A 576,716-nucleotide genomic window follows, 5' to 3' on the forward strand; every position below is an offset into this window, starting at 1 on the left:
CTAGGGACCTTCCATCTCTCTTGCCGCAGGTGGGATCTTTAGTTGCAGCACGTGAACTCTTAGTTGCCGCAGGTGGGATCTAGTTCCCTGACTAGGGATCTATCCCGAGTCCCTGCGTTGCATCTTAGCCTCTGGACCACAGAGTCCCTGATGTTACATTTTCTAGTTAGAGATGCTCTTCTATGTTGGATTATCAGTTCATAACACTTGATCCTGAAACAAGTTAAAAGTGCTTCCAGGGTGAGAGCCAGGATTTATTTTTTCTTTAGTCTTTGAATCTACGTCAATTGTATAGGCTAGGAATTCATGATACAACCAGAGGAAACTATTTTCCCTTCATTATTTATTCTTATCTCACATTTTTCTAAAAAGTTTTTTTTTAATTTACATATGTTTCTTTCCTTTTTCTCTTTATTTCTTTTCTTTCACCTTTGACTAAAAAAAGTTTTAAGGTAGCTTCCAAGGCAGTGCATCTGAACCTGAGTAATATATTACTTTGTTACGTGAGGCTTTGCACCGCACACATCCACAATGCTGGATGCCATTTTTATTCTGTTTAACCTCCTGCCGGTCCTATGTGTTAAGAGGCTGTATGTCACTGCTCCATAGGTTACAGGAAAACAGACCCTGCTCTGAAGTAGTTAGTTTTCTTTCCTGTACTTTCTCCCCAGGATGCCTCTCATCACTTGGAAATAATTCTTTTCTGTTCCCTGAGTCAGTACTTTAATCATACATCTTTGAGACCTGGATCTCCAGTTTAATGGATACACTGAATCTGATTATTTTGGAGGGCAGTCACAGGGCAATATCTGAGAAAGGTAGATAGAGCCCATGTTGTATCAGATGGTATATGTGTATATGTGTGTGCAAGTGCGTGCACTCAATCACGTCTGACTCTCTGCGACCACATGAACTGCAGCCCACCATGCTCCTCTGTCCATGAGACTCTCCAGGCAAGACTACTGGAGGGGTTGCCATGCCCTTCTCCAGGGGATCTTCCCGAGCCAGGGGTCGAACCCCCATGTCTTTGGTCTCTTGCATTGTCAGGCAGATTCTTTACCACTAGCGCCATCTCTGTAGAATTCTCCATGAATTCCGTTTGGAATTACCTATGGATCCAGCCGAGATGATATTTGTAATGGGGAAGCAAATAGAAAACGAATTTCCGCGAGGAATGGTCAAATAGTTTACATAGGAACTAATGCCCGCCCGTCTGTTCTCAGATTGTACTTGGAATTCAAGCAGGTTGACGGCAAAAAAAGAAAATAGCTTCCAAGTCCCTAGAAAGAGCTATAATGCAAAAATAGATCTCTCCAACACAGGGCCGTGGAGAGGATTTATTAAATAGCTTAACTTTTATTTGCGTTGATAAACGAGCCTTTCTGAAAAGGGATTTTCTCTTCTTGCGCTGGGCTCCTGAGCGGCCAGCTGCAGATGCCTCGGGGGTTTGCAGCGTCCCTGTGAGAACGCGGCTGGGGAAGGCTTCTCGCCGGCCCCCCACCCCCGCCCCATCCAGGTGTGGGGACTTCAGGATGTGCGGCTGCCCGCTCGGCTGCACAGGATGGCCCCGCACCCACACTGTCAGCGCCTCGCGGCCCGGAGAAGGCCCTCTTTGTGCCCTTGCTCAAGGCGGCTCAGTGTGCCATCCCATTCTGTTTCAAATTAGCTGGGGCGGTAATTTCCGCTGGTTATCCTGTGTCAAAGGAACTCTATAGCCTTCAACTGTTCTCCGCTTGCAGGGCACTCTGGGAGGCTGTTAAGATATGCAAATCGCTCTGTCTCAGTGAGCTCTCGTGGGGATTTTTTTTTTTCCCTTCCTCTTAGCAAATCTAAAAGAGAATGTTCGAGTTTGACTCTTAACACTAGAGGGAAAAGGAAGAGTGATTCAGGTTCTCCCGCTGAATCTTCTCTCCAAGACAGACCTTCGCAATGAGGTTGAATGTTAACACTTTGAAAATATTGTGGGAACCAGTGAAAACAGAGTATGACCACTAAACAGGAATCTTTACATATATTGGGAAACTGACTTCATCATGTATGTGTTCGCAAGTATTTTGCTAGAAAATGAAATTTTGCCACCAACTGAATCCTGTTCATCTGATCTTTAAGCGGCTGTGATAAATGATCAAGTCTTAGCTCTTTGACCTGATGATGTAAGAATACAGAGTGGGTCAGGCTGGCCCAAGTTCAAATTTTTACATCCGTTGACGATGTGGTCTAAGTTATTTAAAATCTCTTAAGTTTCAGTTTCCTTGTCTCTAAAATCAATATTATCAGACCTGGGTCACAGTACTGTTACAAGTCTAGCATGGGATAATATTCCTGCCACATGGTCATCATTCTTTCTAGGAAAATAATTGTCATTGCTATTTTATTGCTTTGGAAAAATAAGTAGTTAATTGAATATTGCACACCCTGGATCGTATTGGGGAATTTTTTGTAACACATTTTCTGCGTCAAGTATTTGACCAGGGCTTCCCTGGTGGCTCAGCTGGTAAATAATCTGCCTGCAGTGCGGGATATCTGGGTTTGATCCCTGGGTCGGGAAGATCCCTTGGAGGAGGGCATGGCAACCCACTCCAGTATTCTTACCTGGAGATTCTCCATGGACAGAGGAGCCTGGTGGGCTACAGTCCATGGGGTCTCAAAGAGTCAGACATGACTGAGGGACTAATACTTTCACCCCCAAAGTAGCCACCAACACTCTTGACACTCATCTCAGATACCATGAGAAGGTTCTCTGCAGAATCAGAGTAGATTAACAAAGGCCCAGCTGTCCGAGGAGTGCTCAGCCTAGGGGGGACACAGGAATACTGCAAGAGACAGAGGCTGTAGACCCAGGATCATCAAACAAAGGTCCAGACGCCAGAGCCAGTTGGCTTCTGGCTTCTGTACGGCCTGTGGGTCTAGACTGGTTTTTACATTCTTAAATGGTTGGGGAAACATAAAAAGAAGACTCCTCTTTTGTGACACATGACCAATATGTGAAATTAAAACTTCAGTATTCATGAATAAGGTTTTATTAGGACACAACCACATTAGTTTTTTAAAGGATTAATTATGTATTTATTTGGCTGCTCAAGGTCTTGGCTGTAGCCTGAGGGATCTGTGCTGCAGGATGCAGGATCTGTAGTTGTGGCATGGAGCATCTAGTTCCCTGACCAGGGATCGAACCCCAAGCCCCCTGCCCCAAGCCCCCTGCCTTGGGAGCACAGAGTCTTAGCCACCGAACCACCAGTTCAGTTCAGTCGCTCAGTCGTGTCCGACTCTTTGGGACCCCATGAGCCGCAGCATGCCAGGCCTCCCTGTCCATCACCAACTCCCGGAGTCCATCCAAACTCATGTCCATTGAGTCGGTGATGCCATCCAACCATCTCATCCTCTGTCATCCCCTTATCCTCCTGCCCTCAATCTTTCCCATCATCAGGGTCTTTTCAGATGAGTCAGCTCTTTGTATCAGGTGGCCAAAGTATTGGAGTTTCAGCTTCAACATCAGTCCAGCCCCCAAAACCATATCTATTTGTTTGTATGTGAGTGAAAGTCGCTCAGTCATGTCTGACTCTTTGCAACCCCATGGACTGCATTCAGCCAGTCTCCTCTGTCCATGGGATTTTCCCAGGCCAAGAATACTGGAGTGGGTTGCCATTTCCTCCTCCAGGGGATCTTCTTGACCCAGGGATTGAACCCAGGCCTTCTGCACAGCAGGCGGATCTTTACTGTCTGAGCCAGCAGGGAAGCACATTTGTCTATAGGTAGTCAGACCGCTTCAGCCCTATAAAGTCAGAGCTGCATAGTCAGGAAGGATACCGGAGGGCCCAATACAGAGCATACCGACAAAATGGCCCCTGATGGAGAGTGCCGCTCCTGCTGGCTCCTGCTGTGGGCCAGTGAGATCACGCATAGTCATTAGAGTCCTCTTCACAAACTCAGTTGTCATTTGCTCTAACACAGAGTTAAGGAAATAAAAACACCACAAGAAATTATATCCAGTCTAATATTGATTATGTAAAAGCACCATGAGTCAATTACTAATAAAGAAACATGCGTCACTGGTAACAGCACTTGACTTTAGATTAAAATTGCACAATTCTGTCTGCCCCTTCCCCCCCACTTCTCCATGCTATGAGGGGATGACTATAAGCTAGAAAATCAAAAGAAAGGAATGAAAACACTCTTAAATGAAATTTATTTGTGTGACAATCTTTTAGATTGTTTCTACACTTTGGTACTGGTGTATTAGTTAAACAGGAACTTGCATTTTTATCATCTGTAAATAAAGACCATAGCAAGTTAACTCTATCTCTAAAAATTCATATAACACATATTTTTTTGTGAAAATAACATCACTAAGCTGCATTTAATAAAAATCAAAGTACAGTCTAATTCAAGCGTATCTATATCTCACGGGTAAAGTGAATGTTGACAGCTCACAGTTATTTTGCTAAACTGGGAGAGGCAACACTAATGAATTAGCTACAAACGGTGAGTTAAAAATTTGGAATGCTGTTTCTGGAATTAAAGAACGCATCTGAGGTTTCAAATGATTTATTTAGCTGTTTAATTATCTACGGAGAAAATCCATTCATATAAATACTAATTTTATGGTAAGAATTTTCCAATTTTACTGTTTTTTTTTAATGGAAAAGGATAGAAAAAAATGAAAGTCAAGTCCCTTGCTATAAGCTGTTTAGCTTAATTTAAGCTATTTCCTTGCTATAATTCAAGTAAACTCAGAACGATACAGTTCCAACATACGTTTAGCTATATGACAATGAAATACAGAGGTGTGCCCAAGATGGACAAAGATGTACACACATGTGCATATATTTAAGGCCAAGGAAGTCTACAGATTTATGTATGATTAATTTAAGTTAAAAGAATTGTACCTTACAGATTTTTTTTTTTTTTTTTGTGGTCGGATCAAGATTTGTATTGTCAGTAATTTTGTAAATGGCTATCCAGAGAGTACATTTGTTATTGGCTAGGGTGATGGATTAGGCCATTTTGGTCATTCTTCATTTACAAAGCATTTGTTTGCCTTGAAGCAAACAGAAACAGGCTTTCAAATCATTAGAAAGCAAGGTACATTTGCAACGAAATACAAGATGAACAGAACTTTGGAGAGCCAACTAAGAATAGATGGCCCTAACGAAAGATGATCCTTCTTCCAAAATACACTAACCCCTCCCAATTATCATGCTTTAAGTCTCCTTTACAGTTTCTCAATTCTGTTTTGTGAAATTGAAAAGCACAGTGTTTTGGCTGGGAGGAAAATATGTCAAGAAATGGAACAAGTTGTAGTCTGAATGGTCTTTGCAAATAACTCAAGAGATAAACCCAGTGAATGAAAGATATTAAGTTACACTCAGCTGTGCAGCTATGTTGTAAGGGAGATCACTAGTTTGCAAAATTAACTCATTAATATGCTGATTTTGTTGTTTCTTTATCTTATTAGGCCAGGGATGAAAATGCATGATACATAGGACAGTATGCCCCCTCTACATTTGGGAATCGCTTTTTCACTGAACTTGAATAAAAACTAGAATTCTCAACAATCAGCCAAAACAGCTACTGCTGCTGCTGCTGCTAAGTCACTTCAGTCGTGTCCAACTCTGTGTGACCCCGTAGACGGAAGCCCACCAGGCTCCCCCGTCCCTGGGATTCTCCAGGCAAGAACATTAGAGTGGGTTGCCATTTCCTTCTCCAATGTGTGAAAGTGAAAAGTGAAAGTGAAGTCGCTCAGTCGTGTCCGACCCTTAGCGACTCCATGGACTGCAGCCTACCAGGCTCCTCCATCCATGGAATTTTCTAGGCAAGAGTACTGGAGTGGCTTGCCATTGCCTTCTCCGAAACAGCTACTACCTTCCGCCAAAGTTAGCAACCAGGACCGAAGGGAAGCCTGCGTTTCCCGCCAACTCCCCCAGGGCAGGGCCTCCCCCATCATCCATCTGTCCCTGGATGGGTTCCTATTAGCAAGAGCTAAGGCTAAGGCCATTCTTACCATCCAAGATATTTTCTGAAAGCTGTCGTGAATTAACTGTGGGAATTTCACAGATGAAAGCATGCGTCCTATAAGTATAGTTATTGTGGCCAAGGCACATGGCTGTGCAGTCAGAACCAGGACTCAAACCTGAATTCCAGCCTGGCTTCCACAGCTGGGCAGCCTCCCCCTGGCTTGCATAGCCCCCCAGCATCTGGCAATTGATTCCTCAGTGTTGACAGACAGACAAGGACTCTGAAGATGCTTTTCTAGTGGTGGAAGGACGCACTGTGCATTGGCAGGTGGGCTCTTTAGCGCTAGTGCCACCTGGGAAGCCCTGCAGTAAGCTTAGCAGCACAGATAGACATATCATATATTTATATCCACACAGTCATTTCCAAGTCTTTGGGACCCTGTGGACTGTAGCCCTCCAGGCTCCTCTGTCCATGGGATTCTCCAGGCAAGAACACTGGAGTGGGTTGTCATGCCCTCCTCCAGGGGATCTTCCTGGCCCAGGGAAGAGAACCCGCCTCTCCTGTGTCTCCTGCATTTCAGCGGGATTCTTTACCCGCTGAGCCATCAGGGAGGCCTCACTCATGTGTAAAATGGACAGCTAATGGGAAGCTGCTGTATAACACAGGGAGCTCAGCTCTGTGCTCTGTGATGACCTCAAGGGGTGTGATGGGGGGTATGAGAGAGGCTTAAGAGGGAGGGGATATGTATACTTACAGCTGATTCAGGTTGTTGTACAGCAGACACTACACAACACTGGAAAACAATTATATGTGTGTGTGTGATTAGTCATGTCTGACTCTTGTGACCCCATGGACTATAGCCGGCAAGCCTCCTCTGTCCATGGAATTTTCCAGGCAAGAATACTGGAGTGGGTTGCTATTTCCTTCTCTGTAAAGAAATTCTATTCTAATTAAATTTTGTGACGTTTAGTCTTAATAACCACATGCTTCTAAAAGTTCCTCATTGTCCAACCCACCCCAACCTCCGTTTAATGCCTTTCTCCCCATCACTCTTGTTCTCTGGAAGCAACAGCATCAATTGCCCGTTAATTACCATTAATCATAATTAATTAATTTCCATTGGTTATCTAACCTTCTGAAATGTTTTCTGTTTAAAGGATCAGTTAAATTTTAAACTGAGATGTACACACATGTGCATATATTCAAGGCCAAGGAACTCTACAGATTTATGTATGATTAAGTTAAAAGAATTGTACCTTACAGATTTAATTTTTTTGGAATTGATTACTATCAGGAATTACAATCAGGAATTGATTACTAATGACAGGAAAGAATGTGGGAGGGCCAAGACACCTTCTAAAGTTCTCACCAAAAGGCAGCTCCTACTTCATGTCACCCATGACTTACAAGGGGAGAAGAGCCAAGACACCAGGAGCTGGAGCAATTTGAGGAGCTCACAGAAGTGTTTTAAATGGTGATGAAATCAGAAAGAACAAGCTACATTTCTAGTTCAAGACTGGGAGTGGCAGCTGCTACCCCTGGCTGGCGTCTCTCGGGGTAGTTGATGGCATGTCACTGAGCTGGGAAAAGACCGCCATTCATCACTACACATATGGTTTCTGAATGCAGATCATTTTTGCAACATGGTGTAAACTCCAACTTTTTTCTTATAAGGTGATCACCATGGTTTCGTAGAGAGAATGGATAAGAATTCTCACATTTTTATGGTTTGTTATTTCACAAGAAACCCAGAGATTTGGATGGTTTATTTCTCTCTTTGTGTCTCAGTTATATGATTACATACCTAAATTGGGATAGCAGTGACAACAGGAGAACCATGTATTTGTCTCTTGCAAAATATAACTCTCTGATTCTGTTCAGAGGAAAATGTTTTATATCTGCCTAGCTTTCATGGGATTATCTGAAGTAGCTTTCTTTATTAAAATAAGAACTGCTCTGATAACTTTCCGTATATTGCTAAAGTACAACATTTTTAATGCAACCACAAAAGATAGAGCTACTAACTTTTGAACTGCTAAATCTTTAGCCTTCCAGAAATTATCATAAATTGCACATCGGAAGTAAAGGCTTTGGGTTATTACAGACAAGGACTTGTAGAAGGATGCTATCCAGTGCAATAGCCACTAGTCACAGATAGCTGTTTCTGTTAAATTTTGAATTAATCAAATTTAAACAAGATCAGAGAGTCTGCTCCTCAGTCACACAATCAGATTTCAGGTTCTTGGTCATCCCATGTAGAATGTAGCTACCACTCTGGAAACAGCAGTTTTAAGACTTCCATCAGCTACTGACTCGTATCAGAGGTTAGCACATAAAAATTTAGGCTCTGTAGCCCATGCTGTGTTTGCTGCAACTACTCAATGCTGCCATCATAGGGGGAAAGTGTCTGTAAGTGTATGGAATCAAATGGGCATGACTGTGTCCCAATAAAACTTTATTTACAAAAATGGGCAGTGGGCTGGGGCTGGCTGGAGTTTGCCAAACTATGGACCAGATTTTCCATGCAGGGCACCTAGCACTGTGTTGGATCCATAGTAAGCATTCAATATATAGTTGTCTTCTCTATTGCAAGTACTTAAAAATCAGAACAAGAACTATTAGATTGGAAATAAGTTAAAAATTCAACAGTTTTTGCATCTACAATTTGGTGTGTTCCAGAAATGTAGCAGCGGTAATTTATTTTAACAAGATGCTGTAAAGAGACAGAGAGAGAGATTTGAAAAATATTTACTGGAAAGATGGTCTTGAGCCATCTTTGTCTTTTAGCAAACTATGTACAGGGGGCAGGAGGAGACGGGGATGACAGACTCAGTGGACATGAGTTTGAGTGAACTCCGGGAGTTGGTGATGGCCAGGGAGGCCTGGCGTGCTGTGATTCATGGGGTAGCAAAGAGTCGGACACAACTGAGCTATTGAACTGAACTGAACTGATGTACAGTATCTGTCCAGTGTCTTCTTTAAAAAAAGACAAAATCATACATGAATAATCTCATATTTCTGGGTCGTGACTTATGGAAGTCTTAATTTTATTATCTTTGCTTCTCTGTGTTTTGCTATGTTTTTCTACCTATTCTCACATTTATTTTGATAATCGGAAGAAAGAACTCACTAAACTGGTTAAAGTTACTGGAGTTAGTTTTCCCCATCATGTTCCTGATCTTGGGGCGGGAAATGCACCGAACACATACTGTTCTCACTGAAGCACAGCGCTGTCCACTTCTATTTAGTCTGTCTCTACTTATGTATTTTATAAACGCCATTGGTCTGAGACAAAATAATAATAGTGTGAAGGTGGCCAAGCATGTGGATCTCGAATAATTTAGGGATACGGTTTAATGGACTGCTGGATTGTTTATAGCTTCAGGATCATCACTTGGAACGTAGGGAAACTTTCATAAACATCCCCGCCCCTTTACTCCCCAACTTTGTCTTCTCATTCACCTCAGCACAAAAGCAAAAGTTAAAAATCTTTCTCTATATGAACCATGGGGCGTCTTCATCAGCAATGGGCATGCACAGATTATACTGAGACATATGCCGTCCAAAACCAGTGAAGCGAGCTGGCTCCATGTTCCCTGAGAATTTATAACACCAGAAAATATCTACAGCATGCTATTAGGTATAAAAATGGATCCATACACCATTTGGATTTGGGTTATAACACAGACAAAACATACAAATGTCAAACTAAATTTTTAAATTTACATTCCAGAGTTTTCTTCTTTTAAAAACAGATAAATACTCATGTTATGTATGCTTGTGTACACACAGGCATACACGCATACACATTGAAGATAAACAGAAAGCTTTGAATGTGTGTTAAGCAAATGCACAGAGTGAATTTGAAATGTACCTGAAAGATAAACAATTCTGTATAAATATTTAGTCCAGCAGGAAATACAGCATTATCACAATTTCTGGCAATATTTTATTAGGAATAAATGCAACTTCTTTTTTTTTTCTCCATTTTTCTGTGTTTGAAACAGCGGCATTCCACGGAGATTTTAGAATGACTAAAAATTTTCTTCTACTGAAACTATTCTGTTTTGTTAATTTTGGTGGCCTGATTCCTTTACTTTGAATTGTTATGAAATTGATCACAATGACAGCAATTTCAAGTAGCTAAGCACGTCTATATTTTTATCTTCTTGATGGGCAAGAATTGTGTTGTAGTATGCTCAGATACTCAGTCATGCGTGACTCTTTGCAACCCTGTGGACCATAGCCTGCCAGACTCCTCTGAAAATGGAATTTTTCAGGCAAGAATACTGGAGTAGGTTTCCATTTCCTACTCCAAGAGATCTTCCTGACCCAGGGATCGAACCTGCATCTCTGATGAATCCTGCACTGACAAGCGGCTTCTTTACCACTGGGTGCGCCTGAGAAGCCCCTTTGTAGTGTGTGTTCATATCCATACGAAAGGGAAAGGTGTTTCCCTTTGCAGTTGAGAAAGCTTCATTTGGGTAATGGTGTGATTTTTCCATACAAGGTGGTCACACTGGCGGTAGCCAAGAAGCCTTATAGGAAAGAAGGAGATGTTAAGCTTTACCTCAAGATCCATTTACAAGTCCTGTTTGGCAGCATTTTCTCTGAGAACAAGCTATGCTATATATTTCAGAGAAATTGAAACCATATGTTGACATCTAAAAATCTTGAGAAATACCACCAGAGTTTGCAAGAAAACACATAAATACAATCAAATCGTTGAGAATGTGTCTACTAGGGAGTAACTAGAATACTTCGCTTGTTTTTCAAGGAGCTGTATTGGTGATCTTAATGCCATTAACTGTAACACACAGCGACCTAATTGAAGGTGACTGATTGAGTTGATACTAAACTCTTCATCTTGTACTTCCACACTGAAATGAAAAGATTGCATAGTGCCTGCTTCAATTTTAGTAGTAATTGTTTCCTCACTGATGCTTGGTATAGAGAGCTTCTCTGTCGACAGACTGGGGTCTTGGAATGAGATTGAAGCCAAAATGAAGCCTCAGGAAGAAAAAAAAAAAAACTATTTAGAGCGTGTTTAGGATGGTACGTATTGGATGAGCTACTGAACAGCCATTGCAATTTCTCTAGCATTCCAACTAGTCACTTTTGTCCACAAATATTGCAAACAACTCTCCCAAGGGCTAACTTCAATCCTAATTTAAAGATGGACACCCAACACAAGGGACCTGTCAGAATGGAATCTGAATTTTAAAGTTCAACAAAAGACAATTCTTCTGGGTCCCCAGAAATGTACCTACTTAGAGATAATTAGGCTTCCCTAGTGGTTCAGACTACTAATGCTCAAACTACTGCACAATTGCACTCATCTCACATGCTAGTAAAGTCATGCTCAAAATTCTCCAAGCCAGGCTTCAGCAATATGTGAATAGTGAACTTCCAGATGTTCAAGCAGGTTTTAGATAAGGCAGAGGAACCAGAGATCAAATTGCCAACATCTGCTGGATCATGGAGAAAGCAAGAGAGTTCCAGAAAAACATCTATTTCTGCTTCATTGACTATGCCAAAGCCTTTGACTGTGTGGATCACAATAAACTGTGGAAAATTCTGAAAGAGATGGGAATACCAGACCACCTGACCTGCCTCTTGAGAAACCTATATGCAGGTCAGGAAGCAACAGTCAGAACTGTACATGGAACAACAGACTGGTTCCAAATAGGAAAAGGAGTACGTCAAGACTGTATATTGTCACCCTGCTTATTTAACTTATCTGCAGAGTACATCATGAGGAACGTTGGGCTGGAAGATGCACAAGCTGGAATCAAGATTGCTGGGAGAAATATCAATAACCTCAGATATGCAGATGACACCACCCTCATGGCAGAAAGTGAAGAGGAACTCAAAGGCCTCTTGATGAAAGTGAAAGAGGAGAGTGAATAGGGTGGCTTGAAGCTCAACATTCAGAAAACAAAGATCATGGCATCTGGTCCCATCACTTCATGGGAAATAGATGGGGAAAGAGTGGAAACAGTGTCAGACTTTATTTTGGGGAGCTCCAAAATCACTGCGATGCTGATTGCAGCCATGAAATTAAAAGACACTTGCTCCTTGGAAGGAAAGTTATGTCCAACCTAGATAGCATATTAAAAAGCAGAGACATTACTTTGCCAACCTAGGTCCGCCTAGTCAAGGCTATGGTTTTTCCCATGGTCATGTATGGATGTGAGAGTTGGACTGTGAAGAAAGCTAATCGCCGAAGAATTGATGCTTTTGAACTGTGGTGTTGGAGAAGACTCTTGAGGGTCCCTTGGACTGCAAGGAGATCCAACCAGTCCATTCTAAAGGAGATCAATCCTGGGTGTTCATTGGAAGGACTTATGCTAAAGCTGAAACTCCAAACACTTTGGCCACCTCATGTGACGAGTTGGCTCACTGGAAAAGACTCTGATTCCGGGAGGGATTGGGGGCAGGAGGAAACAGGGATGACAGAGAATGAGATGGTGGATGGCATCACCGACTCGATGGAGGTGAGTTTGAGTGAACTCCAGGAGTTGGTGATGGACAGGGAGGCCTGGCGTGCTGTGATTCATGGGGTCGCAAAGAGTTGGACACGACTGAGCAACTGAACTGAACTGAACTACTGGTTCAGACTGTAAAGAACCTGCCTGCAATGTGGAAGACCATGTTTAATCCCTGGGTCAGGAAGATCCCTTGGAGAAGGGAATGGCAACCCACTCTAGTATTCTTGCCTGGAAAATCCCATGGACAGAGGAGCCTGGCTATGGTCTATGGGGTCACAAAGAGTCAGACACAACTGAATGACTTAACATAACACACACACACAGATAATTATGGGCTCCCCTGGTGGCTCAGTGGTAAAGAATCCACCTGCCAATGCAGAAGACATGGGTTGGATCCCTTGGTTGGGAAGATCCTCTGGAGAAGGAAATGGCAACCCACTCCAGTATTCTTGACTGGGAAATCCCACGGATAGAGGAGCCTGGGGGGGCTACAGTCCAGGGGGTTGCAAAGAGTAGAACACAACTGAGCAACTGAGCATGCAGAGGTAATTATAGTAATAGAATACAGATTGCTTTTTGCCTGTATATGCTTCCCTTTGAGTACAGGTACCCATGACATCATTGCTATGGTGTGACTTTAGAATGCTGTCCACATGGAAAGCACAGAAGAAAAACATGGTGATAACTTTCTTCCTCTTTCATCAATTTGAGTTGGAAATCCTGTGATGGGATCCCCACAGAGGGCAAGTCCCGTGATCAGCTGCTCATTGCTGTATCCACCAGGGACTGCTGTTCCCTCCTGCCACCAGGAAGCATCTTGACCTCCAGTCCATTTGCAGTGACCATCACAGCCGAGTGCTTTCAGTCTGTTGATCTCTGTGCATCTTTTCTCGTGCTATTTTTGTTGTTCGCTTAATGGATCATTTGATATTGAAAATAAGGCAGTTTCGTTCACATACTTTCTCAAATGTTCCTTTCACACACTTTCTTTTCTTTAACTTTTCATTTATCAAGAAACGTACATGGACTTGCATATCTGGGTCAACTTGCCCGTTAGGAATCCCTCTTAGTTATGCAGACTTCTTGGTCTGTTTTTTGTTTGACTGGAGGTAGTGGACTACGTGTATTGTACAAAGACAGCATTTCTACCTCAATTATTTGCAGAGAGGGAATATGCCCTCACCCGTAGACCTACCACCATCACCATCGTCTCTTCCCAAGGGGCAGTCAAGTGTCTCAGGGATTCTCTAGTGCAGATTTGCAAGAAGATTGTATTTGATGGAATTTTAAATCATTCTTTTTAATATCCTCATGAAGAGAGTCGACTTCCCAATGGGCAAGCGCACACACACACTCACACTGAAGTTTGGACTCTGTGTATTGAGTACCCAGGACGAACCAAGGAAATGTGCTCGGCATCAGATTTATATCATACAGACTTAACTGAAACCCATGAGGAAGTTAATCCTCCCTTCATAAACAAGGAGGCTGAGACTTGGCAGTTTCCATCATCGGCTCACATTCCTGCATCTGGAAGATGAGCTTGATGGGTTTAGATGATGAAGCCTGGACTTTGGCTGTATTATGCACTGACTGATTTTTGTTGCTGCTGCTGTTTAGTCACTAACTCCTGTCTGACTCCTTTGTGACTCCATAGACTGTAGCCCGACAGGCTCCTCTGTCCACGGGATTTCCCAGGCAGGAATACTGGAGTGGGTTGCCAGTTTTTCCTCCAGGGGATCTTCCCAACCCAGGGATCAAACCCGTCTCCTGCACTGGGATGTGGATTTTTTTATTTTTTTAACCACTGAGCCACCTGGGAAGCCCTTTTACCAATTTTTACTTTTTCTCATAAACCATGATGGTCTTGAAGCTACAAAAGGCAGTTTTACTGCTGGAAACAAAATCAACAAAAAATACATTATTTGAGAAGCAGGGTCTGTTAGTTCTCTTTCCTGGGTAAACCTGCCGGGGTCAGTGGATGCTCGGACAGCTGGTTAATCGTTATTTCTGGGTGTGTCCGACAGGGTGTTTCCAGATAAGATTAGCATTTGGATCAGTGCACTCAGTAAAGCAGGGGGCCCTCCCCGGTGTGGGTGGGTATCAGTCAGTCCACTGGGGACCTGAATGAGGTCAAAGGTGGAGAGAGGAGGAATTCACCTCTACTTCTCCATGCCTGCCTTCTTAAGGCGAGACACCAGTCTCCTGCCCTCTGACTAGGACTCAAACCCTCGGGCTTTCTGGACTCAGACAGGAACCACACCACTCTTCTCTGAGTATTCAGCTTGCAGAGAGCAGATTTCCAGGCTTCTCGGCCTCCATAATCCTGTGAGCTAATCTCGTCCTTAATAAATAGATTAGTCAATCAATTTCCTATTGGTTTGGTTTCCCTGGAGAACCCTGGCTAATACAGAGTGATCATTTGCATGAAAAGAAAGAGCCAGTAGAGATTCTAAATGGGCCTATTGCCAGGATTCTTCTTGAATATCTCAAATCAGTGAAAGAGAATTGTGTAAGAAGTGTGTTTGTGAACCTTTTCTGGGGAGATGGTCAGTAACTTTTGTCAGATTCTCTGAGTGGCTCATAATAGCTTGTTTGTTTCTGTGCTGGACCTTTGTTGCTGCGTGCGGGCTTCTCATTGCAGTGGCTTCCCTTGAGGAGCGTGGGCTCTAGAGAGCAGGTTCTGTAGCTGTGGTGCATGAGCTTAGTTGCTAATTTCCTCGGATCAGGGATTGAGCTCATGCCCCTCCAACTGGCAGGTGGATTCTAACCACTGGACCACCAGGGAAGTCCGTGATAGCTTTATCACTCTGTGTTACTGTGAACAAAAGCATCAGTTACTTTTCATATAGAATATATATAATGATGTCATTGATGCTTTCTGTTCATTAAAGATATATAACATATATAAACATATATATATTCTTTACACTTTAACGTCTAGATGTTGCACAGATTTTCATCCTCAAGTTTTAGACTTACATTTTTTCTAGAAAGAGGAAGACTCTTGTTTCTTGGAGTAACTGCACCTTACTCTCTTTTCATAAAGCCTGAATGCTCCTCTGGTCACAGACTATAATGAAATTTCAAGATCTATGTCATGTCCCTGGAGGTTTACAGACGTGAATGGGACTCTTTAATTTGGATCAAGTTTTCTTTTTCCTCACCTTGGGCATCAAATTTTACAGCATTGAAAGAAGATTTTAATCATTGTCTTTATTCTTCTTGGAAACCTGGAAACTCTCTGCCCTCAGAATCTGACAGTCACACTTGACCTAATAGGATATTCATTAATTAACGATTCAGTATCTTTCAGCCTTGGAATAAGAGCTTCCCAGGTGACACGAGTGGTAAAAAGCTCGCCTACCAATGCAGGAGACGCAAGAGATGTGGGTTCTATCCCTGCGAAGATCCCCTGGAGGAGGGAAAGTCAGCCCACTCCAGGATGCTTGCCTGGAGAATCCCATGGGTAGAGGAGCTTGGCGAGCTACAGTGCATGGGGGTCCCAAGAGTCAGACATGACTGGCGCTACTCAGCACGCACACAACTTTGGAATAAACTTGACTTCCACAGCTATTACTCCAGTTCGGCACGAGCCCCTGGTTTCTTTATCAGTCCTGACTGTTTGCTGGTGAACATCTTTCACTGAAATCAGTGTACATGGGTTGCCTCTGACATTCAAAGGTTCACGCTCAGTGTCTTGCTCCCCGTGTGGCTGCCCACTGAGTTAATTTCCTTAATAATAAACAAGTATGGCCTCAGATCATCTGCAGGCCAGAAATTCCTAAAATATCCTAGGACTAGTAATTAAAGTTGTAGTAAACCCCCCAAAAAGCTTTACCTAATCATCTCCTAGTCAGGTCAGCCCCGTGGTGATATTTTTACAGGATTGTGGCATTATAATTTTGAAACCTACATAATTTTATCATCCTTTGAATAGTAGATGAAATTTCCACTGAGTATCAAATAGTTCATTCATCCATGACTCACCAATATATAGTGCATTGATCTTGAACTCTGTGATTTGATTTGTCAAATACCAAAGTATCATATGTTATTGACCTTTAATTAAGGGGAAAAAAATTCTAAGGTAAAGTCTTACATATTCTGTTTTCTTAACATAGTAAGGTCCTTTACTTATCCAGTAGCAACATTCCCGCTTCTCTTGTTTATATTGCTAGTAAACAAGGTCAGTACTGAGTTGATTTTGAAAGTAGATTCCCTGGAGTCATGGGCTTCCCTGATAGCTCAGTTGGTTAAGAATCCGCCCGGAATTCAAAAGACTCCAGTTCAATTTCTGGGTTGGGAAGATCTGCTGGAGAAGGGGTAAGCTACCCACTCCAGTCTTCTGGTCTGGAACATTCCATGGACTGTATAGTCCATGGGGTCGCAAAGAATCAGACACGTCTGAGCAACTTTCACTTACTTCCCTGGAGTCAGGCTGCGTTGAAAATCAGGATCCTTTCTTATGGACCTGGGATCCAGTTTTCTGAAGCTCATTTTCCTAACATGTGAACTGAGAATAATAATAATGATGGGTCACGCGCCACAGAGAAGCTGTGGTTTAAAATGAGAAAACATATGCCGCACACTTAAGGCAGTGCCTGTCATGTCATAAATGAATTTGGCATATTTAGTGTTTATATAATTGCTTTTTGTTAAACAAAAGTTGAAAACTTGAGTGATAGAAATATGCAAACAACCATGCAAAACCTGTTGCTCCTAAATAATGTAATTTGGGTAACAGGGAGTGGAAAACCAAACCAACAAAAACCAGAGATTGGCTTGGATGACCTGTCAGTAATAACCCAATGGGCTAATAAGAAATGATACCTATATCTACATAGACACATAGGTAATAAATATAAGTATATACATTTGGAGAAACAAAAATATACAAATAAAGTTTTGAATCACTGCTTTTTAGCCCAGGGCTTCCCTGATGGCTCAGCAGGTAACAAATTCGCCTGCAGTTCTGGAGATACAGGAGGCTCAGGTTCGATCCCTGGGTTAGGAAGATCCCCTGCAGGAGGATATGACAACCCACTCCAGTGTTCTTGCTGGGAAAATCCCATGGACAGAGGAGCCTGGCAGGCTGTGATCCATGGGATCGCAAAGAGTTGGACACAACTGAAGTGATGAAGCACACTCACACAGATACATATATGCTGATCTATCTATCTATCCCTTTGTTTGAGCAAAATTGAGGCATCTCTTGTTTTTCATTGTCACCCCAACTTCTTCCTGATTAGAATCCTAAACCAAACTCCTGACTTTAAAAACATGAAGGAACATTACAGAACTGAGTGTTAAGGCTGTTGACCCTAGAGTATCATTTTCTGGTTCAAATAAAGAAATGAAGGAATGAGTGACATAAAAATGCATTCCCTCCTTAGTGCTTGGAGATTCAATACTCCTTTCCTCCCCACCCTCCAGGCAGATAAACCCTTTGAGCCTGTGATGTTTTCCAATGTCATAGCCTAGCCCACTGGCCAACTTTCCCTAAGGAAGTCAAGTAATTTAGGATCAGCCCCTGAGGCAGTAATTAACATGCTCTAGAATCTGTAAGCTCTAGGCTCTGTTATCATATGATTTGTTTTCTGAATGGCAGTATCCATATTCAATAAAATGAGCTACTGTGTAGCCCCTTTGAAGAAACTCATAAAACAGTGGGTTTAATTTGTCTGGGAAATGGAGACTAAAATATGGTGCAGGTCCCCAATGGAAAATGTGGCTGTGTTCTGCAGCCTTCCCACCAAAGCTCTTGGAAAATGGGCAGTGTTAACATAGTTCTCTGGAGTAGGGCCAGAAAGAAACAGTGGATGTTCTCTTGTAAAAACCCTGAAAGCGGCAAGCAACCCATAAACAGTACGCAGACCGAGTCTGAAAATGGACCGTTTTATGTCCCCTAATGGAAGGATAGCTTATTTGTTCATGGATTTATAGCAACAATGTGATGTCATCAGGTGATTTATGGCCAGAGCACAGCAAGTGTCAATATACAGTGGAGGATGGGAGCATCCCATCCTCAAACCAAGAAGCTGACTCCCACCCCCGAACCCCCACCAGGAGGCTGTCTTTGCTGGAGGGTGGGGCAGGTATAGGAAAACCCAACTTGTCAGTGTTACTGGAAATGGGACGACAAGGGAGGCAAAGAATTACTGGAGTCATCCATCTTAGGGAAGGATTTGAGGAACCTAAAAATCTGTTTAGAACATAAAAGGGTGATTGCAAATCAGACCATCTCTCGAATGCTTGACTCACTGGGTGCCTAGCATCTGATGCTCTGCAGGAAAACGGGACTGTTAACTACAAATCCAGCCGCCCATGGAGGGAGCATTCATTTTTAATGAGAGAAGGATAGGAGACTGGCAGTATCATGTGATAATAAAGAAGCATGGTGTTATTTTATTTTTAAATGTATATGCAGTAAAATTCACTGCATTGGTTATACAGCTGTACAAAATTTGACAAAAGTAAAGACCCATATGAAAGTGAAAGTGAAAATCGCTCAGTCATGTCTGACTCTTTGCAACCCCGTGGACTGTGTCCATGGAATTTTCCAGGCCAGAATACTGGAGTGGGTAGCCTTTCCCTTCTCCAAAAGACCCATATAACTATCACCAAAAATAAATAGATACATAAATACAACAATAAGTACAGTGCTTCCACGGTGTAAAAAGTTCCCATTCTCTGTACCTTTGTACTCAACTCATTTCCTCACCCTTAATTATTGCAACCATTGACACTGTCCCTATTTATTGTAGTTTTGCTTTTTCAGAATACCATTCAGAGTAATCGTGTAGTGTGTAGCCTTGATACCACATACTATATGCATTTGAGATTCAGCCTCATCATTGCATCTATCAATAGTTCGTTCTTTTTTGATGACTAGCAGTCCATTCTGCCATTATGTCACATTTTGCTAATAGGGATGAATATGTGGAACTCAGATGAAACTGCTCTGATGAAAACGCAGAGGTGGCTGGCGTTGTGCATTTGTCAAAGCCCAGAGGACCAGATAACAAAGAGTGAACCTTCACACAAACTGTGGGCTTTAGTGAATAACAGTGTAACAATGTCTGTTCATTAACTGTTATGGAAAGCACATATTAGGGCAGATTTTTAAAAATAAAGGAAACTGCATGATGGGGTTGGAGGTTATAGTATGTGGAACTCTTTGTCTTAATTGCTCAATTATTTTATAAATCTATATTCTACAGATACAGCCTACTCAAAATAAAAAGAGTACATTCAAGAGAATTCAGTTCTGTTCAGTTCAGTTCAGTCGCTCAGTCGTGTCCGACTCTCTGTGACCCCATGAACCACAGCACGCCAGGCCTCCCTGTCCATCACCAACTCCCGGAGTTCACTCAAACTCATGTCCATCGAGTTGGTGATGCCATCCAGCCATCTCATCCTCTGTCGTCCCCATCTCCTCCTGCCCCCAATCCCCGCTAGCATCAGACTCTTTTCCAGTAAGTCAACTCGTCGCATGAGGTGGCCAAAGTGTTTGGAGTTTCAGCTTTAGCATAAGTCCTTCCAATGAACACCCAGGACTGATCTCCTTTAGAATGGACTGGTTGGATCTCCTTGCAGCCCAAGGGACTCTCAAGAGTCTTCTCCAACACCACAGTTCAAAAGCATCAATTCTTCGGGGATCAGCTTTATTCACAGTCCAACTCTCACATCCATACATGACCACGGGAAAAGCCATAGCCTTGACTAGACGGACCTTGGTTGGCAAAGTAATGTCTCTGCTTTTTAATATGCTATCTAGGCTGGTCATAACTTTCCTTCCAAGGAGTAAGCGTCTTTTAATTTCATGGCTGCAATCAGCATCTGCAGTGATTTTGGAGCTCCCCAAAATAAAGTCTGATACTGTTTCCACTGTTTCCCCATCTATTTCCCATGAAGTGATGGGACCAGTTGCCATGATCTTTGTTTTCTGAATGTTGAGCTTCAAGCCAACCTTTTCACTCTCCTCTTTCACTTTCAGAATTAGGGGAGTAAAATGGGCTTACTTTCAAAAGCCAAGAAAGAAAAAAAGAGAAACAAAACAATTATGGTAAATAGAAAATGCATGTACTTAAATGATTTAAGTATCTTCAAGCATATCAACAAACACTTTACCAACAAACAAAGTGCACTCTTCTGCAAAAGAACTGATTTTAAACTGGAATAATCAAGTGGCCTCCCCATCATGCCCTCTCTGAGAGGCAGGCATCAAGCATCCCGTCACAGGAAGATAGAAAACACGGGATAGAAAATAAAGACGCAGGCTTAAATATAACTGGAAATTAACAACCAAAAGAAAGCTGGTATGTCACCATCAATAAGTAGAATTTTGGGTAAAAAGAGAGTCATGATTTAATGATAAGAGAGCAGTTCACTATGAAGTTAAAGAAATATTAGCTCTATACATGTGTAAAGATACAGGCTCAAATGTTTAAAGCAGTTCCTGAAGGAAGAGCAAGTAGAAAATGTGCGGATAGGAATGCCTTTGTAACAAATCACTCGAAAGGCAGACGGTCGAGAGTTCAGCACTATAAACAGCTGATGCAATTGCTTGCAGCACAAGACGCAACGCGTTTATGAAATGCAGATGCTTTACAAGTGGGACGTCGTAAAAGTGGGCCGCGTCCTGTGGCCTCGGTGTCCATATGCCTTGTTCAGATGGATATTTAATCAAAATGTGGGTGCCTTAGAGAGAGAACGAGAGGTTTGACAACAGGTTTTATACACTAGAAGACATGTTTCTCTAAGTCATCCATGGTACATGCTGGGAAAATAAATACACTGGAGAAAACTTAAGAAACTAACAGTTGGGAAGGATATTGCTTAGGGTGCGGACTGAAAATTCTCACACTGCTGATTGGGTTTGGCCAAACCTCTTTGTAGGCAATATGTAAAAAAGTTGAAGAGAGACCCAGACGCTAAGCGAACAATACCACGTTTAGCTTCACACACACAGAAAATTTCATCCATGTTTGTGGAGACACTCTCACAAAGATAGATTTTAAGTATTGCTCCTCATAGCAAAAATATAAAACAATGGAATTTAAGTTATAAATTAATATGTAAATTGTAGTGTACTTATAAAATGAAAAAATAGTAATTGTCAAAATTGATGAATTTGCTAAATCAAGTTTACTCTTTTGAACTTTGCAAGCCGTGGTGTAAGTTGAGAATATTATGTCATGTTTATTTAGCAAGGGAAAATAGACATTTCCACGTGTTCTTTATTGATGAAATTCAAAACATAGTAATGAAAATTGAGTGTATTTTTTGGTAACAAAGGTATATTAACAAGAAGAATAGGATTTCCTTTATGGGGATAAAATTTCACCTAACGGAAACTTGAAAGTTAATGCTGTGTAGCATCAAATTGATTACAAATGGTCACAGGTGAATAAAAGCAAAAAAACCTTAAAGTGTGAGTTGCTCAGTCGTGTCCAACTCTCCACAACCCCATGAACTGCAGCCCACCAGGCTCCTCTGTCCATAAGATTTCCCAGGCACGAATCCTGGAGTGGGTTGCCATTTCCTTCTCTAGGGAACCTTCCTGACCCAGAGATCAAACCCGGATCTCCAGCTTTGCAGGCAGATTCTATACTGTCTGAGCCACCAGGGTTGCACAAATTGAGTATAGACTACATTTGGATCCATTGAGCCACGGTTTGCCAAATCTGAGTTCGATCAATATGTCAGCATGGTATCAAGTATAAACAAGCATCTTGCTAAAGGAAGTATACACATACATGGTGTCATTTATGTAAACTATTTTAAAAATCAAAACATTACTATTATTCTTTATGGATATAGGTGTGTGGAAAAATATTGAAACATGAACAGGAAAGACATATACCAACTTTCAGGATAGGATCTCAATGCAATCTTTCAGATTAAACTAATAAATCCAACATTTCTATACTAGAACTCTGTCTGGGGCTTTAGATGTACCCTCCAAAAATGGACTGCTGGTTATAAAACATCTGGGCTTGGCCACAGGAATTCTGAATTGCATGGATCCAAAATAAATGAGTCATTTCCCTCTTCCCTACCTCTTCCACAGCTTCCTGTCAAATTATTCTCTTTCTTGATAGTACTTATCCTAAGAAATATCAACTCCATCATCTAAAGTTTTTTTAAATCCACCCTTTCCTTTCCAAATATGATTTATTTTCCAAATTCCGGTCCTTCTCATATCCATTCTTTCTCTCTGACTTTCTTTCCTCTCTTTTCTCTCCTCTCTCCTCTATTACCATAAAAACCTCAAAACTTTTCTCCAGGAGAGAAATGTTTTCAAAACTCAAATGGGTTCCTATCAGCCATTTCTTCAAAACCTCCACTGTCTCCCCATTCTGGATGAGATTGAATATAAAGTCTCTCAGTTCAGTTCCGTTCAGTTCAGTCGCTCAGTCGTGTCCGACTCTTTGTGATCCCATGAATCCGCACACCAGGCCTCCCTGTCCATCACCAACTCCTGAAGTTCACTCAAACTCATGTCCATAGAATTGGTGATGCCATCCAGCCATCTCATTCTCTGTCATCCACGTCTCCTCCTGCCCCCAATCCCTCCAAACATCAGAGTCTTTTCCAGTGAGTCAACTTGTCGCATGAGGTGGCCAAAGTATTGGAGTTTCAGCTTTAGCATAAGTCCTTCCAATGAACACCCAGGATTGATCGCCTTTAGAATGGACTGGTTGGATCTCCTTGCAGTCCAAGGGACTCTCAAGAGTCTTCTCCAGCACCACAGTTCAAAAGCATCAATTCTTCGGCGATTAGCTTTCTTCACAGTCCAACTCTCACATCCATATATGACCATAGGAAAAACCATAGCCTTGACTAGACGGACCTTGGTTGGCAAAGCAATGTCTCTGCTTTTCAATATGCTAGCTAGGTTGGTCATAACTTTCCTTCCAAGGAGTAAGCATCTTTTAATTTCATGGCTGCTATCAGCATCCACAGTGATTTTGGAGCCCAAAAAAATAAAGTCTGACACTGTTTCCACTGTTTCCCCTAGTAGGTCTTAAAACACTTGTTTGAATTGGTTTCCTTTACTTTCAAAAGTTAAATTCTTTGCTTTTATTTATTTATTTATTTATTTGATTGAACTTCAAACACTGCCTCCCCCTCCCTGCAACACTGTTCGTTTTCTGTATCTGTGATCTCCATACCCCGGTGACGTACCTCTGTCAATAATACATTTTAGGATTATTTTCAATGTATTTTTGTTTGTTGTTGTTTACTGACCAATTCTTGTTCAATTCTCTGCAACTCCAAGGACTGTAGCCCACCAGGCTCCTCTGTCCATGGGATTCTCCAGGCAAGAATACTGGAGTGGGTTGCCATTTCCTGCTCCAGGGGATCTTCCCGACCCAGGGACTGAACCCATGTCTTCTGCATTGACAGGTGGATTCTTTACAACTGAGTCACCAGAGAAGCCCACATTTTTAATTAAAATATAAACATATCTGTATTTATTTACTTCAATTGTGTCTGGCTCTTTGCAACCCTATGGACTGTAGCCCACCAGGTCCTCCGTCCATGGGATTCTCCAGGCAAGAATACTGGAGTATTCCTCCTCCAGGTGTTCTTCCAGACCCAGGGACCAAACCCAAGTCTCATGTCTCCTGCATTGGCAGGCAGGTACTTTACCACTAGTGCCACCTAGGAAGTCCCATTTATTTGCAAAGACCATATTAAATACACTCAAAATGAAAAAAAAAAAATATATATATATATATATATAAACAGAATGTGATAAAAGTTTATACTTTTAGTATTAACAACTCACACATAAAAATCTTTTTGTTCTAATGTATTAATATGAGCTAGACTGCAAATAATGTGCTTAGGGAGAGCAAAGTGATGGTGTCTACCGCCACCTGTGAAAAGTTCTCTGCATCTGAACACAGGTGCCCTGCAGGCTGCTGCTGCTAAGAAGAGGATTCAGGGCTTCTCTGAACGGGAGGCCCTCCCAGGCCTCTCGGTGACAGAGCAGGCCACCGCCCCGTCGGACGACAGACGCGCACCGTTTCTGTCCGGGTGGGCCTCATTTCATCATGCCTCACTTTATTTTTTGCAAACTGAAAGTTTGTGGCGACCTTGCATGGCCAGATGATAGTTAGCAGTTTTGAGTAACACTTTCCTTAAAAACAGAAGTATGTACGTATTTCCTGTTGGCCTCACCGTGTTCACTGCTGCGTGCAGGCCTCCTCTAGTTGCAGCAAGTGGGGCCGCTCTCCAGTTGAGGGGCTGGGCTTCTCATTGCAGCAGCTTTTCCGGTTGTGGAGCATGGGCTCTAGGGCCCCCGGGCTTCAGGGGTTGCAGTTCTCAGGCTTAGCCACCTCCTGGCACGTGGGATCCTCCTGGACCAGGGATCAAACCTGTGTCCCCGGCATTGGCAGGCAGATTCTTAACCATTGGGCACCCAAGGACTCCTTAAAGTACTTTTTAATTAAGATAGGTACATTGTATTTTTAGACATAACTTCTATGCACTAAGAAACCAGAAAAGTTCCTGTGACTCACTGTATTGCAGTATCTCTTCATGGAGATTGTCTGGAATGAAACATGAGTGTCTCTGAGGTGTGCCTTGATTGATCACATCCATGCTCATGGCTTTCCATCCACACACTGATGACTTAAACATTTCCATCTCAAGCCTGGTTCCCTCAAATAATTCTAGATGAACGCTGGCTTGATAGCCCGCCTCTTTGTCTATTAGGCATCTTCTGTTCCCATGGCTCCTCCCTCACCTGTGACTGCGTCTGCAAATGCAACTGTAACCGTCCCTTTGTTCTGAAATCCATGGAGACTGTTACTTCTTTTTTTAATTTCACAAACCACATCCTCAGTTCAGTTCAGTCGCTCAGTCGTGTCCGACTCTTTGCGACCCCATGAATCACAGCACGCCAGGCCTCCCTGTACATCACCAACTCCCAGAGTTCACTCAAACTCATGTCCATCAAGTCGGTGATGCCATCCAGCCATCTCATTCTCTGTCGTCCCCTTCTCCTCCTGCCCCCAATCCCTCCAAGCATCAGAGTCTTTTCCAGTGAGTCACCTCTTCGCATGAGGTTTCCAAAGTATTGGAGTCTCAGCTTCAGCATCGGTCCTTCCAATGAACACCCAGGACCGATCTCCCCTAGAATGGACTGGTTGGATCTCCTTGCAGTCCAAGGGACTCTCAAGAGTCTTCTCCAGCACCACAGTTCAAAAGCATCAATTCTTCGGCGATCAGCTTTCTTCACAGTCCAACTCTCACATCCATATATGACCACTGGAAAAACCATAGCACATCCTGTTGCTGCTGCTAAGTCGCTTCAGTCGTGTCCGACTCTTTGTGATCCCATAGACGGCAGCCCTATCCACCCATAATTTTTTTATTTTACTCAACCTTCAAGACATCCTGTTTCTACAATCTGAGCAATCCCCTCAACATCACAGCAGTCTCTCTGGCCTTCCTCCCTGACAACCCTCTTGTCTTATGGCAACAGCCAGTGCTGTCTCCTCACTGTCCCCCTCCAGTCTGCTGGCCACCATGTTCAGAGTCACTTGCATTTATAAGGCAGATCAGGTCTCTTCTCAGCTCAAACCCCCCTTGCACACCCTTGAACATACAGAGAACATGTGTTCTTTGCCCCACTGCTTTCCAGGGGTGACCATCCCATTTTGTCTACACAGATCCTACTTAAATTTTCCACAGGGCTCTATTGACGGTCCACACCTTCCTTTCCACTGCATTCCTTAGTCCGCACACTCGGCGTGTCGTCACTGGCCAACTAATGTCTGCACGTGTACGCAAGTGTCTTTAAAGTCATGTGTCTCCTGCAGAACAGATCTCCCATGTTCCTGGAACTCTGTCCACTTTGCTGGCTGCTGTGTCCTCAGAACAGGAAGTGGCTGGTAAGACTTCTGCTCTGTGGAGCCCATACTCTTGCCTTAGGACATGGTTTGCACAGGACCTGTGATTGTCTGCTCTACCTTCACGTTGTTAAATTGTTAAGTCATGTCCGACTCTTTGAGACACCATGGACTGTAGTCCGCCAGGCTCCTCTGTCCATGGGATTCTGCAGGCAAGAATACTGGAGTGGTTTGCCATGCCCTCCTCCAGGGGATCTTCCTGACCCAGGGATTGAACCCAAGTATCCTGTACTGCAGGCAGATTTCTTACCACTGAGCCACCAGGAAAGCCCCCTGCCCTCATGCCAATCTATATATTATAACCAACAGTGACACATGATATGGGAAGACATTCGTATTAAGTCATATATTAAATATGAACAAACATTCACTTACTCATTTATAAATGAGAGGAGCCTGAGCACGCATTCTGTCTTCTCCCTGTTCTCCCAAGCGTTGCGCTGCTCACCGCTGTTCTCCACTTTGGAGACCCCCCTTCGACACATAAGTCCCCTTAGAGACACCAAGTTCCTCTCTCAAACCCGTGTTTCTACAAACGCCCTGCCCCCTCCACCCCCGCAGGTAGCTCCCCTTGCTTCCTAACCTTGCAGACCGGCTTTGAAAGAGAGAACGAAGTGTGAAAATTACAACGGCAGGATTCAGTTCAACAGACTAATTTGAAACAGTGAACAAAATGTGAAACAGTTACAGCCCTATAGATCGCTGTTGCTGTGTGTGTGTGTGTATGCGCACGCACGGTGGCCTTCTCCTGGATACACAGGGTTCACACAATTTCTGAGCTGCCATAATAGACGCAGATAAGCAATTGTACCTCAAAAGAAAATTCACAGACTGCTAGGGAAGAAGGCCCGCTCCATGGTGCAACATCTATCTGTTCTTTCTGCACTCCTCTCACAAAAGCACATAAGCTTGGAATCAGAATTGGATTCGAGACCAGGGCTGTAACACTTGCCTCTTAAGCTCTTAAGGTTATTGTAGGAAAGTAATTGGCACGGCGGGTTATTTTTACCATGCAGTTCACCCAATAAAATAGAATAAATATTGGGTTGCTTTCTAAACATGTTAATAAGTCTGTTTAAATTACTGTGTAAGTCATTTTAAAGATCAGCCTCAAATTAGAAACTTAGAAAGGGCCAGCAGAGTCTTTGGTCATGTTAGCATCATGGAAACGACTAGGGCTTCCGGGGTGGCTCAGATGTTAGAGTCCACCTGAAATGCAAGAGACCTGGGTTCAATCCCTGTGTGGAGAAGATCACCTGGAGAAGGGAATGGCAACGCTCTCCAGTATTCTTGCCTGGAGAATTCCATGGACAAAGGAACTTGGTGGACTATAGTCCCTAGCGTTGCAGAGCCGGACACTACAGAGCCAAGCCTGCACAAATGACTCAGTTTGAACTATGAACATTTTTTTCCCCAAAATATTATGCATAAAATAATAATGATTCTTAAAACCTAAACTGCTAGTAGGAATGTATTGTCTTCTTCACAGAACTAAACGCTACAAAGAAAATACTGACAAGAGGGGTGTATGACAAGCCAAATATATTGCCAGCGCTCAAACATTAAAATGAAAGCAGTCCTATTTTTCTTTCTTACAATCACAACACTGTTTGACACCTATTACCGTAACCATTTGTTAAAACTGCATGACCAGAGTGGACTCACATTTCTCACACCTTTATCTGCTCCCTGGCAGGTGTGAGGAAAGGGTTAGAAGACAAGTGTGTGGCTAAAACCAAACTCATTTTGAATGTCAATTTTGAGAAGGAAAAAGCGTGTAAAAATGAAGCTTATTCATTAAATTGAAACCACGTTTCCCCCGTCCAATTAAAAACATCTTCTGCCCTCAATCTCTTCCAAAAGTGACCTGTTACAGCGCAGAGGTGGAGGCTGTACTTGTAGAGAAAAACAACACAGAATAAAGCATTAGAGCAAGAACATCACTGGTGGAACAGGAACTGTGATGCTCTGCTGTGGGAAAGCAGAAGACACTCAGAAGAGATGCCAGAAAGGTTGCCAAGGTTAACTGCGTCCCTCTTCTCCCCCTGCACTTAAAGAAAGGGTCTTGGAAAAGGAAACCCACTCGAGTATTCTTACCTGGGAAATCCCACAGACAGAGGAGCCTGGCAGGCTACAGTCCATGGGATTGCAAAGAGCTGGACATAACGCAGCAACCAAACAACAACAGTGAAAGATAGAGTCTACCTGTATATCAACCATGCTCATTTCATTTTCAGTTGTCATGGAACCAGTGCAAGAATATATGTCAGCTGACTCATGTGACATTGTGTATTTAAACCATGTCATTAAAGAAATACACTGTTTTCCTTCAACATTTCTATTTGGACTGAGTTACAGATAAACTAAATGCTGAAAAGAAATCACCCAAAGCAAACACTGCATAAATATTACCCTCAAAATATATTTTTAAAATTGGGTCTATTTTTACTGTGGAATAGTTATTGCTGGAATTATAATGTGGGAGTTCTTACTTCTTGAATTTTACTCTAAAATTTGCTGATTTTAGATTTTGATTTCTATATGACCTAGGTCTTAAAATGTTTTTAAGGACTTCTTTGATGTCCAAGAATCATACATATCATCCTTGAGTTATCACACATTAGTGCATTTCTGCTGTAAGGAGGCTCTAGGATACATCACACATGAGGTAAAAGTTTCCCCATATGGTACCAAAAGGACGGGAACAAAATTAACATAATAGGTCATCTGGTTGTCTGAACATGTCTACATTTTAATACACTGTCCGGGACTTGAAATGATTACATCCTTTCAAGATGCTGACATGTGGACACAGTCACGCTTAATAATTGCATATCCACTGTGCATCTCAGTTATTTTCTCCTCGTGTCCAAAGCAAGGTAGCAGTATGTGTGTGTGTGTCTGTCTGTCTGTCTGTCTGTCTGTCAATCTTCATTAGAGAATGGAGGAACTCTGTGAACAAGTAAAAAAGACCTCAAAGAAGGACAGTGAAAGAAAAGGATTAAAAATGTACTCATGACAGAAATAAGGGGGGTGCAATTATTTAGACAAAGGGAAAGAAAATTATTTTAGAGTTATTCAAAGAAGAATAATTATTTTCCTATTGTTTACAACTTCAAAAATAAGCTATACCACTATACTATACCGACACTGATACTAGACTTGTTGCCAGGGTAAATCATGTGTATATTTATCTGTGTGTGTGTATAAAGAATGCAATATTTGATCATCATATATAGAATTCTCCTTCAAATCATGGATATGTTTCAACTTACCATTAAAACCTTCTCTCTTATCCCCATGGTCCAGAGAAGGTGTGACATGGAAATTTCTAGAAAATTTTGTCTGATAGGAGTCTGAGTAAAAACATAGTCAGAGTTTGGCTGTAAATAACCTTCGTGGCCTAGTACTCATGTTGGAATTTTAAGAGAGAGCAAGTACCTTCACTTGGAACCAAGAAGAACCAAAATCACATAAAAATATCAAGTTCTATGTTGCCCTTGAATGTAAGATGAAGCTTCTAAAACCTTATAAAAATCTATGTATTTTTTCCCCTAAGCATCAGTACTTTATTACAGAAAAAGATCTTGAGGATATTCCAATGCATTTTGAAAACTGCAAATCAGGCTGGATCATTGAAACGCTGGTCCAGTTGACCCAGGTTTGCCGTAGTGCTTAGTCATCATTGCTAAATAAGACAGAAGTCTCAGCCTTTTCATTGTTTTGTGTCTTTCACTTCTATTCCCTGAGCAATAGATATACTGAAGCAGAAGCCAGCTAGTCCAATGATTCAGTTTTTGCTCATTTCACTGGGGCTGAAGGAAATGCAAAAGATTAAGTGTTGAAAAGTAGCTGCTAGGTAATTCAGAAGGTGAATTTCACTTTTCTGTCAGTTGGCTGATACCAAGCTAGTGATAATAAGACCTCTTTAGAGGAACATAAATGTCAGTTTTGCGTCAGCTTGCAACCTGAGGAATGTGTGAAAAGGTAGCACACACAGACCAGTCCCTCCCTCCATTTAAACTTGCTGAAGGGCCTTTTGACTAACTCCCCAGCTCTGTGGTTTCAGGATCTATTAGTGAGACCATTGAATGTTGCTTTGTGGGTGTTCAGGCAACAGGGGAGCTCATCTGCAGACTCACATCTCCACCCCGTGGCTCTGGGCGACCCACCAGGCTGTTACAAAGGGCTTCTTCCCTGTGCCATTCAGCTTCTCTCAGCATGGGTACCTGAACGCACCGTGTTCATATCCTATCTGAAGAGGAGCTTTCTTATTTAATTTAAATTCTGTAAAGAAAAATCACGTTTCTTTCTCAATTCGATCATTCATCTCAATTATTCTTGACCCACCCTGGAAACGTGAAACATGTAGTCCTAACCTAAATTTCAAAGCCTCACGAATGTGTGTCAGAAGGTAAATCTAGGTTGAAACAAGAAATAATCCAGGTTTAGTTTTCAATTATTAACTTTTGCTTTTTCAGTTATGGGAACTGATGAAATAAAAAAGACAGAAACTAAACTAGTAACTGAAGGTAGATAACAATAATACATAAAATAAGTAAAATTTAAAAATAAGGTAGTGAAGGGTGGGAAGGAGTATGATCAGTAGAAAATTGCTGTGAACCTCAAATTCAAGTTTGGTTTCTCTTTATTATCATCATTATGGCTGTGCAGCATGCGGGATCTTAGTTCTCCGACCAGGGATCAACCCTGTGCCCCCGCAGTGGAAGCAGAGAGTCTTAACCACTGGACCATCAGGGAAGTCCCTGGTTGTTCACTTCCAGATACTTACATCTTAACCTATGACTAATGTTTTCATTGTGGGACTTCAAATTGACGAAATCTATTTGAGGTTGATGTTCTGCGACCTTTCTTAGGAAGTCTTGTGAGAGGTTAACAAATTTTCAGAGCTAAACGGTTTAACTCATCCCTTTAGTTACCATTCCGTTAGTCTGCATATTCAACTCAGCTGTAGCGCTTCATTGTTTCTTGTAGGACCTAGCATTTTCCTCCATTGTCCTGTCTGTTCTGGAAGTCAAGAGCTTTATGGCGTATTTTCCAATGAAACCTTAATTCCTAAAATGATACCCTCTTCCACAAATTGCCATGTCTCCAACCATCAACCACTAAGATCCTTGTCTAATAAGAAACACAAGCAAGGCGATGTTAGTAAAAAATGATAGTGCAAGGGACAGGCTAGGAGACAAGTGGACAGAGATTCAGTAAGAATTATTTATACGCTGCACAGTATTAGCAACCTTCTTTCATTATTTAGTTTTTCCACTGTCTCTTTAAAATGTTACTTTAAATCTTTACAAATATAATAAAAATGTAAATCCCAAGTAAGGAGTCGGGCACAGAGCGTTTGATTTCTGCTCCCTCTCTTGTCCTTCTCCTTGAATCTGTTGCTTCCAGGCCATTTCTCTAACTCGTTAGCACCTTTGACTCAACCCTTATCCAGTGCAAGGGGTCAGAGAATGAAGTCAACTCAGCTATTTCTGCCCCTGCTAATGTGGTATGGAGGGCAGGGCGCTGGTGGGGAAATTTCCAATAAGTACATACATGTGTGATTTGTGTTGCTGTTGTTCAGCTGCTGAGTGGTGTCCAGCTCTCTGTGACCCCATAGACTGCAACACACCAGGCTTCCCCAAAATAAACAGGAAGACTTGCCTGTTTGTTGTTAATACGTGGTCTGTGGGAGAAGTAATCTAGCACTTGTTGAATGCATATATGGAATTTCCATATGTGTCCCCAAATTTGGATAAATCTCCCGATTCATTACCATAATCCTCACTACTCTTCTCTGACACAGGAATTGCCACTGTCCTCCGGAGGCCTTTTTCTGAGCTACAAGCCTTAACATTTGTCAGTTATCTGGGTACCCCTCCCTTCCCTTGCCCCTCCCTGCTGTACTGAAACCATCTGTTCTGTTCTGTTCAGTCGCTCAGTCGTGTCCGACTCTTTGCGACCCCATGGACTGTAGCCTACCAGGCTTCTCCATCCATGGGATTCTCCAGGCAAGAATACTGGAGTGGGTTACCATTTCCTTCTCCAGGGGATCTTCCCGACCCAGGGATTGAAACCAGGTCTCCCGCATTGGAGGCAGACGCGTTAACCTCTGAGCCATCAGGGAAGCCCATAATCAGTGCCTACTGGGTTTTACCTTCTAAACATCTCTCATAGGAACCCACTTCTTCCCCGATCCCTCGTTATTATCCTAGACTATGCTACAATCCTGTCTTCTGAATGAGCAAAAAGCCTCCTGTCACCTGCCCGCCACCTGGACTCTCAGATCTGTGAGAAGAGAGACCAGGGTTGGTTTGCTCTGCAGCGCCTAGTATAAAACCCAGCACTTAGTAAGAAAAATGAAAGTAGCAGTAGTATGCCAACACATTCAAAAATTGTAAGCAGAGCAGATAAATATACTTCTAGAGTTTTACTTTCATTGTCTACTAATACCACACGCGCGCACGCACACACACACACACGCATACACACACACACTGCCCATAAGCTCTTATTCTCAACCAGGGGTCCCCAGCCTCTGAAATCTGACGCCTGATGATCTGAGGTGGAGCTGATGTAATAAGGATAGGAACAAAGTATGCAATAAATGGAATGAGCTTGAATCATTCCAGAATCTTCCTCCCGCCCCCACCCAAACCCTGGTCCATGGAAAAATTGTCTACCGTGAAACCCGTCCCTGGTGCCAAAACACTTGTGGATCCCCATTCTGGACTATGCAGCTAAGGACCACAGTGGACAGGTCCTAAGCCCCCCAGTTCCAGATCCTACCTTACTTCAGGTCCAGTAGAAAAGAAGCCCCTCCACCTTTTGAGTTTTGTTTGAAACTCTTAAACTGATATAAAGTGAATGAAACAAGGTCTTGTTCCAGCAGTATGTTCCTATACCAGGTGGTGGGTGCTTAGCACCCAATGTTAGGGACCAGCCAGCACTGGGATCAGATACAACTTCACTATTTCTCAGGAACACAGTTATAGAGAAGTCACTTCAGCTCTCTGAGATTCCCTTCTTCCACTGATAAACTAAGGATAAAATGCATAACTTCCAAGGACTTTCTGAGGGTTTCAGACGAGATTTATAAATTGCCACGCATGGTGCCTAGCATAGAAGAAATGCCCAATGTGTTTTAGTTTGAATTTTCAAATGACAATTTTGTAAGCTATAAAATAATTTGTGCTCAGCTTCCTGACAAAAAGAAGTTCTGTGATTATAGATAATTTTTAATGCTCCCAAAGGTTATTTGCAGCTAGTCAAGAATCTGCTTCAGTATAACCAGGACATTGGCAAGCCAGCTATTATTACTTGCATTTTTTTTTAAAAAAACGAAGAGCTAAAGACCCAGAGAGTTGTATGACTTGTAGAATGGGTTCATAATTAAAACTCATAGAGTGGATTCATAATTAAAATTGGAAGAGGGCCTAGACTTTGGGAATTCTCCTCTGTTTTTATTCCCACACCTTGAAACAGTAAGGATTTAATTCATTCCAAAGAAGCTTGGATCATTGACATTAATTCTTCAATGTACCAAGGCTTTGGAAACTGTCAGAAACAAGAATATTTCAAAATATGAAAATATTCTACAGTTTTGCTGCTTAATTTGTCCAGACTTTTTGGGGCAGTATTTGGTTCCACATGTGTTTATGCATTAAAATCAGAATCAAGACAATGTGTAAAGGATGATGAGAAGTGTGTGAAAGTCGTTCAGTCATGTCCGCCTCTTTGAGACCCTATGGACTATAGAGTCCATGGAATTTTCTAGGCCAGAACACTGGAGTGGGTAGCCTTTCCCTTCTCCAGGGGATCTTCCCAACCCAGGGATCAAATCCAGGTCTCCCACATTGCAGGTGGATTCTTTACCAGCTGAGCCACAAGGGAAGCCCATGATGAGAAAACGCAGAGGGAAATGTGCTATGCCGTCCAAGGCTCTGCTTCCTTATGTCCTAGCCAGGAATGAATCAGCTAAAATGTCCAGAAACCTCCTGGGAGAAAGACCACCTTTAGAGGTGTACCCTTCAAGTGGAATCATATGATAATGTATCTGCCTCCTAGAGATGAGGTGATGGGCTTTCCTGGTGGCTCAGATGGTAAAGAATCTGCCTGTGATGCAGGAGACCTGGGTTCAATCCCTGGGTTGAGAAGATCCCCTGGAGGAGGGCATGGAAACCCACTCCAGTGTTCTTGCCTGGAAAATCTCCATGGACCAAGGAGCCTGGTGGGCTACAGTCCACGGGGTTGCAAAGAGTCAGACAGGACTGAGTGACTAAGCACGACACAGTCTGCCTCAGGATGCTGCGGAAGGAGCCTTCTGTCTTATAACAATGGCAAAGCCAACCAGTCTTGCAGCAGGAGATTACCAAAGGGAGAGAATCTTAACCAAAAAATAGAAAGAAAGAAAGGAAAAAAAAGATGAAAAAAGCTGGATAGAAATGAGATCCAGAAAATATTTCTGGGTGGTAGCATGCTGAGGTCCAGATGGAAATTCAGCATTAATTTGGCTAACCCTATTTCAGTCACAGCACATTTTCAGCTATTTATTTTTGTACCGAGCCTCTCCTAGTAAGGTGGGTATCAAATGGAAAGATTTTTTTTCTTTTTTTCCTAAGGTGGCATTTCAAATAATAATAATAATAATAAAATCCTGGACCAGTAACAATTTTTCCATTAGATGCATAAGGAAACACAGCAGGGATCTTGCAATAACCTATATTTTTTTGCTAATTTAATCTGTGCATATAAATGACATCTTTCCATTTCTTCTCTAAAGGAGGCTTGTTTTTCCATCCTCTTCACCGATTGGCTCCAACTCTGGGATGCTTATTTCTTTAGCGTTGATACCCAAACTCAAACGCAGTCCTTCTAATTTATACCACGGGGAAAAAGAGAACTGGAGTAGGAGAGGCGGATTCTATCCACGCCACGGTTACATACAGAGAAAATTGATTTTCCGACCGTACCAAATGATAAAGTCCATCTTTGATATATTCCTGTCTCACTGCTTTCCAGGTCTTAAGGCATCTGATCCCAGGTCAGCTCCCCTTGGAGTATAATGCAGAACACAGTCCCTTCCCTTCAGAGATCCCATGCCACAGGGCACGGGTGTGTTTTCTTTGGCCGGGACAGCCCTTATGAAAGAAATTATTCTGCCGCCTAACTGACAGAGTTGGGCATAGGCTACTGAGAAACGGGGCCTCTCCCAGTGGCCCTTTGCCTGGAATTTGTCCTAAAAGCATGAAACTGAGCAGCATTTGTAGCAGACAGATGTGGATAATATATGCACCACCTTTCCACTCCAGCGTCTGTTTGCATGAGAATGAGCGACTGCAGGATTTTAAATGTGGCCCTAGGCGGTGGCGAAGCTGTGAGCTCTTGGGGAGACCTGGTCCCAGGCTTGATTGGAAAGTCGATTGTGGATGGATCCCCTTGGCCAAATCAAGAAGCAAACTCCCATGTTGCCCTGTCTGCTGCTGCAAATGTTCTGAAGATAATAACCTAAAGATTTTCAGCAGTCCCTGAACAATGCCTATGATATAAACAGAAAGAGCGGTCAAATGCATCTGCTAGTCAACACAGGCTTGTCCTGAAGCTTTAGCGGGGCCTGGGGACGCTCAGCACACCCTGTGCGTTTCTTCACCTAGCTCTGTTTGCTTTTGTTGCTCAGTCACCAAGTCTCGTCCGACTCTTTGCCACCCCGTGGACCGCAGCACTCCAGGCTCCTCTGTCCTCCACTATCTCCCGGACTTTGCGCAGATTCATGTCCATTGAGTCCGTGATGTCATCCAACCGTCTCATCCTCTGTCAACCCCTTCTCCTCCTGCCATCCCTCTTTCCCAGCATCAGGGTCTTTTCCAATGAGTTGGCTTTTTGCATCAGGTGGCCAAAGTATTGGAGCTTCAGCATCAGTCCTTCCAATGAAGATTCAGGACTGATTTCCTTTAGGATTGACTTATTCCATCTCCTTGCAGTCCAAGGGACTCTCAAGAGTCTTCTCCAACACCACAGTTCAAAAGCATCCATCACATAGCACCCTTGTCATGTATTGCTAACACGAGGAAGAACTAATTCAGTCATGAATCGTAAACTAGAATTATTGAAGAGTCCCAGAGCCTTTCTTTGGGTCTGTTTTGGTTTTGGATGAACTTTTAGGAACAATTACAGTAAAACCATGATTTTAGTGAAAAGAGCCCCTTCTTGGGTCTTATGAGTTTTAATTTGGCTCTGCGCTCATTTTGAGCAAATTATTCTACTCAGGGGAACAGCAGCTGGCCTGTATATGAAACGAGAGAGAGTGAGGATTTAAGTGGCTTCCGGCTTACCTCTTCCCTCTAAAACAGTATAGCGTCAGTGGTGCCAGAGTCGGCTGTTAACAGCGAGGTGAATGAAAAGGAGTGGAAAGTCAGCAGTTTGCACTCTTGCTGTCCCAGGACGAGTGGTTCAGAAGAAATACGCATTACTGAATACTTTTTTAAAACACTGATTTATTTTTTGTCCTTAGAACGCAGATTACTGAAGCTTGGGATTAGGGTGACCTCTTTCCTAATGTATCTCCAACTGCTAGTACCCTTCCTCTAAGCCAAGAATCAGCCTCTTCCTACCTGGAGAATGGTGGTGAGGTTAGGTCTCTGCTTACAGCAGAAGTCAGCAAACTGGCCCACAGGACAAACCTTTGCAGATTCTTAGCACATGCTAAGAATGCATTCCTTTATGTTTTTATTTTTTATTAATTTTTATATTTTAATTGAACTGTAGTTAATTAACAGTATTATACTAGTCTCAGGTGTGCAGCATAGCAACTCAATATTTTTATAGATTAGGCTCCATTTAAAGCTACTACAAAACAACAGCTATATTTGCCTGTGTTGTACAGTATATTCTTTTTGCTCCTTTATTTTATTTATGTATTTATTTTCTAGTCAGGTGAAGCAGTGGGAATGTAGAAGGAACAAAGAAATCTGTAACTGGCTGTGATCAATTAATTGTAAACACAACTGTACTCGGACCAGCTGCTCCTTTGTTTATAAATACTCTAGTTTTTATCTCTTAATCCTATACCATTCCTCTGTGTTTTTAAATGGTTGAAAAGACATTGAAAGAACAAGATTCCATAACATGAAATTAAATTTTCAGTGTCCAGATATAGTTTATAGTTTTATTGGAACAAGCACACCTTTGTTTTTTTGTTTTTTTAACTATTATCTCTAGCTGCTTTCATGCAGTAATGGTAGAATTGAGTGCTTACAACAGAAACTGTCACTTTCAAAGGTCAGAATATTTACTTTCTAGCTTATTACAGAAAAATTTACCAACCTGTAGCTTTAAGGAAAGAGTATGAATAGTCAGATTAATAAAGTGTTAATAAAAAGGGACAAGACAAGGGCCATAAAAAGGAAAATGGTAATGACCAAGAGATTGTAGCTGCAATATTTACAGTAACGTTAGCAGTGTCATTCTAGGTCCAACAGTACTTTCCAAAATACAGTGTGCGTGTTTCCCAAGTCGCTTTAGTCCTGTCCAACTCCTTGCGACCCCATGGACTTTAGCCCTCCAGGCTCCTCTGTCCATGGAGTTCTCTAGGCCAGAATACTGGAGTGAGTTGCCATGCCCTCCTCCAGGGGATCCTCCCAACCCAGGGATGGAACCAAAATATAGCACATACCTAATTTTATTTACTCAAGCCAAAAAATAAAATAAAAAAAGGAAGTAAGACAACTCTGATATTTGCCATTGTATTGAAACATAGACCCACAAAGGTTCAATGTCTTACATAGCTAGTTAGTCATGTGGTGAGGATTAAAATCTAGGTTCCTTAAAATTTTCCTAGCACCTCCAGCTTGTACTATAGACAAACAAAAAGCTAGTTGAAGGGAAGGATCATTTGGGAAAAGCTAAATCAAAGTTCTCCTTGAAGACAAATTGTAATTCTTCCACCTGAATCCAGTAAGAGACTGCTGGTAGGCCATATTAACGTGTGTGTTGCTCTGTTAAAAGTGGCACAGACCCACAGAGACACAAACACCCATAAATATGCATGAAATATTCATTGACTTTAGATTTACCATCCTCCAAAAACGTACACACAAACTATTTAAACAATGCTGTTTCCATTTTAACTAACTACTCAGTAATCTTATTATTAAAAGAGTATATTCTATATATATATATTTTATAAGATAGTAGCAACCCACTCCAGTGTTCTTTCCTGGAGAGTCCCAGAGACAGGGGAGCCTGGTGGGCTGCCGTCTATGGGGTCACACAGAGTCGGACACAACAGAAGTGACTTAGCAACAGTAGCATATTATATATATCAAATACATTTTTTGGTTAAAATAAAGTCTGATGCTGTAAAGAACAATTTCGCAGCATAGAAAACTGAAATGTCAAGTCCATGAATCAGGGTAAATTGGAAGTGGTCAAACAGGAGAAGACAAAAGTGATTATCGACATTTTAGGAGTCAATGAACTAAAATGGACAGAAATGGGCAAATTTAATTTAAATCTACTACCATGGGCAAGAAGTAGAGTAGCCCTCACAGTCAGCTGCTGCTGCTGCTGCTGAGTCGCATCAGTCGTGTCCGACTCTGTGCAGCCCCAGAGACGGCAGCCCACCAGGCTCCGCCACCCCTGAGATTCTCCAGGCAAGAACACTGGAGTTGGTTGCCATTTCCTTCTCCATTGCACGAAAGTGAAAGTGAAGCCGCTCAGTTGTGTCTGACTCTTAGCGACCCCATGGACTGCAGCCCACCAGGCTCCTCCATCCTTGGGATTTTCCAGGCAAGAGTACTGGAGTGGGTTGCATTGCCTTCTTCCCACAGTCAACAAGAGTCCAAAATTAAGTGCTTGAGTACAATCTCAAAAACAACAGAATGATCTCTGTTTCTAAGGCAAACCATTCAATATCACAGTAATCCAAATCCATGTCTCAACCACTAATGCCAAAAAAGCTGAAGTTAAATGGTTCTGTGAAGACCTTCTAGAACTAACATAAAAACAAAAAAGTCCTTTTCATCATAAGGGACCGGAATGCAAAATCAAGAATTCAAGAGATACCTGGATTAACAGGCAAGTTTGGCCTTGGAGTTCAAAATAAAGCAGGGCAAAAGCTAACAGAATTTTGTCAAGAGAACGCACTGGTCATATCAAACACCCTCTTTCTACAACATAAGAGACAACTCTCCACATGGACATCACCAGATGGTCACCACCGAAATCAGATTGATTATATGCTTTGCAGCCAAAGATGGAGAAGCTCTATACAGTCAACAAAAACAAGACCTGGAGCTGACTGTGGCTCAGATCATAAACTCCTTATTGCCAAATTCAGACTTAAACTGAAGAAAGTAGGGAAAACCACTAGACCATTCAGGTATGACCTAAATCAAATCCCTTGCGATTATATAGTAGAAGTGAGAAATAGAGTCAAGGGATTAGATCTGATAGACATAGTGCCTGAAGAACTATGGACAGAGGTTCGTGACATTGTACAGGAGGCAATGATCAAGACTATCCCCAAGAAAAAGAAATGCAAAAAGGCAAAATGGCTGTCTGAGGAGGCCTTACAAATAGCTGAGAAAAGATGAGATGCTAAAGGCAAAGAAGAAAGGAAATCTGAATGCAGAGTTCCAAAGAATAGCAAGGAGAGATAAGAAAGCCTTCCTCAGTGATCAGTGCAAAGAAATAGAGGAAAGCAATAGAATGGGAAAGATTAGAGATCTCTTCAGGAAAATTTGAGATACCAAGGGAACACTTCATGCAAAGATGGGCAGAATAAAAGACAGAAATGGTGTGGACCTAACGGAAGCAGAAGATATTAAGAAGAGGTGGCAAGAATACACAGAAGAACTATACAAAAAAGATCTTAATGAGCCCAAATAATCTTGATGGTGAGATCACTCACCTACAGCTAGATGTCCTGGAATGAGAAGTCAAGTGAGCCTTAGGAAGCATCACTACGAACACAACTAGTGGAGGTGATAGAATTCCAGTTGAGCTATTTTAAATCCTAAAATATGATGCTGTGAAAGTGCTGCACTCAATATGCCAGCAAATTTGGAAAACTCAGCAGTGGCCACAGGACTGGAAAAGGTCAGCTTTCATTCCAATCCCAAAGAAAGGCAATGCCAAAGAATGCTCAAACTACCATACAATTGCACTCATCTCACACACTAGCAAAGTAATGCTGCAAATTCTCCAAACTAGGCTTCTACAGTATGTGAACTGAGAAGTTCCAAATGTTCAAGCTGGATTTAGAAAAGGCAGAGGAACCAGAAATAAAATTGCCAATATCTGTTGGATCATACAAAGAGTAAGAGAATTCCAGAAAAAAAAATCTACTTCTTCTTCATTGATGACGCTAAAACCTTTGACTGTGTGGATCACCACAAACTGTGGAAAATTCTTCAAGAGATGGGAATACCAGACCACCTGACCTGCCTCTTGAGAAATCTGTATGCAAGTCTAGAAGCAACAGTTAGAACCAGACATGAAACAATGGACTGGTTCCAAATTGGGAAAGGAGTACGTCAAGGCTGTATATTGTCACCCTGCTTATTTAACTTATATGCAGAGTATATCATGAGAAATGCTGGGCTGGATGAAGCACAAGCTAGAATCAAGATTATCAGGAGAAATATCAATAGCCTCAGATATGCAGATGACACCACCCTTAGGGCAGAAAGTGAAGAAGAACTAAAGAACCACTTGATGACGGTGAAAGAGGAGAGGGGAAAAGCTGGCTTAAAAGTTAGCGTTCAGTACACTAAACTCATGGCACCCAATTCCATCCATTTCCCATGAAGTGATGGGACCAGATGCCATGATCTTTGTTTTCTGAATGTTGAGCTTCAAGCCAATTCCATTACTTCATAGCAAATAGATGGGGGAAACAATGGAAACAGTGACAGACTTTATTTTGGGGGGCTCAGAAATCACTGCAGATGGTGACTGCAGCCATGAAATTAAAAGATGCTTGATTCTTGGAAGAAAAGCTATGACAAACCTAGGGAGTGTATAAAAAAGGTGATACATTACTTTTGCCAACAAAGGTCCATCTAGTCAAAGCTATGGTTTTTCCAGGAGTCATGTATGGATGTGAGAGTTAGACCATAAAGAAAACTGAGCGCTGAAGAACTGATGCTTTTGAACTGTGGTGTTGGAGAGGACTCTTGAGAGTCCCTTGGACTGCTAGGAAATCAGATAAATCCATCCTAAAGGAAATCAGTCCTGAATATTCATTGGAAGCACTAACGCTGAAGCTGAAGCTCCAATACTTTGGCCACCTGATGCGAAGAACTGACTCACTGGAAAAGACCCTGATGCTGGGAAAGATTGAAGGTAGAAGGGGACAACAGAGGACAAGATGGTTACATGGTTACATGGCAGCAGCGTCTCAATCGACATGAGTTTGAGCAAGCTTCGGGAGATGGTGAAGGACAGGAAATCTTGGTACACTGCAGTCCATGGGGTCGCAAAGTGTCCGATAAGAATGAGCAACTAAACAACAACATATATAAAATAGTAGTTTCATTATTAATATAGTATATAAAATATATATATTACATATTATATTGTAGAAATATTTATTGTATAATATATAAATATTATTTTATATTGTAATATAACACCTATTATTTATTATATACAATATATACATATTTTATATGTAATTTGTATTATATAAATATAGTATTATATATACCATTATGAGTGTGTTAGTCAGTCATGTCTGACTCTTTGTGACCCCATGGATTGGGGCCTGCCAGGCTCCTCTGTCCATGGGCTTTTCCAGGCAAGAATACTGGAGTGGGTTGCCATTCCCTTCTCCAGGGGATCTTCCTGAACCAGGGATTGAACCCAGGTCTGCGTTGTGGGCAGACTCTGCCATCTGAGCCACTTCAGTTCAGTTCAGTTTCTCAGTCGTGTCCGACTCTTTGCGACCCTATGAACCGCAGCACGCCAGGCCTCCCTGTCCATCACCAACTCCTGGAGTTCACCCAAACCCATGTCCATTGAGTTGGTGATGCCATCCAACCATCTCATCCTCTGTTTCCCCCTTCTCCTCCTGCCCTCAATCTTTCCCAGCATCAGGGTCTTTTCATATGAGTCAGCTCTTTGCCTCAGGTGGCCAAAGTATTGGGATTTCAGCTTCAACATCAGTCCTTCCAATGAGCCACTATTGCTGCTAATACCATTATACCCTGTATATATATTTATATATAAGTGATTATATATAATTTATATTTTTGCATATAATATAGCACAAAAGATACAATAAATCTAGGTCTCAATAGTTTTTTCCTGGAAAAGCTGACTAAAGACCAAATTAAAAACAAAAGAAAAACTACTGAAATAAGTTCTATAGCTAGTAAACTCTGCTAATGCCCCAAACTGTCCCCCCGATCCCCACATTTTGTGACAAAGTCGCCGACAAATGAAGCCGCTCTCCCCCACCAGACCCAAACCCAGAGCAGCTGAGCCGATTTAGTGGCGCAGGAAGAGACAGACACATGTGCAAGCAGACTCTGAGAGTCAATTGGATTACACAGTGGAGACTTTTGTGATAAAGGGGACTTAGTTTTACAGCTTAGCCGGGCGGGGGTGGGGAGAAAAACCAAAGGAGAAAAATCACCCTGGGTCTCCCTGGTTAAGTTATTTTGCAGATTTATTGAAAAGCGCACGTGGTAGAAAATGACTTCCAGACCAGAAGTCAGGATCCTGGCTAAGCCGCCAGGCTGCGGCCGCCGGCTGGCTGTCCTGTGCAAACACGTCCCGAGCTCGGAGGTGAGGTGAGGTAACTGTTTACAGGCAGGAACGCTTGACAATGTTAATTGCAGGATGCCTCAGGCCCCAGCTGGCATGGGTCCCTGGATCCTCCACTCTGATTAGAAATTTGTGAACTCTAACACATCCTGCCAGGTACAGTCACAATTGGGTCAAGCCGTTTCTACCAAGTTTACTTGCTAGAAATATAATGGAAACACACAGACACCCAAAGTAGCTTCCAGTAGCCAATGCTGAGTCTACGGGTGCCTATCTGATTAGCAGTTTTTTTTTTTTTTTTCAAACAGATTAGGACATTCAAAATGATCAAGCCCTTCTCCATGGGAGATACAGCAGTTAGTGGTATTTGCTTTTGGCTCTTCATCAAATATGCTTTCCCTGTGGTTAGTGTTTGCCATGGAACACAACGACTTGCCTACTGAGAGCTGGGAATGCTTTGTTCAATGTTGATGTGCTGATGAGATTAAACAGTTTCATTAAATCCTTGGCTTCCTAAAATGTAGCCCCAAAGCCATCCAACAGCTACTAGGAGCCAAGCCAGCCTGCAAGAATCCCCCCCCAAAAGCCCATGAATTTTGTTTAATTCACTTCACCAGTTTGATTGAATTCATAGGTGGTTTAGTGGGGCTGGGTGGAGACATCCACAAGTTGAATTCATGATGGAACACCATAAATGTCCATTTAACAGAGCCAGTGGAGAAAATCTAGTGGTGAGTGCTGTTTTCTGAAAGGCAGCTCAACGGGGCAGTAACTATATATATTTGTGATGCCTTTTTGGCTCCCCCAGACCCAGAAGCATTGTCTTCCTCCACTGGAATCTCCCAGTCTTTCTGATAATACTGTTTGGTGAGTGAGCTGGTACCCATGTATAAGTACTTTGGGTTTTTTGCCTTCCCTATTAATTTATAATTTTTTGGAAGTAAGGGACTGTGATGCATTCTTGTATTACATTCAGCAAAATGTCATCCACAGACTAGCTCCTCTAGAAACACGCAACAAATGAATTTTAAAAATCAGTAACGGGTAGGCCAGCGTCTCAGTTTCTCTGGGCCCCACCGATGCTATTCATTCATTCCACACATGCTCAGAATAGACACATCCTGTGTTTCAGGCATGGTCTCTGTCGCCGAGGGAACACAAATACAGTAAGACATACTCCCTGCCCCCAAGGAGTGTCGGGGAAACCTACTGCGAGAACAAGTATTTTAATACAATACAGAATATACAGAATACAGTATCAATGTATCCTGCTGGAGAGGTCCAATAAAAAGCTATGACGGACTCAAAGGAGAGACTTTGTTATTTTGTCTGTTCATTTACTCTACATGTCTCTTTGAACAAACGAGTTTGTTTCTCTGTCTTCTTCCTTGCGGCTCACGGGCTTTCTCTGGTTCTGGCCCGTGGGGTCTCCCCTGTAGTCACAGTGCACGGCTCCTCACCGCGGTCACCTCTCTGTTGCACCGCACGGGCTCTAGGCACACGGGCATCCGTCGTGACAGCGCACGGGCTCAGTAACTGCCGCTCATGGGCCCTGGAGCCCTTGCTCCACAGCATGTGGGATCTTCCCTGACCAGGGATCAAACCCGCGTCCCCTGCATTGGCAGGTGGATCCCTATCCACTGTGCCACCAGGAAGTCCTCTATACGTCTTAAGTACGTAATGCATTCAGGCGGGCGCAGAGGAGGCATCCAGGAGTGATGTTACCAGTGATCACCTACGCAGGGTCCCAATACATAGGTGATCGCTAGGGTTACGATAAGTGTCATTGTCAGTACATCACAAACAGTAATTCATCGAACCCTCACGCAAAACGAGGAGGTACATATTACTACCACCCCTATTTGGCACAGGAGAAAATGGAGGAAAAGAGAAGCTAAGGAACTCACTGGCTCTATATAAGAAACACAGAGCCATACTCATCAAACAGTTTCCTTTTTTGTGGCTTAATCCCAAAGTAAGGCGCATGCCTACAGATAGTTGTATGTGGACCAGTGCAGTGTGAGCTTAGACGGACATTTTAGGTACAACTTTGAAATCAACGCAAATGAAATGTGTTTTAAACTGGGGTTATGTCAGGTCAGGGAAGTGAATCCATAATCCAGGATTTGTAAACATGACCGTAAAACAGTAGAACCCAGCTCCTCTTATTTAAAAGTACTTATTATTAGAGAAGAATTCAATATAAGACAAATTATGTTGGTGTAACACAAATCCATCCCATCTATAACTATAGTAAAACTTAATTGTTAGCATTACGTCAACTATAGGTGATGGACAGGGAGGCCTGGCGTGCTGTAATTCATGGGGTCGCAAAGAGTCGGTCACCACTGAGCGACTGAACTGAACTGAACTGAAACTTACATAAGGGGCTTCCCTGATGGCTCAGGTGGCAAAGAATCTGCCTGTAGTGCAGAAAACCTGGGTTCAATTGCTTGGTTGGGAAGAGCCCGTGGAGAAAGAAATGGCAACCCACTCCAGGATGGTTGCCTGGAGAGTTCCTTGGACAGAGGAGCCTGGTGAGCTGCAGTCCACAGGGTTGCTAAGAGTCCGACATGACTGAGCAATTAACACACACACATTTATATAATAAGACATGGAAGGAAAGGCTTCATAACTTAGGGATACAAAGTAAATTCTGTTACACTAGGGACTTCCCTCATGGCCCAGTGGCTTAGACTCTGCCCTCCCAGTGCAGGCGGCCCTTTGGTCCCTGGTCAGGAAACTAGATCCCACGTGTGCCAGCTAAGACCTGGTGCAGTCAAAATAAAATAGATTTAAAAAAAAATCTGTAACATATAATTTTCTCAGAAAATATCAATATTTCACCTGGGACTGAAGAATGATGTTTGCAAATACATTTATTTCGTTCGTGAGAAGAATAATCTCCTTCCTCTGTAGCTTTTTAGCTGTTTTATGCTAAGTCCTAGATGAAATGTCAGTAAAATATTTTCTGAGAAAACTATTTATACTACAAAATTTTTATTCTTACTTATTGGGCTTCCCGGGTGGCGCTAGTGAAAAAGAACCTGCCTGCCGACGCCACAGACCTAAGAAGATGCAGGTTCGGTCCCTGAGTTGGGACAATCCCCCAGAGGAAGACATGGCAACCCACTGCAGTCTTCCTGCCTGGGAAAGCCCATGGACAGAGGAGCCCGGCGGGCTGCAGTCCACGGCGTCACAGAGAGTTGGACATGACTGACACAGTGGGGCACACACAACATGGAGAATCGTAACACGGAAATACGTTGGAATAAACTTCAAGAATCTCACAAAAATATATCTCTGTATGAAGTGGGATAAAATAACCAAGTTGAATTAATTTTGTTTGTAATGCACACTTTCAGCACGGTGCATATTCCACAAAGTAGAAACCTGAGACAAACTCTTGTTGAGCATATGTTTTGAGTCCTGTGTAATAAATACAGAGAAAATTGCCACGATTTGTGAAAGTCATTTTCCTCATTTCAACCAGGGGATTTGTGCTTTACAATGATAATATGGTGTTAAAAGCTTGATTGCAAAACGACCTTGCTCTGGGAGCAGCTCCTGGGCTGCCTTTGCGGTTTCTGCTGATATAAATTTGATATTTTACAAATGCAGAATATGAAATATATTCCCAACATGTGTTTCATACACTTATAATACAACCAAATGAAAAACAGCGTAGGCTCGGAAGGTTTCTTGGCTGGGCGTTTAATGCACTAGATCTAGAACACGCTAAATATTATTATGGAAATAATTGAAACATTTCACACAGTTTCATGCCCTGAATTTTGCATATTGAACTCATGCTCATCTCTTTAGCTATAGAGGACTTTATGGATTGATACACACTTTTCCCTGAGAACTGGGAGGATATGATACAGTGTTTCTTTTTAGAAACCAATTTTAGGTAAACTTTGGTGTTATTTCAGACCTAATTTTGGCTACAGCCTATCTCTGAATAGATAAAGAGAGCTTTTTCTAAAAGTGAATTATTGGAAAAACATAGATAAGATTTCTTCTTTCACAATTTAAAATGACATCTTTTGTTCAATTTTGTGTCTCTTTCTCTCTTCCTTGGTGAATAGGTACTTTGCTTGCCTTGAAGCACATCAGTATTTTCTCACTGATAAGCCATAAATATTTAATTATTCAAATGGAACTCCTTTAATATTGTATGCTGAGTGTGGCAGGTTTGTAATGAGATCCCCAGTTTCAGTTTAAACAAGTTGTTGCTGCTGCTGCTGCTGCTAAGTCACTTCAGTCGTGTCCGACTCTGTGTGACCCCATAGACAGAAGCCCACCAGGCTCCCCCGTCCCTGGGATTCTCCAGGCAAGAACACTGGAGTGGGTTGCCATTTTCTTCTCCAATGTGTGAAAGTGAAAAGTGAAAGTGAAGTCGCTCAGTCGTGTCCGACCCTTAGCAACCCCACAGACTGCGGCCTACCAGGCTCCTCCATCCATGGGATTTTCCAAGCAAGAGTACTGGAGTGGTTTGCTATTGCCTTCTCCATTAAACAAGTTGGAAGCTTCTCAATTCCTATGGAAATATTCAGGGATGAATAGCCCTGAGGGTTAGTTCTCTCCCTGTTTAACTCAAAAAGTGCCTGGTAGACACAGAAAGATATAGAAAGTCCGAAGCTTTTCAACAGTTGTTTAAAAATCATTTTTCAATGCTAATCTTTTAGTTTGTGAGCTGAATATAGCAATTATTAACAGATCATTTAGAAACTACTTAATATGGTTTATTCATTGATCGAACAACACATAACATTATTATTTGAATATGAACTGCCATCACCAAAGTACATCACAGACCGACGTACATTTCAGTAACACCAGTTCCTCTGCTGCAGTGGTTCTCAAAGTGGGGTCCCTCGAACAGCACCAGAAGCAGCTCTTGGAAACTTGTCAGAAATGCAAATGCACAGGTGCATTTGTGAAAGGAAACCTGAGAGCCCACTGGTCTGTGCCTTACCAAGCCTTCGAGATGATTCTGAAGCATGTCAAGTTTGAGAACTGTTCTGAAGGGATCCATACGTTTCCTTGGCTACTGACATGATGATGTATATTTACACATGCACGTGTGCATATAAACACACACTCCCTAGAAAACAGATAACGACAACCATGTTTCCACTTTCATTCCAGTAAAGATATGACCACTTATTTTCCACTTATCTTCAGCAACGATAAGAGAATCAAGTACCTCAAGAGTAGAAATTTCATTTTCCAGCCAACTCATAAATACTACCTGAGCCTCTTAAAATGTTAGAGAGAAATTCAGGAAGAGGTAGGGACTACTAATTATTTTGTCACCATGGTTAAGGTCAAAAAGTAGAAAAAAACCCCTCATTTTCTCAAATGTAAAATTGGTCAATTTAGTACACACAAATAATCTGGGTATAGATATATACAGTTTGACTTATGGAAAAAATAACTTGATTTTCTTTCTAAAGGTCCTATAGGATAAAGCACTGCCCAAGTCTACTTAAATTTTCCCTTACATTTATCTGAGAGTCGTCAAAGGCAGTGTAATGAAGTACAGTATGGCATTTAGTTTAAGCGATGAGCTTCTGAATCTGATTTTTACTGGTCGTCAGTCTTGTGAGTTATAGCAAGTAACACAAACTGGTTGTTTTTTAATTTTCTCAACTGTAAAATGGAAAAAAATAATGTGATCTATCTAGTAGTACTGTTTGGAAAACATTAAGCAAAAAGTGCATCTCTAATGCCTGACATGTAGCACCTACTCAGTACATGTTAGGTATCCTTCAGCTGGATTTTCATCGCATGTCTTTAGATCACATCCTCACCCTTGTTTTATTTTCTTGATTAATGACATTACTTTTGGAAACATACAGTGTAAAGTTTCCTTTCCACTGAATTTTCAATAAATTACGAGCTTTCAAAGTAATGATATGCATTTACCTTGGTTCTCCCCCCCTTTAAGAAAACTCCCTCAACATTTATATTAATGAGTCTTTTCAGTAGTTATGAGCCTGGACTACGCTCTTCCAAAGAAGTTTCCTCATAAATTAGCATTAATTGATGTCCAGTTTTTTTGGAAAATGTTAGCACACGTTATTTACGGCACATTCTGTTCGTGTGGCGCCTCTTAACATGAAAAAAAAAAAGAGGTTTCAAAGGAGGTTCAAACTCTGTTTCCTTTGCTTGCAAAACGGTGAAAGCAAGCAGCGTTTTGTGCATTTGGCAAACTCTCAGCAGTATTTCTCTTTTGAAGGGCACGCCGGCGATCTGAAGTCAAGGGTAAATTCATGGTGGCTCTTCGAACCACAGTTCTTTCCATGCTCACTTGGAGCCTGCACGAGCTGAAGGCTGCATGCAACCCAGTGACGCTGTCCTCCAGCATCAGTAAAAGTGCCCTGCATCCAAAATGAAGCCGCATTTCACAGAGAGGGTGCGTGACTTCTACTGACCCTAGGTTATGAGCAAAATGCTGAACGCGTAAATGTAAAAGTGTTCACTTTACTGTTTGTTTTGTATCTGCATGTGTGAGCACCTGTGCCGCTTGCACTCTTGCAAGTCTCTAAACAGACCAGAGAAAAGCAAGATTCCGTAAAAATAAGGTTAGAGTTTGGATACATTTTTTTTTTAACTCTATAGGGAGAACATGACATAAGGCTATAAGCCAAAATGTTCCTAAAAGCTGGGAAGTTTTTTTGTTGTATTAAACATCTTGAACTAATGTGTGCTGACTAAAGGTTTGCACAGATGTGTTAGAAAGACACTCTTTAGAGATACGTGCCATGAGTGGTTGAAATCTAGCACATAATAAATCCTCAATAAATTGTGTCTATTATTTGCCCCAGTGTTAAATAGTCAGTGATTTTTGTTTTGTTCTTTTTCAGTTTTACTGTGTGTTTGCTGATTTGGGGTAACAAAAGACTTAAATAAAGAAAACTCTCCCACTTACAGATAAAATCTGGTTTTTGCTAGAAGAAATCTGGAGTTAGTCAATTCCTTTCATTTAGCCAATTATGAAAATATAAATCTATATTGGATACTATTTAGGAGAAAAGCGGTCAGTTGATGGTGGTTCCGTAAAAGTTGAGGGCGACATAATAATCCTATGGGGTTGTTTGCATCCAATGTAAGCACCCACAAATACATACGACAGGGAAAGAAGTTACATTTCAAGTTCCACTGTAAGCCCAATTTGTGCATAATATATTTACAGATATAACCCTTTCTCTAAAGAATGCATTCTTTCATTGAGATCACAGGGAAACTGAGAGAGGGAAACAATGAACAGGAGACCATGCAATTCGTGGATCGGCTGTATCCCCAACCACAGAGGCCCTCCCGCCACCTCCCACCACACCCCGCCCCAGGCGGCCACAGAGCCCCGCGCTGAGCTCGCTGGGTCCACAGCAGACCCCCGCCGGCCGGCTGCTCTGCATGTGGTGATGTGACTGCCTCCATGCTGCTCTCTCAGCTCATCCCCCCTCTCCTTCTCCCTCTGAATCCACAAGTCTGCTTTCTATTTCTCTGTCTCCATTGCTGCCTTGCAGATAAATAGGTTCATCGGCACCTTCTTTCTAGATTCCACATATATTCGTTAATACAGAACCTTTGTTCTTCTCTTTCTGACTTACTTCACTTGGAGGGCACGTGTGTATACCTATGGCTGATTCATGTTAACGGAGGGCACGTGTGTATACCTATGGCTGATTCATGTTGACCTACGGCAGAAGCCAATATAAAGCTGTAAGGCAATTCTCCTCCAACTAAATTAAATTTTAAATAATCCAAAAGGAAATGGACAAAAATATATGAACAGGCAGTTCACAGAGAAAAGATAATCAAATGACACACAAATGAAAAGCTGTATAATTTCACTCATGATAATAGAAACGTAAATTAAAACACATTGAAATACCAGAAAACGGGAAGAAATGCAGGGGAAAGAAGAGTAGTTTCTGCAATCTCCAGTTCCTCAAGATTTGAATCAAGAGAGAAGGGCCGGTCCAGGAAGCAAGGCCTTCTCAGAGAGAGTACTTCAGGAAACAGGGTCTCAAAGTCAAGGAGAAAAAAACAAAACAAAACAAACCCCGGCTGTTAACAGAGAGCAAATGCAGTAGAAGGGTCGTGAGAGGGAAGACGATGCTCGAGCTGGAAACGAAACGCTGCTCAGGCAGGTGTGCCCAGCCAGCGGGGTGGGTGGCGGGGAAGGCGAGGCTGGGAAGCGGACTCAGATGGCGGACGGAGGCAGAGGCTCCTCCCGCAGCCGTTCAGAGCCTTAATTGAGAAGGGCCTTCAGCGTATCTAAGCGCTGTCCAGGTGTCTCAGCGGTGAAGAATCCCGGATCCTGGAAGAGAGTATGGCAAATGGAGAATCCCATGGAGGGGATAAGGAAAGGCTTTAAGGCACAGTACAATGGGAGAGAAACACTTTAGTTGGTGAAAAAGATACTGTCCATAGGTCAGATTGTATCGGACCATCAGATCGAATCAGAGCATCGCGGGGTAAAACAGAGAGTGCAGACATGAAGATTTCCAGGGAATATTGGATTTGTCATCTGCTAATATTTTCCCCAGGAATTTGGAAGTCATGTAACATTCTTGACCTTCGCTTTTTCAGCTGTGGGATAGGATTAATACCACAGACTTTTGTGAAATACTTCTGAGGTGTACCAATGACAGTAATAGTTATTAAACAATGCCTATTCCAGGGCATCTGGTCCCATCACTTCATGGGAAATAGATGGAAAAACAGTGGAAACAGTGTCAGACTTTGTTTTTTTGGGCTCCAAAATCACTGCAGATGCTGATTGCAGCCATGAAATTAAAAGACGCTTGCTCCTTGGAAGGAAAGTTATGACCAACCTTGATAGTATATTAAAAAGCAGAGACATTACTTTGCCGACCAAGGTCCGTCTAGTCAAGGCAATGGTTTTTCCCGTGGTCATGTATGGATGTGAGAGTTGGACTGTGAAGAAAGCTGATCGCCGAAGAATCGATGCTTTTGAACTGTGGTGTTGGAGAAGACTCTTGAGAGTCCCTTATACTGCAAGGAGATCCAACCAGTCCATTCTAAAGGAGATCAATCCTGGATGTTCATTGGAGGGACTGATGCTAAAGCTGAAACTCCAATACTTTGGCCACCTCATGAGACGAGTTGACTCACTGGAAAAAGACTCTGATGCTGGGAAAGGTTGGGGGCGGGAGGAGAAGGGGACGACGGAGAATGAGATGGCTGGATGGCATCACCGACTCTGTGGACATGAGTTTGAGTGTACTCCGGGAGTTGGTGATGGACAGGGAGGCCTGGCGTGCTGTGATTCATGGGGTCGCGGAGAGTCGGACACGACTGAGCGACTGAACTGAACTGAACTGAATTCCAGAGGAGCCTGGTGGGCTACAGTCCGTGGGTCACAAAGAATAGCACACTACTGAGTAACTAACACTTACTTTACTTTCATTGTTATTATTAGTCCAGTTTTTTATTCAGTGCTTGAATCCTCCAGGTAACGTACACACATTTGCCTGGAAATATAAATTGTATTAATAATTAATGCTTCAATAGTAATTGGACTATTGATAGTAATTAGAATTGAATAGTAATACACATTGTTTTTACCACTAGAAGAACACAATCTACCTATTAAAATTTTTTCTGCTAAATTAAAAAATCCTCATCCAATAACTTTTCCACATTGGTTTTGTTTGGTCATTAATAAATAATTCTAAAAAAATATTCTAAAATTTTGCAGAAGAACATGTCCACATTGGTTTACACCCTCAAGGTTTTGCTGCTCTTTCTTATCCAGGTTAAATATCAATTTTCTCATTACCTTTGGTGTCTCTCTCTCTCTGAGAGTATTTTTCCATGTGAGGGAGGGAGTTTTGAAACAAACTTGGTGTGATTAGACCAATATAGAATAAATCTCAAGGGTTCTCTCTCTAGCCCCTAGATATTATCCTTCTACTATAAAGAAAGCTGAGTGCCAAAGAATTGATGCTTTTGAAATGTGGTGTTGGAGGAGACTCTTGAGCATCCCTTGGATTGCAAGGAGATCCAACCAGTCCATCCTAAAGGAGATCAGTCCTGAGTATTCATTGGAAAGACTGATGTTGAAGCTGAAACTCCAAAACTTTGGCCACCTGATGCAAAGAGCTGAGCTGACTCATTTGAAAAGACCCTGATGCTGGGAAAGATTGAGGGCAGGAGGAAAAGGGGACGACAGAGGATGAGATGGTTGGATGGCATCACCCGCTTGATGGACATGGGTTTGGGTGGACTCCGGGAGCTGGTGATGGACAGGGAGGCCTGGCGTGCTGCAGTTCATGTGGTCGCACAGAGTCGGACACGACTGAGTGACTGAACTGAACTGAAAGGATAGTCTAAGTCACATTAGCCTTTTTGTTTTGTTTTGTTTTTGGTCACTTTAGCTTTTGAAATGGCTTCCCCAATGGCTGGGCGGATAAGGATCCGCCTGCCGTGCAGGAGACACAGAAGATTCGAGTTCAATCCCTGGGTTGGGGAGATGCCCTGGAGAGGGAAATGACAACCCACTCCAATGTTCTTGCCTGGAGATGCGCATGGACAGAGGAGCCTGGTGGGCTACCTGGGTCTCAATGAGTCGGGTGCAAATGAGCACACAGATAAGAGAGAAGACGGCAGTGGCGACCAGAGGGAAAGGCTGAGGGCCAGGCAGTGTGAGTCAAGGGGAGTTACTCTGTGGTGGCAGATAGGAACTAAACTTTTGGTGGTGAGCCTACTGTAGGGCTTCTCTTGTGGCTCATCTGGTAAAGAATCTACCCGCAATGCAGGAGGACCTGGGTTTGATCCCTGGTTTGGGAAGATCCCCTGGAGAAGGGATAGGCTACGCACTCCAGTATTCTTGGGCTTTCCTGGTGGCTTAGCTGGTAAAGAATCTGCCTGCAATGGTGGGGGACCTGGGTTCGATCCCTGGTTTGGGAAAATCCCCTGGAGGTGGGAAAGACAACCCACTCAGTATTCTGGCCTGGAGAATTTCATGGACTGTGTAGTCTTTGGGGTCCCAAAGAGCCGGACACGACTGAGCGACTTTCACGGCTGTAGGGCAACACAGAAGTAGAAACATAATGCTGTACGCAGGAAACTTACAGAATGTTACAAACCAGTGTCCCTCTATAAAAATAAATTCTAAGCCCTGTTGTTTATATACTTTTGGTCTTTTAATTTTTCTCCATGTGTCTGCTGCCCTTTCATTCCTGTCTCTATTTTCCCTTGCAGCTTTTTGACTAGCCATGTAAATGAAATTTAGCAATTTCGCATTTTAGTAAACTGTGTTTCAACGGTAAACAAGCAGAAGTGGCCACATGAGTGTCATGTTTCCAATAAATATTAGAGTCTGACGTAGGTTGGTTTCTTTCTTTCTTTTTTTTTTTTTTTTACTGATTGCTTTGGAAACTGTGAGGCTCCAGCCATCAGTCTAAACTAGATTCTTTGACTTATTCATGAAATGTTCTGCACTCAACTCTGACCAGGGGGCTTGTACTTACTATTAAATGGCATTGCTACAGCTTGAAGCAGAGATCTGTGTCACTCACCATGCCTAAAGGCAGTGAGGAAGTCCATTCCAATTAACTGTATTCTTCATTTTAAAAAAGGGTGAAGGATGCTGCTAAAGTCGAATGTGCCTGCTAAGTCGCTTCATTTGTGTCCAACTCTTTGCTACTCTGTGGACTGTAGCCCACCAGGCTCCTCTGTCCATGGGGTTCTCCAGGCAAGAATATTGCAGTGGGTTGCCATGCCCTCCTCCAGGGGATCTTCCCGACCCAGGGATCGAAGCCATGACTCTTATGTCTCCTGCATCCAGTTCTTTACCACTACTGCCACCTAGGAAGATGATAAAACAGAATATGTACAGTCAATTCCCCAGCTTAAAGATAAAGGTACTTTGAAAAAAATATAGATCTGGATCGACCTCAAAGAATTTCAGAAAAGATTCATATTAAAGAGGCATTGATCTGCTAATAACAGCATTTATGTATTTTGTAATTGTGATTGCTCTACCATAAGCCAAAAGCAAATCACAGAAGATGAATAGTTATGTCACCAAAGAGACGCTACAGGTGCAGGTCGGGCAAATCTGCAGCAGAGCAGGACCCTGTGGCCCCTGCACCCACCCCGTGTCCCCCACCCGCCTTCTGTTCGTGGAAAAGCTTCAGCCGAAGAGTAAGTTTAATCAGAGAAGTGAGAACACTCAGGGACAAAGGGAAACAGTTGAATGAGACCAAATAATAACAGTGTAGTCATGAAGCAAGATCAAGGACCTTGAGTCCCTCCTCAAGGGCTGCAGATGATATCCTGAGCCATATCCTGCGGGCTGGTCTATATTATTGGAAACCACGCCAGGTGGAAGAAGTTAACTACATGCTGACCAGACTGTAGCCATGACATCAGCTGCCACAGTTCCGAGAATTGGCCTCAAGGCAATGGGAACAAACTGATCCTGGAACTGAAAATTAACTATTCTTGAAACAATCAAGATGATGCTGGTGAGACCACCGATGGCCAATTTCAAGATGGCCATCAGACCTGAGTGTACTGTTTTTGCCTCCCTGGGTTCATAGCGGCTCCTGCCCACTGACTGTCAGTTTGTGTGTTCCTGGGGGATCTGGCGGGGGGAAGTTGGCCTTTGGACAGGAGTCCAGTACCCACACCACCCCCAGTTGCAGGCATCCAGAACAAAGCAGACTTTCCTCTCCACCAACCTGGTCTCCTTACTGGCTTTTCAGTGGTGAGCAGTCAGACCCTACTTTTGGTCACAAATTTATAGTTTGAATTCATGGGCCATGTAATCTATTACAATTTTTCTGAACCCAAATTTCTGATACCTCTCTTTTCAAGAGATCTATTTCCCACGCCATTTAATAACCCAATTGCTTAGAATCAAACTCAAGCCGCAATGTCTAATCTAGAAAAAATGCAGAAGAAAAACTGACATTTTCCAAGTGTTCAGAGAAGACAGACTCCAACAAAATTTCACTGATATTTATGATTAGTCATCTGTCGGTATTCCCTAAATAGCCTGCTTCTAAAGCCTCCGGAAGTAGTTTCCCTTGCATTCAATTGTTTTTTCAAAAAATAACTGAACTACAGATCAGATGGAACTCTGAAAATAAACTAGGTAAAAAAAAAAAAAAACACAATTACAGGGAAATTAAAGAGGGAAAAATAACTGGAAATTTCAATCATGAATCATATTTTCAAATGGATTTTGTATTATTTTTAGGAATATGCAATTTCAGGAACAGACATCTAGTCATTTACCCCCAAGCAGCAGTACCACCAGATATGCTTAAATAGGTAAAACATCCTTTTAAATAAATTAGAACATATCAGATATACACGAGTAAATTATTTTTTAAGAATACTTGAGCTTTGCTTTTTAATTATCTAAACTTTTATCCCATAAACATATCTGGTTTCAAGATGATCCCAAACCCAATCCAATCCATTTGCATAATACTGAATTCCACATGAGTTAAAAATATTAGTAAAATTTCACCATACTTACATTTTTATTCAAAAAAAGAGTAATATTACTATGAGCAATATTCAGTGGGCACACATATTTTTTGAACGATAAATGTGAATAAAGCAAGTACTATTTAGGGATAAAATAGGAGCAGAAGAAGAAGCACTCAACTGACCCTTGGGCTATGGACGCGTAAGATGTCATTTAACATGATTCCTGGTGTTTTTCCCCACTGTAGGTGTTAATTGCCAGTGAGGTAAAGCTTCTTGCAGGGGCTTTACTCGTGTTTAATAGTCTATGCTTGTTTATAAATGGGAGATAATAATAGTACATTTTTTTCATAGTTCTGCAGATCAAATGAGATCATGCATTAAAGTACTTGGAACAATGGACTGTAGCCCGCCAGGCTCCTCTGTCTATGGGATTCTCCAGGCAAGAATACTGGAGTGGGTGGCCATGCCCTCCTCCAGGGGATCTTCCCAACCTAGGGGTCAAACCAGTGTCTCTTTTGTCTCCTGTATTGGCAGGTGGGTTCTTTATCACTAGCTGCACCCACCACAGCTTAAGTCCTTAAGGACTTAATTATTGTTTTTCCCAAGGCAAATAATGTAGAGCAAATACGGTAATATTTATTGTCATATTTGTTTCATTCATCTGACTCTCATACTTTGCAAACCACTGCACTCTGAAGTATGAGCTTCAGAACTTTATGCAACAACAATTTTTATCCAGTTTTATGTAATACATATTTTATGGTGGTTTTCCATTTAGCAGAGGAGAAAAAATTTCTGTAAACATCTATAGGAAGTATCTGTGAACTCTGTGATTGGACCTGCCAGCCAAAAGTTCTGGCGCCACATTTATATCATTTAAAGACACGTTTAAGGTTATGAGTTTCTCTGGGCCCAGCACAGGTGTTCACAGAGCCCCAGCCTCTGCCAGGCAGCGTGCATGGTGCTGGAGATACAGTGTGAATTAGAAGGAGTCGGCCCTTGCTCACGCCGAGGAAAGCAGACGGATCGATAAGCAAAAAATCACACCACACCGACAGACAGACTGGACCAGGATGTGTTCCAGGGAGCATGGAGTGATCGCTTCCTGCGAGGAGGGGATGGGGTCAGATTTCAGAGCTGAAGTGACGGGAGCTGGTCTGGACGAGGGCGTGACGGCAGGGACTGGCATCCCAGGCGGATGACCCTGGCACCTGAGGGCAGGTAAAGAAGCCGCCAGTTCATAACCCTGCCAGCAGAAAAACGGGGAGGGGTGCGGGAGCCAGCCATCCAAACTGCTGACTTGTAATTAATATTCCAACTTTCCGCAGGTACGCAGAATTGATGATGAATGCCTGATAGAGAAGGAAATGGCACCCCACTCCAGTGTTCTTGCCTGGAGATTCCCAGGGACGGGGCAGCCTGGTGACCTGCCATCTCTGGGGTCGCACAGAGTCGGACACGACTGAAGCAACTAAGCAGCAGCAGCCTGATAGAGTAGTGATGCCCAGGAGTCCAGTGGGACCAAAGTCTTCACCTGACTAGACACTCAGTGGGCACAATCATTTCCATTTGTCTTCTCTGATCTGATTCAATCCCTTAGAAAACTTGCTTGAAAATAGCAATTGTTATAAACGAAACTCTTCGAAATTACTTGCTTTTCAAAGGAAGAGCCCTATGTACCTTCCTTTTAAGCCACTTTAATTTTGGCAAGAATTTTAGAAATGCTCTCCTTTAAAAAGAGTTTTCCTTCCTAGAGGCACAATACTCAGACATAAGGAAACATCAGTCAAGAAGACAAAATAAACATGTAATTCATAGGAGCCTGGAGCCAGCTGGAATATACTGAAGACTGTCATGAGTCTCTGCATGCGTGTGTGTGTGTGTGTGTGCGTGTGTGTGTGTGTGTGTGTGTGTGTTAGAGACAGAGGAGGAAAGAGGGAGGTGCAGCGATGGAGAGAGAGGCCCCAGGGAGGAAGGAAGGGGAAGGAGGAAAGAAACTCTCCTGCAGGACCTCCAGTCTGGGGTGCGGATCACCAGGAATGCTAAGCCCGTCCTCTCAAGGAGCTGACGGTTGGCCGATGACCATCGCTCTAGGCTTTCCTCTGTGGTCTGTCTCAGATCGAACCTATCCTACCCTGCGTGTCTCTCGTTGTTATAGAACCCCCATCCGTGCTGTTTCCACGTGGGGCAGGTGGCAATGGAAGAGCTGAGATGGGGTAAGACTGAATAAACTGCCAATCCTGGTCTCGTGCCAAGCAGCTCCAAGTTCAGCATAAATGTATGAACGCATTACGCTTGATTTCGGTCTTTTTTTTTTTTTTTTAATTTTTAAAGATGATGCCTGTTCTCGGCTGTGCTGGGGCTCCGGTGCTGTGCATGGGCCTTCCCTGGCTGCGGTGAGCCATCAGCTCTCTAGTCCTGGCACTCGGGCTCCCAGTGCAATGGCTTCTCTTAACTCAGAGCACGGGCTCGAGGGCCCCAGGGCTTCAGGAGCTGCGGCTCCAGGGCTTACTTGCCCTGCAGCACGTGGGATCTTCCCGGACCAGGGCTCAAACCTGTGTCCTCTGCAGTGGCAGGTGGATTCTTCACTGGGCCACCAGGGAAGTCCGGCCTCAGTCTTACTGGAAAGGTAACTAAGTACTCTGAAAGAAGTTTTGGGGAGACACTTGGCGTAATGACAGCAACAAAAACACCTAAAAGCCTATGAGGATAAAGCTCCATTTTTCACCTCTTTGGAGAGAATTCTCTTTCCTCACAGAAAAGAATCTATTCCAGGATACAGAGAGGGCACCTTGAACCTGGGCAGACCACTCTCCTGGGTCATAAGAGGGAGGAAGACTAGTGGCAGTGAATCTCACAACTGGAAGATTGTGCTTAACTGGGCAGGTCAATGACACTAATTTCTGTTTCATGAGGAAGAGCCCTTCAAAACACAAGCCGCGCAGGGAGCAGCATAGCTTCATCGAGAGAGTGTTTGGAATCCATGAAACCCAGGTTTATTCTTCACCTCTGCCATCCGAGCAGTCACCTCACCACAATGACATATGTTAAAGATCAGATAAAATTCATGGCCTCTGAATACATCTGGCACACAGTAGGTCCAAAATCCTAAGTATTTTTCATGCAGATAATCAGTTCAGTTCAGTTCAGTTCAGTTGCTCAGTCATGACCGACTCTTTGCGACCCCATGAACCACAGCATGCCAGGCCTCCCTGTCCATCACCAACTCCTGGAGTTCACTCAAACTCATGGCCATCGAGTCAGTGATGCCATCCAGCCACCTCATTCTCTGTCGTCCCCGTCTCCTCCTACCCCAAATCTCTCCCAGCATCAGACTCTTTTCCAGTGAGTCAACTCGTCGCATGATGTGGCCAAAGTATTGGAGTTTCAGCTTTAGCATAAGTCCTTCCAATGAACACCCAGGATTGATCTCCTTTAGAATGGACTGGTTGGATTTCCTTGCAGTCCAAGGGACTCTCAAGAGTCTTCTCCAACACCACAGTTCAAAAGCTTCAATTCTTCGGCGATCAGCTTTCTTCACAGTCCAACTCTCACATCCATACATGACCATGGGAAAAACCATAGCCTTGACTAGACGGACCTTGGTTGGCAAAGTAATGTCTCTGCTTTTTAATATGCTATCTAGGCTGGTCATAACTTTCCTTCCAAGGAGTAAGCGTCTTTTAATTTCATGGCTGCAATCAGCATCCGCAGTGATTTTGGAGCCCAAAAAAATAAAGTCTGACACTGTTTCCACTGTTTTTCCATCTATTTCCCATGAAGTGATGGGACCAGATGCCATGATCTTCGTTTTCTGAATGTTGAGCTTTAAGCCAACTTTTTCACTCTCCTCTTTCACTTTCATCAAGAGGCCTTTGAGTTCCTCTTCACTTTCTGCCATAAGGGTGGTGTCATCTGCATATCTGAGGTTATTGGTATTTCTCCCGGCAATCAAAAATTCATCATGCACCGTGAACTGAAGTTCAGTGCCAAGTTCCTGTTTGGTGGTAGAAAGTCAAGGACAAGTGCAGGCGAAGCAGAGAGAGTGTTATTAGTGCGAAAAGCTGTTGCTGTTTAGTCGGTCATGATGCTCAGTGCTCAGAGGGCCAGGCAAAAAGGGCTCAGCCTTGCTGATGGTCCAGCTCTCACATTCACACCTGACGAATGGAAAACCTGAGCTTTGACGATAGGGACCTTTGTTGGCAAAGTGATGTCTCTGCCTTTTAATACACTGTCCAAGCTTGTCAGGTCCTATTTCCCTTTCATCTATACACCCGTAGGCAACACTTACTGGTTTTAAGATGCCCCTCCTGTCCTTATATGCGCATTGTATGCACGCATGCAAGTATATATCATCTGTTATGTGACCCAGACTCGATAGGGCGGCAAATAAAAAACATTCCCATTTGTTCGGTTTACAAGATTTAGGCTTTTTTCTTTTATTTATTTTATTTCAAGAGGAAAGCAGCAAATTCAGGCAGACAGTAGCTGTGTCTTTTGGCAGTAGAAACAATCTAATAAAAGCATCACCTTTCAAAAGGGGCTGTGGGGGGAGGGGAGGAAAGCAAACCCATCTGAGAAGGAGGTAACGTCATTTCAGCCCCAAATAGATTTCACTCTGCATTTGTGTGTTTTGGACTCGCGCAGTTTACAATGGTTTTTATCCCCAGTTCATGCCACCGGAGTTGGAATTCATAACACACACGTCAAGACCAGGGGATGACTGACAGTTCTGACTCTGTTAATACCCCGCAGTAGGTCTTCTACCAAGGTCAGAAGTTAAGATTTATTTTGACAAGCTTTCTGCTGGTTTTGTAGACGAGAAGTTTTATAATGGGGTTATCCCAGGACTATATATGTATATCTGGCATAGATTATCAGAATCCATAGCAAAATGGTAGACAGCCCTCTCCCTTGCACACTGGACCCCACAGAGTCTAGAACTTGGTTTTAATTAAGTTGTTACCATCTTTAATGGGTAGGATCTGGATCATGTTTTTGAGACTAAACCAGCCAAGAAGTGATCACGAAGGTTAGCTTCACAATTAAGGAAGTTTCTTGATTAAAAAAAAAAACAAAAACTTTACATTTTCCTGAAGTGAAGTGAAGAGTCGTGTCCAACTCTTTGCAACCCTGTGGACTGTAGCCCGCCAGGCTCCTCTGTCCTTGGGATTCTCTAAGCAAGAATACTGGAGCAGGTTGCCATTGCTTTCTCCAGGGGATCTTCCTGACCCACGAATAGAATTCAGGTCTCTTGCATGGCAGGCAGGTTCTTTACCACCTGAGCCACCAGGCAAACCCAGGTGCTTGTCAATTCCTTACCTCCAAAAGAGGCTTTTGGTATCTTTTCCAAAAGGAGAATCTACATAGCCTTTTGGATTAAGGCCTCTGAGATTTTTCAACAACAAGTAAATGAGGGTGATATTTCTCCAAGTGATGATCTAAAGAGGCTTCCCTAGTAGAATATATGGGTTTTTACAATTGTTATCATTAGGATTCCATGCTGTGAATTGGGATCAGGAGCCATGTCTGCCAGAATGAGTGAAGAAATACCATTTCATCTTTGAGGAATATGTTTCTGTTTTTAAAAACATCAAGGAGAGGGCCTTTGATTTCAATTCAGTTACACCTGAAACATAAAGTTGTGTAATTCTCAGGTGACAGATGTTATTTGTATCAGAGGCAACCTGAACACTGGCATTAAGAGTGCTCTAGAATAGAGGGGTGGATGGGGGAGGGATACGCAAGAGGGAGGGAGTATATGTATCCTCATGGCTGCTTTGCATTGTTGTCTGGCAAAAAACAACACAACATCGCAAAGCAATTTTCCTTCAATTAAAAAAAAAAAGTGCTTAGGAAGACTGAAAGAATAATGCTCAGTGCTCAGAACGTGAAGCTGTGCTGTTGTAAAGTCAACATCTTTAGACTATTCGATTTACTCGTGTATTATTGCAGTTGTTTTATTGCTGTTGTTTAGTCACTAAGTCCTGTCCAACTCTTTGCAACCCCATGGACTGTAGCCCACCGGGCTTCTTTGTCCGTGGGATTTTCCAGGCAAGAATACTGGTGTGGGTCGCCATTTCCTCCTCCAAGTGATCTTCCCAACCCAGGGATCGAACCTGTGTCTCCTGCATTGACAAGCAGATTCTTTACTACTGAGCCACCAGGGACGCCTGGAATCTATTGTATAAATCCTAAGCCATCATACTCATTCACTGAGTGATTTTCCGCCATTTTATCAGGCAAATTAGACTTCACCTCTTGCCACCAGGATAACAGGTACCATTTGTCCATTATATTTCAAGGTCAATATAATTTGTTCATTGTCCCCTCTGTCTTATATTACTAGAAAATAAACAGTGTAATTTCATCTGATTATAACCAGCTAACTACTGACTAACAAGTTCTCCTTTGTTATCCCTATTTAATTATATATTTGGACATTATTTAAAGTGTGAGTAGCCAATAGTCAGTACAAAATTGTGGTTCTCCAAAGGATAACTGAAGCTTGATTGCTTACATGACCAAACTCAAATAGACATTATGATTTTAATTCATTTTTCCGTTGTCTCAGGCTTGAGGGTTCACATATGCAAAGGTTTCTATAATAAGGCTTCCATTACATAAGAACTGAAATATGCCTAGTATTCTTTTTTTCATTGCGTTTGTCAACCACAGTCAGATTTTCCTATCAATTCCTAAAGCATTTGCATTCAGACAAATTACAATTCATTTCCTTAAAAGGAGCTTCCGTTCTTTCAAGCTATGATGCAGTCCTAGTGTTGTCTTTCAGACTAAAGAGAAATTTAGAGTTTCTATTAACTCATTGGAAAGACACATACATTTAACTTTTTTTTTTAAAAACAAAAAAGTGTTGCATGAGTGCTCTGTTACTAAGTCACGTCTGACTCTTTGCGACCTCATGGACTGTCGCCTGCCAGGCTCCTCTGTCCATGGGATTTCCCAAGCAAGAATACTGGAGTGGGTTGCCATTTCTTCCTCCAGGGGATCTTCCCGACCCAGGGATCAAACCTGTGTCTCCTGCCACTCTTGCTTTGGCAGGCAGATTCTTTACCACTTGAGCCACCTGGGAAGCCCAAAGGGTGTTGAAGCTGTACCATATTTTTAAGATACTCTTTGTAGCATACACAGGAAAGAGACAGTACTAACCACATGTGGTAATGCTTGGAAAGCACCTGGCAGAGTTAATGACATTGGGGCAGGGCTCAGCAAACTAAATCTGTTAGGATAAATCGTAACTGGACTTGATCCTCTTCCTGGATTCTGAAGCCTCTGGTGGAGCATATATATAAAGGTGACCCTTTATCTTCCCCAGATCACACTGCAATTAAGGATATACAGGAAAGGTCCTATGCAGACAAATCTGTCATTAACCACTTTGAATTTCTTGTCATAAAATGTAGCTTTGGAGGCAAACTAAGTGAAACAAACAAACAAAACAGTCATGTGAAACCTTCCAACAAGTAACATACATTTGGGCTTCCAGTGGCACCATTGGTAAGGAACCCACCCGCCATTGCAGGAGATGTAAGAAATGAGTGTCCAATCCCTGGGTCAGGAAGATCCCCTGGAGGAGGGCATGGCGACCCACTCCACTCTTCTTGCTTAGAGAATCCCATGAACAGAGGAACCTGGTGGGCTACAGTCCACAGGGTCGCCAAGAGTCAGAGCCGACTGAAGCAACTTAGCATGCAAGCATGCAACACACATTTACCGTACCAGCCATTTAAAAATGCACAGCTCAGTGGCACTAAGTTCATTCACAGTGTTGTTCAACCATCAGCACCATCCACCCCCGGATCTCTCGTCATCTTGCAAAACTGAAACCTGGTTCCCACCGGCCCCTGCCACCCCCTCCTCTCCAGCTCCTCACAACACCCCTCTCACTCTCGATCTCTGTGAATTTGACTACTAAGCACATCGTAGAAGTGAAAAGGTATAGGGGTCATCCTGCTGCGGACTGATTTGTTAATTTCACTTGGCGTGATGCCCTCCAGGTTCATTTATGCTGTAGGTAGTAAGTCTGAATTCACTTCCTCTCTAAGGCTGAATGGTACTCCATTGTATGCATAGACCGCATTTTATTCGTGTGTTTATTCATTGATGGAGATGAGTTGTTTTCATCTTTCAGCTATTGTCAATAATGCTAAAGAAAACAGGTGTACAGATAGCTAGTCAGGATCCTGCTTTCAATTTTAATTCTTTTGTGTATATTCCCAGAAGTGGAATTGCTGTATCATAGGGTAATTCTGTTTTAATTTGTAGATGAATTTCCACTGCTATTTTTCTATAGCAGCTGCACTGTACATACACAGACACACACACACAGATACACACACGCATATCTCATGCATACTATGTATACCATATATTGTTTGATCGTACAGTTAAGTCTTTGATTCATTTTGACTTTTATACGTGGTTTAAGGTCAGAACTTTTAAATCATGAATTTAAATTGACATCTGAAATCACTTAACTCACCATTGGATTTAAATGTCATTTGGTGTAATATTTGAACTAATCATTAAATTCCTTTTAAAATAATCGTAGAATATTTTTTCAGGCTGGCCTATCTCCTACGTTTCCTTCAAAATTCCACTGAAGTGTTCCACTCTGGAAGAATTCCAAGACGCCTTCCTCCTCAACATATACTTATCTCAAGTGGTCTTAAATGACTCATTTCTGGGCTTTTCTTCTGTAGTCACCATAATTGATGAGACTTTTTATTCACTTTGCCTCCAAGAAACTGTTAATCCTTCAAGCACAAACTGTATCCTGGTATTCCCACATTCCTGGGCTTTCCTGATGGCTGAGTTGATAAAGAATCTGCCTGCAATGCAGGAGACCCAAGTTCCATCCCTGGGTCGGGAGGATCCCCTGGGGAAGAAAATGGCAGCCCGCTCCAGGATACTTGCCTGGGAGATGCCGTAGACCGAGGGCCTGTAGCCTGCTGGCGACAGTCCATGGAGCTGCAAATGGACACACCGAGCAACTAAGAGCACCGGAGCGGGTTGCCCTGCCCGTCTCCAGGCGGTCTCACAAACCCAGGGATCGAACCCATGTATCTCCTGTCTCCTGCATTGGCAGGCAGTTTCAAAGGGCATGGCAACCCACTCTAGTATTCCTGCCAGGAGAACCCCACGGACAAAGGAGCCTGGTGGGCTGCAGTCCATTAGGTTGCAAAGAGTTGGACAGGACTGAGCGACTACGCACAGCACAGCGGCTCCTGGGAAGCCCCACCAGATTCTTAATCACCCTTTTCATTCAAAGATGAATTTGTATGTTGAAAACTTGGGGGTTGGGACAGTGAGAAGTCATTTTCTTTGGAGTTTCTGATGGAAAAAATAGAGGAACACACGTAACATTCCCCGAAAATCACACAAACTATTTGAAATCACAACTTTGGGAAATTATCCCTGAATCAGGATCACGAGAAACTATACATGGAAGACACATACACAGTTATTCTCAGTTTGAAAATATATCCAATTAATATTTTGCAGTCTGCAAAATTTTCTCTGTACACAAAAGTGAAAGTGTTAGTCATTCAGTTGTGTCCAACTCTTTGTGACCCCATAGACTGTAAACTGCCAGTCTGCCCTGTTCACGGGGTTCTCCAGGCAAAAATACTGGAGTGGGTGGCCATTTCCTCCTCCAGGGGATCTTCCTGACCCAGGGATCAAACCCAGGTCTCTTGCATTGCAGGTGAGCTCTTTACCATCTGAGCCCCCAGGGAAGCCCTCTCTATAGAGAGCAGTTCCTCACCTTGTCCATCTTCTCTCAGGCCAGTCACCTTCTGTAAACATGCAAGCTTCTTTAGAACCATCTGTCACTCTTTCTAAGGAGCCAGCTGATTTGCTTAATACAAACTGATAAGATTTTTGAAGACACAGATATGTAGTCTCTCTAGCCTTCTAACTGCTGAAACCTAAAGTGTATCATAATATCCCATTCTTCATTTTGTGTTTTATCTCTTTTAGTAGTTTTTCTGTGTGTGTGTGTATATATATATATATATATATATATATATATATATATATATACACATTTTTACTCCCTCTGTCTTTGTTTTATGTAAATAAGATGTACAAGTTAAAAAACTCCAATTGGACGGACTCCAGCAGTCATATTTCATCCAGAGTTTTGTATCCGACTACTTTGGAAGGAAAAAAAAAGTCAACAAGCTCTAAGTTCACAGTGACAAACGTGGACTTCATCTCAAATTCGCGTATGGGTGACATTTGCATGCGGATTTCTTCGCTGCCCTAATGGTTAAATTTCAAAGCACATCTTTGCTTTTATCTTCAGCTGAATGAGACATCAAAATAAGGGCCAGATAAAGGCGGAAGTCCTTTGTCTGAAACTGCCCAGGCCTGGCCAGCAGTGATGAAAACTGTCTGAAGTTTCACAGGCTTCTTGTCTGGCCTGAAGGCTGGCGTTTGCCTCTTTTATTTTGGAAGTTTTAAAGGAATAGTGCATCTTAGCACACAATGTCCTGCGGGACAATGGGAGGCCTGTTCCTGGTGGCGTCTGAACATAGAAGTTAGATTAAATCATTTATTAGATAACAAACCACTGATTACACAAGGAATATGTGCTGTCTTTCATTGTACTCGTGTTGATTTCTAAGGTCAGCCTGGCATTTGGTGAAATCATGAGGGGAAGACTCAATGAGACTGTTTGCCCTCTCACTGGGGAATCTAACCCTTTATGTATATTTGGTTTCCTAATGTCTCAGCTGAAGTGAGGTGATCAAGCGTTTTGTTCTAGTTTGTTTATTTTTAAATACATACTTTGTCGGTAGAAGCACACACACAGAGGATCGTATATGATGATAGGAGTGAGGGGCAAACAGACTAAATGCAGTGCATCAAATTACATTTGGTCAATTTCAGTTAGGAAATCAGGGTGCTTCACTCTGAGCAGCAAGTAGATTTTGCCGTTGCTGTTGTTTAGTCCCTCAGTCATGTCCGACTCTTTGCAAACCCGTGCACTGTAGCCCACAAGGCTCCTCTGTCCATGAGATTTCCCAGGCAAGAATGCTGAAGTAGGTTGCGATTTCCTCCTCCATGGAATCTTCCCAATCCAGGGATCAAACCCATGTCTCCTGCATTGGCAGGTGGGTTCTTTAACACTGAGCCATCAGGGAAGCCCAACTCAATTAAAGAAAAATCAGACAGTTATGTCAGTGAATTGTATTGATATCATTAAGATTACAAAGCATTTCTTTAGTTTTTCTATTTTTTTTTTCACTTCACGTAAAGAGCTCCTTAATTTGGGAGAGAGAATAAATATGCACAAATGTAAAAACATCCTGTAGCTCTCTGAGCCTGTAGCATTATTTATATTGTTTAGTCATGAGCAACCTAGGCAGCATATTAAAAAGCAGAAGCATTACTTTGCCAACAAATGTCCATCTAGTCAAAGCTATGGTTTTTCCAGGAGCCGTGTATGGATGTGAGAGTTGGACTATACAGAAAGCTGAGCGACTAAGAATTGATGCTTTTGAAGTGTGGTGTTGGAGAAGACCCTTGAGAGTCCCTTGACTGCAAGGAGATCCAACCTGTCCATCTTAAGGAGATCAGTCCTGAATATTCATTGGAAGGATTGATGCGGAAGATAAAACTCCGATACTTTGGCCACCTGATGTGAAGAACTGACTCATTGGAAAGACCCTGATGCTGGGAAAGATTGAAGGCAGCAACAGACGATGAGATGGTTGGATGGCATCACCAAGTCAATGGACATAAGTTTGGACAGGGAGGCCTGGCATGCTGCAGTCCTTGGGTCACAAAGAGTCGGACACGACTGAGCGACTGAACTGAACTGAACTGAAGTGTTCTTTTAGAGAAAAACAAATGCTTATTTCAGAATATCTTGTTTTACAAAATCGCATAAGCAGAGTACATATAACATCAAAAAGTTTCTTGAATCCAAAAGCAATCAGGGAAACTTGATAATTATACATACAAATTTCAGAACTCTTGGGGGATATAGCCCCTTAAGGGTTGTTGATAAAATCAGGTTGACTCATCTCCTCGGGCTCTTCTAACTTTTGGTTTGTGCCTGGAAGTCTGATCTGCTGGCCTGGCCTCCAGACCTGGCCTTCTGCCTCCAGCCCTGGGTCCTGCTCCTTGAGTCTGCCTCTGCTCCTGCACGTCACACACCTGTCACACTCGCCCGCTCACCCTTCCAGGACCTCCGCTGTGCTTTTTCACCTCCGCGCCTGCACTCAGGATGGGCCACAGCTGCAGCGTTCATCAGATCCCCCTTCTGTCTGCGGCCGTCCCGACTGTTCTCCAAGTTCAACTCAATTGCCTGGTCTTCTGTGAAGTTTTCCACAAGGCCTCTGTCTTCTCTGTTAACTTATTGTAGACTCGCCTGTGGTTCTTCTAAAGCAGTGACTTTATGATGCCGTCCAGGTAGATCTGGATAGTATGTGTCTTAATTATGAAAGTGAACGTGCTCAGTCGTGTCCGACTCTTTGCCCCTCTGTCCGTGGAATTCTCCAGGCAGGAATCCTGGAGTGGGTAGCCATTCCCTTCTCCAGGGGATTTTCCTGACACAGGGATGGAACCTGCGTCTCCTGCGTCAGCAGGCAAATTCTTCACCACTGCACCATCTGGAAAACACTTAACACCTTATACCACTGTGGAAAATATTCATGCAAAGAATATTAGGAAATAACATGAATTCCATCCCCATGTCCATTCTGTGGTTCCCTGGGTGGCGACTTTAACTCTATTGGAGAGGAAGACATCTCTGGGTTGAAACGGTAGCTTCATCTCTTAGCGCTGTATGCACGCATGTGTGCTAAGTCACTTCCGTCGTGTCCAACTCTTTGTGACTCTATGGGTTGTAGCCCTCCAGGCTCCTCTGTCCATGGGATTTCCCAGGCAAGAATACTGGAGTGGGTTGCCATATCCTTCTCTAGGGGATCTTCCCCACCCAGGGATCAAACCTGCCTCTCCTGCCTTAGCAGACAGGTTCTTTACCACTGAGCCACCTGGGAAGCCTACCACTGTATAACTTTGGGCAAATTAATTTCGGCCAGAAGTCTCTTTGCCTTGGTTGTCTTATCAGAAAAATGGGGATAATCATTTAAACCACCTCCTAGGGATTTTTGAGGAGTGAATGATTAAAATTTTCTAAGCGCAGTAAGTGTTTAGCAAGCACTGCTGTGACTCGCATCAGCATTCCTTTTCACAATCATCCAGTGAACAAGAAGGTGTCCGGATGCAATGTTCAGAGTGCGGTGTTCAATGGTCTGACACAAGACCTTTCACTCCTCGTTTGTTTGCTGAGCAGAACTTGCCTTCACTTCTGCAGCCAAAGCGCTGGGGGATGGACAGAGCTGCTACCATGTTTTATGGACAATTGCAGTCCACCGTGGGCTGTGTTTTGTTTGTGGCTCTACGTGGCCAAGGACTCAGCGCTGCACGGCCGGCCCCTGCTTCTCTTGCTCTGCTGTCTCTTATTAGGCACCTTTTTTTGGAGCTTCGGTTTCCAGAAGAAATGCAGAATGAATGGGCTGAGGAGGGCGTGAAGAGAGAAAGCCAGAGCAATCGAAAGAGGCTCTCGGTCAGCGTGGACGCCGCTTCTCCGCCTGAGGCTGGGCGGGTGGGGGTGTAAATCCCGTTTGCATTTCCCATCACCTCTCCTTCCATCTCCTTCTGTCTCCTCAGATGACACAACTGGCCAATGCGCTCAGGTCTGTCTGACTCCCACTTATTGAAGATTCCTTCCAGGCTCAGGCCTCAGGTTGTCTGTCAGTCTTCGTTTATGAGGTCAGGCGTTTAAATCTTTCCTGTCTTTACACCGTTCGTTTTACTGGGGGGTTGGGAGAAGCTTCCTCCAGGCCTTCTAGACAGAGGCCATTTTTAAACCAGAGACTTTGTTCACCGAATTGCCAACTTTGTTTGGCTCCTGCTTTCATTCAACTTAAAAATTTGGATGTGAACATTCTCCAGGAATAACTCCTCCTTAAGTAAATATGGTGTGTTATTGCATAAGAAGCCCATAGAATTTTAAACAAAGAATTCTAAGGTTTCCAGAAACTGGATTACCCTCTCATGGAGTTTGCTTTTTTGGGGGGTAAGTGATTTGTGACCACCCCCCAAGTGAAAGCAAACTCTAAGATGTCAGAGGTGATAGTTGGGTATTATTTCTGTTTAAGAACTTTGAACGTTATAGCTAGATGACTCTTGTGGCTCAAGGAATATTATTAAATATTTTCTCATCTATGGTTATATATTGTTTCTTTCCTTTTTTTTTTCTTTTTTTGAGGAAGGGTTGGGTCTATAGAGACAGAAAGATGTGTCTCCCTGATTGAATCATAAAAAACTCCAAAATAGATCTTCTGAACTTGTGCAATTTTTAGTTTCTGAATCTGTCACTAGTCAGGGACTCATTTTTATGTGTGGCTGGCTGTTGTTTATGAAGAAGTTATATTTTGTGACATTTTGACTTTGCTGAGTGTTATTTGACAGGTTTCTTTGGAATGCTGTTTATATTGACCCTCTACTTATCAAGCTACCCAGGCAGCTTATAGAGAAAAAAAAAGCACACATTTGTGAAAAATACTCGTAAGTCAGTTAACCCTTAAAGAAAAGCAGACCCCAGAAAATTCCAATGTGCATGCGTGCTAAGTTGCTTCAGTTGTGTCCGGCTCTTTGTAACCCTATGGACTGAAACCCGCCAGGCTTCTTTATTCCATGGTTTCTCCAGGCAAGAATACTGGAGTGCGTGGCCATGCCCACCTCCAGGGGATCTTCTCGACCCAGCATTCGAACCTGAGCCTCTTATGTCTCCTGTGTTGGCAGGCGGGTTCTTTACCACTAGTGCCGCCTGGGAAGCCTGATAATCCCAACATCTGCCACTGAAGTAAATGGAAGCGTGTAGATTCCTGTCTCTTAAGCAGACTGCTCCAAGGCCAAATTTGCCTGTTACTCCAGTGTTTCTTGACTTCCTACTTTTGCATTCCAGTCCCCTAAAATGAAAAGGACATCTTTTTTGGGTGTTAGTTCTAAAAGATCTTGTAGATCTTCATAGAACCGTTCAACTTCGGCTTCTTCAGCGTTACTGGTTGGGGCATAGACTTGAATTACTGTAATATTGAATGGTTTGCCTTGGAAACAAACAGAAATCATTGTGTCATTTTTAAGATTGCATCCAAGTACTGCATTTCGGACTCTTTTGTTGACCATGATGGCTACTCCATTTCTTCTAAGGCATTCCTGCCCACAGTAGTAGATATAATGGTCATCTGAGTTAAATTCACCCATTCCAGTCCATTTGAGTTCACTGATTCCTAGAATGTTGATGTTCACTCTTGTCATCTCCTGTTTAACCACTTCCAATTTGCCTTGATTCATGGACCTAACATTCCAGGTTCCTATGCAATATTGCTCTTTACAGCACCGGACCTTGCTTCTATCACCAGTCACATCCACAACTGGGTATTGGTTTTGCTTTGGCTCCATCCCTTCATTCTCTCTGGAGTTATTTCTCCACTGATCTCCAGTAGCATACTGGGCACCTACCGACCTGGGGAATTCCTCATTCAGTATCCTAGGGTGTTCACTGGAAGGACTGATGCTAAAGCTGAAACTCCAATACTTTGGCCACCTCATGCGACGAGTTGACTCACTGGAAAAGACTCTGATGCTGGGAAGGATTGGGGGTGGGAGGAGACGGGGACGACAGAGAATGAGTTGGCTGGATGGCATCACCGACTCGATGGACATGAGTTTGAGTGAACTCCGGGAGTTGGTGGTGGATCGGGAGGCCTGGCGTGCTGTGATTCATGGGGTCGCAGAGAGTCGGACACGACTGAGCGACTGGACTGAACTGAACTGAACTGAAGCAGACTGCTCGGTGGTTCTGGTTGCCAGTCCCCAGCTGCAGACTGATAAACCTGAGAAAGTAGATTTATTATTTGTTAAATCTGACTCTCAGAACCTCAGCCATTTTCAAGTAGACAAACAAATGCTGATGGATTTGTGAGTCCAAGTAAATTCAGAGCGTAATTTAGATGTATATATGAAAAACAGCTGGGGATTTCCTCACAGCCCAGTGGTTAGGACTACATGCTTTCACTGTCGAGGGCCTTGGTTTAACCCTGGGTCCAGGAACTACAATCCCACAAGCCGCATGGCCTGCCTCCCACCCCCCGCCAAGAAAAAATCAACCACATATAAAGTTGACTGAAACCATCATCATTGGGCTTCCCTGGCTCAGACAGTAAAGAATATGCTTGCAGTACAGGATACTTGGGATCAGTTCCTGGGTTAGGGAGATCCCCTGGAGAAGGAAATGGCAGCCCATTCTAGTATTCTTGCTTGGAGAATCCCACAGACAGAGGAACCTGGTGGGCTATGGTCCATGGGATCTCAAAGAGTCAGACACAACTAAGCACACACACACACAAATACCTTGACTAAATTATTTAAATTCTTATTCCTTGACCTTATCATATCTTCTTGGACTTATCCTAATTTCCATGAGATAAGGCACAGCTTTGTAAATGTTTTTAGATGATATTTTGGCCTGCAAACTTTTTTTGGGGGGGATAATAGTCATATTTCCAAACTAAAAAAAAGGGGGGGGCTTATACAGTTTACATATTTGTCAACTGTATTTTTGGGAACAATAGCAAGGATCCTGAAACTGGAATTTGTTGGGAAGTCTATACCAGGTACTCACCATAATTACAGCGTTGGTCAAAGAGACCAGAGACCGGAGCAATTAACTGACCGACAGACTCCTTAACTATCATGTTATTTGCATTGGTTTCTGCTTAGAATCTGGAGATCAAAGTTATAGCTCCTGGAAGAACTATTGTTTAAGGTGGATTCAATGTTAGAACAAAAATCAATTTTTTAAACAATTTTTGAGCTGTAGAAATAATACCTAAAACTCTTGCTCTTTCTTTTTTAAAATAATACATCTGATGAGATAGTTACTGTGTCTCTACCATGTTTTACGTAATTAGCTAAGTACTAGAAGTTTGGTGATGGATAAAACAGACATCATTCTCTACCTAAAGAAGGCAGGTCAAAATTCAAAATTTGAAATATGGTTTCTACTGAATGCATATTGCTTTATCATCATGATAATGTCAGAAAACTGTAAGTCACGCCACTGTAAGTTGGGGACCATCTATACATAATAACACAATGGAACAGTGTTTTTTTTTTCTTTCTTGAGCCAAAAAGTGAAATTGTTTCTCTTGTAAAATGGTGGGGGGAGGGGAATGGAAATTTTATGTGGCCCGTTATAGTCTAGCAATGTCAGTGTTATTCTATAGGAAACCAATCTAGCTAGATAAATTAGTACAGCAATTACATTTGAGTCTCTCACTGTTTTCACTTGTGTTTCTAGGATCGAGATGGCTCCGTCTGGTATTTTTGTCATGGAGGTTGGGGGGTAATTGTTTTTTTTTTTTTTTCCCCACATGCCTCTTCTATAAGCCTGGGGAGGAGAATATTTCACATAAGTGAGGACTAAAGTTCAAGTAGGGCAAAGTATAAATCACAAAATATGCAGTGACTTAATTGATGAGTGAGGTAGTCTTTTCTAGTTCTATGTCAGAATAAGCTCAGAATATTAAATCCTGTGTAACAATGTTTTAACAGCTCCATCTCATAATAATAAAGCCAGGCCAAGAACGATGATGTGAGAGAGTGTTCATCTCATATTTTGTCATGAATATTTTAATTTCTATTAGAGCTTATCATACAGAGTGCATAGTTAACAGAAAAGTGCAGATTATCAATGGAGCTCTTTGAAGTTAATGATTTTCGTTGACTTTCTGCGATGCTTGAATCAAACTTGTTAATTACAAGTTAAGTTGGCCAAATTGTTTTCCCTTTTTTTCTTTCCCCCATTTTCTGCTCTCTAGAATAAAAATAATCATGAATTAGGCAACAGATCAAGAAGGAAAATAGAGAAAGGACTTGGATATTTCAGAAAATATTGTCTAAGATCTTGAATAGCAAACAAATTATCATTTAATTCTTTTTTTTCTCTTCTTAATTCTTAGTGAATAGTAAATGTATCATAAACAGAAGGCCTCTTAAAATAGAAACAATAAAATTAGAGATGAAAGTCAATAGAGCTTAGCTGTAATTTTTCGGGAATTTATTTCCATCACTTTTCATGTTCCATGTCTATGCCATATTAAGATGCTTTCATTTTAGGTTAAATATGTTTCTGTAATTTCCCACATAACCTGTTCCAAATAGCTATAATGTATAGGTCTGGGTATCTTGCTGCCTTCCGTGACTCCCTTTCAGATTTTCAAACAGTGTTTATAATTCATCACATTTTTTTCTGTTCCTTGTTTGCTCCACTCCTTCTCTTTTAATGCCCTTCCTTAGATGTCTCAGCCAAGAACTGCATCTTATTGACGGGGACGTGACTCTTACGAATCTGAGCTGGTTTTCCTGCCCATTAGTGCCCTCCGCCAGGCAAGTGTTGGAGCGCTGGAAATGAGGAAGCAGAGCTTTGGTTTACATATGCTGACGTGAACAACTCAGTTGCACCCGTTATGAGAGCAACCACTCGGCTCCTGATGAGTGAACAGGTCATCCGGGAAGAAACAGAAACACAGAGAAATGGGCTCTCCGTGGGAGCGGGGTAGCAAGGTGCTGACAGCTTAATGAATGACTTGTCTGTTATGACAGGAGGACACCTTCCAACGCCAAGAGCAAATATTTGAAAGAATATGCAATGCAGGAAATGTACGTGTGCTCTATATATCAGACACTTAGATTGCCTGTATCACTAACATATGGGCAGAGCTCGAGAAATTTGATTTTATAATGTGCAACATCACCCTTGTCAGATACACTTTGAGATCCAGGGATTAATGGAGCCTGACACTCAGGGTAAAATGGGAATTCTACTGGATGTCCTGAGGCCGTGGGGACCTCAGGGAGAGGAGTTCAACCTGGAATATTACCCCTATTTTTTACAGTTCTGACTCTGAGCTCTTTCTAATTTAATCACATATAGCTCTAGGCATCATGTTAGATGCAACGGGTAACTAGATAATTTTGTGAAATGCCTTCAGGTTAAAATTAAGTAGAGAAACCACGACCGAGGAGCCAATCAGGCCAACAAGAGGTTTACCTCCTCTTTCTGAACCGAGAAATTGTCTACGGCATCATTGAGGGCCATAAAATGGATGAACTCTGTAAAAAAAAAAAAACATATGCACGGACTGACTTCAGAGTTATAACTCAGATAGCGAAAACAGGTACTTATTATCCATCAGTCACTCACCTTGGCTGTGCTGGGTCTCAGTTGCAGCGTGCGGACCTTTCGTTGTGGCGTGCCGGCTTCTGTCCAGTTGTGACACGTGGGCTCAGCAGTTGTGGCTCCTGGGCTTAGCTGACCCGAGGCATGAAGGATCTTAGCTTCCCGACCAGGGATCAAACCCTACGTCCTGTGCATCCCAAGGCAGACTCTGAACCACTGGACTTCCAGGTAAGTCCCTCAGATAATTTTTAAATAAATCATTATAGATAGATGACTGTCTAATACACAGGTTTTCAAATAGATTCCAACACACTCATTCACTCTTGCTGGTGGATAGGTTTGTTCCCACCATACACAAAACACAGACACAAAAAATTATACTCATCCACTGCAGAGAGCACTCCAGGACTCTGGCCTGGAGAATTCCATGGACTGCCGTCCATGGGTCGCAAAGAGTCGGACACGACTGTGTGACTTTCACTTGAACTTTTGTTCCACTTTCACTGCAGAGACGATGGCCGTTTGAGAATCTAATAAGTTGGAAGCATGTACACAGGAGGTTAGACCTTGTGATCTGTGTATGTTTATTCACCCAGTCCTGTCTGACTCTTTGCGACCCTGTGGACTGCACAGGCTCTTCTGTCCATGGGATTCTCCAGCAAGAGTACTGGAGTGGGCTGCCATTTCCTCCTCCAGGGGATCTTCTTGACCCAGGGATTGAACCCAGGTCTCCTTCATTGCAGGCAAATTCTTTACCCGCTAAACTATCAGGGAAGCCCCAGCCCCTGTGACATTTCCTATTAAAATAGTGAATTAGGGGCTGGGCAACCTGTACTCCCACAAAACCTCGAGGTTTCCATCCGGGAAATTTCACGAATGCTGACTCGTCAGCCAGATCACACCATGCAGACATCTCCCTCTGTCTCCTCACGTGTTCATTCCCATTGGAACCCTCACCGGGGTCCCCGGGTCAAGGCTCAGCCCTAGGTGACTTGCTGCATGTTCTAGCTCATGGCATACTACCTTCAGAAACGCTCTGGCCCAGACCCTAAAAGGCAGAGTCTCCGGACTGCTGTTCTTGCATTTCCATTCCTTCTCTGGCAACTCTCCCAACAACACGGGCTTTGCAGAGCCTTGCTGAGCCACAGAACAATTCTGCAGAAATAAAGGGTCCAAGCCCGTGACAACTCCAAGAAGTTGGCAACACGGAAGGCTCCCCCAGCTGTGAGCTCTGCCTTCTATGTCCTGCCGGCTCTCCACATCTGGTGCAAACGACTTGGCCGAGGCGGCGGGTCGGTGTCTGGCTTTCAGGTCATCAGAGCAGCATCACTCAGCCTCCTGAACTGATCCAATTAGATCAGGGTTCGAAACACTGTTGAAACACGGCTACTCTGACTTGTGGCAGAATAATGCGTCCCTGTAGTTCTGGCCAAGTGGTCTCCTAAAAGGTTTATTTTCCTTAGTCAGCATTTTAATATGTGACTTAGGGAATGTGTGTGTAAAAGTGAGCGCATAATTAAGCATAAAGGGGATTTGATGTGAAGCATTTGCTCCTGCCTCTCTCACTGTGACCCTCATCTTTCTACAAGGCAGAGCCCCGCCCTGCAGTGCGTGGTACCGCCAAGCTGGCGCCCCCGGGGACTCCTCCACCCTCTGCTGCCTGTGCTCCACCTGCGCACCCCTGGACACAGACAGTTGTTTATAAGCTGTTGTTGTTTAGTCCTGTCCAACACTTTGCAACCTCATGGATTGTAGCCCGCCAGGCTCTCTGTCCTCCACCGTCTCCCAGTTTTCTCAAACTCATGCCCATTGCGTTGATGATGCTATCTAACCAGCTTATCCTCTGCCACCCTCTTCTCCTTCTGCCCATTTATAAATACTGTCCCCTTAAACGAATTCCTTCATTTCCATCCCCTCTGCTTTCATCCCAAGTCACATTTTCATGATCAGTGATGTGTTCCACATTGTATATGGTGCTTCAACTAAGTGTACTTAGAAACCCTGCTTGGAGAAAAATGTGCTGAAAGTCTCTGTTTTTTTGTAGTTAGGTTGGATGAGGACTTAAGCAACACATATGTGTATATGCTCATATATGTGTGTGTGTGTGAGTGTACACACACAGATCCTATGTCAGATGATTGTGTAAGAGGATGGATCTCCCATAACTGAAATGTGCTGGCTTTAAAAATATGGCATCAGCTTGGACTTAGAATGGACGTGTAGTGTGAGACACGCTGAAGCAGATCCCCTACAATGTTCCCATCTGGTAACAGCTGTAAATTACTCTCTATATTGTGCCTGCTTTGGTTTGTCTTTGAACATTCTGGAGAGAGTTGTTAAAAGAATATTTATGTGTGTGTGCATACTAAGTCACTGCAGTCGTGTCCAGCTCATCAGGCCCCTCTGTCCATGGGATTCTCCAGCAAGAACACTGGAGTGGGCTGCCGTGCCCCACTCAGGGGATCTTCCCCACCCAGGGACTTAATCCTTGTCTCTTGTGTCTCCTGCACTGGCAGGTGGGTTCTTTACTGCTGGGGCCACCTGGGAAGCCCCATTTAATGGTATGTGTGCCCCTTCTCCGAGCCCTCGAAGGGGGAGCCCGCGTGCCACATCAGACAGGTGCCCCCATCCTTACCCTTCAGTCCCCTTCCTCCTGAGTTGCAGACCTCAGGGGCCCAGCTCCATCCATGGAATACGCTGTTCCCCAACAGTCTCTCCTCTCCCTTGGCCCTTCTGCTTCTCTTGGCTTCTAAATAAATCAAACAACAAACCATGTGGTGAAACAAAATTTCTCTGACTCTCTGGTCTGCAATAATTTGATCCAGAAATCCAACATTCTTACTCCATTCCTCTTTTAATCCATACCTTCAATTAATTATCCAGTTGTACAAACCAGTACTTCTCAAAGTGGTTACGACCCAATGGGGGACTGTGCTCAGAAGCAGAAACCGTTCTGTGGTTGGAGGTGTGGACGCCTGTCTGCCCTTCTATGGGGCCCCTAGGGCCGCTGCCACTGCTGCACGTGGACCACCCTTCCTGCAGCAGGACTACAGGGTCTCCAAAGTCCTCAGTGAGCTCTCAAAAGCAAATTTAAAAAATATTGTTTGTCATTCAGTTCAGTTCATTCAATTGCTCAGTCATGTCCGAATCTTTGCAACCCCATGGACTGCAGCATGCCAAGCCTCCCTGTCCATTACCAACTTCCGGAATTTACTCAGACTCATGTCCACTGAGTCAGTGACGCCATCCAACCATCTCATCCTCTGTCGCCCCTTCTCCTCCCACCTTCAGTCTTTCCCGGCATCAGGGTCTTTTCTAATGAGTCAGCTCTTCGCATCAGGTGGCCAAAGTACTGGAGTTTCAGCTTCAACATCAGTCCTTCAATGAACACCCAGGACTGATCTTTAGGATGGACTGGTTGGATCTCCTTGCAGTTCAAGGGACTCTCAAGAGTCTTCTCCAACACCACAGTTCAAAACCATCAATTCTTTAGTGCTCAGCTTTCTTCATAATACAACTCTGACATCCATACATGACCACTGGAAAAACCATAGCCTTGACTAGATGGACCTTTGCTGGCAAAGTCACGTCTCTGCTTTTTAATATGCTATCTAGGTTGGTCAGAACTTTTCTTCCAAGGAGTAAGTGTCTTTTAATTTCATGGCTGCAGTCACCATCTGCAGTGATTTTGGAGCTCCCAAAAATAAAGTCTGTCACTGTTCCCACTGTTTCCCCATCTATTTGCCATGAAGTGATAGAACTGGAAGCCATGAATTTAGTTTTCTGAATGTTGAGTTTTAAGCCAACTTCTTCACTCTCCTCTTTCACCTTCATCAAGAGGCTCTTTAGTTCTTCATAGTTCTTCATAGTTTATATCCAATCAATTTGTTTGTTTATCCATAGTTTATAGCCAATCAATTTCATCTGATTTGAGAGGACAATCTAATCCTAACATTAATAATTCAATCACTGTCTTGTATTGATCACCGAGCAGGCTCTATATTAGACTTATGTACTTATCTTATGACAGCCTTCCCTGGTGGCTCAGATGGTAAAAATCCTGCCTGCAATGCAGGAGACCAGGATTCGATCACTGGTTGAGAAGATCCACTGGAGGAGAAAATGGCAACCCCTCCAGTATTCTTTCCTGGGAAATCCCTGGACAGAGGAGCCTAGCAGGACAGTCCATGGGGTCACAAAGAGTAGGACACAACTGAGCAGCTAACACTTTCACCTTTTCACTTCACCTACCTTATGGCATCTATCCTTATAATTCTTGTGAAAGTAGAGATGAGCAAACTGGAGTTTGAAAAGATTAAAATAATAAAATAAAAGGGTCAAATAACTTGCTGTGGGTCAAACTGACAAAAATGAAAAAATGGTTTTGAATATAATTATTTTAATAACAGTCCCTGCTTCTTAACATATTTTAAATTGATTCTCCAACTCTCTATTTATTTTCTGTACTATTTTATGTGACAAAATAACTCTGTTGTCTTTATACAGAGAAAAATATTTTTAATTTCTTGACAGAATAGGAATGAGGAAACACATTTAATTAAGTCAGTGTGCTTATGAATGAAAATGAAATTTGGTTCTGAGGTCAGACTGGTTAGATTTGAATCATGGCTTTGCCTTCTAACATGTGACCAAGTTTCTTAATCTTTCAATTTTCTCATAAAAGGCAGGGAAATAGTAAAATTTTTCTCCTTTGCAGTAAAGATAAAAAGAGATAAACTTCTAAAATGCCTATGAAATAAACTAACACATGGTAAGTGATTAATGCAAGTCAGTGGTTATTATTATTATTATTTTGGAAAAAAAATTGTTCCTGTAATAGTGACTTTGATTACCCTACTGAGACTGAAATACATGATTCAGCCAAATGATGTATCAATTTGGTTTGTTAGTTCTGTCCATAGACCAAGTCTGCAAAATCCCCTGGTACTTGAAATTCTACAGACCAACTTCTCCCCCATCTCTAATCCCGTCCAAGAAGATAGAGCAGCTAATGAATTAGCTTGATCTATCTCCTTAAGCTTTACTGTCATCAGCAAATTACCCCTAAGAATATTATAAATGGACTTTACAAATTAGAAATCATGTCCTTAAATTACTTCCTTCCTCTCTCTATTCTCTTATTTCAGAAACTAGCAAATCTACAATCAATCAACTTAGCTCTGTCAGAGAAAATTTAATCCGGCATTTCTTATCCAGAACTGTGTACAAAAAACTCCTTCAGTGAGACGTGCAGTTTTGTTCACTAGGATTAGCCAATGGCTGCAACTATAACAGTTATTTAAAGAAAAGTAAAACTTGGTCATTCTACCATCAGAGGATTTGCAAGGTTAGGATTAGTGAGATTTTAAATTCCTGCGATACTTATTGATTTCATTGGAGACCTGCCTGAATCGATGTAATTGACTAACATTTATTTTTCTACCTCACTGTATAAAGAAGATATGTATATGCACAAAAACATTTTTAAATACTTAGACATGAAACTTGGCAATAATTCTATCAACCAAAGCAGAAAGATGATTTTTTTTTTATACTGACACATTGAAACAAGCTCATATTTTCTGTCAACTAACGACAGATTTGCAAAGCTGGGGGTTGTCATTGAAGATATGAAATAAGAAAGTTTAATCATTTTCATTAAGTGTCTCTCCCACTATTATGGAGGGGCAGTTAGTGCAGAAACAGTAAACCTGTGTTTCTTTATAGGAACACCACTTCTGAATGAATGCCAGAATTTAATTCTACTTCATTTTAGCTATCATCTACAATTTGGGATAAAAATCAACATAGCAAAGGAATGTATAATTACCATTGTCATTTTATTATAATGAAAATGTGGTTTGCATTACTGTTTTGGCAGCGTGCATTTTGTTTACAGATTTTTTTACTTCACTTAAGACTGCCTACAGCAATATCTGCATAAGAAACACAGCTCTTAAGGCTCTGCCATGGCCTCTGTCTGCCCCCTGGTTCAGATTTCAAGTGTTCCTGCCCCTGTAAGTTTCCTCTGCATGAATACTGTTACAAGTGGAGGCTAAATCTGCTTAAATACGGGGAGGGGGAAGAACACATACACAGACTATATTCCTTTCCAAAAGCCCCTATAAAATAATTTAAGGGAATAGAGGAGAAAAAACCCAAATCTCACAAAAATAAGCAGAATGTGTCCTTAGAGAACAGTGTTAACAATGTCAAGGTATAAAAATAAGATAGGGTTGTGATAACTGACTTAGCAAGATCAAAAAAGCTGAATTCTAATTAGATATTGGAAAATCTATGAAGCAACCTCATGTATAATACAGAAATCCCCCTGCCAGACCTGGAACTGGAGCAAAAGGAGTTCTTCCGATGACAGCAGAAGGTCACTAAGTCGTGTCTGAATCTCTTGTGACCCCATGGACTGTGCCAGGCTCCTCTGTCCATGGGATTCTCCAGACAGTACTGAAGCAGGTTGCCATTTCCTACTCCTGGGCATCTTCCTGACACAGGGGTCAAACCCACATCTCTTGTGCTATCTTCACTGGCAGGCGGGTGGGTTCTTTACCACTGTGACACTTGGGAAGGCACCCCAAAAATATGCTATGGGCCAGATATGGCCCAGGGTTGGACTGTAGTTTGCCATCTGGTGGTATGGAAGATCACAAATGACGTTTACCTGCCACTGCAGCCAGTCCTTCAAAATTAAAAACAGCAGATGTCTTCTGCCTATAAACTATAGAGAAGAGAAACTGCAGGCATCTATCTGTAAATGCAAGGAATCATGAAGAAACAGTCTCAAAGAAAGCTCCCATCCTAGATGAGAGAGAGTGAGAGAGAGAGAGAAGGCGCTCAGTCGTGTCCGACTCTTTGTGATCCCGTGGACTGCAGGCTACCAGGCTCCCCCGTCCATGAGATTTTCCAGGCAAGCGTACTGGAGTGGGGTGCCGTTTCCTCCTCCCTCCTAGGTGAGCAGTTATCCAAAGTTGCTTCCTTCCTAGGGCCGCTGTCCATGACTAGGCAGGCACGTGCTGGTAGAGGACTGTGCCTGCCAAAGGCAGAGGTCCCTACTAGAGTAAGGAGAAGACAGAAGCCATTTTAGCAGTCAGGCAGGCTAGCTCAGAATAACGTTCACAGTAAAGTTTCCCCATTGATCGTGAACCCCACTAGGCAATTCATCTTCCTATTTACATACTAAATGAAGAGAGCCAAGCACACCTGTTGACCATTTTGTATTCAGATTGACCTCATGCATCTCAAGCATCCAGGCTATTTAGGTAACCCTGCGTAGAGTCATCCGGGTCGCCGCCTCTTTATCAGAGCAGAAGACACATGGAAACCTGGCTTCCATCCTGATAGTGTTTTAAGTAATTACAAACTACCATTCCCGGCATGGGTGGCTTTGAGACACCCGAATGTTGTCCATTCTGCGAAAACTCCAGATCTCCGTGTGTCCCTCCTGGGAGGAGCAGCTCGATGAGAGACAGGAGAGGGAGGGGCCGGGGACTGAGACCTCTGTACTTTTGAACTCCAGAGGCAGCTCGGGAGAATGGTTGCTAGAGTCACTTCTTATTTCACTCTGGTGGCTTTTCTAGGAGGAGAGACAGTGCTGTGGCCTCCTGCAGGAGAAGGCAAACATCTGGACTTGATCTTTCCCAGTTTAGGAAAGAGCTGCTGTCAGCAGCTGGCAGGCACTCGTGAGGGGTAACGGTGGATGAACCTCACCTCTCAGGCCTGCCGAAAGGTCTGTTTTTTGTTTGTATACACACACACAGGTTCACATCCACATACATACACACACATGCACGCGCACACACACACATATATCAAGATGGCTATAAAGAGTTTCTGTGTGTGTGTTAGTCGCTCAGTCGTGTCTAACTCTGCAGTCCAGTGGACACTAGCCCATCAGATTCCTCTGTCCATGGGATTCTCCAGGCAAGAATACTGGAATGAGTTGCCAGTCCATTCTCCAGGGGATCTTCCCAACCCAGGGATCCAACCCATGTCTCCTGCATTGCAGGCAGATTCTTTATAGTCTGAGCCACCAGGGAAGCCCATATAGAGGTCTGGATAGAAATACAGATAGGCTTTTTATTAAATATATATTTCTTTAGCTTGGTAAGTAGAAAAAGTTATTTAGTCACAGAGACAAATTGAGGACAAACCCATCCTTATGTGCTGATAGCCATTTGCAATATTGGGATTTTCTCTTACTGTGTCTTTGTCCCACAGAGATTACAACAGTGATTGGAACTGTCCCTTGCTGGGACAGAAGTCTAACAGGACTTAGAGCCTAAACAACAACAACAGCAAGGATAAAAATGCCTGTTAGGCTTCTTCTCCTTTAATTAAAAACAATTTTTTATAGTAGGTCCTTGTTGGTTACCAGTGTTAAATATAACAGTGCATATATGTCAGTCCTGAGATCTCAGTATATCCTTTACCCCCTCTCCCTTTCCTGAAAATGCTTCTCCCTGATGAGAGCTTGTTGACTCTTAGGTGCACTGGCGTGGGGTTTGCTACAGTTTGTAGGAATGGAATATGGTTTATGATCATAGGCCAGAAGCTATTCCCTACTCGTTTATGAAAGAGCTGCTAGTTTTGACCTAGATATTGCTTCCCAAGGATGCCCACACCTGCTCCCCAGGGGAGAAGGCTGCTCTATCCGGGTGATGCTCAGCCGCAAGCTGGTCTTATCTTCACACCCACCATCCAGACTCTGCAAGACGAGGACCATCGACAGCATTGGGCACTGGGAAAGCCAGCTTCCCCTTCCCGCTGATAACAGGGAGATGCATGAATCGGCCTTTTTAACCCCCTGCATGGTGTCCAGCCAGGGCTTATCTTCAGCCTTAAGGAAGGAAAAGCTGAAGTTGGCTGAAAGCACCGCTTTCTTCTCTCCCCCGCCTTGATATCCTACAAGTCACCAGGGGAGCCGAATATTGTGAAATCCTGTCATGAAACTGCAGGCTGATAAACTGAAAAATAAAAACAGATGTGGCACCGGGAAGGCTTCGGGACGTTTGTTTCTTGCTTTGGACCAGTTCAAGGGCTGGGACTCTAACCCTACTCCCACTCGGAAAAATCCAATGTATCCTCTGCTTCTGACAATCACAATCCTTGGCTAGCTCACATCTTTGGATAATCACTTCTCCCACACTGAAGTCGAAATAAAGTGATGGGAAAATTCAAAATAAAAACAATAAGTGACATTTATTGCTTGTGTCTGTGCCAAACACTCTGCAGGCAATATTTCATTTAAATGGAGAAGGGGCAGAAAACAAACAGTACAGAGCCAGGAGACGCAGAGTCAGTCAGAGCCTAGCTCTCGCTCTTGCTGGCTGGGAAGACGAGGCAGGTTCCTCTCCTCGGCCTTTTTATGTGTTCGTCTATGGAGTGGGGGTGATGTGTGCACTTCCCTCTTTAGGAGCTGACGTTGGTAAACCTCTTGGAACAGTGTCTGCACCAACCTCCATAAATGTAAACTATTCATCTTATTACTAACCACTTATGCAGACAAAGGTCTGTATGGTCAAAGCTATGATCTTTCCAGTAGTCATGTAATGATGTGAGAGCTGGATCATAAAGAAGGTTGAGTGTCCAAGAATTAAAGCTTTTGAATTGTGGTGCTATAGAAGACTTTTGAAAGTCCCTTGAACAGGAAGGAAATCAAACCAGTCAATCCTAAAGGAAATCAACCCTGAATATTCACTGGAAGGACTGATGCTGAAGCTGAAGCTCCAATACTTTGGCCACCTGATGTGAAGAACTGACTCCCTGGAAAAGACCCTGATGCTGGGAAAGATTGAGGGCAGGAGAAGTGGGTGACAGAGGATGAGATGGTATCACCGATTGGATGGTATCACCGATCAAGGGACATGAATTTGAGCAAACTCTGGGAGACAGTGAAGGACAAGGAAGTCCGGAGTGTTGCAGTCCGTGCAGTCAGAAAGAGCTGGACATGACTTAGCAACTTTAACGACAACAATCTTATTATAATGCAACAAAATAGGTAGTCTCATGTTTCACAAGAAAAGCTGAATCTCAGTGAGATTAAGCCATACATGAGCCACTACTCAGAACTGAGGTCCCCGTCTGTGGAGCTCCCATCTCTGAGTCTGACACAGTACAGAAGAACTTTCAGGGCAAAATCAAAGGGAGACCCGCCAACCCGGGAAGATCACATGATGTCTATGTACGTCTGGGTGAAGTAGATAAGCCAGACCCCAGTCTCTGAATTTGTAGACCTGGACCTGATTCTACAGATTCTTCTCAACTTTCTACTGGTTCCACAAAGGCACAGCTGCTGTTATCATCTCTTGACCTGAGGAACGAAATGGTGCTCTGGGTACCCTGAGAGAAAAAGAAAAGCTCATCTCATGGACAGACTAACTCTGCTTCACCAGAGACGTATCACACAGGAGTCTACTGGCTACAAGTCACCGAAGACCCAGCTCACAGTGGATGAGCTATAACAGGCTTGCTCTCTCACGTGACGAGAATTCCCAAGAGAGGACGTGTCCTCCGGCTGCTTAGCTCAGTAACTCAAGGACTCCCATGCTTTTGCTCTACTACTCTCAGCATGCTGCTGTTTAGTCATGAAGTCATGTCTGACCTTTACGATCCCACCATAGACTGTACCCTCCTCTGTCCATGGGATTTTCCAGGCAAGAATACTGGAGTGGGTTGCCATTCCCTTCTCCAAGGAATCTTCCTGACCCAGGATCAAACCCATGTCTCCTGCATTGGCAGGTGGATTCTCTACCACTGAGGCCGGGGAAGTGCCCTCTTCGCATATGTGCCTTTAAGCCCAGCCTTGTCTTCTTCATACAGTGTTATGATGGCGGGAACATTAGACTGATTCTTTTTTAATTGGGGTATAACTGCTTTACAACGTTGTGTTAATTTCTGCTGCACAACGAAATGAATCCGCTGTAAGTATACATCTAACCCTTCCCTCTCAGGCCTCCCTCCGACCCCCATCCCACCCCTCTCGGTCATCACAGAGCACCCAATTGAGTTGAGCTTCCTGTGCTATTCAGCATCTTCCCACTGGCTGTTTTACACATGGTAATGCATACCTGTCAATCACGACCTCCCTCACAGACAGCTTAGACTTGCGACTCATTTCTGATCAAGGGTAGAAGACAGGGACCTAGGCAGCTTTCAAAGGAGACCTCTCTTTCTGTCTTCCTGCATCTTTGCACTCGTTAGGGACAGCAGAGTGGGAATCTGGGAGCAGCCTGGGTCCCATACGCAAGTATACCATTTTGACACTAAACTGCTTGCTGTGACACAAAAGAAAATGAGATTTGTTTTGATCTCATTTAAGCAACCACCTTTCATTCTCTTCTACTTGCATCGCCGTCAATATTGTCATGACCAGCTCCCTGCCGGTTTCCCAGTAACTGACATTCGACCCCGCAGCTGGCGTGATGGTTCGAGGGCCACCAGCGTGTTCTCCTGCCAAGGCTCCCACAGCTTTCATTGCACTAATGCATCTTCTAGCCCCTGCCTACATTCCATCCGTGTCACACTCTGCTATCCTGTACTTGCCGCATCCCAGAAATCCCGGACTTCTTTCTGTTTCCCAAAGGGAGAAACAAAGCAACCGTCAAATTCCTGTCCTCACTTTAGGACGCGAAGCTTCCTTTTTTTGTACAGTCATCTTTTAGACTATCAGCTTGCGCTTGTGCTCAGAGGCTCAGTCGTGTCTCTTTGCAACACCATGGGTTGTAGCCTGTCATGAATCCAGAATCCGTGGATTCTCCAGGAAGGAATACTGGAGTGGGGTGCCAGGCCCTCCTCCAGGGGATCTTCCTGACCCCGATGGAACCCACGTCTCTTATGTCTCTTGCATCGGGAGGAAGATTCTTTAATGCTAGTGCCACCTGGGAAGTCCTAGGGCCTTCAGCCCCCAGCTCCCAGGTGAGGTCTCTCCTGACCCTCCTTTCTAAAGGACTCCTCATCAACTCTCATTGCCTTGTCTTGTTGCCTCAAGACTCTTAACAGTATCTGAAATTTTTTCTAATTATTTGATTTATTTTATGCTTTCCATCATTAGAAAGTAAGCGCCAGAAAAGTCAAGACCTTAAACACTTAACGAGGTTTGCAAAAGCACAGCTTAATGTAGTCTGTATGTTCTCCAGCTTTTAGCTTCATTTTCTGGATCTATTTTCATGCTAGTCCATAAGCGTTCAGACTGCTTGAGGCTGTGTGTTCCCTGGAATCTTATTACATAAATGATTTTGTGTTCCTCTTTTATGCGTTTGAAGGTTTCCAATAGACCATGCTTAAGTCACTGTAGTAATCAGAAACTAAGGGAATTTTAAAATAAAATCATAAAGAAACTTAGAAGGATTAGGGGGGAAAGCAGCTAATTGGGAGAATAAACATCCAAAATGATGTCTAATTTGGTTGAAAATAACCAGGATCTACTGCCTGACGCTGGTAAAAGATTACTGAAGTTCTTGACTCCTGGCTTAATTTGCAGTCTGACCTGAGGGAGACTGTTAAAGTTCTCATAAGTCGGGTGGACACTTTCTAATAAATGCCTTGCGGATCTTAAGGCACAACAGTTTCAAGTCTCCAACACTGGAGAACTCTTCGGAATGTTTTCAGTTACCTTTCAAAATTAAAAACAGCTCTGCCTGTAGCACACTTGTTTTGTTTGAGTGTGAAAGCAGTCTCAACAAGAGCGCGCGTGAAGGCAAAATAATAATTTGGGAAGCGCAAATAAACAATGAGTTTTGTGTGTATGCACATAATGATAACCCGTCAGCTGCGCTGACTTCGTTTTTTATCTGTCTTCTCAAATGCGTTTAAAAGAGCATTTTAAGCGTGTTTCCTTGCTTCATTCGCGCAGTTCACAGCGGCTTTGTGTCCGTACGCTGTGTGATTGGCAGCACAGAAGTTAAAGCTTCAGTATTTGGAGGAGGGACGGATACAGGGATGTTCAAAATAGAACCAGAAAAGTAGTTCCTTGGAGATTTTACACGCCCGCATTAAGTCACATCACTCCATAGATGTTTTCTGCCAACTTTCTAGTGTTTCAAGCCTGTTTTCACTCTTTTTTTCCTCTAAGCAGATTTAACCTTAGAGACCAAATAATGATATCCTTCCTAAAAGAAAAAAGTTTCCTCAAATTACTTCAGCGGACTTCCGCTGATGTTTTATTTTCAATAAACCTGGAGGCAAATAGCCACTTCTGAACTCTGCACTTTGCCCTGTGAGTTTCACAACCTGGCGGAAGGTCAACACCAGAGTCACAGTGTTAGCAAAAATGAAAATGATATGCACAAATTGTTATTTATACAAGTCCCTGATTTTGTTTACTGAGTTTAACATAAACTTTGTCTTTTGATTAAAAGCAAATGTTCAAGTTCTCTGTAGGGACCTGGTGTTCTAGGTGATTAAATCCTAAAAAGAAAACAAAGTTGCAAAGGGCAAGAATTAACTGGGAAAGGCAGATCCCTTGCAGGAATTCCTTTGGTATTAAATAGCAGAAGATAATGACCAGGCTCTAAGTATGTGGAACAGTAAAGACGTGCTTTACTTACTAAGTTCTTCAGAAAAAGGTATCATTCAAAACTATTGGTATAATATACCCAAATTAATAAAAATGATCATCCTTTTGAGTTATTCTACTTCTTGAAATTTACCAAAGTGAAATAATCAAAAAAGTAAATACAGATAATGACTTTTCTGATTATGACACTCTATTCCTTCCTGAAATAGCAGTATTAAAAGTAAAAAAAAAAAAAATTGGAAATTAAATGAATAATGATCATATTAATTTATTATAGAAAATAAACCCACTTAAACTATTTTATAGGATGTTTCATTAACTGAGAAAATTGCCAATAAATTTCATGTATGTGAACAGAGCAAGCTGCTGAAACCATATATCCAATGTGACTGAATGTTTATTGAATCTACAAATTACATGTAAATGAATATATATGAATTAATTGGCTTATTTATCTGGTGTTGCATGTACAGATAATTTTCATTTTTCTTGCTATATGTTTTTATTTTAATTTTTTTCTCAAAGAATATAGATATGTTGCTTTTACAATGAAGCAATGATTGTTAAAACTGGAGCTTAGCTGTTTATATTTTTTTCTAGACACAAAAGGAACACCTGTTGAATTTATCAAGATCTTACATATTTTATTATGTCTCAAGAAGCACACAGCAATGATTCCACACTCTTTGGTTTCTTCTTGTTTGGAATTTCTCACTGCTGAGAGAGAAAACTTTAACTACTACATTAAAAGCTGTTAATAAATACCTATGATATATTCAGCTTTGACTGTAGATATGGCTAGGAAATTAATAAGAAGTTAATAATTCTTGTCCTCGAGGAGTTTACTATCTTGCTGGGGAAAACAGACTTAACTATTTGAAGTATTTACAGAATAATTAATGGACAATTTGTGTGGTCCCAATCAACTGTGTGGTCAATTTTCTGAATTTTTCTTCTTCTCAGATGAAGTTAGAGCTTAAGAGAGTGGCAGGGATCTTGTGGAATTAATAACAAGAACAAATACAGTGAAGCCACAATTAAGTTTATTACTTTGTATTGAGTGCAGCTCAAATTAAGTTCTTTCAAACATGGACATGAAATCTGTGCATCCTTTATTTGGTTTTAAATGTTAGGGAATTAAAAACATCCGATTACATCATTTAACACAAATTTAGGAATTCCAGTGAAAACAAAATACTAAATTAAATAAAAATCCAATCTCATAGTAGAGCCAATTTAAGCACAACCCACTGTCAAATGTTTGGCGATTTATTTATATCCATGATAGGAATATGGGGAATATTTACTCAGTGCAAAGAATGTCCTTTCCAAGTGACTCTACTGTACTATGCCCTTGGGTCCTATGATTGTATACTGTCTTCATGCAAGTTCTAACTTAAAAATGAAACAAGACAAAAATAAAAACAAAAAAACCGAATAATGGAAAAAATAGAGACAAAATAAAAATCAGTGACAAAAGGCTCAATATCTGTAAGTAATTAAATATCACGTTGTTTCCTTGGAATTTAGCAGGCAAGAGATCACGTTTCACTCCATTAACTTGTTCTTTTTACTGCCCACTATTGGAAACAAAGAATGAAAACCAGTTCTCAGATTCACATCTTGATAAACTCATGGCATCCTTACCAGTAAGATATTCTAACATCATCGATTTTTTTTGATCAAAGATTGCCTCATCTCTGGTAATAATGGGGAAAGAATGTTTCAAAAATACAATGATGATAAAATGTAACTTGCACTTGACTTAGAAAGAACCGTGGGTTGACTCCAGTCCTACAACTGGAGTATAATAGAGAGTGATTGTCTTACGACAACTTCAGGATAAGCCATCACATTGTTATTTTGCATCAGATTTCAAAGGGAATGACAGTACTCATACTCAGCCATCTGCTGTAAGTAGATAAGTGTCTTTATTACCTTAGTTGTCAGATTTTGCTTTCAGTTTACATTTATGTAGGGAAGTTTCACTACCCCAATCTTAATGACAAGAAGAAAAGGGAAAGTTTTGGTTTTATGTTTCTATTTTTCTGTGCAATTAAAACCCTGCTCTGGAGGCAGCCACACTCACTTCTCATGACCTTTACGTCACCTCTACTTACACAGAAGTCACTTCCTATACAAAACCATAAGTCAGTTGCAGTATTAAAATTCATTTCATTTGTTTTAAATGAAATGGGCAACTAGATATAGCCTCGAGTGACATTAACGAGTCACTTAAGCATTAGGTGCTGGGCTGTCCAGAAAAAACTTTTCATCTTCCTTTCTGAATGGCTCATTTTTATAAACCAGAATCCAACATGCCTTCCTTTCTAGAAACCGGCCCAAAAGATCTCCCATGGTCTAAAGAAGCTTCCATATCTTATTTTTATTCCACTTATCATTTTCCCAATGCCAGAATGAGTTTTAGAGTAAGACAAAAAAAAAAAGAAAGAAAGAAAACAGAGCTCTGGAAACAAACCTCATACAAGCAAGCTCAAAGAGAGGGCCAGGCAGTATGTATGGATCACAAGGTCCCAACAAGTACTGTTTTCCAGCATGGCCTGCTTTTCCATTACCAGTTAAGAGAGTTGCTTATAAAATAAACCACACACACAGACGGAACTCACAATTGGAACAGTTAAATGATTATTTGCTTCTCTTTCTACCAGCTTGTAAAACATTATTTTCTTATTCTCCCTTAAATGGCCTGTGCTAATTACACACCGCGACCCCTGCCCTCCAAGTGCCTTCACTTATGGCCACACATTCCTTTCCAGGGCAGCTCAGGGCCTGGTTTACAGGATGCTGCTACCAGGCCCTCCCCTCTCGACTTCTGCTCCCCCAGGTCAGGAGCCCAACTCACCAACACAGCCCAGCAAGAGCATTCGTTTTTCAACAGAGATACGTAATTCACTGGAACCCCAAGGAATAATTACCAAATTATATAACTGACACCTCCCTTTGAAATATCAAGCATACTAAGAAATACGTTCATGTTGTGTTTCTTTCCTAAAATAGAGTGAGGAGGAAGTAGCATTTTAACCCAGGAATAAAGAGCTAAATCACCATTGCGATCTTGAGGGATCGCGTACATGACTTTGAGTTGACTTTTTTAAGCGGTTGAAAGTTGAAAGTTTATAAAGGGTTTTGAAACTTTCAATCTTAGTCTGGCGTGATTCGAAAGTGGTGAGGAGATCAGAAGAGAGCTGTAAGATCCCCTGTCAATCTTAAGTTCATCCGAGGAAGCGTTTGTAAGACGAGGTTGTACTTGCCCTTCATTTTATTCAGGTCTAGTACAAAGCTGGAGGAGAAGGCAATGGCAAGCCACTCCAGTACTATTGCCTAGAAAATCCCATGGATGGAGGAGCCTGGTTGGCTGTAGTCTGTGGGGTCGCTAAGGGTCGGACACGACTGAGCGACTTCACTTTCACACATTGGAGAAGGAAATGGCAACCCACTCCAGTGTTCTTGCCTGGAGAATCCCAGGGATGGGGGAGCCTGATGGGCTTCCATCTATGGGGTCGCACAGAGTCGAACATGACTGAAGTGACTTAGCAGTACAAAGCTGAAACTCGGTTATCACGCGTTTGGCCAATCACTGAACTCACCACCACCTGATTCATAGTAAGTATCTGAACAGTAGGATCGATTTACACAAATTTACCTAACAAGTAAAAATCAGTGGGGGCTTCCCAGTTGGCGCTAGGGTTAAAAAATCCTCCTGCCAGTTCAGGAGATGAAAGAGAGGCACGCTCGACCCCTGTGTTGGGAAGATCCCCTGAAGAGGAAATGGTAACCCACTGCAGTATTCTTGCCTGGGAAATACCATGGACAGAGGAGCCTGGCAGACTTCAGTCCATGGGGTCATAAAGAGTCAGGCATGACTGAGCACCCATTAAAACAGAACTAACTCTACAACTGAATCATTTAGGAGCAAACTCAACATTTCCATGCACAGGAACATATACTTTAAATGATTATTATTGTTACTGAAAGTTCCTGTAACTTTACCCCAATTCTTTCTTTATCTCAATGAAGTATTTAAGAAAATTAAACTTGTTGGTTAATTCCTTATGACCTTTAATCCATATCCAGTAGCTGGATAAGTCTATAGTGACGAAAACGGTAACCCATTCCAGTATTCTTGCCTGGAGAATCCCATGGACGGAGAAGCCTGGTAGGCTACAGTCCACGGGGTCGCAAAGAGTCTGACACGACTGAGCGACAGAACAGAACGGAATGGACCCTAAGTAAAAATTTCAGTTGGTTGCTAAATGATTAACATTTTTCTTTTCCACTGCAAATATGTCTGAGAAAGACACAAATGTAAAAGAGAGAGTGGGCTCCCTTTGTGCTCACGTGTGGTGGGGGCGGTGGAGGTTCAGTCTGGCAGTCTTGTCTGACTCTTTGTGACCCCATGGACTGCAGCCTACCAGGCTCCTCTGTCCATAAGATTTCTCAGGCAAGAGTACTGGAGTGGTTATCCATTCTCTTCTCCAGGGATCTTCCCAACCCAGGGATCAAACCTGGGTATCTTGGATTACAGGCAGACATTAACATGTAAAATTATGTAATGTCTGTCATTTTAATAAAATCTCTATTACAGCCAATACGTCTGTTAAGAACAGTAGAATGCAATAACTTCAGTTCAGTTCAGTTCAGTCGCTCAGTCGTGTCCAACTCTCCGCGACCCCATGAATCACAGCACACCAGGCCTCCCTGTCCATCACCAACTCCCGGAGTTCACTCAAACTCATGTCCACAGAGTCGGTGATGCCATCCAGCCACCTCATTCTCGGTCGTCCCCTTCTCCTCCCGCCCCCAACCTTTCCCAACATCAGAGTCTTTTCCAGTGAGTCAACTCGTCGCATGAGGTGGCCAAAGTATTGCAGTTTCAGCTTTAGCATCAGTCCTTCCAATGAACACCCAGGATTGATCTCCCTTAGAATGGACTGGTTGGATCGCCTTGCAGTACAAGGGACTCTCAAGAGTCTGCTGCTGCTGCTGCTAAGTCACTTCAGTCGTGTCCGACTCTGTGTGACCCCATAGACGGAAGCCTACCAGGCTCCCCTGTCCCCAGGATTCTCCAGGCAAGAACACTGGAGTGGGTTGCCATTCCCTCAAGAGTCTACTTGAAGTCAAATTTGATTAATCAAACTGCTTTTTAGAAGAAAGAATACAATTCAAATTAAATCATTTTCAGTTAAGAATGTAAAAATCTAGATTTACACAAATGATATAAAAGAACTAAATAATTCATTTATGAAAGGGTCACTGGTTATTTCATTAAATCATAAATAATATATTTAAATATGCATATATGTGTGTGTTCATATAAATGACTTATAAGAATTTGATTTGCAAGTAATTCTTCCACAGAGAGCATTATAAACTCATCCAATATCTTCCCTGTGGCATTTGCCTTTGTGTTAGATGCTTTTTTGTTGTTGTTGTTCCGGCTGCACTGTACAGCTTCCAGGGTTTTAGTTCCCCAACTAGGGATTGAACCTGGGCCCTCGGGAGTGAAAAACACCACGTCCTAACCACTGGACCTCCAGGGAATTCCCACGTTAACTCCTTTTTCCGCAGATAACATTTCAACATATGATGACGCCTCTCTACAGATAGAGGAATCTTTATTCCTCATCCCCATGCATACGGTAAGGGTGACATGCGTTAAAATTCTGGGGTACTGTTCTTCTTGGGATTGCTTGGGCTCTTCCTTCCCACCAGTGGACCAGCAACATGGACTCTCGGAAAAGAGGCCATTTACTTGCCCAGTTGTCAGCGCATCTGGAAGCCTTGTCAAAACAATGTAATTTTACTTTGTAACTTTTTGACATTGGTATTTATTGCACCTGTCTGTGGGCATGATTTATGACCTGTCTGGTGAATATTTCTCCTCCAGTTGGAGTTTACAATATGAGATAAGTGAAGCATTTAAAGGTCTGTGCATGCCTCGGGATGGGAACAGGACGTTTTGCATGTCTTCCTCCCTAACTCTCTGCTTCCCCTGACTTCACCATCACCCCCAAAACGGCCACCATGCTACCCCATCCACTCAGGTCTTCAGAGAAAGAAAGAGGAGACTGATGGCATAAGACTGCATTTTCCACAATGCCTTTCACCAGGGAACAGTGGCAAGAAAGCTCATGGTCTGAGAGACATCCAATGGCAAACATGTGCTTACTGGCTGGGACTCATCAGGGTTTCTATTGGTCACCAGAAAACACACTTTCTGTCCGCAGAATTACACTTATTTTAAGGGCAACCATTTTAATTAAGTGGGCTGCAATCAAGAAAACTTTCTCGAGTGTCCCCTCTGGGTCTTGGCATTAGTTTACTATTGTTTAGCAATTCCCCTTAATCTCATAAAGTACATCCTCCAGATTCGTTTTTGTTCTATGTTTTCACAATAAACTGTAAGCCCTTCAATCTCTGCCCTCCAAAGTTCATATGAATGTGATTTATTTGGGGAAAATTCTATAATCACGAATAAAATTTAACATTTTCTCCCCAAACGTTTGAAATGGGTGGATAGAATCTATTTCTTTGTCTGCTCAGACCTGCAGATTCTTTCTCTTCCCTGGATTCTAGTGGGAAGTGATAATATCTGAAAAGAACATTATATGTAATTTATGTAATTGTACAAGTGTGAACTTTTTTGTATTTAAAAATTAAGGGAAAATTGAAATTAAAAATATTTAATGATGCTTTGAAAGAAAATATATAATGCCATAGGTAATTCTAAGGTAGTAATGTTTTGTGAAGGTTTCACAGGTGGTAAAGAATCTGCCTGGCACTGAAGGAGACACAAGACAGGAGGTTCGATCCCTGGATCGGGAAGATCCGCTGGAGAAGGAAATGGCAACCCACTCCAGTGTTCTTGCCTGGAGAACCCTGTGGGCAGAGGAGCCTGGCGGGCTTCAGTCCATGGGGCAGCCTAGAGTTAGACACAACTGAGCACACACACACAATGCTTTTGTGCACTTCTGAGATTTACCTAAGGACTCACAATTCAGTGCAGATGAGTGATCACCTTATGGTTCATATATATATATGAACTGGGGGTTAACTGGGATTCCCTGGCAACTCAGGTGGTAAAGAATCTGCCTGCAATGAGGGAAACCCGGGTTCCATCCCTGGGTCGGGACGATCCCCTGGAGAAGGCAATGGCTATCCACTCCAGTATTCTTGCCTGTGAAATCCCATGAACAGAGGAGCCTGGCGGGCTATATACAGTCCGTAGGGTCGCAAAGAGTCAGACACGACTGAGCAGCTAACACACAAAGGTCAAATAGGGCTATTTAAATATGTGTAACTTGTAGTTTACACATTGTTAATCTATCTCACGAGCTCATTCAGTTTGATTCCCAGGTTTTTTCCTGGAAACTTGCACCAAGACTAGTTATCATCTTCCTTCCGTGCAGTTGTATTTAATTCCCATTAAAATTTAGGCAACATCTTCCTTTTTAGAAGACCAGAGACTTTGTTTCTTGACAAATGCATATAAGACAGGGCCACAATCCCAAACTCTAATACGCATGTCGGTATGATGGGGTTTATTCTAGTCATTCCACTATCAGCTCTTACAATTTCTTGCTAGTCCAGCCCCAATTCAGAGAAAGTTGAGAAGTCCCTTTCCCTTCAGTGATAAAGTTTCCTCCTTGAACCTACTCATCCCTAACAAATTGGAGTCTGCCAACGTGTTACCAAGTCAGTGACGTCAGCACTGGCAGGACATGAAATCGAGATTAGTAATGGCCCCATGACATCACCCTCTTGTTCCTATCGAACAGATGGTTTCTGTATATTGTGCAATTTTAGATCATTATTCATGGCTTGGGTCAGGATAATTCAGGAAGCCAAAAAACTGCCAAGAAAAATTGACCTGGAACCAGTTCAAAGACTCAAAATTATTTTATTGATTAGATACCCAAGTTTACATCTTCCAGAAGGACACCATGGACCATCAATATGTGCTAATACCTGAGTCATTTTCGCATGCCCGATGTTTTGGACTTCAAAACAAGATCGTCTTTGCAGGGTTAACTGTAAGGATAAGCGATAATAAGATGTCTCAGGAACTCGGGTGGGTGCGGCCGAACAGGTCCAGAAACTACAGATGGATCAAGCGGTTTGTTTGAACTGGACGGTATTTATTTTCACCTTATACTTGTTGACTTCACATCCGCCCTTCAGCTCAGCTCAGAGACAGTGAAGAGGTATGTTTTAAACAAGCCAGACAGGAAGTTATTTTGAGAGGCCTGGTCCAAGCATTATAACAGAACAAGAAGATAAAGCACAGATTTGGCTGGCCGAGTACGTCGGGAAGAAAGTCATGTTTAAAATAAAATCAAATCTAAATGTGTCCAGAGAAAGAGATCACAAACTCATATATTCTTTCTCTAAGAAGCTGAAGGACTTTTATCCTAAAGTCTCAGCTAGTTTTGGAAGATAAACCCTGTTATACTATCACGGCCACAGAGCAAATCTCTTGCATGGGTCGGTGCAACTTTGTTCCTTTAAAAGAAAAAAGAAAAATTAGTGCTATACCCAAACCTCTATAGACTCATGCCAACCATGCTTCCTGTCTGCGTACTGTGCCAGTCTCTGATCATGTTACTCTCATGCTCAGAATTATTGACTCTTGTTGCCACCCACAGGAGTACAAATTTTATACTAAGAAAATACGATCTTGTTGTATTTTAAATCTCATTTCCGGGTCCTATTAGATGAAGATTGTGGTGGCATTAGAAACGCATGGAAAAAAAGCCTGCAATTTCCTGTAGCAATGATGAAAATATACCTCCTATGCTTATGTTAAGGAAGCCTCAGTCATAGATAATAATGGTTCAGAAATGTCCAAGGTTTACTACAACTCAACACATCACCTTGTCTAACTATAATGGACTCCAGCCACAACATACTGCCCACCTGCTTTTGTCAAATAATCAAGCAGTTTAATCATTTTGGTAGTTCATCACCTACCCACCTGCGTCCCCCACACCCAGGCATATACACAGCTATGTAAGGAACAGAAGTGTTACACTGAGCTGACCTCAGTTCCACAATGAAATCTGAAAGAGAAGCACATTTTCTACACAGTGGTGGTGACTGGCGAGGGAGAGTGTAGACATTCTAGCAGCTTCTTCTGGTGCTTTTTTTGTTTCCAAAGGCTGACCCAGCTTCCAGGGGAATTGAGCATATGCTTATGATTCAGTGTTTTGTTTCCTCTTCCTTTTTTTCAGGACACACTCTGAGCTTGTTTCATTCTCAGCAGGGCTCCTCTCCAAAACACAACCATCACATTTACCGCCAGAAGCAATCCCAAGGTATGTGTTTGCTGGGATGTTCTGTTCATCACTCTGGAGCATAGGTTCTGTGCGTTTGTAACTGCCCTTCTTACATTTTAAAGCATCATTTTCTGGAAGGGGAAGATTGCTCCTTCTGCATGATTCCATATGGATAGGGCCCTTGCCATGCATGTCTGCTCTGCAATGATTTGTAAACTCATGCAACCTGATGGCTCAGTAGTGAAGAACTGACCTGCCAATGCGGAGACAAAGGCGACGCGGATTCGATCCCTGGATCAGGAAGATCCCCTGGAGAAGGAAATGGCAACCCATTCCAGTGTTCTTGCCTGGGAAATCCCATGGACAGAGAAGCCTGGCAGGCTATGGTCCATGGGGTCGCAAAACATTTGGACACAACTGAGCACACACGCGCTCACAATGTGATAAATGCTGTTTTCTAATGTCCTTATTTCCCACTCACAGCAATACCAGTTTTGGCCTTCAAACTGCAATGCGCACTGCATGGATCCTGATTTTTCTCCTTTGCTCCTGCAGAAATTATATCACGTATATACCCTTTAAGTGGTAACTTGGTTTGGCAAATAAACATACAAGAAAGAGAAGAGCACCAAAGAAATCGGTGTGGGAATGACTTCTTCAGGATCCCTTGTTCAAGATGCTCTAAAAAGGTAAAATTCTATGCCTTTGAGTGAACAGATAGCTGTGTTTACATATAATGTTCACCAAGTACCAACTGATAAAGACTTCTAGTTCCTGCTTGCTGTTAAAAACTCTTAACAAGAGTTTCGAAGCTTAAAAAGAAAAGGCTAAATGGAGGTGTGTTTTATGTCACTGAATAAATAAATACAAACTGTAATACTTTCCTTCCAGGAGCCAAAGAAAGCTCCTTGCATTTTGAAAAAAGCCTTGTTAGAAGCACTCAAATGATCAAAGTCAACAAAAATTTTGTTATAGGAGTCCTCTCAGAGATATCCTACTTTTGCTTAGCATTTGAGCCAGGTTAATGTTATAAAGAGATCAGGAAACAAACAAAAATACCAAAACCTAATTACCCCCAAAAGCCACCCCCTGCCCTGCCCCCATTACTAACAAATGCAGCCCAACACTTCTGCAGCCCCTAGGAGTCTCCATACAATCAGGGCTCCTGAGATGTGCCAGACCCTCTCCCTCCTTCCCAGATGGTGGAGTTCGCTACCCTCACATTTGGCTTTTAATGGACAAGCAAGGAAGCCTGCCAATAAAGCCTCGGAGCAAGCTAGGAAAACAAACAAACAAAAGCCATCACGCCTTGGACATGGAGGCCAATGACAGGTATGATTGATCAGGTGTCCAGCTGGAAGCTGTCATCACCAGGTTGAGGGAAACAGGCAGAGCCTGGCAGGTTTCATGGGCCAAAGATTATCACGGGGTATTAGGCAGGTAGTGTTCTTAGCAAACAAAGTCAAGGAGAGGACCAGAGCTGGCTTTGCCTGGCAGGGGAGCCTACCACGTGACTCTCCTCGCGTACTTGAAACTGAGCGTGTTCTATCTCCTCTTAGGAAAGTTTTGCTAGAGAACTGTACTGCAGGCCACCCTGTCCTTTTGTCTGTATGCTCTTGTCCTAAGACAGACTGAATACATTTTTGTTGCTAAAAGAAGTGTACGTATTGGTGTATAATAACTTCATCAGCAAAACAGTCCACGGGGAGGTAAACGTTAACAAATTCTAATTTTGGGGTGGTTTCCTTATTGCTTAGATGAGGAGACTAGAAACCCTGATAACGCTCTACGGGCTTCCTGGTGCGTTGTCTTCAGAATCAGCTGAGGACTTCCCTGGTGGCTCGTGGCTGAGAATCCGCCTGTCAGTATAGGGGACGTATGTTCGATCCCTGGTCTAGGAAGATCCCATCCCCAAGGAGCAACTAAACTGTGTGCCACAGCCATTGAACCTGTGTTCTAGAGTCTGTGCTCCACCACAAGAGAGCCCCTGCAAGGAGAGAAGCATGTGCCCTGCAGCAAAGAGCAGCCCCCACCCACAACCGCTGGAGAATGCCCACGGGCAGCAAAATAGACCCAGTGCAGGCAAAAAGAAAATACACTTCAAAATTTGGGGAAAAAAAATCAACTGAAATCATACCCTACTTACGTGTGTGTGTGTGTGTGTGTGTGTGTGTGTGTGTGTGTTAGTCATTCAGTCATGTTTGACTCTTTGCTACCCCGTGGACTATTGCCCAGCAGGCTCCTCTGTCCATAGATTTTCCAGTCAAGAATACTGGAGTGGGTTGCCATGTCCTTGTCCAGGGGATCCTGCATCGCAGGCAGATTCTTTACCATTTGAGCCGCCAGGGAAGTCCTTCCTACCCTACTTGCTTGACTTTAACATGCCACGGATTATAACAAGGTGTGAAGAAAGCTTTTGAATAAAGAACATCCTTTTGCACACTAAGTAAGCATACTGATTTTGAGATTAATCCTATTATTTGAGAAATATTAAAATGTGAATAAAATTGCAATCAAAGAAGTAGTATAGATATGAAAACATTTTATAAACCACCATTGCTGGAAACATGCACTAAGTTGGATTCTAATTAAAATACGTTAATGATATGGAATTAATATCCTGCTTGTTATAAAGGCAATAATTTTGAATTAACATAAAGTCTTCAGCTACACAGATGGAACTTGAACTCACATATACTAAAAATTAAATTAATGGAATAGAAATCCCTGCCAAATTGTACTTCATTTGAACACAAGAAAACATCAGGTTGACAAATAAATCCCGAAAACTTCACTCTGATTCTATTTCACTCCAATAAACATATATTTTGTGAATAAGTTATAGACTGTGTGCTGTCATATTTGATCCCTGTTACTGGTAAGCACACAATTTATCTTTACAAATACAGCATTTGTTTCCAAATATTCAGTATCAAGAGGAGATATCAAATGACACAGCATGATTGGCAGAAATGTTGATTTTTATTTTGAAAAAGTTGTAGAGTTTTAGCAGTTTAGCTGTAGATAAAATGAATTGTTTCCCCATATTTGTATGTCCCAAGATTCACATAAATGTTGTCAATTCCTTAACAGATTTTATTGATTTATTAACATTTTCTATTATTAGCAAATTTGCCAGGAATTAAAGAATGACATTTATACTGGCTGATCTTTCATTTTCACTGTTATGTCAGAACCTGATAAAATGTCTTCCTTATTGGTAGCTTGAGAATCAGCTCAAGCCTCCTGTAGTACTTAGCATACCCTACCAAGAAGACAGATGGTTTTGGGACAGGGAACCCTAGATAATTATTTCCTTAACTGCCACTACCAGGTATGCATGTAGAAATGCTGAAAGATGCTTGTTTTAAGTTTTATGTCTGTCATCTTAAGATACAGAAATTAAGCTGGAGAAGGCTTTTGAGAATCCCTTGGACAGCAAGGAGATCAAACCAGTCAATCCTAAAGGAAATCAACCCTGAATACTCATTGGAAGGGTACTTGGGCCAGCTGATACAAAGAGCCGATTCACTGGAAAAAACCCTGATGCTGGGAAAGATTGAAGGCGGGAGGAGAAGGGGACGACAGAGGATGAGATGGTTGGATGGCATCACCGACTCAATGGACGTGAGTTTGAGCAAGCTCTGGGAGTTGGTGAAGGACAGGGAAGCCTGGTATGCTGCAGTTAATGGGACTGCAAAGCGTCAGGCACGACTAAGCGACTGAACAACAGCAGAAATCCGACGATGGACATGAGTCTGAGTGAACTCCGGGAGTTGGTGATGGACAGGGAGGCCTGGTGTGCTGTGATTCATGGGGTCGCACAGAGTCGGACACAACTGAGTGACTGAACTGAACGGAACTGAAGAAACAGGTCATCAGTATCTTCTCCATGTGGCCAGATTCTCGGTCTTGCTGGAATATTTTGGTAAAATATTGGTAAATGGCAGGCCATGAGGGTATAGTACAGGCTTTTCCATAGATGAGTGGTTTCCAAATCTGTACCTCCTTATATTTACCTGAGGCAGATGAAACACACCCAGAGTTGCTAGTCCACCCTTGGAGATCCTGAAATTCAGGAGCGGGTCCCAGGAGAATGTGTTTTGAAAGCATCTCAGGTGATTCTAATCAGAGCTGGAGACTGCCACCATACCATTCAAACTAAATTTCTAGACTCATTAATCATGTAATAGTGCTGAAAAATGTTACTTTCTTAGCAGGAGAATTTTTTTTTCCTCCTTTAGTTTGGAGGAATATTTGATAAACCAGTGGGCAAGGTCAGGAAATGCTCAAGGGTGATGTCTAAGGTACAGAAGATGGCCTTTAGCTTCATTTCAAGCTTTCATCTTACCAGATGGGATATGTAGACTCAGGGTATGAGATGAATTATTACGACAAAAGAGCAGAATTTTTGAAAGGTGGAAGATCCCCTGGAGGAGGGCATGGCAACCCCCTCCAGTATTCTTCCCTAGAGAATGCTGTGGACAGAGGAGCCTGGCAGGCTGCAGTATACTGGGTGACAGTCAGACATGACTGAAGCGAATAAGCCCACATGCATCTGCAAATGGAAAGAAAACAAGCGTAAAGGCAAAGGGTTCTTGGGTCACCTAGTTCAGAACCTGGTGCCTAAATTTTTACTATTTGTTTTTATTAATTATATCCATCATCATCTCTGACACCACACGTAGATAACCAAAGGCTGTCACATGATAATCTATGACTAATATTATATGTCATCATCATCATAATAATGTATGTCACATATAATAATATATATTAGATTCTAAAGATGGGCTCAATAAAGGACAGAAATGATATGGACCTAGGAGAAGCAGAAGATATTAAGAAAAGGTGGCAAGAATACACAGAAGAATTGTACGAAAAAGATCTTCATGACCAAGATAATCACAATGGTGTGATCACTCACCTAGAGCCAAACATCCTGGAATGTGAAGTCAAGTGGGCCTTAGAAAGCATCACTACGAACAAAGCTAGAGGAGGTGATGGAATTCCAGTTGAGCTATTTCAAATCCTGAAAGATGATGCTGTGAAAGTGCTGCACTCAATATGCCAGCAAATTTGGAAAATTCAGCAGTGGCCACAGGACTGGAAAAGGTCAGTCTTCATTCCAAACCCAAAGAAAGGCAATGCCAAAGAATGTTCAAACTACCGCACAATTGCACTCATCTCACATGCTAGTAAAGTCATGCTCAAAATTCTCCAAGCCAGGCTTCAGCAATATGTAAACTGTGAACTTCCAGATGTTCAAGCAGGTTTTAGAAAAGGCAGAGGAACCAGAGATCAAATTGCCAACATCCGCTGGATCATGGAGAAAGCAAGAGAGTTCCAGAAAAACATCTATTTTTGCTTTATTGACTATGCCAAAGCCTTTGACTGTGTGGATCACAATAAACTGTGGAAAATTCTGAAAGAGATGGGAATACCAGAACAACTGACCTGCCTCTTGAGAAACCTGTATGCAGGTCAGGAAGCAACAGTTAGAACTGGACATGGAACAACAGACTGGTTCCAAATAGGAAAAGGAGTATGTCAAGGCTGTATATTGTCATTCTGCTTATTTAACTTATATGCAGCGTACATCATGAGGAATGCTGGGCTGGAAGAAGCACAAGTTGGAATCAAGATTGCCAGGAGAAATATCAATCACCTCAGATATGCAGATGACACCACCCTTATGGCAGAAAGTGAAGAGGAACTAAAGAGCCTCTTGATGAAAATGAAAGAGGAGAGTGAAAAAGTTGGCTTAAAGCTCAACATTCAGAAAACAAAGATCATGGCATCTGGTCCCATCACTTCATGGGAAATAGATGGGGAAACAGTGGAAACAGTGTCAGACTTTATTTTGGGGGGCTCTAAAATCACTGCAGATGCTGATTGCAGCCAGGAAATTAAAAGACGCTTACTCCTTGGAAGGAAAGTTATGACCAGCCTAGATAGCATATTAAAAAGCAGAGACATTACTTTGCCAACCAAGGTCCGTCTAGTCAAGGCTATGGTTTTTACAGTGGTCATGTATGGATGTGAGAGTTGGACTGTGAAGAAAGCTGATCACCGAAGAAATGATGCTTTTGAACTGTGGTGCTGGAGAAGACTCTTGAGAGTCCCTTGGACTGCAAGGAGATCCAACCAGTCCATTCTAAAGGAGATCAATCCTGGGTGTTCATTGGAAGGACTGATGCTAAAGCTGAAACTCCAATACTTTGGCCACCTTATGTGAAGAGTTGACTCACTGGAGAAGACTCTGTTGCTGGGAGGGATTGGGGGCAGGAGGAGAAGGGGACAACAGAGAATGAGATGGTGGATGGCATCACCGACTCGATGGACATGAGTTTGAGTGAACTTCGGGAGGTGGTGATGGACAGGAGGCCTGGCGTGCTGTGATTCATGGGGTCACAAAAAGTCGGACACGACTGAGCGACTGAACTGAACTGAACTGAAAGATCTAGTTTGGAAGTCATCATCAGAGGTTACATTAATATCAATTCTCTGCCTCTGAGCAACTAAGCCCAAGCACCACAACTGTGCTCCAGAGCCCGGGAGCGGCACGTGCTGACCCCACGAGCAGCAGCTATTGCAGCCCACGGGCCTGGAGCCTGAGCTCTGCAACAAGAGAGGCTGGGGCACCGCAGCTCGAGGGCAACCCCTGCTCAAGGCAACTAGAGAAAGTCGACGAAGCAACGAAGACCCTGCACAACCAAGAATAAACAGATAAAATTTATTGTAAAAATATCAGCTCTCTTCTTTAAATCTAGAGTCCTCAGGGGATAAAATCTAATGACTAGCAAGGCCCGGGGATCCTCAGACTTCGTGACCACTGACCATGGCCATGTGCAGCTAGGACAGAATAAAACAGAAGTCTCCCCCGAGATAATTTGTTGGAGCGGTCACACGTCGTTTTCAATTTCATGTGGAATCGCAACTCTCCAACATTCGCCCAGACGATGATGCATTTTTGGAAATGCCAGAAGACATTCCACGAGGACTGATTTCATACTTGATTGTCTTCAGGAAGCTAGAGTTAATGGTTGTTTAATAAGGATTATTTAAATGATACAACTGACCCCCTTCTACTATTGCTAATTTCCTTCCTTTCCCCTCCCCCAACCCGCAGTGACTAGTACTGCATTTTTAACCATTTAATTGTACTTGGAAAATAAGTTCACAACATAATTTTCAAGCTTTCAATTCATACACTGCTAACTGGATGTTAGGTTCTAAAAACGATAAACTAGGTTATTGAAAACATAATCCTTATGGAGTGAAGAATAATAAAGGCTTTCATGCTTTTACTGACCAGCAACCAGGACTGGGAGGTTCTTTAAGGGGAAGGGATGTTGCTGAAATGGACTGTGTCCCTGAATCTTGTCATCCACACACTCTACTGGAAAACCAAAGCTGGTATTAGGCAGTACGTGAGTGAACAAGACCCTTGTTTTTAAGACAAGGCATGGAGCAAAATATTGTCAAAATAGGCTTTTCCAAGGTGTATTTATTTTTATTTTTAATGGAACAAAATTATTCCCAGCTGTGCAACATTCTCACCATGCCCATTACTTTTTAATGAATCTTACAATAAGATGATTAATTCTGCACACTTGGAGGCTCTGGGCTGGATGTTGTTGATTAAGCAATTATATTAATCCACTTCTGCTTATTTTTTTGGAAGCCCGACAGTAAAGGTAATTTTTCCCCCTTTTGGAATAATCTCTCTATAATTATTAGGCACGTGTGAAAGGAGTTTTACACACGTTTCTAAGGACTCCCCTTGTTATTAATAACCAATGTTAAGCAGCAAATAACAATCAACCTGTCTTATTCCAGCTGATAAAGTTCATGACATCTCTTGGTTTCTTTTCTCAGCTTAGCCTTTGACATCATTGCATTGGCATTAAGACATGATCACGATGTTTTCTATGGTATAAATGAAATAAAAACACTATAGAAAACAAGTCACTATTTGGCTTAGATAGCCAAGCATGCACAGCTCCTGTTAAAATGATGAAAGAAATAAGAAAAACAAAGGTCCCAGAGTGTGGAGTGGAAAATCTTACAAGGATTCTGGGTTAGAGCAGGGAGGTCTGTGTAGGTTGTTGGTGATGAATGTGGGTCTCAGAACCATCAATTGATTGGATTTCTTTTTTTTTTATTATTTAGTTTTTATTTTGTATGGAAATATAATTGTTTCAGGCTTCCTTGGTGCTCAGAAAGTCAAGGAAACATAAGAGATGTGGCTTCAGTCCCTGGGTTGGGAAGATCCTCTGGAGGAGGAAATGGCAACCCACTCCAGTGTCCTTGCCTGGAGAAGCCCATGGGCAGAGGAGCCTGGTGGGCTACAGCCCATGGGGTCATGAAGAGTCAGACACGACTGAGCGACTAACACTTTCAGTTTCTTAGTGGTTTTTCAGTGTTGTGTTAGTTTCAGGTAGATAGCAAAGTGATTCATGCGTGTATATTCTTTTTCAGATTCTTTTCCCATATAGGTTATTATACAGCATTGGGCAAGGTTTTGATGAGATTTCTTGATTAGGACAGGCAACAAAAGTGGCCTCAACCTCATGTGGAGAGTCTCTGGGTCACCAGAAGTTATCTCACAGTGGAGATGAATCGCGTCAACATTTCACACTGCACAAGCAAAGGGTGAGACTTATAGACCAATGGACTAAGACAATTGAATTAAATGATGGTGATTTTAGCCTGTGTTTTTCTTTTCTTTCTGTAGACAACCAAAGGTGTGCAGAGTCTTTCATTCCTTACGGACCTCACTGTGTCAGCCTGAGTTAGAGGAAAGATCCAATAGTCAATCATTTTTGACTGATGAAAATGGCAATCTGTATGGTTTAAAATAAGAAGTAGACCAAGGAAGTCTGTAGTATGAGTTTACTTCTTCCTTACGTGATTCTTTTTGTTGTTCTCAGTTAATGTTATAGGATGAAATCTATTAATTTTTTGAAAAGAGTTGGCGTATAGTTGCTTTGCAATGTTGTGTTAGTTTCTGCTGTCCAACGAAGGGAATGGGCCGTATGTAAACACACACCCCCTCCCTCGGGGACCTCCTCCCCGCCATCCCACCCCTTCGGTCATCACGGAGCCCCGAGCTGCGCTCCCTGTGTCTTACAGCAGCTTCCTGCCAGCCGTCTGTCTTACACGTGGTGGTGAACAAACGTTAGTGTGTGCGCCGTTCTCTCCACCCTCCCAGCCTCTATGCCTGCATCTCTATTCCTGCCCTGCACATAGGTTCATCTGTTCCCCTTCTCTATATTCAACATGCAGGCTTTAAACACGTTCTTTGCTTTTCTCTTTATGATGTCCTTCTCTCTGTATGACAGTCTCCAGGTTCACGAGGGCCCCTGAGTGGGTTTTTACCACCTTCTGAGGACAGAGCACACTGTCCTGAACCACTCTTTCCTCTAGAGAAGATTCAGGACTCCTTTGGAGGGAAGTGGGGGAAGATGAAAACAGAGAGCCCTGCAGGTGTGATGGCTGGAGGTCTCATTTCAGTGGAGTGGAAAAGTGGAATGACAGCTGTACTGGGAAAGGGAAGTGCGTTACTAAAGCAGAAGTACATCTGAGGGTAGGTCATTTTTCCTAGGATTATCTGTTCATTTCATTCCCTTAAAAACCAGCGGTGAAGTATTTGAATTTTACTAGCTTCAAAGAACACACTTATCAAATTTGAAGGGAATTAAACTACATAGGCATGAAATTATTTTCTCCTGTCTCTCTTGTATAATTTTAAATAATGTAAAATCAAAATTTACCTTGTATTATTTATGTTATACACGTATGTCACTGCATGAATTAAACATTCAACAATACATATTACAACACAGGACTTGAAACTCAAAATCATGCATGGTCCTAATTATTGGTGATTTACAGGTTGTTATGTAAAATTTATATATTTTGAAATTGCTTTTGGTGGCTTGGACTGAGCCCTTGTGACACAGCTTTGAGACCAAGCTCCATGGAGCACACATGGCTTTACAAGCTTTCTATTTTCCTTACAAGAAAATGTCGAGCTTATTTAGTCATTATGCTTCTCACATAAATACCTTCTTAACCGTCTTATAGCTATGAGGGCTTTAAAATCTGTCTTGTATAAATCTGGCCCATATTGGAAAATTTCTTATGTAGCCAGACTAATTTCTTTTGATATTATTGGTGTATCTTTTCCTTATTCTTCAGTATGTTTTTCAAATTTGCATTTATCTATTTACTGATTTATTTTTACTTATGAAATTATGATGCTGTGTTTGTACGCAGTAATGGCATGCCTGTATATGAAAAAGAACATGATGCTAATTTTAACTTGAAACTTTGTAGACTAAACAGTGAGTATAATACCAGGCGCAGACCATGAAGCTTCTGTACCTTTGGCTGATTCTGTTAATAACAGACTATTATTATATTCAAACATTTTTTACACACACTTGTGCAGCCAAACCCAAAGCAAAACATCTCTGAATTCAAATCTGTCTTATGTTGCCTCATCTGTAGATCCTAAAGGATATGAGAGAGAGTGTGTGTGTATGTGTGTGTGTGTGTGTGACATAAATAAAAATACAAGAAAAATTACCCTTCTTAAAGACTTTGGATTTTATATTTCGTATCTAACACTCAAGCTTGTTTGGCAGTTTAAAGTGTAACAGTTTTCTTTTTGAAAATAATTGTTATGTATTTGTTTATCTTTGGCTGTGCTGCAGGCTCTTCTCTGGTTGCATGAAGGGAGGGCTGCTCTCCAGCTGAGGGGCGCGGGCTTCCCATTGCTGTGGCTTCTACTGTCGAGGAGCATGCGCTCTAGACACACGGGTTCGGCACAGGCTTAGCTGCATATGGGATCTTAGCTCGCCGATCCGGGATCAGAACCCGCGTGCCCTGTATTGGCAGGCAGATCCTTAACCCCTGTTCCACAAGGGAAGCCCGTCAGCGTGTTTTCTTTTCTCTCCCACCACAGACCACTTCGGACTCCAGATACTTGGTTTTCCACACTCCAGCCGTTCCGCGGCACTGGCTGGGGTCTTGCATTTGGATTCAGTTCTGACGCTGTCTCCCTGGACTGTGTCAGAACCCATAAGCTAAGCCCTCAGTCCGCCAAGCCACCCCCCACTTCAGACTGCTGTCAGAATCCGAATTATTTTCACCTATTATTTTTCGTTTCTGAGGTTGTGCAGCAAACGTTTTTCACTCTGGACTGGCTGATGACCTGCTGGCCTACTTCTGTTTTATGGCTACGAAATCAGACTTTGAAAATATTGGCATTTTAACTCCATGGAGATTATTTTATTGAATTCACTGGAGGCATTATTTTGGCTTTTTTTTTTTTTTTTTCCAGTCTGTATTTTCAGGAAGGAAAGGTGAATTCCTAGGAGAATTAGGAAGAGAATAGTATTCCCTTCCTGAATGCAATTCAAAGAGCTTGCTGAATCACTGCAGTCATGTTAGAACCTGTGAAACCGTGGGAAGGTGTTGAAGGGCTCAGAAAGGGGTGATGGACTTGAAAGAGTCCTCCCCATCTGGCAATTCCCCAAATGACCAACCTGAAAGCAGGCTGGGAAGGCAGAAGGCTCAAGTGATACTTGGCGAGTAGGATTTTCCACCCATGTTCAGGAAATCGGTGAGACAGAAGGCACAGAGCCGCAGCCGCTCAGCCAGGAGACTGGGAAACACGCTCTTCCTCGGTTGCTGCCTTACCGTATCCGAGCGCATCTCTTAGTTTGTTTTTGTAAGGAAATAATTAAAGATACAGACTTTCTTTAAAAAAACATTGACCTATTTTTACACACTAAAAAAAAAACTTTCTTATGATACAATTATTTCAATCATTTCTTTTATTGCATTAGGCAAAATATCAATCTGGACAATAATATGGAAATTGGTGTACCTTCCCGCAGGGGGAATACTGAAGGAAGTTTCTGCCAGCCTCATGGAGCTATTAGGAGATTTTTATTCCTGAGGTTGAGGTCCAAGGCTACTTTATAGCAGACTGCATTTCTGAGGCCAGTCTTAAGCAGTATATACATATGGGAAAAAGCATGAATTCTATCGTTTCCTTGTCTCTGATCAACTCCCCCCACGCCGCTTCTGTGTTTACTTTCAGCACAGAAAATGCTGGGGATATTGAAAGGCCGTGGAATCTGTATCATAGGATTTTTATTGGGCATGTTGTTCTTTCTTTTGTTCAGTAAGTCTGCACAGACGGAACTGCTCCCTGATTAGAAGCTATTACGGGAGACAGCCATAGTTGAGCAGTGTTCCTCCTCAGTAAAGTCTCCAATTTTGGCATAAACGGTGGGCCCTGAGAGGATCAGACTGGTCCATGCCATGCTGGTCCATGCAGTTTTAGATGAGAAAAATGAACGTCTACAGATTTCACATAGAGATTAAATTTCACCTTAATTAGGAAAAAAAAAACCAGAAGTTTTACATTGTCTATGTTCGGTTCCTTATAACCACTGATTTCAAAGAATACTAAAAATATGATGTGTGGGTTATATCTCCTATCACAGAAGGGATTTTTTTTTTGCTTTGTTTTTCCCCAAATATACTTTCATTATAATACTATATATCAATCCATCATTTTAGGACACACGAATACAATACATTTTCCCTAGTTTTATTTTTCTGATGAGAAACCTACAGTCTTTCAAATGGTTATTTCCCTAAACGTAATTTTTCTTTTCATTTTCCCATCTCTGGCTTCTGTCAAAATTTTTAGTAATTTTTATCAGTTTGATTATGATGTGTCTGTGTCAGGGTGTGGACTTTTTTTTTTAAGCTAATTCTGCTTGAGATTTCCTGAGCCTCTTGATTCTAAAAATTTACATCTTTTCCAAAATTTGCAGACGATTCAGCCATGTTTCTAGAACGCTGACATCATGACTCAGACTTTTGGAATTATCCCCCAGATATCTGAGGTTCTGTTCTTTTTTTTTTTTTTCAAATTTTTTCTCTGTTGTTCAGAATGGATAATTTCTATTGCTATATATTCATGTGATCTTTCCACTGTAATTTCCATTTTGCTATAGATTTTTAAATTTTTTAAATAACTTTACTTTTAGGTTCTAATTTTTTTATGTGGCTCTTTTTAATATCTCTATATCCCTGCTGAGACTTCTCATTCATTCCAAGGGCATTTTTGTCTTACTTCCTAGAGCCTTTATTATGGTGGTTGTTATGAACTGTCTGATAATTCCAACATTAGCATCATCTGTTTCAGTTCAGTTCAGTTCAGTCGCTCAGTAGTGTCCGACTCTTTGCGACCCCATGAATCACAGCACACCAGGCCTCCCTGTCCATCACCAACTCCTGGAGTTCATTCAAACCCATGTCCATCGAGTCGGTGATGCCATCCAGCCATCTCATTCTCTGTCGTCCCCGTCTCCTCCTGCCCCCAATCCCTCCCAGCATCAGAGTCTTATCCAGTAAGTCAACTCTTCACATGAGGTGGCCAAAGTATTGGAGTTTCAGCTTTAGCATCAGTTTATTCCCCTGCAAGTCATTGATAGCTTTCTGGTTCTTCACAATAATATAATTGTGGATTGCATCTTTAACTTTTTAAATATTACAGTATGAGCTTCTGGAACTTCTAGAAACCCTTTGGATTGTTTTCACAGACAATCAGTTCTGTTAAGTTCATAACATAAATAATGACTTATCTTTCAATATCCATTCCATTTTTAAACCATATAACACCATTCTGATGTTTTCCATGCGTGTCCTCACCAAAGAGTAATGTGAATATTTCTGATATTGTCCTACAGGTCACTTGTTGTTGTTTAGTTGTTCAGTTGCTAAGTCATGTCCTATTCTTTACGACCCCCACGACTGTAGCCAGGCTCCTCTGTCCATGGATTCTCCAGGCAAGAATACTGGAGCAGGTTGCCATTTCCTCCTCCAGGGGATCTTCCTGACCCAGAGATGGAACCTGTGTCTCCTGTGACTCCTTCATTAGCAGGCGGATTCTTTACCACTGAGCCGCCAGGGAAGCCCCCTACACGTCCCTAAGCCTCTGTTAATGCTTTTCTTTGTTGATAATTTTTCTCTTTTTTTCATATTAATAATTATTAATCAATCTTAGGTTTATTTACTCTGTTATCCCCATCCTGCCTTTGAGCCATATAGCGAATATTTTATTTTGAATATGTTGATTTGATATGCAGCATCAAATCATTCAGATGCAGACTAGCCCACCGCTCATCCTCCTCCCCAAGAAGTGGAAGCAGAAACAGTGAGTACTGTCAGTAACAGACCCTCAGGAACGACGTGGCTATAAAAAAAGCCTGGGCAGAGGTTTCCCTGGTGTTCCGGTGGTTAGGCCTCCTCCTGCTCGTGCTGGGGACAGGCGTTCAGTCCCTGGTCCAGGAAGATTCCACGTGTCATGGGGCAGCTAGGCCCAGGGCACCACAAAGACTGAGCCTCAGTGCAGCAAGTACTGAAGGCCACGCTCCACACCTGGAGAAGGCACCGCCCACCACGGCTGTAGCACACCTCCCACGGCTACAGCTGGAGAAAGCCCACGCAGCAGTGAAGACCCGGCACAGCCAAGAGCAAAGTGTCTGGGAAGAGTGCGAATCAGCAGCGCTTTGTGTCTAACAGATAGCTTGGCCAAGCAAAGATACATGCCTCCCACTGTAAAGTACACTGTGCTGAATGTCACTGCCAGAAAGTGTCCCGAGTCCCTCCCGTGAGTCCAGCTTTATTATGTGGGTATACAGATGAACAGCATAAGCTAGACCATGGCCCTCACGGGGAAGACCAACAGCAGGCAGGTGACAAATGGCTGCGGTTGTTTTCTAAAGTCAGAAATGAAAGGGAGAGCCTAAGATGATGATAAAATCAGAGGTTACTGCAAGAGGTCAAGTGAAGAGATTCAGAGAGATCCTTTTGAGAAAGTGACTACTGAGCAGAAATGCGAAGCGTGAAGATAAGTTATATTCTGTATCATTCCATAAACGTATTGAACGGATTCTTCTTAGTGAATCTCAATCTATGAGCTCTTCTGGGATGAGGCATCAGAAAGAATCAGAGTGATCATTAAATCTGTCTTTTTAAGAAACCCATGGATTTAAAAAGTAGGTGATTAATTTGCTCAGATCTTAACTATTAACTGCTGTGGGCGTCTGTGTTCACAGTGGTGGGGGGGCAGGGAAGTTATGAGACTTGAAGTCTATTAGTAAACAGTCACATAAACAGGATTTCCCTGGTGGCTCAGACAATAAAGAATCCACCTGCAATGCAGGAGACCTAGGTTCGATTCCTGGGTTGGGAGGAGGGCATGGCTACTCACTCCAGTATTCTTGCCTGGAGAATCTCATGGACAGAGGAGCCTGGCAGGGTCCATGGGGTCTCAAAGTGTCAGACATGATTGAATGACTAACACTTTCACAGTAAATAGCAGTTCACACCCCAAGGCTGTTCCTTTCTTTTTCTCCTTCTGCTGCCCTGAAATCTGAAAACAAATGAACTATTTCTCACTGTTTGGAAAGGATTTATTTGTCGACGTTTTATTTCCAGTAATCCGTATATTCTTATGAAACAGTATATTGTATATTTATTCATGCGATGTGTATGTAAGAATTCATATTATAATTCTCCTCCAGGAAAAAGAAAGCATGGACTGTACTAAAGTATCTACACATAATTATACACACACAGAGACATACCTATTATTGTTAAGATCGAGTCAGTTCTTAGGTAAATCTCTATTTAACTTTTCCAGCAGGCCTCCGCTATAATAAAATCGTCAAGCCATTTTTCCTTAACAATGGCTGACTACAGCTATAAATCCCTAAACTGGTCAATAACCTATAACCCAGCGCCTCTCGAAATGGAATGTGGGATGTTTTATGCTCCCCCTGAGAACAGCTTGTATAGAAAGTCCCCAGGAGCGTGCACGCCAGCCAGGACACCTTTCTGGAGCAGGACCAGGGCACAGTGGCGCGGGCTTCTTCCTTCTGTCCTCCCCTCCCCCACCCTCAGTGTCAGGGACGGCGCTCCTTGGAAGGCTTGAATCACACCCAACTTAACATATTAGGTGCTAGCTTAGCACACGCAGCACTAAACCACACCACAGCTCATTAACCTTCAGACTATAAAAAAGCAAAAAAAAAAAAAAAAAAACCTTGCAAAAATGTCAGCTTAACTTTCCATTTCAAGAACAGGGTCCAGGGTTAACAAAGAAGCAAAATACATAACATGTGATTGTGTGGTCATTATGAAGAATCATTTACTTCATAATTATTTGTTTAAAGTCATAAGGTAAAACGTACTAAAAAAATTAGCTTCTAATTGTATATTCCATTTCAAATGTATTAGGCTATGTTTTTCATAAATATTCTAGATTGACATATTCAGGGTAAAGTTAAATATAAGATTCTTTTACGATATACTGAAACCTTTCCCCAAAGAAACGAAAACACACTTTTTCCACTCTTGTTCTTGTTTAGTTGCTAAGTCATGTTCGACTTTTGTGACCCCGTGGACTGTAGCCCTCCAGGCTTCTCTGTCCATGGAGTTTTCCAGGCAAGAAGACGAGTGGGTTGCCATGCCCTCCTCCCGGGGATCTTCCAGACCCAGGAATCAAACCCAAGTCTTCCTGTGTCTCCTGCACTGTAGGCGGATACTTTACTGGCTGAGCCGTTGGGGAAGCCCAACCCCTCTAAAATGAAAAAAGCAGCTTTGTATGTGAACAGCCAAGTACATATATTGTCCTGGAAATGCAAAGATCAACCAGTACGGTTCAAGCATCCAGATGCTTTTTGCTTATCACTCGTGGTCTGTGCCAGCCGGATGTGCGGACCACGGACAGGAGGAGACAGGTCCTCCAGCGGAGTAAAGTGCAGCTCGGTGGCTTTGACCAGCAGTGCCCTGAATGCCTTAACAACGAGTAGAATGCCTAAGCCTCAGAACAGAATGGTTCTGGGGGCTCTGATTTGCCGGGAATTTTCAGACATCTGGAAATATGAAAGCTGCCAGAAAGTCAGGGCTAGTCACACTGGCTTAGGCTACCTGCGTGTGTACGGTATATATGTGATAATGTAACGATACATTATATTGTATTATTAACACATTATTACATTTTATGCAATGTAATAATGGAGCAAACATCATATTTTATTAATACATTATATATAGTATAATAATACATTATATGTTGTCATTAATATATGATATATAATGTAATAATACATTATATTTTATTATAATGTAATATAATAATGTAATAATGCACTATATTTTATTATAAATGCATTATATATAATGTAATAATATAATTTATTACACAGGGGGGTGGTCGGCAGTTACTATCTATGCATCAGGCATAGTGTTTATTCTCAAAGTTACAAAGAAAAAGATTTGCCACCAAAGGAAGAAGTTTGCCTCAGGTAATTCTCAATATAGTTGGGAAAGTGATCGTTAGAAGGATAGGCTTCTGCATGTGTTATTATGACAGCCTTAGATGCATGGTTAGGTAAGAGATCTTCTCTTACCTAAGGCACTTGCTGTGAATCTTTTGAAAAGATCCAGTTGGTCAGATTCTTTCCCCTCCTTAGCACCCGCCATGAGTCAGACTCTAGGCTGAATGTGAGGGTTCAGTGATAAAGACAATCCTTATAGTTCCTGCTCAGAGGACCCTAACGTCTCCTGAGGATGTGACATTCTGTCAATTAGAGAAAACCTTGAACTGCGGACAGCGAGATGAACCTAAGGATGACTGCAGCACAGGGAAGGGCACGCCTGGGAGGGCTGGGCAGACTGAATGGTTTGGGGTTGATGGTAAACCCAAGGCAGGAAATGGGGAGATAGCCCGCATTCTCAAGAATTATTCTGTTACATGTGCGAGTAGACCAGACTGAGGGGCAGGAGACCTTGGTTCTGTGTCAGGGGAGGGGTCTTGGGAAAGTCCCTGCAGCCTTAGCAGTTCAGGCATTAAAGGAGGGTATTGAAAGGGATTCATGGCTTTCGAATCAAAGGCCCGTGCTTGGAAAGACATCGTCTCCCCAGCTCAAGTTCACAGGTCTAGATAATTCCAAGAATTCATACTAATCATCATAATACTTTCATTCTCGTTTCACTGCAGTGGTTTAGGAGTGGCCACGTGGCCAAGGAGACATCAGGTTTTTAGGGGGGTTTTTTAGGAGACTTCTGAGATAGGATTTTTTAATTTGAAGGTAACACCTATAGAGAAAATCTATGTATTCGAGAAGGTATGTAGCCAGACTAGCTGATTGTGAAAGACCTCTCAAAAGATCATCACTTAGGACTTCCCAGGTGGCTCAGTAGGTAAAGAATCGGCCTGCCAATGCAGGAGACACAGGTTCAGTTCCTGAGTTGGGAAGATCCCACATGCTGCGGAGCAGCTAAGCTGTGCACCACAGCTCCTGAGCCTGTGCTCTGGAGCCCAGGAGCTGCAACTACTGAAGCCTGCACACCCTAGACCTCATGCACTGCAAGACAAACCACCACAATGAGAAACTCCTGCATCAGAATAAGTATCTCCATTCACTGCAACTAGAGAAAAGCTCGCTCAGCAGCGAAGACCCAGCACAGTCAAAAATACACATTAAAAAAAAAAAACAGTCCTTGGGGCAACTGAATCGTGGACAGATTTTTCTATAAAAGTATAAAAATCTGACCACTGATGTTGAATTACTATTATAGAAGTAATCCAGCTCATTAAAAAAAATGAAACCAGGAAATCAAATCAGTCCCTTGTTACCGCCTTCAATAACTTTGAGGTCTACGAATATAGTAAAGTGTTTTCTCTTACAAGAAACAAAACCTGCGCTGGCTTTCTTAAACACAGAGGTAGAAGATTAGAGGTTGAGCAATTGATGGGAAGTTAGAGAAACAGGCTTGGAAAACAGACCAGAAGGACGCTACATCAGTCATTCAAGAAGCAGGAAGCTGTCCAATGATCTTTTAGGAGAGACATTCTGGCAGGAATGCTGTGGCTACGGGACACCAACCCCGATACGTCTGCATGTGAATTTTAACCTTTTCCTCCACTTTGTCTTCTTTGTTCAAGATTTAGATCCTGGACAAGAGAGTCGGATTGATTAAACCTTGAGATCCAGGGTTCACATGCTGCTCCCAGGGAGGCGGTTAAGCAGAGGGAGCCTCTGGTCCCTACTGAGACTGTAAAATGGGGAAGATGATGCCTTGTGTACCGCAAAGTTAGTGTGTGTGTTTACCGCTCAGTTCAGTAATGAAATATCTATAGATGGTAGAGAACCTACTTGCACAGTGGGAGACCTGGGTTCAATCCCTGAGTCAGGAGGATCCCCTGGAGGAGGAAATAGCAACCCACTCCAGTATTCTTGGCTGGCAAATCTCCATGGACAGAGGAGCCTGGCGGACTGCAGTCCATGGGGTTGCAAAGAATGAGAAATGACTGAGCAGCTAACACTTTAAACACACTGAAGATGATATGGAATGATAATATACTTTATTTGTAAATCAAAAGGCAGTAAATGATATAATTGAGACAACAGGAGAAATAGAAGGAACCGTATACCTATTGTGGCCAAAGTCTGCTACACGTCTGATCATTTAAACTTAAATCTCAAAAATCTCCATGGAAGACACTCTTCTTACCTTTCAGATAGGAATAAGTGCAGTCACTCACTTAAAGTTAGTAAGGGTGGTGCTTGAAGTCTGTCTTAATGGCCACTAAACTCAGCTACTATGAGAATCCAGGAGGAAGAGATTAAGTGCCATCAACAGGCTGGCTTGGGGGATGACCTCTGCTTTAGACCTTGAGAGCCGGGAAACTTCTGATTGTCACTATTCGGGACAGAGACTCCCAGAAAGAGGCAAGAGCAGGAGACTCGGGAGCGGCGTCCACGTTGGCAGCATTGGGACAGGAGACTGGGAAAGCAGGTCAGATTCAAACCTCGGGAGGTCAACCGAAGAAAGAAATTTGGTCTTGAGTCTGACCATCCTTGGGACTCATCAGATACTTTTTACCAGGGTGAGGAATAGTGCCAGAACTCTGTGCTTCAGGAGCATTAATTTCACACCATTTTATTAAATTATGTGTCAGTATATGTTTTTCTTATTAAAAAAAATGTGGCCATGCTTTTCATTCTTTACAAAGGACACAAAACAGTGTCCTTCTTTATCTTGGGTATTCAAATAACCCTTCGGTGAAACTATCCCTGTCCATATAGATAGCCACCTTTAAACTTATATTGAGATAAAACATTACACATCTAGCAATAGTTGATTTTTTTGAATAGACAATATTTTATTTAAATTCACATTGGTACTGGAACACATAAAAATTCTCAAAGGGTGCTCTGAGTTCAAGGTGCATCCCAGTATTTCATGAAGAGTATCAGAAATGAAACCCAGGAACAGCAAATGATTTAACAATATCAAATTATAAATGTATGTCAAAGCCAATAAAAGTCAAATTTAGCTCTCCAGACTCCCGAGTCCCAACTCAGCCTTCCACATTCCACTGCACAATTGCTGTCTTCCCTCCTGCTGCTGTGGAACAAAAACAGGCTCAAAGAAACTTCTGTAAGTGGTGAGCATCCAGTGAGTAAGAAATGTCTGTAATTTAAGAAGAATCCTTCTGATTTATCTGGCATTTTATGCACCCAACTTTGATAAAAGTTGACAAGGCCACACCATCTTATAAACATCCAAGTTGAGCTGTCTCCAAAGGCCAGATCTTGAAGCTTGACTTCTCTAATATAAAATGGTCAGAAGATCACCATATAGAGATTTAATCCCAACGACAGATGAAAATCATGTGAAATTAGATGATTTTAATCTTCCTATATAGAAAGGGCAAAAGAAGGTTTATTTTTGAACCATCTAGTTTCTCTCTAAAATATACTCAGAATAAGTGCCAAGAGAGCATATTAGGGTTTCCTTTGGAAATTATCTAAAAGATCAGTCATCATTATTTATAACACTGACTCCACTTTGATTTTTAACAACCAAAGGAGAAATCTAATCTTGCTTATTTTTTCTTCGCTTTAGCTAAATACATCGCATAGTTTTTGGAAAGGGTTAAATAATTTCCTCCTCTTCTGGACAATTTTGTGTGTGTGTGTGTGTGTGAGGTTCCCCACTACCCACAGCTCTGTCCAAAAGGAAATTAAAATGAAATACATCAGGCATGCTGGGACTTCACACTTCAGAGACTTACAAAGCAACATGGCCTGTTTAAATTGATTGTCACTTTAACTGCCCACAGCTACTCTTCAGGAAGGGGGCTTACGGTTTTACTGTTCTTAACGGGACCATATCCCTTTTCCAACGGCTTAATTTAGGTTGTGCTGAAATTCCTATTAAAATCAAGAGTCATTAATATTTCATTAAAAATACCCATGATGTCAGAAGCGGCCATCGCAGGCCTGCCAAGTTACAAAGAAAACTCTCCTTTCCCCCTGGGGTTGTACTAACATCCTGATACCCAAACCTACATTTACATTTTTCCATCAACCTGAACAAAAAACAAAAATGAGGAGAAATATATCGGGTGACTGCCGGCGTCCGGTGCCTCCACTGTTTTGACGTCTTCAGATTGTGCCCTGAACTCCGGATGGTCAGATCATAAAACCTGACATCAAGGATGTAAAATTATCAACAAATCAGCAGGCTGACCATTTAGAAATCTTACTTTTGCACCAAAATTAAAGCATTTGACAAATAGATACAGGGTCTTCGTGTGTCACAAGCACTGAGAAGATTTTAGTAAGGGTCCTAAAGTCAGACTGCCTTGGAATCGCAGACCTGCCAAATGAAGGCACGCATAAAGCTTCAATCACGGTTAAAACCCATTATTACACATCAGTCAATTGCTCGTAGCCGACTCACTGGAAAAGACCCTGATGCTGGGAAAGATTGAAGGCAAAAGAGAAGGAGGTGGCAGGGGACGAGATGGTTAGATAACACCACCAACTCAACGGCCATGAGTTTGAGCAAACTCCAGGAGATGTGAAGGACAGGAAAGCCTGGTGTGCTGCAGTCCATGGGGTCACAAAGAGTCAGACAGGACTTAGCAAACTGAACCACAACAGCAGCCAGTAAGTCTGTTTGCAGACTGTGTTCTCTTTCATTCATCTCACTTTCCCAGAGCTAGTGGCATAATAATTGGCTTAATGCAGTTTTAGAATATATTGAGTCTGAAATCTATTTTTAAAAATGTATAGTGTTCGTTCCTGCTTCTAAAAAACATAAGTAAGTGATACAGATAGTATTCGTCACTCAGTCGTGTCCTTACTAGTCTCTGTGACCCCATGGACCCTAGCCCGCCAAGTTCCTCTGTCCATGGGGCTCTCCAGGCAAGAATACCGGAGTGGGTTACCATTTCCTTTTCCAGGGGATCTTCCCGACCCAGGGATAGAACCCAGGTCGACTTCATTGCCGGCAGATTCTTTACCATCTGACCCACCAGGGAAGCCCTCTTGTTTTCTAATCAGAAAATTTTATTTATATTGTTTACTTGATACTTTTGGATTCCTTTTCCATCTTTTAGGGTCAGGTGGCATATATCGGTCTATTTCAATTAATTTTTTTCCGGTGAATTCCACTTAACACAGTTTCAGACCCAGGTCATTCGCTCAAGGAGTGTATCTTATTCCCTAGTTGATAACTGCTGCTAGATTTCTCTTCCTCTAGGACTCAGATCAGCTCTCCTTCTATCTACCCTCTCTCCTATCTGTAACGCTTACTTAATGCAGCACATTTGAGCCATCCTGACATGAATTTTCTGCCAAGGCAGCCAAACCGCGAAGGAATGGATGGAGTAGATGCACATTGTCAATACCACTTCAGCAACAGGAAGTGTATGACAAGTTAGCGTTTCCAGCGGCGGCGTTTATCTGTGCGCGCTTGGGGAAGCGGCCTCGCTGGGGACAGCTATCAATCGGCCGCGCTCGGCTCTGCTTGCCTTCACTCCCCACACAACGTGTCTGCGGCTGATACCCTCTCCCGAGCTGCTGCCTGAAATATCACTGACAAGCTCTGCTGCCCGAGAAGCGGCTCCATTGTCCACTGGACGCTCCGCCTGCTGTATCTCCTTCACAGATTCTCCCAAGTGTTTCTGGTGTGGATACAAAAGGAAACCTGGCTTCGGGCACTCCGTATCAATCCCGTGTCTTATCTTGGCCCGAAGTCTCAGATTCATCCTCCCTGCATTTTGCATGTTAGAGGTTTTTTTTTTTTTTACCAAGATGTCTTCCATTTAATTTCTCCTATTATTTATTAGAAGGAAGCATTAGTGTCTGGCTTTAATCTCATCATGACTTTATTCAAAAAAAGAAAAAAAAACGAGGAATTTTATCATGTGGATAGAATCTTATTTTCTATCTCTCACCATAAAGCAGGGTTTCTCTGCTTTAAAATCATTATTATAGTAAATAACAACAATAAAGCATGTTATTCCTGCTTTAATTCATATTATATATATAATGTAATGTATATATGCATATATATATAATACTAATGTATATTAATATGTATTTATATAATTTCATTGGATGTTTCACTCTAAGATTTGTAACTGGCATCATTTAGACACTTTGCTCTAATTACTGACTTACTAAAAACCCTTGACCCTTGACAGTATGGAGTAATCATGTTTTCTTAAATTAAGATTGTGTCTCAGACAAAGAAGGGTTACTTGGAAATAAATGCGTGTTGTTCAAAGGCCTTCCTACTGCATTTTTATTTTTAACTTTTGTAACATTTTAATTTCTAGTTTAGATCTTCGGGTACGTGTCTCGACTCTCCCTCCAGAGTCAAACCTTGGAAGGCTCAGTTCCATTACAGGCTGTTGACTGACAGCTGTACCCTCCCGCGTGTTGCTCAGGGCATCTGCTCTCCTTGGCTGGGTGCGCCAAGCAACTCAGCTCAGGCGCCCTAGAGCCTGTGCTCCGCAGCAAGAGAAGCCAGCGCAATAGAAGCCGGCCTAGCACTGCTAGAGAGGAGGTCCCACTCGACCGACTAGAGAAAGTCCATGCAGCAATGAAGACCCAGTGCAGGCAAAAATAAATAAATAAAATGGTTTAAAAGAAAGCACATCTCAAGCAGAGAAGTAAAGAAAGCCCAGAATGACAGCTTGCATTAGGTGTAGAGGGCACTGGTATGGACGAGAGAGAAGGACGTGAAGTGCTGATGGGGGAAGTGTCGGGGTGTGTGTTGGGGGCAGGGGGGTGGAATAGTACGGTGTTAGGGTCTGTGCCTGAATGCTAAGAAGAGCTAGTGACAGGCCTCCAGCAGGTCTTTTGGAACACTGGCAAATAGAAATATTAATAGGTATGAAGAGATTGAAGCAGAGATAAAATTGTTAACTGTAGCAAATTAAAAATATTATATAAGTACTGAATGACATCTATAACATAATGTAAATACTGACAAACAGCTTAAACCCCCAAATTGTGGTAATATTATATTGATATGATGTGAGGAGGAAAACTAGGAGTCGGACACGACTGAGCAACTTCACTTTCACTTTTCAACTTTCATGCACTGGAGAAGGAAATGGCAACCCACTCCAGTGTTCTTGCCTGGAGAATCCCAGGGACGGGGGAGCCTGATGGGCTACCGTCTATGGGGTCACACAGAGTCGGACACGACTGAAGCGACTTAGCAGCAGCAGCAGAGACAGAAAAACATGGGTGAATGTGCAACGAAGCCAAACTCCCAGCTGTTGTTACGGGAGCTTGATAATGCCTCAGACTGATAAAATGGCAACCCACTCCAGTGTTCTCGCCTGGAAAATTCCTCGGACAGAGGAGCTTGGTGGGCTGCAGTCCGTGGAGTCACAAAGAGTTGGACACGACTGAGCTACTGAGAATGGATGCAAAATTGATAGATATGTATTAATATCAATTTACATGAATTATAAAATAGTATTACAGATAGAGAGACTTTAATAGATAGGTAGGTGAAGGTAAACATCAAAAAAATAGAAAGTATTTGCCTCTTGGGAGCAAGATTCTAGGGGGAAATGCTGATTTTTCTTATAAGCATTTGGTGCTATGTTAGCTCGATGTGATCGATTAGATTCTTGTTGTCATTTCTTCATCCCTTCATCCCAACAATATCATCATATAACTGCTGAGCCTTCTTATGAAAGAGGAACTCTCCTCACCCCCTACCGGAGGGCCGGGCATGTGATCCTGTGGCTTGCTTTTGCCAATGGAAAGACAGCAAACGTAAAACGTTCACCAAGGCTTAAAACACACGTTCATGGTCTCGTTTGCCCATGTGTGCCTCTAAGATCCACCAAAAGTAGAACGGGAACCTGCTGGTCCGAGGAGAATGAGGAAACCTGTGGGGTCAACGTGAGCCCATCTTGCCAGACAGAGCCAAACCCAGCTGGCTCCCTGTGTATCCAGAGCCCGCCTATGAGCAAGTCCTGACTGGTAGCTGTTATAAGCCACTTAGAGATGTGATCAGTGGGGTAAGCTGCTGAGAGCTCTGAAGCTGATTGATTAATCAAACATTAATGAATACTCTACACTTGTGAAGGTATTAGTTGCTCAGTCCTGTCTGACTCTTTGCAACCGCATGGAATGTAGCCCACCAGACTTCTCTGTCCATGGGATTTTCCAGTCAAGAATACTGGAATGGGTAGCCATTCCCTTCACTGGGGGATCTTCCCAACCCAGGGATGGAACCCGGGTCTCCTGCCTTGCAGGCAGATTCTTTACCATCTGAGCCACCACGGAAGCCGTTATGGTATGGTGTGAATTTACAATGAGTAAATTATAAACACAAATTCTAAACTAATTAAAATAATAGTAATAACAAAAAAGAACTCCGTGGGAAAGTAAGGATTCCATACACTGCCATCTCTCCCTCTCTATTACCTGCTTACTCCAAGATGCAAAAACCAGCACATATTTTTCTCTGCCCTGAAGTAGCACAAGTGACTCAGTGTGAGCAGTCTGTTCATCACCACCTTCCAAAACGCTGGAATCAGGCAAAGAATCTGCCTGCAATGTGGGAGACACAGGTTCAATCCCTGGATCCAGAAGATCCCCTGGAGAAGGAAATGGCAACTCCACTTTCTTGGAAGATTCCCTGGACAGTGTAGCCTGGTAGTCCACGGGGTCACAGAGTTGGACACAACTGAGCAACTGACACACACAAAGCAGCACCCCATGCTTGACTCCATCTTCTCCTCCTTTTCAGAAAGCTACTGGTTTTCCGACCCCTTGACCTTCACCTTCAAGGCTGCCTCAACCCTTGCACTTGGGCGCGCCTCAGTTTCTCTGCTCCTGAAACCCTGTTATCTGTTTTCATCCTGTGTTCCCTCCCAGTTTCGCTGTTGAAAGGCAAGTTGATGCAGTGAGCTCAGAGCCGCGTGAGATCACAGGGTTGAAAGGGTCAAGGGAAGATTCATGGGCACAAATCAGAGCGGGAATGAGTGGGCTTAGTGGGGAAGATCAGCCTTGGATCCATAAAGCAGAGGACACGGGTTTTTCTTTCTAGCTTGTGAAATAGAAAATCACTTTTAAGACCCCCAAAGGGAAATCAGTGGCTTCCTCCCCCATGGAGAAACTTTCCTGTCTTAACAGGAACAACATAAATAACACTTCTATTATAAGAAAGGATCAGACTCTTATTAAGACCCATAAATCAACAGTTATTTTATTTTCACAAAGTGACCTCCAGATGTAATGTTAAAGTGAAGGCATATTTTAAATGACCTATGGGTGGATATAATTTATATTTCTGTGTATAAATATGGCCCTCAGATATCTACTTACATTTGAATAATTATTGGCGGGAATACACTATTTTGCTATGGATAAAAAACCAGCTATAACGGGTAAAATATGGGGCCTTAAATTCCTATCAGTTCATGTGAGTATTGTACTGGGGTGTTGAAAAGCATGAGTCAGAGAGGCCAGCGTCAAATTCTCCCCTGAAGTTCATGTAAATTGTATGATTGTGTTTGTCTGTGTTTACCACTGTCAGATGTGTGTCTCCACAGGTACCTAGCACATAGCTTGAGGTCACTGTTTGTTTAAAAAAAATGAGTCAGTGAGTACTCTGGAGATAAGATCCCTGAGGTTCAGGAGGGAATTGCCTTCCCCAAGTTCAGACAATTTGTGGTACCCGAAGGGATAAAACCAGCCTGCCACTTCCCAACTGAACATTCTTTCCATCAGACTCAGCCATCAATATGACTTTGTATTTTGGTGCGCAAGTAGGTGACACCAAAATAAATGGACCCTGAGATATTCTTTCTTAGGACACTTTCAGCCTGGGAAATTGTATCTTAGGAGGATCTGAGATCAGGGTTTGTGTGTTTCTCAACCCCTTTGCTCCCTTAGTTGCCTACTTTTCTCCTTGTGACAGCTTCATCCTTCCACCTGCAGAGGGATTACCCTTCTCCTTTCAGGGGAAATGATCACTTATATTACCTCATCTGACAGGACTTGTGATCGCGAATTTTATGTGTCAACCTGCCTGGGCTATGAGATGCTCAGATTTTTTTAATTTGTTTAATTGAAGCCTTCAGGTGCCCTTTTTTTTTCCAGAATTTCTTTTGTGTTTTCATCTTCCTCCTTCCCTCTTTTCTTTCTTTTTTATTGTGGTGTAGTTAATTTATAGGACTTCCCTGGTGGCTCAGTGGTAAGGAGCACGCCTGCCAGTGCAGGGGACATGGGTTTAATCCCAGGGTCAGGCAGATCCCTTGGAGAAGGATATGACCACCCACTCCAGTATTCTTGTCTGGGAAATTCCATGGACAGAGGAACCTGTTGGGCTACAGTCCGTGGTGCTACAAAGAGTAAAACATGAATTAGCGACAACAGCAACAAGTAGTTACTTTACAAAGTTGTGTTAGTTTCAAGCTCAGATATTTGTTTAAACAGCATTTCTAAGTGTGTCTATGAGGATGGATCTAGATGAAATTCAAATTTGAATAGACAGACTGAACAGATAGCCCTCCCCAACATGGATAGCCTCATCCAGTCCTTCAAAATCTGAACAGAACAAAAAAGGCTGAACAAAGGAAAATTCAGTCTCTCTGCTTGACCATCTTGGGGCTCGAACATCAGTCAGCTCTGGTCTCCAGACTTAGGTTCAGGCTGGAACTTTACCATCAGCTCCCGTGGGCCTGTGTCTTCCTGACTGAAGATCTTAGGACTTCTCAGCCTCCACAGTCATGTGAGCCAACAACTCCTTCTAATAATTCTCACTTTATCTGTCTGTCCATCTGTCTGTCTACGTAACCATCTGTGCTAATGGCGCTGATTTCTGAAGAATCAAGATCAGTACAATATCCTGTTCTTTCAGAACTTTGTTTATCTGGAGGATAACAGATGACTGTTTTCTGCTGGCAAAGAAAGCATGCCATTGGCCAGGCTTGGGTGGGGCGACCACCCCAGGACCACCAGCTGCGGCTGTAAGGCATGACCACAGGTACTCTCCTGGCAGTGTCTGTGATAGTCATGGCGGACAGGAAGTGTCCATTTCTAGAAAAGGGGATTTGAAGACTCTATTCTAAAGTGTTACTATAGTATGACGTTGCTCTTTGATCATCCATATCTTTTGGTGTGTATAGTGGTTCCTACTCTCCAGGAGTTAATGCTATCTATGGAATGCTCCTAGGAAAGACAGTCATTCCTGATGCAGTTTTACTCAATATTTTAGTTTTTTCCAAAATAAAAAGACCTATTTGCTTACCACCTAAAGAGATAAAAATAACATTTGTTAGTTTGAGTGTACTCCGGGAGTTGGTGATGGACAGGGAGGCCTGGCGTGCTGTGATTCATGGGGTCGCGGAGAGTCGGACACGACTGAGCGACTGAACTGAACTGAACTGAACTGAACTGTAACAACAAATCTTCAATTAAATTATGCAAAACTAACTACAGGACCAACTTGATATTTCATTAGATGGTTTGGCTGGGATTTTTTTTTTCTTGTTTATTTCATATCCTTGCTCATCACTAACCTTGCAATTTCCAATTATAAGGAGAAGTTTTCATTGAAAAATACTCAAAAATCTACTTCAAAAGGATAAACTGTGGCCTTCATATATTCACACTGAATGTGCCTGCTCAGGCATACCCGACTCTTTGTGGCCCTATGGCTTGGGCTCCTCTGCCCATGGAAGTTTCCAGGCGAGACTACTGGAGCGTGTTGCCATTTCCTTCTCCAGGTGTCAAACCCGTGTCTTTTGCCTCTCCTGCAGTGACTGGCAGACTCTTTGTCACTAGTGGCACCTGGGAATTTCTGAGGCTTCCGGGCTTCCCTCGTGGCTCAGACAGTGAAGAACCCATCTGCCACTGCAGAACACCAGGGGTTGATCCCTGGGTTGGGAAGATACCCTGGAGAAGGAAATGGCTACCCACTCCAGCAGTCTTGCCTGGAGAATCCCATGGACAGAGGAGCCTCGTAGGCTACAGTCGATGGGGTCTCAGAGAGTGGGCAACGACTGAGCAGCTTTCACTTCACATGTCTTCAAATCACTCAAGACCCGTGCCTGAACACCTTCTCAGGCTCCACATCATCCCAGGAATTTCCCAAAATGACCATGTCTTTAAATATGAAAATATCACATCTCTTCAGGGAAGAGAAAAATTGTTAAGCCAGTTATTTGTCATAATAAAAAGAAACAAAAAGTGTTTGTTAAGACTATATTTGTTATCTGTTTATGTTTATATAATCTAAAATAATCGAAGTGCAGCATTGAGTATCTTCAAAAGGAAATATCATAGACCTCTTTCCGCACAAACAGGATAAGGTACATGCCTTATAACTGCAGATTCAAATACTTAATTACCACCTAATTCCTGTAGACTAAAATAATGGCAGTATGGCCCGCACGCACAGTTATTGCTGCAAGATTTAGAACATATTTTACGTTATGAATACGGTTGGGAGTTGTAAAACAGCATCCACATAAATCAGTTTCTTTAGAAAGAAAGACTACATTTTATCCAGGCATTTTTAAGCCTCTGAATGCAAAGTGTTAGGGAAAAGTACATCCATTTATACCTACACTTACACATATTCCAGCAGGAAATATGCAGTGTGTGCAGAGTCAATCCTAGCAAATAAAGTTTATATTGATGTTCTGCCAGTCTGATCTTGTGTGGCAAAGTCAATTGAAGGGGGAAAGCTGTGTCTCCAGGGCTCATTAGCTTCCAGAAAATTCCCCATTCTCTCTTTCTCTGAATTTTCTCTAATGAGCAGATCTCTCCTTGATCCAGCAAAAAATTAGGACATAAGCATATTCCATTCCTCAGATGTGGGGTGAAGTGGTGTCAACGAGCCAGTGGTGTCAGACTCCTGACCCTGTGGATTGTAGTCTGCCAGGCTACTCTGTCTGTGGGATTTTCCAGGCAAGAATACTGGAGTGGTTGCCATTTCCCACTCCAGGGGATCTTCCTGACCCAGGGATCGAACCTGCATCTCTTGTGTCTCCTGCATTGGCAGGCCAACTCCCACTCGGGCCACCTGGGAAGTCAGTAGGAGGTGATTCTTAACCCCAAACTCTGTGCCTAATACCGCCCTCTTCCGAAAGACTTGACAGTTGGATGTTCCACGGTGTCCAACAACTGTATTGTGTTTTTGCATCGAACCTTTCTCCTCTTATATTTGTAAAAAGCAGTTGTTCCAGTGTGTTCTTACACGGCCTCTAATGCACTAATATTTTACATCAACATGACAAGAATGCTCTTCCTCGGATCATTTTCACTGTCTTCTGGAATAGCTCAGAAGGTCCATTTACATCCTTCTATATCCATCAGATTCTTAAGTCTCTTAAGAGGTCACCAGCTGAGCTCAGAGGCCAGGCGCACCCCCTCCTTGGCTTGGAGCACATAGGTTCCATGCTATGGTGACACCTGACGGAGTTATTCATTAGGCTTGGTGACAGCTCCAAATTCTTTTTTATGTGTCTGCAGGACACCCAAACACACTTGCCAATGGAATTTTTAGAAAAAGTCTTCAACGTCCCAGTCAGTATGCAAATTTAGCTCAATAACTATGTTAACTAGGCCATATGGATTTGCACAGAGGAAAATTTTCCAGAGCAAAACATTTCACCCTGAAGCCCCAGGCTGCCATCTCACAAATATGTAAGCAGGTACCAGAAGAAACACGAGAAACTGTGAAACGAGGACTGAATGAGAGCCTATCTTCTCCCTAAACCCAAAGGAAAGGCACCGATCACTTATTCACTCCTTGTTTTTTCCCCCAAAATGTATTTGAAACCGCTAATGGTGAGAATTAAGGTAATGAAAGCCATCATTTATCATAACTGTTTTTCGGGCTATAATAAATCAAGTGTGTTCATAATAAGTGGGCTTTTAGTTTACTCCAAAATAATAACCATCAGACTGGTGGTATTTAATCCCTTAAAAGAAAGAACGTCAAGAATGAATAACATCAACGACATGTAAGCAGGATCTGCATGGAAGCAGAGGTAGAAAGAATAGGCATAAAACAACTGTGTACACACACACACACACACACACACACACACACACAAACACACTGCAAAATGCATGAAGCAAAAACTGACAGGAGAGAGCGCGAGCTATGATTATAACTGGAGACCTAACCATTCCCCTCTCAGGACTTGGTAATAAATTAAACAGATCACCCAAAAGAACACAGAAGACCTGAACAGCGTCATCATCCATCCTGGTCTTAACTGGCATCTGGAGACCATTCCACCTGGTACACAGAACACACATTCAGATGCACAAGGATGAGTCACCACGACAGGCTACATTTTCACCAATAAACAAACTCGGTGGTTTAAGGGATACACACTTCTATACATAAAACAGATAGTATGCAAGACCTACCTTACAGCACAGGGAGTTCTACTCAATACTCTGTAATAACTTACATGAGAGAAGAATCTGGAAAAGGATGGATATATGTATATGCAGATCAGCCCAAGCGGTGAAAGTGGTAAAGAATCCGCTTGCCAATGCAGTAGAAGCAAGAGACGTGGGTTGGATCCCATGGCCGGGAAGATCCCCTGGAGAAGAGCATGGCAACCCACCCCAGTATATTGCCTGAAAAACCGCATGGGCAGAGGAGTCTGGAGGGCTACAGTCCATAGTTTTGGAAAGAGTCGCACAGGGCTGAGCACACACACATCACCTCATGTATAGGCATAACTGAATTACTTTGCTGTACGCCTGAAACTAACACAGCATTGCAAATCAACTATATCCTGATATAAAATAACTTTTCAAAGTGTTGAAATCATACAAAACATGTTTTCTCTCCGTAACGCAATCCAACTAAAAATCAGTAAGCAGAAAGATATCTGGGAAATGCCAAAACAAGGAGTGAAATGACACACCTAAAGAACGGATAGGTCAAAGGAACATCAAAGGCCGCTGAGTCTTCAACCGAGTGAAACTGGAAGGGCGCACTGGCCATCCGTGGAGGCGGTGGTGACAGGGCTGGGCCTGCTTCTCTGGGCTCCCAGGTTGAGCCTGGCATCACCTTAGCTCGACTGCCCTGTATGATTTTCCCTTTCTGCCCTTTGATTTTTTGGCAACTGCTCTTGGAAGGAAAGTTATGACCAACCTAGATAGTATATTAAAAAGCAGAGACATTACTTTGCCAACCAAGGTCCATCTAGTCAAGGCTATGGTTTTTCCCACGGTCATGTATGGATGTGAGAGTTGGACTGTGAAGAAAGCTGATCGCTGAAGAATTGATGCTTTTGAACTGTGGTGCTGGAGAAGACTCTTGAGAGTCCCTTGTACCGCAAGGAGATCCAACCAGTCCATTCTAAAGGAGATCAGTCCTGGGTGTTCATTGGAAGGACTGATGCTAAAGCTGAAACTACAATACTTTGGCCACCTCGTGAAGAGTTGACTCACTGGAAAAGACTCTGATGCTGGGAAGGATTGGGGGCGGGAGGAGAAGGGGACGACAGAGAATGAGATGGCTGGGTGGCATCACCGACTCTGTGGACATGAGTTTGAGTGAACTCTGGGAGTTGGTGATGGACAGGGAGGCCTTGCGTGCTGTGATTCATGGGGTCACAAAGAGTTGGACATGACTGAGCGACTGAACTGAGCTGAACTGAAATTCTTACACAAAAACTTAAAGGTACAAGGAACCTGAGACCCTAGAGAGAAAATCATAAATATTGGAGGCCACAAATACCAGACTCCAACCCCCAGGAAATAATGCCAAAGCTAATTGTACCCATTTCTTCAGAGGGTGCCCAGGCAAGGTTGATACACAGTTGCCTGAAAATGGCAAGATCAGTAACATAATTTAGAAACAGTGAGTCAGACAAAGACAAATGTCATATGATATCACTTATATATGGAATCTACAAAATAATATACAAATCATTTACTGAACAGAGACTCAGACTTAGAGAACGAACCTGTGGTAGCCAGCAGGATGGGAGAGGGGATAGACAGGGAGTTTGGGATTGACATGCACACACTTCTGCATTTAAAATAAAACGTCTGGGATGAACTGAGAGATGGGGGCTGACATACATACAGTATTGACACTATGTATAAAAGAGAAAACTGTTGAGACCAGGGAACTCTCCTCAGTTCTCTGTGATCTAAATTGGAAGGAAATCCAAAAAGAGGGGAGGTATGTGTAAGTAAGGCTGATTCACTTTCCCTTTTCACTTTCACACATTGGAGAAGGAAATGGCAACCCACTCCAGTGTTCTTGCCCGGAGAATCCCAGGGATGGGGGAGCCTGGTGGGCTTCCGTCTATGGGGTCACACAGAGTCGGACACGACTGAAGTGACTTAGCAGCAGCAGCAGCAGCAGCAGAAGCTAACAACATGGTAAAGCAACTAGACTCCAGTAAAATTTTTTTTAAAAATTAAAAAAAAATAGTAAATCTGATGGAGTACAAAAATAAAATGCCTTTCCATTTAAAAAATTGCACTAATTTTGAGGAAAGATGAAAACAAAGAATTGGCTTTTTCTTGCCTCCCAAAAGAAATAATCTGTCTCCTCTTTTTTTTTTAATCATTCCCATGTTTCTAATCCCATTGATTGGGATCAGTTCCGCAGATAAATCTACAGGCAAGCCATCTCCTCAGGCTGTGTTCTTTGAAAGAACTCAGGATAAGCAAAGATTGTAAATGTTTTCCTTTTGATAATCCTCTCATATATTGTTATTCTTTGCCATTACAAATAATACTGTGGTGGACATCATTATACTTAGGTCTTTGCCACACATGCATGCATATGATTGGATTACTGAAACTAGTATATGGGGGCTCACACATTTTAAATAAGGATCAATAATTGTAAGGATCGATCAGTTGTAATTGATTCAACAGTTGTAGCTATATTCTCACCAAAGTTCCAGAGGGCACTTGTTATTTATTGTGAGTGATCTTTCCCTCCATTACTTGTGTAGATTCCTGGGCCACAAAGCAAAGTTCACTGTGTCATAACTCCAATATTAGCTTGGCATCCATTGGAAATATGTTCATAAATCCAGTGGCTGTGCAGAAATAAATGCTGTTTCTGCAAAGGGAGCAGGAAGGATGCAAAATCCAAGTGTTCTAAACTTTTAGGATTCCATCAGAACAGAGCAGGCTAGTTAGTGAATGTGCACAGTTCAGGTCGTCAGCCAAAGTGTCTAGAAACTTTTTAAGTTTTCAATATTCATATAATTGGAACAGTCATTCAGCAATTCTGAACATAGAAAGTAATATAGAAAACAAGTAAAAATAGCTTTGGAATTCTGTACTTTCTTAGGAGTTGTCTTATTGTTCATCATTTGAATCTTTTTTTAAGAATTTATATGGGAGCATAGTAATACTGTATTAGTATTTTCACAATATACTCAATGGGTGGGTATAATTCCATAAGAAAAATAAAGGCCATAAATATTGAAATTTATGAAGGCTCAATTGCTCCAAACTCTTCTATTGCAGAAAAGTAGTTAAAATCTTAGTTGCTGACTTTCCCCCGGGATAAAATTTTTACTGGAAAGGTGGTTGGACTATGGAAACATTTCACAGCTGCAGGTATAATACTGTGTCTGTTGTCAGACTCACCATTTCATTGGTTTATTTCTGGAGGATTATTTAGATGGCTGTGGTCTTATATCCAAGCCCCAGTGAAAGAAAGGAGAAGGAAAAAAAGAAAGAAGAAGGAGCCTATGTAGTGTGCCTTCTCACGGCAGAATAGTGATTTGTTATGCGTTTGTCTGAGTTAAATATAGCAGCTAGTCATCTTGCACAAGCCTATATTATATTCTGCTTGCTCAAAAAAGAAACATTTGTTTGGACAGTCAAAGTAGTCTCAATAAAAACCACAGCTCCCTTCTCCATGCCGACATTTATTTAAGGTAGATCTGCAGTGGTTTTGATACACATTTCTCTAATTAATCAATAGGAATTGAAAGGTGTTTGACTCTTTAAAGTCATCATCATTTACTCCGATTTGTGACGATTTAACAACGCTCACTTTGCACATGACATTCCAACCTGGGTAGCAATTATTCGGAAGGAGAAGGAGGCTGACTGTCCACTCCCCTGGGTTATTCATCAATTGGTGGGCTGAGGGCAAAAATTAATTAGGTATTACAAAAACACTCCTTCATTATATTAAACGGCTCACTGAAAGCAAATAACATTACCTGTATTAACTCTGAGAGTTCACAGATTAAATAAATTGAATTGAATTCATTGCAAGTGATTTTCAGGTCCCAAGCTGAGACTGCTTTAATGTTCAAGGGCAATCAAGGACTTCAATTTATGTTGCCATTTCTAGTTGCTCCAAAAATCTGCTAGATCCCAAGGTCTTTTATGATTTGACTGAAAATAACATGTTGTCATCCATTTGCAACTGCTGTACGTGTGAGATTAAAGTTAAGAGAATCGGGTCATTTTTCTTTTTCTCTGAACAGAGAAAAGTTTATTTCTGGGCCAAGCAAGGGGAACAGGTGACTCTTGCTAAAAAATACCCTGGGGTCTCTGAGAATCAGATATCAATGTATATTGATTGTTGCAAAATATTTGGTCATTTAACTCTTTGGTGGCAGAATCCAAAATGCTTATTGAGTTCAATAACACGAATTCGGTGCAAGATCGCTTTATTCCTGCACTTGAGTGTTTATGTTTCAGGAGAAAGATAAAGGATGTCGTAGACCGAATTGTCATACTTCTCCTTAAATACTGTATATTGCTTTTGCCTCACAAGTTAAAAACAGCATGGAATGTATTTATGTCTAACACCATAGCTGTACTATTAATAAGAAAAATGATCACTTTTTCTAGTGTAAATTTGTGGAAAATTCAATAAAACTTTTAGTCAGCTACCCCATTTTCTGTTTTTTTCTAAGTAAATGGTTATGCATTTTGTTTATTATTATAGAAGAAATTTATAAAACAGACTATCATCTTCATTATAGAAAATGCAAAATAATGAAGTAAATTTAAATCATTTATGACTATACCATTTAAAGACCACTGCTGTATCCGTTCCGTTCCGTCGCTCAGTCGTGTCCAACTCTTTGCGACCCCGTGGACTGTAGCCTACCAGGCTTCTCCGTCCATGGGATTCTCCAGGCAAGAATACTGGAGTGGGTTACCATTTCCTTCTCCAGGGGATCTTCCCGACCCAGGGATCAAACCCGGGTCTCCCACATTGGAGGCAGACGCTTTAACCTCTGAGCCACCAGGGAAGCCCCTATACACTCACACACACACACACGCAGACTTAGCTTTTGCAAAATTGCATGTTTATTTAAATGTTGATTTCACATGATATAAAAAGATAGTGGTTTGTTTCTCTTATGAGTATGTCATCACTCAAATAGTTTCAAAAATTATTTCATAATTAACTTAATTTCAAAATATTCATTTCTATATACTTCTGTTTTTACATTCGTAAAGTCAAATGAGCCTGCTAAGATGATAGATTTTGGTGCTATTCAGACACAAGCAAATGTTTATTTACTCTGTGACCATCTTCAAGTTATAAATCTGTTACGTGTTCTAGCCTCAGTTTTACACTTGCAGAATGGGGATCTCTCCTCCCTAAAAATGCCATCAGGAATCCTGTTAACGTTGTACATAAGCATTTGACATTTTATCTGGAATGTGGTAATAAAGTAAGCTGTTATTAATTTTATCTGAGATGTCAGCATTCAATGACAATAAACTTCAAGGTCACAAAAAGCTTCCCCCATCCTTTCTTGAAGGTAAGGAAATCTATAGGGGAGTAGGGACAAATCACGATTGGACTACACCGATGAACACACTTTAATTTTTACGCCTTTATAAACTTCCCCATGCCTGAAGGAGGGAATGGCAACCCACTCCAGTATTCTTGCCTGGAGAAGCCCGTGGACAGAGGAGCCTGGTGAGCTACAGTCCATGGGGTTGCACAGAGTCAGACACGACTGAAGCAACTTAGCATGCACACAGGCAAATCCCGCCCCCCGCCCCCCACAAATATTTTCCTTTAATAAAGGTTTCATCTGCCTTTAAGCAGCCCACAAGTTTTGCTGGTGAATTCCTGAATTATCCACCTATCCCAGTCTGATATACTCACCACTGACAGCTGTCTCTACCCATAGCAAAATATAGTAGTCCCGCTCCATAGAGATGAAATTACGTGCCATACATTATTTATATTGTTTGATTTTATTTTGGAGTCTAGTTGATTTACAATGCTGTGTCAGTTTCTGGTGGTCAGCAAAATGATTCAGATATGTGTGTGTGTATGTGTGTGTATATGAATACACATATATATATATATATATCCATTCTTTTCTAGATTCTTTTTCCATGTAAGTTATTGCAGATTATTGAGTGGAGTTCCCTGTGCTGCACGGTAGGTCCTTGTGGGTCACCTATTTTATACATAGTAGTGAGTATATCTTAATCCCAAACTTCGAAATTATCTCTCTGACACCTTTCCCCTTTGATAACCGTAAATTTGTTTTCTAAGCCATGCTATACATTTAAAATGAAGGCTTCTTAAAGACGTAGAACCTAAATATGCTTACTTACCATCTCCTTAAATAAACTATAGCTGTTCTGTTCTATAAGTAATGTGTCTGACTATGAAATGTCTATCTTTCTCCAAAGAAGAATTCCTTTAAAACTAATGGGAAAAAAAAATTTTTTTAATTAAAAAAAACTAATGGGGCAGCCCCAAACATTGTATTTCTATTATTACCTGTGCTTGATTTTAAGGCAGTGATGCCACCAATTAGAAAGGTAAGTATGTTAAAAATATTCAGCCACTCTTTGTCTTAGTTATTTTACTTCCTGGAAATAATCGTGAATATGTACAGATGGATATTACCCGCTAGAAAGCTCAACATAGAAATTTTTATGTAATCAAAGATTCAGGCAACCTACATCTTCAATGTTGGTCGTTCAAAAGTGTCCAACTCTTTGTGACCCAATGGACTGTAGCCCGCCAGGCTCCTCTGTCCACAAGTTTCCCCAGGCAAGAATACTAGAGTAGGTTGCCATGCCCTTCTCCAGGGGATCTTCCCAACCCAGGGATTAAACCCAGGTGTCCTGCATTTCAGGCAGATTCTTTACCATCTGAGCCACCAGGGAAGCCCCACACCTTCAATAATACTGAACAAATTGTGTAATAGTTTATGATTTTGTGGGACTTAGTAAATTAATGATACTATCAGAAAAGATCTCACAAGAAAGGAATGACAATAAAAGCTGGAAAGTACAACGTGCTTAAAGGTCCGATTTTGTAAAAACAGAAGTGAAGATGCATGTAAGTATCCAAGGAACTCATCCTTTTATAATCTCCATTTTTGATGTTTATGGTAATAGTTAATTACTATGCGTAACTTTTATAATAAGCAACTGTGCTGTGCTAAGTCTCTTTAATCATGCCCGAGTTTGCAACCCCGTGGACTGCAGCCCGCCAGGCTCCTCTGTCCATGGGATTCTCCAGGCAAGAATACTGGAGTGGGTTGCTATTTCCTTCTCCAGGGGATTCCTGACCCAGGAATCTGACCCATGTCTCTTATGTTTCCTGCATTGACAGGTGGGTTCTTTATCACTAGCGCCACCTGTATGGGGGTTGTTTTCTTTAATGCACAAGGGTTTGTAAATTCAACTTAAAATTGCCAAATGAGCTTGGTTTTCTTCGTAAGCACATTGTATGGACCGCGTCACTGTCAACGGTAATATTTATGGACGCCTTGGGATCCGTCTCTCTATCATTTCCAAATGTGACAAGAACCATAGGAGTTCAACATTCTTTTGCTACGTGGATAAAGGACAGTCTCGTTCCATGGTAAAAACTTCCCTCCTTTGTATGATGAGCAGAATAATGACTCCCCCAAAATGCTTATGTGGAATCCCAGAATGTGTGGGTATGTACCTGACATGGCAAAAGGACTTCACGTATGTGATTAAGTTCAAGGCGTTGAGACGAGGAGATTCTCTTGGATTAAGTGGGCAGAGTGCAGTCACCGTGGTCCTTACAGGTTAAGAGGGAGGCAGGAGAGAGTAAAGGGAGATTTGACAATGGAAACAGAAGCCGGATCAACTGAGAGAGGCCACGAACCCTGGACAGCAAGCGACATCTAAGAGCTTAGAGCAAGGAGCCTTCAGAAGGAGCGCAGCCTCACCAGCTCCTTGAATTTGGAACTTCTGACCTCCAGAACACACAGAGAATCAATTAGTGTGGTTTTTAAGACACCAAGTTTGTGGTGCTTTGTTACAGCAGTGATTAAAAAAAAAAACATATACACTCCAAAAGACCGAATTTGCTTCTGAATTCCTTGGCCATTCCAGCGTAGAACCGGGTCACACATTCAGAAAGACCTGTCTGATTTCTTTTTCTTTAACTCTCCAATGATGGTTTCAAGATAGTGCTGGAAACATAGGCATTCATCATCTCAGTGATTTTTTTAAAAAGTCAAATATTGAATATTCTAACAAAGAAGTCATAGATATTTCCATCTGCAAACCAGACTGAGAGAGACCCTAGGATTTTCCTGGTGGTCCGGTGGTTAAGAATCCGCCTGCCAGAGCAGGGGACGTGGGTTCCATCACTGGTCAGGGAGGTCAGATCCTACACGCTGGGAGCAACTACGCCCGTAGACCACAGTGGCTGAAGCCCTCACGCCCCAGAGCCTGTGCTCCACAAGAAGAGAAGCTGCTGCGATGGGAAGCTCAACACCGCAACGAGAGAAAGACCGTGAGCAGCCACAGACCCAGCACAGTGAAAAATGAGTAAATAAACTGTATAAAGAGAGGCTCTCAGCTCCCAGAAGGAATGTGAGCAAGAAAGTACCCCCTGACTCTGGGCCCGTGGCCTCATCCCTTTCAGCCAGGGGCTCCCTGCGTCTTAGTCAGCTATGCGCCAGCGGCTAAATTCACCCACGGTCAGAGCAGGTGAAAATGTGGTTATAAGCTGTGCGATGACAGTTTCCACACATTGTGGAAAGAACGGAGCCACTCATGCATGTCTGCTGCACACGGGGTGATGTTTGCTTTGTCTGTTGCTTCACTGGAACTTGGCACAACTTCTAAATGGTGCGCCATATGTCCTAGGATACCTCTCGTTTTTCTGTTTAATAACAGTTCTAATGACCAATTGAAAGCACATTCAATGAAGAAGTCTTGGGGGGAGAAACTAAAAGTCCTGAGGCAGAAACAAATAGCCTGCAACGCTGTTAAAGCTCTGCACTCTTCCTCGGTCTGCCCGCTCCTTTCTGTCTCTATTTACGGCTATGTTTTCCCAGTGGTCATGTGCAGATGTGAGAGGAGGCCCATAAAGAAGGCTGAATGTTGAAGAGCTGATGCTTTCAGACTGTGGTGCTGGGGAAGACCCCCGAGAGTCCCTTGGACTGCAAGGAGATCAAACCAGTCAATCCTAAAGGGAGTCAGTCCTGAATATTCACTGGAAGGACCGATGCTGAAGCTCCAATACTCTGGCCTCCTGATGCGAAGAGCCAACTCTTTTGAATAAGACCTGGATGCTGGGAAAGATTGAGGGAAGAAGAAGAGGGTGACAGAGGATGAGCTGGTTGATCACATCACCGATTCAATGGACATGAGTCTGAGCAAACCCCAAAGCTCGTGGAGGACAGAGGAGCCTGGTGTGCTGCAGTCCACAGGGTCCCAAAGAGTCTGACATGAATGAGTGACTGAGCAACAAGAAAAATGTTCACATAAAGCAAAAAATGAAATGGCATCGTTCTCTCTCTGCTATGGGGCACACTGTGCTCCGTATTATTCTGAATTCTATGATTATTTTTTCATCGCTAAATATGACCTGCTGAGTCTCTGGTTCTCCAACTCTGGCTTGGATCAGAATCACCTGAAAACCTTATTAAAATACACATTCAGTTCAGTTCAGTTCAGTTCAGTCTCTCAGTCGTGTCCGACTCTCCGCGACCCCATGAATCACAGCACGCCAGGCCTCCCTGTCTATCACCAACTCCCAGAGTTCACTCAAACTCATGTCCACAGAGTCGGTGATGCCATCCAGCCATCTCATTCTCTGTCGTCCCCTTCTCCTCCCGCCCCCAATCCCTCCCAGCATCAGAGTCTTTTCCAGTGAGTCAACTCTTCGCATGAGGTGGCCAAAGTATTGCAGTTTCAGCTTCAGCATCAGTCCTTCCAATGAACACCCAGGATTGATCTCCTTTAGAATGGACTGGTTGGATCTCCTTGGACTCCAAACCTAAAGTTCCAGTTCGGTAGGTCTGGAAAAAGGCACCTAGAATCTGCACACTAACAAATTCCCAAATGACGTAGTTATTGTTGGTCCAGAGAACACATTTTGAAAATTCCAACTTTTCTATAGAAGAATATTAGCTGACATTGGAAGATGTATTATATGTAGGTTCTGTCTTCCATGTCCAATTATTTATTTACTTGTTTTGAAATTTTGTCTCCTCAGTACATTTGAAGGCTTACAGGATTATATACAGTGTTTAGTAGGAAGGGAAGACTGGTTCTTCTTCCAAAAAGTTAAGGATGTACAATTTTTGCCCCAACTTTATGGCTATTTCTGGTATTGGTGGCATATAAATAATCGAGAAAATTTGGGTCAGAGTCCCAATGAACTCTGCCTCTTTAAACTGAAATGCTATATATGGTGGTGACTGTTTTTCACATTTTTTAAATTTATTTGTTTAAAATTTTATTGGAGTAGAGTTGATTTACACTGCTGTACTAGTTCCAGATGTACAGCAAAATGATTCAGTTATATATATATGTTTCTTCTTCTTTGTATCCTATAACCTATACACCTATTTCTTCTTTTTCAGATTCTTTTCCCATATAGGTTATTCCAAAATATTGAGTAGAGTTCCCTGTGCTACACAGTAGATCCTTTTCAAAATACTCTTTTAAATAACAAATTTTCAATGACATGTGTTTCTCAGGTAGTTCTTCAAACAGTTCTTTTTGTTGTTGTTAATTGAACATTTTCAAAAAATAGATTAACTGAAGGGACTGGCTGGCAGCCTTGGAAGGCAGGAATCTAAGCTGTACTGGTTATACCACCCAAATGTAAACAGCCTTTCTTGTCATTGTTCGGGGCACCGACTTATTTCACTTTATTGAAATTTCTCTCATGAAAAATGCATGGGACAGCTTTTCTCCTTCCAGAACCTGATGTACTTATCTCTCTGGGTGCAGTGAAGATTTGTGCGTGAGCATATAGAAAGCCCTCTTACAGCCCAAGTCAAGTACAGAACAAGAATTATCCTGACTGCCCAAAGAAAAGAAATGTAACACAGACATGCTTGGCACCAGCATCCAGTTTCATCCTCAACTCTTCCCACAGCATCCCTGCCTCCCTGTGCTCCCACCTAGTGTGGCACGAACTGTCCTGTTGGCTGAAACCCAGACAGGAGAAACTGGAGCTACTGGTCCCCGGTGGCTCAGGCAGTAAAGAATCTGCCTGCAATGCAGAAGACCCAGGTTCAATCCTGGGTTTGGAAGAGTCCCTGGAGAAGGTAGCAGCTATCCACTCTAGTATTCTTGCCTGGAAAATTCCTTGAAAGAAGAGGCTGGTGGGCTACAGTCCATGGCAGACACAACTCAGCAATTTAACACCAACACCATCCATAAACTCTTCTATGCATTGTAAATTTATCAATACGCTATATCTTAGAACATCATGAATATTAAATCAAGTTGGGTGAGCTGCTTAAAAATGATCCCCTTTACTGAGTGAAATAATTATGTGAAACTAAGTCAAATTCATGAGATCCACAGAATAGAGACTATGATGGCAGATGGTTGGCAACTATAGCAAGTTGGTTAAAGGCAGTGAAAATGTGCAGCAATGATTCTAGGGCCTCAGTACAGAGGGAAACACAATGTGCCAACCAAAATGCCAAATATATAGACTGTTGCTTAGTTGCTAAATCAAGTCCCTCTGCTTTGTGACCCATATTCCCCCAGGCTCCTCTGTCCATGGGATTTCCCAGGCAAGAATACTGGAGTGGGTTGCCATCTCCTTCTTCAGGGATCATACTTTCATCTCCTGCTTGGCATAAGATTTACCAAGATAATAATGACAGAATTATTACTGCTCAACCTGTTTTAGAGCAAACTCTAAATCAAGCATAATATCAGGGATAATATCAGTTAGGGAGATACTAAGTAAATAAAATTCCGGAGAGGTGGCTGACTCAACTGTTATGAAACTAGGGAGACCTTATTTTCGAGTGTTCAATGAAAATTTAGATCACCTAATTTCCAGTCAATTTGGCAAAATGAAGACCCGTTAAACTGAGAGGAGGTCCTGGAGATTTTATGTACATAGCAGAATTCTCAATATTTAACCCCAAGTCTCTTGTCTCTTGTTAGTCAACCAAACAAGAAATGTGCAAGTGTAACTAAAGAAAATAATCAGCTGATCTTTAAAAGGAGTGATAATCTTAGATTACAGTAAGTCCCCCAGATACGAATGAGCTCTCTTCCAAGAGCAAGTTCCTAAGTCCAGTGTGCTCATAAGTCCAGCAAAGTTAGCCTAGGTACACAGCTAACACTGTTGGCTCTATAGTACTGCATTGTAATAGGTTTATAATAGTTTTCACACAAATAATACATAAAACACACAAAATAATAAAACATTTTTAATCTTGCAGTACAGTACCTTGAAAAGCACAAGTAGAGTGCAATAGCTAACACAGAGCAGCTAGCACCGTCAAGTGAACGGCAAGAAAAGCCGCTGCTGGGGCAGGGAGAGGAGGCAGGAGGGGAGAGCTGAGGGGCTGTCAGCAACAGGAGACGGAGGGCAGGCTGCAGTTTCACCCACGCCTGACGGTGGGACGCATGCTCGAATCTCTGAGAGCTTGCAACTTGGAGGTCCGTTTGTAGGGGACTTAGTCTCTGATTGTTCAGTCGCTAGGTCATGTCTGACTCTTTTCAACCCCATGGACTTTAGCACTCAGTACACCAGGCTGCCCTGTCCTTGTAATCAGATGAGCCCTTTCAGGCAAAGAGGATGGCAGAAGATCCAAGCAGAGAAATATGGCAGAAGTGGGAGCAGAGGGATTGAATGTAGGCAGGAATTGACCAAGGCTGGGGGGGAGTCATCTCCAGGAGCAAAGACCAGCCCTCGCTGAAGGCCAGGAATGGGATGGAGACCTCAGACCATCACCTGCCAGGAACCTGAGTGGGCTCCGAACAAGAATCTTCCTTCAGCAGTCCTCTAAGAGCTGAGACAACTGACCCCTTGATTTTGGACTTTAGAAACCTGGAACAGAGGAGCCAGAAGAGTCAATCTGGACTTCTGAAGGATGGAAGATGAGATGATAAGTGTTTTAGGAGGCAGAGTTTGTGGTCATCTGTTACAGCAGAAACAGAAAATTGAGTTTGAACAGTGACTTTTTCCTTTTCTCTTTTTCTCATGGAAAAGAGATGCTCTGATAAAGGTAGCAAGTCATCCCACCCATCGTGTTCACCGCTTCCAACCCAAACCCTTCCGTGTCCCACACTGTCTCCACTCCACCACCACTTCTAACATCAAAGGCTCTTCCCTCATCTCTGATACGCCGTCAACACCTTCATCTCCTGTGATTGTATCACCGTAGCCTCTTCACTACCATCTCCACCAGCACCCCCACCCCCTGCATTCGTGCCTCTAATTCACCGCCGGGACTGCCACCACCCTCCCCGCATCCTCACCTCCACTGCCACCTCCACCACCCATTCCAGCACCAAAACCATCTTTATTTTCATTTCTAATCACGGCAACAACTCCATCTCCACCACCTCCATCACCACCATTTTTTTCAGCAAAGAAACGACCAGGAACTGCTGTGGCCCTCAGTTCACGTTTGCCTCTGCATGGGCTCTGAAAATAATGCCATGGCTTGCAAGTTGCTCTTTTATCATTTGATTGAAAGGAGCCTAATATTGGCAAGCTTCTCCTCTTACCCTTTATCTCATGATGCAAATATCAGGGAAATTGAGGAGAGGGTGTGTCGCTGTGAGTCGTATTGTGTCATTTCTGAAAATCGTCGTGAGTGTGAGGAGTTTGTCTTGAACAGTTGGATCCTCCTACACACCCTGATTCAGCCGGACATTGACGAGGAGACCTCAGAGCAGAGAAAGGGGACTGACGGATACTCACTCTCACGTGTGACACAGAGAGCCAGCGGGAAGGTGCTGTGTGACACAGGGACCCCAGCATGGTGCCGTGGTGACCTCGAGTCAGCGGCATGGGGGCCCTCGAAGAGGGGATGTATAGCCTTAAAGCCGAGTCACGTGGTTGTATAACAAATCGGTCCCGATCAGTTGTACAGCGGAAACCAACACAACACTGCAAAGCAAATATCCTCCAATCAAAAATACATTTTAAAATGTAGATTATGCAAATATAATCATGCCGACCATGTCAGCGGAGTCTTTTTATCCCACAGACTTGAGTAGACTTGTACTGAGCGGCTTCTTGCCCGACTGTCCTGGTAACCAAATGTGAGCATTTCTGATATTGTTGGCAAGGCTAAGTGGTTCAGTAGGTGGTCATGGAAATAAATGATGTTCACTGGAAGAGGCTGGGATTAAGTCCATGATCTTATTCTCATAAACACAATGCGCTAACCAACTGTTGCTCATCCAAAGCCTCTTCCAGATTTCCTTTGCCCACCACGACGGACTTGGCTGGAGACCTGTTTTCACGCTTGGTTAACTTGGTGAAATTTGGCCAAGTCAGTGTCTCACCACTGACCTTAGCATTATGGCTTTTCCCTGCCCAAGGCGGTCATCCTCAGTAAAAATATTCAGAGACTCTTTTGTCATTTTCGTGCTGTTGGTCTACCCCTTATGAGGTAGTGTCTCCAAGGTCAGAATTAAACACATATTAAACTGAAAAGTACATCAGGTGGAATCCACGTTGTGAAATAACCCTCTCGGTTAATAAATGTCTCCTGGAAGATTAATTCTGCTTTCTTTAGAGGCAAGGCAGAAATAGATACTTTGTCTCTGCCACTGGTCTTTATACTACTTTAAAAAGTACAAACTCCTGCTCTGACTCTTTCAGTTATTAAATAATATAAACATATCAAAAGTTACATATGTAAATATAACATATATTTTTTCCTTCCATTCCAGGCATAGCTTATAGACTTCCAACCACATGGACTACGAGTCTTTGGTTTTTTAAAAAAATACATTACCGTGAATGCAAATATTTGGGATGTTAAATGTGAGTTGCAATTAGATTCACTTTGAATGGTTCTGCACCCGGGAAGAAGCGTGTACTTGCCAGAAAATAACCTTCAAAAAAATGTCCATGACTCTCTAAGGGAAATGGGGCCATCTGTCCATAAATACACCTATTATCCCTGTTTAAAAATAAATACCCTAAATACTGCTTTGCCACAACTCAAATCCTATCATTAGCAAGCAATCCTTGTAAAGAGGCGTTTCATTAAGTTAATACATGTGAGAAGGCATTAGGCATGTACTATACTTTAGGGAGGAAAAATACATAAATAAATGAGTGGGGAGGGATATTTTGCATCACATGTTGCATATTCCAACTTTTTTCCCAATATGAAAATAACTTTTACCACTTGGCTGATGAAAAACTGGCCCTAAGTATACATGGCCAGACCCTAAACACTTGTGCTCAGCACATGGGTGGCAAAACCAAAAACAAAACACATAGTGGCCGCTTGAGTTTTAAAGAAAGGTGGCACATTGACTAAATCAGGAAAATGATTTAAAAGAAGGCAAACATATAAATAATAATCAGGCCTAATTGTGTAAGGAAATAGATAACTGGCTATAAATAGGCTTGCCATTTTGAAAAAAATAAAATAAAAATACGATCAGGTATCAATGAGTCCTTTATCTTAATTTCCGTTTGAAAGTATTTGTCAGTCACGTTGACTTTTTATTATTCCCCTTACTTTTTGCCTGTCAGTGGATGGTTACTTTCAACACAAAATTTCAAGTTTTGTCATGGTAAATATTCTTCTTTTCTTTTTTTTTGCTAAAAGATCTTTGATTATTTATTTCCCTAAAATTGCGTTTTCTTTCCTTCCCGAGGCTGTAATTAGCTAGACTGAAGACCTCATATACCAACTAACTTTCATATCTTTCCTCTGTGATTGCTGATCGTTTAAAAAGTTTCTGCTCTCTGACCCATGCCTCTAAGTGATCTTTTCATTTTATTTATTTTCAAGAAGTGTGATTCATGTTTACTTGCAAAAACTAGTTTTCTCTTTCTTATTTCTTCCATCCTGTTCTTGCATATGGATTCAATACATTATATCCTCTTGTAAATTTAACTTTATAAATTGTGTATTTTTAAGGTTTTAATCTAATCCCTGAATTGTATCCATTTCCACTGAGTTATTCTTTACCTCTTTTTTTTTTTTTTTAATCTCTGTGTTTTAGGTGTTCAGGCTTTCTTCCAGTGTCTGATGAAAAGTACTTGTCATTTGTATCAAAGGATAAAGCATTGAAAAGATGATCATGACAGGGACTTTATCAACTGGTGGGTTTCACTCTAAGATGACTGGTGGGGGTTCTGCTGTATTGTCATGCTCAGTCACTTCAGTCCTGTCCGACTCTTGCGACCCCGTGGACTATAGCCCGCCAGGTTCCTCTGACCGTGGGATTCTCCAGGCAAGAATCCTGGAGTGGGTTGCCATGCCATCCTGCAAGGGATCTTCCAGACCCAGGGATGGAACTGGTGTCTCTTATGTCTTTGGCATTGGTAGGTGGGTTCTTTACCACTGAGCCACCTGGGAGGCCCACTTGTTGTACAAACCTGTATGTAATTCTCCTATTTTTACCCTCTTGCTCTATCTTCTTTGATATTGTGTGACTCCAATTTCTGAGTTCTTCTGCAGTGCTTTAACATGAATTAAATTGACCCTCATTCATAACATCTTCTGCAAACATCTCTAATTAGCACCTGCATTTCTGTTATTTCCCTTATCTACTGTCTGTGGAAAGCCCTCCTGATTTCTTGTTCATTGTAGATGTATGTATTAGTTATCTATTCCTATGTAACAAAGGACCTTAAACTCAGCTGATGAAACATCATACCTCACAGGTTCTGAGGCTTAGGAGTCTGGGAGAGGCTTGGTTGGGTGGTGCTAGCTTAGGGCCTCCTGTGAGACTGCTGTCAAGCTTTCATCTGGGGCGGCTGTCATCTAAAGACTCAAACAGCTTGAAAATCCATTCCAAGAGTACTCATGTAGCTGGTGGCTACACTCACTATTGGTCAGAAGGTTACACAAGCCTCTCTGTTGGATTGTTCATCAGAATGAGAGACGCGAGAGAAAGAGCTAAGAGGTGGGGAGAAGGACGGAGAGACAGACAGGAGAGCAGTGTTCTTTTATAGCCTCGTACCACAGGTGACCATCCTGGACAGCATATGAAAAAGCAGAGACGCGACTTTGCCAGCAAAGCCGGTCTAGTCAAGGCTATGGTGTTTCCAGTGGTCATGCATGGATGTGAGAGTTGGACCATAAAAAAAGTTGAGCACCGAAGAATTGATGCTTTTGAACTGTGGTGCTGGAGAAGACTCTTGAGAGTCCCTTGGACTGCAAGGAGATCCAACCAGTCCATCCTAAAGGAGATCAGTCCTGGGTGTTCATTGGAAGGACTGATGCTGAAGCTGAAACTCCAATACTTTGACCACCTGATGTGAAGTACTGACTCATTTGACAAGACCTTGATGCTGGGAAAGACTGAGGGCAGGAGGAGAAGGGGACGACAGAGGATGAGGTGGTTGGATGGCATCACCGACTCAATGAACATGAGTTTGAGCAAGCTCCGGGAGTTGGTGATGCACAGGGAGGCCTGACGTGCTGTAGTCAAGGGATCACAAAGAGTAGGACACGACTGAGCAACTGAACTGAACTGATCATGGGTCAAACACTTTTGCCATAAAGAAGGCTGAACACTGAAGAATTGATGCTTTCAAATTGTGGTGCCGAAGAAGACTTTAGAGAGTTTCTTGGACAGCAAGGAGTTCAAACCAGTCAATCCTAAAGGAAATAAACCCTGAACATTCATCAGAAAGACAAATGCTGAAGCTCCAATACTTTGGCAACCTGATGCAAAAAGCCCACTCATTGGAAAAGACCCAGATGCTGGGAAGGATTGAAGGCAAAAGGAGAAGGGGGCGGCAGAGAATGAGATGCTTAGATAGTATCACTGACTCAATGGATATGAGTCTGAGCAAACTCCAGGAGACAGTGGAGGACAGAGGAGCCGGGCGTGCTGCAGTCCATGGGGTCTCAAAGAGTCAGACACTTAGCAATGGAACAAGAACAATAAGCTGTACACAGAGACCATTCTTGGAGCCAGGTGGGGAGACTGCCTGTGTTGTGAATTCAGGAAGCAGGCCTCATTGTAGGAAACTATGTTGTTGCCTGAACTCCACAACTGATGTCTTTTTTTTTTCCTTTACTCTTACTTGTGCAGTTTTGTGGGTAAGAAATTATAAATACGTGGGGTTCAACGCATCACATGTAACCAAAAAGAAACTAGTTTTTCAAAGCAGGAGATATTATTATGATTATGATTGAGGGAGATACGGATGCGCCATTAGTGGGTAAAATCGCCACGCTGCCTTGTTTTACATTTGGGTCCATCTCTGCAGAGGGTTGGACACGACTTAGCGACTAACCTCCAACACCACCACCACCACAATAGAAAAAAAGTTTTAAAAACCTTGAAATACCAAGCAGTCAAAAATATAACCGAATTTATTCCATGCCAATTGAATTACTCATAGAAATCTGACAGTTAGCGCTACAGCCTACCTGCTGCCCTGAAACCCTGACTAACACAGATGAAATTCTACCTGCAATTTCTATTAAAGGAATGCCGGGCATTCAAACCGAATTTTCTGGGACTCGCTGTTTTCTGCATTTTTTACTTTTCATGTTTTTAAGAAGAAAGCTTTGGCCAGAGGCAATGGTCTGGCATGAGAACCTGATCTACAGATGCTTTTCTCAATGGTATGAAGAGAATATGTTCTTAATAATGCAAACATTGCAAATTGATTGGGTAAGTCAGCCTTTTTTAAGGTTGGGACTAAGAATAATCGGAGGTATAATATTTGATGAAACCCATTTGTAACCATTTTGCTTTTAGCAGTGGATGGGTGACTAATGTAATAAATGCAGACTCTATTTGGTTCTTATACAGTCTTACCACAGTGACAACTGCTACGCTATCAAACCATCAACCCTTCCTCTTTCAGGTTTCATGCATCACATTTCCATTGATTTTCAAGAAAAGTCACATTCAGTGTGGGTTTCTGAATGGCAAAATATCTCCAATGGTGTTTTACAGTGAATAGCTTTTACTATTTTATGCTGCAGTTGGAGAGAGACATTTATAGAGAAAGTAACGGATCAACCTAGTTATTAGTGAAACTGATTTATGTGGCTGTCATGGGAGACTTTGTATTCATTGATAGTATCAACATCTATCACTGCATGATTATCCCTGCGTGAAAGGTAAAAAGACAGATGTATTTGGTCCACTTCCACTCAACTTTATTATTATACTTTGTTGTTGCTGTTTAATCGCTAAGTCATGTCTGACTCTTTGCGATCCCATGGACTGTAGCCCACCAGGCTCCTCTGTCCATGGGACTCTCCAAGGCAAGAGCACTGGAGTGGGCTGCCATGCCCTCTTCCAGGGTATCTTCTCAAGCCAGGGATCGAACCCACATATGCTGCATTGGCAGGCAAATTCTAAACCACTGAGCCACCAGGGAAGCCCCATTATTATTATTACACCAATGTTCTTAATAAAATAGCATTATTTATAGCATTCCATAGCTGTATACTATTTTATAGATAGAGAGCATGCTTTTATACACAGGAATGTTATATCAATATAAACATTGACCTACGTGAAATAGATGGCCTTCCCAAGGCGGTCATGGTAAAGAATCTACCTGCCAATGCAAGAGATGCAGATTTGATATCTTGGTTGAGAAGATCCCCTGGAGAAAGAGATGGCTACCCACTCCAGTATTCTTGCCTGGAGAACCCCATGGACAGAGCAGGCTGGTGAACTACAGTCCATGGGTTCGCAAGGACTTGGACACGACTGAGCGTCTGAGTACATGTGAAATAGATACAGGCAGCTCACTCACTCATCTAGGTGTAAAGAAGTTATCTAGACTTATAATGAATGCATTTCTTCCAGATAATTCCTAATTGTCCACAGTTGCTCATGGCTTGCTAATATGATGACTTAGTTTCAAGAAAAAGGAAAATATAGCCTAGAATAAAGAAATTGCTTTTCAGCTTTAAATCAGTCAGTGTCAGTCAGCTGAAAATGCTGAGAATTTGCGAGAAGATGAATCTCGAAAGAGCAAAGTGTCTTTGAGTTAATCTACACACGTCAAGGGCAAAATAGAGTTGTCCTTGTGGTTATGTTACTGGCTTTTGTGACCTTTTAAATAGACTTATTAGAAACTGCAGAGAAGGTAATGGGGACCCACTCCAGTCCTCTTGCCTGGAAAATCCCATAGACAGAGGAGCCTGGTGGGCTGCAGTGCATGGGATCGCTAAGAGTCGGACACAACTGAGCGACTTCACTTTCACTTCTCACTTTCATGCATTGGAGAAGGAAATGGCAACCCACTCCAGTGTTCTTGCCTGGAGAATCCCAGGGACGGGGGAGCCTGGTGGGCTGCCGTCTATGGGGTCGCACAGAGTCGGACATGACTGAGGCAACTTAGCAGCAGCAACATTAGAAATGGAGGTCAAATCTTTGGCTGCTGCTAAGTCACGTCAGTCGTGTCCGACTCTTCGCGACCCCATGGGCTGTAGCCTACCAGGTTCCTCCGTCCATGGGATTTCCCAGGCAAGAGTACTGGAGTGGGTTGCCATTGTCTTCTCCAAAATCTTTGGCAGAAGACTCCAAAATATACTGAGAGACAGGACCTGGAACCTTGGCCATCCCTAATTAACGCCATAAAAGTAGCCCCACCAGCAACCTGAAGATCTTCCATTTTAACTAAATTCCTGTAAGAATTAACCTATCACATTTCTTCTCTTTATTTTTCTATTTTCTATTCAATCTTCACTGATAATCTGCAGCAGCATATTGTCAGAGGGGCATACCTCAGACATGTCCTCGCTTTAAGAGAAGATCCGTGCAAAGGGTTTGGAGAGGAAGGATTATTGTCAGCTTACAGGGCAGTTCTATTTTTAATTTCTTTGAGGACTCTCCATACTGTTTTCCACAGTGGCTGTGCAACTCTACATTCATGTCCAGCGTACATGAAGGTCCCTTTTCTTCACGCCCTTTCTAACACTACCATCTGACCCCAGGATCCCCACTTCTGGGTGCGACTCTGAAAGAAATGACATCATTGCCTCAAAGAGACAGCGGCACCCGCCGTCACTGCCAGGGTATTCACACCAGCCAAGATACAGAAACAGTGTGTGTTCATCAGTGAATAATGCATAAAGAAAGTGGGCTATATATAAAGTGGGCTATCTTATCCATATATATGCATAAGAAGGTGGGATATTATTCAGTCATTACAAACAAGGAAATCATGCCACTTCCAAACATATGATTAACTTGGAGGACAGACAAAGAAAGACAAAGAAAAATACTACATGATCTCATTTACATGTAGACTCTGAAAACATCAAAGTTTTTCAGATGTTTGGACAATGATTGCCAGGGGCTTGGAGGTGGAGTGAAGGAAATAGGGAAAGTGTTGGTCAAAGATCCAAAGTTTCAGTTATAAAATGCATAAGTTCCAGGACTCTGCTGGTGGTCCAGTCCTTAAGACTTCACCTTTCAATGCAAGGGGTGTGGGTTCAATCCCTAGTCCAGGAGATAAGTTACTGAATGCTTCATGACCAAAACACCAAAACATAAAACAGAAGCAATATTTCAACAAATTCAATAAAGAGTCTTCAAATGGTCCACACTTTAAAAATCTTTAAAGAATGTACAAGTTCTAGAGATCCAATATGCACCATGGTGACTATAGCTCTTAATACTGTATTATATACTTGAAATTTGCTAAGAGGATAAATCTTACACGTTTTCACCACACACAAATGGGTAAATATTTGAGATGATGAATGTGTTAAGTACCTCAATTGTAGTGACCATCTCACAACATATACATACATCAAACCGTCATGTTGTACACCTTTGTTGTGATTTAGTGACTGAGTCATGTCCAACTCTTTTGTGAACTCATGGACTGTGGAGCCAGTTGCCATTTCCTTCTCCAGGGGATCTTCCTGACCCGGGGGATCAAGGTATAGAGCAGGCTTCCCAGGCAGCTCAGATGGTAAAGAATCCACCTTCCAATGAAGGAGACATGGGTTTGATCCCCGGGTCAGGAAGATCCCCTGGAGAAGGAAATGGCAACTGGCTCCACAGTCCATGAGTTCACAAAAGAGTTGGACATGACTCAGTCACTAAATCACAACAAAGGTGTACAACATGACGGTTTGATGTATGTATATGTTGTGAGATGGTCACTACAATTGAGGTACTTAACACATTCATCATCTCAAATATTTACCCATTTGTGTGTGGTGAAAACGTGTAAGATTTATCCTCTTAGCAAATTTCAAGTATATAATACAGTAGATTGGGCTTCCCTGGTGGCTCAGAGGTTAAAGCGTCTGCCTCCAATGCGGGAGACCCGAGTTCTATCCCTGGGTCGGGAAGATCCCCTGGAGAAGGAGATGGTAACCCACTCCAGTATTCTTGCCTGGAGAATCCCATGGACGGAGAAGCCTGGTAGACTACAGGCCACGGGGTCGCAAAGAGTCGGACACGACTGAGAGACTGAATGGAACGGAAAGCTAGATATAAAAGGGATCATCTATTTACATATGGGGTGGGAAGAGGGACAGGGACCATTGAGGGGTGCTGAAACATTTATGGATGAGCGATATTATTCAGGGGTTCCCACCTCCAAGCTTGAAAGCGCAAAGCAAGAGCAAGGCATTGCCTGTAACCTGGCGGGCACAGTCACCCCAGCGGAGGGGGGATCCCTAAGGTGCTGTGGCCACAGGTAGGGACACAGATATGTATCACCAATATTGCAGCCCGGCCGAAAGCAGTCAGAGAAATAAACTCTGTACACTCTTCTTCTCCGATCAGTGCTGCCTATTGCCCAAACCCAACCTGAAGCTAAAGACCCAAGGAACTCAGGTAAAGCCACGCTGTGAGATCGGGTCCAGGTGGAGAAAGAGAGATAAGGGCAGAGCGTGGAATCTCGTCGCAGAGAGAATCCCCAGCAGAGCAACTGGATTCTGGGTGTGGAAAATTCCTTCCTATTTGAAGAGTAAGAGCAGCTGAGAATTGCTCATTCACAAAGCTAGAAATAGATGACTCATTGAATAATTTCTAGGGCATGACAGCACCCACTCAGACTGGGATGCGTTACTTGGCATTTTGTTTCGTGGCCTTTTAATGGATGGGTGTACCTCAGAAGGCTCACATAAATTGCCTTTGGTCTGGGTGGTCAATGAAATGTCTAACCAGAGGTTGGCAAAACTCAGCATATTAGTTTCTGGAAAGTGGACAGATTTTTAAATTATGCTCATTCAAAGTTTCAAATGTTGCTGCTTAATTTGTCAGTGTGTCTTCAAAGACACAAAAACATTGACAGACTCTCTGTTATCTTTTCCCCTCCAATTATTTAATCAGTATTTACAAATAAAGGGAAGCATCATATTTGAATATAAGCATTTATCAAAATGTGTATTTTTGTTTGTTCACCTTTGTGCTTCAGTAGTCTTATATGAGGTAATTTTAATATCAGAAAATAAAAAAATGCAACCTCATGTTAGTACAGCTTACATTTAAAGAATAAAATTACATGTATTTGTGTGTCTCATTGATGATTAGGGTAGTCTTATGCCTAAATAGGTAAATGAAAGATTAATAGTTCAAAAAGACAAAGCTGGGAAGGATTGGGGGCGGGAGGAGACGGGGACGACAGAGAATGAGATGGCTGGATGGCATCACCGACTTGATGGACATGAGTTTGAGTGAACTCCGGGAGTTGGTGATGGACAGGGAGGCCTGGCGTGCTGTGATTCATGGGGTCGCAAAGAGTCGGACACGACTGAGCGACTGAACTGAACTGAACTGAAAAATAATTTAATTTTCTGCTTGGTTTCCTGAATGATAGTAATTGTACCCACTACCTTTTACAACAGTCCTTTTGTTAAAAAAATAAAGAAGCTTGGGGTGCCCAAGTTACATAAAACAGTAGTTAGATAGCAGAAAGCAGTTATAGGTTCAGTGCGTCAATCCATTACTTCACAGATATGTTACAGGTCCTGCTTTAACTCCCTTTAGGGACATGTCCTTGTTGCTTAGTCATTCAGTCATGTCTGACCCACTCTGAACCCGTGGACAGTAGAGTGCCAGACTTCTCTGACCATGGGATGCTCCAGGCAGAATACTCGAGTGAGTTGCCATTTCCTTCTCCAGGGAATCTTCCAGACCCAGGGATTGAACCAAGGTCTCCTGCATTGCAGGTGGATTCTTTACCACTGAGCCACCTGGGAAGCCCAGAAACATGTCTAACATCTTACTAATAGACCAAGCCATGTTACAGCAAATGTTTATCTTGCTGATACTTAAAGGCATATGATTTGAGCCGTACAAAGTTTTGATATATGTAGTAACAAAATTTGACAAATAATTTCAGGCCAGCGTAATTTTATCACTCCCCAGGAATTTCCCTGAGCTGACGGGTAGCTAAATTATCAGAATGTTGAGCTGTCTCGTGGCATTCAGCAGTAAGAGGCTGTGAAGTTCTGGATCATCCTTATCATTGTTTCAAAGTTCCCCAGCCAGTTTTAAGATCTAGAATGCTAATGTGTAACCACAGCTAAACATAAAGTCTCCCCAATCCTCACATGCCACAATTTAAACAGTAAGAGCTGATGCCTACCCTACACAAGTCATAGGCATGTGTCTACTAGTGACTTCTCAGCATGATTTCATTCGTTTTAACATCTTTTCTGAAAAAAAGCAAACTCAACACTGATTCTGTACTAAAATATAATATTTATGACAGTTCTGAAAAAATATTTGAACTCCACAGAGATTTGTTTAAAATCCTATAAAAATAATTGCCTCTTATTAAAAACGTTGAAGGAGTCTGACCGTTTGGGCAGAGATGCAGTAAGTGAGCTGAAATCCTGTAACATGCTGAGGAGTCAATAAAATGTTATCTCAGACTAACAGAGTCTGGCAACTTCTCTTTTCTCTTTGCAAATCCTGTCTGTGGAGTTACTGCAATTAGGCCAAATAGATGTCCTCTGCAATAATGTCATGACGGTACTGTGACAGATGGCATGCCACTGGGGCCACTGTCTGGGAAGGAGCATGAAATTTCAACTCTGTCTCCCCGTGTCTACTAAGGCTAAGGGCCCAATAGTCTTTATTTCCTTTCTTATTTCTTTCTCTCTTTCTTTTTAAACATATGCCACAATCATCCAGGTCAGGGGTTTGCAAAACTTCTCTGTAAAGCATCAGACTGTAAATATCTTTGGCTTTGCAGCCAGATGGTCCCTTTAGGACCAGCGCAAAGCATATGCTTTGCCCTGCTGTTGCAGGGTGAAAGCCGCCATAGGCAATCCATAAATAAATAAGCCTAGAGCAGTTTTTCAATAAAACTTTATTTAAAAAAACAGGAAAAGGATCAAAATTACCTGGAGACTGTAGTTTGCCAGGTGTTGGTACCTCATCACTCTTCTCCAAAGTGTTGAGAATACAGAGCTTTTTCATAGAGTTAAAAATTGCTCTTAACTGAAATAAGTAGAATATGACTGTGCTTGTGCTAAGTCAGTTCAGTCATATCCGACGCTTTGCAACCCTATGGACTGTAGCCTCCCAGGCTCCTCTGTCCATGGGATTCCCCAGGCAAAAATACTGGAGTGGGTTGCTATGCCCTCCCTTGTAATAGGGTGAGGAGTCAATAAAATGTTATCTCAAACTAATAGAGTCTGGCAACTTCTCTTTTCTTTTTGCAAATTCTGTCTTCCCATAAATCCTTCTCAGAGGACCTTCCCAACCTAGGGGTTGAACCCACCTCTCCTATGTCTCCTGCATTGGCAGGTGGGTTCTTTACCACTGGCACGACCTGAGAAGCCCCAGATTATGATGGTACAGATGCATATGAGCTCTTAGGAAGAGGTCTGCAAAGATGCTTCATTAGCATCTGCCTAGAGGAAAAAATTCTAGCAACGCCTTCCAGCTGTATCCATGTGGGCTCCTGCTAAGCTTCACCAACATCTTTACACATTTTAAACATCTCCTGATAGTTTCTGGGTGTCTTACATTTTAATAATCTCCCCTTATATAATTTTTTTCCTGTCCCAAATACCCATCCTGCTTGCATCATAGCAAAATAAGACATTTTAATATAAGAAATACTTATGGTTTTATACTTGGCCTTCATGATGTGTTTCCAACAGCGCATGCTATGGTGTCTTAATATGAGAAATAATTAACTCTTATGCTAGTTTTACTCTTTTCTGACAGGTCTATTTTTCAGGTATTTGAAAAGAGATTGGAAATGAAAAATCCCAATTCAGCTAACAACAAATTTTATCATCTTGTACTATCTGCTGAGTGTGTCTGAAATGTGATGCTTTCATTTGTGAGATGGGGATAATAAATTATTTTTCTGAAATGTAAGTGAATTTTCATGTAAAGAGCTTAGAAAAGTTATTTGCATGCAGTAGGTTAAATAAACTGGGCTTCCCTGGTGATTCAGATGGTAAAGAATCCACCTACCAATGCAAGAAACAGGGGTTCGATCCCTGGGTCAGGAAGGTCCCCTGGAGAAGGAAAGGGCAACCCATTCCAGTGTTCTTGCCTGGAAAATCCCATGGACAGAGGAGCCTGAGTTGGACATAGTGACTAAACCACCACCACTACCAATATATTTAATTAGCTGAAGAAAGACGGACATATCATCTGATGACATCACCACATGACATCATTTCATTCCGTATTTAGAAAAATATAAAGGAAGAAATATATGGCATCAAGCCCCTAGAGAATCAAATTCAATAGAAATCATGTGATGAAGAATCATGAGCAAAATTAGGAACACAAATTAGTGGTAAGACTTTTAATTATGAGCAGGTAGCTGGTTCCTGATAGAACATACTATGGGGAAAGATGTTATAAGTCTTTCTTTGACCAACATGTCTATTAACTCAGAAACACCTAAAATGCAGACTTTCCACATCTCAAAGTTTCTCACAATAAACCGTTATTCACCTATAGGAACGCCTTCATTGGCTCGCTCGAGAACTCCGCCCCATTACCATCCGCAGAAATAAACAGAGGCAGGTGACTCAGTGCCTTTGTCAGCACCATGTGTGAATCACCACCTTCTGGACTGTGGCGGGCAAGTCACAGCATGTTTGCATGAAAGTTTGGGCAGTGGCCGTCTGTACCACAGAGTGTCCCATTCACAATTTTGACAAGGAATTTCCTCTGGGGTTACTGGATTGTTTTGTCCTAATGCATTGCAGTTTACTCTCTCTCTCTTTTTTTTTTTTTTTGGCATTTACGTTTTGTAGGTAATTTTGAGCTGGAGCGTCTTGAAACCATTTGATGGTGGAAGAAAATTGCTTGGAGCACTACGAAAATATCATTGAGACCATGTGGTTTTTTTAAACTCTTTTGCACTGTACTCTGTTTCCCAATCATTTCCAGCTGTGTCTAGCCACTAAGCGTACCTTCACAGCCTGACTTTTGAGAATACAAAAGTTGTGAAGTGCCATTATTCGTTTATTTGTTCGCGTGAATGGCGAATGTCAGAGAGGGGTGGGTTCAGTTCTAGGCAGAGGTGCCACCACGCCATCTCAGGCAACTGCATGCCTCCTTGATTCTCCTGACTTAATATTTCTGACAAGAGTAGGAAGCGAAGCTAGGAATAAGTCTTCATTCTTACCCCATTCATGGGCTCTTGGCAAATATAGATGAGGATTAAAAAAAAAAAGGATGCTTTGTAAAAATAAAAATCCATAGTTAAATAAAGTGTATTACCTCCCTGTGGGTGTCCTTGCTTTTCCAAGCCATTAACACATCAGGTTGCCAAGGAGCTGCGTAATGAATGGATTGCCTACCTGACTGACAACGTACACCTGTTCATCAGTCCTTTGTGTCGTTTGCCATCCCATCTACTTTCTTTTAAAGTATTCTAAAATTAGAGCATCTAACCTGTTTCATAGTGCATTGCATCCTTCTCTCCTCCACACCGGAACTGGCCAAACACAACCTTCATTCAATCAAATTCTGACACAGGGAACCTTGTGCAGGACACAGACGAAATGCACAAGTCTCAAGAACACAGAATGGCTACCAGGCCCAGGATTGGTGTTGAGAGTTTTTAAGAACTGGTAGAGCTTGGGCAACAGCCAATCAGAAACAGACGTTCTGTCCAATCAGAATGGGCACCAGCTGCAACCACCTGCCCAACAGGTGCTTCCCAGCTGCCAGGTAGCCTTGCTGGTTCCCACAGGAGGTCTGCAGCTGCTCTCAGTCCAAAGAGATTAGCAAACACAGAATATGTAATAATGTCCCTTCTCTGGGACTTGTTTTTGTCAACATCCCCTTGTATTTCATTTGCTTGTATTTTACCTGAAGATATGAAGGCATTTCCTTTTAATGTCTTAATTCTAAGGAGAATCTGAGTCATAAATGGATGCTGTGTAATATTCCGAGGGGAAAGGATGTTCCCTATGCTCAACATGGCAACAGGTTCGGGTATTTAGAGGAAGAATAGGGGGGTGGATCTTTAAAATGATCAGCTTCACTTGGAATTCGGTCTTCAAAGTAGCTTCATCACTTTGTCTAAAGTTGGTTTCAAAAGCAATGCCTGTGTGCTCTGTCGCTTCAGTCGTGTCAGACTCTTTGCGAACCCATGGACTGTAGCCCACCAGGCTCCTCTGTCCATGGAATTCTCCAGGCAAGAATACTGGAGTGGGTTGCCATTTCCTTCTCCAGGGGATCTTCCTGACCCAGGGAGCAAATGTGTGTCTCTTGCATTGTCAGGTGAATTCTTTACCACTTGAGCCACCTTGGAAGCCCCTTCAAAAGCAATACGAACCTATAAAATGTAAAGGTTAAAACTGCATTCTGAAGAGAACTATAGATCATTTTAAAATTATCAAAACTTCTGCCTAGCTCCAGTAGTGAAAATAATAGAGGTCGATCCACATTAAAAAAAAAAGAAAAAATGACCCCCATTAAGTACGTGAGTACATGCACGGCAGTATTTATTTTTATCACATATGAGTGAAGCCTACACATAATTCTGTATGTTATTTCTCTAAATTTAGTTTCAGTTTTAACAGAAAATTCTATATGATGCAGAAAATAGCATCCATCCCTGATGATAAATTTAGTAACCAGAAGTTGGCAGAATATTAATAGATGGTAGAAGTCCTTGCTCTCTGGCAACCACTAAAAACATGTCTCCGTTATAAACATTTGAACAAGGTTTAAATTTGGTAGATTATTTATAAAATGAGAGCTTTCCAGACATTCCTCCGTGACAGCCTTGGAGAATGGTCATCTCTTCCATCTTCTGGATCCTTCGAGATGTATGGTGTGCTATAAGCATGCCCCTTAGATGCCGGAAATGCTAGGAAAGCACAGCACATCTTCCTTCTAGTCGGGCACGCCACAAATCACAGTCAAACGGCCCCTCCATTCACCTTTCTGCCTGTGCTTCTCACAAATTTTATTCAACATCTGCACTGAGTCAGAGAATCTTGATGTCACTTCGATGAAGACAAACCCGACCCATCTTCCAGAAACATGTACGCTAGTGTGTGTGCATGCTTAGTTGTGTCTGACTTTTTGGGAGCCCCTGGACTGTAGCCAGCCAGGCTCCTCTGTTTATGGGATTTTTCCAGGCAAGGGTACTGGAGTGGGTTGCCATTTCCTTGTGAATTCCATGGATTGTGTCTTTGATTTACATGCCTTCGAATATCCCTTCCTAACTTCTCAAGTCTGCATCTCTTTGCACTCTCATCTTAATCTTTATTTAAAGAGGCAAATTACAGCTATACAATTTTTTTATTTTATATTTAATTCACATGAAAATATACTGCAGGGAAAGCGTTCATGTTTGCCATTCCAATATCTTCATAAGGATCTGATGATATGGGGACATATTTCTAATCCTGGAATTCTAGCTGCTAAGAGCTTGGCTGTTAAGGCAGGAAGTGTGATAATGAATTGTTATGATAGTTTATACATGATATATGTGTGTGTTCTCCGTCGTGTCTGACTCTTTGTGACCCCAAGGACTGTAGTACACCAGGCTCCTCTGTCCATGTGATTCTCTCGGCAAGAATACTGGAGTGGGTTGCCATTTCCTTCCCCAGAGGATCTTCCCGACCCAGGGATTGAACCCACGTCCTTTGCATCACCTGCCCTGGCAGGCAGATTCCTTACCATGGTGCCACCTGGAAGCTCTTATATACAGTAAGTGTACATGTTGATACTTGCACACACAGACTACTCTGTTACATAATACCTGCACATAATATACATCACACCCATATACAGGACTGACTATAATACACAATTGCTGTTTTAGCATTACAACCCAGAACTTACATCACCCAAAGGGATTTGAAAGCAACCACGTTTTCCACATAGAATAAGTCCATTTACTCCATTCTATTTCAGAGCTCCCAACTGTTTAAAATAAAATTAAACACAGCAAAAATTGCTGTCAGATCCTCCAGAGAGGCCTCCAATTCTTTTCTTTTGGCTTACGCTGCACAGTTTCAACAAGCACGTTTCAAAAAATGGGCAGTATGGAAACTTTTAACTCAGTGGAAGACAGACACAGAATATCTCAAGCACTCTAATTGTTTTTCTGGGAAATTTAGTAATTACAGAGAAGTTCTGTTTATTTTAGTGGCTTCTTATCACCACATGCAACTCACTTAATGATCACATTTTCTCCAGGGACCTCCATGACATCATCAAGTAGCCCCAGTGCTTCCTGATACTTTAAAATTCTGTCCCAGTCCATTTTCAGCATTGCTGAGGACTGTGGGTTCCTGGGAAAGTCTCACAAAGCTCCCTTATCTACATATGTGTAGATACATATTCTATACACACACAATACACAGCATTAAAAACACGTCATACAGAGCAGAGTGTAAAACATGTATTTTCTGTGATGTTATTGCTGTTTAGTCGCTCGGTCATGTCTGACTCTTTGCGACTCCATGGACTGTAATCTGCCAAGCTCCAAAGTCCGTGGGATTTTTCTGGGCAAGACTATTGGAGTGGGTTGCCATTTTCTCCTCCGGGGGATCTTCCCAACCCAGGTCTCCTGCATTGCAGGCAGATTCTTTACCACTGAGCCACCAGGGAAGTCCATGTTTTCTATCTATATTTATGATTTGCAATGCAGTACTGCAGTAGGGTGAATTTTGGTCTTGTTTGAAATCATTGAAGGGTCTGGAAAGCCTGAGAGATTGCTTCTCGAGGGTGGTTGATGGGAATGGTGAGCACGCCCCCTAAAAATGACATCAAGTCATCCACATTGCACTGTGCTTGGCAAAAGTCTGACATAAAACAAGGCGACCATGATTTGAGAAGATACATCACAGAAACACTGTTGACAATATCCAGGTATTGTAAACAACCTAGATGTCCATACAGAGGAATGGATAAAGATGATGTGGTACGGAAAACACAGTGGAATACTCCTCAGCCATAAAAAGGAATAGAACAATGCCATTTGCAACAACGTGGATGAACCTAGAGATTATCATACTAAATGAAGTTCGTCAGACAGAGAAAGCCAAATAGGCAATATTACTCCTATGGGGAATCTAAAAAGAAACAGTACAAATACAAACTTACAAAACAGAAACAGACTCACAGACTTTGAAAATAAACTTTAAGATTACCCACAGTGGAGGCGAAGGATAAGTTAACAGTTTGGGATGAACAGCTACGCACTATTATATATAAAATAGATAATCAACAAGGACCTACTGGATAGCACGGGGAACTCTGCTCAATAATCTGTAATAACCCACATGGAAAAAGAAAAAGAATGGATATACGGAAATGTATAACTGAATCACTTTGCTGTACATCTGAAACCAGCACAACATTGTAAATCAACTCTAATATAAAATTAAAAATTAATGGCCACAAAATTCTCCTAAAAGAAAATGGGGGAATGAGAGAGCCAATTTCTAGGCAGGTTGATAAGAAGTCCGGGTCCCCGAGGAGAGAGGGGTCTGGAATTCCCAAGGAGGAGGAAAGGACAAACCTCTTTTTTTTTTTTCCTACATTCCTTAGTCTAAGTCACATAAAATGTTTTTTTCTTTAAGCCCGGAACTGATGATTACACAACAAACAACTCAGTTTAAACTCTGTACTAAGGATGATATAACAACAATGTATCCTACTTGAGGACAGTTTCTCCTTTCTGAAAACATTCTGGCTAACCCTGTTATCTTAAAATGTAAATTTTGGGAGTGGGTCTAGTAAGATCTTTACAACCTTGAGACATTCTTTTGATTTATTGTAATAACTAATTTTAAAAGTATACAACTCCCTTGCTTAGACTAGCAAGCAGGGCATTCTCCATCTCCCTTCTGATGTCCATGTCAGAAACTTTCTCTGGCCCTTTTTCTCTTTAATAAAACTCCCTAGTGAATGAACAAATAAGAAGGAAAGACTGAATAAAGTCACCGAATCCGTGAATGAATGCCTCCCTGAGTCGATGCCGATTTATCAGATGATCCGAGCAGGGAAGATACCCAGCTGCTGAATCTTAGGAAGCATCCCTTGTCAGAACTTTTCAAAATAATGATCTGTCATCTTTCTCTGGAGGCATTTTCACCAGCTATTCCTGCCTTCAGAGTTTGGTCCCAAGAGAATGGTATCTGTTACAATCGACTCCTGGCCCAAGTCCATGGATGAAGAGAGGTTTGGAGGCATGGGGAATGGAGAAACATTTTAGCTACATTTAAATCACAGGACATATTTGAGCACTTATTTCTTGACTTTGAAAGAATAACCGCAGATTCCCTTTAAGTAGATGAAAACTGCTCTGTGAAAAGCAGGCATCAATTTCCTATTCACCTATCCAGGGATCTCCACTTCCCAGGGGCTCTTCCCAGGCTCTTACCTCCCTACCTGCCTGCCTGGGTATATTTTCCCTCAAATGATGAGACAATGGACCCAGGACCCCGTCCACAAGCAACCTGGAGTGAGAGGTCCTTTGAGGTAGCAACTGAGGAACTTTGACCCCAGGGCACCATGTACCCCTAAGCCCAGCGTTAGTGATTTTTCTCATTTCCACTGAAAGCGCTGGCTCGCTTGCGACGGGAATATCAAGTGTTACCACGGCTGCCGCAGCTGCGATCCATTATTTCCAGTGGCAGTGGAAATCCATTGAGAGATCTCCCGGGAGATTGTGCAAAATGCGGTGGTGGGTTGGATATTAACCCTTGCCACCGCTGGAGCTAAGACTTCCGGCAAAGCCCGAATTTTACTGGTCAGCTGCTGCCAAGTTTGAGAAAAAAAACAGACTTCATCCCCGACAAGCTCCATTCTGAGATGGAGAGCCAGGGCCTCCTAATGCAAGGCCAGGCCCCTTGGAAGCCCTTTGTCTGCCTTTGACAGTTTCACACCCCACCGTGTCTGTTTCTTAGGAGTCTAGAAAGCTTTCTAGGAGAGGAAACCTCTGATGAGGAATGCAGCACAGTTCTGACCAACCGAATGCCTTTTTCTTTTACAGTTCAATACGTACTTTAAAAAAAAAAAAGCTATATTACATTACCAGGCACACTTACATTTTATTCAATATTTCTACAGCTTTTTTCCCCCTTCCCTTAATTTGAAATGCCTATGGTTTTATTTATTTTTAGGGAAATTGGTATCCTAGACCCCTATTTACAGTATTCACTGTAAATGATGAAAGTCTTGAAATGCACACAGAAATAACAAATGCAAAAATGACTCTGCTCAGACGCTTTGTTCAGTCACTCAATCATGTCCAGCTCTGTGACCCCACGGACTGCAGCATGCCAAGCTTCCCTATCCTTCACTATCTCCCAGAGTTTGCTCAAACTCATGTCCATCGAGTCGGTGATGCCATCCAGCCATCTCATCCTCTGTCGTCCCCTTCTCCTCCCGCCTTCAATCTTTCCCAGTATTAGGGTCTTTCCCATTGAATCGGCTCTTTGTATCAGCTTCAACAACAGTTCTTCCAATGAATATTCAGGGTTGATTTCCTGTAGGACTGTCTGGTCTGGTCTCCTGGCTCAGACTATTCACCAGGTTATTTAATTTCAGGCTTATGATGCTCACATTATAATTCTATGAATTTATATGTCGGGTCATCCTGTTGGTTGAAGTTATGTAATTCCATTTTGACATAATTTCTGCACTTTAATTACCAGACATTGTCACATGATCTGAAAAGTGGGCTCAAAGCAAGGGTTCTCAGTTTTGGCCCTATGACTGGGGCTGGATAATTCTCTGTTGTTGACTTTGAGGGCTATGCCATTTCTTCTAAGGGATTCTTGCCCACAGGAATAGATATAATGGTCATTTGAATTAAATTCACCCATTCCTATCCATTTTAGTTCACTGATTCCTAAGGTATCAATGTTCACTCTTGCCATCTCCTGCTTGACCACGTCCAGTTTGCCTTTATTCATGGACCTAACATTCCAGGTGCCCATGCAGCACTGCTCTTTACAGCATCGGACTCTACTCTCAGCAGCAGGTGCACCCACACCTGAGCATCGGTTCCACTCTGGCCCGCCGCTTCTTTCTTTCTGGAGCCAGCAGTAAGTACCCTCTGCTCTTCCCCAGTATCATACTGGACACCTTCTGACCTGGGGGCTCATCTTCCAGTGTCCTATCTCTTTGCCTTTTCGTACTGTTCATGGGGTTCTCGAGGCAAGAATATTGCAGTGGGTTGCCCTTTCCTCCTCCAGTGGACCTCATTTTGTCAGAATTCTTCACTGTGACCCATCTGACTTGGGTGGCCCTGCACAGCATGGCTCACAGCTTCATTGAGTTATGAAAGTCCTTTTTTCACAATAAGGCTGGGATCCATGAAGAGGGTTGTCCTGTTCATTGTAGGAGGCTTTGCAGCATCCTTGGCCTCCACCCACTAGAGGCCCGAGATACCCCTTTCCCCAGCTGTGACAATCAAACACATCTCCAGACATTGCCAACTGCCACTTGGGAGTTGGTTTAGAAGAAATGATTCAAAGGAAAGAGCATAACACACTTCTCTTAAAAATCTAGAAACGATATCCTTGGAGCCTAAGATATTCTGCTCTCAGGATCTACTGAGTGACCCCCGATCACAAACCCTAAACTGTCCTGGTTTCTGCCCAGCCTTCACTGTACCCCTGTTTCCCCCTCTGGTGGACTTCAAAGAGAAACAGCCGCAACCCCTTTCTTTGCCTATAGACCATTCAAATCTTCAGGAAACCTAGTGGTAAAGAATCTGCCAGACAATGCAGGAGACATAAGAGATGTGGGTTCAGTCCTTGGGTTGGGAGGATCCCCTGGAGGAGGGCATGGCCACCCACTCCAGTGTTCTTGCCTGGAGAATCCCATGGACAGAGGAGCCTGGAGGGCTGCCATCCTAGGGATTGTAGAAAGTCATACACAAATGAAGCAACTTTCACAGCACAGCACACTCCATCTTCGGTCCCAGATGAGGCCTAACTCTGTCTCAGACTCAGGCTCTCTCTTGTGCTCTGTTGTCCTTGTCCAGGGAAGAAGCACCCGGTGGGAGCAGGTAGAGTATATGGATTACCCAGGAATCACCCCTAAATTGCTACCCTTTCCTCATAGGATTGAAACAGAAAAAAGCCATTCCAGGCATCTGGTCTACTTCACAGTCTTCAGCAAGAGAGCTGGTCCCTATTCTTGTCCATCAGAAAAGCATTCTCACACACTGACCTTTTTTTTTTTTTAACACGTTTGTCACCAGTTTTATTTACAAAGTATTAAGAGAACAAAAATTTCATATTAAATCACAGTTAACTGCTTCTCTGAAAAGTAGTATAAATTTCTCCCTTTGGAGAGAGGCTTTCACCTGAGATGCTTAATGCATTTAATGGATTGTAAGATATAAAATCTCTCTTATCAGATGATACTAAATGACAACTATGATCTCCCTTTTCAGGAGGGAAGAATGAGACTGAGAATTCCTATTTGAGGGAAAACTCATCTTGGTTCCATCCCGCCATCTGTCTCTGTATGTCTCTTGCCCTTCACGCTGAAGTCACTCTTACCAGCTAGCACCATTTCTACCAATTTTAGATTTAGCGTGCTCTCAGACTAGAGGCCCTGAAACTGCTTTCTCAAAGATCCTGTATTCCCCCAAGAACAGAACATTGTTAAACAGCAATTTCAGCTGAAAGTTAACAAGGTTTTAAGGTAGTTAAAAAACTGTGAAAGCCTGACTCCCAGTGTGAAATACAAAACCTGTGAAATTCAAATATGCAGGAACGCTTTCATTTACTCAGGGCTGTGATTAAGGCTGAAAATGTTTTCTTTGTTTAAAAAAGAAATCCATAGGCCCGAGTGTAAAGAAATGCAAGATTCTGCAAGTTGTTATTTATTTTTCTCAGGCTAATTATGAGATGAAAATAGTCCAGTGTATATATAGTTGGGTGTTTTCATTTGCAGACCCTCTCTCTATGCTCTTTGTATTTCTCTGTGTGTATATATATATATATATATGCTCATATACATGGGTATATATATGCATGTATATTGTACTTATATAGGATATATTTATATATTAAGTATAGTTTAGGCAATCTCTTAGAAACACATCTGAACAGACTTCAGTAGGTTAAACACACATCACCTGGTGGTGGAGTGAGCAATGTGTACATCAAGAAACAAGTTTCAGTACTCCTCTGGCTGTGGGAACATGGTCTAGTAACTTTATCAATATTGTGATAAATATTTATCAATATTTCAGCCACTTCTAAGTTTTCTCACGTATCATGTTAGCATATGAATGCCCTTATAATTTCTACTTACTCCCCAAATTATTAAAAGAATCCTTTTAAGACTGCAAGGTATGTAAAATACATAGAAATAGGTATTTATAGAGCTATATAGCTAACTCTTTTGCTCCAAAAGAAGACTCTTCCTTAATATTAGTATTTCATATTCCAGCTAGGTAAAATCTTTGTTTGATGCTGTTGTTTAGTTGCTAAGTCATGTCCAGCAATCAAACCCACGTCTCCTGCATTGGCAGGAGGATTCTTTACCACTGCCCCAGCTGGGAAGCCCAAGCTTTGAGTAACTAGCATTTAAAATTAGTTACTAAAAGTATAATTCTGGTGATCTAATGAAGTATCCATCTGAACCACCAGGGAAGATAGTCCACACACATACTATATACATACTCTATGTAAAATATATATACTGACACGTGTGAAAGGTCTCTACTGACATATATGCAGTGCATGTACAGTTCATGTACACACATATGGAGCACTCAGCGTGTACCTGGGAGGTAGAATTATGGGTCATTTAAAAATGATTTTATATTGGTATTTATATTTTCTGAATGGTCTGCAATCAATGGTTATTATTTTACAACTGGAAAATAAATTGATGTTTTAAAAAAATTGCTATAATCTTAAAAATTATGAAGAAAATTATTTAATTAGAACATAAAAATATCTAGATTTGAGGTGCTAATTCTAGAACAGATTGAAGTATGAAAGTAGTATAAATATTTCTACCTCCAAGTGTGTTTTGAAGTGTTTAAGTGAAAACTCAAGTTGAAAACAAGGACACACACAAGTAGGATCCTGGCAAATGAAGAGAATAAAGTGGAAAAAATCTTAAAATGTTTCTTAAAATCAGAAGTTTCAGTATATGATGTTTTCCCAAAGAGCTTAATTTCTTTTATAGGTATTCAAGCCATGACCAAAAGGTTTCATTTTCTACTTTAACAGATATATTTTATTCAGAAATTGGGAACTTTAAGGTATACAGAGATTCACACATGTAAAATTATGATTTCTATATCTATTTAGGGGAGGTAAAATATTTGCATTTTTACTCACTTCATTGGCAAAAACAAATAGATCTTTTCTGCTTTCAAAAATTGTGTAAATATTACATAAAAACATACAGCTGTCACTGAAAAATATTGATAAAAAACAATCCAATGACATTTCTTTGGATTCTAGAGATAATAAACACAAACTGCCTCATTTGAAAGACTTTTATTTGCCATCTAGCTTGTTGTTTAAGTGTAATTTTTATAGGCTTAATGCTTAGGGGTTAAATTGCAGACTCTATGGGAATATTGCTCTTACTGGTCTCTGATTTTTTTTTTTTAATCACTAATGAATCCAAAAAGTAGAGGTGGGAGGAGGGGCCACATATGGTGTCAATACACTTTAATTAAGTGCAATAATTCCTCTTTTCCTGAGGTAGCTGTGCTAAGACACATTTCTGTTCGGAGATTTACATTCTGGGGAATCTAGTTTTCAGGAGCGCCGTCACAATGATCTGTGGAATTCCACTGCCCTCTGTTGGATTACTGGGAAAGTTCAGCTGGACTGCCTTCTAAGATCAGAAATTTGGGGTTCTGTTTCTTAGTTTTTGGAATTCCCAACTTTTAATATAAATCTTCTGACCATACGATATTTTGGAAAAATGTGGAGTTAAAGACTGATAAGTTTCCTAACAGGCAGCTTCACTCAAACACATATCTTGGAAAGCAACTTAGATTTTTATCTTTTTACGAGTAAATGGTACTTATAAAAGCTTTTGCCTACTAGGAATGAAACACTTTTCAAAAATGTCTTTGAAATAGGGCAAGTGGAAAATATAATAATTTAGGAAAACTAATACCACAGTATTTTTAAAAAAACATTTAGCAATCATAGAGACTGCATTTTTTGAAAAATTACAATTCATTAAAATCTGCGATTCATTTCTGAGTAGCTTTCAGTGATAAATTTCCCAACATTGACCCTTATTCCACGGAGGAACTTTGGAGATGAATGCCTTTGATCTGCGCAGCAGATGGTGCTCCGCACACTTCTAGCGCAAATCCTCCACAAATATACAAGAAGTGACCTGGAAAAGTCACCTCGGAGAGGAGGAAAGACGTGGCCAGAGGTGGACGCAAAAGGGCGCAGAGCTATCTGGCTGCAAGTATTGTTACTGATTGGATGTCAGCTTTTAATTCGTTGGATGGTGCTTTTCAGCCAAAATCTGAAAATCTCTCCTCTCTTTTCAACATCTGGTTTAGCCATTCCTGGAGAGACAAAACAGCCCTTTCTCTCTCATCCCATCTATTAAAATGTACCTAGATCCTGAGACAGAAATGAATGACCATGTCAGTACTGAATAGTTCCACTCCAGTATTCTGCTAGAAATAAGTCTAATGTCCTAAAACCAAAATATTACAGTAGGACACTCTTCGACAGTGCAATTGATGGAAAATTAACTTGGTTTCCTGCTATATCCCATGAAGTCATTTGTCACATCAAAATACATGAAATATTGTAATCAGTTCAATTTACTTATTTAAAGAACAAAATAATAATTGAAGCCCCATATTTGATCCCATCATGGCTGTTAAATATTTTAATGTATAATAAATTATGTTTAACCATTTTTCTGTATTTTCAAATGGTACTTATCATATTAAATACATAAGCGGACCTGAGTTTGAATTTATTTATAGTGCTTAAATATTGCAATATAAGTTTAATCGTTTATGATGACACTTATTTTAATTATAAAGACTTCTTTAAAAGCTTAGTCATTATATGCCTCTTTGTCTGTGTAAAATTTCCTAAAATATTTAAAACTCTTTTAATAATATGAAATCTTCGTCTGAAAAACTAGTTTTACATCTAGTGAAACTATTTTATTCCCCCATTCCCTGAAATACAACAAAGAAGAAAAGTGAGAATATATTTAGCAAAAATGCATTTACCCCTGGAAGTTGTTAGTATACTTGACGCTATACAAGAATATAATTGACATATCATATACAAGTATTGGCATTGTTATAGGAAAAAGATACTGACGTATTTAGTTTTAAAGAAAAGGCTAACTCCTAAGTTGTGAGATATAATATAGACTATTCTGTGTCCCTACAAGCATATGCCTTTCATATATATGGTTAATAAGGTCAATATGTAAATTGAGACATTGTCAATAATATTATATAAGTGTAAAAATGTCTAACCTCATGTGCAATTTTAAATATATATTATGACATAAGGATTGATACAAAGCTGATAAAACCAATTTAAATACAAAAATATTATTGTACAAAAATGTGTGAGATCAGAATTCATGAATATTCTAAAATTATTTTTACTGAAATTTACCTAAATCAGTTTTGTTTAAAAATCCAACTTGTTGTCAAATGGGAAAGCATTTTATTTGGTGTCTGTTATAAAACAGAATAAGAGAAAATCCACTGATAAAAATTTTCCAAGATCTCTAATAATTATTAAAGAAGGAAGATAAATAAATCATATCTTTTTTTCTATGATTAACATAGAAGTTTTCTTTGGGCAAGTGTTGTTTTTAGTTTTACATCTAATTTAGTAATCTAAAAACTATAATGATATATTCTAACTATATAGTCAAGACTTCACAGCCTGGGGAGGAGCAGAAATGCCAGCATGTCTAACTTTTCACCACCTTGTAGAACACTGCTTCATGTAACAGTGAATTTCTAAGAAATTTTGATCAAGCTGTGACTCAGAAGAGCTAGGTTAGAATGTAAGAGTTTTCAGTCACTCCTCCTACTTTGCCATTCTCCTATTCCAGAGATTTGTCTATATAGAATCCTAAACTTCCCTCTGTGTGCTGATGGTACTGGATAATAACTCATTGTCTACCGTATCGTTGATCCATTCCTTTTTGGAGTTCTAGGATATAAGCGTAGAGTGCTACGCTTCCTGTAAAAACTGGGGAATGTCTATTCAGGGCTGTCCCTAAAGCGGATACAGGTTGTTTTCTTTCTTGCCCTATTTGTCCATCTTGGTCTTGTGAGCGCATGGATTCTCGGTGTCAAAACTACATTAGTGCTGTCTAGGTCCATGCTGTTTCCAATTAAAAGTGAACCCAAACAGATCATGAGAAGGGCTTCCCCTGGTAGCCCAGCAGTAAAGAATTTGCCTACAGTGCAGGAGACACAGGTTCAAGCCCTGGGTTGGGAAGACCCCCTGAAGAAGGAAATGGCAACCCACTCCAGTATTCTTGCCTGGGAAATCCCACAGACAGAGGAGCCTGGCGGGCTACAGTCTATGGAGTTGCAAGAGTCAGACATGGCTTCATGACTAGGCCACCATCAGATAATAAGAACATAATATTAAAAATGCTCTTCCTTCATTTCAGTTAAGAGAGATGATGGATTTTCTAGAGGACCTTTCTGAAACCAATTCTTTCAAGCCAGACGCTGCAGTTGGCCCTTGGTAAGCATTATCTCATATGATCGTGTTAATAGTTCAGCAAGGCAGTATCATTAGTTCCATTTCACGCATGAAGAGACTGAGGTTTCAGCAGAGGAGGTGACTTGCCAAGGAAAATACAGCAGAATTGAGACACAGCCTTCTCCCACCACGACCTCTTCACTGCCCCTATCTTCCTCTCCTTCTCCCATTTTCTCATCAAAATCTCTTCTCCCCCTCCCCATCAAAAAGCCTCAATCAATTATTTCACGGAGGATAGTTTAGACCTTTCAGATAAAGCTTATACCCCTTATATAGATACGAAATACAAATTTAGTAGGAAAAGAGTGTATTCTTAGAAGTAGGATTCCAAGAACGAATTTGCTAGGCCAGATTAAGCATGGGTGCCTTGCACATTCACGTCCTTGTACAGCCCTATGTATTGGCATTAATATCTCTGGAGTATAACAAAGTTATCACGAGTCTTGTCATCTTTCTTAACTCATGCATGACAAGTCTACTGTTTTTTTTTTAAAAAAAAAAAACCCTCCTTATGAGCACCATATTCACCTATATTGCTCTGGCATCCTTTCTTAGCATCACCCAGAATCATTTCTGGATATTGAGTGTAAGTGAGTTAGTTTGACCACCCACTTTTTTATTTGAGTTACGCATAACCACTAGTGAAATCACACACTTTTATCAGCGTTTCTTAGAGCCCCAGGTGTGGTGAAGTTGTGGACATAGAAATATGATGGAAAGTGTTTTCTTGTGGGCTATCCTAATGACTCAACAGGTAAAGAATCTGCCTGCAATACAGGAGATGTGGCTTCAGTCCCTGGGTCGGGAAGATCCCCTGGAGAAGGAAATGGCAACCCACCCCAGTACCCTTGCCTGGGAAATCTCACAGACAGAGAAGCCTGGCGGGCTACAGTCCAGGGGGCTGCAAAGAGTCAGACATGACTGAGCACATATTCCTGTACGCGGTGATTTGGAGTCAGTGCTTTAGCTTCCTGTTTCAGGACACCATCTTCTGCTCTTAGGTGCTCCCTGCTGAATTTGTGATGACTAGGGTTTAATAAGTGATTCAGTGCTTGTGTTCCAGCCCCAAAGACGCCCCTCGGGTCTCTGATAGATCCCCCTGAGGCAGAGATGGAGGGCAAGGCTCTTCCACCCTCAAAACACGTACCATTTAAATAGCTAAATCTACACATCATGGCAGACTATCATTATGCCAACTTTAATTTTTAAATTGGCCATTACTTGAAAAGGCAGGTAATTTTGTTTGTTGGGGGTGGGGGGTGGGCGCAGGGTGATGTCAAACAGCAAACTCAAATTTATAAGAGTTGGGTAGAGCTCATCCTAATATCTCACCTCCCTTTTTACACAGGATATATTGAAGACCATTAACAGAATTTTTTAACCTAAAAATGTTTTTTTTATTATAAAATATCTTCTTGTTGGTGTATGGCAAAAAACCACCACAATACTGTAAAGTAATTATCCTCCAATTAAAATAATTTTTAAAAAAAAGATGATCATAGAAGTGTTTTTTAAAAAAAAAAAAATATATATATATATATATCTTCCTGGGACTTTCCTGGAGATCCAGTGGTTGAGAATTGTCTTTTAATAGAGGGTGCAAGTTTGATCCCTGGTCAGGGAGCCCCACAGGCCTTGCAGCCAAAAACCAAAACACAAAACAGAAGCAATGCTGTAACAATTCGATAAAGACTTTAAAAATGGTCAACAGCAACAAAAAAAATCTTTTTAAAAGGTAAAATATCTTCTTATTGGATAATATTTCAAAAGTACTTATAATTTAACAATATGTTGGGCAGTTTATAAAGCCATAATTATTTAGGATTCATTTGCTCTGTTTCATTCTTTACAATACCAGGCACTCAAAGTTACCATTTCTAACATGCCCTGTTTTACTGTCCTATTGCTTCTAAACTATCTTTCTCTATAAAGAGACAATACAATTGAAGTTAAAATATTGTTTTCAGGCTCATAATCCAAAAAAAAGAGCTTAATCTAATTTTACTACCAATACCAGGGAAATACAGGTATTGCTAGTACAGTTTTTGGGCAAATATATTTTGTGCCTAATATTACTTTCTGTCTAATTCCAACACTGACAGACTCAACCATTTACTTGGGAGATTTCTTATGAATTTATATCGTTGGTTATAAGTAGGACATGGAAATAAGCATAAAGCATAGAATAATCTATCAATCTTCACAAACAGAAGAGATGATGACTTTCGGAAAAGCTCTCCTATGGCACTGGCAACTTATATCACATGTTCTACCACTGGTAGCTCAGAGGCAGCCTATGTGAACAAGACACAGTAAATTATATGAAAGACGAAAACACTGAGATGCCTTTGCGAACTCTCAGGGAGATTAGCAAGACCCTGTCTGCTCTGAGGAGCACTGCGCTCCATCAGAACCAGCTAACTTACTTCCCCGAGATTGCTAAGCACACTTTACTGTTTGTAAAGAAAGACTCTCAGACAAGGGAATCTCCTTCTCTAAATGGTTGCCATGGTTTTATTTTGTTTGTTTTGTGTTTTCCTGGCACGTGGATTAAATTATCAGAGTGAAGAGGAAATGGGGATGGTTAAAATCCAGTAATGCTCTTCAGTGAAGAGCGTTAACATTCAGAAACCATCGACGTTGAATTTCTGCCTCATTAGAACCAGGAGAGCAGGGAGCTGGTTTAGGAATGCTGCAGCTTGTTCTGAAACATCAGGGTGTTTTTCTTGAAACAGAAGGTAGTAATCAATGAGAAGTATTCAGTGTGGTTCAGTTCCTATAATACTTTCCTGGTGTTAGTCTAACCACTATTGCTTTGCACCTTTTTTTCTTTTTTTTAAAACTCTTTAAGGTCACATCTGTTAGGGCACATAATGGTTTTTAATCACACTTTTCTAAATGACTAGAACACAAGTATGTGAGGGGAGCAGCACTTAAATCGAAGCCTGATCCCTGTTGTAGGATATTTGGGTCGTGATTTTCTGGAGGATTGAATGCAAAATGGCAGAGACCTCTGCCGAACTCATGCCAGTTGATATACAGCTGGACAATCAAATGCAGGCCCACCCCCTCCCCCAAGTAAGTCTCCTTTCCCAGAGGAGGATCATGGAGAACACACTCTCAATTTGGGGGAAGCAAGGAAGGCTAGAATCATATATTATCTTTACAGACCCTTCTGTTCAATTCCGAACGCCTCTAATGCACCGCAAATCCACTTCGGATCAGTTTCAACCAAATTATAATACATATTCACAGGACGGTGCTTTTTTCCCCCAAATTTGAATTAGGTGCTAAAAACAAGTTTTTCTTCTTTTTCAACTTATATTTAACTGGAATTACTGATGATGTGCTATTGATTTTTGCTGTAAAGCTTGGAGCAAAACCCTATACTATATGGTCCACTTACATCAACGACTATAGATATACTCATATTTAAGGAAACCACCTTTGCTTTCAGCAGTCCCTTATGTTCTAGGCACATGAACAAAAAGAAAGAAGTGATATCTGCTTAGAGATCCATTTTATTCCATCAGTAACACTAGGCAGTAAGAAGATAGCAGTTACAATCAGTAAGAACCCCATTCTCACGGAACTTCTGCTCTGAACACTCCAATGGACCAGAAAATGAAAGCAAACGAGCTGATTTTGGATGCTGGTCAATGCCATGGAGCTGGACCATAAAGAAGGCTGAGCGCCGAAGAATTGTTGCTTTCCAGTTGTAGTGCTGGAGAAGACTCTTGAGAGTCCCTTCAGCAAGGAGGTCAAACCAGTCCATCCTGAAGGTGATCAACCCTGAATATCCATTGGAAGGACTGATGCTGAAGCTGAAGCTCAATACTTTGGCCACCTGATGTGAAGAGCCAACTCATGGAAAAGACCATGATGCTGGGAAAGATTGAGGGCAGGAGGAAAAGGGTGAGCAAACTCCAGGAGATAGTGAAGGACAGGGAAACCTGGTACGCTGCAGTCCATGGGGTCACAAAGAGTCGGACACTACTGAGCAACTGAACAGCAACAGAATTCATGTTTAAATTTTGAAAAATTGTCCCAAATAATTGGGTTCTGATTCAACGCTTTGATCATTTATTTATGACCTATTATTTGGAAGACGTGTACTATTTTGGCCAATAGTGATTCTAAGATGAAAAATCATTCTCAAGAATTTAAAAGGGGAGAGAAAAGTCAGCTATCAAAAGCTGGTGTTAGTTGCTCAGTCGTGTCTGACTCTTTGCGACCGCCAGGCTCCTCTGTCCATGGGATTTCCCAGGCAAGAACACTGGAGTGGGTTGCCATCTCCTACTCCAGGGGATCTTCTCAACCTATGGATCCAACCCAGGTCTCCAAAGGCAGTGCTATGAATACTCTTAGTAAGGTAAGGGTGTGTGAGTCTCTGAGAAGCAGATGGGGCTCCTGAAGTGAAGAGCACAGAGAAGGCTCTCCTACCAGCCTGAGGGGCAGAAGTGGGAAGGATGCAGGAGGGGGTCTCACTGGAGGGAACTGAGCTGAGCTGGACAGAGAACACAGAGTCACACGGACGGACTTGCTGAGAACAGAGTGAATGGGGAAGTAGAAGGGAAATGCAGGCAGAGAAAAGAGCAGAAGCAAGGACGGAAAGAGGAGATGACAGAGCACTTATGAACACACCGGGCTGGCCAAAGAATTCCTTTGGGTTTTTCCACAGCATCTTAAGGAAAACCCAGAAAGACTCTTCGACCAATCCCATGTATACAGACATAATATGAGGCTTCCCTGGTGGCTCAGACGGTAAAGAACCTGCCAGCAATGCAGGAGACCCAGGTTCGATCCCTGGATTAGGAAGATCGTCTGGAGATAGGAATGGCTGCCCACTCCAGTATTCTTGGGAGAATCCCATGGACAGAGGAGCCTGGTGGTCTACAGTCCATGGGGTCACAGAGAGTCAGACACAGCTGAGCAACTAACACTACTAACAATTTCACTCATGTGTTAAATACTTATTAATAGTAACACTTATTAACAAGAGAAGTAGAACAATTTGTTTTCATATTCTCTTCAAGCCAATGTACATATTCGAAACCAAAAACCATTCTTTAGGATTATGCATTTTTACACTTGGATAAGCTTTTTTCCAAGACGTATGGCTTCAGCCAGATGGTCTTTCCATTATTTATTTCTGTGTCTGTTTGCATACCTAGCAGAGATTAAGCAGGAGAAATGAAGAAAATGGAGCAGATCTTTTTCCTGATTCCTACTTAACCAATCGACACGGCAGGAATTTTGATCAGTAGTTTAAATCAGATTATAAAGTAACCTGATAGGTATTCCAGTCAACTAAAAGACAAAAAATCCTTGGCCTTCCTTAAACAAAAAGTTCTCTCAAGAGTAACTTTGTTCCTAAGAAATAGTAAGTAATCAGCCAAAAAATGCAATAATTCATATTCAGTTCAGTTCACTTCAGCCTCTCAGTCCTGTCCGACTCTTTGCAACCCCATGAATCACAGCATGCCAGGCCTCCCTGGCCATCACCAACTCCCAGAGTTCACTCAAACTCACGTCCATCGAGTCGGTGATGCCATCCAGCCATCTCATTCTCTGTCGTCCCCTTCGCCTCCTGCCCCCAATCCTTCCCAGCATCAGAGTCTTTTCCAGTGAGTCAACTCTTCGCATGAGGTGGCCAAAGTATTGGAGTTTCAGCTTTAGCATCAGTCCTTCCAATGAACACCCAGGATCGATCTCCTTTAGAATGGACTGGTTGGATCTCCTTGCAGTCCAAGGGACTCTCAAGAGTCTTCTCCAGCACCACAGTTCAAAAGCATCATTTCTTTGGCGATCAGCTTTCTTCACAGTCCAGCTCTTATATTAACTACCACCAAACAACTCAAGTTTGAAGGCTTCTCTCTTTTTCATAATCTTGTGAACAATTGTAAAACCTCATTCCTAGTTTTAAGACTTCTTTGTCTTAAGGAAAACACCTACTTGTTTTGGTGTTATAACAATTAAATTGATCGGAAACATGTACACTGATTCTGATCATTTTCTTTAAATCTACTGCAGAATTCCTTGCTTTGGGTAGCATCTTCTGCAGCTGGAAAACACTATACTGGCTTTAATTACTGACCCACATCTACAATGATAACTCTGCAATCTTTTTTTTTTTCACTTTGAAGATGAAAATCACTAATAACAGGAAGAAATGGATGGAAGCCATCACCAGTGAGTGGTTCTGCTTGTTAAAAATTATGCAGCCTCTTTGACGTAACCCTATCGCTTCATCAAAATAACTCAAAGTTTCAGCCGAAACAAAATAATCCTGCTTATCATCTGTCACGTGAAAACATCCACAAGCATCTGATTTATAAATACTGACAAAGGAAGAAACGGAATGAATTTATTTAGAAATACGAATTTGTTTTTGAGATGAAGCCCTGTTATTTGTATGAAGGAAGCAGACAGAAAAGCCACGGGACTTCTTTAACAGGAAGTCAGGAGTAGGTCCATATGAATGGAGTTTCTTAAAGACAACTGACAGCTTAATGACACTAAGAATTGTGCTGGTAGCTGCATTTAATTCCAGAATCTTACGGGTGCATTTTCAACTGATATCCTTTAAATAACCTGTAATTTTTCAGTGTGAAAATCTCTATTATAACAGGGAAAATTGAGGAAGACACTTATTAAAGAGAAGCAGCAGCACATGTGGTATTATTTTTACAGCCTTTCCGTGTGTTGATATAAAGTAATACATTTGAGTCAAACATCATCTGGGTGAGTAGTTAAAGTGAAATCCGATATGACTTTGCAATGCAGCCGGATGGCCTGTCCAATTAGCAAAATGATTAGCCAGGCTAATATCAACAGACCCATTGCCGTGTCAATTTGACATTATATCTCTCCACAGATTTCAGCCTTTACTTAGGACTTCTAACCACGATCCGTATAACTTTTGAAAAAGTGCCATCCATTGGGTTTCTATTGGAGAGAAACAACTGTTTCCTCTATAACATAAAAATACTTCAACAGTTTTTCAAAATGTGGAAGATTTTGCTTTAATATATGTATGTGTGTATATATGTATGTGTGTGTGTGTGTGTAACTATATATATATATATATTTAACTATATAGATAGTTATATTGTCAGTACTTCTCTGGTAGTCCAGTGGTTAAGATTCTATGCTCCCAGTGCAGGGTGCCTGGGTTCAAACCCCCTGGTCAGGGAACTAAATTCAGCAAAGTACAACTAATTATATATATACCTATATATATACACACACACATACAGTTATATGGAAGACTTGATGCTTTCAAGCTGTGGTGCTGGAGAAGACTCTTGAGAGTCCCTTGGACTGCAAGGATATCAAATAAGTCAGTCCTAGAGGAAATCAAACCTGAATATTTATTGGAAGAACTGATGCTAAAGCAGAAGCTCCAATACTTTGACCACCTGATGCAAAGAGCTGACTCATTGGAAAAGACCCTGATGCTGGGAAAGATTGAGGACAGGAGGAGAAGGGGACGACAGAGGATGAGATGTTTGGATGGCATCACTGACTCAATGGACATGAGTTTGAGCAAACTCCAGGACATAGTGAAGGACAGGGAAGCCTGGCGTGCTGCAGTCCATGGGGTTGCAAAGAGTCAAACATGACTTAGCAATAGAACAACAGCATCAATAAGCATGTATCTAGAGATACACACTCTTAAATATGTACTGATACACACACATGTATATATAAACACATATTATTACATACCTATATAAATGTGTGAATGCATAAATTCACAAAATAAACCAATGTTTAACATATAAATTAATTGCTATATCTAACTTCTGTTAAAAATATGTGTATGTAAGAGTTGCCTTTTATAATTAGTGGGAATTCTTGTAAAGAGTACAGAACTCAATGAGATATTTTAAAATTATATTTTAATATATAACCCACTCGGACTTTTAAACATATTTTTAAATAATTATTTTACTAGGAATCTTTACTCAGTTATATTAGCAAAGCCGTTTTTCTGGATTTTAATTTTGTGGAGTGTATACAGTTGAACATAACAATGCTTCAGTATTATTTATTTTACAGTGCTTCTTCTTTGAGCTTCATAAATTAAATAGACTATCTTTAATAGAGATTTTTGCAAAATTATGTATAAAATGTCTTCTAAGAAGAGCTTTAGAGAAGGCAATGGCAAGCCACTCCAGTACTCTTGCCTAGAAAATCCCATGGATGGAGGAGCCTGGTGGGCTGCAGTCCGTGGGGTCGCTAAGAGTCAGACATGACTGAGCGACTTCACTTTCACTTTTCACTTTCACACACTGGAGAAGGAAATGGCAACCCACTCCAATGTTCTTGCCTGGAGAATCCCAGGGACGGGGGAGCCTGGTGGGCTTCTGTCTATGGGGTCACACAGAGTTGGACACGACTGAAGTGACTTAGCAGCAGTAGCAGCAGCAGCAAGAAGAGCTTATATAATAAGAATTTGGCTATGTTTAGCAACTACTTTGGAAATTGACCAAGTTACATGGGACTTCGTTATTATGATCTCTGAAGCCTACTTGCAGTGTCCACATGAATATAATAGACCACATATTTTTTCTCCCTAATATCTTCTCAGTTCAGTTCAGTTCAGTGCAGTCGCTCAGTTGTGTCCGACTCTTTGCAACCCCATGAATCACAGCACGCCAGGCCTCCCTGTCCATCACCAACTCCCGGAGTTCACTCAAACTTACGTCCATCGAGTTGGTGATGCCATCCAGCCATCTCATTCTCTGTCGTCCCCGTCTCTTCCCACCCCAAATCCTTCCCAGCATCAGAGTCTTTTCCAGTGAGTCAACTCATCACATGAGGTGGCCAAAGTATTGCAGTTTCAGCTTTAGCATCAGTCCTTCCAATGAACACCCAGGATTGATCTCCTTTAGAATGGACTGATTGGATCTCCTTGCAGTCCAAGGGACTCTCAAGAGTCTTCTCCAGCACCACAGTTCAAAAGAGTTCAAAAGCATCAATTCTTTGGTGATCAACTTTCTTCACAGTCCAACTCTCACATCCATATATGATCATGGGAAAAACCATAGCCTTGACTAGACGGACCTTGGTTGGCAAAGTAATGTCTCTGCTTTTTAATATGCTATCTAGGTTGGTCATAACTTTCCTTCCAAGGTGCAAGCGTCTTTTAATTTCATGGGCTGGAAGAAGCACAAGCTGGAATCAAGATTGCTGGGAGAAATATCAATAACTTCAGATATGCAGATGACACCACCCTTATGGCAGAAAGTGAAGAGGAACTAAAAAGCCTCTTGAAGAAAGTGAAAGAGGAGAGTGAAAAGGTTGGCTTGAAGCTCAACATTCAGAAAACAAAGATCATGGCATCTGGTCCCATCACTTCATGGGAAATAGATGGGGAAACAGTGTCAGACTTTATTTTTTTGGGCTCCAAAATCACTGCAGATGCTGATTGCAGCCATGAAACATCTTCTCAGAATGGAGATATATTCAACAACTTCGGTAGCTGTACCAAATCCAAATATCATTTTGCTTTTATTTCTATAATTGCTTTTATATCCTTGTTTAGTATTTATCATTTGTTAACTTAATTGACATCCCACAAGTAGATGCTGTAAAGTATTTTTGCTCTTTCTGTTAAAATATTGCTTTTTCATTTTGCATATGAAGAGCATGGTTTTTTGCAGCATTTTTTCCTGATCCAGACTTAGTTGTTCTCTGCTAGTAAATTTGCTCTCAAGTCCAATTAAACTCAAGTTAAATGAATGTTTCACACTGTTTAAGCAATGGAAAGAGTAACAGTTTTTATCTGTATTTATCAAAACCAATCTTGTGCAAATTCCACTTGCATAGGGTATATGAGTTGTTCGTTAGCTGATTTTTTTTAATTGAAGATCTGTTTGTAAATATGTAAACTCACATAGAGCTACATATCCTATAAGTCCTTTTTAAATAATATTTTCCCAAAAGTAGTTTTGATTTGGACTGTTCCAGCAACGATGACTCTGCTAAGACAGGGTTCAAAATGTGCTCCTAGACAATGCATAGAAAAGAAAGGCTCTTAGTTCATACCCGGGGCCTTATTTAGAAGACAACATGATATATTTCGTTGTTAGGTAACAGAAATCTATATTGTTTAAAATGTCTGTAATCCGAGTTCTTTTTTTTTTTTTTGGTCCCCCCTAAAGTGACATTGACTGAAATCTCTCCATAAAGAGAATTAGCCTGTTGCTTCTAGTTCAAATGCATACTCCCTCCATTTCCTCTAATTTTATACAATGTAAATAAATACTCTGTGCTGCTCAGAGGCTACTGGAAAACGCTGAATGCCTATCATGCGCTCTAAATAAGGCCCTCTTGAATAAAGAATTACCTCTGAGCTAAGAAAAGTCATAGCTGCTAAGCAGAAAGGTCAACAAGAGCAAGTGGGCTTTTTCCTGTATTTGTCTGTGAGAATAAACATATGGAAGAAAATGTCCTTCTATAAAAGAATTCAAACAAAGCAAAAGTCTTCAGAAAATAGATTGCCGTGGAAAGTTTATTTAAACTTAAGACTCCCGCATGGAATTAGCCATGTTAGACGGCATTGAATTGAATGAATAATTCCATTCCAATATGATCCACTTTCCTTTAATTTCTGTGAGTAATGTTTGGAATACTTGTGCCCAGTAGAATACGAGACATTTCAGCATCAGCAAATTGAGCATGAGAAATCAGACCCCGAAGAAATGGACCCACAAGTTCAGTGCTAATCAGACACGTACAGACTCAGATCAAAGAAAACGGGAAGGGTAATATCTGAAGCTGAAAAAAGAAAAAAGGATTTCAGATGTCTAGCATTCATTAGAATCTCATGAATTCTGCGATTCAAAATTTATATTTCAAAATTCGCTTTGATATAGAACATTTTGTGATTTTCATGGTATTTCACAGGCACATGAAAAGCAAAATGAACAGCTAGATTACTGAGAATATCTAACTTAGTAAGTGTAAGAGATTGCAACCAATTTCTTTCCCAAGAGGACATACTTTATCTTTCTATTGATCTATTCTAAGCAATCCGTATTACTTTGTTCCTAACATATAATTCTTTGTGGGTTTTGACCAACCTTTGTAATAAACAATGTACCTAAATAAGGCTCTCTGGGTCAACTTTCTCCTTGTACCCATAACAAATTAATTATAGTTTAGACATATTGAAAACTTTCAGTAGTACTAAACAAATTAAACCCAAAAGGTAACATAATGCTAGAATCTAGAATGATACTAATTTGTTTAAAGAGCTGGCTTTTGTAAGCTGGAGAAGGCTATGGCACCCCACTCCAGTACTCTTGCTTGGAAAATACCCATGGAAGGAGGAGCCTGGTAGGCTGCAAGTACATGGGGTCGCTAAGAGTCGGACATGACTGAGCGACTTCACTTTCACTTTTCACTTTCATGCATTGGAGAAGGAAATGGCAACCCACGCCAGTGTCCTTGCCTGGAGAATCCCAGGGACGGGAGAGCCTGGTGGGCTGCCGTCTATGGGGTCGCACAGAGTCGGACACGACTGAAGCGACTTAGCAGCAGCAGCAGCAGCATATAGACACTGTATCTAATAAAGAACATGGAAAAGGAAAAAAAATAACTTTCTCTCCTTTTTCTCCAAGGTGCTCCTTTACTTAACGATCTAGAAGAATCTAGACTAGCTACGAATAGTCAGAAAATAGGGTATCCTGTTTAGGACAGATAGCAACACATCTAAAAGTTATAGCCACCACAGTTAAGAAGGATCTGTCCTAGGAGATATAACAACATATTACTAAACCACTGTTTATATTGTTTTTTAAGTCTTTATTGAATTTGTGACAATATTTTTTGTTTTTGTTTTTTGGCCCTGAGGCAGGTGGGATCTTGACTCCTTGACGGGGGATCAAAGCTACACCTTGTGCACTAGAAGGAGAAATCTGAGCCGCTGCACCATCAGAGAAGTCCCACTAGACAATATTGTTTGAAAACGTGTGATACTCACGCAAGAACACGTGTAGCAGTGAAGCATGTAAAAGGGATGTCTCACATGTCATCCATGCGGGTATCAGAATTGAGTTACTCTGTTAAGGGTGGAGTGACAAAATCTGTAGAAAAATAAATGACTGGGCAGTAATTGTACGGGATTTGGAACATTTTGAACAACGTACTGTCAGAGCATCACGCGTGTACCATAACCTAAATAGACAGAACTCAAGCCTGGGTGTTGCTACTGCAATTAAAAGACTGAAGCATGAACACATGCAGTAATATTATAAAAGCACAGTTAGAGCATAGAAGCAGTCTAGAGGAGAAAGCAAAATAGAATGGGTCAGATACGAAGTCTCATAAATCCATGGAGGCTCAGCTGTCTTGCTTCTGAACAAAAACTATTTTCGACCATACGAAGAAGACTGGTGCTTGCAGGAGGGGAGGGGCTTCTTCCCAGCTGGAGGGAAGGTCATGAAGGCAGGTCGGTATAAATGAGCATGGCGTCCTGAAGCCCCTACAAGTTGCAGGTTAAGAGATGTTGGGCTTCCCTGGTGGCTCAGTGGCATAGAATCCACCTGCCAACGCAGGAGACATGCGTTCAATCCCTGATCTGGGAAGATCCCACATGCCTTGGAACGGCTCAGCCTGTGAGCCACAACTACTGAGCCTGTGCTCTAGAGCCCACAAGCCACAACTCCTGAAGCCCATGTGCCCAGAGCCTGTGCTCCGCAGCAGGAGAAGCCCTTGCAGGGAGAAGCCCCTGCATCGCGACTAGAGAGCAGCCCCGTTCTCTACAACTAGAGAAACATCCACGCAGGAGCGAAGAACCAGCACAGCCCAAAATAAATAAAGAAAAAGAGATGACAGTGTGTCAGGGCACAGAAAAGGTTAATAGTAGAAGACAAAATTGGAAATCACCCAAGACACTGTCTACAATAGTCACGCTCAGGTCGGACTTTCTGCTTCAGCTGCCTTTCCGACCCGTTGAAGAGTTTTCGACTGACTACAGACATGTTCATGTTTCAGTTGGTTAAAGATACTGACGGTGGAAGCGTGCATGAAGGTTTCTTCAGGGGTGCTACTGGAGGCTGGGGTGCCAGCCAGGAGGTGGTCGTCTGTGAGAATGATGTCAACAAGCTGAACTAAACATGCAAATGAAGTGAAGGAAGTGGCCGTCTCTAGAGGATAGTAAGAGATGTGGCTTCTGAAATTTCCTGGTCCTTCATTTATAACCATCATGCGTTTTAGGACTTACATCTCCCTCAAGTGTGATTTTATACTATAAAGCGTTCAAGAATTTGACCACATCCTTAAGGTATTAAAACTTGTTCCAAGGCTCCTCTTGTTGAATGGAAAAGTCAATATCGTTTAACAACTTAAAAAAAAGAAAGTGAAAATGACATAAGCTTTTATAGAAAACATCTTAGTTTCCAGCTATTATATTTTCCTTTGATGGGGAAGGAATTCAGACTGCTGTTCCCTAGAAGAAAGGTTTCATCTTCTGAAGCATTTATCGGTTTTCAATTGTAAATGTGAATACATTCGAAGTATCATTTCTCATGGCTGTAACCTTGAAGAGATTTTTGCCCTGCTTCCTAGGGTAGATATAAATCTGCATGTTGGATTATTACTCTTTTCCTACCTTAAGTGGTTTGGCGACTAGTGTAAAGACAGGCTCAGTATTGGTTTCTTCACATCCTCCGTTGTTTCACTGTGTTCGACACCGTACTGGGAAGATTTCCATTAGTCTGATATATTTAAGGTTTGCCAATATCCCACAGTGAAAATCAGCGTCTTCAATAAATGCGTCATCTCTCAGTTTGACTGGTAGGTACAGTACTCATCTCTTCAGTGAGAATGAAACCTGGGAATAATGCTGGTAACACAGATATGGCCCAAGAGTATCTGTCGTTTATCTAAACCAGACAGAATCTGTATGGAGCTGGCAGGGGCTATATTAGGGAGCGCTTTTCTTTCTGTCTTGAAGCCTGGCCTAGGCAGAAGTCGAATGGTTGAAATAGAAAAGAGGTTTAACTTTAGTTGATTGCTTTTGATGATGAGAAAAGGACCTTGGATATTCCAAAACATGGCACCCATTTCATTAGGTATGATCTCTATGCTAATCGAATGAGCATGGAGAGTCAGTTTTGATAAAATACAGTTGTCTGACCTTCGGCCCAGAAGGAGAAATCAAACAAGATGGATGAGGCCTTCATCTGTAGAGTTCACTGATGCATTTCTGAGTATGAGCCTTCCCCCGGACGAATGGAACATTAAGAACTGTGGTTAACTCGGGATGAAAATTTGTGGTGGCTACTGCTTGGAATAAGATGACTTTCTTATGTCGTCATAGAATTGCTCAATGGGCTGTATCCCATGAGGTCATATCAAAGACCCACAACAGTTAAAACTAAATAGCCAATTGAAGTCTGTCTTTTTATCAAAAACATTACTTTTTAAAGCTCCATCTGCTCCCCTCTCTCTAGCCTAACTTGTTAGCATAGGATATTTGGCTCTGGGTTTAAAACCAGAAATGGAAAATTGTTTTGGTTTTCCTTAATAAAGTCTTCACAAATTTGATTTTAAACTTATGGAAGATGGTTTTCCATGAAACCTCTTTTTCCATTTAAGAAGGGCAGCAGAGCTGGCTGCAGAGTCATCTGTAATTAAAAACAAAAATTCTCTAGTTTTTCCACTTGCTCGTATATATATATATATATATATATATATATATATAGGTTATGCCTGATGGTTGCATTTTAAAACTGTTCTTGATGAGCTGCACTTGGTATAATAAGTAAATTTGGGGGTCTTGGCGTGAAGGTGAAGTGAGGACTCGGTTCCTTTAAAAGTTGAAATCGTAGGGATCTTCTATTTGATAGGTTTCCCTGGTGGCTCAAACAGTAAAGAATCCACCTGCAATACAGGAGACCCAGGTTCAATCCCTGGGTCGGGAAGATCCCCTCCAGTATTCTTGCCTGGATAATCCCATGGACAGAGCAGCCTGGTGGGCAAGGGTCCATGGGGTCACAGAAAGTCGGACATGACTGAGCAATTAACACTTTCACTTTTAGTTTTCTATGTGATACCAGATGCGTGCTGGTGTATATACTTACAAGAGATTTGAAGAGAAACATCACATATTACAGAATGTTTTCCTGTTGTTTTGTTTTTCTTAATTTTCATGGCAGGTTTTCATGAGAAGAGCTTGTGATTTAGTAGAAAGCGCTGGTGGGTTCAGGAATTAGATGTTGCTGCTTCTGATGCCTTATTTGTATTCATTTGCATTCTTTTCATACGAAGGTCTATAAAATCAAAGCTATGGTTTTTCCAGTAGTCATGTACACATGTGAGGGTTGGACCATAAAGAAGGCTGAGCGCCAAAGAATTGATACCTCCAAACTGTGGTGCTGGAGAAGACCCTTGAGAGTCCCTTGGAATCAAAGAGATCAAACCAGTCAATCTTAAGGGAAATCAACTCTCAATATTCTTTGGAAGGACTGAAGCTGAAGCTCCAATACTTTGGCCACTTGATGTGAAGAACTGACTTATTGGCAAAGACCTTGATGCTGGGAAAGATTGAAGCAGGGAGGAGAAGGGGGCTACAGTCCATGGGGGTCACAAAAAATTTGGACACAACGTAAGGCAGTGATTGTTACTGAACTTCCTAGACAATCATTGGAGGGACAATAAGTAAAGGTCCAATCTGACCAGAGAATCTGGGAAATAAAGTGTCAGTGTCCTGTCAAGACAGGAAAAAAAAATGATCCACTGCTTTCCACAAAATTAGTTGACTTACTGAAGTGAAAGGTGTCTTTCAACATAAAACATGGATAGTGTCAAGCTTGAAAAATGTATGAGGAGTCCAGAAATTCAAGCACTCAATACCGTTTCATTCTGAAGAACAAAATTAGAAATCCCCATTAATATACTCTTTGCAGGCTGGAGAATACATAAAAAATACACAGAGTAGAATTTCGTAATGAATTTATGATGTTTTCCTTTGCTATCCATTTTGGCTCTCTCTAAAAGTCACAAATGTGAACAGAGGTTGTTATGGAGCTTAGAAGATGAAGCAGAAAAAGAAACAGGAGGAGAAGAAAAATGATACCTGCAAAATACTGCACCAGCATAAAGTAGATCATTTTAATGACCAAGTGGGAAAAAGAGTCCTGTAATAAACTATTACACATTCAGAAAATAACTCAGGAAAGTGGTGTTCACACAGCAAGAATGAGGACCATTTTAAAGTTTTTATTGAATTTGTTACACCATTGCTTCTATTTCGTGTTTTGGTTTTTCGACTGTGACGCATGTGGGATCTTCACTCCCTGCCCAGGGATTGACCCCATATCCCCTGCATTGGAAGGTGAAGTCTGAACCACTGGACCACCAGAGAAGCCCCAGGAATAAGTTTTTCTTAATTTTTATATCACATTACTGGAGGAAGGAGGACGTGTGTGTGTGTGTGTGTGTGTCACTTCAGTCATGTCTGACTCTTTGTGACTCTGTAAACTTAGCTCACTAGGCTCCTCTGTCTGTGGGATCCTCCAGGCAAGAAAACTGGAGTGGTTTGCCATTTCCTTCTCCAGGGGATCTTCCCGACCCAGGGGTTTACAGATGGGTTCTTTACCACTGAGCCACCTGGGAATCCCCTGTACATATGTATGTACATATACACACCAGAGATTGCAACTATCTGTCTATAATCCTTATTCATGTCTTGTTTTAGAAAAGAACATATTTCCAAATAATCGCATGCTGTTCCAGTCTATTGTTTCTATCTGCTCTTCTGCCTTCATCAGATACTTGGGTTTCTTCCTTTTTGCACCAGAATCAATATTACTCTCAGGAGTGGGGGATATGACCAGACCTCTCATATCCCTGCCGTTATTTAGGTATGAAATATATTACATTCCTTTTCAGGCTTCTGCATTGGCTCAGTGGTAAAGAATCTGCCTGCGGTGCAGGAGTTGCAGGTTTGATCCCTGGGTCAGAAAGAGCCTCTGGAGGAGGACATTGCAACCATTCCGGTATTCTTGTGTGGGAAATCCCAGGGACGGAGGAGCCTGGCGGGCTACAGTCCATATGGTCGCAAAGAGTCGGACATGACTGAGAACACACACACATTCCTTTTTACAAGATTTTCAGTGAATACTTTCTTTGGTGTTTTTTATGTACAGTTTGAAAGTTAAAGAAGTATGTGAAAATATATGCCATTTTACACCATCCTTTGAAATATAGAGAAGGAACTCTCATTCCCTCTCAGAATTGCCTTTTAGTCCATGTTTTATGGAGCAGATCACCGAGGAGTGCTTTCAGGCTGCTGTGTGGTGGATATTGAGTCCATACTGGGAGCCAGAGTTACACTAACCTGCCAGGGGAGACTGTGAATATTAACTTATGGGTAGGAGCAAGAAAACACAAATTATAGATTCTGAAAAGCTCAAAAATACCACAACCCCCAAAAAACATTTAACATAAATATACGTCTATAATACCTTTCACGCTTAGTCACTCAGTTGTGTCCAACTCTTGCATTCTCATGGACTATAGCCCACAGGTTCCTCTGCCCATGGGGTTTTTCAGGAAAGAATACTAGAGTGGGTTGCCATGCCCTCCTACAGGGGATCTTCCCAACCCTAGGATCGAAACTGCATCTCCTGAATTTTAGGCAGATTCTTTACCACTGAGCAATCAGGGAAGCCCTACCTATTTTTGGCTACCAATTTTTGATAGCTTATTCACAGTACATCAAACTTTTAAAAAATAGTTTCTGTAAGGGGAATTAAAATATAGTTCATTCATTCCTTTATTATGGTTGATTTTTTTTCAGATGGGTTATAGAAGTTTCTTTATGCCTCACAACTTATTGTTGACATCCTGTAATCTTTTAAAGCTTTTATTGAAATATAGTTGATTTACAATGTCATGTTAGTTACAGTTGTATAGCAAAGTGAATCAGTTATACATAAGGTTCCTGTAATTTTTAGCTAATTTGTCAAATTGTAGAAATCATCTGTCAGATTTTTTTCACACGAGGGTCATGAAGCATGAAAGAATTTTCCACATATAGTCTCTGTGGAAAGTAGAAGTATTTACCCTCATTACGGGAGATGCAAGAGATTCAAGTTCCATTCCTAACAGACTTGGGATCAATCTTTGGGTTGGGAAAATCCCTTGGAGAAGGAAATGGCAACCCGCTCTAGCATTCTTGCCTGGAGAATCCCGGGAACAGAGGAGCTTTGCAGGCTACAGTCCATGGGTCGAGAGGAGTCAGACATGACTGAGTGCACACACCAACATTCTCTCATTTCTGGGCACCTCAGGGCTCGCTCATATCTTCACCTGACCTCTGGTCCTACATCTGTACTGTGGTCCCTGTTGAGTTACAATGTTTGGCAGACACTTTGTTGGGGCCATTGCTATAGCCTGGCACCTAGAACCGTGTAAATATACAAGTGAGTGGCTGTGCACTCTATCAATACATCCGATAAGCTAAAATTAAGTGGGCATTCATCCCAGATTTCCCCTCTCCTTAGCCAGATCCACCTTGATCATTCAGTGCCACTCATCAGGGGAACAGTCTGCGGTGGAGTGGAAATTGGAGAAAGGAAAGATCAGTGTCATAAGCAAATGCAGTTAAAATAATTTATTTCTGAAAACTGTACAAAAGCATACAACTAGGCAGGTCTCTGTGTTAATGAGAGGCCCCTGAACCCAAGATTCTTCAGCTTTGAGATAAAACCACCTCTGGCAAAGTCAACAATGAACAATGGCGGGAAAGGGAGCGGGAAACAGGAAAGGAACAGGGCTGGAGGAACACGCGGGTGAATCCATGGTAAGTCCGCACCACTGCAGAAAATGAAGATTTTATGCTCAGGACATCAGGCAACACCTGAAAGGTGTTACTCTGAGAGGCAGAAAGACCTGGAAGACAGTTTATGGACCTACTTACAGCAAAAAGTTAGTTGCTCAGTCATATCCAGTACAACTCTTTGTGACCCCATGGACTGTAGCCCACCGGGCTCTTCTGTCCATGGAATTCTCCAGGCAAGAATACTGGAGTGGGCGGCCATTCCCTTCTTCAAGGGGTGTCTTCCTGACCCAGAGATCAAACCCACGTCTCCAGCACTGCAAGCAGATTCTTTACCATCTGAGCCACCAGGAGACAGATCAGCAAATAAAAGTTGGAATCCTGCTTTGGGTGGAGAAGACAAGGGATTTGAAAAAAAAAGGATTAGCTTAGTTTTAGAAATGCTATGCTTTGATTCTTCATGGGAACCAAGGACAGATGTTTGATACACATCTGTCAAACAGGCAAATCAAACTCAAAGTAGGGTTATAGATATGGAAGTCATCCTGTAGATGAAATGGAAGAGAAACCCCAGAAAAGACTGTGGTGGGGGCAACAAAGGAAGGTCAGAATCTAGAAGGAAAGCAAAATCTGAAAGGCCGAGAGAGTAACAGCAGGCATCATCACACACATACAATTCCAGACCTCTGAGGCTGAATGTGTGTCAGAAGAGGCAGATATTCTAAACGAGTCATATATATGAAGGGCATCAGCAGCACTTCAGTGTTTTCCCTTTTCCAAATACACACACACACGCGGGAATTCTTCATGTTTAAAAGGAAGTGGAATACGTGGCTTGAGGCCATCTGTGACTACAAACATTTCAGTGACATTTTTTAGGCGACCTTAGGAAAGAAGATTACTCCTGTTTCTACAGGATTACTCCATTTCTACAAAGTGGCAGAAAAAGAAACCAACACAGCACTGTAAAACAATTATCCTCCAATTAAAAAATAAATTTTAAAAAGTGCTAGGAACTAGGGAGCCATGTTAGGTGCAAAGGGTTTCCATTTGGAGGTAGGTGGATCTCAAAGACTCAAGTCTCAAGCCCCCTGGGGTGCGGATAGACCTGCATAAGTGAAAATACGGGCTGATTGGTTTTTAGTTGTTGGATCCTTAGCTGCAAATGTCCACCCTGCTTCCCTGGGGTCTGCGAGTGGAAACCGTTCAGACCGCTTAGGTCCCAGCTCTGTCCTGTCCTCCTTGGCTTCGTGAACAGTAGTAGCCTCCTCACTTTCTTCTCCTCCCCTCAACAGTCTTTGCTCCCTTTAAATTGATTCTCCATGGAGACATTAAGGCGAACCGACTAAATAACAGTTTACCACCTAAAGTGCATCAGTAGCTTCCCCTCAGATAGAGTTTCCATGAAAAGAAAGAAAAGCACTGGCTTCTCCCCAGCTCCCTAGTTTCTGTCCCCACCAGCCCCCGCCTCAGATGTATCCTCCAGAAACGCTGCTCGCTGTCTCTTTATACACAGTATGCAATTTCTCATGTCTGCGTTTTGATTTCTTTCCTGACTTTTTTTGCAGGAATGCCTTTGTCCTGTCTTCTGGCTAATTCCTACACTTTTTTCAAGTAGTCCAAGAGACGTCTCCCATAAGATCCTCCTGTTGTTTAGATTTTTATCTAACTCCCTGTGTCCTTTCCCATGGTTTTTCTAATAGTTCATCCACATCTTCACATTCCACTTAACACATTTAGAATAATAATCCTTTTGAATCTTTGTCTTCCTCCGTGCTTTCTGTAAGAGCAAAGTGAATGCATGATTCTATGCTTTTCAATTCCACATTGTCTAGTGAAATATATGACACATGATAAGCACTCCATAAATACTTACTTTATGAACCAATAAAAAAACCTTATCTAGTCAGGGGAAAATGCATAATTCACATATTCACGTTTATTATCTAATTTTTGAGGGGTCCACAGTCACAGAATATCATTAGACTTGATATGAGACATGATCATTAGACATTTCTTGCTTTCATTTGAAATTGCATGACAGTTCCCAAACAGAAGCATTTTTTAAAAATACTACAAACTACCTATTATATTGGCCATCATCAATGACTTTAATTGCCTTTATGATTAGGAGGCCAATACTCTCTGCCTGTATTTTCAAGCATAAATTGTATCACTGAGCTTTATGAAACTCTGATTTTAATAACTGTATGCTAACCTCCTGAGAGCCCTCCAGGAGAACTTCCTGCTATTCTATTGCCAATTCTAAGTAGATGAAAAATACATATGGAACATTCTTCAGACCAGTTGGAAGCAGTCTTATACTAGTGAAAGAAGGAAATCTTCATGTCTGAATAAAGTGGGTTCAATGGAATGAAATAGATTCCAAACACTTCATGCCTGAGTATCAGGTACCTCCAACCTTTCACAATCAGAATAGAGAAGCAGTGACTTCCTGAAATTCACAAAGTGCCACAGACAGCATTGTCTGGTGGGGGGCACATGTCAGAAAAGAAATTTTCAAAAGTGTGGCTTCAGGAGAACCAGCTTCCTTCAAGGAAGGACTCCAAGGAAAGAAACAAAATCTCGAGAAGGCTATGAAACTGACGGAAGATTTGGGGGTCCACTGGTGGGCTCCACCACCCAGGAACATAAACGCTAGTGGCTACATTAGGAGGAAAAGTGAAGGCTGCAACTTCACTGACTTCGATCGCAACATCCCATATTGTGAGGAGGCGCATATTCCTCACGAAGTGTAAGAGGCGTTAGGGATTCCCTGGTGGCTCAGTCGTAAAGAATTTGCCTGCAGTGCAGGAGACTCAGGTTCAGTCCCTGGGTCTGGAAGTTCCCCTGGAGAAGGGAATAGCAACCCACTCCATTTTTGGTTGGCAAGTATTCTTGCCTGGAGACTCCCATGGGCAGAAGAGACTGGTGGGCTACAGTCCATGGGGTCACAAAGAGACAGATACAACTTAGTGACTAAACAACAGCAACAACAAAATTGGAAGTATTAGGAACTGCTGTACCTCTCCTCCAGTAAAATGAAAATGAACATCTGTTGTGGAATTAAAATGAGTTCCTGGAAGGAGGCAGTGAGTTGCTTAATGGGAGAAATAGAAAGGCTGGATTTTGAGCAAAGTATTCTCCTAGGATTTCAGTTCCCCAAAAGATACTTCATTAGGTCCTTTTCCAGCTTCTTGTAGTTCTGTGTTTTAAAGTTTTGCCTGAAGATTGAATCCAGTGAGTTTTAAGGAGTACAATAAATTGGAAAATAAATGAAAGAAAGCTAATCCTGTATGTTTTCACGAAACATTCATGTATTAAAATCATGGGATTACATAACCGAAGCAATACAGTTTATACAAAATGGTGAAATTGGCTTGAAAATCAGTTATGCACATTTCACTTTACACATCATGCATATTTTAGCAAACATTTATGTAATGATGTTCAAAGTTTTATAGTCGCTAGTTTTCCAGATATAATTCAGATGAGGTGTACATTCACGGACGAGCATGCGTTCAAATGATAATTTAGAGAACGTGAAATTGAAATTCTCAGACTTTCTCAGCTCTCCTAAGACTTCCTAAGACTCTCTGAGAGACTTAGGTCAGCAATGTATCCTGCATCTTTCAACTACATAAGGGGCCAGTTTCAGTGTGTCTCTTATCCTCTGTGTATCTTTCCATCGCATTTGTTAAAGAGGGCTAATAACTTTGTCCTCCTTTTATATTATTATTGTAAAGATCATATAGTTACGACTACAAGGATTATTATTTTCTACCAAACATCTTCAGCACATCCAGTCCAAGAAAATGTAGAAAAGGAATCCAAAAGTGCTAACGAGTATAACATTTCAAAAGCTCATATGCCATCTTAGGAAGACTCTCATGATTCTGAATGCAGGTGATTTTAAATAGCTTTGTATTGATATTCCTAAGCTATTACATAATGCATTGTGTCAACTGTACAGAGCTTACAGTAGTGTATTTTGGTGTAGTGTAATTACAAAGCGTATTTCTCAGTTGATTATAGTTTGGTTTCAAATGTGACTCATGGCTTCTCAGGCTGCACTAGTGGTAATGCAGAGATGCCTGAGACATTTCCTCCTGGAGGAGGAGGAGGAGAAAATGGCAACCCACTCCAGTGCTGTTTCCTGCAGAATCCCATTGACAGAGGAGCCTGGCGGGTTACAGTCCATAGGGTCACAAAGAGTCGGACAAGACTGAAGCAATTTTATATATACGCTGGAGAAGACCCTTGAGAGTCTCTTGGACTGCAAGGAGATCCAACCAGTCCATCCTAAAGGAAATCATTCCTGAATATTCATTGGAAGGACTGATGCGGAAACTGAAACTCCAATACTTTGGCCACCTGATGCGAAGAACTGGCTCATTGGAAAAGGCCCTGATGCTGCGAAAGATTGAAGGTGGGAGAAGGGGACAACAGAGGATGAGATGTTTGGATGGCATCACCAACTCAATGGGTATGAGTTTGAGCACGCTCTGGGAGTTGGTGATGGACAGGGAAGCCTGGCATGCTGCAGTCCGGGGTCGCAAAGAGTCGGACACAACTGAGCGACTGAACTGAACTGATATATATATATAACATACACACACATACACACACATATATATAGATAAGAGAGATAGCATTTCAGGATTTTTTGAGTTGAGTTTTAAACAGCAGGGTAAAGCTATCAGTTCATGCAAATACAACATAATTGTCATGTGCAGATATTTGGTTTCCAAAATATTTATCATAAAACCTGGAGAAATTTATGTTAAACTGCATAATAGGTGCACAGATCTTATTTTCCAAGAACACTTGGTATGACAAAAGCAGCTAAGGTCTGGACCGAAATTCTGCTATTTTCTAACTTAAACTGTAGGATTCAATTTCTTTTCAGATATAATTTGGAAAGTTTAAATCCTAGTCCTTTCTTGACCTGCCAATAAGCTACGAGGCAGAAACACATGCCTCTAACACAAATTCACTGTACTTTATTACAGATTTTACCCACAAATCTGACTGAACTTACCCTTTTTTTGGTTATTTGCACTCACCTGTCACTAGTCGCTCTGTGATGTGTGCTAGACATTCAGTACTCAGAATGACCAAGGTTTTAAAAAATATTTTCAAGTACAACGCAAACTGATATTTTAGAAACATTTTGCAAAATATCTTGATGTGTATTCATGCTAATTTTATGGATTTCATTAAAAACTGAGGGAATATGACAGCTACTGACAAAATATGCAGTATATTTATATTCCTTGAGTAGACACCTCTCATTTTCTAAAACGATTGTTTTGGCATTATTGTTTGTGTTTGTGCTAGTTGCTAAGTCGTGTCTGATGCTTTGCAGCCCCATGGACTTTGTGGCCCACCAGGTTCCTCTGTCCATGGGGATTCTCCAGGCAAGAATACTGGAGTGGGTTGACATGCTCTCCTTCAAGGGATCTTCCCAACCCAGGGATTGAAACCAGGTCTCCTGCAATGCAGGAGGATTCTTTACCATCTGAGCCACCAGGGAAGCCCTTTGGTATTATATTTAGTGAATAAAAATATATATATTTCACTATTTATTCTCCATCCATCCATAGATTTACAAAACCCAAGGTTGTTTTGTCAAGTGTTCCTTCATTTAGCATAATTCAGCCTAATTTTAAACAGAAGCACCTTTTTAGATTTAAATTCTAAAGATGGCATCATGCTTTACAAAGTTATCCCTGGTCTTGTGTGTGCTCGTGTTCAGTCGCTCAGTTGCGTCCAACTCCTTGCAACTTCATGGACTATATAGCCCACCAGGATCCTCTGCCCACGGGATTTTCCAGGATAGTATACAGGAATGGGTTGTCATTTCCTTCTCCACTTCTCACGTTACCATATCTTAATACCCTCATGTATTTGTCAATCTAAAACACTAACAGTGGTATATAACTACTTACTAAACACCAGGCTTTATTTGAATGCCATCACTGCTTCCATTTTTCTGTTTTTTCTGTTTCGAGATCCAGTTCATGATACCACGCTGCATGTAGTTGCCACGTCTTCTTATTCTCTGATAGCTTCTCAGTCTTTTTTTTTTCCTTTCCATGACCTTGACATCTTTGAGAAAGACTGATAATGAAATTTTTAGATTATCCAAGGACTTTGTTGGATAGTAAATTCTATAATTTGTACCTACACCAGGAACTCTTGAACCTTTTCCTACATTGCCGAATTGTAGATTTTCCATGTCTTGCTTCTGAAAGTGCTGAATGCAGACACAAGAGTAAAATGAATGCAGTTGAAAATTGAAAGTGTATGACTTGAGGTTACATTGCTTGCAAAACTTCAGAAGCCTATGCCTGCCAAGAAAAGAATGTGAAGCACTGCACTTCCATTTCTAAAGAGAAGTGAAGCCAATACCTATAAGACATATGTCTTTATTTACTCAAACATAAATCAAATGGTCCAGGAACTTGTGCAAGTAAATCGGATTCCATTTGTATGTTTTTCCTGACACATAAATCTAGCTGCATGCAGAACGGCATGAATAATGCAGGAACTGAGCTCCCAGAGTGAATAATCTTTCATTGAAAACCTGGGGTTGATGGCTTACCTTACAGAAATGGTCTTTGGCACCATGGAGACCATGGTGTGTGTGTATCTGTTTTCCTCCTATTGGATTTCAGTGTTCTGATACACATGGAAGCTGTGTTATGCCAGTGGTCCATTTCCTCACTTAATGCTTTCAATGATAACGATAATCAGTCTGAGGCATTGCTATTATTATCACTGATTATGCTGCACAGGTGACTCACAGCAATCTAGTGAGATGGACACTATTGTTATCCTGATAACATGAAGAGGCTGAGAAGACTTTTATAATTTATCCAAGATCGTAAAGCTGGTGATGTGCAGAGTCAAATCTTGTCTGCCTGACACCCAAGGCGTCAATGCGACTCAACACTCCTCCTGTCTCAAGAAGCTCAAGAGTCTCTGACAGCTTATTGTGGTGAGACAAAATAAGCTGACAGAAGAAAATCAGGTTACCACAAAACCCCGAGTATAAACGAAAGAACAAACCACGTGCTCAGGGTGCAAAGCTAGGTTAAATTTCACCTTAGGTTCATTATCTCAGCAGCATGAGGAAGAAATCCACATAAAACAACTTTCACATCACGTTTGCCCCTACTTGTCTGAGAACAAAAAAGAACTCTTGAGTTGTAGCACCTGAGCCTATGAAGGGTTTCATTCACCCATTAACAATCCGTTCACCGATTAACTCAGACCCAGGCCAGCTGTGGGCTTTCAACAGGCTTTGTCTGAGAAAAATATGTATACACACCGTCAAAAATAGCTTTGGGGCACTTAATATTTGTATTCTATTCCAGCTGATGGAGATTCAAGGATCAATAAGACACACAGCCTTAAGCTTATAAAGTTTATATTTTGTCAAAGAAACCAGGTACCAAACAAATGACTTGATTTCATATAATAGATGCTAAAAATGAGGAATATAGGAAGCTAGCATATGAATAAAATGTGCCTTTTACCCTCAAATGATTTACACTATAAACACAAAGATAAGATTTGGATACATATATAAAATACAATTTATAACATGAAAAAAATGCAATTAAGTGTCTTGGAAATTTGGGAATAGGTGATTTTTATTAATTAATTAATTTTTAAAAGTGTAGATGATCTCAACTTTTATTTATTTTAAATTTTTATTTTTTATTGTTTGGCTCTACTGCTTGAACTGTAGGATCTTAGGTCTCTGACCAGGGATGGAACCTATGCCCCCTGCACCAGATGCATGGTGTCTTAGCCACTGGACTGCCAGGGAAGTCCATATTAATTTATTTTAGCATTCCTTATTCTTGAATGAAAATCATGTTATGAATTCACAAAAAAGTCTTCAAAGGATGCGGAGATTTCAAAAAAATATATTATCATCTACTTCTGTCTCTAGACTGGACGTTAATTGAAAATGCGTGTTTTGTCTTATTGATCTTTGTTTTTTTTAAGCTGGCAGTGTCGATCGTAATCTTGAGAACTCTCAACACTTCCAGTGCCAAAAGAGACAGACTCAGCAGTCAGAAGAGCAGGAACAGAGGTAGTGTTTCATCTTAGCTTAGGAACAGTGTGGCTCCGCAGAGTTCCACGGCGTCATCAGTCACCAGGAAATCCAGAGAAAGAAGAGCTCCCGCACTGGGGGTATTGGAATTGGCAACAAATGATGAGTTCAAAGGCCACAAGAATTACTACTCTTTCTGAGATTTTTCTCCTTATCTTTTAATAACCATTGCCCAGATCTCTGCATGAATGACATGAATTCTCTGCAAGTGGATGTGAATTTGAGCAAACTCCAGGAGACAGTGGAGGACAGAGGAGCCTGACGTGCTGCAGTCCTTGGGTCTCAAAGAGTCAGACGTGATTTAGTGGCTGGTTAAGACAGCTAACTTCAGATAGCTGATAGCTACAAGCTTCTTGTTCATTTTCAGAGTTTGGTCAAAGTTGATCCTGACACCAGTTGCCAGTGCTCCTGCAGCTTCTGTGAAGGAGGGAGTTCCTGAAGGTGCTCTGTTTTCTCACTGCCGCCTCTCCCATCTTCAGCTTTGAGATCTTGACCTGTTTATCTGTCTTAGACTCCTGCATTTAATCCGCCATTAATCTACAATCTGCAACTGTAATCATGTCATCTGCAATGACTTTTGCATCAATCCCTTTCCCTGGCTTATTTATAGCCCTCATTACTCTTGTTATTTATCACTGAGCCCAGGGGTGACCAGGCAATGGTGTGCATACCCCAGGGGCTGCTCAGAATTATCTCAGGGGCACAACAAGAAGCCTCGCTCTAAAATTTATTTCCTCTTTATATTTCTACGTATATGAGTGTTTTACGGTTTACATCATATATTGAAGCAATTATATATATATGACTATATATATATATATGCATGTCTATATCTGCATGTCTATGTACGCGTTAGGGGCTTCCCAGGTGACTCAGTGGTAAAGAATCTGCCTGCCAATGCAGGAGATGCAGAAGATCAGGTTCGATCCCTCAGGCAGGAAGATCCCCTAGAGGAGGAAATGACAACCCACTCCAGTGTTCTTGCCTGGAAAGTCCTATGGACAGAAGAGCCTGGCGGGCTATAGTCCATGGGGTCGCAGAGTCGGACACAACTGAATGCACACCCACATGTGTGTGTTACGTGTGTGTACACACACACGCACAGACACATACAAGCCGCCAGGGAAGCCCAGTGCAAGAAAGTAGACCCGTCTGGGGTGTGTGCGCATGTTTCTAACTCTGGCCGTGGGAGTGACAGCGAGTGGGCCAGGGGCCGCAGCTCGACAGCCGACGTAGTCAGTCTCTCCCCTTTCTTCTGTTCAATACCCCGCATAAATTACGTGTTAAAAGCACACGTCCCTGTTGTTTGGAGAGTATCACTCATATTGGATTGGCCAAAACGTCTGTTCGGGGTTTTTGTGCTATCTCATGGAAAAGCCTGAAGGACGTTTTTGGCCAGCCTGATAGTACCGCTTCCCAAGCTGATGGGGAACTCGATCATGCAGCTCCCGTCTCTGGCCACACCCATCACACCTAACCTCTTGCCACCTTTGTGAACCTGCTTTTCCACACCTGGAATGACTGTGTTCCCCATCCAGAGAGCCAACCTCCCAGCACGCTCAAAAAAAGTCAGAGGCCGTTCTCTCCCACAGGACAGTTCAGGCCAGTGCAGCCGGAATAAATGGCCCTACACTTTGTAGTCCTATGGTGATCAGCTTTATTTTACAGGAAGTATCTACAGTCTCTCACTTGATAGTTTTTGAATAATTTAAATGTGATTCTTCTGTAGTTACCGTCCCTTATCAGCCCAGAGACTGCCGCTGCTGCTGCTAAGTCGCTTCAGTCGTGTCCGACTCTGTGCGACCCCATAGACGGCAGCCCACCAGGCTCCCCCGTCCCTGGGATTCTCCAGGCAAGAACACTGGAATGGGTTGCCATTTCCTTCTCCAATGCATGAAAGTGAAAGTGAAGTCGCTCAGTCGTGTCCGACTCTTAGAGACCCCATGGTCTGCAGCCTACCAGTCTCCTCCGTCCATGGGATTTTCCAGGCAAGAGTACTGGAGTGGGGTGCCATTGCCTTCTCCGAGCCCAGAGACTAGAAAATATTATTTAAGCATATAGTTGAATAATCAACTTTCTCTTTTCACTTTATTTATCTTTCAATCATTACTGAAAAAATCAAACCAGATTTTTATATGTTTAAAGAATCAATTTCAGCTACGTTTCTTGTAGTAATATGTATGTGTGTGTTATTTGCTCAGTCATGTCCAACTCTTTGCAACTCCATTGACTGTAGCCCTTCAGGTTCCTCTGCCCATGGGATTCTCCTGGCCAGAATACTGGAGTAGGTTGCCATTACCTTCTCCAGGGGATGTTCCCAACCCAGGAATCAAACCTGGGTCTCTTGCATTGAAGGCAGATTTTTTACCATCTGAGACACCAGGGAAGCCTATGTATGTGCGTGTGTGTGCATACATATATATATATATATATATATATATTTGTAGACCAATGAACAGGGATTGAACAATTAACTAATAGTAAGGAAAACCTGTGAGAATTCTGCTTTCACATATGGTAGGAACGATGAAAACAAAACCTCAAAGTTGACACTCTTAAGTTTGCCATTTTGAAACAGGTCCACCTCAACTTTTCAATCCATACGTAATCTTCAGGGAAAGGTAGAGTACCGTTTTTTGAAATGTGGCATTGACCATACTAGGCTTTCCTGGTGGCTCAGCATTAAAATAATTCAACTGCCAATGAAAGAGACATGGGTTCAGTCCCCGGGTTGGGAAGACCCCCTGGAGAAGGAAATAGCAACCCACTCCAGTATTCTTGCCTGGGGAATTCCATGGACAGAAGAGCCTGGCGGGCTGTTGTCCATGGTGTTGCAATAGAATCAGACACGACTGAGCAGCTAAAGAACAACATTGAATGTGTCACACAGCAGAAGTGGGGTCCGTAGAATGGCGTGGATGTGTCGCTGTAAGACTGCTTCGGTCTTATGTCAGTAACTTTAAAAATGAGCTCTCAGATGGTGTCTCTAAAGTACCTTTTGCTCCCTCAGGATCTTTGTTATTATGACAACCAGATGGTTACTTTGCGCGTTCTTTGCAACATACCACAAAATAAAGGCGGGATTAATAAATTCAAAACTGTGCAGGAAACTTTCAAGTGTTCTTTGGCTTTAACCTCTTTGTATGAATAGAAATGTACAGAGATAACCCCATTTTAATACTTCAACATCTGGTCGGTTATCCATGTAAACTCAGATAAATTAGTGCAGCACAGGAATAAAATTAGTGTGATTGGATGATGTCACACTCAACAGCGAATTCTCTTTATAGAGTTTAAAAGGTAATTAAAAGGTTATTTTTTTTTGAGGTTTAGTCACATTTAATCTAACGTGAAGTCAGTGTGCTCCAGGTCACAGGCAGGCCAGGCTCAAGTGAAGTCACAGAAAAAGAAAGTGAAGATAGAGTTGGAGATTAGGTTAATTAGGATTTCTTAAGATAATATTTAATTTCACGAAGGATTTTCAGGCTATGCAAGTGTTTCCTCACAATACAAGCTACATGAAACACGCACATTTTCAGATTCAGTCCCTGCACTTGGGCCTACAGGGTCTTATGAAATTCACAACCTCAGAAAGACAGAATTAGTACCAGTTCTCCTAAGAGTCTACAGAATATTAGTGGCATGCAAATGGATTTGATTAATAATGAAATGTCAGGTGGTATTTCTGTAAGCACACAATCCAATGTTTATTGAAAGGTCCCTTTCCTTGATCTCATTTTGCTTGGAAATGGTGATTTGGTGCTGAACTGCATTTGATAAGAAACTACACCTGAAGAAGAGAAGAAAAGACATGTGTGTCTTGGTGTGTGGGCGTGTGAGAACTTGAGGAAGAAAAATAAAGATTAAGGAACCAGTCTCCAAAAGGCCACAAGTGCACGTAAACGCAGGGCTTACTTCTAGCTTTGAAATACTGAGAAAGAACAAGTACTTGGAAGAGAAGAATTGGAATGTCAGTAGCTTACGGCTGCTGATATGGGGATTTTCAACTTTGGCGGTTATACATTCTTTGAAAAGCAGTGTTATATTTTTAAAGGGCAAGGGTGAGTGACAATGATATTTCTAGCAAGAAAGGAAGTAGAATTATATGTCAAGAAGTCCTTTTTTTTTTTTTTAACATGTCAAGCATTCCTGTGAAACTCTTAGAATTTATTATTGGTCCATTTTTACAGCTGTAAAACTGAGACACAGGTTGGGTTACCTGCCGGTAACAGAGCCAGGTATGCCTGGCAGCAAGAGAATTCAAACCCTGTGAATCCAGGCTTAGGCATTGGACTATTTCCCCTCTGTCTTTGAGTTTAAGACTAGAGCCAGTACGCAGGTTCCTTAAAGAATGAAAAATAGAACTACGTATGATGCAGCAATCCACTCCTGGGCACACACCCTGAGAAAAACCCAATTCAAAAAGACACATGCACCCCAATATTCACTGCAGTGCTATTCGCAGCAGGACACGGAAGCCACCTAAATGCCCATCAACAGAGGAGTAGATAAAGAAGACATGGTCCGTATACACAATGGGTGCTGCTCAGCCATGAAAAGGAATGAAACTGGGCCATTTGTAGAGACGTTCAGTTCAGTTCAGTTCAGTTCAGTCGCTCAGTCGTGTCCGACTCTCCGCGACGTGGATGGACCTAAAGTCTGTCATACAGAGTGAAGTCAGCCAGAAAACAAATATCATGTGCTGATGCATACATGTGGAATACAGAAAATTATATAGATGAGCCTGTTTGAAGGGCAGCATTGGAGACACAGACATAAAAAATGGACACATGGACACTAGAGCAGGGGAAGGGAGTATGTGATGAGCTGAGAAAGTAGCATTATATAGACACACTGCTGCTGCTGCTAGGTCGCTTCAGTCGTGTCCGACTCTGTGCGACCCCACAGACGGCAGCCCACCAGGCTCCCCCGTCCCTGGGATTCTCCAGGCACAAACACTGGAGTGGGGTGCCATTTCCTCCTCCCATATACACACTATCATGTGTAAGTTAGACGGCCAGTGGGAAGCTGCTGTAGAGATCACAGAGCCCAGCTCGGTGCTCTGTGATGACCTAGAGGCGGGGGTGTGGGGGGAAGGGTCCTAGAGCGAGGGGCTATATGAGAGAGACAGAGAGAGACAGAAAAGAAAGGCAGAAAGGAGAGAGAGAAGGAAGGAGGAAAGAAACAATGGAAAAGAAACCAAGAACAGTAACAGCAACAATTCAGTGGCATCGCTTTGTGACATTAAGTCAGTTGGAATGCACTTGCAGGAGACAGGGTACCACTGGAAGACCTATGCGAGGAGGGATGGAAGGGCGCCATCGCCGTGTTTAAGTTTTGGAGTGGTTACCTGGTTGGTGGTTTGATGATGGTCTTAAAGATTACGTGACTATTTGCAAGGGGTGCATCTGAAATATTTTTACAGTATTTTACAAAAGAAAGTCATCAAAGTGACAGAGAGAGGTATACAAATCTAAGAAACCATTAAAAGATCAATCAGTAGGTCTTGATAAGTGATCAGATTTAAGGTCTAAGGTTTGGCATCCTCATAGGAGGCTGTGAAAATTCCCTAATAGAACAACACTCTTAGAAGTCTCAGATCAAAGGTGAGGTATTCATTTACTCTTTTTATCTTAACTCTAATTAATAGCATACTTTGCCAATGTTGAAATAGTAGACTTGGAATCTGAAACCTTTTCACCACAGGAAAAGATATTTTTCTTTCCTTTTTTTGAGAAAAATATTCTCAACTATTGAGTGTGTCCTATGAAGGCCTTTCCAGCTGGCTCAGTGGTAAATAACTTGCATGCCAATGCAGAAGACTTGGGTTCAATCCCTGGGTTGGGAAGATCCCCTAGAGGAGAAAATGACAATGCACTCCATTATTCTTTCCTGGAGAAACCCATGGACAGGGGAGCCTGCGGGCTACTGTCCGAAGAGTCAGACAGGATTGAGCACACATGCATGCATGTACTTTGGAGAAAGATTCTCCACACTTTAAATCCACAGCAAGTTTAACAAATTTGTCATCAGTCTCTGTAGCCTTCAAAGAGACCATGCTGGTTTGACATTTACTAAGCCTGCAAAGAAAAGTTCTTCCTGAACCATCTAATGCTTGGGTTGGGAGCCGGCAGGACTGAAGGTCTGCAGTAGGAAAATCCTTTATATTTTATTTTACTCACAAGTGGTAGCAAACATCTTGAAAACAAATATCTTTCCAAGAAATCTTAAGATACAAAATGCATGTTGTTTCAGATACATGGAATAAATCTTGTAAATTCTACGTGGTTTCCTGTGTAAGAAGAAGTAGAAAATGTCAAAAAATGGTTTTTGTAGGCATTTCCTTCAAGAGCAGAATTTCAAATACTTTAAAAGATTTTTTTTAATTTTTAAAACTAGCACAAATATGTGTGGCAGAAATTTTTTTCATCAGAATCATAAGGTATATTGAGAATGTATTGTGTTAGCATTGCTGGCTTATCTGATATCTATCTATAGATCTATAAATCTATAGATACGTAATGTAATAATGTATATAATATAGATATACCATCTAATAGAGATACATCCCCAAGCTGACAAGGTCAATAATAACTAGGTGGACTCACAGATTCTACAAGTTAAATTTTACAAATATTTCTTGGACTAGGACGTTTATAATCACATCCTACATTTCTATATATAATATATTATAATTGTATTTTTTAAAGGTGATATACATCACTATATTTAAAGTAAATAACTAACAAGGACCTTCTGCGTAACATGGGGAACTCTGCTTAGTGTTACGTGGCAGCCTGGATGGGAGGGGGATTTGGGGAGACCTTTGGGAGATAGCTGCATACATATGGCTGAGTCCCTTCACTTTTCACCTGAAACTATTACATTGTTCATCGACTATGAAGAAAGTGAATGCATTAGTCGCTCAGTTGTACCCAACTCTTTGTGACCCCATGGACTGTGCCAGGCTTCTCTGTCCATGGGATTTTCCAGGTTATACTGGAGTGGGTAACCACTCCCTTTTCCAGGGGATCTTCCCAACCTAGGGATCAAACCTGGGTCTCCAGCATTGCAGGCATATTCTTTACCATCTGAGCTAACAGTGAAGCTCATTAATCAACTATTCTCCAATACAAAATAAAAAGTTTTTTAAAAAAAGGTAAGAAGTGTGATATAAGATATATGAAAATTAAATAGTATACCTCCAAACCTTTTTGTGTGCAAACAGTCATATAAGTCTAATTGAATATAATTAAATATACATCATGGGCTTCCCTGGTGGCTCAGAGGTTAAAGCGTCTGCCTCCAATGCGGGAGACCCGGGTTCGAGCCCTGGGTCGGGAAGATCCCCTGGAGAAGGAAATGGTAACCCACTCCAGTATTCTTGCCTGGAGAATCCCATGGACGGAGAAGCCTGGTAGGCTACTGTCCACGGGGTCGCATAGAGTCGGACACGACTGAGTGACGGAACGGACGAACGGAAATATACATCATAATTTCTCCTGAATTTATCATATGAGCTTTGAGAATTCATTTTTATAATCAGGTATTTGAGGTGAAGAAGTTTGGGATGTTTTTCAGTGTATTTCAGGACTTCTCAACTTCAGCTCTATTCATTTTGGGGACCAGAAAATTCACTATTGTAAGGTCCGTACTGTGCATTGTAGGATGTTTAGCAGCCTCTCTGAATTCCAAATACGACCGTCTCTAGGCATTACCAGGCAGCCCCTCAGAGGCTAAACCGCCCTCACATGGGAACCCAGGGTGACTGTTGTCTTCTTTCTCCTGTGACAATCCGCAACGGAATCAAACTTTCAACCCAAATCTAAAAAATGTCCCATAACACGAGAACGATAAGCTTAGGTGTGAGAAAAAACATACATCATTTATTCCAAATTTCACTTTGCAAACATAGATTGCATTATTCGATAATTAGACTTTTTCCACCCCACTTTTTTGTTTTCTCATTTTTTTAAATTGAAGTATAGCTGATTTACAGTGTTGTTAATTCCTATTGCACAGCAAAGTGATTTGGTTGTATATATATATATATATATATATATAAATATTCTTTTCCATAATGGTTTATCATAGGATTTTTTTAATTGGAGTATAAAAGGAAAGTAAAGTAAAATCACTCAGTCATGTCCGACTCTTTGCGACCCCATGGACTGTAGCCTGCCAGGCTCTTCCGTCCATGAAATTTTCCAGGCAAGAATACCGGAGTGGGTTGCCATTGCCTTCTCCAGGAGATCTTCCCAACTCAGGGATTGAACCCAGGTCTCCCGTATTGTAGGCAGACGCTTTACTGTTTGGGTCACTACTAGTTGGAGGATAGTTGCTTTACAATATGTGTGAGTGTCCGCTGTCCAACAGAATCAGCCACGTGGATGCATACGTCCCCTCCCTCTGGAGCCTCCCTTCTAACCGCCCCTGTCCCTCCCCCTAGGTCCTCACAGAGCACCGTGCTGGGCTCCCTGTGTGCGCAGCAGCTTCCCACTAGCTCTCTGTCTGACACCTGGTAGTGTATGCCTGTCAATACTACTCCCTCAATTTGTCCCACCCTCAACTTCCCCTGCTGTGTCCACAGATTCCTTCTCTATGTCTGTGCTTCTATTCCTGCCCTGGAAATAGGTTCATCAGTACCATCCACTCCATTTTTCAAGAGACTAAGTGAAGTCTCTCAGCAAGGTCTGAAAACTAGCTGGGGGTCACACTGCTACTAAACTGATGTCTGAATTCGGTTGTTTCTGACTCTGAAATCTATGGTCTTCTAACTATGCTCACCTGGAAGAATGGAAATTGTTGGGGTATGGATGCAGCTGTTTTGTTTTTTCCCCTTTACTCCTTTCCAAGTCTTCCAATCTTAAATTAGATTAAGCTAACTCTGCTGGGTTCTTGTGAGAAGGCAATGGCACCCCACTCCAGTACTCTTGCCTGGAAAATCCCATGGACGGAGGAGCCTGGTAGGCTGCGGTCCATGGGGTCGCTAAGAGTCGGACACGACTGAACGACTCACTTTCACTTTTCACCTTCAAGCATTGGAGAAGGAAATGGCAACCCACTCCAGTGTTCTTGCCTGGAGAATCCCAGGGACGGGGGAGCCTGGTGGGCTGACGTCTGTGGGGTCGCACAGAGTCGGACACGACTGAAGTGACTTAGCAGCAGCAGCAGGGTTCTTGAGTAAAAATTGACCAGCTGTACTCCTTACCAGCTGTCTGAGCAGAGACACACCACTTACAGCAGATGACTTGCAAAGTCCTGTGAGGTCCCTTGAAGGGGCTTCCCAGGTGACGCTAATAGTAAAGAACCTGCCTGCCAATGCCGGAGATGTAAGAGACACAATAGGGTTCGATCCCAGGGTTGGGAAGATTCTCTGGGAGGGCCTTGCAACCTGCTCCAGTATTCCTGCCTGGAGAATCCCATGAACAGAGGATCCTGGTGGGCTCCATAGTCCATAGGGACACAAAGAGGTGGACATGACTGAAGTGACTGAGTATGTATCAGATGTATGATCTTGAAAGAAATAAGTCAGAGCCGTTATTTCTACTATAAAACAAAAGGTTAACGGTAGTCCTTGACACATAAGGAAATATATATTTTGACAATCCAACAGCATAGTTTAGTTTATGGAGAGTAAAAGACACTTTAAAAAAACCCACATACATAAACAACATCCAATTCCATAACAAATATGGGTGGGAGATTTAATAATGATCATCAAATTATTCAAAAGGGCTATCCTTAATTTTGTAAAAATATTTCCAGTGTAAATTTTTGGTTAACTCGGGACTGTCTGCATTTTCCAGAAGCCAAAATATCATAACCATAGGAGTATTTTAAATGTCTATGATAGAATACACAGTTGCAAAAAGCTTTTTGCAACTGTGTATTCTATAGCATTTTTTTCATTTGGTGATATTTTAACTGTTAATGTTTATGGCATTGTGCTTTGTACCTCTAAAATTTGAATTAAAAAAAAAAAAAAAGTCCTGATCTACTAGTGGTCGTTGAAAGCCATAAAGCTCAGATAATATTATACAATTTTAAAAGGGAAATTCACTTATGTATTTCCAAGATAGGTTTAGAAATGATGATTTGTAGAATACTTGTAGCTAAAAAGATATATGACAATGGAATATTACTCAGCCGTAAAAAAGTGTTTGAGTCAGTTCTAATGAGGTGGATGAACCTAGAGCCTATTATACAGGATGAAGTGAGTCAGAAAGAGGAAAACAAATATTGTATATCGATTCATATATATGGAGTCTAGAAAGATGGCACTGGCAGCATTGGAGACACAGATGGAACAGACTTGCAGACACAGTGAGAAAAGGAGAGGGTGGGATGCACAGGAAGAGTAGCAGTGAAGCAGACACGTTACCCTGTGTAAAACGACAGCCGGTGGGAATCTGCTGTATGGTGCAGGGCGGTCAAACCCGGTGCTCTGTGACAACCTAGAGGGCTGAGATGGAGGGAGGTGGGAGGGAGGTTCAAGAGGGAGGGGACATGTGTATACTATGGCTGATTCATGTTGATGGATGGCAGGAACCAAATCTATTATAATTAAAAAGAAAAACAAAAAAATAAAAAAATAAATGTCTATGATAACATATTAGTGGCTTAGGAACTAAAACTTTAAAGTTAAAAGTTCCAAGGAAAGTGGTTTGTTCTAATTTTAACAAAAAGATACTGAAGTTGAATAGCATGTGATTTTCCCCCAAATATGTACCATCCAGCTATCTGCAAAAAAAGAAAAAAAAAAAGAAATAAATTAAAGCTCTTTATAATTTTTGTTTCATTCTAATATATCTTCTGTCTTTAAAATAATAACCATGCTAGTGAGTTATAGAGTGGCTTGTTGTGGGAGGTGTAATAAAATAATTAATTTAATGTGCTACTTTAACTGATTTGCACAAAGACAAATCTGTACCATCTTCATTATTCAAATAATTTGGAAAAATTATATTAATCAGAATTGCCTAACTGAATTAGGACCTCTATTCCCACCTTACTGGATAATGTTGAAATCTACATATCTAATTTGACCCAAGTATCACAGAAAAGGACCCTGCCTTCCTTGATAATTCTAGCCTTCATCTCATCTAACGATTCATCCTACAAATTTGTTATCGACTGAGCATGGATGAAAGATGTAGGTTTGAGGATATATCAGGAAACTCATAATAAAATGAACAAACCAGAAAAGCGAGTCTGTTTACAGATAAACGGCACTGATTTGGAATGGGATGTAGACCACTCTGCAACTTTGCTCTAAAATTATTTTACTTACACTTGAAAACATAACCTGCCACCACCACAAAACGCCTATTGTGGAGCTATTTAAAAGTTAAAAACAAAACATGTGACACTGCATTCATTTATCAACACATTAGGCAGAGGGCGAAAACTTCCTGACTTTTTTGTAATTACCCACATGATTCCATAAGCATTCCAGAATTTCCTCCCCACTCCTCAGAGTCAATGGTGGATGCGATTTAGCTAGCAGCCTTCTGGCTTTGTTGTAAAGGCATTCATATAAGGCATGGTACGTGTTTGTTAGTTCTGAAAATAAATAAAAAAACACTGGCTTGTTTGAAATTCTGTTTGTATCATCCAACCAGTACCGCTTAGAAACATGTTTGTCTTTGAAGGCAAAAAAAAAGAATTGATTATAAAAGATGGATTTGGGGCCAAATCATCAAGAATAAATGTGAGGAAGTCATCTGAGGGCTACATGTAAACCGGTAAACAATGCGCCTGTGTACGGTCCTATGGTCCTTATGTTTAAATAAAATAATAAACAGATGTTGGTAAAACATTCCGATCTTGGGTTGGCACCCAATGGAAAGATAAAAGGGGAGAAACAAACAACAGAACAAAGGATATTAAGGCCTGAACAGTGCACTCTTTACTCTCACATGAGGCCAGGCTAGAAAGAACTTTGTGCAAACGATTCTAATTTCCCACTAAATACTTAGGAAAGCAGTCAAACCAACAACAATAAAAAAAGTAAATGAAAATGCTTATCCTTTAAAATTTAGACAGACAGCAGGACCATTATAAGGATCCATAAGGAATTTCCATGAAATTCAAATTCTGTGTGGCTACATGGAGAATTACAAATAAGTCTAACAAAATAGAGCAAGTCCACAGGCTTGAAAGGAGGGAACAGATTCTGTCCTCTTCACCTTTCTCCTTTTGATTTGTACTGTGTTGTGTTGTGCTTAGTCGCTCAGTCGTGTCTGACTCTTTGCAACCCCATGAACTGAAGCCCGCCAGGCTTCTCTGTCCATGGGATTCTCCAGGCAAGAATACTGGAGTGGGTTCCGTTCCCTCCTCCAGGGGATCTTCCCGACTCAGGGATTGAACCCAGGTCTCCTGCATTTCAGGTGGATTCTTTACCATCTGAGCCACCAGGGAAGCCCTCTAAGTATCTCCAATTCATTACTGAATAATTAAACTTTTCTTCATGAAGTTTTATGTAGAGATCATCAGTGCTAAAGATTCTATTTCAAATAAAATGTTATAGAGGTTTTTCTTTTTTAGATTTGTTATTAACATTTGGAGTAGAAATCTAAATGTTTTGAAAGGATTTATATGGTAGAGAATATATATACATGCATATGTGTGTGAAATTTTAGTCACGTCAGTTCAGTTCAGTCGCTCAGTCGTGTCCGACTCTTTGTCGTGTGCAGTTCTTTCTGACCACATGGACTGTAGCCTGCCAGGCTCCTCTGTCCATGGAATTCTCCAGGCAAGAATACTGGAGTGGGTAGCTATTCCCTTGTATACATATATTATATTTATTGTTCTTGTTATTTGGTTGCTAAGTTGTAACCAACTTTCTTGCAGCTCCATGGACTGTAGCCCACTAGGCTCCTCTGTCCATAGAATTCTCCAGGCAAGAATACTGGACTGGGTTGCCATCTCTTCCTCCAGGAGATCTTCCTGACCAGGGATCAACCCATATATCCTGCACTGGCAAGCGGGTTTTTTACCACTGAGCCACCAGGGAAACCCCATATACATATATCAGTTCAGTTCAGTCCAGTCGCTCAGTCGTGTCCAACTCTCCGCGACCCCATGAATCACAGCATGCCAGGCCTCCCTGTCCATCACCAACTCCCGGAGTACACTCAAACTCATGTCCACAGAGTCGGTGATGCCATCCAGCCATCTTATTCCTTGTCGTCCCCTTCTCCTCCCACCCCCAACCTTTCCCAGCATCAGAGTCTTTTCCAGTGAGTCAACTCGTCACATGAGGTGGCCAAAGTATTGCAGTTTCAGCTTTAGCATCAGTCCCTCCAATGAACATCCAGGATTGATCTCCTTTAGAATGGACTGGTTGGATCTCCTTGCAGTATAAGGGACTCTCAAGAGTCTTCTCTAACACCACAGTTCAAAAGCATCGATTCTTCGGCGATCAGCTTTCTTCACAGTCCAACTCTCACATCCATACATGACCACGGGAAAAACCATTGCCTTGACTAGACGGACCTTGGTTGGCAAAGTAATATCTCTGCTTTTTAATATACTATCAAGGTTGGTCATAACTTTCCTTCCAATATAAATAAATACAAATATATACATCCCTATAAAAGCCTCTTGATGAAAGTGAAAGAGGAGAGTGAAAAGTTTGGCTTGAAGCTCAACATTCAGAAAACAAAGATCATGGCGTCTGGTCCCATCACTTCATGGGAAATAGATGGGGAAAAAGTGGAAACAGTGTCAGACTTTAATTTTTTGGGCTCCAAAATCACTGCAGATGCTGATTACAGTCAGGAAATTAAAAGACACTTACTCCTTGGAAGGAAAGTTATGACCAAGCTAGATAGCATATTAAAAAGCAGAGACATTACTTTGCCAACCAAGGTCCGTCTAGTCAAGGCTATGGTTTTTCCCGTGGTCATGTATGGATGTGAGAGTTGGACTGTGAAGAAAGCTGATCGCCAAAGAATTGATGCTTTTGAACTGTGGTGCTGGAGAAGACTCTTGAGAGTCCCTTGGACTGCAAGGAGATCCAACCTGTCCATTATAAAGGAGATCAATCCTGGGTGTTCATTGGAAGGACTGATGCTAAAGCTGAAACTGCAATACTTTGGCCACCTCATGTGACGAGTTGACTCACTGGAAAAGACTCTGATGCTAGGAGGGATTGGGGGTGGGAGGAAACGGGGATGACAGAGAATGATACGGCTGGATGGCATCACCAACTCGATGGACATGAGTTTGAGTGAACTCCAGGAGGTGATGATGGACAGGGAGGCGTGGCGTGCTGCGATTCATGGGGTCGCAAAGAGTCGGACACGACTGAGCGACTGAACTGAACTGAACTGATGGTGGCTGGCTGCCAAGAATTTGCTGAATGTTTACAGAAAAATTTACCTAAGTCTACTCATTCTGCCAGAGCTAAGAGTGCTTAGTTATTAAGAAAAGATGGTGGATGAAAAACTCAAAACTAATGGCCTATCTATCACCATTGGAGGTAGTGAGTTGGACCACCTCCAATGCAGGCTACAATGTATTAAATGACCTATAGACAAGTTTCAAGACAATCTCATACACCTGCCAGGTGAGCAGGAAAAGCATCAGTTGCAGTAAAACGAGAGGCATCAGAGAACACCATTAGAAAGCTGAACACTCCCAGCTTCTTCCCCTCTTCCCTCCACAAATTCATAACAACAGTAATGTGTACTTGGACTAGGGACGCATCATCCGAATGTTGATGGCATATCGCCATTGCCTTCAAGATGTTCACTCACATGACCTGATCCTACCTTTCCTCTTCTCTTTTCTCCTCTCCTTCATTCAGCCTTTGCTCCAAAAAGAGACAAAACAAAACATCATCCTCAGATAAATCCCTTGGTCCTACCTTCATATCTCGGTTCGGTTATCTCTCCATATATCATTGTTGTTTAGTCACTAAGTCGTGTCTGGCTCTTTGCCACCCCGTGGGCTGCAGCACACCAGGCTCCCCTGCCCTTCACCATGTCCTGGAGTCTGCTCAAACTCATGTCCATTGAGTCAGTGAAGCCATCCAACCATCTCATCCTCCGTTTCCCAATTCTCTTTTTGCTTTCAATCTTTCCCAGCATCAGAGTCTTTTCCAATGAGTTGGTGCTTCACATCAGGTGGTCAAAGTATTGGAGTTTTAACTTCAACATCAGTCCTTCCAGTGAATATTCAGGGTTGATTTCCTTTAGGATTGATGTCACCATAAAATCCCTCTATTCAGTCCTACGATACTGAGTGGGGTCCACCTGGGTGCTAGGTTGTGTTCTTATTTGAGGCGGACTGGAGTCCTGTTCCAAAAGGCTAACATCAACCCTTCTTTTAACTGAAATCCTCTTGGTTTCATTTTTCTTCTTTCTCTTGTTTGGAAAGTGGGAGATGTTTGCTCACAACTTCAATGCTTACATATTCACAGAGAAACTGAAAGCATAACCAATCAAAAAGCATAAACAAAAAGAGTCTATTTCAGCTTCGTTTGTAGATGTCTCAGGGTAGATTTATTTTGCTTTGGACTGAATCAAGTGCTCATTGCTGGCCCAAACAACTCTGTGGATTTCTAAGAGCAGGACACGTGTTTGCTGCAGCTGTGGAAGTCCCATAAAGTCTAGTAAGTTTGCAGTGGGTGATTATTTGTCAAAAGAACACATGGAAGAATAAATGCATGCAGGCGTGAATGACTGAATGGGTTCAGGGTACGTGTAATCTAGTAGGGGAGGAACATAGGAAATTCATCATACAGGCAAGCAGTGAAGAGTGAAATTTTTAAATCTTTCATTATTTTTGGAGTTCCATTTGCAATAGGAAGTAGCAGTTTGTAAGAGACTATCGCATCCATCAAAACACCAGATTAACTAAAACTTATTCTTTACTTCTGGGGGCTTCCCAAGTGGTGCTAGTGGTAAAGAACCCACCTGCCAGTGCAGGAGACATAAGAGACACGGGTTCGATCCCTGGCTCAGGAAGATCCCCTGGAGGAGGAAGTGGCAACCCACTCCAGTATTCTTGCCGGAAGAATCCCATGGACAGAGGAGCCTGTAGTCCATGGGCTGTAGTCCATGGGGTCACAAAGAGCTGGACACAACTTAGTGACTGAACAACAGCATAAAAAGATGTAAAACACGGTTTAGAGAATATAGACATGAACACTGTGTTATAACCATTAAACTTGCTAAGTTTAAACTAGCTCTCAATTATTCTCAGCACATAAAAAAGAAATGATAATCACATGACTTGGGAGAGGTGATAACTGTGGCCACAATGACAACTGGGTCACAACATAAAAACTCAACAGATAAACACGTTGTTTACCTTAAATGCTATATGTCAAACATAGCCAAATTTAAAACACACTGTTTATCATAGTGTACTCAGGAGACTTCCTAGAAGGAACGTTCTTGATCCAAGAGCATGAGCAGTTCAAAGCTTGGTAAACACACTGAGAATTCATTTCCCACTCATGTTTCTCCTTCTGCTTTTTGGAATTCCTGGGTTTCCTTTGTAGGGGTTGAGGACAGGAAACTAGCTTTGCATGAGGGTGGTTTTCTTCATGATTTAATTGCTCCCAGGGTTGCCTGTCTCTTTACTGACATTTCCTGACCATCCTAACCCATCGTTACCCCAACATAATGCATTTGTGTTTTGTTCTTGTCTTATGTGTTATGTCTGCAAATCTCAAACCAAGTTCCTGTCACTTAGTTAGGGTGTTTTACAATTTATAAAATCATATCCCGTGAGCCTTAACTCAAGCCTCCGAAGCGTGCTGTGCAAGATTTGTTGTTTAGTCACTCAGCTATATCCAACTCTTTGCGTCCTCATGGACTATAGCCGGACAGTCTTCTCTGTCCATGCGATCTCCCAGGCAAGAATAATGGAGTGGGTTGCCATTTCCTTCTCCAAGGGATCTTCCCAACTCAGGGATCAAACCCCTGTCTCCTAAAGTGCAAGGTGTACTCTTTTACTGCTGAGCCACCGGAGAAGCCGTTCTTTGCAAGATTCAGTTCAGTTCAGTCGCTCAGTCGTGTCCGACTCTTTGCGACCCCATGAATCACAGCACGCCAGGCCTCCCTGTCCATCACCATCTCCCAGAGTTCACTCAAACTCATGTCCATCAAGTCGGTGATGCCTTCCAGCCATCTCATTCTCTGTCATCCCCTTCTCCTCCTGCCCCCAATCCCTCCCAGATTAGGTTGGTATTATTCTCCTTTTCACAAGGAAAAGAGGAGAGACGTGTTCTATTTCTTGCATTTGGTTCTGAAAACAACACATCTCACAGTCAGAACTTGGATCCTTTCTCTCCCAACTCCCATTCTCAGGCTTTTCCTGCTACTCTGAGGCCGAAAGATTAAGCAAGTCATGGGGAATCTTACTCTTTATCTTCTGTAATAAAACAGCAACACGGGTCCTCACTTTCTAAAGGAACAATAATATTACATCGGATGTTTACTACATTGACTTTTTCAATGTAGTAAAAGTCAGTTGGCCTGCAGGACAGCAGGGCTGGAGGTCAACCTTTCTCAGCGTCTTTCTGCTTCTGAAAGCTAAACTACATCAGCTTTTTCTTAGCACTGTGTTTGTGATTCTTGAGGAAAACCTGAAATCAAAACCAATTTTTTTTCATCGAGTGCTCCTTTCTGGGGAGATTTTCTTTCGAATTATGAAAAGAAAATCTTTCTACCATACGTATAAACAAAACCTGCTTTTGTCACTAGCACCCTGTAGAAACCAGAGATGAAACATTAAATTACTCTGAGCACATGGCCACTTGCCAGTAATTATTCAATATGAGGTTTAACTGAGTTTATCTAGACTACGAGGGCCATGTATACACAGCTAAAGGGAAAGACATGGTTAAAGTAATTATCTGGCATATTCCCACCATGCAGACAGTCAGTCTGGCTCATTTGGACCAAGGAATAATAACCCAGCACATTCTTCTGGCCAAAAGGAGTTATTTGGCAAATCACCTCGATGTGCCCCAACAGATGAATGTTAAATCTACAAGATGCCAAGAGAAAGAAAACACAACTGCCCTTGGGTATCAGAAAGCCTGCAGAGAGAAGGGTGTAAGGAGAGGGTTGAGACAAAGGGAACAGGGTGGGTTTCAGGACACTGGCATTTAATTCTGAGACCCCTTCTGGGGCTTGTGAATTACGATTCTAGAATCTCTTCATCTGGTTTCTTTGAGTAACTCATTCATCCTTCCCATGCAACATCCCGTCTTTTCTTAGATGTTGATTTTTTTTGTTTGTTTCTTTTCTGGGGTGTGAAGAACAGACTTGCCTTTATCATCTGAGCACTATGGTTTATCTGGTAGTCAATCCAATGCATTAGATAATGTCATCTTGAAATTTTCTTTTGTGATGAGTATGGGGATAGGAAGGAGACATTGACTGAGAAGCACCAGGCTTGTTTCCTTGTTAAGCACAATACAGATCTTAAAATCCTATGCAGATGACCCACGCCCTTCTATGTTTTCCCTTTGCTCAGTTTTCCCGTGGGGATTTCCTAAATGAGACAAGCTGACCTGCTATCACTCGGAGGTTCTCTCTATGGAGAATAGCATTATTCATTCTAAAAATTAGATTTTTCACTTTTAATACCAGCACAGAAATGATGACATAAACAAGATTTCTGAGCAATTCAATTAGATTTTCCCTTTGTTGTTTATTCTGGCAGAGCAGGTTGAGCAAGGCGACAGACACTGGAGGCAGTTCACTGAGGTTCAAATTGCGCCTTAACTGCTTCATTGCTAGATGACCTTACTCACCTGTGTTGTCCTAACTTTTCTCATTTTCATGAGTGATTATAACAGCTTCTAACAAAAAGGAACCTTATGAGAAATAGATTGATGTCTATACAGCTTGGCTTCGCTGGTAGCTCAGATGGTAAAGAATCAACCGGCAATGCAGGAAACTTGGGTTTGATCCCTGGGTTGGGAATATCCACTGGAGAAAGGAATGTCTACCCACTCCAGTATTCTTGCCTAGAGAATTCCATGGACAGAGGAGTCTGGCGGGCTACCGTCCATAGCTTCGCAAAGGGTCGGACTTGACTGAGCGACTAACACTTTCACTTTTGTCATACAGAGCTTAGCATGGAAATGTGTCAATATGTATTAACTATCAAAGACAGTAGCATCTAACGACCAAATATGTCCAGTATCCTCAGATCCACTGTATGGTCTTAAGCAAATCTCTTAATTAACCAGGATATAGTACTGACCTCGTATGTAGTTAGATGTTTTGCGGATTCAATGAGTGGATTTGTGTAAACTGTGATTAGAACATTGTGGCCTGGGACAACATCTCAGTAAAACCAACTGTCCCAAATATTATTTATCCATGCATGATGAAACAACGTTCCAAGATCAATGAAAAACAAGAGGCAAAAAGCATGAAATGCTACATTAAAAGGGGCTTGTTTAATCATAGATTATTTAGAAAGCAGTGGTATACTCAAATATAGAGTCAAATAAAACATAAATCTAAACATCTCAAGGAAGAAAAAATTGTCAGCGGACGCACTGTCATCTCCGCTCCAGAGTGAAATGCAAAACACTACAGGTGCTGGTCAGCTACAATCTCCACGTTCAGCCTCCAGAAGCCAATCATAGGTTGAGGATATAGAAATATACTTAGAAACATTTTTGTTAACAGTAAGAAACGTGCCCACGCGTATCCTGACACACAGACATTGGGTTTACATCAACCCGGATGAGGCAGGGGCACCCGAAATGGCTTAGCTCAAACCTAAACTAGCGTTAAGTCTGTTTCCCCTTCAGAGCCAGTGTTCTCTGGATTTCCCTAACTGTCAGTTTATCTGCTTAGTAAACAGAGATGTTCGAGTCAGGAATACATACACTTTTTAAAAACTTAAAATTAATTATCGAGACAACTCAAGCCATAATAAATTTATAGAGCAACGTTTGTCCCACAGAAAATGCTTAATAGATGTTGAATAAAATAATAGATGTCATTGGGCTTTTGACCATTTTTGAAAAGTGAGGAAATTTTACGGTTTCCTGAAGTTGGGTGAATGGAATTAGTGGGCTGATACACAAAAATCTCTCATTTCTTTTATTGTTACAGACTGAGCCACAGAAGGAATAGTATGTTAGAATTTCGATTTCACAAACCAGCAGAGAAGGGCAAAATCTAGTTTTAGTGTCTGTGTAGAGGAAGAACAGGTAAATTAATTACAGTTGCCACACACTGTTGGAAATGAACATGTGCTGAGAATGGTGCCCGCACAGGAATTAAACATATATAACAGATGCTACTTCTTTTGGGGTGATTATAATGCATAACCAAAGTATGTGTCTCCATTTGGTTCATACATTGTGTTTTTAGTGAGATATTGACTAAAAAGTGTTCCCTCCTTTTAATTCATGTCTTAAGCATAAAGTTTATCCTGCAATAATATGTGTGGGCCAGCATCTATCCGATTATGCTTGGGGCTGGTGTGAAGGGATGACCCAGAGGGAGGATAAAGGGAGGAGGGAGGTGGGAGGGGGGTTCAGGAGAGGGAACTCATGCACACCTGGGGCGGATTCATGTCAATGTATGGCAAAACCAACCAATATAATATTGTAAAATAATTAGCCTCCAATAAAAAAATAAAATAAAATAAAGTGTGAGACTCCATAAAAGTCTCAGCAAAAAAAAAAAAAGGGGGGTCTATGATTATATAAATAATCAGGTCAAGTTTATTGAGAACAGATCTATTTTTTAAACAAGTCTTAATTTGGTTATATTTGGTAAAAATGAGGGTGATTTTAGGGAGAAAAGGATGTTTCAATAAATGTTAAATCCCAGTTTGTTAATGGTGGTCTACCAATGGAGGTAGTAAGACTCATTTCTTGGATAGTTCCTTGCTGTTATGTGATATTAATGTAAAACTTAAGTGAATGCTTAAAGAACACCCTAAGTTTGTTTCTGAAGCTTGTCTCAGTGATCTATCTTTGGATGAAGATCAGATGCCTCGTGACCTGCAACCAGGACTAAAAAAAAAAAAAAAAGACATAATTTAAAGGACTGTCTCCAACCTGGATGGAAGGACTTTTTTCAGAAGAAACTACACTACACCAGGATGAGAAGACGACGACATCAGAGGTAGACAGCTTGCCCAAGATGCTGGACCTGATTTGTATGATCATTTATAATGTTTTCTTGACTTCTTAGACCTCTGCATATAAATCAAATGCTTTTCTACCATAGGCCTGATCCTATGCTAGTTTTAGAAATTAATCCAATTGTCGGATTTGTAGACATGTAAAAGCTCATTCTGCTTATACAAAACCTCTGTTAGACTTGTGCCATCCTAATGTTCTTAAACCATGGCCACAGTCTGCTTCTAAATTGGAAAATTAAAAACAATAGCTGGAAATCAGAGTCAGGGCTATGGGAAATCCAAGATGGCTGCTTGGCTTTTCCAAGCTCCCTGACAAACCTCATTTTTTATTTAATGGTTTAAAGCCTCCCTGGCTACAGGGCCTCCATAATGAAAAATCACGGAATATTAAGTTTTGTAAATTGTTAAATTAAGTTTCTAGTTTTGTTAATGTCTAGTGTTTACTAAGACTCACTGCTGAGACAGTTCCTTGTTACGTGATACTGCTAAAAGATTTAATTAAGTTATTAAAAAGGACACTCTAGGTTAGTTTCTAAGGCTTATCTCAGTAACCAATCTTCAGATAAAGGTCGGATGCTCCATAATGTACAACCAGGAGAGTAACACCAGACTATAATCATTTAACAAATGAAGTCAGGTGACTTGGGGTATACCAGGCTTTATCTAATGAAAGTTCTTGACTTATAATTCTTATTTTACTAATAACTGCTGCTGCTGAGTCACTTCAGTCGTGTCCGACTCTGTGTGACCCCATAGATGGAAGCCCACCAGGCTCCCCTGTCCCTGGGATTCTCCAGGCAAGAACACTGGAGTGGGTTGCCATTTCCTTCTCCAATGTGTGAAAGTGAAAAGTGAAAGTGAAGTCGCTCAGTCATGTCCGACCCTTAGCGACCCCACGGACTGCAGACTACCAGGCTCCTCCATCCATGGGATTTTCTAGGCAAGAGTACTGGAGTGGCTTGCCATTGCCTTCCCCACAATGCTAGCTTGCCATTGCCTTCCCTGCAACTGCTAGCTATGGCTCTATTATTTTCTATGTCACTTGTTTCACTGAGCCTGTGATATAATGCTAAACTGACAGTTCCATATGAGATCAATAATTGTAATAATGTGACTCTGGATATGGGAAAAAGCAACAAGAGGAAATATTTTCCTGGACCAGGAGGCTAGTAAGACAGTGGTCCAGAGACTTTTGCTACTTGCAAGGCCTGGTCCAATTTTAGCACACTGAGTGGCCCATCACTTCCCTAGACCTGGGAATGAGCCTTCCCAGCACCGCGGGACACAATGGCCATGAAATGGTGTCGCATGGTCAGATATGTGGCTATGAAGGGACCCTGCTGACTGGAAGTTGGTACTTGCCAGCTGCCTCTACAAAGATTACATCATGACCATGCAAGCTGCTGACCTTCAACACCCCCTGAAAGAAGTTCAGGGTGAAAATCAGGAATGAGGCACTCTGTGCTCTGAAAAAAAAAAAAAAACTGGCAGAACAGGCCTTCAGATAGTTAGATCTTTTCAGAAAAAGGTTTTATGAGTTACAATTCTTGCATCTTCTCATACCTAGAAAAACACTGACGTCATTAATGGTGAAATCTGCTTTGGCTATTAAAAAAAAAAAATTTTTTTACAATTAAAAGTCAAAATAGAGTAGCTATGGTTCAGACATCCTGGGAAATAACTATCTCCCTGATATCCTGAAAAATGATATTATGGGTGTGATTTCAGATTAGACGCTGTGACCTAATGTAGAACTTAATGCTCCTGTAATGCATTTTTGCTTCTGTACTTTGCTTGCTGCTCGTAAAACCAAAGTTACTCCATTAAAAAAAAAAAAGCATTATATTAATTACAATAATATTTTGAATATTTAAAAAAATAAAAAATAAATGGTAAAAAACAAAAGTTCAAGTAGTTGAAATTAAAAAAAGATAAAAAATAAAATAAAAGGTTAGATATACAAGTTTAAGTCACAATAATGCTAACAATATAAAACTGAATAGTCCTCTCTATGTGGATTGTGGTGCTAGAGAAGATTTGGAGAGTCCTGTGGACTGCAAGAACAAACCAGTCCATCCTAAAGGAAATCAACCTGAACACTCATTGGGAGGCTGATGCTGAAGCAGAAGCTCCAATACTTTGTCCACCTGATGGGAAGAGCTGACTCGTTGGAAAAGACCCTGATGCTGGGAAAGATTGAAGGCAAAAGGGGAAGAGGGCAGCAGGCAGTGAGGTGGCGGATGGCATCAGCAGCTCAATAGACATGAATGTAAGCAAATTCCAGGAGATAGTGGGGGACAGAGGAGCCTGGCACATTGCAGCCCGTGGGGTCACAAACTGTCAGATATGACTTAGTGACTGAACCACAAAAAGTCCTATCTATGTGCTTTAAAAAAAAACTCCCTTAATCTTTTCAACAAACTTGAACTCCAGGCTCCAACTATGATGCCCAGCTGGCTCAACCTCTCTTTTCAGAAGAAGAACAGAACTTAAAAACAGTACTTCCTGCTGCAGTGCAGCTCCGCTCTTGAATTGGTTCTGCTTTTCCCTGTTTCCATCTGGCACCTGTGTCTTTACGTCTCGGCGACTAATCATTATACTCGACTAAAGAAATATACAATCCCTAAGGCAGAAGTCTTTCACGCCTTGAAGGATACAAACCCACACAAATAAACTTGTTTTGTCAACAGGCAATTCACGGAACTGTTTGATTTTGTTTGGTTCGTTGTATTTTCACTATCTTTACCCACCAGCCATTTGCAAAAGGAGCTGTGGGCCAACAACTATTGTAGTTTTAAGTAGAAGGAAGGGAAGGAAATTCAAAAAGAAAAGCATGTAGATACTCCCTACCACTCTAAATTTCACTTCAGCAGAGTTTTAAACCGGTTGGTCTAAAGCAAACATTTAAGTGTTAAAAAAAAATCCTATAACCATTTTTAATGCAATTTATGTTTCTTATTAGCCACTCTGATTTAAAACCTTTGTAATTGGCTCCTTAGAATCACCTTGGTACAATCTGAAGGCAACACTCAGCAGTTACAGAATAGAAAAGGAAAGAAAGAGGAATTGTGAAGAAGTGTATTTATAACCTTGGTCATCGGTATCCTAAGAAGGTTTCTGTTTTAATAATTAATTCACTTATCAGTTCAGAAATGTTGAAATGACTTTTGGAATCCCAGGCTCTAAGGCTGTTGGCACCCTGCACGTTTCCTGACTGCAGTTTCCTTAACTTTCCATTTAATTTTTTTTTTTCTTTTCCCTGAAACTAAAATCATTTAATGAAATCTGACGCGTCAAGGCCACTGACTGATCTTCTGAACAGAAGGTATGCAAAGGTGGCCAATTCCTTTAAATTACAGCCCCTGTCCAGGTTGCAAGACATCATTTCCAGGCAGACAAAGTGCAAAGGAGTCAGAAATGCTAAGAGACATAACTAATAACAAGGGAAAAAAGAAGAATATGAAAAACCTGAAGGAAAAATAAGTTCAACACGCAGAAGAGACCATCAGGAGGTAGGGGGAGGAAAGAGCCCATGTGCAATTTTTTTCCCACTTACTCTGTTTCCTTTATGTTCCCTAGTTCAGGGCCGCCGGTAGGAGATTGATACATTTATTAATTCTCCATGCAGAAAGACAAACAGTGGACTCAGTCCGGTGGGGTTGAAACGTCTGGCCTCAGGTTCCCTACGGAATCTTCCAACCTTGGCTAATGGTCTCTGACCACACAGATCCATTTAAAGAATACCGTATCCATTTTCAAAAATCTCATTTAGACTCATACATAAAATAAAATCATCCTGTCATAATGTCTTGGTTTTCTCTGGTTCTTCTTTTTATTTCTTTTGATTAATTTAAAATACAGAGCCAAGCAAAGACAAAGAAAAAAAAAAGCAATTTAAAGAATGTTCAAGATTGTCTTTGTCATATGATTTTTCTTTTTAAATTACGAGAACATAGTGAAATTAACAGTTTCTTTCTGCATAAAGTGGCATTTATGATCTCACCCTTAGAAACTGTGTAAGTAAATATTCATGGAGAAATATTTTCACCTATTTTACATGTTTATTAATTTAAGATCTGAATGTGAGGAAACTGTAAATTATGGAATGCATTTTATTAAATACCGGTGTTTTGGGGGTTTTTTAAGCAGAGTGGAAAGAACCCTTTTTTGTCCCCCTTTGGAGTGGAGTCTTGCCATTTTTCCCTTCAAGAACTCATCTTGGATGCTAAATGCTTAATGAGTCTTAATAAATTTCTACATATTAGATGAAGTGTTCATGTAGCATTTCTTTTTTCTATAGTTCCTTTTATAAGTCTGACTAATAGCAGCAGCTACAGAAAACAAAAAAATGATCTGAGGTTATTCCGACTTTAACTTTTGTTCTGAAAGTAGGTAAATTTAGCTCAAATGCTTGAGACTGCTTTATTTAAATTTCTGACATTTCCTCAGGATAAGATAAGATGAACTATTCCTTTGTATTACAGAGCCCCCAGATTTTGTGAAAAAAAATACATTAAAATATTCTTAGGAATGAAAAAATCACTCTTTGAAAAATCAATTTGCATATAAACCTGAAAAATAAACAAGATTTAAGTTTGCATTCTGGATAATGAATTGGCAAGGGTGTTATTTTTCTAAAGTGTTCGGTTATGTCTGTTTATGTTATTAAGTGGGATGAGATAAAGTGCATATTCAACTCTTCTTTCAAAGGACAGAATATATCATTGTAACTAATTAGGTCCATTTATCTTACCTTTATATTTCTTCAGGTTGGTTCCTGAAATAGACCATGAAACCAACCTATTTATAAAATTTGTTTAAAAAAATCAAAATTTGTTGAACAGAATATCTAACATAAATTTTCAGTTGGCTACAGTAAATGTAAAATTATAAAACTGAAATTTTACATGTAAATTTATTTTATTTTTGTAATATTATAAAAGTTCCTATTTTGCTAAAAAATATTTGTGTAAGGCAAATTAAAATATCTGGAAGACAGGTAAGATTATATTTACATATATGTACACAAACCTAATATAAAATATAACTATGAGTACATATAGACATACATAAATATAATTTTATATATAGTTGTATAAACATATACATTTATATAGTTATTTGTATGATGTGAATACATATTCATGAAAACACTTTGTGATGTTATCCACCCTAAAATATAAATCTGGGAGAATGATGTCTTGATTGTGAGCCACTAGAATTCAAAAATAGTTATTTAAAAGGCAAATAAATATAATTTTTTTTAAATTTTGAATTCCAACATTGCTCTGTGTACCAAAGAGTTAAAGGTATATACAAAGATTTTAGTGGAATAAAAAGCAAATATAGATGATGTTTTAAAATAAAATCTAACTGGTACGTGTGCATGTGTATAACTGAATCACTTCACAGCAGAAATTAACACAACACTGTAAATAAACTATACTCCAATAAAATAAAATGTTTTTAAAAAATATGAAAGTCTTCAGAAAAGGGGGAGAATTTACGCAGAAAAACTGAAGCATATAAGCAAGGCGGTAACAGAAAAAAATTAATTTCAAGAGTTTTGAGAACAGATGCACTTCTGTCCACTCTCAGATCTGCCAGTTGTTAGCCCTAACACAATTATATGTTCAGGAGTTATTCTGTCTCTGATCTTCATGTAATAATATGTCAATATTGTAACGATACTTAACCCACAGGTTTATAAAGGGGACGTAAGGTGGTGAACGAAAGGTACCTTGTTTAGCCTACCCCCAAGTGGTAGGAGTTGAACATATGTTGGTGTCCAGCTGTCCCCTGCCTCCAGCTTCTGCTTTGCACTAAACAAGTAGAAAAGTTTTGTAAGTTGCGATATTACAGCAATAGTGGTAAAAAAATGAAAGGAAACAGCCAGGTAAAATCCCGATTCAGTCAAGATACAGGAACTCCATTTTGCAGCATGGCAGCAATATGAACCTGGTGAAATGAAAAGGGCACAGACTTTTCAAATCATGCTGGTGCAGCTCTATAGGATGAGTAGTATAGTCTCGGCTTCCTTCGGTCTCACGATCTTGACTTGTAAAGACCCTGCTTCAAAGAGCAGTGATGAGTGATAAATACGATTGCAGAGCATTGTAATGGAAACGCCTAAAACTAGGAAATACTCATTTCTCTCCTCTTTTATTATACAGGACATGTTATCAGGGGAGCAAGGCTTGGCATGGTTGCAGCCTATAAAGTTGGCATGGATTGGCTGACAGATCATAAAAATGAAAAAATTAAAATTAAAAAAAGAACACATTTCTCTGTCAGGTAAGCAGTCTGTAGTCAATCACAACTTCATCATGCAAAGGAGGATCAAGATGGATCACGGGCTTATAAAACTGAAAAGAAAGCTATGAGGTGCTGCCAACTGGGCAAAGTCTTTCTTCTTAATGGAAGACTTCTGTCTAGAGCTATTGAGAGAAGGGTAGACAAGATGAGCTTGCATGTAGGGCGGAACTCAGTGTCTTGAAGAACTTTGGCCAGGTATGACAAAACCAGGTTAATTGATTCGACAGCTATCGACTGACACTGGCTGTACAGGATGAGTGGATACATTGGCACTCTTGGCCAGGAGGAAGTGTTGCTACTGAATTACAAGTGGAGACCCTGTTGTCTGCTTCCCTTTTTTATATCTCTGAACTGAAATTTTATGTAGAGTCTTGACGTTCTCCCGTTCTTATGGAACCCACCAGGGCTGTCTCTCTCTGGCATTTTCTTCAAGCCTCACGGTTCTCCGTTAGGTATAGCCAACCAGCATGGCCCTTCTTGCACCTCAGAATCTATATTCAAACTATTATGAGAATCTGGAAAAATATTTCCTGTCTTCTTTGCATCTTCGCCTGTATGGACTTGCTTGAAACGAATGTTGTGCATCCTTAGTAACCACCACTGAACTCAAGGCATCTTTCCATCCACACGGGTATAACAGCCCACGGATATCTTTGTGCCCTGAGGCCCCTTGCTCTGCTGAGTTGAACACAAGAGCCATCTGTACCATGTTCCTTGGTCTTGGAGTCTCATGACCTCTTCTGAGTCAGGGAATGTTGGTGATTTTTCAGGCACAACCCCACCACCCTCACTTACCCTGCTGTGTTCTTTCTGCTGCGCCCCCTAGTCTGATGCTTGGAAATGATCTTCTCACAGGCTATTCATTCTAGTCTTTCCACAGCCTATTTCCTCTGACCAGACATTGCAGTTATCCTGCTGAACATTCCTCAAGTCCATGTGGTAAAATTAAGTTCAGGGCAAGGCCTTCATAACCACCTCACTGAATATTGCAAACCTGTTTCCCCTTTCCATGTGTGTTTCAATTACTCTGTGGTGGGGTCGCGGAGAGTCGGACACGACTGAGCGACTGAACTTAACTGAACTGAACTGAACCTGCTCTGTAGTCTGTATGGTCAAAGCTATGATTTTTCCACTAGTCATGTACAGATGTGAGCACTGGACCGTCAAAGAACCTGAGCACCAAAAAATTGATGCTGCTGAACTTTGGTGCTGGAGAAGACTCTTGAGACTCCCTTGGATGGCAAGGAGATCAAACCAGTCAACTGGTAAAGGAAATCAACCCTGAATATTCCTTGGAAGGACTGATGCTGAGGTTCCAATCCTTTGGCCACCTGATGTGAAGGGTCGACTCATTGGAAAAGATCCTGATTCTGGGAAAGACTGAGGGCAGGAGGAGAAGGGGATGACAAAGGATAAGATGGTTGGAGGGCATCACTGACTCAATGGACATGAGTCTGAGCAAACTGCAGGAGACAGTGAAGGACAGGGAAGCCTGGCGGGCTGCAGTCCATGAAGTCACAAAGAGTCAGACATGACTTAGCATCTGAACAACAAAAACCAACCATAATCAACCTCATCAATGAAACAGCATTCCTTTAGATATGCATGTTGGGTCCTATAGCCCTAATACGAGTTGATATAAATGATGTGTTTTCATAGTAACAATCAAAATTATTACAACTTTCCACACTGACTTTGTTTCAAGTTTTCGGCATCAGGATAAAATCTACATTTGAAAAGAATAAATAATCCTGGAGATCAGATTATCTGAGACTGCTCATTGAAGGACAAGAAATAAAGGTAGCATGACCATAAAATTTTCTGAATAATAGAAAAATAGAGGAATACTATCTTGATACCCTTAAATTTGAAGACGCAGCAAAGGAATCAAAATATGATCTGAAAAGGTAGAAAATCATGGCCATTTTAAGTGTCCAAAAGTGTTGAGAAGCCGAAGTCAGTGAGGACTCCAACAACCTTTACCTGCGTGCCATCACAAGCGTGCTCACCGAACTTGCCAGGGTTTAGAACTTGGCAGGGAAATCCTTATAAAAATAAAAGTGATCCACTTTAAATTCACTGCGACTGGAACCTCTATAAGTTATGTTCTTGTCTGGAGGCCAGATCAGGGTGGCAAGGAAAATATTTGGAACTGGTCCTGGCACACAACTTTTGACATTTAGGTGAAACTCGCTGAGAAGAGAGTCATGTTAGTTTATCCTGAATCTGAAGCCTCATTATATTAGAGACATAAGTGCCCGTTTTTGCAGCCCTGTGTTTGGTCTTTAAGCCAAATATACATGTGACTGTGGTCCTAGGGCAGAGCAGTAGGATACTCCGCAGAGAGAATAAGAGACCTTATTCTTAACTGCCGCGCCTAGAATAATGGTGACCTTTCACTCTTCTGAAGACTTGAGTCAAAAAAAAATACATGTATAAAATGGTTACAACATACACCATATATATACACACATATATTATAATTTACATGTATAATACATATATGATCTTTGCATTTCTGAAAGTATTTCTGAAACTATTTAAATGTTTTCACTACACCTAAGCAATAGTATAACTGAATAGAAAAAATCATTGGACTTCTTTCTCTACTCTTGAACATCTTTAAAATACACTCCATTAACTACCCTTCTCCCCACAAAATTTACCTCTGTAAAGAAATCTTTTGATTTATGTCCACTTCCTATTACATACATATATATAATATGTATATTATACTATACATATAATTTTTTGACTACACCAAAGCCTTTGACTGTGTGGATCACAAAAAAATGTGGAAAATTCTTAAAGAGATGGGAATACCAGACTGCTTTGCCTACCTCCTGAGAAATCTGTGTGCAGGTCAAGAAGCAATAGGTAGAACTGGAAACGAACAACAAACTGGTTCAAATTGAGAAAGGAGTACGTCAAGGTTGTATATTGTCACCCTGCTTATTTAACTTGTATGCAGAGTGCATCATGTGAAGTGCTGGGCTGGATGAAGCACAAGCTGGAATCAAGATTGCTGGGAGAAATATCAATAACCTCAGATATGCAGATGACACCACCCTTATGGCAGAAAGTGAAGAGGAACTAAGGAGCCTCTTGATGAAAGTGAAAGAGGAGAGTGAAAAAGTTGGCTTAAAGCTCAACATTCAGAAAACAAAGATCATGGCATCTGGTCACATAACTTCATAGCAAATAGATACAGAAACAAGGGAAACAATGAGAGACTTTATTTTGGGGGCTCCAAAATCACTGCAGATGGTGACTGCAGCCATGAAATTGAAAGACGCTTGCTCTGTGGAAACAAAGCTATGACCAACCTAGACAGCATATTAAAAAGCAGAGGCATTACTTTACCAGCAAAAGTCTGTCTAGTCAAAGCTATGGTTTTTCCAGTAGTCATGTATGGATGTGAGAGTTGGACTATGAAGAAAGCTGAGTGCCAAAGAATTGATGCTTTTGAACTGTGGTGTTGGAGAAGACTCTTGAGAGTCCCTTGGACTGCAAGGAGACCCAACCAGTCCATCCTAAAGGAAATCAGTCCTGAATATTCACTGAAAGGACTGATGTTGAAGCTGAAACTCCAATACTTTGGCCACCTGATGTGAAGAGCTGACTCACTGGAAAAGACCCTGATGCTGGGAAAGATTGAAGGCGGGAGGAGAAGGAGACGACAGAGGATGAGATGGTTGGATGGCATCACCAACTCAATGGACATGAGTTTGAGCAAACTCCGGGAGTTGGTGATGGACAGGGAAGCCTGGTGTGCTGCAGTCCATGGGGTCGCAAAGAATCTGACATGACTGAGCGACAGAACTGAACTGATATTATATATATACACACACACACACTCATATACATAAATGTGTGTATTCTCAATCACTTCAATTGTGTCTGACTCTTTGCGACCCCATGGACTGTAGTCCACCAGGCTCCTGTGCTCATGGGATTCTCCAGGCAAGAATGCGGGAGAGGGTTGCCACACGCTCCTCCAGGAAATCTTCCCAACCCAGGGATGGAACCCATGTCTCTTACGTCTCCTGCATTGGCAGGTGGATTCTTTACAACTAGTGCCACCTGGAAAGTCCCTAGTGCTGGGCTTTTCAGATTTCCTACCAGAGCTCAAATTCAGTCTACTAAAAAATGGGAGGATGTCCATTTACACTTGTGTGTGTGCCTTTTCCTGGGGTGGACATTTGTCCTTTCATCCTTTACAAAGTACAGACATCCTAGTCACCAGGAGGTGGGGCCAAGAGAAGGATCTTCTTTAAGCTAAGAAGTGGGCAGAGAAACTCTGGCTTATGCACATGGGGAGGGGAGAGTGGAATGAGCTGGCAGATGCCACGCACACACTGCCACGTGTAGAACAGCCCGTGGGAAGATGCTGGAGGGCGCAGGAAGCTGGGTGGGAGGGAAGACAAACAGGAGGAGACTCATGCACACCGCTGGCTGATTCGCTTTGTTGGACAACAGAAACTAACACAACAGTACAAAGCAATTACACTCCAACTAAGAAAGAATAATAAAGAGATCAGCTCATCTGGAGGAGATGCATTAGAGTCATTTTCTGACTATGGTTTTAGAGAGTCAGGAGTTCTACTGGGAGTCTTTGCACATCTGGTCACACTTTCAGGGGCAGTTTCAAGAGGGCTTATTCCCGTTGGTACAACAGTGTAATTAAGACCCCTCCTTTGGTCAGGGTGTTAGAATCCCTGATTCCAACCAAGCTGGCAAGTTTCCCAGGACGATGGTTCCTGTGAAAGCATATAAGTCATCCTTCCAGAGTGTGATATGCCTGCCTCTGCCTGCACCCTGTCCTACAGTCTCCGTGCCATTCATGACAGCTGACGAAAAGCCTTGCAGTAAATTCCCTGCCCACTTAATGAGAGCTGGATTTCCTTGTTTGAAAGGGAACAGTCAGGTTGGTCCAATAGAGTGTGAATGCCTCCCTCTCTGTGTTTCACGGGGATACAACTGTTTATATTCCGTCATGAAAAACAATTGTATGAAACTCAGTAAGCATTTTCTTTTTCTTCCAGAAAACATTCTGATTTTGCATATCCTTTGATTACTTCTATGCCCTCTTAGAGTGTCATGATGAAATTAACATTACATTTTAGTGGTTTCATTTTTCATTGTTTCTCTATCATAAATTTCCCATCACTGGATTATTTGTTTCTTTCAGGAAAGGTAATTAGGTATTATATATTCGCTGCTGCTGCTGCTGCTAAGTCACTTCAGTCGTGTCCGACTCTGTGCGATCCCATAGACGGCAGCCGACCAGGCTCCGCCGTCCATGGGATTCTCCAGGCAAGAACATTGGAGTGGGCCATTTCCTTCTCCAATGTGTGAAAGTGAAAAGTGAAAGTGCCTTTGTAATTCTGAAATGCATTTCTAACATATTTAAATGTTTATATTATACCTAAGCAATATTTAACTGAATACAAAATTATCAGACTTCTTCTTTACTTCTTAAACATCTTTATAATTCATTTCATTATCCCCCAAAATTTAGTTCTGAAAAAGAAATCTCATTTCAACTAGTTCTTTGTTTTCATTTATTGGTAATCTTTTGTTTTTAATCTCTCATACACTTCTATGCTTGTAGAGTATTTCCCCATCTATATTTCAGTTTAAAATATTTATATACATTTATACATGTATTTTGCTGCTTTAACTTTTTGTTATCTCTTCTTAGAATTTGCTATAACCCTCTAATATGGAAAAGCCACATTCATTTTCAGCCTGGAGATTTGTTCTCTGCTGTTGTTGCTGTTTGCGATTTCTCTTGCGGGGGTTTCGTCTGATTTGCTTTGGCTGTTCCTCTTGCTTTGCATGCTCCGTGCTTCTCTCATTGAGGTGCTTGTATCTGTTCTCTTCACGTCTATCGCTCCCCTTTATTTTCTAGTTTTCATTCCTTCATCCTTTTTTCAAATTCCGAGAGGGTATCCTTAGCTATTTTTGGCTTCATTTCTCTGCAGAATCTCTTTATTTATATTTTCACTGAGCTATTTGTTCCTTTTCCAGTACCCAGGAGGCTTTTTCCAGCTCAATGTATCTTTTCAAGACCACCATCTCTCGTATAAGAGATACAAAGGACTTTGTTTCTGTGTTTTTGTTTTTCCTTCTACTGCTGTAAGCCTGAGTCTGTGAAAATGTTAGGAATCACCACAGTTTTAGAAATACCAAGGCTGCAACTTTAACGGAAAGTTACTAAATTGTTAATCTCCAAACATCAGATTCCAGCTATCTCATTAATTGTGACCGTTTCCCTGTCTCTTATCCTGAAACAAGGAATTAGTGAAATATTTATTTTGCGTAGTGCTTGTAATTGCCTTCCATTGGTGTCACTGATTAAAAAATGACTTCCACAAATAAACATTTTCATATGTTCTTGCTTTTGAATATACTAAAGAGATGAAATGAATCCATTAAAAAAAAAAAACATGGTTCTAAGGTCAGCTACACATTTATTTTACATTGGAATTCCAAGGTTATCCTATGGAATCATCTGAAAAATTAAGTTGGTTTTATGTATTACATAACTTGTGAACACCAGTACAGATTAAGCCACAAAATGAATTGGTGTCAAGGGCTTATTATCTTTACATAGCTCAAATTTTTCATAATTAAATGTGATTGGTCGTTAATAGAAATAAGGATATAATTTCAGGAATGTTGAGGATTCTTCTCACTACTCTGAAGCTCCTTACTGATGAGAGATTTTTGAGTTAAAGGTACTTATTCACCTGGCATTCCCTGGAAACCTGAGGTCATTAATAGCCATCCTAGAGATCGGATTAGACTCCAGGTGCATCTCTTCCAGATGAGCTGATCTCTTTATTATTCTTTCTTAGTTGGAGTGTAATTGCTTTGTACTGTTGTGTTAGTTTCTGTTGTCCAACAAAGCGAATCAGCCAGCGGTGTGCATGAGTCTCCTCCCTGTTTGTCTTCCCTCCCACCCAGCTTCCTGCGCCCTCCAGCATCTTCCCACGGGCTGTTCTACACGTGGCAGTGTGTGCGCGACATCTGCCAGCTCATTCCACTCTCCCCTCCCCGTGTGCATAAGTCCACTTTCTACATCTGCGTCGCTATTACTGCCCTGAAAGTAGGTTCAGCATCACTCATTATCAGAGATACGCAGATCAAAACCGCGATGCGGGATCACCTCACACCAGTCAGGATTGCCATGGCCAAAAAAATCTACTAACATTAAATACTGGAGTGGAAGTGAAGAAAAGTGAAGGCTCCTGTACTCTTGGTGGGAATTTGAATCGACACAGCCACTATGGAGAACAGTATGGAGGTTCCTTAAGAAATGAAAAACAGAACTAGTATATGACCCAGCAATCCCACTGCTGGGCACATACCCGGAGAAAAACGTGATTCAAAAAGACACATGCTCCCCAGTGCTCGCTGCAGTACTATTTGCAACAGCCAAGACAGGGAAGCGATCTAGAAGTCCATCAACAGGTGGAGGGATAAGGAGGGTGTGGCACACACACACAAAAGAATACTACTCAGCCATAAAAAGGGACGAGAATAGGTCATTTATAGAGATGGATCTCCTTGCAGTATAAGGGACTCTCAAGAGTCTTCTCCAACACCACAGTTCAAAAGCATCGATTCTTCGGCGATCAGCTTTCTTCACAGTCCAACTCTCACATCCATACATGACCACGGGAAAAACCATTGCCTTGACTAGACGGACCTTGGTTGGCAAAGTAATGTCTCTGCTTTTTAAAATACTATCAAGGTTGGTCATAACTTTCCTTCCAAGGAGCAAGCGTCTTTTAATTTCATGGCTGCAATCAGCATCTGCAGTGATTTTGGAGCCAACCAGTCCATTCTAGAGGAGATCAATCCTGGATGTTCATTGGAGGGACTGATGCTAAAGCTGAAGCTGCAATACTTTGGCCACCTCATGCGACGAGTTGACTCACTGGAAAAGACTCTGATGCTGGGAAAGGTTGGGGGTGGGAGGAGAAGGGGACGACAGAGAATGAGATGGCTGGATGGCATCACCGACTCTGTGGACATGAGTTTGAGTGTACTCCGGGAGTTGGTGATGGATAGGGAGGCCTGGCGTGCTGTGATTCATGGGGTCGCGGAGAGTCGGACACGACTGAGCGACTGAACTGAACTGAACTGAACTGAACAGACCTACTCTGTCTGAAATAAGTCAGAAACAGATGAGTCCACCTTAAGACACAAAGTCTGAGAGTTAAACTGAGAACACTAACCAACTCTATTTTTCATTTGAATCTACCCAAGTTATTTAATTGCTTGATTGAATGCTATTGTCCCACTAATACTTACTGCCTGATTCTCTCTGAATTATTTGCACACCCTTCTTGTTATCTGCTCCACCTTCCTGTCAATATCGAAATGTTGGATTTTGCTTATGTTGCTTGTCTGTGGCCTTATGAAGTCATTCCAATAACATTTATTAAACAGCCTCCTGAATCACCACCACATTTTATTTCCCTTAAAACTATGGTCAGAGGAGACTGCTTTCCAAACAGAGCTTACAGAAGAATATCTGTAGAGGTGGGCTATAAACAAAAGACCAGCAAGAGAACCCAAACGCAATGGAACCCAGTGTGTGGCTCACAGTCATTTAAATTCCTTTTAACCTAAGTTACTTGTATGGAAAGTGATGTTTTATCCAACCCCCAAACCACCAAACCACACATGTTTAAGTAAGTTATGAATTTCTATTATTTTTGTATTCATGTAGACTCTTCAGGATACCAGGAAAACACTAGGAAAAACACACACCGTGTCACCAGTGTTTAGGTGGGACATTTTCATGTTGGCAACTCTTTTTCTCACTTCCTTCCCCATAGGATATAGAGACATAAATTATTTTACATGATTTCTGGGAATTCACATGCTAAATATTCTTCATCCCAGAAGCTCTGAACCACTCATTTCATGTTAAGCACATATTCATCTTTCTCTGGACTTTCCACCTGTGTACCCATCTGAACTATCCAAATTCTGTGATCATGCACCCAAGATATTCTCATTATCGTTGTGTTTCTCTGTCATCCCTGGCCTGATTCTAGACGTTTGCAGAAGGTCTTTTTTTTTCCCTTAACATCACTATTCTCAGTTAGAGCCATCAGATCATCAGTAGTTCGGGGTTCAAATTGGCAGTCAGACTCAGGAGATGTCACAGGCTTCATTCAGGGCCGAATGAATGAGAACATTCACATTTAGTGTCTGAGAACAGAGAGAGACCACAGCCACAGAGCCCGCATGGTAACAGCACAACTGTGGCCATGCTTCCCACAGTCCCCGTCACCCTCGACTGAGGACGGAAGAAAGCCAGACGCTCCAGGCTTCTCCGGTTTCACGCCTTTCGAGCCCTGTCGCTCCCTGGGCCTTGGGGGTACCTCACTAGTCCCCGCTGACAGCTCCATCCCATCAACATCTGTCAGCTGGTACTTGACGAACAACCTCGACAGGGAAGCAGAAGAGCTTCCTCTTCAAGGAACACAGTCACCTTGGCTCCTTAATCTTGGGAGCTGGAGTCAATGCAGCAAGGGCAGTTTATCACGGGTCAGATTCTCAGGGAATCCAGCAATTAGCCCTTTTCTTCCAGAAACATCCCTCAACTGTCTCTTGACCCCAATCTCCTAACCACGGAGACCGCGTGTGGATTGTCTTCTGCTCTCTCTCGGCCGTCCTTCTCCTGCTTGTCTCCGTAAGAACCACTGGTTTCCACATTTGCCCCGTGGTTCTGTTTCCTTTAAATGACTTCAGTTCCCTCTTTTTCAATCCTTTCTGCCAAGAAGTGTAGCGTAAGCTGCTCAGTCGTGTCTGACTCTTTGAGATGCCATGGACTGTAGCCCACCAGGCCCCTCTGTCCATGGGATTCTCCAGGAAACAACACTGGAGCGGGCTGTCGTTCTCTTTGATCCGCTCCCCCCATCTTTCCAGACCTGGACTCCCTTCCAGCTCCCTCAGCTCTGAGGCCCCCCTTCTACGGCAGCAGTGGGCCTGCAAGTGGCAATACTACCCCAACCCCAGCCTGGCCCAGGGAGCAGAAAGCGGCTCCACCTGAAATCCCCCAGTGGGCCCGCTCCCCAGGGGTCTGGTGCACAGTGTATGCGTCTCCCCAGGTCTGCAGCTGTATGCGAACAAGACACTGACTCCCTGGAAACCCACTCCAGCACATGGGTCAGTCCACTACCCCACGTCCCGGAATGCCTCACACTCCCCAGGCTGGCCTGGAGCTTCAGCGGTCCACATACATGAAAAGCAAGCGTTAGTCGCTCAGTCATGTCCAACTCTTCGTGACCCCATGGACTGTAGCCCACAGACTCCTCTCTCCATGGGCCTTTCTAGGCAAGAATACTGGAGTGGGTTGCCATTTCCTTCTCCAGGGGACCTTCCTGACTCAGGGATCAAACCCTCCTATCCTGTGTCTCCTGCGTTGCAGGCAGATTATTTACCTTCTGAGCCACCGAGGAAGGAGGATCCACGTACATAAATAAGTCCAATTGAAGTGAGGCCATGTGACCCACTGACAATTCTAAGGGAGTTTATCTCATCCCTGGGATGGTTAAACCCTCTGGCTGCTTCCTGAAGTTTGTGGTCCCAGGATGGATGGCACCTTCCCCATCAAGCAAACAAAAGAGCAGATATCCCCAACACAAGGTAAAACTAAAAGCAGAAATGTACAGGACCCAGGCAGGTCAGGTGAATCATCCATTGCAGGCCTTCCTCATTCCATGAGACATTTGTCTAGCCTGGGTGCATCTGTCTGGACTCACCATAGGTTGTTAGATTGTGTGTGGACACTAAATCCCTGCCTCCTTGCCAGCGTCCAGGGGATGTGGGAAGGGACAAAGATCATCAGATAGATTTGGAAGAGGTCAACTTTGCATTTTCAGGGATGCTAACTTAAGAAACAGGAGGCTCTAGGGCTCCAGATGTCTGGGGAATTTGCAGATTAGCAGCCCTGCCACTTTCCCTAGAGAGCTAGTTCATGGCTGGGCTTCAGAGAGGGTCATTCAGGTCAACTTGCCATTACCCTCAGCTTCCTACTGTGGAAGCTGTGATACCCTCTCCAGGCACCTGAGCACCATCATAAACACCATCATTACCAGTCCTGGGCCCTGAGAAGTGCTGCCTGCAATTCATCCTGGCATTCTAACTGAATATGATTTAACCTCTACCTCTGAGACCAAGCAGTGGAGAATCCTCAATAGCTTTCCAGGAACTTTATTAGTTGTTGAGCCATCAACTACGTTAATGGTTGTAGTTTCAGGATGATGGAAATAGGTGACAAAATATTTTGTATCAATAAGGATTTGATCCTCACTCAAGTTATAGCTCAAATAGAAATCTGAAATGTTGTTGTAGCAACAGTCACTCAGAAATGCTATTCGCCAGTTACAATTTGCAAAGAGTCAGACACAACTGAGCCACTGGGCACAGCACGTCTGTCTCTGCACTGATTCATTCATATACACAAAACACTGGAAGAGACTGTGCCAATATTTTCCTGCTTGTTCTCAACTCACATGTACTTAATAAGTTAAGTTTGCACTAAGATTTATCAGTCTAATTCCTTTTATATTTAGTCCATTGTAAATTTGTCAAATTGCTTTTATATAAATCCTATTTTTATATCTTTCCAACTATCCTAAGGGTCAAAACAAGCCAATTATTGCTTTCACTGTGCATGTAAGAAAACCAATATTCTGCAGTCACAGATCTGGGAGCTAGGATCCAACAGCCGTGGGACAGAATCAAGGCACCACCCCAGACTTCCACATCCTGTATCTTGTGGGCTATTCGCACACGGCAGCTGCTTCTTACTAAAAAGAGAACTACGACAGACAAATGGCCATAATTTTGTATTTCTAAAGAGTAACACCAGTGATTTTAAAGAGCTCCAGCAAATACACATGGATAGCAAAAAAGGCCAGACCTGATTTCAGAAATGGGACGAAAGAGAGGAAATTCTGCAGGGCACTCAGGTTTAGTCTGTGCTGCACTTCAGTTCTGCCATTGTTTAATTTTCTTAGTCAAAGCCATTCATCTTCCACGGGGATCAAATGCACTGGGTGGTAAAACAATGGATGTGCGACTCGTTGGGAGCAAGGGAGCGGCGTCGGGGTAAAGGGGAAGAGTTTGGGAATGCAGGTTTGGGACCCTGACTGCCTCAACCTCACCACAGGGCTCGAGGGAAAAGACTGTTTTTCATACAAAGAGAAAAAGAGAAATGCAGGCTTCCTCTTAAGCAGCGTGTGTACTCGGGATTCCAAGAAAGGAAATTCATCTGCTTTCTTACCGTAAGACCCCATTTGAAAGCCAGATATTTCTCTTCTCCCAAGATAACATAGATGTGAGTTATCAATGCCTCCTTCTAGAAGCATGATTCACAGCCACTTCTGGAACAGCCAGTGATGAGAGAATTTAGGAGTAAAAAAAATCACAAAATTGATTTTAATTTACCTACCCCCACCCCCACCATACACATTCACTCATCATTGCATTATATATATATTTTAAATATTTTTTAATGTAGATCACTTTTTAAAGTCTTTATTGAATTTGTTACAATATTGCTTGTTTTATGTTTTGTGTTTTTTCGGGCGGGAGGCATATGGGGTCTTAGCTCCCCGACTAGGAATCAAACCCACACCCTCTGTGATGGAAGGTGAAGTGTGAACCCCTGAATTGCCAGGGACTCTCCCCTCTTCTGTGTGTTACTAAAATTACTGGAAAGTTCTGGGTTCTACCTAATGCTGATTTCCTATTTGAAGATGGCCTGCATGATGGTTGAGTATGAAAAACCTTTGCTTGCTTTCCTTTTCAAAAAGGAGGCAGGGTTTTCAAATAACTTAGGTTAGCTATTCTAAGTGCTGTATTTCTTCCCTGTCAGAAGGTTATGAAACAGTATTTGGTTTTCTTCTCGTACAATATTAACAGTGACCTTTCTCGGGTCTCCACAGGTCAATAAACTGATCTCTAGTCCCAGTAAGAACACCCAGACACAATTTGAAGACATTGGGAGATAAATCTAAAATCTAATTTTTCCTTCCAGAGACAGAATCACCTGGAAAAGACAATTTTAAACCAGGTAAGACCAAGATATGATTCATTAGCAAGTTATAATCCACAGATCCTACGTAAGATGAAAGATTTCATGATCCAACCATCTTGCGGATGCTTTAAACAGCTCTGAGTAACTTTCTGAAAAGAAAAATGTTGGCAAACAGGACAGGAACAGATGCTAGTTTTAAGGTGAGAAGAATCTTTGAATGGAGACTAATAGTTAAATATCAAGAAAAATGTGAATTTACAACTGAACTATGTGTGTATCATAATCCTTTGCTTCCTCACATAATTGTAGAAATTCTAGTAAAGAGCATTTGCAAATGTGCTATGTTGGGCTAGAATAGAAAGTCGTTTTTTCTTTTTTTTAAGTTCTTTTTTCTTTTTTTAACAAGCTTCCACCCAACTAAAACATGTAAGTGTCCAAAACCATAGCCCTTGTTCAATTATTGTTGATGTTGTTTATTCCACTACTGAAAATGGAAATAGATGAAATTTCTTAAATTAGGATTCATTGGGTTGGATCACTTTTACAAGAATTATTTTTCAGCCAATGAGCTAAAAGCCCTCTCAGCTACTGCCTGTTACATCTTTACTGTTCATTCCAATTCCCAGACTGCCAAGATGTCAGTGGAAATCCTTGATATGAAATAAAAATATAAAAAAACAATAAGTATAAAAGGACTCTGTGTGTTCATGTTTATAGTAGGTTATGGATGTACTACAGGGCTTTTTGCAAATTGGTCTACTTAAATAAAATGTGTGCTTTCGTTTGTACAAATATAGTTGACTTACAAGATGAATTAAGTATGATTAAGAAACTTGTAGTGACTGTAAGGACCTTAAGGTTTCCTCTTTTTTTTTTTTCCAGAGTATTTTCTCTGCCCATGGAAACATTTTCTTCAGGACATCACATCTAAATATTTTTTTAAAGTGGCTAAAGAATTCCATCTACTGATACAATGAAGTATTTATACCAACACATCTAAACTTAAGTGAGATGCCAGAACATTACTCAGTTATCAATATCTGATTTTTTTAGAGGACCTTAAACCAGTTGATGATTTGCTTTTGTCAGGCTGAGGGAGAACTATACATTTTAGAAATAAATTATACTTTCATTAAGCTGGTTAAATGAATGGATAACCGGAAGGACAGACCCCAAATTTTAAACTGGTGGTAAGTAGACACTGGTGAAAATGGAAAACCGCATTTATTGCTAAAGATTTAGGGCTGTCTCACAACGTCACATGTGTTCAAATGTCCTAACATCTGCCTAAGATTTTTCTATTATCTTAGTGAACTTACAGGGTGTTTTTGTTTCATGTTCTTTCTAATATTAAGTGAAGCCTCTTTTCCTATCTGTGCAATCAGGTCATAATGCAGCATCTTTATCCCCATGAGTTCCAGGACAAATTAGCTGTGCCTGCTATTATCAAGAGACTCACTACCAAAATCTGTAGCTAGATTAAAAAAAAAGAATTTCACCAGTGGTTGCCAAGGGGGAAAGGGAGTGGAGGAGGGAAGGACTGGAAGCTAGGGATAAGATGCAAACTCTCATACGCAGGATGGATAAATGACAAGGTCTACAGGGAACTGTGTTCAACATCTTGAGACAAACCACAATAGAAAAGAATAAGAAGGATACGTGTATATATGTATATACATATGTGTGTGTGTGTGTATAACTGAATCACTTTGCTATACAGCAGAAATTAATACAACATTGTAAACCAACTATACTTCAATAATTTTTTTAAAAGAACTTCAAAAAATTAAATACTTCTTTTTAAAATTATAGAAAAGTTCAAATGGCCCATATACATGCTGATATCTGGAAATTCTCTAACATAAGCTGTACTGAAATGAAACTACCAGTGTTTGAAAACTTGAATGTAAATGTATACGTGCTGATATGCCTAAGGCTTTTATTGACACACAAAAAAATACAATCAGCCTATAGCATGCAAGCACTCATTAACTGTGTCACATTTCCAGACCTGGGCGTTGAGTGGATTTCCATGTCTCTCTGATAAATAATCTGAACATATTGATACACCTTCTGGCAATATAGTTTAAGAATCACTTTGTCTCTATAATCTGAATGTTTCCAGGAAAAGCCATTTTTCTTTATATAAAATGTTCAGATAATTGTCTCCATTTCCTATTGGTGAAATATCCTTGGTTGAAGCAAAAGCGAGTGTCTGTTAACCAGAGCTCACGAGAGAAGTGGAGTAGCTAACCTTTTTCACATGTGGTGACCACAATTACATTTCATACTGGAGCTTGTTTGCTTTCTTAGCCTGCTCCAAATGGATTCCACGGTAGCTGGGAACTTGCAAAGGTATTGCCAGTTATAACGAGAGGAAAAAATATATTGAGTTTAACTTCATTACAGCAACAGCACTTGTATCAACAGGATCTGGCATAAAATGGGAACATTGCCGAAATTCATCAAGCGACTTCAGTGTTTAGAATAAGTGGTGGCGACCCTTGCTGTTTCTGATTCCAGATCGTCTATGGATCCTGCTTCTCTGGTCTTCTGGGTCTGCAAGCTGTCAAGGTGGAGACTGAGGGCTAAGCAGGCGTGGGCCCCGGGCGAGAGGAACCAGCAGAGCCAGGCTGCAGCAGGCCAGCCCTAGGATGTGGGAGTCGGCAGGAAGAAACATAAGTCCAGAGGGACAGGTACAGCTCAGCATCAAAGAGCCTGATAAGGGAGCGCTAGTGAGCAAATCGAATCAGCCTATAATTCAGGAGACCTGGGTCACATCCCTGAGCTGGGAAGATCCCCTGTAGGAGGGAGTGGCTACTCACTCCAGTATTCTTGCCTGGAAAAACCATGGACAGCGGAGTCTGGCAGGCTACAGTCCATGAGGTCACTAAGAGTTGGACACACTGAGCAACTAACACATGCACACGGGGAGCAGATTGGAGCACCCATTCTAGTTCAGAACACTGAATTCACTCGTGTCTTTATTCCCCAAACCTTAATTCTATCTTGCAATTTATTTATTGTTTGTTGTTGTCATTGTTTATAAGTTGTGTCCAACGCTTTGCGACCCCATGGACTGTAGCCCGCCAGACTCCTCTGTCCATGGGATTCTCCAGGCAAGATACTGGAGTGGGTTGCCATTTCCTTCTCCAGGGATCTTCCTGACCCAGGGATCAAACCTGAATCTCCTGCATTGGCAGGCAGATTCTTTACTACTGAACTATCAGGGGAGCACATTTATTATTTAATCTCTTTTATTATGATTAAGGCACTGAGCTGAGTATTGGTTAAGACTGGAACAGAGCTTCTCAGACTTGGCATTATTGATATTTGGGGCTGGACAGTTCTTTGTTTGGGGGTGAAGAAGTGCCATTAGTAATCCACCCTGGATGCTTAGCAGCTTTCCTGGCCTCTGCACCCAGAGTCATTAGCAACCTCACACCTCAAAAATGTCTCTGGGTGTTTTATGTCCCCTGGGGGCAAAAATCTCCCCCGCTGAGTCACTGGACTAGAGGAATTGAGAATATTCTCCCTGCCTCAGAGTCTTCACAGGCATGAGAATTTGACCTTTGGAACTCTTTCACATTGATGCTCGTTTGTAATTCTGGGCTCACATCATATCCAGAATGTTACCTGACACAAACCTGAAGATTCTTCTCTGGGATCCTCAGTAGTTATTCCAAAAATTTTATCAGATAAGCACGTACAACATTCATAAATTCTCCACCTCTCCAGCTCAACTTGCATTGGGAAATTGCTGAACTGGATGCTCTCAGCATATTGCCTGACCTGTGAGAGGAAAGTTCAGTTCAGTTCAGTTCAGTCGCTCAATCGTGTCCGACTCTCTACGACCCCATGAATCACAGCACGCCAGGCCTCCCTGTCCATCACCAACTCCCGGAGTTCACTCAAACTCATGTCCACAGAGTTGGTGATGCCATCCAGCCATCTCATTCTCTGTCGTCCCCTTCTCCTCCCGCCCCCAACCTTTCCCAGCATCAGAGTCTTTTCCAGTGAGTCAACTCGTCGCATGAGGTGGCCAAAGTATTGGAGTTTCAGCTTTAGCATCAGTCCTTCCAATGAACACCCAGGATTGATCTCCTTTAGAATGGGCTGGTTGGATCTCCTTGCAGTCCAAGGGACTCTCAAGAGTCTTCTCCAGCACCACAGTTCAAAAGCATCAATTCTTCGGCGATCAGCTTTCTTCACAGTCCAACTCTCACATCCATACATGACCACGGGAAAAACCATAGCCTTGACTAGACGGACCTTTGTTGGCAAAGTAATGTCTCTGCTTTTTAATATGCTATCTAGGTTGGTCATAACTTTCCTTCCAAGAAGTAAGCGTCTTTTAATTTCCTGGCTGCAATCAGCATCCTCAGTGATTTTGAAGCCCAAAAAAATAAAGTCTGACACTGTTCCACTGTTTTTCCATCTATTTCCCATGAAGTGATGGGACCAGGAAAGTAACGCACTTGAAATAAGCAGAGGACATGGAAAGCTGAACTTTTGGGTGTTGACTCTGTAGGAAGAGGAGCTTCCAGAAAAGGGAGAAATGACTTGAGTCATTCTAAAAGAAGAGTGTAGGAAGAGAATTTGATTCAAGAAGATCCATGTGACCATATACACTTTGACAAGGAGGGAGAACTTGAGAAATACACACAGTGGTGGATAAGGAAAAACAGCCATAGAAACAGATGCTCTGTGAACCCCAGAACGTGAGCGCGCAAGGCCGTCCAAAGACCTTCCCTGCACTTGATCTTGACTGAGAAACTCCCCAAAGGAAACAAAACTCCCGAAGGAAACCCTGCATTCAGGACGCTGACTGCTTCCAGTGAGGTCCAGCCACCATGTCAGTCTCTAGACAGAACATGCAAGCAGCTCAGTTCAAACCACCAGAATAGCGCGCGATCTGAAGTCTCGTCCCTGGCAGAAGGGAAACCAGAGACGGACGGTGTTGGCCTCCCTGAATCGGTCGCGCGAGAGGCCCCCAGCTCCAGGCTAACAGTGTCTGACGCGTGAGGTCGGTTTGTTGCACCGAGCAAGGCTGCACGCTGAGAAAGGCGTCCATGGGCTGGAACCCTGCGAGCAGAGCGCTCCGTGATGATGAATCAAGAGCTGACCCACCGTGCGCGCGGTGCCTACCAGAAGAACCCAGCACGGAAAGCTGTAAAACGCAGTATTAAAGGAGCCCTGGGCTCCGGTAGACCTCCCCGGGCTGGGGGTGGGGCTGGAGGCGAGGTGGGCTCATTTGTTTTTATTTGCCGGTTTCACTCCAGAAGGCGATGTTTGGTTTTGCCTCCAGGACTGCTGCAGAGCAGGAGATATGGCCCATGAAGCGCCGGTGGACCTCGCCAGGCAGAACCACGAGGAGCCATTTGTCAGGGCTCCAGACGCGGGCGAACACGTCCGCAGATGCCCGGAGTTTGTTGTTATTAAAAGCGGGTTTCAGGCTGATGAAAGCTCCCCGGTCGGTAGCCTCTGAAAGCTGGAGCTGAACAGCAGGGAAGATACAGCACGGACACACCCGAGTGCAAAGACAGCCCCTTCCTTCCAGGCGCTGCCTCCAGCAGAGCCGTCTCTGGCAATGGGGCGCCGACGGCCTGATTGGCTGATCCTAGGGCAAGAGAAAGGGATCCCCACCCGGGGACACATTCATGCCAGACCCCGATTCCTATAAAAAGACCACTGCTTGCCCCTTACCCCGAGTAAGTTTAATGAAGAACAAGACACAGAGGAGCCGGGCGGCTCATACCTGGGGAAATAAATAAAACGGGAGTCCTGAGGTCAAGTCAATGGTGAATGTAAATACAGTGTTTCCAGCAAGACAAAGGGGTCCTTCGTCATCATCAAAGCTGACAGATTCCAATGGGACTCAGATGATCCAGCTGATCTTTTCTTACATAATCTTGTTAGCAGACTGTAGTTCTTTAGAAAGTAGTGACAGATGTCATCTTTTTCTCAAAAATGACTTACTGATAAGTGGCTTTTTATTTCCAAGGCTTCTGAAAAATACCTTTAGATTCAGACAATAGCAAAGGCTTCATCTGCACGTCTTTGCTTCTCTCCAAGGCTTCCGAGGTAGAGAATCTTCTCTTCCCAGTGGTAGAGAATCCACCTGCCAATGCAGGAGATGCCAGAGGCATGGGTTTGAACCCTAGGTCGGGAAGATCTCCTGGAGTAGGAAATGGCCACCCACACCAGTATTCTTGCCTGGGAAATCCCATGGGCAGAGGAGCCTGACAGGCTTACCGTAAATGGGGTTGCAAGAGTGGAACATGACTAAGCAACTGAGCATGCACACACCCTCTTCTCCAAACTGGAAACTTGAGTCTCAATATCATTTCCTGGCTTTTAAAGCACCTTCTTTTTAGTATCTTTCTCCTTAAAGTGACTTTCCTTTAGATTTCATTTTCTGTGTGACAATTTTATGTGATGCTCATATTGCTTGACTTCTGGTGTGACACATATGAAAGATCTCAAAAGTCCTGACTGCTTTTCTAGGAGGCTCTGGTTTATATTACTTATATGCCTTCTGTCATAGCTTATTCATTTAATGATGAGTGATGGATTGTATCCACAGGAGGACTGTGTGGGACCTGTTTTCTGGAAGCTCCCCCAAAGAGTAAAGATCCGTAGTGCGTTTGACTGTCACTCTGCCCTTTCTGCCTGTCCTTTGGCCCGACCTTCTCCCGCGCAGACACGCCACTGTCCCAGCACACGGACTAAAATTTCTGTTGCTAACACTTCCTGTGTCTCGTCCCCCTGTCGTAACGGGACCGGGAGCGTGCAGACTATGAGGACAAGCTTTGGGCTGCTGGTTCAAGACGCACAGAAAGGGAGAAGCCGTAGGAAAGGCGACCCCAACGGGGAAGATGGAGGAGTGAAGACAGACTGGGACTTCACGGTGCTCCAGTGGCTGAGTCCACACTTCCGGTGCAGGGGGCCTGGGCGTGATCCCTGGTCAGGGAACCAGACCTCGCAAGTCCCAGCTGAGAGTTCACAAGCCGCCGACTGTAGATCCCACATGCTGCAATGGAGACCGAGGATCCCATGCGACACAGCTAAGCCCCGGTACTGCCAAATAAATAAGAACAAATATTTGAAATGAAGAAGCCACTTTGTAAGTGATGCCTGCTTAAGCAATTCCGAGTAATTAGCTTCTTAAAAAAATACTGTTTGTTATATTTCTGGAGCGCCTGTTGTTTTGCTTTTAATCTAATTTTTTGGAAAATGTTGAAGACAGTCCAGTGTATAGACAAACATTTTAATTAGCCCAACACTTAAAAACTGTGATAGAATATTTCTAGAAGGAGCTTGTTACTTTTCTTTTAATCTAACTTTTTGGAAAGCCTTGAATAAAGTCCAATACATAGATATGTATTTGAGCCAGCACAACTTTTAAACACTGTCTTCTAGAAGCTATGACCAGACGTCCATGCTTTAATGAGAGTGAATTAAGTGGGTTCTCCCAATCGTAGATGAGATCAGTTGCATGTGGAAGATTGGAATTTTTAATGAGAGAGAGAAATAGAGGTCAAGTTTCAGGAGTCAGCTAAGTCTAGATCCGAGGAGAAAGTGTGTCTGTGCTAAAGGGCTCCTGCGTGCCTGACTCTTTGCTGCGCCATGGACCGTAGCCCACCAGGCTCCACTGTCCAGGGAATCCTCCAGGCAAGAACACTGGAGTGGGTTGCCAAGCCTTCCTCCAGGGGATCTTCCTGACCCAGGGATCTAACCCACATCTCCTGTGGCTCCTGCACTGCAGGCAGCTTCTTTACTTGCTTAGTCGCCAGGCAAGCCCCTGTGCTAAAGGTCTCGGTCACCAGCAAAGCCTTATGCAGGAGGAAGCACACACCGGCCCTCTCGATCACCCCGAGTGCTAGTTTCTGACACAATCAGTCTCCTCTGGGCTTCAGTCTGCCAAGCACTGGCAGTGATTCGCTCACTCTGTGAGAGGCCACAGGTGGGAAAGGAAATCAGAAAAAACAGGGAGACCTCTACTCAGGCAGAATTTCACTTGCTAACCTTCGGAACAGCTTCAACCACTGAGTAAGGAAGATGGACTCAATGGCCTTGGAAACATTAATTTTCTGACGTCTTCGAAATCCTGATAAACTTAGCAAAGGTGAAATGTCAGCCAAGTTGAGCTGCAAAGAGGTTGATACCTAGAGGTTTTTTTCACTTTTATCTAATTCTCAGTGTATTTAAAAGATATTCACACATCCAGTTTGTTGAGAAAAGCAAGGTTAAATTACTTCTAGACATTTATCTGGATGATTCTCAGTATCAGAATATTGATAGCCATTCCATTCTTGCTAACACTGTTCCTATTCATCATAAGCAATCTTAAGAAAGACGTGAAAGTTGACTTTTACGTTTTATCTAGATGATTTTACTTGTTCATTTATTTGGTTCATTCAGAAGTAGTGACCACCAACGATGTACTTGTGTCACACCATACACTGGAATACAGTAGTAACCAGATATGATGGCCATTTTAAAGGTACTTGCAATCTTATGGGAAGTTTATAATCTCCACTTGTCACCTATCATTTCATTTCCGGAACTCCATGCAGCAGTATTCACAGACATGAACAAATGGTACTTTTCCCAAACAGGTAAGATTTTGCAAGTTATTGTTCTGAGTCAGAGAAAATGTAAGTGATGCTATATCATTTCTCTTGTTTGCACCACCAGCATCATACTTTGCAAACATTTGTAAAACTACTGTTTTTATTGGAACAGACCTGTTCACAATGTTGTGTTCTTTTCTGCTCCATAGCAGTGTGAATCAGCTCTATGTAGACATAGGCCCCCTCCCTCTCGGGCCTCCCTCCCCCACCCACCTCTCTAGGTCATCACAGAGCACTGAGCTGAGCTCCCCGTGCTACACAGCAGCTTCCCACCAGCTCTCTATTTACACAAGCTAGTGTATGTCAATCAAAAAAAATATTCTTTTGTATGAAAAAGATGTAATTTTTTAAAAGTATGCCACCTACCTCAAGCACTTACAACAAGACTAATTTCACAAAATGATAAATATTAACCCAAGAATCCATTGAGTGCTATGTGTTCAAACAAAATGCTATACAGAAATGAAGAAGAAGGAGTAAATCACGGGGGGGGAATCAAGAAGAATCCTGTGAATAATATGGTCCTTAAGGTGGAGCCAGGGCATCTCCTGGGATGTAGCAATAGCAGGGGTGGGGCATGGCAGGGTGGAGGCGGACTTGAGCGAGGACAAAGGTGAATACAGGGATGAGATGCAAGGGGAGTCAAGAGACACCTGGAGTAACAGGCACATTTGGCCTTGTAGTGCAGAAGAAGCAGGGCAAAGGCTAACAGAGTTTTGCCAAGAGAATGCACTGGTCATAGCAAACACCCTCTTCCAACAACACAAGAGAAGACTCTACACATGGACATCATCAGATGGCCAACACCGAAATCAGATGGATTATGTTCTTTGCAGCCAAAGATGGAAAAGCTCTATACAGTTAGCAAAAACAAGACCGGGAACAGACTGTGACTCAGATCATGAACTCATTGCCAAATTCAGATTTAAATGAAGAAAGTGGGGAAAACCACTAGACTGTTCATGTATGGCTTAAATCAAATCCCTTATGATTATACAATGGAAGTGAAAAATAGATTCAAGGAATTAGATCTGATAGAGTGCCTGAAGAACTATAGATGGAGGTTCATGACATTGTACAGGAGGCAGTGATCAAGACCATTCCCAAGAAAAAGAAATGGAATAAGGCAAAATGGTTGTCTGAGGAGGCCTTACAAATAGCTGTGCAAAGAAGAGAAGCAAAAGGCAAAAGAGAAAGGAAAGATATACCCACCTGCATACAGAGTTCCAGAGAATAGCAAGGAGATAAAAGAAAGCCTTCCTCAGTGATCAGTGCAAAGAAATAGAGGAAAACCATAGAATGGGAAAGACTAGAGATCTCTTCAAGAAAATTAGAGATACCAAGGGAAGTTTTCTTGCAAAGATGAGCACAATAAAGGACAGAAATGGTATGGACCTAACAGAAGCAGAAGATATTAAGAAGGGGTGGCAAGAATACACAGAAGAACTGTACAAAAAAGATCTTCATGACCCAGATAATCACGATGGTGTGATCATTCACTTAGAGCCAGACATTCTGGAACGCAAAGTCAAGTGGGTCTTAGGAAGCATCTTTATAAACAAAGCTAGTAGAGATGATGGAATCCCAGTTAAGCTATTTCAAATCCTAAAAGATGATGCTGTGAAAGTGCTGCACTCAATATGCCAGCAAATCTGGAAAACTCAGCAGTGGCCACAGGACTGGAAAAGGTCAGTTTTCATCCCAGTCCCAAAGAAAGGCAATGCCAAAGAAAGTTTAGACTACCGCACAATTGCACTCATCTCACAGGCTAGCAAAGTAATGCTCAAAATTCTCCCAGCCAGGCTTCAACAGTACATGAATGGTGAACTTCCAGATGTTCAAGCTGGATTTAGAAAAGGCAGAGGAACCAGAAATCAAATTCCCAACATCTGGTGGGTCATTGAAAAAGCAAGAGAGTTCCAGAAAAACATCTACTTCTGCTTTATTGACTTTGCCAAAGCCTTTGACTGTGTGGATCACCACAGACTGTGGAAAATTCTGAAAGAGATGGGAACACCAGATCACCTGACCTGCCTTCTGAGAAATCTGTATGCAGGTCCAGAAGGAACAGTTAGAACTGGATATGAAACAGCAGACTGGTTCCAAATTGGGAAAGGAGTACGTCAAGGCTGCATATTGTCATCCTGCTTATTTAACTTACATGCAGAGTACACCATGAGAAATGCTGGACTGGATGAAGCACAAGCTGGAATCAAGATTGCCGGGAGAAATATCAATAACCTCAGATATGCAGATGATACCACCCTCATGGCAGAAAGTGAAGAGGAACTAAAGAGAGAGTGAAAAAGTTGGCTTAAAACTCAGCATTCAGAAAACTGAGATCATGGCATCTGGTCCCATCACTTCATGGCAAATAGATGGGGAAACAATGGAAACAGTGGAGACTTTATTTTGGGGGACTTCAAAATCACTGCAGATGGTGACCGCAGCCATGAAATTAAAAGACACTTGATCCTTGGAAGAAAAGTTATGACCAACCTAGACAGCATATTAAAAAGCAGAGACATTACTTCGCCAGCAAAGGTCTAATCAATACTATGGTTTTTCCAGGAGTCATGAATGGATGTGAGAGTTTGACTATAAAGAAAGCTGATCACTGAAGAATTGATGCTTTGAACTGTGGTGTTGGATTAGACTCTTGAGAGTCCCTTGGACTGCAAGGAGATCCAACCAGTCCATCCTAAAGGAGATCAGTCCTGGGTGTTCATTGGAGGGACTGATGCTGTAGCTGAAACTCCAATACTTTGGCCACCTAATGTGAAGAGCTGACTCATTTGAAAATACCCTGATGCTGGGAATGATTGAAGGTGGGAGGAGAAGGGGTGACAGAGGATGAGATGGTGGGATGGCATCACAGACTCAATGGCCATGAATTTGAGCGAGCTCCGGGAGTTGGTGATGGACAGGGAAGCTTGGTGTGCTGCAGTCCATGGGGTCGCAAAGGGTTGGACACAACTGAGCAACTGAACTGAACTGAAATGTGATTAAATACCACATTAATAGAGGAAAATGAATAGGTCAATTTAACTGAGGTAAGGCTTCTAAAAGAGGGAAATAGACATGATATAGATATAAATAGAGATATATAGATACATGCATTAAGTTCGTGTGATATTGACGGAGAAGTCTGACACAGAGGGTGATGCCAGCAACATATAACTTTCACACAGTTTAGAAGAAATATTTAGCTCTGCAAATATATGTCAGTACTGGGCAAAGCAATTGTTGGAAAAGAATAAACTAACACATAAATCTAAAATTGATCACAGTAATTAAAGAAATCACCAATAGAAAATTTACCTCTTTCATTTAGTTAAATTAAAATTTCAGAGAAACATATGAGCATTAAATGAAACTTTGAGTTCTGTCGGCTTTTTTCCCTGCTACTTCCTGCAATTAGGCTCTACGAAAGGAAACGAGTTACACGCTAGTTAGGGAAATTCCCATTTGATTTATTTATGTTGATGAATGCTGTATTTTTATTTATAGGTCTCTGATCTTAACAGTGCAGGTCTCACAGGTTAATGCTGTGATAATAATCTATCAGAAAGATAGAAGTCTCTTGAAGTTTAAACAAATCTGTGTGTGTTACTTTTGTGCTGAGTTTTCTCTGAGTGAATTCCTTGATTCACAAGTATAAGAATATTCAGTTAGCAAGGAAGCGATTAGACAAAGAACCTGTCTTTGCTGTGAAATTTATCAACAAAAGTCAAGGTTGTAAGAATCCCAATACATGGGTTCTTAATGACCTTTCAGTGTTATCAAGATGATGATGATGATTTATGGTACTAAGCATGCATCTCTGATTCAAGAATCCTCAACCAGGATGGCATAGAGTCATACTTACAATAGAAGGGGAGACTGAAGGATACTCACTACAGAGCTGGTGTAATTCCGTGTGCCCTGAACACGAAGTAAGAGAAAGGGTGTAGGTGGCATCGTTATTCAGTCCACAAACTCTTCGGAGTGAACGGAACTAATTCCCCCTAACGGAATTAAATTCACATTCTAAGAATGCAAAAGCTAAGACCTGCACCTTACCCTAAAGGACAGGAGGAATAATAAAGTGACCAGCGTGGGAGAAACGCAGTCAGACGGGGTTATTTCAGCCACTGGGTAAGGGAGGGATGAACTCATTTGCACGATATAAACGTGAGGAAAGGGACTGCTGGATCTTGGTGGTCTGGGTGGGCTCCATGTATCTGGTATCCATTAAGACCCCAAATTTACTCGAACCTTTGGATTAATTCTCCTGCAGGAACTGAGGGAACCGAGACCAACTGAGAGTTAATCAGGCGGTGATCTCGCCCAATCCCTCTAATCAAACCCAGCTGCGAGTTCAAACCTTTGCACCGAGCTTCCCCGGGGCACTTCTGCTCAAGCCCCGGAGTGAGCACCCTCAACTCTGGAAGGGCAAGGGAGAAGTTAGTAAAATAAAACTTCATGCCTTCAATCAAGGGAACTGAAGAACAAGACTGCCCGGGATGGTCCCCTTAATCATTTCTGTATTACTCTTTCCTCTTCCCAGCTGCCTGCCCCAGGAAGGCACAGGCGTTTCTTCTGAATGTTGCTGGGAATCTTTCCTTCAAAAGAGAAGTGCAACTGGGAACAGTTGGCTCTCTGTCCATTAGGGAATCTCAACTTTGTCTCATGAAAAGTGATTAGGTATAGTGCCTAACTACATTTTTAAAAAATTTTATTGATCTGACAATGGAATTTGAGTTTTTATAATAAAGATCACCTAGAATAAGGTGAACATTATTAACCTAGGTGTAAAGAAGTCAAAACATATTTGGTGTAAACATACCTGAACAAAGTCAGTTAATAAATTTTAATTAAATACTTTACCGACAAAGCCGCATTTGTAATGATGCTTTCCACAAGGTTAGCGGTTTCACAATTTTAGTTTGTTGATATTATAAAGGACATGGATCTGAGCACACTTTGGGAGACAGTGGGAGGCAGAGGAGCCTGGCATGCTGGAGCCCTTGGGGTGGCAAAATGTTGGACACGACTTACTGGCTGAACAACAGCAACAAGCAAACGATCGTGTGACAGATAAGCTGGTGTCGTTTTCTAGCTCTCCTCCTTCTTGTCTACCCGCATCCATAAGGCCTGGGATCTGTATCTCCTCCTCTATTGATTCTCTTTCCGATAATTCAGCTCAGAAACTTGTCCCTTCCTCTCTATTGACAATCGTGAAATTACTTGTATAACTCCTTTTCCAAATAATATTAAATTTCTGGACTTCTCTCTCTTTCAGAGTTACACTTGGGTTGGGAAGATCCCCTGGAGAAGGGAAGGGCTACCCACTCCAGTCTTCTGGCCTGGATAATTCCATGGACTGCATAGTCCATGGGGTCGCAAAGAGTCGGACACGACTGAGCGACTTTCACTTTCACTTTTGTTATTTTGGGCAAACTTTGGAGTTGGGACTTTGGTGCAGACAGCATAATCCAAACATCACTTACTGTCTATTGCCTTCAGCAATGAGGAACCATATTTTGCCTATTAGACTAGACTTCCTTCCATCATTAAAATCTCTTAGAACTCACCAAAACATCATGCAGCAGACACCGAATCCCCTCACCCTCCACTGCCATTTAGGATAAAACTATAAAATGAAGTCATGATGAACAAAGCAGTATCTGAGCTGATTATAAAAAAAGACAGAATAGAGATCATAAGCTCATTGATTGTGTGAACATATCTGAACTTCTCTGTGCAGTGGTGATTTGGCAGAAATGTTTAGACTCCATCTTTAACTCAGCCTACAAGTGTAATAACTGAAGAAGGAGGCAAAGAATTGAGAAGGGAGCATTGGTGTCTAACTTAGAAGGAAGGTAAGGCCGCCATCCATGTATAGCAATTTCAAAGAATTACTTGATCATAGAAAAATAGTAAAGGATAGATCAGTGAACCCATAATTCTCTGACTGTAAGGCAGCTGATTCAATTGAAATTACATGAATGATAGGACTCCAGTGGAACCACATCAAAATCTCCTATCTCAGAGCTGCAAAGTTTGTGGGGGCAAAGGCAGGATGTGGGACCACTGGTCAGCCACAAACTCAGATCCTTGCCAATATGTTGGCAAGTTCTATAGCAAGAGAGAATTGGGAGGGAGGGGAAGATCCCCCAGAAAACTGACTCCTGGTTTTCATTTGATGCCAGCAGAGCTGGTAGGTCAAGCAAGGGGTTGGCTGCACCTGTTCTTAATCACAGATGCCTGGCCTGACAGATAATGAGGGCTGCCCCAAGAATCTTTGATCACTGCGACCAAAAAAAATATATATATAATTCCCCACTACTTTACAAGTTGAGACACATGGGGACAAGCAGAGCAAAAAGCAACCAAGGATGTGGGAGAAAAGCAGCATAAAACACAACTTTTTAAGTCAGGATGACAGACTGAACACATTGTGTTTGCCTAATTTTCTTCCCCAAATCCTACAGAAATGATAATAAAGCTATTTAAAACTAGGGACCCCACGGTCATAGTAAAAAATGAAGGACACAGGGTGCCGTCAGAGACTTCAGAAATTGAGGACTTTCTTCTTTATTAATCTTCATTGGAGCATAGTTGCTTTACGATGTTGTGTTAGTTTCTGCTGTCCAGAAAAGTGAATCAGCTCTGCGTACACACATATCCCCTCTGTTTTGGATTTCCTTCCCATTTTGGTCATCACAGATCGCTGGGTAGAGTTCCTTGTGCTTCACAGTAGGTTCTCATTAGTTACCTATTTTATAGATATTGCTGCTGCTGCTGCTGCTAAGTCACTTCAGTCGTGTCCGACTCTGTGTGACCCCATAGACGGAAGCCCAGCAGGCTCCCCCGTCCCTGGGACTCTCCAGGCAAGAACACTGGAGTGGGCTGCCATTTCCTTCTCCAACACGTGAAAGTGAAAAGTGAAAGTGAAGTCGCTCAGTCGTGTCCAACACTTAGCGACCCCACGGACTACAGCCTACCAGGCTCCTCCATCCATGGGATTTTCCAGGCAATAGTACTGGAGTGGCTTGCCATTGCCTTCTCCTTTATAGATATTGGGATGGTGGAAAAGTTCGAGTTTTTCCGTAAGACGTTACAGGAAAACCCAGAGGAAACTTTGGTCAACCACATAATGTTACTATGTGTGTGTCACCCCAGCCTCCCAACTCTCCCATCTCCCCTCCCCTCGCCAGTCACCGTACGTTTGCCGTCTATGTCTTTGACTCTATCTCTGCTTTGCCCATAAGTTGATCTCTACCCCTTCTCTAGAGTCCACATATAAGTGATGGAATCCCACATATAAGGGATTTTGTTTTTCTGTTTCTGACATGGGGTGCAATTTAGAGGCAAAGGCCACATCCAAAGTCGAGTTGATGGGCCTTTCTTCCCGGCACTGGGGAAGCTGGTTGCAAGGTTAGACCTGGGGAAGGCAGGGAACACGAGTGGGCTGCAGAGTAACAAGAGTTTGCGTTACCAAGGAGACAGCTACTTGGGCCAATGCCTTCCTGACCTCCAGGAAAGGTCAGCAGGCGACTGCTGTGCTTGTTCCTGGCGGGAGCCCTGGAAGCTGCTCCCTGGTTAAGCAGGAGAATCTGGGGATCCAGCTTCTGGTACAGATTTGGACCTGGAAGAAGTTCAGAGCAGAGGCTGAGCTATTCTCTCTCACAGCAGATCCACAGGAGCATGTCTCCATCCAGAGGCGAATTACACCGAAGAAGCATAAGGCAGAGGGTGTTAGTGTCCAGTTGCAGCTGTAACAACTACTACACAGGTCGTGGCTTAAAATAACACCAGTGCATTATCTTACAGTCCTGGAAGTCAGGTGTCTCAACAGGACTCATTAGGGTACAGTCGAAGCGGCAGCAGACTGTGTTCTCTTTGGAGTTTCTGTGGGAGGTCCTGTTTCTGGAGGCATCTGTATGCTTGGGCTTCTGGCCCCTTCTTCCTCCCTCAAAGCCACCAGTAGAGCATCTGCAAGTCTGTCTCTCACGCTGACTTTCCAGCCTATCTCTGGTTTACAAAGACTCTTGTGATTGTATTGAATCCTACCCAAGTTACTCCGGAGAATCTATCCATCTCAAAGTCTTTCGCTGAATCACATTGTCAGAGTCCATTTGCCATGTTGTTTGTTGCTGCTGAGTCACTAAGTCGTGTCCGATTCTTTGTGACCCCAAAGACTGCAGCGTACCAGGCTTCCCTGTCCTTCACTATCTCCTGGAGGTTGCTGCCATGTCAGGTAACATATTCTCAGGTTCCAAGGATTAGAACCTAGACATCTTTGTCAGGGGAGAGGCATTGTTCTGTGGTCCTTAATGGGGGCTTAGAAACCACCTGAGTTCTCTTCATCCACACAATGGAAATGGAAATCTGACTGTGGATAAGACTCACAATCTTTTGGGTTAACATGATCTACCCAGCTGCAAAAGAAACTCAGCTGAGTGGCCTCTGCAGACTTAGCTCATCACTCACATATTATCGGTTGACAATTTCAGAAGAAAGAGCATTAGCTGTGTGTTGTAAGCTGTTGTGTGTGCTCAGTCGTGTCCGACTATTTGTGACCCACCAGGCTCCTCTGTCCATGGGATTTCCCAGGCAAGAATACTGGAGTGGGCTGCCATTTCCTCCACCAGGGGATCGTCCCGACCCGGGGATGGAACCCATGGCTCCAGTGTCTCCTACGTTGGCAGGCAGATTCTTTACCACTGCACTACCTGGGGAGCCCTGTATGTTGTACGGTTGATGGATGAATGTACCGAAGGCCTGCTGTAACCAGGAAGGGGATAAATTGGAGAAACGTAAGTATGAGGTCTCGGTATCATATAACTTCATTCTGTTAGAGCAGACGAAAGAAAATGACTTGTTCCTTTGTTCCTTCCATGAACATTTATTGAGTGTCTTCCTTGTGCTTACAGCTGTCCTGAATATAACAGGGAATGAGACAGAAAAGTTCCTACCCTCATAGGATTACATCCTAGTATGGGAGACAGACATATACTTTAATGTATAGAACTATATCTTATATAATATATTAAATATATATACGTATAGGCACAATAGCAACCCATTCCATATTCTTGCCTGGGAAATCCCATGGACAGAGGAGCCTGGCGGGCTACAGTAAACGGGGTCACGAAGAGTCGGACACGACTTAGTGACTAAACAACAAATTGGTGATAGGAAGAAAAACTAAGTGGTAAAATAGGGATTTTTAACCTCGCCATATAATTTTTAGACCAATCTGGAGAATTTTGACAGGAATGGGAAATATTATTAGTCCTGATGTCATGACGAGAATAATCTGGGACTTCCCTGGGCTCTAGTGGCTAAGACCCCACCCTCCCAATGCTGAGGGCCTGAGCTCAGTTCCTGGTCTGAGAACTAGGTCCCACAGGCCACAGCTAAGAAGACCGTGCGCCGCAACAAATCCCCACGAGCCACCCAGGACAGCCAGATTAAATGTTAAGGAAAAGTTTACTTTCAAAAAAAAAAGAAGAATCTGAGATGATCCTAGGCAAAATGGGAAGAATACTCACTCTAGATGTGTGTGTGTGTGCGTGTGTGTGTGTGTGCGTGTGTGTGTGTGCGTGTGTGTGTGTGCATGTGTGTGTGTGCTTGTGTGTACAACTGTGTGTGTAGTGAGACAGCAGTGTGTTTCTAGATCTCACAGCTGGAGAAGGTCTCACTGACGCACAGGCTGCTTTTCTACAAGAAAGACTGAAGGCTGCTTTACATTCAGGAAAAGCCTTCCCAACGAGGGGACATGTATGTTGAATCTGAATGACAGGAAGAAACCAGCCATGTGCACATCAAGAGAAACACTTCCATGAGCTTTTACGTCTAGTTGTGGCTAATAAGAGGTGCTTCCCAGGTGCGCCAAGGGTAACAAACCTGCCTGCCAATGCAGAAAATGCGAGAGAGGCACACTCAGCCCCTGTGTTGGGAAGCTCCCCTGGAGGAGGGCATGGCCACCGACTGCAGTACGCTTGCCTGGAGAATCCCATAGACAAGGGAGTCTGGTGGGCTACAGTCCATAGGGTTGCAAAACAGACAATACCACAAGCACACATAACTAATAAGCTTCTCTCTAGGACTAACTTCACATAGACAATGATAAATTCTAGATGAGATGCAAAAATAATTACCAGGAGACACTGAGGAAGGATTAAAACGTGACAAAGATGAGTGAGGGCTGACAAATAAATGGTATTAAAAGTTTTCCATATTCATTGCTTCTAGCTGAAAGCATGATCTTTCTGGGTCATATCGTGGTTGAGAGTGGGTGGCTACAACTTCCTTAGAAAACCCACAATAATTCTGGTTCGAAGAGCCAAAGGGCATAGTTGGGGTGGTTTTACAAGAATACAGAATCCAAACGTAAACTAAATGTGCCATGATTTAGATCAACAGGTGGAATGCAGAAAGTATATAATGAACTTGTTCTGACTCCCTGGAGTATTGTTCTTTCCTTCTTCTCTTAGAAGAATAGACAGTTCTTGGGTGGACCTTGAGACAATTGTAGAGAATGAAGTCAGTCAGAAAGAGAAAACAAATATCATACATTAACCCATGTATGTGCAATCTGGAAAAAATTGGTACAGATGACCTTATTTGCAAAGCAGAAATAGACACACACATAGATAAAGTATATGGATACGAAGAGGGAAACGGGGCTGTGGGATGAACTGGGAGGCAGGGATTGACGTATACACACCGTTGATACGATGTATAATACATGATTAATGAGAACCCACTGTACAGCACAAAGAACTCCACTCACACACTGGAGTGGCCTTAATGGGAAGGAAATCCAAAAAGGAGGCGGTACGCACGTATAGCTGATTCACTCTGCGATACTGTAGAAACTGACAACATTGTAAAGCAACTATACATCAACAGAACTTTTTAAAAAATGAATCTATGAAAGGGACCCTGCTGACTGGAAGTTGGTACTTGCCAGCTGCCTCTATGAAGATTACATCATGACCATTGCAAGCTGCTGACCTTCAACACCCCCTGAAAGAAGTTTAGGGTGAAAATCAGGAATGAGGCACTCTGTGCTCTGAAAAAACAAAACAAAACAAAAAACTGGCAGAACAGGCCTTCAGATAGTTAGATCTTTTCAGAAAAAGGTTTAATGAGTTCCAATTCTTGCATCTTCTCATACCTAGAAAAACACTGACGTCATTAATGGTGAAATCTGCTTTGGCTATTAAAAAAAATTTTTTTTTTACAATGCAAAGTCAAAATAGAGTAGCTATGGTTTAGACATCCTGGGAAATAACTATCTCCCTGATATCCTGAAAAATGATATTATGGGTATGATTTTAGATTAGACGCTGTGACCTAATGTAGAACTTAATGCTCCTGTAATGCATTTTTGCTTCTGTACTTTGCTTGCTGCTTGTAAAAACAAAGTTACTTCATTTTAAGATAAGGTTGTTTTTAAGTAAAGATTCCTAAAATTGTTTTTGAAAAAATAAAAAAATTTTAAAAAAATTAAAAAAAATAAATAAATAAAAAATGAATCTGATGAATTTAAAAAAAAAAAAAAAAGAATAGAAAGTTCTGAGTGTCCGGATAAAGATCGCAGTCCCCAGATCCCCTGCAATTACGCGTGGTCATGTTACTTATTTCTGATTAATGGGGTGTAAGTAGACACAGCAATGACAATGTCAGAAAGTGTCCTTAAAAAGTAACAGCCATGGACCCCTCTGAACCCCTGTCTCCTTCTTACTGGATGAAAAATTCATAACACAAGCAGCCACACTTGAGAATGAACTGCTCCACCAACCTCTGGATATTTTTTCTTTAAGAGACATATACTCCCATTCATTATTACACGATTACTGAGAGATCTTCTGCTGTTTAAACTTCTGATGTATTCATTTATTCTTATTTTCATGTGTGCTTTCATTAACTGCATTATTAATGTCAAGGACGACATGAGCCTTATTCTTGTGATAATTAATAAGATTCTTCTCCAAAGGACACTGTGGTTATGAAGATGCTGTGTTCAAGAGAACCATGACGTTTTACAGAAGACGCTTTAATGATTTTACAAACACATGAGTCAGCATTTTTTAAATATACATGATTTACAAGCTAACCACCTTTAACACTGTCAAAAACAGCTGTGTGCTATACGAAATGTTTGCTTTTTGAAACATGATTATTTGTGCTATAGATAGAATGAAACCTGGTGAAAATCCTCCAATAAAATATCAATTGTGTGATGTTTTCCTGAAATTGCAGAGTAGTGATTTAAATCTGCAACCCTATATTATTTGGTTTAATAAACCAAGATGCCCTGGATAGTGTAACGCCAAATAAAAACACAGGAGTAACAGCAGATTGGTATATAAGTAAAATTGCCACTGCCATTTATAAGCCATGAGTTCAGAGATGTCCCAGTTAATCAAAGTGACCTCATAACTTCCACTGAATGATTCAATAATAATCACGAGTTATAAACATCAAATTTATTACATAAATATGTTAATAAAAGAATTGGTTCATATATTAAGATTTCAAGTAATTATCTGCAATTGTATTTTTTCCTGTAAAAAATCTGAAAATCATGGTGGCAACACAGGAAAAGGTCTTAAGTAAATGTATTCATTTTTTGCTTGATAAAAAGAATTTTAATGTTGAACAGTAAAGAATTACTTTATTTTTTAAGAGAAAATCTTATATTCAATGTTATTGCATTCATGTTTTATGTTATACAATGTTGTAAATCAACTATACTCCTATATAAAAGAAAAATTAAATTTAAAAATGTTTACATGTTAAACATCAAAATTTAACTTCTTTTAAATGTACTTGAAATGAGTAGCAAAGCGGGCGTACATATGAGTGTAAGTATATTAAATTATGTTGATTATGCCAAATCTATAAAATATAGGGTAGTTATATTATATTACTTGTAACACGAATAAAAAGAGTAATTTGGATGATTTAGTTAACCTACTAAACATATAATATCTGTCTGCAAAGTTTTCTAAAAAGTTGCCAAAAGCTAGTTATGTCACTTATGGAATTCTATAATTATCTTGCAGATCTCCTTTCAAATAGCCTCTGGCTTCATGATTCATGACGACCATTTCTATTTTCTACAAATGCTTATTAATAGTAGCCAAGACATCTTTTCTCTCTACCCATCAAAATCTCAAAGAAATCAGAGTTATCAATAGTGGACAGTCATCTCATTGAAATTTATGACTTGCCTCTCAATGGTAACAAAGTCTTTTTTAAATTGTTGGCACCTAGCTGCACTTTCAGCTACAGAGAGTTAAAGCCATTACCCTAAATTACTTCCTCTTGGAAAGGCAGCAGCCTTGCATTTTACATCATTTAAATCATGCCATGCAGCTGGAGAAGACTCTGGAGAGATCCTTCGGCAGTAAGGAGATCAAACCAATTAATCCTAAAAGAAATCAACCCTGAATATTCACTGGAAGGACTGATGCCGAAGCTGAAGTTCCAATACTTTGGCCGCCTGATGCGAAGAGCCGACAAGATTGAGGGCAGGAGAAGCTGGTGACAGAGGATGAGAAGGTTGGATGGACTGACGTAATGGACATGGTTTGAGCAAGCTCCTGGAGATAGTGAAGGACAGGGGAGCCTGGCGTGCTGCAGTCCGTGGGGTCGCAAAGAGTCAGGCACAACTTAGTGACTGAATAACAATATTTTTCTAGATAAACATGGCCAGAGCACTTTGGATCAATAGTTCTGTCTCCAAAAAGATTGTCTTTAGTGATCTATGATGATTTAACCTCCCAATACTGCTCATCAGAAAAGAAAAAATAATCTGTTTCTGTTCATTTTAAGGCTCTTTCCTACTTGAGCATTCTTTTAGTATGTTAGAGAGCTACAGAATAACCAAAGAATAGAATAATTAGTTGAAAAGTGTTACATTTAGAAAGTATAAGGTTGCAAGGGCCCACTTGCAATGAAAGTAACAATGACCATTTTGAGCGACATATGGTCTAGTCTGAAAATTCCAGTCACTCTTAAGGTTGACAATTCTAGTTATTCATAAGAAAAAACCTGAGGAAAATCAATTATTGCAGCTATAGTAAGTCCTAAATGTGTGGGTCTTTGATTAGCAAAGAAGACAAATCCACATTTTATAATAGGACAATTCATAGCTACATGGGTTTATTCAGATCTGCTTTAATTATACTTTAACTGATTTGAGGCACCATCTTGTTTAGTTGAAGACATAGAAAATAAAATCCAATTTTTTTTAATGAAAATTTTCAGGTCCTCACATTTTTTAGGCTAATATATGAATTGGTCTGTAATGTTGAATGAGTTAACACAGTGTTTTACTGAAATGCATTGCTGTTCAGTCACTAAGTCGTGTCCGACTCTTTGCGACCCCATGGACTGCAGCACACCAGGCTCCCCTGTCCTCCACTACCTCCAGGAATTTGCTCAAATTCATGTCCATTGAGTCGGTGATGCCATCCAACCATCTCATCCTCTGCCGCCCCGTTCTCCGTTTGCCTTCTGTTACACAAGAATGTTTTGTTAGATTTGAATTCTGTATGAATGGCCTTTAAATAATTAACTGAAATGGATGCAGTTTGATTATTTAAAGGTCATTCATACAAAATTCAAGGGCTTTCCTGGTGGCTCAGATGGTAAAGGAACTGCCTGCAATACAGGAGACCTGGGTTTGATCCCTGGGTTGGGAAGATCCCCTGGAGAAGGAAATGGCAACCCATTCCAGGATTCTTGCCTGGAGAATCCCATGGACAGAGGAGCCTGTTGGGCTACAGTCCATGCAAGCGGGTCACAAACTGTCGGGTGCAACTGAGTGACTAACTTTCCAGTATTCTTGCCTAGAAAATCCCATGGACAGAGGAGCCTGGTCAGTTACAGTCCCCGGGGTTGCGAAGAGTCAGACACGACTGAGCAACTGATACACACAAAATTCATATCAACTGAAATGTATATGGTTTGATTATTTAAAGGCCATTCATAACAAAATCCAAATCTGACAAAACACTCTTGTATCTCTAAGCGACATTGGCTAAATAGCTATGATCACAATATGAGAAAAACAATTTAAAAATGCTCCATGTAACTGTAACTGCATTCCATTTAGGCAATATAATGTTATTATTTTAAAGTGTTGGTGAGAAATGGGAAAACCTTGACGGTAAATGGAAGCTGATTATGACTCTTCATCTTATAAACACATTGTATTTATTAAGTCCCCACAGTTCGCATAAGCAGACCTAAGCAGGATTAGAGTTGTTTTTTTTTTTCCATGTGACCCAAGTAATTTATTTTCTATACCGGAATGTAGTTACTTTGGGAGATGATCTCCATTTGTGAATTGACAGAGTTCAAAAGCACTTCGGACCTGCCCAGAGGGCTGATAGAAGTAAATCTGTTCTTAAATGAATCATCCTACTTCTTGTATAAGATGAACGCTTTAAGAGAGTGGTTTTTATTCCAACATTGCAAAATATGCCTTTAATTTTTTTTTAATGTTTCCTTGAGAATGAAAAAGTCTGCTTTCATTTATTTTAAGCAACTGGAAGATAATGGAGCAGAAAGTAAAGTTTAACGCTGGCCCTGTGGTGTCTTGGAGAGAATTGTTTTTCACCAAACACCACATGTAGCAGCGAAACATCCTCAAAATGTAAAACATCTTGATTTTTTTTTTAATAACCCCTGGTGGTATGTTTTTACTTTAGCAATAATTGTATTTTCTTTTTTGCACATTTTATTTAACAACATTGCAGTGCCAGATAATCGGTTCCATGTGTTCAGAGCACTAGCAAAGTGCCTAACGGAGAATCAATTAACTTTATTGGGCTCCTGTATTGGCAGACGCAGTCTTGCACCCTTACTGGTTCATGGTTCTGAGCCACATAGGAGCTGCAAAGAATCTGGTGTCCTGAGTAATCACACAGCGACCTGAATTGAGAGCCAAGTTGTCATTAAAAAATGATGATCATGTACTGGAAACAGAAGTTAAAGTCCATGAAAAGACGACAAGATAGAGTTCACTTCAGTCACAAACAAAAAAAAAAGTGCAGTGATTAGTCCAGGGCATGTAGCCAGTGGTTGATGAGCGAGTCTGGACTTTTGCAAAAGAGGAACTTGCAGCATTATTTAAAACAAAAAAGACCTCAGTGACTATAGACAAGTCTAGCTCTTTGAGTTACAGGCATTGAGACAATGAAGAAATGCAGTTAAGTGCAAGGAGTAACAAAGTTAGGTTTTATCAAACATTAACACTTGTACCGGAGAGTCCATAAAATTCTAATTGCCTTCTTCTGCAGCAAGCAGCCCCGCGAGGTTCTCTATGTAGAAAGCAGCTCTCATTCCATGAGTGCTATGAGATAATAACCCTGCTTGCACAGCTGCTGTTGACCGGTCCAGAAAGTGGGGCTCACGGCATGCTCTTGACGGAGAAGTCAGACATACAGTAGGACAGCCATGCGGCAGTGACTCAGCCCAAAACTCTGCCCAGCTTTGGACAAACTGACCGAAGCAAAGTCTCCCTTACGAGAGGTGAGACTGGGTGACAATACTCAGGAGGGGACATGCTTGGCCTCAGTTAATGTTCTAAATAAATCTAAGCTCTGGGTCTGGTTCTCCGTGAAGCACTTGGCACATCTCAGGCTTGGAAGTGCTGGCGCCCAGAGTATATGATACCCTGACATCATGGGCACCCATGTCGTAAGCTCTCATTCTTGGAGGTATGCTGGAGGTCTTTTTTTGGGGGTCTTCCTAATACGGCAACATACTCCAGTATTTTTGCCTAGAGAACCCCAGGGAAAGTACGAAAAGACAAAAATATATGACCCTGGAAGACGGGCGCCCCCGGTCAGAAGGTGTCTAATATTTCCTAGAGAAGAGTAGAGAAAAGAATGAAGAAAGAATGAAGCGGCGGGGCCAAAGTGGAAAGGATGCTGAGTTGTGGATGTGTCTGGGGGTGAAAGTAAAGTCTGATGCTGTAAAACAATAGTGCACAGGAACTTGGAAGGTTAGGTAGCTGACTCGCTGGAGGAAACCCTAATGCTGGGAAAGACTGAAGCCAAAAGGAGAAGGGGGCAGCAGAGGATGAGAGGGCTGGATGGCATCACCGACTCAATGGACGTGAGTTTGAGCAGACTCCGGGAGATAGTGGAGGACGGAGGAGCCTGGCGTGCTATAGCCCATGGGGCCACAAAGATTCAGATGTGACTTAGCAACTAACAACAATAAATACACCTTATGATTTCAACACATTCACCTGGGAGGTGTGGAAAGAAAAGAGGCTCTTAATAAATGAAATGTACATGGGACTGTAGAATCTAGTAGAGGAAAACATTCTGAGTGATTGAAAGCAGCAGAAAATAAGAAGCAACCCCAGAGAACTGGAGTTGAATGAAAACATTTAGCATGTGAAAGAGGAATAAAGAGGTGGTGAAGACGTTTCTTTACACTTTTGTTGTGGATTACTCCCTGGAAGAACACAACCAGCCCAGGTACCATAATACATACATACATATATATTTTTTAATCATGAATTCAGTTTTTTAAAGGATACTTGTAACCTATACTGGGCTTCCCCAGGGACTCAGTGGTAAAGAACCTGCCTTCCAATTTAGTAGACACAGGTTCGATCCCTGGGTCAGGAAGATCCCCTGGAGGAGGAAATGGCAACTCACTGCAATGTTCTTGGCGTGGGAAATCCCATGGACAGAGGAGCCTGGCGGGCTACAGTCCACGGGACTGCAAGGAGTTGGGCGTGATTGAGCAGGGACACAGACAACCTATACTAGTATTTACTAAAGTATGACCCCACTGAACTCTAATCTGCCTCAAGATAATCCAAGGGTTCTTGCTGCTAAAGCGGAATTAACGTTCTTTCGCTGTGTTAAGAAAAGCAAACCTCTGATGGATGACATTGTTTCGATGTTTTGATGTCAGATTTCTTAAGGAATAAGTCTTGCAGAGTGATGTGCTATCTCTGTTAGAGCTGAATGTGTTGGAAGCACACTCGCAGTACGATTATGTGTGTGATTTTTCATCATGTTGACCACGTCAATAGGCCATACGATTTCACAAAAGAGATTTCTAAGTATGTGGCAAACAAAGCAGAATAAGGCTCAGACTGTACCTCAAGAGGGAACTTACTCAGAATTATATGGGTGGGAAAAGAAGCATATAGGTGGCTGGCAGTCTTGCCAAAACAGCTTGGGGATACAGGTCATGTTCCTTCCGGGTTTATCACGGAAAATGCCTCAGAACAGCCCGGGTATCAGAGCTTGGACATCCGTGTTGAACACAGGGCTCTCCTAGAGGTGGTCTTCCTTCTGGAGTGCCCTCCCGCCTGGCTGAGCCATTCTCCAAGGTCAGTGCAGCCTGAGGTCTTCCTCCCTTCTCTCTTCTTTCATAGATGTCAGACCTGGGTTTGCTTACTCCTAGTCTCTGATGCTGGGAAGGGTTGGGGGCGGGAGGAGAAGGGGACGACCAAGAATGAGATGGCTGGATGGCATCACCGACTCTGTGGACATGAGTTTGAGTGAACTCCGGGAGTTGGTGATGGACAGGGAGGCCTGGCGTGCTGTGGTTATGGGGTCGCGGAGAGTCGGACACGACTGAGCGACTGAACCGAACTGAACTGAGTCCTTCTCCAGCTTATCCTTCAAACGTATTTCTTCAGGAAATGTGTTCTTACTAATTCCATCTTGATGTCTGTTTCTTGGAGGACTCAGTTCATACTCTGATGCTCAGGTACTCTGTTTCACAGTTTTAAGATTTATCCACCTGAATAATAAAGATGTGGTATGTGTAGAATGGCATATTCAATTCAGTCACTCAGCCGTGTCCAACTCTTTGCGACCCCATGGACTGCAGCACGCCAGGCTTCCCTGTCCATCACCAACTCCTGGAGCTTGCTCAAACTCATGTCCACTGAGTCGGTGATGCCATCCAACCATCTCATCCTCTGTCATACCCTTCTCCTGCCTTCAATCTTTCCCAGCATCAGGGTGTTTTCAAATGAGTCAGTTCTTCATATCAGGTGGCCAAAGTATTGGAGTTTCAGCTTCAGCATCAGTCCTTCCAATGAATATTCAAGACTGATCTCCTTTAGGATGGACTGGTTGGATCTACTTGCAGTCCAAGGGGCTCTCAAGAGTCTTCTCCAACACTGCAGTTCAAAAGCATCAATTCTTCAGTGCTCAGTTTTTTTTAGAGTCCAACTCTCACATCCATACATGACCACTGGAAAAACCATAGCTTTCACTAGAGGGATCTTTATCAGCAAAGTCATGTCTCTGCTTTTTAATATGCTGTCTAGGTTGGTCACAGCTTTTCTTCCAAGGAGCAGGCGTCTTTTAATTTCAAGGCTGCAGTCACCGTCTGCAGTGGTTTTGAAGCCCCCAAAATAAAGTCTCTCACTGTTTCCATTGCTTCCCCATCTATCTGCCATGAACCGATGCAGTGGGGGATTGCTTAGGCATTAAGAAGGATGGGATAGTGCCATTTGCAGCAGCAGGGGTGGGCTGAGAGGCGGTCAGAGTGAAGGCAGGCAGGGAGGAGTATCGGGTGGCGCCCCTGCATGTGGAGTCTAAAAACTATACACACGAACTTGCTTACAAAACAGAAAGACTCAGAGACTCAGAGAGCAAACTGACGTGGAGGAGGATGGCCAGGCAGGGGTGGACACGCACACACTGCTCTATTTAAAACGGATAATCCACAAGGACGTCCTGTACAGCACAATGTGATGTGGCGGCCTCGGTGGGAGGGGTTGTGGGGGAGAACGGGAACATGTATACGGCTGGGCCGCCGTGCTGTGCTCCAGAAACTATTACAATATTGTTAATCGGCTATATGCCTGCTCAGTCGTGTCTGACTCTTTGTGACCCCGTGGACTGCAGCCCGCCAGGTTTCTCTGTCCATGGAGATTCTCCAGGCAAGAACACTAGAGTGGGTTGCCATGCCCTCCTCCAGGGGATCTTCCCAACCCAAGGATCAAACCCAGGTCTGCCACACTGTATGCAGATTCTTTACCATCTGAGCCACCAGGGAAGCCCAAGAATACTGGAGTGGGTAGCCTATCCCTTCTCCAGGGGATCTTCCCAATCCAGGGATCGAACCAGGGTCTCCTGTATTGCAGGCAGATTCTTTACCAGCTGAACTATGGCTATACATCAATATAAAATAAAAAGTTAAAAATAAACGTGTGTTGATTATATTTAAAACAGAATTATCCATTGCAGCACAATAAAAAACAGGTGATATTATCTATATTACTGAACAAACTGTCACATTAAAAAAAAACTGTACAAAGGGATGGTGCAAGCTAATTTACAACTGGTAAATAAAATTTCTTAGAAAAGATATAGAGGAATTTTTATTTGGAGTTGCAGGGTTTGGACATACATTATAAGAACTAGAGTACATAATTGAAGTAAAATGCTCCCTGTTATATAGCAAAGAAAGATATGACTTCCAAACCTCAACAGTCTGCTAACAAGGAACTCTTCATTGTCTGTGTCATATATTATTTTAATGAGAATAATCAGAGTTTTTAATGTCATTTATGTTTTCTAACATCACCAGAGTTATAGCTACATATACAGTTACATGTATGAACATGTATATATATATACGTTTATATATATATATAAAGTGAATTTATATTCACTTCATGTGACTATAAAGTATAGCCACATATTCAGAGGTAGCACGGTTTATAAACAATTAAATTCAGTTAAATGTGTTTATCACCCATCTCTGCTGTGAAGCAGAGTCAGTCAAGTCTCACATCACTGTGTTGAGAAATTAAGTGCTTAGAGTTGGTCCTGCGTCACAGAATTGGTCCTTTTCTTCAGCCTCTAATATAATTTTTTTTGAAAGTGGATCTCATTAAGCGTAACCCCTCTCTCAAACTACTTCACCCTATATCTGTAAAAACGATCTTACCCAGACTTCTGTGATCTTCTAAACAGATGAAACGTGCCCTAAATCTTTCTGCAAATGAAATGCCTAAACTAATTAAGCTAAAAAATATTATTAAATACTCTTGGTCTTCTCCTCCAGCCACCCAGAAGACTTTCAGATTTTAAGCAGCCCCAGGAAAACAAGAATCTTTTCTTATTTTCAGGGTTGTGTGAGAAGGGAAATTGACTTCATATTATATTTTGCACTTCATTGGTTTTGCCTCCCCTGTTGAGAGACCCTGTTAGGACTAAAGAAAAGACATCACTTTTATGAACTGCCTATAATTCTGCGTCTTTGTTGGGTTATGGAAAAGTCTGCCACTATAGAAAGCTTGTTTTCAGAGTGCTCAGTGAGGCCTGCCCAACAGAGGCCAGCTCAGTAAATCATATCTGACAGCCTTTTGTTAAAGGACTTTCTCAGCTCCTACGGTGTCCCTCTGTATTGGCCCTAGTACATAACGCCCACGCCATACGCATCACTATTGGACCTTGTATAGATGTTTACACATGATGATTTTATGGTGCTGGCCAGAACTGACTTAATCTAATCCTGACTACCATAGCTACAGACTCCACTTTTAAAAATAATTTAGAGAATCTCAGAGATCATTTTAAAAAAAAAAAGTGCTCTGAAGTGATATTATTGTAATTGTTTTTAGTGTCTTGCTAATTAGAGCTAAATGAAGGGAGATAAAATTTGAACGGTACTGCTTTGCAGACACTGTGTCCACTAAGTATGGATGAAAATAAAATGATGCAGAAAACAATGCACACATTTAAAAAAAAATTGGAATGTAATTGTTTTACAATGTTGTGTAAGTTTTGGCAGTACGACAGCATGAAAGAACTCTTCGAATGCATGCTAAGATACCTCAGTGGTGTCCAACTCTTTGTGAACCTATGGACAGTAACCCACCAGGCTCCCCTGCTCGTGGAGTTTCCCAGGCAAGAATACTGGAGTGGGTTGCCGCGCCCTCCTCCAGGGGATCTTTCCGACCCGGGGAGGGCACTGTAACTGTACATATACCCATCCCTCTTGGACGCACGGCAGTGGGTGTACTTCAATCCCACTCTCACAGTCACCCCACCCTCTGCTTGCCCACTGTATCCACAAGTCCATCCCCTCTGTCTGTGTCTCCATTCCCGCCCTGCAAATAGGTTTAGAGAGAGCCTCAAAGGTCCTTACAAAAAGAAGAGTGTTCTGAAGTGACGATATTATTGTGAGCAGTTTTGGTAAATGAAGGGAGATAAAATTTGGATGGCACTACTTTCCAGGTACTATTTCCATTAACCTGTGAGTGAAATAAAATAATGCACACCCATTTAAGATAAGGAAACCATTTCCTCACTTCTATCAATCTCAATAGATGAGAAGGCCAGTGACTCAAATTAAGGAACTAATACATAATTTTTTTAAATTTATTTTTAATTGGAGAATAATTGCTTTACACCATTGTTTTAGTGTCTGCAGCGTATGAATCAGCCATCTGTATACACACATCCTTTCCTCTTGAGCTTCTCTCCCACCCTCAACTGTTCTTAAACAGGTTGAGAAATGAAATTTGCTTCCTTGAATAATATGACTGTTTTATGTCTAAGAGGGTAGCGATTTTGCCTTGATATTTATGGAAATACAAGATCTCACCCTTCTTTCAGCCCCAGTTCTTACCCTGGACATTGGTGTGCAGAGGAAAGCCAACACCTATATCTGTTAGATTGCCTTTTCAGTTTACACGTCAGTGATACCATCTCTGCGGTATGAGGAATTGTGTCCCCAACTGCCTACGTTTTCACATACAGGTCATTTTCACCTAACTTTAGAGTAATGAAGAGCTTTCATCTTAATATTTACATAGTTTTAGCATTACCAAAGCCTTTATAAATGGCCAGCATTCTCAGATTTTATATATACATACAACTGTGAAATAGTTTAACTTGGTTTTCTCTAAAAGAGTCCTTTAAAAAAAAAAAATAATGGAAATTGTAAACCCTGTGATCTTAGACCAATGTGGTAAAGATATTCAGACAGTTTCTCCAAAACATTTTGCCCTTGTTGGAGAAAAACCATCAATACAGATGGTTATATTAGATGGTAATATTATAAGGTGATTAGTTCTCAGGCAGTCAAGAGAGCGATGGACATAATCCACAAATATGGTTTCCTTTGTCGATGGTTTCGTGTCTGTATCAAAAATCCTGAGGCAGTAGTTTATCTCTTCTTTCAGCTTTTTATGTAACAAAAGTTATAACAGTTAAATTGTACAGAAGCCAAAGCATACACAACAGATTGCTCTAATGCCAGCTGGCTGGGAGTGAATCATTTCAGACTCTTTTTGAAGTTTCGGAGTTTCACATAAAAGGCTATTAAGGTGTTGTCTCTGAGAGGAAGCCACGTGGCTCATGGAGGCAATTATTCAGGCAAAGAAACACTGCTATTAAGGAAAACATCAGTATTTGACGCTTGTTTCTATTTCTTTCTTGCATAATTCATTCTTGCTGCCTCCATTGATTTGATGACACAGAAAATATTTACTTTCTTTTTCACTGCTGACAGTAATTGCAAATCAAGAGCTGAATTAGGGCCACTTCTATGCAATCAAAATATCACCAAAAATCAGCTTCCCAAATGGCCTGCTGCTCCAAAGGAAAACTTTAGGACCCAAATGGAAACTTTCAAAACCTGATTCTATGCTTTGCATTTTTGATATCGGGTGAGCCATTGAGCCTTTAAAAGCTTTTTAAAATTTCACTTGTTTTATTGTTGGCTGCGCTGGGTCTCCAGTGCCAAGTGGGTTTTTTTTCCAGTTGCGGTGAGCAGGGCTCCTCTCTGGTTGTGGTGTGGGGGCTTCTATTGCAGTGGTCCCTCCTGTTAAGGAGCACAGCCTGTAGGCCGTGTGGACTCAGGAGGTTGCGGCTCGCAGGCTCTAGAGCACAGGCTCAATATTTGTGGTGCATGGGCTTAGTTGCTCCTTGGCCTGTGAGATTATGCCAGATCAGTGATCAAACCCGTGTCCCCTGCATTGGCAGGTGGATCCTTTACCACTGGACCACCAGGGAAGTCCCCTTTTCAAGCTTTATGGGCCTTAAGACAGAGACCTGTCCTTTCTAAGTCAGGGGGCTGTTACGGGACTCAAATGAGTAAATTACATGGAAGCCGTGTGTTACACTCCATGTAAACATCACCTGTTATATCTGTATAAAACACACGTTGGGTTGTTCGATATCATAAATAACCCCCAAACTCTTCTTTATAAAGCACATTCACTCTCTATTTCTAGTTATACTTTATAATAATCAGAAAGGGAATAAGAACTTAAATTAAAATGGTGCACGAAGTGTTAGCTGCTTAGTCTCTGACTCTGTGATCCCATGGACTGCATGCCACCAGGCTCCTCTGTTGATGGGATTCTCCAGGCTGCAGTGGGTTGCCATTTCCTTCTCCAGGGGATTTTCTCAACCCAGGGATCAAACCCAAGTTTCTTGCATTGCAGGCAGATTCTTTACTGTCTGAGCCACCAGGACATACTCTGCTATAAATAAAATACGTTGGATAATTGTTTAGGGGAGCCCAGGCACCAAATTCTCCCTGCTTCCTGTTTTTATCAATAGTTTCATTGGACCAGACCTATGCCTTTTCATTTACGTATTGTCTCTGCTTGCACACTCTAAGCGTGGAGTTCAATAGCTGCAACAGAGACCACATGGCTCGCAAAACCAAAAATACTTATTATCTAGCCCTTTCCAGAAAACTGTGGCCAACATGGGAACAGAGCTCTTTCATAGGAAACCCCCTTTGCATCTATTCAATATTTTGGAGATGTCTTTTACAAATCTTGCTTAAGCTATCAGAACTTTGTAGAAAAGTGTACAATGTTACAGACACACACGCACACAAATGTGTGCTTGCCTATAAATGTGCACCTTGTCTGACTATACAAATTTGGTTACATTCAAAGGCTTAAGCATTCTGACACACAGCCAGCATGATTCCATGGTGACACTGAAAGCAGAGCTCGCCTCCCAAATGAAGCCAATTGCAGCTGTCATCCACTGTCACTTCGACTTAATTATGAAAAGAAAGACAATTGGTTTTGAGGGCACAGAACATTGGAGATTTGAAGATAATTGTGATGAAATGATTCTGCCTAGAAAACTAGTAACAGTACATGATTTTTATTGTGTGCCTGTCAGTGCAAAAATCGGACTGTCAAGCCCACTTTAAATGTGGATATGCATCCTAGGAAGTTTGCTTGTGGCTTCCAATTGGTAAACCGAAACAAAACACACACCTGCAGAGGCGTGGGCAAATAAATAACTTTGACGCAAAAGACAGAAAGAAACTTTTCTTTTTTTAAGGGAAAGGCTTGTGGCAAAGAAAAAAGAGGGAGCTTTTATAGGGGTAGTATTCTGTATAGTTATTTCCACATTGAGGCATATCGTCCTTGGCTTGCTTTTCTCTGCAGATGTCCATCTGCATCCTATCTTCTCCGAAGAGCCAGCATCCTTGGCACCCACTCTTCATCTTGAAGCTGTGTTCTTCCTCTGGGCCAAACTCCAGTGTCACAGGTGTGCAGATACAGAAGGGAGAGAGACTATAAGGACAGAAAAGTTGGAGCCCAGATTTATCAGCAGGTCCTTAGGGGACTGTTTATTTCCCTAAACTCCCGCCTGCGCCATTATAAGTCCAATAGCCAGACAGATGTGGCAGCAGATCTCCACTCTGTGAAGGAAAGTTTAGGAATTAATGCTTTACGGAAATAAGCCTTATAAAAGCTGATCGCAGGATAAACCACCCACAAGTGCTCTATTTATTTACAGGGTTTGTGCGGACAAGGGAAATATAAATTCAAAATCCAGCTTGCCCTGAAGTAAATTGGAAAAACCAATAAAATCAATAGAGCCATACTTTTTATATTAATACCATCTCTTAAATCCAATTCTGGAGGGCATCAACGAACCATTAGCAATTCTCCTGTCCTGGTGGGCGCGTAGACTCTGGTCAGCGCCCTCGCACTGACATCCATGCATTTTCACTTTTTCAGTCTCTCAGTTTACCAATGAAAATCTCCAGGTAGCTCTTTTATTTTTTTAAATTAAACCCTGAGTTTCCTCTTTGCATAAACGTGGGCTATATTGTCTTATATTTTGCTCACACTATGTTTCATCAAGGTCTCTGCTTTTCATTCTCCACGATAAGGCTTGTTGTTGTTTTTTGTTCCCCTCTCAAGTGCCAGATAAGATCTCTGTCACAACTCAACTCTGTAATTCTAGCACAAAAGCAGCCATAGACAGTATGCAAATGAATAGGTGTGGCGCTGGTCCAGCAAACTCCACACACACAGTCAGCAGGCTGGACTTGGCTCCCAGGCTGTCTTTTGATAATTCTCTTGCACCAGACTGTGAGTTTCGAAGCACAGTGCTATTTCCCATGTCATTGTTTTCATCCAGCCATATTTTTCTTCAGCCTGAAGAAATCCTTTCAACATCCTTAAAATGTTGATGGCAATTAATTCTCTCTGCCTTTGTTTGGATGGGATCGTCTTTATTTCTTCATCAGTTTGGAAGGGGACTTTCAGTGGAAACAGAATTCTAGGTCAGCCTTTTTTACCCCATCATTTTAAAGATGTTATTCCATTGTCTTCTAGCACACTGCTGAGAAATCAGTTGACTCCATACAATAAAACCAAATCCCCAAAGGAATTCTCTCTTTTGCTCCGGCAGATTCTAAAATTTCTCTTTGTCTTCACTTTTGAGTACTACGATTTGGATATTCTTAAATATAGTCCTTTTTGTATTTTTTTCCTACTCAGTACACATTAAACTCCTTGGATATACAATCTTTCTTTTTTTTTTTTTTTACCCAAAAGGGTGGGAAATTTCTTTAAAAACATGCCCTGCCTCCTTCCTGTATTGGACTCCAATTATCTGTGTGTTGGAACCACTTTGTAATTTTACACAGGTCCCTGAGGCTCTGTACCATTTTTCTCACTAGACTTCCCCTGGTGGCTCAGATGGTAAAGTATCTGCCTGCAATGCGGGAGACCTGGGGTTTGATCCCTGGGTTGGGAAGATCCCCTGGAGGAGGACACAGCAACCCACTCCAGTATTCTTGCCTGGAGAATCCCATGGACAGAGGAGCCTGGCAGGCTGCAGTCCACGGGGACGCAAAGAGTCGGACATGACTGAGCGAGGCTCAGAGGCTCTGTTAATTTTCTTTCAATTTTTTTCTCTGATTTTTAAAATAAACATTTTCTATTGATCAATATTTAGACTTACTAGCCCATTTGTAATCAGTCTCCCAACTACTCTTAAGTGACTCAGTGATTTTTTCTTAATTGTTGCTCGAAATTCCACCATTTTCTTTTTTATTATAGTTTGAATTTCCCTCTTGAGATTTTTCATCTGTTCATTCATTAGTATTGCTTTTCCTTTAAGTCCTTGAGCTTAGAAAAGTTCTATCAGTTCATTACCACACCTAGAATATTGTATAATCTATTAATATTGACTATCCTTTAAAAGCCACATTTTCCTGCACTTACTTGTCTAGTATTTCTTATTACAATGGAAAAGAATATTAAAAAGAATATATATATATGTATATTTGAATACTTTGCTATACAGCAGAAATTAATGCAACATTGTAAATCATCTATACTGCAATAAAATTAAAAAATAAGAATTTCCCTTAAAAATTCTTCATAGATACCTGCCTTTATCATGTCACAGTCTTTGACTGATTTCTGTAATAAGGTGACTGGTGAAAGCCATCAATTTTTATTCATTTATTCAATAAGCATCTACTATGTTTGTCTGTATTTAATGGGAAACAGAAAAAAAAACAGTAGATAAAAATATAATAATATTAACATAAAGAGAACAATAAATTCTAGCAGAAAATTCTTACAAACCTAAAGTGAATAAATGCCCTTGAGAATTTGGGATGAAATGAACAGAAGAGGCAATGGATTTATCTATCAAATTGCAAAAATATCTGATGAGAAAAAAATAGGGGAGGTAAATACACATATTTGCATGTTTTTATTAGGCTTGTTTGTGATTCTGGAAATCAACAACACAGAAGTCTATCATACAAAAATTTGGTAAGGAATTAGCAGACCTGTGTGGACAAGAAAGAACAATATTTTGTCACAAGATCAAAGGTGGGCTGGATATAAGGGACAATTTTCTGAAGATCAAATTGTAGCATGTGAGAAAAACAGGCACATGAATCTTGCAGCCTTATTCTGAAATCTAGCATGAAGTGAGTCTACTTCAGAGGACATTTTAAAAGACATTTAGAGGCTTGCCAGCAGTCTAGTGTTGGTGAAGACTCTGTGAATGCTGGGGGTGTGGGTTCAACCCCTGGTTGGGGAACTAAGATCCCACATGCCATGCCATGCAGCCAAAAACAAGTTTTAAATGAATAAAAAAAGAATGTTTTCTTAAAAAAATAAATAAAAGGCATTTAGATGGTTGAAGCAAAATAAAGTCAAGGAAAGCAAAAACTTGAAGTAAGTCCCAAGAGAGGAGAGAAAGCGTTTAGACAAAAATTAGACTGGGCCAAGAATAGACTAAAAGCCATTTTCTAGGACAGAAAATAACAGAAAACGATATACATTAGAGGCTTATCGTTATCTGAGGAAGCAAAAGGCTGATCAAGGTTTGAATCTATTATCTTTAAATGACTGAAAATAATAAACGTCAAAGCGGATATCAACACATGTCCAGGGACTGTAGAATATGAACTGGAGAGACTGCATTAACAACAGTGTTACTGGTTAGACTGTATTAATTGTGTTATACAGACATTTCCCAGGTATTTACCCATGGGCTTTGACCACTTTATTGATGAAGAACAGAAAGACATCATGAAATGAAAATAATTCACACTTGAAGTACATAAGACCCTTCATATAAAGTGTCAGATAGATCCTAGCTTACATTCCTATATGGAGTTTCTCAGTCATCCATTTGCACCTGGCGCCATTACCATTACATAGTACCATACAATTTACTGGCCAGCAGTAACATGCATTTAGTGCAATATGATAAAAAAATTATGGAAGATGCGACAACAATCATATCTGAAAATATGTCCCACACCATTTGATGAAAACTTCCATTCTTATAATACACAAGGACAGGGGTTAAAATCTCTCATGATGGAATATATGAGGGCAGCTGTTATTTAGCCATTAAATCATGTCTGACTCTTTCGCAACCCCCTGTCCAAGGGATTCTCCAGGCAAGGATACTGGAGTGGATTGCCTCCCCCAGGGGATCTTCCGACCCAGAGGATTGAACTCACATCTCTTATGTCTCCTGCATTGGCAGGCAGGTTCTTTACCACTAGCACCACCTGGGAAGCCCTATACCCTCTTAATAATAATAATAACTGTGCTAATTATTAGATCTAATATATATGTTGTACACTTAGTTGGAGTCTGGCATTGAGCTAAGCTTTCCAAATGTGTATGGTCACTTGGAGTGTGTGTCTTTCAATGCACACAATTGAAAGAAGCAAGTACTACTCTTTTGACAGTTTTAAGGGAAATAAACCCAAAGCAAACGAACAATAAACTAGATTTCAAAGGAGGAAGTTAGCTGGGCTAAGGCTCAAATCAACTAATACATAAACATGTTATATGTAACATCGTAAGTTACCTTTCATCCTCACACATCAGGGACTTTATAGGACTGAACTTAGAAACAGACTCTGCAAGACACAGAGGTGGAGATGGTGTGCCAATACAAAGAATTCCATCATTCAACCTAGCACAGTCTAGTCGGGATGTTACAAGCCCTGTTGAGAAGCAAAATTCAAAGGAAAGAAGACTGTTTTCAGCCAGGGGTTGGTTGCTCAAGGTTCTGTTATGCATCGTGCAAAAGGCCAGTTACGTGCATCCTTACCTAGTTAAGCAGTGTGTGCACGTCATACGTGTATGCATTTGTGTGTGGGTTGGAACAGGGCGAGGGTCTTTTTTCTTCCCCCCTTTCTTTTTCTCTTTATTTTCTGCAGGCAAGAGTTGGATGCCAAGCCTATTTACAGAGTTCAGCTTTGGGGTCGTGAGAATTTTGCTGCATACAACTGACAGTCTTATGTTCCCGAAGCTCACAAAGCTTTTATATGCTTCATTCTCTCTTTCAGTGCCATGTACCGTAACCTCTTCTTCTTGACCTAACCCAAGTACCATTGAGAATCAGAGAGGAGAGTCTGGACACAGTTAGAAACTCAGCTTATTACCTGAGCTTTAGGGCTGGAACACATTTGACAATATTTTGGTGAGATTTGCTGCAATAGGATCTATTCAGGCAGTCCAATAATAGTCTTTCTTTCCTTTTTTTTTTTTTTTTAAGCTAGCTAGTTCTCTGGAGATCAATATAATAGGAGTTTTGGAGAGAGAGACTGCCATTCTGAGGTTTTGCTGCAATCCAACAAAGAAAAAATCATAAGAATGATAATTTAATAGTCTTAAATATGATTTCCCTGATTTCTGTCAGACACAGTTCAAACCTACATCAGTAAATTTGTGGTTTCAATTGACAACTTTAAAAGTAAATTAATAAAGAAATTCCCATAGGGAAAAGAAAAATAATCTATATGGGACAAAGATCTAGAAAAAGCCTGTCTTAACTAAAGGTCAAAAACAGTCCAGACCACAGTTTCCAGCATTGGGTGTATTGTATTCTCAGGCTACATTAATGTTACAGGCTACATTGATGTTAAGGTCAGGTTAATTAATGACTTCAGGGCAGCAACTAGTTTTCAGTAGTAAAAATGAGAAGAAAAAAAATATATATGTGTATATATAGATGATCTTCAACATACAAACAAGCTGTTTTGGATTTGTTTTTATGTCAGCTTTTTGAAACTTGGAATATGGCTTTCCCAATGGAAACAATGATATAAATTATGGTTAGGTTAAGACAGTCAACAAAGCATCTATTTAACTAATAGTGCATTTGAAATATAATATTAACGGCATTAATCCTAGGTCCAGGTCTTGATGGCAAGGGGCTATGAGGAACCCTGTATGAAGACATATGGAAAAAGTGACTTTTTCATCTTTAATGATGAAATAGTCAAAGTTATGATTTTTCCAGTAGTCATGTACAGATGCTAGAGTTAGACCATAAAGAAAGTTGAGCACAAAAGAATTGATGCTTTGGAAATGTGGATGAAGAAGACTCTTGAGAGTCCCTTGGACTGCAAGAAAATCAAACCAGTCAATCCTAAAAGAAAGCAACCCTGAATATTCATTGGAAAGACTGATGCTGAAGCTGAAGCTCCAACACTTTGGCTACTTGATGGAAAAAGCCAACTCACTGGAAAAGACCCTGACGTTGGAAGAGAGTGAGGGTAGGAAGAGAAGGGCAATAGAGGAAGAGGTGGTTGGATGGCATCACTGACTCAACGGACCTGAGTTTGAGCAAATTCCAGGAGATAATGAAGGACAGGGAAGCCTGGCGTGCTGCAGTCCATGGGGGTCACAATGAGTTGAACACAACTTAGTGACCGAACAAAGACGAAATACTGAACCATCCTAGATATTGCAAAATAGCGTGTGTTAACGACTTTTAAAGACAGAACAATTTTTGTCTTTTGAAGAAAAATAAGAAAATTTATCATCACAAAAGAACATAAACCAAAACTAATCATTGTTAGCATGTGGGTGAAAAATATTAAAGACTGGTTGCAAACAAAATGCATGGTACCAGTTAGCTATCTATATATGAGAAACCTTGGGAAAATATACATACATTTTTTATGTGTATAAGTTATTTTCTGCAAAAAATATCTATGATGCTTTTCCGAGGATAAACGCTTCAAACTTTACGCACCAAGACAGAATATCTTTTTAAAATTAATTTTCATTAAAGAATAGTTGCTTTACAAAGTCACATTAGTTTCTACTGTACAGCAAAGTGCATCAGCTACATGTATACACATGCCCCTCTTTCGTAAATCTCTCTCCCTCTGACGTCACTACAGAGCTGCAGGTAGAGTTTCCTGAGCTGTAGAGTTGGTTCTCACTAGTATGCATACACAATAGGCTACTCCTCAGTCACGAAAGGGAACGAAACTGGGTCACAAAGAGTCCAGCACAGCTGAGCAACTGAGCAGGCACACACATATCTTGAGGAGTGAATGTTTGCTTACAGTATCCTTTACCCAAAATTTAAGGTACCCAAAAGGGCTTATTCAAAAGAACAATTAAAATAATGGATCACTAAATATATGGTGGCTGGAGATGAGGAACTAATGAGAAAAGTGTTGATTGATAGATTTAAAATTGTCTCTTTTTTAAATTAAAATTATTTTTAATTTTTTTAAAAATTAAAATCGTCTATTTTATGGTTGTTCAGTCACAAAGTCACGTACAGCTCTTGCGACCCCATGGACTGTATAGCCCATCTGGCAAGAATAATGGAGTAGGTTGCCGTTTCTTTCTCCAGGGGATCTTGACCCAAGGCTTGAACCCATACCTCCTGCTTAGCAGGCAGATTCTTTACCACTGAGCCACCTGGGAAGCTCTTTATTTATGTCTTGACTTAGCCAATTTCTAGGACTTAATCAGACATGTGATCAAAGATTTAGCCAAAATGGCTTCATCCAGGGTTGTACAAAATGTAGAACGAAATTAGACACAAATGCCAAGTATAATAGAGTCATATGAAGTAATAAACACTCTCAACATAGCCCGTATGAACGTCGCTAATGGCATACTGAATAGTGGTTGACACAGTTAAAGGAAGACAAAAATCAGAAAGCTCACATCCTCCTAAATTTGTTAGAATCAGCTTCTGAGAGAGATCTCTCCATCAAACTGCAAGCCCTAATCATTTTGGCATTGACTGTAGATGCCAGTTCAAATGTTCTGCTTTCCACTTTGCTTCATAACGAGTCTGCCCATCTCTCAGAACCACAAGACATTTTGATGACGAGATCTTACAGTCAGAAGGCAATAGTAAACTCTGAGCCTGTATGCAGGAATTTTTGTCAGGAGAAAACAAGCTGCAGAAAAGCAAAAATTCAAGCAGCGTCCTTGATCCTTAAAAAAGCAACAGTCCTGGTTTTCGCTTCTGCCATTTCCCTGCCTTCAAGGTGCAGGTGGTTGGTTCTGTTTTTAAGCTTTCTATCACACAGAATAAAAATAAATAAATAAAGACACACAGGCCCCTTGTCATTGCCATGCTCAGCAACAAGCGTTGCAACTGGGGTTTATGAGGTCATAAATTATTGTTCCCTGTCCTGGCAAGTAGCTTTTTTTTTTTTTTGAAAGGCCACATCCGGTCTGTGGGGCTCCAGCTTTTATTATGCATTTCATATTGAAACAAAGGTCAAATTAATTGACCTTATCTATGTGAAAAACCAGCTGGTTGCCTAGAGAAATAAAACCTTTTACAGAGACTTTGGGACAAGTAAACAACAGGAAAATTCAATCCAATGGCAGCTGGAACCTCCAATTAGAAAGAGAATTAATTTGGAGGAATTGAATTTTTTAAGCATCAGCTAAGAATCGATAACAATTGTGTTTTTGCTCAAGGAACAAATAGAGTCAAGGAGATTCCAAAAGTCAACTGCCTCTTCACACATTTTTCTCATGTTTCTATACATATTACAGGGTTTTTTTGTTGTTTGTTTGTTTAGTATGGACCATTTTTTAAAAGTCTTTATTGAATTCATTACAACACTGCTTCTGTTTCATGTTTTGGTTTTTGGCCTTGAGGCATATGGGATCTGAGTTCCCTGACCAGGGTTTGAACCCAAACCTGCTGCTTTGGAAGGGGAAGTATCAACCACTGGACTGCCAGAGAAGGTTCCACAAACTACACTTTAGAAGGAAGGAGGCAGAGAAGTTGCAGGCTGTCCATTTTTAAATGCAAAGGTCAAATGTACACGAGTGCTCAGTCATGTCCAACTCTTTGCTACCCTCTGGACTGTAATCCGCCAGGCTCCTCTGTCCATGGGATTCTCCAGGCAAGAACACTGGAGTGGGCTGCCATTTCCTCCCCCAGGGGCTCTTCCTGACCCAGGGATCCAGCCCACATCTCCTCCATTGCAGGCCAATTCTTTACCACCTGCAAAGCCCAAGGTCAAATGTAGAAAGCCTTAATCTAACTAAAGTCTCTTAAAGAAATCATTTTCAACCTAAAAGAATCATGGTTAAAATAAGGTTTTATTTTCCCCAAAGAAACACAAAATAGATATTCTATGCCTTCTGAATTTCCTAGTAGTTTCTATATCAGCAGAAAGACCGAGAAAGAGAATGTAGGGACCCAACAGCATAGAAGAGGAGGGTAATTTATTTTTCTGAATCATCGTGCCTCTGTTTGCTCATCTGGTGAATGGGATAATAATTGCTCTCATCATGTTTGTGAGAGCCAACTGAGACAAGGGAGATGAATATCTCAGCACTTAGGATCTAGCAATAAGCAATACACATTAACTTTAATATCACTTTTAAAAATAGGTGGAATAAGGATTGCAAATCAGAATTACAAGATGCAGTTTGCCCTTACCTTCAATAGTAAAAAGAAAAAATTAGCTTATGTCTCCAATTTCTTAGTTTATTCTTCACTGCTTTCCAGCTTATATCTACAAGCATGGCCCTTGACTCTGCAGTGATTCAGAACAGTGAAGATGTATGCTAATTAAAAGGCATTTTGGTACCACTGACTGTCAGTGACTCTCACATGTGAATTTGACTCATGTGAAGGCCGACTCATCGGACAAGACCCTGATGCTGGGAAAGATGGAAGGTAATGGCAGAAGCGGGCAACAGAGGATGAGATGGTTAGATAGCATCACCCACTCAATGGACATGAATTTGAGCAAACTCCGGGAGATAGTGGAGGACAGAGGAGCCTGGTGCGCTGCCGTCCATGGGGTGGCAGAGAGTTGGACATGACTGAGCGACTAAGCAATGAAAGAAGGAAGAAATACGGGGTGGAGGGAAGTGTACTGAGGCCTCCTTGAAAGCGTATTCCTGTGAATGCGCCATTCCAGCCTTGCATGTGTGCTGAGTCGTTCAGTCGTGCCCGATTCTTTGCAGCCCCATGGACTGTAGCCCACCAGGGTCTGCTGTACATGGGATTTCCCAGGCAAGAAGACTGGAGTAGGCTGCCATTTCCTTCTCCAGGGGATCTCCCTGACCCAGGAATCAAACCCAGGTCTCCTGCAGCTCCTGCAATGCAGCAATATTGCTATCTCTTATTTTAATCTCTAAGCAAACTACACGACTTTCCTGTGGGGGAAAAATTATTCTGAATTATCTCATAGGTAAGCAAAATAAGCCAATAGGGTTCCATGGATGAGGTTTTCAGGCAGAAGCAAAGCCCACATCAGATGGAAGGAAGGCCGCTCAGCCATCCAGGATGGAAGAGATTAAGCCACAGACAGCACATGTGCTTGGTGAGATGTAGAGAAAGTCAATGGCTGTGAAAAAGGGTTTGAACTTCGAGCAGAGGTCAAAGCAGGGTGATTTAGTGGCTTCAGTCAACAGACTTCGGCGAGGGAAAACAAAATTTGGTTTCATTTTGCCCAGGATGTAGGGAACATCAATAAAGTATTCAGGGCTCAAAAGTAAGATCAGGGCCCACTTGGAAAGTGAACTATGTGTAAAAGTCAGTTTGTTTTTATAGTCAATCATAATTATACTTTTGAATTTCACACAACCCGGGATGTACTTTTTGAAATGAGGACGTAGAGGTGAAGTTATTCAGTCAAATTAAAAACAAAATAAAAGCAAAGGGGGACTTCCCTGGTGATCCAGTGAGTAAGACTCCACGCTTCCAATCACCAGGTCACAGGTTTGATCCCTGGTCAGGAAACTAGGATCCCATGTGCCAAGTGGTTTGAGCAAAATATAAAAATTTTTAAAAATCAATAAAACTATTGATTTTAGAGCAGGGTGGAGAAGAAGACAAGATCAAATTAGATGCTTTGGAAAATAAGAAATTTTATTTCTATTTTTCTATAGAAGAAATAACAAAAATTCTCTCCACTACGTAGAAAGAGTTGATGCCACCATCTCTAGAAACCCATTCAAGGATGAGGGCTTAGAAAGGATCTCATGGAAAATGTGTGAATGGATCTTAGGCCACAAGATGGAGCCAGCCGTTGACTTATCAGCTTCACTATACTAATTTGGAGAAGGGAATGGCAACCCACTCCAGTATTCTTGCCTGGAGAAATCCCATGGACAGGGGAGCCTGGTGGACTATAGTCCATGGGGTCGCAAAGAGTCGGACATGACTGAGCAACTTCACTTCACTTATACTAATTTGAGATTAAGTAACAGACCCTGATATGCAGGAGACACAGGTTCGATTACTGGGTCAGAAAAATCCCCTGGAGGAGGTCATGGTAACCCACTCCAGTATCCTTGCCTGGGAAATCCCATGGACAGAGGAGCCTGGTGGGCTGAAGTCCACGGGGTCACAAAGAGTCGGACATGACTAAGCAACTAAACAACAAAGGGATGCTGTTGTATATCTGAGATATATGCCTTTTCTTATGAGTCTTGGAGAAGAGTGAACCTGGTATCTTTTGTGACTTAAAGAGACCACCTTGGGGACCAGGGGCTCATCAGACTCCTTGGGTCTCCGGTTTCCATGTTTCCTGGTGAAAAGCAGCAACGTGCGTCGGTTGCTCTGACTCCGAGGACCCCAGGAGCCGTCAGTGAACCGGGAAGCCCCCACATCTGGCTCCAGCTCGCCCGTGTTTGCTTTCAGTTCTGCATACAGACGACCACCCTGGCTGCCAGCTCGGGGACGGCCCGGGCTTCTGCAGGCCTGGCCAGGGAGGCCCGGGTGCGGCAGGCTCAGCTGGTCCAGGCCGAGGTCGCTGCCTTTTCAACTGGCCTTTGTTTCTGTTAGTGTGAGCCCTTTGGAAAGAGGTTTCCGTGGCAGCAAGCACACATTCATCATCATTTCTCCTCTGCTTACTCCTTCTTCATCAGCTGTAAACTACGTCCCAGCAAAGGAACCTCTGTTCTCCATAGCGTGGCCTCCAAACACACACCCTTACAGAACAGACACTTCTGGGGTGGATGGCTCCAATAACAATTTATAGCGCACAGAACTTAACTCGATGGCAGTTCAGACGGTTTCTCTTTTAAAAAATTATCTTCTCTCAAGGAGAAAAACTTGGGTCAAGGAGCAAATGCTCAAACAATCTTAGACAATGATTACAATGAGTAATTGCGCTTAAAAATCAGTAGGTGAAGACAAACATACGTTATAATGATCAGGTAGTTAATAGTTAAAAGCACGAGCTACGAGCATGTTAGTTTTTCAGAAACTCACTAATTTGGGGGGCAGGGGATTGTTCTATTCCAGAAATCCATCACTTTTAGTTTTTTTATTAGCGTATACATAAAACTGAAAATAAGTCAATCAAGAAATGCGCCTTAAAAAAAATAAACCAATGCCATTTCCACCTTATTCCTTTTCTTTTCTTCAAGAAAAAGTATGTTTCTTGGGGCGGGTGGGGGCAAGAGGACTGTGATTTCAGACACACAGCAACTAGTAAAAACTGCTGCTGCTGCTGCTAAGTCACTTCAGTCGTGTCCGACTCTGTGTGACCCCATAGACGGCAGCCAACCAGGCTCCCCCGTCCCTGGGATTCTCCAGGCAAGAACACTGGAGTGGGTTGCCATTTCCTTCTCCAATGTGTGAAAGTGAAAAGCGAAAGTGAAGTCGCTCAGTCATGTCCGACTAGTAGCGACCCCATGGACTGCAGCCCACCAGGCTCCCCTGTCCATGCGATTTTCTAGGCAAGAGTACTGGAGTGGCTTGCCATTGCCTTCTCCAGTAAAAACTAGTCAAACACAAAAACTAGCAAAAAAGTGCAATTTTAAACTATTGGAGTATTTTGCCCATCTCCAAACTGGGTGCATTTCTAAATATAAATAACAGAATGAAATGTTATTTTCCCATATACTTGTTACAAAAACCTTGAAGTTGAAAGCTGCTACAATTTTTTGCTGTAAAAAAAGAAGCGAAACAAAAACAGAACAGCAGCAAAGGCAATCAAGGCTTATGCTTTCTTCCTTTTATCTGTAAAATATGTAAAAGACAACGCCTACAGGATGTCGCTGTCTGACCGAAGACAGCTGTCCAACAACTGACCAACAGTTGTCCAACGGCTGGCAAGGAATTTTCTTGTAACAGTATTTACTGATCAATTATTACAGGGAAATTGATGTGCTGGGCTCAGTTGCTCAGTTGTGTCTGACTCATGGACTGTAGCCGGCCAGGCTGTGTCCATGGGATTCTCCAGGCAAGAACACTGGAGTACGTTGCCATTTCCTCCTTTAAGGGATCTTCCCAACCCAGGGAGGGATGGAACCCGAACCCGCGGCTCGAGCGTTGCAGGCAGATTCTTTACCCGCGGAGCCATCAGGGAAGCGATATTGCTGGTAGTTTTCTCTATTTAAAACCAGTGAGTGTTGAGACTTGCCGGGGGGTCCAGCAGTTAAGACTTCACCTTCCAATGCAAGGAGTGTGGGTTAGATCCCTGTTTGGAGAGCTAAGATCCCAAAAACCTCGAGGCCGAAAAACAGAAGCAACATTGTAACATATTCAATAAAGGCTTTAAAAATGGTCCACCCGAAAAAAAAAAAAAAAAAGCCTTAAAAAGAAAAGAATTTGTTGACTTTATTACTCCTTTCCTGGTCTATGGATTTTCCTTACCATTGAGAGAGGAATAATCAGCATCTTTAAACTTGAAAAGCAGATCAAGAAGCATTTTGCCCACAACACGTATCTATAAGCTTATATAACTCAGAAAATGGACCAGAGTGAATAATTATTTATGTATTTCAGTTTGCCAGCATCTAAGGCAGATAGATATTTATAAATATTTATTATAATCAATAAATAAGTCAATATCTGTCAAATGATAGCTGAATCACTATATTATATTTGCCTACACTATATTAAATTACTACATTATATTTGACTCTGTGTCAGCCAAATATAATCTTTCTGGAAAAATGCTATATTCCTCTTTTCTCTGGTTCAATCCTCATTTAGAGAGTTTATACAGAGAGCAGAGAACTTGATTGGCATGGTACCAAAATATAACAAAGATCTGAAGATTCAACAGATGAAACTGATGAATCGGAGACCAGAAAGCAAGCTGTTTCTTTAAACACAGAAATAATTCTAATTCTTTCTCGGTTTTCGAATTTGCCTTCTTACATATCGTCTTGTCTGATACTAAAAAGCGCTTGTATGTCCTAAGTGACAGAAAATGTAAAGAAGAAATAAATACAGTTAAGTCCTTTAAGCGGCCGCTCCTAGGTTCTCCCACACTCAGCGTGCAGTCCATATGGAAGCGCTGACAGCGTTGTTCTGGCCCTTTGAGCCTTCCACGCCTTGGTGTCTCAGACGCTGCAGGCTGCACTGACGTCTGGGGAAAGACAGATGTCTGTTAATTTTCCAGATGTCCTATCTCTCCAACTGCACTTATATCCGTGTCTGGAAATGTTTAAATTAATGGCTGCCTTTTTTCTGCCTACTCCTTTCTGTATATCTCCGAATCCTGGATTTCTGTCCACAGCCAGTTCATATCTTTCTTGATCTTCATCACAGTACTAGGAATTCTTCCTCCTACTATCTATCATAACATTTTTCAAATGTCATTTGTTTTCAAGAGGTAGTTTTTCCCCACGGATGAAGAATGAATTTTAACCGATGTGCCAATAGTTCCACCTAGTGGCCAACGTGAAGAATACAATTTTTTCACGTCGAAAACTAAAAATAACAAGTTTGGGGGACAGCAGGGGATGAGATGGTTGGATGGCATCACCAACTCGAGGGATATGAGTTTGAGCAAACTTTGGGAGATAGTGAAGGACAGGGGAGCCTGGCGTGCTGCAGTCCATGGGGTCTGAAAGAATCGGATACGACTTAGCCACTGGACAAAGCAATCATTCAGTGGTTTGGCAAATATTTCTTGAGTACTTTCAGTGAGCTACACTCAGTGAACAATACATCATGAATACAATAGTCCCATTTTAGAAGTATCAAGATTATTAATTGAAAAATCACTCTAATATACCTACTGAAATACATGGCTATATATTTCATCTTTAATAAGTATAGTACTTTTGGAACAATTTTACATTTGCAAACACTTAGCAAAGAAATGCAAGAGTTCACGTATACACCTCACCCAGCTTCCTGTTAGGTGAGCATTTTACTATTGCTTGGTGCATCTGTCAGAACTAAGGGACTGATTTTGGTATTTCACTATTGTCTTTCAGTCACTCATCTTTCGCTGAATCACATCATCAGAGTCCATTTGGCCATGCTGTTTGTTGTTGCTGAGTCACTAAGTCGTGTCTGATTCTTTGTGACCCCAAAGACTGCAGCACGCCAGGCTTTCCCGCCCTTTGCTATCTCCTGGAGGTTGGAGCCATGTTAGGTAGCATATTCTCAGGTTCCAAGGATTAGGACCTAGACATCTTTGTCAGGGGAGAGGCATTGTTCTGTGGTCCTTAATGGGGGCTTAGAAACCACCTGAGTTCTCTTCATCCACACAATGGAAATGGAAATCTGACTGTGGATAAGACTCATGATTTTTCAGATTAACATGATCTACCCAGCTGCAAAAGAAACTCAGCTGAGTGGCCTCTGCAGACTTAGCTCGTCACTCACATATTATCGGTTGACAGTTTCAGAAGAAAGAGCATTAGCTGTGTGTTGTAAGCTGTTGTGTGTGCTCAGTCGTGTCCGACTCTTTGTGACCCCGTGGACTGTAGCCCGCCAGGCTCCTCTGTCCATGGGATTTCCCAGGCAAGAATACTGGAGTGGGTTGCCGTGCCCTCCTCCAGGGGATCTTCCCACCCCAGGGATCCATCAAACCCAGGTCTCCTGCATTGCGCGATGCTCTTTACCATCTGAGCCGCCACATGGGCATTAAGTCTCAAAACTGATAACCAGCTGGCGAAACCTGTCCGTTCTCCCACCTAAATGTCTCTTAAATGAAGTGATATCTCTGTTTTTTCAAAGCTACTCTCTAGTCATCTGTTAGTAAGCATTGCAACAAGCTCTCTAGGTGTTCCTGGGTTCACTTTTGCTTCCATTCATCAATTCTCAAGAAAACCAGATGGTGTGATCTTTGCTTATGCAAGGAAAAAATAAAAATCAAAATCCTTCCTGAACTACAGAAGAGCTCCCTCTTGACCATAAAGAATAAAATCCTTTTCATGGCCTACGGGGCTTTCCTGGTCTATTCACTGACAACACAACTAGTGTATTTTCTAGACCAAATGACTACAGCCATAGTGACCTAAAACAGCAAACATGGATTAGCGTATAGTTCTTTAAGTCAGAAGTCCAATACCGGTCTCACAGTGCTGAAGTCCAGAGTGCTGCACATATACGATGGAATACTACCCATAAAAAGGACCGAACCTGGATCATTTATCGAGGCGCGGATGGACCGAGAGTCGCCCCCACAGAGTAAGTCGCAGGGAGCCAGACGAACACCGGATATTAACGCAGACGCGTGCGGTTTAGAGAAGGGGCGCCGCTGCGCCTGCCTCGGAGGATAGAGGCGCGGACGCAGAGGCGGAGGCGCGGCCGTGGGGCGGGCCGGGCGGGCCGGGGCGCTGGGGCGGGAGGCGCGCGTGCCGCGCGGCGTGAGGAGCCGCCGGGGGAGCCGCCCGCGCCGGCGCTGCGCTCGGGGCTCCGGCTGCCGAGGGCGCCCGGGGCGCGCACGCATACACCGGCGAGTCTGCCGTGTGAGAGACGGGAACGCAGCCTCGTAGAGCCGCAGACCGCGCTCTTCACGGGCCGCCCTGCCTTCCGCGGGCGCTGGGGAAGCGCCCCGCGGCCTCTCCCGGCCTCCGCGCCGCCCGCCCGGCCCGGGCTCCGCCGGCAGCGCCCGCCGCCTCCTGCGTCCCTCCTCGCGCTGTCCTCCCTCCCCGGCGCTCCACCTCCTCTCCTCCACGTTCAGGAGTTCCCGCCGTGGACTGGGATCCCCATTAAACGTCAGTGGGTCGGCAGTCTGCATTTCTTCCATCGCAGTGGCTTTTATCACCGAAGTCTGCACAGGTTCCAGGATGGGGATGTGAGCATCGGGGCGCGTAGACACGACCCGATCACAGCCAGCCCGTTCCGTCGGTGGCTCTCGGTCTGAAAAGCAAAGTGCTAACCGCTCAGTCCTGTGTCTGACTCTCTGCGACCCTACCCGCCAGGCTCCTCCGTCCACGGGATTTCTCAGGCAAATCGGAGGTTGCCCTGGGGCAATGGACGTGGAAGTCGCCCAGTCCTGTCCGGCCCTTTGTGAACCCATGGGGGATTCTCCAGGCCAGAGCACTGGAGTGGGAAGCCTTTCCCTTCTCCAGGCGATCTTCCCAACCCAGGGATTGAACCCAGGTCTCCCGCAGTGCAGGTGGATTCTTTACTAGCTTAGCCACTAGGGAAGCCTTGGCCATAGAATAAAACTCATTAAACACTTGAGAAAATAATATTGCTGTCAAATTTCTTGCTGCCACAAGATGGCAGGGTGGTATTGTGCTTGCCACCTATGTAAGTATTGGAATTATTTATTTATTATAGATAGTTATATAATGATAATTATATTTATTTTATATAGTTAAAATGTTAATTGTAATATTTAATATAATTAAAGTATTAATTTATAATTATAAATTATATAAAAGTCTACATTGTAATTATAAAGTATGAAAATATTAATTTCATATAATTAAAATATTCAATTATATAATTATCTAATATATATTTTAAAATATAATAAAGCATTACATTTATTTTATATATTATATAGAGGATCCCAGGCGGTTCTAGTGGTAAAGAACTCGCTTGCCAGTGCAGGAGACATAAGGGACAAGGGTTGGAGCCTTGGTCAGGAAGATCCCGTGGAGGAGGGCATAGCAAACCACTCCAGTATTCTTGCCGGAAGAATCCCCTGGACTGAGGAGCAAGGCGGGCTGTAGTCCATGGGGTCACACAGAGTTGGACATGACTGGAATGACTTACCACGCAGGCATGCAAGCATCTACATGCCATCTCTACAATATACCATCTTCTTTCTGAATAATTAGCATCTGTGATTGTAGAACAAATCAGTAATGAGCAGACCCCATTCAAAATGTATCAAAGAAAAGCTGTGGCTAAACACCTGTTCCCGTTACATTTGCTCTCCGCTCTTAGCAAATCAGCAGCTACACTTGGGTGCATGGTTGCTATGAACAAGAGGAAAGAATGTCGCTTAACTTGCTAAACGGAGAATATACTACATCACGGTACGTTTAGGGACTATGGCGGCAAATGAAACTGTTCTTATTCAAGTACAGCTGATTATAATGCTTTATTATGTAATTCTTCAATATAACGCTGGAGAAGCTGAAATGGAACGGTTCTATGAAGACCTAGAAGACCCTCTAGAACTAACACCCCAAAAAGACGTCCTTTTCATTATGGGGGACTGGAATGCAAAAGTAGGAAGTCAAGAAACACCTGGAGTAACAGGCAAATTTGGCCTTGGAGTATAGAATGAAGCAGGGCAAAGGCTAACAGGGTTTTGCCAAGAAAACGCACTGGTCATAGAAAAGACCCTCTTCCAACAACACAAGAGAAGACTCTACACATGGACATCACCAGATGGTCAACACCAAAATCAGATTGATTACATTCTTTGCAGCCAAAGATGGAGAAGCTCTATACAGTCAGCAAAAACAAGACCGGGAGCTGACTGTGGCTCAGATCGTAAACTCCTTATTGCCAAATTCAGACTTAAGTTGAAGGAAGTAGGGAAAACCACTAGATTATAGAGTGGAAGTCACAAGAAGATTCAAGGGATTAGATCTGATAGAGTGCCTGAAGAACTCTGGATGGAGGTTCGTGACATTGTACAGGAGGCAGTGATTGAGACCATACCCAAGAAAAAGAAATGCAAAAGGCAAAATGGTTGTTTGAGGAGGCCTTAAAAAGAGCTGAGAAAAGAAGAGAAGCTAAAGGCAAAGGAGAAAAGGAGATATATCCCTCTGAATGCAGAGTTCCAAAGAATAGCAAGGAGAGATAAGAAAGCCTTCCTCAGTGATCAATGCAAAGAAATAGAGGAATACAGTAGAATGGGAAAGACTAGATACCTCTTCAAGAAAATTAGAGATACCAAGGGAAGTTTTCTTGCAAAGATGGGCACAATAAAGGACAGAAATGGTATGGACCTAATAGAAGCAGAAGATATTAAGAAGGGGTGGCAAGAATACACAGAAGAACTGTACAAAAAAAGATCTTCATGACCCAGATAATCATGATGGTGTGATCACTCACCTAGAGCCAGACATCCTGGAATGAGAAGTCAAGTGGGCCTTAGGAAGCATCACTACGAACAAAGCTGGTAGAGGTGATGGAATCCCAGTTGAGCTATTTCAAATCCTAAAAGACAATTCTGGGAAAGTGCTGCACTCAATATGCCAGCAAATTTGGAAAACTCAGTAGTTTGGCCACAGAACTGGAAAAGGTCAGTTTTCATTCCAATCCCAGAGAAAGGCAATGCCAAAGAATGTTCAAACTACCACACAATTGCAGTCAGTTGACACGCTAGCAAAGTAATGCTCAAAATTCTCCAAGTACACCAGTACATGAGCCGTGAATTTCCACATGTTGAAGCTGGATTTAGAAAAGGCAGAGGAACCAGAGATCAAGTTGCCAACATCCATTGGATAATCGAAAAAGCACTAGAGTTCCAGAAAAACATCTACTTCTGGTTTATCGACTACACCAAAGTGTTTGACTGTGTGGATCACAACAAACTATGGAAAATTCTTAAAGAGATGGGAATACCAGACCACCTGACCTGCCTCCTGAGAAATCTGTATGCAGGTAAAGAAGCAACAGTTAGAACTGGACATGGACCAACAGACTGGTTCCAAATCGGGAAAGGGGTACTTCAAGGCTGTATATTGTCACCCTGTTTATTTAACTTTTATGCAGAGTACATCATGCGAAACACTGGGCTGGAAGAAGCACAAGCTGGAATCAGGATTGCCGGGAGAAATAATAACCTCATATATGCGATGACAGCACCCTTATGGCAGAAAGCAAAGAAGAACTAAAGAGCCTCTTGATGAAAGTGAAAGAGGAGAGTGAAAAAGTTGGCTTAAAGCTCAACATTCAGAAAACTAAGATCATGGCATCTGGTCCCATCACTTCATGGCAAATAGATGGGGAAACAATAGAAACAGTGAGACAATTTATTTCTGGGGTTCCAAAATCACTGCAGATGGTGACTGTAGCCATGAAATTAAAAGATACTTGCTCCTTGGAAGAAAAGCGATGACCAACCTAGACAGAATATTGAAAAGCAGAGACATTATTTTGCCAACAAAGGTCCATCTAGTCAAATCTGTGGTTTTTGCAATAGTCATGTATGAATGTGAGAGCTGGACTGTAAAGGAAGCTTAGCACCGAAGAACTGATGCTTTTGAACCGGGCTGTTGGAGAAGACTCTTGAGAGTCCCTTGGACTGCAAGGAGATCCAACCAGTCCATCCTAAGGGAAATCAGTCCTGAATATTCATTGGAAGGACTGATGCTGAAGCTGAAACTCCAATACTTTGTCCATCTGATGTGAAGAACTGACTCATTGGAAAAGACCCTGATGCTGGGAAAGATTGAAAGCAGGAGGAGAAGGGGACGACAGAGGATGAGATGGTTGGATGGCATCACCGACTCAATGGAGGTGAGTTTGGGTGAACTCCAGGAGTTGGTGATAGACAGGGAGGCCTGGCATGCTGCAATTCATGGGGTCGCAAAGAGTCGGACAGGACTGAGCGACTGAACTGAACTGAGTAGATTACAGTGTGTGTTAGTTTCAGGTATACAGCAAAGTGATTCAGTTACACGTGTGTGCGTGTGTGTGTGTGTATGTGTGCGCGCGTGTATACATACATATAGATACATATACATACATTCTTTAGAGTGTTTTCTTAAGCATTGCGTGCATGCTCAGTCAATTCTGGCTCTGCAACCCCAGGGACTATAGCTCACCAGGGCTCACCAGGCCCCTCTGTCCAGGGATTTCTCAGACAAGAATACTGGAGTGGTTTGCCATTTCCTCCTCCAGGGGATCTTCCTGAGCCAGGAATCGAACCTATGTCTTTCGCCTCCTTCATTGGCAGGTAGATTCTTTACCTCTGCTTCACCTGGGAAGCCCACCTTGCTCTAATTATAATTAATCTCTTAGTAACCTCACTATGATGAATTCTATAACTTACATTTTTAAAGCAATGTTCTTAGACACCTATTAACATTTAAAAACACAAGTTTCTTTATTCAGCAAATACATTTATCAGTGAAGAGGGAGACCCCTCCTCCCTGAAAGTTCATTGAACACCCTCCAGGATCAGAAATTTGTTGATCCAGCACAGCGTGAGAAGCTTCCAAGGGTGCAGTGTCCAAAGACACAGGGCAAGACTTTAAGATGTAAAACCGTCATTTGAAAAAGCAGAAACAGTGGTCTGATGCTAATGGTTTTCAAAAGCTAGGCTCCCCTGCCTTTGCTATTCATTTTCCTGACTTCCGTTGAGTTTTGCTGGCTAGGGGGCCTTTTTCCTTACTGATGACTAAACAATATAATTCTGGGGAAGGAGAAACATAATGAAGTGTTTTCTTCCAGATCGTTAGCATCAGAGCAAATAAATAAAACAAGGCAAACAAAACCTAAACTATGCTCCGCTGATGTCTCTTTTAACTACCTTTTGTCTGGGCTTGATAAAAATAGCAACCCATTAACAGTCATGAAAACGCGATTTCTGGGAAAACAGCACATCTTATTTGTAGACATAGAGGTGAATGTGATGGCTGGCCAAAGGAATTATTCGGGGAATTCCTCATCATGGTTAAGACACATGATTTTGATAGCTTTCTTGTGAGGTAACGACAGAGGAGCTGCAATCAACCTGTTAAGATTTTAGGCAAAACTGGCCACAAACAACTTTTAGTTTTCCTACTAGTAGTAGCCCTAAAAATGGTCTGGGAGGAGTTAACTTTGGGCAAAGCCACATTCTTTAATCAATTCCATTACACGGAGACACAATAGCTCCTGATGAGTTTACCCAATTTCACTACTACCCAGAACCGCATGTTCTAAATTCTACTTGAGTCTCCTTGCAGGAAAAATACCACCATTTAGCATTATTATCGCTATTTGTGCTTAAAACTGTTAGCCTCACAAAGCCAAGTTGCCAGTAGTAGGAGAAAGAGAGAAAGAGAGAAAGGTCACCGAAGGGCGACACAAACGTCTCCACTCTCGCGCTGGCATATTTGTCCTGGTTGTCTTCTCTTTCCCACTCGTAATTTCTGACTGATCCTAGAACATTCTTGACTGAATCCTTGGGCTTTTAGCATTTTGGAGTTTCTTGGGATTTATATTTTCCCCACCCCAGATGGCAATAACTCTGCTGAAGTTTTCAGAGGTGCTTTAATTTTTTTTTTTAATTTTATTTATTTGGCTGTGTTGGGTCTTAGCTGCAGCGGACAGGATCTTGGTCGCAGCGTGCAGGCTCTCTGGAGTTCGGAGTTCTGGCTCCAGAGCAAGAGGGCTCAATGGTTACAGTTCCTGGGCTTATCAGTTCTGTGGGGCGTGGGAATCTCAGCTCTCCTGAATAGGAATCGAACCCATTGCAAAGTGGATTGCATCTCCTGCATTGCAAGGTGGATTCTTAACCACTGGACCTCCAGGGAAGTCCCTGATTTTTATTTCATCTTCAACATTTTCTAATCAAGGTGAAACCAGAGAATAGTTGGGCTCCCTCCAAATTTTTTCTCAGATAATCTCAAATATAAAATTGTATATAACTTAATGACTAGAGACCACAGTAAGATTCAAAACAAAACCCTCAACTCTCTCATGTATTCTATATCACTAAAATGAATGGAGTTTAAAATAGTTTTTCCTATTTAAGAATTTTTAAAATATATTCTCTATATGATTAAAAGGTAAGGACCTTTCCTAAGAACCTGGAGTTACTCTCTGAAGTCTTCAAAGGTTGGACACATCTCCAAGGTGTATGAGAAGATCTGTTCTCTCTTTTAGCCAATCTTCCTGGTGTATCTGATGGTAAAGAACTTGCCTGCAATGCCAGAGACCTGGGTTTGATCCCTGGGTTGGGAAGATCCTCTGGAGAAGGGAATGGCAACCCACTTCAGTATTGCTGCCTGGAGAATCCCATGGACAGAGGAGCCTGGTGGGCTACAGTCCGTGGGGTCACAAAGAGTCGGACACGACTGAGCAGGCACACATGTGCACACATACACATACATGGAGGAGGTGTGCACAACACATACGCCGTGGCTTCTCACTCACTGCGCTGTTAACCCACAACACAAAATTCTAGTGGACCCTGGATCATGCACAGGAATCCAAGGTGAGTCAAACGGACAAGGTAAGTGTATTTCATCTCCAAGTGGATAAGCTCTGACATCCCTGAGAGGCTATACTGCCATTCGAATTAGAAGTTGTTTGTTTTTATTTTTAACTTTTTATTTTGCATTGGAGGATAGCTGATTAATAATGTTGTGATAGTTTCAAGTACACAGCAAAGGGACTCAGCTGTCGCTATACATGTATCCATCCTCCCCTCCCATCTAGGCAGCCACATGGATGGACCTAGGAATTATCATGCTGAGTGAAGTCTGAGAAAGAGAAATATCATACGAAATGATTTATGTGCAGAATCTAAAAAGAAATGACCCAACTTCTTTCCTTGTTATGGCTGAGTAATATTCCATTGTATATATGCACCGCTGCTGCTGCTAAGTCGCTTCAGTCGTGTCCGACTCTGTGCGGCCCCACCAGGCTCCCCCGTCCCTGGGATTCTCCGGGCAAGAACGCTGGAGTGGGTTGCATTTCCTTCTGCAGTGCAGGAAAGTGAAAAGTGAAGGTGAAGTCGCTACACCGTCCTTACCCACTGCTCTGTCACTGGGCGTCTAGGCTGCTCCCGGTGGTTGTAAACGGTGCTGCAGTGGGCTCTGGGCACCCGTGCCATCTTCAGTAACAGTCTTCTCAGGACAGCTGATCACTTTGCATACAGCAGAGAATGACACAGCACTGTGAAGCAGTTACATCACAATAAAAATAGATGAAAGAATACATCTAAATGTTTAGCACAGATTGTTTTCAATAAATAACCTGTTTTCACCAAAAAATGAACAAATAAAAAGAAATTATACACATGAACTTATTTACAAAACAGAAACAGACTCAGCTACTTAGAAAAGTTGCTTTTCAAGGCAGAAGGTAGGCAGTGACATTTTAGGAAACACACATGACCAAGGAACCTATCATATCCTTTCTTACTAGGGTTACTTCCCTTTATTAACCAAATATTTATGATGAAAATGATGCCAAAGATTCAAAGAAAGTAATATCCTGCATTCCCTTCCTTTTTGGCTTTTCTTTACTCATGGGTAAGCCCCAGGTAGAAAGTGTTGATAGGATGTATTTATGTGTCAAGCAGTGAAAAAACAGAATTGGTTGTTTTGGGTCACATTTCCACTGTTTGTTTAACTTACAAATTGTACAACTTCAGTGATTCCACATGCCAGTGAAATGCTCTTATACTTGTATTTAAAACAGACAATGTACAGTGCAAAGATGAATGGGAAATTTATGCTGGTAATCACGAATTTCAATTTCCTCGCTTAGGACACATGAAACAAATAACACCGAGCAAATAAAAAGCCCCACGACAAGCTAAGAGAGGTCTCAGTAGAAAGGCAAAAGATTTTAATTGTTGCTAATTTTAATAACCCTTTTCCCTGCCTCTAAGTGAAGGGTTCCCATCTTCCTTTTGTTCTAGGGCCCCACAAATTATGTAGCTGGCCCTGGTGGCTATTCCTTTGTCTATAAAATGAAGTTATTTCTACAAGAAAATCTCTTAGGGTCCCTCAGTTCTAAAATTCTACTTATGGATTCTATGAGAAAAAAAAAGGCTGTATCTCTCTCTCTTTTTCTATTTTAGTGGTGTCTAGCTGATTTACTGGAGAAGGAAATGGCAACCCACTCCAGTGTTCTTGCCTGGAGAATCCCAGGGATGGCGGAGCCTGGTGGGCTGCCGTCTATGGGGTCACACAGGGTCGGACACGACTGAAGCGACTCAGCAGCAGCAGCAGCTGATTTACAGTTGTGTTAGTTACTGCTGCACAGCAAAGTGGTCAGTTACACACGCACATACATCCACTCTTTTTCAGATTCTTCTCCCACACAGGTCGCTGCAGAGTACTGAGTAGAGTCCCTGTGCTGCACAGTAGGTGCTTATTGTTATCTGTTTTACATATAGCAGTGTGTATATGCCAGTCCTGCTGCTAAGTCCCTTCAGTCGTGTCCAACTCTGTGACCCCATAGACAGCAGCCCACCAGGCTCCTCCGTCCCTGGGATTCTCCAGGCAAGAACGCTGGAGTGGGTTGCCATTTCCTTCTCCAGGGGATCTTCCCGAAACCAGGGATTGAACCAGCGTCTCTCACACTGCAGGCAGATTCTTTACCATCTGAGCCACCAGGGAAGCCCTCTGTAGGCTTGGCCTAAAGATGGCACCTTTGTGCTGAGAGAAAGGTACCCATACTTTGGAGAGTAGTGGCCTGGATTCTGACTGCATAGTTAGAACATTTTACTTGAATTTTTAGTTCAGTTGCTCAGTCATGTCCGACTCTTTGTGACCCCATGGACTGCAGCATGCCAGACCTCCCTGTCCAACACCAACTCCTGGAGTTTACTTAGACTCATGTCCATTGAGTCGGTGATGCCGTCCAGCCATCTCATCCTCTGTCGTCCCCTTCTCCTCTTGCCTTCAATCTTTCCCAGCACCAGGGTCTTTTCAAATGAGTCAGCTCTTTGCATCAGGTGACCAAAGTATTGGAGTTTCAGCTTCAACATCAGTCCTTCCAATGAACACCCAGGATTGATCTCCTTTAGAATGGACTGGTTGGATCTCCTTGCAGTCCAAGGGACTCTCAAGAGTCTTCTCAAGCACCACAGTTCAAAAGCATCAATTCTTTGGCGCTCAGCTTTCTTTAGAGTCCAGCTCTCACATCCATACATGACTACTGGAAAAATCATAGCCTTAACTAGATGGACCTTTGTGGGCCAAGTAATGTCTCTCTCTTTTTTTTAATATGCTGTCTAGGTTGGCCATACCTTTTTTTCCAAGGAGTAAGACTTAAGACTATTTTTATTTCAAGGCTGCAGTCACCATCTGCAGTGATTTTGGAGCCCAAGAAAATAAAGTCTGCCACCCACTGTTTCCATTGTTTCTCCATCTATTTGCCATGAAGTGATGGAAGCCAGATCTAGTCCCTTAAATCTATTTCTCACTTCCATTGTATAATAATAATAAGGGATTTGATTTAGGTCATACCTAAACGGTCTAGTGGTTTTCCCTACTTTCTTCAATTTAAGTCTGAATTTGGCAATAAGGAGCTCATGATCTGAGCCACAGCTCCTGGTCTTGTTTTTGCTGACTGTATACAGCTTCTCCATCTTTGGCTGCAAAGAATATAATCAATCTGATTTTGGTATTGCCCATCTGGTGATGTCCATGTGTAGAGCCTTCTCTTGTGTTGTTGGAAGATGGTGTTTGCTATGACCAGTGCATTTTCTTGGCAAAACTCTATTAGCCTTTGCCCTGCTTCATTCTATACTCCAAGGCCAAATTTGCCTGTTACTCCAGGTGTTTCTTGACTTCCAGTCTTGCATTCCAGTCCCCCATAATGAAAAGGACATCTTTTTTGGGTGTTAGTTCTAGAAGGTCTTGTAGGTCTTCATAGAACCGTTCAACTTCAGCTTCTTCAGCGTTACTGGTTGGGGCATAGGCTTGGATTACTGTAATATTGAATGGTTTGCCTTGGAAACGAACAGAGATCATTCTGTCATTTTTGAGATTGCATCCAAGTACTGCATTTCGGACTCTTTTGTTGATCATAATGGCTACTCCATTTCTTCTAAGGGATTCCTGCCCACGGTAGTAGATATAATGGTCATCTGAGTTAAATTCACCCATTCTAGTCCATTTTAATTTACTGATTCCTAGAAGGTCGACATTCACTCTTGCCATCTCCTGTTTGACCACTTCCAATTTGCCTTGATTCGTGGGGCTAACATTCCAGGTTCCTGTGCAATACGGCTCTTTACAGCACTGGACCTTGCTTCCATCACCCGTCACATCCACAGCTGGTGTTGTTTTTGCTTTGGCTCCGTCTCTTCATTCTTTCTGGAGTTCTTTCTCCACTGATTTCCAGTAGCATACTGGGCACCTACCAACCTGGGGAGTTCATCTCTCAGTGTCATATCTTTTTGCCCTTTCGTACTGTTCATGGGGTTCTCAAGGCAGGAATACTGAAGTGTTTTGCCATTCCCTTCTCCCGTGGACCGCATTTTCCCAGAAATCTCCACTATGACCCGTCCGTCCTGCGTGGCGCTACACGGCATGGCTCATAATTTCATTGAGTTAGACAGGGCAGTCCATGTGATCAGATTGGTTAGTTTTCTGTCATTGTGATGAATTTTAAGCTCCCATTTTCTCCCTTGGCTAGGTGCCTTTTATAGAACAACTGCACAGCATCACACAGTAGTACTGATCCTATCCACTCTTACCATTTGAAATTTTGAGTCTACCTTCTCATTTATGAATCCATAATTATGAATCATAATTCAAATAATGGCTGGTATTGAGTTTTTAAAAAATACTAGAACGTTAATTCTTGCATTGATCTCTAGGTTTTGGCAATTCTGAACAAGTGGCAGTGGAGTGAAATGGTACAAACTTTTGAGGAAACGAGGAATTGTGCAAACACATAACTCAGTTGGCTTTTATTCTTTACTATGGGTGTTTATATTGGATTGTTTTGAAATAAATATCATTCAACTTTGCAAATGTTGCTTCTTTGGTAGCATGTTCTGAAGAGATGGAATCCTTAAATGATGGCATTAAATGTGTATCATTTATAGCATTTAATATATAGCATGTTTAACATTTAACATGTATCATTTTTAACATTTAATGTGTATTGTTTTTCTTCATCAAGAACACGAAACCAAAGACTGGTTCTCTTGATTTCATTAAAAATGCATTGCCTTGTCCTTCCGAGCGGGTCTGTTGACTAATTAGATGCTGACAGTTCTAAATGATGCTTTCCCGCCCAGCTACCTTATCCTCGCTGGGTGGTTTATTATAAGTGCATTGCTCTTCTCTGTTTTCCCCCCATACTGTTGTGAAGTGTTGCTATGAGGCAGCTGAACAGCTGCTCTGATTTCTCCAGAAGTGGCTGCATTCCAGGAGTGGGCAAAGCGAATTATGTAAATTTCATTTTTTTCAGGGTTTCCTTGGAAACCAGAGATGCTGCTCCTGTTTGAATTGGACCTGGAGACAAGAACATGAAATGGAACTATGGTATGGTTGGGGGCAGTGGGGGATTCTGGGGATGACATTCAAAGTAGCTGGCTTCATTTTTGTATTTCAAATATATGTATGCTGCTTAAAGGAGCTACAAGAGCTCAAAGAATGAGAACAGCAACACCGATAGCAGTTCCCAACCCCATCCTCACATCCACAGTGACCTAAATTGATTGAGGCCTTTAAAAATGAGGAAGTAGTAAAATTCAGAATGTCTCCCCTTATGAACTTACAAAAGCTAAACTAAGTAGAAGTCCCAACCAGTCTCTGGTTATTTCAATATATAAAAAGACAAATAGGGGTGATTCAGCCCTAATCTTCTTGTAAGACACTCATTCTGGTCAATTGGTGGAGAGAGAGACCTTACTTTGTACTCAGTACCGTGTTAGACATTGAGAAAACAGTGATGAAAATCAGAGTACTCCTTGCTAGAGCCCACGGGGAAGAACAGGAATCACTAGATGCTGAAACCTTGCTGTAATAGAATAAGCAATTTAGGAGCATGTGAGGACCAATGTGCAATTCTAAGGGATCCCTGATTCTCCTGGATGTTTCTGGAATGTCTACTATAGCATGCCACTTGCTAAATACTGGAGAACAGTTATTTAGGGCTGGTTCTAAAAATGACTATCCACATGATACCAAACAAAACATGTCAAATAACCAGTTGCTTTGCTACGTTATGCCAAATAACTCACCATCCAAAATATATTGAAGATAGAATGAACCAGATGTCTTGGACACATGTGAACATGACTAAGAAGACAGTTCTGACCCTTGAATTGATCTAAGAATCCGTTTAGAACCTTTGATCTCAAGAAATATCGATTTTAAAAAATGAAGTTCCAAAGATTACGGAAACACACAAAATTAAATTTTTACAAAGGTGTATTTTTGAATTTCTTATTAGTGCATGATATTATATTTGTGCTGTTTCTACTCTTTTTACAGTTTTATTTCTTAATTTATTTTTTATTATTATTTTCTATGTATTTTTTCCAAAGTTAGATGATTTTTTTATTGTTGCTTATACTTTTAATTGCATGTTGCTCTCTATTTTGGCTTCCCTGGAGGCTCAGATGGTTAAGAATCTTCCTGAAATACAGGAGACACAAGTTTAATCCCTGGGTTGGGAAGATCCCCTGAAGAAGGGAATGGCAATCCACTCCAATATTCTTGCCTGGAGAATTCCACGGACAGAGGAACCTGGCTGGTTATAGTCCATGGGGTCACAAAGAGTCAGACATGACTGAGCGACTAACACACACACACATACAGAATTGCTTTACAATGTTGTGTTCCTCCTGGTATGGAACCGGGGTCTCCTGCATTGCAGATGGATTCTTTACCAGCTGAGCTACTGGGGAAGCCCATACAGTGCTCTTACATTCCAGTAATAAAATTATTTTATTTTGTGGGCTTCCAATGACTGACAAGTTGCCATCCTCTATGATTTACATGTGTTTTCCCCCCAATATTTCAATCATTACAAAACAAGCCTTCCATTCTAGGTAGATGGGGTTTCCCTGGTGGCTCAGTGGTAAAGAATATGCCTGCCAATGCAGGAGATGCTGGTTTAATCCCCACTTTGGGAAGATCCCCTGGAGAAGGAAATGGCAACCCACTCCAGTATTCTTGCCTGAAGAATCCCATGGACAGAGGAGCCAGGTGGGCAAAGAGTCAGACATGACTGAGCAACTAAACACGCACACTAGGTACATGGGGTTTGTTAATTCTCACTTGAAAAATAAAGAAGCAGACATTTCTTTCTAATGAAAATTGGGAAATGATTTTAGGGTTTGATGGCTTTGACTGATAGATTTAGCAAATATATAGGTGTTTTTTCCTCCCTATAATTCTATGCTTAGTTTTTAGCACCCCCCCACCCCCAAAAAAATTAGTTACCAGGTCTCTCACATGACATTGTCGGCTGACTCATAGCTCCTTTGTCATTTCTAAGAATCTGTCGGAGCCGTTCGTTTTTCCTCTCTTTATTTCGCTCTTCCTGCTTACAAAGCCCACAGCAGTTCTTTAGGTGTTGTCTGTATTCTCACAAAGAATACAGAAACTCTAGCCAGAGATTGGGTAACTTTGTGAGGTCCTAACAAGGGCCTTCACATCTCTCTTCCCTATTATCTGTTTACTCTGGCCAGCACCTATGGCCCAAACCCAAGGCCAGAAGCCACTGCACTTGGAACATCAATTCTCATAAGTCATACTCTTTCCAAGCAGGTCAGGAGATCGGGGTGGCTTCTGGTTTGCAAACATGTACCATCATTCCTGCTTGTTTTGAAAAGTGTGAATCTGTCCCAATGTGACTGGCAGATTAAGGATCCATTTGAGGATAACAAACTTTGCATCTGTAAAGAAAACTGGGCGCCAAAGAATTGATGCTTTTGAACTGTGCTATTGGAGAAGACTCTTGAGAGTCCTTGGACTGCAAGGAGATCCAACCAGTCCATCCTAAAGGAAATCAGCCCTGAATATTCATTGGAAGGACTGGTGCTGAAGCTGAAACTCCAATACTTTGGCCACCTGATGTGAAGAGCTGACTCATTTGAAAAGACTCTGATGCTGGGAAAGATTGAGGGCAGGAGGACAAGGGGACGGCAGAGGATGAGATGGTTGGATGGCATCACGAACTCCATGGACATGGGTCTGAGCAAGCGCTGGGAGTTGGTGATGGACAGGGAGGCCTGGCGTGCTGCCGTTCACGGGGTCACAAAGAGTTGGGCACGACTGAGTGGCTGAACTGAAACTGTGCACTGGCTTGGGTGAGTGTGTTGCTAGTGCTCCTTCTTTGTGAATAGGGAACACTAAGTAAACACAAAACTGATATGAACCAAACCAGCTGGGGCTACACAACGTCCGTCAATAAACACACTCCACGGGGACCCTGAGCCACACCTAACCGCACCTGCTGTTACACCTTCCCCATTGCAGAGAAACCTTTTTCCCACCACCCTCCAGTAACTCACAGCTGTGGTAACCAGCCCACTTCCATGAGCAAGTGTCAGGTGCCACGTTCGCCAGAGGATTTAAGTATTTCTCAACCATTTAACATGTGCTACCATTTTGGTTGGGTTTCCCTGGTGGCTCAGTGGTAAAGAGTCTGCCTGCCAACACAGGAGATGGGGATTCGACCCCTGGGTTGAGAAGATCCCCTGGAGGAGGAAATGGCAACTCACTTCTGTATTCTTGCCTAGAGAATCTCATGGACAGAGGAGTCTGGCAGAGTTGCAAAAGAGTCAGCCACAACTTTGCTACTAAAGGACAACAATAACCATTTTGCTTGGGTGTCCATGCTTTCTTTAGTAATTTTTTTTTAGTGAGTTCTGATTAAATTTAAGAATTGTATGTCCTGAGCTCAATGGATCCAAAGCCTTGTGGGTTCTACTGCAAGGTTTTGCATACAGTGGTTATTTGGAGGAACACATATACCAAGTCAGGCTTCCCTGGTAGCTCAGTTGATAAATAAACCACCTGCAATGCAGGAGACCCCAGTTTGATTCCTGAGTCGGGAAGATCCACTAGAGAAGGAATAGGCTACCCACTCCAGTATTCTTGGGCCTCCCTTGTGGCTCAGCTGGTAAAGAATCCATCTGCAATGAGGGAGACCTGGGTTCTATCCCTGGGTTGGGAAGACCCCTGGAGAAGGGAAAGGCTGCCCACTCCCGTATTCTGACCTGGAGAATTCCATGCACTTGTAGTCCATGGGGTCGCAAACAGCTGGACACGACTGAGCGATTTCTTTCACTTTTCATACACCAGATTATAGCAGAATCGACTGTATATGCAAACCGAAAGACAAAGAGTAGGGCGGCGTGTGTGCCTTCAATGTGAGGAAGAAACACGCCCGTGAACTTATCTACAAAAGGGAAACAGACTCACAGACACAGAGGACAGGCTTGCGGTCGCCAGTGAGGGGTGAGGTGGGAGAGGGGTGAGCTGGGATTTGGGACTAGCGGTACAAAGTATTAAAGAATGGGTAAACAAGGCCCTATTTATAACACAGAGAGCTATATTCAATATTCTAGGATAAACCATAACTGAAAATAATATGAAAAAGAATGCAATGTGTGTAACTCAATCTTTGTTGTTCAGCAGAAACTAACACAACATCATAAGTCAACTATGAAAGTGAAAGCATTAGCCACTCAGTCGTGTCTGACTCTTTGAGACCCCCGTGGATTATAGCCCTCCAGGCTCCTCTGTCTATGGAATTCTCCAGGCAAGAATACTGGAGGGGTTGCCATTCCTTTCTCCAGGGGATCTTCCCGACCTGGGACCGAATCTGGGTCTTCTGCATTCTTCAGGGTCTGAGCCACCAGAGAAGCCTATACTTCAATTTTTTTTTAAAGGAATGTCATTAATTCACCTAAAATTTGTTATAAACCATTAATAATGCTGGCATTAATTGTAGCCTGTAAGAACACTGCCCTAAGCCTTGTATATGTATTACCAAATCAATACTCATGGCAAAGTTACTAAGGAAGCATCGCTGTGCAGGGAGAATTGCTCACTCTTGACAATTCCATCCGCGTGCAGGACGGGGCATGAGGGCAAAGCTCCCCGCTTCTCATCACCTGGGAGCTGGCCGCCTCTGCTCTGACTGGAGATCTGAGGAGTTCCTCCAGCTTCCGTCCGTCCTTCCTTCCTTCCCCATCACCCCTGTCCGGTGTGCATTCTTGGACGCCGGACCATTCTCATCACCTCTCCCATGGACCCACACCTCGTCCAGGGGAGGCCTTCCTGCTTCACTTTTCCTGCAGCATCTGGAAAAGCAGAGAAACCCTATGGACACCATCTCCTCCCCCTTGTTTAGTGGCTCAGTCATGTCCAGCTCTTTGCGACTCCATGGACTGCAGCTGCCAGGCTCCTCTGTCTGTGGAATTCTCCAGCCAAGAACAGTGGAGTTGGCTGCCATGCCCTCCTCCAGGGGGTCTTCCTGACCCAGGGATTGCCCCTGGGTCTCCTGCACTCGCAGGCAGATTCTTTATCACTGAGCCACCTGGGAAGCCTCCATCTCTCTCACCACGTGGGCTACAGACCCCGCATTGTGTAGGTTTCCCAGGTACAGGGCAGGTCCCCGTGTGCTCTCCTGATCAGCCCCTGGAATCACAGTACACGCTCTCCAAACAGGCCTCTGGGAGGTTTGAGATGAGGTGAAGAGACCGACCTCTCAGGACTAGGAAGGAACAGAATAAGGTGGATGGATGCACTATTTCACAAAAACACATTCTTGAAAAATTTCCCTCCCTACTCTCTTGGTTCTTTTTTTTATTTTTTCAGTTGGAGGATAATGGCTTTACAGTATTGTGCTGGTCTCTGCCACACATCAGCACGAATCAGCCACAGGCATACACACGTTCCCTCCCTCCTGAACCCCCTCCAGTCTCCCCTCCCCACCCCACGCCTCTCGGTTGTCACAGAGCACTGGGTTGCGCTCCCTGCATCAAACAGCAGATTCCCACCTGCTGTCTGCTTTGCATGTGGCAGTATATATGTTTCCACACTATTCTCTTAGTTTGGCCCACGTTCTCCTTCTTCCAGGCCACTGCAGCACTTTTTACAATCAGTAGGACTTGGAAGCAACCAAGATGCCAATTGACAGATGAATGGATACAGACATGTTGGGTACCTATATGCAATGGAATATTACTCAACTATAAAAAAAGAACACACTTGAGGCAGTCCTAATGAAGTGGATGAACATAGAGCCTATTATACAGAGTGAAGTCAGAGAAAGACAAATTCTGCATATTAACATATGCATGTAAATCTAGAAAGATGGTGCTAACGAACCTATTTGCAGGGAAGCTGTGGAGATGGAGACATAGGTTGGTTTTTTATTATAATTTTTATTGAGGTGTAGTTGGTTCAGTTGGTAAAAAATCTGCCTGCAATGCGGGAGACCTGGGTTCGGTCCCTGGGTTGGGAAGATGCCCTGGAGAAGGGAAAGGCTCCCCACTCCAGTATTCTGTCCTGGAGAATTCCATGGACTGTATAGTCCATGGGGTTGCAAAGAGTAAGACACGAGCAACATCCACTTTCACTTTTCTTAGTTGATTCAGTGTTGTGCTAGTTTCAGGTGTTCAGCAAAGTGGCTCAAGAATGCCTACGTATCTATTTTCTCAGACTCTTTTCCCTTATAGGTTATTACAAAGTACTAAGTAGAATTCCCTGTGCTGTACAGTAGGTCCTTGATGCTTATCTGTTTGACATATTGTGGTGTGTATCTGTTACGCCCAGCCTCCTAGCTTACCCCTCCCCGCACTCATTTGCCCTTTGGTAATCATGTTTGTTTCCTATGTCTGTGAATCTATTTCTGTTCCGTATGTAGGTTCGTTTGTATCTTTTTTTAAGAGTCCACATAAAAACCATATCACATGATCGCTGTCTTTGTCTGTCTTGGCTGTCTGTGTTCTCAAAGGAGGCAAGGTGACTCAACTGTGGTGCAACAGGGTAGACGCTTCCATTGAAAACTTGCACACAGCACGTGGGGACTTCCCAATAGCTCCTGTCTTGCGATCTTTTCAGATCAGGGAACTCAGGGAGAATGGGAATGTGAGTCCCCGGCTTCCTCAAAAACTGGAGCAGGGTTAATGAGAAGAAAAAAAGAGAGAGAGAGAGATAATTACACAAGCTGAATGTTCCCACTAAAAGATATTTGATGTGGCTAATAAACACGGTTTGGGGCTGTGAGCTTAGCATGCGGAAAGAACTTTCTTAACTGGGTGTTTTGTAAAGGCTCATATTAACCCCTGGTGGCTCAGACGGTAAAGTATCTGCCTACAATGCAAGAGACCTGGGTTTAATCCCTGGGTTGGGAAGGTCTCCTGGAGAAGGAAATGGCAACCCACTTCAGTATTCTTGCCTGGAAAATCCCATGGATGGAGGAGCCTGGTGGACTACAGTCCATGGGTCACAAAGAGTCAGACACAACTGAGAGACCACTCACTCATACTAACCCAGGGCTTCCCAGGTGGCGCTAGTGGTAAAGAAACTGCTGGCCAATGTAGGAGACACAAGTTGGATCCCTGAGCCAGGAGGATCCCCTGGAGAAGGAAATGGCAACCCACTCCAGTATTCTTGCCTGGGAAACCCCATGGACGGAGGAGCCTGGCGGGCTGCAGTCCATGGGCTGCAGAGAGCGGGCCATGGCTGAGCGACTGAGCAGGCATACTGGTCCAAGCAGATCTGTGCCCTCAGGCCTTCGGTTCATAACTGCCCTGGCAAGGCTGTGGACTCTTTCATCTGCGGTGCTAAGTGTGTGGTGCTTCCTGTGGTGGCTCTGTCCACAGTGAAGTAACTGTTTCCATAGAAACAGGGATGCAGGCACAGGTGGCCTCAAACGGCTGGTGCCCAGGCTCTACCTGGCAAATGGGAACAGCCTCCAGCTGCGGTCCTGGCCTTGAGCCATGGACCAAGAGGGTTTCTGAGGACAGCCAGGCCACTCAGACCCCAGGCGGGGCCTGCAAGCCACGTGGATGGTGTCAGGAAAGTCACTGCCGCATCGGTGGGCTCGCCAGATGCTGGCCACACAGGTGGTCTCCAAGCAGAGATGCAGGCTGTGTGTGGGCCTCAGCTGAGTCAGGTGCAGGAAGCCTCAGCAGTAAGCTCCATACCTCGGAGTACAGCTTGTCCTCAGCAAAAACCACCACACGCGAAACAGCCACAGTGCACACAAGTCTTTTAGCTATTAGGGGTGCTCGGTCTCTCAGCCGCGCCTGACTCTCTGCGACCCCATAGACGGTAGTGCACCAGGCTCCTCTGTCCATGGGGTTCCCAGCCAAGAGTCCCGGAGGGGCTGCCGCACCCTCCTCTGTGGGGTCTTCCTGGCCCAGGAATCCAATCCGTGTCTCCTGTACCTCCCTCATTGGCAGGCAGGTTCCTTGCCACTAGCGCCACCTGGGAAGCCCTGCTTAAATTGTAAGATGTGACCCCAAGAAAGGGAGCCCTCTGACAGCAAGCCATTCTCATCCTGCCATTTCTTCTTCTTCTTACGGGGACGTTCCACCGAGGTTTAGAGGAAAAAGAAGTTCCTTAGATAAAAGTATTCCCATAGCCCCTTTCCCCCTAGCATTATTGATTCAATTGGCATGAATTTGAGCAAACTCCGGGAGATAGTGAAGGACAGAGGAGCCTGGCATGCTGCAGTCCACGGGGTCTCAAAGAGGTGGACGTGACTTAGCAACTGAACAAAAGCAACAAATCCTATTTAGGAAGAAGAGATTCTTGCTTAATAACACAAACGCATTTGTAAGAGGATAAGATCTTCCAGGGAACTGGATTTAACCAGACTAGAACAACGGCAGTATTAGAAATAACAAATATAACTTAATTCCTAAATGTGTGGGATCTAATACCAGGCTGACTGGTTTCTAATCTCAGACTCTTTGTCACAATAGGCAGGCAACTCGGGTGAAGTCCTTTTAACCTGTCGGTGCTTGGTTTTCCCCATTCAAAGATCTTAATTACAGCATTACTTATTCATGTGATTGACATGACAATTAAATAAGGAGTACATCCAAGGCAATTCAAAAAGAATTTAGACTAAATCAACGTGCTCAGTGTTTGCTGCTTTTTGCTAAAAAAAATAAATATTAACTTGCAATATTCTCTATACTATAGAGAAAATAAACATACGACTTTTTCAATACGATCTGGACTTTGATGCTCTGACCCTTCGAATGAATGGAGAAATTTTATTTCTTTGGGTTTTAAAAAAGGAGACAGAGATTTGTTTTAGGTCAGTCTCCTTGTTTTTGTCTAGGCCAAGTGGTATGTAATAGTTCCAAACTTAGTTCTTAGGCAAGCCTGGTTCTTGCCCTGGCATCTAGTGCTAATCAAATCAGCTGATTGGGACACAAACAAATCCCAGTCACCGAGATAAAATAGATTTTGAAACAGTGTCTCATTGAGATTCCCATTATCATCCATCTATTCATTACAAAACAGAACGCTTTCTATTCCCTTCAGAACAAAAAGAAACAGTACAATCAAGTATTGTTCTGGTTGTTGGTTTGTCATTTTTCTAATGAATTGTGAAAAACGTTCGGGCTCTCCTAGCAAAAGATGAGTAAACATCTAAATTTATCATAATATAGTGCAGGCGCAGAAAGATTAAAATATACAATTAGGAAAACGCATAAACTTGCTGACTGCGGGAGTTCAGGAAACAAACAGTCTGAGTTTGGCTTTTTCTGTTGTTACATCTACACTGTTATTACAGAATGTGAGGTTAACATGTGCATTAATTAACTCATCTCAGATGCACCATAGTATCTTATTATTTGTCATTTTAAACAATTTTGGTCCCATTTCTATGTTAAGCATCCTGCTTTACATTGGGTTTAATTTTCATAAACAGTAAGTAACTCTGAACGGTAGGACTCAGCCTCTCCTTCCTATGCTACCAATGGCTCCAATAATAACAAAGCGTTTCTTCAAAAGACAGCACAAGGCTCATGAGTGAAAATCAAATGCATTTCAGGTGCACATTGGGAGGGCTTGTGTCCATGCCTAATCAGGCTCCAACGGAACTGATTCCATGGAGTACTGGAGGGAGGGAGCTTTCAGAAACGGAGAGACAGCCCTTGTGTCCCAAAGGACCTCATTTTCCTCCTCTGTAAAGAGAACAGAATATTTCAAGGTTTGTTTGTTTTTTTTCTTGGCTGCACTGCCCCTGTTCAGTTCAGTTCAGTTGCTCAGTCCTGTCCGACTCTTCGCAACCCCATGGACTATGGCACGCCAGGCCTCCCTGTCCATCACCAGCTCCCAGGGTTTACTCAGACTCATATCCATTGAGTTGATGATGCCATCCAGCCATCTCGTCTTCTGTCGTCCCCTTCTCCTCTTGCCCTCAATCTTTCCCAGCATCAGGGTCTTTTCCAATGAGTCAGTTCTTCGAATCAGGTGCATAAAGTATTGGAGTTTCAGCTTCAGCATCAGTCCTTCCAATGAATATTCAGGACTGATTTCCTTTAGGATGGACTGGTTGGATCTCCTTGCAGTCCAAGGGACTCTCAAGAGTCTTCTCCAATACCACAGTTCAAAAGCATCAATTCTTCGGCGATCAGCTTTCTTCATAGTCCAACTCTCACATCCATACATGACCACTGGAAAAGCCATAGCCTTGACTAGCAGACCTTTGTTGTCAAAGTAATGTCTCTGCTTTTTAATATGCTGTCTCGGATGGTCATAGCTTTTCTTACAAGGAGTAAGCATCTTTTAATTTCATGGCTGCAATCACCACCTGCAGTGATTTTGGAGCCCCAAAAAATAAAGTCTGACACTGTTTCCACTGTTTCCCCATCTATTTGCCATGAAGTGATGGGACCAGATGCCATGATCTCAGTTTTCTGAGTGTTGAGTTTTAAGCCAACTTTTTCACTCTCCTCTTTCACTTTCATCAAGAGGCTTTTGAGTTCCTCTTCATTTTCTGCCATAAGGGTGGTGTCATCTGCATATCTGAGGTTATTGATATTTCTCCCAGCAATCTTGATTCCAGCTTGTGCTTCTTCCAGCCCAGCATTCCTCATGATGTACTCTGCATAGAAGTTCCCTGACCAGGAGTCAAATCCATTTCCTCTGTAATGGAAGCACAGAGTCTTAAGCACTGGAATGCCAGGCAAGTTCATTCAAGGATTCTCTGAAGAACGATAATTCAGAAGATACCAAAGTATACTTAGAATAAGGAGAAATTTGCACCCACTGAGACACAGGGCTTCCTTGGTGGGTCAGACGGTAAAGAGTCTGCCTGTAATGCAGGAGACTCAGGTTCAATCCCCGCATCAGGAAGATCCCCTAGAGAAGGAAATGGCCACCTATTCTAGCACTCCTGCCTGGAGAGTCACATGGACAGAGCAGCCTGGTGGGTTACAGTCCATAGGGTCGCAAAGAGTCGGACACGACTGAAGAATCTTAGCAGGCAAGACACACGATAGGGTGATGACAGCACTGTGATTAGAGAAAGATAAATTTGAGTTCATGTCCAAGCCAACCACTGACGGAGTAACCTATCCAGGCTTTCTGTTCTCCGTAAAATGGAGATGTTGGTAGGTTTGGTTGTAAGACACATGGAGCTCCTGACAGAATGCTAATACGTATCAGCGGCACCATAAAATGGTCTTCATCCTCTCCTCCCATTATGGCGTAAGGGGAAGGAAAGAGATGTTACAAAGAAAGATTTGCTTAGTGGTGATGGACAGGGAGGCCTGGCGTGCTGTGATTCATGGGGTCGCCGAGAGTCGGACACGACTGAGCAACTGAACTGAACTGAAAAGCTTCTGGAAGAGCTTACGTGTTTCCCCTGATCTTGGAAGAGAGGTGGCAAAGAATTCAAAGACACAGAAAGAATGGCACGTGAGCCAGGATTTTAAAGACTGGAAAGAGACATCCTGTCATTGCAGTTAGTAGGGAAGCAGTTTTAAAAGCCTCTGTCTACACAGCATCTCCAAATCCTGCATACTGACTGCCATGCAGGAAGGTTAGTCAGATTCAATGCGATGTAGCCTTTGTAAGTGTTTCTGTAGGTAAATTGGAAAGACTTTTAATTATGATATTAAATAGTCAGAAAAGAGGGCAGAAAATACAGTGTTCACTGAACTGTCACTCCATGACTTAAATTTTCTCTATAAACCTTTTTTTCCCCACAAATATTGCAAAAGTTAATTCCATGTCTTCCTTTTAGCATGTTAGACAATTCAGAAATTAGACTTATTGCACGTCAAGTAAATGAATGTTGGCATATTGAATTTAAAATCAAGCTTTCTGGCACATGTAGAAAAAATGCACTTGCCACTTGAAAATTTTAAATTTGTCTTTTCTACCATGATTTGTCTGTTTTGTTTTTTTTTTGGTGCAGTAAGAGGTTGTTTGCTTTATTTTGGCTTAAGCTGAAAAAGTCAGCAACAGAGCATTTGTGCCTATAAAATATACAAGATAGTTAAAAAAAATGTGTCTACTTTGAACTTTCTTATTTAGATTGTAATGAATAGTGTCTTTTCTTCTTATTGGGATTTTTTTTTTGCTCTTCATAGGATAAGAAATAATATTTTCATTTAAAGTATAAAATAAAGCATAAATTTGGTAAATCTCTATATTATCACAAATTAATAAATTCTAATTAAAGATTTTCAAAAATGCTGATTTATAAAAGGCAAGAACTTTCCCAAGTGTTTTAATGGTTTCTAATTGATGCTTTTGAACTGTGGTGCTGGAGAAGACTCTTGAGAGTCCCTTGTACTGCAAGGAGATCCAACCAGTCCATTTTAAAGGAGATCAATCCTGGGTGTTCATTGGAGGGACTGATGCTAAAGCTGAAACAGCAATACTTTGGCCACCTCATGCTACAAGTTGACTCACTGGAAAAGACTCTGATGCTGGGAAAGGTTGGGGGCGGGAGGAGAAGGGGACGACCGAGAATGAGATGGCTGGATGGCATCACCGACTCTGTGGACATGAGTTTGAGGGTACTCCGGGAGTTGGTAATGGACAGGGAGCCCTGGTATGCTGTGATTCATGGGGTCGCAGAGAGTCAGACACGACTGAGCGACTGAACTGAATTGAACTGAAAGCTCTTAATAAATATTTGATAAGGAAGAGAGTCCACGGCCCAATAGCTTTGGGAAGTACTTAAGGTAAATAGATATATATTTTTTTTGCCACTTGCATGAATTGATTCTTCCATTAAATAAACTATAGCACTCTGAATTGTCTATTTAGAGCTTCAGTTCCATCCCAGATTTATGCTAATTAAGTTTTCTTTTCTTATATCAAAAACAAGACTACAACAAAAAGAAAGACATCACTCTGGGGGGGAAAAAAATCTCTCCAAAAAAAAAAAAAAGACATTTTTTTTTCAAGACTTTTCAAGAAAATTGTAAGAACTTATAAAAAAACTTAAATCTACTAATATACCTTGTGGTTTTCTAAGTGTCAGATATAGTATGTGGTGTTTCCCAGACTTTCTTGATCATGGAGGTAGTTTAGACTGAGCAGCCATGGAGTTAGTGGTCTCCAGAAAACACTCGGGAAAAAATTCTCAGCCTCCAATTCAAGCATCATCTAACACATCAAAAATATAACCTCTTCCTTGAATTTATTCTTAAGTATTAGAACATCACTTGCAATCATCAGGGAATGATTCAGTTCAGTTCAGTCGCTCAGTCGTGTCCGACTCTCCGCGACCCCATGAATCACAGCACGCCAGGCCTCCCTGTCCATCACCAACTCCCGGAGTTCACTCAAACTCATGTCCACAGAGTCGGTGATGTCATCCAGCCATCTCATTCTCTGTCTTCCCCTTCTCCTCCAGCCCCCAACCTTTCCCAGCATCAGAATCTTTTCCAGTGAGTCAACTCGTCGCATGAGGTGGCCAAAGTATTGCAGTTTCAGCTTCAGCATCAGTCCCTCCAATGAACACCCAGGATCGATCTCCCTTAGAATGGACTGGTTGGATCTCCTTGCAGTCCAAGGGACTCTCAAGAGTCTTCTCCAACACCACAGTTCAAAAGCATCAATTCTTCAGCGATCAGCTTTCTTCACAGTCCAACTCTCACATCCATCCATGACCACGGGAAAAACCATAGCCTTGACTAGACAGACCTTTGTTGGCAAAGTAATGTCTCTGCTTTTTAATATGCTGTCTAGGTTGGTCATAACTTTCCTTCCAAGGAGTAAGCGTCTTTTAATTTCATGGCTGCAATCACATCTGCAGTAATTTTGGAGCCCAAAAAATAAAGTCTGACACTGTTTCCACGGTTTTTCCATCTATTTCCCATGAAGTGATGGGACCAGATGCCATGATCTTTGTTTTCTGAATGTTGAGCTTCAAGCCAACCTTTTCACTCTCCTCTTTCACTTTCATCAAGAGGCTTTTGAGTTCCTCTTCACTTTCTGCCATAAGGGTAGTGTCATCTGCATATCTGAGATTATTGATATTTCTCCCAGCAATCTTGATTCCAGTTTGTGCTTCTTCCAGCCCAGCGTTCCTCATGATGTACTCTGCACATAAGTTAAATAAGCAGGGTGACAATATACAGCCTTGACGTACTCCTTTTCCTATTTGGAACCAGTCTGTTGTTCCATGTACAGTTCTAACTGTTGCTTCCTGACCTGCATACAGGTTTCTCAAGAGGCAGGTCAGGTGGTCTGGTATTCTCAGGGAATGATAGATTCAAATTAATCTCAAGACAGTAATATCAGATCTTAAAACTCACTTGCACTGGGCATTCCTCTAAGGAAAAAAAAAAGTCATGCCTTATTAGGATCAGAACCATCCAAGGACTTAGAAATTAATCAGTTATTTTCCTTGTTAAAATGTAAAGAAAAATTTATAAGCATCTAGTAGCGACCCCATGGACTGTAGCCCACCAGGCTCCTCTGTCCATGCGATTTTCTAGGCAAGAGTACTGGAGTGGCTTGCCATTGCCTTCTCCAAAATGTAAAGAAAAATTTATAAGCATATGAATAAATGCAGAAAAGTCATTTGATAAAATTCAATACTTACAAAAAAAAACTTTCAGCAAAACAGAAACAGAAGGGAAAGTTCATAAATAATTCATGTTTGCTTGGTTAGATTAACCCTGAGTGGACCCAAGTACTCAGTTCAGTCGCTCAGTCGTGTCTGACTCTTTGGGACCCCGTGGATTGCAGCACGTCAGGCTTCCCTGTCCATCACCAACTCCCAGAGTTTACTCAGACTCATGTCCATCGAGTTGGTGATGCCATCCAACCCAAGAACTGGTACCTATTATATTGTAGGTTAAAATGACTATATAATTTTATCAAATGAGAGAATGAAGTTGGGTATTAAATATAATTTATTTTTTCTAAAATAAAATATTTTATAATAGGAATCTCATCATTTGTAGTGAAAAATATAAATAAAATAAATATTACCACAAATTCTACCATCTATTTGTTAATATTCTGCTTATATATGCATATATCTGATATAGTTATAAGCATATAGAAATTATGTAGAGTGTTTATATACATATATACACACATAAGCATGCTTACATAAAATTATACATGCACTCTTGTGTATTAATACACACACATATTTATACATAATCACATATCAAAATATTTAAATATTATTATATGTGCACTTTGTGTTTATTTAGCTTAAAATACATGCCTGTAAGATTGAGAATATACATGCTTCTTGAAACCGTGTGTTTTTACTGGTTACGTAGAGCCCACCTCATGGATGCACTATAGCAGTAAGCATTGTTTGACATCTAGTTTGTTTCAAGGTTTTTACTATAACAAAAATGACAGAATTAAAGAATTGGTCCTTGATACATTTTGCAAATTACCCTCCAGAAGCTGGAATATCATATAGATGCCTCAATAATTCTTTTTCCTCAAAAACTTGGTTCTGTAATATCTGACTTTAATCTGTAGTTGTGAAAACCTGAAAAATTAAAGAGTGTTGTTACCTTCAAGTTGAAGTTGAATTTTTACTGATTTTTTTTTTTTTTACTACTAGTTGGAAAGGCTTGGCCCTTCCTACTTGATAAATGAGCGCGTGAATAAAAATCGTTCAGTCGTGTCTGACTCTTTGTGACCCCATGTACCATACAGCCCGTGGACTTCCCTAGGCTAGAATACTGGAGAGGGTAGCCTTTCCCTTCGCCAGGCAATCTTCCCGACCCAGGAATTGAACTGGGGTCTCCCGCATTGCAGGTGAACTCTTTACCAACTGAGTTATCAGGGAATATCAAGGCAGTAACTTAGGCTCATAATAAGAAACCCAAATAAGAGATTTCATTCCACTAGTCAATAATGTAACATTTTTTTCCAAGAGTCTAATTCGGGGGGAGGGGTGGGAAACACTATGTTTAAATTATTTTTATTTTATCAAAGACAGAAATAGTTTAACTCATAGTAAAATAAAATATTTTCATAGTTCAGAATAACTAGGGAAATATAAATGAACAATTGCCGCTGCTTTTTAGTCACAGATTAGCTATAGCATGATAACCTTGATGTAGAGAGATGCGATATACGTTAGTTAGTACATATATATAATAATATAATATATGTATTTATTTTCCTGACTCCATCTGCTCAGAGGACCCAGAAATCGCAATAAAACCGCAGAAGAAATGAACACACCTAGCACCAAGATATTGGTTTCTCGAGTCCATTCTCCCCCAGAAGGAACCAGGTTCTTTCTAAGACTTCAGGGCTTAGACAACAAGAATATGAGCAACTCTTTTGTGGAGCTGGAGAGTTAAGAAGTGCTGAGAAAAGAACGGATGGAATTGGAGCCGCCAACAGACAGAAGGAAAAGTCACGTCCTCCAAGAAGTTTCCCCTCCTACATCCTGGTCACGTGGACACGTTTATAGATGAGAAAGAAGCCTGGCTCTGACCAGTTTTATTTGTTGCTCTGTTTGCTTGTGAAGTGGGGGGTTTTCTAGGAAAAATCTTAAGTGCTCTGCTTGTGGAGAAACTCTTAGTAGAACTGTCCCTTTCGGCCAACTTTAACAGCCCTTCTTTCCCAAGTATAATACAAGACAGAACCACAGATAATATCCAAATCAAAGGCTGAGCTGCTGGGTTTCACTCTAGAACCCCACCCACCTGGCTTCTATCACAGTCTCTGCAGCGAGTGACTCTTCAGCCTCTTGGGCCAGAAATAGAGACTCAGACACAGAGGACCAGCATCAGGACCCTAGGGCGGGGGGTGTGATGAAATGAGAGACTGGGGCTGACACAGACACACTGTACACGGGGGCCGCCTGGGAAGCCCCCTACACAGGCTGCTGTGCGTGAAACACGCGACTAAGGAGAACACGCCGCACTGCACAGGCGATGTTCCCTAGTGCTCCACGGTGACCTAAATGAGAGCAAATCCAAAGCAAGGGGGACATATGCATACATTCGGCTGATTCGCTTTGCTGTACAGCAGAAACTAACCCAACACTGCCAAGCAACTACACTCCAAGTGAAAAAGAAAAACTATGTGGGAAAGAATCTGAGAAAGGATGGACACACGTATATGCAGAACTGAATCACTCTGCCCTACGCCTGAACCTAACACGCTGTAAGTCAACTATACTCCAATATAAAATGAGAACGAAATGAAAAATTTTAAGTTTATCTCTTTTCATTACTTTTTTAGTTGAAGGATGGCTGCTTGGCAGCATTTTGCTGTCTGCTATCAAACTTCAGCATGAATCAGCCATGAAAGGGAAAGTGAAGTCGCTCAGTCGTGTCCGACTCTTTGCGACCCCATGGACTGTAGCCTACCAGGCTCCTCCGTCTGTGGGATTCTCCAGGCAAGAGTACTGGAGTGGGTTGCCATTTCCTTCTCCAAGAGATCTTCCCAACCCAGAGATCGAACCCAGGTCTCCCGCATTGAAGGCAGACGCTTTACCATCTGAGCCACCAGGGAATCCCATAGGTGGACATATATCCCCTCTCTCCTGAAACCCCTCCCATCTCCCCCCACCCAATCCCACCCTTGCAACTTGACAAAGAGACCCTGTTTGAGTTTCCTGAGCCAAACAGCAAATTCCCATCAGCCGTCAATTTTAAAAAGAGACTCTACTGCTAGCCGCAAGATTGTGGCTGACAAGCTTGGAAAAGCATTTATGCAGACAAAGTTTTAGAACAGGAAGATGTGAGGAGGGAGCTAGGGAGAGGATTATTGGCTCAGAGAGACCTCGTTTCCTTAATGGAATAATGATACGTGCTCTCTCCCCATGGGGATGATGGGAAGGAGCACACGTATGATGATGAAGCACCCTGCAGCTTGAGAGCAGTTTGTGTGCAAAGTCTTACTGGGAAGTGCTCAGCTTAAAGTTGAATCCACTGAGATCCTTTCTTTCTTCTCAAGGTGTGGGTGGGAGAAGGAGAACAAAGAAACAGAGGAGACTTGAAAAAGAGAGAAATTTTAAACTGGGACTCTATTTGCTTAAATACAAAAGTGCTTATGCTGCTTTGAGGGGGTGAGATTATGCTGCAGCATCGTAGGCCGGCCATGTCACCGTACCCTGGGTGCAGACAGAACATGGCGCGGGCTTGGATCAGGATGCAAATGGAATCTGTATGTAAATTAACTGAGATATAAAAGCACGCTTATATCCAAGGCAGATCCCTGAAAGGGTAAGGGAGAAACTCATACCCAACCACGGTAGTGCAAGACTTTAAAGAGAGAATGAGCAGAGGGTGGGACAGGTTGAAAGAGGAGCATGGAAAGGTACACAGCACCTCATGTGAAACAGACAGCCGGGGGATTTGCTGTATGATGCAGGGAGCTCAGCCAGAGCCCTGAGACCACCTGGAGGGGTGGGTGGGGAGGCCAGTGGGAGGGAGGCTCAAGAGGGACGGGACACGTTTGTACTACGGCTGATTCATGTTGAGATACGGCTGAAACCAACACAGTGTTGTGAAGGAGTTATCCTTTAATCAAAACTAAATAAATTGTTAAAAATATATAAAGACCCTTCTCAAAAAAACTTTAGGACAAAAAAAAGGGGGGGATTCATTTAGCACTTTCAAAATTACTTTCAGGAATGACAATGGTTACTTCCACATTAGGGTCCATTAATTTTAAATGCATTGAAATTGTATGCTGGAATTTTCTATGTTCATTTGAAAAGTTAAGAGACATATGGAAAATAAAATTGTCTTATTAGAAAGTAAACATATAGGATAAAAGCAAAATGACTAATGTTAGTGAGAGTAATAAAGTAGAATAAAAAAAATAGGATGAGCTTAAGAAAATCGGCTTTAAGCTTCAGAAGTTATTAATGAAAAATACCAGAGGGAATGAAATGGACTGCAAGTTCATCCAAAGACTTAAGGAATGAAGATGCTTTGATGTTCTGATGGGCATTCACTTCAGTTCTTTCTGTGGGGATTTTCAATTAACTTCCTGCAAGTTGAAGCTAGTTTTCATGCTAAAGGAAGTAAAATTCCTTGAGAAATATTTTTTTATGCCTTTGCTTGTCAGGGACAATTGTTCTTAAATGGTGCATCAGAGTTGTTTTTTTTGCCCCAGAGTTCTTTATATTGTAGGCATGGGTATTCTCCTAAACTAACTTTAAAAATCAGACAAAATTTTACTCAGGCCTGAATGATCTAACGATAGAGCACGCTTCAAGGTTGGATGGATCCAAAGTTTAGCAGGACTTGCAAATCTACTTTGCTGCTCTCCCTTTGAAGTCTGGCTTTTCTTTTAGCAAGAATTTGCTTAAATCAAGAGGGAAAGAAAGAATGCTCTCATTCCAGGGACATTACAAAGTGTCCATGCATATTGTGTGTGTGTGTGCGCTCAGTTCTGTCCGACTCTTCGTGACCCCATGGACTGTAGCCCACCAAGTTCCCCTGTAAAGGCAGTCTTCCAGGCAAGAATACTGGAGTGGGTTGCCATTTCCTACTCCAGGGGATCTTCCCGGCCCAAGGATGGAACCTGTATCTCTTGCATCTCCTCCATAGATGGTAGATTCTTTACCACCGAGCCACCAGGGCAGTTCTTGTCCATGCATATGGAGGAGAAGAAATGCCTTCCATTTTTTTTTTTTAGTGTGGTTTTCCAGACAGTGTCAAGGTGTCCTCTCCTTTCTTGCTTATAGTTTGTAGTACAGCAAAAATGTCTCCAGCATTTAACCCGTGAGACAAGTCTGTCAACACTCCTGTGTGTGTGTGAGAGTCACTCAGTTCTGTCCAACTCACCACAGGAGAAAATAAAAAGACTTTTCCACAAGGATAGACTAGGACATGCATATTCAAGACTCAGAGGCCTCGTTCTCAAGAATTTGCAGATTATTGAAAGCGATCCAGTTTTGCTGACTCACTGGTAAATACACCCTTATCAGACGATCTCGGTAATGCGTGGCACTGAAGTTTTGGATGAGAAATGGAATACCATGATACAGCATGCCCAGTTCTTTTTTGTTTTAAATTCTGTATTATTTTATAACTAAAGTAGTACATGCAACATATATGTGTTTTATGACAATAAAATATGATAACATAATATAGTGAACAAGGCAAATCTACCAGTCAACTGAATAACCAGAACTTTACTGAAACCATCAATACCATTGAGTTTCTCCCTGTTGGATCTAATTTCTCTATTTCCATCCAATCTATGACTTTTCTGTCTAACTCTTACACACACAGACACTGTAATTGCATAAACAATAATCAATCTACAACTACACCTGATTATTTTTGAACTTCATAACCAAAATGTCAGCAAAATATAGCCAGCTATAAACAAAAGTATACATTCTTTATGTGAAGTGAAAGTGTTAATCCATTAGTCATGTCCAGCTCTTTGTGACCCCATGAACTGTAGCCTGCCAGGCTTCTCTGTCCATGGAATTCTCCAGTCGAGAATACTGGAATGGGTAGCCATTCCCTTCTCTAGGGGATCTTCCTGACCCAGAGATCAAACCCAGATCTCCTGCATTGCAGGCAGATTCTTTACTGTCTGAGCCACCAGCGAAGCCTGTGTGCTGTGTTTAGTTGCTCAGTCATGTCCGACTCTTCACGACCCCATGGACTGTAACCCACCAGGCTCCTCTGTCCATGGATATTCTCCAGGCAAGAATACTGGAGAGGTTTGCCCTCCTCCAGGGGATATTCCCAACCTAGGAATCAAACCCAGGTCTCCTGCATTGCAGTCAGATTCTTTACTGTCTGAGCCACCAGGGAAACCCGTACATACTGTATATTTCATACATGCTGTATATTATAAAACCCATACATACTGTATAGTATATAAAGAAACAATCCTAATCTTTCCCACAAGCCCTATTTGCACAAAGCAACACCTGCTGGGAAGGTCAGTCTCTGCTGTCATTGAAGACGCCTTTCCTTTCCCACGCCTCCGACCTAGTTTGTCAGAACCCCTTGAGAGCTTCTCTTTCAATTTCCAGACTGTGACCTCTTCTGACCACCTCAAGGCTCCCACCTGGTCCAACCACCATGATTTGTTCCCCATCATTCCAAAGTCCCTTTATAGGGCCCCCTCTGTCTGCTCAGAAGCCCAATCTATTCTCAGCGATCTCTGTGGTCTTCTCAAAACATGAGCCAGATAACAACCCCAGCTGCATCTTCAAGATGAAAAAGGGTTAGATTCAATAACTCAAAAGGGAACTTGTTATTGCTGTTCTTTAACGGCTCTGTCGTGTCCGGCTCTTTGTGACCCTATGGACCACAGCCTGCCAGGTTCCTCTGTCCATGGGATTCTCTGGGCAAGAATAGTACAGGCTTCCATGGGGTCACAATGAGTTGGACACGACTGAGCAACTTAGAATGGGTTGCCACGCCCTCCTCCAGTGGATCATCCTGACCCAGGGTTTGAACGTGTGTCTCCTGCATTGGCAGGCAGGTTCTTTACAGTTGAGCCGCTGGAGAAGCCCCCAAAGGGCAGTATATAAAGCTTAGAGTTGACTTCATGTTGGTTCCCCACCCCCAGAGCTTCTCAGGTGAAACCTGAAACTAGCCCCCAGATGCAGAGGGCAAGGAGAGAGAGAAAAAAGAGGCAACCGCTCCAGTCTAGCAGGTGAATTTGTTGAAGAACCTAGGAACTTACAGAGGCGGCTTGTCTTAAGCACCACAAGACAAATCTTTGTGTCCTGGTCCCAGACCTCATATAGAAGCTTTAATGGATCTCAGCCTCCTCTTTAGCCCAGCTAATTAACACACTCATCACCTCCTATTTATAATCCCTACCCAACATTTTGGCCACCAGACGGGAAGAGCTGACTCTTTGGGAAAGACCCTGATGATGGGAAAAATTGAGGGCAAGAGGAAAAGGGGGTCCAGAGAGTGAGACGTTTGGATGGCACCGCCGACTCCATGGACATGAGTTTGCACAGACTCAGGGAGACAGGAAGGACAGGTGTGCTGCAGTCCATGGGGTCGCAGAGTCAGACACGACTCAGTGATTGAACAGCAACAAAATGAGACAAGCTCGATCTCTAGAACTTACTCACCTGCAAATGGAGGTGTGTGCACCTTCTGAAACAGACCCTCCTGTCTCCCGTCCTCCAGCCCAGACAACCACCCACCAACAGTAGACAGACAACCGTTCTGTCCTCTGCTTCTGTGAGTTTAACTTTTTCAGATTTCACATTTCAGTTCAGTTCAGTTCAGTTCAGTTCAGTCGCTCAGTCGTGTCCGACTCTCCGGGACCCCATGAACCGCAGCACGCCAGGCCTCCCTGTCCATCACCAACTCCCGGAGTTCACTCAAACTCGTGTCCATCAAGTCAGTGATGCCATCCAGCCATCTCATCCTCTGCCATCCCCTTCTCCTCCCACCCCCAATCCCTCCCAGCATCAGAGTCTTTTCCAGTGAGTCAACTCGTCGCATGAGATGGCCGAAGTATTGGAGTTTCAGCTTTAGCATCAGTCCTTCCAATGAACACCCAGGACTGATCTCCTTTAGGATGGACTGGTTGGATCTCCTTGCAGTCCAAGGGACTCACAAGAGTCTTCTCCAGCACCACAGTTCAAAAGCATCAATTCTTCGGCACTCAGCTTTCTTCACAGTGAGATAATACAGCATCTCTCTTTCTGTGTCTGGTTTATTTAATGAAGTGTAACATTCTCCAAGTTCATCCATGTTCTCCCAGATTGGGGGGGATCCTTTTTCAAATAGTGTTTCACAGTGTATATCATACTGTCTTTGTTCATTCATTCATCAACAGACACTAAATTGTTTCTATTCTGTGGATATCCTCCTTCCAAATTCTAAGATCATATGGATACTCTTTTTCTTCATTGAACCTGAATTTATCTTGGAGCACCATAATTTTCAAATGATCTATGATCCTCTATTGCAGAGTATTAAATATTTTTTCCTATACATACTGGGAATAAGGGCTTTCTTGAAATCTTATTTAATCATCACTCGACTTTGAATTAATCACCAAGTTCTGATTATTTTCTATGTATTATTTCTCAGAGCTTTTCCCCCTACTGTTATTGTTTGCTTCTTAATTTGTGTAATTATATTGTCAAGAAGCAAGACTTCTGTTACAACTTTCATGTTTCCCATTATACTGACATTTTGAACACATCAGAATTATTATGGACTTCTACAGTTACTGAAATTCCTCCTCATGTAGACAGATTTCCTTATAACACAACGTAAATTATTTAATTGCTCTTCAACGGGGAATTATTTATTATGTACAGAATGTTCTGCCTGGATATAATGGTAACTCATATAATTACAACCTTGAATTTGGACATAAAACTAAGACATGCTCCCTTAGCATGTAAATACAGATATCTGATGACTCACTTTGCCACTTAGGATTGGTGTTCACTGTTACAACAATAACCCTTCTGATGGTTCCATAAATGGTTATGATCCAACATTTCATGGGAACAGTTTTAAAAGGCTGTTGCCAGGAATAGCACCAGGAAGAAGCCACAGATTTCTGGAGTTGGGTTAGACAAGTTTTGTCCGGTTATCTCCAAATTCCTCCTTTATAAATAATGCTACTTTTAGGTAGAAAGAAACAGGCTTCTTTATTGCTATGCACAGCAATCACTAATGCATATATATTGTGTGTATATATATATATATATATGCATATATATATTATATTCCCTCTCCAACCCCTTTTATTAACTGTTAAAAATGAAAATCAAAGGGCTATATTTAATGGTCTTGCATATAGCAGCACCAAGAAAGGGGACAGTTTCTTTTTTAATATCTTATTTAATATGAATAAATCTTGATTTTAGAAAACTAGTCCAAAAGAAATCCACGTGATATCCAGTAGCTCAAACTAGTCTAGGTAACTGCCAATCAGCTCAATAAATCATGAACTCATATGTAAAATATATTTATTCCAGCTGTGCAAAATTACTATTCTTTAAATAGTATATATATTTATATAGTATATCAAAATATTATAGCAGAAATTTGTTTTCACCCACAGCAAAAGAAGTGAAGTGAAAGTCTCTCCTTCGTGTCCAACTATTTGTGACCCTATGGACTGTACAGTCCATGGAATTTGCAGGCCAGAATACTGGAGTGGGTAGCCGGCTCCCTTCTCCAGGGGATCTTCCCAACCCAGGATTGAACCCAGGTCTCCTGCATTTTTTGCAGGCAGATTCTTTACCAGCTGAGTCACAAGGGAAGCCCACAGCAAGCATATCAGCAAATCTGGCATTTTGCAAAAATGCTCTTTTAATGTGGAATCCATAAAAAAGTGTCCTTGTACATAGTGTATTTCCTGAATAACAATCAAAATTCTTGGTGAGAATTCAGAGAAATTATAATCTCTGGATTCTGCGTTCTTTTAGAAAAATAGTTAATTTACCAGAATAAGGAACATGTACTGTTATGCCAAGCAATGTTCTAAGTTAGGACAGCAAAGTTTTTCTGTAAAGGTCTAAATAGTAAATATATTTAGTTTTAGGGATTACACAGCCTTAGTTGCAATTACTCAACTACAGCTGCCTTTGCAGTGGGAAGTTGGCCTTATTTAATATGTAAACAAAAGGACATGGCAGTATTCCAGTAAACTGTATTTACCAAAATAGATGGCAGACTGGATTTGTGTCACAGGCTGTATTTACTGTTCCCTGTTCTTAGTGTTTTACTTTATAATTTTGTTTGATTTAATTGCCTGAACACCTGCCTAAGGTGAGAACTATTTACTTATTCACAGATTAAAGTTTTGTGACTGAAAAAGGGACAAATGCTTATGGTAAAATATTTGAGAAACACAGAATGATATAAACAAGGTGAAATTTAATTAGGTCGATGCTATCTTGTTACTCTTGTGGGCTTCCCTGGTGGCTCAGAGGTTAAAGCGTATGCCCGCAATGCAGGAGACCTGGGTTCGATCCCTGGGTCCGATCCCTGGGTCGGGAAGATCCCCTGGAGAAGGAGATGGCAACCCACTCCAGTATTCTTGCCTGGAGAATCCCACGGATGGAGGAGCCTCGTGGGCTACAGTCCACGGGGTCACAAACAGTCGGTATTTGTTACTCTTAGTTTACACATTAGGAAACTGAGATTCAAAGATTTACCCAAGCTGTATGGCTTGTCAAGGGGTAGAGAGCTAGAATTTGCATTTTCTGACTTTGAAGTGACAGCTGATATCACAAAATTAGATAAAGGCTTGGGAACCTGAGACTGTGGCTGAACACACAGACAGCAGAGAAATGACGCAGGACTTCTAAGAGATGGACAGCATCGGGAAGCTTGATAAGAGGGCACATATCAAACAAAACGAGAACAAAGTTGGAGAGTTTAACAGCCAACGGATTATACTGTAAAAATGATTACTCAGCTCCATTTAGATAAACCACAACAACCAGGAAACTGATTTCCAGTGTATCCCCTTGCTTATTTGAGTGCCTAACCGCATACTCTGCAGAGTAGAAAAGGAAAGATTCACTCCCCCTTCCCGCCACTAATTAGGTCATTGGGTAGGCAGACTCACGGACAGTGGCTCCATGAAAAGAATGAGATGGAAAGTAAAGAATTACCTGCTCTCAAGCCACCCTGGGCAAGCCTTTTAATCCCTTTTCAGACGTCATAAATGAAGTGAAGGAGCTTGGGCTGAATCATTCTTGAGATCCCATTCAGTTGAAAATTTTTCTGATTACAAATTCTTTTTTCCAGTTTATAAATTTTAAAGGCACAGAACTCAGATTGACCTCATCTTTAATAGTTATCGAGATGTTCCAGATAAGAGACTTTTTTACCTTACTGAACAATGCCGTCATTCCTAACTTCACATTATTTTGTTACTGAACTTTCACAAACAGTGTAAAACACTACTACTGCTAATATATTTTAGCCATTTCCCCCTCAAACACTACTCATCTCTTCCTCCTGTCCCGTGTCTCATCCTGAGGCTTCAGTTGCAAATGAGGAACATTTCGAGCGTGTTCTGCGCTTCAGCGCGTTCATGTTTTTTCCTTCCACGTTTTCTCTGTGCTTCAAGTCGTGCGTTTTATGTTGACTGGCTCTGCAGTTCAGAAATTCTATCATCTTCTCTGCCCAATCAATTGCAAACCCATCAGTTAAGTTCTTCCATTCTTGTGTCCTAATTTTTGTTCTCGAATGTTGCTCTGTTTTCTGTTGAGTTTTTCTATGTTTTCCTCTTTCTTTTCTCTATCCTCTTGAGTAATCATTGTTGCAGTTTAGCCGCTAACTGGTGTCTGACTCTCTGTGACACCAGTAACGGTAGCCCACCAGGCTCCTCTCTCCGTGGAACTGCAGTGGGTTGCCATTCCCTTCTCCAAGGATCTTCCTAACCCAGGGATCAAACCCAGGTCTCTTGCATTGCAGACAGATTCTTTAGACCACCTGAGCTACCAGGGAAGCCTTTGTTAATTAAAGTGCAATATTAAAAGTAAACATGAAATCCATGGTACATATCCATAGTACATATCTAAATATATAATTAAGATAAGGGGATGTGATACATGGATTACAAAGAAATGCTTCTTTCAAATTATTTAAAAAATAATAACTCAATTTTTTAGAAAAGGCAAAAATATTGAACAGGCACTTCACAAAAAGTGAACAGAACACAAAACAAGATGTCAATAAGTATAAGATGTACTTTATTAGTTATCAGAAAAATAGAAACTAAATAACTAGACCATAATTGTAAAAAGCTGACAAGGTACAGTGCTGCCAAGGTTGAGGAAAAACTGTGATTTTCATCTACTTCCACTGGGAATATAAACTGGTACAGCCACTCGGAGAAAGTCCCTGGTGCTGGGAAGGATCGAGGGCAGAAGGAGAAGAGGGCATCGGAGGTTGAGATGGCTGGATGGCGTCATCGATACAATGGACATGAACTTGGGCAAACTCCAGGAGACAATGAGGGACAGGGAGGCCTGGTGTGCTGCAGTCCACGGGGTCACAGAGTCAGACACGGCTGGGTGACAGAACGACAACAATCAGTTTGAACAAGTTCATGCTTTAAATACCACTGGAAAAGACTCTGATGCTGGATAGGATTGGGGGAGGGAGGAGAAGGGGACGACAGAAAATGAGATGGCTGGATGGCATCACCAACTCGATGGACATGAGTTTGAGTGAACTCTGGGAGTTGGTGATGGACAGGGAGGCCTGGCGTGCTGTGATTCATGGGGTCGCAAAGAGTTGGACACAACTGAGCAACTGAACTGGACTGAATTCCTTTTTTATTTTTCTAATACATAAATGTACATAAAAAGATGTCTAAATATATTTGTACCAACATTATTTATAAGAGCCGCAAACTATAAACAGAATATCCATCTATTATAAGATGGATACATTGCAGTAGTGTTCAAACAATACAAAGATGAGAATTATGAACAAATTCTCCTTCAAAAGTGAGAATTATGGGCTATACACAGCAACATTTCAGAGACACAATGCTGATATAAAGAAGCCGGACACAGAAGTGTATACACGGTTATGATTCCATTTATACTCAGTTCAAAAATAGAACAAACTGATACCTAATGACAGAAATAGAAATAATGGTTACTTTCCTTTGGTAAGGGAGAGAGTCCCAGGGAATATTTTAAGTTGTCAATAATGAAAATGTACTTTGGGGTGTTGATAAAGAAAATGGTATTTTGGTTTTAAACAGTTGGTTTACTTTGTAAAATTCATCAAGCTGTAATTTAAAATCTGTGCACTCTATTTATGTATAATTCAATAGCAAACATTTACTGCAAAGTGAACCAGAAAGAGGGAGCTTTGTCCATATCTCACAAGAGGCAAGGTGTAATGAAATAGAGCTCATCGGCTCAGCCCTCATCCTGACATTAGAAGCAGTGACTCAGCTTCACCTGACTAAAATGAGCTCAGGAACAGATACACAAAAAAGGTATCACGGGAATCGTTATACAAACGCTACCTGACAGCAAGCAACTACGTGATGACTTTCTTTGTGTTCTTCTCCCATAAATGTAACCTGGACATGTCAAATAAAAGTCTATTAACTTTTGAGTACATGAAATTAGTAGTCATTTAATAAGTGGAGAGAATTAAGTGGATTAGGTAAAAGTCTTAGAAAGGACTGAGTCATTTCTCAAACATACAAGTGAGTGTGTGTGTGAGAGAGAAAGGCAGAGGGAGACAGCACTCAACAGTTTCTTCAGCGATGCGTCCCCTGGAGAAGGGAAAGGCCACCCACTCCAGTATTCTGGCCTGGAGAACACCACGGGCTGTACAGTCCATGGAGTCGGCAGAGAGTCAGCTGTGACTGAGTGACGTTCACACTATTCACACACACACACTCAACAAAGGTAAGTAAAAATAAGTACAAATATGTGAAAATGTGGTTTTGAATTATCTGCAATACAAATCTCTTTATTAAGCACAAGACTAAATATTCTTAAGCTAATGCAGAAAAAAAATGATGTTAGGTGAGATTAGTAGGGCTCCTGATAGTCATTGTTTTCCCACAAAATCAAGCAGATGTGCAATTTCATCATCATTATATTAACTATATTAATAATGAATGTTCACTAGTTCCCAAATGCCAGTTAGTGATTTTGGTTCATTGTTATAATAAAAACGTTTTCTTCTTAGTCAAGAAAAACATCAAAGTTGATTTTACTATACTTTTCAACATCTGAAAATGTTGAGAAAATTAGAAAAAATATATTAGAAAATAACTGGCTTTAAAGCGACGAATGTAACATTCTGGGAGATGAAGCTTTTCTGGAACTGCCAGTTTCAAAATTCCATCTTAATTAAATAACAATGGAGTCTCATTCTCCCTTCTTTTTTCGCCTAATTAAAAGCCAAGTAATGGATTTTAAATGAGTTTAATTAGTTGCAAAGCTTCTACTGTTCTTGCAACGTCCTTATCCCAATTTAGCTAACATACACGTTTAATAATTTTCCATTTATCTGTAGGCAAAAAGTACATTTCTCATCTTCCAAAATGGTGTCTACCCTTCTAGGTTTTCAAATAACATTTATGGCCTCCATGGAGACCCAGTAGGACTCAAAAAGCAGATATATCTGTTAACACGGACTCTTTCTTCCTCCACGTCATATACCCAATAACTCTTGCTGTGGGTACGCTGTGTAAACTCTGGTCTATTAGAAACTTAAGGGAATTCAGGAAAAAGAAAGAAAGAAAGAGAATTCGCTCAGTTGTGCCTGACTCCTTGCGACCCCATGGACTGCAGCCTACCACGCTCCTCTGTCCATGGGATTTTCCAGGCAAGAGTACTGGAGTGCGTTGCCATTTCCTTCTCCAGAGGATCTTCCCAACCGAGGGACTGACCCTGGGTCTCCCACATTGTAAACAGATGCTTTACCATCTGAGCCACCAGGGAAGTCTGTACGAAAAAGAGCAGCTTACAATTTTCTTGTTATAATAATACGAGTTAATGTTGATGTGCATGCTCAGTCATATTTGACTCTCTGTGACCAAATGGATTGGAGCCTGCTGGGTTCCTCTGTCCATGGAATTTCCCAGGCAAGAATCCTAGAGCGGGTTGCCATTTCCTTCTCCTGGGGATTTTCCCAACCCAGGGCATCTCCTGGATTGCAGGGGATTCTTTACCACTAGTAACACCTGGGAAGCCCCAGTTAATGCTTATTTAACCTTTACTTTGTGCTTGGTATGTTCTAAAGAGTCTCCATATATTAACAGTTATTTCTCACAATAACCACATAAGGGAAGTACATTTTATAGGTGAAAAAAAATGGAGTCATAACTACATAATTTGTTTAAGATGATAGAACAAATAAGGGGCAAAGGTTGGAATTTGAAACTCTGACTGACTCCAGGTAGTACCAGTCATATGAGACCACACAAACGTAATATGCCAAAAAATGTAGCCAGCAACATAAGGACACATGAAAAATCAATATCTATGCTATTTTCATGAGTTCTGATAGGATAGAAAGGAAACATAATATCAAACACTCTGCTCCATTTAGCCATTTAAAGTTTTGGAGTCTTCATTCATATGTTTAATAATGGCAGAGGACAGTATTTATTAAATATAAAAGCCTATAAATATTTTTTTCTGTGATGCTTGTGGTGATCAGAAAGCAACAATCTATAGTAGAGATACAAACAATGAGAAGAGGATGAGCATATCATCATAGAAAATCATCAAATCACAAAGCAAGAGCAAGAGAGGAACTAAGAAACTAGCAAACAACCGGGAACCAGTGAACAAAATGAAGAGGAAGTGCACCTCCAGCAAGAATTACTTTAGATGTAAATGGATTATGTCCTCCAGTCAAAGACATGGAGGGGATGAATGGGAAAACCAACAAAACAAAACCACCTTTTGCGCTAAAAAGCAACTCGCTTAAGCTTTAGGGACACACCTAGGCCCAAAGTGCAAGAAAGAAAAAATTTTCCCTGCTATTTCATGCATGTTGAAAATCCAAAGAGAACAGAAGCAGCTATACTTACATCAGACAAAACAAAGACGAAGCTGATACACATTGTAAAGCTATACATGTAATTGTCCTTCTATTAGTTACGTTTCTTCTAAATTTAGAAGTTTAGAAAAAGGTTTCTACTCTCCCATCCCCAGCGTTTGAATCTGGTACTCCCCTCAATGGATTCAGTTCAGTTCAGTTCAGTTCAGTTGCTCAGTCGTGTCCGACTCTCCACGACCCCATGAATCACAGCAAGCCAGGCCTCCCTGTCCATCACCAACTCCCGGAGTACACTCAAACTCATGTCCACAGAGTCGCTGATGCCATCCAGCCATCTCATTCTCTGTCGTCCCCTTCTCCTCCCACCCCCAACCTTTCCCAGCATCAGAGTCTTTTCCAGTGAGTCAACTTGTCGCATGAGGTGGCCAAAGTATTGCAGTTTCAGCTTTAGCATCAGTCCTTCCAATGAACACCCAGGATTGATCTCCTTTAGAATCGACTGGTTGGATCTCCTTGTAGTCCAAGGGACTCTCAAGAGTCTTCTCCAACACCACAGTTCAAAAGCATCAATTCTTCGGCGATCAGCTTTCTTCACAGTCCAACTTTCACATCCATACATGACCACGGGAAAAACCATTGCCTTGACTAGACGGACCTTGGTTGGCAAAGTAATGTCTCTGCTTTTTAATATACTATCAAGGTTGGTCATAACTTTCCTTCCAAGGAGTAAGCGTCTTTTAACTTCATGGCTGCAATCAGCATCTGTAGTGATTTTGGAGCCCCAAAAAATAAAGTCTGACACTTCTCTGGGTTAGAAATCTGCAATTGTTTCATGATGTTGGATTGTTCACTAATCTTCCCTATTAACTGAGGCTCCCTGCCAAACATGCACAAAATCTGGAAGAGATAGTGATTTATAGGTGGGAAAATAAAAATCTTCACACCTTAAAAATGATATTTATTACTCAGTCATATGGTTCAAAATGGTATTTTATAATAATCAGTTTTATGTAAACTTGGAAATGAGAGACAAAATGTATATCTCATATTTTAGAAGTATTATTTCAAAACCAAATATTTACATTTTGGAGTGATTCTTGTCACTTTGAGAAATTCTAAATTTTAATCTTTTTGAGATCTCAACATCTTATGCTGATAAAATGAATACTACATAATATTACAAACTTATCTAAAGCGGAACAATTGGTACAGGAAACTGGGAAATACTTCAATCCCTAAAGTTTATATCATTTTTCCAATGAAAGAGAAAGCTTGAATGTTACATTCTTCCAAAGCCTGTTATCTGATAAAATTTTTCTGGAATGGAAAAAACAAAAGTATTCTGTAAGCTAAATACCTTCTCTGTGTTCAGCATTTTTATCTTGAGACCCACACTTTGATGATTCCTGGAGCTAGTGAGTATTCAGAGCAGGACTTGGCGCTGGGGGTTAGCAGCTGTTTACCTGTCCATCAATGGCTCCGTGTGTTCATCACCGCAGTGCAGACTCCAAATGCATTCCTCAGATCAGTGTTTGGAGTGTCATCATGGCAGTGCTAAATTCTCACCACAAGCCGTTGAAAGAGAGAGAAAGCAGAGGTGGAGAGGCACGAGGGAGACAGAGCAGGAAGGAAGGAAAGACGAGACGAGGGAGTTTGTCTTCTCTGCCTGGATTTTGATTACACTCTTTCAGCCATATGCCCAATGACATTCGTGGCCAACCTCATGGTCTCCGGTGAAACTAAATAAATGCTTATTCAATCATTGCTTAGTTTAGAGCAATCACTCAGAGATGGGATTTTTATCACAGAAATAATCCTTTTTGCCATTCCAGGAATAAGAAGAGTGACATCCACAGGTTGTGTAGAGCCCCTTGTGAACATTCTTACGTCAGGATTCTTGTGTTATGTGTGAGAAAACAGAGACTTCAGGTCCCAAATATGAACCGTGTATAAGCAGGAGAGCCTGGCTCCTCCACTCCCAAAGCTGTGCTTGTTTTACAAGGCCCAGTGCCTCCCTCACGCGATCTTTTCATCCTTGGCATCCTCGTATGCGATCTTGAACTCTCTTTAAGCTTTTATTTACTTACTTTGAGTTATCTGAAATTCATCTTATTCTTCTTTCTTAGCTGCGTGTTTTGGAGGAAGGGGCCATATATGACTCATCTGTTCAAGTTATTTCTTTGTTCAGCACATTTGCTTATAGTATCAGCTACTTGACACATATCTATTAAACAAACATTTTAAGTAAATACAAATGCCAACACCCTATGCGACACCATCATATGAAAAGGTAAAAGTTTTTAAAACTGTCTGTGGGGCTTCCCAGGTGGTACTAGTGGTAAAAAAAAAAAACAAAAAAAAAACACCTGCCAATGTCTTCAGGGGTTTGATCCCTGGGTCGATGCCCGAGAAGCAGGCATGGCAACCCACTCCAGTATCCTTGCCTGGAGAATGCCCATGGACAGAGGGACCAGGCCACCTACAGTCCACAGGGTCGCAAAGAATCGGACATGACTGAAGCATCTTAGCACAACACACAGCACATTCATTAAAGAATCACTAATACTGGTTTCTCTGTTTTGAGGCTGCGGATTTGTCATGTGACACGGGCACTTCCGTGGTCAAAGTACCAGAATGCTAAAGAATAAATCCTCCATTTAAATGCATTCAATTCTTTATCCGTTGCTTACATTCTAGATAAGAGAACAATTTTCTCTGGTCAAATTTATCACGGAGGTAATTATTGTCAGGTGTCTGGTGGAGATAATGTGAATTTACATCACTGCTGCTTATTCAAGTTTCAAAGACACAACTTCACAGTCACTTCACAGTTCATTTCGCATAAGAAAGTGCAGTGTTTATACAGTTTCTTATATAAGCCTAGCAACGAAAATGACTACCCTTGAATCTGTTGAAGGGTCGTGTTTACTTCTGATGATGGCTGATCTCAGCTCAGCACGTGGCTGGGTTTGAAAGCACTGGTCTGCGCACAGCTTAGAGCTGAGACTGGAAGCTTCTCTGAGCCCCTCCACCTTGGCTGGCACAGTGCTTAGGAATAACAAGGATGAGACGAACGTGGGAACCTAAAGATCCGCCGTTTTGCAGCACTGTGTGAGCATCCCTGCTGGTCTTTCAAGGGGCCGCCGCGTGTGGAACAGCAGAGAGGCGTGACTTTACAGAGATTGCTCTGGAAAGAGATCTCCTTTTTGGCCTTGATTCGGGATTCGGAATTGGGAATGATCTCTTTAAGAGAAAGCTTCAGGGTTCTTAGACAATTTGGGGTTTCAGAAACGCCCCGAGGAAAGGATGAGAGAGAAAGAAAGACATAAGCAGACATCTGTCTCTAAACACCACCCTCTAGCCCAGCGGTCCCCAGCCTCCTTGGCCCCAGGGACTGGCTCCATGTCATTATTTCCTGAGCTCCCCCTCAGCTCATCAGGCATTAGATCCTGGAGGCTGGGGACCTCTGACCTAACCTTTGCAATAGGACAGCTGTAAAGAGGCAAGTTGAAACTTTCTGCCAAATGGGGAGTTTGATTGAATGATAAAATAGATGACAATAATTGTATTTGAAGTTCACCAATGAGTTCCTCTCGGTTACCTAAAAAATTCCAGAGTGACAATCACTTGGTTGACCCCAGATCTATACAAGCTCCACAAGGAAACTCAGAAACGGAGCCACCGCTCCATCTTCCCTATACATCTCCAGCTTGTTTTTAACTCACAGTCCCTTTAAGGAACTGTATATGCTAGCATTTTTACACGGAAGCCACTGTAAACAACTCCAGTCTCCCCACCTGTCTTTCCAGATATTTTAAACTTCAGCAACACAGAATTTCTTGCATTTCTTTGAAAGTCTTTGATGCATCCGGCCGCAATTTCTTGAATCATCCTGTATGCCAAGAGTGCCCGGGGCAGTCTCTCCTTGCCGTGAGGCTGGACAGCTCCCAGTACATGGTGCGAAGCACTCAGTACAGACCCTCTGTTCAGGATTTCCTGAACAGACTGCCCCGTCGCACCACAGCTAGGCTTGACGCCTTTGGCTATTCCCAAGTGCATATCTCCACCATGGCTTGGGATCGTGTTTTATCCGTTTGCATCATCCCCTGCTGAGACAGCATCTAATACATAGAAAACACTTGCTTAACCTTGGCTGAATGAACACATAACTGAATGGCTCCTAGCCTTAGCTCTTCCGCATAAATAATTTCACTGTCTTTATACATGTCACATAGCTTACTTACTGTTCAACTGGAAGAAATATGCAGTTCAAAATATTGCCCATACTGTCTTTTTGAAATATTTCATATGTCATTATATTTGAATGAGAAAAAAAGTAAAAACAAATGAGTTTATGTTTAAACACCTCTCTGCTTATTTGACTATTAGAATATGTGGATTGAAACCACAGAGCTCATTTATTTGTTTGCTAAAAATATCCTCTTTTTAATTCCCATCCATTTTTTACTTTGAGAAATTCTACTTGACCATGACACTCAGTATGTCATTTTTCAAACTCAAGAATTACAGGGCTAGCCACTAATTTGATAAATCCACTGTCACGTAATTGAGGTTGTCTGCACTTTGGTGATAATGGAAGCTATTAACTTCTCTAAAAATGCCAGAAAGAAAGCAAATGTACCTGCATCATCATTTCATATTTTTATGATTTTATTTTCTCACTTGTGCAAGCTCATGATAGGAAGAACCAAAATATCACCTGCAATATCAACATGCAAGCAACAGATGTGTGATTCCAAGGTTTGGCAGGTATTAGAGAACTGCTTCTTTAAGGACTTTGAAATATTAGATAAATGTGTATAGTTCTCTGGCCAAAGTGACCACAGAAACTGGGTTTTTCTAGACAATCCTCAGTTCAGTTCAGTCACTCAGTCGTGTCCGACTCTTTGTGACCCCATGAACTGCAACACACCAGGCTCCCTGACCATCACCAACTGCTAGAGTCCACCCAAACCCATGTCCACTGAGTCGGTGATGCCATCCAACCATCTCATCCTCTGTCGTCCCCTTCTCCTCTTGCCTTCAATCTTTCCCAGCATCAGGGTCTTTCCAAATGAGTCAGCTCTTCCCATCAGGTGGCCAAAGTATTGGAGCTTCAGCTTCAACATCAGTCCTTCCAAAGAACACCCAGGACTGATCTCCTTTAGGATGGACTGGTTGGATCTCCTTGCAGTCCAAGGGACTCTCAAGAGTCTTCTCCAACACCACAGTTCAAAAGCATCAATTCTTCAGCACTCAGCTTTCTTTATAGTCCAACTCTCACATCCATAAAAAACACTGGAAAAACCATAGCCTTGATTAGACGGACCTTTGTTGGCAAAGTAATGTCTCTGCTGTTGAATATGCTGTCTATGTTGGTTATAACTTTCTTTCTGAGGAGTAAGCGTCTTTTAATTTCATGGCTGCAATCACCATCTGCAGTGATTTTGGAGCCCAAGAAAATAAAGTCAGCCACTGTTTCCCCATCTATTTGCCATGGAGTGATGAGACCGGATGCCATGATCTTAGTTTTCTGAATGTTGAGCTTTAAGCCAACTTTTTCACTCTCCTCTTTCACTTTCATCAAGAGGCTCTTTAGTTCTTCTTCACTTTCTGCCATAAGGGTGGTGTCATCTGCATATCTGAGGTTATACAATCTTAGAATCAAATATACCTGTAACCATCATGGTAAATCTAAGCTTTGTTAAAAAATTATGTGAAAATAAAACCTAGGCAAGCTGAAATCAAGCTTGGGATATCTATAACTCTGAAAGCAGATTAAATCATAGTCATCTATAATCCTTAGATCTATAATCATCTATAATCTATAGCAAGACCATTGTTATGGGGTTAGTGATCAATATTCTACAACCCTGAAGGAATAAAGTTTGAAAAGTGAGGTTAGTTTGGTTAGGGAAAGTGCTATGGAACCAGGCGGTCTCTGAAAAAAAAAAAGAGGGAGAAATATTTCTTCATTCTGAGAACTTTTTAAGAGTTATGATTATGTTCCTTTCAAAGAATATGCCTACTCAAACACTAGACAGCAGTTTCAGAAAAGTTCTTATGGGATTTATCTCAGTTAATACAAATATTTATATTTTTGAACTTTGAAAATTATTTAAAAGGTTTAAAATAATTTTAAAATTATTTCTCAAAACATGAGCCATGGAATCTCTTGTTCATGGGTTAGATTGGCAGAGTTGATTAAAAGGCAGAGTCACTGGACTTGCCTCATATCTACTGGGGAGAAAGTCCATGAACTTGAGATTCAGACTGTGGCCTTTAATAGAGTCATCTGCAGCATGAAATTTAAGAAACTCTCTTAGAATAAATGGAGAGAGAGCTTATTGTCTTAACTTCCTTATTATCACCCCCAAGCACACAAAAACCCACATGGTTACACTACACATATCACATGTCATCTACATTATGTTATTATGATGTTGTTCAAATAATTCATTTTGTAAATAAATCAAAATATCTGAATTTGCATTGCGGCTTTGCCACTGAAGAGCATCATCTGAGGTAATATAAGTTGACACAGCGCAAGAAGAACTTTGTTACTGTCAAATAGACAGCATTCAGTTTCCCCCATAATGCACGTCACTGTAAATAATGTTTTCTGGAAACGATACCTTTCACAGTCAGTAAGATTAGGCAGAACTGTGATGCCCTCTCAAGATCCACCCCGCCCAGCTGACATGCCCCCTAGTTACAGGATCAGTCCCTATTATTTTAATAATGTCAAGCTAGCTTTTATTCCAGGAATAGGCCACGGAGGTTCAAGCTCCCCTTCCTCCTAAGACACCTGCCGATGTGATCTGAATTCCCACTGATGTCAGGTGATTCCTTCTATACTTCCCATTTTCTGAGGCCCTCCCTAACACTCCTATCAATTAGTCACATCCTTTCGTGTTTTCAAGGCATTTTGCTTTTACATCTATACTATGACACACTGCATTTTAACTGAGGTTGTATTTGCTTCCAGTCTTCATGAAACTATGCATTCCGACAAGTCGGGAATAAACTATTCCTAGGAGAAGGAAATGGCAACCCACTCCAGTGTTCTTGCCTGAAGAATCCCAGGGACGGCAGAGCCTTGTGGGCTTCCGTCTACGGGGTCACACAGAGTCGGGCACGACTGAAGTGACTTGGCAGCAGCAGCAGCATTTATTAGAATACACAGATGGCCCTTGAACAGTCTGGGTTTGAACTTCATGGTCCACTTGTACAAGGAGCTTTTCCAAGAGTGAGTACTACAGAATTACATGAGCCAAAGCTGGCCGAATCTGTGGATGGGAACTGGGAATGGGGAACTGTGGCTGTGGAAGAGCCATATTCTCAAGGGCAGACTTGATCATACCTGGACCTCACTTGCATGGAGAGTTGACACCATGAATGCTGCCTTACTCAAGGGTGTACTGTATCTATAAATTCTCACTGTGAGAACATATTCTCACTGGCGAGATGTTAGGTTTTGATTCAATATCAATGAACTTGAATTAGAAATCATTTTTACCAGCCAGGATAATTTTAAGACATTATTTTACAACAAATCTTTGAAAACAGGGGTTGAATAATGAAATCTGTATAAGATGGTACATTATACTTTCTATATTGTAATTCTAAGAAAGCACTGAAGTGGAGCTAAAAGAAAATATAGACTTCTTTTACCATTTTGCAAGTCTGAACTTAATTTTTTTTCTTTGTGTTTTAAGATTCTTAAGAATTTGCCTAAGCAGAAATGGTATCATATAAAATTTGAAGTAGATCCCAGAGACAGAGGTCTATATATCTTCCTATTCACTCATATATAATCTTGTCTGCCAGTTACTTTTTAAATCTGGGTCCTGAAAATAAAATATAATCTGTAAGACAGGAGATATTTACATAATTCTATATGTGCCAACAATCATGCCCTGAATTAGAAATATTTTTCTTCAAATTGATTTTTATGATATTCCTCTTAGGCTTCCTAATAATAATGCATGATTGTGATATAGAAAACCATATTAAGCATATGCTACATTACAGAGACACTTGTAATAAAAGATGCTTGCTCTTTGGAAGAAAAGCTATGACCAACCTAGACAGCATATTAAAGAGCAGAGACATCACTTTGCTGATAAAGGTCCCTCTAGTGAAAGCTATGGTTTTTCCAGTGGTCATGTATGGATGTGAGAGTTGGACTCTAAAGAAAGCTGAGCACTGAAGAATTGATGCTTTTGAACTGTGGTGTTGGAGAAGACTCTTGAGAGTCCCTTGGATGGCAAGGAGATCCAACCAGTCCATCCTGAAGGAAATCAGTCCTGGGTGTTCATTGGAAGGACTGATGCTGAAAGTGAAACTCCAATACTTTGGCCACCTGATGCAAAGAACCGACTCACTGGAAAAGACCCTGATGCTGGGAAAGATTGAAGACAAGAGGAGAAGGGAAGACAGAGGATGAGATGGCTGGACGGCATCACTGATGCAATGCACATGAGTTTGAGTAGGCTCTGGGAGTCGGTGATGGGCAGGGAAGCCTGGCATGCTGCAGTCCATGGGGTCGCAAAGATTCGGACATGACTGAACGACTGAACTGAACATTACATAGTACTCTGCAATAATAATCACCTGGAAGATGACATTGTTCTTGGCATTTTCTTTTGAGGACAGACACATGTCTGTATAGTAGGAAAAGATGGAAGAAAAACAAAGATTTGTGCACAGAATAATATAACATCTACAATGACCTTCAACAGTAACAGGCTCCATTCCATTCTTCAAAAGCCAAGGATAGTTGTCATGGCAAATACAGATTGAGTATAAGCAAAAAAAAAAAAAAATTCAGAAGGGTGTATGCATGAGCATGTTTCACCACTGAAAAAACTTCAATTTGGAAAAAAACACAGAGAAATATCTTCCTCCAAACAATTTGGTAGGGCATGAATAGTGATATAGATTCAATTTTTTCAAACTATGAAAAGAAATGCCAGGCACCATTCTCTTCTTAGACATACAGGACAGCAGTTGGATTTTTATTAAGAGCCCAGCCTTTTGTAAATGTCCGTCCAAAGTGGCATAAAATTTTTCAACATGTGTTTTCAGGACCAAGGACCATACAATTTTTTTAAAAAGCTTACTTTTCTCAACCATGTCTTGTATTGGACCTTAATATTCCATTATAGGAAGTGAATTGAAAAAGAGTAGTGAAGTTTTCCATTTTCCTTCCCTTGTAAATTCAGCCTGATGTGTTAACTGTGTTCAGCATCGTCTGAGAAGGGGCCCATGTGGTGCTGAAATGGGGCAGGACCCTGTGGTCCTTGCCACCCCGCTCCATGTCCTCTGCCTACCTTTTATCTGTTAAAACCTTTAGTCAAAGAATAATTTTAATCAGAGAAGTGAGAACAGCAGAAACAAAGGAAAATAGTCAAAGGATACCAAATAACAATAATGCAGTCATTAAACAAACCAAGGGCTATAGACAATATTCTGAGCCATATCCTGTGAACTGCTTACAGACAGTGAAACCCCCACCGGGTGGGGAAGTTAACTACACGATGACCGACTGCAGCCCTCCCATCAGCTGCCACCGTCCCGAGAACTGGCCTCAAAGAAATTGGGAACAAACTGACCCTGGAGCTGAAGACTACCTGCTTAAAAAAATCAAGACCACCGGATGACCAGTTTCAATATGACGGTCAGAGTGGACGCTGCTGTTTCTGCACGTGGGCCCCTCCCTTTGCGTATAAAACCTCTTGCCCACTGATCACTGGGGGAGGGACGGAGCTGGCCTTTGGGCAGGCATCTACCCTCTCCCCCCACCCCAGCTGATAGCATCCAGAAGAAAGCAGACTTTCCTGTCCACCAACATTTCCTATTTACTGGCTTCTGAGTGACGAGAAAGTGGACCCCACTGTCTGCGGCAGTGTCAACTTGAGTCATGGAAAAGACACAGGAGTGATTCAAAAACTTGATAAAACTAATCTAACATCAGGATATATGAGTAAATCAGAAAACACACACCCATATCAAACAGGGAAACTAATCTTTCCTTAAAAAAACGAGTTCTTACCTTTCATATAAAAATTCTCCTGATAATGCTGCATAGTAAATGCTATTAATCTGGTAGCATGAGTCTCTATTTTTCCTTGGACTAGACACACTCCCTATCTGTAAATCAGTTTGCTTAAAATATATTAATTGAAACACCATTTTCCGGAAATTTTCTATTTAATCAAATGAAAATTCATTTAATTGGATGCCCACATAGGTTCAAGGAAAGTCATTCCATTGAAAAGAAAGGTCTGCTGTCTATTTCCTATCATTTCATGGGCCGAGCCCAGAGAATACAATATATTCCTGCCCTGCTCCCTGCCCCACTCCTGGGTGAACTACGTGAGCCTGTCTGTTTAAACATAGAGAAGGGATGACTGAAATATAGCACCAGCCCAAGAAATTAATCCACCCTACAATATCCAACCTATCAACAGGGCTTAAGGGAAGTTTGTCAACAGCATTAGAGAGTCTTTGATTTATGGTGTTTACTGCAGAGTCTGAGTTGCTGCCCTGGAAAATATTTCCTCCATAAAGTATAACTAATAATATATGTCCATCTTTTTCACCTGGGCCATTCAGTCTTGTACACTATACACAGACATATACTTTTGGTAACAGTGAACGATCTCTGAAAAAAGCCTATACGCTACTTAGCCAGTTTCACTGGCTTTGTGAGGACCTTAACTCATTGACAGGTGCATATTATTCAGCATGAAGATGGGCTTAGAGGTGATTAATGACGCAGGAATCACAAATGCTTTTACGGTCTCTTTTCAAATTATTCCAAGCCCTTTAAACATGTTTTCTACTTTAATGGGCTAACTATCTTACCCGCAGTAAGATATATGTACTTCCAAAATTCTTCTTCTGATTCACTAACGTGGGGGTATTCCCTAGTGGAAAGTTGAAATCAAAGAAGTCAACTATTATAATGTTTTGATACAGCTTGTGTTAGCATCAACACACAGACAGACACACTCACAAATGCAGAGTTATCCCAACACTAAAAGTAACTTGATTATATTTAAAGATAGTTCACTAGTCTTTACCACTGAGTTTTTACCTAACACCCAGAACCTGTATTTCAATGATTGTAAGTCAATTATCCGAAGACATCTGAACAGCATACTAATTAGATGATGTATTCTTACATCTTTATTTCTGAATGGAAAAAGTGAAACAGAAAACTGAAGCATCTTGTTCTTAGATATTCAATATAATATGGTCTTAAATCGAGATCTCTGAATGTCACCGCTTATCCAATGCATCTCTCATCAAACAATTTTTAGAATTCCTTTTTCACAGTAGCCTTTAGAGTCATTTTAGAGGACAAACAAGACCCTAGTTTCACAGCTATCATTATTCCATAGGTTGTTTTGTTTTGCTTTATTGTCACAATGATACTATTTAGTTGGCCAAAAAGTTTGTTTGGGTTTTTAAACTTGAGCAACCTTTATGGCCAACCCAATAGTTTATCCCCTACTTACGCATCAACCTTGGCTCTACTGTAACTTCCTCAGGGAAAAGTATATTGTATCCCCAAAGTATTCAGGATAATATCTGTTCTGTTGTTAAACTGATTATATATTTATTGATAAAATATATGCTTAAGATATGTGCTTTATGTGCATAGCCAAATGTAGACTCTAAGACATTCTCAACCAAATTATTTTTAAGTTTTCTCTTGCCAAAACCTTGAAATTAAATCTTTATAAATTTGACTTCAGGAGATCATGGCTGTTACTGTTATTCATGGATCCATTTCGAGACTCTAAAAACAGCCAATGCTAATGGGATGTTAATCCAACCGACTGAACAATTAAAAGTGTTAATGACAGGATTAGAATCATTTTTTTCTATTGTTGTTGTTTCATGCCAGAGATATTCAGTGCTTGGTTTTGTGTTTCTATAAATGGCATTAGAAGAGTCTTTATAGCAGATCCTAAAATGACTGTGTGGATTTCAAAGAATGTTTTCCAATGGAAAGAAAGTGTAAATCTTTTATGTCATTGAGTGCTAAAACAGCTTATTGATCAATGTCAACAGGTGGGGCCAAAACAAATGGTCCTAATCTGCGCCTTTATAAATACATTAAACACGAGGAGGTAATTTTCCCAATGAATCAAGAAAATTAATATGAGTTTTTGTGTTCAACCCTTCAGAGTCCCAGCCTGTAAGCCAGAAAATCTAAGGGGATCTTCTATGGTATATTTCTGAAGTCTAGGTTATATATTTTGCCTGGAATGACTTAAAGAGAACTACACTTGCCATTTTTAGAAAATAGCTGTGGTTACTGGGCCAGTGTCAAGGTAACACTTTCCAAAATACAGCGACCAGGAAGATTTGCACTTCTCAAAGATATCTGAAGTTGATGCAGTCTGTGGTTACTTCAGGATCAGCTGCTCTTATTGGATTAAGTAAGACCCAGGTTGAAATCTGGGCACACGCATTGTGGATGTTCAGAATACACTTGCCTCCTTCCCAAGATATTCAACAGAGCATCCCATAATGTCTGACCTCTCCCCAACCCAGTACTTTTGTCCCCAGAAAGTCAGTTCCTTGTTCTTTTAAAACTGTCACCCACAAGTGCGTATTTTTCTCTGGATGTGACATTATTGCTGTCTGTTATTTAACTGACCACATATACAACATATAGAGGTCAATTAAACAATATAATCAATACAGTCTATGCAATTTAGTATAGACTATGTCAAGTCTTTAGCTAAAGCTGAAACTGCAATACTTTGGCCACCTCATGCGACGAGTTGACTCACTGGAAAAGACTCTGATGCTGGGAAAGGTTGGGGGCGGGAGGAGAAGAGGACGACCGAGAATGAGATGGCTGGATGGCATCACCGACTCTGTGGACATGAGTTTGAGTGAACTCCGGGAGTTGGTGATGGACAGGGAGGCCTGGCGTGCTGTGATTCATGGGGTCGCGGACAGTCTGACACGACTGAGCGACTGAACTGAACTGAACTGAACTGATGTCAAGTCTTTTCTTAGAGGTCAATAAACATTAGTCATTATTATCAACATTGTTGCATGCTTCCCATTGCCCTTGCTAGCTACTGAATCAGCCTTACAGACATAAGGTTCTTTGTCAAAGAAAACCTCTACTTTGAGCTTCTAGCTTTATTTTTATTTATTTTGTTGGCTTGCTGGTTGGTTGGTGTAAGAGGAGGATTATGTCTTCACAAACTACTCTCAGTTCATTATTTTTCTAAAAATCTATATTGTAGCCATTTATTCCTTGGACACAAAAGGCAAGGAATTTGATTTATCTTTCCTAACTTGAAAGTATAGACCAATCACCCCAAAAGTTTCAAATTACTTACAATCTTGCTTTTATTGAGTACCACATAAGCTGTGCAGCATTGATTCATCAGATCTTCTAAAGGAATAGGCATTTTGTGTGTGTGTTTTCTGAGGGAATCCTCCATAACACTAAGCATAAGTCTAAGTAAGTTACATAGTATGCTTAAGAGCTTTTACGAGCAAGGAAATATTGAATGGGCTACACAAAGAGGCCTTGAAAAATAAACCAAGAGAGTTCCCTAATGTGAAGTTATTCAGATAAATAACAGATTCTCAGAATCCTGGGTAAAATATTCCTGAGCAGAGAACTTACTGTATAAGAAATTGAGGTGGCCACATTTTGAAAACAGTTATTTTTTTAAGATGTAGGAAACACACATTTTTCAGTTCTATTAAAATCTGAGTGAAAGTATTCAAGACATTGCCCTCTATGATTTCCCTGAATGCCTTCACTTTTTTTGTCTTCTTTCCTTGTTCAGAATGTATTACTGAACCCATTCTCTGAAGTAAACTGAAATACCCAGAGATTCCCCCCCCCACCTATATCATTAGAACAAATGGCAACGCTGATCCTCACAATCAGAAAAATGAACAAAGCCCAGGTCACGGAGATCAGGACAACAGATCTTCTGCTGTCCATCGGAAATCACTTCCAGCTGATAGAAACCAGAAACTGAACAACGGTGGCTTAAATACATCAGGAGGTTATTTTTCTGTCAGAGGGCAAGCACACACTGCTGCTAAAATCGCAGGCTTCTAGTTTCTCCTGCATCGTCTCTTGCCCTTTTCATTTGGGTTTTCAATCCTGCAGACAGCAAGAGGAAAGGGGGAAAGCAGAAAGAACTCTTCATCTAAGTCAGCCTCCTCACAGAGCATCCCAGAAGCCCTCATTCCAGGGACTTCGACTTGTCTTTCATTGACTGAAGCTTCCCCATGCAGATACCTCCACCCACAAGTAAAGCTGGGAAACGTCGTTTTTAAGGTGCACCAGTATCACCTCCAACAGGATGAGGGAATGTTCATAAAAACACCAGGGGGAAACGGGAGAGATGAATCTCTTACATATTACCCTATCTTTCTTCCCATATTCATATCAATAATACCCTTTCATTTTCCTAGAAACTGCTACAGAGACGACTGTTTTCTTGAGCATGATAACAATTAAGGAATCGACTTTTCCAGGCTACTTACCTCTGTGTCATCCCGCTGGTTGATCTGCCGCTGCGTGTCAGTCTTCACAGTCTTCAAACATTCTTTTTTAAAGACTTATACTCTAAAGTGTGTCTCATTTCACAAACATTTAAGTAAGAATAAAAGACACTCACGGGCACTGTAAGATCATTCCACAGCATACTGCTCTTTTTTTGCAATCTTTTTCCTTCTGCTCCAAGTGAATGTATTTTGTCACTAACATGTCAACTCCAAGTGAATGTATTTTGTAACTGCTAAGTATTGTAGAAGTTATAAAAACTAATAACCAGAAACCTCAACTAAAATAGAGTTGAGACACGAGAAGAGGGGAACTCTCAGGCCCCAAGATGAAGCAGAAAGATCCCTCTTCTTGCCTCGCAAGAGCTCCACCAAGGAGAGACTGTCACAGTCAGCGAAGGGCCACTACTTCAAACTCTGCGTTCCTCCAATAAACTCTTTGTTTGCTATAACCCTTCCAACTCCTTTTCTCCGCTTTAAACGTGCCGTCCTCTCCTGGCTCGTGGCAAGCCAAGGTGCCAGACTCCAAGTTACAATCCCTTGCTGATCCAGTCAGAATAAATCCCTGCTTTGGCTAGAGACATAACTGGCCATCTATCTGTTGAAGGTCAACAGAGCAAATTAAGAAACAAATTTTCTCAATGACACAGAGATTCTTCGAGCCTTTCATGTACCTGATTTGCCCACATGATACAAAGGTCCATATTTATACACTTTTAGTACAATGTGCTCCACACTTAAGAAGCACAGGGCCACCTAGTCAAAACTTTCGCCCAAAGTACGTATCATTTAGAGCAGAGGGCCCCAACCTCTTTGAAACCAAGGACGAATTTTGTGGAAGAGCAGAAAGTAGCATTCTTTAAATAGCATTCTCTATCTGGTTGCCTCCAAGAAGACTCAATCGATAGGGATACATGAAGTAGTAAACAAAGATTCTTACCTAAATGTTCAAGACTTTTCTTCATTCAAGATGACCCAGTTTTTCCATGGACACTGGGGTGGGGGGATGGGGGGGTGGTTTCAGGACAATTCCAGTGTGTCACATTTATTATATACTTTATTCCTATTATTATTACATAGCTCCTCCCCAGATCATGAAGCATTAGATCCCAGAGGTTGGAGACCCCTGATTTAGAGAATCCAACATCCTTTTTTAAATTTTTCTGCATTTGATTTTTTTGCTACTTGAAGAGGCAGAGGATTACATTTGAGTTGCTTCATAATCAGACATTCTTCCTCCATTATAAACAACTATTGCTCTATAATTTTAACCACTGGCCTTGCTTCTATTTTTATACTAGGCTTTTCAATTAACTAAATCCACTATATGCGTGATAGGAGATCACATATAGAATTACCTCCTCTGAGTAAGGACTATAGGCTAAATATCTGTACTGTTTATATATGTGCTCGAGTTTATGGCTGCATATCCTGCACAGTATGTTTTAAAGTATTTTTGTTTCATTTTTAAATAACCACAATTACTGACAGGACATGCATTTCAATTGTGCCTTCTGCTGCTTCTCGAACCTTAGAATCACGTTGGCTATGAACACCACATCTTCTATTCCACAACAATTTTTCTCAATAACAATACTTGCTTTTTTACTGTAGTAAACTATACATAACATAAAATTACCATCTTAACTTTTTAAGTGTACAGTTTAACAAAACTAAATACAGTCACATTGTTGTATTACAATCATCATCAGCCATCTCCAGATCTTTTTCATCTTCCCAAACTGATCTGCACCATGAAACAATAGTTGCACCCCATTATGACAAAACATGGTCCACTGAAGAAGGGAATGGCAAACCACTTCAGCATTCTTGCCTTGAGAACCCCATGAACAGTATGAAAAGGCAAAGAGATATGATACTGAAAGAGGAACTCCCCAGGTCAGTAGGTGCCTAATATGCTATTGGAGAAGAGTGGAGAAATAACTCCAGAAAGAATGAAGAGAAGAAGCCAAAGCAAAAATAACACCCAATTCTGGATGTGACTGGTGGAAGCAAGGTCCAATGCTGTAAAGAGCAATACTGCATAGGAACCTGGAATGTTAGGCCCATGAATCAAGGCAAATTGGAAGTGGTCCAATAGGAGATGGCATGAGTGAAGCTTGACCTTTTAGGAATCAGCAAACTAAAATGGACTGGAATGGGTGAATTTAACTCAGATGACCATTGTATCTATTACTGTGGGCAGGAATCCCTTAGAAGAAATGGAGTAGCCATCATAGGCAGCAAAAGAGTCCGAAATGCAGTAATTGGATGCAATCTCAAAAACGACAGAATGATCTATATTCGTTTCCAAGGCAAATTATTCAATATCACAGTAATCCAAGCCTATGCACCAACCAGTAACTCTGAAAAAGTAGAACGATTCTATGAAGACCTATAAGGGCTTCTAAAACTAACACCCAAAAAAGATGTCCTTTAAATTATAGGGGACTGGAATGCAAACGTAGGAAGAAACACCTGGAGTAACAGGCAAATTTGGCCTTAGAGTAAACAATGAAGCAGGGAAGAGGCTAAAAGAGTTTTGTCAAGAGAACATACTGGTCATAGCAAACACCCTCTTCCAACGACACAAGAGAAGACTGTACACATGGACATCACCAGATAGTCAATATCGAAATCAAATCTATTATATTCTTTGCAGCCAAAGATGGAGAAACTCTACATAATCAGCAGAAACAAGACCAGGAGCTGACTGTGGTTCAGATCATGAACTCCTTATTGCCAAATTCAGACTTGAATTGAAGAAAGTAGGGAAAACCACTAGACCATTCAGGCATGACCTAAATCAAATCCCTTATGATTATACAGTAGAAGTGAGAAATAGAGTCAAGGGATTAGATCTGATAGACAGAGTCCCTGAGGAACTATGGATGGAGATTCCTGACACTGTACAGGAGGCAGGGATCAAAATCATCCCTAAGAAAAAGAAAGGCAAAAAGGCAAAATGACTGTCTGAGGAGGCCTTACAAATAGCTATGAAAAGAAGAGAAGTGAAAGGCAAAGAAAAAAGGAAAGTTATACCCATTTGAATGCAGAGTTCCAAAGAACAGCAAGGAGAGATAAGAAAGTCTTCTTCGGTGATCAGTGCAAAGAAATAGAGGAAAAGAATAGAATGGGAAAGACTAGACATCTCTTCAAGAAAATTGGAGATACCAAGGGAACATTTCATACAAAGATGGGCACAATAAACAACAGAAATAGTATGGACCTAACAGAAGCAGATGATATTAAGAAGAGGTGGCAAGAATACACAGAAGAACTGTACAAAAAATATACAACCCAGATGATCACGATGGTGTGATCACTCACCTAGAGCCAGACATCCTGGAATGCGAAGTCAAGTGGGCCTAAGGAAGCATCACTATGAACCAAGCTAGTGGAGGTGATGGAATCTCAGTTGCGTTATTTCAAATCCTAAAAGATGATGCTGTTAAAGTGCTTCACTCATTATGCCAGCAAATTTGGAAAACTCAGCAGTGGCCACAGGACTGGAAAAGGTCAGTCTTCATTCCAATCCCAAAGAAAGGCAATGCCAAAGAATGCTCAAACTACCGCACTCGTCTCACATGCTAGTAAAGTCATGCTCAAAATTCTCCAAGCCAGGCTTCAACGGTACATGAACTGTGAAATTCCAGATGTTCAAGCTGGATTTAGAAAAGACAGAGGAACCAGAGATCAAATTGCCAACATCCGTTGGATCATCAAGAAAGCAAGAGAGTTCCAGAAAAACATCTATTTCTGCTTCATTGACTATGCCAAAGCCTTTGACTGTGTAGATCACAACAAACTGTGGGAAATTCTCATAAAGATGGGAGTACCAGACCACCTGACCTGCCTCCTGAGAAACCTGTATGAAGGTCAGGAAGCAACAGTCAGAAATGGACATGGAACAACAGACTGGTTCCAAATTGGGAAAGAAGTACGTCAAGGCTGTATATTGTCACCCTGCTCATTTAACCCACATGCAGAGTACATCATGAGGAATGCTGGACTGGATGAAGCACAAGCTAGAATCAAGATTGCTGGGAGAAATATCAATATCCTCAGATATGCAGATGACACCACTCTTATGGCAGAAAGCAAAGAAGAACTAAAGAGCCTCTTGATGAAAGTGAAAGAGGAGAGTGAAAAAGTTGGCTTAAAACTCAACACTCAGAAAACTGAGATCATGGCATCTGATCCCATCACTTCTGGGGAAATAGTTGGGGAAGCAATGGAAACAGTGAAAGACTTTTTTTTCTGGGTTCCAAAATCACTGCAGACGGTGACTGCAGCCATGAAATTAAAAGACACTTACTCCTTGGAAGAAAAGTTACAACCAACCTAGACAGCATATTAAAAAGCGGAGACATTACTTTGCAAAAAATGGTCCATTTAATCAAAGCTATGGTTTTTCCAGTAGTCATATGGATGTGAGAGTTGGATTATAAAGAAAGCTGAGCACTGAAGAATTGATGCTTTTGAACTGTGGTGTTGGAGAAGAGTGTTGAGAGTCCCTTGGACTGCAAGATCCAACCAGTCCATCCTAAAGGAAATCAGTCCTGAATATTCATTAGAAGGACTGATGTTGAAGCTGAAACTCCAATACTTTGGCCACCTGATGTGAAGAGCTGACTCATTTGAAAAGATTCTGATGCTGGGAAAGTTTGAAGGTGGGAGGAGAAGGGGATGACAGAGGATGAGATGGCTGGATGGCATCACCGACTCGATGGACATGAGTTTGAGTGAACTCCGGGAGTTGGTGATGGACAGGGAGGCCTGGCGTGCTGTGATTCATGGGGTCGCAAAGAGTCAGACCCGACTGAGCCACTGAACTGGACTGACTGATTCTGTCTTCCCTTGGTCCACAGTAACCACATTCTACTGTCTCTGTAAATGTGACTGATTTAGGAACTTCACATAAGAGGAATCATATATTTGTACTTATGGTACACATAGTTTTACCTTGTCCTTTCTGACCTCAAGTATTCTAGAAGTCTTTCTTCTAATGGCAAAGAGTGTTGAACCATCTTATTTGTAATATCTCAGGCCCAGAAACGGAGAAGGCAATGGCAAGCCACTCCAGTACTCTTGCCTAGAAAATCGCATGGACAGAGGAGCCTGGTGGGCTGCAGTCCATGGGGTCGCTACTAGTCAGACAGGACTGAGCGACTTCACTTTCACTTTTCACTTTCACACACTGGAGAAGGAAATGGCAACCCACTCCAGTGTTCTTGCCTGGAGAATCCCAGGGACAGCGGAGCCTGGTTGGCTGCCGTCTATGGGGTCGTACAGAGTCGGACACGACTGAAGTGACTTAGCTTAGCAGGCCCAGAAATAGAGTAGAAAGTGAGAATTAAAACCCACATGGGTGTCTTTTCCCTAATAAACTCTCTTCATCTACTCCTTGTATTTTCAGGCTTACCTACTTCATGACATGTATTATGCATAAATTTCCCCCTAAGTTGAACTTTTCCACTCAGGATGCCTACTTAACAATGGAAAATACGTCTCAAGAAAATGGAGAACACTTTGGCTTTCATCTACCACTGTATCTCGTCTGTATCAACAATGTAACACAAGCCATAAATTTGAAGGTAAGTGTCTCTCTGCATTACCTTTGTATTTAGGAGAAAATCCTATTTTTTTCCACAGATATTCAATAATACAAAACAAAAAAGAAAAAATAGTTCTCCAGAGTCTCTGGATTATGTTTTTCTGTGACCCAGTGCCCTGACACATTCCCTGAGAGAACCCTCCCACTTCTGCAATGAGCTGCAGTCACTGAAGCCATCTGCTGAAAGACGGAATTCTTGAACAGATGGCCCAGGCAAACATGAAGTTCAGCTGCCCTTTCCGTAACAAATGTGCTGCTTTAAATGATTAGGAAAATCGTGGCAGCCAGGAAATGTTTATTGTTTTGGAAAGAGGGTGGGTCGGGATGGGATTTCACTTTCACTCTTTCCTAGAGGAAAAGATTCATCCAGCAGATTTGATGTGACATATCAGAACCACGGTTTCCACTTGCCAACTGTCAAGACATCCGATGGTTAAGACAACTGGGAAAGGTAGCAAGAAATTAAACTGACTCCCAGCCAAGCAAATGCCAATTATACTTTAAGTGCACTGGGAAGGATGGCCAGAGGCCAACAGCATGGGGGATGGACTGGGGTTGCTTAACGGGCACACAGCAGAGGCTATGACCTGTGAAATTCCAAAGAGACGTGACTGGCATGGTGACACAGATCGAGGGGGCACCCACAGTGGCTCAGAGCTGACTTCCACTCTGTGCCAATCCAGCTGCTCTTTGATTTGTGGTTCAAAGTCTCTCTGGATAATGGGGATTATGGGACACGGAGAATGCTTTATTCAAGGTTTTAACATGAGTTTAATCAGGAGCGTCACCATCAACTGACTTTACTTTCTCAGTGGGCAATCCAAACCACACATGCAGACGGCTAGAAAAAAAGAAAAGTTTTCTCCAGGGTGACCAATTTTCTGGATCAGAATAAAATGAAGTTACTGCTTCCTTTAAATAGCATCCTGTATCTGGTTTCCTCCAAGTAGACTCAAGCAATCTCAATACATGAAGTAAGAAACAGTCAAAGGTTCTTACCTGAACGTTCAAGACTTTTCTTCATCAAAGAGGACATGAGTTTGAGCAAGCTCCAGGAGTTGGTGATGGACAGGAAAGCCTAGCATGCTGAAGTCCATGGGGTCGCAGAGTCAGACACGACTGAACTGAACTGAATTGAAGGTATTTGGTTACATAGGGAAAGAAAATAATTTTTCCTTTCCCTCCTAGTTTCTTCACTGATATCCTCCCATAATAAAAGATAAATAAGAGAAAAGCAAGCAAGTGATTGATAATATGTACACCCAGGAAAACTGAGTAGCTCTCAGAAATGGCCCAGGTCATTATCTTAAATACCATCTCCAGCTAGAGACAAAGGAAGGAAGGGCTGGAGAAAACTCTTGAGAGTCCCCTGGACTGCAAGCAGATCAAACCAGTCATTCCTAAAGGAAATCAACCCTGAATATTCATTGGAAGGACTGAAGCTGAAGCTCCAATACTTTGGCCATGTGATGCCAAGAGCCGACTCATTGGAAGAGACCCCATTCCTGGGAAAGACTGAAGGCAAAAGGAGAAGGGGCGGTGGAGGATGAGATGTTTAAATAGCATCACCAACTCAATGGACATGAATCTGAGCAGACTCCCCAGTGGAGGACAGGGGAGCCTGGTGTGCTGCAGTCCATGGGGTCACAAAGGGTCAGACATGACTGAGCGACTGAACCACCACAGGAAGCATAGGTAGGGCTGTTTTGCAGATTTAAGTTGTTTCCTTCTCTGTTCATAGGAGTTCCTAGAGATTTAGCCATTCTCCTTCTGGAGCAGAGAGGATGATAGCCTTACAAATGGAGGTTTCCCTTATAAATGCAAATAGCCCTTACAAAAGTATAACTTGGTTTTCAGAGCTTCTTTGATTCTGCTGTTCTTTACAAATAATAAGCCAAAGAGCCATATTTGGGGGTGACAAATTGTGTTCTTCAGTTGTTTGTGCTGCTAAGACGCTTCAGTCATGTTTGACTGTGGCCTTACTGCAGCCCACCAGGCTCCTCTGTCCATGGGATTCTCCAGGCAAGAATACTGGGGTGGGTTGTCATTTCCTTCTCCAGGGGAGCTTCCTGACCCAGGAATCAGACCCGAGTCTCTTACGTCTCCTGCATGGGCAGGCAGCTTTTTTAGCACCAGCGCCACCTGGGAAGCCTGACAAAATTCTGTTCTTCTTCAGTTAGCATAGTGGAATCAGATGGTTTAAATGGACTTGTGTATTCATCTAGATGTATTCCGTCAAGTGATCATATTTCATTGAAAAATAAAATCCACTTACTTGTGAGGAGGCAGCTGTAACGTGGGCGTGACAGGTAGAGAATATTGCTCTTAGAATTATGAAATAGAAAAACGTTTTAGATTGCTTTTCAGATAAATTATATGGCCAATGTTATCAAAATTTCAAACTGAACGGTTAGCCTTAAAGTAGAAATCTAATCATGTGTACCAAAATATACTTTACTGACTTCATATTATTAAGTTAATTCCAATGAAACATGCCAATAAGCTCTCCCCAAAAAAGTGAATTTCACTTTCAGAAATACATGCATTTCTTAAATTTGATAAATAAATTTTTATAGATTAAGATGTGTATTTCACAAGAAAGAAGATAAAGGCAAACAATGTACTTAATGTACTTGAGAGAATTCTGCTTGTTCAAGGTATTTTTGAAGAAAATTTTTAAAAAATCCTCTTTAATCCTCTTCAATATTGTCAGAATGATGTGGATGTAAAGCCAATGGTCAGAGATGCAAGTCATGGGGTTCTCAACTGTACTAAACATGGCACAGAGCAGACAGGATTTCTCATCAGAGACCACTCATCACAACCACCTGGGGAGGTTTAAAGCATGCAGAGATTCTGTCTTAATTAGTCTTAGGTGTGTCATGGGTGAGGTGCTTTTTGAAAATTCTCCAGGTAATTCTAATGTGCAATCGCCAATGAGAATCAGTGGTCCAAACAGATACAGTGATTCTTAAACTAATTTGAGCAGGAGTTCCAGGATGCTTGGTACAAAGTGTGTCTAAAATGGATAACCAGCAAGGACCTCCTTTACAGTACAGGGAACTCTGCTCAGTGTTATGTGGCAGCCTGGATGGGAGGGGAGTTTGGAGGAGAATGGATACATGGATATGTAAGGCTGAATCCCATTGCTATTCATTTGAAACTATCACAGCATTGTTTGTGATAATTGGCTATACCCCAATACAAAATCAAGAAAAAAATTTTTAAAAATTAAAGTGAGGCTAATTAGCTACCTAGATGATTTGCAATCAAGTCCTTGGACTACTTTCTGGGGAAAAAAAGAGAAAAACTTGTCTTGACTTAGCTTATTTGTTTAAGCCCTGGGCTTGTCACCTAGTGACACCAACTTCAGCTATGTGAGAGTTCACTCAGAGTACATAATTCTTACTTTTGGCACTTCCCAATATTCATGGAAACAAAACCGTTCACAGAAGCTTCTATACAATTGTGCTGCCACATGCAGCGCCAAGGGCGATTCCACATTCCCATAAGTCAGACAAGTCTCAAGCCAAGGGGAAAAAAAGGCTAAATGACGCTGTAGATCACACTCAGAGATACACAAAAGCTCAAGGAATTCAAGGAGTATCTCTTTTTCTGATTTTTGTTGTTGTTTAAACATACAACATTTTATTTTAAATATTCATCAGGCCTGTGATCCAGCAACTGGTATTGATCCTAGAGAAGTAAAAACATGTATCACACAAAAGACTTGCACAAGAATGTTTTCACTAGTTGCATTCATAATAACCAAACATCAGAAATAACTGAAACGTCTATCAGCAGGTGACTGGGCAAATAAATTGAGGTATATGAACACAGAGGAAGACAGCTAAGCCAAAAAATTAAGATTAAAAATATACATGCAACTGATAGGCAAAATAACATGGAAGAATCTCAAAAACATCATGCTGATGATGGAATTATGAGACAGAAGAGAACATATGTGGATCCATTTATGTAAAATTCTGGGATAGATGGAATTAATCTGTGGTGACAGAGGTCAGAGAAATGGCCCTTGGGGAAGGACCGACCAAAATACAGCAAGAGGAAACTGTTCTGTAAAAAACAGGAAAATTCTACCTCTTGCCCCCAGTGCTGGTAACACATAGGTACAGAGTTGTTGTGGAAAAGTACTTAAAGAGCTACAAAGCAATATGTTGCCCTTAAAAGTATACACTCACTTTCAAAGACAGGTCTACTGGTTTTTCAAACACTCTATTTTAGCTAATGCAGGAGCGGCACTAGACGTGGTTTCAGTCCCTGGGTTGGGAAAGTCCCTGGAGGAGGGCATGGCAACCCACTCCAGTCTTCTTTCCTGGGAATTCCCATGGACAGAGGAGCCTGGCGGGCCACATTCCATGAGGTCCCAAAGAGTCAGACCCGACTGAGGCAACTTAGTACACACACATGAACCAACTAGTCCAGTCCTTTAGAGATGCGGAAACTCAAGCCCACAGTAATTTTCCAGACAGCATCTTGGAAGTAACTGAGGTTGCTCCCTGTATCCAAGTCTCATGATGGTATATCTACCACTCCTTCTGATGAAAAGATCTCATCTAGTTTATATGAATGATTAGGAATACCTAGCTAGTACCTTACACATATGCCTTACAAATCATGAATATTCATGAAATAACTTCAGTGTGTCTTTAAAAATATCTCATCGTTTTTCTCCATTTGAGGATTAGTGGCTAGTTCACAGTTAAACTTACACTACAGCTGAGATATGAAGAAAAAGGCCATATTGTATTGTGCGCCTCGCTAATCCTGCCTTTTTCCTTCATCCCATCGTATAGTAAGCAGGAGAAAAATGTATTCACGTACTTGGATCACTCAGAGGAAATCTTTGTAAGTTTCTCTTTTTTAAAAAAGTGCTCGATTTCTCACAAGACCTCACAAGGACAAAAAAGAGAGAAGAAAAGTTTAAATATCTATATAAAGAAAGCTATAAATTTTATGTACACACATATTGCGGGTCAGAAGACTATGCCAGTCTTTCCACGTGCGTACATTCTATATCTTGATTTCATCACACAAATAGATGTTCTAAGTGAGCTAAAATTAGAAACCTTATGAATGGCAAGACAAAAGAGCAAAAAAAAAAAAAGAAAAAATCCCATTCATAATTTCAAAGCATCTTATCCATGATACAAACTAATTTAACTAGTTCTACAACACACACCCAGAGCCTGTTGTTTTCAAAGCATGGGACATCACAGTGCACATAAGCGAGGTCCTTTTCCGCAGCCTTTGGATTCTGGTGGAAGACACATGAAAGCTGCCATGCGCTTAGGAAGCAGTGCGGTGCCTGTGTGCGAAGGACGTGCGTGGGGCCTCGAAAGCGGCCAGGAGCAGCCGCGGACCGGGCGGGGAGAGGCCGGCACCTGAGCGGGCCCCGGGGGGAGCGCTGAGTGGGAAATAAGGAACCCGGGGTGTCCGGAGGGGTCAGACAACGGGGCGCGCGCAGGCGAGGTGGGCCCGGAGGGAGGCGGCAGCTGGGAGCGGGAGGAGACGGCAGGGCCTCGGAGGGCGGCGCCGGGCCGGTCTGCAGGGCCGCCTTCCGGAGAAGTGGGCAACCTCAGCTTTTAGAAGGCTGAGATACTGAGTTTCATGAGAGTATGTGTGAAAGAGCACGCCACATGCCATTAAAAGATATCTCAAAATCAGGAAGCTTCATGAGCATCAGGGAACACTCCTCATGGCCCCGAGTAGTCATTTCCTCCGCCCTTTACAGAAGAGAGCAGCTTTGCATGGTTTTTGTTTTATGCGAGGAGCAGCGCAGGGCGTGTGCACTCTCGGGCCGGGCTTCTTTCGCTCAGACTACGTTTTCAGATGCAGCTACACTGTTGCATCTGTTTTTACACCGCTCAGTTCCAGTTATTCTAGGGTTTGTAAGGAACACAGTTAATTCATCTATTCTACCATTAGTGGATATTTGGGTGGTTTTCATCTCATAGTTGACTTTCAACACTATTCATGTAGATTCTTTTAATTTAAAGAAGATCAACCTTGAATTTCATAATGTGTATAATTCCAAAAGTTCTGTAAATTTTCCATGTTAGATTCGGAACTAGTCAAGTGTATAATCCCGTTTATTTGAATGAGATAGCATAATACTTCTGGTTTCAATTGAGGCATAAAACTTAATTAAAATTAATGAATTAACTGGAATATTATTGGCTCTTCATGTATAATAAAAGTGATATTGAGATATGACCCAGTTGCCTAGTAAAACAACCATTGTTAATATTACCATATCAAATAACCCATTCTTCAACATAATTAATGTATGACATGACATGGCATGCGTACAGGCTGTCGTGTCTGACTCTTTGCAGCTCCATGGACTGTAGCCTGCCAAGCTCTGCTCTCCCTGGAATTTTCCAGGCAAGAATACTGGAGTGGTTGGCCGTTTCCTACTCCAAGGGATCTTCCCCACCCAGGGTTCAAACACATGTTTCTAGTGTCTCCTTCACTGGCAGGCAGATTCTTTTCCATTGTGCCACTTGGGAAGCCCCTATATTTAATGTGGATGAAATCAATTCTAAATAAATAATGTAAATTCTACACAACATATCTATAGGTACAGTGAGATTAATAGAAAGGGAGATATTATTGACAATTACTTAAGGAAATGAAACAAGTTGTGAAATTTAAGTGTTTCAGTTTTCAATATTTGACATAGACTTAGTCTGATAAGAGATGAGAGCTTGTCAATCAGATTTTGATGCTAAACATACTAAGTCCAGTATATGAGGCTTTTATATTTTTATTTACTGGGCACATTTGTTTTCTGCACTGGAACCAAGAGTTTAATTCAGAATCATTAGCTTTGAAACTAGTATGTTCAGCACCTCAGCTGGCTCAGTGTATGGAAGTGTGCTGTGTGTGTTTGCTTTTCAACAATAATCTCTGAATCTGTGAGACTTCTTTACTCTTTTCTCCTTCTTCTTCTTTTAACTGGAAAGGAAGGTTGTTGCCCCAGTGAATGCATTTTGGGCTCCTGGGGCAAAGTTGCTAGGAAGACATCATTAGCATTTCTAAACCTAGAGATTCTTTCTTGCCTTGAAACCAAATAGAATGGCCAACTTCATGAAAGTATAACTTAAACCAAGGGTAAGGAACCCCACAGTGCTCAATGGGTTTTCCTCATAAATGGGAAATCACAAACAAGTCCCTTCCTCCAAGAGAAATGGAACAATTTCCCAACAACACACAAAATCACACTTGCATGAAAGATGTTCTATCTCAGAATTTGGCTTTAGTATTTCCCCATTTTACCCTGAAAAATGGCAGGACACAGTTTGCAGACATTTTAGAATATTAGGGCAGTTCTAGAAAAATTCCAATAGCTATTTTATAGGAGTTTTTTACCCGTACAGTAACCATCAATATGAATGCAACTCTTGAAATTTGCGTAAGTTGTCTTATTAAAATGTTTTGAAATACCTTTTGTAGGTGGCTCTGAATCTGAATGTGGTCCCATCCAACAATATTTAAAAAACCAGGAACACTGTATAGCTTGTCAGAAGTTCTTGTTTAAAATTTCAGGCACACACTGTAAGACTTCTTTTCAAATTTCTCCTTCTTGAATTCATTCATAAATATGTATTAAACATACATTGTTTATACTGTATGGAAATGCATAGCTTTCTATAAAAAAATACTCCCAACAAAACATACTCTTAAAACATGGTAGCTGGTTTTCTTGAAAAGATCCTTTATGCATTAAGGTTCAATATAAGAATTTTAATATCATTTGCAAAAGAGAAATGAGAAGTTGAGGATTCCCTGCCATACCAGTCAATAAGGATGTCACAATCATTAAAGCAATTCCAGCCCTTCAATGTGTGTTCTTGAGCCCAAAGGGCATTCAGGAAAGAGAAGAAAACCTCCCATCTAACAGCCATCAGACTGCAGCCACTCCCTGTAGTGAGCCCCAAGGAAGGTCAGGACACTTGCCCAGGAGAGCTGCGAGGCGCGTGGAAGGAATGATTCCAGTGAGCCCAGACTCCTGTATCTTCCTCTGCATAAAAAAAAAGCAAAATCCCTCAACTTGGGATATCTGCTTTCCTTTAATTAGCAGTAACCTTTCGATGCTCAGACTACCTGCCCTTTGTTGCAAAACTTCTAACCTGGCTCCTCCCCTCGCTTCCTCACAAGTTTTCTCAAGGTTTCTTGCATGCTGCCCCCCCCCCCCGGCTTGAAGTCCGAAAAATCCCCACTGAATAAAGTATAACTTTCGAATTTCAGGTTGTGAATATTTGTTAAGTCAGCGGAAATGTATTAGCCAATGTTCTTATCTTTTCAATAATGCACCTTTATTGGTTATATATAATATATACACGTGAGGGTTCTGATAAAATTATATATATATATAATATATATTATATTATTATATTATATATATTATTAACATTATATATTATTAATAGTATTAATATTATATATTATTATTATCATATGTTAATAATATCTTTGCCTGGGGTCGCAAAGAGTCAGACATGACTGAGCGACTTGTACCCACCACCATACATGTACAAATATATATATGGAATTTTCATTCAGTGGAATCTAGGTCCTTAAACTCTGTCACTAAAAGAACATCTAATCTTCATTAAAGTGTTTATTTCTGGACTCCCTTTCTTTGATTGTGAGCGTTAGTCACAACTATTTGCACTTGACATAATTTAATGACAGTTTGTCATGATAGTAGCCAGGCTCTTTTTCTGTCTCCCAAACACACCAAAGAGGGAAAGAGACAAGTTGGTTCAGTCCTAGCCAGGCATCATTCCATGTCTTACTGTGCTATCACACTTTTATCTTCTAAATTGTCCATCAACAATGCTCCAACACAAAATAAAAAAGTTGTGTTCATTTCAGATAAATAGCAAAGTGATATGCAGTTACACATGCATCTATTCCCTTTCAAGTTATTTTCCAATTTTAAAGTCACTGTGTGGCTTAAAGTGTCTTTTAGAGATTTCCTTTCAAGTTCCAAGAGGTCTTTCTATCAAAATAGCAAGAAGCAGTGGCGGCCGCCTCTTGTGAAGTCAGAATTTAAGGAATCTCTGAAGTGTTCTCATGCTAGAAGTGTAGTGGAAAAGTTTCTAGGGAGTGGGAGAGAAAAAAAAAAACATGGGGAGAATATAGATTTCCTGGCAATCCACAAAAGGATGGAGTGTTTTTCTTTCTTGTTTGAGGGCTAACACTTTAAGGGTCAGAGCATCACGTATGCCACTCAGTCAAGTGCCTCTTGTGAGCTGTTACTCCTGTAGTTGGTGTTGTATGATTTCTTCATTCCATTTTCTTACTTAAAATTGAAAAAAAAAGTAACCACCAGAGGGCGGAAGATATCACACTTCAAAGCACTTAAAGTAAAATTTCAGGCAGGAAGGCCATCTCCCTAAGCAACCCCGCAAGGTGGAAATACATGGCGGGGCAATGCAGACTTCTGGTACCACTCTGTGTCCTTCTACGTGGAACCCCAGGCTTTCACGATCTCTCTGCACCTCCATCAGCTGTATTATGTCTGGTGCTTGCCAGATAAGCTCTTTGCCAAATAGATGATACGTTTTTTATCTTCTGCTTTCATCAAATTAAGCTCTTCCTTATCCCCTGGTTTGGGTCACCTAAAGTTCAAAGAAATAGTGAATGATTCTAAAGATCTTTAGGCTGTATCCCTGCACCTTCAGGGCAACCCTATACTTAAAACGCAGGAGCAAGCATTTGAAAAGACATCTGCAAAAGCTCAGAGCTACCTGAATTCCTCCATATCTGTTTCCTGGTTTCTTTATTTATGAACATCCTCATCTCAGTTTCTATGACTTTATTATTTTTTTTACTTTTATTGGCCCATCATAGTTGTATTAATTTTTTAGACTTAGCGACCTAGTTCCCGGTTTACCAGCCCACATGGTAACCAGCTCAGAAATCCTTATCTGCATTGCCCTGCTGCTCCAAGCTGATTCATGATCCCAAATTCAAGTATCTCCACTAGAATCTTGAACACCTGTGTCTATGGATCCATACCTTATCTAATGTAGAATGATCCCCTTACTAATTGCTGGGCTCCTTTAAAACTTAAATGTGGCATGCATTGTTATTGGTGAAGATAAAACGTTAGTTGCTCAGTTGTGCCCGACTCTTTGTGACCCCATGGGCTGTAGTCCTCTGTCCATGGAATTCTCCAGGCAAGAATACTGCAGTGGATGGCCAAAACCCGTCTAATTGGAAACCCTTTGGGTCACTTACAGCAATTGTGTTTAACCAAACGCAAGGCTGGGGAACCTGAAAAGCTTTTTCCAGCCTTTTCTGAGGGTACTCACCCTCTCAACTACGTTTCTGATCCACGGCCACAGTAGATGACATAGTGTCACATCATAACAATATCCAGGCGGTGGTAGACACCATTCCCGCCGACTCCTGTCATCGTCACCAAGGTGCACTGCTGGGCTCCCAGATGGTCCAGGGGTTAAGAATCCACCCACCATGGCAGCAGACACAAGTTCAGTCCCTGATCTGGGAAGACCCCACATGTTATGGGGACACCTGAGCCTGTTCTCTAGACCCTGTGCTCCGCAGTGAGAGACGCCGCTGTAATGAGAAGCCCCCTCGCCCCAACTAGAGAACAGCCCTTGCAGCTATGAAGACCCAGCACAGTCCAGAATAGACAAACATGTGATGAAAACTCTGAAACATGGCTCACTGCTCTCATACTCTGTCTGGAGAAGTGATCGCTTATGTGTCTCACTCCTTTTTCTGCTTCCTAGCACATCAGGGATGGCAAGCCACTCCAGTACTCTTGCCTAGAAAATCCCATGGATGGAGGAGCCTGGTAGGCTGCAGTCTGTGGGGTCGCTAGGGGTCGGACACGACTGAGTGACCTCACTTTCACTTTTCACTTTCGCACATTGGAGAAGGAAATGTCAACCCACTCCAGTGTTCTTGCCTGGAGAATACCAGGGACGGGGGAGCCTGGTGGGCTTCCATCTGTGGGGTCACACAGAGTCGGACACGACTGAAGTGACTTAGCAGCAGCAGCAGCAGCACATCAGGGCTCTGAAGGAGGGTGGTACAATGGGGGTCCACAGGCTGCTGCCTCACGACCCATTATAGACGCCCTGCAGCCACAAAGAGTCACTAACCTTCTTTAAGCTTCGACTTTCTCTCTTGTAAAATTCAGATATTCCAAGTATTTATTCCCTGAGTTGGTAAGGATTATATAAGTTTAATAAATTGGCTGAACTCAACAGAATGTAATTAAGAAAGAGCCTTTAACACTACCCAGGGGATCACCCTTATTCTTTCTTTATATATATCATCACATTTATTTCTAAGAAATTCCCATCCAGGGTAAAAGAAAAGCAAACTAACAAGTGAACATATAACAAGTGAACGCCCCCCACAAACACACACGTACATACTAATTCAGGCTGTGTCTGGGATTTGTTGCTGTTGAGCAGACCTGTAACCATGCCAACCCTGTTTAACCCAGAGTTACTCCATTTTTAGCTATTTTACATTCAAACTCCCAAGAAAAATGTCATTTCCATAAATGCTTCTGCATCTAGAAACATTTAGAATCTCGAGGATTAGGTAGCATCACCATATAACACCTCATCCAAGACAGATACTTTTGAGAACACAAGGTAATAGAAAAATTACAATGAAACCTCACCATAACCCAGGACTGTCCCAAGTAAACTGAGAATGTGGACCTCCCAAGTTAAAAGGTAAGTATCAGAATAGTAAATTCAGCTTTGAATATTAAAAAACCCACCCAAACGTGGCCTTAAAAAATAGAAAATTTCATCTGCATTTCTTTATTAATTCATTTTTAAATCCCCACCCTGAAATGTTGCTGTCTGATAATGTTGATACATGATAGTAGGTCCCAGGGTCCTTCCTGGCCCAAAAGGGTTGCTTGTGCTCCAGCCATTGGGTTTGTGTTGGAAAGAGTAAAGATTTTGCCTTCTCCCTTTAAAGACGTGTCACAGGAATTGCACAAAGCACTTCTGTTAGAACTAGTTACAATACCAGATCTAGATATAAGGAAGGGATTGCTTGGCTGCAAAAGAAAGACCGTATCGGTGGACACTAACATTTTCTGCCATTGTGACATTTGGAAATATATATGTAAATAGACCAGATGTCTATTCAACATCACACAAAAGTGATCAGATAAGAAAGTTTAATTGATTCTTTCACTACTTCAACATTTACTCTGACATTTTGTGTGCATGCTATTTTCATCTAATTAACACTGGAGATCCAACCAGTCCATTCTAAAGGAGGTCAATCCTGGGTGTTCCTTGAAAGGACTGATGCTAAAGCTGAAACTCCAATACTTTGGCCACCTCATGCAAAGAGTTGACTCACTGGAAAAGACTCTGATGCTGGGAAGGATTGGGGGCGGGAGGAGATGGGGACGACAGAGAATGAGATGGCTGGATGGCATCACCGACTCGATGGACATGAGTTTGAGTGAACTCCGGGAGTTGGTGATGGACAGGGAGGCCTGGCGTGCTGTGATTCATGGGGTCACAGAGAGTCAGACACGACTGAGCGACTGAACTGAACTGAACTGAACCGAACCGGTGACTACTGCTGAGCAAGGGTCCTTTTTTCTGCAGAGGCTTGAAGTGCAATATTTGCAATGACCTGAGGGGGTGGGATGCGGGGGTAGGAGAAAGATCCAAGAGAGAGGGGATATATGTATACAGGTGGTGCCACGGTAAAGAACCTGCCTGCCAATGCAGGAGCTGCGGGTTCGATCCCTAGGTCGGGTGATCTTCTGGAGAAGGAAGTGACAACCCACTGTAGTATTCTTGCCTGGGAAATGCCATGGACAGAGAAGCCTGGCGGGCTTTAGTCCGTGGGGTCAGAAAGAGTCAGATATGACTGAGCGGCTGAGTACTCACAGACACACAGTTGATTCACTTCACTGTGAAGCAGAAGCACAATACTGTGAAGCAATTGTTAATATATTCCAGTTGAAAAAAGAAATATACTGGGAGAAACTGAAACAAAACGGGCAGTGTAGAGGCACGCACACACGCACTCACACACACACACACACGGAGCACTGCACATATGATGTACCCTAGGCTCCAGGGAAGAAATAACAATGCATCCAGACAAGGAAGCTATTGGAAAGCCTTGGGCTTTATTTGGCACCTACAGATGGTGCATTGATACTTTGGTTACAGGAGAAGGAGGAGGCAGTCGATCCAAATGGGCCAATGACAAGAACAGAGGGGGGAAAATGGGAAAAAATAGCGCACTCGAGCACAAGGCGCTTGTTAAGGAGGAGTGGAGGTGGAGGGGAGAGAAATGCGTGGAGACAGCAAGACTTGGATCCTCCCACACATACCTGTTGGCAGAGCTTTCGCATACATCTCCATAAATCATGCACGCATTTGTGCTCCTTCTGGGCACTGGGATGGAGAGAAATAATTTCTCAGCCATCTAGATGTCCGCAGAAGATTCCTCATGCTTTTGACCAAGGGAACCCGGTACCTACTATTATACAAGTGACCTTGAGGGCAGTCACCTCCTGTAAATTCTTTAAAGAAAACATTTCCATCTCCTGTTCGGGGTGACTTAAAACATCTTCAGAATCTTCCCTGGTGGCTCAGTGGTACAGAATCTGCCTGCAAAGCAGAAGACTCAGGTTTAATCCCTGGGTCGGGAAGATCCCCTGGAGGAGGGCACGGCAACCCACTCCAGTGTTCTTGCCTGGAGAATCCCATGGACAGAGGAGCCTGACGGGCTACAGTCCATGGGGTCGCACAGAGTCAGACACAACTAATGTCTTCAAAGATGAGTCTGAGGTGGAGGGAAAGGATGATAGTGCTCTCGAGATCAAGCTCAGGTTCTTCTGTGCCTTTGCCCTGTGGTTTGTCAAATCTCAAGCACATTTTGGAAAGGAGAATTTCTCAAGATGTGGTTGGAGCTCCTGGCTTTGTAAAGAAGCAAACAGACAAAACTCCCACATTGAATGATAAGAATAGTTGCTCCAGTCCTCTCAGCCTCTTCTTGATCATCTTGCTAAAACCAGGCAGCTACAAGAAACAAAAGCATTCAAAAAACACACAAAGGCTTCTCTTTTTATTTGTCCTGCTTCTTTACACCTGAAGTGCAATTTCATCGTGTCCTTTACCAAGTAGTTGAAGTGCTATAAATCATGACTAAATCTAGTTTGATATTTCTGGTCACTAACATCAAAAATAGGAGAAAGAACCCCAAGTGACTTACAAATTTTGGAGTTATGTTTGTGTCCTCTATGAATACTTGTCTTATCTCTGGTTTTGGTTTTTTCAGTCCACAGAATTTACCACCAAGAAAGGCAAAAGTGAAATGTCAATCTCAAAGAATCGCTAATAAGAGATTATAATTCTCTGCTGCCGATCAAGAAACAATCGGTCTCTGAACTCAGTGCATTCCACCTGCCATTTTGATCAGCATGAATTACAGCCCATTTCTTTTCCTGGTTTAAAGAGAATTTTATGAAGAAATATTGCAATGTTTTCATTCTTAGGTGCTTTTTTGTTTTTCAAGAGGCAATGGTGACAGTTTGCTTTCTAAATGCAAAATAGGTAAAGGGCGGAATAAGCATGTGATTGCTCAGTTTCAAAACAGACATTATTTTGACTCCTCTTTTCAAAGACAATTATTTTGCAAGTAAGGTCTTTAATAGGAGAGATTTAGTAATAAAAATACTATGCACAGAAAGGCAATAAACCATCGGTGTTTTCCTTTATGTGTTAGTCCAAGACACTGCACTTCCTCCTATTGAATGGTCGCCTAAGCCGTCCAGACACAGTTGTTTTTTTCTTTTCTGATTTAGAAACAGAAAATACATGTGTTTTTATAAATACATTTGGATTTTGTTTTGGGGACCTCCCTGGTGGCTCAGACGGTAAAGAATCTGCCTGCAATGCAGGAGACCCCCGTTCAATCCCTGGGTTGGGAAGATCCCCTGGAGAAGGGAAAGGCTACCCACTCCAGTATTCTTGCCTGGGGAATCCCCTGGACAGAGGAGCCTGGCGGGCTGCAGTCCATGGGGTCAAAGAGAGTAGTGCACGACTGAGCGACTTTGACGATTTCACTTTGCATACAAAGTTTTGAGATCTTTGTTTCAAATAACCAAAATGAAATGAACATGAATGAATGAATACTAGCCTGCCTTCAAACACAATGTCATGAAATACCACGATCGAATGACCTTTCTGAAAGAAATCAGCAAAATTCTCAAACTGCCCAGTTACATGGCAGTTTCCTGAAATGGCAATGCACATTAGCTTTGCGTAATATTTTAGATTTCCCCAGAAATACACAAGACAACTTCCACAATATCCTCTAGGTTAATTGAACCATGCACTATACATCTGACATTTTCAATGGATTTTAAAGTACCTGTATTTAGATTGAGAGATATAAAAAGTAGAGCTTGCAGAAGAAAGAAAAATACAAGCACGAGAAGGAGACAGGAGCAGAGCCTGTGTCTTTGGTCTCTAAAGGGGATATCCTTTATATTCCCCGAGAAATTAGATTTGGAAGCAAGTGATTTTAACAAAAGGAATGATGGGGGTCAACGAGAAACAGTCTTAAGGATATTAACTAAATATATCATCAGTGTAGATGAGGCTGTGAATATTCCAGCTTATTCTAGACACCACTGTTCTGGCTTCTGTTTGGTACTATCTTCATGTCTTTCTGATTTGACTTGATTGTTGAGAAAATGAGATGATTTGCCTGAACTGGACTGTTGGGGCAATAAAGAACCTGATAAAGACAGAAGTGGAAGAGATTCCTTGGTTTCATGTCAACAGATGACATTGGCAGCCAGGTCCTTTAAAGAGGAACAGCTAGGCTGGGAGTGGCTTATTAACTTTACATTTTTTCCTTGAGTATAATTCCCAGCACACTTTCTTGACCATGGCAATTTGCCAGTTCAACAGCAATGTTTGCCATCGAGTTTCTTTTGAATTTACCATAATGGGTTCTGTCAGAGTGAATACATAAGGTCACTTTCCCCCATTCTCTTTCATTTCACAGGAAACTACCATCAAATACAAATATACTTGCAGGATATTAAACATCACTTTCACTTAGCCCAAGATTTCAGTCTGAGAGGAACACTGAAAGGTTGCCTGACTCACTGAGTCTAGTGGAGTCAGAGAACCCTCTGGTAAAGGCTGACAAACATGATGCCTGTTGAGGATTCTGTTTTTATTTTTCCTCTAGCTGAGAATATATCAATCTGCTGAAGCATTTTAAGGATTTGAATTGCTCTGCCAATATTTATTCGGGATTCGACTAGAAGCTACAAAGTTGATTATAAAGCCAGGAAGAGTAGCACAGGAACATTTATTGAGCTAAATATGTTGGCAGCAACTCAACCCACAGGAGGCAGATAAAAATAAATGAAAATAAACAATTACTAATGTGTGTCATTTAGCTCACAAATGCAGTGCACGTTTTCTCAAGCTAAATATGAAACATTCTATATCTGCCTATACACATATCAGCCTAGAAATGCAATACCAGTTTTATCTTTATATTTCTTAAAAATTTTTACTTTATATTGGAGTACAACTGGTTAATAATCTTGTGAGTTTCAGGTGCCCACCGAAGGGACTCAGCCACACATATATATGTATCTATTCTTCCCAAAACTACCTTCCCATCTGGGCTGCCACATAACATTGAGGTGAGTTCCCTGTGTTGTACAATATCAGTTTTATAAAGCTTAATGTTATCCACACTAAATATATCAGTTCAGTTCAGTAGCTCACTCATGTCTGACCCCATGGACTGCAGTACGCCAGGCCTCTCTGTCCATCACCAATTCCCAGAGCATACTCAAACTCATGTCCATTGACTTGGTGATGCCATCCAACCACCTCATCCTCTGTCATCCCCTTCTCCTCCTGTCTTCAGTCTTTCCCAGCATCAGAGTCTTTTCCAGTGAGTCAACTCGTCGCATGAGGTGGCCAAAGTTTTGGATTTTCAGCTTCAACATCAGTCCTTCCAATGACACCCAGGACTGATCTCCTTTAGGATGGACTGGTTGGATCTCCTTGCAGCCCAAGGGACTCTCAAGAGTCTTCTCCAGCACTGCAGCTCAAAAGCATCAATTCTTCAGCGCTCAGCTTTCTTCACAGTCCAACTCTCACATCCATACATGACCACGGGAAAAACCATAGCCTTGACTAGACAGATCTTTGTTGGCAAAGTAATGTCTCTGCTTTTTAATATACTATCTAGGTTGGTCATAACTTTCCTACCAAGGAGTAAACGCCTTTTAATTTCATGGCTGCAAACAGCATCCGTAGTGATCTTGGAGCCAAAGAAAATAAAGTCTGACACTGTTTCTACTGCTTCCCCATCTATTTCCCATGAAGTGATGGAACCAGATGCTATGATCTTAGTTTTCTGAATGTTGAGCTTTAAGCCAACTTTTTCACTCTCCTCTTTCACTTTCAAAGGTTCCTTAGTTCTTCTTCACTTTCTGCCATAAGGGTGGTGTCATCTGCATATCTGAGGTTATTGATATTTCTCCCGGCAATCTTGATTCCAGCTTGTGCTTCTTCCAGCCCAGCGTTCCTCATGATGTACTCTGCATAGAAGTTAAATAAGCAGGGTGACGATATACAACCTTGATGTACTCATTTTCCTATTTGGAACCAGTCTGTTGTTCCATATCCAGTTCTAACTGTTGCTTCCTGATCTGCCTACAGGTTTCTCAAGAGGCATGTCAGGTGGTCTGATATTCCCATCTCTTTCAGAATTTTCCAGTTTATTGTGATCCACACAGTCAAAGGTTTTGGCATAGACAATAAAACAGAAATAGATGTTTTTCTGGAACTCTCTTGCTTTTTCCATGATCCAGCAGATGTTGACAATTTGATCTCTGATTCCTCTGCCTTTTCTAAAATCAGTTTGAACATCTGGAAGTTCACGGTTCACATATTGCTGAAGCCTGGCTTGGAGAATTTTGAGCATGACTTTACTAGCGTATGAGATGAGTGCAATTGTGCGGTAGTTTGAGCATTCTTTGGCATTGCATTTCTTTGGGATTGGAATGAAAACTGACCTTTTCCAGTCCTGTGGCCACTGATGAGTTTTCCACATTTGCTGGCATATTGAGTGCAGCACTTTCACAGTATCATCTTTCAGGATTTGAAAGAGCTCAACTGGAATTCCATCACCTCCACTAGCTTGGTTTGTAGTGATGCTCTCTAAGGCCCACTTGACTTCACATTCCAGGATGTGTGGCTTTAGGTGAGTGATTACACCATCAGGATTATCTGAGTTGTGAAGATCTTTCTTGTACAGTTCTTCTGTGTATTCTTTCCACCTCTTCTTAATATCTTCTGCTTCTGTTAGGTCCATACCATTTCTGTCCTTTATTGAGCCCATCTTTGCATGAAATGTTCCCTTGGTATCTCTAATTTTCTTGAAGAGATCTCTAGTCTTTCCCATTTTATTAATGTTTTCCTCTATTTCTTTGCAATGATTGCTAAGGAAGACTTTTTTATCTCTCCTTGCTAATCTTTGGAACTCTGCATTCATGTGGGTATATCTTTCCTCTTCTCCTTTGCTTTTTGCTTCTCTTCTTTTCACAGCTAGTTGTAAGGCCTCCTCAGACAGATTTTGCTTTTTTGCATTTCTTTTCCATGGGGATGGTCTTGATCCCTGTCTCCTGTACAATGTCACGAACCTCCGTCCAGAGTTCATCAGGCACTCTGTCTATCAGATCTAGTCCCTTGAATCTATTTCTCACTTCCACTGTACAGTCATAAGGGATTTGATTTAGGTCATATCTGAATGGTCTAGTGGTTTTCCCTACTTTCTTCAATTTAAGTCTGAATTTGGCAATAAGGAGTTCATGATCTGAGCCACAGTCAGCTCCTGGTCTTGTTTTTGCTGACTGTATAGAGCTTCTCCATCTTTGGCTGCAAAGAGTACAATTAATCTGATTTCAGTGTTGACCATCTGGTGATGTCCATGTGTAGAGTCTTCTCTTGTGTTGTTGGAAGAGGTGCTTGCTATGACCAGTGCATTCTCTTGGCAAACCTCTATTAGCTTTTGACCTACTTCATTCTGTACTCCAAGGCCAAATTTGCCTGTTACTCCAGGTGTTTCTTGACTCCCTACTTTTGCATTCCAGTTCCCTATAATGAAAAAGACATCTTTTTGGGTGTTAGTTCTACAAGGTCTTGTAGGTCTTCATAGAACCTTTCAACTTCAGCTTCTTCAGCATTACTGGTGAGGCATAGGCTTGGATTACCGTGATATTGAATGGTTTGCCTTGGAGACGAACAGAGATCATTCTGTTGTTTATGAGATTGCATCCAAGTATTGCATTTCGGACTTTTTTGTTGACTATGAGGGCTACTCCATTTCTTCTAAGGGATTCTTGCCCACAGTAGTAGATATAATGGTCATCTGAGTTAAATTCACCCATTCCAATGCTGTATTACTATAATACAATAGCAATGTAGGAGACGCAAGTTTGATATCTGGATAGGAAGGAACCGTGGAGAAGGAAATGGCAACCCACTCCAGGTATTCTTGCCTGGAGAATTCCATGGACAGAGAAGCCTGGCAGGCTACAGTCCATGGGGTCGCAAAGAGTAAGAAAAGACTGAGCTACTAATACATTTCTGGCCTCGAGCCCTGTGGGATCTTAGCTCATCAACCAGGAATCAGACCCACATGCCCTGCGTTGGAAGGTGGAGTCTTGACCACTGGACCTCCTGGGAAGTCAGTGTGGTACCTTTGCAGATACAACGCCAAAGATCCAATCCATGAAAGAAGTAATGATAAGCTGACCTTTATTAAAACTTCTGCTCTGCAAAATACACTCTCAAGAGAATTAGAAGACATGCCACAAAGAAAATATTTGCAAAAGACACATCTGATAAAGGACTGTTATCCAAACTACACAAAGAACTCTTAAAACTCAACAATATGGAAACTAACCAAAAAACTTAATTTAAAAAAATGGGCAGAAGATCTGAAGAGACAACTCACCAAAGAAGATATACTACGGAGGTCAAAGAAACCTGTGAAAGGATGCTCCGTCATTGGCTGTCCACTAGTGCCTCAAAAGGACCTAGAGGCCAGAATGTTCAGTCACACAGAGGACCCTCTGAAAGCTCCACTGGACAAACGGTGAATCCCAAGCCCCGTCTCAGTAGAGGCCAGGAATAAAGACGAGTTTATCCCGGAATGATTTGTGGAGAAGCCTCTGGTCTAATGAAATGAATCCCCCAGACCCAGATGGGAGATCTACAGGACTTTTGCAATTTCACATCATAAGAAACACCACGAGCTTGGACTGAAAGGGACAAAGAGAAGTTTAGGAAGACGTATGGGGATTCCTTAAAAAAACTAGCAATAAAACTACCATACGACCCAGCACTCCCATTCCGAGAAATATACCCTGAGGAAACCAAAACTGAAAAACACCCATGTATCCCATTGTTCACTGCAGCACTATTTACAATAGCTAGAACAGGGAAGCAACCTAGATGTCCATCGACAGATGAATGGATAAAGAAGTTGTGGTACACACACACGATGGAATATTCAGTTCAGTTCCGTTCAGTCGCTCAGTTGTGCCCAACTCTTTGCGACCCCATGAATCACAGCACGCCAGGCCTACTCAGCCATAAAAATGAACACATTTGAGTCAGTTCTAATGAGGCAAATGAACCTAGAGCCTATTATACAGAGTGAAGTCAGAAAGAAGAGGATAAATATCATATACTAGCACATATATGGAGAAGGCAATGGCAACCCACTCCAGTACTCTTGCCTGGAAAATCCCATGAATGGAGGAGCCTGGTGGGCTGCAGTCCGTGGGGTCGCTAAGAGTCAGACACGACTGAGCAACTTCACTTTCACTTTTCACTTTCATGCATTGGAGAAGGAAATGGCAGCCCACTCCAGTGTTCTTGTCTGGAGAATCCCAGGGACGGGGTAGCCTGGTGGGCTGCCGTCTATGGGGTCGCACAGAGTCGGACACGACTGAAGCGACTTAGCAGCAGCAGCACATATATACAGAATCTAGAAAGATGGTCCTGAAGAATTTATTTACAGGGCAGCAATGGAGAAATGAACATAGAGAACAGACTTATGGACGTGGGGAGGAGGAGGAGAGGGTGAGATGTATGTAAAGAGTAACATGGAAACTGACATTACCACATGTAAAATAGACAGCCAACGGGAACTAGCTGTCTTGCTCAGGAAACTCAAACAGGGGCTCTGTATCAACCTAGTGGGGTGGGATGGGGTGGGAGATGGGATGGAGGTTCAAGAGGGAGGGGACATATGTATACCTATGCTGATTCATGTTGAAGTTTGACAGAAAACAACAAAATTCTGTAAAGCAATTATCCTTCCCTTAAAAGATAAATAAATTTTAAAAAAAGAGAGAAGTTTAAATGAAGAAACACTATCTGAACCCCTAAATTCTGAAAGGCAAGAAACAGTCTGCTGAAACCCCTTGGCCCCAAGCATATTCTATCTTCCAAAATAAAGGAAGAATGCTGCTGAGGGCTGAGCCACAGGTCCAGAGGTGGCCAGCCACCAAGGATGTTTTACAAGACTCAAACCCTAATCAAGTTTGCCCAGTTGGATTTCTGAAATTGCTTGGGACTGGTGACTACATTTTTCCTTCCATTTTATCCCTTTGGATCAGGAACATCTGTAACTATGAACTGTTATCTGATGTCTGTTCCACCATTGTATTTTGGGAATAGATGATAAAAATGTACTAAACATGAACTTTTAAAAGAAATTTGTGTATGGCTTTTGGGGTTGGTCTCAATTTCGGAGCCATCTGGCTTAATACTTGAAGCATTCTTTTTAAAATATTTTAGATTGCACATTCTTATCATCACATATTTTAAGCACAACCTACAGTATGTAAATTTTTGTATTTATTCACTTTATATAAACTTACTATATTATGCATATGTCATATTATATACAAAAACAAGAGAAAGAAACACAAAAATTGAACTTATTTTTCTTCTCACACCCCAATAGGTCATTTTATACACCTGCAGAGATGTGTCCAGGCCATCTGGCAGCTGCTGGTTGTACAGCTTGGATGAAAAAGACAAGAAGACCCATTTGGGGACCAATTTTTTCTTTACTAGTCACTGTGATCTCTGACAAACTGGATCACTTGATTGAGTAAATTAATTCCCATAAAGTGCATTGCTTACTTAGCACTGTTATCGGAAATGAGAGTTTCACCAACATTAAAGGTGGTAGTTGTGGTTATTATTATAGTGTACTCTGCTAAGCTGTTTCAGTCGTATCTGACTCTCTTCAACCCTATGGACTATAGTCCACCAGGCTCCTCTGCCCGTGGGATTCTCCAGGCAAGAATACTGGAGTGGGTTGTCATGCCCTCCTCCAGGGGATTTTCCTGACCTAGATATCAAACCTGGGTCTCTGTGGCTCCTGCACTGCAGGTGGATTCTTTACCACTGAGTCACCAGGGAAGTCCTATTACTATAATATTTGTCTTTAAAAGCATATTAGAGTTCCTGCTTGTGTCTCTCCTGGGTTTTGACCATGTTATGGGCTACGAGGCATCATTCTTGGGAAATGAATGCATTTTTAATTTGCATAGTCTCTCTCTACCTACTCCGTTGATCTGGTGGTTCTGACCCCTCTGACCTGCTCTGCATTTGTGATTTTCCTGAGTTTGCACGTGTAGGTTTGATAATGCATGTTTTGTGTTTGCAAGTGTTTTTCCACGAGGGACTTGGGGAGAAGAACAGAAAAACGTTTTCTTATCCTTTACAAGTTTGTTCGAACATAAAATGCTTTCTCTTTTTGCCATGCTTATGTATTTGTGGCTACCCCAGGTCTCCATGGATGTGTGAGGGCCTTTCTCTCGCCGTGCCGACTAGGGGCTCCTCTCTGGTTGCGGGGCACGGGCTTCTGCTGTGGTGGCTTCTCTTGTCACCGAGCATGGGCTCTAGGGCAGAAGCGCTTCAGCAGTCATGGCCCACAGGCTGAGTGGCCCCACGGCCGGAGCAGTCTTCCTGGACCAGGGATCAAACCTGTATCTCCTGCATTGGCAGGTAGATTCTTTACCACTGGACCACCAGGGAACTCCCCAAAATGCTTTCTTAATCAAATTCTCTATATCAAATGGAGAAGGCACTCGCAACCCAGGCCAGTACTCTTGCCTGGAGAATCCCATGGCTGGAGAAGCCTGGTAGGCTGCAGTCCATGGGGTCACACAGAGTCAGACATGACTGAAGCAACTTAGCAGCAGCAGCAGCTATTACCAAGAGCATCCCCTAGGATGACAGCACACTGCTCGTTCAGTGAAAGGCACAGCTTCTCACAAGAAACACGGCTTTATGTGAAAATTAAAAAAAAAAAAAAAAGCACTCTCTTGTTTTCGTCTCCATCTCTCAAACCTTCTCGGTTCTTCCCACCAAACATCACCAATACAACCTCTATTTCTTTATAAAAGTTATTCTCTTATTTTCATTGAACTCACACTCTTATTAACAGCATGCAGTGAATTGGGCTTCCCTGAGAGCTCAGCTGATCAAGAATCCACCTGCAATGCAGGAGACCTGGGTTCGATCCCTAAGTCGGGAAGATTCCCCTGGAGAAGGGAATGGCAACCCACTCCAGTATTCTTGCCTGGAGAATCCCATGGACAGAGGGGCCTGGTGGGCCACAGTCCATGGGGCTGCAAAGAGTCAGACATGACTGAGCGGCTAAGCACAGCAGAGAAGGCAGTGCTGTAAGTGTTTCTCCATTTGTGAGAGCGGCTGTGTACATCCTCTCAGTCCGCAGGATGGTTTAGGGGGAAGGGAGCTCATGCTGGCTTCTTACACTCGAGTCTAGAAGATTTGTATTCCTCTGTGTTTTGAAACTATCACTTCCTTCTTTAACCTCCCACCCCTCATACACACACACCCACTCAGGGCAGTCAGGTGTAAAATTAGAAGGGAAAAAAGTAATACAAGCATGGAAAATATAAGATAACATTTCTAAAAATAAATTCTGGTGGGAGAAGCAGTCCACTTGGAAACCAGTAAGAGGGTGCTAAGTCCTCTCCAGGCTGAATTTCTCAATTATTCTACATTGGCACTGCCTTTAGTAGCCGATGAGGACCTTACATTTCCCAATACTTTTCTGGGTCGCTCACCTACGAGCCTCTAAGATTGCCCAACGTGAGATGGGGCCTCCTTTTATTCCCCAGAGCAGTGCGTGTGCCCGCTGAGCTTCCTTCACTGCTCGCTCCTTCGTCTCACAGGTCTGTTTACTTCTCTCCACTGGGCAGGACCAGTCCTCGGTTGGGTTGTGAAATGTACACAGCGCTCTTTAGGCTTCTCCACGCTCAAGCACCTTCCTACAGCAAGAAGCCAAGGATCTTGTGAAAGAGTCGTGAAGCCCATTCTCTGCCTCTACCAGTAATTCAATCCAGGACAGGTTGGAGGGAAGATACAGGAAAGGAGAAATTAGGTCAGAATCAGGAAAACGTGTTCCTGACAAAAGCTGCCCCCAAATAAGACGGACTTGGGGGCGGAAAAGGACACAGGAATGTTTCTGGAGGTGATTTACAATAAGGGTGGCTGGAGTTGGTTTACGCAGCACAGGTGAGCTGATACCCAGGAAGTTAAAGACATAAATGTAGAAGTGATTATACTTACTTAAAAAATAAAGAGAAATAATATATGGACGCCAAGGAGGGAAAGGGGGGTGAACTGGGAGATTGGGATTGACACAGATACACCACTGTGTACAAAACAGACGAGCACGGAGAACCTCCTGCACAGCCCGGGGGGAGCAGGATACAGTCTGTAAGACACATGTTAAGGTAACCTTAAAAACGCATCCCAGCGTACAGACAAATACTGTTTGATTCCACTTATACAAGGAAGCTAGAACAGTCAACTCCATATGGCCAGAAAGAATACCGGTAGATATTAAATACCCGCTAAACACTGGGACTTGGGGCGGGGGGTAGATGAGAGCAGGGATGGGGCCTCCGTGTTTACTGGGGCGGAGCTTCAGTTTAGGAAGGTGAAAAATTAGGGAGATGAATGGTAAGTTTCGTAACAATATGAATGGAGTTAGCGTCACTGAACTGTACGGTTAAGCATGGTCAAAACCGTATGTTTTATAAAACATATGTGACTTTTGTGTGACCTTTAACACAATTAAAAAATATATTAAAAAAGAATTATACACAACCAAATAATGCATTCTCATTGTAATTACTAAATCAGAGATGGAGAAAGAAGGGGAAAAAACACACCAGTTTCCCTTTTCCAGTCCCCTGAAATCCCAGTGGAGACAATGCTGGGTGTTTTATCCTATCCTTTTCCTGTGTCCTTTTTCTTGGCTCTTTGGGAATAGTTCACATAAACACATCTTCTGACAGCAGTTAGAGGGAGCAGGCTAAATGCAGTTCACCACTCCGGCGTTTGCAATCTTCCAACGGGTCCCTACCTGACACAAGTTGCAGGCAAAGTCCAGGGACACACGGGCCACCTCACGCCCTCTCTGACCTCACCTGCTGCCTCCCCACTTTCCGCACCATCTCTTCATACACACAAGGCTCCCTCCAGCCCAGAGGCCCCGGACGTGGTTTCTCTGCTTGGATCGCTCTTCTCTCTGCTATTCAGGTGACTCTCTCTTTCATCTTCTTCGTGCTTTACTCAGACATAATTTCCTCAATAGCTCTTCAGTTTTCCTATGCTGGTGCCCTGCCTGTTTAGCGCATGAAGGTCCATTACACATTAATGGATGTATGGGAGACGCCAAACCTGGACCACCGGTGCGGCCTCTTTCCCAGCAGCCCGCTGCCTGTTTGCTTCTGATCCAGCACGTGGATGGAGGCCGTGCTGGTGTGACTGACGCTGGCAGTGTGCCGTTACCTGCACAGTCGTGTCCGACTCTTTGCTAACCCCGTGGACTGTAGCCCACCAGGCTCCTCTGTCCATGGGATTCTTCAGGCAAGAATACAGGAGCAGGTTGCTGGTTCCTTCTCCAGGGGATCATCCTGACCCAGGGACTGAACCCAGGTCTCCTGTGTTGCAGGCGGAGCCCAGTGTGCCCTTTTAAAATTCTTTTAGCCTGGAGTTTCATTACTGACTCTTGTACTTCGGTGATCTCTCCGTCCTCCCCCCTCATGGTTGGGATTCTCAGGTTGTTCATTTTGCTGCCCAGAAGCCCTTACTGCCTGTCCTCCCGCAGGCTGGCTGCTGCTGGACTCTGTCTGCCTCTACTCTCTTTGTAGGAACTTTTCCAAAAGACAAATTGATTGGGCGGGAGGGGTGGGGGAGGGAGCGGAAAAGCCCATCTATTTCCTTCTTAATCCAAAGGATTGTATTTCAAATGGTTAGGATTTAGACCCCAAAGTCAGCATTTTTTCCTGCTTCCTGTAAGATGTCGTCTGTACCTTCAGTCTTAGAGAATATTTCTTATTTTCCTGCAGTCTAGGGGGACTCCAAAGAACTTGAAATCTATCATGATCCTTCAAATAAAAGTGTTATCACTTAGAGAACACGTTGCATCTAGATACAAAAGGTCAACGAGAAAGATGAGTTTCAGCCACCCTGAGCTCTTTGGAGCACTTAACTTTTTCATCTATTCCCAGAAGCAAAAATCTAGTGGGTAGAAACACTGTGAGATGCAGAGGTAACTGCAATTTCACAGAAAGAAAAAGAATTGGTTGCTAACCGGGACTTCCCTTGAGATCTGACAATGAGGACTCAGCTTTACGCCAGAGGGCCTGGGTTCAGTCTCTGGTCAGGAAACAGAGGTTCCACAAGCCTACAGCCAAAATAATACAATAAATAAAAGTAAAAAAAAAGAGAGAGAGAGAGAATTGATGCACTGATCAGAATTAAATGAGATAATATTGATATTGATGCGGAGAGTCGGACACGACTGAGCAACTGAACTGAACTGAACTCAGAGTTACATACTGCTAAATTCATTTTCTGTTCTCTCTTACAGTTTCTAACTTAATTAACATTTTTCTTTGTCTTCGCCAGGTCAGAGAGGACAAAGTTTTCTTTGACTCCTAGTCTCTCTTCCCTGTTCTTTCTGAGAATGTTTATAGCTGTGTTGGCCTCTATCACCCAATGACAAATAGAGAAATAAAATAGAAAGTTTTACAGTAATTAACTGATATCTGGGGTGTTTTTAGAAGAGGCAGGATTATGCCTGGGTGGCTATAGATTATGGAATTTATAGATTTTTACAAGATTAATAAAAGCATAAAGCTATTCCTCTGATTTCCTAACGTCAACTACCTTTAAAAGAATGCATCAACTGTCAAATAAGACTGTCAATTTTTCCTGGTGTGTTTGTTGGAAGTGAATATACACGTGTTTCATGGTCACGGGACTTGCTAAACCTTCTCTCAATATTTATTTCACTAACATAATACCTGCTGACGTCAATAATCTTTCCTGGCTTCCAACTTTGTTCACGCCATGATGGCATCAGATCGTTTCCTGAATGAATGAGAGAGACTCATAAATATTTTATTGTGGCCCAATCATTATGTCAAGTGCTTCCTGATCTTCTCTTTGAACTGTTTATTTTTTGTTTTTTAATAGGAGATGGTTTGCTCAGAATGTTTGCACACTTTTGGATGTTGACCTTAGCCTTGCTATTTGGAATATTTTTACACGTCAGTTTAATCATACTTTGTCCTACTTTTTTCCCCTGCAAGTCTATTATTTCTAATATGTGGCAAATATTTACTTGTATCAAGAGTGGTGCATTTCATTTCCGTCTGTATCTGCCTTAAGGTCTACCGAGTCGACGACGTATTATTCAATGAGCACCGTGTGCAAAGTCTTGCATTGTTTCCAGTTGCCTCACGTTCAAATTTGGAGAAAAATGTCTCCTGGTTCCTTGGAATCTTCTTAATCAACTGTTCAGTGCCATGAAGAATCTAGCTTTACCTTTTTTTTTCAAGTTGGTTTGCAATGATTTATGATAACTCAAAGAGAGACCATTTTAAAAGTGAAATATTAAATATTATTCAGCATTTGCCCAAAATCAACGCTACCGTGAGACCCTAACATAAAAGACCATTTAGCCAAAGTGGATGAAAAATACTTGTAAAATATCCAGCATGATACAAATAGCAAATTTCCCAAATATCCCACAACAGAAAAAGTCTCAAATTTACTTTGAAATGTCACTCTCAGTTTGAAATCGAATAAGCAAAATTGAGAGCTTTACTTGAAAGGTGACATTTATTTTTCTTTTCTTTTTTTGACCACGTGGCTTGGAGAATCTTAGCTCCCTGATTAGGGATCAAGCCTGTGCGCTTAGCAGTGAAAGTGTGGAGTTCTAACCCCTGGCCTGCCAGGGAATTCTTACTCTTGAGATTGTAGTGTGATTTATTTCAGTTACCTTGATTCAAACAATGATAATTGAAAACATGTCCAAGAAGTAAGTTAGATTTCTCCAGATCATCTGGTTTTAACTTTGATATAAACTTCCAAATTTGATAATTAAATTAATACAACAGAAACTCCGCTTGTTAGGAACTGCGTCTAAATCAGTTGTGCTCTGTTTGACAGAAAATTGAGCATATTACTTTTCAAAAGCAAAGCCTAAGGACTTAGAGGTTAAGCTCCCAGGCAGCCTGAGAGATCAGTTCTACAAGATAGCTAAGTCAACGTTCCAAGCTCCAATCCACAAAGCCCCAAGGTCCCACACAAAGCCACTTTAAAGGTCCTTTCAATAACAAGTGTTCAGTGCTGCTTTCAGAATATGGCAAGAACTGCAGCTTTATGAGAAATGAGTGGAAACTGTGGTGTGCTTATCTGTCAGCACCGTTCTCTGCTCTTCCAGGCTCATTCTCTGCCTTGTTTTCTACCCAAGGAGCTTAACTATAGGAAGTGCAAAGCCCAGGGTCTCTCCTGTTGGCTCCAGGCTCTGCTGACTCAGAGTTGCCAGCTGAAGGACAGTCCTGTAAACTTCTGCCACTTTCCTGCTGGGTCGTCACTCCTTAACCATAGCTTTTGCAGGGTGACCCTCTCCAGCATCCAAATCTCTCTGAATTCTACATCAGAGGCTTCTCCTCTGCCTTCTCCAGGCTTAGAGGGTTTATGGTGAGCGTCCTACTGTTATGAGCCCCTGGGCACTGGGCCATCGCTTTATGATTCTGTTAATCCCACCCTTACAACAGCAAAAACCCCTTCTGTTTGAACTCTCTTCAACTAACCCCTTGAATTAATTCAGCGTTTTATTCCCTGACACCACTGGTTTGGTCTTCCCCATCGCCGCCGCCATATAAACTGGTCAGTTTACTCAGAACCATTCCAGAGTTTTCAGGGACTTCCCTGGTGGTCTGTGCATACGCTGAAGAGGGTTTGGGTTCGACCCCTGGTCTGCAAACTAAGATCCTGCATGCCACATGGTGTGGCCAATTTTTTTTTTTTTAATTAAAAAGAAAAAAAAGAGTTTTCAACCTGAGCATTTTTAAAGATCTAACCAGAATAATACATTTGTTGGGTGAAAATAGGATATTTTAAGGGGTGCCCTACAATACTCTAGGGGCTTCCCTGGCGGCTTCAATGGTAAAGAATTGTCTGCAATGTGGGAAACCCAGTTTCAAGCCCTGGGTCAGGAAGATCCCCTGGAGAAAGGAATGACTGCTGCTGCTGCTGCTAAGTCGCATCAGTCATGTCTGACTCTGTGCGACCCCATAGACAGCAGCCCAACAGGCTCCTCTGTCCCTGGGATTTCCAGGCAAGAATACTGGAATGGGTTGCCAGTGACTACCCACTCCAATAAGCTTGCCTGGGGAATTATGTGGACGGAGGAGCCTGGAGGGCTACAATCCATGGGATCACAAGAGCCAGACATGACTCAGCGACAAACCCTTTATAATACTCTAACGTAACTTTTAAAATTAATTTTTTCCTTTCAATTTTTAGTTATTGTCTATTTTTTCCTCCCCCTAATTCATTTATTCTATCCCTTCTCAGATTTTCCTCCTGTGAACTCCATCGGATAGTGGTTTCTGGAATCAGGACCACATTGCCCTTGAACTGTTCACCTGTGACAATTCTCCTGGGGCAGAAGCACCTGGAAGATGCCTCCCCAGCCCCGGGGAGGAACACTGCCCCCTACTGTGCTCCCTGCCTTCCATGCTCCCTCCTCTTCTCAGGAAACAATGTTTCTCATTCAATTCTTTAAGTCAACAGATTGGAAAGGAGTCAGACAAACGCAGAACTGTATGATCATAGTTCTAAGCTTCTCTGATGAAGCCTTTGTGCTCCTTGGACAAGACTTGTATTTTGAGCTTGGAAAAAAAAAAGCGCCTGGACAAATACGATTTCTGTCTGATGTAAATAGGCATCATCTCCCCTGCCCAAACAGTACTCCCTTTTAAAGTCAATATTATGTGGAGTTAAGGATTTCTTTTTCTACTTATATTATTAGAACAAAAAACGAAGAGCTGCCTAGGTAGTTAGAGAACACTGAGGCATCTATTTATGCCAGTTAAACTGTCTCATCAATCCCTTTGAAAGACAAACTCCAATGATGATTTTAAGACATGTTGTCAAATAAATAAAAATGCCGGAATGCTTGGAGTCGAGGAAGTGGAGCAAGAACGTAAACCAGAATGGTGATCATGAGACAGCCTCATGTTTAGCGTCCTGCCTTTCTACCCTCTTCCTTCCACAAATACGACATCCAAGGTGACTTTGGGTGGTTGCATAGATGTGCTCCTTCGAATTTAATAGTTAGGGGCTTATTTTCATGAATTTTAGAAAACACTGAAATAACACATTAAACTTATTCCATTACATCAAAGTTGTGATGGATAACCATATGACAAAGAAGTGCATTTCTCTTAGAGAAGAAGGGTCACTTTAGAGAAGAGGTTAGTAAAGAGAGTGTTAATACAGAGGGAAAAGCAAACAGAAGAATATGTATTTTTAAGCCAAAGAAAACTTACTCAACTAAGTAATCATATTAAGAGCCTCTCTTGAACTTCCCAGGTGGCTCAGTGGTAAAGAATCCAACTGCTAGTGCAGGAGACATGGTTTTAATCCCTGGCCCAGAAGATCCCACATGCCTCAGAGCAACCAAGGCCACTGCACTACCACTCTGGGGCCTGTGCTCTAGAGCCTGGGGACCGCAAATATTGAGTCCACGTGCCCTGGAGCCCGTGCTCCACAGGAGAAACCGCCGTCATGAGAAGCCTGCGCCCAAAACAGGAGAGCAGCCCCACTCACCTCAACTGCAGAAAAGCTAGTGCAGCAAAGACCCAGCACAGCAAAAATCACAAGCATATAGAGTATCTCTTCCACTTGAAACTATCACATTGCTAATCGGCTATATTCAGTATGAAATAAAAAGTTTTAAAAAAGAGAGAGACTGTCAACAGGACACGTGCCATAAAGTCGCAAATGCATTGCTTTTCTTTGCTGTTCATGTGTGCACACACAGGGACCTGTAAGCAAAATGTGACTTTTTCTAAAAGAACATGGTGCTTTCTAAACAAAACAAAGAGCAAAACCAGCAAACAAACCAATGGAAAGGATATCAGTACCTTGAAGGTATGCCTGCACTCCTATGGCCATCAGCATTATTGACAATATCCAAACCATGGGGAAAATCCAAGTGTCCAGCAACATAAGAATACACATTTATATAAATGTAAAATGCAGACTTGATAAAGAGGTAATCTTGCCATCTGAGACAACAGACAACACAGATGAACCTGGAGGACATCATGCCAAGTGAAATCAGCCAGACGCAGAAAGACGGATACTGCATAATCTCACTCATGCGTAGAATCAAATCAAGTCGCATACACAGAAGCAGAGAGCTGAACTGTGGTCCCGAGGGGCAGGAGGAGGAGGGATGTGGGTTCAAGCACAAAGTGGCAGCTATGCGGGATGAGAGGTGCAGAGATCTAAAACACAGCGTGCTGGTGATAGTTAATAATACAGAGGGTGCTAATTATTAGCTTCACCATAGCAATCATTTCATCAAGCAACTCAAAGCATCGTGTTGTACGCGAGAAATGGAATGTTTCTTCCGTATGAGTGTATAAAGGACAGCACAGTGATCAGCAATTAGAGTCACCGTGGAGGGCGAGCTCGTGAGCCCTGAGGGAGCTCAGGAAGGAACAAACACCTGCCGTCCAGCGGCCCTCAGAGAACACCTGCCATCCAGCAGCCCTCAGAGAACACCTGCTGTCCAGCGGGCCTTCAGACAGCAGCCACTCCCCACGGTGAGCCCCCAGGAAGCTCAGGATGTGAAAACACAGGATGCTGGCCCCAGAGAGCTAAGATATAGATCGAAGGAATGATTTCAGTGAGTCCGGACTCTTGCACCTCCCCAAACATAGAAACGCACTGAATCCTTAACCTGGGGGATCTGGTTTTCTTTAACTGACGGTCATGTTTTGACACTCAGCGACGTTGTTGCAAAGCTTCTGTATAACTTGTCTCCCCCACCTGTCTCCCAGAGCAGCTTTCTCAGGGCCATTTGAGATGCTGCCTCCGGGGCTTACGTCCTAAAACGGACCCCCGAATAAAACATAACTCTCAACTCTCAGACTGTGAATATCTTTCAAGTCTACATACACCTTCAAGATATACATCTTAATTGAAAAAATCAGGGTGTAGAAACATTTAATTATTTTCTTAAAGGCAGTATAGTTTCCTCAGTAGTACAAACATACCACCCCGGTGGGCTCCACTGATAATGAGAACAGTTCTGTGTCACCCCATCCGGTCTACTGTGCTCTGAACCTAAAACTGCTCTGGGGAAAGAAAAAGCTTATTTAAAAAGTCCTTGATGGGATGCTATAATTCTGGTCTTTCCATTATGTGCAAATCATGCTTGACTTTGTGGAAACAGTCTGTGTATATTGCAAAGATCCGACCTGGTTTACTTCAAAAGATCAGGCTTGATTTTGCACACCAAGTTCTGGCCTTTTTTCCTATTTCACCAAAGTAACAGATTTCATTTTTTTTTCACTTCAATAAAATGAAAATGAAAGCAGAGAAAATGCCGACAGAGATCATCTGTAAGTTTTTCTTGCCCCGTTCTTTGAAGAAATAAAGACATTCTCTATTCATGCTTAGGGGTAAAAGGCTGGTGAAATTCCAGGACACCAGGTCTCAGGGTATATGAGAGCTTTTTGGATGTTAATAGAATTTTGAGGGAAAGAAATCCCTGGAGAGTCCCAGGCGGCTCAGTGGTAAAGAATCTGCCTGCCAGCGCAGGAGATGTGGGTTTGATCCCTGGGTCAGGAAGCTCCCCCCTCGAGAAGGACATGGCAACCCATTCTAGTGTTCTTGCCTGGGGAATCTCATGGACAGAGGAGCCTGGTGGGCTACAGTCCACGGGGCCTCAAAGAGTCGGACACGACTGAGCACGAGCCCTTAACGAAGAGGAAAGAAAGGCGGATCCTCTGAATCCTTCTCAGACATTTCCAGGGCCTCCCCCTTCCCACTCTCCTATAGACAAATGGGGAGATAGAGGTAGACAGACTCCCACCGAAGCTTCTCTGAGCTGGAAATCTAAGTGGAAGCCTATGTACATGTTACTTTATGTGATTTCCTGTCTCTACATTTACTGAAGACGTAAAGCACTCAGCTAAACAGTCACTCCCTGAAATCTTAGAGCTTGGATCCTTGTCCTGGATGCAGAAAACATGGAAACTGACAAAAGTGAAAAAAAGAAAAAAATGTGAAGAAATTTTAAACAAACTGATTTCTGTGTCCTACCCAGATAATTTCATTTGTGCCCACTCCATTCAAACTCCAAAAAATTCTAAAGGATTTTATATTACTTGTTGGCCTAAGGGGGAGTCTATTTTTCTTGTCTGTATTAGATGACATTCAGAACAGCCCGAAGAAATAAAATGTGTTTAAATTTACCTTTAAAATGTACACATACTTCCAGAATTATTTCCAAAATCATCAGGCTTCATTTTCAATGTGAGAAGACAGATCGATATTTTATACATTTTAATTTGCGGCCTGTTATTTTTCAGAGGCTTTTAAAAGCAAACCCGAGTCATGCCCTAGTGTTTATCAACATGTCATTTCAACAATCACTGATTTTTCTAACTTTAAAATTTCCCAACACATCCGTAAAATATACTCTTTCTGGCAGGGGGCATGTTATTACTGCGAGTCAGGAAGTTTATTACAGAACCAGCTAAGGACACCCAGCTGAGAAAATGAACCAAGAAGCTAGTTTAAACAACAGGAGTTAGAAAAAGTGGTCGCAATAAATGTGTTTATCATAAGTAAACAGCAGACTCAAAAAACACAGACGGACAATATTTGCAGAAAGCCATTGTTCCGAGAACTAGAAAGATGGGAAGAGAATGAGTTTCCATCCCATCCATCCTTCAGAGAATGCTCTTCCTAACTCCTCCAGAAAATTAGATTTTGAGGATTGAGAGGAGCCTGAATACTCATGGGAACCCGTCACTCTGCTTCGGGGACGTGACCTTAGACTTTCTCTCGCACTCGGTAGGGACCTGCCCTGTGCCTTTAGTAAAAAGCACGTGTGACATTCAGCCATAATGCTGAAGGCACAAAGCCCAGTGGAAGGGTCTCCGCTGTTCTCCCCTGCGTATCTATCCATGCTCAGTCTGAGACCTCTGCTTTCACTCCGGGTATTTTTACACACGTCTCCGTTTCCTGAACTCAACGTCCAGTCTGGGGCTGTGAGCGAGACTGAGTTGCTGTGTTTTTCTGATGTGGACCATTCTGTTTGTCTGTTTATTCTTGGCCGTGCCGGGTCTTGGCTGCAGCACACCGGCGTTTGTGCAGAGGCGGGGGGCGGCTGCTCCTGTGCGGGGCGGCCTGCGGGCTCCTGGCCGGACGGCGGCTCCTCCTGGCGGGGCGGCGGCTCCTGTGCGGGGCGGCTCCTCCTGTGCGGGGTGCTGCTCCTGTGCGGCGCGGCTCCTCCTGTGCGGGGCGGCTCCTCCTGGCGGGGCGGCGGCTCCTGGCGGGCGGCTCCTGTGCGGGGCGGTGGCTCCTGGCGGGGCGGCTCCTCCTGTGCGGGCACGGCCGCCGGGCGAAGGCCTCCGGCTTTGTGCACACAGGGGTCGCCGCCGCGCGGCCCGGGGATCCACCAGGACCAGCGGTCAGTCTCGTGTCTGCTGCTTTGGCAGGCGTTTTCTCACCCACTGTGCCGCCAGGGAAGCTTGATGTAGGCCCTGGGTGAGCAGACCGTGTTGCATTTATGTCAGCACTGCTTGTTTGCAGTTTTGGTTTTCTGGCCATGGGGCATGTGGGGTCTTGGCTCCCCCGCCAGGTATCAAACCCACAGCCCCTGCATTGGAAGGTGAAATATTAACCGCTGGACCGCCAGCAGAGTCCCAGACTGGGATTTAGCTACTATCTCTGTTGAATAAGCTTCCCAAGGCCCTTAAACTGGCAGCCTTTGGGAGGAACAATGAATAACAGTGGGGGTCCTGTTATGAGGGGGCATTGCATCAGAGTATGGCTTGATGACCACATGGCCAGAGATTTCTAGCTCAGCACCTACTTTGAAGGAATAGGAGAAGGAAATGGCAACCCACTCCCCTGTTCTTGCCTGGAGAATCCCAGGGATGGCGGAGCCTGGTGGGCTGCCGTCTATGGGGTCGCACAGAGTCGGACATGACTGAAGCGACTTAGCAGCAGCAGGGGTGCTCCTGAGGGTGTCTTTGTAAATGACACCCCAAAGTGTGGGAGGAGCAGACTCCACGCCATCCTGAAGATTTCTGGGGACTGCAGAGCAGGAGAATCACCTGGTTTTCATCCTAAAAACAGAACAAATGACCATGCCTAAAAACAAAAGAATTACTCCATGGATTCTTTAAGGGTTATAGGGATTAAGCAAATATTTGACTGATTCCAATAACACTTTTCTATTTGTTTCCACGCTACGTTTACTAGCTTTTGCTGAGTCCTTAACCTCTATTGGAGAAGGAAATAGTAACCCACTCAAGTATTCTTGCCTGGGAAATCCCATAGACAGAGGAGCCTGACTGGCTGCAGTCCGTGGGGTCACAAAGAGTTGGACATGACTAAGCAACTAAGCACAATACAGATGGATGCTGGGGGAGGTGCAGCACTCGAAAAAACAACAACAAAAACACAACTAATAATGGACTCTCTCAGTATCTAGTGGTTAGGATTTCCTGCTTCTACTGTAGCAGGCAAGAGTTTGATTTCTGATCCAGGAATCAAGATCCCACAAGCCTCGGGTGCAGTCAAAACAAAACAGCAACAACAGATAATCAAATGAAGCTGAGGATCAATATTGACAAATTTTGTCCTATTTGTAAATTGCCTCTTGGCTGGTCTCATTATTTTACATCCATTCCTTTGGTTTACCTAGGGATGAAAGTGAATTTAAAGTTTAGCTAATTAAAACAGCAATACTAACCAGTCCATCACACCAGTCTAGCAAATTATTCATTTATGACAAGAAATGGAACTACCAAATGATCAGGTAAGATGGAATATTCTTTAAAGCACATTTGACAAATTATGTCCCAGCAGGTAATCCAGTGGATTTTACAATGAGAATACAGAGACTCAGAGACATGTGGTAACCGACCAAGGTCACAGAGCTCCAAGTAGCACAGATAAGAATTCAAACCTTGCTCATCCGATTCCTTCCTTATTCCCTTGATCTATTTACCTGTGTCCCCTCTCCAAGGCCTATCTCTGTGGCATCTGAAATCTCAAGACAGGCACACGGTTCGGGAATTAGAACTGAGTCAGTGTGGTGTAAAGAAGTGAAGAGAAAATCCTGTTTGTGAGTTTGTTCCTCTCTCCAAGATGAAGTCTTAGGTCAGAAAGGAAAACTGGAGGGACCCTGGACACCAGCTAATCCCACCCAGCGGGTTTCAGATGAAGCAAAATAAGGAATCCACAGGAAAACTTCCTCTCCTGAAGGGATGCAGACACTTAACAGATGCAACTGCTTCATTAAACTGTGTCCAAGTAATATACAGTGGAATTAAAACTCACAACTTCCTGTGCGTAGTCACTCCGTCACGTCTAACTATTTGCAACCCTGTGGACTGTATCCTGCCAGGCTCCTCTGTCCATGGGATTCTCCAGGCAAGAATGCTGGAGTGGGCTGCCATGCCCTCCTCCAGGGGATCTTCCCAACCCAGGGATCAAACCCAGGTTTCCCACATTGCAGGCAGATTCTTTACTGTTTGAGCCACCAGGGAAGCCCCATGACTTTCTACTGATATGTAATTAAATGCTCTTCCCACTGGTCACTGTGATAAATGAACAAAAAGGAAGACAGAGGTGGAGAGATTTGAATCCATATTCCCAGGGACACCAACGTCAAAACCTTGGGTTCTTATAAAACACTTTTAGATCTTAAAATGCCTCAGTAGCATACTCTACTTGGGTTAAAAACTATCAGCTGTTTTTAAAGTTTCTTAACGTTCATTTTGTTGTAAGCAACAGATACAAAACAGAAAGAACACACACAAAAAAACAGACAAACACAAAACCCTAAATGCATCTGAAAAAAGCTTGACTTTATTTAGATCTTCCAGGCAGGGCTACGCCTGATTTTCAATGGGGCTCACACTGCTGTTGTTTTCCTTCTTCTTTTTTTTTCCTATTTTACCTTTCATCTTTTGAAAAATTTTTGTTGTTTTTTGGGTTTTTTTGGGGGGGTGAGGAGGGGGAATTTTACCAGTCCTCCTTGCAAAAAACAAAATGTTTTTTTGTTCATAAACACATGGAAATTCTTATTTTCACTAATGTCCTTTTTCTTTCCATGGAAGACTCTTGGGAAATGTATCATCTCATTTGAAATGGCAGCAAGTGGTGAAAATCCATTTTTAGCAATTTGCCCATCACTTCTGCAAGGCCAATATTCTACTCTGGAAAGATGGCATCAGCTGTGTCCTCGAAAAACAGTCCCTATTCCTTAAAATAGTTCTAGGCCACCAATCTCAGGTTACTATTTGTTCCTATGAGATGGAAAGGGTTAACGATTTGCTTCTGTTTTCCTTGAGAGTCTTTCCAATTCAATTTCCAGGTGTTCAGATTGGCCCCTCACAAACAAAATACTGCAACAGCTACTGTCTTCCATAACCTTTTTTTCTCTCTCTTTACTCTAATTTGGATTATAAATTCACTCAGAAAAACCTACGGCTAATTTCACTGGGAACAAATGGAAAATGGTCAAAGAACACAGTTGTGAGCTGCTTGGTCCAAAAATTAGAACAAGGGTCAATTGATTGGAGTACTCTGACCTTTTCTCCTTAAAACGTATAGTAGAAAAAAACAAGTTTGGATGACAGTCTGTGTTTAAAATATTCTGCATTAACAATTTAGACAACTTCTTTGGTAAAGAAAATGGAAAGTTGGCATGGAGCATCAGCACACACACTGCAAACCATGGCAAAGTGTCCAGAGTCTATTTTACACATTGTCTACATATGGACATGCAGTATGTTACAGAGACAGCGCTATGAAATGCCCAACATTAAAGGAAATGTGGGTTGTTGTTTTTTTATGTGACAAGTAATAAGTCATTCTTTGCATATATTATAGAAAAAGTTTTGGAAAGTGGAATGTTGTTTTTATGGGTTTGTGTGTGTCAAAGCCTGTTTGATCTCTATAGAACTGCAGTAAATATTCTGAAAAATTTTAGTTAAAAAGTCACTTCCAAATGTACAAAGCAAGCCATAGAATTAAAAAATCCACTAGAAAATTCGACTGTGTAGGCAATTGACTCTGCCTTTTAAACATAACATCTTTTTGTTTGAATTATACTGTTTGGACTTGTTAAATAGATGTGTGTAGCGTGCATATGTGTGTGTGTATGGTTTCACTAATATATTCATATTTGCAGAAGAGGTAGAGACTTGCGTTTGGTTTCAAAAGAATGTGTTAAACAACAAATAAAATTAGACAATGTATTCTCTTAAATCAATGAGTTATATTTGCAGATGAACCAGTGTGTGTTAATGTGTTTGAAATTTAGTTTGTTGGCTTGTCAAATTCCTTAGTAATATTCACTGTGCTTTAATTTCAGTCCACTTGTTATGAGTCAGATATTTTCTGAATAAGACAGCCATTTTTTGGATTTAATGTTCAGTTGAAGGTATGATGAAGCATCTCCTTTTACAGACCAATTGTAGACTCTTGGTATAATGATAACTTTTGCTAGATGGTGTGACAGAGAAAAAAAAATAGTTGCAGTATCTCGTTCATGTGGGTATATAATTTCATTTTCCAGTGAAGTAATAATAATGTTTTCATTATGTACTTTAATGTGCCTCACTAGTAGACATGTAGCTATTTCTCCTAGTCTGAAATAAATAGTCTATTACACATCCTTAGGGTTTTCCTGGTGGCTCAGATGGTAAAGAACCTGCCTGCAATGCAGGAGACCTGGGTTCTGGGTCAGGAAGGTCCCCTGAGGAAGGGAATGGCAACCCACTCCAGTATTCTTGCCTGAAGAATCCTATGGGTAAAGGAGCCTGGTGGGCTACAGTCCGTGCGGTTAAAAGGGTTGGACAGGACCGAGCTACTAACACATGCATGCACACACGCGTTCACACGCACATCCTTGATGAAGTTCAAAGTACAAAAGAAACATGTGGGATAGAAGTGGACAGTCAATAGAAACAGTTCCTTTTCTCTATGCTTTGAAGGATGCGTGGCAATAAAAAAAAGAACACGGTACATGTCCCCACTTCTATAAACATTTTTCGCAGAGTAAAAGCACTAATCTCAGAAGTGGCATCCAGTTTATGCAGAATTGGAATGGAGGTGTAGACTGATTGTTTTTCTTTTTACTTTGTATTATCCCAAACTAAAAAATCTATTAATTTCCAAAAAATTACCATCAATAAATTAGAAAAAAAAATCAAACTATAAATTCAATCTTCTATCTAAACAGTATTTTATTTTCCAAGGTGCTTTCACTACATCAGTTATTTGGGGCCAAACTTCTTAGATAAATATTATAAGTATTATCAACATCCCAGATATGAGATACTATACATGGATAAAAGCATAAAATCAACCAATGTGACTCTGGTTGCTGATCCTTCCAACAACATTTATAGGGGAGGTATTATCTCTTGTGTTCAAAGAAAACTGAGCTATGGGTAGAATCAGATCGCGTGACTGAATGGGACAAAGCTAGGTTTGAGTCATCTCTGGGTCACTTAATTTCCATTCTCCCAGGGTTTACCCAAATCCCATTCCATATTTCTCTAAAAGTGCAGAATCTACCTCAACTAAAGAAAAGCAGGCTTTTTCCTCAGGATCTTTGAGATTCTCAATGTGCTTAGAAATCTCTGAGAGAAGTACTCTGCCTGAAATATTTTCAGTTTTTGGATCCTGAAATCTTTCTTTCCTTTTTAATTGATATTAAAAGTGAAAAAAAGAGAAAAGCGTGCTAGTTAGTGTGCAACTCTCTGAGACCCTCCAGGCTCCTCTGTCCGTGGGATTTTTCAGGCTAGAATATTGCAGAGGGTAGCCAGGCCCGCCCCCAGGGGATCTTCCCCACCCAGGGCTTGAACCTGCATCTGTCTGTCGCATTGCAGGCAGACTCTTTACCCTCTGAGCCACCAGGGAAGCCCTATTGTTGTCATCCTCCAATTAAAATCTTCTGGAAACACTGCTCAGTAAAGTACGATCTGGAAAATATCGCACTCCACCTTTGTAAGTAAAAATAGCAACAGTTTTTCCTTTGGAGTATTTTGTTAAAGTTTTGGAAAAATAGCACCTGATGTGCTAAAATCAAGGAATGAAGCCTCAAGAGCACAGTTTCCACCCATTCCCTGGGCAGTACTGTTCTGAAAAGTCACGTCGGGCCCTTGGAAATCCCTGCAGCCTCTTATCTGACCTAAGTCTACAGTCCAGAGCAGCTCCTCTCTTTGTGGAGTTGATAACAGCAACGATGACAATGATGATTCCATTTCTCTACTAGTTTCCAGGGAAGTCATAATATATTACCATAAACGTGGTGGCCTACAACAGGACAAATTTATTCACTGATCATTTAGGTGTTTCAAATTCTGAAGTCAAGGTGTCCACAGGCCCACGCTTCCTCTGAAGATTCTAAAGAGTTTTTTTCTTGCATCTGCCTTGCTCCTGGTTGCTCTTGGCAAGTCTAGATGAGAGATTTTAAACATTGTTGTTGTTTAGCTGCTCAGTGATATCCAACTTTTTCTGCAAACCCATGGACTGTATGGCCTGCCAGGCTCCTCTGTCCATGGGATTCTCCAGGCAAGAATACTGGAGAGGGTTGCCATTTCCTGCTCCAGGGTTCTTTGCATCCCAGGGATCAAACCTACATCTCCTGCATTAGCAGGCAGATTCTTTATCAGTGAGTCACCAGGGAAGCTCATAGAAACAATACATATATATGGTTGTTGATGGTTTAGTCACTAAGTCGTGTCCGACTCTTGTGCCCCCATGGATTGTAGCCCGCCAGGCTCCTCTACCCATGGGATTCTCCAGGCAAGAACACTGGAGAGCGTTGCCACTTCCTTCTCCAGGGGATCTTCCCAAACTAGGAATCAAACCCAGGTCTCCTGCATTGTGGGCAGATTCTTTACCTACTAAGCTATGAGGGAAATATATATGGTTAAAAAACAGTAATTAGAAGGGAGTACTTGTAGCCAATGAACAAAGCCTTCCTCCTCGTCCACCTCCTTGCTAATCACTGTTTCATTTTCCCATTTTCTCCACAATAGCAACCATCATTTTAGGTTCTTTACCTGCTTTTTATTTTTTATATCTCTTGATGGTTAGCCTACAATTTTAGCTGATATAGCTTTACTGCATGGCTTTGTGGAATTTTAATGAGCCAGGGTTGGGTTCATTTACTAATCTCTTCTGAATGGCAAGATAAAGAAAACCCAATTCCACTAGAGAAAAGCCACTAATTTCAAACAAAATAAACTATACATCGCCGTTTCAAAGGAGATAAAATTCTCTTTTGAAAGATACTTTTCTAGGGCAAAGAGAAACAAATCAACTCTATTTTTAACCACCCAAGCAGTTAAAACTGAGGATAAGCTTTGAATTATACATTAAATATCGTTTATAAACTTTTGAGTGGGACTTATGTGTGAGATTCATATGAAGGGGAGGAAACAGAAACAAGCATTGTAAAAAAATTTTATATAAATGCCATTCTCAGACTGTTTGGCTTCTAGAACCCAGGTAACAATTATACTGTGGGAGAATACAGGCGCCATCAATCTCAACTATATTTCGAGTTGAAACTTTCAGCCAAACTTGACACTGTATAATTGCTTTTTTCCTCCAAGCATTAAACCTTATCTGGCTGAAATGAAAAAGAGAGGGGAAACATCTTTAATTTTGCTTCATATACACCAGGATGGAAACAGAAATCTCTCATCTGAAAGCATGCTGACATTTGACAATGTGTAAAGTGAGGGTCTCCAAACGCATGACAGGAATCATTTCCAGTAACCAAGGTGGACACGTGTTGAAATGTCTGTGAGATTCAAGTTTCTACTGGATTTTCCTTGTATTGCGACGACAGAAGCAAAGCTTCCCACTGTGATCAGGGAATTTAGGCAACTGAATTACCCAAAATATCTAGATCTTCCTTTTTTCACTCCAACCCCAGTGGAAGCTGTTCATAGCCATGCCAGACACTCTATTTGGACCTGCCTGGTGGAGAAGCTTTGCATCTTGAGAATGTCTAGTCTGAGTGGAGCTGGAAGATAAATATATGTTATACACACACACACACACACACACACACACATGTGCACTCTGCCATATTTAAAATGGATAACCAACAAGTTCCTACTGTACAGCACAGGGAACTCTGTGAACACAGCATTTCTTGTCTTTCAAGGAAACAGCAGGTCAAAAGAAATTATATTTGGAACTGGGGAAAATCTCCATTTCAAGTCTGCAGAGAAAACGCAAAAGTGCAAGAGTGCCTTCTTCAAGCACAGATGCACTTTTAAACACCATCTCTGTTTTTCTGGGTCTGCCAGGAGGATCAGAGCTCTGTGTTAGCAGGGTTACTAAGGGAGGCCGTGACCTCCTGGTGACCCTGGAACCTGACCCAGTAATGGAGGCTCCCCTCCCTCCCCAGCCTTGAACCGGACCTGCTGCCTACCTTCCCCGAAGTAGGAGCCAGTGCAGGCCTGAGCAAGCAATATGTGACCGCCTTTTGGACTGAAAACATGCCCGGATCCTGTTAAGGTTCCTAGGAAAGCTTTCAGATTCAGGAGGGTGGGTATGGACGTCTCCCCACAGGACACTCAGGACAACCCTCGCAGGTAAGTCCCCTGCTTCTTAAAGCTGCTACCTCCCAGTCTGGAGGGGCTGTTTCTTTCTTTCCGCGTCTCCCTGCCCTCTGGGTTCGGGGGCCGGTTTGGGAACCAACACTCCATCTTCTTTCCTCTTCCACCTTCTCCCTTCTCTGGGTTCAAGTCTGAGGAACTGGGGCAGAACCACTGAGAACTGAAGACCCAGCATCCCGCATCCGTGGTCTGGCTCTCAGACTTCATAGCTGGACATCCTTAAAAGTGATGCTCAGCGGCTCCTGGCCGCAGGGTCCTCCTTCAGAAAATGGGAAAATGCTTATACTCTCAGGATGACTTCATTGCAGGGAAATGTAGGTGCGCTCTGGCTAGTAAGTACCTGCTGTCTGGAAGCAGAGGACTGGCAGCTGTGGCTTACCTCCTCCTGTTGCAGGGAGAAGTCAATTCTGACTCCACGTTGGAACTATATTCCTTCCACTTGCTTTCCATTGCTCTTGTTTTAAGCATACATCATGGCCTGCCTCAGAGAATCCTGCCCCTCTGCCTGACTGTTCAACTAAAGTGCCTTTGTTCAGATCCCTGTCCACCTGTAGATTGCAGGAAGAAAGAAATTAACATATCCCCCCTGCCTGAGGCTTGTCATTTGAGGAGACATTTGCAAGAATTCAACGGTCTTTTGTTTCCTCACCTCCCTCCATCTCTGATCTGTGAAAGAATCTGGCATCCAGGCCCGGACAATATGCTTATTAAGAGACATTAGTCTGCCATCTTCTTGGTCAGCTAGCTTGCTGAATAAAGTTGGATTCCTTGCCTCAAAGACCTTGCCTGTTGGATTTATCAGCCTGTCACGCAGCGAGTGGCCAATGCAGGAGACATAAGAGATGTGGGTTCGATCCCTGGGTTGGGAAGATCCCTGGAGGAGGGCATGGCAGCCCACTCCAGTGTTCTTGCCTGGAGAACCCCATGGACAGAGGAGCCTGGTGGGCTACAGTCCATGGGGTCACAAAGAGTCAGACACATGCACACGCAGGGAACAGAGTGAGCTTGGACTCAGTAACACTTCCATTAATAAGAGCAGACAGGAATGGGTTTTCTGTAAAGTATCTTCTCCCAGTAAATCTGAATATTCGACTCTAAGCAGGATCGTCCACCCACATCAAGACCTTATTACTGCGTCCAGAATAAACCTGTGGAGGATTTTCTCATGATCCTTGGCTCTCCCTGAGTTAAGCCTTATAGCTTTGGCTCATTTCTAACTGGAGTATTTTTTGGCTTCCCAGGTTGTGCTAGGGTAAAGAACCTGCCTGCAATGCAGGATACTAATGAGACAAAGGTTTGATCCCTGGGTGGGGAAGATCCCCTGGAGAAGGACGTGGCAACCCGCTTCAGTACTCTTGCCTGGAAAATTCCATGGACGGAGGAGCCTGAAGGGCTACAGTCATGGGGTCGCAGAGAGTTGGACACGACTGAAGTGACCGAGCACAGCACGATGGTTGCCTTAGAAGGCCGCGTTAGTTTCTACTGCACAGCACAGTGAATCATCCATCCATCCAAACAAACACATATATCTCCCCTCCTTTTTGTATTCCCTTCCCATTCAGGTCACCCCAGGGCACCTAGTAGAGTTCCCTGAGCTGTACAGTATGTTCTCATTGGTGACCTAGCTTATATATAGCATCAATAGTATTATATAAACGTATTTATGTGTATATACACACATATATATCAATCCCAGTCTCTCAATTCACCCAGCCCTTCTCCCCTCTTGGTATCCATATATTTGTTTTCTACATCTGTGTCTCTATTTCTGCTTTGTAAATAGGATCGTCTAGACAATTTTTTCTAGATTCCACGTATACACATTAACATATATTTATTTTCCTCCTTCTGACTTCACTCTGTAAGATGGACTCTGGGTTCAGCCCCATCTCAGTGACTCAATTCCTTTCCCTTTTATGGCTTAGCGATAGTCCATGCTATATCTGTACCACACCTTCTTTATCCATTTCTCTGTCGATGGATACTTACGTTGCTCCCAGGTCCTGGCTGTTGTAAATGGCTCTGCGGTGAACACTGGGGTGCATGTATCTTTTTGAATTTTGGTTTTCTCTGAGTGCATGCCCAGGAGTGGGACTGCTGGGTCACAAGGTAGCTCTGTTTTTAGGTTTTAAGGAACCTCCATACTGTTCACCACAGTAGCTGTGTCACTTTAAATTCCCACCAACCGTGCAGGAGGGTTCCCTTCTTCCCACACCCTCTCCAGCATTTATTGTTTATACATCTTTTTGATGGTGGCCATTCTATGTGAGGTAATAATAGTTCATTGTAGTTTTGACTTGGCTTCAGTTCTTTAATTTGCATTTAAAATCAACTTAGTCAATGTATGGCAAAACCAATACAATAATATAATTAGCCTCCAATTAAAATAAATAAATTAAAATAAATAAATAAAATCAACTTAGTTTCAGGGACTTCCCGGGGGTCCAGTGGGTAAGACTCCATGCTTCCACCGCAGGGAACAGAGGGCGTTCAATCCCTGGTTAGAGAACTAAGATCTCAGCATGCTACAGGGCACAGCCAGAAAAAAAATACAATACAATCCATATCGTCCCGTTACTCCCCCTCTGCCAGCTCTGACATTCACTGTCACCTCCCCTGCGACCTCTTTGCTGTTTTCCCCCCTTCCACTGTGCTCTCAGAAATCTCCCTCCTCTATTGAATCTGGTACGTCGCTGCGTTCATATAATTTCTCATTGTAGTCTCAGAAGGATTGTATACTGTTGCTCCCCTCGGGTAAGGCCTTAGTGTGCTGATCCTCCTGTCTGGCCTTAGCAAAATATCCAGCATGCAGTACACACTCAGTAAATGATTGCAGAAAGGATGTATGGAAGAAAGAGTTGATACACGAACTCCAAAACCAGTAAGGTTTCCACCCTTTATTGCGTCTAAAAACCCGACCCTTTCTTTGATGTCATGTTGGAGTCTCACGTAGTGAGTGAAGGTCTCCTTGAGAATCAGAGACCTCAGGGATTCTCTTTCCTAAAACTCACTCTGGGACTAGAATCCAATTTCTTTCCCTTGCCTGCCCCTCCCACTCCCTCTCTCCTTCCTCCTTTTTCTTTAATAATCATATTATTATTATTTGTCTTGACTTAATGCTATCTTGAGGGTAAGGACGTTATCAGTGATTTGGCACCACCTTCAATTGCTTATGGGCTTCCCAGGTGGCACAGTGGTAAAGAATATGCCTGCCAGTGCCCAAGACCCAAGAGACACGGGTTTGATCCCTGGGTCAGGAAGATCTTCTGGAGGAAGAAACGCAGCCCACTCCAGTATTCTTGCCTGGAGAACCCCATGGACAGAGGAGCCTGGTGGGATAGAGTCCGTGGAGTCGCCAAGCACTGAACGCAACTGGGCTCACACACTGCTAGATTCATGTTAGGTACTGAGCAACTGCAAGCTTAGTGTATGTAGGTTGTCACCTATCACATCAAATCATCAGGGGACAAGAAGCCTCCTTAAAATTCCGAAGGCAGGAATCAGAATCCTCCAAGGAGACTGTGGTGGAATTAACCTATGCTGGCTTCAGAGCAGGCAAATGAGTTGCTGACATTTTCCCTTTGAGTTTCTAAGTTGTGTTCAATGTTAACTATCAGCAACTCAATTCTTAGAAAAGACAGAGGAAAAAGGAACAGGGAAACAATGCAGAAGTACGGGAAGTCAGGGCAGACAGGCAGTGGGTGCAAATCCAAACAGTCAGGAGACTCAGCGCATCAGAACTCTGCTAGACACATGGGACTCTGCTCAATATCATGTGGCAGCCTGGATGGGAGGGGAGTTTGGGTGAGAATGGAAACGTGTATGTGTGTGGCTGAGTCCCTTTGCTGTCCACCTGAAACTATCACAGCACTATTAGTTGGCTAAACCTCAATACAAAATAAAAAGGTAAAGAAAAGAATACTACTACCGGAGTGAAGGGCAGAAGCAGACAGGAAGGAAACTTATCAAGTGAAAAAGAGAAAGTCATGCTTTGGCCGTGGAAACATCTATTCTGCAAGAGTGCCATACTTTTGAAGTCGTTGGTTATTATTACTAAATACACTTAAACGGCATGAAAACAATGACACACCAGGATGAAAGCTGTGAAACGGTCTGGCAGTAGTTCCATGTTCTGGTTCCTGGGCCTCTTTTCCTTCCTTGGTTTCGATTGTTTTTCTTTCAACCAAGGGATGAAAAAGAATAACAGGCAAATTTTCCATTTTTTGGAAAATTGCAGGATCCCCCCGTTACTATTAATTGCAATACACCTTCTGTGTTTCTCTTTCAAGACAAGTGTTGGATTAGGAAAAGTACAGACTCATCAACCAAAGACAGAATGCTGGCTACCATGTGGACCTCACAGGATATTTTTGGGGAAAATCCTGGAATGGTGAATGGAAAAAGGTCCATCTAAGAGCAAGGCGCACCATTGAAAAGCTGTGTGCAAGCACGTTTGTTCTGAAATCCCATCTCAGGTCTCTAAACTTGGAGAAAACGTACTTTCTTTTTTTCTTGTACTGTGTCAATCATTTGTAAGACATCGGAAATTAATTACCCTTTTTATTTTCAAGTTTCTCTGAAATTATGAAAGGAGAACTGAATGCAATAACATCAGTCCTGCTCTCTGGCAGAGGATAAAACATGACTTCAAAAAACACAAGATCCTTAAAAAATGCCAGCATTCAAACAATGCTGAGCTTAGGATGGAGCCACAGTTTCCCAGAGATAAACAGTTTCCTAGAGTTGACTGCCCCACCATTTATCATTTTCTTGGGCTGTGCTCACAAAGTGACGATAAATATAAAACCAAGTCAACTTAGGCACAAAAATATGATTTTTGAGAAATAAAGATTAAGTCATTCAGTGTTTTGATACTTTTTTTGGCATAAATGACATGCTTTTGAGTTTTACCTCTTATTTCACATTTCAGTATATTTATCACTGAGCACTCATTGGTTCTATTTTTATTTAACCGAAGTAGACTTCTAGACGTGTTTTCCATCCAACCTCTGCAAGATTGTGTACGCATCAGTGCCTGTTTCAAAGGCTTTAATTGTTTGACATTGGCTAGAAATTTAAAGTTTCAACATCATCACCATCTTGATCACAAGTACTTTCCTTAACAAGAGCATAACAAAATTAAAAGAACGTTCATGAAATAACTGTAAGGAAGCTGGAGTTATTCCTTGGGGTCCCACTTAGGGCATTTCTTCCATGAGATGCTGCCTCTAAAGGTGCACTGTTTGGTTATATTATCAATCTATTTCTCCTGTATCCACACTAATGTACCAGAAGGCTGAGAGCAGAAACCTCTTCACTCCTTTTTCTTTAATATCACAAATAATTTTTAATTATTTAGTTTCTAATTGGAGTATAACTGCTCTACAGTGTTGTGTTAGTTTCTGCTGTACAACAAGTGAATTGGCTACGCATATAAATATCTACCCCCTCCCTCCCGCTTTCCCCAGTCCCCTCATCTAGGTCACCACAGAGCGCGCGCTGAGCCCCACGGACAGGGCACTCTTCCCCAGCTCTTAAAAGAGTTCTTTCAGTTGCTTTCAAAGTGGAAAGCAGTAGCAATAATATAATGGGGAACGGATGTGCAAGGCGGGGCTCAGACAGACCTGGAAGGAAGCCCAGATCAGTCCCTTAACAACTGTGCAACCTCCCTGACCCCTAGTTCGGTTACCCATGAAACTGAAGATATTAAGACCCACTCTGCCTGTGATGTTTCCAGGGTTTGAAATAATGTAGGTAGATATTTAGTAATTACGTTGCTGTTGTTTAGTTGCTAAGTCATGTCTGACTCTTTACAACTCCATGGACTGTAGTCCGACTCCAGGCTCCTCTGTCCATGAGATTTTCCAGGCAAGAATACTGGAGTGGATTGCCATTTCCTCCTCCAGGGGATCTTCCCCACCCAGGGGTTGAACTCAAGTCTCCTTTATTGGCAGGCAGGTTCTTTACCACTAGGGCCACCTGGGAAGCGCTAGACCACATCACATTGAGTTTTATTAGGACTCATGCCTTTATTGTCTGCACAAAAGAGAACAAAATGAAAACTCCCACTTTGAACCTGATTCCCTCTGTGGTCTTGGATTTAGTGTTAAGACTCTTTGGCTTATCTCCCTTGTTTTAAAATGGAAATGATCAAGGAACTACTAACCCAAGGATTATTCAAAAGGAAAAAAAAAACCAGATACTCTTTAGTTCCCTAGATCAGGACCACTACTGAGGAGGCAGCCCCCACCCCATTACTGCTTCAAAAGCTTGCTTTCTTTCATCCATTTATCTTTTCTTCCTAATGCTAAGATGCGCTTCTCATTTTCCACATGGACATTACTGTTATTATGATAGCAGATTTTTTTTTCCTCTTCTAAATCCTGTCCCAGATCTCTCATCCTATGAGATACAGATTACAGTTGTTCTCCTTGACTGCTGAGGACATTTTCTTGGAGACATTTATAGATACAAATGCTTCCCTCTAGATTCTCCATATAGACTGCATTCCACAATAATGCATTTCGGACAATTGAACGGAAAGACTCGTCAATGTGATGTGGACGGCAGAAAGAAAATTCTCCATGGATAGGACAGGAAATGAACCACCAGAGATGAGATAAATGTGTATAATAAATATACTGCTATACTCCAGGGATGACAGAGGCACAGCACCTAATGACTATAGACTATAAGAGAGCCATAAAAGCGACATGAAATGGAACATTGTACTATTCCCAGTAGGCACCTACCCTAATGTTGCCATAAACTCAGCAGCACCACAGAAATAGATAAACAGACAAGTTTCCATGATGGACGGACCACCAGTGAGGCTCAGAGAGATGCGATTTAGCTTTACTTTTCTGGCTTATCTTTTCAAAGCAGTTTGTGTAGGAATGTGATTGTGAACAATGTAGAAACTGATCTCAATTTCCAAAAGCAACTGAAACTACACTTTCTTTATAAAGTCACTTAAGGGGATATGTGGCTTCCGGGGTGGCACAGTGGTAAAGAATTCACCTGCCAATGCAGGAGACACAAGAGAAGCAGGTTTGATCGCTGCGTTGGGAAGATGCCCTGGAGGAGGAAATGGCAACCTGCTCCAGTATTCTTGCCCAGAGAATCCCATGGACAGAGGAGCCTGGCGGGCTACAGTCCAGGAGGTCACAGAGTCAGACACGACTGAGCACCTGAGCACACACACAGGGATATATACACTGCTGCTCACACCCAAACTGTCTATTATTAAGGAATTATGTTGCAATCATTAAGGGACAATAATACATTATTAAGGCTATTATTAAGGAATAATGATCAAATTCATGAGTCAGGGATAACTATCTCTTTTTTCTTAGAAATTATATAGTTTCCAAATATAATACATGTATATATATATAATTTTTAAACTTTTAAAATGGTGAAGTAAAAATAGCACATAAAGCGTCGAATAGTTTTCTATCGCGCTGAGTGCGTTACAATAAAAGAACGCCTGTGCTGCAGCCGAGTCAAGAAACAGAATATTCCTGACTCCCAGAAGACTCCGCGTCTCTTCTCCATCATAACTGCTCTGTCTCCCCTAATGGCAACCACCTTCCCAATTTCTTGAGAGCTTTCTTGAGGCATAATTGACCAAACATATTTAAAGTCTGCAGTTTGATTCATTTTCTCGTATTCCAATGCTAATAAAGCCGTGACTGTCATTGGGACAGTGAACATACGCGGTCATCCCCAAACTGTCCTTGTATCCTGTTGCAATTCCTCTTTCTACACCTTCTATCTAATTCCCATCCAGGTACCCAATCATCTCCTTTCTGTCTCTGTATTTTAAGGTTGGCTTTTCTAGGGTCTTCCATCGCTGGAATCATATAGTTTTACTCTTTTTTTCCTCTACTCTCATTTGAGCCCAGTGGCTCTGAGATCCAACCCTGTGGTGCTGTCACTAGTCCATTGTTTTACATGGCTGAGGAGTACTCTACTATATAACAGGTAAACAATTTTTTATCCATTTAACTGTTGATGGACCCTGATGCTGGGAAAGATTGAAGGCAAAAGGAGAAGTGAGCAGCAGAGGATGAGATGGTGGGATGGCATTACCAACTCAAAGGACATGGGCTTGAGCAGATTCTGGGAGACGGTGAGGGACAGGGAGGCCTGGGGTGCTGTAGTCTGTGGCGTCAGAAAGAGCCGGACATGACTTAGCAGCTGAGTAACAACAGCAAATGCATTTTTCACCAGTTTGGGATAGTTGCCCTCGTAAGCCTGCTGAGAACATTTCTGTACGTGTTTTTATATGAACGCATGCTTTCCCTTAGATGAATACTAAGGAGTAGAACAGCTGGGTTACTCTGCAGATTTATTTTAAAGTTTAAAATAACTACCAAAGGATTTTTCCAAGGGGTTGTATTGTTTACATTCCCACCAGCGATGCATGAGGTTTGCAGCTACTCCACACCTTTGTCAAAATCTCATATGGTCTGTCATTGAATTTCAGCAATTCTATTAGCTAAGGAGTCATATCCCATTGTGTTTTTTAATTTCATTTTCCAAATGACTAATAATGTTAAGCAAATTTCCATGTGCTTATTTATGTTCTTTGGCAAAGTGTCTATTAAAACTTTTCCCATCTTTTCCAAGTTGATCTTTTGCTTTTAGTTTTGAGTTTTGAACGTTCTTATGCAGTATGGCTATAGGCCCTTGATCAAATATATGATTTGAAGATCTCTTCTGCCAGTCTATGGTGACTTCATTTCCTTAACAATGTCTTATGAGAACAGAGAATTTAAATTTTGATAAAGGAGAGCTTATCAATTGTTTTTTAATATTTCATGCTTTTGCTGTTAGGGTCTAATAAATTTTTATACAAAGGAACAAAGATTTTCTCATAAGAATATTTTAAAAAATGTTATACTTCTACATTTGACATTTAGGTCTATGATCCATTTTCTTTTAAATTTTGCATATGGTATAAGCATGGACCACATCTTTTTTTTCCCCCAAATGAGCATCCAGTTGTTCCAACACCTTTATAGAGAATTTTAAATATTCCTTTCTCAATAATCTCCAAAACAAGAAGAGAGGAAATTAGTAAACATATAGAAGATACATAGATACTGTATTTTGAGCTAAAATAAAACTTTGCAAAGGTGGTAGAAAATTGTTGTGGTTTAACATTTTCAGAGTAAGAATGAGAATAGGAAATTTTATTCTTTGTTTCCTTTCCAACAGTAGGCCCAGTGGAAATCTGTTTTCCTCCCTGGTGTAACATCTAGGAAATCATTTGGTCCTGATATCCTGCCCAATTGCCTATTATCAGCAGATAAAGATTGTGGGCTCTTGGAAACATTCAAATGTAATGTCTCATTATGGAACTAATTTCTGGTGGGAGTTTTCCACCAGCTGTTAACAATATTTCCCTTGAATGCATTCAGAATATTTGGGAAAAAATATGAAAACTTTCTCCCAATCAATAAAAACAAACATTCTCAAAATATTCAGAAAGAATGGCATTGATAGATTTTTACGACCAATATTTTACCTAGAAAACAAAGTAGTTTCAGGCAGAATTCAGATTTCTGGGCTATTTGTGTTGATATAAAATGTCAAATACGACTGAGCGACTGAATAGAACAGAAATTTCTTTTGAAAGAATAGCACTAGTAACTATTTTATAACAGTACATGTGTCAGGAACTGGGATTTTATGTTTCAAATAATTTGGAAGGCAGTGAGGTTACTTGATGAAAGTGAAAGAGGAGGGTGAAAAAGTTGGCTTAAAGCTCAACATTCAGAAAACTAAGATCATGGCATCCAGTCCCATCACTTCATGGCAAATAGATGGGGATACAGTGGAAACAGTGGCTGACTTTATTTTTCTGGGCTCCAAAATCACTGCAGATGGTGACTGCAGCCATGAAATTAAAAGATGATTACTCCTTGGAAGGAAAGTTATGACCAACCTAGACCGCATATTAAAAAGCAGAGACATTACTTTGTCAACCAAGGTCCGTCTAGTCAAGGCTATGGTTTTTCCAGTAGTCATATACGGATGTGAGAGTTGGACTATAAAGAAAGCTGAGCACCAAAGAATTGATGCTTTTGAACTGTGGTGTTGGAGAAGACTCTGGAGAGTCCCTTGGACTGTAAGGAGATCCAACTAGTCCATCCTAAGGGATACCTGTCCTGGGTGTTCATTGAAGGACTGATGTTGAAGCTGAAGCCCCAATCCTTTGGCCCCCTGATGCGAAGAACTGACTCATTAGAAAAGACCCTGATGCTGGGAAAGATTGAGGGCAGGAGGAGAAGGGGACAACAGAGGATGAGACGGTTGGAAGGTGTCACCGACTTTTATAATGTTAAAATCATTATAACATAGGCACTTTGAGAAGATAGTCCCCTGAGCTATATCTCATTCAACATGTATAAAAACTGGACGTGGGTTTGGGTGGACTCTGGAAGTTGGTGTTGGACAGGGAGGCCTGACGTGCTGCAAATTCACTGGGTCACAAAGAGTTGGACATGACTGAGTGACTGAACTGAACTGAGGTTAAAAGTAAAGCCAATGTGTAAGGGACAAGAGAAGTATAAAGTGAGGCTATAATTAGACCTAAATGCTCTAACCATGTTAAACTAGTAATTTTATTCACTATTTCCCCCAGTTTGAAAATTGCATGCTGCTATGTGATAGTGAGCTATAGATTTATATTCATTAATTTGGCTTGGCTGAGAGAGAAAAACAGAAGCCAGAACTGTCAAACATACACACACACACACACACTTTAAAAAATCATTATAACACAGGCTCTTTGAGAAGATAATCCCCTGAGCTATGTCTCATTCAACATGTATAAAAACTGGGAAATGTTTGCAAGACATTCACCTTGAAAATGCTAAGAATGTAAGCTATCATTCAGGCGGGATCGCTTATCCAACTAATATTAGTACTTGCTCCACATCTTGTTACCATGAAAACTTCATAGCTCATTCTCAAGACAGATCCTTGAGACATCTTGATTTTAAGAGACATTGTTAGCTCTGGTGGAGTACAACCAAATACTTCCGACACTAGCTGCTGCTACTCTGTAACTGAACTAGACTCTGTTGTTGTTTAGTTGATAAGCTGTATCTGACTCTTTGAGACCCCATGGACGGTAGCCCACCAGGTGAGAATACTGGAGCGGGTTGCCATTTCCTCTTCCACGGGATCTTCCCGACCCAGGAACTGAACCCACAGGCAGATTCTTTACTGCCGAGCGACCAGGGAAGCCAGCTCACATCTGTACACCTCTAATAAAGACACTCTAATTCCAGAAAGGGAATGCAAAAGCAAACAAAAGCACTGTGCAGACTTAGGTTTGATAAGCACGGTCCTCGGAAAGTCCCAGAAAGTCCTCCTCAGGCGTCCTGAACATCCTCCCACCCCAAATCAAATGACAGATATTGGGCTTGAACTTCCATAACTCACATTTATTGATGAACTTGCTCCACAATAAAGTACGCCGCCCCACAATGAATGCACATTGCCATTGCTTGGGACGGATATGGCTCCTGACAGGTTTAACACGGCCATGTTCTATAGTTTCTAGTCTTAAAAGTTATGTTGAAGCCTCTTCCAATTCTTTGCCTTGAGCTCCTCCGATAGATAATCATGTGGAGGTGTGTATGGAAGTATGTGAATGTGTCTGCAAGGAAATTTTTAATTTTTTTTTTTAAATTATGTTTTAATCATTGATTGTGTGACTGACAACAGTTATCCACATTTCAGATGAAGATATGAAAGAACTCAAAAACGTGATTTGACTAAGTTGATTCTACTCTAAGGAGTTTTCACTCCATATTCCTGGTTGTCTTAACTAATTGGATGTCCAGTAAGAGACGGAGCTACAAAGAACACTTGCATCTTTTGTAATTAACAGAGAGTCGTGGAAACTGTGGGGCTTCCCTGGTGACTCTGTAGGAAAGAACCTGCCTGCCAACGCAGGAGACAAGGGCTCAGTCCCTGGGTTGGAAAGATTCCCTGAAGGAGGAAACGGCAATCCACTCCAGTATTCTTGCCTGGAGAATCCCATGGACAGAGGAATCTGGAGGGCTCCAGGGCACAGGGTAGCTAAGAGTCAGACACGAATTAGCAACTAAACAGCAACATTGAATCCATACATTATTCTCTGAACACCTCCGTGAAAAAATGGTATCAGATGCTTCCAGCTGACCCTCTTTCTACACCTGTGGCAAAAGCTCAAACTGAAACAAGCAATATTGACTCTCTCTTCTCTTCTTTACTAACTTCACAATGTTTTGTTTGGATTTGTTGCAAAGACACATGCTCTCTAAATTCTATTAACTTTCAAAATATTCTGTAATCTGACCCTTCTCTGAATTTCCAGCTAATGTCTCAATGGCAATAATTATTAACATTTATATAGAGCTTATAAATATTATGGGCTTCCCTCATAGCTCAGCTGGTAAATCATCTGCCTGTAGTGCAGAAGACCCAGGTTCGATCCCTGGTTCTGGGAAGATCCCCTGGAGAAGGGAATGGCAACCCACTCCAGTATTCTCGCCTAGAGAATCCCATGGACAGAGGAGCCTGGCAGGCTACAGTCCATGGAGTCGCAAGAGTCAGACATGACTTAGCGACTAAACCGCCACCACCAAAGTACATTTAGATGAACTTAAGCAAACTCTGGAAGATAGTGGAAGACAGGGAAGCCTAGCATGCTGCAGTCTACGGGTTCGCTAAGGGTTGGGCATGACTTAGCAACTGAACAACAGCATTTAGATAACTTAGAAGGCACTTTAAAAAAAAATGTTCTTATTCAGCAACTTAGAAACCCTCAAATTATATTTTCCTATGGAAGGATATCAGCTTCATAAAGTGTGTGCTAATCTCAGTTTCAGAAAAAAATGCAAATCTTAGCATTTCTTTAATCCATTATATCTTTCAAGGGTAAGTTATTGAAACTAACAGGGAAAAAAAGGATTGCACCCAGAGATTATTTGGAAAAAAGAAAGACCTCAAAAATTTGAACTTAGATTCAGGAAAGGAAATACATCATATATTATTTTTTTTCCTATGGGTGATGACAGGACTTAAAATTCAAAATGCTATGCTTGCCTGGAAAAGCTACCTATTTTTTAAAAAAATGAGACTTTAAATGATCTCCTGGGTACTACTATGTTACTCAGGACTGTCGACACAGAGAAATGAGGCATTCCAGTTACTGAAATGTTGAGAAATGGTCTAGACGATGCCAAGTGCACGTCCTCTACTGCGAGCCATTTCTCCTTTCTCCATACAGAAAGTTTCAGAGCGAAAATCATTCCTTTGCCAAATATGGGGAGTCGAGGTGCCAGGCCAGAAATGTCCCTTGACGTCCCACCCACCTCGTACCCATTCAAAAGAACCAGCATATAATCGGTCATTGTGATAAGATAATCCTTCACGCATTCGTATAAAAGCATCTAAAAATGTCTCAGATTTTCAAGCAGCATTTGGATAGCGATACGCAGTATATGGTTAGTGCCAAACTCAAGGGTACAAAGCCTTATTCTTGGCAGTGACTACAAACAATTTCCATTTTATTATGAAAACGAAAGGAACACACAAAGTTTCAGTCCTCTTCTCTGGGTGCTTGCAATGGATAAATGCAATGTATTATCCAGGAGTAAATGTGTTCTTCCACTGAGGTATTTTTTATATCAGAAGCACAAATAATGTAAAAGGACAATTCAACATATTTTAAAATATGAAATTCTCATAAAAGAGAATATTAAACTATTTACTTTGACTGATCATAGTCATGTCGTGTGGGGAATTTAGAAGGTACAGAAAAATAAAATTATAATAATGAGATGTTACCTATAGTTCTCATATCCAGAATTAGGCCATGCCATCATTTCTGTGCATTTATTTCCACATATGTATGAATGCACACAAATCCTTTGTGTCTTAGATTTGTGTGTTTCTTCACCATACATGTGTGTTCATATTGTGTAAATCGATATTTAGGTATGAATATTTTTAAGCTCCATATTTAATTATGGTTTTTCCAGTAGTCCTGTATGGATGTGACAGCTTAACTATAAAGAAAGCTGAGTGCTGAAGAATTGAAGTTTTAGAACTGTGGTGTTGGAGAAAACTCTTGAGTGTCCCTTGGACTGCAAGGAGATCCAATCAGTTACTCCTAAAGAAAATTAACCCTGAATATTCATTGAAAGGGCTGATGCTGAAGCTAAAGCTCCAATACTTTGGTCACCTGATGCGAAAAGCTGACTCACTGGAAAAGATCCTGATGCTGGGAGAGATGGAGGGCAGGAGGAGAAGAGGGCAATGGAGGATGAGGTGATTAGATAGAATCACTGACTCAAGGACATGAGTTTGAGCAATTCCAGGAGACAGTGAAAGACAAGGAAGCCCAGCATGCTGCAGTGAGTGGGGTTGCAAAGAGTTGGACACGACTTAGCAACTGAACAACCACAGCAAAAATAAGGTATCCGCAATCATATGTGCAGATAAAGTTTGCAAAATGCTTTGGTCCCAGGCAATGATTAATCATAAGCAGTACCGTTATACGATGCCCCATCTCAAATAGCTTAAAAAAAGTTTTTATGTCCTAAACAATTTTCTCCAGAGGAGAAAAGTTGATTGAATCTCTAGAAATTTCAGGCTTCATTTATCCAATTTTGTAAGAAAAATCCAGTAGGTATGGGCTATTCTATTTTTTGTTACCATGTAGTTGCTTTAAACTGGTTTCCATTCTGTGACTTGCCTTGCCTTTTGAAAGAAGTGGGGAACCTATTTTTATTAAATTTTCCTTTGATTCACTTCAGATATATATATATATTTTTTGCATCTTTTGTGTTCCCTGTTTTGAACTTTGTTGCACAGGCTAAGTATTGGGAGTAAAAGAGCTCATAATGTCATTTGTTTATAATTGCCTATTGATTTTAGGGCTTTTGCGGGGACGGCGGGGGCAGGCATTACAAAGTAATTATTTTTTAAAAGCTTTGTTGACGTGTGGTTAATCTGCAGCGTTCTGCTGTTCTGAGCTGTGCAGCAAAGGGACTCAGTTATGCATAGCGTGTATTCTTTTCACAGTCTTTCCCACCCTGGTTTATCACAGGAGATTGGATGAGGTTTCTGGTGCTGCCCAGTAGGAAATTGTTTACCCATCCTGTATACAGCAGGTTTGTGTCTGCTAATCCCAAGCTCCCCCGATATATGGAACACTTCAAAAATTTAATTTCAAGGTGGTTAACTAGTCAGGGGTCACCTTAAGAATAGATTTATTTTTCCAACGCATGGTCACCACCTTTGCTATGTTAGAAATGTAATCCTACCTGGGCCAGATAGATTCTACTAGTTTCCTCCGATGTATTCTGCCCGTCTCTTCCCTGGGCTCTGTGTCCTGGGAAGCTGTCCTCTGGGGGTTCAGACGTTGGGAAGTCTCTCTCGGTGGGGCTCAAGGTGGGAGGAAGGGGAGACCAGGCTCCTCACCCCGAGATCCCTTCTATATGCCTCCCCCACTGCTCTTATGGTTCCCCATCTTCTTGACCCAAAGCACTGCCTTCTGGTCTTCCAGGCATCTCACTCTCTTCCTTCCTTTTGGGGAGGAGGCTTAGCATCACAAGATTAAACAGAAAAGAGAAAGTGGGGTGGGGAACATATGGACCCTAAAACTTACATCACTTATTTGCTCTTTATCTGAACTACAGATCTAACTGGGCACCTTATATTTGATCTAGGGGTGACAGAATGGTCAGCTCTTCCCTCCTGGGTTTTTGAGTGGTTTCCCTACCACACCCACGCGTTACAAGTAGATCCTCTGTAAATAAACCCTCCTCATATTTTCTGTATTTGATGAAGCCACTGGTTTCCTCACTGCCACAGTCTTGTCTCTCTTTTCAGCAACCAACTAAGTTCAAAGTAAATTAACTTGTTGCTTTCTTGGTGTATCTTGATTCATACCTGCACTAAGAAGAAAGCGTGCCTGTACTATTTCAACGTAAAAACGTGCAGTCACCTACTCTTTTAGGCTGCAGAATGCTACATACTGTGCCGAGGGTGACAGGCAATCTTGCACCGATAGGACCATGTGTCAGATGGCTCAGCTGTACACCAGTTTCGTCTGGAGAATGTGTGATCCAATTTAATTACTCACAGCACTTTCTTTCCATCCAGGTTAGATCCTGTATTAATAGGGTATCAATCCTGGGTGTTCATTGTAAGGACTGATGCTAAAGCTGAATACTTTGATATACTGAATACTGATGCTAAGCTCCAATACTTTGGCCACCTCACACGACGAGTTGACTCACTGGAAAAGAGTCTGATGCTGGGAGGGATTGGGGGCGGGAGGAGACGGGGACGACAGAGAATGAGATGGCTGGATGGCATCACCGACTCGATGGACATGAGTTTGAGTGAACTCCGGGAGTTGGTGATGGACAGGGAGGCCTGGCGTGCTGTGATTCATGGGGTCGCAAAGAGTCGGACACGACTGAGCGACTGAACTGAACTGAACTGAAGGATCATGGGGAAAAAACTAATAAAAGTTTACATTTTCTTCTTGGTCCCTTCATCGCATAGCTGTGTGTCCTTCAGCAAGGCGGCTGCTCTCCAAAACCTATGCCTTACATATTATAATAATGGGGTAAATGCCTTAGTTTTGTTTTTTTTTTAAGTTAGTATACATTTACGAAGAGGATCTTTGGGGTTCAGTTTTCTCATCATTAAAATGGAGATAGTAATAGATAACTAATGAAAGCCTACTCTATCGCACAGGGAACCCTACTCAGTGCCCTGTGGTGACCTAAGTGGGAAGGAAATCCAAAAGAGAGGAGATATGAGTATACAAATAGCTGATTCACTTTGCTGTACAGCAGAAACTAGACAACATTGTCACTATGCTCCAATAAAAATTAAAACTATCCAAACGATAAATAAAATAGAGGTAGTAATAGCACCTGTGACAATTTCATGACTTAAGCAGAGCACACTGAGAAAGTATGAGGTGTTAGTAGCTACTATTCAGAGAAACTAAAGTAATGGTCTATTGCCAAATCTGAGTATGTCTAGTTAAAGCTCTGGTTTTTCCAGTAGTCATGCAGGGATGTGAGAGTTGGACCATAAAGAAAGCTGAGCCCCGAAGAATTGATGCTTTTGAACTGTGTTATTGGAGAAGACTCTTGAGAGCCCCTTGGACTGCAAGGAGATCCAACCAGTCCATCCTAAAGGAAATCAGTCCTGAATATTCATTGGAAGGACTGATGCTGAAGCTGAAACTCCAATATTTTGACCACCTGATGCAAAGAGCTGACACATTGGAAAAGACCCTGATGCGGGGAAAGATTGAAGGCAGGAGGAGAAGGGGATGACAGAGGACCAGATGGTTGGATGGCATCATGAACTCGATGGACATGAGTTTGAGCAAGCTCCAGGAGTTGGTGATGGACCTGGAAACCTGGTGTGCTGCAGTTTGTAGCTGCTGATCCCAAACTCCTGATTCACCCCTCCCCCACGCCCCCTTCAGGAATCATGTTTGCTTTCTATGTCTGTGAGTCTGTTTCTGTTTTGTAAATAAGCTCATCTGTGTCGTGCTTTAGATTCCACATACGAGTGAGATCATGCGGTATTTGTCTTTCTCTTTCTGACTCACTTCACTTACTGTGATAGTCTCTAGGTCCGTCTCTGTTGCTGCAGCATTTCATTCTTTTAATGGCTGAGCCATATTCCATTGTGTGTATAGACACCATACCTTCCTCATCCACTCCTCTGTCCATGGATGTCTAGGTTGCTTCCAGGGCTTGGCTATTGTAACTAATGCTGCAAAGAGCATTGCAGTGCACGTGTCTTTCTGTGTAAGGGTTTTCCCTGAGTATATGCCCAGGAGTGGTATTGCTGGATCATATGGCAGCTCCATTTTTAGTTTTTTAAAGAACCTCCAAACTGTTTTCCACAATGCCTGCACAGTTTATCAGAGAAAGCATTTTCATACTCAGTACGTATGTTTCTCATCCAAAAAGTCTCCCTCCCTCCCTCCTACATCTCCCCACTCGTACCCACACATGCACCCAAAACACTCTGAAATAGAAACAACACCTTCATTATATCAGGGGGAGAAAAGTGCTTGCCTGTCGTTCAGGAGTTTGAACCTTGGCCCTACTCACACTGTGACCTGGTGATTCTCTGATGGGAGCTGGGGGCAGGCATTAGCAGACCTGAGCAGGGCAGGGAGTGCACAGCGGCCCTGACCTCCCTCCACCTACTGGAGGTCAGTGCAGCCCCCCTCCATCCACGCTGACGGAAACACTCTCTAGACCTCGCCAAGGTCAAAATCACGTCTTTGGAGGTTCTTCTGTACAGGGTGTCACAGTGTAGAGTACTTTTCATTCTCCTGTTAGCATAACAGGAAGCCTGAAATTGGTCCATGGGGTTCTTTAACCGCTTAAACCAGTCTTGCGTTATCCTTCTTATAGATTGATATTATCCACTGACATTCTTTGCCTTAACATGTTCACATACGCTCCTAAATATGATGTCAATGTGTACTGTGAGATGACAGGTAAAGCAAGAACGGTAGGTTATTTTATTGATTTATTTATTCTTATTTTTTTTAATTAAGGCAGGATGCAATTGGCAGATTTACTACCTGTCTTCAAATTAATTAGGGAAAGTTTCCAAGGGTTGGAAGCCTATGGGTTTTTTTTTTTTTTTTTTTTTGGTCTTTTGAAGGAATAGCATGCAATAAAACCATCATAGATTGTATTAAATTTTGATTTGTATGTGAACCAGTGAGTTGACTTGAAATGTCAAAGTCATTAAACCACTATGGTTCTGCCTCCTCAGTGGAGGAGCCGTCAGACGCAATTTCCCCTGGACGAGCCCAGCATGTACAAAGGGACCAGACCTCATAGGAGGAGAGCAAATCATCTGGAGAAGCAAGCCGCTGACGGAGCCACCCGAACTTTGGGAGCAGAGGAAGCCCTCCTCCAGATCACGACTGTGCCACTCAGCAGCATCTAGTTAGCAAATCCCTCAGAACACTGCCCATGACTTCCTGTCAGTCCAAATTAGAGATAACCTCTCACTGCAACAAAGAAATGACTAGATTGTCAGTGTCCCTGAAATGCACGCATGCCTCTGGGAGATATTCCCAGTTTCAATTCCTCTCGTTCACTCCTGTTTCTCCTCTGACTCCCTGAATCCAGATGATTCCACCCCGAGAGGAAGCACTTCAGGACGACGTTCACTCTCAGGCTTAATGACTAAGGTCTTCTGAGACACCTCACTGGAAAGCTTCCCTATGGTTTTCTAAGTGAATGAGCAGGGTGGCAGAGAAAAGGCCTCTACTGTTCTTTCTGATGGCCTCACACATTTACCCTCAGCCCTTTGTAAAGAAGAGTCGATCCATCTCTCACCCTCTGCTGTTGCCATGGTAGCCACCGGGATGCAGCTGGAGAGGAGCAGGGCCCATTGTTCTTGTTCGGTCTCTAAGTCATGTCATACTTTGCAGCCCATGGACCACAACACGCCAGGCTCCCCTGTCCTTGACCGTCTCCCGGAGCCTGCTCAAACTCACATGCACTGAGTCGGTGATGCCATCCAACCATCTCATCCTCTGCCGCCCCTTCGCTTTCTGCCTTCAATAACTATAAAAGCTTACACATATCAACCTTACAGGAACTATTTGTTAATAAATGATCTGTCCTAATACTTAAAAATGCAAAGCATTACTCTATCCTGGTAAATCAAGTCTGGGAAGACATAGCTTTTGGCTTGAATGTTTGAGGAAAGTTTTGTGGAGCTTGCACAGGTCTTGAAGGACCATACAGATTGCAAACAGTGGAGCAAAGGTAACAGGAAGTCTTGGAAAGTGACAGGCAAGAAGAGATTAAAACAGGAATTCTAGGAAAGCTCCGTTCTATTTAAGAAGATATTAAACCAGGATTGGCTTATATCATCACCTGTTCATGATAAGGGGAAATCTTTTTAAAATTAAATCCTCTAAGCATAGGCCTTGCAGATGTGGAAAAAATGTAACAGGAAGTTATTTTCAGTTCCCTCTTGGCTAAACTTTCATACTTGTAGCCAATACTAAAAAAAAAAAAAAAAAAAAATGAATAAAGAAATCTTGTTTCCTTATGACTTAGGGTAAAAGATTTATCCCAGTGTTCTCTCTTCCAATAAATGGTGACCCAGAAGTATAAACAGGTACCTGCTGGTATAATACATTCTGCAGGACTTTGAAGCCTGCATAAAATGAAAAAGGAAGTGTGTGGCTTAGTGATTAATGTTTGTACCAATCTAAATTTTATGACACCACATGAGTTACTGTTAAAATGACAACAGAACTCTACCTATATAAACATCTTTACCTCTGTCTTCTGGAAGAGAAATCCGTCCCAGTTAAATCAACTTAACTTTGTTGTCTATTAAGACACAGTATCTTTGAATTAGATGTTATCATTAATAACTAAGCAACTGAATTCAAAGTCACATCACTTTTGAAGTAGAAAAAAGAAACAAGGAACTATATTAGTTTCCACCATGTAGTATCATCTGCAAACAGTGGAAAATAGGTTATGGACTTGAATTTAAATTAACTCTTTTTATTTGCAAGTAACTAGTCAAGAGAGACCAATATCAGAGAAGCCAGGACTTAAAACAAGGGAAACTACTCTTCTGGAAAATTTAACACCTGGAAAATAGATTCTACTAAATAAAAGACATTTTACAGGAGAAATAAAAGCCTAACCAACATTATGGTGATTGCAGTTAGAGACAAGGATTATATGTTGTCTTTCTACAAATTCTGAGAGCAGGAAATTTCAGGGGATATGGATTGAAAAGAAAAAGATTGCTTTAATATGAAAGAACTCTTCACATTAATTAGGCATAAACCAGATTAATATTACAATAATATTTCCCCAAAGCAATTTCCAGCTTGACATGCCAATTAAATTGTAACTTTTTCAAGGTATCCTATGCAAATACAGTATTTTAAATTATTACTCTAAAGCAGGTTAATATGATTCTGGAATTATTCAGTAATCTCTAACTTGGCACACTTTTAACTCTGTAAAAATCATGTTCTCTTTAGGACTTTCATTCCTCAGAATTGCCATCACACCATTACATTTTCCTTTATAAAATCAGATTTAGTTATATTAAGACAGTTGTTATTTTCTGCTATCACCTGTGCTAGGCAGGGATATGTGGGGATAAGTGGCCATACTGACTTTACTTCATTTAAGAGGAGGAGGTTATTAAGAATACAGCAGGACTAGAATGTGGGCTTCCCTAGGGTCTCAGGTGTAGAGAATCCACCTGCCATTGCAGGAGATGCAGTTCCAACCCCTGGGTTGGGAATATCCCCTGGGGAAGGAAACAGCAGCTCATTTCAAGATTCTTGCTGGAAAACTCCATGGACAGAGTAGCCTGGCAAACGATAGTCTGCAAAGAGTTGAACACAGCTGAGCATACTTGCATGCACAATATCCCAGTCTATCAATAGAAGGAACATTCAGATTATATCGGAACTAAGATTAATGATCGTGCCTGCTTTCCTTTGTTCAAGGGACTGATACTTTATTACTGTACAAACTTTCTTACGCTGTCAGAAAGTTTCAGCTTTTCCCTCATTTTCTCACTTCTGTGTGTGTGTGTGTGTGTTACAGTTGCAGAGGTGGGATATGGCTTTACTGACAAAGCTTTATCACTGAAATAACGTTAATCATGGAAGTATTGCAGGCAACCAGTTAGGGAGTGTTCCTACTGCAGCTATATAATTCAATTTGTTTTAGATTTTAATACAAATGTGTACTCCTATCCTTAATAAGGTATTTTAAAACATAAGTTTGGGTGCTTCATTATGTCTTTAAAAGAGAAAAAACAAAGACAGCTCGTTGACAGCATGTTAGAATTTTCAAACCCGTAGACTTAATCCTGAAGGTCTCTACTGACGACAAGGTTTACAGAAGGACTTGAGAGCATTTCATAAACCCTCTATGTTTTCTAAAATGAAGCACAATTGCACGTTTCTTGCAGAAGTTCTGGTTCTGTGCACTCTGAGGTTTTATGAATGAAACATAAGCATGGGGGATGAGTATAGTTTTAAAATATCCATGCTGTGAAAGATAACTGTGAAAAATCCTTCTGTGAATTAGTAAGTGTTCCTGAAATGACATAGCAGACAGGTGACAATTCGTTTGGAAAGTCATCCACTCACTCCTAACCCCTCAGGTCACAGGGTGTTTAATTTTGTGGAGAAAGAAGGAAACAGCTGTTGTAAGAGTGTGGCTTTTACGTCTTTCACTCTTGGGCGTGTAGCTGCCAAAATGAAACCGTTAATAAGAGACCCTACGTGAGGTTACAATGTGCAAACCTGGCCTCCTCCTGGGCGTGAGACCCGTAACGTACTATTTTTCCTTAGAATCGTCCCCACAGAACACTGCAGGTGAGTGAGTTAAGGACTCCATTTTTAGCTCAGCCCTTGAAGAATGAAAATGGCTCATCTTCTCTTTGGCCATCCCGCTCATTCGCTGTCCACTGAGCACACTCAGGACGTTTTCAGTGTCTTTCGGTAGGAAGGCACGATAATTCAGGGCACTGAGGAGAAACTGTTCTAAAGAAAGCAACAGATCTCCAGACGGTCTAGGTTTCTTCTTTTTTTAATTTATTTTTTGATGTGAATTGTTTTTAAAGTTTTTATTGAATTTGTTACAATATTGCTTCTGTTTCATGTTTTGGCTTTTTTGGCCCCCAAAAAACATGCAGAATCTTAGTTCCTGACCAGGGATCGAACCCTCACCCTCTGCAATGGAGGATGGAGTCTTAACCACCAGACTGCCAAGGAAGACCCAAGATGCTCCAGGTTTAAGAACAGGATCAGGGCTCCCCTGGTGACTCCGTGGTAAAGAATCTGTCTGGCAGTGCAGGAGAGGAGGCTTTGATCCCTGGTCTGGGAGGATCCCACATGCCACGGAGCAACTAAGCCGGTGAGCCACAACTCTTGAGCCTGTGCTACGGAGCCTGGGGGCCACAGCTACCAAACCTGCGCGCCCTCAACCCCTGCCCCCCAGCTAGAGAGTAGCCCCCACTCGCATCAACTGGAGAAAAGCCTGCAGGCAGTGAAGATCCAGCACAGCCAAAAATACACCAAAAAAAAATTAAAAGAACAGAGTCAGAGCTAGAGTATATCTATCTTTGCACATGTGTGTGTACATAGAATGGATCATATGTGTGGATATATATCCATATATGTTTATATCTAGACAGAGAGATACTAGATCTATAACAAAGTTCACACCACTCCAAAACGACTACTGATATAGGAGACTGTAGAGAAGTGCGGTCCCAATCTCAGTAACGGAGACAAGTTTAACTGCCTGGAAGCTTAAATCATATCTCTGAAAACAATATCCAACATCTAACGGGACAAATACACCAGACATATTCGGTGTAAATAGGCAGATGGCCAATAACAGCACTTAATTTATAAAGTATTTAGACAAGACTTGAGAGAAATTCAGACTGATGTAAGCTGACTGCACAGTCATAGCATTTTAGCAGCATTAGAAAATTAGGGATTAAATTACTGCCTTGTTGAAAGCAAGGGATCCAAAATTCAGAGTTGATTTACTTAAGAACCTACAGCTATTGAAGAGCAAAGCAAAATTTATGTCCTGTTTCTACTTCAATTCCAACATTGTTTCACAAAAACCAGGATAATCTTTGATGTCTGGTATTTATCAGTAATCAAGGAGATATTAAATGGTATGTTTTCCTATTAAGATTTAATAGGCAAAGGGAAAGCCTGATTCAGTTCTCAAACTTACAATGTATTTGGGCCCTCAAACAACAGAAATGTATGTATGACAAATATATTAGCAACACCCAGGAAACTGAATACCTTTCCTGAGTTACGTTATAACCTTTTAAGCATTATCTTGTTTTGCATTTTGGCCATGATCAGTACTTAGAAATGAAATACTAGTGTAATAACTAGTTGTGGTCCTGTGAGTAAATTCAAAGTAGAAATGTCAAGAAGACCATAATGGTATCAATGCAGATAACTTGACCAAAAGAAAAATGGGGGGAATAAAAGAAGAATTTCTACTAGAATAAGTCAGTTTGGAATTTATCCCACAAAAACTAACATGCTTTTTATCCTCTTCATTCTTTCTTCCTTGTTACTTTGAAAATAGTGCAAAAATATATATATACAATAGTTATCTAAAGAGAGACACTGGGAATACAGCCTAAGAAAACTACCAAAAGTACATTTGCAAACATAAATCAGCATAAGGCTTGTAAAAACACAAGAGAGGGCTGCATTCTTGGGAACTAAACCAGAGGCGTGTTGGCGTTAGAAATCATTTCTACGTTGTGTCTCTTAAACTACTAAGAACCCCAGATGTGCCCTTTTAAAACACCAATAGCCAAATGCACATTTTAAACACCAAAAATCAAACCCAGCAGCTGCACACAGTACTTGCTTATAGAAAGCTATAATGACAGAAACCAGCATCCGTTAAGCGCTTAGTACAGTCCAGGCGGTTAGTCTTCACAAAACCGAACTGTGATTTCTATCTTATAGAGGAAGCTCAAAGAGTTTAAGTGTTTTGTTCCCCCCGCTCCGCCAGAGTTCATAAAGCAGGAAGTTGTAATGCCAATATCCAAACCCAAGTTCATTTGAGTCCAGAGTACAAGGCTTTTCACTCTGCTGTGCAGTCATAGACTTTCTGGATCCCACATAGCTCAATCAATCAATCTCTCTCTCATCTAGCCTTGCAGGCTTGGAATGTTGAGGAAATCTGTTGAAAGAGAGCTATTTTATACACTCTAGATATATTTGTAGTTAATAAGATTTCCATCCCAGGGTGGTGGGGTTGGGTAGCCAGCTAATCCTTTCTCTGACAAAGTGCAACCATGCTGCTGCTGCTAAGTCGTGTCAGTTGCATCCGACTCTGTGTGACCCCATAGACGGCAGCCCACCAGGCTCTCCCGTCCCAACCAACTGGGCAAAACTGTCAAAAACAATCCTTTCAGGTTTCTAAATAATCCAGAACTTCACCTATGCTGAACGTCAAGGTGAGCAGGATTTACATGATGCTACTAAACTTTGGATAAGGGCAGCGTGAGTCTGCTTCTGTGACCACACTCGTTCTGTTCAAGATAATTCAACCCAGGAGGGTCAGGCTCTGAACACCAGAGACTGCCAGAGGGCATACAGGACTTTGAACATCATCCGTCAAGTGGTGATGGTTAATGTTACGTGTCCCCTTGACTAGGTCACAGGTGCCGGGAAAATGGGTTAAACTATATTTTGGAATGTGTCTGTGAAGATGTTTCAGGAAGATATTAGCATTTGAATCTTTATACTGGGGAAAGAAGTCTGCCCTCCCCAGTGCAGCTTCCCTGGTAGCTGGTTAAAAAAAAAAAAAAAATCTGCCTGCCAATGCAGGAGATGAAGGTTTGAACCCTGGGTTGGGAAGATCCTCTAGAGGAGGAAATGGCAACCCACTCCAGTATTCCTGTCTGGGTCCAGTATTCTTATGTCTGACTCTTTTGCGATTCCATGAACTGTAGCCTGCAAGGCTACTCTGTCTATTCCTCTAGGGAATGGCTACCCCCTCCAGGACTCTTGCCTGGAGAATCCCATGGACAGAGGAGCCTGGCGGGCTACAGTCCGTGGGGTTGCAAAGAGTTGGACACGACTCAGTGACTAACACGCAACAAAAGCGTTCATGTGCAGGTTTTTCTGTGTACATGCATTTTCAGTTCTTCGGGTAAACGCTAAGTAGCGCTATGGTTTGGTGTGTTGAGTTTGTAATAAACGGCTATATTGCTCTCCAGAGTCGCTGGACCCTTTTCATCCTCACCAGCAACGAACGGGAAGTGTGGCTGTCTCCTTTCTTCGCCAGCATTTGGCGTTGTCAGCGTTCTGGACGGTGGCCATCCACGGGCAGGGTGGCATCTCGCTGTTCGAATCTGCCTTTCTCTAAGGACATGTGACGCAGAGCATCTTTTCATATGCTTATTTGCCATCTGCCCGTCTTTTTGAGTGAGGTGTCTGTTCAGATCTTTTGCCCATTTTTAAAAATTGAGTTGTTCATTTTCCTTTTGTTGAGATTTAAGAATTCCTTTTTTAAAATATGATTTATGTGGACCATTTTTACAGTCTTCCTTGAATTTGTGACAATATTGCTTCTGCTTTATTTTTGGCTTTTTGCCTGCAAGGCACGTGAGAGCTTAGCTCCTGACCAGGGGCCAAGCACGCACCCCCTGCACTGGAAGACCACGTCTTAACCACTCGGCCGCCAGGGAAGTCCCAAGAATTCTTTATCTATTTTGAAGTGAACCTTTTTGAGGTCATTGTTAAGAGTGTGCCCTGTAGATGAAGGAAAGGCAGAAGCATTATTGATGATGATGTTGGTGGCAGGACTTCCCCAATTACCTCACCCATTCATTCCTTCCACCCTTATGGCGCCTCCCTTATGGCAGAAAGTGAAGAAGAGCTAAAGAGCCTCTTGATGAAAGTGAAAGAGGAGAGTGAAAAAGCTGGCTTAAAGCTCAACATTCAGAAAACTAAGATCATGGCATCCGGTCCCATCACTTCATGGCAAATGGATGGGGAAACAGTGGAAACAGTGACTGACTTTATTTTGGGGGCCTCCAAAATCACTGCAGATGGTGACTGCAGCCATGAAATTAAAAGACGCTTACTCCTTAGAAGAAAAGCTATGATCAAACTAGGCAGCATAGTAAAAAGCAGAGACATTACTTTGCCAGCAAAAGTCCATGTAGTCAAAGCTATGGTTTTTCCAGTGGTCATGTATGGATGTGAGAATTGGACTATAAAGAAAGCTGAGCACTGAAGAACTGATGCTTTTGAACTGTGGTGTTGGAGAAGACTCTTGAGAGTCCCTTGGACTGCAAGGAGATCCAATCGGTCCATCCTAAAGAAAATCAGTACTGAATATTCATTGGAAGGACTGATGCTAAAGCTGAAACTCCAATACTTTGGCCACCTGATGCAAAGAACTGACTCATCTGAAAAGACCCCGATGCTGGGAAAGATTGAAGCGGGGAGGAGAAGGGGACGACAGAGGATGAGATGGTTGGATGGCATCACTGACTCAATGGACATGAGTCTGAGTAAACTCCAGGAATTGGTGATGGACAGGGAGGCCTGGTGTGCTGCAGTCCATGGGGTTGCAGAGTTGTACACGGCTGAGTGACTGAACTGAACTTCATTCCTACCATGGGGGAAACCCCCACTGCTATCATAATGATATCTGCTTTTCCAAATGAAATCCTTTTGGAGTAAGGTGGGAAATGATCCTTGCTTAGGTTTGACCAGACAGGAAGTACCAAAAATGAATCCTTAAAAGCTGCCAACCTCTGCCTCTTTTCTACTTAAAAAAAAAAATTTTTTTTTCTTAGTAGAATGTATGTTGAATTATAGAATCACCCTGTTCTCGTTCCTGGTGTACGAATTTACATAGAATGAAGAGATGATCACAGATCAGTAGATACAGCTCTGCACAGGATACGTTTCTTTTCCTCTCAGATTCAGAAACCCAGGTTATATTGGCTTGGCTATCTGGGATTTGAAACCAGTTTGCTTTGCATCCTTGGTGAGCGTTGACTGAAAACCTTGAAATTCTAAAATGTTTTACATGAAGAACAGCAGCGCCAACCAAACAGAAACTGCTTCCGTAAACGGTTTTTAATGATGAACGTAGCGTGCTGCGCTAACGCAGTCTGGGGCTCACTAAAGGTCTTGGGCTCCTGTTTTCCTGATCATAAATATCTCCTCCGTCCTGGAGAAAAGTAATACAAAATCAACACTAATTTCAAACAAAAAAGGAGAATGATATTTTAAAATGTGTTCAGTTTTTTCCCCAAAAAAATATATATGCTTGAAAATATACTACAAATCATCAGAAAGCACCATTAGGGAAATTTTCCATCCAGGTCACACACGCCCACATTTTGATCACTTCCCCCAGAAACAGCTTGGTCATGTGTTGAGGGGGGCCGTTTATAAGTATCAAAAGAACATGCAAGAACTATGCAAATAGGAATTACTTCTGTTACCAGAATTATATCAGCTATGACTATAATATACATATAGAATAGAATATGGGCTTCCCTGATGACTCAGAGGGTAAAGCGTCTGCCTACAATGCGGGAGACCCGGGTTTGATCCCTGGGTCAGGAAGATCCCCTGGAGAAGGAAATGGCAACCCACTCCAGTATTCTTGCCTGGAAAATCCCATGGACTGAGAAGCCTGGTAGGCTACAGTCCATGGGGTCGCAAAGAGTCGGATATGACTGAGCGACTTCACTTCACTTCAGAATAGAATATAGATCTCTTAGACTCGAAATGAAGTTAATCAACCTCACAAATCACATCCTTGAGAATTACATCAACATTTCTCACTCCAAAATATACAAAGAATTCTTAAAATTCATCAGCAACAAAAGACAAAATACCTAATTTTAAAATGGGCATAAGACCTGAACAGACACCTCACTAAAGAAGATATACTAAGTTTAGGTGTAAATTTAGTGAAATCAGTGCATATATTTCAGGAATAGTATAAATTAATCTCAGGAATAAATTAATAAAGTGCCTGAAAAAAAAATTAAAAATACTTGTGTTTAGCCACAAAAATTAAATATTTGGTGGGGGGGATCCATAACATCATTTTTGTTTTCCACCAAAAGTTTCTGATTTGAAAACTAGAGAGGAAGTGAAAATGTGCAAGTTTTTCCTCTAGCTATCATAGTTTTCACAGTCTGCTGTCTCTTGTGTACTTTTCATAAATGATTTAGGTTAGCAGGGACGTATACTTCCTGCCAATGACTTCCCCTGTAAGCCAGGTAAGTTATGCTCATTTACTGTTTGGATGATAGTGGCAGTTTGAAATAGAAGACAGAGGCTTTCTCTAGGTCCAGCTGAGACATTGGAAGAAGCGTGGAGCTGCTCAGTGACCCAGAAAGCTTTATTTATTGAACCTTAAAAGTTAGAAAAGAAAAATTCCTGGAGCCCAAGATTCTGACCAGTTTAGAATAATGTCCTGAGAGTTGCATGTCTGAGCTGGAAATATTGCTTCCTCAGTCTCTTCCTCATTTTACCTTATTTTCTCCTTGGATGAGGGGTTCGTAGAGAGTGGAGGACGTGAGGTGTGACATCTCACCTAAATTTCAGTTTTGTTCATCATAAAACGGAGAAAATAAAACTCAACCTGCACAAACTTGTTGGGAGGTGCAATAAATTCACGGCTGTGAGCTCTGTGCCAACAATGTCTATTCCAAGAAGAAATGCTCTTTTTATTGCTCATCACTCTGTGCAGATGGAAACTGTGAGAGGGGATGAACACTCGGTGCCTCTCAGCCATGCCCCCCTTGCAGGACTACGCCCGAAGGGCACAGGTGCTGCCGTGAGGCACAGCGGGCTTTCTCCTGGGCATTTACCATCTGCTAGTGTTTAACCGGGAGAAGGCTATGGCACCCCACTCCAGTACTCTTGCCTGGAAAATCCCACTGATGGAGGAGCCTGGTAGGCTTCAGTCCACGGGGTCACTAGGAGTCGGACACGACTGAGCGACTTCACTTTCACTTTTCACTTTCATGCATTGGAGAAGGAAATGGCACCCCACTCCAGTGTTCTTGTCTGGAGAATCCCAGGGACAGCAGAGCCTGGTGGGCTACCATCTATGGGGTCCACAGAGTCGGACACAACTGAAGTGACTTAGCAGCAGCAGCAGTGTTTAACCACTGGTGTTGGAGAAGACTCTTGAGAGTCCCTTGGACTGCAACGAGATCTAACCAGTCCATTCTAAAGGAGATCAATCCTGGGTGTTCATTGGAGGGACTGATGCTAAAGCTGAAACTCCAATACTTTGACCACCTCATGCAAAGAATTGACTCACTGGAAAAGACTCTGATGCTGGGAAGGATTGGGGGGGGAAGGTGAAGGGGACGACAGAGAATGAGATGGCTGGATGGCATCACCGACTCGATGGACAAGAGTTTGAGTGAACTCCGGGAGTTGGTGATGGACAGGGAGGTCTGGCATGCTGTGATTCATGGGGTCGCAAAGAGTCGGACACGACTGAGCGACTGAACTGAACTGAACTCAAGTGGTGCTGGAGAAGACTCTTGAGAGTCCCTCGGACTGCAAGGAGATCCAACCAGTCCATCCTAAAGGAAATCAGTCCTGAATGTTCATTGGAAGGACTGATGCTGAACTGAAGCTCCAATATTTTGGCCACCTGATGTGAAGAACTGACTCATTGGAAAAGATCCTGATGCTGGGAAAGATTGAGGGCAGGAGAAGAAGGGTACGACAGAGGATGAGATGGTTGGATGGTTGGATGGTTGGATGGCATCACTGACTCTACAGACAGGAGTTTGAATAAGCTCCAGGAGTTGGTAATGGGCAGGGAGGCCTGGTGTGCTGCAGTCCATGGGGTCGCAAAGAGTCGGGCATGACAGAGTGACTGAACTGAACCGAACACAAGCTGAAGGGGTAGCCTTGATACTTTATGCATCTGTTCAAATCTCCTTCTGTCTGCTGACCATGACATTCATGTGCCCAGCCTTCTGCTCATTTCAGAGATTCATTTGTACTTAGAGTCCTCAGAAAATATTCTTTACATTTGAAACTCTTAGGAATTTGAGTTTCACAAAGTTCATTATCCTATATATATATATATATCCACATACATATTTAAAAAGAAAAATTGTTTCTGGCTGTGCGGGGTCTTCCCTGACGCATGTGGGCTTTCTCTAGTCGTGGCCAGTGGGGGCTGCTCTCCAGCTGCAGTGTGTGGGCTTCTCAGTGAGGCATCTTCTCTGGTTGCAGAGCGCAGGCTCTGGGACATGCGGGCTTCCCTAGCTGCAGCTCCTGGGCCCCAGAGCACAGGCTCAGCAGTTGTGGCGCCTGGGGCCAGTTGCCCCTCAGTATGTGGGATCTTCCCGGACCGGGGGTCAATCCCGTGTCCCCTGCACTGGCAGGCGAATTCTTTGCCACTGAACCACCAGGGACCCCCTATCCTGTTTTTTTGTTTTTTAATGTTAAACCTGCTCTGTTGTTTCCTCAGTCGGAAGAGCATGATTTCTACTTTCCTTCAAAATGTATTTCTAATTTGCCCTGGATACTATTTGTAAGAACATCTGGAAAATGTTTTATTTTTCATAATTTCCTCTTTAAAAATATAACCTGACTAGAGGGGACATATGTGCGCTTATGGCTGATTGATGCTGTTGTAGGGCAGAAACCAACACAATATTGTAAGCAAATATCCTCCAAATAAAAATGAAATAAAATAAAAAACTGTTTCTGGGTAACCATTCAAAATGAAAAGAAAAACAATTTTAAGTACACTTAAATGGGTATCATCTTTTTCAAAGTGTAGAAAAAAATATAGAAAACCATTTCATTTCAATGTCCAAAGATGATAAGTATAATTTAATTAATCTGATTTTTGGCCCATCTGGTTAGTTGATTTTTCTTGGTCAACTATCAACAGCTTTCCTTTTGCAGGTGGGAGAAAGAAACAAGTAGTTCTAATTATTTAGTAGTTACTTGGGTCAGAATTCAATTTTATGCTACAGGAGGCCAAGCACCTACATATATATATATATATATATATATATATATGGAGAGAGAGAGAGAGAGATTACTGACATTCTTTAAATATTTTTCAAGTATGTAGATTGCTCGCATTTGATGGATATTTGATTGATATTTTTATCTCTGACAGACCTTCCTGCTCATGGAAAATGCTGGTGACTCTGGCTAACACAGGAGGGAACCGGCTTGGAGAGTGACCATGTTTCATCCACTGCATTTGCATCTAAGCCTGGAGAGACTTCCTTGACTCCCTGGACTGTTTAAGAGAATCTTTCTCCAGTTTTATTCTGATGGAGGGCGGTAGCCCCGAAAAAGATCAAGGCAGAATTTCACATCCCCTACTCAAGGTAAGGTTTAATTTTATTTAGATTCTTCTTTTGATCAGGTGTGATAGTGGCTAATTTCAACTTGGTCTAGATAGGTGTGAAGGAATTGCAAAGCATCCTTAGGTACCAGCATCTCATTCCACATCGCAAACTGTCAGTGACTGAATTGGAAGAATCATGTGCAGAAATGTTCCTGCCGCTTAGAAATCAGTCCTGATTTGAGGAAACCGGTCGATGCAGATGAAAGGAAGACTGAAAGCGTGAAATAAGTGTTTTGAAATCTCCAGACAGATCCGCAGTGGTCTGCACACAGCTCAGGACCAGACTACAGTGACAGTAAATTTGATAGAGGCTGCTGAAAGGAGGACCTCTGTGATATTCCCATCAATTGCTATTCTGTGTACACAGTCATATACGTGCAAAGCGCTTCAGTCTGAAGGGTGATCTGTGTGTGTGTCCGCTTACATGAAGAGCATCACTGGCTCAATGGACGTGAACTTGAGTAGACCCTGGGAGACAGTGAAGGACAGGGAAGCCTGGCCTGCTATACAGTCCATGGGGCCATAAAGAGTCGGACATGACTTAGTGAATGAACGACAACAAGCTAATTCTGATTCAACTTTAGGGACTTCATTAGCACTTGAAGAATATGAACCATAATATACACAGCGTGATGTAAGTGACTTTCCAGGGAAATATTTGATATTTTATTTCACTTCACATTCATTTATCTGTAACTCATATGTAAAAAGCAAATGCACTCTATTTTCATATTCTATTACTCTATGATGCATTTTAATACATCTGCACCAAAAATAGCAAGCATTACATGTGATCTATTTCATGTGATCTATACTTGCAACATGATTTTGTTGCCAGCTTTTGAACATTTACTTACATATCAGGCTTCCTTGGTAACTCAGATCATAAAGAGTCTGCTGTAATGCAAGTGACCCATATTTGATCCCGGGGTTGGGAAGGTCCCCTGGAGAAGGGAATGGCAAGCCACTCCAGTGTTCTTGCCTGGGGAATCCATGGACAGAGGAGCCTGATGGGTTATAGTTCATGGCGTCACAAAAGAGTCGGACACGACTGAGTGACTAACAATTTCACTGTAGGTTATATTCTTGGACACCTTATATCATATAGTTTTCTCAGAAATACCATAGAAGTATATGATGAGTTTCTTTACTGGATAATCCAGAATTAATAGTCCCAAGAAAAAAGTCCTGAAAAGTGCTAGAACAACTTAAAATGTGTTCAGCAAAGACAAGTTGAGTGGTAATTATATAATTATTTGAACTATCTCTTCCTAAGAACCTAAAATCCTTGAGAATCTTGGAGTTCCAAACTCTTCAGTAGGTTTCAAATATGAAGAGCCTATTGCGTGCACGCATGCTCAGTCGTGTCCAACTCTTTGTGGCCCCATGGACTGTAACCCACTAGACTCCTCTGTCCATGAGATTCTCCAGGCAAGAATACTGGAGTGGGTTGCCATTTCCTTCTCCAGGGGATCTTCCCAAACCCAAGTCTCTTACATCTCCTTCACTGGCAAGTGGGTTCTTTACCACTGGAAAGCCCTTAAAGAGCCTCTTACATGCACGAAAAAGTCCAGGGACACAAAGATTCAGTTCAGTTCAGTTCAGTCCAGTCACTCAGTCGTGTCCGACTCTTTGTGACCCCATGAATCACAGCACGCCAGGCCTCCCTGTCCCTCACCAACTCTCGGAGTTCACACAAACTCTGTCCATCAAGTCGGTGATGCCATCCAGCCATCTCACTCTCTGTCATCCCCTTCTCCTCCTGCCCCCAATCCCTCCTAGCATCAGACTCCCTTTTCCAGTGAGTCAACTCGTCGCATGAGGTGGCCAAAATATTGGAGTTTCAGCTTTAGCATCAGTCCTTCCAATGGACACCCAGGATTGATCTCCTTTAGCATGGACTGGTTGGATCTCCTTGCAGTCCAAGGGACTCTCAAGAGTCTTCTCCAGCACCACAGTTCAAAAGCATCAATTCTTCGGTCATCAGATTTATTCACAATCCAACTCTCACATCCATATATGACCACGGGAAAAACCATAGCCTTGACTAATGGACCTTGCTTGTCAAAGTAATGTCTCTGCTTTTTAATATGCTATCTAGGTTGGTCATAACTTTCCTTCCAAGGAGCAAGCATCCTTTAATTTCATGGCTGCAATCAGCATCCGCAGTAATTTTGGAGCCCCAAAAAGTAAAGTCTGACACTGTTTCCCCATCTATTTCCCATGAAGTAATGGGACCAGATGCCATGATCTTAGTTTTCTCAATGTTGAGCTTCAAGCCAACTTTTTCACTCTCCTCTTTCACTTTCATCAAGAGGCTTTTTAGTTCCTCTTCACTTTCTGCCATAAGGGTGGTGTCATCTGCATATCTGAGGTTGATGATATTTCTCCCAGCAATCTTGATTCCAGCTTGTGCTTCTTCCAGCCCAGCCTTCCTCATGATGTACTCTGCATATAAGTTAAATATACAACCTTGAGGTACTCCTTTTCCTATTTGGAACCAGTCTGTTGTTCCATGTCCAGTTCTAACTGTTGCTTCCTGCCCTGCATACAGGTTAGTTGTGTGCAAGTGAGGGTGATGAGTCAGCATGTGACATAAAAGTCTCCATGCCTGGGATGATTCCAGAAGGAAGAGCCACTTACCGAGCAGCCTCCAGAACCTGACTGTACTGATCACCCTTTCAGTTCAGTTCAGTTCAGTCGCTCAGTCGTGTCTGACTCTTCACGACCCCATGAATCACAGCACGCCAGGCCTCCCTGTCCATCACCAACTCCCGGAGTTCACTCTAACTCATGTCCACAGAGTCGGTGATGCCATCCAGCCATCTCATTCTCCGTCGTCCCTTTCTCCTCCCGCCCCCAACCCTTCCCAGCATCAGAGTCTTTTCCAGTGAGTCAACTCGTTGCATGAGGTGGCCAAAGTATTGGAGTTTCAGTCTTAGCATCAGTCCTTCCAATGAACACCCAGGATTGATCTCCTCTAGAATGGACTGGTTGGATCTCCTTGCAGTACAAGGGACTCTCAAGAGTCTTCTCCAGCACCACAGTTCAAAAGCATCAATTCTTCGGCGATCAGCTTTCTTCACAGTCCAACTCTCACATCCATACATGACCACGGGAATAACCACAGCCTTGACTAGACGGACGTTTGTTGGCAAAGTGATGTCTCTGCTTTTTAATATATTATCAAGGTTGATCATAACTTTCTGAGTATTGATAATTCCTAAGTAAGCCAATCTGAAATATTGAGATTCTCGTGTGCTTATAAATAGTGAGGAAAATCAATCTGGACATTCAGTGCTCTGAGACTGCATTCTTGATCATCAAAATTTAGTCTTGGTGTAGAATTCAAAATATGATAGCTTTAAGTCTTTAATTCATCTTTCTGGGATACTGAAAAATAAGTGGCATGAAGAGGTACTGTCAGGACACAGATTCTTTTAAGCTGTTTCCTGCTTCCTCCTTTCCCATTCTTCAATCTTTGTGAAAAGCAGTGGAAGGTCTCAATCCTTTGCCCAAGAAAACCCTCCTCACCCCTATGGTCCCTCGGACAGTGATGTGGAGGGTCAGCCACGAGGAGTGTGATGGGGCTGCATTTTGTTGTCCGGAGCAACCATGCTCATTTCTGTGACGTCCTGGAGAAGGTTTGCACAGAGCTCACAGGACATCTTGTTCTTTTTGAAAAGATATCAGTTCAATATCAGGGATGTAAAAGCAATCAGCCAGGTCCCTTCACTGTGGAAGATTTCATGGCTGTGCGAAGGGGCCAGCTGGTCACCGGAACTTACCGCTGTGCTTGAAAAATTAAAACTTTCAGGGTCCTAAGGATTTATTTAATACAAGACCGCTCTCGTGCATCTGTATTAAAATGACAACCTCAAATTTTCCAATATTTCCAAGGAGTTGCTGCCCATCGTCTTAATAAAGGGAAGCGATTAAGTTCAATAAATTCAACATAGGCTCTGAGACACAAGCCTGTCTGCTGTAACATTGAGAGGTAGACAGAATGAATTTTGGAATTAAGTATAGCTGATTTCAATACAGACCCTGCTAGGCTGCCCACCATCCTGGTTTATCAGAGGTTAAGTGTCCCAGGAAAGAGCTCGGCAAACCAGGATTTTAGTCACTCTATCTGTATCACTGTCTTGGGCAGATTATTTCGCCTGTGAGTAGCAACTACTGTTTTATTTATTACATGAAGATACAGCATACTGTTTTCCCCCCCAGGATGATTTTGAAGATTTTATGAGATCGAATATTATTTAAGAAGTGCTATGAGTCAGATCCTGTGCTTAGTGCTTTATGTACTTGATTTTATTGAATCCGGAGAATTTAATAAAGTGGTTAAGAGCTCTATTCTCTCTGTCTGAGTTTGAATTCTGACTGTGCTATTCACTGGCTCTATGACCCTGGGCATATCTTTAGCCTCTGAAACATTTTCTCAACTGTAAAATGGTGAAGAATTTCAACTCCAAGAGTTGCTGTTAGGACCGTGTCTGAACTAGAGCGAGCAGACAGGGCTTCTACTTTTATGATACTTGCTTGCTCATGGGGGGACTAAACCAAAAATATGAAAGCTACATGGATGATTTTGGAATGGACATGCACCTTAACAATATTGTCTCAGTGATAGAAGGCTACTTCTAAAGATGAGGTTGGGGGCTACTTTATAGAGAAATATGCAAAGAACATCAGTCTGAAGAAATCATATTTGGGCTGACCTTGAAGGATGAGAAAAGAATGAAACCAGGGAAGGGCAAGATCAGCCCTGCAGAGGAAATGGCAAGTGTGAAAGGCCTGGGGCAGGAGCCAGTTTCCTGGAGCAGAGAGATGGGAAGAAGGTCGGTAAGGTGAGCGCGTCGACCAAAGACAGGAATGCCGTGGCAGCTGGGAGGGGTGGGTGTGGTGTGGCAGCCAACAGAAGCATCACCACGTAACGATACAAGGCAAGGCACGGGCCACACAGAGCAATGTATACGGTCTGGTTATACGCAACGCAATAAGCAACGCAAGGTCTGGTTTCCTCTTGATCTCTCCCAGACATTAAATCTATGTGGCCGAGTGTCAGGAAAATCTACTAGAAAAAGCCCCAGAACATAGTTGGAGAAGCAGAGGTGACTCAGAAAATGTACCCATGCAGCATCATCCTTGCATTTGGGGAGAGGGTGGGTTAAGCTATGAGAACGCCCTCTTCCCTCTTACCTATATAGGTCAACTTTTATTCTTTTTTTTTTTTTTTAACCAGACAAATAAGCCGTGATTACTTTTGAAGGAACAAAATAAATGGATTTTTTGTCATGCTTTCTTAGAAATATTTCTGCTTTCATACACTGTAAACTTAATGTTCCAGAATTCACTTTTCCTAAAAAAAATGCCATTCTATTGCTGTTCTGTTTTACTAGTGGGGAAGGGGGAAGGTTTTCAGTAAAAAGACAGCAATGGAAGCTTTTTTTTATTATGTGTAAATGTGTTCTTGAGGTCTTCCCAATAATCTACATTAATCAAATATTACGGCAACCTGTTGTTCTATGATTAACAATTAATTGCCAAGTACTGGATTCTCCATGGAAATGTACATAATCTGATGTGTGTACAAGTGCTCAGTTGTGTCTGACTCTTTGCAACCCCATAAATTGTAGCCCTCCAGGCTCCTCTGTCCGTGGGTTTTTCCAGGCAAGAACACTGGAGTGGGTTGCCATTTCTTACTCCAGTGGATCTTCCCGACTAAGGGATTGAACTCACGCCTCCTGCGTCTCCCGCATTGCAGGCACGTTCTTTACCATTAAGCCACCAAGGCAGTCCTAGCATCTTATATAGCATGTTAAATGATCAAATGAGTAACTAGCATCAGTACAGTATTATTAAATCAACTACAGTCTTTATCTGAATTTTACCAGTTCTTCATATGTCCTGTCTGTATTCCAACATCTAACTGAGGAATCCAGGTCATATTTCGTTTTTGTGTCTCCTTGGTTGACTCAAATCTGTAACAATGTCTTCAGTTCAGTTGCTCAGTCGTGTCCAACTCTTTGTGACCCCATGAATCACAGCACTCCAGGCCTCCCTGTCCATCACCAACTCCCGGAGTTCACTCAAACTCATGTCTGTCGAGTCAGTGATGCCATTCAGCCATCTCATTCTCTGTCGTCCCCGTCTCCTCCAGCCCCCAGTCCCTCCCAGCATCAGAGTCTTTTCCAATGAGTCAACTCTTCACATGAGGTGGCCAAAGTACTGGAGTTTCAGCCTCAGCATCAGTCCTTCCAATGAACACCCAGGACTGATCTTTAGGATGGACTGACTGGATCTCCTTGCAGTCCAAGGGGCTCTCAAGAGTCTTCTCCAACACCACAGTTCAAAAGCATCAATTCTTCGGCGATCAGCTTTCTTCACAATATATCATAACTTTCCTTCCAGGGAGCAAGCGTCTTTTAATTTCATGGCTGCAATCAGCATCCGCAGTGATTTTGGAGCCCCCAAAAATAAAGTCTGACACTGTTTCCACTGTTTCCCCATCTATTTCCCATGAAGTGATGGGACCTGATGCCAATATCTTAGTTTTCTGAATGTTGAGCTTCAAGCCAACTTTTTCACTCTCCTCTTTCACTTTCATCAAGTTTTTCAGACTTTGACCTTTTTGATGATATCAGGTCAGTTATTCTGTAGAAAGTCTCTCAACTGGGGTTGTCTGAAGGCTTTTTCTTCGTTCTTGCTTAGAAAGAGGTTATACATCTTTGGCAAAGACAGCTCAGAATCAAAATTGTGTCCTTCTCAAGCATTCCATGAAGTTGTGAGTTCCTCTCATAATTTCAGCTTGATCTCTAGATTAAGATGGCAACTGCTGCTTATCCGCTCTACAGTTATCATTTTCCCCTTGGTATCCTGGGGAAGATCACAGCTATCCCAGGGCAGATACTTTGAGTTTATGCGAATATGCTGTTCTCCTCCAAAATATGCTCATTCATTCTAGTGTTCATCGTAGATCTTGTCTGCAACCATAATTATTGTGGTGTTTGCCCAATGGGGATATTCCATTTCCTTCTTTTTAAATTCTTCTATAAGAAAGAACTATGCATTCTGTGACACGTATTTGTCTACTCAATTTGTATATTTTTCTTACTTTAGGGTGATTCCCCAGAAAGGGGTTATTATTTAAATGCAGTTCAAAATCCATTTCTTAAATGGCTAGATCAATTTACAGTGTTAGCAGTATTAAATACTTTGATAGCTTTATTATACCCTTTTTTTAGCATTGATCAGAGGTAAATTTTAAATGTGGTTAATTTGAAAAGGGCAAATTAATTTTAAAGTTGTTTAAATTTAATTTTGAATCTCAAATGCCTGTCATATTTATAGATTTTACTTGTTGTAGTTTGAATTACCAACTCTGTCTTTTTATAAATGTTTTATTGTGCTCGGTATAATTTCAAAAGCAACTGTGTTCAATTTACCTAATATTTCTGTGTTAAAAGTCTGATATTTCCCATAGCTATAAAAGCAGTACCTTCATTTAAAACATGTGCTCTGGGATGCATCATTTACTTTATATTTCAAATATATGATTCTAGTTTCATACTGAAATATAGTCTCCATCTTTAGCCCTTATTGATGACAAATATCCATCCATGTTTTCAGGTTACTGCTTTCCAATTCCTACAGGATTCTCTTGGGCTTAAAAATAACCTGGAGAATTTGCTAACATGAGTTATTTCAGTGTATTGTGACGCTGGGTTCCTTCCTCAGCTAACTGTCAATGAGAGAGAAACACTGTTCAACCAGTTGATCAGACTGAATGAAATACAAACCATAGCTCCAGTGTAAAAACCCTAATAAATGCTCTTTCTTACACACCTGACTACTTAATGTAATCAAGGTCAGTTTTGAAATAACCTGTTTCTTCAGTTTAGTGCTGGGCGTATCACACTAAGGGCTTCCCTGGTGGCTCAGACAGTAAAGAATCTCCCTGCAATACAGGAGCCTGGGCCTCAGTCCCCGGGTCAGGAAGATACTCTGGAGAGGGGAATGGCCACTGCTCCAGCATTCTTGTCTGGAAAATTCCAGGGACACAGGAACCTGGTGGGCTACCGTCCAGGGGGTCACAAAGAGTTGGATGCAGCTGAAGGACTAACTTCCTTCACATCACACTAACCGTTTGCCACGTTGTCCATTTTTAAATCCAGTGGCTCTCAGATCTATCAACAGAAGCTGAGTATCTTTAAAGAGAGTTACAGCGGTTTTATCTCTGTCTCCGAACCAAAACTTTGCCTAAACACTTATATCAGGAGAAATGTGTTTTTGGAGATCATGGTATTTCTGAACTGAACCGTGTGTACATTTTATCCCAAAGGACTGAAAATGTCATCTCCTGAAACTGACATTTTTCAATCAACCACATCGTTCAGTCCAGATTTTTCTGTCATCCACCCAGATGGGGATACGGTTCTGCTCAGCTGTGTGTATTTGTTGGAACATGTGTAAGTGTGAGTGAGACAGAGAGGGTGCTCACAGGAAAACCTTCTTCAATTCACACGGAAGAAACAATAGTCGGAAACGCTCATACACACAATAACTAGTGTAGTAGCCAACCAATGTCCTTCAAGTACACTTTTCCCAGGCATTTTACCAGTGAAGGCTGAGCATCTTAAACTCTGTGCCAAATAAATACGCATAAGTGTCAGAGCTCCTCCCTGAGAACATGTCACTGGATTCTACGCATTGTCACTAAGGAGTCACCAGATGTCTTGTAAGGCTAATGTCTCACTGTCCATTTGTATAGGTCATCACAGTATAGCAACAAGTTCCACATAATAGACTTCATTTCATCTTAATAAAACCACCCAGTCCCTCTATAAACTTGACCATCTATTTCAGGGAAAAGTTTCCATTCATTCACGCATTTATATATTCATGAAAGCATGTGTCCATTTCATCATGGCAGAATTCATGTGTCCATTATTTGGGTAATCCATTTATTTGTTTATATTAATTTGCCTTGTCTATGATTAACATAGCTGGAAATTTGGATTATTTGGACTAGCATCACTTAAGCTTTAATGTACATATGAATAACCTGGGGAGCTTTATTTTTTTAAAGCTTTTTTTTTTTTTAATGTTTTTTACTGAATTTGTTACAATGCTGTTTCTGTTTCATGTCTTGGTTTTTTGGCTGCGAGGCATGTGGGATCCTAGCTCCCCGACCAGGGATTTGAACCTGCACCCCCTGCATTCAAAGGCAAAGTCTTAAGCACTGGACCGCCAGAGATGTCCCCACCTGGTGGACTGTGGCTAAAGATGATGCTCCAGTAGTTCCAGATGGGACCCGGGTTTGGCATTTCTAACAAGCAGATGCTCCAGGGTGACTGGTCCACCGAGCTCACTCTGAGTAGCAAGGCCAAGGTGGCCTTCTCTCTACTTGATGAGACTTGGGTGAGGAGATTTAACATGTATTGGACACTGAGTAATCAGAGGAGCTTCCCAGACTCATTTGTGTCTGAGGGAGTGGACTTGGGGACTGTTGACTACACTTACATAGGGCACGCACCCTTTCTCCCTAAAGGGGCCGCACCCACCCCACTCATATCCAGGATGTGCTCTCGTGTTTAGTCGCTCAGCAGTGTCCAGCTGTTTGCAACCCCATGGGCTACAGCCCACCAGGCTCCTCTGTCCATGGGATTCTCCAGGCAAGAAGACTGGAGTGGGTTGCCATTCCCTTCTCCAGGGGGTCTTCCTGACCCAGGGATCGAACCCACGTTTCCTGCACTGGCAGGCAGATTCTTTAACATTAAGCCAGCCTCAAATCTAACCTGCCACCTGTTTGTGTAACACAGACCCGCCTGTTCATGTAAGCATGCTCTGAGGCTGCGTTCACGCTACAGTGGCAGAGTTGAGTTGTTGCTACAGTGATCATATGGTCTGAAAAACTGAGAATATTTACTCTGTGGCCTCTACAGGAAACGGTTGCTGCCCAGGTGAAGATGATGGCAAAAATGTAGACCAACACCCTCCCTTACAAGAGTCCATGTGATCAGGGGCGATTAGTGCTGGTTTTGTGATCTGTTTATCATTAATGATATATGCACCTGTATGTGCCAGGGAGAGAAAGATGTACTTTCATTCCTAGTGAACAGGATCTTACGGATCTAGTTGTATAAACAACAGATTTACTTTCAAGGATTCATCCAACAACCATGAAAGGGGGATGTTGGGGGCAGAAAGAAGAAAGTCCTTTTATGATAAGAGAGTAAATGAGTCATCATGATAAAAGTAGTGTAGCCTGAGTACTGGGAGAACGTGCATGGTTGTTCAGTTGCTAAGTTGCATCTTTGCGACCCCGTGGCCTGCAGAAGGCCAGGCTCCTCCCTCCTTCCCTGTCTCCAGGAGTTTGCTCAGACTCATGTCCATCGAGTCCACGGTGCTATCTAACCACCTCATCCTCTGTCGCACTGGGGTGCAAACATTAATTGAAGAGCAGATGCAGCATATATAAAGCGTAAGCCCTGGGATAAAATTTAAGTTTAATAAATTTGACGCAGGAAATAAGGCAAAACTACTCTGCCTGCCCTCTTACCAACTCTCCCTCCCCTCTCCCAGCTTTCTAACCCTAAAAAAAGTAATGTTGACTCATGTTTTTAAGGTGTCTGGGAACAAATACAGGAAGTAATAGCAACAAACAGGAGAACCAGAAACACAACCGAGGGGCATTGAAGCTAATGGGAACGCGAGCGGGGACTGCGTCCTTCTCTGCTGCGTGATTGTTTGTGTCCTTCAGAATATCCTGAAAACACAGCCAGGGAAAACCCAGCCAGAGAAGGCAGAGGATCCCATGGGCTAGGGAAAATAAATAAATAACACTGCTTTGCAGAGCTTGAGAAATAAAGCATGACCAAGAAAAGAGGAACAAAGTCTGATCGAGAATTCAGAACTTCAGGGCTTTCCTGGTGGTTCGGTGGCAAAGAGTCCGCCTGCCAATGTGGGAGACATGGTTCTATTCCTGGTCCAGGAAGATCCCACGTGCCTGAGTGACTAACACTTTCACTTCTTAAACCTTGGCCAAAATGATAAACTCCTTCCATCTGGGTTCAGCTTTGTGCAATTTCAAAGTCCCAGCAAAAAATACATACAGAGTCTCAGAAAAAACAAACAAACAAAAAATCCCACAAATCTCGGAACACCAGCTGTATGGAACCAGTCACTCAAGGGACTTAATGAGTCTACTTGGCATCTACCTACTCACAGTCCATCTGATTGTGACCAGTCCCTGCAAGCCCACAAGCCTCTGCACCCCCAACCTGCTGGCTGATGCCACAAGATGAATCTCCTCCTTGGTTTTGTTGAAACTGTCTTGGTCACTGTAGACTCTAAAGCTGCGCCTCCATCGCAAGCTTACCTGCCACTTCCTCCAAGTAGCTGGACTCTTCTTGTGCTTCTGAATGAAGCGTCCCTTCTGCAAAGTACACAGTTACCAAGAAGGAGATCTTCGCCTCAGGTGCTCTTTCTCCTCCAGGTTCCTGGTGCAATTCATTGCATCCTAAATTCCCCTCTTTGGCTGTGAAGATCAGTCCAGTTCAGTCGGTTCTACCATTGTCTCAAAACCCCGTATCAGCCTCTTTTCTCACGCCCATAAAGGGGCATCCTTGTCAGTTTCTCTGAGCTCCTACTTGGCCAATGAAACCATCTCGTCATTCTGACAGCTTGTTGTGTGTTCCTAGAATCCCCTAATTTATGTCAGGTGGCGTTACAGATCGAAAGACAAGGGAAATGATTTTTTTTTTTTTTAGAAATTAAGGCGAAGACTCTTCACTGATAAGATTCTTCTGGGTTGTTGTTGCTCAGTTGCTCGGACACACAGGGTCAGACGTGACTTAGCATCTGAACAGTGTCAACCCTAAATAATATTTATCGGTGCAGATTCTTAGTTTCAAGCCGCAGAATCTGACTATGGCTAACATAAGAAGAAGGGATGGATTACAGGAATACAGGGTATCCCACAGCCTGGAAAATATGGTACATACGTAGTTCATAACCACTATAAGGAAGGAAAATGAGTATTACTCAAGGTGGGAAGCAGCAGAGGCAAGATCGCCTTGAAGGAGCATCCTCCTTAGGTGACTTACTGGGCCACACCTGAGGTACAGCCACCAAAACTCAGCTCTGGCCACCCTGAGTATTTCTGGTGCTGCCACGTTCACCACACCGCCAACAATTCTGGCTGCCTCTGCTGCCATTGCCACATGAATGATATGTAATGATCCCCGTAAAATGGAAACAATCCACTGAGATGCCAAGTCTAGGGTTGGTCCATCTAAACTGGTCTATGTTTGAGCTGACGTGGATGGGAGATGGTGTTTCCCTGGTGCAAGTCAGGGTCCTGTCTTTTACCCAGATTCAGATAACGGAGCCTCATTGACTCAAAGGACATGAGTTTGAGCAAACTCTGGAGCTGGTGAAGGACAGGAGAGCCTGGCATGCTGCAGTGCATGGGGCTGCAGAGAGTTGGACATGACTGAGCCACTGAACAACAACAAGATAATGGGGAATTCCTTAAAACAAAAAGACAAGAATGGGTTTCGGGTGTGTAACTTCACTCACTGTCCCCCACCACCGCAAATAAATACCGCAGTTAAAGGTGGGGTAGACAGAGTATGACTCCCAGAGATACCACACCCTGATTCCTGGAATCCATGAATATATGGACTATGTTACATTACACGCAAAGGGAAATTAAAGTTGCTAATAGAATGAAGATTGCTAAACAGTTGACCTTAAAATAGGGAGATTATCCTGGATTCTCTGGGTCAGCAGATCATGTAATCGCATGGGTCCTTAAAAGTGGAGAGGGAGGCAGAGGAGAAGGTCAGAACGATGCTATCGGAGAGGGACTTGACCAGTGGGCTTTGAAGATGCAAGAAGGGGCCCCAGAGTCAAGCATGCAGGCAGCCTCTAGAAACTGAAAAAGGCAAAGAAACCAAGCCTACAGCTGGAAACGTGGGCTGCCTGATGCCTTGATTTTAGCCCAAGAGACCCGTATCAGACTTCTGACTTACAGAGCTAAGATAATACATTCTGTATTGCTTGAAGCCACTGTATTTGTGGTAATTTGTTATGGCAACAATGGAAACTCATGCAGGAATCTTTGATTTATGTTCTTTTGGAGCCAATTAAAATTTCTACCCCAGATGACATTTTGCCCCCAAAACACCATTAACCTACATTTAATTAACTTCGGCTATTTTGCTGCTGAGGAACTTCTTTTCTCATAATTATGGGAAGAGTTTCCATTTTTAATATCCTCTCAAATATATGTTCCTTAAAATAATATTTTATGGTTTAATGTATAGAAAGAGCTCAACTCCTTCCAAACACAAGGAAAAAAGATTCAGACAACAGTGATACTGATTGGCAGTCAAAAGATTATTCCAGGGCCTTCCCCGGTGGTTCAGAAAGCTAGGACTCTCAGCTCCTAATGCAGTTGGCCAGGGTTTATTCCTGCTCAGGAAGCCAGAGCCCAGAGGCTGCCCCTGAAGGGTCTGCTGGCCAAACTGGAAGAGCGCACGCACTGCAAGGAGGATCAGAGGTCCACGTGCTGCAACCGAGACTCGGTGCCGCCAAAGGAGCGAATAAGCATTTTAAGAAAGAGGATCCCAAACACTCTTTGCTGATAAGCCTGTTCAGTTCTCATGCTGCGTGCTTTTAAGAAGAGAGTTGTGCACTGACATACACACACCATCCTGTGTAAGATGGCAGCCAGTGGGGAGCTGCTGCATGGCACAGGGCGCCCTGGGTGGGCAAGAGTGTGGAGAGGGAGGCCCAGAGCTCCGCTGGTAGGAAGGTATGCTGGCACAGCCCCTCTGGAACAGAGCACAGAGGTTCCTCAAGAAATTAAATGCAGTACTCCCTTATGATCCAGCAATTGCACTTCTAGGTATATGTCCAAAGGAAATAAGATCATCATCTTGAAGAGACAGCTATAGCTCCATGTTAGCTATAGCATTCTCCAAAGTAGCCAAGGTATGGAAAAAAAACTGTCTCTCCATCAACAGATGGATGGATAAAGAAAATGTGATGCACACACACACACTCACTGGTATATTATTCAGCTTTAAAATAGAAGGAAATCCTGTCATTTGCAACAGTGTAGATGACCCTGGAGGGCATTATGCTTAGTGAAATAAATCAGGGAGACAAACACAGCATGGGGTTACTTATAGTAGAATCTTAAAAAAAAAAAAAAGTCACACATAGAAACAGAGTAGGAAACTTGTTGCCACGGGCTAAGTGTGGGGGAAATAGGGAGAGATAGGTAAAGACACAAACTTTCAGTTGTAACATAAACAAGGTCTCCTGAGGAGAGCACCTCAAGTATCACGTGGTGACCATAGTTGATAGCACTGCATCATATAATTGAAAATTGCTAAAAGAGTAGCACTTACAAGTTCTCACAAAAAAAGTAAATAAGGTGAAAAAAAAGAATGGGTTTTTCTTTCCGCTAAGTTTTCATCACTGTTTCTTCTGAGGAGCGAACGTTCTATTCTTTTATTTATGGAGACAGATACTTGGATTTGAAATGCTGAGACCTGACTTCAAGACCAGTTTTGTGTGATGACAGGTTTTCTCTCTAGTTGGTCAGTATCTGTGAAAATGTGAGCAGGCCTTGTGTTTCCTGACTTTTGACTTTGTTCTTGGGTTTATATGACTGTGTCCGTCTCATTTCTGAAGGTGTGAGAGAACTGCCATCAGAGTTTCTGTTGAAAAGCTTCATTTCTGTCTTCTTACCCCCCAAGGAAGACAAGATTTGTGTGTAAAAAGTAGCCAGTGCCTGACTTCCAGCTGAGAAACACACAGGGGGAAAAGGAGAAGGCAATGGCAAGCCACTCCAGTACTCTTGCCTGGAAAATCTGATGGACAGAGGAGCCTGGTGGGCTACAGTCCATGGGGTTGCTACTAGTCGGACAAGACTGAGCGACTTCACTTTCACTTTTCACTTTCACACATTGGAGAAGGAAATGGCAACCCACTCCAGTGTTCTTGCCTGGAGAATCCCAGGGATGGTGGAGCCTGGTGGGCTTCCGTCTATGGGGTCACACAGAGTCAGACACGACTGAAGTGACTTAGCAGCAGCAGCAGCAGCATAGTTCTCTTCCTTCTAAACTCTATTGTGTCATCTTTTTACTTCTCTTTTCCCATTAACTGAATTCAGAACAATCTAGATTCACTGCATCTCTCTTCATTGAGAGAAACAGCCAATACAGATGATTAACCCCATACCTGGAACTCCTGAGTTAACTGGTTACAGCCTAGACATCAATTTTTAAGGTTTCCCATGTGATTCTAATCTGCATCCAGGGTTGAAAACCCTGCCTTAAGAAATGATTGCTAAACCTGGATGTACCATCAGAAATATTACCTGGAGATAAAGATAGAGGTACAGAGAGAAAAGACAGAGGTTCTTAGATGCGCTTGTGTATCTACTGGTTCAGAATTTTTGAGGTTGATGTCAGACATGTTTAAAGGATCTACAAGGAGATGTGATGATGTACTATATTCAAAAACCACCATTCTAAAATGGAGAAGGAAATGGCAACCCACTCCAGTGTTCTTGCCTGGAGAATCCCAGGGACGGGGGAGCCTGGTGGGCTTCCGTCTATGGGGTCACACAGAGTCGGACACGACTGAAGTGACTTAGCAGCAGCAGCAAAAGAAATGAAGGGCTTCCCTGGTGGCTCAGCGGTAAAGAATCCTCCTGCCGACGCAGGAGACGTGCGTTTGATTCCTGGTCTGGGAAGATCCCATATAATGCAGAGCAACTGAGCCCACGTACAAGTGCTGAGCCTGTGCTCTAGAACTCAGGAGCCACAGTGACCGAGCCCACGTGCCTCCGAAGCCATGCTCTGCAACAAGAGAGGCCACTGCAATGAAAAGCCCTCACACAGAAAGTAGAGAAAACCCCAGGCAGCAGTGAAGACCCAGCACAGCCAAGAAATAAAATCAGATAAATAAATAAAGGAAACAGAGTCGATACCGTTCTGCTTTGCCCTTTCTGTATATCTCGGCATTAAACAATAATTTGCTTCAAGCCTTGGTGGATAAAATTAACACAAGTTAGAGAGGTTGGCTTAAGACTGTTAAAATCTCAAGTTTCTCTTACCTGAGTTTTGAAGGAACGTCAGGTGCTTACTTGGGAAGAGTAAATTATTTCCATGAAGCAAAGGACAAGGGTGAACCCATCTTTATTTTGAAGTCACATTAGGGAGGATTATAGGACACTGCTGAGGACTACACATGGGCAGAATAGAGGATTAGAAGGACGGCCTGGCTCTACCTGCCAGGAGAAGGCTAATGGCAAAAGTTATCTTGCTGTGTAAACTGTCTTGAAACACACTGGTCTGGTGGGTGCCTCTCTTATTAAAAAAAAAAAAATGAATCATAGGGCTTTATTCCATTTTATGACCAACCTAGATAGTATATTAAAAAGCAGAGACATTACTTTGCCAACCAAGGTCTGTCTAGTCAAGGCTATGGTTTTTCTGGTGGTAATGTATGGATATGAGAGTTGGACTGTGAAGAAAGCTGATCGCCCAAGTAGTGATGCTTTTGAACTGTGGTGCTGGAGAAGACTCTTGAGAGTCCCTTGGACTGCAAGGAGATCCAACCAGTCCATTCTAGAGGAGATCAATCCTGGGTGTTCATTGGAAGGACTGATGCTGAAGCTGAAACTCCAATACTTTGGCCACCTCATGCGACGAGTTGACTCACTGGGAAAGACTCTGATGCTGGGCGGGATTGGGGGCGGGAAGAGAAGGGGATGACAGAGAATGAGATGGCTGGATGGCATCACCGACTCGATGGATGTGAGTTTGAGTGAACTCTGGGAGTTGGTGATGGACATGGAGGCCTGGTGTGCTGTGATTCATGGGGTCGCCGAGAGTCAGTCATGACTGAGCAACTGAACTCAACTGAACTGATGATAGGAAAAGGAGAAGGCAAGTGACTTTCCATTCACTTTTCTTTGCTTTTCGCCAACTTCCCTCCATTCACACAGACTGTAACTATCAAACAGAGAGCAAAGTGACTTGGAATAAGCACTGCTTTTTGCTTTTGCGAATACCGAGAACCAGGTCTTATTCATTTGTGAATGCCAAGCATCTAGAAAAGTGCCTGGAACACAGTGGGCATGCTAAAAGAGTACCGAATGAATGAATATGGCCAGGTAAACGACGAGTCGCATTTTCAGAATGCCAGAATTCCGGAAGCACTTAGGGACTGTGCCGTGAGTACGCCTCAGTTCAAAGGCACAGATTTCCAAACGAGTTCAGACAAGCACTCCTGCAATCTAAAACCAGATCATATAGATATAGCAAGACAGTCTTCCTCGCTTGTCTTCCCTGGAGATCCCACATAAATTATCTCCATTCTCTCTTCCTTGTATCTTCAGAGAGAGAAATAGCAACTCAAGACTTGTGAAGAATTTGGCGGAGCGGTTGATGGACTAACGCAGAGTTTTGAAGTCTTTTTTTATTAGATTTTCTAAAAGTGGGGAGTTCAAGCTCTCTTACCCTCAGGCTGGAATAGTAACTCATCCCTCTCTGGGTCTTGAATGGTAATGAAGAAACTAGCCAACTTTCAGGATCTCAGTGCCCTGGTTATTTATGGCTGCCCATAAACCCATTCCTCTACCACCTCCCTTGACACCAATCATGAGGCTCAGATGCCAAACTGGGAAGCGTAATGTATTTTTCCAGGGGCAGCTGGCTTCTTGGCGAGCCCTGCTGGCAGTGGTGTGGTCACCTTTGAAGTCGTCTGCTGCTCTGACTTGTGTTTTTAAGATGCGTGATGAGCTATTTGGGCTGCTGGGCCATTGTACACGCTATTTTCCTTTTGACTCACCTTTTAAATTATGAGGAATTTATATCCACTTAAACCACATGGAAAAGAAGCTACTGAGTACAACTTCAAAAAAAAAAAACAATGCCCATATATGGAATTTCCACCCAGTCAAGTCCTCATGCTGGAAGTGACATGACAACACCTACTCTAACTCCTCCCCAGTGCAGGAAGTTCCTTCATAATGAGTCTAAGCAGAAATTGGTCAACATCGCTTGACAGCTTTGAGTGACAAGGTGATTGCTTGCCTGCTACGTTGCTTCAGTCCACTCTTTGCAATCCTATGGACGGTAGCCGTCCAGGCTCCTCTATCCATGGGATTCTCCAGGCAAAATTACTGGAGAGGGTTGCCATGCCCTTCTCGGACAGACTGATAACTACTTCTTAAACCAGGCCACTTTATCACCGGATGGTTCTATTATTTAAAAGTCCTTCCTAATACTGGAGAAAATCTGCCTTCGCAGAGGTTTGTATACCAGTCACAGCCCTGCCTTTGGAGCAGCATGGAATTAAGGCGCCAGGAGGGAAAGATGGGAAGGAAGGGATAGTTAGTGAGTTTGGGACCAACATGTATGCACTGTTGTATTTTAAATGGATAACCAAAAAGGACCAGCTCTACAGCACAGGGAGCTCTGTTCCATGCTGGGCGGCAGCCTGGGTGGGAGGGGAGTCTGGGGGAGAATGGGTACATGTATCTGTGTGGCTGAGTCCCTTCGCTGTTCACCTGAAACTCCCACAACATTGTTAATGGGCTATACTCCAATATAAAATTAAAAGTTTAAAAAAAGTAAGGCTAGCGCTTTTTGTTCGGGGCAGGATGACTAAACTGCAGCCCTCCTCCCCGACCTTGCTGCTGGAAGTCTCTGCATGCTCCACAGTCCCTGCCCTCCCTGCTCCTGTTCTCCGGGCTGCCCTGCCCTCAATCCTCGCCTTGATCTTTAAACTTGACCCTCAGTTTTGGCTTTCCTATCTCCCTAGAATAATTTTCCTTCTTTAGGAATTAAACATAAAATCAATAGCAGAGAGCTACAGCTGTATACAACAAATTATTTTTTACATATAGGGACATATGTATACATGCAGCTGATCCATTTTGTTGTACAACAAAAACAACACCGTGTGACAGCTATACCCCAATTAAAAAAAAAAACTCTTCCATTTTTGATGTTAATGTCTTCAATTGTGTCAACCATTCCAATTCTCTCATCAGAAAATTCAGTCAGTCTACATCTTAAAAGAAGTCATCTTCCTTGGGAATAATCCATGGGGTTCACTACAGCTGAACACGACAGTTCTATCGATGTCGACCCTTATCGTACCAATTAGACTTTTTAAACAACTTACCACATCGCTGGCTCCAAGTTAATCAGGAAGCTTGTTAATCCCAGTATGTATATTCCTGACGTCTCTCTTTCAATGCCCTCAGGACAGGTATTATTATGTGTGTCTGTGGCCGAGTTCCCTTTCTGTCCACCTGACACTATCACAACATTGTTAACCAGCTAAAAAGTGACCAAAAGGTGGGAAATTCCATTGCCTGCTTCTTGAACTTATAGCGAGATGCTAACTTAGCTCTGATGCTTTCTCCATCATCTTTTATATGCTGTCTGACATCTCAATACTTTGGTTCCCTTATGGATAATTGCAAAACCTACCTCATGAGGTAGCAGGGAGAATTGAAAGCACTTAGATTAAAAGCTTTTAGCCAGTCCATTCTAAAGGAGATCAATCCTGGGTGTTCATTGGAGGAACTGATGCTAAAGCTGAAACTCCAATACTTTGGCCACCTCATGTGACGAGTTGACTCACTGGTAAAGAGTCTGATGCTGGGAAGGATTGGGGGCAGGAGGAGAAGGGGATGACAGAGGATGAGATGGCTGGATGGCATCACCGACTCTGTGGACATGAGTTTGAGTGAACTCCGGGAGTTGGTGATGGACAGGGAGGCCTGGCGTGCTGTGATTCATGGGGTCGTGGAGAGTCGGACACGACTGAGCGACTGAACTGAACTGAAAGCACTTAAAACGATGCTGGGCAAATGCCAAGCCCAATGTGATTGGTGTTATGACTCTCGGCGTTATTCAATGCACAGGAAATTATTTCAGTTGAATCTGACCCCCTGCAACACCCTCCTCTCAAATTCCTCTCTGCATCCTTATTTTCTTCATTTTTTCCTTTGCTAAACGAGCCCAAAATAAAATCCAGCTGCTGGTACTCCTGTCTTCCTCTGTCTTATGTGACGTTGGCACCGACTCCTTCCAACAGTGGGCATCTTCCTACTTTGTTCTTATTCTAGTCAATGCGTTTAAGGTCCTATTACTCTCCTGAAGAACCTTTTTGGACTTTTCTCTAACTGGATCTCACCTCTACCCTTTTAAATTCCTCGTTTTTCGTGCATGGGATCGGTCTGTGCTCGGCATACTTTATGAAAAGTTGTTTAGCTTTTATCTAGCTGCTGTGATGACTAATCCTTCTGCCCCTAATTCTTTCTCATTGGAATTATTTGTGACTTCAAAATCAGGATTATGTCTTTTTTTTTTTTTTTTAAGAATCTGACATGGGATCGTACTTATTTTTTCTCTATGAATAGTTTGAAATCTGCTTTCCCAAAGCCAAGGTCACATTCAAATCTGCCCAGAAAATAGAATTATAATGATTATAGGAAAAGCAGATGTCTGAGAAAAAATTTTTTAAAGTTTCAGGGACCTACTCATTTGCCCAATAAGCGGGTAAGGGAGAAATATGCCTCCTGATTTAATGCTTTTGTTATGTAAAAGAGAGAAGATAAGTATTCATTTATTGAACTAACTGGGCTTCCCAGGTGGCTCAGTGGTAAAGGGTCTGCCTGCCAGTGCAGGAGATGTGGGTTCATTCCCTGGGTTGGGAAGAGCCCCTAGAGGAGGAAATGGCAACGCACTCTAGTATTGTAGCTTGGGAAATCCCACGGACAGAGGAGCCTGGTGGGCTATAGTCCATGGGGTCACAAGAGTTGGACATGACTTAAGGACTAAACAGCAACACTGATCTAACTGGCTTTTAAAAGAATCTTGAATGCCCGAGACCCTGTTTGTTCTACAAACTCCTTCAGCAACCAAAGTTAGGAGGTCTGCTGCAATAGGAATGGCAGGGTTCTCTCTGTTCAGCCATTTCTGCAAAGAATTTTCATCATTTGTTGAGTCCTGATGGTACTAAACCCTTTATATCAATAATGCATTCAAACCACTTTATAGGTGAGACTGGTTGCAGATGCACACGGCGGGTAAGTCTGGAGTTCTGGGATATGAACTCATGTCTGGAGTTCTGGGATATGAACTCATGACTGCTTAGTCCAACGTCTGAGCTCTCTGCATGCACGTGTCCCATACAATGCTCACCATAGGTTCCCTTTCAAAAGAAAATTATTTCTGGAATTGATGGAAAGCAATTTGCACATTCTGTGATGTCAAATTTTCAACTGATGTTTCTGACACCGAGTTTGAATTTTCCAGCATGGCTCAATGCAATTGAGAGCCCTTGTTTGCAACATTCCCCATGGAATACATTTGTGTACCCAAAATGCAATCTCTCCAGTCCACCCCCACCAATTACAATTTTTAATATTTCCATTTGTATCTCTGGATTTCCTGATTTTGGAATCATGTTTGTTTGTTTTGTTTTCCCTGAATATCTTTGGAGTCAACTGATTTAACCTGGGCACATCATTTACTTTATCCTTCTGACTGCAAAGGGAATCATCTAGCTATTAATATCACAGAACGGCTATCTGTATGTTTTCATTTTCCAAGAGCTATACAACAAGGTGTCTACGTGCAAAGAACAAGACACAGTGTCGTAAAACAAACCACACACCTTTGAAAAACTGTGTGTGTGTTAGTCACTCAGTCATGTCCAACTCTTTGCGACCCCATGGACTGTACCTGGGCAGGCTCCTCTGTCCATGGGATTTTCCAGGCAAAAATACTGGAGTGAGTTGTCATTCCCTTCTCCAGGAGACCTTCCCGACCCAGGGATCAAACCCAGGTCTCCTGCACTGCAGGCAGATGACTTTATCTGAGCCACCAGGGAAGTCCCTGTAATTTATAATAACTGTAATTTGAAAAATTACAGTAATGAAAATTATTTGAAATATTCTTGCATTTTGATTGTGGTGTATGTCAACATATCCTCATGCCCTAGTATATGTAATCATTTCAAATTAATGTAAGGGGAAAAAATGGTCTTAACAAACTTTTCAAAATAAACACACACTTCTGTTCGTTTTGTCCCTTGGCCATCCAGAGCCAGGAAAGTAAATCTCACTAAACTTGCTGGTACTTGTTTGGTGTTTGATGTCTACTGTGATATGGAAGTAACAAAGGTATCAGCAGCCTGGCGACAGATTTGCTCTTCTAATATAAAGAACACAGGTTTGTTTTTCCTGTGTCTAGACTTACTATATCTACCAGAGTAGAAGTACAAAAGTTCAAACCATCACTGTGTAGGAAACCATACCCTAGCTAGGATATGTACGAACATATGTGCCAAAGACACAATGGAACAGATGGGCCGAAAATGAAAATAACACAGCCAGCTTTGACATGGTGACAGTGTGCTTTGGACAGAACAAAGATTAACTTTTAACATTTCCATTCATCTCTCTTGATTTCCTGACTTTGGAATCATGTTTTGTTTTTTCCCCTGAGTACCTTTGGGGTAAATTGATTTTATCTGGGCATGTTATTTGCTTGGGCTTCCATGGTGGCTCAGATGGTAAGGAATCTGCCTGCAGTGCAGGAGACCTGGATCAGGAAGATCCCCTGGAGAAGGGAATGGCAACCCACTCCTATTCTTGCTTGGAGAATCCCATGGACAGAGGAGCCTGGTAGGCTACAACCCATGGGATTGCAAAGAGGCGGGCACGACTGAGCAGCTAACTCTTTCACTTTCCTGCCTGCAAAGGGAATCATCAAACTGTCACAGAGTAGTCATCTGCATGTTTTCATTTTCTTCATAATGTTCATTATCTTTATACTTCTACTCATCCTGCAAACTGCTTTGTTATCTGTTTGGCCATGTGGGCTCTTAGAGGTAGTACACAGGACTTTCACTACACCATGCGGGCTTCTCTCTAGCTGTGGCTCACAGGCCCCAGAGCAGGCAGCCTCAGTTTCCCACTGGGCTCCTGGTTTCCCAACCAGGGATTGAACCTGCATCCCCTCCATTGGAAAGCTGATTCTTAACCACTGGACCCCCAAGGAAGATTGCTGAAACCTGTTTTTAATGAAATGGCATTCTCTCTGCAAGAAATTTTATTCAAGTATTTCTAATTACACTTCCTCTGAATACTACAGACACTCACAAATAACTGATAAATTGCCCCGTCCTTGGAATGCTCACAGGAGTTATCACTTCAAGTGGGACACTTTTGCGTATAAAAGGGGGCGCTATTAGTAACCAGATCAGGGCGCAGGGTTCAACAGGGGGAGTCTTGGAAAATCAAGCACATGCCAGCTTGCCCTGCTCATTCCATATTTTCCTTTGCTTACAGTGCTTTTGGCAGCACACAAGGAAAAGAGTATCTCATCTTCTTTCTCATCTTTGCCCATATACATAGGCTATGGTGTCTGGCTGGGGTGGAATGTCTTTTGATATGTTTATCATGAACCCATGTGATATATCCACAGCATATAAAAATAGATTAATGGCCACATATAAATACAATGCATAGGTAATTTTTTCCGAAACCTTAATTTAGCCAGTGGGCTGGAAAATGCCGGCATGCAGGGGGTTAAAAAAGACAGCTGATGCCTCATGGAAACTTTGTAAAACATTCTATTTATAAACAATTCTATTTGGATAGCGCATTTTCTATAATGCTATTGGCTTGTTTTATTTTTATACCTTAGAAAGTTTCCAGGAAAGGGTTTGGGCTCAGCATTAACTTTAAAAGTTTGTACTTATTTCTGCTTGTTGGGGTCTGAACTCAGTTTTATCTGATTTCATTGATCTAAAGACTTAAATATGAATTTTATAAGGGACTAACAAATTCATAATGGGGAATCCCTATGCTCATCTTGAATTCATGTACGTGTGTCATGGCTTTGACCAAGATATCTCACATCAAGGACATTTGAAATCTTTGAAATGTGATATCAGATATGCACCCATGATGGCTTCTAATTAAACTTCACATAAGTATTACATTTCTTAGTCTTTGTGAAAAAGTCAGACGTCAGAACAGAGCAATATGCAATGTGGTCTACAGGTTGGAGAAAGAATGCTGAGGTCTCAGAGACATGCTAAAGCCCTGATTTTCTTTTCAAAGTGGATAAATAATGAGATGTGTAAGAAACAAATGTTCTCAGAACTCCTTGAAAGGGCCTTTAAATGCTCAGCACCCTGTGACCTGGGCTTCCCAGGTGGCACTAGTGGTAAAGAACCCTCCTGCCCATGCGGGAGATGTAAGAGATGTGGGTTTGATCCCTGGGTCGGGGAGATCCTCTGGAGTAGGAAATGGCAAGCTACTCCAGTGTTCCTTCCTGGAGAATCCCGTGGACAGAGGAGCTTTGTGGGCTACAGTCCACGGGGTCGCAAAGTGTTGGACAGGACTGAAGTGACTTAGCACTCTGTGAGTTGAAGGCCACCCCTACAGTATTACCACAATCCAGTTCCTAAACAGACTCTAATTGTAATTGTGTGTATAGGGAAGCCTGTATTTTGTTGTTTTGAGGAACTGGGAGGGTAGAATCGCCTGACTTTTGATCTGTGGGAGCCCTCTTCATTTCTTTCCCTGATAAAGACCACCAGCAGAGACTATTTTAAGTTTGGGTCTGTGATCGTATTTTCCATCACACCTTGTATTTAAGATGTATATTACATGATCTTCATAACCTTGGCCCAAATCATTCTTATCTTGTTTTTCTTCTCTTTATATACCTAAAATCAGGGGTAAAATTGTTGTTATTGTTTAGCTGCTAAGTCACGTTCGACTCTTTTGCAACGCTATGGACTGTAGCCCATCAGGTTCCTCTGTCCATGGGATTTTCCAGGCAAGAATACCAAAGTGGGTTGCCATTTTCTTCTCCAGGGGATCTTCCTGACCCAGGGATCAAATTTGCAGGTCCTGTATTGACAGACAAGTTCTTTACCTCTGAGCCACCAGGGAAGGACCATGGGGAATAGATACCAAAACGCTAAAAAAAAACAGAAAAACAAAACCTATATATAGTGATGTGGCTTGGGGAATTTTAAAACTTTTCATGTGTCTGTATTTGGTAATTTTTCACTCCTCCTGGTTTTCAGAGAAAATTAAAAAGCTGTTTCCTGTCTTCTAGGTAGTCAGTCAACATTTACTGTGAGATACTTCATCCAAAGTCTGATTTTCCATTCAGCACTGGTCTTTGTCAAAGCTTCTAAAATTCAAATAAATGTCTCAAGACTGCCTTTCATTGTTTGTGCATGTCACATGTTTGGAAGGAAATCCTCTGGCCCCAGTTCTGACCCCTTTCCTGGAAAGTGTTAGATGTTAGCAGGTTTTCTGTGATTCCTTTGACACAGTCTAGTTTACATCTTTCAGAAGGAGCAACTCTTTGGCTATAGATTCTCTGTGTGTGTGTGCCTGTTTAGTTGTGTCCGACTCTTTGTGACCCCGTGGATTGTAGCCCGCCAGGCTCCTCTGTCCACGGGATTCTCCAGGCAAGAATACTGTAGTGGGTTGCCATTTCCTCCTCCAGGGCATCTTCTTGACCCAAGTATCGAACCCAAATGTCCTACATAGGCAGGTGGATTCTTTACTGTTGAGTCACCACAGTACTAGGTGACTTCCTACCACTCTTGTTCTTTATTTTGTATGACTGTGATTTTTCTCCCTTGAGAGTGGCATTGTTAGAAACATTGCTCTTTTGGTGTTAGGTCAATTTCCCTTTGCTGATCCCAAGGGCTTAATTTACAGTTTATAGGAATTGAATGAAAATTATTTGCCAGATAAGTGAAATACATAGAAAATGCACATGTTACTTCTTGTCATTAAAAACTTGATACCTTCCTCTACTCTCAGAAGTTACCTTTATTCATCAAAGATCATTTACTGTAAACAACTGAATTACGGTCTGAGGTTTTATTTCTGATGCAAGAAACATGGTCTGCCTTTGCCCAAGGCGAGCTGGAAGTTCCCTCAGCAGCTGATAAGCAGACAATTGGCTGGCTAGCTCCAGTTCCTTGCTGCAGCTGGTTGGCCTGGAAGGCAGATTTCCTGTGGTTACGGTTGATCAGTGTTCCCAGCAAGATTGAATCTACTTGTCCAAAATGGGAACAGGCTTAATAACATGGTTGACTGTCTTTTTCCCAGTTCTCTCTATTCCATCTGTGCTCCTGGGGATACCCAGCAATACCTTTGTCTTGGAAGATTCTTGGAAAACACAGACCTAAGACACACTGGAGAAAAGAATGGCAAACCACATCAGTATTCTTGCCTTGAGAACCCAATGAACAATATGAAAAGGCAAAAAATAGGGCACTGTAAGATGAACTCCCCAATGGAGTAGGTGCCTAATATGCTACTGGAGATGAGTGGAGAAAAAACTCCAGAAAGAATGAAGGGATGGAGCCAAAGCAAAAACAATACCCAGTTGTGGATGTGACTGGTGATGGAAGCAAGGTCTGATGCCGTAAAGAGCAATATTGTGTAGGAACTTGGAATGTTAGGTCCATGAATCAAGGGAAATTGGAAGTGGTCAAACAGGAGATCGGAGAAGGCAATGGCAACCCACTCCAGTGTTCTTGCCTGGAAAATCCCATGGATGGAGGAGCCTGGTAGGCTGCCATCTATGGGGTCGCACAGAGTCGGACACGGCTAAAGTGACTTAGCAGCAGCAGCAGCAGCAAACAGGAGGTGGCAAGAGTGAACGTCGACATTCTAGGAATCAGTGAACTAAAATGGACTGGAATGGGTGAATTTAACTCAGATGACCATTATATCTACTACTGTGGACAGGAATCCCTTAGAAGAAATGGAGTAGCCATCATGGTCAACAAAAGAGTCCAAAATGCAGTACTTGGATGCAATCTCAAAAACAACAGAATGATCTCTGCTCGTTTCCAAGGCAAACCATTCAATATCACAGTAATCCAAGTCTATGCTCCAACCAGTAATGTTGAAGAATCTGAAGTTGAACGATTCTATGAAGACCTACAAGATCTTCTAGAACTAACACCAAAAAAAGGGACTGGAATGTAAAAGTAAGAAGTCAAGAGCTACCTGGCATAACAGGCAAATTTGGCCTTGGAGCACGGAATAAAGCAGGGCAAAGGCTAATAGAGTTCTGCCAAGAGAACACACTGGTCATAGCAAACACCCTCTTCCAACAACACGAGAGAAGACTCTACACATGAACATCACCAGATGGTCAACACTGAAATCAGACTGATTATATTCTTTGCAGCCAAAGATGGAGAAGCTCTATACAGTCATCAAAAAAAAGACCGGCAGCTGACTGCAGCTCAGATCATGAACTCCTTATTGCCAAATTCAGACTTAAATTGAAGAAAGTAGGGAAAACCACTAGACCATCCATGTATGACCTAAACCAAATCCCTTACGATTATACAGTGAAAGTGAGAAATAGATTTAAGGGACTAGATCTGATAGACAGAGGGCCTGAAGAACTATGGATGGAAGTTCGTGACACTGTACAGGAGACAGGGATCAAGACCATCCCCAAGAAAAAGAAATGCAAAAAAGAAAAATGGCTGTCTGAGGAGGCCTTGAAAATAGCTGTGAAAAGAAGCGAGAAGAAAAGGAGAAAAGGAACGATATACCCATTTGAATGTAGAGTTCCAAAGATTAGCAAGAAGAGATAAGAAAGCCTTCCTCAAGGATCAATGCAAAGAAATAGAGGAAAACAATACAATGGGAAAGACTAAAAATATCTTCAAGAAAATTAGGGATACCAAGGGAATATTTCTTGCAAAGATGGCCTCAATAAAGGACAGCAATGATATGGATCTAACAGAAGCAGAAGATACTAAGAAGAGGTGGCAAGAATACACAGAAGAACTGTACAAAAAAGATCTTCATGACCCAGATAACCACGATGGTGTGATCACTCACCTAGAGCCAGACATCTTGGAATGAAAAGTCAAGGGGGCCTTAGGAAGCATCACTAGGAACAAAGCTACTGGAGGTGATGGAATTGCAGTTGAGCTATTTCAAATCATAAAAGATGATGCTGTGAAAGTGCTGCACATCATATGCCGGCAAATTTAGAAAACTCAGCAGTGGCCACAGGACTAGAAAATGTAAGTTTTCATTACAATCCCAAAGAAAGGTAATGCCAAAGAATGCTCAAACTACTGCACAACTGCACTCATCTCACATGCTAGTAAAGTCATGCTTAAAATTCTGCAAGCCAGGCTTCAACAATACGTGAACTGTGAAATTCCAGATGTTCAAGCTGGATTTAGAAAAGGCAGAGGAACCAGAGGTCAAATTGCCAACATCTGCTGGATCATCGAAAAAGTAAGAGAGCTCTGGAAAAACATCTATTTCTGCTTTATTGACTATGCCAAAGCCCTTGACTGTGTGGATCTCAACAAACTGCGGAAAATTCTTAAAGTGATGGGAATACCAGACCACCTGACCTGCCTCTTGAGAAAACTGTATGCAGGTCAGGAAGCAACAGTGAGAACTGGACATGGACCAACAGACTGGTTCCAAATAGGAAAAGTAGTACGTCAAGGCTGTATATTGTCACCTTGCTTATTTAACTTATATGTAGAGTACATCATGAGGAACGCTGGGTAGAAGAAGCACAAGCTGGAATCAAGATTGCCGGGAGAAATATCAATAACCTCAGATATGCAGATGACACCACCTTTATGGCAGAAAGCGAAGAGGAACTAAAGAGCCTCTTGATGAAAGTGAAAGAGGAGAGTGAAAAAGTTGACTTAAAGCTCAACATTTAGAAAACTAAGATCATGGCATCTGGTCCCGTCACTTCATGGCAAATAGATGGGGAAACAGTGGAAACAGTGACAGACTTTATTTTTGGGGGCTCCAAAATCACTGCAGATGGTGACTGCAGCCATGAAATTAAAAGACGCTTACTCCTTGGAAGAAAAGTTATGACCAACCTAGACAGCATATTAAAAAGCAGGGACATTACTTTGCCAACAAAGGTCCATCTAGTCAAACCTATGGTATTTCCAGTGGTCACACATGGATGTGAGAGTTGGACTATAAGAAAGGTGAGTGCCAAAGAATTGATGCTTTTGAACTGTGGTGTTGCAGAAGACTCTTGAGAGTCCCTTGGACTGTAAGGAGATCCAACCAGTCCATCCTAAAGGAAATCAGTCCTGAATATTCACTGGAAGGACTGATGCTGAAACTCCAATACTTAGGCCACCTGATGTGAAGAGCTGACTCCTTTGAAAAGACCCTGATGCTGGGAAAGATTAAAGGCGGGAGGAGAAGGGGACGACAGAGGATGAGATGGCTGGATGGCATCACCAACTCAATGGACATGAGTTTTGGTGAACTCTGGGAGTTGCTGATATACAGGGAGGCCTGGCGTGCTGCAGTCCATGGGGTCTCAGAGAGTCAGACATGACTGAGCGACTGAACTGAACTGAACCTAACTATTTTGATAGTGTTTAATTATGGCACCATGATACCTTCAATACTGATAGTTTCACATTATGGAAAACTTTCACTTAATCCACATACATTTGTAGGATGAGAACTATGATTATCTCTATTTTACAGATGAGGGGGTTGAGGCTTCAAAATATTAAGTGACTCACCAAAGATCAGACGGCTGTAACACTGTGTATATGTAATTTTTACCTGCACCTTAAAGAAGTTCATTCACCTAACAGGACATGTAATTTGTAAAATGAAGAACTGCCATTCAAACTTTGGGCTGGGTTTTTAAACTTCAATTGAGCCCACTTACTGACTATTCACTATAATTTGCTGACAGATCTCTTTTCTAGGTTTTTCAACGAGGTTTCAGAATCAATTTCTTACAGACACTTTAAAAATGTTTTCACCTTAAACTACAAGGCTATACTCAATTAGGGACTGATAGTAGACAAGCAGAAGGTGTAAGTAAGAATATTTTGCTTAAATTGGTGCTTTCCAGGATAAAGAATGGAAAAGAGGGATTAGTTCATTCTATAAAGTGCACCCTATTGTGATGGAGGTGGTTTAGTCGCTCAGTCGTGTCCGACCTTTGCGACCGCGTGGAGCCCACCAGGCTCCTCTGTCCATGGGAATCTCTGGTCTTGTAGGTGATCGTCATGTTGCGTTCACCGTTATAAGGAAACCTTCAAGTGGAAACAGCCACCAGGTCACACATATGGCTTTCTCTGTTTCTGTGGTCTCTTTCACTGATGGCTTCAATTCATTTAAAATAAGCCTGGGAAAGCTTAGTTGTTGTTGATGTTGTTATTTTTTTATACTAAAAAAGCTCCTATCAATCATAGTGTTAACCTTAGAGGTTAAAACAGAGTATTTTGAAATGATTTTTTTTTCCTAACCAGGCAAAGGCCACTGGAGCCAGGAAGGCTCGGCTTGCAAACAGTATAAATAAAATCCAACATTATCTCAAAATCAAGTGTCCATAAATCCTTCCTAGAGTCACACTACTCTTCCAATTTTTTCCCGTTTCCTCCTAAAACAGTGTCTATAACTTGCCCCAGGTACTGACATAGAATTTTCTTTGTATGAAGAAAAAAAATCAACATGTATGTTTTCTCTATCTCTATGAGTTATTTCCTTATCACACTTTCCCCCTTCTGAAGTCTATAAGGACTCTTTAGATTTTAATCTCACCATCCTTCCTTCTCTGACGGATCACAGAAAAAGCTAGAGAATTCCAGAAAAACATCTGCTTCATCGATTACACTAAAACCTTTGACTGTGTAGATCACAACAATCTGTGGAAAATTCTTTAAGAGATGGGAATGCCAGAGCAGATTACCTGCCTCCTGCGAAGCCTTATGCAGGTCAGGAAGCAAGAGTTAGAACTGGACATGGAACAACAGATTGGTTCAAAATTGGGAAAGGAGTACATCAAGGCTGTATATTGTCACCCTGCTTATTTAACTTATATGCAGAGTACATCATGCAAAATGCCAGGCTGGATGCCTCACAAGTCAGAATCAAGATTGCTGGGGAAAATATCAATAACCTCAGATATTCAGATGACAGCTCCCTTATGGCAGAAAGTGAAGAAGAACTAAAGAGCCACTTGATGAAAGTGAAAGAGGAGAGTGAAAAAGTAGGTTTAAAACTCAACATTCAAAAAACTAAGATCATGGCATCTGGTCCCATCACTTCAGGGCAAATAGATGGGGAAACAATGGAAACAGTGAGAGACTTTATTTTCTTGGGCTCTAAAATCACTGCAGATGGTAACTGCAGCCATGAAATCAAAAGATGCTTATTCCTTGAAAGAAAAGCTATGACAAACCTAGACAGTGTATTAAAAAGCCATATTACTTTGCTTGCAAATGTCCATATAGTTAAAGTTATGGTTTTTCCAAAAGTCATGCATGGATATGAGAGTTGGACAGTGAAGAAGGCTGAGTGCCAAAAACTGATGCTTTTGAACTGTGGTGCTAGAGAAGACTCTTGAGAGACCCTTGGACTGCAAGGAGATCCAACCAGTCCATCCTAAAGGAAATCAACCCTGAATATTGATTGGAAGGGCTGAAGCTGAAGTTCCAAGACTTTGGCCCTGTGATGCAAAGAGCCAACTCATTGGAAAAGACTCTGATGCTGGGAAAGATTGAGGGCAGGAGGAGGAGGGGACGACAGAGGATGAGATGGTTGGATGGCATCACTGACTCAATGGTCATGAGTTTGAGCAAATTTTGGGAGATCGTGAAGGACAGGGAAGCCAGGCGTGCTGCGGCCCATGGGGTCAGAAAGAGTCAGACACGACTGAACAGCAACATCCCTCCTCCACTGTGATCTCATGTATTACCTCAGACTCACCTGGGAAAGTGGCTAGAGAAAGAACCTGCTCTAGACTTTTAGTGCTTTTTTCTTTTTTGTTTATTTTTCCAATTAGTAAAATCTTTATTGAATTTGTTACACTATTGCTTCTTGTTTTTTGGGTTTTTTTTTTTGGCCTTGAGGCATGTGAGATTTTAACTCCCTGACCAGGGATCAAATGTGCATCCCCTGTATTGGAAGGTGATGTCTTAACCACTGGACCACCAGAGAAGTCCTCAGACTTTCAATATTAACATCAGTTTCCAAACTTTATTCAGACGCTGCCTTAGAAGTTAATGTGATATTCTACACTGTTATATTTAAAATGGATAATCAGCAAGGACCTTCTGTACAGCACAGGGAACTCTGCTCAGTGTTATGTGGCAGCCTGGATGGGAGGGGAGTTTGGGAGAGAATGGGTACCTGTGTGTGGATGGCTGGGTCTCTTCATTATCCACCTGAAACTGTCACAACACTGTTAACCAGCTGTTTCCCAAAGCCAAATTAAAAGTTCAAAATAAATAAAGTGCTCGTTAAAAAAGTTAATGTGATATACTAAAACTCTAGAAATCTCACTTAGGTTATTTAACCCTTATAGTGTTAGAAAAACTCTCATCTCTAGGGGTCCAGATGTATCTACCCAGGAATCAAACCCAGGTCTCTGCATCTCCTGCATTGTAGGTGGATTCTTTACCACTGAGCCACTGGGGAAGCTCATAAAACCAAGTATTTACTTATAAAATGTAGTTGCACCCATGGAAGAAAAAATTCACATTTTATAAACTTGATGTAAGATGTTACTAGTTGTTTCTGATTTGAGAGAAGCAGACCAAGCTAAAAAGGTCTCATTCTCATAATACCCCCTCACATAACAAATTATCAGATAGAACTATTAGTAAATAGATAAATACACCATTCAAAATGTTATATACTTCATAATACGAAGGTCAGTGGGGAGCAGCTGAGTAACAGCTGAGCAGACCAGTAAGATTGCCCAAAACAAAATCAGAGAAAAATCTCTCCAGCCCTGCCAGTGGAATGGCACTATCTTAATATAGCACAGACCTCCAAATCCTAAAAGATAATCCAAAATAAACAGAAAATAGTATAAGTGAGTCATTTTCATGAATTGGCTCTCTGGATTGTATGCTTTCCAGAAATGTCACGATCTCATACTTTCACTCACCCATCACAGGATGAACAGGGTTTCCAACAAGCCTTTGCTTTAGAGATCCTGAATTTTAAAAATGAAGCCATCCAGGAATTTAATGTACATGTATTTTTTTACTAATAATACCCTAAAATGGACAGGGTCCAAATTCTGATGATTTTAGACGTATATCTCAGATAATCATCTTATAACCTTTATATCCAGTTTGGCTCATTTCTAAGGGGAACAGTTTGGATGATATTAAGCAGATTAGATAGTATGCATCTATTTGCCCATCTTTCAGTAATTTAGGAAAATGCTGAGAGAAGCTCATTTCTGTGAAGGCAGTAACCGAGTTGTCGTGACCTCTCTCCTTCCCCTGTCCCTCCAGGGAACAATCTTCATTGTCCCAAAACCTTCATCACCTCTCTCTGGATTCAACACCACCATTAAAACTCTGTTCTGAGCCTCCCAAGTTTCGAGTGGCTGTTTCATCCATAGCTACATGGATGTCTATTTATCTGTAGCACGGCTGGATCTCCAAAGCACTGACCTTCCTTCTGATTTGCAGTTCTCTACGCCCACCTATTGCATGCAACATCAGCTGTCCTTGCATCATTTTAAAGCCTATCCGCAATCGGAAAGCCCTCCTCTTTCTCTGGTTTGGTACTGCCTGAGTTTTCTGGCCTTTCGTAAAGATCATTCTGTAAACCTCATAGAAGGTCAGGTAATAGTCAAGTGCACAGACGAGCAATCAGGTGCAGCAACCAGTACAACACAGTGACCAGAAAATGAGATGGGCGTGCTTGAGTACAGGTCTGGTTCTGCACCTTGCGAGCTGTGTGACCTCAAGCCTGCTATTTCTTCTCTCTAGAATGCAGCTTCTTCACGGCTAAAACAAGGTTCACTGTAGTGACCATTTTCAAGATTGATGGTGACAGAGAGAAAACCCACGCAAAGAATTTAGCATAGTTCTGGCACATAGTATACGCTTGTTGTTGTTAGTAATCGTGTAGTATCTAAAAGGCATAGAAATACTGCCATTGTGCAGTCAGTCATATCTGACTCTTTGCAACCCCATGGACTGCAGCACGCCAGGCTTCCCTGTCCTTCACTGTCTCCCAGAATTTGCTCAAATTCATGTCCATTGAGAAACAATGGGAAATGGTAACTTTATCTTCATCAGCAACTTCAACTTAAAATCTATTAAGCATCTCTATGTACCAATCATGTGTAATGTCTAAAGAAAATACATAGCTTTGGCCCATGTGTTTGCAATAGTAGATTTTTCCTGCCACCAAAGATAAATAATCCAAGATTTCTTTTCTATGTCACATGTACCTAAAGCTGCTAAAAGTCAGAGCAATTCTGTTTTTGAATATTCAATTGATTCACTAACAAGAAATTTCATGAGCTGACCTTCTCAGGGATTGTAGAAATTCAACAAGCACAACTGGGAAAAGAACAAGTTTGACATTTACAAAGTGTTTATGCTTGCTAATTTTCAGCAATATTTTTGAAGAACATTGTATCTACAGCATCACTTTCAGTAACGAAATCCAACCTAGAGAGGTGTTTAGGTTTTTTAAATGAGAGGCAAACTACTGCCAACTTGTAATGTTTGAGTTGGAAAAGGTTTGTTACTATTTGTTCTACTTTGTGTGAAACAGAAAGAATACCCTGCTAAGGAGCCTTGCAGTCCATTATTATGGATACAATTAGTAACACAGCATAAATACTATTGATATTTAAATGTCTATTTTAAAGTATAATCAATAATCATTAATAGTAGTGCTGATTCAGGCTTTCCTTTGCATCAGTAGTATATATTCTTGTTAATACTTCCCCAATAAAAAACATATTCTCCAAAAAGTATCTAGATATGCTATGGCCTAAAAGAAAAAATTTTTGAAAAGTAATGATAACATTTCTCCCAGTTAAATCAGAGTTGCTTTAATATTTTAGGTGGTAAACAATGGGAGTTGGCGCTGTTAAACTAGAGCTAGTCTGCATTAAGACAAGAACTGACTCTTTGGAAAAGACCATGAAGCTGGGAAAGATTGAAGGCAGGAGGAGAAGGGGACGACAGAGGACCAGATGGTTGGATGGCTTCACTGATTTGATGGACATGGGTTTGAGTAAGCGCCAGGAGTTGGTGATGGACAGGGAGGCCTGGCATGCTGCCGTCCATGGGGTCGGACACAACTGAGCGGCTGAACTGAACTGAACTGAGTCTGCGTTAAACAATGGAAAAAGCTTTTCTGTTCTCTAGAATCACCTTGGAATTTGTTATTTACAGAGACATTTATGCACATAAACATTTTCAAAAAACTGTGAAGTGATATTAATTTATACATGGCCACTGCTTTCTTCATCTCTCCATACATCCGACCAAGTACCCATTCATTCGTTCCTTTTGGCTGATCCAGGTCTCCCTTGTGCCGTGTGGACCAGCTGTGGAGTGTGGGTTCAGTAGCTGTGGTGTGTGGGCTTAGTCACCTCGCAGCACATGGGATCGTAGTTCCCTGACCAGGGACTGAATCTGCATCCCCTGAACTGGAAGGCAGATTCTTAGCCACTGGACCACCAGGAAAGTCTGTTCATCCTTTTATAACTTGTTACCTGGTCCACATCCATCTTTATGTAATGGGATCTTGGCTATGCCATTGCATGTCAGTTTCTTACCCAAGTTTACTTAAGGTATTTACTGAATTATAATTCCCAACTATTAGCTGCCCATTTCTCAACACTATTGACATCAGGTTATTAAAATTTCTGGAAGTGTCTCTAATTGTCAAGTTAATAATATGAAAACAGAATAATGACTGTCGTCTTTAAGGTAGATAAAAAATAAGTCTTTTCCCCTTGGTCACATATGAACTTCCGATCACCCCAGTGTCCTTTCCCAAATATAACCAGTGCCTCCTGCTAATTGACGAGGCCCCGAGTGATGACCGCGAGGTCACAGCCTAGTTGCTTGCTTCCTGTTTATAAATACACAGAATGGACTCTAATTGGACTCAAGGGGAAATATTGCCCAAGGAGTGTATTTGGAACCCATGGAGGTGCTTTGGCAATTCAAGGCTATGCAGAGATAGAGACTGGCATGGTTGTGTATGTGGTAAGTCTCTCTCTTTCCCTCCAAAGCTTTATGAAATAAATGAAATGCCAATAAAGAATACAGAAGGCAGGGTGATTTCAATTACACGACTCAGCCCATTGTCATCGAGTGAACATGATCAGTTTGGTACCAGCCTTTGTATAAACTTTCCCCTTGTCATGCTGCTTAATCATTTTGGTATATCACATTTCAAGGGACATTCAGCTACCATGCTGGAACACTGACAACGTTCCCTAAGCAAAGACCAGAAAATATTCTCCAAACTACTTTTTTCACTCTGCTAATTAAAGAGAATTATAATTATCTTCTGCTATCATGCGTACAACCAACCAAAGTTGAGAGCATTAAACTTCTCCTGTAATTATATGGACTTCAAAGACCAACGCCTCTCTGGTAATAAGTGGTTTTGTGACTCCAAGATGCATGCTCCAAAGGACAGAAAAGGAATTAAAACATTTCATTACATATTATACTTTTAACTTACGGATAAAAAAAAAAAAAAGAATGTTGCTATAAATGGCCATCAAATTTCATTATGTAGATGCAATAAGGAATCCTTTAACAGTTCCTGCCTACCCACCACATATAAAGCATACAGCTTTATCACATAACACAAATGATGCAGAGTGGCACTGAAAACCACTCAAATATTAAAAGTCTCCCTAGACCTCATTAAATCTCGATATATATGTGCTTCTCCAGATACCTAAGACTGCTGAATTTTTAAAGTAATTTGTCTGATGTATTTTGATTTCCCTAAAGCATTAGTAGCAAAATTACAAATCTTGCTAATTAAGAAATTATGAAAATTCAGAAAGGTGAGGTTCATATTTACTTTGTACTCTATGTGGAGGGAATGTTTTCCTTGTTTTATATATATATTTATTATTTATTTAGTTTGGGGCTGTGTTGGGTCTCAGCTGTGGCACATGGGCTTGGTTGCTCTGTGGCATGTGGGATCTTAGTCCCTCAGCCAGGGCTGGAACCCATCCTCTACATTGGAAGGCAAAGTCTTAACCGCTAGAACACCAGGGAGTTCCAGGGGAACATTTTTCAATGGAAGTTAGCACACAGATGGCAGGGGGATATTTAATCTCTACCAAGAAGTCTTCTTAGCTTTTAAAGTCTGTGTTAATAATACCTATTGACATACCAGAAAGAACATTATATTAAAATTATCAAAGTATGCATTTACTGTTTGAGTCACCCGGGAAGCTCATCCCTGGGTGGGGAAGATCCCATGGAGGAGGGCATGGCAACCCACTCCAGTGTTATTGCCTGGAGAATCCCATGGACAGAGAGGAGCCTGGCGGGTCGCAGAGTTTGGACATGACTGAGCAGTTAAGCACAGCATAGCAAAGTGTGACTAGCAGATAACACTTTTAGCATTACTCTTTCTATTTAATACAGTAAAGTTAGAAATGACCACGTATTTTTGAAATAACAGTATAAAAACACACATAATTTAAAACATACCTGTGCCAGCAACTCCAGCCGGAATTTTATTCCAACTATTAAATTAACTAGATTAGGGGCTTCCCTGGTGGCTCAGAGGTTAAAGCGTCTGCCTCCAATGCGGGAGACCCGGGTTCAATCCCTGGGTTGGGAAGATCCCCTGGAGAAGGAAATGGTAACCCACTCCAGTATTCTTGCCTGAAGAATCCCATGGACGGAGAAGCCTGGTAGGCTACAGTCCACGGGGTCGCAAAGAGTCGGACACGACTGGGCGACTGAACGGAAACGGAACGGATACTTTAATTCTGTGCTTCTGCCTAATCTGTTTATCCAGGAAAATGTAAGGATTAGGAGCAAGGGTTCCAGACAAAATCAGATGGCATGGGTTCAAATTCAAGCTCTGACAATAGCTAGCAATCAAACACTAAGAATGTTACTTTGTCAGGACCTATCCTTCTAATCTGTTGAGATTATGATACTACCTACTTACAGATGGTGCTATGAGGCTCTGTCATCACAGTATATGAACACCCTCAGAACAATGCCTGAAACATAGTATATTAATGCGTCTGCCTCCAATGCGGGAGACCCGGGTTCAATCCCTGGGTCGGGAAGATCCCCTGGAGAAGGAAACGGTAACCCACTCCAGTATTCTTGCCTGGAGAATCCCATGGATGGAGAAGCCTGGTTAGGTTACAGTCCACGGGGTCGCAAAGAGTCGGACACGACTGAGCAATGGAACGGAACGGAACTGTTAATAACCACGAGTAGTAAGTATTAGGTTGGCCAAAGAGTTCATTCTAGTTTTCTTTAACATCATGGGGAAAAGAGAAAATGAGAGATTAAGAGAAAAGGAAGAAAAGAAGGAAGCACCCTCACTCTGGATCATGATATTAGGAAAACCTCAGAGGAACACACACACACGGGCTGGCGCCAGAATTGACATGTTTTGCTGGAATCAGTCTCCATTTTCCATTTTATTGTGTTTTTAAAGAATATGTCCAGGTTTCCATAAGGTGTGTTAAATGCTCAAGGATGGCAAATTAAAAGGATCGGCTGAACTCTATTTTTAAGGGAGTGTGGTGATTAAATCAAAGCAATGGTGTGCAGCACGCACTAACAGGGCCATCATGCATAGATGGATGGAGCTCTGATCAGCCAGCAGACAACACACCTAACTTCAGGGGAGTGTGTGTGTCTGTCTCTGTGTGGATGGATGCAGCTCTGATCAGCCAGCAGACAATACACCTAACTCCAGGGGAGTGTGTGTGTCTGTCTCTGTGTGTGTGTGTTGCTTCATCTATGTTCACTTGAACCTTTAAGGGAACAAAAGAGCTGCCTCTGAGAGGCATCCAGCAGGGGTGAGACAGAGCAACATTTGGAGCAAATATGGGGATTGAACCTGCAGCCTTAGCTCTCCGTGCGTGCTCTCCCATTCACCTGAGACAGAAATCTGACTTGCTATAATTTATCTCTCTGCTATTTAACTACGTCAGTAAATGTACGATTTAACAGTAGCTAATCTTAAACAGGAAGTTGAATCTGTAGTAATAGCCCTGACTGAGCCATCTTGCCAACAGAGTTTAGACCCCAGAGCCGGTGCGTGTAAATGCATCAGTGCAGTGACGAGAGCCAGTGCTTGCTGCTTGGGTGCGCCGTGCTCACATGGCTCCTGTGAATGGCAGTGAGAGGCGGGTGTCCAGAAACTCTGAGCGGAAAAAGCCTGCACACACCTGCGACTTGCTGTGCTGCTCATTTTACACAGAGATTATGTGCAGTGGTAGAAGCTTAAATCCTAAAGCCTCCAGATAAAAATGTGAGGAGGCCTTTCTTTAGTCTTAATACATATAAATAAATTTCCAAGGGACTAGAATATTCTTATGGTTCTCTACCAACAATTTAAACCAGAAAATACTTAAAAGGAAAATTAATAAGGCAGTATATTAAAAAAAGAAAGAAAAATTAGTGAATGGAGATTGTTCCTCTTCCTTTATTCAAATGCTTTCTTTCTACTGCCTTTTATGTATATGTATATCTCTTTATATATATTTCAATTATTTACCTCCTATGTGGATAAATGACCCTAAGATACTACAGCATACATAACTCTATGTACTATCTAGTGGATAACTAAATCACATATTATGCATCTAATACATGGCTTTTTCTTATTATCTTTCATCCAATTATAGGAAACACATGGGCAATTATGCTGAATCTTTCTGGAAACTTCTGCGGCATTCAGCTGTATAAGAAAGAAGAAAAACTGTGATACCCACCAGTGTTTCTTATAATGCCAGAATGTTCATAATCTAACTTTCATCATGGAAACACAAGTTTCCCTGATGAAACACAGCCTTCCCCTTCCAGGTTGTTTTTATTTTCCTTCTTCTTTCTTATTTTTCTTTTATTTTTCTCCTCAGTCTAGTCACTAAGGATTCATATTTTGGAGTGTGAATAAATGGTTTAAGACGTTGTTGTCCAAGAACAGATCCATCTGTGCCTGTAAGTGTGCCTTTAAACTAGGCTTATATTTAAGTTTCTTTGGGCTTTTTTCCTCATTAAACTTTTTTTTTTTAATGGATCTTAAATTCTATGACAGACTTTTGGTCTTTTCCATTCAAAAGTACTGATTTTAAAAATTGATAACTTAAAACTGTCACAGAACACAGTGTCCACAAAGGTTCCCCTTCCTTCTAAAGATTGTACCATATACAGCATCATTAGCCAGTCCTTTAAAGTTAAATAGCCAACTGAGATAAACAGTCTGAGCCACGGCTGCCATCACTAGTTAAGACTGGGGTGGCCGGTGCTGGGGATGATATTCCTTTATAGGTTTAGCTAAGTTTCTAATGATACAAATAGCCCCACAGAGAAAACAGGCAAAGGCAATACTCCATTCTGATTGCAGAGATTAGAAAACTTTATATGCATCCTTTATCTGGCCTCTGCAAACCTCCATATCTGAGAGAATTTAACAGGCAAAAAAAAAAAAAAAAAACAGTCACTTGGTCAAGAAGTCAAATTACGGTTTCATTAGCATTAAATAATAATCAACTGCATACAATCTATTGCCAGAAGAAGCTCCTCAGCTGGATGTGAGGTTCATCACAGCCTAAATATTCTGTTAACTTCATGGAACCATAATAGAGCTATGTAGATATCAGTTCAGTTCAGTTCAGTTCAGTCGCTCAGTCGTGTCCGACTCTCTGCGACCCCATGTAGATATCAATCAGGCCTTAATTACATTTTCCAGCAGGTTCCTTCTCCAATAATTTCTATTCTTAGAGGAAATAGGAGAGTATAAAAATTCATTTTAAAAAGAGTGGCTTGGAAGTCAAGAAGAGTTTGGTCAGCTAGAAAGGAGAAGAAGAATTCTCAGTACCAATGATTCTCAGCCTTCTCGTGAAATACACGGCACGGCTGTCAGGGAGCATCGGTGAAACAGCCACGCCGCCAGAAAGCGGGCATAGGCAGCTGGTCTTGGTGCTGGGGCCGCTGTCAGGATGTCCTGATTTCTCACCACTCCAAATTACCTCTGTGCTCTTATCATCAACTCTCTAAAGAATGAACCACAGCTCTTTATTTAATGCTGTCCCACTGGGGTAATGAAGAGCTTAGCTCCAACCCATGGATCATGCCAGATAATGGTTTTCTTGGATATCAAGCTACATTTTGCATAATTGGGTAACAAGCTACTTCAAGGCATTAAATCAACTCGTTCTCTGTTTTCCTTGGAGCCTGAGTCACCATTTGCCCTATTGACTCATCCTCCACCAAGGGTTCTGCTTTAAGAAATGGCTGGTGTCCAGAAGAATGTATTTCCTGGAAAAGGATGGTATGGGGGTGGTGTGAAAAGGCTTGGGACAGATCACATGACTCTGGTTTAATCATTCTTGACTTCAGAGCAAAACGCTGGGACATTTTTTTCCCCCCAAAGCAGATTTTTAAAGGATTGGGTCGAATTTTGGATTTTAACCTTTAGGCCCTGAGTAAATAAGAGCACAGTCTTGCAGTTACCCAGGGCTTACCATGAGTCAACAAGGCTTCCTCAAGAAGCCAGTGCTAGAGGTTTGTAAGGCTGTTATGTCACCCCTGGGAACATCTGACATAAGCAAATAGATGGTCATGCAAACCATGGAACTGGGAGAAGAAAACCCAGCTAATGAGGATGGTTTTCTGTGTTTGTGGTAGGGCATTTTAGCTCCTGATTTCAGAACAGGTTGTTGGGGAGTTGTATTGACTGCAGCAGCTTTTCCATCCAAGTGATGTGGAAGTGATACAATGTTATGCAACCTTGTCCGCACATCAGCACACCTGGAAAACCTAAGGCCTGAGTCCCACCCCCGGAGATGACGACACAAGGGGCCCATATGCCTTATCCAGTGGGCATATGGAGTTTTAAAACATCCCCCAGGTGATTCTCTGATGTAGCCAAAAAAAACCCTCAAACTAAAGGCAGGTGGGAGTAGATATAATATGGAAAGTAGAGAGAAGATAAGATTGTAGAACTCCTAGATTTAAGGGGAAAAAACTGTAACAGCAAAAGCAGGACAACCCAGAAACAAGCCTATGTCCGCTGACAACAAGCGGGCCAATCACCGCACGCCTGTTACCACAGTCACACTATACCTCGTTACTCAGTGGTGAAAAATGGGCTCCAACATGCAAGGCAACATCAGCAAGTTCCTGGAATGTAACGCTGATTGGAAAAAGGCTACAGGAGAAAATATTCAATACAGTGTCACTTATGGACAATTCACATATGCAAAACCCCACTTTTAGGGCCATGCAGACTTATTTTCAAGGTACAAAGAAAAACGACAGGCTGATGCACACGGAATTCAGGATAGCGGCCCCCTTTCAGAGAAGGGTGTTTGGGAGCTTCACAGCACTTGGTAATGTTCCATTCACTCCTCTGTGGTAGGTGCAATTTTTTAAAAGGTATTCATCTATAAGACACGCTGTAATTCCTTGATGATCACTTTTATTTCACTTTAAGAGCCTTGTAACATGAGTTTGAGTGAGCTCCGGGAGTTGGTGATGGACAGGGAGGCCTGGTGTGCTGTGATTCATGGGGTCGCAAAGAGTCGGACACGATTGAGCGACTGAACTGAACTGAACTTGCTGAAAGTACAAGTTAACTCAGCGCAAAGGTGTGTTAATACAGTTCGAAGGTGTGGCGGTAAGCAAGAGGGAGAAAGTCAAGATGTTATAATATACACGGAGAGGAAGCAGAAATTTAAAACATTTGTCAGGCATTCTTAGAGCACTTTCCTCCTATATGATCAGGAGGGAGGAAGAGCCATGAAGGGTGGGAACGGAGGGGAGAGAGAGGGAAGGAAAGATTGACTTTTCCCTCATTCGAGTTTAAAATGAAGTAACGTGTCAGCTCTAGAGTGGCGGAATATAGCTGCTGGGCTCTGGAGGTAAGAGTTAGAAAGCGAAGTGGAAGTCGCCCAGTCGTGTCCGACTCTGCAACCCCATGGACTATAGTCCCTGGGATTCTCCAGGCCAGAATACTGGAGCGGGTAGCCTTTCCCTTCTCCAGGGGATCTCCCCTACCCAGCCTGGCTCTAAAGCCATGGAGGACTTTCCACTGCATACTTCAGAGCAACACTGTAACACCGTCCGTAGCACTGATTGGAAAAAAGCTGCAGGAGAAAATAGTTAATCCATAGCGTCAACAACGTTAGCGACCTCCGTCGCCCAGCGGTGCCCTGGCAGTCATTCCGCTACAATGGGCATCACCCAAGCCATTCTGACTCCGTCTTCTCTAGTATGCAGAACAGGTTCTCCGTTACACAGGGCGGCAACTCCCCTTTGACGTCTATCCCAAACCAGAGACAGTGAGATCAGTGCTCTCCGCAAAGTGACCATCTGGGGACCTTTTTGGAAACTAAGGTTCAGGGGTCGGGGCAGCGGTGCTGAGTCAGAATGCGTCCGCGCGCTTCCTGCGCACCAGGAGGTCTGAGAAGCGCGGTTCTGTGTGCGGAGCAGGGCGGCCACACACGCAGAGGAAGGGCCGCTGCTGTCCTCTGAATATTCCTCTGATGATTTTTGCTTTGTTTTAGTATGCAGTTGCAGTCTTGCTCACAGCTCTAGATAACTTATCAAAACACCTTTCCAAACAAATATTTTTCCCAGGAGTTCTGAAAAATTGTTTTCCCTCTGATATTTAAGCATTACCATCCAATAAGCCTGCTGTAGACCCTTGAAAGCAAAATAGTTAGTGGCTCAGTTATGTCCGACTCTTGTGATACCATGGACTGTAGCCCACCGGGCTCCTCTGTCCATGGGATTCTCCAGGCAAGAATACTGCAGCCAGTTGCCATTCCCTTCTCCAGGCGATTTTCCTGACCCAGGGATCACACCTGCGTCTCCTGCATTGCAGACAGATTCTTTACCATCTAAGCCACCAGGGAAGCCCAGTACTGAATAAAGGAAGAACTACTGGTCATTCATTTTTCTTCTGAGTCTTACTCATTTCGAACAAGAGTTATGATCCTAGCAAAGCAAGGAAGACATATTATAGATTTAGAAGCAGTCCAGAGGAGTGAGTTTATCTTGTTCTGCTGATTAAAGCTATAGAGCATCTTGGCTTGATGGCCCTAAGTTTGAGCTGTGCCAAGTATAAATATATTAGTGGTAGAGAAAGAATGTGACAATGGTATTTCTGATATCCCTAGGGTAGAGAATCTTGTTGAGAATCTTGTTTAAGATGATTGTAAGTCAATTCTTATTCAGTTTTTCAAGAAGAAATAATGATTTTGGATATTCTAAATCAAAGTAGATCTCACATTATATCTGATGGCATTATCTCTGATGAAACTTACCCTTTTACTGGCATACCTCCCCATGGTTTTAGCAATAAACATTTTGTGTGTCTAACAATGGCCCAGTAAGGCATTTGTCACTGCACTTCCTCAGATACTCAGTGAGAAATTTTAAAGTTGATTGAAGATAATCATAACAGCTAGTTCACTTACATTAAAAAAAAGAAAGATATCTACATTTCTCTATAGTACCTAAGTTAATGAGATATATTTTGTCTTTCATTGATCCTGAAAATTATAGGGTAGCAAATTTTTCTCAGATAGACTTGAATTCTTTAAGTATGTTTATGTTCTTTTTGTGGCCTGATTTCATTCTAATTAACCCCCTGCTCCAAGCTTGAAGTGGTTTCTATATATGGAATTTTGAAGCCAGGTTGTTCTTCAGTGACTTTCTCTTTTTGAAGATACCATCCAACGTGCTGCTCCATCGCTTTTCGCATTAAAAGCAACACTATCCCAGAGCCCAGCATATTGTCTTACTCCTGCAAAACGGCTTGGCTCTTTCTTCCTAGTCATACAAAATGGAGGGTTTGTCAGTTGTTTCTTATTTATTCTGAAGCACAGACGCTGACTGAACTTCTACTGTGGACACGGCTCTGTGTGTTTTCTGCAACGGTGAACGTTGGCGCCATTCCCATCCAGTCGGATGCATCTCGGGCTGATGCTTCTCATGGAGGAGGAGAGAGGGCATGTGCGATTTGAAGATTTTCACCTTGTGCTGCTGCTCCTGCTAAGGTACTTCAGTCGTGTCTGACTCTGTGCAACCCCACAGATGGCAGCCCACCAGGCTCCACCATCCCTGGGATTCTCCAGGCAGGAACACTGGAGTGGGTTGCCATTTCCTTCTCTAATGCATGAAAGTGAAAAGTGAAAGTGAAGTCGCTCAGTCGTGTCTGACTCTTTGCGACCCCATGGACTGCAGCCTAAAAGACTTCTCTGTCCATGGGATTTTCCAGGCAAGAGGACTGGAGTGGGGTGCCATTGCCTTCTCCCACCTTGCACTGCTGCTGCTGCTAAGTCGCTACAGTCGTGTCCGACTCTGTGTGACCCCATAGACGGCAGCCCACCAGGCTCCGCCATCCCTGGGATTCTCCAGGCAAGAACACTGGAGTGGGTTGCCATTTCCTTCTCCAATGTGTGAAAGTGAAAAGTGAAAGCGAAGTCCCTCAGTCTTGTTCGACTAGTAGTGACCCCATGGACTGTAGCCCAGCAGGGCTACATGGGATTTTCTAGGCAAGAGTACTGGAGTGGCTTGCCATTGCCTTCTCCACCTTGCACTGCTGCTGCTGCTGCTGCTGCTGCTGCTAAGTCACTTCAGTCATGTCCGACTCTGTGCAACCCCATAGACGGCAGCCTACCAGGCTCCCTTGTCCCTGGGATTCTCCAGGCAAGAACACTGGAGTGGGTTGCCATTGCCTTCTCCACCTTGCACTAGAGCTATTTAAATCTCTGGCTGTTATTTTTCCACTGAGCAACATGGTGATGGGCTGGTGGGAGATGAGTGAGTAAGGGGCTGGGTGTGTTGGCAGTTCGCAAAGCCCTTGGTATCCCGGGTCTTAACATCTCCTAAAAAAAAAGTGGGCTTTCAGCTCAAGCCTTATTTAAAAAAAAAAAAAGTTTCTCCTGTAGATAAAACAAATGCCAAATGGAAACTACTCTGCTGAGTCCCTCCAAACAGGCCTGCAGCTGTTAGCTCTTCCATAACTTTTTCCAGTGAAATTTTTAGGCTTCACCTGTTAGATGACGTATTGGGGTTTTTCTTCCCTGCCCCACCTCCACCTCATTCCCTCCCCAACTTCCCCTTAAAAGGAGAGCAGCCTGAACTCTTAGAAAGCACAGCTCAGGGTGACATCCTCATTGTACAGGTTGTGGATGGAAAGCAAGACCCTGCCCAGGGAGCTGGAAAATTGTAGTTATAACACTTCCAGCTCCTGGTCCACTGGGCTCGATTCTCAAGCGGTCAAGGCAAGTGGCAGAAAGGCAGGACCCTCTCACCCCTGCCCACTGGGTGTTTCTCTGTATTGTTCTTTAAAAACTTTTTTTCTGATGGTTATCAATTTCCCATGGGGCCAGAGAAGTAGGAATTAACAGGGGTGACCAGGAGATGGACTTTTTCCCCCTAAACCTGTTAAAATATTTGGATTTTATTATTCCATAAAACAGAGTTTACATATAAGAAGTGTTTTGCATACAACAATGTAGTAAAGATAATCTTGGTGAGTTATGCTATGATTTCTCATTGAAAAGTCACTGTATATAATTCAGTATGAGGTAATTATGACTGAAATGAGAATTTAGCAACCACAGACTGCTTTATAATCTGCACACATGCTGTGAAGTAATCAAATAGACAATATTAAACCATGTCTTCTCACCTGCCAATGCAATTCACTGAGGAACTTCTGATAATAAATTAATATTGACTTTCAGATTTAAAACAAAAACAAAAACAAAAGCCCTGTTTTTCAGAACTTAGCTAAAGCTTGCCCAGGAGCTGTAATTAGGTATAGAATCCCAGGGACGGGGGAGCCTGGTGGGCTTCCGTCTATGGGGTCACACAGAGTCGGACACAACTGAAGTGACTTAGCAGCAGCAGCAGCAGCAGGTATAGATTAGGTATAGATGTGGCTTCTCTAGTTAAAACCAGAGACACACAAACTAGTGAATCGGTTCTCAGCCATACAGGGCCGATTCTCTTCAACTGAAATGAACTTTGAGAGAGAAAGAAGAAAAGGGGAAGATTTTCTGCAAAAGCAAAGAATACTTTCTCCCTGCCCTAGACTGATGGCTTTAGCCACTGGCATAATCCTCTCTGGGTATGCTGCCTTTTTCCTAAGATAATTAGTTCTATTGACCCACAGAATTTAATATTCCAGAATGATCTCCTAATAGATGCCCAGCTTCTGCTATCAAAGAAACACAAGATGGCATAAAAAGATGGAGATCCGATAGATAATTCATTGAAAGCTGGTGATAAAGTTAATTAACACCCAATCCAATAGCGAGTACAAGTTACGTAACTGTCTACATGTTCTGCGTGTGGCCTACAGTGTTTGAATATTTTCCTGATCAATTCCAGTTGGATTTCTCAGGTTAACTCACTCTTTGGGGCTGAAATGGGTTTTTTGTTAAACTTTGTGATGCTTCCCAGTTTTGCCAGCCCTGTTCTCTCTCCACTATGAACGATTTCACATGTTGCTTTACAGACAGAGCAGAAGCACTAAGGTGGCAAACCTCGCATCTCTCCTCCGTCTGCTAGTGAATCCACACACACGTGAATTGGTCCTGGGGCTCCCTCATCCCCTTCTCCACTTCTGACAAGTAGAAGCGCTGAATTCACTTTTCTCTGGTACCCTCAACTCTCACTTCTGTTGCTGCTTAGTCGCTAAGTCGTGTCCGACTCTTTGCAACCCCATGGACTGTAGCCCGCAAGGCTCCTCTGTCCATGGGATTTCCCAGGCAAGAATACTGGAGTGGGTTGCCATTTTCTCCTCCAGGGGACCTTCCTGACCCAGGGACGGAAACTATGTCTCATATCTTCTGCATCTGAAGGTGGATTCTTCACCTCTGAGCCACGAGGGAAGCCCCTCATCTTTTTAGGAACTTTGTGTTACCCATTTTCTCTTCTCTCCATTGTGTGACCAGCCTTCCTCTGCCCACCGAGTCACTTTCACTTGCTCTTATTCTCATTTTTCTAGTATTGAAAGAAAAACCTTGAACCTAGCATCACTGTGCAGCTACCCACCCTGCTTCCTTCTGGCATTTAGAATCAGGCATCTTAAACAATGTGCATCTCTATAAATACAAATACACATTGTAAAAAAAAAAATACAGATTTTGTTTTTTTACAAGAGGCATTTATGTTAAATATTTTGGGCCACTTTCTACTTCTTGAGAGCTCCCCAAGAGAGAAAAAAATTGATTTAAAAGAAGAAAACTACCTGGTTTGGCTCATGACTAAATAGAAAAGAACATAAAAAACCGCCACCGAGACAGACTAGCAGGGAGACACGCTTTCAAGGCCCAGAACGTTGAGAAAGGCAAGGACAGCCAGTGTCTTATAACGCGCACACCGAAACACGGGGCTCTCGAAAGGCTGTCCGGATGGGAGCCGCTGCCTGAGTTCAGGGACCCGCCTGCGCAGGTTTCTCTAGTCGAACAGACTATGGCGGTGAGAGAAAGCTTTTGCTTCAAGAATGCTTCACGGTCTCAAAGATACCCAGAAAACAGGGGTCCTGAATACGTGGAATGGGTCTAAAAACAACGCCTGCTCCAATGTAGAAAACGAGGGCTGTGCTCCTAGAGAAACAAAGAGCACCGCATCGGCGTCAGGAAGGCGGCTGAGAGGCAGAGTGGAGGAAGGCAGCCTCAGTTAAAACCGGCCCGAACGGCCAACCGGCTTCGTAGACTTGGGTGAGAACCTGAACCAGTCTTCCCTGCTGTCCCCATGTTCATAGAGCAGGGCTGGTAAGAATAGTCCCCTGTGATGATGGCAGTGGGATGGGACGAAAGGGTGCCCAGATCACGGATAAGACATGATTTCCCAGTGTGTCAGGGAGACTGTTTCCACAAGAGATACTGCTCCCTATGTTCTTCCACCCAGTAAGTGTCTGAGAGATCACTGGCTTGTAGTTCTAGCTCTGGGGTTAAGTCCTAGTGATATAATAGTGAAAAACAAACTTGCAAACACGCACATACACACACGCAGAGTCTGCTTTCAAAAACTATGCCAGCATATGAGCACTGCCGAGTAGTGACTGGCCTAATCCATTGCCACAGAGTATGAGCTGCTACAGGACAGACCTGGCGCTTTGAAAACGCGTTCAGTGCAGCACCGTCACACACGGTTTGTAACGCAGAGAACACACAGGCGCGGTGTCGGCTGCAGAAGAACGGGAGCTTCCAGCAGTGGGCGATAAGACGAAACCAGAAAGCAACAGCTAACTCAGGACAGTGCAAGGCTAACTGTGAAGAGGGTGCTCAGACCCTTTCGATGCAATAGGTATTGATAGAAAGGAAAGTCTGCTCACGGGGGAAATGTTAAAGAGAAAGTCATTTTTTAGAAACTTGGGACTGACCCAGTGGGCCCCAGATGAGGGCAGGAAGGGCTCAGTTTCTGGTCGCTGGGACAGGATGAGTTGTTGTATTTATAACTACTTCCATTTCCTGCTTTTAAAACTACGACAATCACAACTGGCTTGATGAACCTAATATGGGCTATCAGTTAATGGGCACAGTATTTGCCATGACAAAATCCCTGTAAGGTTCTGTCCCCACAGATTATCCGAACTTTATCCCTTGGACAGCAAGGAGATCAAACCAGTCAATCCTAAAGGAAATCAACCTTGAATTTTCACTGGAAGGACTGATGCTGAAGCTCCAATACTTTGACCACCTGATATGAAGAAACAACTCATTGGAAAAGGCCCTGATGCTGAAGATTGAGGGCAGGATAAGGGGTGACAGAGGAGAAGATGACTGGATGGCACCTCTGACTCAATGGACATGACTTTGAACAAACTCTGAGAGATCGTGAAGGACGGAATCCTGGCATGCTGCAGTCCATGGGGTCGCAAAGAGTCGGATACAACTTAGCAACTGAAAAACAGCAACAATAATTTATCCAAATTACCGAGATGGCATGCCATGTGTACATAATAGCCTTAATTTGTTTAGGGACATATTATTGGATTAAAGACCAGACATTTTTAATTTAATAGAGCTACATAGAAAGAGTCATAAATGACTCACCCAATTGCCTCTTCAAGGTTCAGTGTTCATTTGACACCAATAGAAAAATAGTAAAAATATCATATATAGAATTTAACCTAAGTGCTGCACAGATGAATACCAGAACCAGTTTTTTCATATAATATGGGGAGGCATCCACTGAAAGATTATATAAATGCTTTGGAGAAAATCAGAGTAGAACAAGAGAAAGGAATTATGGTTTAAATGCAAGCAATTAAACAATGCAGTGCCCAATTGGGTATGCTACAGGTTCCTCTCCATCTGGGTTTTAATAAGCTTTGAGTTATTGCCAATAAAAAAACCAAGGAGGCCTCTTCCGGAATTCAAGAGCAGCTGCCCGCATGGTGCAGACAGACAGCTCATAGACTGGAGTTGTTGATGAGGGTGTGATTAAGGAGGAGGCCAGCATCTCAGTGAGCCAAGGTTTCACAGGCGACATTTACCTGGACTCTAAGCGCCACTGAAACTATTTGCTCAACTATGAATTTAAGTAGTTTTTAAACAACTATGTGGAGGAGGAAACGGCAACCCCCTCCAGTATGCTTGCCTGGAAAGTCCCATGGACAGAGGAGCTACAGTGAGCTGGTGGGCTACAGTCCGTGGGGCTGCAGAGAGTCAGACATGACTGAGCTCATGCACGCAAAGAACTACGAGTCCTCAATCGTATTTTCCAGTAGGCCTGTGATACGTGCCAATTTCCATCTAAAGCTTTAGCAGTGGTATAGACTGTATTTTTAGTGCATGGTAAATGCTGGTTTCAATTTCATCTACAGAATGTAAACTCCAAAGGTCTTTGGTCAGCATTGTTATCTGCTCAAGAAATACATAAACCAGTGTTTCACTGCCCAGAAATATGGTAGGTCTTTTTCTCTTTCTAGTCCTATTCCCATTCTTCTTCAGGGGAATTTTATCTAAACTTCTCAATTTTTTTTCATGTTAGACATTCTGGAAGGTATGTGCAGTGGAATCACATGGTGATATTAATTTGGATTTCCATAATGAATCAGTTCCATTATATTTAAAATGTATTGGGTGATTTATTAATATTTTAATTTTTAATGTTATCTTGACATATTTTATATGTCACAGACATGGCATAGTGATAAAACACTTTTTATGTCGACTCTATTTTTGATATCTTACTTCTAGACCTTTACCATTTAAGCTTTATGTATGATGAACAGTTAACCCCAACACAAATTTATAAGTTGTGTCAAGCCATCTCCAATTTCTACTCCATCTCTCATTTCCGATATTTAAGAATAATTCCAGGGTGAATATTAGACATGAAATGAAGATACCGATTTCAAACATCATTTGTTAACAGAAGAAAATCTAAATCATATTGTGGGTGACATGGAAAAGATACGAAACTTTAGAAAATCCAACATCAAATAGCATGTTTTGTCATAGTGTGCTTGGAAATCTATGAAAAACAGACATTATGTTGGAATATATAGTATTACATGAAGTTTGCTCTTTTGAATTAAACAATGATTCAAATTCAGTAGACATTTGTTTTGATTCTGGCCTTGTCACTAATGAACTGGTTTGAACTTCAGGTTTATTCATCTGTAGAATGAAATGCAGAGGGGGCTGAAGTTTCTGATTAGCAATGTCATCAGTTCTGCTCACCTATCATGAAGTCCAAGGTCACAGGCACTAAGTTTAGCCTGTGCTGAGGCTCCTTCTAATTAACATCCAATACTTTTATCAGTTAAACCGCACCTGGAATACTTCACTAATATGATGTGTGTTCCATTGCATCTTACAAATACAGTATTTGTGTGCATGTGCTCAGTCGCTCAGTGGTGTCCAGCTCTTTGCAACTCCATGGACTGTAGCCCACCAGGCTTCTCTCTCCACGGGATTCTCCAGGCAAGAATACTGGAGTAGGTTGCCATTTCCTTCTCTGGGGGATCTTCCCAACCCAGGGATGGAACCCGGATCTCTTTGTTTCCTGCATTGGTGGAGGATTCTTTACCACTAGCAGTAAATCTCCTTACACCTGGAATATTTTATTAACATGGTGTATGTTCTATCACATTTTACATATTATAGTATTTATGATAACGCCTCATATTTGCCAAGACAAATTTTTCTGGAGGGGGGATTCATGTTTAATGTTTCTGGAATCAACAATATATATACTAAAATGGTTCAAAAGGAGACCAGTTGGAAGAGAAATTACCACACAGAGAAAAATGTAACAAAGTAGCAGGACTTCAAGAAAAGGTGAAGTAGAAGAGACGTGATCTGCAAATATTTGACGAGTTAACATGTATTGGTTTGGCCAAAAATGTTGGTTCAACCCAATACAGGGAGCAGGAAGTGAGCTTCAAGGCAAAAGCTGTTGGGACTGTCAAAGCCTATAGTATAAGCACAACCTAAACGTGTTCCACACAAGACTTAGAATATATACAGTGCAGTATATTTAGGAGCAACACTGGAAATGCCTCAGAGTCAGTCTTCTGGGCCCAATTCTCTCCTGGTTTATCCACACAGCCTGTAGTAAGTCTATTATCACAGTAGTGACACAGCTCAACCTTCGGTATAAACCCAGGATCCGATGTGTCCAACCAAACAATACAGGATTATTGTAGAGATGAAGTAAAATAATAACCATGAACATTAGAAAAACAGGGCATAAATGGAACAAGAAGGGGGCTCTATAAAATAGCCAATTTAAATTTATGAAAATAAAAACTGTAGTCATTAAACAAAAGATTCATTGGATACTATACTCTGAAACAGATATTTTCAAAGAGAAAAGTCAGAGAATTGAAGGATGGCCCAGATAATTTCACCCACAATGCACAACAGGTAAAAAGGATTTTTAAAATCCATCCGTGTTGCAGCAACATGGATGAATGTGGAGATTACCATGCTAAGTGAAGTAAGCCAGAGAAAGACAAATATATGATACCACTTATGTATGGAATCTAAAATATGACACAAGTGAACTTATGCGCAAAACAGAAATAGACTCACAGACACAAAGAAACTTATGGTTAGCAAAGGGGAAGAGGGAGGGATAAATTAGGAGTTTGGGATTAACATATATACATCACCCTGGAGGACCAGCAAGGACCAACTGTATAGCACAGGGAAGTTTACTTATATTTTAGAGTGAAATATAAGGGAAACAAATCTGAAAAAATTGTGTGTATGTATATGTGTGCATACATATATTTTCTTGCATATAAAATCACTGAATCACTTTGCCATGCACCTGAAATTGACACATTTTAAATCAACTATATTTCAATAAATTTTTTAAACAATAAATCAACTAACCTTTAAAAGGGGATTAAAATATTCCCATTCAAAACATGAAAGAGAATCATAGATAGATAACAGATTTCATAAAAAGAGAATAGAGGAAAAAACTCATCAATTATAAAAACAAAGACTAGAAATAACCAATAAGAATACTATCATAAAATAAGAACTGCAGCACTATCAAAAGGAATTTAAATTCTTTTTTTTTTAAGTTGAATAACAACCAAACAAAATTGGAATACTGGACAAATTTGGCTTGTAGATAACCAGTTTCCAAAACTTACAGCAAGTACCACTTGTGAAGGATTAACATGGAAAAGAAACCATGCAAACCCTACACACGAACGAAAGCCTACCACAGTTAGTAGAAGGGTAATTCTTAAACTCAAACTTGAGTCACTCTCAATGTCAGTGTCCCTTGGAACCACATAGACGCCCAGCTGCTGATAAGGAGCCTGGTTGGTTCTTGTCAAGCACCACGTGGCTCATCTTGGAAGCCTACCGTCTGCTTTCAGCACCTGCTGTCCGTGTTACTAGCAGCAGTGTTTTCTACCTGTTGAATGCCTGGGAGTCGGGACAGCTGACTGTCAGTGAGGAAACCCGCAGGAAGACTTCTTTCTCTCCTCTCTCTTCTCTGTCCCACATCCATTACATAATCCAGGGCTGTGAGCAGCCCCTGGTCGTGAACCCTGTGCAGTAAAACTACTCTGAACTTTTGTTCCAGCTGTCTCCATTCGTGAGTGTGATTTATGCTCTGTGCCGCCATTACCAAAGAGCCTGAGATTATAGATGGCAGTTTACATCAGTTCGGCTCTGTTTTCCTTTAGCTTAATTTTTCTCATGAAAAAAGGAGTAAAATGAGAGAAAAGGGACAGTTTTAATAGGGAATTTGGGTCAACCTCAAATCCCTAAATGACCTTCTAAACCAAATATACATATATTTTTAACTACTCATATGTGGGGTTCCAGATTAAGCAAATTCCTCCCTGTAACTAAGGATCTGATTATTTTATGTACACATAAAATTGTTGTTTAATGGAATATCTTGTATTTTTTAAAAAGAAGTAATTAGTCTGTGTTCTTTTCTGTAGTTGATAGAAAAGATGAAAGATTATAGTTTTACTTCAAGTTCAGGAAATTACCAATTTTTTTAAAGTGTTGGAGACTTACGAAAACCAAAGTGTTTGTATTTATAACCTGTAACTTTAAAAAATTGAAATATATAAAGCGTCTATTCCTCACAAGTGATTAGACTTCGTGTTCTTGTTTTTCATGTTTTCCAATTCGTGATCCTGGAAATAAGTCATAATGTCATAACAGCTGAATAATTCTAAGAGTTAATAATACCTTCAAACCTCTAAGCATCTACATCTCGTGTGCGGTTTTGCAATTAGACAGATTCTTTAGCTTGTCAAATAGACCTTGAATGCTAAATTCCTAATTAGCATTATAAAACAAATTTAACATGATTATATTTTTGAAATATAAACTTGAGTTTCATCTTTGTTTGAACTATTCTGATTTAAATAGTGATATTTGCCAGACATAGTCTTTTTAATTTTAATAGATACTTTTGGATATTTTAGAAGAAAACTTACTTGGAAATTGTAAGAAAATTAACTTTATTTAAAATATGCTTTGATTATGTTATATAAAGTTATCATTACTAAAATGATTGTTAGTTATATGTATATCTATAATTTTATATACTTTCACGACATCTATATTTACTTTTAAAACTTTAAAGTGTATCAGTCAACAGTATACCAGTTAGGTGAAAGTAATGATTATGTAATAGCTGATTCTACTAGAATGAAGACAATAAAAGTAAATGTTATTAAAGGTATAGCCAGTTATGAATTGTGTATATCTTTATTTCATTACTCATTTGAAAGTTACTGGCATATGAGAACCCCAGGCATGCACAGTAATAAGTGAATATACTCATTTTTGGTATTTTGCCAACTTTCAATCATATAAAAACTAAACCCTTAAACATATCTTTCAATTTTATAATTATGAAGATATATTTGGCAAGAATAGGACAGATTATATTCAGCAGTTTGTTATCTTGATATGCAACTTTAACATCTGACATAGCGAATGCAGGTCTCACGTTTCAGTTTTGCCCCAGACTTTGCAAATGTCAGAAATGAGCTTAGTATCAAAGACATTAGTTGTTGTTTAGTCGCTAAGTCGGGTCCCTATCTTTTTGCAACTCTGTGGACTATAGCTGACCAGGTTCCTCTGTCCATGTGATTTCCCAGACAAAAATATTAGAGTAGCTCACCATTTCCTTCTCCAGGGGATCTTCCTGGACCAGGGATCAAACCTGTGTCCATTGGCAGGTGGATTCTTTACCACTGAGCTACCAGGGAAGCTCATCAAAGACGTACTCTGCAGCTTATGTCTAAGGACTAATACTTAGAAACACATAAGCCAGTTCCTCATATCCCTTGGCCAAGCAATGGAGGGCATAACAGTCTTCAAAGAAATAATTCAATATTAACTATGTTATATAACTTATTTTAGGCTAATTTAGCTTTTGTTGAAGTAGAAAGATTCTATAGTATTTTAATATACTAACAGTGGCTGGTTCCACATTTTGGGGAAGAAATTCCAGTAATTCTGTTTTGGATAGACTGTTGCAGTAGATCTCTTCTCTGCCTCTTTGTCCAACTTGCTGTACACCCTGGGAGGTGGACCCAGGTGGGCTGCCCACTGCCGTCTGGCTTCTGGGGGATTTGATGTTGCTGGGGCAAGCGAGGGAGGGGACTAGGGTCCGTGCTGTCTGCCTGGCCTGTTCCTACGGGGGGGCTGCATCCACAGCTTCATTCAGGAGCCTCACACCTTGCTCCTCTGGACTCTCGTTCTGGCTCTCTCTCCCTCCTCTGACCCTTTAGTGTTGAGGTACTGGAAAGGACCCTGACGCTGGGAAAGCCTGAAGGCAAAAGGAGAAGGGGGCGGCAGAGGATGAGATGGCTCCACCGACTCAGTGCACGTGAATCTGAGCAAACTCTGGGAGACAGTGAAGGGCAGAGGAGTCTGGCATGCTACAGTGCGTGGGATCCCAAACAGTCGGACGTGGCACAGACTCCGACGCCCTCTGAGGACTTCAGCATCCCTAGCTCCTTCTTCCAAGCTCAACTTGCCTCTTTGCAAACAGCTCCTTCTGCCGTGGAAAACTCTCCCAATGGCCTCATCTGCATGTACTAACAGGAGATTGCAATTCTTGTTATTATTACATACTTTCTACTGTCATTAGTGTGACCTTGACCATTATCATTCAGTTTTCGAGCCTACAACCCCATGTCCTAAATCACAGCACATAAGGGTTCTGCAGAAACTTAGTTTTAGAGTAGAGAATTGGGACTTCCCTGGTGGTCCCCTGGCTAAGACTCTGCATGCCCAAAGCAGAGAGCCCAGGTTCAATCCCTTGTTAGGGAGCTAGATCCCACATGTGGCAGTGAAAAACCCTGTGTGCTGCAATTAAGACCCAGCATGATCAAATAAATAAATATTCAAAAAACAAAAACAGAGAATCAACTCTTTATTGGAAGAATTATATGCAATGTAAAGACTCTTCCAGTTAGTTCTCTTTGGAGGTTACCCATCTCTAGCACTGAAAATAGGGTCTATTCGTTATAGACACTTAAGTAGTTATTCAGTGAATGAATGTTGACTCAATACTAAAGGACAAGATATGACTTTTCAGAGTCAAGGGTAAAAATCCTGCTTTCTTTCCTGAGTTGGTTTCCTTCTCATATCTGAGTGGCGCCGTGTCACCTCCTGTTTTCTCTGGGCATGGGTGCTGATGGTATCTGGGAGGGGAAAAAAACTAGTGAACAGAGATAAAAATTAGTTGAAAGGGATTTTAGCCATCTTTCAAATGTCAAAATATTTATGAAGACCTCTGTTTTTGAGAGGTTCAGTTCAGTTCAGTCGCTCAGTTGTGTCCGACTCTTTGAGACCCCATGAATCACAGCACGCCAACCCTCCCTGTCCATCACCAACTCCCGGAGTTCACTCAAACTCATGTCCATTGAGTTGGTGATGCCATCCAGCCATCTGATTCTCTGTCATCCCCGTCTCCTCCCACCCCCAATCCTTCCCAGCATCAGACTCTTTTCCAGTGAGTCAACTCGACGCATGAGGTGGCCAAAGTATTGGAGTTTCAGCTTTAGCATCAGTCCTTCCAATGAACACCCAGGATTGATCTTTAGAATGGACTGGTTGGATCTCCTTGCAGTCCAAGTGACTCTCAAGAGTCTTCTCCAGCACCACAGTTCAAAAGCATCGATTCTTCAGCGATCAGCTTTCTTCACAGTCCAACACTCACATCCATACATGACCATGGGAAAAACCATAGTTAGGACTTGAATATTATCTAATTTCCATAGCACAGAATTTTTTAATTATATAGAAGCCATACAGTCCCTGGTCTAAATACAACTTCATTATCAGTTAAACTGAGGCTAGTTCCTTCAGAGGAAAATAGATCTGGTATCTGCTGTTCTTCCTTCTGTTGATTTTTTTCCCTGTTGTTTTGTTTTCTGTGTTTAATATCATTTCGTATTTTTAATGAGACAGTTGTGTAATTTATATAACACATTTTTCTGGGCATTAATCCTGTGCAACCACATTTTCCAATGAAGTTACTCGTTGTTCCTCACGCTTTTTATGCATTTCACCATCGTCCTTGTTCTTAAAATTTTATAAATTTTTTTGTACTAAGAGTGGGGGAATATTATTTCCTTACCAAGTCCACTTTTTATATTACCTAAACCATGCATTTCTGGTTTTATATTTATGGATTTCTCACTACACTACTCACCTTATTATTTTCTTCCTGGTGTTTACATGTTTACAGACAAACACCTATTGATTTGTTCACTTTGTGATACCGTGAACCTGAACCTTGGCTGAAGCCCATGGTAGTCTAACTGCTGCTAATCACTAAATAGACTGCAATTGGAGCTTTAATTCTTTCAGTGATCTGAGAGTTATTTACAAGTCCTTTCTCACTTCTAAAAATTGGGGGCAAAGTTGTAACCAGTTTATTAATTTCTAGGTGTTTTACATTTAGAGAATATGGATTACATGTTTAACAGAAGGTATTGACATTTCTTCGGGCCTTTAATGTGTTCAGTTGATAAAATCTTATGGACATGATATATCTTACACACACATATATATATATATGCATATATATAATTAAGGTTTAAAAATATGCTATGGAGGACTTCCCTAGTGGTCAAGTGGTTAAGACTCCCTGCTCCCAACACAGGGGGCATAGGCTTGATTCCCAGTCAGGAAAGATGGCATGTGGCACAGCCAAAAAAAAAGACTATGTTAATGACATTCATTTTTCTCTTCTTCCTCCCTAAAACATGCACACATATGCATACATGTGCATATATATGTATATCATATATATACATACATACATGTGTGTATATACCGTCTATTTACCCAATTTGCATGTGCCAATTCTCTATTCGCTAATGGCAGATCATAGACTTCATCTGTTTCTTGTGCTTTTAGGATGAGCATTCCATTTTCTTTTTTAAATTTTTTGGAGTATTACTGATCTACAGTGTTGTGTCAGTTTCTGCTGTACAAAAAAGTGAATCAGCCATACATGTACGTGTGGTGGTGGTTTAGTCACTAAGTCGTGTCTGACTCTTGCAACCCCATGGGCTGTAGCCTGCCAGGCTCCTCTTTCCATGGGATTCATGTACATACAGCCCCTCTTGTTAAGATCCTTTCCCCTGTAAAATGAAATGTGCTCTGCTGTGTGCTCTACCAGTGAACAAGCCTTTCCCAAATACAAATTTCTGAGCCCAGGTGAAACACAGCCAGCTATCTGGAAGTCATCAGCTGCTTCCTCCCCAGTAAGGGCCGAGGAGCTGGCGGGAGTTGAGAGGCAGCCATCAGCCACCTCCATCACCTCTAAAGGTAAAGCAGGAATTAGCACAGGAACAATAAAGAAAGGGGGCTGGTCCCAGATAGCTAGGTGGATGGGGAAGGAATGACTCCAGCAAGCCCGGATGCTTGCATCTTCCCGTACGTAGAAGACTCCTAACTCTCTTCATGTGAGAGGTTTAGTTTTCTCTTGTCAACAGGAATCTCAATATTCAGATTTCCTGCCCCTTGCTGCAGGCTTGTATATAGCCTGGCTCCTCCCCGCCTCCTCAGAGTCAGCTCTCCCAGGGTAGCCTGAGACGTTATCTCCTGGGGCTTGAGCCCTAACATTCCCATAGGATAAATCCTAACTCCCAACTTTCAGGTTGCGCATACTTTTTTAGTCAACACTCCATATAATCCATCACAGAGTATCCCTCAGGGCGGGGTTGGGGGTGGAGGGAGGGATAAATTGGGTCCCTTGATGGCTGTCAACTGACGACCACTCCCAGATTCTAGAAATGACTGCAGTCCTTGAGTATGGCCCCTCCCTCCATTGTCAAAGCTATCAACATGGACAGGTCAAGTCCCATCAAGTCTAGACCTTCCTGTGACCCCTCTCTAACCTTCTTCCATCATCAAGTCTGAGAAGGCTCTCCACCTTGAAGACTCTTGGGATGAAACTGGGCTCACGTGGATAAACCAGATAATCTCTTTGTCTAAAGGTTATTAGTGTTAATCACATATGCAAAGTCTCTCTTTTGGGGTCACACATCTTTGCAGATCCACAAAGATGGGGAGCCACCCTGTGTCCCACAAGTAGATTGATGTGACTTACATTCTGAGAGTAACGCCTTGAATTATACCCTAACTAATGGATTCATATCAATTATCCAAATGGCCAAAGGAGTCCTTTAGTAGCACAGATAAAATGTATCTGCTAAAACTGTATCCAAACTGGTGAGATTTTTGTCAGAGATTTGCCAGTCGACAAAAATTGGTCCCAGAATGGTCAGTAAGGCATACACTTTTTATGCACATAGAGCAATGTTGTTCCCATCTTTATCCTGTTTAAGTCACACTTAGAAAGCTCAGCCCCCAATTTCCTCCCTTCAAAAGGAATTGTTGTTGTTGTTTCAATTTTTAGCTGATTTCCTTTATTTATACTGCTTTTGTCATGCGCCGATAATGTTGACCAACTTCAGATATTTACAGATTCGAAACAGCTGCAAACATATAATTAGATCTTATCACCTTTGGCCATATGTTTGTGAACAAAACTCTCTTCCCCTCTGCCACCAAAGAGCTAAAAACACTTAGGAATTTGGCAGGTTTACAAACTTCCATTTTCTTACTCTTCCGACTAGGATCCTAGATCTTAACGAGCTTCCTTGACCTAATCTATGTGAACTGCGTCTGTGACCTGTCTTTCTAGAACCACGTTACCTAATTAGGTCAAGGTTTACTTGTCCTTCTCGTGGTTTTTCATATATTAAACACTCTGCCTAGCACTGCTATGTTCATGACAATGAGTGGCCTAATATTAATTTATAACAAAATCAGTCATAATCGCCCATGACTCACTTCATAGGAAAAATGTCTCCTTTTTCTGAAAACAGAATATCCCCAGATTTTTCCTCTTTAGTCTTTTTAGGCATTTGAGATTTAACTTGGATTTTATTCAGTTGCCCTCTCCATTTAATATTGTGAATGCAGAGAACATATTTCGGGAGAATAGATTCTGTAAGACTCAGCTACTTAATACATTCTATTTTATTAGGGCCACTGCCATCTTTCTGCCTACACCTCCTACTAGAAGATAACAAGTCTGACTTTAATCAGCTCACTGCTGGGTAAAAGTTGGTACTAACTGGTGTGAGTCACTACCTTGTTGAGCTTTTATTCCTTTTTTTCCTACTTAATCATTCCTTTAGCAAAATTGAGTCAGTGATGAGCTGTATTTGGAAGCAGGGGAGAGACTTTTGATCCTTGGTTACTCTATTTAATCAGTAGCAAATGAATGCCAAAGGGGAAATGGGGGTGGGAAGAATTGGAAGATATTGCTTCATATACAGTATTGATACTATGTATAAAATAGATAAGTAATAACCTACTATAATAAAGAAAATAAATGAAACAAATGAAATTAAGAAAGAATCGGTAGCTAATGAATCCACAGAGGTGATGGAAATCAAGAGAAAGATGACATTAAAAAGCACAATTTCAGAAACAAAGGCTTCAATCTAAATTCAAATTAATCAAAAATGTTCTAGGTCAAAAATCTGCAATGAAATAGCTCAGGCTAAATGCATGGAGCTATTTCATCTGAAATTGCTATTTTCCTTTAAAAAATGGCATGTGACTTTGAACTGCATCATAAATCTTGCAGGGAGATGACATGTTAAATTTCATGTTTGTTGCAAGGAACTAGAAAAAAAAAAAAAAGGAAGGGAAGAAAAGCTCAGGGAAGTATCTTAGCAAAGCTAAACTGTAGGATACAAAAATCATGTTTGCATCAAATCCTTTGTATTGTAGAGTGATGGCTATTGAGGAGTTTTAACTGGCATTCATGTTTCAATGCAATCATTATTCTTAGCAGTCAGTAAAGATATCAAGGAAGCACACGGATTGCATAGCTCGTTTTACTTTTAAGCACGAAGAGGTTCATACTGTCTTTCTTCCTGGGGGTGTGGGTGGGGTGGAGGTTGAGGAGCAGAGGAGACACGGTGTGGAGGCACATTTGAACAAAGCTGAATTTAGCTTAGATTTTAATTCACTTGTGTGGGTGCTCTTTTTCTGTGAAGACAGAATCCAAATGATCTCCAGGGAATATTTCAGCCGTAATGAAAGCAAAGCACCTTCCAGAACCAACCAGAACAATGAAGCCCTTGAGCTGCTCATTTCCGAGTCATATACCCTCTTGTAAAAAGGTTGCTCTTGCCCTCCTGTTTTTTATGCACTTTTCTCCTTTCCCACCTGATCCCTCCATCAGCCCTTCCTGGTTAAATCCTCCACCTCCTTCAGGACTTAACCCAGGCAGTACTTTTAAAAAAAAACCCTCCCTGAAACTTTGACCTGCTTATTTATTATTTTTGATATGTATTTTCCTTACAAATAATATAGTGACATTTACTGACCTGCCCTAAGCAGTTTCAGTCCTTGTGACAGAAAGCTCTCTTGGCAAATTCAGAAAATATAAATTAAAAATGCAACACAGCGTACTTAAATCTGCAGCAAAGGCGGGTCAGTGACTTGTGTTTCCATAAGGCTGTGCATCCGCAGTTGCCCTTTAGGAGAGGATGGAGAACAGACTGTGCCTGTCAGGGGTTCTGGTGTTCAGAGACACCGGGTCCCTCCCTGTGCTCTGCATCTGGGTGCAGCTGCTCAGTGAATCCTGCCGGATGGACTGTAAGAGCTCCAGAAGCCCGCTCCTTCCAGACTGAGGCAGTAAAGCCCATGGGGAGGATCTCTTCCCCTGACTGCAACCCTGGGACTCATGGCTTCCAAATCTTAGACCTGCAAGCTGGAAGCAGCCTGCTCCATAGTCTGCTTGAATGAAAGTGCCTAAGACATCAGTTGGATCCAAAATAGTTTTCTATAACCAAGAAAAATAAACATTGACAAGTGAAGACACTGCTATTTTGAGGTTAGTGCATTATCACTGCATGACCCAACCCCTCGTGACTTATCCAAAACATACATGTACAGTTATAAAATTTGCAGATTCAGGAATAAGTAAACCATGATCCAGTTATGACCTGTTAAAAATAGATGTGCAAATTAAAATCTGAAATTTTAATTTATTATTTCACAGCCTTTGGGAAAAAGCCATAATACCCACATGCCATTCAGTGTAGGAAAACAGACACTCGTGCATGATAGCTGAAAACTTAATGAAAATATTTTTGGAAGTTTTCACTAAAGGCATTGATAGTTTTGATCCAGCATGTATACTTTTGATCAAGACAAAAAAAAAAAAAAAATCAAAAGCTACAGAGAAAGTGTTAAATAAAATGTGTTACTTCAGTGTTAAGCAGTGCAGTGAGAAAAGAAAAACATCTTAAATGTGAGGTAATAGAGCATTTATATAAACTACAATAAATCACTATAATTGATATTAATCAGCCATCGAAATACATTCACCTTCCCAAATATCCCCCACTTAAGATCTAGTTCCTCAAATACTTCAGCTCCAAATCTAAGGTGATCCCATTTAACCTTTGCTTTTAAAAGGTTTATGGTCCACTTATTTTCAAAAGCAATTTTAAGTGACCGGCAATAAAACATATTTAAAGCAGAACACTTAAAGTAACAGTTGACGGCTGAGTTCAGAAACCATCAATGACTAGGCTGGTGTAAAGATCTGAGTGTCTTCCCGCGTCCCCCCGAATTCCCTTTTCTGTTACGTCCCTTTTTCGAAAGCAGTGAACCTTCTTCATTGCTGGTTCTTCATACTGTGACTTGACCATAATTGAGAAGACCGTGTGCAACTTCTCAACCCAAACTGAATCTGTCCGTTTCTCGAGGCAGAGAATTTGGAACTGAAACAGGCGAGGATGCCCATTTAGCTAGAATTACCATGTGGGTCGGGGAGATGTCCTGGAGAAAGAAACGGCAACCCACTCCAGCATCCTCGCCTGGAGAATCCCATGGACAGAGGAGCTTGGTGGGCTGTAGTCCATGGGGTCACAAGAGTCGGATCTGACTGATCGACTGAACTGCCGCCACCACCACCACAAGAAGAGAAAGAACAAGCCTGGAGGCTGGGGTTGGGGGGGGGAATTGTACAGGAACCTAGAGAGAAACAGTGTTCTCACAGCTCGCTTCGTTGCCAGCCTTTATGAGAGAGAGGGCTTCTGTGATGGCTCAGTCGATAAAGAATCCGCCTGCAATGCAGGAGACCCCGGTCTGATTCCTGGGTTGGGAAGATCTGCTGGAGTAGGGACAGGCTCCCCACTTGTCTATTCTTGGGCTTCCCTTGTGGCTCAGCTGGTAAAGAATCCGCCTGCAATGCAGGAGGCCTGGGTTGGGAAGATTCCCTGGAGAAGGGAAAGGCTCCCCACTCCAGTATTCTGGCCTGGGTCACAAAGAGTTGGACACAACTGAGTGACTTTCACTTTTTCACTTTCACAAAAGAGAAAAAGAATATACATGAAAGAGGTAACATACAAATTAAATATAAAACTATAAAGTTATGGTTTGTTATTGTATTTATTAACTAATGTAAAGAAGTTTGCATACGGGAAATTCTGGGTTTCAATGATCATTTAAATCTGCACACAACAAAACAAAAATCTCCAGTGATATCTGGCATGTATTTTTAGAGCTTATTTCTATGTTTTAGAGAATTTATATCTATTGCCTTGCTTATAACGATGAGAATTCAAACTGCTTATCTTATTTTACAAATAATATCATATTTATCGTACTGAAAAGGAGGTACAATCATTTGTAAATAACTGTAAATAACTTTCAAGACAAGGAGGCAGAACCGTTTCTTAATTCTTGTGAAACAGAAAGTTTCATTTCTCTGGCAATTCTGATTGTATCATGTCTTAGTCAAAGGCACAGATAGTTCATTGGAATATTTCCTTTTATGATGGAAAATTGGGTAAAATCTGTTTTACGTTAGATCACTAAAAATAAGAGAAATAAAAGATGATTTAAATCTGAATTGAATCTGGAAACATTGCTATTTCCTTTTAAATTTTCTGTTAGTCTCATTATGTAGAGAGATTATGTTTCGGGATAAGCAGAGAATTTAAGAGGACATTTTTAAAGAGAACAAGAATGTGAAGACACCACTCAGACAAGATTTTGATCCTGGAATAACTCAGATTTCTTTTTGGAAACTGTGCACTTTGCAAACAATTGTGTCTCTGCTCTGAGATGGCTTTGCTCCAGAACCACTTGGCACTTGAGTACACTTTAGTTTTTCATCCTAATGCATTTATGGATTTTCCTATCCAGCCAGGGTGTTGAGTACTCTTCATTTGTCTTATAAATGTAGACTCTTGTTCCTTCTGGTCACCACTTGCTGGCCTTGGTCCCTTAATTTTCTGTCTTGTTTTCAGAGTTATTACCTCCCCCTGACTATGAGATCGTCTACCAATCACTGCGAATTTGAAATAAAACTTGGATTTCTCCCTTTGCACCTAGCAATCTGGTTCCCGTTGGGTAGATTATTTAATTTGCTTCTGTTCATTCAGATGGAAAGTGGTAAAACTAAACAAAATGTGTTTTCATCAGCTGTTCTCAGAGTGAAATGAAGCAACGCATAAGTAGCAACGTTAGGGAAAGATAATGCATGAATATCAAACTGCATTTACTCCATCAATATTAGCTAATGTCAGAAGTATGCCAGTGTAAGGAATCAAACCAGGCCATCCTAAAGGAAGTCAACCCTGAATATTCACTGGAAGGACTCAGGCTGAAGCTCCAATACTTTGGCCACCTGATGCAAAGAGCCTACTTGTTGGAAAAGACCCTGATGCTGGGAAAGATTGAGAGATGGTTTTATTGCGTCACTGACTCAATGGCTATCAAATTGACCACACTCTGAAAGAGAGTGGAGAACAGAGGAGGCTGGCCTGCTGCCGTCCGTGGGGTCACAAAGAATCGGACACGACCGGGCAACTGAACAAGCGTCAGGAATAGCTGATTTTATTAACAGTGTATAAATCATTCAAAGTCTGAAAACAAATGGGGAAATGAATGAAAGTGTTAAAAAAGAGGGGATATTTATGAAAATATATGAGGTTAAGGGAAACCATCAGGGATGGTGAAGTACCCCGGGACTATGAGATTGTTACCATCCCCAGATGAGGCAGTCGGCCCAGAAAATCAGAGGGAAATGTGGGGTAAAGCTAACTGACAAGAGCTGTGACCTTTGGAAGAGAAAACCAGTTGCTCCAGCTACAGCTCAGCAGGTGGCCAGTCAAAGGAAGTGCATTCTCAGTACCAGCTGATGACCCCATAGGCTGAACCCAAATGGACATTAGAGGACGAAGGAGACTTGTAGATAAAGGCCACTTCTGCAGAGGCTCAGAGCGAGGTGTGCCCTGAGAAGAAATGAATCTTGGCCACCAGAGGAAGCCATCCAGCCTATCTACCAGATTTCCTCCTCAACATCCACGCTTGCCATTTTCCCAACAAAAACCATGTGACCGCAATAAAAGGAACCTGCAAAACCCATTCCACAGTCAATGGGTGATGTTCATTTAAGCACCACTTAAATCCCGAACTTCAGTCACCACCAGTCTTATTCCTATGAAAGAGGAAAGAGACGCCAGGCGAACCTGCTCCAGTCCTCCCTTCCATAGCGGGTCCCGGGCACCAGGCGATAACCCCAGCAGGCGTTCTCAACCGCTCTGCTTCCCCAACTTCAGCCTGTGATTTTCTCATCTCATTCTGCCATCAACACGCATTTTGCAAATAAAACCCCCATGGTCATAAGTTGATCGTAGTTACTGTGTACCTATTAAACCCGTAGACTGTATCTATCTATCAACTCTGCAGAGAAAACATGGTTACTGCATCAATGTGAACATTTTTCACAAATGTTCATTTTAGCATGGCATTAGCAGAGGGAGACTGCATTAGCCCAAAGAAGTGTTTTAGAGGTGGTGATTTTTAGAGCTGAACAAGTCAGTCCAGAAGCTATTTAAGGACAAAAATTATCTGATGCATCCCAAATTAGACCTCAGGCTGCCAACTGTGCTTTTAGTTTCAGAGGAGCTGTTGAGAAGCTCAGATATACCAGGCTCTAATTTTAAATTGGAAAGGTAACATATTTAGTGTTGTCTTTATTTGTTAAATATTTGCCAGCCTATATCCCTGCTGTGAAATGATGAATGCACTGCAGCAAGGTTTTGCAAACTCCTTAAAAACATACATATTTTTCTATTGTGTTAAAAACTCTAACCTCCTTCCTTACAGCAGTCCTTCCACACAAGAGGTCCTCCATAAATATTTGTTGAAAAGACAGGCAGGATAAGTAAAACAAGAATGATGAAAGGCAGCACAGCAGGAAGTGACCGTGAGGGCATCCAAATGAAGAATGCATATTCTGACTCAAAGTGTTGAAACAGAAATATTTTTATTTCTGAACCAAACAAGAATGCACTGGTGGACCAGATCTGAAATGTACAGAAATGTGACTACAGCGTGGGTCCCATTTCCCTCATGTGGAATGACCGCGGACAAGCTCCTGATATACAATGATGCGAGAGTCACTTCTCCCAGCTGTAAAATTAGAAAAAAAATAAAAGATTGCACCTACATTACAGGCGTTCCTCAGAGATATTGTGGGTTCAGTGCCCGATACCCACAGTAAAACAGGGCTTTCCAGGTGGTACTATTGGTGATGAGCCTGCCTGCCAATGTGTTGTGAGATGTGGGTTTGATCCCTGTGTTGTGAGATGTGGGTTCAATCCCTGGGCTGGGAAGGTTCCCCTGGAGGAGTAAATGACTACCTACTCCAGTATTCTTGCCTGGAGAATCCCATGGACAGGGGAGCCTGGCAGGTTACAGTCCATGGGTTTGCAAAGAGTTGGACACAACTGAAGTGACTCAGCACACACAATAAAGCAAATATTGCAATAAAGCAAGTCACATGAATTTGTCGGTTTCTCAGTGCATGTAAAATCTGTTTATACTGTAGTCTATTCAGTGTGCAATACCATTATGTCTTTAAAAACAATGTACCATCATTTGAAAATACTCTATTTCTGAAAATGCTAACCATTATCTGAGCTTCCAGAGAGTCATCATAGAAACAAACATTACTGATCACAGATCACCATGCTAACGAAAGTTGGAAATGTAGAAAGAAACACCAAACATGTGACACAGAGACCAGAAGTGAGCAAATACTGTTGGAGAAACAGAACTGACAGACTTGCTCAATGTAGGGCTGCCACAAACCCTCAACTCGTAAAAAAAAAAAATGCAATATCTGCAAAGTGCAATAAAGTGTAACGAAATGAGGTCTGCCTGTATAGGATTGTTGAAAGGGTGAAATGAGAGTTAATCGAACTCCTAGCACACAATTGGTGTTCAATAATAGTAACAGTATGTCTACGGTCAGAGCTACATATCCTCGAGTTCTACATTTGAAGTTTCAATCCAGGTGCAAGTAGAAAAAAGTCTGAATTCGAGGAAGTCTCAAAAGGCAAAACTTGAATTTTCTGCATAACACCAATTGTTTATGTAGCATTGACAGTATTCAGTTCAGTTCAATTGTTTAGTCGTGTCTGACTCTTTGTGATCCCATGAACCACAGCACGCCAGGCCTCTCTGTCCATCACCAACTGCCGGAGTCTACCCAAACCCATGTCCATTGAGTCGGTGATGACATCCAACCATCTCATCCTCTTTTGTCCCCTTCTCCTCCTGCCCTCAATCTTTCCCAGCATCAGGATATTTTCCAATGAGTCAGCTCTTTGCACCAGGTGGCCAATGTATTGGAGTTTCAGCTTCAGCATCAGTCCTTCCAATGAACACCCAGGACTGATCTCCTTTAGAATGGACTGGTTGGATCTCCTTGCAGTCCAAGGGACTCTCAAGAGTCTTCTCCAACACCACAGTTCAAAAGCATCAATTCTTCGGCAATCAGCTTTCTTTATAGTCCAACTCTCCCATCCATACATGAGCACTGGAAAAACCATAGCCTTGACTAGACGGACCTTTGTTGACAAAGTAACATCTCTGCTTTTTAATATGCTGTCCAGGTTGGTCATAACTATCCTTCCAAGGAGCATGGGTCTTTTAATTTCATGGCTGCAGTCACCATCTGCAGTGATTTTGGAGCCCCCAAAATAAAGTCAGCCACTGTTTCCCCATCTATTTGCCATGAAGTGATGGGACCAGATGCCATGATCTTCGTTTTCTGAACATTGAGTTTTAAGTCAACTTTTTCACTCTCCTCTTTCACTTTCATCAAGAGGCTTTTTAGTTCTCCGCTTTCTGCCATAAAGGTGGTGTCATCTGCATGTCTGAGGTTATTGATATTTCTCCCGGCAATCTTGATTCCAGCTTGTGGGTCCTCCAGCCCTGCATTTCTCATGATGTACTCAGCATATAAGTTAAATAAGCAGGGTGACAGTATACAGCCCTGATGTACTCCTTTCCCAATTTGGAACCAGTCTGTTGTTCCATGTCCAGTAATAACTGTTGCTTCTTGACATACATACAGGTTTCTCAAGAGGCAGGTCAGGTGGTCTGGTATATTAGGTTCAATAAGTAATCAAGAGATGAATTAAAGCATGTGGGAGGCTGTGTGTAGTTTATATGCAAAGGTTTTATGCAACATGTGCCGTATTATAAAAGCAGTTTGAGTATCTGCAGAGGTTGGCAGCCACGGACACCTCAAATTCCCAAAGCCATGTAGATACCAAGAAACAAGCGTATGAATGTATTTACAATGAACAAGTGTGCTCCCAGGTTAAGAACTTGGACTCCTCAACACTGTATTTAATAAACAATATTGGACTATCCTCTAACCTTGGTGGCTCAGATGGTAAAGACTCTGCCTGCAATGCAGGAGAAATGGATTCAATTCCTGGGTCAGGAAGAGCCCTTGGAGAAGGAAAAGTGAAAAAGAAAGTGAAGTCACTCAGTAGTGTCCAACTCTTTGCGACCCTGTGGACTGTAGCCCACCAGGCTCCTCCCTCCATGGAATTCTCCAGGCAAGAATACTGGAGTGGGTTGCCATTCCTTCTCCAGGAGATCTTCCCGACCCAGGGATTGAACCCAGGTCTCCCACATTGAAGGCAGATGCTTTAACCTCTGAGCCACCAGGGAAGTGCCCTGACAGCCTACTCCAGTACTCTTGACTCGAGAATTCCATGGATAGAGGAGTCTAGAAGGCTAAAGTTCACTGGGTCACAAAGAGTCAGATATGACTGAGTAACTAACACTAACTTACTTTTCTTTCTCTAAACCGTTCTAGCAAAATTCAAATCTCTGAAGAGTCTCTTTAGCAGGGGGTATACAGAAGCTGCTCCTGGATTTTTTCTGAAAATTATTTTGATTTGGAAATATTTCCAAATATTAGCATTAATTAATATTAATATATCAACATAATATTAATATAATTGATATAATATTAATATAATCAAATGAATATCTGATTGGAAATATTGTCAATAATATCAAAATTATTTTGATTTAGTAGAGTTTGTCATTTGTGGCAGCAGCCTATGGAAATCCCTTGACCATCACTGACTTTGCTGATGCTCAGCCATGTCCGACTCTTTGTGACCCCATGGACTGTAGCCCGCCAGGCTCCTCTATTCTCAGGATTTTCCAGACAAGAACACCAGAGTGGGTAGCTATTTACTTCTCCAGGGGATTTTCCCAACCCGGGGATCAAACCCATGTCTCCTGCTTGACAGGTGGATTCTTTACTACTGAGCCACCTGGGAAGCCCCTTACTGGCCTTTTAGCCAGCCACAAAAGCTTTACGTACCATGGAAAGAATGAGAAGCGAAAAGAAAGTCAGGAGGGGATTCAGGTCCTGTGCTCAGGTAGAGACTCCCCCTGGGGTGACGCAAACTCTATGATGCTTCCTTATTGCCCTGGGGTAGCCTGCCAAGGCAGGCAGGCTTTCTCATTCTGGAACATGTGACGGAGCTGTGAGCCTGAAATTATGGTTGCTTTTGTTTTTCCGATGAGGACAATAAAGTGTTTGGAGATCTCTGATGTAGGACAACTAGGAGCCTGGAACACCTTTAGCTAGACAAAGGAGCAAAGCCCTTTCCTGGCAGAAATGAGGGCTGTAGAAGATGCTTATTGCCAGCCCTCTGCCTCCGTAATGAGATGCTTCAGGCAGCTTCCCCTGCAGCTGGGACAGAGTGCACAGGAAGCCAAGTTAGGAGCTTTAGTGGAAGGGAGGACTTGGAATTCTCAGAGGTGAACAGAAGTGGAAGATGCATTATCATCTTCTGCAAGGAATTTTCATAATGGTATTAAGATTTTCAAAGCAAAAATGTCAATAAAAGACTGTATCCTAGCTTCAGAAATTTTACAATCTGTTTTCAGAAAAACATTAATTAAGTAATCCAACTATCTCCTGTGTGGAAACATTTCCTTCAATGCATCCAAATTCTTCTTGGAAAAACTACGTTATAGAAATAGTTTGTCATGGGGGTGAATTTTACACTGCGTTTACCTGAAAATCATTGAGAAGTCAGGAACCCTAACTACAAGTTCTAAACCATAGGAACCCGAACTACAAGTTCTAAACCATGTGATATAATATTACTCAGTTCAGTTCAGTCACTCAGTCATGTCTGACTCTTTGAGACCCCATGGACTGCAGCAAGCCAGGCTTTCCTGTCCATCACCAACTTGCAGAGCTTACTCAAACTCATGTCCATCGAGTCAGTGATGCCATCCAACCATCTCATCTCTGTCGACCCCTTCTCCTCCTGGCCTCAACCTTTCCCAGCATCAGGGTCTTTTCTAGTGAGTCATCTCTTTGCATCAGGTGGCCAAAGTATTGGTGTTTCAATTTCAGCATTGGTCCTTCCAATGAATATTCAGGACTGATCTCCTTTAGAATGGACTGGTTGGATCTCCTTGAAGTCCAAGGGACTCTCAAGAGTCTTCTCCAACACCACAGTTCAAAAGCATCAATTCTTTCTTTAGAGTCCCACTCTCACATCCATACATGACCACTGGAAAAACTATAGCTTTGACTAGACGGACCTTTGTTGGCAAAGTAAGGTCTGTCTCTGCTTTTTATTTTATTTTTTATTGGAGGCTATGGCTGGATGGCATCACCGACTCGATGGACATGAGTTTGAGTGAACTCCGGGAGTTGGTGATGGACAGGGAGGCCTGGCGTGCTGTGATTCATGGGGTTGCGGTGAGTCGGACACGACTGAGCAACTAAACTGAACTGAACTAAATTACTTCACAATATTATATTGGTTGGTTTTGCCTTACATTGACATGAATCCACCCCGGGTGTACATGAGTTCCCCTTCTTGAACCCCCCTCCCTCCTCTTTCCTCCCCTTATCCTCCCTGCTCTCTCCTCCCCTTATCCTCCCTTAGGGTCATCCCAGTGCACCTACCCAAAGCATCCTGTATCATGCGTCAAACATGGACTGGTGATTTGTTTCACATATGATAATATACATGTTTCAGTGCCATTCTCCCAAATCATCCCACTCTCATCCTACCCCACAGAGTCCCAAAGACTGTTCTATGTCTCTGCTTTTTAATATGCTGTCTAGGTTGATCATAGCTTTTCTTCCAAGGAGTAAGCGTCTTTTAATTTCATGGCTGCAATCACCATCTGCAGTGATTTTGGAGCCCCAAAATAATAAAGTCTCTCACTGTTTCCATTGTTTCCGTGAAGTGATGGGACTGGATGCTATGATCTTAGTTTTCTGAATGTTGAGTTTTAAGCCAACCTTTTCACTCTCGTCATCAACTTTCATCACGAGGCTCTTTAGTTCTTCTCTGCTTTCTGCCATAAGGGTGTTGTCATCTGCTTGTCTGAGGTTATTGATATTTCTTCTGACAATTTGGATACCAGCTTCATCCAGCCCAGTGTTTCACATGATGTGCTCTGCATATAAGTTAAATAAGCAAGGTGACAATATACAGCCTTGATGTACTCCTTTCCTGATTTGGAAACAGTCTGTTGTTCCATGTCCAGTTCTAACTGTTGCTTCTTGACCTGCATACAAATTTCTCAAGAGGCAGGTCAGGTGGTCTGGTATTCCCATCTCTTTAAGAATTTTCCACAGTTTGTTGTGATCCACACTATCAAAAATTTTGGCGTAGTGGGATAAAGCAGAAGTAGATTTTTTTCTGGAAATCTCATGCTTTTTCAATGATCCAATGGATGTTGGCAATTTGACCTCTGGTTCCTCTGCCTTTTCTAAGTCCAGCTTGAACATCTGAAAGCTCACGGTTCATGTACTTTTTCAAGCCTGGCTTGGAGAATTTTAAACATTACTTTGCTAGCGTGTGAGATGCGTGCAATTGTGCAGTAGCTTGAACATTGTTTGGCATTGCCTTTCTTTGGGATTAGAATGAAAACGGACCTTTTCCAGTCTTGTGGCCACTGCTGAGTTTTCCAGATTTGCTGACATATTGAATACAGCACTTTCACAGCATCATCTTTCAGGATTTGAAATAGCTCAACTGGAATTCCATCACCTCCACTAACTTTGTTCATAGTGATACTTCCAAAGGATCACTTGACTTCACATTCTAGGATGTCTGGCTCTAGGTGAGTGATCACACCATCGTGGTTTTCTGGGTCATCAAGATCTTTTTTGTCAGTTCTTCTGTGTATTCTTGCCACCTCTTCTTAATATCTTCTGCTTCTGTTGGGTCCATACCATTTCTGTCCCTTATGTGCCCATCTTTGCATGAAAACTTCCCTTGGAATCTCTAATTTTCTTGAAGAGATCTCTAGTCTTTCCCAGTCTATTGTTTCCCTCTATTTCTTTGCACTGATCACTGAGGGAGGCTTTCTTATCTCTCCTTGGTACTCTTTGGAACTCTGCATTCAAATGGGTATATCTTTCCTTTTCTCCTTTGCCTTTAGCTGCTCTTCTTATCTCAGCTATTTGTAAGACCTCCTCAGACAACCATTTTGCCTTTTTGCATAATATTACTAGAACCTCCCAAAGAAATCTCCTAACGAAAAGTAATTGAAGCCAAGCAGGACCCTCGGGGACCTTCCTGGGAACAAAAGTCGCTCTGTGTCCTCCATTTCTCATTTGTAGAAAAAAGGTTTCAGTCTCCTAGGCCTTCCCTGAGTTCCAAAGAGCAGGAGTCAAGCTTTTAATGATCAGGACAAGAGAACTACAGGATCCCTTGTTCCTCCCATAGGGATGGACGTAATAATGACATGGTTTTGAGTAACTCTACAAAAGCTAAGACCCCCTTTATGTAAATAAATTCCTAGGTATTTTATTATTTCTGTTGCAGAGGTGAATGAGATTGTCTCTTTAGTTTCTCTTTCTGATTTTTCATTGTTAGTGTATAAGTGTGCAAGGGATTTCTGTATATTAATGTTATATCCTGTAACTTCACTATTTCATTGGTTAGCTCTAGTAATTCCACCAAGAGATGAATGGATAAAGAAGTGGTGGTACACATATCCAATGGAGTATTACTCAGCTATAAAAAGGAACCACAATTGAGTCCGTTCTAATGGAGCGGATGAACCTAGAGTCTATTATACAGAGTGAAGTAAGCTAGAAAAACAAATACTATATCTTTAAAAAGCAGAGACATTACTTTGCCAACCAAGGTCCGTCTAGTCAAGGCTATGGTTTTTCCAGTGGTCATGTATGGATGTGAGAGTTGGACTGTGAAGAAGGCTGAACGCCGAAGAATTGATGCTTTTGAACTGTGGTGCTAGAGAAGACTCTTGAGAGTCCCTTGGACTGCAAGGAGATCCAGCCAGTCCATTCTAAAGGAGATCAGTTCTGGGTGTTCATTGGAAGGACTGATGCTAAAGCTGAAACTGCAATACTTTGGCCACCTCATGCAACGAGTTGACTCACTGGAAAAGACTCTGATGCTGGGAAGGACTGGGGGGGGAAGGTGAAGGGGACGACAGAGAATGAGATGGCTGGATGGCATCACCGACTCAATGGACAAGAGTTTGAGTGAACTCCGGGAGTTGGTGATGGACAGGGAGGCCTGGCGTGCTGTGACTCATGGGGTCGCAGAGAGTCGGACACGCCTGAGCGACTGCACTGAACTGAACTGAACTGAACACACATACATGGAATCTAGAAAGATAGTCCTGATGAACCTGTTTGCAGGGCAGCAGTGGAGATGCAGAATAGAGAACAGACTTGTCGACACAGTGGTGGAAGGGGAGGGTGGGACAAATTGAAAGAGTAGCATTAAACATATACATTCAGTTCAGTTCAGTCGCTCAGTCGTGTCCGACTCTCCGCGACCCCATGAATCACAGCACGCCAGGCCTCCCTGTCCATCACCAACTCCCGGAGTACACTCAAACTCATGTCCACAGAGTCGGTGATGCCATCCAGCCATCTCATTCTCCGTCGTCCCCTTCTCCTCCCGCCCCCAACCTTTCCCAGCATCAGAGTCTTTTCCAGTGAGTCAACTCGTCGCATGAGGTGGCCAAAGTATTGCAGTTTCAGCTTTAGCATCAGTCCCTCCAATGAACATCCAGGATTGATCTCCTTTAGAATGGACTGGTTGGATCTCCTTGCAGTATAAGGGACTCTCAAGAGTCTTCTCCAACACCACAGTTCAAAAGCATCGATTCTTCGGCGATCAGCCTTCTTCACAGTCCAACTCTCACAACCATAGATGACCACGGGAAAAACCATTGCCTTGACTAGACGGACCTTGGTTGGCAAAGTAATGTCTCTGCTTTTTAATATACTATCAAGGTTGGTCATAACTTTCCTTCCAAGGAGCAAGCGTCTTTTAATTTCATGGCTGCAATCAGCATCTGCAGTGATTTTGGAGCCCAAAAAAACAAAGTCTGACACTGTTTCCACTGTTTTTCCATCTATTTCCCATGAAGTGATGGGACCAGATGCCATGATCTTTGTTTTCTGAATGTTGAGCTTCAAACCAACCTTTTCACTCTCCTCTTTCACTTTCATCAAGAGGCTTTTGAGTTCCTCTTCACTTTCTGCCATAAGGGTAGTGTCATCTGCATATCTGAGGTTATTGATATTTCTCCCAGCAATCTTGACTCCAGCTTCTGCTTCTTCCAGCCCAGCGTTCCTCATGATGTACTCTGCATATAAGTTAAATAAGCAAGGTGACAATATACAACCTTGACGTACACCTTTTCCTATTTGGAACCAGTCTGTTGTTCCATGTCCAGTTCTAACAGTTGCTTCCTGACCTGCATACAGGTTTCTCAAGAGGCAGGTCAGGTGGTCTGGGATTCCCATCTCTTTCAGAATGTTCCACAGTTTATTGTGATCCACACAGTCAAAGGCTTTGGCATAGTCAATGAAGCAGAAATAGATGTTTTTCTGAAACTCTCTTGCTTTCTCCATGATCCAGCGGATGTTGGCAATTTGATCTCTGGTGCCTCTGCCTTTTCTAAAACCTGCTTGAACATCTGGGAGTTCACGGTTTACATATTGCTGAAGCCTGGCTTGGAGAATTTTGAGCATGACTTTGCTAGCGTGTGAGATGAGGGCAATTGTCCGGTAGTTTGAGCATTCTTTGGCATTGCCTTTCTTTGGGATTGGAATGAAGACTGACCTCTTCCAGTCCTGTGGCCACTGCTGAGTTTTCCAAATCTGCTGGCATATTGAGTGCAGCACTTTCACAGCATCATCTTTCAAGACTTGTAATAGCTCAACTGGAATTCCATCACCTCCACTAGCTTTGTTAGTAGTGATGCTTTCTAAGGCCCACTTGACTTCACATTCCAAGATGTCTGGCTCTAGGTCAGTGATCACGTTATCGTGACTATCTTGGTCGGGAAGATCTTTTTTGTACAGTTCTTCTGTGTATTCTTGCCACCTCTTCTTAATATCTTCTGCTTCTGTTAGGTCCATACCATTTCTGTCCTTTATCGAGCCCATCTTTGCATGAAATGTTCCCTTGGAATCTCTAATTTTCTTGAAGAGGTCTCTTGTTTTTCCTATTCTGTTGTTTTCCTCTATTTCTTTGCATTGATCACTGAGGAAGTCTTTCTTATCTCTCCTTGCTATTCTTTGGAACTCTGCATTCAGATGCTTATATCTTTCCTTTTCTCCTTTGCTTTTCGCTTCTCTTCTTTTCACAGCTATTTGTAAGGCCTCCTCAGACAGCCATTTCGCTCTTTTGCATTTCTTTTCCATGGGGATGGTCTTGTTCCCTGTCTCCTGTACAATGTCACGAACCTCCATCCAGAGTTCATCAGGCACTCTATCTATCAGATCTAGTCCCTTAAATCTATTTCTCACTTCCACTGTATAATCATAAGGGATTTGATTGAGGTCATATCTGAATGGTCTAGTGGTTTTCCCTACTTTCTTCAATTTAAGTCTGAACTTCGCAATAAGGAGTTCATGATCTGAGCCACAGTCAGCTCCTGGTCTTGTTTTTGCTAACTGTATACAGCTTCTCCATCTTTGGCTACAAAGAATATAATCAATCTGATTTCGGTGTTGACCATCTGGTGATGTCCATGTGTAGAGTCTTCTCTTGTGTTGTTGGAAGAGGGTGTTTGCTATGACCAGTGAATTCTCTTGACAAAACTCTATTAGCCTTTGCACCAGAGGGCAGACAAACTGAAATCATAATCACAGGAAACTAGCCGATCTGATCACATGGACCACAGCCGAATGTGGTCCACTGGAGAAGGGAATGGCAAACCACTTCAGTATACTTGCCTTGAGAACCCCATGAACAGTGACAAAGGGCAAAATGATAGGATACTGAATAAGGAATTCCCCAGGTCGGTAGGTGCCCAGTATGCTACTGGAGCTCAGTGGAGAAATAACTATAGAAGGAATAAAGGGATGGAGCAAAAGCAAAACCAATACCCAGTTGTGGATGTGACCAGTGATAGAAGCAAGGTCCGGTGCTGTAAAGAGCAATATTGCATAGGAACCTGGAATGTTAGGTCCATGAATCAAGGCAAATTGGAAGTGGTCAAACAGGAGATGGCAAGAGTGAACGTCGACATTCTAGGAATCAGTGAACTAAAATGGACTGGAATGGGTGAATTTAACTCAGATGACCATTATATCTACTACTGTGGGCAGGAATCCCTTAGAAGAAATGGAGTAGCCATCATGGTCAACAAAAGAGTCCGAAATGCAGTACTTGGATGCAATCTTAAAAATGACAGGATGATTTCTGTTCGTTTCCAAGGCAAACCATTCAATATTACAGTAATCCAGGCCTATGCCCCAACCAGTAATGCTGAAGAAGCTGAAGTTAATCGGTTCTATGAAGACCTACAAGACCTTTTAGAACTAACACCCAAAAAAGATGTCCTTTTCATTCTAGGGGACTGGAATGCAAAAGTAGGAAGTCAAGAAACACCTGGAGTAAACATATACATTACCACGTGTCAAATAGACAATCAGAGGGAGCTTGCTGTATGACACAGGGAGCTGATATCCGGTGCTGTGACAATCTAGAGAGGTGTGAGGTGGGAGGGAGGCTCAAGAGGGAGGGGATATGTGTATACCTATGGCTGATTCATGCTGATGTATGACAGAAACCAACTCAATATCGCAAAGCAATTATCTTCCAATCAAAAATAAATTTTAAAAGCACCTGAGACCGGCCCCCATCTGGTGGAGGATGGTGACTATAAGCTGACCATAAGGTCATAGACCCCAGACTGATTGGATTGGAACCAGAAGTTTGGTGATGGAGATTCCTGAAGCATTACGTTATTTCACCACCAGCCAATCAGAAGAAGGTCCAGGAGCTGACCAGGCATTCTGGGATGCTCTTCCATAACACTATCTTCAAACACTCTTGCCTAAAAAGCCATAGGAATTTTGGGTCTTATGAGCATGAGCTGCCCATTCCCCTTGCTTGGCACCCTACAAACTCAATTGCTGCAAACACCCCTTGTCAGAGCAAGGCTTTCTGAATCTCACACGTGAGAAATCTTGTGTAAGCAGATAGGACAGGGGGCCCCCAGACAAAGAGACACAGACATGGATTCCTTGACATGAGAGCCCATCTTGGCCTAAGCTACTTTGTGACCTGACCTTGACCACAGTGTTTGCTCTTGAACAGTCTCAGTGATCCATGATTGTAAGGGAACCAAGGAATGCAGGAACCGAGAAAGGGCAGTCAAACAACAGCTCAGTGATAAAGCACAATCCTAGTTCCTCCTCAACGAAATCAGGTAATAATGTACGTTTGAGTTCTGCAGGAACTACGGCCCCCAGCCAGGTGGAGGACAGAATGATGTTGACCCTCAAGATTTCAGCCAACTAGACATTGGACTCTGTCCACCTGTGCCCCAATTCTAGCCTGAATTCTCCTCTGCTCAAGCCCTTCATGAACATACATATGCTTTTCGCTGAAAAGTTCCCTAATTTTGCTGTTCTGGGAGACACACCTTTGGGAAAGATCCCTGGCACTCTTTACTTGCCATGAGTAATAATAAATCCTTTCCTCTCCCGATCTTTGGCTTGGCTGTGTCCGTTGGTTTGGCACATACCAAGAGGCAAACCCAGTTTTGGGGTAACACTTGCTCAGTTACATAACTATTTAGCCTATTAGTTTTTAATAGCTGTGGTCCTCTTTGAAAAAGTGATACTTGAGTGAAACCAACTGAAGGTCAGAGAGTTAATAGTGAAGGTGTCTGGAGGAAGTGTGTTCCAGGTGAAGACAACTAAGGATCTAAGTGAACAATAAGCTCCCGTTGTTTGAGGAACAGCATGGAAGCCAAGGTCTTTGGAGCCAAGAGAGAGCACCGCAGAAGATCCCATCAAAGAATTAAGTAAGGGTCAGGTCCTAAAGACCTCAAAGGCCATTGTTAGGTAGGAAATCTTATCCTTCTATCCATCTAGGTTCTTTGGCTGGTCTGATAATTGACATAAAACAGGTTAACAAGAGAAAAACAAATTCTTTATGCGTGGAACCACATAAAAATATGAGACCCAAGGACGCATTGGATCATAAGCCTTATACAAGGAATGCAGTGGGGCCTGGGACTTCAAAGAGGAGGAGGGTAATTCACAGGGCAATAACAGCGGGTGTTTGGTGGTTAGATGTTTGCCCTGCCATGTAGAGAGGTCATTCAGGTAAACGTTATCTCTGGTATCAGCTCTCTGAGCCAAGCCCCAAATCTAAATTCTCTAAGTAGTTAAGGGAGAGGTGAAAGTTCTTCTCAAGTCTGCTGGGTCTTGCTTGCCCTCAGCTCAGAATAATCCACATGCCCAAGTGGTACATTTTGGGTTCATGTATTCTGCTCCCCTTTCCAGGGAGAGGACTTCAATTTTACTCTAAGTGAAGTACAAAACAATCACGAGGTTGTAGCAAAGGCATGATTTATGGTTTTCAGTAATTCCTCTGATTGTTTTGTTGATAATAGACCAGAAGCAGGGAACATGTTGAAAGCTAAGTAATTTAATCCAGGGATGATAGGGGTCGGGTGCAAGGTGGTGGGACACATACAGAATTGACACTAGAGAGCCTGGCCTGAAATTCACACTTCCTAAGTATCAGCTGTTAGTTACTGCCATGCTAAGGAAGTGGGTGATAGAATGATGTCTCCCCTGGCTGTCTTTCTCAGAAAGGCTGGTACAGCCTGTGAATAATATGGAGACATTTACTAGACCACAAAATTCCTCTTTTCCTCTGAGATTTAGTTCAGTTCAACCCTGAATTTAATCAAAGTAGACGGTGTTTAGATTTTTTTCCCTCTAACAACTTTATGATCACTAGTTTTTATGACTCTCTCATAAATCTGCCAATCTGGGAGTCTGTTTTATATGGTATTTTGGCTCTAGACCATTGAAAATAATGGTTTCACTCCCATCCATATTTTTGGCATCAACTACATTTTTCTATATCTGTTTACACTAATTTATTACTGTTACCATCCCTTCCTATGCACAATTTGCTTTTTCATCATTCTTTTCTCAACTACAGGCTCAAACTATTTTAATTCATTCATCATTCAGTATCGTTACTTTACAAATTTTTTAAAAAGGGACAGATACTTTCTAAAAACTCATTTTAGCCATTACTTTTGGCATAGATAAGGTGAATCACGGAAGTAATTAATACCAGCTAACATAAGCTACAAAGTGACTATTAGGTAAATTTTAAAAATTGAAATGTATACACCACTTTTTACTTAATAGACATATGAAACAAAGCTAATTATTATAATTTCCATTCTGGGAAAAATTATATTTGTGGCCAAGTTTAGAAAGCAAGGACTTTTTCCTAGTGAGGTTATTATGAATATGATAGCCCACCAGTCTTCTCTGTCCATGGAATTCTCCAGTCAAGAATATTGAAATAGGTTGTCGTTTCCTTCTTCAAGGGTTCTTTCCAACCCAGAGATCTAACCTATGTCTCTTGCACTGCAGGTAGATTATTTACTGTCTAAGCCCTCAGGTAAGCCCAATATAATATATACGTATCTCCAGATTTTTCAAGGAGAGTATCTGATTGGCCTGGTCTTGACCAGGGGTTGACTACAATCCAGTCAACCATGGCTAAAGAATATAAGAAATAGTGCATTGTGACTAATAGGGACCCAGACCCTGTAGGGACAAGGATGGGAGAGAAAGAGACGAGGGATGGATAAACACTCCAACAGGTGACCACATGGGGCAGAGCCTAAAGGCAAGTTTTAAAGTGTATGAAATAAATAGCAAGGTCCTACTATATAGCAAAGGGAACTACATTCGATAGCCTATGATAAACCTTAATGGGAAATATATATATATATATGTATATATGAATCATTTTGCTGTACAGCAGAAATTAATACATTGCAAATCAACTATATTTCAATAAAAAGTTTTTTTTTTTAATGTAGGAAATAAAAATGAAGAGCATAGCATACAGTTAAACTGTGAAGTCTCAAAATTGTTACCAATGTTGCTAGGTGAGACGGTTCCAAGAGTGAAGGAGAAAATGAGGATTTGATCAGAAAGAGAAGCAAAATGAAGATGCTGCGATCGAGGCATGATGGGAGAAAACTATGCACCCAGAGAGGCCGGACATATCCACGGGCCACTGAGAAGATTGAAGGGAGGATGTTGGCACGAATTAAGTGTTTAAAAAAGCTCACTAAAGACACAGCTGATATTTTTATTTCCATAGTGGAAAATTATGGCAGATATTAAAAGCCCAATGGAAAACTTAAAGTCTTACAAGTTAATAAACAGAACTTGCTCTAGGTTTTGAGCTGCCATTAGACAATGGAAATAGAATTAAAAAGAAATAAATCTGGGGAAAAAGAAACCCAATCATAGTGGAGATAGGCCTATAACACTTAGCTGGAGTCCAAATGGCACACAATCTCAATATTGGAAACATCGGGGCATGGAAAAAGCATTGTTGGAAACTCTGTATAACCCAAGCTCAAAATGAAGGACTGTTGTCAGGACTGTGATACATTTACGTGACCGTGTCATTCAAGGGTAAACTGATAACTGCGAGTTTAGACAGAGCTTGTGGAAAAATAAATGAGGGAGCAAGGAGATCATTGAGACCTTCCAGACTGTTCTGTCATTTTTTTTCTTAAAAAAAAAAAAGGCAGTACCTTTGTGTAGTGTACCTTCCATAAGCAAAAACATCTACTAAGATTACCAGGGATTAAGTTGGTATATAATTATGAGCTAGTTTGTATGTAATTAAGAGAACTGGTTTACCAGCTGTTTAGTCCCAATAAGCACAGGTTTCAAGATACTGAAAGTCTTATGCAAATTCTCTTCCTTGAGGCTATTTTCTACTTATTTACTCTTAAACCAAAAATCTTCCATTAAATGTTAGAGGGGAGTTGGCCAATTCTCTTCAGAAGTATGTCCAGTGAAGGGAAAATTCCAACACACACACACTATTCCCGTATGCTATGCATACAGTGTCACTATAACATACAATATACATTCTTATATATACAGCGTTACCGTAATGCACAACATATGGTACCACTGTAATTTACATCCTGTTCTAATAATGTGCAAATCCCTTGCCCAGGACCTTTCTCACAACTCTTTCTGCTTTAAACAATACCTGAGACAACCGTCTCCAAAGAAAATCTCCTGTACAGTTCTCTCCAGTTCAGTTATTCTTTATTGCCCCTCTGATCTCCTGGGGAGAAAAGCTCAGCCCCCAGTCCTATTCCCACTTGTGAATAATTGTTCCCTGGCCCCAGCTCAATCAGATTTCTTCTTGTGAAGTCTATAATTTCTTCAAACATTTGATGATTGGGAAAAGCCAGGCCCCAAGACACATATTCATCTTCCTCCACTTTTCCACATTTAGCTCCTATTTTCCTTTCATGCCAAGTCCTCTGGTCACCATCTACATTATCTCTGAGAGTCATGGCCGTGAGCTGTGCTCACAACTCGGTTCCTTAATGCAGTCTTAGAACCTCCAGCTCTGAGTGGTCATGAAAGTTAAAGCAGAAGTGAAAGTCGCTCAATCGTGTCCGACTGTCTGCGACCCTGCGGACTATAGCGTCCATGGAACTCTCCAGGCCAGGACACTGGAGTGGGTAGCCTTTCCCTTCTCCAGGGGATCTTCCCAACGCTGGGATCGAATCCAGGTCTCCCACATTGCAGGTGGATTCTTTATCTTCTGAGCCACCAGGGAAGCCCAAGAATACAGGAGTGGGTAGCCTATCCCTTCTCCAGGGGATCTTCCCAACCCTGGGATTGAACCCAGGTCTCCCACATTGCAGGTGGATTCTTTATCTTCTGAGCCACCAGGGAAGCCCAAGAATACAGGAGTGGGTAGCCTTTCCCTTCTCCAGGGGATCTTCCCAACGCTGGGATCGAATCCAGGTCTCCCACATTGCAGGTGGATTCTTTATCTTCTGAGCCACCAGGGAAGCCCAAGAATACAGGAGTGGGTAGCCTTTCCCTTCTCCAGGGGATCTTCCCAACGCTGGGATCGAATCCAGGTCTCCCACATTGCAGGTGGATTCTTTATCTTCTGAGTCACCAGGGAAGCCCAAGAATACAGGAGTGGGTAGCCTATCCCTTCTCCAGGGGATCTTCCTGACCCATGAATCGAACTGGGGTCTCCCACGTTGTAGGCAGATTCTTGACTAACTGAGCTATGAGTGGTCAGATAGTATAGTAGCTAACAGACCGTGGTGCCAGGCTTCCTGTTTAAAGTCTTGTTTTCTTTTTATACTTAGAGGCACACTTGATATCTAATGAGCACAGTTTGATGAGTTTCGGACGCGTGCAAAAACCCCCGTGATACCATCACTTGTGTTGTGCTCAGTTGCGTCCGACTTTGCAGCCCCAGGGACTGTAGCCCGCCAGGCTCCCCTGCCCACGGGCCTTTCTAGGCAGGCATACTGGAGTGGGTTGCCATCTTCTACTGCAGGGATCTTCCTGACCCAGGGCTCAATCCTGCATCTCCTGGGCCTCCTACATTGGCAGCCGGATTCATTACCATGGCCCCGCCCAGGATCCCATCTCCACCGTCAAGGCGATAGACACACCAACACCTCCCCGAGTTTCCTTGGGTTCCGTCCATGTGCGTCTGCGTGAGTGAGAGAGGGAGGGGAAGAGAGAAGGGCACGGAACGTAAGACTGACTGATTTATATTCCGGGGTGAACGGCGCCATGTTAGTAACACTAGGGCGCTCTGTGGCGACACGCGGCGGCTGTTAACCCGCCTCATGACCCTTTCCTCATCTGTTAAACAGGGACAGCATTATTATAGACCTCAGCGAATTATTTTATCAGTTTTCAAAGTCTGATTTGCCCACCCCTGGGCATCCCCAAGGCCACTTCATGGAGTCCAAGAAATCAAAATATTTTATAAGAATACCAAGATGTTATTTGTTTTTCGCTGATGGTAGAAAAATAATGAGGGATGAAGCTGCTGGTGCCAGAGGTGAGGCAGGGGTGCTGAAGTGTGTCTGGAGTCACTGCAGTGTCACGGCCAGGCAGGCACGTGCAGTTAAAGGGGGAAAAGCCAGTTTCGATGGAACATCACTCGGCCACCAAAAGGAATGAAACTGTGTCATTTGCAGAGAAGTGGATGGATCTACAGACTAATGGGGTGGAGCAAGGCAGAAAGAGAAAAACGTATCAACGCGTGTATGTGGAACCTAGAAACATGGTGGAGATGATCTTTCTTCAGAGCAGAAACAGAGACACAGACACGCAGAAGAAATGCGCGGACACCAAGGGGAGCGCGCAGGAGGGTGCGCTGGGGCGGGGTCGACACACACACACACACACACACTGGCGACAGCGCGCGTCAAGCAATGACCGCCCAGAACACACCGGACAGCAGGGGACCCTCCTCGGTGCTCTGCGGCGACCTCGCTGGGAAGGAAATCCGAAAAAGAGGGGACACGTGTGTTCACAGAGCTGATTCGTTTTGTTGTACCACAGAAACTGACACAGCAGGGTAAAACAACTACACTCTACTTTTAAAAAACCAGTTTCACTTAGGGACAGCCTTGAGTACAAGCAATACACTGAAGTTCATCAAATTCCCACCTCTCAGTGTATATATTTTTAATTATTGTGCGTAATGGAATTGGAAACGTTTCTGAAATACCTGATCTGCCCACTAAAACCACAGTGGTTGTCTTTGACTTATGCAGTTCTTTGAGTGACGAGCTGAACTAGCGCCTTTCTTTTTTTTTTTTTTGTAAGAAACACTATTTTTACTTGAAAGAACAACTGACAGACAACTATGGTTATTCAGACTTTGGTATTTGGCAGAAATTTTCTTGAAAATGAAAAAACTAAGACTGTCAGTTCAAGGAATGAAACTGACAGTATTTGCTGCCAGTGATAGAATTTGAGCTTTTGTGAGGAAACTAGAATTTTGGAAGCCCTAGATTGGCCAGTAATGAGCTTAAATTAACAATAGTGAAGACCTGTTAATTTTGAAGGCAATCAACAAATTATGGAATGATCATATCAATGTAAAACTAGCTCTGTCTACAGTGCTATCTCATTATCCACTGAATATTCTTCTTGTAAGCTTGTATGAATTCTATGCATATTGTAAATATTTCTCTTTGCCCTATACAAGGCCAGAAAAACAAGGTCCCATTTGTTTACAACTTCAGGTGACCCATCCTTTCTTTTGAGCTTCCCTGGTGGCTCAGTGGTAAAGAATCTGCCTGCCAATGCAGGAAACATGGGTCTGATGCTTGGGTCAGGAACAGCCCTTGGAGAAGGAAATGGCAACACACCCCAGTACCCTTACCTGGAGAATCCCATGGACAGAGGAGCCTGATGGGCTCCAGTCCACGGGGTTCCAAAAGAGTCAGACATGACTTAGTGACTAAACAACAAAACAAAATCCTTTAAGTGCAGAAAGTAATCCTTGCTGCAGTAATTTTATAAATAATTATCTTTAAAAGTCTGTGACTAAGTTTAGATATCTTATTCTTTATTTCAACTTTATCTTGGTATAGAGTATAGTATTTCCATGTGTTTTAAGCCCCCTCAACACTAAATGAATCGTCCTAGAATACCGTATAAAACAAGCCTTTCCTGTTACCTGACATTTCCTTTATTCATATACTCTCTTGCATTGTGACACTGATTTAAAACAGACACTCATTCTTGCATACTCACTTATTTTCTGGTGCTTTCCTGAAGAGTTGAATTTATCTTGGCACAACTAAAGGCATTGAGAGACTGCAATCAACACTTGGCCATATTTACAGCAGTTGCTGCTCTAACACTGGCATTTTGTAGGGTCTTAAACACCACACTTCCCATAGTTAATTCACTTCACATAGCTTTCCTAGGGCATTATCGCCTCTGAGTAAAACTATTATTCATATTAGTTGCTTAGGATTCAAAATTCTTTTAGTAAACATGTGCTTTTCCTGTGGCCTGACAGATGTAAGAGGCATCGCCCTGAGAGTAGGTATACACTGATACAAAAAAATCATTCCTACTCACTAATCAGAATCCAGAGCAACTACAAAAGCTGTATAACATTTAACAGCACAAACAAAGCTCTGGGAAGTGTTCGGGAAGCAAGCAGTGCAGAAAGAACTTGAGGCTCACATGCACTGAGGTGAGTCAGACATTCTCTGGTACTTTTCCATCCGAGGCTCATCCATGAGCAGGGGAGGCCTAGAACTTTCAGAAGTCTTATAACAGGAGCCAAAGATCAGGGCTACCAAGGCAGCAAGGACGTGAGGGACCCAGATTCCAGAAAAAAAGGGACACAGCCATCTAAAGCTAACATTCTGCATGGATGTTCCTCTTTGGCATTTGCTCACACCACACATGGCAGGTAGAGAGCCTGAAAACCGAGCATAAAGCAGCAGTTTCAGGCTCCACAGCACCAACATTGGTAGTCACGTCACCAATGATGTCACCATAATAATCTGGGCTTAAGCTAGGCTTTCAGTGATGAACCCACTAAGGTCTACACATCAGGAGAACAGACCCTCTGGAAATAGACGACTCTCATAACCTCTAAAAACTTAGGCGGACATAAGAGAAGTAAATATTTTCTATAGAAGGAGAGTGTCTTTCAGAGCTTCAGTAACTGTTCATACACAATAGCTGATATCCAATAAAAAAATAAAGTCCAAGATCCATGGCCTAAAACAGGATCAGAAAAACATTACAGAAAACATATGATACAGCCATTGGTGTTTCCAAATGGGAATATCATTTTAAATGTCTTAAAATGATATTTAGAAAGCGAGATATCAGGCTAGACAATTTCAAAATTAGCTGGAACTTACTTAAAAATCAAACAGAAGTCCTTGAACTGAAAAAAAAAATAATGTAATTGGACCCAATAGACTGTGATAAATTAGATAGAAGGGAAGAGAATGATTCAATTTTAAGATAAGTGAAATATCAGACAAACTCAGAAAGAGAAAATGCAGAAAAGGACATAAGAGATAAGAGGTGGAAAAGTCCAAGAATATATTCCAAGAATAATAGATGAAAGAGAACGAGTCAGAAACAGCATTTGAAGAAACACTGGCTGATGATTTCCCTGAAATGATTAAATACGTTAATCCTCACATTCAACAGTCTAGCAGCCTCATTTTTAACTGTCAAGATACAGAAGCAGCCTAGGTATCTACCTGCAGATGAACGGATAAGGAAGACGTGCATGTGTATGCAGCGGAATGCTGCTTAGCCATTTAGAAAGAACGAACGTTCGCCATTCGCAACAACACGGGCGGACCTGGAGGGCACTGTGCTAAGTGAGACAAACCAGACAAAAAGACAAACGCTGTGTGATATCACTTACACGTGGACACGAACAAACACAGCAAACCAGTGAACGTAACAAAAAAGAACACGGACTCGTAGACACAGAGAACAGCTCAGTATTACCAGTGGAGAAGAGGAAAATGGGGCAGGAGGTTAAGACGCACAAACAATTCTGCGTAAAGTAAGCTACCAGGTATACTGCACAACACAGGGGATACAACCAATAGTTTATGATAGCTAGAAACGGAGTGAAACCTTTAAAAGCTATGAATCACTTACACCGTGCACCTGTAACTCATACTATTATCCACCAACTGTACTTCAATAATAAAAAAAAAAATTAGCAAACTCCAAACAAGATGAATAGGGGTTCTTGGCAGGACTAGAATCCAAGTTGGAAGCACTAAGATTAAAAAATAAAGCACGAAAGAAGAGCAATTGTATGGATAAGTGTAAATAAATACCGACCTCAATAATGACACGTGGGAGTCCAGATATGCTTAAAAACATGTGATGAAATAACATTGAACAAAAAGGAAGAGAAATGAACAGGATCCTGAAGTCCTTGCATTGTCCGAACAGTGAGAAGCACGGATTCTTTGTTATAGATGCAGGTTGTACTCTGAAAATTAACAAAGTGGTAGAATTATGTACAATTAACAAGCTAATAGAGGAGGAAAATAAAGAAGTATTTGATCACTAAAAGAAAAGCAAAACATGGCAACTATATATTGAACAGCGACAGACTCTATCTTCTTGGGTTCCAAAATCAATGTGAATGGTGACTGCAGCGCAGCCTTAAAATTAAAAGAAGCTTGCTCCTTGGGATAAAGGCTATGACAAATCTAGACAGTGTATTTAGAAGCAGAGACATCCCTGTGCTGACAAAGGCCCATATTGTCAAGGCTATGATTTTTCCAGTACTCTTGTGTGGATGTGAGAGTAGGACCATAAGGAAGGGTGAGAGGCAAAGAACCAGTGCTTTTGAACTGTGGTGCTGGAGAGTCCCTTGGACAGCAAGGGGATCAAACCAGTCCATCCTAAAGGAAATCAACCCTGAATATTTACTGGAAGGACTAATGCTGAAGCTCTAATACTTTGGTCACCTGACGGGAAGAGCTGACTCATTGGAAAAGACTCTGATGCTGGGAAAAATTGAAGGCAAAAGGAGAAGAGGGCAACAGAGGATGAGATGGCTGGATGGCATCACCAACTCAATGCACATAAGTTTGAACAAACTCCAGGAGATGGTGAAGGACAGGGAAACCTGGCATGCTGCAGGTCATGGGGTAGCAAAGAGTTGGACACAACTTAGCAACTGAACAACAATACATTAACAGCAACAAAATAAATACATAATACTCCAAGCTGGAAATATAAAGTTGAAAACCTGGAAGTAATCCATCAGTGATAATGGATAATCAAATTAGGTATATACATAAAATAAATTATATAAAAATGGAAATGAAAAATGATAAAGATCAATGTTGAGAAAAGTTGTATGACTAAGAAGATCCCATTTGTCTAAGATTTTTAAAAAGTAAAATTAATTGTGTGCACTACAAAGGAAAACAGTGATTATCTTTGCGCAGAAGTAATTACAGAGAGGTCCTTCGAAAATTTCTGAGGTGCCAGTATGTTCTATATTTTAATCTGAGTCATGGTTTCATGGTCTTATCTTATAAAATTTCATCAAACTTATTTGTGATTTTGTGCAATTGTCTGCAACTACTCTATACTACAGTTAAAAAGAAGAAACTTCCCTGGAAAAGAAACTGGTGGTATATCTCTAAATACCTTTACATTCCTTCAAAGTATTACTCAAAATACTAGGAATTTATGTTGTGGATAGTAGCTCTCTGCAGGATACTGCTTGTTTATCTTATCACTCACACAAGTTCTGTTAATACCATTTATTGTCTGGCAGACAAGGACCTCCTTAAATCTCTTTAATTTTAAAAGATGTCATCATAAGGGAAAATACATTTACAATCTTTTTAAAAGATGGTAATTGTTTGGTTTATCTGACAAGTCAGGATATATTTATTGTTCACAGTGAATGATGATGATTATGAAGCGGAGATGGCAACTTGTTAAAAAAATAACTTATCAAGCACTTAGTATATATTGGGCTTCCCTGGTGGCTCAGATGGTAAAGCGTCTGCCTGTAATGTGGGAGACCTGGGTTTGATCCCTGGGTCGGGAAGATCCCCTGGAGAAGGAAATGGCTACCCACTCCGGTACTCTTGCCTGGAAAATTCCATGGATGGAGGAGCCTGGTAGGCTACAGTCCATAGGGTCGCAAAGAGTGGGACATGACTGAGCAACTTCACTGGCTCACTGGTAGTTTATATCTCAATTGTTCAGATCACCTTCATACATTAACTTGCAACCATCCAATGACATAAGAACACACTTCGAAAGGCATCAGCGGTCCTGCTACTCCCTAGTTTTGTTTTTTAATTTGTATTGGACTGGAGTTGATTCAGAAGGAGAAGGGGATGACAGAGAATGTGATGGTTGGATGGCATCACCAACTCAATGGACATGAGTTTGAGCAAACTCCAGGAGTTGGCGACAGACGGGGAAGCCTGGCGTGCTGCAGCCCATGGGATTGCGAAGAGCTGGACACGACTGAGCAACTGAACTGAACTGATAGTTGATTTATAATGTTGAGTTAGTTTCAGGTGTATAGCAGATTGAATCAGCTACACATGTACATATATCCACTATTTTTTTTTTAGACTCTTTTCCCACGTAGGCCATTGTCCATGTATTGAGCAGGGTTCCCTGGGCTGGACAGTAGGTCCTTATTAGTTACCTCTTTTATGTATAGCAGCGCCCACATGTCAGTTCCAGTCTCTAACTGATCCCTTCTCCCACCCAGTTACCCCCTGGTAACCGTGAGTTTTCTACATCCATGACTCTGCTTCTGTTTTATAAATAGATTCGTTCTTACACCTTTTTGAAGATTCCATGCACAAGTGATACCATACAATATTTGTCTTTCTGTGTTTGACTTACTTCACTCAGAGCGACAGTCTCTTGCTCTATCCATGCTGTTGCAAATTACATAACCCTGTTCTTTCTGACAGCTGAGTGCTATTCCATTGTGCATCCACACCACCACCTCTCCTTGTCCTTTCATATCTCAATGTGCATTTAGGTTATTCCATGTCCTGGCTACAGTAAACAGTGCTACAGTGAACACTGGGCTGCCTGTCTCTTTTTCAATCGTGGTTTTCTCCGGGTACGTGCCAAGGAGTGGGACTGTTGAGTCATATGGGAGTTTGATTTTTAGGTTTTTAAGGGACCTCCATTTCATTCGCCCCAGTAGAACATGTACATTTACATTCCCACAAACAGTGTAGGAAGATTCCCTTTTCTCCACACCCTCTCTAGCATGTACTGTTTGTAGATTTTTTGGTGATAGTCATTCTGGCCGGTGCGAGGTGATAACTCATTATAGACGTGATTTGCATTTCTCTGTTAATTAGTGATGTTGAGCATCTTTCCATGTGCTGTTTGGCCATCTGTATGTCTTCTTTGGAGAAATGTCTATTTAGCTCTTCTGCCCATTTTTTTGATTGGGTTGTTTTTTTTAATATAGTTTTGTATTGATTTAATGTATTTAGAACATCTGAAAAATACAAAAACATGATGTATAACACTAAGTAAGAAATGTATTTATATCACAGAAATGATTTTACCAATATAAAAGTTGTTTATTCTACAGTCAATTTAACCATGCTTTGTCCTGAATACAGGGTTCCTTCATTTGCTTTTCTCTTGTTAGCCTCTTTATTTTTTCTTGGGTATATTCTTCTTTGTGACTAGAGAAAGCATTTGTAAATTGCAGGGATTTTTCATGTTGTAGCTATAGATTACAATATGGTCATGTTCTAAACCTCATTAAAATTGTCAGCTGTTTCCCCTCCTCCACTCCCCAAGATCTATTGAGAAAACCTATTGCTTAACAAAGCAAGCCATGGTGTCTCTATTATATAATAACCTTTGCCCAAGTACAATATTTGCTCTCTGAAAGAACAAAGGAATAAACAAGGGCTTTTAATCAAGGCATTAAATTTAGTATAATTAGATGATTGTGGCTCCCTGGCATTGAGGACAGATGGGAGAAAAGCCATTAGTAAATCCGTAGCCATTATCACTAATCATTACCTCCTCATCTTTCTCTTGCCATCAGTAATGGGAATTTCCCAGTGGTGACCCTTTGTAATTTTACCTGTGCAGTGTCCTTCAGTGTTCTCTTTTTCTCCTGATCACTTTTTAAATTTATTTTTTTTTAACTTACTGCTTACATGCTTACTGGAGTATAGCCAATTAGCAATGTTGTGTTAGTTTCAGGTGGCCAGCAAGGGACTCAGCCATATACACACACTTGTCCATTCTCTCCCAGACTCCCGTCCCATCCAGGCTGCCACAACACATTGAACAGGGTTACCTGTTCTATAAGGCAGGACCTCGTCGGCTATCCATTTTCAATAAAGCAGTGTATATATGTCAGGGCCTGATCATTTTTTGAAACACTCTTGCCAGACTTGCGTCCACTCTTGGCTGTCCCTAATCCTCCCCCGCCCCTTCTCACACGTCACTAGTGACCTGACTTAAATCATCTGACTGTGTGTATGATGAACTGAGTTCTAGAAATGGTTTTGCACCTGTTGTCATCACTTTCCTTAAAGATGTGACTACATTTCATGAATGGAGCTCTTAATGGTTGTTAAGGAAACCAGAATTTACTACCACGTACAGACAGACCTCTTGCGCATCACTGCTTCCTCTAAATTGCTGTCATTTTGCTGTTAGAAGATGGTGGGGAGGCATTGCTGAGCTTGGGGAATATTAAACTGTTCCAGGAGAAGCATTCACAGTGTACTGAGACGCCAACTCTCCAAAAACCAACCTGTAAAACTGATTGCAAACTACAGAACATTCAAGCACCTGGATCCTTCTGTTCAGCCAATTAGATGTGTGCTGTGACAATACCCATAAACACTCAGACACTATTTACAGGAATCAATACTGGAAATATGAGAAATAAGGAAGGATCGTACTTGGTGAGTACTTTGAAGTTCCAACAATGAGTCTCCCCTGGTAAGAAATTAAGGTAGGGATTCTGGCTTTTGGAAGCATGTGGAACTTCCCTGACTGGGGATCAAAACCATGCCCACTGCAGGGGAAGTGAAGAATTTTAACCACTGGGCCACAAGGGAAGTCCCAAGGTACAGGTTCTAAGTTCAATGACATAACTGACAAGAATAGCTTGTATTTACCAAGTGCTTATTTGATTGATTGAGTCCATACGCTCAGTCACGTCTGACTCTTTGTGACCCCGTGGACTGTAGCCCATCAGGCTCCTCTGTCCATGGGATTCTCCAGGCAAGAATACTGGAATGGGTTGCCATTTCCTACTCTATATCCCGATCTTTCTGACCGAGAGACTGAATCTGAGTATGCTAAGTGCTTTATATGTTTTATATCATTTATTCTTCACACCTCCAAAAAAAAAAGTTATAAATTCTCATTTTTTTTTTTTTTTACCATTTTCTTGATAAGTCAACAAAGCAAGAAGAACAGTAGGTATCTTGCTCCAGGCCACTCAATTAGTAAATGTCAGAGGCAGGTTTAGACTCAGATATAATCGACTCCAGAATCCCATCTGGCTGCCATTGTTTTATTCTGCCTCCTTCTGAGACTTTGAGTATCCTTCTCAACTCTTACCCAGTTCCGAGGTGCCAAAATAGAGAACTACATTACAACTGTGCTAAAAGTTTCCTTGAGAATTTTTTTTTTATCATATATTTGAAGTGGAAACAGGTAGCCTGGATCTTTGTTTCTCCAGCTGTGTACGACTTCTTGGGTCCAGGCCTAGAAGAGGCATAACTGGGTTTTGGCAGGGTTAGAATTTGCAGGGGAATGTAGGAAGGTTTTGCCTGGGGATAAAGTTGAAAGAGTTTTGAGATCTGCAAGCTAAGCTGTTTGAGATGGAGAACAAGGTGGATGGGATGATGGAGAAATAGTGACGGGACCAGGGGTTATGCATGTAAATGGCGAAAATGCCAAGAATCTTTCCAGCTATAATCAAGGCTTGACTATGCTGATCACAATAAACTGGAAAATTCTGAAAGAGATGGGAATACCAGACCACCTGACCTGCCTCTTGAGAAACCTGTATGCAGGTCAGGAAGCAACAGTTAGAACTGGACATGAAACAACAGACTGGTTCCAAATAGGAAAAGGAGTACGTCAAGGTTGTATATTGTCAACCTGCTTATTTAACTTATATGCAGAGTACATCATGAGGAACGCTGGGCTGGAAGAAGCACAAGCTGGAATCAAGATTGCTGGGAGAAATATCAATAACCTCAGATATGCAGATGACACCACCCTTATGGCAGAAAGTGAAGAGGAACTAAAAGGCCTCTTGATGAAAGTGAAAGAGGAGAGTGAAAAAAATGGCTTAAAGCTCAACATTCAGAAAACTAAGATCATGGCATCCGGTCCCATCACTTCATGGCAAATAGATGGGGAAACAGTGGAAACCGTGACAGACTTTATTTTGGGGGGCTCCAAAATCACTGCAGATGGTGACTGCAGCCTTGAAATTAAAAGATGCTTACTCCTTGGGAGAAAAGTTATGACCAACCTAGACAGCATATTAAAAAGGAGAGACGTTCCTTTGCCAACAAAGGTCCATCTAGTCAAGGCTATTGTTTTTCCAGAAGTCATGTATGAATGTGAGAGTTGGACTGTAAAGAAAGCTGAGCACCAAAGAATTGATGTTTTTGAACTATGGTGTTGGACAAGACTCTTGAGAGCCCCTTGGACTGCAAGGATATCCAACCAGTCCATCCTAAAGGAAATCAGTCCTGAATGCTCATTGGAAGGGCTGTCATTGAAGCTGAAACTCCAATATTTCAGGCACCTGATGAGAAGAGCTGACTCACTGAAAAGGTCCTGATGCTGGGAAAGACTGAAGGCAGGAGAAGATGGGGACGACAGAGGATGAGATGGTTGGATGGCATCACTAACTCAATGGACATGAGTTTGAGTAAATTCCAGGAGTTGGTGATGGACAGGGAGGCCTGGCGTGCTGCAGTCCATGGGGTCACAAGCAGTCAGACACAACTGAGCGACTGGACTGAACTGAAAATCACGGTGGTGGTGTTCAGCTGCGAAGTTGTGACCCTGTGGACTGTAGCCCTTCAGGCTCCTCCATCCATGGCATTTCCCAGGCAAGAATACTGAAGTGGGTTGCCATTTCCTCCTCCAGGGTATCTTCCTGGACCAGGGATCGAACCTGTGTTTCCTGCAATGGCAGGCGGATTCTTTGCCACTGAGGCACCTGAGAAAGTCAGGGCTACTTTGCACACTTGTCAACTCCTTTGTCAACAATCACTATTTCCTTCTTTCAAAAGAACTTTATTTGGAGAAATGCCAGATGTTCTTTTCTACACCACCCCTACTGTTTATGGAATTTTATGACATGTTTCCTCAAGCTCATTGTTACTGACATTTGGGACCAGATCATTCCATATTAGGAAGGACAGTCCTGTACATTGTAGGATGTTTAGCCACATTCCTGGCCTGTACCTGCTAGATGTCCATGATACCAACCCCTGCCCCAGCTGTGACAAAATGTCCAAAATGCCCCTAGACACTGAAAATGCTGCCCTCCACACCACAGACAAAGTCCTTTCCTTGTTCACAGTCCCTTAGATAGATCCAGTGGATTTTGGAAGGGACATCCACGGACATTCTCCAAGCTGAGGATACAACTGATTCATCTGTGAGTCAGTCCATCCCTGTCATTTATGCATTTATCAATAGAGTTTGAACGGCAGCCCATGGAGTTGCAGAGTCAGACACAACTTAGCAACTGCACAGCAGCAACAAAGTCCAGCCCAGTAACTGCCATGCTATAAATACTAAGTGCTGGTTACATTTTTAATATAGGAATTACATTAAATATACATCAGAATGAAGGTGTGGGTAAGTTGACATTGAAATGGAAAGAGCATATTTATCTACCATAACTAGCTTCCTGAGCAAAGGTCAGTTAAAACTCAGATTACTATGTGCAGGAGAGGCAGACCTCTAAACTAGCTTTGGCTACCTGTCAGAATTGCCCATCCCAGAGCTGTGGGATGCACACACACAATTTTATTCCTAAACCATCATACCAGTTCCCATGATTCAGAGAAGAGCAGCTGTCCATCTGAACAGCTGTCAGTGTTTCTGGACAGAATCGCTGAAGGGGAGGGAGAGAAGTTGGTTTAACTATTTGCCACATGTGTGCATTTCTATCCTGGAGACTTGAGTTTAAAGCAGGAACTGTGGTAAACTAAACCAGTTTAGATGGGCTTTACACCCATCTCAGAGCTAACGGGTTGTTTAGCAGTTGATTGATGGGAGATGACCAGAATACACCTTGAAATGTTTAGATGGGCTTTACACCCATCTCAGAGCTAACTGGTTGCTTAGCAGTTGATTGACGGGAGATGACCAGAATACACCTTGAAATATCATTACACTTAGTGATTGGGCATACCTCCCCCCAACTATTCTTGGATTGACTGGCTGAATTATCATGAAAATTGAGCCAAACATTCCTTCCCTCCTGCTCAAGAATTTTGTATAATTTCTCTCTGGTCAGAAAGTGACTGGGTGCTTGATCAATGTTCAAGGGACAGGGAGAGGAGGAAGAAAGCCATCAGATTTGTTATCATGAGTCACACTTGATGTGAGCACTGCTCTTTTTCAGCAGTTAAGAAATTAGGACAGATTCCTTTTTTCTAAAGAAGACAGGCTGAAACATTTGCAGCTTTTGAGAGGTAATGTAACACTGTCAAGCTTATGACGTGTCAGGACTCAGTATGGGCATTTTGTTTTCATAATACAAAGATCAGAGAGTCAGGCAGGTTTTGGCAAAACAACAGGAAGAGTCCCTGTCGCTAGAGAGAGCTGCCGAACTCCAAAGTGATTTACATCAACAGTGTAACCGTCCCCTGTGAGAAGCGCCCCCTCTGCAAAGCTGCTGAATAGAGCACTTGCTCACTCGTAAAAATGTTTTGAGGAAAGCGGAACTGAATACCTTAGATAAGTGATGATCTGAGATATAAAAACCCACCTGATAGACTCTTGAGATTTGGTTCTCTTTGGAAACAAAAGAAAAAAAAACATACTTTCAATTTCTCAGGATCTAGTGTGCTGAAATGGTAACACATTATCTCAGTAAAATGTGATTCATCTAGTGTTGAAACTCAAAGAATTACAGAAATGACTTGTAAAGGAGTGTGTATTGAACAAGGAAACGTCAAAATCCATAGAACTTGCACTTTGAATTTGGTTAGAAATGACTGCAATACTTTGGCCACCTCATGTGACGAGTTGACTCACTGGAAAAGACTCTGATGCTGGGAAAGGTTGGGGGCGGGAGGAGAAGGGGACGACGGAGAATGAGATGGCTGGATGGCATCACCGACTCTGTGGACATGAGTTTGAGTGAACTCCGGGAGTTGGTGATGGACAGGGAGGCCTGGCGTGCTGTGATTCATGGGGTCACGGAGAGTCGGACACGACTGAGCGACTGAACTGAACTGAACTGAACTAGAAATGACACTCTAATGTAGACTCAAGCTCCATTCAAACTCTATTTAAATAACCTCCCATTACCTAACTATTAAAAGTCACTTGCATGCCCAAGTTCTAGTAGGCATGTAGGGAAAGTAAATTCTTACAGACTTTGTTGTTTTGAGATAACATCACTTTATAGATTCAGAATTTCAAATATATTTGAACCCGAGGTGGCTCATTGTATCGTCACTGTGCTTCAGTGCAATGGAAAGAAATGGAAACCATGTTGGAAAATACGAGCCAGGACGAAAATCATTTCTAGGCAGAGTGCTTTTTCCTTCTGTGCATTGAATGAATTCCACACCTACATCATGAGACATTCACTATCTTTTAGGATTTTTCTCTCCTAGCTCCAAGAAACCCGTTCAGTGTGGTTCCTATTCAAGCTCTATATTCAAAACTATTCAAGCTCCCTTTTCCAGAGAGATGTTTATATTCTCGGTCCATCCTGCCCACTTTTCGTTCCTCCCCATCCAAATTAAATCCTATTTTACCATCTTCCAGCCTCCCAAGGCAACACTAGATAATTTGATAATTCTAGTGGCTGACTTTATTTTGGGGGGCTCCAAAATTTCTGCAGATAGTAATTGCAGCCATGAAATTAAAAGACGCTTACTCCTTGAAAGGAAAGTTATGACCAACCTAGAGAGTATATTAAAAAGCAGAGACATTACTTTGTCAACAAAGGTCCGTCTAGTCAAGGCTATGGTTTTTCCAGTAGTCATATACGGATGTGAGAGTTGTAGTATAAAGAAAGCTGAGCACCAAAGAATTGATGCTTTTGAACTGTGTGTGTGCTGGAGAAGACTCTTGAGAATCCCTTGGACTGCAAGGAGATCCAACTAGTCATTCCTAAAGGAGATCGGTCCTGGGTGTTCACTGGAGGGACTGATGTTGAAGCTGAAGTTCCAGTATTTTGGCCACCTGATGCGAAGAGCTGACTCATGTGAAAAGACCCTGATGCTGGGAAAGATTGAGGGCAGGAGGAGAAGGGGACAACAGAGGATGAGATGGTTGGATGGCATCACCGACTCAATGGACATGAGTTTGGGTAAACTCTGGAAGTTGGTGATGGACAGGGAGGCCTGGCGTGCTGCAGTTCATGGGGTCACAAAGAGTCGGTCACTACTGAGTGACTGAACTGAACCTGAACCTGTGTATCAATTTCTTAGCATGAAAATAGTTCCCAAACATTTCTTTTGCTTGGCTAATAATATAGTGAGATGTCTTTTTAATTGGTATTTACTCAAAACAGTGGAAACAGTGTCAGACTTTATTTTTGGGGGCTCCAAAATCACTGCAGATGCTGATTGCAGCCATGAAATTAAAAGACGCTTGCTCCTTGGAAGGAAAGTTATGACCAACCTTGATAGTATATTAAAAAGCAGAGACATTGCTTTGCCAACCAAGGTCCATCTAGTCAAGGCTATGGTTTTTCCCATGGTCATGTATGGATGTGAGTGTTGGACTGTGAAGAAAGCTGATCGCTGAAGAACTGATGCTTTTGAACTGTGGTGTTGGAGAAGACTCTTGAGAGTCCCTTGGACTGCAAGGAGATCCAACCAGTCCATTCTAAAGGAGATCAATCCTGGGTGTTCATTGGAAGGACTGATGCTGAAGCTGAAACTGCAATACTTTGGCCACCTTATGCGATGAGTTGACTCACTGGAAAAGACTCTGATGCTGGGAAAGGTTGGGGGCGGGAGGAGAAGGGGACGACAGAGGATGAGATGGCTGGATGGCATTACCGACTCGATGGACATGAGTTTGAGTGAACTCCGGGAGCTGGTGATGGACAGGGAGGCCTGGCGTGCTGTGATTCATGGGGTCGCAGAGAGTCAGTCACGGCTGAGCGACTGAACTGAACTGAACTCTTACTTGAGGACCCCTAGCAACCAGGACCTTATGTATTAGATATACAATCTAATGAATAAGAGGTGCTTGGTGTGGACTGATGCTAAAGCTGAAACTGCAATACTTTGGCCACCTCATGCGACGAGTTGACTCACTGGAAAAGACTCTGATGCTGGGAAAGGTTGGGGGCGGGAGGAGAAGGGGACGACGGAGAATGAGATGGCTGGATGGCATCACCGACTCTGTGGTCATGAGTTTGAGTGAACTCCGGGAGTTGGTGATGGACAGGGAGGCCTGGCGTGCTGTGATTCATGGGGTCGTGGAGAGTCGGACATGACTGAGCGACTGAACTGAACTGAACTGAACTGGTGTGAATCCTGGTTCTATGGTATTAACTGCATGCCTTTGAGGCATTACTGCGTCTCTCTGGATTTCAGTTTCCTCATCAGTGAAATGAGATGACCATAGAATGCCCATCATAAAGGGCTGCTTCATGGAAATATGTAAGATATTTATAATAGAAAGTGACCATGAATATCCACTAAATATACATCATGACTAACATAAAATATACACTAAACAATATACATGGTTAACTAAAATACACTAAATATTAATTAATCTTTATAATCTGAAGAACAAGGTCATTAATGCTGGTCTCTATTTGTACATCATGCAAAATTCTGGGCTGGATGAAGCATAAACTAGAATCAAGATTGCCGGGAGAAATATCAATAACCTCAGATATGCAGATGACACCACCCTTATGGCAGAAAGTGAAAAAGAACTAAAGAGCCTCTTGATGAAAGTGAAAGAGGAGTGTGGAAAGTTGGCTTAAAAACTCAGCATTCAAAAAAATTAGATCATAGCATCCGGTCCCATCACTTTCTGGCAAATGGGGAATCAGTGGAAACAGTGTCAGACTTTATTTGGGGGGGGGCTCCAAAATCACTGCAGATGGTGACTACAGCCTTGAAATTAAAAGACACTCCTTGGAAGACAAGTTATGACCAACCTAGACAGCATATTAAAAACCAGAGACATTACTTTGGTCTCTCTAGTCAAAGCTATGGTTTTTCCAGTGGTCACATATGGATGTGACAGTTGGACTGTAAAGAAATCTGAGCACAGAAGAATTGATGCTTTTGAACTGTGATATTGGAGAAGACTCTTGAGAATCCCTTGGACTGTAAGGAGATCCAACCAGTCCATCCTAAAGGAAATCAGTCCTGAATATTCATTGGAAGGACTGATGTTGAAGCTGAAACGCCAATACTTTGGCCACCTGATGGAAAGAACTGACTCATTGGAAAAGATCCTGATGCTGGGAAAGATTGAAGGTGGGAGTAGAAGGGGATGACAGAGGATGAGATGGTTGGATGGCATCACCGACTCAGTGGACATGAGTTTGAGTAAATTCTGGGAGTTGGTGATGGACAGGGAAGCCTGGCGTGCTGCAGTCCATGGGGTCGCAAAGAGTCGAACACGACTGAGTGACTGAGTTGAGGTGATGACTGACAATTCAGAGACTGTTTTTGCAAAGGGGATAGTTCACAGTTTTCTCCATTTCATAAGTTATGATAAATTTCTCAGCTCTGTAGAAGAATGGTCTCAGCTATAATCTCCAGAAATACATAGTAGCAACAAACTGGGATAAACAAGATTATTTGAACAAACAACCAAGTTGGGCTTCAGTGACTGTAATTGCAAGAGCAACCATCAGATGACATTAGATGAATAGAGGCTTAAAATCATGGTAAAGACAAATACTTAAAGATATATAGATCTCTTCTGCCTTATATTTTTATGTACAATCATTATGAGGAAGAATTAAAGCATAGATCTAAGTAAAAATGACTCTCATCAACATCTATGAGCTCAAGTCTTTTTAATTAAAAAGAAATGAGATACCAATATACCATTTATAGCTATAGACTCTAGCTCTGGGCTGAATCAGTCAACCCTTCAACTACTTTCCTTCCCTCCATCGCAAAGGAGAAGAAAATAGTATCCTTTGCTAGAAGCCTCTTCAAAACATGTTCTAACACTTTGGTTTGTGAAGTGTAAAGGGGAAAAGTCACTCAAATATTGAACCAAGACTAAGAATCTGCAGCCTGTATTCCAGTTGTTCAGTTGCTAAGTTGTGTCCGACTCTTTGCAGCCCCACAGACTGCAGCATGCCAGGCTCCTCCATCCTCCACTCTCTTCAGCAGTTTGCTCTGATGCACGCCCATTGAGTTCTTGATGCCTTCCAGCCCTCTCATCCTCTGTTGACCAGAGTGACCAGAGCAAGCAATGGAGGCCTGAGACGGGTCTGTGTCCCCTCTGTGGAGCAGGAGTTATGTTTAAATTTCAATTGTGTTTCCTTGTTGCTTATCCACTTATTTTTGTATCGGAGTACAGTGGCTTTACAGTGTCTTGTTAATTTCTGCTGGACAGCAGCATGAATTACATCTCCCGGTCTCTTGGACTTCCCTCCCATTCCCCACCCAACCCCCTAGGTCATCACAGAGCACCGAGCTGAGCTCCCAGTGATCTACAGCAGCTTCCCGCCTGCTATGTAACCAACTCATTGGGAAAGACCCTGATGCTGGGAAAGGTTGAGGGCAAAAGGAGAAGAGGGTGGCACACGATGAGATGGTTAAATAGCATCGCTGACTCATCGGACATGAATTCGAGCAAACTCCAGAAGATAGTGGAGGACAGGGAAGCTCGGCTGCTTGGGGTCACAAAGAGTCGGACACAACTTAGCGACTGAAGATACAGACACACATATATATCAACGCTACTCTCCTAACTTGTCCCACCCTCTCCTTTGGATTTATAAGTATACATTTTCCGGTCAGTTCCCTAGTTCCTCATAGTCTGTGTCAAAGGTTGGGTTCTCCAGAAGGTGATGTTGAGATGGAGTTTGGGGGGAGTGATGTCTCTTGGGGGTCCACCTCTTTGAAAAAGGCAAAAGGCAGACTTGGGCAGAGGGAGAAAACAGGTGGAACGTAGCTGGACACAACCTCAGTCAAGCCCCCTGGGAGCTCTGGGTCACTTCAGCCACTGTGGGTCATTGGATGGGTGGCATTCAGGCATTGCCCAGCCATGGGCGAGGCAGCTGTCTGCAGCTACCACTGCAGGAACCCAAGGCTGGAGGACTTGGCTGACCACACCATCTTCAACTGGTCAGCAGGTCCTTCCTTAAAGAGCCATCTGGGTGGTGCAACACTGTACCATTGGCTGCTACTTATTTGATGCATAAGAATCCTTCTTGTTACAAAGATTTAGCAAGTAATTGCTTTACCTTGGGAGCCTGCAGGGAACTGATCAAGAGTCTTTAAGCAGTAGCTTTTCATTTATAAACTGGAGCATTTTGATTAATCTCAACGTTTGCTGGTCTCAACAATAGGCCATCATGTTCTTCTAACCATTGACAAAAGAAATATTTCTAAAATTAACTTCATCTTCTAAAGCTCCACAGCTACCTTTTAAAAGTTAATGAAGAGGGTAAAAGAACTCAACTTTTTGACTTGGAAAATGCATGAAGCAATTATTTATTTCTACCCACAGTAATGATGAATTCTCTGAATCAAGCCAGATTAGATTCTTAACCCTTTCTGAGTTACCTCTGTTTCTCCTTAGATAGTCTAAGTTGTGTTAAGACTTATCCAACTTGTTTGATTTTAATTGTCTCTGCTCTAGGTTCTTCATGCATATAAAATTCCAAAATGACACACTAACCTTTTAGTTCTGGCCAAATAAGATTCCCAGATAAGAGACACATCACTCTGGGTAATAAATACTAACTACAACAGTAATACAAAATAACTCAGTGGAAAGTCCAGCTAGAATTGAGCTACTGGGCTCGCACCAATGACCCAGGAGTCCTGGCTCTTCTGTTCTGTGGCTGCCACTCCTTTCCAGGGTTTCCTTGGAGTCCTTTCCTGGACCTCCTACCTTCAGCTGTGCAATCAGCAAACAGAGAGCAAGTCGAGTAGGGCCATATCCAGCCATGGTGCGCGCTTCTTCTTTCCTAACCTCGAACTTAGTGCAAGAGAGATTGGAAAGCATAGTCTTCTAGCGTGTCCGGAAAAATAAAATAAAATGAATAAGTGTTTATCTAGCCAGTCTCTTGCCTGGAGAATCCCAGGGACGGGGGAGCCTGGTGGTCTGCCGTCTATGGGGTCACACAGAGTCGGACACGACTGAAGTGACTTAGCAGCAGCAGCAGCAGCCAGTCTCTGCTGCAGAGGATGATACAGCCACTGTATGTGTGTAAGTGCTGACGTACTCTCTGTCTGTCCTAATACTGTGATTTCAACATATTATTTGGAAAAGTGTGTCTAGGGGAGGTTAACTGGACCCAAAAGAGAATTTGGTGTCATGAAAACGTGAGTGCTTCAGTATGCATCTGGGCACTGTCCATTTCCAGTGCAACTAGCTAAAATTGGGTTTGGTTCTTATCCCAGGAGTGAAGCTTAGGGTCTGGCATTGATGATGTCAGTAGGTCACCCAGCGGCAGTCTTAGCACCTTCCTCTCGGTGGATGCCAGCTTAAGAAAGATTTGTCCTCAAGGGCAGAAGAGATGCTCACTGTAGTCACTGCATTTTGGGCAGGATAGGTCACCTCCACAATCTTCTCTCTTCCCCCATTTAAGCTTGCTTCTCCAGGCTGCAAGCTCAAAGGAACAGTGAGTCTTCTTTCCCTGGTGGCTCTGCATCCTGAGGCAGTGGCACCCTGGAGTCGGCCTCCTCCTGTCTTGTCAGATCTGGATTTGTCCCTCTTGTCCCAAATCTACGTGCAGGGTGGTCATGTCAGCAGCTTGAAACCAGCCCCAGCGGGAGTATTTGCACCATAAGTGCCTCCCAGTGTTGCAGACGAAGGCTGCCTCCCCCGCTGAGAGATGGTTTACTGGCAGGATGCTGACAGCTTACGATATATTTGGCAGCAGCCTGTCTCAGGAGAGACAGGGCTGTGGTTACGAACATCCTCCAAGCCTTAGTGTCTTAACAACCAAAGTGTATATTTAGGTCACATGGCACGCACCAGGTGAAACGGCTTTACCCAGTGTGGTCTGTCCGGATGGCACTTGGGTGGACAGAGGCACCACCTTGACCTGGACTTTTGTCATCCCTGCCGCAGTGACGATGGACTCTTGAAGTCTCGACCCAGAGCTGAATCAGGTCACTTCCCAGTGAAGGCCAGCCCCCGCTAGGCAAGAAAGTGAAATCCGGTCAGTTTCCTTATGCTTTCGAATTGTGGTGTCGGAGAGGACTCTTCAGAGTCCCTTGGACAGCAAGGGGATCAAACTAGTCAATCCTAAAGGAAATCAACCCTGAATGCTCACTGGAAGACCTGAAGCTAAAGCTCCAAAACTTTGGCCACCTGATGTGAAGAGCAGACTCACTGGAAAAGGCCCTGATGCTGGGAAAAATGGAAGGCAGGAGGAGAAGGGGAAGACAGAGGGTGAGATGGCTGGATGGCATCACCAACTCGATGGACATGAGTTTGAGCAGACTCCGGGAGATCGTGAAGGTAGGCGGAGCCCGATGTGCTACAGTCCATGGGGTCGCGAAGAGTCAGACACGACTGAGAGACCGAACTGAACTGAGTGACTGAGCAGCAGCAACAAAGGAGGAAGGAACAAAGTCATCGAGACAGCCTCGCTAGTGGTTGACCTGTGGCCTGGACCGGGCTTTCAGAGGCTCCTCAGCACACCCCGCATCCCTGGAATGTCCATTCTGCCCACTGTTTCCATAGTGGAAGCTGCTCTAAGGACACAACCTTGGAATAGTAAGGGGTTGTTGAGACCATCTGGAGGGTATGCACCACTGGTCCCCAGCTTTTTGGCACCAGGGACGGGTTTCATGGAAGACAATTTTCCCCCCTCCACAGGTGGAAGGGGATGGTTTCTGGGTGATTCAAGGGCATTACATTCACTGTGCATCTCATTTCTAGCATTACTAGATCAGATCCAACTCAGATCCTCAGGCATTAGATCCCAGAGGTTGGGGACCCCTGATATACATGACTGAACCCAGTTTAGGCCTCTATATAAAATTCTATAATTTCGTGGGTAGGTGTGTCTCCTTGTCTTGCAGCAACCAAAACAAACCTTGTATGGAAGTTTCTTTCCTTCTTAAACATACCGCCGACTGATCTGGAGTGCCTGCCTCTTTCTTGGGCCTCTCTCTGCCCTCTGTGTGCAGGGCTATTTGCAAATCCACAGTGAACTAATGAATAGGATTATCTGATAGATACGATTAATGATGATTCCAATAAGGTTCGGCAAATAAGAGCATGTGTGTGCTTAGTCAGTCAGTCACATCCAACGCTTTGCAGCCCGCCAGGCTCCTCTGTCCATGGGATTCTCCAGGCAAGAATATTGGAGTAGGTTGCCATGCCCTCTTCCAAGGGGTCTTCCCGACCCAGGGATCGAATGCACATCTCTTATCTCCTAAGTCTCCTGCCTTGGCAGGCAGGTTCCTTATCACTACTGCCACCTGGGAAGCCCTGAAAAAGCTTAGTTTCCACTGAAGTATCTTTTTCTATTGGTTTCTCAATATTAAATGATGGATATGCATCACACAAAGATTGAGACTGGTACTATTATCCACCTTTTACAGGTGAAGAGGCTCCAGGTCAGGAGGGCTGGCATTCAGTCAGTCAGTTAGTCAGTTCAGTCGCTCAGTCGTGTCCGACTCTCCGCGACCCCATGAATCACAGCACGCCAGGCCTCCCTGTCCATCACCAACTCCCGGAGTTCACTCAAACTCATGTCCACAGAGTCGGTGATGCCATCCAGCCATCTCATTCTCCGTCGTCCCCTTCTCCTCCCGCCCTCAACCTTTCCCAGCATCAGAGTCTTTTCCAGTGAGTCAACTCATCGCATGAGGTGGCCAAAGTATTGCAGTTTCAGCTTTAGCATCAGCCCCTCCAATGAACATCCAGAATTGATCTCCTTTAGAATGGACTGGTTGGATCTCCTTGCAGTCCAAGGGACTCTCAAGAGTCTTCTCCAGCACCACAGTTCAAAAGCATCGATTCTTCGGCGATCAGCTTTCTTCACAGTCCAACTCTCACATCTATACTTGACCACAGGAAAAACCATTGCCTTGACTAGACGGACCTTGGTTGGCAAAGTAATGTCTCTGCTTTTTAATATACTATCAAGGTTGGTCATAACTTTCCTTCCAAGGAGCAAGCGTCTTTTAATTTCATGGCTGCAATCAGCATCCGCAGTGATTTTGGAGCCCAAAAAAATAAAGTCTGACACAGTTTCCACTGTTTCCCCATCTATTTCCCATGAAGTGATGGGACCAGATGCCATGATCTTCGTTTTCTGAATGTTGAGCTTCAAGCCAACCTTTTCCCTCTCCCCTTTCACTTTCATCAAGAGGCTTTGGACCAGGACTCCAAGGACGGCTCAGGGCCTTGCTGCCACACTTCCTTACAAAGGAGTCTAGTGAATTCCTGTAAGAAACCAACTTTCAGTTTCGCCACCTGCCTCCTCTAGACAAGGATGCACCCTGATGTCCTTGTAGGCCATTTACATTGACTTTTGCTGGCACACTCCTAACATGTGCAATGAGGGAAACACCTGTATTTGGCCTGAAAATATGAGAAGATGGTTTTTCCCCTTGTAGATAAGGTGGGGTTTTGTTTGTTTTTTTATCTTTCATTTTTATTGGTTCCTGGAGAAAATTATAATTAAACAAAATATATGAACCCCGATGTTCACAGAAGCCAGGATATGTGTGCTCAGCTACTCAATCATGTCTTACTTTTTGTAACCCACTGGATTATAACCCACCAGGCTCCTGTGTCCATGGGATTTTTCAGGTGAGAATATTGGAGTGTGTTGTCACTTTCTTTTCCTAGGGATCTTCCCAACCGAGGGATCGAACCTGCATCTCTTGCATTGCAGGCAGATTCTTTACCGCTGAGCCATCAGGGAAATCCCAGCCAGGACATGGAAGCAATCTAAATGTCCATCAGCAGAGAAATGGTAAAGAAGACATGGCTTACATACATAGCTTACGCATATTTATGTACATATGTAAGATACGGCTTACATACATATGTATACAATGGAATATCACAGATATGTTTTAAAGACATGGACTGAGCTCAAGATGGCCCACCCTTTTAGAAGAGTTTGTTGTCGTTTAGTGGCTAAATCGTGTTCAAGTCTTTGCGACCATGGACTGTAGCCCACCAGGCTCCTCTGTCCGTAGGATTTTCTAGGCCAGAATACCGAGTGGGATGCCATTTCTTCTCCAGGGGATTCTCCTGACCCAGGGTTCGAACCTATGTCTCCCATACTCACAGGCAGATTCTTTACCACTTGAACCACCAGGGAAGCCCCTTAGAAAACTTTAAATCCTCTCAAAGGAAACAATGCATTGTCTTGACTTAGCCCTTAAATTACTTAGAACCTTCTCTCGGCAATCCGCAGAAATCAATATGTCAGGGTGTTTTTTTGTTTGTTTTTTTTAAATTTCCACTCACCTCTACACGACATCTGCATTATCAGGGATTATTTTTTAAGTTGTCCTGAAAGGGAGAAAACAACCCACAAAAAAGTTATTACCAGGATTCTAATTAAAAGAAGGGCCAGATTTATTGGATGGCTATTTTTAACAAAATCCCAGTGGTTTCAATAACCTATAAGCCCAACTACCAGGAAGTGATCTCAGCGGTTGCCCAAGTGAGAATGAAATATGTTTGTTATCCCAAGAGGACTTTTGTATGTTTTCCAGTGCTGTGGGACATTATTTCTTTCTCTTTTCCTCAAGGAAAAAAAAAGAATGAAAAGAACTTTAGTATGATTTTCTTGATTAACTTGATTGAAGTAAAGGTTAAACCTGTCTCTGAGGTCCATTAGAATAATTATGAACCTGATTCCCCTCCTGTACCTTAGCACAGCCCCTAATCTCAAGGGTAACAGGAAATACAGATTAAACAAAGTCTATCTTCAAAGCTTTTTGCACTGTATCTGTACCATGGGAAAGGAAGCTTTGATAAAGGAATTAGAACAGAAATCTTAATGGATTGGGTGGGAGAAGGAAGTTTCAGTTCTGCCTGGTGACTTCCCAAGGTCACTGTGAACTGGGCAAACTCCATTTTATCTGCAGAACCACCTCGTACGTGTAGGAATCTCATTTCACTCCAAAACATGCAGGAGTTTATTCAACTGGGTTTACACTGCTTGTAGAACATCACTCAAACAGACTTACACTTTTTTCCTGCATTTTTTCCCACACCTTCAATTTTACTGGCATATATGTATTTTTTAACATCTGATTCATGAAGCATGAGCTTTAAACACCTCCATTAATGAGACAAGTATACTGAGATACATACCAATGACACTTACAACAGAATTCAGTATCAAACAGAAGAGTGGTTTCACTTATACAAGAAACTGTCCACTATTAATGCTATGCTTATATTAAGAAGAACAAGAAAAGATAGATAGAAAAATGCTGACTAAAAAGAAAAAAGAAAAGAAATAGCCTCTTAGGATGTGGTGGTGGATAAGTCACTAAGTGTGTCTCACTCTTTGCGACTCCACGTACTGTAACCCGCCAGGCTCCTCTATCCCTGGGATTTCTCAGGCAAGAATACTGGAGTGGGTTACCATACCCTCCTCCAGGGGATCTTCCCGATCCAGGGATGGAATCTGGTTCTGCTGCAGTGCAGGTGGATTCTTTATCAACTGAGCCACCAGGGAAGCCCCCACTTTTAGGATAGCCATGTGTATATTCAGAACAATCATGCCATTTACAATTTTTAAAACTGCTTCAGACTAGGGAGTGCTTTTGTAATTTCTGTTCAATGGGTGCTCCCGTTTCTTATTTGAAAACAGGAGTTGGCTGGAGTATTTGAACTTCCAAGGATGGTAGCCCCAGAGCAGGGTGAGTAAAACATGTCTCGGGTGAGACCCTGAGAGCCGACAGAGAAACATTCTTCTCACCTTGAACTGCATGAGCCCTGGGGTCAGTGCCAGGTAAAGACGGATGAGGACACAACAGGACCTCATGAAAAGAATAAAAACTCAGCAGAGCAGGAGAAAGAGCTCAGAACCCTGTACTGTCAACCACTAATCACGGCCAGTGACAAAGCAATCTTTACAAGGGTTCCTTTGCTTCTTAGCCATAAAACGAATCTGTAACACTTAGTTCATAGTACTTCTGGGAACATTAACTGGGTCTGTAACACTAAAGCACTTCGTACGGTACCCAACAGAGTGACTGGATCGGGAACTGGGACGAGAGTGTGTGGTAGAGTTTGAATTCTGGGAGAATGTGTATCTTCCATGACTATTTATGTCACATGTGTTCACACTGATACCTCTGCATCTCCCTCCTCCCAGCCTGCCAGGAAACTCCAACTTATTTTCAAAGACACACCTGGAAATTTGCTTCCTCTGACCTATGTCAGGACTTAAGGCTGCATTTTTGTTAGCATCCTCTTGTTTTTCCCCAGAGAGCCATCAGAATTGCAGTGGGTTAGAAATAACCGAAGACCTGCAGACCTGGTCACACCTTGCTTCTTGCTTTATCATCAGTGCCTGCCTCGTAGCATCTGACGCAGAATGTGTGAAAGTGTTAGTCGCTCAATCGTGTCTGACTCTTTTCAACCCCATGGACTACAGCCCACCAGGCTCCTCTGTCCATGGAATTCTCCAGGCAAGAATACTGGAGAGGGTAGCCATTCCCTTCTGATCGAACCTGCATTGCAGGCAGACTCTTTACCATCTTAGCCACCAGAAATTCAAACAGGCATTATATGTTTCATGTGAGGAACCAAGAATTGCTCAATAAACATTTGTTATTTTGAAGCAAAATAGAAGTTAACTGCAGACACTCTGAAGCCTTGCTTTCTGGGTTTCCATTCCACTTCCGAGCTCTATAATTTTGAGAAGTGATTTCACCAAGTATTTCTGCAAGCAAAACGAAAAGATGTTTCTACCTCAGAGCTGTGTATTTTCTCTGTAGGATTTTGACTCTGTAATTTCACTCTAAAGGGCTGGTGAATATGTGAATCCCTGATGAACTGACCCTATAGATGATGGTCTTTGCCCTACCTTCCCCACTGAGTTCCAGTGACAACAGCACGAGTCATGTCCCTCCAAGTGCTTATAAGTTGGTGAAAATGAAGCTCAGCCATGGCAGAGTAACCATGTCTAGTAAATCCTGAAATCATCTCTCATCTCGGGGTTTACTGTTGGTTCAGCTTAAATGATAGTTTCAACTCCATTGTGTATTAAACAGCCATTCTCAGACTTAGAGGAGAGCAGATGGAATCAGTAATGGCTTAGTTGTATATGTATGATAAGGATTGGTAGTCTCCGGAATAGTCACTATGATAAAATCATGGTGAAAGAGAAGTCTCCTCGGGATAGAGCTGAGAGTCCAAGACAGTGACAGCAATCACCCAGTTGCGCTGGCCTCGGAATGCCGTGCTGTGACATACAAAACGCTGGGAAGAGGCCCTGGTTTGGGGTGCATGTAATCTCTGTTTTGGCTCAGAGGTTGTTTCTTTGTCATGATCGCGAGTCTCCTGGGATGCTCTGTTTATGACAGACAACAATATAAACGCACGCTGACCCTGGCTCTGTATACATACGTCATCTGAGTCACTTATCTAAAATAAGGCTGATGACACTGTAGGCAACTCATTACCTTCCCGATTGTGAACTCCCTGCATGCAGCAGCATCAACGTGGGAAATACTGACCACAGGAAACAAGAAACTCTGCCATCAGTGATAGCAAACTGATTTTATCTGCAAAGCCGACCCACCCCTTTTTTTATTGGAGTACAGTTGACACGCAGTGTTGTGTTAGTCTTCTGCTGTGCACCAAGCTGAATCAGCTCTAAGTATACATACACCCCTTCCCCCTGGAGCCTCTCTCCCACCCCCTCCTCACCCTGCCCCTGTAGGTCATCCCTGAGCTGAGCTCCCTCTACTGTACTGCACCTTCCCGCCAGCTACTTGACAAGCTTCAGTTCAGTTCAGTCCAGTCGCTCAGTCGTGTCCGACTCTCCGCGACCCCATGAATCTCAGCACGCCAGGCCTCCCTGTCCATCACCAACTCCCGGAGTTCACTCAGACTCATGTCCACAGAGTCGGTGATGCCATCCAGCCATCTCACTCTCTGTCGTCCCCTTCTCCTCCCGCCCCCAATCCTTCCAAGCATCAGAGTCTTTTCCAGTGAGTCAACTCGTCGCATGAGGTGGCCAAAGTATAGAGGCTTCAGCATCAGACCTTCCAATGAACACCCAGGACTGATCTCCCTTAGAATGGACTGGTTGGATCTCCTTGCAGTCCAAGGGACTCTCAAGAGTCTTCTCCGGCACCACAGTTCAAAAGCATCAATTCTTCGGCGATCAGCCTTCTTCACAGTCCAACTCTCACATCCATACATGACCACGGGAAAAACCATAGCCTTGACTAGACGGACCTTGGTTGGCAAAGTAATGTCTCTGCTTTTTAATATGCTGTCTAGGTTGGTCATAACTTTCCTTCCAAGGAGCAAGCGTCTTTTAATTTCCTGGCTGCAATCAGCATCCGCAGTGATTTTGGAGCCCAAAAAGTAAAGTCTGCCACTGCTTCCGCTGTTCCCCGTCTGTTTGACGCGGTCGCGTGCGTCAGTCCCAATCTCCCAACCCACCCCGTCCTCTCCTTCCCCCGCTGTCTCCACACACTCATTCTCTATGTCTGCGTCACTATTCCTGCCAATAGGTTCATCAGTACCATTTTTCTAGATCCCGTATGTATGTGCTAATTCTATATCTTTTCAAAAACAGCCCCCCCAAAAGGCAGTGATCAACAATAAAGATCTTTGAATGGAATAAAGAACCACGTAGGCTGTAGAGCCCTAAGTAGCTTTCACTAGGAAATTTATGACGGCTAGCACAACTGTGAAGAAATTAATACAGTGTAGGTAGAAGGTGTCAAAACAAAGCAACGGAGCTGTGCGCTGACTAGCAGCTACTTCCTAATTCCTCGTACAGAAATCCCTTTGGGGCCAGTGAAGCAGGAGAGGGAATAATTGCCCACACACAGTCTCTCTTGAGATTAATGGCCCTTACGTGTTAATTCTTTGCTAGTTGCTGGTGTATTTTTCAGGATGACAGGGAGTCAATACTCTTAGAGACAATAACTTGTGAACATACATGAAATATATGTGAGCTAACTGCAGGAGAAAGGTAGAGATATCTAGCTCTCATCGTGCCATCACACCGGAAATGACTATCACCACCAAAGTACTGGGAGACTGTAGGGTCAAAGCTTAGCCAGTCATTGAAATTCATTCCCCAAACAGTCGAGACTATGTCACTTTAGAGATCTTTTCCAAATACCCTGGCCAGTGTTGTGGTTTGCTCAGCTGAAATTAATCGGTTTGGGCAAGTAATCAGAAAGCTCCAGAAAGATCAGATGCTTCTCTGAGAGTCAAGGAACCCAGCCTTCTTCAAGCTGGTCCATGGGTTTGGATTCGGCCTCCCAGGTCAAGGGATCCACTGTGAGCTTTCCCTAAAACCCCGACCCTCTCTGTGCTTTGTAGCTTTCTGGAACATTTCTGCTCTGCCTTCAGAATTCACTGTTTTAAACCCACCCTTTCACCCACAGGTTGCAGTTCAACTTTTGTTTTAGCCAATCATATGACTTTAGGTGCCCTTCTGGGATTTCACTAACTCCTCTGCCACTCTGGATATTTTAGGATTAACTGCCTTTCAGTTCACTCATGCTCTGGGGCCAGAAGTGATCTTGCCCTTTGCTCCATATGTCGTAACCATGGTCAGCCAATCAAACATACTCCATCCCCACTCTAGCTCTCGGAATAGGAGACAGGGCCAAGTTCTCAGCCCACCATTGTTCTAAGGAAGAGATTAGACCCGCGTTACATGGCTACCTTTTTTTAAATGATGGTATCCGCTGGTGATAGACGTGAAAGATGAGCAATTTATCTCAAGATTCAGTATAACTAAATGACAGTGATTCCAAGACTTTAGGCATTGCGTTGGCCAAAAATTCGTTTGGGTTTTTCTGAAAACCTCAAGTGAACATTTTGGCCAACCCAATTCTTGGTCAGAAAGGGAAAACGGGGTGGGATAGGGGTTCAAGGAGGCTAACTGTGGTCTAAAACATGACTCTGCCAAGACAGCCGCACCCTCTAAGGCATAGAGCATCCAAGGGAGAAATGTGGAGGCCTCTGGCCTCATATTGGGCTGGTCTGTGATGCTGCATCTTATTAGCAGGACATTAAAAGTGGAATGCTGGTCTGTAGAATAGAGTCCAAGTGAAAAGTACAGTATCGTACATCCCAGTCACCAGAAGTCCTTGCTAAAGTCCAGAACATGTATCCACTGCTCTATATAAAATGGATAATCACTCTGCTCAATACTATGTGGCAGCCTGGATGGGAGAGGAGCTTGGGGGAGAACAGATACAGGTATACAAATGGTTAAGTCACTTTTCTGTTCACCTGAAACTATCACAACACTGTTGATTGGCTGTACCCCAGTACAAAACAAAAAGCTAAAAAAAAAAAAAGCCCAGAAAAGTTCCAGTGCGTATCTGGGTGGGGTATTAAAGCACTAATCTAGTCCATCCACCGAGTCACTTTGTCAGAAAAGGACTTTGATTCAGTGGGCAGGGGATATCCACAGCGCACATCAGGCTGTGCTAATAACAGTCATGTGACTCTAAACTCTCCAGCTGGAAAGATGAAGCCGCTGCTGGGCTCCTCCTCTGACCGATGTAGCTTAGTAGTTACGGGAGACATAACCTGCGGATGAGGCATCAGTGATTTTGGCTCATCAGACGCACAGGCAACACGTCTAATTAGGACCTGGAAAACACACAGACAGCGACAATGATCCGAAGCTGAATGCCTAAGGACTCATCATGGAGGGGAGCTGAAAGCACGCTCTGCCCTGTTTGCAAACAACGTCCTGTACTTTCTCATACACGGCAGGTCTCTGGTTTGGGGCATTTTGTAACCTGGACTGAGAGTGGTCCAAGAACCAAGGGTAAGAATTTCATGCATCTCTGACTAGGGTGCAATTGCCCATGAAAGGCTGAATATTCCTTGGACTTTCCAAAAGAAGCTAAAAGAAAGCCCTAGAGATCCATCCTCAGCATTTTTAGCACCAGGGACCAGTTTCATGGCAGACAATTTTTCCCACATACCAGGGTGGGGGTGGTTTGGGGATGATTCAAGCACATGACATTTATTGCGCACTTTATTTCTTTTATTATTACATCAGCTCCACCTCAGATAACCAGGCATTAGATCCAGGAGTTTGGGGACCTCTGGTCTAGAACATCATTACCCTTGAGGGAACTGTGAAGGCCCAGGGAAAGAGGGGACCAGCTCCTAGAGGCTGAGATTCTGAGGCCAATCATTTGTTGATGTTCAGTCACTAAATCGTGTCTGACTCTTTGCAACCCCATGGACTGCAGTATGTCACGCTTCCCTGTCCTTCTCTATCTCCCAGAGTTTGCTCAAATCCACCATCTCACCCTTCTCCTCCAGCCCTCAATCTTCCCCAGCATCAGGGTCTTTTCCAGTAAGTCAGCTCTTTGCATCAGGTGGCCAAAGAACTGGGGCTTCAGCTTCAATCCTTCCAGTAAATCTTCAGGCTTGACTTCCTTTAGGATTGACTGGCTTGAAAAGGAAGGCGATAATAAATCAACTATAATAAGAAGACATAAACCGATTATCTGGCTTGTAACAGGTCAGGTTTCATTCTCGGAAAGTGTTTCACTGCATATTAGACTGGAAATAAAGAAAGCAGAGGTAGAATGAAGAGGAAGAGGAGGATCTAGGTTTAGATGTTTGTGGAGTCAGACGCACAGTGAGTCGGGGAGGTGGCAGGGGTGAAACAGGGCTTAGGAATCCACCTGGAGGCAAAGGTCAAGAGGTGCAGTCATTAGCATCCGCACTGACTTCCAGGCTTCTCAGGAAGTGATGCCAGGCTGCCGGATCACAAGGCCATCTTGTTCAGCACTGCAAAGCTCCTTCCTGCACAGTAGTTTTCAGGGATCTTGGTCTGCTGAAAAGGGGGTGGAGAAGTGAATGAAGGCCATGACTTTGGCAGGTAGCAGAGAGCATGGAAATTTGGGAGGAGAGGTAAGATAGGGGCTTCCCTGGTGGCTTAGTTCATAAAGAATCTGTCTGTCAATGCAAGAGATGCAGGTTCAATCCCTAGGGCGGGAAGATCCCCTGGAGAAGGAAAGGGCAACCCACTCTAAAATTCTTGCCTGGGAAATTCCAGGGACAGAGGAGCCTTACGGGCTACAGTCAGTGTGGTCAAAAGAGTCAAACAAGACTCAGTGACTAAACAAGAGGTGAGGTAGGGTCATTGTTAAACTTACACTTCCATGAGCGATGTCATATGTGGCTTAGGGAGAACAAGGTATAGTGAAGCACGTGTGTGTGGTGTGTGTTAGTCGCTCAGTTGTGTCTGACTCTTTGCGACCCCATGGACTGTAGCCCGCCTGACTCCTCTGTCCATGGAATTCTCCAGGCAAGAATACTGGAGTGGGTAGCCATTCCCTTCTCCAGAGGATGTTCCCCACCCAGGGATTGAAACTGGATCTCCTGCATTGCAGGGGGATTCTTTGCCATCTGAGCCACCAGGAAAGCCCATACTGAAGCACAGAGAATATCAAATCAAAGTCCTGGATCACAGCATCCTTTGCCACTTATTGGCTGCATTGTTTTGGCAAGACACCTGCCACGCATCCAAGATGATTTTAAGGATCAAGTGAACTCATTATACAAAGGTTTCAGTTCAGTTAAATTGTTCAGTCATGTCCAATTCTTCGTGATCCCATAGACTGCAGCACTCCTGGCCTCCCTGTCCATCACCAACTCCCGAAATTTATTCAAACTCATGTCCATTGAGTCGGTGATGCCATCCAACCATCTCATCCTCTGTCGTCTCCTTCTCCTCCTGCCCTCAGTCTTTCCCAGCATCGGGGTCTTTTCAAATGAATCAATTCTTCACATCAGGTGGACAAAGTATTGGGAGTTTCAGCTTCAACATCAGTCCTTTCAATGAACATTCAGGACTGATTTCCTTTAGGATGGACTGGTTGGATCCGCTTGCAGTCCAAGGGGCTCTCAAGAGTCTTCTCCAACACTATAGTTCAAAAGCATAAATTCTTTGGCACTCAGCTTTCTTTATAGTCCAACTCTCACATCCATACATGACTACTGGAAAACCCATAGCTTTGACTAGACTGGCGTCAAAAATATGTAAATGATAATGATTATTTCCCATGTAATGTCATATTTCTAAATATTTTAAAAATTGGGTTAGCCAAAAAGTTTGTTTGGGTTTTTCCATGCGTGCCTGTGTGCTCAGTTGCTCAGTGATGCCTGAGTTTGTGACCCCATGGACAGTAGCCCACCAGGCTCCTCTGATAATGAGCTTTTTCAGGCAAGAAAACTGGAGTGGGTTGCCATTTCCTACTCCAGGGGATCTTCCCAACTCATGGATCAAACCCACATCCCACCCAGCTCATTGGCAGGCAAATTCTTTACCACTTTGCCACCTGAGAAGCCCATTACATGTTACCAAAAAGCTAAAATGAACTCTTTGGTCAACCCAATAGTACAGCAGATCTAGTCCTATAGAAATGTATCTGACCAAAGAGCCACATGTGACTTAGTAGAAGTTCATACCGTGGGGAACTACAGAATCCACAGTGCGATCTATGCATCGCTACACAATTGAAGCAAAGGCTGGACCAGAGCCTGACTGGAGACTTCAGGGCATCACGTGCTACACGTCAATGATGTAGAACATTCCTCTTCCTGCAGCTCAGATAAGCAGCCCCCGTGACTTCTGAGTTACCATCCAAGAGCTGATAGGCCATGTGCCTGAGAGTCTCCAAATAACTGAGTGCCTGTGGGCCAGCTCCAGAAAGCATGGTTACATTCTCCAGAAGGGCACCGATTCGCCAAGTCTTAGCACACCCCCAAGAGGAGCAAGGTTCCCTTTATGGGAAGGCAAAGTACATTCTAGTTGTTGTCAGTAGACACATATTCAGATACCGTCTGTAACAGGTGTCCTCATTAGGTATTTATGCACTAATGGATTTCTTTTAGGTCATTTAGCTCCATATCTAATATTCCCAATTGCTACATTTTTCAGGAAGACCTTTCACCCACTGCTGGAGGTCCTGCCCCCCACTGCCTTCCAATATATTGGGGTTGACTCACTTGGAACTGTGCCAATTTTTTTTTAATCTTACATTAGAAAAGTATAAGGAAAAGGGAGAAACTTGTGACTCTACAGAAAAGAAAACAATTTAGTAGCTGCCATCAGAGATAACATATCTTTGGATAAATCATAATAATTATAACATCATTTAGGTTTTACATGCTTAAATGACAGAACCTGTGCTAAGTGATTTATAGACACTTCACTTATACACTTCAGGCTTCCCTGGTGGCTCAGATGGTAAAGAATCTGCCTGCAATAGGTGAGACCTGAGTTCAATCCCTGGGTCAGGAAGATCCCCTGGAGAAGGGAATAGCTACCCATCTAGTATTCTTGCCTGGAGAATTCCATGGACAGAGGAGTCTGGTAGGCTCCAGTCCATGGGGTCTCAAGAGTCGGACTTGACTGAGCGACTTACACTTTATACACTTGAGTGATGGTTCAAACTAAAAAAAAAAAAATGAAATAGAAGCCAATACAAAAGGTACAGTAAGTGCTCAAAATCCTACTGCAGCAGACAGCCAGAATTTCATCTCCGAGAGTCTGAGTCCAAAATAAATCTTTAGTCACTGCTATACTGCTTCCTGCTAATTGCTTGTAATGACTTAGAATTTCTCCACAAGCTGAATGCTACTCTTCTCTGTTGGTACAATTTGGCAATTGGACAGCTGGTTCAAGGAGATGATTAGTGTGGTTAATCCAATAATTAAATTGTGGGCTTTCCAGCCTAAGCAGTAATCAGTGGTATGAAACAGGGTTTGTTTGTTTTTTTCCTGAAAGTGTGTGTGTGAAGCCTTAGTTTGCCTGGCCTGAGAGACAGAGCAAAGAAAGAATTTCAGTTCTAGGAGCAAACCGCTATTAACAAAGAAAATACTGTCAAAATTATGTTTGCCCAAGGAATACACGACAAATATAAAAGGAACTGATAGACGGATATAATCTGATTGCTGGAGGTGTAATTAACCGATTTCATTCAGAGTGGGAGAAGAAATCACTCAGTCAAGACACAGATGTTCTCTTTTAAGAACTTTTTTCTGATCAATTTTTATTGAAGTATAATTGATTTACATTGTTGTGTTCATTTTTGCTGTGCAGCAAAGTGATCCAGTTTTTTATATATACATTTTTTCCATTATAGTTTATTTAGGGTGCTGAGTACAGTTCTCTACCCTATACAGTAGGGCCTTGTTTATCCATTTATCCACATATGTAAAAACTTCCACCTTCTACCCCAACCTCCTTCTCCACCCCTCCCCAAACCCCGTCCGCCTCCCTGGGCACATTAATCTATCCTCTGGGTCCATGATTTTGTTTCTGTTCCACAGATAGGTTTGCTTGTGTTGTATCTGAAATCTCATATATAAGTGATAGCCTGTGGTATTTTTCTTTTCTACTGCTGCTGCTAAGTCACTTCAGTTGTGTCCGACTCTGTGTGACCCCATAGACGGCAGCCCACCAGGCTCCCCCGTCCCTGGGATTCTCCAGGCAAGAAAAGAACTAAATAATGCTATTTGTAGGAACACGGACACAACTAGAGGTTACCATGCCAAGTGAAGTCAGATAGAGAAAGACATACTCTTTAGCATGAAGTTGAAAAGAACTCGGCTTTTAAGCCTCTGGTGTTTGGGAACGTCATTTCTCTATCTTTGGGGAAGAGACTATTGTCCAGTCAGGGGGCAGTGATAACAGCTGCTTGGTTGCTGAGGGCTTTCTTCACAGCAGGTGTTGTGCTCAGTACTTCACCAGCATTACCTTGTTTTAACCCCAGGACAGACTTGCTGGGCTCTGACTGGGAAATGGAGAGACATTAAATGGCATGTCCAACTTTATATTTTGGGTAAGTGGCAGGGCCAGGTCCGAATTTCAGACCACCAGATATGTCTGTATTTAATGGGAATGCCGCAATGCCACCACTTGTCTTACAGGCAAAGATGTTGACTGGGAGTCAAAGGATGAAGGCTTTGGCCTCAAAGCCGCTCACTACTGGTCACCTTCCACCGACCGTTCAGGAAATGCCACGCAAAGTACCTGTCTTCCACATCAAGTTGCCGACAACCGCAACTCTGCTTTCCTTGAATGAAAAGGTTCAGTTCAGTTCAGTTCAGTCGCTCAGTCGTGTCCGACTCTCCGCGACCCCATGAATCACAGCACGCCAGGCCTCCCTGTCCATCACCAACTCCCGGAGTACACTCAAACTCATGTCCACAGAGTCGGTGATGCCATCCAGCCATCTCATTCTCCGTCGTCCCCTTCTCCTCCCGCCCCCAACCTTTCCCAGCATCAGAGTCTTTTCCAGTGAGTCAACTCGTCGCATGAGGTGGCCAAAGTATTGGAGTTTCAGCTTTAGCATCAGTCCCTCCAATGAACATCCAGGATTGATCTCCTTTAGAATGGACTGGTTGGATCTCCTTGCAGTATAAGGGACTCTCAAGAGTCTTCTCCAACACCACAGTTCAAAAGCATCGATTCTTCGGCGATCAGCTTTCTTCACAGTCCAACTCTCACATCCATACATGACCACGGGAAAAACCATTGCCTTGACTAGACGGACCTTGGTCGGCAAAGTAATGTCTCTGCTTTGCCTGTGTTAAACATCTAATGAATAATGGCAGATCCTCAAAAATATTTTTAACTTAAACCAAAGTGGATGAATTTATCAGTCTTCCAACAGGATCAACCTTGAACTGCACTTTATGGAACACAGTACAGCGTTGATAAATAAAGACGTGTTGGGGAAAGGGGGAAAGGGGGAAAGCGGGGTAGGACAGATCAGGAGACTAGACCTGACACAGATACACTATTGAGTCTATGTTTAAAAGCGGTAACTAATGAGAGCCTACTGAATAGCACAGGGACCTCTAGCCCAGTGCTCTGTGGTGACCTAAACGGGAAGGAAGTCCAAGAGAGAGGAGACATGCACACGTACGGCTGATTCACTTGGAGGTACAGCAGAAACTGACACAACATTATAAAGTGATTACACTCCAACAAAAATAAATGAAAAAACAATATGCAAATATTAACATTTGTGATAAAATCTTAAACATTTATTGAAAGTAGCACATGTTTAAAACATGTAGCATTAAATTGACCACACCAGTAAAAATGAAAGACTATCTGTTGGTGTGTTTCTAGATACTCTGCTCTCCTCCATCAGTTATTATCACACATTATTATCATAGTAAAATCTTCAAGAAAGAGAACACATGTACACCCGGGGCGGATTCATGTCAATGTATGGCAAAACCAACCAATATATTAATGTAAGGTAATTTGCCTCCAATAAAATAAATTTAAAAAATAAATAAATAAATAAACTTAAGTGTGAAAAAAAATAAAATTAAAATATAAAATTTGAGAAAGGTATATGCATGCACCTATGTATTCAGACACCTATATGCATGTGTGTATGTACAGTCAAATTCCAAAGTGAGAAATTTGAGGAAAAACGTCATCAAATGTCAACTAGACTTTAGTACTTTGATAGCCATTGTTAAAACCATTTTGTTTCTTTTAAGATCTGAACAGGTATAGCGATCATTAGAACCATTGTCCATGTCCACGGGCATTTATTTTTCCAAAGAGTAATTTTCCTTTATAGCTATTTTGGCACACTGTTCATCACATCATTTTTCTCATCACCATCTCATTTTGCTTCCAGAATCATATTCTCAAGTCCCTGGCTATGTAGTAAATATTCTCTATGGATGCTACCCAACTCTTGGTTATGTGCAGAATTGCTGAGTTGTAATGTGCCACCAATATTTCTAATGCCTCCTGGAATCATACCAGCATTAACCATTTATAAAATACCAACTGCTACTCCACATGTAGAAATGCAATTGCATTTCACTGCTTGCCAAAACAACAGGCGTTTCTGAGATCATTGTTCTTTTTTTGGTTCCTGGGAGACTACAATATTAAGATCCACGGTCAGTTGCCAACTGCAAGCTAACAGTAGTTGTTTTTTCCCAAATGATTTTATTATAGGGAGGGTTTGCCTTGGAACAGAATGTTCTACAGAAATTAATTAGTAAATAAATACATATTTTTATATGGAGACCTTTCACCCCATGCCACCTCCCATTGTTTAAAGTTGACTAACTCCTAATGAGGGAACTTAACATGTCACTCAAGGGCTTCACTGGTGGTTCAGTGGTAAAGAATCAGCTTGCCGACACGGGCTAGATCCCTGAAGATCCCACATGCCACAGAGCAACTAAGCCCCTGCACCGCAACTACTGAGCCTGTGCTCTAGAGTCTCGGAGCAGCAAGTACTGAGCTACAACAGCAACTACTGAAGCCCGAGCACCCAAGGGAAGTCACGGCAGTGAGACGCCCAAGCACGAAACTAGAGAGCAGCCCCCACTCACATCGAGTAGAGAGAAGCCCACGCAGCAATGAAGACTCAGCACAGCCAAAAGTAAACAAAAATTTAAAAATAAAAAGTCATTAAAAAGTCAAACCGTAGATCTGTCTCCCATTGGAAAGATGCAAAATGATACGATACATCCAAGCTACTTTTTAAAAAATGTAACCTAGGATGAAAGGTCACCATGGTTAAACATGGGCGACCACTGGCCACAGAGTAATACATACTAGTTTGTAATGACTCAGGCCATTTCCATTTTACATAGAAGGTGAGATTCAGTTTGTTATAGACACTCAGAGTCACAGATCAGGTGAGCTGAACACTAGACTTCTTTATTAGTTTTGCAATAGTTTCACTGTTTCTTTGACTAGAAATATTTTTTTGCACCACAAGAGAATATTTCAGAATAGTGTTTTTAATCGGTCTTCAATAGAAGAAAAATTTCTCTAAAGTTGTCAGTTAGATCCCATTATCACAAGAATTCTTATAAATATTGAGCAAAAAAGCAAAATCAAATTAATATTAACCATACTGAGGAAAAGCCAACAATTAATTAGCTCAGTTGTGTCTGATTCTTTGTGACCCCATGGACCATAGCCTGCCAGGCTCCTCTGTCCATGGAATTCTCCAAACAAGTATACTGGAGTGGGTTGCCATTTTCTTCTCCAGGGGATCTTTCTGACCCAGGGTTTCTACATTGCAGATGGATTCTTTATCGTCTGAACCACCAAGGAAGCCCGGTTAGGATAACATTTTAAAGCAAAAGTCCAAAGATGTAAACTTGACCCTCTATTTGTTCGGGTTTCAATGAGAGCTGTTAGTAAACCGATACCCGCACATTCTGTATTTATGGTGTCAATACGGCACTCATTTCTAGGAATTCAAAATAACTCTGATGTGCTTTCTATTCTTATATAGGTAAGAAGGGATTAAGGAAGGCTTCCCTCGAGAAAAAATTTAGTGGGGTTTCAACAGACAGTAGCTTTCCTGGTGAGAAATGAGAAGAAATAAAATTCTAGGGGAAAAATAAAAACACTTGTGTAAAACCTTGAAAAATCATTCTTAATTGCTTTACACATTTAGGGTCCAGGAGAGTAGGGAGAATTAGGAGGGAGTAGCAGCAGGAAAGGCCAAGAAGGGAGGGTCTAGTATTTTAATAGATTACTCAGGGTGAGACAAAGTAATTGCCCACTTGTAAATTGTGTAAACATGAAGGACATTTAAATACAATTTCCCGGGCAAGAAATGTCTGCCATGCGATGAGAACTCTCCTTTGTGATGGCTGCATTCATGAGTTTAATACATCTGCCTCAGCAAGCATTTCTCAGCGGTACACTCAACCTTGAAGTTCATTTTCAAGATCATGACACCTGTCACTTAAGTCAGTGCAAGCACAGTTAAGTTCATGGCACTTGCCTAAAATAAAAAAAAAAAAAAAGGTCCTGCAGAAGGCACTTCAGATTATTCTCCCGGTTATAAAATAATCCTCTAAAAGCTTGACTATTTAAGATCTCAAATTAAGAGTCTGAAGATTTACCTATGTTCGTAGCAGCACTAATTACAATAGCCCAGACATGGAAACACACCAAATGTCCATTGAAAATCGGATGGATAAAATGTAGTGTGCGTGTGTATGACTAAGCAACTAAGCACAGCACAGACATATACAGCGGAATACTACTCAGCCGCAGAAAGAGTGAGATAATGCCATTTGCAGCAACGTGGATGGATCTAGAGACGATCACACTAAGTGAATTAAGAAAGATAAAAGAGTAATACCAAAATACCACATGATATGACGTATATGCGGAGGCTAAAATACTACACAAGTGAACATATTCACGAAACAGAAACAGACTCACAGAGAGAACAGACTTGTGGTTGCCGGGCTGGGGGTGAGGCAGGGTGAGAAAGGCTGCAAGTCTGGGATGGGCAGAGGCAAGCCATGATATACAGGACAGATAAACAAGGGCCGACTGTAGAGCACAGGGGGCTATACTCAATATCCTGTGACAAACCACAGTGGAAAAGAACATGGGATCCGAGAGTATTCTCTGGGGGCACTAAGGGTCATCATTTCACAATACGTACATATCAAACCATCACATCTTAAGCTTATACATTGTCTGGTCAATTTTCTTTCATTAAAACTGGAGGGGGCTAAAAAACAAAAGAGCATCAGCCACATAAATAAGAGTTAACGCGCATTCAGTGATTAGTAGATGCCTGCTTCTGTGCTAAGAGCCGTATTTGCTTTGTATGCTTTAATCTTCAGAAGAAACCCTCTTTAGAAATGAGTCAGGTGTGAGTTAGAGAGCTTGAATGTCTCATACCAGGACACAGGGCAAACTAGTAGCAAATCCAGCTTTCAAACCAGCCCGTGAAATCCTAGAGCCCGGAGGTCATAAGCCATTTTGTATAGTGTTGCTCATGATGAACAGATATGCAATTTGTTTTTCCTGCCTGGAGAATATTGTGCAAATGTGTATTGTATTAGGCACAACAGAGGTTATGCATGCTCAACTCTTCTAAAGATGAAACTGGTAAACAGATTGAGTTACTCAGACGAGATATCTATAGTGGCCCCAGCATGATTCATCCAAAATTCGTTTCTGTATTATAGCCCAGAACTCCAGCTGGTTACAAAAATGATGATGCAGTGATCAAATAGAAGCTTAAATGAAGTTGTATCTGAGTCTAAAAGAATGCCTGGCATTTTATGCTAAGACAGAGCCTGCCATGCCCACCATTTGACCCAGAGTGAGGAGCGGCTGAGGCTCCTGGAATTTAGTAGGTTAGTGGAACTGCTTTTGTGTCTGCTGAAATGCCTTCTTTCACTCCCATAACTCTGCATATATTGTCACGACTTGAGGGTGACTAGACACCTGAAAAGAACCTAATTAACCCTGAGCAAAGCTGAAAAAATGAATGAACTCGTGAGTGAACACACATTCAGAGAACCGAGGAGCAGCATGGTGACATTAGCGAAAGCCCTCCAGGAAACCCAGCCGTGAGTTTCTGCCCTGTGTCAGGCAGCCTACTGGGTAGTACCTCATTGAAATCCAGCTTACCAAGCTGAACCCTGCAAGTTAGAAGCTTGCATTCTTTGAGTGAGATTTAATAAAGTTGCATCAGTTTGTAGAATGGTAAATGCCAAGGCACTTAAAAAAAACCTCATCTCTTTTTAAGGGTAAGAAAGTATGACACATGCTAGAGGAATTAAAATGTAATGAATTGGATTGTTAATGTCAATTAAGTTGGGAAGACATGTGACTAATAATGTGTTACTGATGGCACGTAAAGAGCATCCCAGTTGTAATTTCTTATCTACTGGAAAGCCAACATTCTTCTAGGGGAATACATTTCTATGTTGTTGTTACTCTTTGATTTGATTTTAAATTGCTTTTGAGAATTGTAATATTGGAGAAGACTCTTAAGAGTACCTTGGACTGCAAGGAGATCCAACATCCATCCTAAAGGAAATCAGTCCTGAATATTCATTGGAAGGACTGATGCTGAAGCTGAAGCTCCAATACTTTGGCCACCTGATAGAAAGAACTGACTCCCTGTAAAAGACCCTGATGCTGGGAAAGATTGAAGGCAGGAGGAGAAGGGGATCACAGAGGATGAGATGGTTGGATGGCATCACCGACTCGGTGGACACAAGTCTAAGCAAGCTCCAGGAGTTGGTGATGGACAGGGAAGCCTGAAGTGCTACAGTCCATGGAGTCACAAACAGTCAGACACAACTGAGCATCTGAACTGAGGCAGTATAAATATATATATATATATAATTTCAATATATTAACCCTCTCACCCTTATCCATGTTACTTAATTTTTATTCCTTTGGAGACAATCAGTTACTTTCAGATGGCTATACTGAGCTGTAGATCTATAAATCTACATACCTATATACCCAACCAATCATTGGGAAATGACGGGTAAAAATCCACTTTTCCACAGGTAAATAGATGGAAAACCTTTTAAAACAATATCCTAAAACATTAGATTTTTTAAAATGCAGTTTATAATGAAAATAAAGGCAACTATCAGAGAATGGGTTGCTAGTCTTACTGGTTGGGAAGGACAGCTGGATGGTAGTGAAAGCACAGTTTCAGGAAATAGCTTTCAACTATTAGCTGGGTCACCACTCTATTCCTTGGGTGTCTCGTCTGTAAAATGGAGATACAGCCAGTGGATACCTGGGAGGATTTCTGGGACAAGCTGGGTAACCCATTTTGCAGAGGACTTAGCACATATTAAGAATTCGAACTTAGACGTAGGAACAAAAACCTGCTGGGGAGGAGCAGGAAAGGCAGCGGCTATGGGCATGAGTGTGCTCCTGCGGTATCAAGCCCAGAGTGCTGCAAAACAGCCTTCGTCTTTAGAAGCATCTCAGGTGTTTGCTTTCAGAAAACGAAAGCATTTAGTCATTTTTTAAGCTCAGGAAACAGCTCCGGAGAGCTCATTTACAAATTTGGAACTTGAGACTGAAAACTTGATTTAAATGCATTTCCCAGCAACGAATTACAATAATAGATAAAGCCATGTCAGAGTTTTCAAATCTCAATCCTAATCTAAAGACTTAGAATCTAAGTGATTGGTCAGTAAATCGTGGCTCTTATAATTCCAACGTTTGCCCTCATAGATTGCTCAGGCTATTATGTGCAGGCTACTGTGAGTCTTTATCCGTTCGAGTTCCACTGGACATCTTCAGCTTTCAAACTTCTTTGACATCTGTTCTCTTTCTTTTTCTGCTCTTTCACACTTGAGCAATACGACACAGGATATCCTTTTAAAAGACTGAGCCTTCTCCTTCTAAACCACCATGCACCAACATAAAATTTAAAAGGCCAAGGGGGAAAAAAAACTTGCAACTACAGCAAGTGGAGAGGGAAGTGTGCATCTCTGGCATATCCGTTGTTATCACTACCACCAGTTAAGCCCAAACTCCTCTAGTATCACCAGATGCCCTGTAGGAGGGGAGACCTTGGGAAGTGCTGACAAGGAGGTGGGAGAAACTTAACCTGTTGGCAAATGGCAGACAGACATGAAAATAGAAGCAGCAGCTACATCCAGTTCCCGCCCCCCCCGCCACTCCACCTCTCCTCAAAGGACCTTGCTGAAGTCAATATCACCTTGGCTTCCATGACAACCCCTGACATGGCTAAATAGATGTCAGATGCACATGTGCTCCTAAAGACCTCTTGGCATTGGTAGGGAACTCAGATGCAAAACTCAGATTAAGGTCCTGCTGGACTACTTCATGCAAAAGCCGCAGCATACAGGCTTGCCAACCCAGGCAGTTCGTCTCGTCTCTGCAGGGTTATTGGCGTCCTCCAAAACTGCAGGCTGACCGTATGAAGAAAGCCGTTTCTGTGGGCATTTTCACAACCCATGAAACGCATCTTCTGTTTATAAGCAAATACAGTGCCATTATTTCGGGATCTTTGGTGGATGCATGGTAATGAAAAGACTTCTGATGACAGAACTATGGTCTCCATGTTTAAAATTTGGTTGAACCTGTAGCAAGGGAATCAGGGCCTTTCTTAGATGATAAAATTAGACAAGCATGTAGTGACTCTGAGCCACTATGTCATGACTGGAAAAATCAGAGCTTGCTCCAGCCAATCTCAAAGTCTAAATTCCCAGGCCCTGTAGAACACAAGTTCAACAATGAATTCCTTCTATTTTCAGCCACAAAAGGGACCAAAATGGGAGATGTGGATGGACCCAGAGACCATCATACAGAGTGACGTCAGAAAAGCAAATATTGAATATTAACACACGTGTGTGGAATGGAAATATCTCCTACCATTATTCATAAACAAGAAATGTCACAGCCATCAGTGGTTTCTGGCCTCCAAACAGGAATGAGGGTTCCCAAAACTTATCTAGCCGATGCTGCCACTTCCCAACGGTGATTCCCGAGGAACTGGGGGAACGCAAGAAGTGAGGTGAACAAGCAAACAGAATTGGCCCCAGATAGCTGCGGTGCATCTGAAAAGAAAGAATTCAGTGAGCCCAGAGGCTTGCATTAAATTCCTTAACTTGACACCTGATCTTTGATGCTCAGACCGCCTGCTCCCTTTGTTGCAAACTTGTATATAGCCAGACTCCCCCTCCTGCCTCCTTAGAGCAGTTTTCTCAGAGCTACTGAGATGGGGTCTCCTGGGATCAGAGTCCTAAACATTCCCACCAAATAAAGCTACTCTCTAACTATATATTTTTCGTTGACACCACGGAGTCTATACACCAATATGAAACAAAGTTAGAGAACAATGAAAGATGCACAAGTTGTGATGGGGGGGAGATGTTATAGGTGTCCCCTCTCAGAACGTTTTCTTCCCCAGCGCCTCTGGTTTTCTGGCTACCTTTGTGGGTTTGTGAGAAGCTGTATCTAAGGCAAGGGCCCTTGAATGTCATCTCGCTCACATCAGCCTGCTTTTTCTCTGCTCAGTTTCTGTCTGGACTTCCCTCTCCAGCTTTCTTTTTAAACTGAACATGACTGAAATTAAATGAATCCACCTGTTCTGAAAGCCTATTTCCTAGTCCCCAGTGGGTGCTATTTGAATTTTATTGCTTTTTAAAGATTCACTCATGCCTTCGGTAACATGAAAAGTAGATGACCTCAGAGTAGCAGCTTTTAGGTTGAAAAGGCTCAGACTCTGAAGCAGCAACTTTTGTAATCCTTCTCCACTTGAAAGGCTGTAAAGCATCGCTGGATGTATGTTTCACAAGTTTTATTCTCCTGTGAAAAATGAGGATGTTTATATCTTTGCTGAAATCGTAAAAAAAAAAAAAAAAAACCAGGTCGAAAAGAATTTTCCATTACAAGTCTCCTTTCCTGGCGTGTCATTGTGGGTAGAACAAATGGCCAGGATCCGATCGCAGGCTTGTAAATGGGAAATAACTCCTGAGTGATGGCAAACACAATCCACCCTCCCTACCCCCGCCCTGTTTATCCACAGCACGTCTCACAAGGCCCCTGGAACTCTTCCCGGAGACCATCGGTTTCCCTTCAAGACTCCAGGGCCGCTGTGCCGTGAGGCAGCTGCATGGAACCCAGGCATTCGGGATCCTCTGTTGGGCTCTGGGCTGTGCTGGGGGTGGAGGAGGTGACTCAGTGACGGCACGGCTCAGCTGTCAGCGGGGCAGGCCCTGCAGCTGCCGGCCGCCCGGCTTTGCTGCAAGGGCTGCTGTCTCGTTTCAGCACCTCAGGGGACAGGAGCAGAGGGCACGCCTAAACCTGCCTTCACAAACCCCGTCTTCACCTCGCCCCCCGGCAGGCTGCTGAGTTTTTTAGCTGGGGACGCAGGCGATTTTAACTCTCTCTGCTCACATCATGTGGCTGTGCCTGTGTTTGCAGAGCACACACAGAGTCCTTTAAAAAGCAGGACTTCACAGAAGCAACCCAGATGTCCATTGGCAGATGAGTGGATAAAGAAGCCGTGCTACATACACACAGTGGAATAATACTCACTCATAAAAAGGAAGGCCACGGAGTCAGCTGCAGTGATGTGGATGAACCTAGAGTGTCATACAGAGTGAAGTAAGTCAGAAGGAAAAAACAGACATGATGTATTAACGCTTATATGTGATGAAGTATATGCAACATACCAGAAAAATGGTCCTGATGAACCTATTTGCAGGACAGCAATAGATACAAAGACCTGGAGAGCGGACTTGTGGGCGCCGCAGGGAAGGAGAGGGTGGATGAGCTGAGTAGCGCTGATAGACAGACACATCACCATGTGCAAAACAGGAAACTGATGAGAGCCTGCCGTCAAGCGCAGACAGCTCAGCACGCTGCCCTGTGAGGGCCTAGAGGGCGGGGATGGGCTCTCAAGGAAAAGGGGATATATGTGCACACACAGCTCATTCGTAAGGCTATACAGCAGAAACTCATACAACATTGCAAAGCAATTACACTCCAATGAAAATTAAAAAAAAAAATGACTGAGAACAAGGCCTGACTTGGCCAGAGGTTAGCCTTGTCTGAAGAAGGCCCCCACACCTGCAATCAGCCACCTGGAGAACAAGTGGAGTCAAGACCTCCACCTGTGAAGGGACCTCTCTCCCACAAGGAACAGAAAGACAGCATCACCATTTTTGGCTCGCGCAAACCCAGGGCCGATGTATCTGGTTTCAAGATGTTCTGGTTTGTCTTGTGATTATTGGGGTATACTATACCCCCACATTTGCATGGATCTGTCTTTTACAAATGACTTTTTTCCATCTTTTCTGAGTTTTGACTAGTCCTGAGGGCTTTCGCAAGGACTTCCTTTGAATTCTAGCAATTTCCCCAAAATTACTAACAAATATTCCCAGTGCTGGTGTGTTTCCGACCATTGATTCATCGTCTCTCACTTTCAATTTCTGGCTCCTTACTGAGAAAAAATCCAGGTCACTTTAGTTACTAATCACTGCTTAACCACACTCCCAAGACTTTACTGTTGTTTGTTTAGTCTCTCAGTTGTGTCTGACTCTTTGCGACCCCCTGGACTGTAGCCCACCAGGCTCCTCTGTCCATAGGCTTCTCCAGGCAAGAATACTGGGGCAGGTTGCCATTTCCTTCTCCAGGGGATCTTCCCGAACCAGGGATTGAACCCACGTCTCCTACATTGGCAGGCGGGTTCTTTACCACTGAGCCACCAGGGAAGCCCTCACTCCCACTCCCAAAACAGTGGCACTAAAAACAAGACAAAACCATCACTTAAGTTGCTTATGACCCAGTGGGTTGGTTTGCCCAGGATTAGCTAGGAAAGCCTCTCTTCTGCCTTAGGTTGGCAAGCGGGCTTGGTCAGGTGGATGTAGTTTGATCTGGACGAGCCAAGATGGCATCCTGCAAACACCTGGTCCCTCAGCTGAGCCCTCTGGGATGCTCAGGCCATGCCACCCCTTTTATCTTCTAGATCCTTCCTCCTCCTGTGGGCTTTCGCCCTTCAGGACATCATTTGATCCACCTGGTCCCTCTAGCGCGGTAGCCAAACTTACGTCCATGGTAAATCAGGACTCGAAGCCACAAAACGCAGAACCTGTCAATCCTCTTAAGCCCTAGGCCTAGAAAGGGTGTCTATAACCTCTTCCACCTTCTATTAATCCCAACCAAAGCAATTCTCAGGCCAGAGAATACTCGAGGGAAGAGGCCAAAGTCTTCATCTCTTGGAGAAAGAGCAACATTCACATACAAAAATGGGAGGAATGACTGGCATTTATCTTTGCAGACAACTGACCACACATATCATAGCAAGAGTGCTGGAAATACACACACAGGGTCCAGAGTGGTGGCGGAGGGGAGAACACATGTAGGAATTCAGTACATGTTTAACTGTATGATCCAAATCATTGGGGAAAGTAGTTAATAAATGGTGTTGAAGCCATTAAGTAAGTGAAGTCACTCAGTCGTGTCCGACTCTTTGTGATCCCGTGGACTGTAGCCTACCAGGCTTCTCCATCCATGGGATTCTCCAGGCAAGAATACTGGAGTGGGTTACCATTTCCTTCTCTAGGGCAGAAAAAGAAATTCAGCTGGATTATAGAAGGGAATGGGATAAACAAAAACATACAGAGCCATAAGAAATACTTTTTACCAGAATGTGGACAAGAGATGAACCAAAAAAAACAAACATAAAAGTAAATTCTGACTGGCCTGGCAAACCTTACCATGTACAAACTTTAAACACAGTAGCCAAACCTCTCAGGTTCTGCCTGCTCTTAAAAATGAAGATGCAGAGAATGTGGCTCCCACCCTAAGAATGGGGGGTGGGGATGAGGAAGCCAGATAATTGATACCACCATAAGCTTTTCTGAGTTTATCAGAGAGTAAAGGTTTACATGGCAACTGAATAAGCAGAATTAAGGGCAACTGGAAGCAGAGATCAAACAAAACATTTCCCCTGGGGCAGAGTAAAGACAACACACCAGCCACCACGAGAGCTGGTAAGAAAGCAGCCAAAACTGTAGCAAGTTTCTAAAAGCCAATTATCGGCCAGCTGAGAATATGCAGGAGCCCAGGCCCGAAGGGACCCCACAGGAGTGCCTGCAGCCGCCTTCTCATGGAGCCTGCAGCGCTCATCAGACGTTGGGACAGGGCTGGAGACGCGGGAGACCCCCGCTCGCCTTCAGAGGCCCTCGGCATGAAACCACTTCCACCTTTCTTGGAACTTTCTTTCCTGTGAAATAACCATCCTTAGTCACTAGGGAAGGGCCGACAATCTTTTTAATCCCAAAGGGTCAAAGATTCATTGCCTCAGAGAGAAGGACAGCAAAAGGCGTCCTCTCCTGAAGGCTACAGGATGGACAGAAAGCCCTCGTGCAAAGGGGACCTCAGCATGGAGGCAGGGAGGCCCGTCCCGGGGTAGAGGCCTCACCATCCCCAGCTCGGGCATTGGTACCCAACTGCTGGAGAAGAAAGAGAAGCAAAGCCCTTCTGAGACAGGAAAATTCCTCCTGCCCTAGAGAAATGCCCTCCCCTGCCTGAGGGACCAGGCAGACTTTGCTTGACCCAGCAGAGGAGCAAGAACGCTAGCGATGCCCAAACTTGCAGGCCTTCCATGCCTGCCTAAGACCAAGGCTCGGACCAGAGACCGGGGCACTGACTCCCTGCCCACCACAAGTCCTGCACCGGGTAAGCAGCAACAGCAGCGTCACAGGGAGATGAATAATAACTTGAAGAGGACTCTGACCTGGGGACGACAAGCAGGGCCCGCCGGGAGCTGAGGTCGGGCTGGCACGCGGAGGAAAAGCCCCGGGTTCTGGCTGCTCAGCTCCAGAAAATTTAGAGGCTCTGTGCACTGAAGGCAGTTAGCAGCAGCCAAGTTCAGTCTGACTGATTAGCAACTAGAGGGGCTCCACCGCCCACTGGAGCCCTCTGGGAAAAAGACAGGGGTGCTCATTTTAGGGCATACATGCTAGTCCTGGCTTCCCAGGTGGCGAGAGTTAAAGAACCCACCTGCCAATACAGGAGACGCAGGAGAGGCAGGTTCCATCTCTGGGTCAGGAAGATCCCCTGGAGAAGGGCCTGGCAACCCACTGCAGTGCTCTTGCCTGGGAAATCCCACGGACAGAGAAGCCTGGTGGGTACAGTCCATGGGCCGCAGAGAGTGGGACACGACTGAAGCGACCTAGTATGCTAGTAGTTACTGCGGTCTCTGGGCTTCCCATGAGCTGCAGTGGTAAAGAGCCCACCTGCCAGTGCAAGAGACACAGGAGACACGGCTTCGGATCCCTGGGTGGTGAAGACGCCCCGGAGAAGGAAATGCAACCCACTCCAGTACTCTTGCCTGGGAAATCCCACGGACAGAGGAGCCTGGTGGGTACAGTCCATGGGCCGCAGAGAGCGGGACACGACTGAAGCGACCTAGTATGCATGCTAGTAGTTACTGCCGTCTCTGGGCTTCCCATGAGCTGCAGTGGTAAAGAGCCCACCTGCCAGTGCAAGAGACACAGGAGACACGGGTTCGGATCCCTGGGTGGTGAAGACGCCCTGGAGAAGGAAAGGCAACCCACTCCAGTATTCTTGCCTGGGAAATCCCATGGACAGAAGGGCCTGGCGGGCTACAGTCCATGGAGTTGCAAAGAGTCAGACACGACTTAGTGACTAAGGACATGCCCAAGCACCTCAGTCTCTATTGGTATTTGTAGTCAGTGTCCAGTCCTCAAATAAGAATGATAAAAGAGGAAGGGAGAGAAGGAAGAAGACTGCTTAAGCCAAGTGAAGAAGAAGATGCAGAAGGAGCGGTCGACAAAGTTCAATATCCTTATAAAGGTTAAATGTAGTGAGAATTAAACAAGCGTGAAAACTCTATTTATATTTCAAATATTAAAATTGCATGTTTTAATATGAAAAATTCTCAGCAAACTAAGAAGAAACAAACCCCTCAATTTGATAAATATCCATGAAAAACCTACAGGAAGCATTCTATGTAATGCTACATATTGTAACACCCTAAGAAGAAAAGATCATGCCTATGCTTACTCCTTGGAAGGAAAGTTATGACCAACCTAGATAGCGTATTAAAAAACAGAGACATTACTTTGCTGACCAAGGTCAGTCTAGTCAAGGCTATGGTTTTTCCCGTGGTCATGTATGGATGTGAGAGTTGTGAAGAAAGCTGATCGCCGAAAAATTGATGCTTTTGAACTCCTGAGAGTCCCTTGGACTGCAAGGAGATCCAACCAGTCCATTCTAAAGGCGATCAATCCTGGGTGTTCATTGGAAGGACTTATGCTAAAGCTGAAACTCCAATACTTTGGCCACCTCATGCAACGAGTTGACTCACTGGAAAAGAGTCTGATGCTGGGAAGGATTAGGGGCAGGAGGAGACAGGGACGACAGAGAATGAGATGGCTGGATGGCATCACTGACTCAATGGACATGAGTTTGAGTGAACTCCGGGAGTTGATGATGGACAGGGAGGCCTGGCATGCCGTGGTTCATTGGGTCACAAAGAGTCAGACACGACTAAGCAACTGAACTGAACTGAACTGAACTGAATGCTTACAAATTTTATATAACATTGTATTGGTGGTTCTGCCCCTTTAATAAAATAAGAAAAATAAACAGAGGTGTGAGTGTGTGCTCAGTTGTATCTGACTTTTTGCTACCCCATGGACTGCATCCCACCAGGCTCCTCCGTCCATGGGATTATGCAGGCAGGAATACTGGAGTGGGTAGCCATGTCCTCCTCCAGGGGATCTTCCCAACCCAGGGATCGAACCAAAGTCTCTGCATGTCATGCATTGGCAGGCAGATTCTTTGCCCCTGAGCCACCTTCTCCCTGAATCAGCCTATACATTGAACACAACCCCAATAAAAATCCTCCTAGGATTTGTGTGTGTGTGTGTAAAATTTCACAAAGGGATTCAAGAATTTATATGAAAAGCAAAAGACCTGAGTTATCAAGCCATTTTTGAAGACTAAAGATTGTATGATTGTTTGTAAGAAATGAAGGGTATGTCTGTTTGAAGCACATAAAGAGAGGACAGCGTGTCCATATGAGGACAAATGACTTCTAGGCCCTGAGAGCTGAAAGCAGAGACTGAAGTTTGTAAACGGAGTTGAGGCTGAACTTGGGGGTTTGAGAACTATGAACTCAGGGGTGATGGCTAAAGATACTGAAACCTAGTTGAAAGGAAGAACTTAGAGAAAGAAGACTAGGACTGCGAAAAGAAAGATGATTCACCAAATGCGATAGGAAATGACCAGTCAGTAATTAAGAAATATCATATAGTAACGCACATGTATGGAATCCAGAATGGTGGTACAGATGAGCCCGTTTCAGGGGCAGGAACAGAGAGGCGGCCCTTGAGAACGGACTTGTGGACACCATTGGGGGAAGGGCGGGACGAACTGGGAGATGAGGGCTGACGAGTGTACACGACCCGGTGTAAAATGAGCAGCCAGTGGGACACTGCCGTGGAGCTCAGGGGGCTCTGCTCTCTGTGAGGACCTCGAGGGGTGGGAGTGAGCCTCCAGAGGGGCTCTATGTGTGCACACCGCTGATCCATGCCGAACAGCAGGAACTAACACAACTTCGCCAAGCAATTAGACTCCGATCAAAACCTGATCGCCAAAAAGAAAAGAAGCTGAAAACTGCGGTATTAGTGGAGGAAGGGCAAAGTTTCAACAGGAAGAGTGTGTAAATTCTGTTTCATTTTCGGAGAGTCAGGGGAAATACGTGTAGAGAAAACGCAGCCACCGGGGTTCAGCGCAAGGAAAGTTTCCAAAAGCCCTGGGGAGAACCACAGTTTACGGAGAGAGTTAATTCACATGAGGAAGGCAAGTGTGGAAATCCGCTGAGTCATGGCATAAAGCAGGGAGCTGAGGCAAACGGCCCCATCATCAGCGAAATGGCAATGAACTTTAAAAATAGCTAACAAAATAGAGGTTGTGTCTTACTCATCTCTATATTCACTGCACTGTTCATACCAGAGGGTCTTAATGTACATACAGCTATATCTACAAGTATGTATGGGGCTTCCCACATAGCATGAGAGGCAAAGAACCCGCCTGACACTGCAAGACGTAAGAGACACAGGTTCAATCCCTGGCTCAGACAGATCCCCTGGAGGAGGGCAATGCAACCCACTCCAGTGTTCTTGCCTGGAGAATCCCAGGGACAGAGGAGCCTGATGGGCTATGAGCCATATAGTTGCAAAGAGTCAGACATGACTGAAGCAACGTAGCAGGCACGCACAGGTACGTATGTGTCTGATGGGCTGCTGCTGCTGCTGCTAAGTCACTTCAGTCGTGTCCGACTCTGTGTGGCTCCATAGACGGGCAGCTAAGGTTATAAAGCACTGATAGACTCATGTTTGGATGTAGAACCTTAAAGCCGTGCAGGGTGATGTAGCCTGATGCAGCTCACCCAGTTTGAGGAAGCCGGACTCCCATGAGAAAGTTTCACACATTCCTAGCTGCCTCTGAAGAATGAACTGTGTCCTCTGCTGGAATGAGGGGATGGAATTGTCCTCGTTTCTGAGATGCTTAGAGACATGATATCTAGTGGAGGAAGGTGACCGTGCATGACATTCGTAGGCATTGATGGAGTCCACCCCCTGACTCACCAGATTGTCTTTGCCAAAGCGAATTCTGGGTGCATGCAAGGCCCAGATAGGAAGAAATAAGTCAGTTCTCTTTTAAAAAGCAAATAACCAAGGTATAATACCATGGGGAGAATTGTGTGGATGAACGACTCTCTTCGTTGATAGAAATGTGGCTGCAAAGTTGCACAGAGAAGCTGAGAACAGGCTGAAGTGTCTCCACCGTGTCACATGGCCCCGACCAGGCCAAGCCAAGGCAGGGAGAGTGGCCCTCACATGACACTGGAGTAACCGATAAACGCGAGCCGGTGGGAGCAATGAGACGAGGCCCAGGGCCACGGGACTGCGGCGTCTTGTTTTGTCCTGCTTTTTAAACTCCCATGTTGGTTCTGAGTCCTCTGAATACGAGCTTCTGTGTTGTCTCCTTTCTCATGAGAAGTGAGCAATTCAGGACTTTCTCCTGAATCTCATGGTAAACTACCTGCCTTTCTTTGTTCTTTGACCCCCTAGAATGTCCCCTTATCTAATATATTTCCAAGTTTTCCCCTCCCCGTGAGACTCCGTCTTTTCCTGAGAGGTCATTTCTCGATGCCACAAAAGTCTGTGACCTACCGTCATCATTTCCTCTTTGCTTCATCAGGATGAAGGATGTTTCTTTCAAGTTCTCCAGTTACAAGAAAAAATGGAAATAGTAAAATCTCCTGTGTATTTTGTTTTCTTTAGCTGATGTAAATATGTTCCCAGGGAGATGTGTTGATCTGTTGTCTTTTTTATACACGCTAGAATTTCACAGACACTGATCTAAAGTAAGAAACGCCGATATGATCTTGCTTTGCCCTGATGGAGAGATGAAAAGGAGGCAGTGATTGAAACGGTGCATGCCTGGGACCCCTATCATGTGGGCTTTGAAGATTGTTTCCGCGCTTCAGTGGGGTTTTATTTGCGCTCCTTGTGCTGTGGGACGTAGCTTCAAATAAGATATTGAAGATAATTTCTGGTCGCTTGGCCCATGAGTAGCCTCAAAGCTGTCTAATCACCTACGCCCATCCCTCCTCAACAAGAGGCAAACTCTAGAAAATCATCCCCACAGTCTTGGCTATTGTTCATTTGCTGAGTTGTGTCCGACTTTTCCTGACTCTTTTCTCATCTAGGGTCTAGGCTTACTTATGGGACTAAAATCATAGGATTGCTATGAGAATAAGCTGAAATTACCAATTTTGGTGATTAATAAGTGATGTAGTCAGCAGTCAATGGATGACAATTGCAGCTAATTTTGGTTAATTAATAAAATACAACCTTACTAGATTATAGTTGAATCAAGATTACAATACAGCATGTGCCCCAATGTTGACTATTCACAACAGGACATGGAAGCGACCTAGATGTCCATCAACAGATGAATGGATAAAGAACATGTGGTACATACATGCAATGGAATATTACTAAAGCCATAAAAAGAATGAAACTGGATCACCGGCAGTGATGTGGTTGAAGCTAGAGTTTGTCAGGAAGAGGAAAACAGATGCCGCATATTAATGCATATATGTGGGATCTACAAAAATGGCAGCGGCGAACGTGTTTGCAGGGACAGAGGTGCAGGCGTGGAGGATGGACTGCGGACACAGCAGGGGAAGGGGGTGAACTGAGAGAGCAGCACTGACGTGTATACACTCTCGTGTGCTAGACAGAGAGCCAGTGGGAAGCTGCTGTACGGCACGGGGGCTCCGCCGTGTGCTCTGTGATGACCGAGCGCGGCGGGTTGGGAGGGGGAGGAGGAGGCTCAAGAGGGAAGGCAGATAAGTATGTGTATAGTTGATCACTTCATTGTGCAGCACACACGAACACAGCATCATAAATCAATTATACTCTAGTAAAAAAGCATTTCAGTACAAGTATCTCTTAATTCCTGATCATTTTGGGGGAAATATCAACTTGATTTCCCCTTTCGCTAGTCTACAGTACCCAGATAATTATTGAGAGCAGAAATATCACTTTGAACTTTTTGCAAGGACATCTTCCCAACAAGAATGGGAAGTACATTGACAGCCACCAGCCCTGGATTTTGATAGATCAGGCATGTGAAATTACAAAGTATTGATTTAAGCAAAACACACTCAATGCACCCTCTCTTTACACCTGTGGTCTAAAGGACAGTACTTTGTGGTGGATTTACGCCTCATGAAGAAAAACTTCGCTGGAAGCAGCTATTGCTACTTGATGTCTCACTGAAGTGAAGGGATTAGTTTTGTACAAATGGCACCAGGTTCCTGGTGTTCTTCAGTAAAAATCATATCTGTCACTTGGATAGAATCTTACACAAACATTGCCCCACAACATCACATCATACAGAGTGAGGAGATAAATCCTCCATAAGGCGGGACAGCATCAAAATTCCAAATCTCACCAGATGGGAGCAGTGATACTGGAGAGAAGAGACATGCAGTCTAACATCCCAATTCAAAAGCGGTCCCTGAAAAGAGACAAGATGGGAGGAACCTGACTGAAGTCAAATTTCCCAGAGAGAAATCCAGGAAAGACTACAGTTATCCGAGAGGATGATGCCTCCCTTCCCCACCCAAACAGTACATCCTCCCTGCCCGGTGCATTCTCGAAAGCCTCTGTCTAAACGAATCAATGCTCTAGGTTCGTCCATCCCAGTTCAACCGGCTCCTTCACTCTCTTTCATGGCTGGGTAATATTCCACTGTGTGCGTGGACCACAGTTTCTGTATCCATTCCTGTCAGTGGACGTCTAGGTTGCTTCCATGTCTTGGCTATTGTAAATGGTGCTGCAGTGAGCATTGGGGCGCATCTATCTTTTGGAATTACGAAAGGAATTTTGCAATTTCTGAGGAATTGCATAAATTTCTTGGAATTATGTCCAGCAGTGGGATTGCTGCGTCCAAACCTAGAACCTGTTGTACAGAGTGAAGCAAGTCAGAGAAAAACCAAGTGTCGTGTATTAATGCATCTATGTGGAATCCAGAAAAATGGTCCTGATGAACCTGTCCGTGGAGCAGGAATAGAGACACAGATTTAGAGGGAGGTCTGTGGATACAGCAAGGGAAGGAGAGGCTGGGACACGCTGAGAGAGTGGCACGGAAACACTGCCACGTGTCAGACAGAGAGCTGGGGGAGCTGCTGCAGAGCACGGGGAGCCCAGCGCAGCGCTCCGTGATGACCCAGAGGGGCGGGATCGGGCCGTGAGGGGGGCTCCAGACGCAGTGGACACACGTATGCACACAGCTGATTCACACTGTACAGCAGAACCAACGCAACACTGTACAGCAAATGATCTTCCAGGTATAGATTTGAAAGCTCAATCAATGCATATTACTGCGTAAATCGCTAAGCCGTTGAAGAAACCCCAAACACGGAGTGGGCCGAAAGCAGACATCCTTTCTGACTCCCACATTCTGTTTCCTTAGTTAACGACCTCAACACACACCTCCACCATCATCAGACTTAGAAACCTTTTTGACCCTTTCTCTCTCTCTCTTTTTTTTTTTTACTACCTGCTATTTATTTTTTTAAATTGATACCTCATACCTCATCCTTCTAAAATGTACACAGGATCCTAGCACTTCTCCAATTAAAATTCTTCCATGATACCTATAACCTAGATAATTAAGGCAAAATGCATTTACTGATCATAGAAGACTCCTTTCAGCCACCTGAGCAGCCAGTATCCCTGTGTTCAGTCATGTCCTGTTAAACCATCAAGCTACTTTCCTCAATACTCCAAGCATTCACAAGTCACTGCCTTTTGCCTAATTCTGTCTATATCTAGAATTACCCTCAATTTCCTACCTCTTTTTATTTTCAGGCTTTAAACCTAAAGGCAGAAACAAGATATGTAGAGGAGAATAAGTTGATTTATTCTGTTCCCTTTGCATTGTATGTGTTAATATTTAAGTGTTAATATATATGCCTGCTCAAACAATAGTGAACATCTTAAGACTACATCACAAGGGTTCACACGAGCTTCTGTAGAGTAACGGACACATTGGAGATGTAAAGTTCTGAAAAATGAATGCAGGAACTGAAGGAATAGGCATGTCAGATAATTAGGATAAAGTGAGTCTTCAAGCTGAATTGTGAAATTTGAAGGTTATTGATCAGATAATGTCCACGCTGTAATCCTATAGAATAACATTCCTTTGAGTAAATAAAAGGAGACTCACATAATTTGGTAAAGAAAGTGTGGGACTAGATCCTTAGTATGCTTTTTCTTGGGATCTGATTTTCCCCCTAAATTCTACAATAGGAAGAATGACTTTATCTCCCACACTGGAAGGCCCCAATCTAATTTTCAAAGAATCCTAGGAGAATCAGCAGTCATTAACTTTGGGGCTGATGTTTCCGAGAAACAAATTGATCATTAACTGTATAAACTGCAACAAAACTGCAGACACATTTCCAAGATAGGAATGCAAATGGCCACCATTTAATCCCCAACTTACTCCCATTCTAGAGCAAGTAGCTGCTTTGTGTGTTGTTGTTTAGTTTCTAAGTCCTGGCCAACTCTTTGCGACCTCCAGGACTGTAGCCTGCCAGGCTCCTCTGCCATGGGATTTCTCAGGGTAGAATACTGGAGTCAGTTGCCATTTCCTTCTCCAGGGTATCTTCCCCATTCAGGGATGGAACCTTTGAACCCGCATCTCCCGCATTTGCAGGTGGATTCTTCACCGCTGAGCCTTGAGGGAAGCCCAAATAACTGCTGGGTAAATACTATTTTTAATTGAACAAGTGATTCATGTCTCTAGAGTGGAGAACATGCATTCCACACAGTGCAAATCACCAGCTGGTGATAGCTCAGAAAATGTGCCAGTCAGAATCTCAATCAGAGCTGGGTGTCCCTGTCCTGGGATGACGTGACATGTACTGAGGTGATTTTAAGAAACTTTCTAGAAGCTTCTCTGAAAGGTACTTAGGTGGATATACTGTTGGGAACAAAATCCCTTCTTTGGGGTCTTATCATTTTAATCCTCTAAATGGCAGTCTCCCAAGAAATAGGTCCCTTCACCAAGGTAACCACATTATTGGATTGGTTGGTTTCCAAGGATAGGGAAAGTAGACACATTTTTAAAATGGAGGCTTTGTCTAAAAAGAAGAGAAAATAACAGAGATGAGGAGGTCATCCACTTCCAAGCAGCCCACGTAGAAACTGAGGCTGTGAAATGATACATTTCCAAAGGTCCCTGTCATCTGAGTTTGAGCCTCAATTTCCTGTGTGACCTTTCTGATGATTGTGTCAGGAATTTCCTCTTTGAAAGCCATGATTTTATTTTTTAAACTTCGTAGTTTGCACTGGGGTACTCCAATACTTTGGCCACCTCATGCGACGAGTTGACTCACTGGAAAAGACTCTGATGCTGGGAGGGATTGGGGGTGGGAGGAGACGGGGACGACAGAGAATGAGATGGCTGGATGGCATCACTAGCTCGATGGACATGAGTCTGAGTGAACTCCGGGAGTTGGTGATGGACAGGGAGGCCTGGCGTGCTGTGATTCATGGGGTCGCAAAGAGTTGGACACGACTGAGCGACTGAACTGAACTGAAAGCCAGTTAACAATGTTTGTGACAGTTTCAGGTGGACAGCAAAGTGACTCAGCCATGCACACACATGTATCCTTTCTCCCCCAAACTCCCCTCCCATCCAGGCTGCCAGAGAACACTGAACAGAGTTCCCTGTGCTGTACAGCAGGTCCTTGTTAGAAAACCACAATTTTAAATAGGGTCAACCTGTCAGGGAGGGGGAATTCTAAACTGGAGGGAAACTAAGCTGTGATGGATTACACGGCTACCCATCCCGAGCTGGGCTTTCGCCTACTTGAGCCCTGCCCGGCCACTGATCCTTGTGCACAGCTGTCTGAGCCACACTCAGAGGAAAGAAGACTCACAAAAAATAATTGAAAAATAAACTCTCTGCCCAGGCCAATCGGGTAAATTGCCTTTGTGCTTTTCCACGACTTGCCTCTGCCAGAGAGAATATTTGGCGCTCAGCACAGTGGCGTTGGACCAGATTTTGAAGCAATGGGGTTTTTGAAAATGATTTATTTTTTCCCCTCTGTCACAGACAGTTACTCTGGCGCAGATGGCTTCTCTCAATGATGAGCCTGGAGTCTTTTCCATCAGATTTTTGCCATTGTGAAAAATCTATCTGCTCTCATTTCTCTGACTTTTTTTTTTTTTGCATTGTGTATCCAAGAAGTGACGTAAGAAATTTTAGAATGAAGGTCAAATTCTGGCCCCAAACATGTGTAAGAAAGTTGAGGATGAAGACAAACATGCGCCGTTCCAGACCTTCAGAGATGGCTCTGTGACAGTGATAAGCCAAATGCTTCTTCATTTTTCAATCCTGTTCCTTGTATGAAGTTCTGTCTTCAACAAATAATGCTAATGGGGGGAAAAAACAACCAGAAAAGAATGGAAAATTATAACTGTCGTTCCTTGGACTAATAAGCAAGCTTAGATTGGGTTATATAAATATAAATACATATAAATGTTTCCTATGTATTGTGAATGTTTCCAGACAGATTAAGACCTAGTTAGGAACACCATATTAATACAGAAGGAGGAGTTACGTGAAGAGAAGTGATTCTGTCCGAAGTCAGCCATGAAGACAATGCACACAAGATCTCAGAGGGTACCGAGTTTCTGTGGAAAGGAAACTGCCTTTGGAAAAGAAACAACATACGCTGAGAAACAACTGTGTGCCCCCAGATGTAAATCTATAAAGCGCTGAAGACTCTGTGGATCCTCAGCCCCATTTTACAGAGAGGTAAACTGAGAATTAGAATGTTGTAGGAGAGACAGAAGGTTAACTGTTAGTTTGATGACCCCTGAGCTCTGCCCTCTAGGATAACATATCCCTGGCAGGTAAATCATGTGTGGAATATGGTACTTAATGGTATTCTGGTGGACAGGAAAGGTAACAGTGATGTATTCCTTGAGATCATTAACAGGGTAGAGAAGATGGAGTGATACACCTGGCATAAGTCTGTCCACAGAGATCCACACTCGCTCATGGAGAAAATGACAGCTGACTGCAGGATGTAACGATGTGACACAAAACTCAGCCAGAACCTGAGCCCATCAGAGCAAAACAAGGCACACGCATCATCTAATCACACTGAACAGGTCCGGCAGAAGTGGACAAGAGTGGACATGTCGGTGGTTAGCAGGAGTCACTGTCCCACCCGTCACAACTGCGTGGGTAACGAACATGCAGCATGGGACCGTCACAGGACTGTGAGAGTATTCCTGCTTTTCTGTGTTGGTGCATCATATATTTTGAATACCGAAAATTAGACTCAGCCAAAACTCTATACAAAATGAATAAAGGACTTTATCAGAAGATAAGGAAGTGTGCGTGTGTGTGTGTCTGTGTGTGTATGTCTTAGACCAGCCACACAAAATAAAAATTGGACTGGGGATCACCCTATCACAATTTTTGACAATCTTGACACAACTCTGTAATTTTTGATGAGTCATTTTTTGCCTCGGGTGGTCAGTTTCCTCTTAGGCATACTGAAACAATGGCATCTCAGCTGAATTTCCTCATTTGTAAATTGGGAGTACACAGGAGATGATTTTGAGGAATAAACAAGAAATAATACGGCACCATCTCTGTGTCATAACGTCAAATTAACACTCGTTGCTGTGTTTTCATTATCAGTCTGATAAGCTGGTTGAACCAGTGCACCCAGATCCAGTCAACCCCCAAAATCTTCGTTTTCATAGCACGGTCCCTTGGTCCATTAAAAAAAAACCCAGCTTTCTGTATCTCTCCTATCTCATTCCTAGGAGAGCCGTATATCCTCAGTTCAGTTCAGTTCAGTCGCTCAGTCTTGTCTGTCTGTTTGTGACCCCATGGACTGCAGCACGCCAGGCCTCCTGTCCATCACCAACTCCCAGAGTCTGCTCAAACTCATGCCCATCGAGTCGGTGATGCCATCCAACCATCTCATCCTCTGTCATCCCCTTCTCCTCCTGCCTTCACTCTTTCCCAGCATCAGGGTCTTTTCAAATGAGTCAGCTCTTCGCATCAGGTGACCAAAGTATCGGGGCTTCAGCTTCAACATCAGTCCTTCCAATGAATATTCAGGACTGATTTCCTTTCAGATGGACTGGTTGGATCTCCTTGCAGTCCAAGGGACTCTCAAGAGTCTTCTCCAACACCACAGTTCAAAAGCATCAGTTCTTTGGTGCTCAGCTTTCTTGTCATTAATATCCACTCCACCCATGGAAGGAACAATATATGTTTTTTTTTCATTTGTTTAATGAGAAGTTTACAAAATAAATTAAAATTGACTTATTTTAATCAGTGAATCAGAAAAAATAGTAGAGACTGATGAAAATGAAATAGAACAATATCAAATTTTTGAACAACCATTTGTAATTCTTCAGTTTGAGAATATATATTATTCCTTTTCAAACCTTTGTTACGTATATAAGCCAAATACATACAAAATTTATTCAAATAATATTTATAAAATTGCTTTTTTATTAGAGTAACTACTGCTTTATTAATTTAGCTTAAAATATAGTTCAACAGTAATAAATAAGGCATACCTATGAATTGCAATTATGTTATTTTAAAATGTCAATGAGTTCACAATGAAATACATATTTGAATATATGTTTAATAAATTGAAAAATCAAAATTTGGTCTTTCAAATCTCTCCCTGTAGTAAGTCAAGTCTGGCTATACATAAAAAGCTAAATATTTTACAAGAAAAACTAGAGTAAAATAGAAATGAATTTTTGTTGAAGACCTAGAAGAGAAATATTAATAAGTTTCTAAATGGACAAGTAAATGATAAAGTCACAGAAAAAAAAAATCAGCATTTGCTATATGAAAATCTCAAATGTATACGTTTTAAAAGTATAACAAAACCAAAATTCAAAAAGCAGAATGGGAAACTGTTTTTACAAAATAGGATAAAGAAAGGAGCTATAAAACTTTATTTAAAAATGAAAGTATCTGACAAGGAATACAATTCACTGGGAAAAACATGGAAAGGCATTTATGAGAGAAAATATACAAATAGTAAACCAGCATGATAGAAAGATTCAGTAAAAACACAAGCAAAGCAAAACATAACAAAGGCAATTTTTTTAGTCTTTTAGATGTCATAACCCAGTATTAGCGCTTGAAATCACCAAAAGCCCTTCTAGAGTGAGCAGCAAAATACATCAAAGACTTTAGCGTGATCACATCTTTTGACAAGATAATTGCACTTCTGTAAATAAGAAGACGATTGAAATACAAATACTTTGTGTGCAAGATGTTTCTTTTGATAAGAAATGAAAGCATCTCCACTGAACAATACTGATGACGGAAATGTTACACAGCCTCTAAATACGGTAGCAGATGAATTTATTTAATGCGTCAGCCAGTGGGTGAAACAATATCTTTAATGATCTATCAGTAAAGGTCCATTCAAAATCTTTCCTGGTTACCTCTGCTCAGCTGCAGCAACTGCTATACGTTCTATTTTTCTTCCATTGAGATGCTCATTTTCTACCACAGTATTTTGCGGTTTTAATTCTGATGCTTTGCGGTTCTCCTAACATCATTTGATGTGCTTAGGCTTTTTCCCAATTAGATTAAAAGCTGCATAAGGGCAGTTCAGTACAATTCAATTCAACTAATAGTTATTGGATCTCTACTTTGTAAAAGGAGTCATGCAAAGCGCTGAGCTTGAGAAAAACCAAAGTGCATGATCTTTGCTCTCAGAGAAAAATTTGGCACAATTAGCCATGACCGCAGGCAAGCCTGCCACGTCTTCCATCACACAGTAGGTAGTGAATAACACTGCTAAGCAACAAATGATCAGATGAAGACCACTGTGATGGACGCAGGAGGAGACTCTGGAACGACCAGAGGGACAGAGGAAACACCTGTGCATCAGAAGACTGGAACAAAACTTGGACGAATCAGCAGGAAAAGTGGACACAATGTGGTGATCATGACAACTGCAGTGACGATGCTATTTATTTTATTTTTATTGCAGTATAGCGGATTTACAATGTTGTGTTCTTTTCAGGTATAATCGTGATAGTGATTTGGTTATTCACGTATGTGCATCTTTTCTTTTTCAAATTCTTTTTCCCTTTTAGGTTATTACAGAATACTGAGCAGAGTTTCCTATACAGAGTTTGTTATACTATAAGGACGTCCTTATGATTATCTATTTCAAATTTAACAGTGCAGATATGTGAATCCCAAACTTCTGATTTATCCCTCCCCTCTTGTTTCCCCTTTGGTAACCATGAGTTTGTTTCTGACATCTCTAAGTCTGTTTCTGTTTTGTAAATAAGCTCATTTATATCATTTTTAGATTCCACATATGAGTGATACATATTTGTCTTTCTGATTTACTTCACTTAGGATGATCATCTCTAGGTCCATCTAAGGTGCTGCAAATTGCTATATTTCATCCTTTTTAATGGCTGAGTAATATTCCACTGTTTTCATGCACTACATTTTCTCTGTCCAGTCATCTGTTGATGAACATTCAAGTTGCTTCCATGTCCTGGCTATCGTAAATAGTGCTGCAATGAGCACTGGGGTGCTTGTAGCTTTTTGAATTGTAGTTTTCTCTGGATATATGCACAAGGGTAGGATTGCTGGAGCCTATCGTAGTTCTATTTTTAGTTTTTTAAGGAACCTCTGTACTATTCCCTATTAATAGTGGGAAATGGGCTTATGTACAGGAAAATGTGTCTGCCCATTGTGACTGAATTATATACAGTTTATTGAGATTGTAGGCCAAGGAATCGCATCCAGTACTGAAGGGCTTGCTGATGTAGGACTTCATTCTATGATTAATGATCATTCCCTAAAAGTTTTAGGAAACAGCAGGGAGATAATTTCTCATGAACAAAAGCTCAGGGAATTTTGTGGTTGCTATGATATTCACTGGTTAAAAAATATATATATATTTTAAAGGGCACAGCGAAATTTCCATTCCCATCCATCATTTCCAAACACAGGTTATCTTTGTTTGTGACAAATCAGGATATAATAAACACTCAGTTCCCCTACAGCTTGCGCCAGGGTCAAGCTTAAGCTGCTTCTAATAAAGATAGAAGTGTGTTATCTTCACCAAAGATGATTCTTATTAAGAGAAAACCTCTCCCTGTCAGCGGTGGGCAAACCAAGTGACAAAAGAGGTGATGATTCATCTGATTTTGAACTCAGCCACTGTTGGATGGCAACGCTTACAAAAGAGTGAGGCGATTGGAATTGCTAACCCAGACATCTGCAGCACTGACAGCCCTCTATTATTCCAAATATAGGACAGTATGATTGACAACACGAAACAGGGGGGAACTGGGCAAAGAATAATGTCTCAGGAGCGAGTGGTAGAATGAGTGTCATTTACCTAGATGCATGTTTTCACGGAGGATTGTCTTTCAGTCAACCGTTCAGACACTCTTTCAACAAACATTTGGTACTTGCTGTACCAGACACATGTCGTGAGGTACTGTGGCAATCACGATGGGAATCCTACCCCCGGGATTACAGAGCCTCATGGAAGAAAAACGTCTCCCTTTTTTTTTTTTCTATTGGATTGATTCCTGTTAACTTGGTGTTTCGCTCTTCAAAGCCTTACTTTGTCCGCAAAACAGCCACAGACACCCTCTCAGCACCCCCGACCAGCGCAAACTTGCTCTCTACTCTAATCTTCCCCTTGGCCCCAGAGAGTGGAAAAACGAATTGACTTTTCCCTCGCGTCTCTGACCAGATCAGGTCGAACTAGGTTGCAGCTGCGTTTTCACTGAATGCACGACTGAAAATAAAACGCTTCTGGAGTCCAGCCTCCGGCCGACGCTTTGGCCAACTCACCAGCCCTGGCCAAACACACGGGAGTCACACAGCAGTTACAACACTGAGCCTAACTTCCAGGGCGTTATCCTGGTGATACCCACGTGGGCATTTTGCTGTGACACGTTTTAAATGGATCCCCAGACTCTCCTTAAGCTCACAATCGTCTGGATTCTGCTTTTCCTCGGAAACATTCATTTTCTCTGCATCTGTGTGAGAGGCGCTCACCGATCCGTTTTTGATATAAGCAAATAAAAGGTCAACTATGAAGAACACTTCCTCTCCTTACCTATGTTTAATAAACGCTAGTCTTTGCTTTTTAATTCAACAGATAGGGAGACACTGAATTATAAATATCCAACTGTCCTGGTGGTCAAATTCACCCCTGTCAAATATTAGGAATGGTGTCTCCAAGGGGACCCATAATTTATGGATGAAAGGACAAAAATGGGAATTCTTCCCTAGGTGTTGAGCGTTTCTCCATCAGCCGAGAGTCATCCCCTTCCCCACCTTCCACCTCCTTCCCTCCATCCGTCCTTCCTTCCATCCGTCCATCCTTCCATCCGTCCTCCCTGCCTCCTTCATCCCTCCCTGCCTCCCTCCTTTCACTTTGCTCTTTCTTTCTCTCTCCAGCTCACCCCTGCAGGGTTGCTGCCACCGAGGCTGAATCTGCAAGCCCGGGTGCGTTGGCCTCACAGGGGCTTCTGTGTCTGCTTTGGGTGGCCGCCCACCCCCATCACCTCCTGTAATGTCCGTCACTCTCAGCTCTGTCTGCTGATCTCCCCATCAAACGACAGAGCGGAGGCAAAGC

This window comes from Moschus berezovskii, chromosome 20 (genome assembly GCF_049115385.1).
Source record: "Moschus berezovskii isolate FMDL1 chromosome 20, NW_MosBer_1.0, whole genome shotgun sequence".
Taxonomy (NCBI): domain Eukaryota; kingdom Metazoa; phylum Chordata; class Mammalia; order Artiodactyla; family Moschidae; genus Moschus; species Moschus berezovskii.